General features: G+C 42.7%; 4 protein-coding genes across 5 annotated transcripts; 3 read left to right on the top strand and 1 right to left on the bottom strand.

Moving 5' to 3' along the window:
- The first annotated feature begins 95,186 nt into the window (after window positions 1–95,186).
- Window positions 95,187–365,642, top strand: COL24A1 (collagen type XXIV alpha 1 chain). Of its 2 annotated transcripts, XM_090049547.1 has the most exons (60): window positions 95,187–95,496; window positions 111,634–111,698; window positions 132,580–133,877; window positions 148,313–148,366; window positions 150,744–150,797; window positions 165,892–165,945; window positions 168,799–168,852; window positions 180,585–180,629; window positions 182,890–182,943; window positions 184,297–184,341; window positions 189,044–189,097; window positions 190,583–190,627; window positions 196,575–196,628; window positions 200,899–200,943; window positions 211,974–212,027; window positions 212,125–212,169; window positions 212,941–212,994; window positions 213,758–213,811; window positions 216,881–216,934; window positions 231,362–231,415; window positions 238,222–238,275; window positions 239,821–239,865; window positions 245,194–245,247; window positions 248,274–248,318; window positions 270,697–270,750; window positions 272,787–272,840; window positions 274,782–274,835; window positions 275,899–275,952; window positions 287,041–287,094; window positions 287,710–287,754; window positions 287,873–287,917; window positions 292,058–292,111; window positions 297,054–297,107; window positions 299,656–299,709; window positions 300,311–300,364; window positions 306,201–306,254; window positions 307,886–307,993; window positions 316,359–316,412; window positions 317,026–317,133; window positions 320,171–320,224; window positions 321,823–321,876; window positions 322,460–322,516; window positions 324,848–324,901; window positions 326,092–326,145; window positions 326,251–326,304; window positions 329,611–329,664; window positions 334,067–334,174; window positions 336,118–336,225; window positions 337,587–337,694; window positions 337,786–337,839; window positions 338,215–338,277; window positions 340,610–340,663; window positions 343,837–343,872; window positions 354,999–355,034; window positions 355,135–355,161; window positions 356,908–356,973; window positions 357,809–357,977; window positions 359,704–359,813; window positions 361,747–361,962; window positions 363,879–365,641. In XM_090049547.1, the coding sequence occupies exons 1-60, from the start codon at window positions 95,441–95,443 to the stop codon at window positions 364,023–364,025; spliced, it is 5,073 nt and encodes a 1,690-aa protein (XP_089905673.1). In that variant the 5' UTR covers window positions 95,187–95,440; the 3' UTR covers window positions 364,026–365,641. The 2 variants fall into 2 exon arrangements, with proteins under 2 accessions (XP_089905673.1, XP_089905674.1); XM_090049548.1 differs by lacking the exons at window positions 306,201–306,254; window positions 307,886–307,993 and having other exon boundaries at window positions 363,879–365,642.
- Window positions 365,643–366,745: 1,103 nt separating this feature from the next.
- On the top strand, window positions 366,746–433,276 carry ZNHIT6 (zinc finger HIT-type containing 6). Its single transcript, XM_090048572.1, has 10 exons — window positions 366,746–368,705; window positions 371,217–371,282; window positions 371,376–371,482; window positions 371,565–371,650; window positions 373,235–373,338; window positions 389,854–389,922; window positions 391,027–391,107; window positions 392,227–392,307; window positions 420,817–420,941; window positions 433,109–433,276. The coding sequence occupies exons 1-10, from the start codon at window positions 366,844–366,846 to the stop codon at window positions 433,192–433,194; spliced, it is 2,667 nt and encodes an 888-aa protein (XP_089904698.1). The 5' UTR covers window positions 366,746–366,843; the 3' UTR covers window positions 433,195–433,276.
- Window positions 433,277–449,304: 16,028 nt separating this feature from the next.
- Window positions 449,305–451,945, bottom strand: CCN1 (cellular communication network factor 1). The gene is made up of 5 exons (XM_090049441.1): window positions 451,745–451,945; window positions 451,333–451,546; window positions 450,657–451,004; window positions 450,321–450,523; window positions 449,305–450,207 (listed from the first exon to the last, which is right to left on the bottom strand). The coding sequence occupies exons 1-5, from the start codon at window positions 451,802–451,804 to the stop codon at window positions 449,908–449,910; spliced, it is 1,125 nt and encodes a 374-aa protein (XP_089905567.1). The 5' UTR covers window positions 451,805–451,945; the 3' UTR covers window positions 449,305–449,907.
- A 1,817-nt stretch (window positions 451,946–453,762) lies between these two features.
- On the top strand, window positions 453,763–491,186 carry LOC149863649 (uncharacterized). The gene is made up of 2 exons (XM_090049444.1): window positions 453,763–454,528; window positions 487,305–491,186. The coding sequence occupies exons 1-2, from the start codon at window positions 454,055–454,057 to the stop codon at window positions 487,338–487,340; spliced, it is 510 nt and encodes a 169-aa protein (XP_089905570.1). The 5' UTR covers window positions 453,763–454,054; the 3' UTR covers window positions 487,341–491,186.
- The last annotated feature ends 14,618 nt before the right edge of the window (window positions 491,187–505,804 follow it).

The following is a 505,804-nucleotide window of genomic DNA, read 5'->3' as shown; positions in this document are numbered from 1 at the left end:
AACTGCCTTTCTATGTCCTGGGACAGAAATATCCCAGGATAGGCAAGTATACTTGTCAGCCCTTTTAATCAAGGTTTAGTGAGTGGCAGCATTGCCACCTCACAACAGTTTGTTTTTTTTAATGATGATTTCAAAGTTTCTACTGATTGACTTTTTTACTGACATATTTTGTAAAACATGTCAGTAAAATCATGTAAATGTAACTATTCTGCCAGACCAAGCAAACCATTGTTAAAAAAAAGTTTGATTACTGGTAAAAAATGAATAAAAATATTGGGTTGGTAACACTACTTCATGTAGCAGTGGTTGGACACCATGCTGCCCACTGCAGGAGTCCCCTACTCACCCCCACACCCTGGTACTCCTGACCAAGAGCTGGTCTAATTAAAGCACTGCAGCATCTCATGTATCAGTGTCCCCATTCAATGAGCTTTAAATTCAAGCACCCCAACTGCCATTTTTAAGCATGGGGGTGTTGATATACAAGATGCAGGAGGCTGCTGGAACACGGTAATTACCACTCAATTGAGTCTGCTCCGGTGCATGGTAATTAGGTGTTGGAGCAGTCTCCGCACTCGTGTATGGGCACCCATAAAGCAGTGAGACCTACCTTTTGGGGTGCTGGACCCCTGCTCAGACACCAGGTGGCACTGCTGTGCCCATCCATGCTTTAACAATACAACCAGCTTGTTTTCCGAGTATAGAGCTTCAGGAACTCAGTGCTTTTACAGGACTGATCTTGCGGAGCTCTTTTTCCTTCAAATGACATAATTTTTGTTACAGAATTTATTGACAGGCATTTTCAGCCTAGTTATTTATGGAGTGTCCATGAAATTCTTGACAGTTGGCCGCCCTGGTGAGTGGCTGTGCTTCTTTTCTGCCATTGATTCAATGATGCAATCTTGGGATTATTGTACAGACATACTTTGCAATATCCCAAGGTAAACTTCGGGAAACTTTTTTAGGATTTATCCTGGGACAGCAGACATGGACATCCATGTGATTGCACTTTGTTTGGGGATATTATGGTATATCCTGGAATAAATGTGATGTCTGTTTGCAGCCTGTGTCGCAACAAATAGGCAAAGGACTATTCTTAACCCTATGGCAGGAGGTTTCAATCTGGTGATATGGTGATATTGTTACTGACAAGCGTTTCATGCTCAGCCCCTTTGCACTTTCACCTTTAGTTTTTAATATTTTTACTATAAAGGTTTAAAATCTCTCTCAATCAGGACATATATAATTATTCCATGCAATCTCTTCAGCAAGAAAGACCTATCTGTATACCTGAAAGACTATATTTTATAGATGAGTACTTACAGAATTCTCTTGAGAGGTGGAAGATGCTGGTTTAAATCCCTGAATCTGAAAGAAGCAGATTTGAAGACGTTTGGAGGACGATCCAAGTCTGGTGGTTAGGATACCTTAGATCTAGTTCCTGCTCCAGTGAATATTTAATTATGTAAAGTAAAGGTTATATTTAGACTAAAGCAGTAGGGGATATGGATTGAAGTGTTGGGTCTTCCACACTCCATGTGACTGCGCTAAAGATTGGATTCTCTGGTAGAAGGAGGCCCGCCATTCTTAACTGTTTGGTGAGACCAGTTCTGAAAACATTTTTTCAAGCTAAAACTGTTTACAATTTATTCACAACTAAATTTTGGGACAACAAAAACACATTTTTCCAATGATAATTTCATTCTCTGGAAAAAAAACTCCAAATGCCCCGTTACCTGTGTATTTAAAGGTGCTTGCAGTAGGCAACTGTTGCAGTAAAAAAGGTCCAAAAAGAATCACACAAAACTCTTCATTGTCTGGTTGAAAGCTTCTGAATTGTGGGCTAACACTGACTGTCTTTAGGTGGCATGAATTTGGGAGCTGATGTGTTGGAGGGAGGCTTGACTCCCAAGACGTCATTTAGAAAAAACTGGAGGGAGTTGATGCTAATCCAAGGAAATAACATCTTTTATAAACCTATCAAAAAAAAAAGCAGAGAGAGGGGTAGTTAGCCACATTAGTGTGAACAGGAAATTGGCAAATTATTAATAAGGGACAAGGGAATCAAGCCAATAAGGAGTCACATGACTGGGTTACTGAACTTCATTATAAATCTGTATTCAACTACAGAAATAAATACGTTCAGACAGCTAAGAAATGAGAAAAACTATAAAAATAGTCCTTCACAAAGAACAGAGCCCACCAGGGAATACTTTGAACATGTGAAGATATGAAAGTCAGCTGGAACATATACGAGTTGTATATCACAGGTCAGAGGTTCCTAAGCTGTGGTATGTGGAGTACTGCTGGTGGCCTGCAGAGAGCTGGTTGGTCACATGCTGTTGGATCCCATCCCTCCCCACCTAATTTCTAGCTGGATATGCAAATGATGGATAAAACACAATAAAAGTACCATGGACAATTAATGTAATTGCTTTAGGGATGTTCAAGGATTTTGAATCAGAAGCCAGAAAAATCTCTCTGAATTTATTTTACCGCACAAAGGGGCAAAGTCTGTTCTACCTTGGTGGCGATGAAAACTTGCCTGTCAAAAAGACCCCCAAAATTCTAGGCAAGTGAATAACATTTTGCAAGGCTGAGCTAATATATCTGGGTAAAGATACTGAATAAGAAAAATGCGTAGGTGACAGCAAAATAAACATGAATTGGTAACATTAACTGAAAGCCAAAAGGGCAAATATAATTTTAAGCTGCACATATAGAGGACAGTGGATCTGGAGAGGGAGGTAAACGCCTGAATGAGACCGGTACAGTTGTGCCTGGAATGCTGCATTTGGGTCTGAGTATTTTATTTCCTAGAAGATATAGGCAGTAGGAGAGTGATCAGAGAGGAGATGGTGAGTTAAATGGTGCATCGTCAGTCTTTACAACGGCTCCTAACATATCCGCTTTCGAAAATCAGACCACTGATTCCTTTTGCTTTTTAATTGCCTCCAAATGTTTTACACATTTGCCAGATCCAGTAGGATCTGTACTTGTAAGTCACAGAAGCATTTATATGCTCTTTGCATGCACTTGCTGCTTCCAAAGAGATGATGACACAGAATGGACTTTTTTTTATTTATGGAAATATTGATTGTGTGTTTATAGAACATTTCTGTATCTACTGATTTGGTAAGGTACTCCGGTTTTGTGTCCTCTCATTTTCAGCATAAGTTACATATTATGATTTTTTAAAATTCATATTTATAAGTCTTCTTCATTTGCTTTTATCTATAATAGTTGGTGGCAACATATTTATTTTACCATTCATAACACTGGAATGATATCATGCTTGTGTAATACACTGCACTTTACTTCATGATAGGAAAAATCAATATACTATGGAAGCCAATTTATTTTATAAGTAACTTGTAGGAGGATTTCCCTATGTGTCAGTGAAGAGTTTAATTACTGCACTACTTCTGTTACCTGGGTTTCAACCTTTTACTAGGCTTCTGCTGCTTGTTTTAAGTAGGTTAAAGAAACTCACAGTGTGCATTGTGACTGACCATCTGTTTTTTTTTTACATCCATCCTAGTATGTTTTGATATAACCCTTCCATTTTAACCTAAGAGATATGCATTGTATCTTCCGCAACATTTCCTTTATGTTGTGTTTTATTTTCAGAATGTTAATGTTTTGATCACAATATCAGGTATAGTGTGCACCTTCGGAGGCAGCATAACTTCCTTCATCTAAAGATATTCAGGACTAAAGATATTCAGAACTAGGCCCAGTAACTTCGATTTAACGAGCTCAGTGAATGTGTGGTATTTTGTTTTGCTTTGTTTGCGGTAGGAGGGGTGCTTCAATTCATTTTATAATCTTTGCAAATCTGGAGTTTTTCTCTAGTGTATGTTCAGCCCAGCTTTTGAATTTGAACTCTGATCCTTTTCAGAGTCTAATGTCCCTCTTAAAATGAAGAGTGTATTTTCCTGAACATGGTGATATGTTGTGGCTGTTCATTGTCATATTTCCTAAGTCCTGGAATAGGACTGCTTTAACCACAAGCATAACCTGTTTACTCAAATACAAGATGAGGTTTTTTCCCCCCCACATTGGCACGGGGAAAAAGACCTGTTGTCTTATAATTACATACAAGGGACTCTCACTAAATACATTGTCTGTCATTAAACTGCTGCCAGCAGCAGCATGCGTTCAGAAATGGAAGCCAATTAAAAAGTAAATTAAATTCAGCCAACATGGCTCACATGTGGAAAACATGCTGATGGGAACCTGTGTGGGGTTGTGTCTGTATGTGACCCTTAAAAAAAAAAATAAAAAAAAAATCACCAGCAGTTATTACCCCACAAGGGAATAAGCACTGGGCCTGGAGGTACTATAGGTATTGCAATACAAAGCCAGCACTCAGAGAAGCTGAAGCTAGCCCTCCCATGGTACCAAAAATGCTTTTTTTTTTTTTTCTTTTTGGCAAAAACCTCTATCAAGCTGTTGTGTGACTGCTGTGGTTCACTTGATGGTCCAAAAAGCACCTTTACAGTTGCACCATTCTTATTCCTATTATAAAAACCTTATCACGCACCCCCATGCCTGCATACTTGTCACTGTCGCTTTCAAATAACACAATTATATAAAACAATCAGGACTCGTGGTAGAGGTGATATCTTTTATTAGACCAACTAGATTTTTGCAAAAAAAATTCTTTAATTGCAAGCTTTGGGGCACAAACACCCTTCTTCAGGCATCAGAGAAAAGACTGTAAAAGTTCCCCTGGGTAGAAATGAAAGTTCACATTTCACAGGAGAGTTGAAGATGTGATAAAAACTCCTGTTTGGAGCTGCTTGTTTTATATGCAGATTAGGCTCAGAGAAAAGTTGGAGACCTGAATAGGCAGGCAGCCCACCAGGTGCTCCCCATGTGGACATGGAAAAACAGGGCAGGGCAGAGGGGTGCATCGAACTGCTCGAGACAGACCTGCTGCTGGCAGGAAGAACTGATCAACCACCTCTTCTGGGAATGCCATACACCATACCCATGAACTCCTGGTGGAGACCTGACCAGGAAGCAGTCCTCTACGGGCACCTGCCCAGACAGCAAGGGACCCCAACAGCTCGCTTTGACCAGTTCATATTCTGCTTCAGGTCTGCGCTGTGGAAAGCCAGGAGCCTGCTCATAAATGGACACTCAGACTCCACAGTCAAGCACTGTATTAAAATAGGACTAAGTGAAATGTACAGGTACTACAGGAATACAGGAGGATAATGGGAAAGAAATGGCAGAACTTCATATGGTAGAAGGGGTCTGGCACAGACTTTTTCAAGGGCAGTCCCTCTGAGGAGGGCAGTGGGTTAGGGTACAGATACGGAGATGGGTGCACGGATACACGGTGCAAACTGTGTAAACAGTTTTTAATGTTTTGACTGTCAAAGTGTGCTTTGATCTGCCAAGTGAACCACAGGGGCCAATTGGCAGAGTGTTGCCAGTGAAGATTAATTAATTAATTTGTGTGTGTGTGTGTGTGTGTGTGTATGTGTATTTGCGGGGGGGGAAAAGGTGTGTGTGTGTGTATTTGTGGGGGGGGAAAAGGTGCCAAAGTGCTGCTCAAAAGTGTGTTTCTAGAGTTTCTGTGCTAAAACTCCTGTGCAGCAGTTTCAAAAAAAGTACCATGCATCAATTCTGGATGAACAAAGTTTATGTGTACTATATGTGAAGAGCTACAACCATGTTTGATTTCAAGGTTATTGTTTTAAATTTTGCTCCTCACTTCCATATGGTCACGGAGAGCAGAGTCTGACATGGAGGGGAAGGGGCTACTGGAGGAAAAAGCTGGGGGTCAAGCTGAGAGCAAAGCAGCTACCTGACCCCCCAGATTTGTTTTCCCTGATGCAGTAGTGGGAGGGGGCAAATCTAAAGCAAAGCTTCAATAGTTAGATTCTATACCCGGAAAATTATAACAAATGTATACATTTTCCATATATAAAATCTAATTATTAGGGGGTGTTATCTTCTGTTCAAATAAATACAGTAATTTAGTTTTCAACTAGATTTAGAGAGAGTTTTTAGCTAAGCTATTTGCGCTTTAAGTATTAGGCAATGAAATATGTGTGGGGAGAGAGAAACTTTTAATAAACACAAGGCTTGTTTCTTTTATTTTCTAATTGGGTAAGTAAGCACTTGAGTAGAAATCTGAAGTAAATGTTATATTTTTAGCAACATTGTTAATTTTGCTACGTTAATTCTTGCTGTGCTTATTTTACAATGCAGTGTGCTATAGTACAGATTTCCCAAGCAGAGCAATGCTGAATTGGGGAAAAGTTTTGTGTGTGTGTTTTTTTTAAGTGTCCCAGATGCATAGGAAAATAACAGCAGACTCTGCTGCTGCTTAGAGACAAGCTCTTCATTCATTATATGTGTATCTTACATCTGTCAAGCAGGGAATTTTTTCTTGTAAAGATGAAAATGATAGTAACAGATTCACAATTCTAGAAGTAGTTTCTAACCATGATTTTAACATGATTATTTCCTTAATTTTTTCAAGTAAACTTCAGGGGGGGGTTTCAAAAAAAAAAAATCATTGTGGAAGATGATTACAGCTGTGAAGAAAAAAACCTAAAACAGCTCTTTAAGCCTGGTGCACCCTTGTGCCAAACACAGCGCATCCCCAGAAGAAGCATCATGTTAGTTTGACCTGGCTCGCACGACTGTATAGAACGGGCACATCAGCGGATCTTTTTGATGCTCTTATGTAATAGCTGATTGAATCAGCTTTAGATAAAAGTGCCATAGAGGCCTGCTGAAGTGCCCGATCTATATAAATGCTAGACAGCTGGGTCAAACTGACATGCTTCCTCTTCCAGTAAAGCACGGGGGGGGGGGGACAGATTGTCAGGTCGGGTCGGGGTCATGTCTGTCAGGAGCATCCTTCTGCAATTGTATCTTTGCAAAAGAAAGCTAAGTCAGTTAAATGAAATTCCTGCTGGCTGCCCAGCTGATTACTCAAAAGCTACCAAAATGACAATACCAATTCCATAAGTGCTCATCAGAACTGTACTTGTTTACATGGTCCCATACTTTCATCTGTTGTGGTTCTCCCTCCTAGGACCTGTGATGAACAAAAAGCATCCCTTTTCACTTCTGTGAACCCACAGTGCCACTTTGGTTATGGAATTCAGATGCTGTAAGTGGCAGTTTGAACATGCTTTCAAAGATGTTTTTTTCCAGGAGATAGTAAACAAGAGATTAAACAACATAACACAGGTAAATGCAATATATGCTGTATGGATAAACACAAGAAGAGAAAAGTCAATCTGAAATAGCAATGAGCTCAATCTATACCATTTTGTTTAACAATCTTCTCTTTTTTAAAAAAGGATAAATATTCTCTGTAGATTTACTGGCACTTTTAATCTAGAACTGCATTGTGTGTCCTGTAGACTTTATGTTGGGGGCAGGCAATTATTTTGGGTGAAGGGCCACTTAATGGGTTTTGGTGAGCTATCAAGGGCCATATGGGTAGCCCCACCCCTTGACAGTTGCCCTACCCCCTTGTCGCCATTTTAGGACCAGACATCCCACCCCTAATCCCAGATCTTTGCTACCGGAAGTACCTCCCCTTCCCCCCCTCCCCCCCAAATTCCCATTTTAGAACCAGAAAAAAAACCAAATCATACACTGAAAGTCAAACACCTACTATAACATATTTCAATTTTATTATAAAAAATATTTTTGTCATGATTTGTGTTTGCATAGTGTGTATAGAGATGATTGCATAATAACTCAAAAATGAATTCTTAGTTTTGTGTATTGAAGGCACCTGGCTTCAGCATGTGGGACTTTCCCCCCCATGCTGTGCTAGTGCAGGGGCTGCGCATGAGTGGCAGGGAGCACCAGCAATACAGACAATCCAGGGGAGGCTGCACCCCTCACCCTGATGTGCAGTGCTGGCCAGAGTCGTGCCCCAACAGGCACCTGTGCCCTGAACAAACCCTGCTGCTGCTGCTGTGCACTATGGGGGAGTGTGGGAGGGTACCCATACCACCTGCCACCCTCCCTCACACCCACATGCTGTCCACCCGGGCTCCACACTGCTGCTGCCACTGCCCCAAGCTTGGGCTCTACACTGTTGCCAACCCCAGCCCCACACTCCCTGCTCCCTCCCACCTGCATCCCTGCCCCTGCTGCTTCCCTACCTGCCACCCAGAGCCAGCAGGAGACCAGGGAAGTGAGCAGGTCTCTGGGGGCTGCAGCAGACTAGCTGGGCAGGGCCCTTTTGCTCGTGAAGGTGGGAGTGACACAATAGGGTATGTTTGGGGGGCAGGTGTACTTGTGGGCGCCTCACTTCCAGCTTCATGGGCAGGAGGACTGGACAAAGCACAATTTCTTGGCCGTATGAAAGTGCTGTGCAGGCCGGATTTGGCCCACAGGCCATATTTTGCCCACCCCTGTTTTATGTTCTTGATGAGACCTCTGGTTTATCAGTTTTATGCTAATACAATCAAGGGACAAGTCTCCTTAATAGTGGCTATGTAAAATATTTTCATGGTAACCTTGAACACACAAGTAGTCACTATCCCACTACTGATGTCAGTGGGACTGTTCTCATTTCCAAGTTTCTTGAATCAGATTAAAGAACAGCTGTTATACTTGACACTTGGTACATGCATGTCCTTAGTCCCTGCATTTAGACTTGCAACTGCATGTGAGTTTTTAAGTTAGGTTTTCCTTCCTGGTAGATTCATTGATCAGTTGTTGGAATCTGATCCACAGATCCTGTAGTCTATCCAAGTTGCTCGTTTGGATGCTGAATTAATTTTTTTTTATTTATAGTTATTTCGAACTAGTTCTGGTAAAGCTGGGAGAGAGGGTATATTTTACCTGTCCTGGGCAATCAAATTCCATATGCATTGTGAAATTCTGATCATGTGAAAGGTTGAATCTGGGAGGCCAAAAGAGCTAACAGAAGTGCATTGCTCGCACAATTATTGATCTCTTCCAAGCAAGAAAGACAGTAATATATCAGTGCCACATTTTTCATGGAATTTGAGAAAGCAAGGATTTGAGCAGAAGATGCTCATCATATCATATGCTTTAGATTTGTTAATGTCTGGGAAAACAAAATTTAAAGCAGAGGCATACATTTTAAAGCTACTTGGGGCCCTATCTTCTTTAATCCTGTCTGCCAAATAACCTATTATAGTGGTTTAGGATTGACAAAGGTACTTTTATCTCTGTTTCCTGTCCATAGCAAAAAGCTGCTATAAATTCTGTTGTAAGATCTATTGATGGAGTCATTCCAGTGGAATAATAAAAACTTAATACTTTTTCTCTGTAGACCTGCCTCCTAAAAGTATTTCTTGATAGAAGACATATGATCATCACTGAGTTCCTCACAGTTGAGTCATCAGCTTGGTGTGAAAGGTTGCTAGCTAAAGACTCCAAGTTTCTTTTGGATGGTCCATTAACATATTCAATAGTGACTGAACCGAAGATCTGATGTGCAGTAAAGTTTGAAGAGCGTTTGAAGTTTGAGTTAATATGTAACTCATCATAGCTTCCACCTGGATTGGCCTATTACACTTTACACCAGGGAGAATAAGGAGAGATTGACTCCTACATATGCCATTTTTTGTTAAAGCATCTGTCATCAAGTGCTGTCTATAAATTGCTTCATTTTCCTGATTTCTGATATGCTGGAAGTTGGCCATAGAGTTATCAGTCTATGGGGAATTCTCTTGGTCTCTAAGAATTTCCTTTTCAAAAAAGTCATTTGGTGTCACTTTACATTTCTTGGAATGTAGACAGTTGCAGTAGAAAAGGCTTGAATTTAATAGCTTTCATCTTGCTTGCAACTTGGTCTTACTGGCAAGGATCCAAACATTCTCTTGTTCAATTTGTGCATGATCTATGAGACATCTAGAAAAGGGAGAATATGTCATAGCCATAGTCTAATTTTGAGAGAGGGCCCCAACTTACTTTGCAGTCTTGATGAGCTGTACAGTTTGCTTGACTTTGGAAACAGAGCACTTAGCTCCACATTCACAGGAGAAAAGGACAGAATGTTTTGGGAAATACCTGTTACATATTTTAGAGTTCCATCACATCCAGTAATGCCTCTTGTCAGTTCCACAATGGTAATGGGGTACTGTCCTGTAGCGCTGTGCGAAGCTTCGGTTGCTGATTCAATTCGGAGAAGATTCAGCCTCATTTGGGGACTGAATCTGAAAATCCAAATGGAATCAAGAGACCCATTTAAAGGTCCAAATTGAATCCAAAGCTTCCAAATTGATTCACAAAAGATTCAAAGAGATTTGGAGATTTGGACTGGCCGGGGAAGAGGCAGGCACAGCCGAGCAGCTGCAGGTTCTCTTGCGGCTCCCCCAGCTATGCCTGCCTCTGCCAGGGCAAAGGGAACCATGGAAGAAGCCCCCATGGCTGCCCTGCCCAGCCCCAAACCAGCCCCAGCCTCCTGGCACTTAAAAAAACCCAAAAAAACCAGCACTCACTGGCTGCAGCAGCAGCGATCAGAACCTCTGAGGGTTCGTGGCAGAGCTCCTGCACAGTGCAGGGTAGTGTGGGGCAGCAAGGATCACCCTACTCACCTGGCACCCATGTGGCAGCTGCCCCATGGTGCGGGTTCACTGCAGCTCGGCAGGGTGCTGCATGCTGTCTGGGAGCTGGGGCCATTGGGACTGAGCAGGGCTGGGCTCTGGGTGACTGTTGGAGCGACCCCAGCTGGAAGTTCGCTGTAGTCACAGTCACCCAGTACCACTCAGCCCTAATGGCCCCAGCTCACAGCACGTGACACCCTGCCCAGCCATGCTGCACCCATGCCATGGGGCAGCTGCCATGCAGGTGCCAGGTGGGGGGTGATGACTGATGCCCCCCACTGCCCTATGCTGTGTGGGGGGGGCTCTGCCATGAGCCCCCAGAAACTGCTGCAGCTGGTGTGTGCGGGGGCTTTTTTTTTTTTTTTTAAGTGCTGGGCAGGGCAGCCATGGGGGCCTCTCCTGTGGCTCCCCTGCCCGGAGAGAGGCAGGCACAGCCAAAGGAGCCATGGGAGAACCTGCAGCCGCCCAGCTGTGCCTGCCTCTCCCTGGCTAGTCCGAAAGCACCAAATCTTCTATTCTGATTCATCCGAATTGAATGGGGACAGTGATTCAAATCACTGAATCGAATCACTGTCCTCCAAATCAACTAATTCCAAATCCCAGTTGAATACTTCCCTATTCGAACATGCCTACTATCCTGTATTCAACACTGTTCAGTTTCTACCTTTTTAAGTGGATGAAGAAAGATAACATAAGGCAATTAAGAGCCAAGGAAAAATGATTTCCAGAGATAGGCAAAAAATTGTCAGCAGTGGAGCTGAAACAGCATCTTAGGGTGGTTTGGATGGGGGAGGAAACCGATAGTATAGGAAGAAGATGGCCTCTACTTTCTCCCAGAAGAACTTGGCAAAAGGTTTGGCAGAGGAGGAGAAAGGGGTGGAAACCAAAAATGACCTACTTCACTGGCAGAATCCAGTGCACATATCCATAACCCTTTCTGTGCTGGGACTGCTACAGCCAGCCAGTTGTTAAATACTGGGTAATTTATTAAAAGTTTGGAAGCATAATTTAGCACAATTATTTACATCATTGGATTATAAAAGAACATAAAGTATATGTTTCCAGACTTTGAGGGCTGCAGTTTACTCTTATGGAGCAAACTCTGCATAACTTCGTATAACCTCCTTTTATAGTTACTCATTTGCAACATGCAAATTCTACAGATTTAGCTCCTTTGCATGTGCTTCTCTCAGAAAAGAAATACCCCCAAATACCACAATTCCAGGCATACAAGCCATTTTTACTGGTAATGCCTAGAATTTTAAAAGAGGAAGCAATTCAGAGGAACTAGTCCCTTACAAGACAATTTTTCAAGAAAAATAACTAAGTAAAAGATCCTACAATATTCAGCCACTACTATGCTACAGCCCTGTAACATAACTGACAAAGTATTGTGGCAGTTGGTTAATTAAAACCTACAAAAGCTTTATTAGAAATATATACAAATTAAAATAGATTTCTGAATAATATCATATAGCAACACAATGGAACCAAAAATAGGAGGACTAACTTGGAAGGGGATTATGGTATGGGATTTTGTTCAAATGTCATGCCACTTTTGTTGCTGGGGCTTCTCTGGAACCCTGGCTGCCTCATGCATGGAAGAGTATTGCTGCTGATGGAGCATCTCCCATAGGTGTAAGAAGATGGATTATATTCCCTGAGTCCACAGAAGTAAGTAAACATCACTGATTGCCTTTCCTTGACCAGGAAGTCCAGGAGATGCAGATTTACCGTACACCTCCTATCTCATCTGCACTTGTAATCAGAATATTTACTTTTATGTTTATAGTTTATTCCAGACTCATGAGGTTGTATGATTTCTCCATGGAGAAACTTCAAAATCTGTAAGTGGTGCAGTGATTACAGTACCATCCACATCTGTTCCCATCTTTCACCCTGGGTTCTTTGATACTGGTCTGAAATCTATTCTAAAAGGTCTTCAAGCTATAAATATCACCTAGTAGAACAATATTCTTTTGGCCCAAGTCAATTATTCCTGCCTACAGAAATCTGATATCATTTGCTATATTGACTGCATAGAGGGAAGTGATGTTCTTACCTCCCACTCTCTGGCTTCCCATCTCTGACTTCTAAGGTTGGCTTTCCCTAAATTATTTGTTTTGGGCAGTGACAAACTGCCTTACATCTTATACAGAGTTTTTAACATAGCATGCTGATTTGCTTATATATCTATCTCGTTTTGAAAAGTGATAGGAAAACACATGTCTCTGTGGGTGGATGTTTTCCCACAATCGATTTCTTTTGGTGCCTCTACTAAAATGTGAAACCATGGTTCATCAGTTTTACTTTGTAGGTTTTTCATCTTAATGTAGTCCTTTTAAGATCATCTATACCATCTAATTTTTAGAGTAGTTTTTATACACCCTACAACCACCTCCATAACTTCCATCAAAATTTCAGTTATGCCAAAGCCCTTTTTAATTATCACTGTGACCACATGCCTATTCTTAGCACAGTCTCTACTGTGCAGAGAGGCAGTGTACTCTTGCGGCAACAATCCACTTGCCAATTTACAACCCCACCCACTAAACTGCCGTTGTGAATTATAAACTACTAAAGTAAACCATGTATTTTTAACAGTCTCAATTTTACAGTCATGCTAGGTTATAAAAATTGAAGACATTTTTGAAGTACAAAAATGCTAGGTTGGCATTTCAGGTTATTCCCAGAACTTAAAACCTACCCTGGAATACGACTCTATTTCTTTTCTTTTGAGAAAATCAATATATTATAAAGCAAGAAGTATGTTTTGCTCATATCTAGTTCTTTTCCATAGGATGCAAACAATTGTTAAATGTCTCAAGAGAGATCCCAAACTAGTATTTATTAAACTCATATATATCCTTTGACAGAATTCCAGATGTGTACGTATCTATGTTATTCTTTTCTTGGATTTTGTTTTATTTTGTAGTCTCTCTTTCTAGATCTCTTACTCTGTAATGCAGTGACTCCCACTGTATTGCAAAAATAACTTAAAGCATGAAAAATACTTACTAAACACTTTAAATATTGCCAGTTAGCTTTTTGGAAGCCAGTTGTTTGAAGAGGCAGTATTTTATTCAAATACATATTTGGACCTTCAGTTTTGTATATGTACCTGATTTGAAGCACGCAAGTAGTCTCACTTGCTAGTCCAGTCTAGTCCAGACCAGTATTTTTCTTGCAAATTACCTTACACAAAAGCAATGTGTCCTTTAGGTACCTTACTAGCTAAACAAGATTGATGTTTCAAAACAGAAAATATTTGCTGGGTGCAGTATTTACTAAAATGCTTTGAACCCATGAAGTGTCATTGTGAATAGCTGTTTTATTCTTTCCTTTTCAATTGTTTGAAAATCACTTAACATACAAAAGAGATTATTTCAATAGGCAAGTATCTAAATATTTAATGTTTCAGGATTACCATGATACCACTAGGTGAAGCCCCCACAGACAAGTGCTACAATTCCACTGAATAAAAGGTCAGATTCTAAGGAATATGATTTAAGGCAGCCACAGTGAAAGTGTAACTAAGCTACTGGGTGCTAGCTGAATGAAACAGGTCAAAAGGTAGGTTTGTCAATATAATTATCCAAATGTAGTTACAGTAGTTAAATATTTAAAGAAAAGGTCCTAGCAAAACAACTTTTTAAAAGTACAGCTTTTATCCTTGATTATCCAGACCAGTTATATAAAACTCTTGTCATCAGAAACAAGCTACTGCCCATCAAGTGTGTGCCCATTAACCAGAGTGAACATAGATTGTTTATCCGAATTCCAAAATCTGCAGCAACAACCATATATATAATTCAGGAAACCTATCAGTAAATGAAAAAAGAAACATAGGGGAAGGAGGGCTTCTACAAAACCTTCACTAAACATTAGAGCTGTGCAAAGTTTTGGTGGCTGAATCTTCAATTCTGAATCAAATCAGAGGACCCTTTAATCTCTCCAAATCAAATCGGAACCCTCCAAATTGATTCGGAGAGATCTGGAAAGATTCAGTGATTAGGACATAGACACAGCTTTAAATGGTTTTTCTACATACCTCTAGGTACCAGGTGGCTCGTGAATGCTGTGATGGGGCACATGGAGCATCCCACAGAAGCACAGGGGGCTCCTCAGCGCACTTGGCAGCAGACCCAGAAGTGGACCAAAAGCACTTCTGGGCCACTTCGGGTCTGCTGGGGAGCATGCCAGTGCCCCCTCCCTCCTGCGTCCCTCTGGCTTGGCAACTGGTGCCTCCTGGGTTGTGGGGGGCACCCCAGGTCCCTCTGGTGCTGATTGCCAAGCCAGTAGACCTGGAAGTGGACTGAAAGTACTTCTGTTCCACTTCCAGGTTCACCGCCAAGCATGCAGGGGAGCCCCGGGCTCCTGTGAGATGCTCCTTCTGCCCCAGCATTTCAGCATTCACAAGCTGCACTGGTACCTTGAGGGATGTAGAAAAAACACTTAAAGCTGTATCTATGGCTGAATCGTTGATTCTTTGAATCAGCATTGAATCTTCAGATTTGGATGTGGCTGAATCAAATCAAGGACAGTGATCTGAATCAACTAATTGAAGCACTGTCCCCAATTTGGGCCAAATCTGAATTAAATGTGGCCCACTTTGCACACCCCTACTAAACATACCTATGTTGCCATAACAAGCTTGCAACTTGTCAAATACAACTTATCAGTAGTGCTGTATCATATAGTTATGGCCGCATTATTGCCCTTACTTTGGCTGCTGATGTCTCAACATATGGTGTTTTGGTGCCTGTGGCAGGGCACTGTTTGTGCCTGCCACTTTAAGACCTGGGGCCAAGCAGCCAGCAGGTGCTTACTTGCAGCAGTCATTTTAGAGCTCTGGCCACCCGTATAAACAGGGCATTTTGCTGCTGACTGGAGGTGCAGCAGCATCACCTGGCTGTGAGACTTCATGGAACACTCTGGAAGTAAGGGAGGAGCTATAGGGGATGGCTTGGAGGCTTCTGGTCTAGGGCATGACCTAAAACTGCACCCTGCTGGGAGTGGGTGGCCTGGTGGGGCTCTCAATGGCGCAGGAGCCCCCAGGAAATGCCAGACCAGTTACCACCCCAGTGAAAGGCGGGTTGGGGTGCCTTAACCTCAGCTCCCACAACCGGGTGGGTTACCCCCTGGTAGGGTCTGGAAGGTTGACCCCAGCGAGAGAGTGGGGCCATAGACTCAGAAACCTGTCTTGACATCCCCCGACTGGTCAGTGCTGGCGCCAGGCCTGGAAGGATTGAAGGCCCAGGGGCCCACTGTGAGAGACATCCAGAACTGAGGGCCTGGTGTTCTGACTGGCCTGGAGGTGGGCCAGGGCCAGTGTAGCCAAAGGTCCCGGGGGGACCACACCTTGAAGGGGAAAGCAGCTTAGGGAGCTATACAGCCTAGAATGAAGCCAGAATAGGCTGCATGAATGGAGGGATCCAGGTGAGGTTCAAATGGTAGGATTCTGGGGTCCAGAGTAGGGCCAGTGATGTTGACAACAGAGGATGCTATCTGCAAGGCATGGGCTGCAGTGTAGGGGAGGTACAGAGCCGCAGATAGCACTCCCTGGCATCAGAACAAGAAATGGGCAGCCTCACACTTATTAAGATCAGTAATTAATTAACATCAAGGCGGGCAGTTGGAAGAAATATGGTTATTGCAGAATGACATGCTTTTACTACAGCCGGTATCCCAAGGTCTTCAACAAAGTAAGATCACCCAAACAAAATAAATCCCCACCACAAAACCCAACTTCCAAATTGTCATTTTGTCTAAAGCCTAACCAGGGGTTATTTTCTGCTATCACTTCTGCTGCACAGCATCACATACCTAGTCATACCCTTGGCAGTACTCAGAGCTTATCTGGGTCTATGACATAAGCTTCTGTTCCCCTTTTTACAAAATTCCACTTGCTAAGATTCAGCTCTCTTCTTTTGGCTTCAATCTCCAGCCTAACATCTGGAAATGACTACTTTATGAATTCTGTACAATGAGTCTTGTTTCTTTCTCGCAGTCTGATCATATGGTCTCTGTTCTTGGCATCTGATCAGGCCTTGAATGGTAAACATTTGACAATAATTCCCTTTTCCTCTGGTCTTTTCTCCATATTTATTAAACTAATAATTTTCCATTAACAGTAGGAACTTTGTTCCATCCACATCTTACTTTTGAGTCTCAGGTAGTTTAACTGACTAAACTACAGGAAACCCTCGCTATTCGCAAATCCACTATTTGCGGATTCGAATATTCATGCGTGCCACACCAAGGGGGTGGGTCAGGGCGAGCACCCCCATGGCTCCCTCTGGTGCTGCACTGAGCTCCTGCTTCTGTGTCAGCAAGCATGAAGCACTGTGTAGGATAGGGGAGAGCGGAAACCAGACCCTGGTGAGCGGAGCGGGGGGGGCAGAGCCGGGCAGGTAGAGAGCAAATTCTGGGGACAGGGAAGGAGGCAGCGAAGGCAGCATCTTCTCCCCCAGAAGCAGCCACGGTCGGTCCCCAGGTGCTACAGAGGAGCCCCGCTTTTCCAGTTTCTCGCAGGAGGGGAGCAGGGGGCGGCTGTGGGGTCTGATGGGGAGCCCCATCAGTATTTGCAGATTCCACCATTCGCGGGCATCTCCAGAATGGATCCCCCATGAATGGCAGGGGTCTCCTGTATACAGTTCTTGCCATGGTCTCTTCCCACACTCATCTTTCTCCCTAAAATTTGAAATCTTATTTACATGGTCCTAATACCCAAAAGCTAACTGCAGGCATCCAATTTTTAAAAAACCCTGTAGTATCCTTTTTCCTCATACCTTCTGAGAAATTCATATTACTTACTCCAATATTATTCTAGTTTCTAAGTGGTACCTCAATCCCTTTGGTTAGTCTTCATGTATGTATTTTCTCATTCCAACAGTTAAATTTCCTTCAAACCTACTTTTACACAGGAGCAGTGAGTGCAGTTGTACATTTCCAACATCTCTGGTTAGGCTTCCAGTATAGTTACACCAGAGACCAGTTTGCCAGTCTTGGTGTCAGGGCTACTGGCAGCTAGTCAGGTATGAAAAGAGTTAATAACAGCCAGCCTGGCCCAGAGCCACCCCACAGCTGAAGAGAAGCTCTAAATAGCAGGCCCTGGAGCTGAGCCATTATACCCTCAGGCGTTGTGGTTTCTTGGGACTGACTGATGGAGCTGCAGTCCAAGTAACTAGTTCCTTCACTGGTCAATGTAGAAGCCTTAGGCTGCTGTTCTCTGTCCTTTCCAGACTTAGATTCATCTTGGCTCTATCTGGACTCCTATGCTTTCTGATTCTGGTCCTTGACTTCTCTTCTGGCTACTTGACTCTGGCTCCTGACCCCAACTGCCTCCTGAATTTGGTTGAAAGCTGTTGTTCTAACCAAATTTCAGTAATTGCTTTCCATGTTTCCTTTATATTTTCCTACCAGTTTCCTGAGCTATCTAGACCCTCCTGAGTTCAGCGTGATCACAGTTAGGGTTGGAAAAAGGCACTTGTCAAAGTTACTACATAGTGGGCACCAGTTTTCACAGTTTGCTGTACCTGGAGTAGGAAAAGAGTTGCAGTAGCTGGTACCTCTTGATAATGGCTGGTTGATAATAATGATCATTGTATTTTATCCCAAGGGACATTACAGATCTTTGGGATGCATCAGTAGATGCATGTCAGTGTTTGATTAGCTCTGCCAGCTACAGGATCACATTAGTGGCTCATGTTCATTTTGTTGTCTATCACAACACCCATGTCTCATTCAGTGGAAGTTTTACCATTGATTCCATGCAGGTCACAAATGCACCTGTGGTTTCTAAGCCTATAAACCCCAGCCTTCCCTGCACAGTTTAAAATAAACAAATGTAAATGACAGCAGAGCTAACAAGATGGGGGCCAGACAAATGTATTCAATCACATGGGGTGTTTTTACATGCATTCTGGGGGTGGGGGGGCTCTTTAATTAGAGTTGCTCTGAGAGCTGCTCTAATTAAAGTGCCCAGGGTCTCGTGTATCAGTCCCTCTACTTCAAAATGGTGGCAGGGGCACTTTATCTAAAGATCATTGAACGAGCTTTAGTTAAAGCATTCCTGCCACTTTTTTGAAGTGCAGGGATGCTGATAAAAGATGAGGAGGCTGGCTGAAGTGCAGTAATTACCATGCTCCAGCAAACTCAATCCTGGCATGTGTACAAGCAATCTTGGTTTTTTGCTGCACCCCTTCTACTGTCCTTTAGGTTCAGTCTATTGGAACTGTGGGCCCCTGTAGCCTGAATCTCTTTTTTGTATCTCTTTGTAAAACTGCCCCTCCTCCTGCTGGTATATCTCCTTATTCACTTTTTCAGATTACAGGGCAACAGGTGCTGCAAGCATGAGACTGGACAACAGTCAAACCACATTTTTATGATGATGTAGTTGCCAGCAGTCAGCCATTCACTTGGAAAGGCAAGTCTTGCCAGAGAATATAGGATAACTGATAAAACCAAGCCCTGAGTTTCCCTTAAAGATGCACACTGAGGTGCTTCATCCAAAGCTACAGAAGGGATAGGTCCAAGAGTACTGCACACGGGCAATGATATATATAATATTCCTATATTTGATTCCAAATTTCAGTAATTGACCACTTCTTTTGGGGAGGGCGGAGGTAGATGGAGCACTTCCAGATCGTATGAAGGTCTCTTGTGCCATTCTTAAAGGTCTTTGTGAAAGCAGCTGGATTGTAGAAATTCTTTCAGTGTAGTTATCCAAGGCAATATGGTTTGCTTTGATGGATAGAGTTTTAGGCCCAATGTCTGACTATGCTGTCAAGTTGCTCTCAAAACGAAATTATTTCTGTTGTGACAGATGAGGCTTATGATATCTTACTGTAGCAGATGAGGCTTGTGATACGTGAATGGACTTCCTCAATTATTCTAGTCTTGTATGTATTTGATTAGCCATACAAAAGCTTATGGCCTTCGATCTAAGATCCCGAAGTCTGGAATTAATCCTCCTGGTTTAACTTGTATCACATTGGAACTGATTAATCATTCTTTGAACTCGTTTGTTTCCATATCCATATGTTAGTTAAGATGGATTTACACTCAGCCAGTTAAAACATTAGAAATGTTTTGTCCTGTTTCTGCTGCTTCCCCTGCAGTTATCAGAGTATTTGCAGTGTACTGTATTTGGTTAACTGAAATTGCTTCTAGGTGCTGTGAATGGACACCACTGCTTCTAGGGGAAGGCATTCTGAATATGCATATAACTCCTCTATTTGTATAAGAAAATTCACATGAGCACATGCAGGAAATCTTTTGTGTGCATGCACATGTGCACATGGAAACACTGGAAACAAGTAAACTGAAAGTGTGAATTTGTGTGACATAATTAAAAACCAACCTCACTTGCAGCAATGCTTTAGTTCAGTCTGTCTGAGGTGGTAATGATGATTTTATGTCCAGTCTGTGGATTTCATTTTTATAATTAACTGAAGGATGCATGGCTTTCAGACACAGACGTGCTATTTCCATTGATAAAGAACAAACAAAGAAAAGATTTTAATGGACACAGTATTCATTCAATGAAATCCATCCTGCTCCCACCTCCTCTCTGTCTATTCAGTACATTTAAAGCAAACCTAGTGTAGTACTGACATTTGAAGTGAATGGGTGGAATCCTGGTTCCACTGAAATCAATGGGTATCTTGCCACTGACTTCAGCAGAGCCAAGATTTTATCCTTGACCTTCCTGTGGAGGTGTCCTTAGTAAAAGCTTGGAACTATGAATTGAACATGCCTATTCATCCAAGAATGTGGATCTCTGATAGAATTTTTTGGGTTAGTTCAACCTGGATATAAGTCAGTATGATACTACTAGTCAGTGATTCTATGCATAGCTGAGTTAGACAATTTAGGAATATATTTTTCAAAGAACAAGGATACCCATATTACCCATTCTTCTTCAAGGAACTAGGTATTTTTAAGCTGAATATGTTTTAGTACCAGTAATGCACCAAGTTCACTTGGTGAAAATATGTGGAAGGTCATCCTTGGTAGTCGTCCATCAGCTCTGGAATTCTTTCCCCCTTGTTGTCCACTAGTAACTAGAGCCTAAGCCTGGACATGTTCCAGAAACACTGTGTGGCAGAGCCAACGGGGAAGAGGGGAGAGACGGGTCACTTGCACCCCCTCCCTTACCTCTGGTGCATCTGGGATTCACCTGGACAGTGAGACCCTCAAGGATGGGTGCAAATAAGACTTTAAATATTGACATGGAATGCTTGCAGATCCTCCTAAAGGTCTGAGTCCTAAAAACTATATTGCCAGAGGTTCAAGGCAGGAGTGTAGGCTTTGGAGGAGCTCCCATTTAGGCCCCTAAGACCTGCTTACTGTGTTATAAAGGTCTGGTGGTCTCTACTGCTTTTCCCTCCATGGACCATGACCTTTTCCCAGGCTGAACACCACCTCCTCTAATTTTTCCATCAAAGTCATGGCAGGTGAGACCGAGCCAGGGCAGGAATACCCCAGCACCACCTTGTCAAGGTTTTGACTTGCCCAGTCACTGAGACATTTGTAGCCTACCCTTGAAGGTCAGCAGTGATGCGGAAGACCTTCCTATTTGAACAGGCATTTAGCAAACGAAGCTAACCTGGGATATTGCTTAGGGGCTTTTTGTTATATAGTTTATTTTAATACTTTATTGTCTTTTGTACATTATTTTGTTTGTCCTGTTTTGTTCTCTTATTTTCTTGTTTTTAAGTTATTTGCCCTCTTTTATAAGCTTTTCTGAGCCTTTGTCAGGCATATAAATACATATATAGCATAAGCTAAGCATTAATATTCTACCCACTGCTGATTATAAAGTATGGAATCAATTAGGAGAAATTAATCTATGTAGGTCCCCAGCCAAAGGTGGTGACCACTGATAGGACAGAAAGATAGAAAACTCCACAAATCAAGACAGCTCATAACAGCCAAATACCTACATAACAAAAGAAACTCGTAAGAAAGATGTTGACAGTCTTGCAACAAATCATTTCATCAGCCCTTCTAATTTCTTTACCTAACACAGGCTCAGTCCTGTAAAGTGAAGTTAATGGGATTACTCATATGCTTGGTTGGTTCAAAGTCAAAGTTCTCAGGTCCCTGTAGGATTTAGCTCTGCACTTCTAGTAAGTAATTCCATTGAAGAGCTATCCAAATTCTAGCTCGTTTGGAAGTTACAAATTTGATGCAGTGAAGTAGTATGGCCTGTGTCATGAAGAAGGTCAGACTAGATGAAGTTAAGGCTCACTTCTTGATTTTAAAATGCATTAACTTATTATTATGTAATGTCAACATAATAAGAGTTGTTTTCATTGGATAATAAGCACCCTTATTTCCCTGTAAGTTTTTATGCCCTGCTGTTTAAAGTGCTTGAGCCTTCTCTCTTTATTAACTTTTAACTGTTGCTCATAATAAAGCAGCTCTGCTGGTATGGGAAAACTGATATCATATGCTATAAATAGAGCCAGTTGATGTCAGAGGATGTTGCATGTCCTCTCCAGATCAGGCCCTACAACTGTGTACATCTTAGATGTACAAGGGCACACAGGCTCATCCTTCATGTGAGATCAGTTAATTTCTCTAAATTAATCAGACTTTTAAATTTGGCAGTGTCAGTAACATGTTGCATTACTGATCAGATTTTCTAAATGATCCCCAATGGTGTAAAGTCACAGGATAAATAGAGCACCTGGTAGTCATCTGCAATGCAGATGTGTGTATTGGCTTTAATTTTAGAGCTCTTATGGTTTCACTATATACAACTACATCACCAGTTCCCTATGCAATATGCATATGTGCTGGCATTTATGTTTGAACTACACACCTGTCTTTGAGTGGTGACCAACCATGACCATATTTTTGAAATTAGGAACAACAGACTTATAGCGTTCATGCAATTCCCATTCAGAAGAACATACTGCTGACAGCTGCATTATTCTCTAAGTATTAGAACATTCATAGCAACTATATTTAGATTACTTTAAATAAATGAGCAGGTTTTCTGTAGATTGTAATATAATTTTAATTTATCTGAGATGAAATGATATCTGTTCCAGAAAAGAAGGTAAAAAGTGTGAATTTTCAATCTGGTTAGCCTCAGTTCCTGGCAAGTCTTATGCAGTGCTCTTTAAATTACATCTTTCTTCTTTTGCAACAATATGATGTCATAAAAAAGAGGTGATTACAACCTAGATGGGTGAAATCAACCTGTATTTTTAGTTAACATGTTCAAAAAATAAAAATACCTGTTAAGCCCACAGTAAATATTGAGTTATATAAATTATTTATACGTTTTTTGTTCTGCATAGACTAGAAATAGTTCACTATTGAGTTTTGATCACTTTTTTCCTTTTGCCTGAGGTCTATATTTTAATATTAAGCACAGATAACTAATGATGAAACTTTGTTTCAGGAAAATTCCAAAGTTAACATATCTTTCAGTGTTATATATGGTCTATCCTATGAATTTTCTGCTGTGTAGGCAACTGTCAATCCTCTGGATCATGGTGTATGTGCAAGAGGTGTATGACCATCACACCCAGACCTTCAACCCGTACTCCTAGGCCAGAGTATGGAGGAGTGGAGGCTGCCCAAGATCTACCATCCTCCCTTTAGACCACTGAGGCAGAATCCAAAGGCCAGACTGAGTCCAAACACTCAGAGCTTTGATAGTTGCAGCTTTTGCCAGAGAGCAACATATAAGAACTGCTGCTGACTGCCTAGTGCCTCAGTGAGAGCATGTTTCTTTGGGGGTGATATCCCTTAGCCTTTCTATAACCCAGGAGTACCTCAAGGTAGTGGGGGCCAAGGTTTTGAAGCACACTGTACTCACCTTACTCTGGAGGTTTCAACATTGTGGTATTTTATAGGAGCTACCCCACAATGAGTAGCTCCACCATATTGCCACCAGGCCCTCCAGTTGGATGCAGTTTATGGTCATACCCAAGACCATTTCTGCCATTTGATTATTGTAAACAAAAGTACTTGAAAGAACAAGAAAAAGAAACAATATCCTAAATAAATGCAGCTTGGTCATTTTTGAGCTACTTGAGGTTAGCCAAGGGCCACCCTACAGATTCAACTGTGCACCACGTTAGATAACGGTTATTGGGTTTTTGCTGCCAATACGGAATGCCAGTTTCTTTAACAGAGCTGGTAAGCAGCTGATTCCAGAACAAATGGGTTTATGAAACTACAAAGGCATTGCAAAGCTCTTTGGGATGGCACTAAGCAGTTTCTTGTACTTACAAGCTCCACTATAACTTGTACCAAAGTGGCTAATCCTCTGAAACAATTTCCTTTCTCTTCCTTACAGCTGGGCTTGTAAATTCCTGTAGTCAAGAAGCCTGGCAGTTAGCTATCTACACAGATGTGCACAACTAACAACAGTTTATGCAGCCCAGGCTTGCTTCTGAATGATTATAATGTAATTTTAAACAGGATTTTGCTCAAAGTTAGTGTTGAACTAACATGCTACTACTTTTGAAGTTTAAAAGTGTGATTTTTTTGAGTTTTTGTATCAAATACAAAGATAGTAAATAGTTCTATAAAGTATTGGAGAGTGTATTTTACTTTTTACCATCGTTTTTTTTTTCAACAGCACCCAGATGCTCCATTATGTCGAGCATTATAAAAGCACATAGAAAGAGATGGCTCCCTACATCTAGGTCAGGGGTAGGCAAAATATGGCCCATGGGCTGGATCTGGCCCACCAAGAAATTCTATCCAACCCATGGTGGGTCTCTCAGCCCCTCTTGGCCCAGTGACAAGAGGGCAGGTGGCAGAGGAGCTGTGGCACATGCAGCCAGTCCTGCAGTCCCTGGGTGGAATCAGTAGTGACTGGACTTGGCTTCCCAGCAGCCCCTGTGGCAATGGCTCACTCTGCCTGCCTGCCACTGCCAGTCTGCCTGTGCCTAGAGTCAGGGGTGCTAGACAGAGGTGGCAGGTAGGGTCCCCATGGAGACTGGCCCAGGACCGCCACAGGCAGGGCATGCTCAGCTGGGCAGATGGTATGGGGCTGTGGGTGGGCAGGAAACAGTGTCTAGGAGTGGGATGGGTGGATATGGCCAGGGTCATGGGGTGGTGACAATGTGGGGCTGGGGCCAGAGGCAGAGCTGTGATCTGTTCCCTGCATGTCCTTGCCTGTGGAACTGGTGCCCATTACATGGATGAGGGAGGAGCAGATTGCAGCTCTGCCCTGGGCCCCAGCCCCACACTGTCACCACCTTGCAATCCTAGCTCTATCTGCCTGTCCTGCTCCCAGATGCCACTTCTCACCCAGTGGTGGGTGCAGAGCAGATAGTCCCAGGGCCAGATAGGATCATTGCCCCCTCCTCCCACCCCACCCTGCCAGGTCAGGCCAGCACCTGTCACCCCCCACCCTCAACAGCTCACCGAAACCCTTTCTGTGGCCCTTCAGTCCAAATATTTCCCCACCCCGATCTAGGTATAAGATTAGACAGCAGATACACACACCAAACAGATGGTGATTAGCATGATCCATGACAACCAAACGTTGAAGAGAATTTCTCAAATTTACATATAAATTGACATTTGACCTCAAACGTTGCAAAGAGGTATCTATTCATGAACACTATACCAGCTATGAACTTGATAACTAGTACATTGGGTTGGAGAGGAAAAATGTTGATGCGCTTCATTAATAGTGATAATTCAGACTAATCCTATGTTTAAACATGTGGCTCATACCAAGCGTCTCCAGTTAAGCCAGTGAAATAAGGGGGGCTAATTCTCCTTAGTCATTTATCAGACATTTGAAGAACAAATCTCAATGGTCATCTATATTCTTATTCTGGTTTAGATCTATAGCTGCCTTTTATATTGATTAATCGGTTTTAAATAGAAATACAGTAGACCAGGATTGAACCTCCACACTCGTAAGTCTGATGGTGTAATTTCTGAGCATATGTGCCCAATTTATTATAGATTTGCTGAACCGGGACACTGTTCTAGTTACCACCTTTAAAAAGTGGTATTTGGAGAAATGAAGTCAGGGTAGTGATAGTGAGTGATCCTGTGTCATTTTCAGAAACGTGTGCTGTCACTTAAGATGTGGTGTTATCAGATCAATAATATGGGTAATAAAAACAATCAACCTAACCACAGTTCCCCAAGTCCCACTGTATTGCATGTTACCCGAACATTTCCAAGCTATACTGGACCTTCCTCAGCAAAAAAGACCCCAAGCATCTTTCCTTTTCACTGATCTCTCATGTTCTGGGTTTCCTTTGATTTGGCTGCATAATTGCAGAAAGGTTTACTCTAAAGTATGCCAGTGATCCCTTATCTTGTCTTCGTATATGGTTTCCCTAATGCAGGAACAGGAAACTCTTGAAGTTTCATGATACACTGTGGTGAGTACAAGCAGATTTAGAAAGGCTGTAATTAAGCAAGGACGTTTAGCTGTCAGTAGCCTTTGATGTTTTCATTCAAAAGAAAAAGACTTAGAAACTATCTACTGTGCCAGTTAATTGCAAAATAGGCATGCTCAGCTGTCTGTATTTGCCATCTGTTAGTTGTAGTGGGCTGATGGAACAGTAGACATTCTTAAACAACTTCTAAAGAGAATTTATATCCTTAAGATGCACAGAATTAGAATAAAGGTCTGTAGGGTGAGGTCAGTGAGTCAAGTCAAATCTATTCCAAAAGTGTTATGTGCTTCTGTATCCTGGAAGATAATTTGAAGCCGAAGATGCATTCAATCTGACATGTAATCCCCCAGAGACAATGTAAGTGTCATCAGTGTATCTGGGGAGAGGGAAAGGTGTTTGGCTAGGTACAGACAGCCAAAAGGCCTGAAGCTGAATGACTCAGTCTTTGCAGGTTAGTCTAAGCAGCCCAGATTAAATTGAAACAAGTGAACAGACATTTACCTTTAATTCAGGAAGTGTAGCCACATGCTTGCAGTGGCTTAGGCCAGACACCGGTGGGGTGGGCACTAGTGTATGGCTCTCTGGCTGCGTGTTTGCTTACTCTTCCTGCTGCCCCAAGGTCTCTGGAATTTGCAGTCCAGAATTACAGCAGCAGGACTCTGCAGGGTTGCTCGTCACTTCCTCTTCCTGCTTCCAGGTGCCTCTAGGAATTGTAGTCCACAGTTGTAGCCAGCAGTAAGTTTGAGCAGGGGAAGGGCTCTTTAACCCCCTTCCCTGGCCCTGGCCCTAGCCCCAGCCCCAGCCCCAGCCAGGGTCTCCTGAGGGGGACAGCCCCCTCCTCCCCGCCTACAGACTGGGCTGTATCCCCATCCAGGCTTGCCCCCCCACACCGTCTTGTCAGCCAGCCCTTGCTGCTTCAGCTAGGGAGCAGAGGGGTGGGGTCACCCCTGCTCTCAAGAGCAGACAGCTCAGCCCAGGGCCAGAAAGCATGCTGGGATACTGGGGGACTGTGATTTAGCTTGAACCAGAAAAGGGTCTGGGGCAGAAGTTTCATAAACTAGTTTGACCCAAATCAGTTAAGTCTGATACTACATCCAACCAGGCTTATCTTAAACCAGTTTCAGCCCTTTTGGAACTAGTTTATGTGCACTGAGCTTCTGTTCTATTACAGGTTTAAACAAGTTTTTGATCGCTTAAACCAGTTTATGTGTAACTTCTGTCCCTAGCCTTTGTGTTTAAGTTTGAGGAAAGTGCTGATTGTGTGCTTTTCTTGCTTCCTTTTTTATACAGTGCATGTGTTTTACAACAGGGCTATCCAACTGGCAGCCCACAAACAGCTAATCTGCATGCAGCATGCCAGGCTCCCACCTACCTATTGCTCTGGCTTCACAAGCATCTTTGGTTTCCTGCGCGTGCACTGGGGAGCAGCAAAGTGTGTGGGAGCCTGTGGCATGATACAGGAGGGAAGCATGAGTCTGGTGAGTTGTGGGGGCCACCCGCACACATGCCATAAAGGAGCTGCCTCAGCTGGGTACACAAGGGGGGGAATGGTCTTCACATGTGGAGGCAGCATGGGGGGAGGGGTTGGGGGGGTTGGCTTGCATTGTTGCAGCCCAGGCAAGGTGCAGCCCCCAGGCCACTGAAAAGTTGGACAGCCCTGTTTTACAACATTCATTGGTAATACTGTTAAACTGCAGACTGTGCAAGAAGACTCTTTGAAGCACTTGCCATGCATTACAGGACTGAAATGTGTATCAGGCCACAGTGGGACAAACTCATTGCAGAAGAGAAGCTACTTGTTCTTTCTTTTACTCAGCACAGGTATTCTGCTCAGTTTGGTTTGTCTCAGATTTTTATGATTTCTAGTTCACTCTGCTCATATGCAGATGCTTAAAACAAACAATTTAGTTCTTCCCATGAGTAGCATGATACCTCTTTTTATAACTGTAAGTACAACAGGCTGCTGTATATAAATACAATGATATACAATGGAATTAATTATTTTATGACAGTACAGTAAGCAGACAATTAGGTAGGTAGATCTATCATAAGTGTAGGTGAACATAAGCTCCCCTAGTATTTGTCAGTGCAAAAAGGTGGGCAATTATAATATCAACAGAAAGTTCCCAGAGAAGGGCAAATGGGAGGAAGCTTGATATATTTTCATTCTCCAAATAAACTGACATGCAACACATTTCTATAGAATAAGTTGAATCTGATCCCAACTAGCTGCAGTTTATATGTTCTTCATGTATACCAGATGTTGGTAAAGAAATTCCTCATTTATTTAATATCAACAAGCAATTATTGTAGACTTCACACAGCCATCACATGCAATTACATAATCTGCTATGCAAGTATTCCAAATTCATTCACACATTTTCCATAAATTCCATCTGCCTATAAATGAGCACAGAGGTGGCTCCGACATGCTGGAATTCCAGCACATCAGAGCAGACTTGATTAATAGAATCTGCTGGAGTATAGCAATTACCACCTCCTGCATCTCATGTATCAGCATCCCCATGCATAAACATGGTGGCAGGGGCCCTTGAATTAAAGCTTATCAAATGAGCTTTAGTTCAAGTGCCCCTGTGCCATTTTTAAGTGTGGGGATGCTGACACATGTGATGTAGTGGCACTTTAATTAGAGCATTTTTAGAGCTGCTCTACTTAAAGCACTCCTCCCACCCCCAGAACACATATCAAAATGCCCAAAATGCCAGTATCGGTCCAAAAAAATCCTCTAAAAAATCCACAAAATGTGAAGAAATTAGAAGTCACGGCAGAGGTGATGTCTCTTATTAGACCAACTAGATATTTCAAAAAAAATGTTTTTATTTGCAAGCTTTCAGGGACATTCACCCTTCTTTAGGCACAGGAGAATGCAAAGATTATAAAATTTCTCCTAGGTGGAAATGAAAACTCATATTTTACAGGAGAATGAAGGTGTAAGATCTCCTGGTTGGAATAGTTAGTTCATTTTGTGTAAATTAGGCTCAGATAAAAGTTGGAACAGTCTTTTTACCTTGAAGTTGTCTGGTGGCAAGCAGGATGTAGAATTACATTTACTTCTGATTACAATGTTTCATATTTCACAGGAGAGTAGGGAGATGGAAGGCTGTCCTGGGCAGGAATCTCTTTTGTGTTGAGGTGCCGCTAAGCTCTGTGAAAACGCAAATTTAGCTTGAACAGTAGACAGGAGCAGGGTGTCAGCTTTCAGATTTCCAGGTGGTAAATTTTACTTCCTTCTTGTAAAATTATGAAGTTTTCGTTTTTAAAAATGGCTAAAATTCATTATCTTCCCTGTTTCAGGTATACAGGTTGTAGTCATATTGGTCTACAGGCAAAAGGAATAAGAACTTGTGGAAGAGGTGATATCTTTTATTAGACCAACACAAAAAAATTGTAAATATCTAGTTGGTCTAATAAAAGAGATCACCTCTGCCATGAGTTCTGATTCCTTTGCCTGTAGACCAATACAGCAACAACCTGTATACACAAAATCTATACAGTAAAAACTCCGGTAACTGCCACCTTACAAGCCGTCATGCTCTGTTAACCAGCATGCCGGCTTGTAAGGTAAAGTGAAACCAGAAGCGCCCACCATAGTACTTCCAGTTTCTCCGAAGCCCCACGGCCCGTGCTGCTGAGCCCCCATGGCCCAAGGGCATAACAGGCTACGTGGGACCCACCTCCCTGTCCTGCGAGGCCCGTGAGAGGGGCAGTGATGCCATGCCATTATAAAGTATGTGCCACTTATTTTTAAAAAATTAATTATCTTATATTTGTAATTGTTAACATTTTTAAAAAAATATTTTAACAATTTCATGTTTAACAACTTAAAAGGTTATATTTTTAATAGCACTTTGCATTGGCCAAACATCCTCTCGTGGAAATCGACCATAATTATTACCATGGAAAACAACAAAAATGTTAAGCCAACACTAAGCCTTTAAAAAAATCCCATATACATTACTACCAAATATATTAAACTTAAAAAAAAGTAAAACTAAAAGCCACTCCAGACATTTTGAAGCAGCTATAGAAGAGCTTAAGTGATCAGGAATAGCCAGTGTAGATTTGTCAAAAGCAGGTCATGCCTAACCAACTTGATTTCCTTCAGTGGTAAGACAACAGGCTCTGGGGAGGGGGAGGGAGAGGGAGACCCAGAGTGCTGAAACACTGCAGAAGGAGGAAAGGAGGGCTAACCACAGGTTTCTGCTGCCATCTACTCTTCTCTCACTAAGTCACTACCTTGCCGGTGTCCAAAAAATTGCCCATCTGACCAAAGTTAATGGAGATGGTTGACTGGTGTTCTGCTGCCATTGTTTTCACTACACTTCGCCACTGGGCAGGTTCCTGGGTGATTTTGTTATTAATATGCTTTAACAACCTGGCCAAAGGTACATAAATGCTCCAATTCAAAGAAAAACTAGCCCATGCCTTTGAGTTTTCCATTGCAGTTTCCCACAACATGGCTGTATGAATTCATCCAGTGGATGGATTCCAGGTAGGAGGTGATAGTTGCTAGTATGAGCAAGGGGAGAGATTTCTGGTAAACACTGAAGCATGGCATCAGAATCTCTTATTCATATGACCCTTTCTCTCTGCTTTGTAATGTAAGATGTGTGGCCCTTGCAATCTTCTTGAAAACCACAAAGGTGGCACCTTGCTGTTCTGGTCTGTTTCACCATTTATGTCTGATCATTCTTCACAGTTCCTTTCTGTTGCCCAGAGAACTCAGATTCTGGTCAATTTGAATCTTACCATGCGGAACTGTATGGAATGAATCTCCTTCACTAGTTTCAAGTAATATAACCAGGTCAGTCATACCAGCTAACTCCTTTCCTCCTGTGTCTTCCAGAGAGGTCGTTCATTCACTTCCTGTTCTCTCCCTCCTCAGTCTGGTAGGTAACAGTTATACTGAGTTTTATAATAGATGACATTTCCTATTATTGCTTTAAAATGTTCCTGGGCTGTTGCTTTTTGTTTGTTTCTTGTTTAGTTTCTGTTAGTCAGGTAATGAAATAATCACTGTTACACCCACAGGCTTGCAGCTGAGGAAAGGGTGACTAGGACAGAACAATCTTAAGCATGTTAACAAACCACTCAGTGGCATATTTTCTATACAATTACCATCCTTGCTATTTTGCATAGCTAAATATGTACTATTCCAAAAACTATCATACCAAGTAATGATATTTGATAAAATGGTACATATTCAATCCAATGGGTTATAACCAATTTCTGTCTGTTGTCAGCTTTGAAGTTCTGTCAGTCTATAAAACATAATGAAGTATTTGTGATCTCATCCTCATGGAAAGAATTCCAGATCAAAGGAAACCCTTTCATGTTCCCTTCATTTTATTATCCAAACTTTTATTTTCTAGTCTGTGGACCATAGGATAAAAAAAAAGCATAATTAACAGTTAGAGAGAGACGTTGATTTCAGTAATATCATTAAGGATCTTACTTCAAAGATCTTAGATGCCAGCTGGATTATGTTTAAAACTAGGTTAGTGTTCTTGATCTATTTTTAAATGAGACACATTTAAAAGGTATATGCACATTTGCAGTAGGCAGTTAAAATTAAACTACAGTAAAATTATACTGGATTACAGTTTTGAATTTTATGCTTCAGTACTGTACTTTGACCAGGGCATCAAATTATTCTGTTTTTGTAAATCAAAGGTAAAGTTTCCTGCCTATACATTTGCTAATTGATATTTACAAATGCAAAATTCAGTGTACTTTGAGAGAGATGTATTTTTGGTAGTGGCTACCCATAGGGGATGCACAGGGGTGAACATGCAGCCCCTGAGAGCACTGGTGCACCCCTTGGCCAGCTGTGCTCCCCTCCTCCCCTTAGGTGATGGGCAGGGGAGCAGGTGGGAACTCCGGTGCCCCCACTGCAAGCACTGGCCAGGGAGTGGGAGCACCGGATGTAGGCTGTGACCACTTCCGAAAAGCCGTGGCTGCTTCTGGGAGCAGCATGGCCACTCACTGGATGGTAAGTTTTGTCTCGGAGGGGACTCCTTCCCCAGTCAGTGAGATTAGCTGCAGGGGGGGGCATGTGCCCCCGCCTAAGGTGGCACCAGTCACCTATGACTGTTGGACTCAAGTTACTCTTCTTCAGCCGGAGTAGAAGAAACCTTTGGCTTCAGATAGAGCTCTGCTAGTGTGACTCAAGAGAACTTGGCTATATGTCTGCAAGTGTTTGAAGCATTTTAGCTTTTATATCTGCACTTGAGAATATTTCTTCATCTTAGAGGGCATGTCTACACAAGATGCTTTACTCAAGAGTAGTGCAAATTACTGTGCAGTAAGCATCACCATCTACACGTGCAGACACTTATTGCACAGTAATTTGCTCTAATTGTAAGTAAATTTGCTACCTGTAAGTACAAGTATAAATTTACTCATGAGTAGTTATTGCACAGTAATGCACATGTAGATGCTGACCAGGAGCAAATTTGCTCCCAGTCAGCCCCATTGCCAGGGGGCCCACCTGCAGGCCAGCCCCAGGGCCTGAAGTTTGCCTGCCCCAGCCCCTAGTTCTTAAAAGCTTGCAAGGATGCTTGGGCTTTGGGCTACCTCCAGCCAGCCTCTGGTCAGCCACAGCAGCCTGCCTGCACCCTGACACTGCTTCTTGACACCACATCGTCACACCACTGCCACGTCTGCACCATGCCCCTGTACTGGGTGGTGTAGACAGGAACTTGTGCTCCTGCTTGCCGATAAAGAATTTGACCTAGTTGGGCTAACAGAAACTTGGTGGGATCCTACCCATGACTGGGCAGTGGACATTGAGGGATACAGGCTGTACAGACAGAAATGTTACAAACTCTCACAAACAAGCTTTCTGCTGGCTCTGTAAGCCCTGCAGCTGCATGCTGTGGAGAAGTAGCAGCTGGCAGTCAGAATGCACCATTGGGGTCACTGCCAGCCTCGGCAAGAGCCCTACTGATGTGTCGGCTCTGGCAGTGAAGGACCCAGGGCTGGACCCAGCTGCTAGACCAGCTGATTACCATGGCTGAGGAGTGCCTGGCAGACTCATGGGCATGGCACATGGAGGACATTGCTCATGAGGAGGCAGAGGATTGGTCCCAAGGAGGCAAGGGACTGGGCAAATCAGGAGCTCCAAGCTAGACTCCTGGCCCTGGAGGAGAGACATGTGGAGGGCCTGGAGTGGCAGGCTGTCCTGGTGGCCAGGGCAGTGGAGGCAATGGAGAAGGACTGCTGGGTGCTAGATACCATCCTGGCCCTGGCGGTTGTCTTTGTGCTGCCAGCTGCCCTGTCCCTGGCCACAGCTCTGCCAGACACCCCTGGCAGCCACCTGCCACCCAGAAGCAGGCTCCCCAGTGGCCCAGGCTAAGGTGCAGTGGCATCTCCACTGTCCAGAAGCCCCCGCCCCAGTTCCCATCGATGTCCTGTGCCACCCCCTCCCCCCCCACCTGGGCCTATCCCTACCACTCACCCCAACTCCATGTTGCCCTGGAGCAGGACCCACCTGCAGTGAGGCCAGGACCATGCACAGGCCCTGCTGGTGGGGGAGATGAGTGCACTGGTAGAACAGCACCTATTGTTGCCCCTGGGCAACCCCCCCTGCCTGCTGGCCTTTCATGGGGTGCATACCCACAGGGGTGCAGCCAGAGGCCAAGATACTGGGCATCTGTCCCAGGGGTTCACCCCATAGGTACCCATGCCCCATTGCCCTCCACCCCAGGAGTGCACACACACATCACTGTACATAGTCTGCATGGTGAAAAAGGTGCTTTATCGGTGCGGGTGAGGTAGGTGGTCAACGGGCTTTGTGGGAAGTGGGGAGCAGAAGGGGTTCTGGGAAGAGGGGGGAAGGATGGAAGGGTGGGGTCTGTATTTGTGGAGGGGAATAAAGTGCCTTTCTGAGAACTGTCCACTGAGTGTGGTGCTGGGAGTGCATGATGGGGCATGAGTCTGTGGGTGGCTTCCCAGGTAAGCTACAGCAGGAAGTGCAGGAGGAGGTGGTCATCCAGTGCCTCTCACATCTGGTACCTTGGCTCCCACTGGTAGGTGAGTGGCTCTGCGGCAGCGGCCCACCACGGTTTGTGTCACCACACATGGTGCTTCTGGTACCAGGCATCCTCTACCCACTGTGCCTCCTCCAGCTCCCCCTGGGCCTTGTCGATGTTATGCAGCACACAGGCTGTGACAATGATCTGGAGGATGTTGGCCTCAGCGACCTCAAGGCAGGCAGTGAGGGTGCACCAGTGTCCTTTGAGGCTGCTGAAGGTGCACTCCATGAGTGTGTGGGTCCAGCCCAGGCACTGGTTGAAATGTGCCTAGTCAGAGTCCAGTTGGGTGGTGTAGGGCCACATGAACCAGGAAAGGAGTGAGTAGGTGGTGTCCCCAGTGAAGGGTGGGACCACCATTGCACTCAGCTGGAGGTCCAGCACCCCTCGCATAAAGCACCCACTCTCCACAAAGGCTGGTAGGGCTGAGTTGTAGAAGATGTGGGTGTTGTGGGTACTTCCTGCCCAGCCAGCACTCATGTTCATGAAGGTGTTGCAGTGGTTTATGACAGCCAGGAGCATGACAGAATGGAAGCACCCCCAGCTGTAGTAGGGGCAGTTGCTGTGGGCTGGGCTGGTGACAAGGACATGGGTCATGTCCAGGGCCCCAATTCACTGAGGGAAGCCCAGGACATGGAACCCCATCACAGTCACCAGGGGGTCATGCACAAGAAGCATGGTGTGCCCCAGCACATCCTGGAGGGCACCACACACCTCCAGAATTCATTCCCAGTCCTTGCCTTGCCCAGAGTACCATAGCAGGGCAGGGTGACTGGGGCAACCACCCCAGGTGCCAAAGCAGAGGGACGCCAGCAGGCACTGCCCAGCTGGGGTGGGGTGCAGGATGAAGCTGCAAGTAGCTTGTTTGAGGGATCATGGGAAAGGGGGAGGGCAGTTCCTGCTGCTGCGTGCACTCCTGGGCAAGCGTGGGGGGGTGCCCCCCAGATCTGTGCATAGGGCAAAGGCAGGCTGCTGCTGCAGGCTTTGCCCTGGGTGCCAAACTTCTTTGCTATGATACTGCTTGCCCATACCAAAGAGGTGGCCAACATAGTGGAGACTGGCAGGCAAGGTCAGCTTGAGCAGGGCAATGGCCAGCTGGGTGTCTGTGGAGATGGGCCCCACTGTATGGTGGTATCTTGCTGCTCCAGGTCTGGCCAGAGCTGCTCAGGTGGGTCCTGGAAGGTGGTCTGGGTCATCTGGAACAACTCAAGCCACTGCTTATCGTCCCAGGTGGTCTGGACAATGTGTAGCCACCAGTCCCGACTGGCTGAGCGGGCATAGAGATAGCAGAGCTGGACAGCCAGGAGTGTGTGGATGGTCCCAGTAGTGGCTTCCAGGAGTGTGTCAGTGTCCAAGCTGGGATAAGAACAGCAGCATGGGGCCTGGGTGGTAGCAGCACAGTGGCAGGGGGCCTGGGATAGCACAGTGAGCCAGGTGAGGTGAGCCAGACCAAGGCTGAGACTGACCTGGGCCAGGCAGCAGTCCCTGCGGTGGGCCAGCAGAGCGAGCATGGTGGCCAGCAGGAGCCTGGGGTGGTGGATGTCACTCCCAGACCCAGAGGCTGGAACAGCCATGGTGCGGTGGGCAGAGGCTGCTAGAGTGACAGAGCCACCGCATACTGAATTACACTATGCATGCTGCTCTGGGCCAGGAAAGCTGGTGGCCCAGAACAGCATAAAGAGCTGCCTTTTAAATATGGCCACCAGCCACTGGCAGCTGTGGCCAGAGCCTCCAGCTCCTCTTGGTGGTGATGGGGCCAGTGCAGGGCCACCCAGGATGGGCACAGACTGGTGCCATGAGCAACAAATCTACTCTTGCATCCCTACGTGTGTAGATGTCTTCTGGGGGTGGGTTTACTCTAGAGTTATTTACTCTAGAGTATCCACCACACAGCAAATGCATGTGTAGACATGGCCATTGTCTCCCATAATTAGCAAGATTATAAATATGCACCTAGTCTGCTCTTCTTTATCACCAGTTGACCTGTAATGCTAATACCAATAATAAGGCATTTTAATAAACTTAAAGCCAGGGCAGGGGTTGTCAACTGGGGGGTATTCCCAGGGATACTTAAGCAGGCTGTAAGGGGTACATGTGGGCAGCCACTGCATGCGAGTTTCCCCCACCCCGCAGGAGCAGTTGGCCAGAGGTGGGGGGTGGGGATGCTTGCACGCAGTGGCTGCCATTGCTCTGCGTCTGGCCACCCACCATGCCCCTCCCCAGCCAGGCCCTCCCGGCCAGCTGTGTGCCAGGAGCAGCCAGGGATACACTGCTCCGCATCCAGCCACCTAGGGATACAATGATCAAAAAAAGGTTAAAAACCCCTGACCTAGGACATACAATACCAGACAGTCCTAACAAGTCTGCAGTCAAACTAGACAAGACAGGAAAGGGTAGATGAGAAACAGAAGGATGGAGGTAAGGTGACACACCCAATGTCATGCAGGTAGGTCAACAGCAGAGATCGGATTAGAAGGCAGTTTTCTTGGCACCTTCTCCAGTGACCTATCCAATAGCTTACGTTGCTTTATTTCCTAGTAAAAACATAGCCCAGCTGTTTCAGCACCATTCAATTCTGTTTTCTTCTAGTGGTGGGAGTCTATGGGAAAATAATTCCTCAGAGTCTTCCAGTATTTCAGCTGTAACTATCCAATTTCATATTTCCATAGACTTTAAATTCAGTGCTCAGCCTTCTATAAACAAAATAAATGTAAATGAAGCCACACAAACTTCTTTTAGGTTTTTTTTTCAGGTTGGATTGTGTCGTGGATACCAAGTTCACACGAGATGAATAATGCTAGTGTTGTCGCTAAAGAAAATACGAAAGAAATAAACAACAGCTAATATCTGGAGGTAATTTTCCATAAGATCCTATTTTCAGCAGCTGTTCCCACATTTATTACTGGGCCATAAATAAAAGGCCTCAAAGTAAGATTGTGTTTCTTTTCATCCTAAAAAATATATTTGTATGTTGGCACAAATCAGTCAATACATGATCTTGTTTTAATTAACTCACCAACACTGCTAATGAAAGCATCAGCATAAAATAAATTCCTCTTTGTATAACAAAGCTATCAGTAGGCATTCTGAAGAATGTCAATCAAAACTTTCTTCAGCTGCTTTTCACAGCAAGAACGATACAAAGAACTGGTCTATTTTAGGAGGGTTAGGAATAAACAGTAGCTAGAATGGTGGAGTGAGCATTAAATGCAGTGAGAACCACTTAACATTATAAAACAGAAAACTAGAAAATCGTATGTACATTCAATATATTACAAAGGACCAGGTTCAGGTAGCACAGATGAAAGTTTTTTGTCTCTATTATTGACTGGCACAAGTGCTAGTGGCATGCCCCACAATCAGCACAGTACAACGAAGTGTGCCTACTCAGACTGCTGATGCCTTAATTACTGTAGAAGAGCAATAACTTTTTGGCTGCACTTAGAATCATAGAATCATAGGGTTGGAAGGGGCCTCAGGAAGTCATCTAGTCCACCCCCTTGCTCAAAGCAAGACCATCCCCAACTAAATCATTCCAGCCAGGGCTTTGTGATTATGGTACGTATAGAAAGATGATTTAGTTGCCAGTGCTGTTTCATGGAAGGCTAATCTAAAGGCAGACCTTTAGATAGCAATACTAACAAATGAATCTGAGCACCACAGCACTGATGCTGTTAGCCTGATTGGGATGAACTAGACATGAAATATTGCTTTCATGCAGTCAATTTAAGAAGGTTGATGATACAGAAGGCTCTTACCTCAATTTTCTATGTAAATAAAGTGTCACAAGGTATCTGCAATTTAGGTGTGAGAGAGGAAGAGAGAAATCTACAATATTCCCAGAAACACATGATAGCCCCAGATGATAGAACCTTTTCTAGCCTGAATCATCTCATTGGCATTAATGGGAATGTTTCCATGAATAGACACTTGCCCGTCTGAACAGAGCAAGGATTTCACAATTTAGTTCAACTTGGTCAGTTTTGTTCATTGGACTGGAAAGGATGACATATGGATTTTGCCTTGCAACTAACTGGGTAAAGGAAGTTCAGAAGAAAGAAAAGTTATGGAGTGACCTTTTCCCCCCTTTGGGTACATATCTGTATACAGGAGCACGTCCCCTCCTGTACTGATGAAGAATTCTGGGTGCATTTGTTTCACAGATTGTGTGTTGAGGTTGGGTAAGATGTTAGAGCAGTTGCCTTGCTAGGAGTGTGAGTCCTGCTTTGGATTCATGTTGAAAGCTGCCTAAGGTTGACCCCACTATGATGGGTACTAGGCCATCTTGTTGGGGAGTCAAATAGAACTGGGCATTGGCAACACGTAGGGGGTGCATATTCACCCCTTGAGATTGGCAGTGCACCTGTGGCAGTCACCGCTTGCCACCTCCCCCCTTGCCACCAACACCACTGGCATCTGCAGGCAGTCCCTGATTGCTGCTGGCCACCGCTGACGCTGCCGGCAGTGTCTGCAGGTGGCTGTCAACTGCCAGTTGGCACTTGCCACCCACTCCCCACTCGGCCCGCCCCTGCTGCCAACACCTCCATGGGTGCCTATGGGAGCTCTCTGCTTGCCACCGCCACATCCCCGCTACCAACACTGCCACCACCGCCTGTGGGTATTGGCTGTGTCCACCCCAGCCTCCAGGGGCATGCAGCATTCGTAGAACTTGGCATGATACTAGCCCTCTCTTTCATATGTGCTACTGGCTATAGAAACTGCTGTACTTCAACCATACTAGCTTAGTGGGCTATTAGGTTGGACATCACTTAATATTAGAGTTAGCTGCTACCTGTAATTACTACAAACAGATGAGGTTAAGGTGCAACTAGTCGCATGTAAATGCCTAAAGTTGATCTAATCTATATAGTCAGCTTTCTCTATGCTTAATACAAGTTGGCATAGTTGCAGTCTGAAAAGCAATTTTAGAAAAATTACACCAAGGGGTTCCATGTTTAAGTGATACTTATTGATAACTCTAATTTGCTCAGTATAAATTAAACAAGATGTATTGTTTCTAGCTGCTGGCCCTGTGCTTTAGTCTTGGGAGTTGGAATTCAAGCTAAATTCTTCTTTGGTCACTCTACCATTAGTAATAAAGACTTTTTTGTCATTGGAACTTTATTAACCATTTGACTGGTTTGTGGACCAGAAGAGAATCCAGCTTCCACACCATGCTGACTGTATGATCCTACAGTTTTTTTAAAGAGTTTACAAAATTTTTTATTTTCATCAGTAGTATATGAAGCCCTATTCTGAATACATGCAGGGAACCAGAACCTGGAATACAAGAATGATAATGTCAGAAGTGGAATTTGAGACCCTATTATGCTTCAGTAAAATGATCAATAGCATATTTTTAGGTCTCTTAAAATCCTGTGTTCATTAATCCATTGTAACCTTTTCTTTCTCTCTCTAACCCTTTACACTTTAGTGTTTGAAGTCAGTCCTTTAACAGGAATGGGACCAACATAAAGAAACACAAGCTGATGCATTAACAGCTTTTCAGAGACCTGAGCAGGGTACAAAGAATCATGCCGAGGCACCAAAGGTGTATATATACACCTCCTCAGTAAGACTGGGCATGACACCAGGAAATAAACCCCACACACTCATACCTGCTCTACATGTACTTGGATCCTCAGATTTGCAGAATAGGTGGCTCAGAGCAGCCCCAAGCATGCAGATCTGACTGTACTCAGATCTCCTGAGTTAGGGATCTGAGCATAGTGTCCACTTGTGCATTCTGGGTCACACAGAGCCATTTATTCACCAAATTTGTTGGCCCAGAAACACAGAGAGTGTATGCGAGTGTGTGAGGTTTATTTCCTGGTAACATGCCTAAACTTACCCTTTGATACCTAAGTGCCCTCTGCACATGTAATAAATAAAACAGGATCTGGCCCTTAATGGCTAGGATTCGTTATTGAATTGTTTGCAGCTGCAGTCTCAGTATGACTTTATAACAACAAAAATGCCTTGTTGTTTTCATAAAGATTAATTTTGGAGCCTTACAGGCTCCTACCAATTAGGAGCAGTCTCCAAAAATTTTCCTCTAGAAATCAATACCAGAATCCTTTTGTATGCTAAGTATGTGTGCATCTCGCACAGATTGAATTTCACCAAATCAGGCCCTGAATGGAACTCAGGGTATCACATCATTATTTTTTGCTGTAGACTAGATAGTTAATTCAAGGAGTCTGTTAGCCAATGACACACTGCAATAAAAAGAAAATCTCATGTTTGATAAAAGGGCATACCTATTTCAGAAAATGAAATGCTACTGCAGTAATGGAATATTGCTGTACTCAGAGCCTAACAGAAAATGATTTGCTTGGAGAACTGTAAATTGGAGAACATATGGCACAAATTATACTATAAGTGCTAAACAACTCTTAAATTGTAAACATCCTCTTGGGCTGACCTTTTTAGAGATGCTCTGAAGACTTTGGTATAGGCTGATGATGACTCCAGCATATATGTTATTTTACTGAAATGAGTTATTTCATTTAGAAGGTTAATATTAAAGAAAGGTATCCAGGTTGTAGCCGTATTGGTCTAGAGGAAAAAGCAATCGGGGCTTGTGGACAGAGGTGATATCTTTTATTAGACCAACAAGATTTTTGCAAAAATGCTTTTTGCAATAATCTTGTTGGTCTAATAAAAGATATCACCTCTGTCCACGAATTAATATTAAAGAAATGCATTTGACCGGCTTATTCTGGCAGACAGTTTTGCACAGGCCACTCGGTACCTGTGGTTTGTTGGTAACAGCATGCAATATACTTCAGGTTCTGGATTTGACGTGGGCTAAGGAAAACTATTTGATGATAGAAGACAGCACAAGCCAAATTCTGCTAGATGTTGTTCACAATTATTCTAGGTTCAAATTTGAATTATATTTATAAACAAGCAGTGGCTTATTTGTATCTGGAACATTATCTGTACATCGAAACAAATCTTCTGTGCTGTATCCATGTATCTACAAGTTGTATTTATAGGTATATTTTGAGTTCAAAACTGGTACATTGTACTAGGTCAAATGAAAGAAGACATATGTATTTTTTTTTCCTTTTTTATTTTGCACTTTCAAACCACTAAGTCTAGTCCATGTTAGTACGATAATCAACCTGAACAAAAATTATTATAACCCATCCCATTGAGAGCAGTAAGTTTATCCATTCACTTCCAGAGAATCTTTGCCCTTCAGTACTACGATCAATTGTCTGAAAACTAATACAAATGATAACTGATGAGGTTCTTGTTCTGCATGATGTAATCCTATGTTTAGAACACTTTTATCATTATGAATGACAAATGTATGGCAAGCTAAACTTATATACAATTTCTAAAGCAAGATACACATCCACTACAATGGGAAGCTAACAACCCAAAGGGATCCCTTAAGTTTTTTATAATCTAGGGAAGAAGATAAATGGTAGAAATGTTTTTTATTTAAAAGGTTAAAAAATAGAAAATCTATTAAAAGCACTAGAGAAGGAATGCCCTAGAAATAGATTTCCAAAATAAGTACTTCAATAAGCACTTCAAAATTGGAAAGGTACAAATAAATAAACTGAAATGTATACCCTGAAAGGGAAGTTAACTTCTTCAAAGTAATAGTGATCAGCTTCCATATAAATAGCTAGGGTAGATTAGCAGAGAGTGGACGACACTATTACCAAAATGTGTACAGTTGAAGTCCTTATAATTTGTATTGTTGGTGCGTAACAGGTACTTCTTCCAATATAGATCATTGACATCATTGAATGTCTTGGTAGAAAATACTACTAGTGTACTGTTAAACTTTTGAACATTTATGATGGATGGCATCCAAGCTTTCCATCAGGCAGTTTGTTTGCTATCACACAAAGTTACCCAGTAGGTGGTGGAATTCTACTTATCAAAGCGTATGTAACTACATTGTCATGATTCAACACACTGAGTCCTTAGATATTCACAGTATAATGTATATCCTCTTAATAATTGACATGTGTAAACAACTCTCATTGGAATTGTATTATGTCCGTTTTCTGCTCCATTTAATTGGTTCATATCTTGGGGATATTTGCCCGGTTTGATGGAGAAGGAAGGAGCAGTAAACTATGCATGTTAAAAGAATGCCTTAGATACAAAAGATGAAAGCAAATGAATTTTTCCGACTATATTTGGGAAATAAATAATGGTAGCTCTAGTCGGTTTCAGTAATGCATTAGACTTCCTTTCAATTACTTTGTACAGCATCTAGTGTAACAGATCTTTCCCATCCTTCTGTATAAGCTCTGATTCAGGAAAGTAACCCTATTCAGAACAGCATCTAGTCCATTCTTCAGTCTCGTTGAACTCAGTTTGCTCTACTGCTCTTAAATGATTTAGTCCCAGTCGTGTGGTATGAAAGCCATGGAAGCACAGAGCTAGGAAAGTATTCACCCTGTTTCTTGGGTGCATTTTGTAGTCTATGCTGAGCTCTATGTTCCTGTGGCTGTGCGGCTTCTGCTACCCATTGGTCAATCTATATGAACCGCAGTGGTTCCAATGTAGATATACCCCAAGTGCTGCTTTGACTGGGAATGGAGTAGAGCACACGCTGAATTGCATTAGCCCTTCCTGAGTACTATGAAAGTGTCCCCGATTATGTTGTATATTTATATGGCAGTAGTGAGGGCAATGGATTACAGCTGCTGCAGGAACATCTCCAGAAGCAGAAAGCAGAAAAGTAGATAGAAATTTAAAGGCGGATCTTGCTGTAATCCTTGTTCTGGATACAATGTCAGTCCTTCATCTTTCTTATTGCATCTGGCTTGTATTTACATGTTTCAGAATGCAAAAAAGTCAAATTTAACTGTATGGAGTTGCCCTGTCATCTAAAGAAGTGAAAAGTAGGTGCCTGGATATTATCAGCTCTGTAGCTGTGGTAACATATACAGCAAATGAATCTCCATGGAACTGATGGTACCAGCTATAAAACTGTGTAAATCAGAAGCCTGAGAACAGAGTTCAATAGAATCAAGTTTCTAGTTCAACAACAGAAACAGTCCAGGGTAAAAATAAAATCAGTTTTTTTGTTCTATTACATAAATCTTAAGAGAAGCAAGAGGACACACAGCCCCCCTCCTCCCGCCATGAAATACCATTGTTAATGGTCTTTTAATATATAGTATCTGGAAAAAAGATATGGAAAAGTACTTATCTCACAGCTGTTTTTGCAACGTACCCTTCATTTCCAATTTTATGACATATTCTATAGTAATTTCTCCCTATTATGGACTGATAACTAGCAAATTATATTTTAAACTGTAATGACATCTTTAACAGTCTAACAGCTAATATCCTTTTAAAATCTAGAAGTATATAACAACCTTTTAGTCACCCCAAAAAGGAGGTTAAGGTGACATAATTAAAGAACATTGTACCTGCAGTAGCACAATTGGCAATTTCATAGTAACCTCACAGGAAGAACCCTGCAAGCTATGTGCTGAGAAGTAGGACTGGGAGAGAGCAAGAGTAATATTGTTAACTGCATAGCGTTTTGTCTTCTAAAAGAGAAGTGAAGCCAAGTCTACACAATAACCACATTGGACCCTGCAGTAGTAGTACTCTCAAACATGCCACACTTCAGCATAGGCTGTGTCCTGAACCAGAAGCAGTGTAGCCATTATCTGCATGGCACCATGGGTGAGCTAATTAGCATGGGGCAGGCTACTTGGCACTGTCACTGAACAGTGCTAATTAGACCAACTAAAGTGCCATGTGGAAGTAGTTGCATGGTTCATAGTTTAGAAGATTACCTGCAACCGAGTAGCAATGTGTGATGAGGGCCCCTGCAGGCACAGCTTGAGGTGTTCAAGCACATCAGGTATGTTCAGATGTGCAGGAAGCATAAAAGAGGGAAAAGTTCTGTAAGGCATTATTCACTTTGTATATGATGAAATATTTTTAGGAAGATATTTTCAAGAAGTGTTAAAACATAGCAGAGCAAAATTCAAAGCTTAGAAGCAGAGTTTAGTTAAGTCAAGACTGCTAGAACCACACATGCTTCCCATAGAATTGGAATAACAGCATTAGAATATGACATAAATGGTATCTAAGGCTCATGTCATGCCTCTACATGTCAGACTTCATGTTGATTTAAGCTAGCATTCATTCAGGGGCTATATTTTAGCCAGATAGATAATGTCTTTACACTGAAGAGGAAGTGGAGATCATCAGGCAGAACTGTAGAAGCAAAACCCCTCCAGGTTGAACACTCACCAGGTGGCTATGTTTGCGTTTCTAAGCTTCCTGAGTCTCTAAGAGCACCTATACCTGTGCATCGAGGGTGCTCCGATGTGCTGTAATTAGAACGTGTCAAAGCAGACCCAATTAATCAAGTCTGCTGGAGTGTTATAATTACCGTGCTCCAGCAGACTCCAGCGTCACATGTATCAGTGTGCCCAGGTTGACAAATGGCAGCAAGGGTGCTTTAACTAAAGTTTGCTCAACAAGCTTTAGTTAAAGCATCCCCACTGCCATTTTTCAGCACAAGGATGCTGATACATGTGATGCTCCAGTCACTTTAATTAAAGCAGCTCTCAGAGCCACTCTAATTAAAGCACCCCACCCCCCTTCCGGAGCATGTGTATAAATGCCCTAAGCCTCCTGAGTCTGAGTGAGCTCTAGTACCATCTCCTTTCTTGGCCTCTCTGACACTTCCTGGGCACAGGCTGCCTGCTTTTTACCCTTTGCAGTCAGGAACCTCCCAGTCCAGCTGGACTAAGCTCCCGGACCAGCACTTGACCCTTCATGGCTACCCCACTTGCTTATGCACAATCTTTGTCAGCCATCCTCTCATGGGCATTCTAAATTACCTTGAAGCAGGCATACAAACTTTCCAGAAAACTCCCTGATTAGTCTTTATTTTAGACAGCACAAAAAATAGAGATCTAGAGAGCAATAAAACAGTTGTACTGATTTTCTTGTCTCAGGTTCCTCATTACTCTTGAGCGTTCTGCGGTCAGCTGTTCCATGGGAGCCCGGATCCCCCTCTGGAACATGGCTTCTCCTCTAAGTTATGAAGTCTGTCTCAGTCTTTGGCAGCCGACCTCTTTCTTTTTCAGGTGATCCCACCAGAGGTGTAATGAGCAAAGTCTGAGGCCTAGGCAGACTCTGCTGAAAAGTGGCAAGGGGTGAGGGGAGGGGAGGAAGCGAAAAGAGATGTGGTATTAAGGACTAGAGGTGGGCAATTTTACCTGCTCTGGAGACTCACAAAAAAAAAGTCCTTAATGGCTGCTGCTACTGCCATGGGTGTGGTCTGCTTGCCTTGGGGCATTTGCAGAATTTACATTTTTCACACAATGAGACCCCCTAAAAGCACTCTACAGTCATAATGTAACAAATGTTCACAGCTGCAGAGCACTTTTAAAATGGCCAGTCATGCAAAAATTTAACCCTCACTGATGAAGTATCAGACAGAGGTGCCGTAAGGCGGAGCACCTTAGGAAACGTGTACAGATCCCCTGCAAGGGTTAATTTGGAGCAAATCCACCCACATCCCATGCAGTTTTGTGGGGCTGAGCTGATGCTTGCACCAGTGATCACCAGTCCAGCCCCATTCCCAAAGCTGGCACAGAGGAGACGGTATCTTCTCCCTGTGCAGTGGGGGATGGAGGAAGTGTGCCCCCAGTGCCACACATGCCCTCCCAGCTACCCTTGCTGGGGTCTGGTGAGGAGCTGGGCCAGACCCATGAGGTGGTGGGGGCTCCCTTCCTCCCCACTGCCCCCTGCATGAGCTTTTTGACAGCAGCAGAGGTTGCTGCACCTGGATCTGGGGTCTGGGTGGGAACAGAGCCCTCCTGCCTCATGGACCCCCCAAGAGCAAATCCCCCCAAGATCCCAGCAAGGGTAGTGGGGTGGGACTGTATGGTGGGGGGGCCTGGTTTTGCCCCCCCCCCCCAGCTCTGGGCACTGCAGCCTCTGTCACTGTCAAGACACTCATGTGAGGGGTAGGGGATGGGGAAGGAAGCCCCCTGCCACATGTGCTCCTCCCAGCTACGCCTGCTGGGGTGTTGGGGGAGCTAGGCTGGGCCCATGCAGTGGGAGAGCTCCCTTCCCCCACCCCTCACCCTGTGCAAGCATCTTGGCAGAGAAAGAAGCCATCATGTCTGGAGCTGGAGCTGGAGCTGGGGTGGGGCAGGGTAGGTGGGAAATGGAGCCCCTCCACCTTGCAGGTCTGGCCCAGCTCCCCCCAAGACTCCGACAAGGGTAGTCTTGTTGAATTAAAAAGATCGTGGTTCGTTTCTCGGGAGGTGGAAAAAAAACTTTCAGCTTCAGACACACTTTATTAGCAATACAAAAGGTATATATTTGCAAATAGGGTCAGAGGGAGAAGACAAAAGATCAAATCCCTCTGCCCCCGAGCATAATCATTAGCAGGCTTTTATCCCCTCTCTCCTGACCACGTGTGCAGAAGGAGGAATTTTTACAACTCATTTCCGGTTCATACAAACATATATGTAAACATGTCGCTTCATACGTCCCATGTGCATTATAATTAACTACTTAAGTATGCGGGGCGGGTAGGCTTAATATGCATTAGGTTATAACGCGTGCGTGGATGGGACTCAAGGTTACTCAAGGTTCATCCTGAAGGCAAAAATGGCATTTGCTCTTATCTTAGCCTTAGGAATTTGGGGTCATAAAAGAAAGTGTGATTTAGTGTGACAAAGAGATAGTAAATTTGCAGGACAGAGAGGGGGTGATGCCTTAGTACAAAGGGCCTTTTGGTGGCTTTTCCCTTCAATTTCCCCCCCCCCCTTCCCTCTCCCATTAAGGAGACAAGGATGGGTAGCAGCTGTGTTTTTCTTTTTTTTTTTCTAAATCTGCTATTGATAATGCATTTTTAATAATATTTCTAACAATATCCCCCCTCGAGATGCTTTCTGATCTTTACTTCATTCGGGCATATCAAGATAATTACGAGGAATTTTTCTGAGGACCATGACCTTTGCAGCAGTCTGTGCTTTTAGAGGGACTGCTGCGACCTGCATTCCTTCCACTGTGGTGGTTATCAATCTAGTGAGACAAGGAATAAGGCAAGGGATAAAAATCAAACCAGTTAGAGCACACAAAAGCACAAACCCTACCTTTTTCCACCAGGGTCCTCCAAATAATTGAAACCACCAGTCCTTATTCCATGTGGTTTCCCACGTTTGTATTGGTACATGGGCTATTTTTCTAATCTCTTTGGCAATCTCTAAGACTGCTTTCCCGTTGTCATCTATTTGGAGGCAACAGTTAGAAAGGTTGAGCTTTCCGCAGACTCCGCCTTCCTCTGCAAGTAAATAGTCTAAGGCCATCCGATTTTGGTATATGGCTGCTCTCATCTGAGAACTTTGTCGGGCCAATAACTCGAGAGCAGTGGCGGTCTGGTTAGTAATTACTTCCAAGACTGCCTGCAACCGGATGATTCTATTCAGCATATATATTGGTGTCCGGTATCCCCAACTCCCATCATTAGCCCATGTAGCTGGTCCATAATACTCAATAATCCTCTGAGGGGGCCACTCATCCTTCTTCCACTTTTGGGAGCTACCCTGTGTCAAACTTACATCAATACTTCTCTTGGCCCTTTTCCAATCATCATACAAAGAGAATCCTAGCTTATTTCCAACCTCAGACGGTAACAAAAAGAAAGCTGGTACAATTACTCCCATATAGCAAGTTCCCGTCCATCCCTGTGGTAGTATTGTATAGGCCCGTCGTCCGCAAATCCAATAGTATCCTCTTAAGGCCCTATTTTCTCTATTGGTGGCATTTGGAGGGGCCCAACCATAGGGCATCTCGGGAAATCCCAAGCCTCCTTCTGGACCCAAAGGACCAGCAACTGCGTGGCCTCCTTTCATGGAACATTCCCATAGCCCATCCTGGTTCTTGTCTGTACAATCTGTCCGATCATCACTTTGATTTGTGGCACTCCAATATTTATTAAACCACACAATTGTTCCATTGGGATGCTGCCACACTAGCCGATTATACCCTGGGCTATTAGGATAATAAAGCCGTTCTAATCTTGTAAGGTTCATCCACCTTACTTTTAAAGTCCATATGCAACGGCTGTGTCCCAACCTTTTTCCTGTACCATTATTACTGATGCAATACTCTCCTAACGCCACTTGGGAAAGTTCCCAACTGTGGTTCTCATCCCATTTTTGACTAGTACTCTTAACATCTGCCTTACTACTTACTAGCCATTTCGGGGCCAAAGGAAAAGCCCTCCAAGGCCACTGGCCTCTGGCCTCCCGAAGCCCCCCACAGGCCCAGCAGTTGGTAAGATTAAAAGTACCTGCAATTCTTTCCATCATATCAACATACAAATTTGTCCCTGGGGGAGCAATTTGGGAAAGCGAGGGTGTGAGCCAGCGGTTAAGGCTGCTCAATTCTGCTTCTTTCATTATGCATATAACAACAAGGCACATTAAGATTCCCACCATATTTTCCCTTTTACTTTCTTGTCTAATTTTCTGAGCTTTGATTAAGCCGTCTCAGGCGCACTTGGAGATCACCAGTAGGTTCACAGCTCCACTTGCTGGCTTCTTGTTCCGAAGACGACTCAGCTTCCGGAGTGAGTTCGTCTTGGGAGATGTTGTCCTCTGACGCTTGTGGATGTCGTTTCACACGAGTATGGTGTATCCAACGATCATGGCCAGTAATCTTTACAGCGGTGTGGGTTGTTAGAAGTACCTGGAAAGGGCCACTCCACCTCTCAGTCAAAGGCTCCTTTTTCCACCGCTGCACCAAGACCCAGTCTCCCGGGGAGAAGTCATGTACCGGTACATCTAAAGGCAGACGCTGAAAGGAGGCTGCATACCTGTGGAGAGAAAACAAGACAGACTGCAAGGCAATAACATATGTATGAAGTTCACTATTACCTAATTCAAAAGTTACATTTTCTCGCATCCTAGGTGGTAAGACTCGAGGTGGCTTGCCAAACATAATTTCATATGGGGTCAATTTGAGGCCCCGTCGGGGAGTGTTTCGAATGCAAGTAAGAGCTAGCGGCAATGCTTGAGGCCACTTAAGGCGTGTTTCAATACAGATTGTGGTGAGCAAAGTCTTTAAAGTTCTATTCATGCGTTCCACTTGTCCTGAACTCTGTGGTCTCCATGGTGTGTGTAGTTTCCAAGTAACCTTGAGAGCTTGTGCGACTTCTTGAACCACTCTTCCCACAAAGTGTTGTCCTTGATCCGACTCGATGGACTCAGGCAGGGAATACCGGGGAATGATCTCCTGTAACAAATACTTCACTACTGCAGCTGCAGTGGCAGTCCTGGTGGGCCAAGCCTCGACCCAACCAGAGAGCTGGTCTACCATGACAAGTAAAAACCCGTGATGTCCGGATCGTGGGAGCTCGGCAAAATCAATCTGCCATGCCTGTCCAGGGTACGCCGCCCAGGGTCTACCTCCCATTGGCACAGGGGGTTTCCTTCGAGGGTTTACTTTCTGGCATGTAATGCACCTGGTAGCAATGCGCTGAGCTTCTACATATAGCCCTGGGGCTACTGCTTGGCGGATCATTAGATCACCCATGGCCAAACCTCCCATATGGGTTCTTGCATGGAGCTGTTGCAGCACCTCCCGAAGCAATGGCCTGGGTATCATGACTTTCCCTCCTGGTACTATCCACCACCCCTGGGAGTTCTTTTCTGCACAAGCTTTCTGTGCAAATTTATCTTCTTCAGGGGAATACTGTGGGACTAAATCCTGAACGTATGGCCATATGGCATGGGACATAGCCTGCTTGGATACCTCTTCCGCTTCTCCCCCAATAAATGCAGCTTCCTTTGCTGCTGCATCAGCCTTTGCATTTCCAAGCTTATGCTTTTTCTCAGCAGCCTTCCCATGGGCCCGCACATGAATGACTGCTACCTCTTTAGGCTGGTGGAGTGCCTCTAGTAGTTTGATAATCTGGGGGCCATTAGCAATCTTATTCCCAGAGGCAGTAATGAAACCCCTTTCTTTCCACAATAGTCCGTGCGCATGGACTGTAGAAAAAGCATAGCGAGAGTCAGTGTATATATTAACTCGCTGGTCTGTCCCCAGCTGTAATGCTCGGGTGAGCGCAGTGAGTTCTGCGGCCTGTGCCGACCGTGAGCTCGGCAATGACTCCCTCCATACTACCTTATCCAAGGTTACCACTGCACATCCTGTTCGTCTTTTTCCATCGATGACAGAGCTGGAGCCGTCCACAAAGTATTCAACATCTGGGTCTTCAATTGGGTCCTCAGCAAGATCAGGTCGCACCTGCGTGGTCTGATTCAGGACCTCAAGGCAGTCATGCGTCGGTTGCCCTGGCTCTGGCAGCAAGATTGCAGGGTTTAAGGCTGTAGTATGTTTGAAAGTAAGTCCTGGATTAGAGAGCAAAAATATCTCATACCGTGATTGTCTGGAGGGGTTAAGAAATTTCCCTCCCTCAGTCCCTAGGATCTGGGGAACTCCATGAGGAGTGAGTATTTCCATATCCGCACCCATGACTATCTTCTGGGCTTCTTCAACAACCACTGCTGTGGCTGCCACAGCCCGAAGACAGGCTGGCCACCCGAGTGCAACTGGATCTAGAACCTTTGAATAATATCCCACGGGTCTCCAGGTCGGGCCCGATGGCTGTGTCAGCACCCCTGATGCAACCCCTTGATTCTCATGAACATACAGTCGATATGGCTTTTTACTGTTTGGGATGGCTAAGGCTGGGGGCTGGGTTAATGCTGCCTTCAGCAGATCAAAAGCATGCTGCATTTCTTTATTCCATTTCCATTTAGTGAGACTCTCCTTAGTCAGGGATTCATACAGTGGTCTAGCCTTCCCACCGTAATCTGGTATCCATAGTCGACAGAACCCAGTTAGCCCTAGGAATGCTCGCAGCTCCTTGGGTGACTTAGGTGGGGTTAGACCTTGAATCGCCTGTATGCGATCTGCACTCAGGGCTCTGACTCCTTTTGAGAGCTTATATCCCAAAAATGTGACTTCAGGCTGACATATTTGGGCTTTCTCTCTAGAGACTTTATATCCTTTTTTCCCCAGAGTGTTTAGGAGTGACCTGGTGGCTTCCTCGCAGAGCTGCAAGTTTGGGCTTGCAACTAGCAGGTCATCCACATACTGGAGGAGAGTCACTGCAGGGTGTGATCCCTTCCATTCCCCCAAGTCCTTCTGAAGGGCAAGCCCGAAAATATGGGGGGCTGCTATAAATCCTTGTGGAAGAACTGTCCACATGAGTTGGGCTTTATGGAAAGTATCTGGATCCTCCCATTCAAAAGCAAACAATTTTTGACTCTCTCGGTGAAGAGGAATAGAGAAGAAAGCATCTTTCAAATCTAGCACTGAAAATATTTCAGCTTCCCCCGGTACTTGTGTCAAAATCGTGTGAGGGTTCGGGACTACAGGATGGTCTGAAAGGACCTTCTTATTTACTGCCCGTAAGTCTTGGACCAGTCTGTATGAGACCCCATCTGCCTTTGGCACTCCAAGAATGGGGGTGTTATAGGGTGAAGACCCTTCCACTAGCCATCCGTACCTCTTGTATTTCTCTATTAACGGCTTGAGTCCAGCTCTGGCCGCTCGGCTGAGTGGGTACTGCTTTACCCGAACGGGCCCCTCCCCATCCTTGAGTACGATCCTTACCGGGGAGACGAACTTAGCTCGCGCAGGGGTTCCATCAGCCCATACTGAGGGGTCTACTCCAGTCATGTGATCTTCTGGACTTACTGCAGGGCGTCGGTCCTCCAGGAGAGCCATCTGGTAGTTCGAGCTCTGCTTGACAGGTAGCTGGACCACCATCTGATCGTCTCTGAAAAAGATCTCAGCTTGCAATTTTGTGAGTAAGTCCCGCCCAAGGAGTGCAACCGGGCAACTTGGAGAATACACAAAGGAGTGCTCGAGCAAATGGTCTCCCACCTTGGTGAGGAGTGGTTTACAAACAGGGAGTCGAGTTTGCATTCCCTCAATCCCTTCTACAAGTACATGCTGTTCACTAGTTCCTGCACAGGGGGTTTTTTCTGGAATCATTGAAAATGTAGCCCCAGTATCCACCAAGGCTTCAAAGTTTTTGCCACCAACCCTAATGGTTACCATGGGATCTTCTCGGGCTCCAACCCGAAGGGTAGTGGTCTTAGATCCCTGTCCCCTTCATTCTGAATCCTCACCCTTATCTTCTGCCCGCATGAGGTGACCTCTCGGTTCCCCCTCTCTCTTCTCCTTCAACTTCGGGCATTCCCTCTTCCAGTGTCCTTTCTCCTTGCAATAAGCACAAACATCTGCTCCCACTCTTTCTCCCTTCCTCTTCTGTATCCCAGCCTTTCCAGGGTTCCCTCCAGTTATAGCAGCTGCTAGTGCTGCCATCTGTCGCTGAGCCTTTTTATCCTCCTTGCGCTCCTGCACTTGCTCACGATTCCCATACACCTTATATGCAATTTCCACCAGCTCTGAAATCGGTTTCCCAGCACCTCCCTCAGTTTTCTGTAACTTCTTACGGATATCAGCAGCAGATTGACCAATAAACATAAGATTTACCATGCGCTGGTTATCTGGGGCTTCTGGATCCAGATCCGAAAACCTGCGAAACGCCTCATACAGCCTCCCAAGGAAAGCTGAGGGATCCTCCTCTCTTCCCTGTCTCACCTCATACAATTTAGACAGATTGGTAATCCGAGGCACTGCCTTTCCCATTGCTTCCACTATAATTCCCAAATACCGTGCACTCAGCTCTCTGCCCTCTGCAGTATGATTGTCCCATCCCGGCTCTTCTACCGGGTAGGTATCACGCAGAGTACGACCAGCAGCACCCTCTGACTCAACTCTGGCTGCCGCAATACGCTCTGCTGTACCTAACACTAATCTCCTCTCCTCCGGGGTTAGGAGGGTCTGGAGCATCATCTGGACATCAGCCCAAGTGGGTCGATGAGTCTGCCCAATAGATCGAAACAAATCCCTCATCTTTTCAGGGTCTTCACGAAAAGAGGGGCTCTGATTTTTCCAGTTAAATAAATCTGAAGTGCTAAATGGGGTGTAGACGAAAGTTGCAGTGCCTCCTTCCCCAATAACCTCTCGCATCGGACAGTTCAACACCGGCTGTGACTCTACAGGCTTGCGCAAATAATAACCCTTATTTCCTGATTCAGATGAGGCACTTGGCTGAGGCTCACGCTCTAACTCATTAGGTATGCATTGGTACGTCGGTGGTGGTCTCTCTAAGGGAGGGGGCGGTGGTGCAGAAGGACTGGATGCCGAGGAGGCGTCTGACTCATCTTCGCTACCCGACAGGGCAACCGGAGCACGGGTCCGGTACTCAGCCAATTCAGAATCTCCCCCCTCATTAGACTCAGGAAGTACAGGCGGCCCCCCCCGAGCCTTTTTCTTAACAAGCATCACATGAGACTTTGCTAAGTAATTCTTAATCCAAGGTGGCTGATTTTGAACCACCCACAACCAACAATCAATATAAGGAAACTGATTCCAATACCCATTTTGCATAACAATTTCATGGATAGCTATCACTTCTTTTAGCACAAAGGATCCTTTCGGGGTCCAGTGGACCCCAAATGTTGGCCACTCGAGTTGACAAAACTTAATTAAATCATCTTTTCTCATTTTTATTCCATAATCGGCCGGCCTTGCAAATTTATTAAAATGACGTAATAAGACTTTTAGAGGGGTATCAATATTGTTTTCTACACGAGAGCTACTCGTACCCATTTGCCCACAAAAATGCGCCCAATGCACACCAAATACCAAAAAGATCTCAACAACAGATGATTTACAATGAGAGCTAAGCCTAGAATTTCTCAGCAAACTTACACATCCTTTGTTTTAGATCCGTACACCAGATTAGGCAAAGGGAATTCGTATACTCACTCAGATACCCCAGAGATCTCGATCCAAATTCCAAAGTGTGTCTGCCTCTCCAGAAACTCAGAATTTACATAGGATACTTCCTTTAACTTCCCGGATATTTGGACTTAAACCTCAAATACCAGGGTGAGTCCAAAGTCGGCTCGGTGTGCACAAATCCCTGGTACTGGAGGTGCTCTGTCACTGAATTCCGGGGTAGTCCTCGAGAAGCCCCACGTTGGGCGCCAATTGTTGAATTAAAAAGATCGTGGTTCGTTTCTCGGGAGGTGGAAAAAAAACTTTCAGCTTCAGACACACTTTATTAGCAATACAAAAGGTATATATTTGCAAATAGGGTCAGAGGGAGAAGACAAAAGATCAAATCCCTCTGCCCCCGAGCATAATCATTAGCAGGCTTTTATCCCCTCTCTCCTGACCACGTGTGCAGAAGGAGGAATTTTTACAACTCATTTCCGGTTCATACAAACATATATGTAAACATGTCGCTTCATACGTCCCATGTGCATTATAATTAACTACTTAAGTATGCGGGGCGGGTAGGCTTAATATGCATTAGGTTATAACGCGTGCGTGGATGGGACTCAAGGTTACTCAAGGTTCATCCTGAAGGCAAAAATGGCATTTGCTCTTATCTTAGCCTTAGGAATTTGGGGTCATAAAAGAAAGTGTGATTTAGTGTGACAAAGAGATAGTAAATTTGCAGGACAGAGAGGGGGTGATGCCTTAGTACAAAGGGCCTTTTGGTGGCTTTTCCCTTCAATTTCCACCCCCCCCCTTCCCTCTCCCATTAAGGAGACAAGGATGGGTAGCAGCTGTGTTTTTCTTTTTTTTTTTCTAAATCTGCTATTGATAATGCATTTTTAATAATATTTCTAACAGTCTGGCCAGGCCTGCTCAATGTGGGGGCTTCGTTCCCCCCCGGCTGACGTTCTTGACAACAGCAGCCTCATGGCTGCCATGCTCAGAACTGGGGCAGGGGGCAGGGAAATGTAGCCCACCCACCTCATGGGTCTGGCCCACCTACCCCTGCTGGAGTGTTGGGGGGAGCTGGTTTGGGCTTGCAGGCAGGGGGCTCTGTCCCTCCCCCCGCTTCCAGCTCCAAGCATGGCAGTCTCTGCTGCTGTCAAGAAACTCATGTAGGGGATAATGGGGGAGAAGGGAGCCCCCCTCACTCAGGGCTCCAGTCTGGCTCCCCTCAACATCCCAGCAGGGGTAGCTGGGGGGTGGGGGGGGCATGTGGTGCAGGGAGGCTCCTTCCAACCACTGCTTACTGTTGTCAGCTGGCAGGGAGATAGGCCTGGGGAGAGGGGCGGTCTGGCAGCCTCTTGGGAAGCTGCTGGAGTGCCCTGCCTGGCCCAGTGAAAATAGGTGTCAAGCCTTCCTTCCTCTCCCCCCACCCCAACAGGTGAATGGTTCATTAGCTCTCTTCCTCCAGCCATTCTGTGTAACGCACCATGGGTTGGAGCACCTCCCTGACAGGCCGCCTACACTTGTGTGCACACCGTTAGCTGTTGCTCCTACAGCAGCAGTGCAGTGTAGGAGCAACAACAGTACTACAGAAAATTGGCATGGGTCTGCTGCTGTGGTATCCCCAAGAGGGTCACCATTCTGGCTCCCTCCACTAAGTTGGTACCCCAGTCACCTTCCTAGTCACGTTACTGGGTCCCAGAGGTTGATAAGAACCCTGCTGTTAAAGCATTTGCTCTCTTCCTCTCTCTTCTGTCCAGTTTTTCTTTGTCTCTGAGTCCCTTCTCTGAGTTTTTTCATGCTCTGTATTTTTTAAGGCTCTAACTAACTTCTGATCTATTTCTTCTGAGTTTGGAAAGAACTGGCTTTATCTAGGTGCATCTACATTTTATTCACAGATAAAACCTATTTGGGGGTGATGGCCTTTACACATCAGCCTGTTCATGAATGGACAGGCCTGCTGGGATGTCTTCTCCCTGTCTCTAGCAGAATATAGTAAGACATCAGGATATGAAGATGTGGGCAGTCAGTAAAATCACAGTGAGAGGTAATTATCCATGTTAGTCTGAAGTCAAGCAAGAGGCGTAAGGCAGGGTGGCACCTTACAAACTGGTTCAGAGACATGAGCTTTCATAGGTAAAAGACATGAAATATTTTTCAGTCATAAACTTCTGGATTTCTTAATTGTTTTGGCATAAGAAAAGAATTAATTTATACAAATCTCCAATACTTGAAGTCATGTTTCACCTGGATCAAGAGCCAAGTGAATTGAAGACAAAGTATAGGCAGTCTGGTGGACATACAGTTAAAGTTGGAAAATGTGTGTGGGGGGGGAAGGGTTGCATAGTTGTGAATTTCTGGCTCTGCTAAACTGAGGACTTATGTATGAATATCTCCCTAGATGTAGAAGAAATGAGTACTATGTAGTGACCATGACCAAGAAGGTTTGCATAGTTTCTTTGGACAATTAACTTTCTAGCCAGATGCCTCTGAGGGGGGTGCAGGACTGAAGAAGAGCACCAGCATTGAGCGTAATGATCAGAACAGCGAGGATGCCACCTAACCTAGTTCGTTCACAGGAGTTTTATGTGTGGTAATTTGAATAATTTAATTAAGCACACGAGCAGAATTCACCAATTCATTCACAAGTGTGATAAGAAAAACTTTCTCCGTGTAAAAGAGAAAGTCTCTCCTTTTATCTTTTTAAAGAAAGATTGTACAATTTCTACGAGATTCCTCTTTTATCAGAAGATGAGTATTTAGTTAGTCTACATTTAGGTGCATGTCTACCTTGCCTAGAAACATGAACCCAATGTTAGCGTTTTTTAGGCTGTATTGTTTAGGGTAGTGTTCCTGAAAGATTGTGGCTGAAGAAGAATTGTGTTGCATTTCCAAATATCTTATTCTGCCTACTACAGGCTGTTCCTTTAAAAAAAAAAAAAGGATAGCATACCATATGATTCATTTTAGAGCATTTATTACTCCCCGTATTACTGTAGTTATTGAGAATAACTAAACATTTCCACACAGGAGAAGCATGTTCCCTCTCAATGAACTGTGCAAGTCCATCCCTGTTACCAGATCTGTTAAACTGAAAGATCTTGTGCCAAAAGTTCTAATACTGAACCTTTTTGGGAATGTAATACATATTGTGCATGACCAATAAACCTTAAGTAGCCCAAACTCACTACTTGTATAAACAGTTGTAACTTCTGTGAAGCAAATGGAGCTGGACTTACATAATCAGCCTACTTGTATTTTTGATGCTATATTAGTAATTATTGGTTCTATTTTATTAGACACCAAAAGACAAATATGTGAAATAGGGCAAATCAGTTTGACCATAGGAAATGTATGTGCTTTATGCAGAAGAGGAACCTGCACATTCTTACCCTGGTAACTCATGTTAGAAGGAATGTGCATGTAAATTCTGTCTACCAAAGTTAGAATAAAATGCTTCTGGGCACTTGATCTGTTTCCAGCTCACTTTTAAAGGTTCAAAGGAAGAAAATGAAAATGTACCCTCTTTTTCAAAACCACAGTACAGGGACAGATGGCTTTTTGTGTAGATGTTTTACCCCTGTCCCTGCCACATTTGGAGGTGATATAGGACAGTTTTTTGTTTATACATCATATAAAGTTTCCAGGCCTTAACAAGGGGTCACAGACACTTCTGTAAACCAAATAACAAGATAATGTTATCTACTTTATGGTATAAAGTGCAGCCTTGGTTATTGAAGATCCTGTGTTCCCCCACTCCTCCCAAAAGGAATTATTTAAGTTCTGGATAGTTATCGTACAGTTTTTTCCCCCCAAATTTCTCCCTATTTGGTATTTGCTATTCTCCCTTTGTTGTTTATTACCCAGCAGAGAGTAAGGATGCATCTGCACCTATTGCTTGTTTCCTATGTATAATCATTACATGCTGTGGGTTGCAGCCTTGTGATGGTTATAAATCTGAGTGGGGAATTCTAGGTATAAACCCTGGTTTCTTGCAAGTGTAGGTAATTAAAATATATCATCCACACCATTTTTTCTAAATTACATCATTCCAGTCCAAGCTTTCAAAGCCAGACAGTTCCCTTAGATGTAGTCTTTGGCTTACCTGCATTCCCCTTTTCTGTGTATAAAATTAATTAATTTCAGATTAGTCCACAGCATCAGACATGACTACACACAATATCCTCCTTTGCTCTCAAAAAGATTTTTGATTTCATCTGTGTTTCCTGTACAGATTCTATCTATATACTTTGAAGCATGCTCAAAATAAAAAGCAATAGTTAAGTTTGTTTAGAGTCTTTAAAATTCACATTTTTCCATGCAAATAAGTCCTTGTTTCCATGCAATGATTGGCCTCGTGTCAAACTGCTGCATAATGAAAATTACTTTATATTGTTTAAGCCTTCTCCAAACTTTTAGTTATATTAGCTGCTCCTGTGGCTCTAATCCACTGAGATTTGGATCCTGACATGGTTCCAGTTGTTTGGAATGGAGGAAATTGTAATATGAATTTTTTCTTCTTTTTAACATGATTTTTTTCTCCTGCATATTAAAAACAAACAAACAACAAATATTCTTTAATGTATAAGACCCCAAGGAACCTTTGTTATTTTTAAATGCAAATTACATGGCTCTTCATTTTAGTACCAGAATGACATTATCCATTTACCCACAGCAAAACCTGCACTCAGTGGGTACATCCACATGTGCAGACATGTGCGCTTGCAGCAACTCAAATAACAGCGATGCAAATTCGAGCCGGGGCTTTTTGCCTCAGCTCATGTGCTCAGACATGCACTGTGTTGTGGAGAAAATTGTGCCACTTGGAGAAAAATAACCCTGCCTGGCTCCTATCAGATCTGCAGCCAGGCAGAGTTAGAGCCTGGAGCCAGCACCTGTCCTGCCCCAACCGTACAAAGAGCTGCCCTATCAAGTAGCTCAGGGCTCTCAGGAGCTTCTGGGGCCCAACCAATTGGTATCTGGGGACACTACCCCTTGTGCCAGCTAGACCCCTGAAGAAATCCCCGCACCCTTTACCCACTGCCGCAGTCTGGCAGTGGGGGTTGCTGCCTGGCTGTGACCTGCTGTGCACCTGCCAGTCCTGGATGAGGCATCTGCTGGGCCAGCTGCCAGTAGGCTGTGGCTGCAGAGTTGGCACTGCTGCCATGTGTGCCCCATGCCTAGCCATTTGGGCATCTATCGCCCAGAAGATGTTCCAGGTGTGGTGGCCTGCTTTGAACTGTCAAAGCATGTCCTCCTGGCCCCAATTGGTCAGGAGGTCAGCCACAGCCATCTGGGTCCAAAGTGCTTCTGAGCAGGCAGGGTCCTGCCACTGGCCTCCCTAGCAGGAATTCTGGTGTTCCCTGTTGAGAAACTGAAAAATCCCTGATAAAAAAACTTCCAAAGTCACTCTGTAAAAAAACCCCCAAAATCCATGTTCCTCCACAATTAAAACAAAAGACCACTATAGAGACAGACAGACAGACAGAGAGACAGTGATCAGTTGGGCAATGTTTTATTGATATATCTACAGTGTTAAAGCAATTTGGAAGACTACTAGTTTTTCTATCACAATAATGAAGTGAATTTTAAATACAGGTTTCATAAATTCATGAATACATGAATAAATGTTTTTCTGCCCCCCCCCCCCGCACAGGGGCTATGGCCCCCCACAAGGACCATGGCCCCACCCCCAACTGGAGTTACAGCCCACCAAAAGGGGCTACGGCCTCCCTCATGGACCATGGCCCCCCTGCAGAGCCCACTTACCCCATCCCAGCCCCCTTATTGCTGCCCTGCCTGGACCCATCCCCCACCAGCTCCTGCAGCCCTCCTGATGGCTGGCCCTCCCCAGCTCATGGCTGCCTCCCAGCCTCTGCCCCTTAAAAAAAAAAAAAAAAAAAAAAAAAGCCTCTACTCACTGTAGCAGGGGTTGTGGGGGTTCTGGGGCCTCCTGGCAGAGTCCCCCCAAGGCAGCACAGGGCAACAGGGGAGCAGGGCCTAAGCTGGGGCTGCTACGGCTGTCACCCTGCCCCACGATGTGCAGGGGCACCCCAGTGACCCTGACAGTAGCTTGAACTTCTGGTAAGTGCAGGGTTTGGGTGTTTTTCCCCCTGGATGCTGGGGTGGAGGGGCAATGATCGGGGGGGGGGTTCAGTGGGCTGGGGGGGCAGGGCCAGTGGGGGTGCAAATTTGCAGTGTGGGGAACATTTTATCATTCCTGCATGTGCATCTTGCAGCATTTCAAAGGGTTTTGAGACACTGCAAGTGGCACATACACGCTTGTCTGGATACGCCCACTGTGTGCCAATGTGCCCTGGCCCTGTTCTAGGGCTCTAGGGAGGTAGGTTAGTTTCTAAAGCAATGATCTACAGAGTTTAGTACTGTAAGGTGCTGAAACCAGTCACCTCCTATCAAGAAGGCAAGGTACAGATAATCACAAAATCCAGTCCTTTCACTGCTGAACATCACAGTCACATGCACTTCCATTATGCATGAGGAAGAATATAACAAAACCTCTTGCTTGATCACTTCATGCCTCCTTCCCAAGGATTAATAGTGTGACCTGGCCATAAAGCTTCATGTGTGCCAAGCTAGCTCACCTCCTCCAGGGAAGGAATTGAATGGATCACAAGACAAGGGGATCATTAAAGACTAGGTCTGCTGAGAGATGTAAATGGAAGCTTCTGGGCATTTGGCAGTGTGTCTCAACCAATGTAGTATGGGCTTTTCCATATGGAGAGGCTCCAGGGATGAATAGGCCAGGATGGAAGCACTTTTTTAAAGAACAAGAGAATAGTAAGGAAAGGCTAGGGATCTGGCCTAAACTGGTGTGGAGGAAGGGGTACTGGGAAGTCAGAGTTGTCTGGCTTATGGACAGATAATATAGCCATTAGGGAGCCAGGTCCAGTGACCTCTATTGGCAAGTGACCTTGGGTTCCTCTTATACCACTACTCTTTGAAGAGCAATGAAAGGGAACACTTCTTGCCAATATGAAGGGAAGGACCTAGACAGCGTGGCAGAAGGCCACCTCTGTTTCTCCCCAAAAACTCTGCTCTGTGACAATTTGGTTAGGATGGGCCCAGCAGAGGATACACACCTTACCCTATCTCTTTAGGTAACCTGAGCTGGATACATTCCTGAGGGAGGGGAGAAACCTGCTCCCTCTGCCTACGTGACTGGCATCACATATCTGGGTGAGGGGCTTGGGCTCCCTGGGGAGCTAGGAACTGTCAGTCTGCCCAGCAACTAGTGATGCATTTCAAATTGGTTGGCTGACAGCCAACGGGTGCTGGCCCCCCATTGGACCAAGTAAATGAGGTTATAAGGGCTATGTAAGTTAAGGGCTGCCTAGAAGGGGGGAGCAGCAGCCATGAGGAAGACTCAGAGAGAGAGAAGAGCTGGGCCATCTAAAACTTGCTCTCTCTCTCAAAACTTATGATCAAGGAACTGCCTGCTTCCAGAGGGAATCTCCACCTGCCTCTGGATGATACCTGTGAGTAAGCTACCTGAGATCTAACTAGGTACATAGCTTGCACTAACTCAGATGCGTGATCAAAGGCTACCCAGCTATGCCAGTTTGCTCTATGGGATTTCTCTGATATTGCTCTACCCTGTACCCTATTCCAACCCTACCCCTTGTAACCAATAAAAGTTCTCCTTTGTACCTAGTGTGGGAGACTTACTGGGAGTGGGTCTAGATTATGCCTTGGGGTCCCCTTTGTTTAGCTGACTAAAGGAGACCACTACTTGTGCTTCCGACTGAGGGAAGCATCCCAAGTTCTTGAAGTGAATCAAGTATCCTCAAGGGCTACTAGGCCTGTGTTTCCCAGGGAGCACAGATCCAGAATCAAGCCTGTCCCTGGGTGGTGGCAGTTTTACCCCCAGGCTAGTGGGTGTGCTCCAGGAAGGGAGTTGGCCAGGTGTGAGGCGCCCCCACGGAGGCACTCGGAGCCTGGAAGGTGATCGAGCGCAGTGAGGTGGGTGGCTCAATGAAGGAGCACCCCCCACTGGCCTGCCACAGATGGAACCCAGGAAGGCTTGAGACAGAAGAAAACAGAAAGGAGAACAGGATAGGAAGGCCTGTGCCTGGCAAGAGTCTGAGACCAGCAACTGATTTGGAGCATTTTCCTTTTGACTTTGCTTACCTGTTGAAGAGGTGGACTACTGGGAAGTAGGCAGAGGGATAAGTCACTGCAATGATCTACAGGGCTGAAAGCTAATGGATGGCTTCATTAGCTTTCAGTAATGAAAAGAAAAAGAAGCAACAGTAGTAGAACTAAGGCAGGGTGCCTGGGGGAGCAGCCCCAGGCACTGACCTGGTGGAAGGGACAGAAAAATAAAAACTGCTACTGCTGCTCGCTGTGCACACCTCTGGCACTGGCACACAGGAGGTGCTGCTGCTGCTCTGGTGGCAAACTGCCTGGTTATGTCTCTGCTCAAGAAGTGAACGGCACTGTAACCAAGCCGGGTATGGTCTATCGCCAAACATATAGAGCCAAATTTTCTGCAGGTTTAAGTGACTACAGCAAAATTGAATTCAAGGGAGTTCTGCCCACTGACCTTAGCAGAGAATTTGTTTCACTCTGCTTAAAATTGATAGTACTTGAATTCTGGTGGCCTGAGATATCAGGTCTCTCAGGTTTGCTGGCTCTCATGCTTCGATTGGTTGTCTGTTAAAAGTTCAAAAAAATGATTTCAAGTAACTTTAACTTTTAGAAGCTTAAAAATATGTATTTTCCCCTTTACACAAATCAATTAATCCTGTTGTTGTCACTTTGTGGCTGCTGGCCGTGGTTTCCTAACTTTGGAAAAACAAATATTTGAAACATTTTATTTGAAAAATAAATTGTAGTGAGAAACAGTAAAGAAATATTACAAGCTATAGTATACTAAATGTTAGGACTTGGAAACTCTACTTCAACAGTTATACAAAAACAACACTTTTTTTGGTTTCTTAAAGTGTAGCTGTTCCATGCAATGCTATTTCACAGGAGACCGACTCCTTTGTCTGGACAGAAAGCACATTCCTGTAACAGTCCGGTAATGTGCAATTTTCTGTTCTGTTAAAGGGCCAGATTTGGGTGTGGCATTCATGTCCAGATTATCCCACCATAGTTGGCTTCTGAGTAGTGACATATTTATCTGTGATTGTCAGACTGGAATGTCCTGTGCTGATTGATTCCCCGGGGAAGCACATGACAGTATAATGCACTGTAGAATATTTGTGTCAAAAATGTTTGTTTTAAGTCAAGTCTCCTAAGTTGGGGTACTCAATCCAGTGCTACTGCCTCCCAAGATTTATGCCTAGGTTCTTTTGGTACAATCCCCTACTTAAATTGTGAATAGACATCATTCATTGGAAAGGACTATCAGATTTAGACTTTGAATTTGTGGCAAATGAAGCTATATGCCATTATCTAAAGTGCATTAAAATACACTTTCAGGAATGCTGGTTAACTGGTGTTTACTTTCATCATCATTCATCAGTGCCAGTTATTCAACACTATATCTGGACATGTTCGATCATTAACAAAAAGATTTCACATGTTGCTGACAGCATTTGGAAACACGGTGGGAAAAGGTATCTTACTACTAAGAAACAAAATCTACTAATTGTGGACATTTAAAAGGGTGACTTTACTCCATACCTTTTTTTAATTTATCACTTGGCGATAAATTGTAACAAAGGAAGTAATTCCCACTGTTTTGGCATAATGATCCCAACACTTGTTCATTCTGGGAGTATCATGTTGGCAATGTAGGAAGGAAGCAGTGTGGTCCTTGCAGAGAAAGCTACTGAAAAGTAAGGAAATAATCTCATGCATTGTTTTTTTTAAAGAAAAGAGGCTTTATCTTGAGTAATTCACTGAATTGCAGGAAGATTATTTACCAAAAGTTGATCTTTTCCTTCATTGTTAACTCATCATATCTTCTATTTATGTTTTGCAAGAGGAATTTTTGCAATGTATCATTAAATTATTTCCTCATTTGTGGTGCTTTCTGTAGGATCAAACTGGAATTACCTGTCTCAGATGTAGGACAAAATGTGGCAGTCTCAGACTATAATTCCTGCTTTGCAGTAGACAATTGCCATGCCCAGCACCTGTGATTGCTTGTTCCTCACTCAGTGAAACAGGCATCCCGATATGCCATCTGCCGATCACTAAATGGATAAGCTGCCTATAGACACTCCAATTCAAACTACACAGAATATAAAAGTGCAGTGGTAGTGGGTGGTGTTATTCCAGGGGATAGCAAAGAAACAGAGTTTTTGGATGGATTTCCATTGGTTTCTGAAATGTAAAAGATAGAATTATAGGAAAGGAAGAGAAGTACCTAGCAATCTATGGAATCCATCCCTTTGTGTTAAAGTAGCTGCTACACCATGCTATAATGTCTTCTGCTTATGTAGTGCCCTTCTCATTCCTTTGGAAGTAGTGTTTAAAATGCTTTGAAGCCCTTGCCTAATGGGTGAAGGGAGGGATAGTAGAAAAGAAGAAGGAAGACAAAGAAAAAGATTTTACAAAGTTCTTCCAAGTAAGCAAGCCAAAAGGAAAGTGAAAAAAGAAAAATTTCTGGCTATATATTATATGGCTTCAGTATTGGGATTAAGTAAAAGAATGAAAGATGAAGTAAGGAAAAAATGCAAAAAAGAAAGACTTTTTAAACACTTACAATAAAAATGTTAAAATGAAAGGTAAAGGTATACGGCTGCATGAGGTGCTAGACAGGAAATTATTTGTCAGTCAAACTGCTGTCATAACTAGACATTAAAACTCCCTCCCTCCACCCTATGCCTTTCACATGGTCGCACTTCTACTACTAACCAGGTATCTTCCACCATACAGAGTGCCCCCTCCAGGTCCCAGCACAACCCAAATTGGTCTCTTCCATCAAAGGGTAAAGGGTCCTAACTTAAAGGAGAGATGTGCCCAGACCAGGAGTGGAAAGAGGTAGAGGGCACTGTCTAAGTTGACCCCTGAGAGCTAGTTCCTGAACTTCTTCAGGGTCACTGTTTTGGCCTGACCCAGCAAAAAATTGTCCAGGCAGATCATGTTCCCCTCAACTGCTTGGTATAGGACAGAGAAAATTATACAGTCCCAGAGAAATCCATATCCAGAACACCAAAGAGACTGCAGAGGGTGACAGGGTATCCACAGCCAGGGGCAGTCATAGAAGAAGTGGAATAGCATCTCCCCCATTTCCTCCTTGCAGAAGAGGAAGGGTGCCATCACCACTTGATCTAAGTGGTGGACAAAAGTCCCAGGGGCCAAGACCCTGTGCAGAAACTGTCACTAGGTTGACAGTCCTCTTGGTGATGGTGTACAAGGTGCAGTAGCTGGGCGGGCTCGTTCTGGAACTGCTGCCACTAGGTACTGCCTCCTGATTGTACTGGGGGAGACAGCGAGGAAATGGCCATGACGCACCCTCACTGCACACATTTACAGCGCCGTTCTAGGCGGGAGTTGCGGCAAACAAAGACCTTCAGGATTCCTCCCTCTGCATTACTTGAACTGCACTGAAATTTATTGCAACAAGAAAAAATAAGACTTGGGTAATCATAATCTAATGTATTATCTGGTAATGACAGCAAATAAAATTCAGTCTCTAATCTGATGTGACCAGAAGTGCATATCAGGAAGTTCAGTGACGTTGGTTCACATTAGGTAGAGGAAGACTCACTTTTCTGAATGTTTAAGTTGCATAAATATTATTGGCTCCTGAATGTAACTTTCAGTGTGTGTTCCACTTAGAAAACCTTGTTTGAAAACGAATTGGAATGATTTAGAAGGGGAAAAAGAGGATTAAGAAAAGTACCAGTGATCAGGTAGAATGAAAGCCAGTGCAGAGTCTTCAATTCAAAAAGAAGAAATGGTCAGGAATTCATTTCGTTGGCATATATTGTGTTTGGGAAGTATAAATTTAGTGTTTGGACTTGAGGAGCTGAAGAAAACATTGCCCTGAATTGTGGAGAAAAGAAAGAACCAAAAAATACTTTTTAGATGCATAAGGCAAAATGAATTCAAATATCAGAAAAAGCTGAAGAACTTGAACTAGTTCTGTAAATCCAAAGTGATATCTTACTAATTCTGAAGACCTGAATTCAAATCTTATTCAAATTCTTGCCACATGGGATTTTATGGGAGAGTGGGTTGTTTATTCTATGAGCTCTGTCCCATCTTACTTTCTTCTCACTCTGATTGCTTTCATATCATATTGTCAAATTATAATATAGACATATCGTTTGGCAGTCTGTTTAATAATTGTTAGACAAATGCTACTATCAGATTCTTGCTCTTTCAAAGGGTATGAGGGCTGCAGAACTATTGAGAAACAATTGTGTTCTTGCATGAAGTAGAAGAAGATTGAGAATATTGTTTAAAGGAAATGGCACTAGTATTTCTTCTTTAGTATGAATCACACAACAAACTGGTAACTTATTTTAAGTCATGCTTACATCCAAATAATACTTCAAAAATCATAGTATTTGGGACAACTGTACAAAATGCTTTCTTTTTTTTAATTGAAAAGATCATGAATAAAATGTTCAAATGTGAGTGCCCACCCTTAAGCACTTGTTTGGCACATAATAAGATGCCAAACCTTCAGGAGAGCTACTGAGATGGTATGGGCTGAAATATCTGCAGTACAAAAGATAAAACCTGACAGCTTCTTTAAAATCAAATAAAAAGAGCACTTTCTTCCAGCCCTGTTTTTTGCACTCATGTCCGGTATTTGGTTCAAGTTAATGCCTAGTACATCCAGCTGGAAAAAAAGAAAAACGGAAAGATCCTGCCTCCTCCTTCCTTCTATAAATGCTGCTGCTTTTTTTTTATTGATGGCCTATTCTACCACTTCTATTTCAATGGCTTAACTGAGAACAGGGATATATTTTGTATTCCCATGGCAAGCTTAATGCTCTTAATTACATGTGCCTTTATATATCTAAGGAAAATTTCAGGTTTGAAAATGAATAAAAGGAGAAAAAGTTACTATATTTGAAACTGTGCATTTTTTCTCTTACAGCTTTTCCCATAAAGACATCTGGGACTGATTCTTATTTGCACTAATGCCACTTTACCCTGCTTGGGAACTCTAAATGGGCTTTGAAGAAAGAGGAACTACCTTTTCTGCCAAAGTAGTACAAAGCCATTTTTGTGTAAATGACAATTTGATCTATCTGAGTCTAACTGTGTTCTTGAGAATGATAGCCAGGAATGGGGTGCTATGGGTAGGATAACTATTATCCAGAATAACTGTTCTGGAGCTACGTACAGACATTTGGGGAGATTAGGGGGAGGTTTAATCCGGGTAAAAATAGCCACCTGATTTACCTCAGTTTGCCCAGGTACAGACCTTGTCCTAGTTAGGTAGATCTAAGTGCAAACTATACAGAAGTTTAGGACAGCTAGGTCAGTCTAAAAATGGTTGACCCGATCTAAGTTAACCATATCTCGGAGGTGTGCTCAATTTAGATCTCGTTGGCTATTTTTAGAGTGATCTGTCCTGAACTTCTGTACAGTTCCCAGCACAACCCCAGGGCCGGGAAAGCTCAGGTACCAGTCCCAACACCCGAGCTCCACTTTTCCTACCTCCCCTGCCTAGCGCTATGGTTGCCAACTCTCCCAGATTCACTAGGAGTCTACCAGAATCAGTGTCGATCTCTCAGCAACTCTTGAAAGCAAACCGGGAGCTTGTGCTGCATCAAGGGTGGGGTGGGGTCTCCTCCCAGAATACCTTCAAAATCTCCCAGAATAGCTTCACTCAGAGTTGGCAACCCTACCCAACACCAGCCACCTATCCCATCCCCAAATGGATACCCCCCATCCCACAAGCCATTCACAGTGCCAGTTTTACTGGTTTGCTGAGAGCTGAGCAAATAAGTTAGGGTGGGGAAGGGCAGACAAGGTGGAGAAGGTGTTGGTTCACTGGGGAGGGTTGTTTGTGTGGGGGTTGGGGGGCTAAATATAGCCCCTGGTCCTGGGAGGTGGGGAAGAGAGCCCCAAACTCTCCTGTGGATAGTGCTAGCTCCCCCCCTCCCCCTCCATCCCCCTGGGGACCCTTCCTACCCCCTGATTCCCCAATATCCCCTAGGACCCTGCTTGCCCCCACAATGCTCCTATGGACTCCTCCATTTCCCCAGAGCCTGTTTTCCCCCTCCAATCCACAATCCCCCCTTGCTACCCCTGTATCCCAACTTGTCTTTGATTGAGTGGCCATTTTTAACTTAATCTAACCTTCTTGAAGGTCTGTATGCAGCCTGAATCTTCCTCTGAGTTCCTTTCACATATATAGCAGTGTCTACCCTTCATGAATAAGAATATAAAGCCATAACACAAAAGGTTGATGTGAAACTCGTAAAAAAATTGGGAGAAATATTCACAGTTGTACAGAAAAACTTTCTTACTAGGAGGGTAGTAAAGCACTGGAACAAGTTACCAGAGGGGTTGTGGAATCTCCATCTTTAGAGGTTTAGACAAAGCCTTGGCTGGGATGATCTAGGTGGCGATGGTCCTACTTACAGCAGGGGGTTGGACTAGATGACCTCCTCAAGTCCCTTCCAACCATAAGTTTCTATGAAATCAAGAAGGTGTCTTGGAATGCCAAGATTTGAGCACTTTGTAATGATGACAGGAAAAAGCAGCCAAAGTACACATTTAGGGTGAAAAATTGATTGTAGTTAAGTCTATGGCAAACGTTGCACTGAATCTAGCCATTTTCTTAGACATATTTGAAGGTGAAAATCAAAAACGTATTACAAGATATTCCTTTGTTATTTGCAACAACGATACAGTCCTTGTTACTTTAGGTTAGTTCAAAATACTAATACATAACTCTCATTCTGTTTTTTTTTTTTCTGAAACCTGTTTATTTCCTAGCTTTATCTATAGAAAGTTGCCCTTTGACAGAGGTTCCTAATGTGGACACATGTATTTGGAGGATAGGGGAGAAAGGATCTACTAGATTGTTTTATAACCATTAAATCTGAAAAAGGGGAAAGACCCAGTGGAATGAAGTCCATTTGACATTGTCTCTCACCCCATTCTCATTAAGAAACTGGGGGACTGTGGTGTCGACGTCCACACAGTCAATTGGGTCGCCAACTGGCTGGAGGGCCGCACCCAGAGGGTGGTAGTGGATGAGTCCTTCTCAGCCTGGAAGAACGTGGGCAGTGGGGTTCTGCAGGGCTCGTTCCTCGGGCCCGCACTGTTCAACATCTTCATCAGTGATTTGGATGAGGGGGTAAAAAGCACCCTGCTCAAATTTGCTGATGATACTAAGATGTGGGGGGATGTGGGCACACTAGAAGGTAGCATCAGGCTTCGATCAGACCTAGACAGGTTACAAGGGTGGGTGGATGTGAATAGGATGGGGTTCAACACAGACAAGTGCAAGGTGATACACCTGGGAAGGAACAACCGGCACCATACCTACAGGTTGGGGAACTCCCCTCTTGTCAGCACGGAGGTGGAAAAGGATCTTGGAGTCATCATTGGCTCCAAGATGAACATGGGCCGGCAGTGTGGGGAGGCAGTCAGGAAGGCCAACTGTACCTTGTCATGTTCATCCATGCTTAGGGCCCAACCTTGAGAAACGCCCATACAGTGCTCTCATGCCTGCAATGGAAATTCAGTGCTGAGCTAATTGTCTGCTTATCTTGACCTGTTTTTGGAATCAGGCCTTCTGTGACTGCTTTGTAATATTTTACCAAATACAATGTTTCCTTAATTTTGAGAGCAGGTTGGAAATTTGCAATCAATTTTCTAACAGAAAAAAAAATAATTTATGTTTGATTTTTTTTTTATCCCCTTTAGGAAAATCTGAGTGAATAATTTAATTTCATGTTTACTGGAATATATATATATATATAATTTAACTGAACAAAACATTTAGCTCCAAGTCAGTTCAACTATATTAAACTGCATTTCTCCATGAGTACATCTTCAGCACATTTCCTTTGTCAACCCATATGACATTTTTAGTGTCATGATATCTTGCCTGTTCATCACCACTCATGTAGATAGTTACATACAGTATGATTCTTGGATAGTAAAAAATGGCAGTTGAGTACCCCAGAATAATATGAAAGAGATTGAGATATGTACTGGGTTTTTGCTGAAGTCTCTAAACAAGAAAGAGCATTCTCATACAATAAATCTTCTCCCAGTTGGTCCTTAACTATTTAACTAACTATCTATAACGCTCACTGTTAAGTTGCAGATCACGTAGTTCTTAAAAAATCATCTTATGTGACAGAAAGCACTAGTCTGCATTTTTGTGAGTTCACATCAAAGGAGACATCACAATGTGTTATGATATGATGCTAGTATTAAAATAGAAATACTACATTTTATCTAAAAATGGTGCTATAGAAGGAGCTAATTAAAATTTCACTCTGTTCAGTTTTGTTCTAAGGTGCAATTTTGATTACTAAAACCACAAATGTTACCTGCTTTCCTAAATAACAGTTCAGTGTCAGAATTAAAAGCTCAAGATGTATATATCGAATAAAGTGATCATTTCTTGCTCGTATTAAGCTGAAGAATATTTGTAAAATGTTTACAATTTTTTTTCAAAAGCCTTCTCCTAAAATGATCCATGGAAATGTGTATAGTTGCTAATTATGTTCATGTATTGAATATTTATAAGATGTGTCTTTCCAAGTAAGTTACCTACCAGAGCATTAGAGTTTACTTTGGTTTAGAATGAAGGAAACTGACAGAAGTTTGCATAGCTTTTTTTTTTTTTTAATGCATGAACCACAGTCTTTTCCACTTCCTCTTCTAAGAGAAGACTGGAAAACTGATCAAGAAGACATGTTCATTCATTTTAAACATGCTGGAATTGGAAATGGAAAAGCCATTTAGACTAGATACTTTGTGGTGGTTTTTACTCTTTGACATTGTAGTAGATGGTTGTTTTTGTGCTTTATCACAGAGTCAGTTTTGTTTCAAATTCAGTCCAAATAGAGATTATTTAGTATGCTGTAGGTGTCAGTGTTTTCTGAATATGGCAGCTTGACAGCTATTAATAATATCCTAAGCAAATGATAACAGCAGTTTTATAGTTGGCTGTAAGCATCAGAAATTTCTCTCCTCTTTTTGCTTAATCATGAATACATATTGCTAGACATTTATCTCTGATTTAATTTTAATGTGACTTGTTTTATCTAAACTTTCCATTAGATGAGAGCACTGAGCACCTATTTGACTACAAGTAGTAAACCAATACAAAGAATACAGTATGAAAATGACATTTTTCTTTCTAAAGAAATCTATAAACTAGAGAGGTTAGATCTGGCAATATAACAAATCTAACCTTATCATTTACAAAGGTTGTGGAGGCAGAAATCTCCATGCAGTAACAAGTTACCTTTTGAATGGTCATTCTCTTAAATTAAGAAACATACAAAATATGCAAAATCCATGATTTTTCTGTTTACTCATCTTGTCATGTTTGCACAGTTACCAATTCCCTAGCACCCAGGAGATATAAGGAAGGATAAACTGTCCTGAAGATACAGATTGGACATAATTGTATTGCCTCTTGCTATAGAGGCAATACAATAGAACTGAGTATTCACCAGAAAACTTCTGGACTTCCATAGATTTCATAGACATTAAGGCTGGAAGGGACCTCGGGAGATCATCAAGTCCAGCCCCCTGCCCAAAGGGCAGGAAGTCAGCTGGGGTCATAGGATCCCAGCAAGATAAGCATCCAATTTACTCTTGAAGGTGTTCAATGTAGGTGCTTGAACCACCTCCGCTGGCAGACTGTTCCAGACCTTGGGGGCTCGGACAGTAAAGAAATTCTTCCTTATGTCCAGCCTGAAACGGTCTTGCAGGAGTTTGTGACCGTTCGACCTTGCCATCCCTTGGGGCGCTCTGGTGAACAGACGTTCCCCCAGATCCTGGTGGTCACCCCTGATAAACTTGTAGGTGGCCATCAGATCACCCCTGAGCCTGCTCTTTTCCAGGCTAAAGAGTCCCATGGCTCTCAGCCTGTCATCGTAAGATCTGTTTTCCTGACCTCTGATCATGCTCTCCTCTGGAGTCTCTCAAGCTTCTCCACATCCTTTTTGAATTGTGCAGCCCAAAACTGGATGCAGTACTCCAGCTGCGGCCTCACCAAGGCCGAGTACAAGGGGAGAATGACGTCCCGGGATTTGCTCGAGAAGCATCTATGGATGCACGCCAGCATTTTGGTCGCTTTACTAGCCGCAGCATTGCATTGCAGGCTCATGTTCATCTTGTGGTCAATGATGACCCCCAAGTCTCTTTCTTCTGTAGTGCTAACCAACATAGCACTGCCGAGCCTATAAGGATGCTACAGGTTTTTCCTCCCAAGGTGGAGAACCTTGCATTTATCAGTGTTAAACACCATGAGGTTCTCGTCTGCCCATTTGCTGAGTTTGTCTAGGTCAGCCTGGATCACCCGCCTATCTTCAGGCGTGGATGCTTTGCCCCAAAGTTTGGTGTCATCGGCGAACTTGGCCAGTCCACTCCTGACTCCAATGTCCACATCATTAATGAAGATGTTGAACAGTATGGGTCCCAGGACAGAGCCTTGAGGGACCCCACTGGTCACAGGGCACCATGATGAGTGACTGCCATCAATCACAACCCTCTGGGTCCGACCACGAAGCCAATTTCCCAGCCAGCAGATCGTGGTGGAGCCAAGGCCACAACTGGGCAGTTTGGCCAAGAGGTGATCATGGGATACCAGATCAAAAGCTTTTTTGAAGTCAAGATATATGACATCAATGTCTTCTCCCTTGCCCAGGTGATAGGTCACCTGGTCATAGAAGGAAATGAGATTGGTCAAACAAGACCTACCCGCAACAAACCCGTGCTGGCTGTCCCTTAGAATGTTAGCCTGGGCCAGTCCATCAAGGATGGCCTCCTTAATAAACTTTTCTAGGATCTTCCCCAGGATAGAAGTCAGGTTAATGGGCCTGTAGTTAGCCAGATCCACTCTCCTCCCTTTCTTGAAGATCGGCACCACATTGGCCTTCTTCCAGTCTATGGGCACTACACCAGAGCGCCAGGAGTTTTCAAAGATCCGTGCCAGGGGCTTGTTTCAGCTCTGAATACACTAACTTGAATTTGGAACAAATCAAAGTAGTTAGTGCAATTAATGAAAACAGAGTCAGGCCTGTTGAATTCAAGTGGTTACTGGTCAAAGCAAATTACATTTACAATGGTACAATCAACTTTGGGTTTTATTTAACCCTTTGCTGTCATGTTTGGTATAAATTAATTGACCATAGAATAAATCCCTGCAAGCCTTATTCAGGTCATTGAGGTAAAAACAATTTTGCTGAAGAAGAACTATCTGGTTTGGTTCAGCCCTGATGTACTTCACATGTAACTCAAGATGCTACAGGTAGACGGTGAGATCACACACCTACAACTCACCCTTTTTCACCATATTAATAAGGCAGTGTGACACGTAGTTATTTTGTTTCTCCTGTTTTGTTTCTCCTCATTTGCTTGATGGGATGGAGTGGAAAGGTTGGGAGAAGGATTCCAGCACCACAGAGATTGCAAGTTGTACTGCTGCTCATAATGTAGCTCTAAGGAAATTGCATAACTTAAGACAACAAAGCCTATGTAAATTAGGCTCGGGGCTCTCTCCAGTCCCCAGAACATCCTAGGATTGGAATGGTACGAAGTGGAATTAAAACTACCAAAGCCCTTCTTCCCCTAGCACTGAAATTTCTCATCCCTTGTAATATTCCCCATCAAAGTATAATGAATAATTTATCCATATAATGAACAGATTTATAACAAACTTGCCACAAAATGGTATCAGTTCTAAGGCAAGTAAGTTGTATCTTTGTTCTGATTTACTACTTGTAATCATATTATGCCCTAATATTGGGTGCTCAATGCTTTTGTCTGATCTTGGTGAGAACCAAACATGCATATCAAAGGACAGAATTTGCCGCTTCAGGTAAAAGTGGTCATACATTTATCACTATTTTCTGAAGCTATAAATAGGAACAGAACTACATTCTGGGTTATCTTCAGGCCTAGCCAGTCTAGTATAGACATAATAATTTTCTCAAAGCAATGGTCAGAAGAGGAACATAAATACTAATATTAGTGGATCTAATGGCAGACCCAACCATAAGTTGTTGAACTTATGCTCCATGAGACCTGTTTATGGGACGGCAATCTGGTATATGAAATTGCATCACATTCACTGCTTTACCCTTTCATCGATTCTAGGGGCGGGGGGTTGCGGCCTATGAGGGGCACCCTTGAAGTCCCTTAATGTTTCAATTCTATCTTATCCTGCCCTTACTCTCCTGCCATGTCTTGATGTAAATATTATTGAGATGTTCTTACAAGTGGGAGACTGTCTATTATACTTCTATGTTGGGGTTCTCAGCCACCACAGGCCTAACCCCCTGTCTTTCTCTAGCTAGGACTACCAGTCTAAACCCACTGGGTAGGGTTTGACTCTAAGGCTCTAGCTCCTTATTCCTTTCTGGGCCTGTGGCCCTCCTTTTTTTTTTTTTTTACTATGGAGCCAGGCCTTCTGGCCCCTTTTCACCCTCTACCCCTGGACACCAAGGCTTTCTTTTCTTATACTAGCTAAGATCCCTCCACTGGGACCCAGCTTCAAAGTCCTGCAGCCAGCTCTAGGCTACTGGCCCTATACGGCTGCACCCACTAGGGTATTAGGCGATTTGGCCCTTTATAACTGTGCCCTGAGGTGCTAATGAGGTCTCCTCCTCCCCTACAGCCTCACCAAAAACCACCAGTCTATCAGTCAAAAAAATATATAAGCAGTAAGTCGATGGGCTATAACCACAGAAAAGTAGAGGCCTGGAAGGCCGTGGCACAGGGTAGTGGGTGATGGAATTCTGTCCCCACTTGCCTGCGTGTACCGCCTACCCCCTTTCCAAGTACCCCCAGGGGGCGACCCCTGAGCTAACGTATTGTAAATTCACTTATTGCCCACTTACTGCCCCTTACAGACAGGCCTTGAATAATTTGCTGAGGGATTGACCCAGAATCCCACTGAAATCAAAGGGGCTCTTTCCTTTTACTTCAGAGGCCTTTGGAGCAGGACCCAAATCCTTCCCATACATTGTAGTGGGCACTTCATATGATATGAAAAATTTCTCAAGAAGAATTTGGGTTAAGACCAAGTTTCACTTCTAAAATCAAAGAAACATTTCCTGTTGACTTCCATGGGAATAGGTGCAGCTTCATTATGATTTACTAATATATACTGAGTTTGTGAGCAGTCATTCTTTGGGCAAAAACTAAGGATAGTTAGCAACAGACATGCAAAATATAAGCCAGAATCTGATGTTTCACAAGGTCAACCTAGAGTCACGCCTTTGAATCAGAGGTCTTAGCATCAACTGTATAGAATACAGGGTAACCCAAAAGTGAAATGAAATTAAAATTATTTAAAAATTTGACAAAGGTAACAAAATAGTCCTTGCATGAGGACTGATAATACCTGGCGTTAGGGAAGCAATTCCAGATTTTCATGCAATTGAATATAACATTTCCTGACTCTAAACTCAGTTGTCAACAGACAGCATAAAAGCAATTTAAGAAATATCAGAATATCTGGGGGAAAGAGCAAATGTATAAGACTGCATAGGCTGGGTTATGTGCTTATAAAATTTGTCATGAGAATGGGGAAATTATTAGGAAGATTGTTTGTAAAAGCTTGAAAGCAGGAATTATGTCTTCAGGCAGCTAAAATCCAGCTGTTCAAGCTGATTTGTCTGCCTGTCAGATATGCTGTGTTTTTTCTTCTGTGATATAATAGAAAATATGATTAAAAAATCCTGACCTAGGTTCTGTCCTAACTCACTGAGAGCCAACTCTCTCCTCAAAATGAAGGCCATTAAGTTGCACCCAGAAGAATTCAGAGTACAATTTGGCCCTTAGATTTTAAGGTCAGCATATACATAGGCAAACAATTCCTTTGAGGTACAAAAAGCACATGATGAATTCTGAGAACAGAAAATTGCTAATGGAAGGAAAACAGCAATTAATTCATAAAAAAGAGTGAAGGAGATGTTTTTGTATATCCAGCAGGAAAAACAATTAAATCAGGTTTGTGCATTAAAAAGAAAATCCTGAGCCAATTTGGCAGTGCTTACCTTTTTATGGAAGGTTATTGAATGATTTTAGTGAGAGCTTTGTTTTAGTTAAGGACCACAGAAGGTTTTAAATTCAACACACACATCATATCAAATAGCGGCAGTCATCAGCTGGCTAGTTAAACTGGCTTGTGGCCTCACATAACTCTGAAGTATCACAAAGTAGCCACTGCAGATTAACGGATCTAGTTTGAGGTAGGTTTGGTACGTATCATCACTACTAAAAGCAAAATGTGGATGAATCCCTGAAACCACATCAAGTTCCTGATGACCTGGGACCAAGGTTGGGAGATTTCAAAGAAACAGAAAACACTACTATTTCTATTTAAGACCTACCTTTGTCTTTTTCATTTTTCAAATGAGCTGTTACTTCACATAGCAGTAGCATAACTCAGTAAATTATACAGTTTGCTCATAGTAAGACTTCAGAGGAGTGAATAATAATTATGAAAATGAGACAATCATAAGTGATTCTCTTTTATAAATGGGTTAACGCATCTATGATTGAGTCTGTGGTACGTGCATACACTACAAGCTAGTAGAAATATCAATACAAAAAGCAGAGAACTTGAGGCTTTTCTTTCCTTCTTTCCCCCTGCTCCCAACCCCCACCCCAGTTCCCCCCCAAAAGCCCTGGGATTACCTTTCACACTGTTAACATATCATAACATGGTTCTCATGTTTTGTTAGGATCACCTGTTCAGAGATTTATGGATGGAAGGACAAAAAAGTTAGTGCCAACATCTATTAAACCTTTTGAGTGAAAGACAATTAAACCTAAATCTGTTGGTAAAGAGGAAGTGGAAAAAAAAGAAATACAGTAATAGAGAATGCCAAATTGCTGCCTACCACTGCAAGTGGGAGAGAATATTAGATTTCAAAGTCAAAGTGACTGGCAGATTACCAAAAGAAAAACTATACTGTCACAAGGCCCTATGGGATATTCCCCTGAGAGTCAGTCCTATAGAAAGAAGAGAACTGTATCTCAAATCAAAAAGACACTGGCTCTAAGACGCTTAGGAAAATCACAATGTTACCAATAGTTTTTTGTGCTGACAGAATTAACATTAGCTGCCCATCCACTGATAACAGAGAAAGACTGGGAGCAGCACCCATGAGATTTATGCTACTGCAAAAAGTCTTGATTTGAGAAGTAAAGAACAGAAAGTCACTAAGGAGCGGTGACCATAATTATTCCTCGATGGTATTAATTAGTATGTTGTACATGCATTTCATGCTTTCTTTGACATATGTCTGTATAATCACTGGAAGCAATGGATGCTGAGCCCTTCTTTATGTTTTTGCCACCTTAACCACAGGCAGGATGACTATGCATCAGACCTTTTTGAAATCATAATCGTTAATATAGATTTTGGATGACAATCACAAGTTTTCTCCTGTACTGTGTGCTTATCTTAGGTATAGAATGAGGAGTAAATATTCCTTTTTAAAACATTGGTGACCAAAATAAAACAAAGAGTGCAGTAGAAGAATCACCAGAAAATTGCAGGTTAGATACAATATCTGAGGGTTATTGCTGTTTTAAGTCACTGCAGGATTACATCTAACACCACATAATAAACATGAAATTTCCCTTCAGAACTCAAAACTTAAAAGTTCTCTCTCTCCATGTTTGGAAACAATAGAGAGAAATATGATATTACCTAGGGAGCTGATTCATTCAGTTATACTATATAGAATAAGCCAAGAGCATTATCCACAACCCAGCTAAAACTGAACAGTCTGAATTCAACTCTCTCAACATTTCTGGGGTGAAAAACCAGAGAAATTGCCTGAGGCTCAGACCATGGTGGGGTGGGGGAAAGGAGTGCAGGGGAAGAGAGGGCCTCATTTAGCTAATTTATTGCAATGTGCAGGTGATGAGACAGGTTGTCCATGCCTTAGCCAGTACTATGGGCACCCACAAGTCTAATGTCAGTTCTGATATGAAGTAAACTTAAATCTGAGTAGTGTTCTATGCATTTTTGCCCAAGCCTTTAAAATAAAACAGCAAAAAGCAAGTAGTTTCCAGATTATTCCCTGAAAAATAGCTGATGATAGAGTAGGAACAAAAAAGAATTACCAGAGGCTCCACTGGTGAAGAGGATCCTCATTAGAAATAAAATCATGTTAAAAATATTAGGGATATTTTAGGATGGGTTCTATGGTCAAACACCAACTCAGATTAAAGGCTAGTCCAATTTTCACTAAATACAGTATTTAGTAAGTAAATTTTAGTTATGTACCATGAGTCCCCATGAAAGGCATGTACCCTGTTTTCAAAAGGCAGAGTAAAGAAAAAAAAACCCACCATTTTTTCTTGCCAATAGCATAAACATGGGCAGTTGCAGAGTGGCAACCTTCTCTGTTTAAGCACTAACTGCTGGCTTGCTGTGAACAATTCTTTCAGCAGCAGCAGCTGCAGCGGGGTTTATCTGAGCCGTAGTTTGAGGTAGCCTGCACAAAGCCAGCTGATTTTCCAGGAAAGTTATATGTGGTATTTAAGAAAATATGGTAGTTCACTAGGTAGGTAAATATTGTATTAGACCATGCTAGTAATGTAGCTTTAAGATCATGGGCAGAATGGACTTCCCTACAGTACACTGATTTCCCTACAGTACCCTGCCAGTATGCCTGAGTCCTGTCCAAGAAATATCACTGGTAACAGTCCTCCACATCCATTCAGTCCCTGGCCTGTTAGCTGAAATTCAGGTCTTGGGACAGTCAATTGCATTCTATGCATAGATTTCAGATCTGAAATTAGGCCTTCAAATTAAGACGTGGCATTTATACATCTTCATGCAACCCGTAAATAAGAATAAACCTTGAGTGTTTCGGTAATTTGAATTCCTAATTTTTAGAGCTCTCCAAGTTTCTGACTACTGTGCTTACAATTAATGTATTCTGGATTCATTGCAGTCTATTTATATGCTTTGTAAACACTTCCTCTTCCAAAAGGGTCAAAGTATCATTTTTCTGCAGTCTCTTTATGGAAGATTATCAAATGACTCAAGCAGCTGAAATGGAGAGGAACAGAGAAGGATGGAAAATAGATTATGTAACATTTACAAGTAAGTAATTGTCATATTGTTAACAACAATTTCCCTGATAGCTGAGCTATTAAAATATTTATGAAATGCGTTTAAAATGGTATCCTCCTAGAAAGCAGAAGAAAGTTAGGTTTTTTTGGTTGAAAAAGTCTTAAATTCTATATGGTTTTGTTATTTTTAAGAGGCAAAACTATTAATCTGTGAATTTACTGAAAGCTCACATGCATGTAGGGTGTTTAGGTGCTGAATTGGCTGCCTTGAAGACAAGTAAATTATACTCTCTACATACGCCAGCATAGGCAGAATGAATTTCAGAACCCTGCCAATATGCCTGAGCCCTGTCCAAAAAATATCATTGGTAATAATCCTCCATGTCTATTCAGTCCTTGGCCTTTCAACTGAAATTACCAAGCATAATGTTAGTTATGGTCTGATATGGACATCTGTCCACAGTAATTTATACTAAAGCCCCAACGCCTTTTGCATTGAACTCTAAAGAGGAATCAGACTTGAATGAGGTTGACCTGTTATCATACAGCAGAACCTAGCTCCCAAACAACTTCTGTCTTGAGTGCAGGAAAACCCAGGCGGCAACCAGCTATCTATGATGGAAGTCCTGAGTGCAACCAAGAGAGCAAAATTAGACACGAGAAGTCAAATAAGCATCACATTATTAGCATTATGATATACATGACTGCTGAAGACAGTGGAAAAATGATGTGAAGAGTGAACCAAATGAGGGGAAACTGCCAATATAGACTAGCATTGGCCATGGGAGTATTAAAATGGTTTATCACCGAGATGATCTTGTCTGAGCAATCTTGCCACGGAAAAATTGAGGATGTGCTTGTTTTCAACTGGCATTAAAGTGACAAGCTGTATGAGATAAGACAAATGACCAATGATGTGAAACAGACGTTTGATTTCTGGAACAAGGGGCTATGAAACTGAAGCACAAAAAAGTACTGGTGTGCTACTACAGGGCCTCTGTGCACTATGAAAACACTCTGTATCAATAACCTGTGGGAGCATTGCAAAATCTAATTTCTGTCTATCTCAAAAGCACAGCAAACCTAATCCATGAGGAAATCTAAAGCGTGAGATTTTAAATGAGTATATAAATAAACCAAGGACTCAGCAGGCAGTGATTTTATATGTAAAGGCCAGAGGTGTAGGGCACTTACTAAGCACTGCAGATGGAGGGGGAATCATTATTCTCACCCCACTCATCCCCTGCTCCCTCTGCCCAATATGCGATATGGTGCAGTGCTGCCCTGCTCAGCTCCTGTGGCCAGACAGAAGCAGCACAGAGTTTCCCCTGCTGCTGCAAATGCTCCTGGGGAAGGGAAGGGAAAGGAGCAGGAGGGGATCTCTATTCCACTCACTCCACTTCCCCTTCCCCATCCCAGCCCCTCAAATTGGAGTGGTCCTGCCCCTGCCCAGCTCCTGTAACCAGGCAGGGGCAGTGCAGAGCTTCCTTGCCACCACAAAAACTTTTGGTGAGAGAGGATTTTGGTACCCCCTCATAGTTGGAGCCCAGGGCAGGTGCCCACCTTGCCTGGCCCTAGTTAAACTACTGGAAAATGATGGTACCCAAATGTTGAAGGAAGTGTATAAACTATGCTTACTTTCTAGGTAGTTATTGCTTCTATTAAGGTTAGCTTCCACAGGAGTTTGTGTGTAAAATGTAATTCTGCTTAATTGCTTTTCTTGGTTTTTTTTCAGAATTGTTGATTATTCCTTAAGAGATTGATTTATAAATCATTTAAAGCAGGAGATGATAGGAATAAATTAAATGAGGTTTGGTTACTCCATGTTGTCAGACTGAGAATCTTTTTTCTATTTAATATGCTTTATTTAACTGGATTCTTCTGCCAATTTATGTAACATAACATGCCTACTTTGGTCTTTGAAATAAAATATGCTGCTCTACTGAAAAGCCTGATCCAAAATCCAGCAAAATCAATGGAAATCTTTCCATGGATTGTAGTATTCTTTGGATCTAGTCCTAAAACCAGAATCTCTAGTTTTGCAATTTTGAAGGGATACAAATCAGCTCCTGCCTCTTACCCCATTCACATAAAAAGCAGTGTTTGTACATTTATGCTTGCAGAAGTGAAATACTTAAGATTATATGGATGTCTGAGAAGCATTACATAAAAATCTCTGTTTCCTGTACTCTGCAGTTGTCTTGGCACCTCTTAAAATCTTAAAATTTTACAACTTGACAAGTAGCTATAAATAATCCATTTGAATTATCCAAAGTGAAAGAATTTTAGGCAGCAGCAGTCTCCAGACTTTGAATGTTGACATTTTAGGCACATCCAGGCATTTCACCTAGCTTCTAATTTGCAGTGTTATAGCGTATGGAACAAACATTATTGAGTTAGTCTATTAGCTTACCAAATTTAGATCAAAATCATAAATGTAGGGCCAAATCCTGGGTAATGAAGCAAAGGCAACGTAAGAGTCTTGTAAAAGATGAGCAGGTGGCAGGGATGGAGTGCTCATTCCAGTTGGCTCAGGTGTTTGCATTACTGAGGTGAACCTTTGTTCCACCCATTATCAGTAATGGGGTAGGAACGGAAGTGGTCTGTTGCAATTGTGGACCAGTGTTACCAGTTCTGTTTAGAGAAGCAATGGGCATATCTTTAACGTATTCGCGGCTCAACCTCTTTTCTGTTATTAAGCTATAAAAATGCAACTGCCTCTGGAGCAACATCTAGCAACTGTCTAGCACTGTACAGCCGTGCATTACAATGAGGGAAAATATCTTCTCAAATTGAAACTACAGATGGAATGCAGATAGCCAGAAAGTAACTGTTACTTTTGGAACATTAAGAATAACCATCCTCGTCTAGTCAAAAAGATATAATTGGATTTTTAAAGTCCATAAGTAGTTAGAAATGTAAGTTTCATCTGAGAATAAAGCACCTCCATCAGTTGTATCCAACATCACAGTAGAACAGTGGGTCAGTCCCTATTCTAAAGAAGGCAACAGGACCTGCAGAATCATCATCACTTCTGTTCCCTGTGCATAAAAGTCACTTATTTTATATTATCAGTGGTATACTGTATAATGTTTTATAACACAAGTTATATGTTAAATAAAATATATGTTATACCTACTATTTTCTGCCTTCTTTGGAAAACAGTGACTATTATTTTTTTCTAGATACAAACAGGAATGGGAATTTGAATTAATTGCTGGTCACATAACAGAATTTAAAACAACTAGTGTTATTTATTTAGATGTCTGAAAGCACAAGAATTGTATTTTTATCATTTAATAAGTTTCAAACTTACCAGTTATATTCTTAAAAGTAAAAATATTAACCTTTATTTTTATCAATGATTCAGTACATTCACAATAACATATCACTACTGTTTGACATTATTGATTTTAGGATATCTGAGCAATAACCAAAAAGCATTACAAGTCTGTTCTTGCAAGCTCTCTGTAGATCTTCCATGGAAACATAGGTAGAATACTTGAAGGATGCTTACTCAAATTACAGAGGTCATCAAGGAGCAGACTTTGAACAGGACCAGAGAAAGGCAGCTTTCCATTTCAGATCCATAAGGCAAATCTCTAGAGCAACTGTAGAGCAAATCTCTAGAGTACTGTATTCTCTATACGCATGCACACCACATTGCAACTATTCTGTTAATTTCCAAAAAGCAGGAACAGTAGAGGTGAAATTTGTATATCTGAGAGAGGAGATTTTTTGTGAAAGATTAACAATTTTAATTTGTCACTGTTTCCCCTCTGACTTCTTTTCTCTACTATTTCACGAATATGGCTTTCTGTGGATGGGGGGGAGGGGGGTACTGTTCCCAACAAGGTTTCTAATAAACTGCCCTGTTTTCAGCAGGACATCTGTCTATCCTTCATTTTGTATTGTTCAGCATGCCTGGGTTTGCCCCTTAATGGCAAAAAAAAAAAAAGAGAAAGAGAGAGAGAGATTTAGGTTGTAAACAGGGGCAGATCCAGAGGGATGCACTTGCACCTCCCTTTAATTTCTGGCCCATCCAGAGTTTAAAGCTAACTGCCTAACAGTGGCAGCTGCACTTCTATTCAGGCAGCAGTGATGGTTGACTTAATGGCACATTATAATCTACCTTATTCCTTCTAAACTCTTCATCCCAGAGGGTGCGTCCACACATGCAAGCACGTGCGCTTGCAGCAGCTCAAATAGAAACAGTGCAAATATGAGCCGGGGCTTTTTGCCTCAGTGCATGTGCTCAGACATGCACTTTGTTGTGGAGCAAATTGTGCCACTAGGGGCAAAATAATCCTGCCTGGCTCCTCCCGGATCTTTAGCCAGGGGGATCTAGACCCTGGGGCCAGTACTTGTGCTGTCCCCAACAGTACAAAAAGCCACCCTGGGAAGTAGCTCAGGACAACTAGCTCTCAGGAGCTTCTGGGGCCCAGCCAATTGGTACCTGGGGACACTAGCCCTTGTGCCAGCTGGACTGCTGAAGTAGTCCTGAGAGTTCACTGCACCCTCTACCCACTGCAGCAGTCTGTCAGTGGGGGCTGCTGCCTGGCTGTGACCTGCTGTGCATCTGCCAGACTTGGATGGGGCCTGCACAGCCAGTAGAGGCATCTGCCCCTCTGGGCCAGCTGCCAGTGGACTGCGGTTGCACAGTTGGCCTTTGTGCGGGACTACTGCCATTTGTGCCCCCTGCTTGGCCATGTGGGCAGCTATGACCCAGAAGATGTTCTGGGTGTGGTGGCCTGCTCTGAACTGTCAAAGGGTGTCCTCCTGGCCCCATTTGGTCAGGAGGTCAGCCACAGCCATCTGGGTCCAAGGTGCCAGCTCTGAGCAGGCAGGGTCCTGCCACTGGCCTCCCTAGCAGGAATTCTGGTGTTCCCTATTGGAAAATTGGAAAATCCCTGATAAAAAAAATCCCAAAATCACTCTCTAAAATACCCCCAAATCCATGTTTCTCCACAAGTAAAACAAAAGACCACTATAAAGAAAGAGAGTGAGACAGAGACAGTGATCAGTTGGATAATGTTTTATTGATATATCTACAGTGTTAAAGCAAGTTTCTTATCATAATAATAAAGTGAACTCTAAATACAGGTTTCATGAATTCATGAATTCATAGTTTACTGCCCTCCCACAGGGTGATGGCTCCCACACAAGGGGTTAGTCCCCCACATAAGGGCTACGGCCCCCCAACATGGGGTTCAGCCCCTACACAAGGGGTACGCCCCCCCAACAGGGGGTTCATCCCTCACACAAGGGGTATGGCCCCCCCATGGGGGCCAAATGGCCCCCGCAAGGGCTACCACTCCCCCTACAAGGCCCACATGCCCCACCTCAGCCCCAATTGCTGCCCCACCTGGCCCCATCCCCCACCAGCTGCTGCAGCTCCCCCAATGGCTGCTCCACCCAGCCCGACCCCCCCACTTCCCCAGACCCCCCCAATGGCTTCCCCACCCAGCCCCACCCCCAGGCCCCCAAGGCTACCCCTACAACCCCAGGCATCATCACTTAAAAAGAAATACAGAAAAAGAACAGGCAAAAAACGGGGGGTAAAAAGCCTCTGCTTACCTTAGAAGCAGAGGGGGGCGCTCCGGGCCCTCCTGGTAGAGCTCCCCAGGCAGCACAGGACAGCAGGGGGGCAGGAGGGCTCAGGCTGGGGTTGCTGGGGCCATCAGGCTGCCCCACAGTGTACGAGTGGGACCCCCAGCAGCCCGATGGCAACTTGAACTGCTGGTAAGTGCTGGGTTTTTTGTTTTTTTTTAAAGTATGGGGGAGGTCAGGGATTGAGGGGCTTGGGGAGATGGGGCCAGACAGGGCAAGGGGAGGGGGGCTTAGGGGGACTGGCAGGAGGAGGGGCATCCCTGGTAGCACTTGGGGGGCTCAGGGGGTCTGGCAGGGGGAGGGGCCTGCCAGTGGCCTCAGGAGGGCTAGTGGGGGGAGAAGGGGCTGGGGGAGTGGGTGGGGCCATTGGGGGTCCCCCCACAGTCCCTTCCCCCCTCCTCCAGCCCCCCCAACCCCTTATTCACCAGCACGTGGCCGACCGCATGTTTCAGCACCAGGGCAAGGGGCAACCATAGAGATGCTCTGACAGCCAGAGTGTCTCTATGGAGGACCCAGGCTCTGGTTGCCTCAGCCTGCCCCACTTTTTTATACTTCACTTTTTTTAGACCCCTGGATATCCAGAGGTCTAATTCCCCCCGCCCCCCCCCGCAAGTTTGCAGCACCGGGAACATTTTTTTGTTCCCACACATGCCTGTTGCCCTGCCTCAAAGGGGTTTGAGGTGGGGCAAGAGGCACATGCGCGCTCATGTGGACATGCCCAGAGATGTTAATGACCCTCTTTCCTTTTAAATAATCTTTAATGGTTCTATTATTCCAGCTATCCTTACCTCTGCAATTCTGCTGTCTGTTAGCTGCTTCTAGTAATGTAGCTCCCAGTTTGCAGCCCTGCAAACTGCTGTATAACTCTAGGTAAAAACATTAACTCAGGTGTGAAAATCATTTTAAGTGAAACACTGGGGACACTGTCCAAATGCTCAAGATGACTTGATTTTGTTTTATGAATCTGAAAGAGACATACATTTAACTATAATGACTCCAGGGTTAATGAAACAACATCTTTTGATTACTTCTTCCTAGTTTTTGTTGTGTTAATATATATATGATATACCAAATGACTGCACATGCCAATAAAGTTTTGGAGTTTTTTGCTTCAATCTTAAATTGAGTAATATAGCCACTAGGCCACTACTTATTAGGGAAGCTTCTAGTTTCTTTTTAACTGGAGAAAAGTGTGTGTTGTGTTCTATGTAATGATGCAGCACAAATCTACTCACCCCTTTTCAAAATCCTAGATCTGTCCATGGCTATAAATACCTTTAAGCCTGGAAAAAGAATCTTATAATTAATAAATCTACATTAGGAAGAGAACAGAGCTTCTGAAAACAGATGAGACAATATATCTAGCTTTTTAACTACACTTTTAAACTTAAAAATCCACCCTATAAGAACTTGGATGTTCCTTTTAATGATAAGCTGTTCTTTGCCAAGGAATAACATGCTCTGCTCATTTTGTTAGAAATTTTCTAATTTGTTTTCTTCCCATTTTGTAACAGATAAATGAACATTGGGGTGTGTGAGTGTTGATGTATGTGTGTATGTGTGTAGAGATACACACATACACACCCCATCAAAATGTTCATGTAGAGGAGAATAAGTAGATTTTGTATGCCATGTAATGCTAGCAGAGCTAAACATCTGATATGCCATTTATCATGAATATACATCATTTATTGTGAGTATTTTCCAATATCATAAATAGTTCTTAAGGCAAGAAAGGCAGTCTTATATACTAGTATTCAACCTTAAAATATATGGAACAAAATGTGAGATTTTTGTGTATTTTTTGCCTCACCACTAAAGAAGGAACTTCTGTTTCTTAGATTTTGTTATTCTCTTGTTCAGAAAGGATAAAACTCATTGCTGCTGAAGGAGCAGACTGTAGAAGAAAAGCATGACATGATAGAACAGGGCTACTAATAAGAATTTAAATTTGTTTTGTGAAGGCATTTGATTTTTGAGAGCAGTGATTGTCTAAAATCTTATTTTATGTTCTATAATTTGGGGTAATCATCTCTAGTTATTGGAAAAGTTTTTCCCACTGTATGAACTGCATATTAGTTAATGATACACTTCTTACTAGTGTTGTACAAGTTCAAGATAATTTGATCTGGTAATAGAATTATTTAAAAATATGGCACTTTCCATTATAAACCCTGTTTTCAATCATTTATAACTGTGCCAAACTTCAGCCATTTGGTCTAAGATTTTTCCATACTTGGTGTCTGTGTGAGGCTGAATGTTTTTCAAAAAAATTAAACGATCTGGCCACTTCTGAGAATATGACTAGGGAAAATAAAGTTTTTCTCATATTAAAAAGAATCAGTCAACCATTTATTTGACAAGCTTTAGTGCTGGCATCTTGGGAGCTGGGACTTCATATTTGGCAGTGGGATGGTCATTGTCAGGTACTTACTATCCCAATGAAAATCTCTCACTTCAGCTAAATTAAGGTTCTGAAAACTTGAGGGTCACACAGGCTCTGTAGAGATTTACACTGTGAATGGTCCAGTCTGGAGCTGAGCAGCACTTTTCTTGGAACTGTAGCCCTGAGCCACTGTAGGTTTTGTCAGGTCCCAGCATCTGAACTGAGAACATGAAACTTGTGACTCCTTTGCTCTCAGTGGTACCTTCACCCTTGCCTCTCCTGCCCCACCTTCCTTCCCAGCAGCCTAGGGGGAGTTAAGAAGCTGCTTGATTTGAATCCAGTGGGGAGAAGACTTGGACAAGGAAAAAAAATGAAAAATGGGCATAGGGAATAAACTAAGAGAAGGGGATAGGGGATTGGGATTGGCTAGGCAAGTAGGCTGAGCCTGAGAGCCAGGAGATGGGGGAAGTGGGTCTCTGTAGGCTGCATGGTGGTGCTGTGGTGAGATACACCCTCTAGTTCTGCATGTGATGGCTCCCAAACTGGATGTAGCATGACTCTAGTAGTGCAGTACTGTGCGTTGGCCAGTCTGTTCTGCTGAGAATACAGTGATCCTGCTTCCAGTTTGGTAGCTAATACTCTGTGGCTCAACATGTTGTACAGCACTGCCTTTTGCCATATAGACATACCCTACAACAGCCTGGGCAAGGGTGACACTATGACTGTAGTCTACAGTATAAATGCCTGAGCTAGTTTTAATCAAGATAGCTCAGGTACCAAAACAGTCTAGCTGCAGCAGCACAGAACTCTGCATGGATAATTTACCCCGCTTCTTGGCACCCCCTGCAGAGTTCCAAATGACTGGAACTAGTTTGCATCTGGGACCCAAATTAGCTCCTTTAAAGGTAGCTTGGGTATCTCTATTTCAAAATGGGGGTCAATGAGAAAAGAGATCGATATCATGAGGATATGGGAAGGGTGCAAATTGTGACCAGCTTAACAGCTACACAGGGGACAAAGAATTATGGATGAAGGGGCAGACCCGGGAAAGGCTGAGCAAGAAGCTGGACCCGAGACAACTGTTTCATGCCCAGAACAGGTCCTTTCTGGGCAATGAATGAATGATTTTTCAACTCTAATATTCTTTTAACACAGCATTTTGTATATAATAGTTCATATTATAATTATAGCTGGTATGATGGGGAGTTCATTATCTTCATCTGTTGTCTAACTTTTTGGATCAGGTTTAAACCAATACCCTCCATTCTTTGCTGGATCAGGATCTTCCATCCTAAAAAAAATATGGCTATAAAAATAGTCCACCAAAAATAAGATGCTATCTTTATAAAACAGATGTAAGGGATTAAAAAATAATTATACTTCAATTCTAAAATATCAGTGTTGAAGATACACAAATGCCAATATATTTTGGACTGTGAGCTCCATGTTTTCAGCTGTCTACTGAAATATGTACTTAAAGAATGTTCCTAACAGTTTCTGAATAGAAACTTGGTTTGCTATAGATATAAATGGCTAGTCTATAAATTTTAAATTTAGAAATTAAAGCTTATAATACAAAAATAACAAGTTAAGATGGAGGTAATTTTGCTTTTCTTCCTTTCCTAGTGGATTGAGAAAAGAAGTAAAACTTTAGACGTGCTCATGTTTTTAAGAACTAATTATTTTTGGAAGATTCTGATGACACACATTTCAGAAAGGGAAATGGGAAATAGCATATCTTTCATTGTAATTAGTATACAGTTATTACGTTTGAAAACACTACAGTTTTGCTGAGTTTAATCAAAGGTCATCCTTAGTCCACTATTACTTAAAATAGTGATCAGCAAAAATTAGTCTCTCAGTGAACCATTGTGAGATATAAACACAAAATTGTAAGACTTAAACTCACAGGTTGTCTAAAACCACCTTGAAATGCTGTACACATGGAAGGAGTTCTTTCAGAAACCAGAGAAATTGTCTTATTCAGATAGTTGAAACAACTGGATGTGTCCTTGGATAAATTGATTTTTTTTTGCTTCTGTTTACCTAATTTGTAAAGTGAGGCTACTGCTTTATTCATCCTTGTTTTGAAACCACAGGATAAAAATGCAAAATTATATATTATCTTGCTCTGCTAGTCTTTCTGGCCATGTCCAGACATGCATGGACATTTGGTTCCCTGGGGACAACTCGTAGTGGTACACCTTGTGCTGTCGCTAGTTGTCCCCAGGGAACACCAATGACATGTGTACTCTGGTGGCAAATCACCCCGGGTGGGGTAGGGAAAGCTGAGCCAGCACTGGGCTGGCCCCAGCTGCTTTCCCTGGGATCTTGGGGGCCTCCTGGGACTGTAATAGCAGTGATCTGGCATGCAGAGCCTGGCCAGCACTGGAGTGAGGCTCCGGCTGGCTTTGGGTAGCGCTCCACCTTTTTTCCCATGGATCTTTTTTGACCCCTGGATATCCATGGGTCAAGAAAACCCTCCACACTGCTCCCTTCCAGCACAGAGAACAACTGAACATGCAGTATGTGGTGCAGCAGATATGTCTGCAGCACCTGTGCTGTATGACCATGCTCATCTAGAGGCAGCCTCTGAGTTCTTTGCAACAGGAAAATTGCCCTAATATTTTTCTGCAGTCAAAAAACAAGTTAAATTAGCTTTTGAAATGGGGTGCTGCTATATTCAAAAAAGTTATAGAGGGGTGCCTTGAATCTAAAATGGTTGAAAATCCTGTTCTAGGAAGTTTGGCTTCTGTGGCAGTTTGGGTCTCCTTTTCCACAGAAGATACATTCCCAGGCTTTCTATCATGCAGTTTTGTTTTTTTTTAACCCACTTATTTATTGCCTTCCTAATACCTCCTGACAGACTTTTCCTTCCCCATGGTATATTGCTTAATGTTTGGTTAAGTTTCTCACAGCTCCTGGTATGGCACATGATATGCTGTCACTTGAATAAGGCCTCACAGTTTCTCACTCAGGCATAGAACTGCTTCCTCAGAATGGTTTGCATTAATAGTGTCTTTTCCAACAAATATTTTACACTCTGCTTTCTGGTGGTTTTCTACTGTAGAAGTGGCTTTCTGAATGGATATTACCAGCACTAAGGAGCAATTGCAAGTATGTTGGCTTCACCTTTCTCAGTCTGAATCTTGTGGTCTGGAACCCTTACTCCATCTTGCAGTCCGTTGATGTTTCTTCTCTGCTTTCTTGCTCCTGGCAGGATGTATTCCTTTGTTTGCTTTGACTGAGCATCTAAAGGAATCTCAGTGCTGTATATAGTTATTTGTGGCTTGGCTTTTTGTCTCTGTCTTGTCTCTTCCTGTTTGTTTGTTTTTTTGGATCTGTGTTACATGTCCTCTTGAGTTCAACCCTCTCAACTTCCAGCTTTACTCTTTCCTTGGGTTTCTCAATGTTGTTAATGCAGAAAAATCTGTTCAGTACAGACTCCATAAAACTTTATGCTAATTACCAGTCATATACTTCGAATGGTTTAGTTTTCAAAGGCATTTCAAAGGCATTTCCAGAGTTTAGGTGTATTACATTCTTCTTGGCATGAAAAAGAAATTATAATAACCAAGACACATTTCAGTTTTTTTATCTGTAGATATACATATTCTAGTCTCTCTCTCTCTCTCTCTATATATATATATATATATGGAATTTTTTTGTAATAGTGTTTTCTAACTTGTTAGAACTTGTTAGAAAACACTATTACAAAAAATTCCATATATATATATAGACTAGAATATGTATATCTACAGATAAAAAACTGAAATGTGTCTTGGTTATTACAATTTCTTTTACATGCCAAGAATAGAAATCTTAGTTTTAGATCTTAGGTTCATTTTTCTTTGATTTTAGCTAGTTGTTCTCAAAGGCATGCTGTAAACTCTTCCATTTCTTGGATTTTGTCTGTCCATATTTTATAGTTTGGTAACTTCCTTTGACCAGAGATGTGCATTATACTTTTGGCTGCCACGGATAGAATTTTAAATAAATATTTTGCTGTGTTACATTCCAATAATTCTGGTATGTAGCCTAACACCATATATTGTGGTGTACAGGAAAAATAAATCTCCAAAATAGACTCAGTTGCAATGCACATCTACTGCCAAAATCCCTAGTCCTGGGACTGCAACAGAAAACTTTTATTGGGTCCATTCTGCTCCTACTCAACTCAATGGCAGAACTCTTATCCACTTTACCAGGTGAAGGTTCAGAGTCAAAAACTGAACCTCTATAATCTCATTTCCTATGTTCATTCAATATATCCCTGCATTTTATATCAAAGTTGTAAAAAAAAAATCTGACCCTCACTCTCTTTGTATTTCCTTTCCTATACGAACCATTACCACAGCTCAGACCAGTTCATGCAATTTATCAGCAATTCCTGCTATATGCCTCAAAGAAGAGAGTTTAGTAGTGTGACTTGGTGTGTCAGTGAGCAAGTTGGTTCATGAAAGGAGAAAAAACTGCTAGAAAAGAAAAAAATGAAAGAGAGCCTGCAGCCATATAAAGAAAGGCAGAAGCAATATCAAGAGAGCTAATTTTAGATCTCAGTAACCTCAGGGTTTACTTGGAAGAGAAATGAGATCAGTGATAGACTGTGGTTATGAGGACAAGGGCAGCAACCCAAAAAACTGGAATTGAAGAAATTTACCTTAGGAAGTGCAACTCAAATCCTACCATCCATTGCAGAGGCAAACTAACAAATCTGGAGTTCAAGAAGTTTCTTGCTGCATGTGAGTATACAAACTGATCTATATATAGTGTTGGAGATAAACACATGTAACCAGATAGCACTAACACAGTGGATTTTGTATATTAGACTTGGAGGGACTACACTGAATATAAAAATAAGGCTGTTACTGATTTTAGTATAGTTATTAAGCATGATTTGCAATGTAAAACATAGGGAACTGAACTAGAAGTGGGGAAATCTGGCCTTTATTTCACTTGCTCTGCTACAGACTTAATGTCAATGTGGACATATTACTTCAGTGTTCTCTATACCTTGATTTCTCCACGTTACAAAAAAAAGTGTGTGCATTTCTTTATTTTGGGAGCTCTGGGTGAAAAGTGCCCTATATATTTATGTTAACATCACGACACACTAATTAACATTAGACGCTTCTCAAAAAATGCAAGGGAATTGGTTCCTAGGCACAGGAAAGGAGGGCCATCAGGAAAGAAACACAGTGAGCTTTAATGTGCAATAGCCTATTTTACTGCACATTAAGTTGTCACATAAAAAACATGCAATTATGCTAATGCACAGTGAAATAGGCTACTGCACATTGCATCACTTTAAAACTGTGTATATTCGTTACTGTGCATTAAGGCAGCCTCATGCGCATTTCTTTTGCATCTTACATTGGAAGTACTAAATTTAGTGTGCTTTAGAAAAAAGCATCTTAATGCACGTTTAGACACACCCCGTGTGAAGTAGCCCATTTCTTGTCTTTCATGGCCATCCTGCCATAGGAGACCTAACCTAAACACTTGTCTGTAGTTGTGGCTATTTCCCAAGTGGAAAGTCACTTAGTGTGCAAGTGTGGTACAATCCTACCCTTGTCTGCTTGGTGTAATAGCAGAAGTTACTAGGTTGAAATGTATGCTGCTCCTTTTTCAGTGCAACTGTAAGGTGATCTCCATTATTTCTTCCCTCCTTATCATGATGCCATTGCTGACAGAATAGCTCCCATATGTGCCATACCAGAATGGCTCCATTCTGTACCAGTGTGAAAGGCAGGGCTTATCCAAAGTTCAGTCATCTCCCAAGATCCTTTCCATTGTTTTCTATATCTGATGTTAAAGGGTTAACAAGTCACATTATTAAACTGCGGTTATGTTGTGTACTGTTTCAGCGGTCAATAGACTTCTGATAATTCTTGGAATAATTCTTGGCAATGCCAAATGCAAGCTGTAATGTACCTGTTTTAGCTCGTCTCATTATAAATAAACAAACCTAATCTGACTGGTTATATCGCAATTATTGGAGTTCATTCAAAGAGAGTTTAAAATGGAAATGCTGACAGGACCTAACTACAGCAGTGTGAATGGTACTGCTACAGTACTTTACTGAACAGGCATAATGCCCATCTTAGCAAATGAATATATTTCCATGTTCAGCTGCTGACTTTTTTTTGAAGGCAAGAAATGTGGGCAGGAATACAAAATGTTGTCAGCTTTCCCTCTCATCTTTCAAAAATGAAATAAATAGGAAATACCATGGTAGCCAGTGGGACAGTATAGATTTTGCATGTTTCCAGATGTTGAAAAAATGAATTTACAAGTGTGTGAAGTTAAATGCTTAACACTTTCAAATATGTTTTTTTGAGAGAACTGTCTTCCCTGCAATTATAGGCATTGTTGGCACATAAAACTCTTTGATCTGTATATACTCAACCAGACAAACAGAACACCAGATAAACTGGTTCAACCCCTATAATTTTAAATGGAGCTGCTCTAAATAAGGCATAGTTCAAGAGTAGTAATTTTCAGTGTACCTACATAGTTATAAAAGTTTGTCAGCAAGAGTCTATAGTTCCTGACTTAATCCTTGGACTAGATTTGTCCCACCTGGCTCACAGACCTCTCTATTTCTCTCCCTCTTCCCACTTGCCTGGGTCATCTAGAACTGGCCTTTATAGCCCTTTTTACAGAGTTAACATTCTCTCCCTTTTTTCCCCTTATCCAATGTAATTACTTTCTGTATCTCTTTTTAATTTTTACTTAATATTTTTATACCTATCTTGGTTCCAGGTCCTTCTCTTCTCCCTGTTACTGCTTTCTTATAGAAAGCTTGTTCTTAGACACCACACTACAGTAAAATCCCACAGTCCTCACTTGGATGAAAGCTATGCTGAAGTTAGTGGATGTTCCGCCTGAGTAAGGGCTGTAGGATTTGGCCATTTCTCTTTATGTTTTTCACCAATGCATATACTGTACTGTTTTGTATTATTTAATTCTATGCAGAGCATATTTTGGGAGACAGTATGTGTAAATTAAGTTATAATGTACTGTATATATTATATTGTAGTACTGAGACAAGGTAGGAACATTGGAAAAGTAATTAAAGTTAAAGAGACAAGAAGAAGATGGAGAAGGGTGTCATATTTCTTTTGGCTTTATAATACCACCAAAATTACATCTGCTCTTCATACATTTTCCAGAGGGAGGATTCCTGGACCTTGCTTCAATTATATTTGAGATGCAAATCTCCAGCAAACTCAGCTTTTTCTCTTTATATGATTGCTGCCTCTTCCCTCCCCACCATATCCTTATTTCCTTACATTTTAATTTAGCTTATAGTTTCTTGCCAGCTGATGGAAATGACAACCATTTCAGTCACCTGTTTTCAAGTCTCCCAGCCCATCCATTTTTAGCCGAGTGGATCCTACTAATCAGCAGATTGGGAGGTCTGGGTTTTAGAATATTCTGATGCCATGGGGTTCACTCAAGAAACAACCAGCCCTCTTCCCCAAGCCGCTGAAACCCAATAACTCCATCTTTAATGAGACAGGCACTTGGCTACAACTGTTAGAGCATGACAATAATATTAAATGTGAGTGAATACACACACACACACACACACACATCATGAGAAGTCTTCAAAGCAGTAAAGCTGCCCTGAGGCCCACTGGTGCTGCCACCAGAGAGTCCCACCGCTTCAGGGGATGTGCCAGCAGGGTAGCAGGGCAGCGTGCTTGGGACGCGAGTGCAGGAAGTGCACTGTGGGCATGTGCTGCTCAGAGGGGCGCTGCCACTGCTGCAGCAGCCCAAAGCCACTGCCAGAAGGTAAAATCTGGCCTGCAGCTCCAGGTGCCCATAGACATCTGGAGCCAGCAGCAGTTTGCGCAGCTCCTGGGCCTGCCTGGTGCTGAGAGGCAGAAGCGTCCGGAGGCTGCCTCCCGCATCCCGGACCAATGTTTTCCCAGTTTGGAAAATCTCAGGGGTCTTTGGGGGGCCCAACCCCGAGTCCGGGACTGTCCAGACCTGGGACCTCACTGACTTACACCGGTGCGGCGAGGAGAGGGCCGGGCGGCCCCGGGCAGGGAGCGCGGCGCTGTGCCGGGGCGGGCGCGGGGGACGTGTTTGATGATGTAATCGCAAGTCAGTGAGCGGCGAAATTTAACACCGACCCTGGCGGGGAGGATTTGCCTGGGGTTGGCCGGCTCCGCCGCCGCCGAGCCAGAGGCAGGCGGCTTTCCCCGCGGAGCGCCGGCCCCGCACCCGCCTCGGCCCCGCCCGCACGTGAGCCCCGCGTCCCGTGCCGGCGGGGGCGGCGCTCGGCCCGGCGGCGGCTGCATGGACAGCACCTGACCGCGCGGCTGCGGAGCTGGCTTCTGGTTTCGCCTCGATCTTCGCTGCCCGGACAGATGCAGACAAATGCAGTTGGGGGCACAGAGGACCCGGCGTGGGCGCCTCCCCCCCGCCGCCCGCGCGTGAGTACGAGCGCGCCCCGCGCCCGCCCGGGGCCGGAGGCGGCGCTTCCTGCGGGGCTGGCGCGGAGCCCCGGCGCGACCCGCCGCGGCCGTGCGAGCCGTGCCCGTGGCGAGCAGACCGCGCCGACTCGCGCGCTGGAAGCAGGGAGGACCGCCGGGTTTCCCGCGCCGCAGGCTCGCCGCCCCAGCGCGGAGGCACTTGTTGCGCCTGAAGCGCCCGTGCCCTCTCGCCCGCCGCGCCCGGCTGCTCTCCCCGCGGGCAGACGAGGGAGCTGCCGCCTTCCTCCGCTCCTGCTGCCCCGGGACCCGCTCAGCCGCCCCCTGCCCCTCGGCGGGCCTGGGGAGCCAGGGTGGCAGGAGGGCGGCGAGGTGGTTCCCAGTGCTGTGGGGGAGGCTGGGACTGTCGGCACCACCGAGGAAACTGTGCTGCGGGGAGGGGGCTGAGGTGGGCCTTGCAAGGCTCCTCGGGCGCAGCGCCCTTGCTCTCCAGCACATGGAGGCCGTGGCAGGTGCTTGGCTGGCTGGCAGCCTGATGCAGGCAGACACTCTGCCCTCCTGCTGAGGAGCACCTGGCAGCCCTCCTAATGTCGATGGGATTGGAGATCCCCCCAATACAGGCACTATCGCCCTCAATTGATCCCCTCTCTCGAAAACCAGATCCCTTCCCTCCTTGCACTTCTACTCCTTGCCTGGCTCCCACATGCCTGCTTAGCTTCTCTGTCTCCAGCACATCTGGTGGTAGCATCACAGGGAGCCCAAAGAATTAGTAGCCACGAATGGGCCTTGAGGGGAGCAGGGGCTTTTTGAGGGGAGAATGGGAGAGACCTGGAATTGGTGGGATAGCAGGGACTAGCTCCTCTAGCTCATTAGAGCTTGCCTCCTCTCTGATTTGTCATAACAGAATTCCTCCAGGCTGTTTTCTGTGCCCTGAGGGCATACAAAGCCCCTCTTTTCCAAAGGCATAGCCCCAGTTCCCACATTACTACAGCCCTGTCATACCCGTCTTCTGCCAAACGCCCATATGCCCCCTAGTCTCATGCCCCAAGACCAGCCTGTTCCCCCCGCACCAGGGACTACACCAGAACGTCTCGATCCGTTCTACTGCTGTGTACTCTGTAGTTCTCTTGCGCATAATTGTGAAGTAGCACTTGGTATCACTACAACTTCACTGTAACCACCCCACAAGTATAAGAGATGTTGTAGTTCTTCATTTTTTCCCCATTTATTTGTTTTGCTTCTGCTTTCCCATTCCTTCCTCTCTTATATTCTAGCTTCCTGTCCATAAGGATTTCTACCCTAGTTTGAGAGACACTGCTTGACACCCTCCCTTGACAGCTGTCCCCTCGAGCACATACTGCTATTTCTTTTGTAATCCCTACCAGCCATAATCCGGAGCCCTCATTGCCTGTTGTCCTGGGAAGGGCCGATGCATGTCAGTTTAAAGGCAGGCTTACAGTGGAAAGCAGGGTTCTCTGCAGCGTGCAATAGTCTGGTCCTTGAGGAGAGGGTGGGCTCTATTGGAGATAAAGCATGCTGATGTTGGCAGTTAGCTACATAGTAATTATCAGCGTTGATATATATATTTATTAAGAAAAAAGAATATTCTCTTAAAACAGGCAAGAAAAGCAAAACTGTTTGGAATGGAAATCGCTGCATAAGGAGACCTACATTCAGGTGCCTCCTTGCCTCTCCAGCAGACTTACAATTGTAACATGCCCTCAGCCACAATCCACACACTGCATCGCACACAAACAAGCAGCTTTGACTCCAATCTCATACTTTTTCCATGTAGAAAAAGCACACGGGACACTTTAACAGCACACACCTGGTCCTGCTGGTGGCATTTCTTGGAATTCTGAGCAGGATGTAGAGGAATGTCTTGTGTGTGCTGTGGCCGGCTGTATGCTGAAACGGAAAGCGGGGTTGTTTCAGAGTTGAGGAGTCTGCCTTTGAATGGTGTAAATAGGGTGGCCTTCATTGGAGCTCTTTTTGAGTTTTAGTGATTGCGTTGGAAGGAATTTCCCTGGAGCAACTGTTAAGTGTGAGTATAGAAGGCTTTTAGTAGGAAAAGTAAACAAAACTACAGGGGGGATATTGGTACTTAATAAAGGCAAATGAAGTTTTTAAAGTGATATATTAGCAGAAGTTACAGTTATCTATTTTTGTTCAAAATCTTTGTTGCTCAGATAGTTTGGAGAGACATATTGTTTAAATGGCTTTTTTAAAGTTCAGACATGTGGTTCTATAGGATTTTCTCTGAGTTTGTGTGAAATAAATATCTTTTTCTATCTCCTGTCACTTTAAATTGTGCCTCTTACAGCTGTTTAAGCATAAGGGTGTCCTGTGTTAGGAACTGGGCTGGAGCTCCTGCCCACCATTTCTTACTAACTGTGACCAAACTATTCCTCTGGCTCCCATTCCCAAGCCCCTCTTTCTGTGTTAAGCCTTCAGATGGATTCCTAGACAATTAGGGGCTTTGCAAATTGGGTCCAGATGGAGAAAAATCACATTGATTTGAAATAGGATAGAAGAGTTTGAAAAATCTCAGCTGTGTAACACAACAGCCTGAAAGCAGCAGCCAAAGAGGACTGGAGCTCTTGGGAAACTGTTGCAGGTCTGCCACTGGGGCTGGTTTGTGCATACTTGGCAAGGGAGATGTCTTTCGCTGCTGAATACCATCATGGCCACACTGGTAGCAGATTCCAGAACTGATAGCCTTAATGTACATAGTCAGCAAGGGAGAGAGCCCAGCCGGGCAAGGGTTAAACAAAACAACATTTTATCATGATATCCCAAAATATCATTAAGTTCTTGTGATTCTTAATGATAACACTTTATGTCATTGTTAGAGAAGAGGAGGATATGCAGGGATACTTAACAGGAACTGAAGTCAGGGTTGTACATTTTTGCCTTAGCTTAATTCAAATGGAAATATTTAAGATGCCCAAGAAAACAAAACTAGCTTAAATAAATCAAGAAAACATCCATAAAACATTTTAAAGTGGTAATTTGGCAATTTTTGCAAGTTTTTTAAATATATTTTTCTATCAGGTATGCAGATTATAATTTGCATGTGGTACGTTAGGTCAAATCCTACTCAATATGTACAGGGGATTCTGCAGGTATGGAGAATGAAGATATGGGTTTTTTTTCCCCAAATCCCTGTCATGGTACCAGAATTTCTCTGAGGCCACTACTGCCATACTTGTTGTAGTATTATAGCTTGCTTCTTCAGGGAGGAGAGCAGTGATACATGCTTGGATCCACTGGCTCCATCCCATCCTTAGCCAGTTCTTGTTGTGCAGTTGAAGTGTAATGAGCCTATGAGAAATTATTCCATGAAGTCCAGAACATGCGGGTCTTCTTGAGAGGTTCAGGGAATTCTTTCCCTTCTGCATTGCTGTTGAGTAGAACAACAATAATTTTATTGCACTCAGGGAGGCAATCTTGCTGTGAATTGGTGATATGAATCTGAGACTGGTGGCTTGGGCTCCTTTATCTAGCTGGCTGGTGTTTTTAGCACCAGTTAATTGATTTTAGGCCTCCTATAGTATAGGAGCTGGCCTGCTCGTTTTGGTTCATCTCACCGCAATGAATGAAAGTAGGGTATCAATGCTGATTCTCTTAGATCTATCAGATAGCCCAAGTGTCACTATCCCTGATGTTATTGTTGGAATGTCCAAGATTATCACCCTTCCTGAAAGGTTTAGTCTGACTCCATAAATTTGCACTTGACTGTTGATGACACTCAGCTTTGTATCTCTAGCTCATTGGAAACTGGTGTAGTGAAATGACTTATCCTGTGTAACTAGGTTTGAGACAAGGATCAAATCTAGGTGGCTGAGATACCAGTCCTGATGCAACTGAGAAGGCTTTTAGGCTGGGGAGAATAATTGAAACAAATGGAGGAAATGTTTGAGCACCTGGTGATCAGTGAGTTAGTTCTGCAGTTTGGTTAAGATTTGCAACCTGAGGGTCTTGCTGGATCCCCAGCTGCTTCTGGTTACTTACATAGCAGTAGTTGCCAAGAATGTTTTTTTCCTCATTTGGCTTGGCAAAAAGTTCGCATCCTTTTCTTTCCTATGTGGATATCACAAGGATGTCTGTGCCTTCATCAGCTCACAGTTGGATTGGATTACTGTAATGTACTTTAAAGGTAATATCTTTTTGCAGGTAGTGCAGAGTGTAGTGATCCACTTGCAAAGTAAGCAGTTTGTCATGTTGGGGCGTGTTACTTTTTCCTCCATGATCTGAATTGGCTAATAAGTGTTTTTTGGTGAAGGTTTCAGCCTATAGCATCAAAAGGGTTTGACTCTTGTCACTTCATAGCACAGCTGGTATGTTTGTCCAAAGCACTGAAACTAGTAGACTCCTGGGTTACATGAGCATAAGGCAGAGTAGGTTTGGACCCTCATAGAGCAGCTAAATCAGAAATGTATAACATAAGCTTTTGCAAGCAGAGGGCTTTCTTCAGCAAGGGGCACTGCTGAGAGAGGCAAGATGGGCAGGAGAGAGTACAACAAAACAAACCATTGAGGGACATAAGTCTTACAAAAGGAAATCCAGGTAATGGGATAAGAATCTGTAGTATCAATTTAGACCCTACTTAACACAGTCCAGTCTAGATGATTTTCCTGTTCAGGTTTGTTTTTAAAATGTTGTTTAAGAACAGCTACTCTGAGGTATGTCTACAGAGGTTAAAGTGTTCTGCCATAGACTTTTGTATCATTCTGGAATTGATGTCAGACTGGTATTTGTTCATTCTCATGTATAGGGATCTCCCTGTCTGTCCATTGTAGACAGGAGAGTGGCACTATAAGCAAGTGAGGGCATATATGCTAGTGCTAGAGGTGTAGGTAAATGAACCTTGGACATTATAATTCATGTGATTTTATTCCAGTAATGATGTGGTCTGTCTTGATGAGGGGACACAACTACTACCTGGGCCTGGAGAAAGTGTCTTGGTGCCTTGGTGAGAAGAGGAGTTAGGTAGTCTGTTGGGGAGATGCCATTTGATGTTGGGGGGCTGCCTGTAAGCCAGGACAGGTTTGTCCCCCATGACTACCTGGAGATGATCATCATTTTCCAGGAGGGATTGGACGTCATTAATTATGTGTCTCAAGTGTTCAGTCTGGGGGCTGTAGGTGACAATCAAAGGAACTTCGTCGCCCTTGTCTCAGAGTTGATATTGTAGCAAGCCAGAGCAGGGTCTGAGTCTGAATCCATTGATTTGAATGGCTACTGTTTTAAGACTATTGCAATTGTAGGAATCTCTGCTCCAGAAGCTTAAGGTGTGCACCCCAGTCGCTGAGATCATAGCAGACATGTTGTAACATCCAGCTTGGCTATAGATGATGGATATAATAGTAACCCTGGAGTGACAGCCACTGGCATGGAGGTAGCTGTAGCAGTCATTTGGTTTCCAATACTATGTAGTGATACGGCCATTGCAAAGTGCACATGGTGGTGTCTAAGAAATGAAATTTCTGGGAGACGTAGTCCAAAGTAAGTTTGATGGAAGAGTAGAAGTTGTTAAAGTCCCGGTGGAATTTCTCTAGAGATTCCTTTCTATGTGTCCATATGATGAAAATGTCATCAATGTAACTTAGAAATACTAGGGAGCTGAGAGAGCAGCTGTGGAGGAAGCAGACTCCAAAGTCTGTCATAAATATCTTGGCATATTGCACCAGGGAGCATGAGTGCCCATGGCAGTGCTGTTCATTTGTAGATATTGCATAGGGAGTCCCCAAATCTGAAATAGTTGTGTGAGAATGTAATGGAAACAGTATCCTCGTTGGGAATAAAATTCATTATGGCTCGTAATCCATCCTCACCAGGGACATCGGTGTACGAAGATATTAAATCCCTGGTAGCTAATATGGTGTTGTTAGCTGGAAACTTGTCAATAGAAGCTAGTTACTTCAGGAAATCTAAGGTATTTTTCAAATAGCTGGCAGCTTCTACAGCATATGGAAACAGGATTGAGTCCAGGTAATCAGAAATTATGTTAAGTGAGCATACCAAGGAAAAGGAGACAGTGAAAGGCCATGACTTCAGTAATTTACCTTCTATCTTTGTGGATCAAAGCCTGCACTTGGCAGCCTTTAGTAGACATTGCAATGCTCGCCTCCTAGACTTCTGTCTCAGGGGAGTGATCTGAAGTTGAAAAGGAAGTTGTTAATGGTTGGAAAAGATCTTAGGAAGTATGTTGTTAAGACTTAGTATCATGGTACAGTTTGTAGTCTTAATGTAATGTGTCATGAGATAGAAGCAAAAATATTAATTGAAATGTATGAATTTTATTAATATTTTAATGCATTTCAAGATTAGGCTAGGACACAGGGCAATAAAACAGAAAATGCCTGTGTCTTACAAAGACAAATTGATCTATTATATTGGCCTGAAGCTGAAATCTCATAATAGGTACTGTAAAATTTTGGACTTTTTTAAAATCATGGCTGATATATAGCTATGGTATATAATTATCCACAAATTACTTTGGGAAGAGTTGAAGTTTGAATTTGCAGATCCCATGCCTCAAGTGCAGGGTTTTCACTGAAGTCACAGAGAAATATACAGGCATCTAGGGGTGTGCAAAGTGGGCAGTATTCAATTCAGATTCAGCCCAATTCAGGGGACAGTGATTTGATTCGCTGATTCAGATCACTGTCCCAATTTGATTTGGCCAAATCTGAATCTGAAGATTCGATTCTGATTCAGAGAATCAGCAATTCGGCCATAGGCACAGCTTTATATGTTTTTCTGCGTACTTTGAGGTACCACGCATGGCTCATGAATGCTGAGATGATGGGGTGGATGGAGCTTCCCACAGGAGTGCTGAGCGTGTCTCCCGCACACTCAGTGGTGGACCTGGAAGTGGATCGGAAGCATTTCCAGTCCACTTCCATTCAGACGCCAAGCACGCATGGGACCTCCCCCCACACACACTCCCCTGGCTTAGTGATCAGCTGCGGGGGGACCCCCAGGGCCCCCCCCCCCCCGGACCCAGGAGGCACCAGTCACTGAGCCAGGGGATTGGGGGGGGTCCCCCCACGTAATCAGTGACAGACCTGAAAGTAGACCAGAAGTGCTTCTGATCTACTTCCAGGTCTACCGTCAAGTATGCAGGGGACTCCGCCCCCTCCCCCCGCACTCCTGTGGGATGCTCCATTTGCCCCACCATCTCAGCATTCATGAGCCACACCTGGTAGCTCCTATTAATGGGTCTCCTGATTCAATTCGGATTTGGAGATCTGGCCACTGAATCGGGCCGAATCTCCTCCAAATCAAATCAGTGACTGAAGCTTCGTACAGCCCTACAGGCAACCGTTTTACTGCATTGGGTCTTTATTTGTAGGTAATACATAGCAAATAGTCACTAAGGTGAGGTGTTAGGCATATTCTGTGAGGTGTGAAGTGTGCCCTCAATTCTAAATTAAGTCGAGAAGCATTCATAGACCTGAACGTTACCAAAGACCTCTCAGAATTGGGCCCTGGCCTAATGTATCTCTGACAGTACACCGATGAACAGGAATTTCTATACATAAATTTCATTCTGGAGTCTAAAACCTGTTGACTTGCTACTAAACATTTCTATTAATTTAATTATTACCTGGATCAAGTTAATAGAAACTCAAAATTGAGAACTGCTAATGTTCTATGGATAGAAATAACAAGTACTTACAGTCTTGTTTTTAAATCCGTTTTTTTCCAGACCTTTTAAAATGTTCTTCTAAGTTTTTACAGGATTTTGATGTTGTTTATGAGAGCATTTATTAAACTTATTTGGATGAAGTATTCATCAAACTTCACTTTAAGTTTTATAAGATACAAAATTAATAGAAGTCTATTCAGTAAGTAGTTAAATTTGAGTATCATTCCAATACGTATATTTTACAGGATGAGATAAGACTCTAGAAAACTGTGCAGTGATTATTTTAATTCAAACAAAAATTAGGTAATTATGGAAACTACAGGAAGAAGGCACATTAGAAAAGCTAACAATTATTTTATATAAAAGTTAAAAATATAGAATATACTGAACCATTTTTCTGCTAGTAGGATTAGGTGTAATAGGAATATTTGAGCATTTATTTTGGAAATTATGCTGAAGCTCTCTTGAAGGGTAGACGCATTGGAAATGTCTCCACATCTTCTTACCCATTGTGTTGTAAACGAGTACGGATATCTTCCTTTACATACATTCCATCCTTGATCTCTCTAAGGACATTACCAATAAGGCTGCTAATAGCAACTCATTCATAAACATCACTAGGGAAAGGTGTTGCTGTTATTCCTAGTTTCAGCCACAGATAGGCTGTTCCAATTACAAGTATCAAAATAAGACTGATCACACTAGATTGTCCAGAAGTTCAAAATGCAATCATTCTGGGCTCTCGGCTGTCTCCTATGGGGGTTTGAAGACGCCCAGGGACTCTGCTAGGCTTTGCGGGGTCCATTTCTTTCTTGACTTGGCCAAAAAGAAAAGGGGAGGTGGAGGAGGGAGACAGGGGAATATCTAAAATACTGTTTACTTGAGTCATCAAAATGAAATGCAAAAAACTAGAACTCTTGGTTCCAAAATGATACCTTTTATTAGACCAACTGGAATGTCACTCAAATACATTGTGCAGATCTGTGATCTTCTCCCTCCTTTCTTATAGGAAGAACGAAATTGTTCACAATTGCCATTTAAAACAGCCCCACTTGAATGAATCAAACACGTTGCATTTCTCTGCACTATTATTGGTCTATGTTCTCTATAGATTGATGGCTATGTTAATTATACTTGGTTAGCATTGTTTTTTAGCTTTTCTTTGTAATCGTAACAGCTAGATATGTACCATTTCATTAAAAAAAATGAGATTCTGTAAAACAAGATAGCAGCTTGAGAGGGATTGTGTTACACTATATCATTGCAGACTGGCTGCACCCAAGACTTGTACATCACTGAATAATCATTTGGTGTAATAATGTTCAGTCACTGCTGGCTGAGGGAGGTAATAATCCTTATCAGTCCTTTGAGCCCTCCATTCTCCCAGTGGAAAAAAACAAACAGCAGTGGTCTTTGTCCATATATCCTGGGCAACTGCTCCTATTATAGAAAGGGTTGGCAGAATTATCAATGCTTACCACCACCGTTGGTACTAAATTCAAGTGCATTTGATTGTTTTACCCTTTAAGTAATTATGCAGTCTTCCCCAGGCCATGCTTATATTCAAATTTATGAAAAAGCATACAGAAATAAAATTAGATAGGGGTGGGAGTGTGCCAGGATAGGATGTACACAGCATGCTGGTAATGGCTAACCAGTACTGAAATAGCCTAAGTAAAGGCAACTCGGAGGTTAATGAAGGAGGAGAAAGCAGAGATTAAATAAGTCTGCTTGAGAGATCACTGACTCCAGCACAGACCCCTCCTTCCCTATTTCCATGCCTTAGCAAGGAGCAGGCCACTCCAAAACCAGGCCAGGAACAGAGTCAGGCAAAATCTTTCTGATGTTCCTAACGACCTGCTCACTCAAGTCCTCAGGTGATTTGGAAGAAGAGGGAGCAACAGATCCAGAAGAATGTATTATACACAGCTTTGCCCAAGGTTTAAGGTCATACTCTAGCTGAGGTAAATTACATTTATTTCTCCTCTTTCCCATACAGCTGCTCCTCAACCCCATGCATATTTAATTTTCATTTGCTGCCATAAATCAATTAATTCTCCTTCATAATATAATATCCCCAAGAAATTATGTTTTTCCTTTTGAAGAAAGTCAGTTATTCTTGCCTCCTACCCTTTGAGCAGTCAGTTTTCACCTCCTATTCAGCTGCATTTGTGCTTTTTCTGTGCTGGGTGTTACCAGTGCCCTTGGCATCCCAGCTGCATCTCCACCAGGGATCTCTGCTCCTTCACTCCAGCAGTTCAGAAGTCACCTGTTCCTTAATGCCTCCTTTCCTCTATCCAGGACTAGAAAAAACAGAGGGTCCTAGCTAGAGGGGTTTGCTCTGTTGCTCAAGGTTGTACCAGCTTCTTTTTTTTAGGGTTAGAAGGGAATATTTTCACCAGGTGAAATTAGTATGTATGGGGGGTGGGAGGGGGAGGAATGTAGCAAGAGGTAAGTAAGGGAGCACCTGCTCCCAGCATCAAGTTAGGAGGGGCAGTCCATGCCCCAGCAGCAAGAGCAGCCCCAGGGCTTACCCATGCTGAGAGTTTCAACATAGTCCCTGGTGGTGGTGGCGGCACCAGCTGCTTTAAGAGAAATTGCTGGGGTGGGCAGAGTTTACAGCAGCGGCGGCAGCAGCTCAGCCAGGAGCTTTTTAGCGGTTGCCCACTCCTACTTCTACTCTCTTGCAGGGTTTGCCCAGGGTGCCGACTCTGTTAAGCCTTGGTGTGGTGGGGGATGGTTGCCTTCTCTTTAGCCCTTTTCCTAAGATAGTCTAAGCATAATTAACTAACTACTTGCTTGTTGCAGAGGCGGGACATTAGCAGTGCACTTGTTTCCCCTCTGCCCCCCCCCCCTTTTTTTTTTTTAACCTGCAGGGTACTCTTGCTGTTTCGGATAGAGTTCCTTATATTTGTGGATGATGGTTTGAAGCAGGAATCGTGAGATTTCCTTCAGGATAGAAATAGACATCACCAAATGAAGTAGATTACCTGTGCCAGGATGTGTTGCCCTTTAACACTTTCCAATTTGGTTCCCTTGCCATTATAGGTTTGCAGTTTGTGTGAACTGCATGGACACTCAGCAATATCTTAAATGAGAGTATGGAATTTGGTCCTTCCTGAACAGTACTGATGCTAAACTTGGATTATGATTACTAGAGGTGTGCAAAGTGGGCCCTATTTGATTTGGATTTGGCCCAAATCAGGGACAGTGATTCAATTTGTTGATTTGGATTACTGTCCCTGATTCAATTCAGCTGCTTCTGAATCTGAAGATTTGATACTGATTCAGAGAATCAGCAATTCAGACATAGACGCAGCTTTAAATGTTTTTTCTACATACTTTGAGGTAGCAGGTGCAGCTCGTGATTGCTGCGATGCTGGGGCGCGTGGAACGTCCCACAGGAGTGGGGGGCCCTCCACATGTTCAGCGATGAACCCGGAAGTGGACCAGAACTGTTTCTGGTCCACTTCTGGGTCTGCTGTTGAGTGCACTGGGGAGCCCCCCGCACTCCTATGGGACACTCCATGAGCCCCAGCATCGTAGCACTCACAAGCTGCTTGCTACCTAGAGGTATGTAGAAAAAACATTTAAAGCTGTCTCTATGTCTGGATCTCCGAGTTGATTCAGAGGGTTCTGATTTGATTTGGAGAAATGAAAGGGTCCTCTGATTTGCTTTGGATTTGGAGATTTGGCCACTGAATCAGGCCAAACCTCCACCAGATCAAATCAGGGACCGAAGCTTTGAACTGCCCTAATGATTACCCCAGTGCAACTGTGTTGTAGAAGGAGCATTTTGATTTGAAAGTCCTGTCAGACTGGTATTAAATTTACTGCAAATGGTAGAAAAGTCCTGTATTGCTTATTTCCCTCCCACCCCCCCGCCCTCAAATGTGTAAAAGCAGTGTGTGCAGTCTAAAGTTTGTGCAACATCAATTACCTAAACATTGCTTCCACCAAATTTGTGGTGATGTCACTGAGCTTTCTAAATCATATACTAAATTTGGGGGGGGATTATTCTGTTTTTTATAACATGCATTCTCTAAAGTGAAAAAATTAATCTCACCCAGATACATTTCTGTTTACTCATATTTTATTGCTGGCATACATGTAATGAGTATGAAACTACTCTTAAAAAACCCAGAATACAGTCTAAAGTGTAGCAGATGCCCGCCAGGACTGATATTTTATGTTTATGCCTAACTGTCATCAGTGATTAAATATCCAATGATTTATTAAAACATCAATCACTAGGGAAGCCATAAGATAAAGACTATTTGAGTTAAAGATGTAATATTAAGATTTCTGATTTATCATAGGGTTTTTTATATCTAAATGCTTACCATGTTTACTACTGTTATTATTACTTATTTTTCTATAAGTACTCTGTACAGGTATTAAGAACATAAACTATAAACCAGATTTGAAATGATTATAGGTATAAGACCTTTCTTGTAATTTGGGGTCTGATCATCAACATTGCTAGTGTCATGAAGATAACTGACTTATTAGCAAGAGCAAATAAACTGTTCTAGGAACCTGTATGGAAATAAAATTGATCCATTTGAGACACAAATTCTTCATGCCTTGTGGAACAAGCAGCCCCATTGACTTCAGTGGAACTGCTTATGTAAGTAACGTGAGTGACAACCAGCTCTTCACAGTACTAAGAGATAACTAGTTGTAAAGAGCTGAGAAGTGGAGTTCAAATGTTTGTGCCCAAAAGCTTGCAAAGAACAATTTTTCCAACTGTTTAGTTGGTCTAATAAAAGATACCACGTTTACCCAAAGATCCTTGTCTGTTTATGTCCTTACACCAACATGGCTACAACCAACAACTCCCAAGATCGTGAATTCTTTAACTTTGGCCATGGAGCAGGTCCTTTGGCCAAATGCACATCGTGGGAAAGGCTCAATTTACCAAATGTTTTACTGTTACAGAGTATAGAAGGAGGAGGAATGGGATTTCCCTACCTCTGACAGACTTCCGTTCCCATGCTTGTTTTTGATCTTCTTGCTTGTCTAACTGGCCATCTGTTTCTGACATTAGCTAGGCAGTAGTGTGACAACCACTTATCTTTCCCTCTCAGTTAATCTACCTGGCTCTCTGGTGACATTTCTGTAATTTATAGCACAGTTAGCATTTCAGGATACTTTGATTCATCTAGTAATGTTTATTAAGATTGAGAAGAGGCAGATGTCTTACATATGTAGCTATCCTGACTTGTATTGTGAATGGATCTATCAGTTTGTCAAGGAAGAGGATTTAGGATGTTTGGGGTTTGGATGAAAATGAGTTGTGCTGCGATTGCTTGGGAGTGTTGTTTATTATGACCCCTTGCAGAGTTTGAGCAGGTAGAGGGCCTTCCACAGCTATATTCTGACCTTCAACATTTGGATTGTTCTTAGATTTCTCACCAAACAAGTCACATGGTCCCAAGTTGTGTGACTCACATGACGAGGATTAGCTTGTGCTCACATTCACTTGTCATCTTGCATAAGAATTTAAATTCAAGTCTGAAGAAATGAAAGAATAAAATATGGACCCATTGTGTCAGCTGGCTTACAGATGTCAGACAACAGTTTATCCTGAAAAGAGCTCTAAAAATGCTGCAAAAGGCTTTTTATGGCTATTTAGTAAGTTAGCAAACCATGAGGTTGCTAAGGCCAGGAAATCTATGGAGATTCCGTCATTCAGGAGGAAAAACAGGAAGAGGGAAGACTCAAATGTGAATTACTGTATTAAAATGTGAATATTTGCGTGCCTATAAGAACTAGATAATAGATGCATACGCAACACAATGCATAGGGTTCCTCTCTTACCATTAAACTCAGGCTTAGCTCTGTGATGGGCACTCAGAAATTATATGCAATTTCAATGACAGCCTGTCACAAAATCCCATCAATTATATGCATTTAACTTTAAAAAATGTCTGCATCTATACTTATACTGTAGCAATGCAGATTGTGGAACAGTTGCCTAGATTACCTGTCCATAAAATCTTTTATGTGCCTAAAATTAAGCACTTACAATAAAACCACATACAGATGTCTAGTTAAGTTCCTGGATCTCTTATGAAAATCAGGCCATGTATTTAGGTTAAAAACCTGTGGCTTACATTCATAAGCATTTGCTGCAAGATAAATATTATTTGCTAAAAGCTTTGATTTCATTTTTTAATTGTGCATTTTGACTCTTAAGAGGATATCCTAATAATGCAGATTCAGTTGTGGTAGTCTAATTTTGTACATCAACCTATTTTTCCGCTAATCATTGACAAACTTAGTAGAATACTTGACCAAATATATCATTCCTGGTACATGTAGCAGTTCCTGGGAAATGCTAGGAACTGTTGGTCACTTGGCCAGTATTTTTTAAAGCAGATTTTAAGGCAAAGCACCTCCAAATAGTGGTATTTTGTTAGGTCTATAAACCTCTGTTCCTTCCTATCATACCTGCCATAGGTGTTGGTCTTTAATATAGCTATTGTTGGAGAACTCAAACTGGGTGGAATCAGCTGGAAGAGTGAGGTGCTATGAATCACCAGGTGTCTGAAGTTGGACAGTGTTGGTAGTGGCACAAGATACGTAGATTCTTTTTACGAGAAAGTAATGTTTTATCAACAAACTTGCTGCAAAAGTACTTTTTGTTTCAGGGGACAAAGTTTTAAAAATTATTAGAGATTTTTCTCCTATGCTGGCTTTAATTAATTTAAAGCAAGGCAGTTAAATGACAATACCGTAACTAAAAATGTGTCAAAACCCTTTTTCTTTTGGATGTTTGTGGTATTTGGGGTTTTTTTTTTTTTTTTGTTTCACTCTCAGTTTGGGCAATAAAAATAGACTTTCACATCCTGATATTCATGCACTAGTATGTTGCTGAAGTATTTGGCATACAAACTTTGTAAAGGAATATTAATATCCAAATAAAATACTATTGATACTGATGGTACCCACAACCCCTTTCCCCCAGCTCATAGCACCATTTCTTCCTATTGGTATTTTTGTAAAATCTTGTTTATTGTGTACGTTAAATTTTGGGCCTAAATTGACCCATTAGTGAACTCTTAGTAGAAGAAACCTTTTCTGTTTTTGTTTCAACTGTAGCCAGAAGAAGCTTGCTTACCATTGCTATTTGAACCTGCTATTAGAGTTAAAAGTTGTGGGTTGTTTTCTCTGCATGTGGCTCTGGATGATATAACTTGCCAAATACTTAAATTTGTTTAAGTTACATTAAAGGACAGGTGTTTGGTTACAGATCTGATCTTTTATGTTTCTCTTTTTCTCCAGCTGCTCCAGAGAGATAGGGGTTTTTTCCAGCAAAAACTTCCAGTCCTTGCTCTGATAAGTAGTAAGCATAGGATTCAACTGGGCAGTAAATGCTTATAGGACCAATCCCATAATAACTATCTAATAATGTAAAATACTGCAATTGTCCTATGGGTGTGTTTCTTCTTAAATAGTAGTGTACAAATAAGAACTGGTATTGTGTTTTTATGTATCCTATTTCCAAACCTGACTGTTTAACCATGCGGCAAGCGCAAATGATTCTGGTAGTTCCAGAATCTTATAGATGCTAATCAGATTGTGTGAAAAATAACTATCTTGTGAAGCCTACTAATGTGTGGGTCAAAGGTAAAAATTATCTGAAAAACAAAGATAATGTTAATCATAGTAACAAATTATTCTCTTCCTTCTGTTCAACAACTGATATAGCAATTGTGGGTTTTTTCTCATTTAAAACAAGTGCCGGGCAAATATTTAACTGTAACAATAACAGGTTCAAGAAGATCCAGTTTTGGCTAGTAGGTTATCTCTAGATATGGGATTGGCCCCTCTGAGCATGCAGTTCTGAGCCAGGGATGTTCTGACTTCTATACTGCTGATAGACAGGCTGCCTCATGGAAGCACTAATATTTTATAGCTGTGATATTGGCCATTCAAGTAAAAACAAAGAAGCACAGCTCCTTCAAAATTATTAGCTTCTGCATATCATTATGATTTCTGTGTCAGCTAACATAATATAGTAAAAAAATTGTTAACAGGTACTTGTAGGTCCAATACATAATGATCACCGCATGATTTCTTATGCAACTTCTGTGAGATGATTACAATTTCATTACAATAGTATTTATTTAATATATAGCAGCCTTCAAATATATATACAACAAAACAGACTGATTTCAAAATGAATATATTTGTCTTGCAAATAAGAACCAGTGTAGCATGTATGTTTTGGACATGTGTTTAGTCAAATTTTAGGGAACTTATTGCCCTTGATCCATATGTAAAGACATCCCAAAGCTTTGGTGAAAAACTCTACAATTTGAAGGCACCCTTACTCAGACCCAAAGTTCATTGAAGTCAATAGGCAGTTTTCCATTACTTTACTGGTCTTTGAATAGGGCATTCTGAGTCTCAGCGGGGGTTTAAATTGTTGATCACTTACATTTTTTTAACACATTTTGCTTTTTTTCCTTTAGGAAACTCTTCCTCCTCATACTTGCAATATGCGTGGCTCTGGGTGCTGCACAAATACCAGAACAAGGTGAGATAATTTTCTGATAACAGAATGATTACATTAGAAGAAAATAGTAAATGGCTTTTGGTAGTAATAACCAAAGTGACTAATTCAAATGTCAGATAGAGTACAATGGAAGTATAAAATTTAAAGTAACCAGTTTGGAAAAGATGACCTTTTGAAAATTACTCAGCTTTTCTGTCCATGAAATTGCTTACATATTTAAGCAAACTCTTCATAAAAGAGAAGTCTTGTACACTGAAAAGGCTTTGATTGTGTCTTCACTGTAAGTGGGTGGTTTTGGGGGTGGCAAACTATGACTGAGTTACCTTTGCACTTCTCATTATTTTGCAAGCAAACCAGTGCATATAATAAGTGCTTAGTCTAAATTGGCATTATTAAGGCAAACAGTGAAATTTATTTATTAGCATATAGGCAACCCCCGCCTAGCGCTCTTAATTGGTTCTGGAAAAACTGAGCGCTAAGCGAAAGCGTGTTAAGCAAAACCCATTTCCCCATTGGATTTCATGTAAATAAAGGTTTTGCACCATCTGTCAGCCCAGACCCCATTCTTCTGCAGCCCCACCCTGGACCCTGCCAGCCTGGCTCCTGCACTCCTGCCGGCCCTGGGGGACCTGCCTGCCCAGGGATTTATGGTGAGAAGGCAGCAGGACTCTGGCGCAGAGTAAGCAGTGGGGCCACCCACCTGCCCATGCCCCACTTTTTTCAGCGGGAACTCCTTTCAGGGCACCCGGCACAGGTAGCTGCAGGGGGTGGGGGAGCCCTGTGGTCTTGGCTGCAATGGCCCAGCCGCGTGCTCCTGCTGCCCTCCTGGCCCTTCTCACTGCTGCCGCTGCTCCTCCCCACCTGCTAGCTGCTCCAGCACCATGTGCCGGAGCAGACCCTGCAGTCCTGCCACCTCGTCCAGGGCCCTGCCGGCCTGGGCTCCAAGCTCACACTGCCCAGCCCTCCGCCCCATCCCTTCTCACTGCTACTGCTCCTCCCAGCGTGCTCCAGCACCACGTGCCAGAGTGGACCCCAGGTTCCTGCCACCCCTCCCTAGGCTCCTGCCAGCTGCTATTCACTACTTCCCTTGATGCTGATGCCGACACCACTGGTTATCCCCATGCCTTCTGCCCACACTGAGTACTATAATGAAACGCACTCAATGCTAAGTGAAACCAGGTAGGTATTTTAAATTAACGCTATAACAAAACCACGCTAAGTGAAACTGCATTAAGCGGGGGTTGCCTGTATAACTATATTCAAATGCAGATACTGGTTAGGAACTTGAGATGTGCTTTGTTTCTGTCTCACTGCTGCCATGGCACTGATATTTGTTATGGTAGAGACAACTAAGGAATATTAACACCCCAAACTGAGAGAGGTAAATATGTTAGGATGGCGATTTTCAGCTCCCGAAGCTGGGGCAGCATTGATGCCTGTCCCATGGCTTCACCATTTAGGTGAGGCAAGAAATGACATCCCTTGTCCCACAAATGTTCATTCTTAACTGGTAAGTTGGCTGACCACAAAAATGTAAACAAAATGAAACAACTGTAATCAACTTTTAAGAAAGGATCAAGTTCTGATCATATTGTTAAGATGGATTAGCAGCTGGTTACTTGTGCCGTTACCCACCAGTTACTAATATATTTATGTTGTCTCTATTGCTTATCTTGTGGGTTATTTGCTTTGTCCTGAGTATATTTCTTCTTTTCCTTTCCTGCTCTTATTCATATTTTCCCTCTGTTGCATGTTTATTACTTCCCAACGCTCTTTATCCTCCTCTGGCAAACTGTCCCTTTATTTCTGTATCCTAATGTGGGGCATGGGGAAAGTATGCTAGTAGGATGCTGGGAACTGTCCAGAGCCACTTGCAGCTGAGCCAAGATCAGAAGCAGAAAGGGAAAAATGATGTTAGGGCTGGCTGGTTGAGTAAGGAGCCATGCATCTATGTAGATGGCTCCAGTGGTCCGCCATATGAGGGGCCATCCCAAGAACAGGAAAGGAAGGTTGATGGACTTAAACATCCTTTTTACTATGAAACAGAAATAGCTAAGAGACGTAAGAGAGAACAAGATGCCATCAAAATGAGTTTGACATTATGGTATGATGATTCATAGATCCATAGATTGTAAGGGGCTGGAAGGGACCTCACAAGATCATCAAGTCCCGCCCCCCTGCACTAGGCAGGAAAGACAACTGGGGTCAGGTGACCCCAGCAAGGTGACCATCCAGTCTCCTCTTGAAGATTTCCAGGGTAGGTGATTACATGATAGTTTCTCCACAATTCAGGATGAAGCTAGTTTCCCATGACATAATTTTTAAACTTTTTAACCTTGGGTGCTAGGTCTTAAATCCATGTAGAAACTGAAGGCAGTGCAGTGTAGTGCATGCTTCTGACTGAGTCAGTGTCTTTGCAGATGGCAAAGCATGGGTATATGCTCTCTACAGCCCATGGGTTTCCATGAAGAGTTTTTGACCACAAAATCCTAACTGGCCTTGGGCCTACTTACTTCATGGAATGCCTCTCTGCCACGGTGCCACAACTAGGTTGTCCTTCTGTCAGTCACAGAGATAACCCTTGAGACCTACTCTGAGCCTCCCTTTACTGCCCTTGCTGGTGAGCAATATATTTTGCCTCCTGGGCAGTTGCCCACCGTGACTTGATTGTAGAGCTAAAGAGATATAATTTTGCCTTGGGGGAAGTCACTACTCAACCAGTTGGGATGACGCTCAGTTACTTGTGTTATCCTGACTTGCTGCATGGAAAGCTCCCTTGTTGGGGTCAAAATTGGGGGCTTCTCTATCCCTACACCCCCACCGTGGGCCTCTGCATATATATTCTGTCAATCCTAGCTCCCACTGTTAAGTCTCCACAGCAGAGCTCCTTAGCAGTACCTCCTGGATTTATTATCTGGTGTCTCCTGTGGTCCATCAGCAATTAGGATTTGAAAATTTGGGCAATTCAACTGCTACTCACCCTCCTCAAGCATGCTCCTCTGGCATCCGATCTCCCCCATCACTGCTTCCAGTGTCCCTTTTGAGCTGCTCTGGGGCTCACCCAGCCAATCAGAGTGGGGCAGAGTCTTCCAGCTGCAGCAGTTGTCCCCTGTTGTAATGGGAAGCACATGCTGTGAATTGTTGTCAGGGGTCCCATCTTCTGGGATCCTTGACTCCCTGGTGCTTGGCATTCTGGCAGGGGCAGTCTCAACCAGGACCTCACTTGCCTGTGTTCTGTGTTTCCTGGTGGGAACTCCTGGGTTGCTGTACTGGGACTGAACTGCTTGACACGCTGCCCTTAGCGTTGTCCCAAACTGCCTCGGTGTTGTTGAGGCTTTTCGCCCACCTACTGGTAAGAGGAAGGGGGTGAGCAGGGCGTTCTTCCCCACTCCTGCCACCCTGTCACAAGCATAAGGGAGAGAGCTGTTAGAAGGGCATTCTGTCTTTCTACTTTTGCAACCCTCATCATTCTCATATACAAGTGATTTTTAGCTTTGGAGCTTGCTTCCCACTTGATCTAAATTCAGATCAGGGAACCATGAAAGGTTTATCTACCTAAAGAGATATGAGGAAGGAGATTTTCTTGGGGAGCAATAGATTAAGGTGGGCATGATTTTCTTCCACACTTTTCCTTTGCTTTAATTATTGCTGCTTATAATGAAGTTTCCTGCAGTTTGTTTCCTTATATGGTGTTCTTCTAAAATGTTTGTCAGAGATGATGACAGATATTTGTTCACAGAAGTTTATGTAAATAAAATAAATATGTGGCAGTGGTAGAGTATTTGAGATCAAGTAGTTTACTGTCCCATTCTTAAAACTCCAGGCAGCAAGCAGAACAGTGAAACTATTTCAGGTATATCAGGGAGGAAATTTCCCATGTATTTCACAGCTGCATAAGCACATGAAGCTTCAAAATGTGTGTGTGTGTGTACTTCTCAAGGTACATGCATAATTTCCATCAAAATTAACTGGAGTTATAAGCATACATGCCAAAGAGAAAAGAACACTTACAATCTTATTAAAGAAGATAAAGGTTATAATTTCTCCCATCAAATATATAGGAGTCTGCAGAAAAAGATTTAAACTTTCAGATCTGGAGTAAAAAGACCACATCATTTATTGTTCTTCTACATGAGGAAGATTGTTGTCCTATTCATGAGTTTATAACCTAATCATTAATTCTGAAGCACATTCTTTCCTTGGTTTAAGCATGACTGTAAAATGTAGTTTAACATATAGAGTAATGAATTGTCAGCTAAGCTGCTTTAGAACATTTAAAATGTGAGTGGATTATTTTATATATGAAAAGTTTTCAAGGCATAGTGAGATTCATGTGTCTATTGTATTTCAGCCAAAACCTTTCTTTGCTTAAAAGTAACACTGGTTTCAAAATGATTAGACAAAAACCATGTTGTGTATGAAATAGTTCACTCAGAATCAAAAGTCAGTCAAAATAAGAAGCACTGAAAGGGTCAAGACAGTTCAAACAGCCTATCCATAAGACTAATAAGAAATCCAGGCATACTAATCTGTTAACAAAATTTCTTACTGAATTTGCTCAGGAACCAGACACTACCCATTAAGAGCAACTTGGCACCAATTTCTTTATTATAAATATCTTGGCTCCCCATTCAATCAGAAATTTGAACAGAGAGGTTAAACTGGCAGTTATTCTGTCAAACATTATGTAGTTTGCAAGAATAATGTCTTGAGTCCTTAGTACTCAACCTTTAGGCATCAAGTCCCAAGTCAGTCTGCAGAACTTGAAATATCCACAGCTCTGCTTACCTGGCCTAGTGTCAAACAAAGTTGAGCACCAGTCAGAGGAGTGTGCCCCACACTAACTGAAGCCTCTTGCATTCTGGGGAGTGCTTACCAAATAGACTGCATGCTGGTGCTGAACTGCTCAACTGAGGCATTGACCAAAGAAGCCATGGCAAGATGAAGATGCAGAACTATAAAATAATTGGCCCAATGTCCTGATATTGCTGCAAAGTGATATTGCTTTGGTACATTGGCAGCAACGTGGTAGTGCTACTTCATCCTGTGAAGAAGCTGCACTTCCTATGAGAAGTGCAAACCCCCTGCAGTTTCATGCTATTGTGCTGTTATTGTTTTGGGGCTTTTTGAGATTTCGTTCCCTGGAGCAATGACTCTTCATTCTCCAGCTACTGTGTGTATTTGAATGCAAGATGAGTTCCCCTCCTCTCCTCCCCCCATTGGCATGGGGAAAAACACCCTTACAATCACATACAACAAAATATCACTAAATACATTGTTTATGATTAAATTGCTGCCAAAAGCAGCATATGCTCAGCAATGGAAACCAACTGTGAAGTGGATTAAAATCAGCCAATGCTGAACATGACTGTAATACACATGGACCACATTGGGCAAACACGCTGATGGGAACCTTGTTTTCCCCTTCTTGTAAAAAAACAAACAAAAACCAGGCAGGAGTAGCATCCACAAGGAACTGGTGCTGACACCAGGAGGTGACAATTTTGACATTCTTCCCATGTTGCCAAAAATGCTTGATCTTAGCCAAAAGGCCAAGCTGCTGATGAGAACCTTTAGGTTTTGTGGTTTTTTTGGTGGCCTTTAAAAAATGGGTGGGTGTTCCTTCTACAGGGAACTGGCACTGGGCCTGGAGGTACTACAATACCAGGCTGGCACTGAGAGGGCCAGAGCCATCCCTGACACCCTATTCTTGGCACCAAAGTTGCTGCCTTTGATATGCTGATAGAACCTACCACAAGAATAGGCTAGTGTAACCCATCTGAATAAAACAGATGGTAGTGCCCATTAAGCACAATCTCCCTCACCACTAACTCTTTTGCAAGTCATGATGAGCCACAATATTGCATACAGGTCACCCAGAATCCCTCTGGCACCCTGTCTCTCAGCCATGAGCATCCCCCTGGTGCATATGATTAGTGTAGCCCTGTCCTCCTTGAGGTGAAGCAGGACTAGGTTGCCCTGTACCTCATTTGCATATACATTTTTGGAGCATCTCAGGATTCATGACAAGAGCACCCAGACATAAGTGGGGGCTAATTACCATACAGATCATTTGTGGGGGGGTATCTGGAGCACACACACACACGCATACTAAGCAGTGCTGAGCTTTGGGATCACTATGGCTTGAAATGCTGTTGATTCCGGTGGGGCCCAGCCCAATGAGTGATGTGGTAAATCATAAGCCTTTGGTTTTTGACTAATATAGTACATAGTTTGTCCTGTATATAAGTAGGTACCAAAGTGCTGTTCAAAAATGGGTTTATTGCATACCTATGCTAAAGCCTGCAGCCGTTTAAAAAAAAAAAAAGATAAATGCATTGATTCTGGATAAACTAACTGCATGGATACAATATTCAAAGTGCTATAGCCATGTTTAGTTTCAAGGTTGTTGTTTTCAAATTTGCTCCTTACTTCCACATCCTCAGGGAGACCAGGGTCAAACAGTAAGGAGTGGGGGAAGAGGATGCCAGGGGAAAAAGTTGGGAAGTAGAGAGCAAAGGAGATACCTGACACCCCAGATTTCTAGCAATAGGAGGGGAGCAAATTCAAGGCAGACCTCCAATAATTAGATTCTAAATTTATAAATTTTCCATATATAGAATCTAATTATTGGGTGCTGTTTTCTATTTGAATAAATATGGTATTTAAGCTAACAACACTAGCAATTGCCCGTGACTCTTTTTCTCTACAGAGCTCAAAACAGGAAGTCTCATTTTATGGGAATAAAAAAATAAACAGAGAGAGTAAGCCTATGTGACTTGCCCCAAATCAACCACAAGTTAGTTGCAGAGTAGCATATCCAGATATCCAGGTCATCTTACCCTCAGAATTGTGCCTATAGCTAGTTGTAACATTTATCAAAGTTTTCCAGTGAAAAATGGCTTCTTCTGGGTCAAAATAGACAATCTGCAGAAATCTCTATTTTGACAAATTTTGTGAGGTTTTGTTGATTTCCCCCATTCCAAAGAAAAAACAAAAACACCTATTGCAGTTGTTGGTTGTGTGGTGCACAGAAGAAAAGAGTTTATATGTTTTCACTGAAAGCTCTCACATTTTTAAGAGTTTAAACAAAAATGAAAACTCTCTTGTTTTTTGTCAGCTTTGTTTTGGGTGAGCAACAATCACTTCCTGACCGGGTCTAGCAGTTCCCCACCCACTGGACTAAGTTGCCTCTCGCATTCAGTGAACCTGGTCTTTTTGTAGGGCCAAAAGAGGCCTCTCTTTCCATGTTGTCTCAAACTTGAGAAATGTTTATAATATGACAAAGCTTGTTGTGTTCTGATCCTATGAGTAAGAAGACTATGATGTTCAGGCACCGCTCTTACTAATTGATGCATTAGATTTGCTTGAGAGGAAAAAATTCTCATGGCTGTTGTGTTATTCTCAAAAGACCAAAGAGTTAAATTTAAAAAATGATAAAGCTTGTTTATTCAAAGTGCCTTCTTAGCCTACTGATCTGCTGTCCCTCCCTGCAGTTCCTGGGTCAATGCAACAACTTGTACATAACATTCTTAATGGTGCCCTGTGCCTGAAAGCAGAAATGGCTCGGGAGAGACCCCTAGTGCTGAGAAGGGGGGGGCTCAACTGCCAGTCACCAGGGCAGCACAGGTGCTGGTTGCTAGGGAAACCAAGGGAATCAGATGACAGGAAGGGGCAAGGCTTGGCCCTTCTTAAGCCCAGGCGTAAGGCCAGGAGAGCAGTTCCTCTCTGGCAGCCAAGGGGGGGAGAGCTCAGCCAGTGCAGACAGAAAGGAGAAGATGGACTGCATGAGCATCCCCTGGTTGCGGCTATGAGTTGGAGTATTTTCCTGGTAGGGGTAGAACGTTGTTTTGACTGGATGGTTTAGTTTTATGTTATAGCCTAGGGGCTTTATGTTTTTGTGTTTACCGTTTTAACTGGAGGACCGGATGAGGCTATTGGGGTGGAGGAGGCCTCATAGAGCTCCACGGTAGCATGGGGACCCTGGCACCATAGATGGTGCAGCATTTTGGGGGTGCATTGACCCCAGTCCCAGAGTGAGAGTGAGAGGGTGCAGTGAGGAGCCCCGGAAGTAAAAGAGAGGGCCAAGGCATAGGGCAAACCATGTCAAGTACTATCTGTGAGGCTTTGGCTGCGGTGTAGGGGAAGAAAAGGAGCCACGTATAATGCCCCCTGGCACCGGGCACATAAAGTGGGCAGCCTCCTGCTAATTACATCACTCAATCAATTAAGATCAAGGCATAGCAGGCGAGTAAGCAGGTGGTTAGCCCAGGACAGGAGGGCGGAGCCACCAACAGAAAGGCTCCAGTGGAGACACTCCTGTCACATATCCATACACCTTCCCCTTTTACATGTAACATATCCCCATGTAGTACTAACATTGGAAGTCTAATTCAACCCATTGTTAAAGCACATTTTAACATGTCTCTATTAGTCTGAGCACTTACAGACATTCTCCGAGAGGGTGCGGGGATGCGGGGGGGCGTGAAATGCTTTAATTAGCCAGTCGCGCTAATAAAACCACCCGAATGTCACATGTATCAGCATCCCTGTGCTGAAAAATGGCAGCAGGGTGCTTTGCACTAAAGCTCATCAAACAAGCTTTAGTTTAAAGCACCCTGCCACCATTTTCCAGCATGAGGACACTGATGCATGTGAATGTGTGGTTAGTCTGTTTCCTTTGGTGAATCTCATGATGCTGCTTCTTTTCTCCCCTTTACGAGCTGCAAGTGTCATCTGCTTATTCTTAATATTGTCTTTCCAGTGTGACTGCTTGATAGGATCTGGGAAATACTTGATGGGAAACTAGTGTTTTTTGTTTCTACAATCATCTGTCTGAAATAAGCACCATATCTTTGCTGTGAAGTTGAGGTAACTCCCTGGAACCCCTGTCCTAGTACCATTTTTATTTGTTGTTTGATTTTTTTTTTTTTAAATGTTTTCACATACTGCTTTTTTATTCTGATGAGCATCATCCAGATTTGGCCAGCCTGGTTTTGAGTTTCCTGTTAAACAGCATTTCTGCTGGAACAATAGGTGTTTCCCTGTAATTTAAGAGTGACAGGTAAACATCGGTATGTGAATCTATAGTTTTTTTTCAACAATTTCTTCACTATTGGTATTCCATTTTCCACAAAACCCTTGGATTGTGGGTATTTAGGACTTGAAGTGTTGTGACGGAATCCCTAATTTTTTTTACAAACTCTTTAAACTCAAGACAGTTGAACTGAGGTCCATAGTCTATTCTCACAATTTGTGGAATCTCATGTCTAGCAAAAATGGATTTCATGTGAGTCATGATATGATTTGCTACCGTGCTTTCGAGCAATGCAATTTCAAGATAGTGGGAATAATAATCCAGTACCAATATACTTTTTTTTTTTTTTTCTTGCACGCATGAATAAGTCGATGCCTGCTTGATGCCACAGAGCTATGGGCTCCTCCATGACCATTGTAGGCTCTTTTCTTTGTGCTGACTTGTACTTCAGGCATGTTGTACAAGCCTTTACAGTATGTTATGTCATTATTTATGCTAGGCCAATATAGTGCAACCCTTGCTCTCCTTTTGCATTTTTTTAATACTCCTCATGTATTCTGTTTAACACATATTTCTTTAGCATTGCTGGAACAACAAGTTATGAGCCTTTGAACAAAATGCCATCCAGTACTGACAGTTCTTCCTTGAACTGAGAGTAGAGGCTAAGTATGTTTTTCAGGCCAACCAGCACAAATAGCTGTTATCACTTTTTGCAATATGGTGTCCTGAACAGTAGCTTCTGCAATTAGTGCCTACATTTTATCTGTGGCAGGTATCACTCTTTTAATAAGACTAACATGCGCAATGACTGAATCTGGAATTCTGTCATTTTCCTTTGTCATGTGCTCTGGACAAAGTATCTGCCGTAAGTGGATGTTTTCCTGGCATATACTATATGTGTAGATCATACATTTCCAGTTGAAAGAAATGTCTCTCTCTAACCTGGATGGCATGGCTAATAACCCTTTTTTTGGCTATAGTTAACAAAGGTTTATGATCAGTTTCACTGATGATCAAGTCCCCTGTGGTGAGGGATGGAGTGGGGCTGGGGCAGGTGCTGCACAGCCAGGGCAGGGCATGGGATGAAGCCATGAGTGGCTCAGCCAGGGGGTACGAGGAGGGGGGTGGCTCCCACTGCTGCATATACCATGGGAGGCCATGGGGAGGGTGTGCCCCCAGATCTGCACAAGGGACTGCAAGCTGTGGGGGGAAGATCAAGGCCCCAGCAGTGGAGGAGGGAGTGGGGCTGGGGCAGGGGCTGCCTAACCAGGGTGGAGCGAAAATTGAGTTATGCAGGGGGGTGGCTCCCACTACTTTGCGCACCCTGGGAGGGTTTGGGAGCATGTGCCCTGCATCTGTGTGCAAGGCATGAGTGAGCTGCCACTGCAGGTTGGAGCGCCAGGCTCTTCCCAGCAGGGGGGCTGGGCCAGGCTGCAATGGGGGCAGGTGATGGAGGGAGGGTTCATAGACTCATTGATTGTAAGGCCAGAAGTGACCTCAGAAGCTCATCGGTTCCAGCCCCCTGCACCAAGCAGGAAAGATAACTGGGAATCAGGTGATCCCAGCAAGCTGACTGTCTAGTCTCCTCTTGAAGATTTTCAGGGTAGGTGATTGCAGCACCTTTTGGAGGAAGCTTATTCCACAGTCTGGACACCCTGACTGTGAAGTTTTTCCTAATGCTGAGCCTGAATCAATCTTCCAGGAGTTTGTGTCCATTACTCCTGGTTTTCCCCTCAGGTGCCCTGGTGAACAATTGCTCACTGAGCCCTTGATATACTCCCCTAGTGTAGTGGTAAGCTGCTACCAGGTCTCCTCTCAGCCTTCTTTTCCTCAGGCTAAAGAGTCCCAGATCTCTTGGCCTTTCCTCATATGACTTGCCTTTTAAGACTCTGATCGTATGGGTAGCTCTTCTTTGGACTCTCTCAAACTTGTCCACGTCCTTGTTAAAGTGTGGTGCTCAGAACGGGATGCAGTACTCCAGATGTGGTCTCACCAGTGCTGAGTAGAGGGGAAGAATCACCTCCTTGATTTTGCTGGAGATGCATCGATTGATGCAAGTATTTGCCCTACTGGCTATAGCATTGCATTGCCGGCTCATATTCATACTGTGGTCTATTATTATCTCCAGGTCCCTTTCATTCATGTTACTAGTCAGTTTGGTGCCATCAAGCCTGTAAGTGTGTTGGGGGTTGCTTGTCCTGATGTGGAGCACTTTACATTTCTTGGCATTGAACTTCATCAGGTTCCAATCCACCCAACTTGCTAGCCTTTCTAGGTCTGCCTGTATCTGTAGCCTATCTTCAAGCGTGACCACACTCCCCTGTAACCTGGTGTCATCCACAAACTTGGCCAGTTAGCTTTTTACCCCCACAGCCAAATCACTAATGAAGATGTTGAAAGGTACTGGACCGAGTACTGACCCCTACAGGACATGGCTGCCCACTTCTCGCCAAGATGACACAGATCCATTCACAACGACTCTCCGGGTCCTATCTTGCAGCCAGTTTCTCACCCACCTTCTCGGAGTTAAGCCCTCAATCCTCCAATTTCCTTGCAAGGACATTTTGGGGTACTAGATCAAAGGCCTTTTGGAAGTCAACCTGCTCTCTCATGTTCAGGTGGTGAGTTACCTGGTCATAGAAGGAGATGAGGTTGGTAAGGCAAGACCTACCCATGATGAAGCCATGCTGGCTGTCATTCAGAATCTTACCTTCTGCAAGCTTATTGCACATAGACTCCATGATGAACTTTTCTAGGATTTTCTGTAGGATGGAAGTTAGGCTGATTGACCTATAGTTACCCAGGCCCTCCCACCTGCCCTTCTTATGGATGGGCACAACGCTGGCCCTCTTCCAGTCCTCAGGGACTTCTCTAGAGTGCCACAAGTTGTGGAAGAGTTTTGCCAGGGGTTCTGCAATAACTTTGTCCAGTTCCTTCAGCACTCTCTCAGATGAAGATCATCTGGTCCCACTGACTTGTATATGTCTAATTTTTTAAACTGGTTATACACTAATTCTACGGCAATGGTAGGAAGGCTGTTATTCCTACCATGCTCATCCTCTACTCTACCTGGCATGGTTTTCCCCTTAGTCCGGTGAAAGACTGAGGTGAAGTAGTCATTCAGTTGTTCAGCTTTCCCCTGGGTACCAGTAACCAGTTCTCCTGAGTTGTTGAGCAATGGCCCGACACTCCCATTTGTTTTCCTCCTGTTCCCTATGTGCCTAAAGAAGGACTTCTTGTTGTCCTTGATTCCCATTGCTAATCTAAGTTCAGTCACTGCTTTAGCCTTTCTTATCTGTTCCCTGAAAATGTGGGCCATCGTGAAATAGTCTTCTTTGAGGCCCAACCGAGCTTCTATTTTTTTTATAAGCCTCTAGATTGGGGGGGCTATGAAGTGGCTGCAGTGCCCCCCCCCCCATAGACCTGGTCCCATAGGCCCCTGCAGTGAGGGAAGGAGTGGGGCTGGGCCTAGGGCAGGGGCAGGCACTATGCAGCCAGGGAGGATCATGGGATGGAGCCACAAGCGGCTTGTCCTGGAGGCATGGGGAGGGGGTGGCTCCCACCACTACATCATCTCAGGAGGTCATGGGAGGCGCACGCCCCCAGATCTGTGCATGGGGCACAAGTGGGCTGGGGTCAGGGTTGTGCTGGGATTTTCCCAGTGGGGGTTGGGCTCGGCTGCATTTGGGGCGGGTGGCAGTGGTGCTGGGAGGGGCTACAGCCATTCTAGAATTCACCGTAGCCCCCCGAACCCCCCTCCCAAAGCAACCTGGCCCAACATACCTGCTGAGAACAGCCCGCCCTGCCCTGTTCCCGTGTGCAGATCCAGGGACATCCCCCCACACCCTATGTCCTCCTGGGGAGCGTGCAGCAATAGGACCTGCCACTCCCCATGCTCCCCAGATGAGCCACTTGCAGCTCTGTCCCATGCTTCATCCCAACTGGGCAGTGTCTGCCCCTGCTCTAGCCCTAGCCCCATTCCCTCCCTCACCGTGGGGGCCTATAGGAGCTTTTCTAAAGGAATTTGCCAAAACCCAGAAGAGGCATCCAAAGTGGAGAAATATTTAGCTCATGCCACATTGCCAAAAACCTCTTCCCTGGTGGGCATGGGAAAATATTCCCTCTTGATACATCTGTTCATTTGCTAGGATCCAGACACAATCTCAAGGATCCATCTTTTTTTTTCTGTTGTGACCAGTGAATGAACCCAAGCAGTTGGTTGCTCTATTTTTTTCTATTATGTTCATGTTAACTAATCTAATTCCTTTTTCAGTCTTTCTTAGTACACGGGGAAACATTTCTTGGAGTATGTATGGTGGGAGTATTTGGTTCTCCTTAATTCTTTTTTGTACTCAGTTGACAGTTTCCCTATGCTTTGAAATACATCATACATTCTATATTCTTGCTTTCCAGTCCCTCAATGGCATCCATTCTCTTAATCAAACCTAGAGTTTTACATATTTGCAACCCAATAATTGGCACTAGCTTTCCTGAGACTACTATAAATTGACCTTTTACTATATTTCCATTGTGTCTAACATGCAATGCAAAAACATCCTTGGTTACAATCATGTTTCCATTATATACTCTAAGTTTCACTTTCTTATTCTCATAGTACACAGGCTTAGTTTTCATGTTTTGAATAATGTGTTCTGGTATTACTTTGACCTGTGCCCCTGTATCTAACTTAAAAGTTACCTTTAGTCCATTGGCTTCCATGACTAATCCAAGAATTAATCTGTTGCATTGTGCCAGTGAGGAATTCTTCCACTGCCTCATTGCATAAAGCATGTACCTATCATTTCTTGCGTGGTGCATCCTGATCCTTTCTGTAAATTCTTGCAAAGTGATTGAATCTTTTGTATTTGTTGCAGCACTTACCAAATGCAGGGCATTACATGGTTTTGTGATAACCTCCATACCATCTGCAGCTGACTGTTGTTTCTTCAAGTAATTATCTTTGGCCTCTGTTTGCCTGCTTCTTTCTGTATTGTTTGTGCATCGCTGTAGGTTTTTGCAGTCTTGTAATCCTGTCTAATTCAGCTTGTTCTGCTTTTTCCTCCAGCTTCTGGAGCCTGGCACTTGCCATCTCAGCTGCTTGGCACATACTAACTGCCTTTTCCAAATTAAGCTCAGGATCCTCTAACAGTCTTTTCCTGAGGCTTGTATCCCTTATACCTAATACTATGTGGTCTCTCATCATGGATTCTTTTAGGTCTCCAAAGTTGCATATCTGGCTCAGCAGTCCAAGGTGTCTGACAAACTCCTCTGTGGTGTCACATGGAAGTTACACCATTCAAAGATTTCATTTTGTTTGTGTATACAGTATTCCTCAAACTTTTTTTATTACTGTGCCATAGCCTACAACTGCCAGAAGCAGAACAGAAAAGCTATGATAAAGAGACAGAGCTTCTGGGCCTACTATATTTAAAAAAAAATAGCTACCCCAAGTGGATATTCCTTTTCTGCAGCTCCACTGGCTAGTGAAGCTCTGCTTAAATTTCTTCCAGTTTTCTGCTGCATTGCTGGCCAGTTTTAACTCCTCCAGAATTCTAAGATGCTCCTTTTTTCTGTCTTTCTTCCCACCCCACTCCTGGTACCATGTGTTGTTCTCAAAAGACCAAGCAGTTAAACTTATAAAATGATTATGCTTATTTATTCAGAAAGCCTTCTTAGCCTACTGATCTGCTGTTCCCTCCTGCAATCTCTGGGCCAATATAACAATTTATACATAACATTCTTAAAGGTATCCACACAGTTGTGAACAAGGGGATCTTTTAAAATGCAAAACAAGTGAAAGATGTGATGAGTGAGTAGGGGCCAAGTGAGGATGAGCACTTCCTCACCACTTTGGAAACAACTGGTGCTGTAGAGGCCTAAGGAGAGGCAGGGCTGAACCCCATACTATTCCTCACCCCTTGCAAAAGTTGGATTAATGTAATGAATGTTTTTGGAAATTGCAAAGATTGAGGAAAACATTTGATTCCACAAGTTAAACTAAACGGCTTTTAAGGAGAAGAGCCATTACAAATGTGTACCTCTTTTTGCTCTTATTTAGCGAGTGCCGGGGCAGATACAGAGGGGTGTGCAGTGGTGCAGACACCTTCCTTTCATGCAATGACACCCTGGGGATTTCTTAAAGTGCCTGAATCCAATAAGGTGTTCAGAGGTAGTTTGCTGATGCTTAATCTTTTGCAATTGCCTACTCATTATGCATTTGCTTTTGTGTTTTGACCCCTCCAGGGCTGCCACTTGTTTAAACAGGCATTTGGGGGATACAGAGAATAATGTATATGCTTTTTCATTACATTCTCTGACTCTTTCTTTTCCTTTGCCCATGATTCTACTAAGCTGGCCATGCAAAGAGCGTGCACTATATGCCTGTTTTGGCAAACAGTTCCTCCTTCCCTCATCTTGACTGTGATGTCAGTCAGTGGCATACCCCCATTCTCTTTTTTTTGATCCCTTCCTACACATGCACCAGCCCATGGCTGCACTGGGGGAGTGGGTAGTAATCCTCTAAAGAGTGTACAGCAGAGTGTTCCCTTGTGGTAGTGCAGCTCTGTTGCCCCTTTCTTTGGGCAGTGCATAATGCAGTCAAACCCTGTGATAATATTCTGCTGGGGGTCACTATTAGCTGGCCAACTGAGGGATTTCTGCCTTTGTGGTATGTCTAAAGCAGACAGGATTGTGTGAAATCCCTCCGTGGGAGGGATTTAACTGTCTGTGTTGGCAACTTTTCTTATAAGTTCAGAGTTGGATATAGTAGTAAGTATTATATAGTAGTAAATATTATATAATAATTCTTAATTGCTAAGTTTGCTTAAGAGACATGTCTGCTTTGTAATTCTCCTGACAGAGACCATGTTTACTCGTGTCATTTTCCAAATGCAAAATTCTGAAAGCAAAGTTATACAAAGGGCTTTTTAGGTACAGTCCAGAGTTAGTGCCCTTATGTGAACATCAGGTACCTGATGCTCCCACTTAGTGCAGTGCAGTGTGCTACTCTCTATGCTCTCGGCGTTGTCAGAACCACTTCTCTTCCTTCTCCTCTCTGGTCTTGTGTGTCCTAGGGGAGCCTCTATACTCCCAATAGCACAGGGTCTGCAATGCTGCCTGGCCTTTACAAGAGCATTGCAAATACAGTACAAGCTGTGTTAACTGCTATGAGTGGGGTAAGGGGAGTGCCGGGTATATAAAAATTCCAGTTATTTGAGGCAGGGTTTTTTGGGGGGGCAGGGAGTGGGGCAGCAGCTGCATGTGGAATAGCAGCAGCACAGGGTGATGTGTGGTGGCTGCAGTCACTGCATGCAAGCTGCCCCCCTTCCCTGCCCTCCCCACCATGCATCCGGCTGTATCTTCAATACAATTCTGGTTGATAAAGTATTCTGGATAGCGGACTGCCAGTTAACGCAGCTTTTACTGTACATCCTTCCTCCTGTGCAGCCGTGTATGGACCAGACAGAATCTGACCCATAGGAGAGGATTTTTTTAATATTACTGTGTGCATTAGACTTTGCAATTGCGTTTTAACCAAGCTTTTGCTATCAGTTTATGATAGATTAAAATGCAGCCTAGATAAATTAATTGCTTTGAGACAGAACATCCTGAGAAATTGGCAGAAATACATGACTTCCTCCAAAGATATACTTTCCTTGAGCCTCTGTCTGCTGGCTGCCTGCCAATGTAATCTTGGCACCACCACAAGCTCTCTAAGATGACTAAAAGCACTGCAAGGTGTGTAACTAATTTTCAACCTGTACAATGCACTCAGGTTTGTGTTTTTGGTTCCAAAGTTTAAAACACTTTCAAGAATTTCCAGCCTTTTTGCATTTTTTTTTTTTTTTTTAATAGAATTGGAGCCAAGAAATGTCTGTTCAGAACATTTACTCTTAATATGTTCAGTAAACAGAGAGAGGGAGGGTTGGGAAAGGAAACCTGGTTCCCACTAACAATTGTGAACATCCATTTGTTTCCATTACCGTCTCTTCATTTTATTTGTAACTGTGTCTCTACTCCCTGAACTTTGTCAGGCAATCTCTGTATCTAGTGGGCACTTTCAATTTCAGTTATACCACCTGTTAATTTTATTTACCTAAATCATACACAACTTAATATAGTACACAGTTCTCTACCACCACCATCAATGTGTTAGAAAGTGGTGACACTTTCCAGCCAGGAGTAGTTATCTCAGTCCACCCATTACATACTGTTAAGCCCAGCTAGCCAAAGTTCAGTGAGAAATTGATAATGACACCTAAGTATCTTCAATACAATCCTGTATACGAAGAATATATGAAGTTCTGTTTTCGTGCACACTGAAGGAACACAAAATAAGACAGTTTCTTTGCTCTCGATTCCAAATGTCTTTTAGTCAGCTCAAACTAAAATCTCTGTTTAGTTTTTCTTAAAGCTAAACTGTAGGTGCTTCTCTCCTGCCTGTTCCTGTTCAGTTGGGTTTTTTTTAACTCTGGTTTCCTTCATAGAACCCAGAGGGATGCACATCCAGTGCAATTTACTGTATCAGTCCTGAAGGAAACTCCTTGGGCCACATGTTTTAACTCCTACTCAAGCCTGTTTTGGATACTGCCTTCGTTGCTTCAGCTACCTAGTTACATAAAGAAGCTTGATGGCTTCATTACCTTTATCCTGAATGAAAGGCAGCTGATATACCCACCAACTTCAGTAAAGTTTTACCTTATGCACATAAATACCAAATATATTTAACCAATGGCCAGCTTGCAGCCAATATCCTGCACTCTCTCTGGCAATTACCCAAGCACTGCTACAGTGCTTTGCTCCTTGGTCTGAATACCATTATTGAAAACAAAGGAAGCCGAATGTTACTTAAAGAAGGATGATAGCTAATATATAACATCGTAATAGAGTCTCTGATTTACAGTCACATGCTAAAGTAAATCTGGTAGATTATTTATAGATCCACTTTCTGGTAGGAAAGCTGCCTTTTTCTTTACCCAGGGTCAAAACTACTTTGTATGTCTTTCTGAGGTATACCATACAGGGAGCAGCTAGCTCATAAAAGATATGTACACGTGAATGACAAATCTGGATGGATTTCTTTCTCTTTTGCTGAATGCCCAGTTAAAAAATTGTTTTTGTATAGCTGTACCTCTTCATTAATAGAAAGGGGAATGGCAGGATGGGCATTTTTCAGCCTGAGAGCCAGAAGATGGAGATCACTGACATTTCCATTCTGCTAGTTTTCTCCTTTTTACCTTGCCTGTTCCTGTTTCCACTTCTGCACTGCTTACTTCATCTGTAGCTTTTATAAGTAAACTGAGTGGAGAAAAAGGAGGAGGACAGACACTCTGTTCTTGTACCACCATCCTTTATTCCTCTGGGAAATGTTTTGTTTTAACTTTTTACCTGATTATATCTTGGCACAGATATCCACAGTTGAGGGCAGTGACATTGGAAAATAATTTCCTTTGAAGCCAGCCTCATTATTGTATAGGACATTGGCAGAGAGGAGGTGTTCATGGAAAGGCAGAAACGCTTTCTCACACAGCGAAATCATAATGTTCTCAGAGGGCATGCAGTATCTAGTCTATCAGATTTACTTCAGCATGTGATTGTAAGCCAGGGACTCTGTTATGATGCTTTATATTAGCTGTTATCCCTCGGTAAATAAAATTCTGCTTGCTGTGCTTTCAGTAATATTGTTCAGACCAAAGAGCAAAGCACTGTAGTAGTGTATGGGGGAGTTGCCAGAGAGAGTGCAACATATTTTATCTAATTTAAAACTGTATTTAAAAATTAGCTGGTATGAATTTATGTCCTCATGACCATGAATACACTAGAGAAGTAACAGAGCAGTAGAGGATGTGAATTCAGAGTAAGTGGGGACTCTGCTTTCACAACATATTGAAAAAAAAACAAAAGGACAGGAACTGGGGATCTTGCCATTTGACAGAATAACTATCCCACATTTAGGAGAATGTAAAAGTGTAGCATACTGTGATGTTATCCTGAAGCATCTCTGAAAAGTGGTATACTCCATGGACAGTTCCTTGTACCCTGCCACAAGGTCTCTGCAGGAGTCATCTCTTGTGGGGAGCCACCAACATCTATCTCCAGTGGAACCATGCTATCAAGAAACCACAGAGATGCTGGGAGCTAGACGCAGGGAGGAAGCACAAGAGCTCTGTGTAGGTCCCTGGCAAACCATTGGTTTTGGGTTTTTTGGGGTTTTTTGTTTTTTTGTTTTTGTTTTTGGGGGTTTTTTTTTTGCAAGTGTGATCTACAGATTTTGTTTTTAAGGGCTGTCACCAAGATGGAATGATGGGTAGGTGTTCTTGTGAGCAGGGTTATCTTGTAAGAGACTTGTCATACACTTCCTCTGCTTATATCTTCTTTTGAGGGTGTTATCACAGAAGTGGACATTCTTAAAGAAACAAGGTGAGGGTTATTTTATTCATCAGGTTAACTGATCTTAATTGTGTTTCTGTGCTCTGTTTATACACTGATGCATTTTACCTTGGGGATTTAGTAGCCTAGTGCTATATACAGTGCTGTATACAGTGCATTCTTTCTGTGAAATACTGTTTTATTAAGGTACAGTGGTCTAGTGTGTAGGGGGTGGTGTACACACATACCACTGATTATCTATATCAGTGGTGCTCAATCTTTTGGCCCTGCAAGCCAAATAAGTCATGTGAGGCTAGTCCGCAGACTGGATTGGACCCCACAGGATTGCACACTCAGATCCAGACTGCTGGACTCGCATGTTGGGATTGGGGCCCAGGACCCTGCACTGCCTCTGTTTGGTTCTGCATGCCAGGATTTGGGCCCCAGGACCTCACACTGCCTCTGTCCAGCTCTGTCCAGTGGGGGATCAGGGTCCCCCACTGCATGCCAGATCTAGCACTTGGGGCACTGCAGGCTGGATCAAAAGGCACTAGGGGTGGGATCTGGTCCAGTGGCCAGGGTTAAGCATGTATATCAAAACTGACTATACTTACTTATATCTAAAATGAGGTTCTCCCCCGCCCAGTCAACATGGGGGGAAAATGCCCCTCATCTGCATATGTAGTAGGGGTGGGGCAGGCAGCTGCTGTGGTTCTGACTCTGGCCCTGAGCCCAGGTCAGGGCTAGAGTCAGACCCACAGTTGCTGCCTCTTCTCCCTCACTGCTTGCCCTCTGCTGCTTCTGCCCCCTTCCCCCCACTCCTTTCACCCCCTTTACTGTCAGGTACAGATTAACTCCAGTTTGGGCTGGATTCTCTCTCCAGCATGGAGCATGTGGAAACTCCATCCTCTGCCTTGCCAATCAACTGTGCCGCCATGGCTGCATGGTGCAGCAACGGCTGCGCTTCTGTGTGCTGAGCTCTGTGACCCAGGAAGAAACAGAACTCAGCAGCATCTGATAATAAATTGGGGTGGGGCAGGGTAGGGAAGAGGCAGAGATGTTGGGAGGGAGGAGAGACTGGGGAGAGTGGTGGGGAAAAGAGGCAGAGAGTGGTGAGGAAGGGGAAGAGACCATGGGGAGTGGGGGGTGAGGGGGAAGGGACAGATGCTGGGGGTGGAGGAGTGAAGATATTAGGGCAGCAGGGTGGCTGAGGACTTAAATATGGGGGGACTTGACCCCCCCAGCCATTGCTTTCCCTGCTCTAGCCAGGGGACGAGGGGGAGAATTCAAGGCACCCTTCTGATAATTAGATTTTGTACCTGGAAAATTATAGCAAATTTATAAATTTTCCATGTATGTAATCTAATTATGGGGGGGGGTCGTCTTAGAATCAGGGTCATCTTAGATTCAGGGTTTTCTTTGATTCAAGTAAATATGAGAACGTTGTATTCCACTAACAAGCTTATCATCTACCCCCCCCCTTTTCTTTTTTTGCAGGCATAGATATTCTTCACCAGTTAGGTCTTGGGACAGATGCACAACATTCGTCTACAGCGACTACAGTGCCGTTATCATCTGCTCCATTACCTCAGGGGGTTCGCCTAACAACATCAGGAGTTCTTTTAACCAGTGATACCCACATTGAATCCCCCATCACTCAAGTCATACCATCAAATCTAGGGCATCAGCTCACAATACTGATTGGGTTGCACTCTTTCAGAGTCAATAATGCTTTTCTTTTCAGTATTAGAAACAAAAATAGACTATTGTTTGGTATACAGTTGCTACCAAGAAAGGTAGTGGTGTATATAGGGGGGAAGGCCTCAGTATATTTTGATTACAGTGTTCATGATGAAAAATGGCATTCATTTGCTATTGACATTAGAGACAAGACTGTCTCAATGTTTGCTGATTGTGGAAAGAAGTATTACAGCAGGGAAACACTTTCTAAGGTGCAGGCATTTGATTTAGATGGTTTGTTTACCTTGGGAAGGATGAACTCTCATTCTGTCAGCTTTGAAGGAGTAATATGTCAGTTGGATATTATCCCCTCTGCACAAGCCTCTGCAAACTATTGTAAATATGTGAAGAAACAATGTCGTCAAGCTGAAACATACCGATCTCTGCTGGCAGTTCCCCACACATCAGCTGAGGTCTACGTAAACTTTCCAAGCAAACCATCTGATGAAAAAATGGAGTCGGAACATATATCATCTTATTTAAGGAAAAAAGCATCACATCTTCCTGTTAATAATACTGGAATAGTCCATAATCCACCAGAATCCAAGGAGTCAACAGAACTTGCTAAATCTGAACCCCCGCCCATCAAAACTAGACCTAAAATTAGTATCCAGGAAAACTTTAGTCTGGTATTTCATCAAAAAGACCTGGACAGAAAGAGGAATGACACCAAAAAAATGCCCAAATTGCATCCAAATCTTTCAGATAATGGCACAGAAGATGCAGGCACGAACAAGGAGCCCCCCCTGGTCTCTTCTGTATATCACAGTAAAATGAAAAACACAGGAAAGGATAACGAAGTGGAGCAGCATTTAGATGAACCTGTGGAAATACAGCAAATTTTAAACACAACTCTGTACAGGGATATTGTGGACTCAACCTTGGATAACCAGTTTAATCCGTGGAGGGAAGATGCAGTTGATGCTGATGAGTCTTACAATGCAGAAAATAGTTACGATATTGATATTGACAGTTATGCTTATAACTATGAAGAACTTGAGAAAATGTTTGAAATAGAAGACATGAGAGGCCCAAAAGGGGAAACTGGGCCTCCCGTAAGTTGTCTTTATTGTATATCTTACAATAATACAGCAGCATTCATTTAACAGCAGGCTTTGAAATAAACACTGCAAAGCATGCCAAAGCTGTGAGTGAAACATCTCCTGAATGCACTGTGCAAATTTATGGGTCCTATAAGATACGCATATCTCCAGAACGTAATTTTGGTCGAAGTATGTGTGTGAGAGAGAGAGAAACTATGCATATAAATGTGTATATATAATTTTACTGGCACAGTACAAAGACATTCAGTTCTTGTAAAGTAATAGGCAATTCGGATGTCTTTTTTTTTTTTTTACTGCACCCAGGCATTCATAAATATTTCATATGGAGGCAGCTCACTTAAAATATTACAGAGTAAATTCATACATATTTAAGTCTTAAGACCAATGTATGAGAAGAGTGGATAAAATAACAAACCAAAACAAATAAGTTTTGTTTGTAAGAGTTACATGCTGTATTGTTCTGATTTATAAGGTAACCTCCATATATGCAGATTCAGTTTTAGGGGGAAAAAGCTTTTTGAATTAATATAAGTTGATAACTATAAAGGTCTTGAACTGCTGTTGCCCTTACAAAATCCCACAGGAGAAACAAAAAACCAAGAAAGGACCCAAAGGATTAAATGCACCAAACATAGTGAAATTAAAACTTCATGGAAAAAAATTCTGACTTGGTATTTTTACTGCAAGCATGCACAAAAAATACTGCAGGACAGGTACAAAATTAAGATTGTCTGTGATTATAGGTCAACCCCATATTTTTTGTGGTTCCTTTTGAGAGACACAAACTTTTATAATCGGAACAAAGTAATTTCAGTTGAGCAGCAGTCTTAAAATTTATAACTGTATGACAAAAAACAAACTATGCAGGTAGAAGAGTGTGCAAATGAGTCAAAAACTTCATTCTGAGGCAAAGTTTTTAGGATCTGTACCAAAACATATTTACATTGACTGAAATGTGATTTTATTAGTTATTGTGATAGGCAGGCTCCAAAATGTTTGAAACTCATGTTAGTCTGTTATTTGATATAAACTGTGTTTCACTTCATCTGCTTTATTTCCCTAAACCTTCCCAATGCATATGGAGGGAAACTAATGTATGCAAGATTATAAACGGAAAAGAGTGTTTCTCATCATGCTTGCTTAATTGGAGAAATAGGATAGTTGATGCCTATTTTCATTTTTGGTTAAAAGCCATAAACCATAGAATAGAGTAGATAATTCCACTTGCTCTCCTCTGTGTTTTTGTGGTTATTATTGGAAAGTTATTTGGTATGCGTTTAAACAGCTCCTAATATATGTTTGAATGTGTCCATAAATTTAGTGTACATATTCTATCAGCCCAAGAGACATCTTTTATCGAAGCTAGTCATTAGCAAGTAAAAACATATTTAAGATCCCAATTTTTACTTTAAACAAGATGTTTACTTTAAACAAACATGTTTAGGGCATGTGACACAAGTGAGAAGTGTGTTAAAAACTAATTAAAGTTAATCGACACACAATCTTGCTTGATCCCCTCTGAATGCAGTTTCAGCCCTTTAATTTTTTATGCTTTTGCCCTTTGTAACAGTGCTTCTGTAGTTATATCATTAAGTCAGTAGTTCTCAACCTTTTTAGGCACAAAGCAACCTTCAGAAAATGGCAGCTCTTAGCTTTCAATTGCTTTCAATAGAGTAATTCTTCTGTTGCAAAGAACACAGAAAGACCACAACAGGTCAGAGTGTTTTTGATGCTATTTGAAATCACTGGGTTTATCTTTTGAATCACGTGTAGGTGTTTTGTACACTGTCATGGGGAAAAACAGAGGGGCAGACCCCAAGGAGCCAGGGGGGGAACCCTGGGAGCAGGAACTGGCCAGGGAAGGTAAAAGGAGAAAGAAAGAAACAGAAAATTTCTTATGTGTAGTGGGAGCTGCGGCAAAGCCGGAAATGGCAGCAGGACCTCAGTGGCTTGTTAGCTATGCCTTTATGCAGCTGCGGCCAGCTGATAAGACAGACAGCAGGAACTAGCCGGGGGATACAAAAAGAGCTGCTGCCATGAAAGTGGGGGAGAGGCCCACAGGAGCACCAGCTGGGAAGTCTCACCCAGAGCCCCCACAAGGGGGAGAAGCGTGGGAAGCTGCCTCTTGCAGCACGGGAGGATGCAGTGAAGCCCACCACGGGGAAGATGCTGCCGGCAGCAATGCAGGGAGTGAGGGATCAGAGGCACCTCATCCAGACCAGGAACCAGGATCAGGGGACCGGGAAGAGCCGGAGGAGCCTGAAGCCCAGGGTTACCGCCAAAGAGCTGGAAGAGTCAGCAGAAGCCAAAACGCCAGATCTGGTGGGACCGTAGAGGGCTTGGGAGGGCTCAAGGAGGTGTCCCAGGTGGGGGATGAAGGGTGCAAGCAGCGTGAAGGGCAGTGGAAGATGGGCCCCAACAGGATAGAGCTGCCCCAACAGGAGACGTGGGGAAGACATGCCAAGAAGGACCACCAAGGGTCCAGCGAACCCACAGGCTGGGCAAAGAGTGGAGAGGAAGATGGGGTAGCCTGCGGTCTAACCTGGGCCCAGTTTAGGGCTTGCTAGGGGCCTGTTGTTGTAGGGCAGGCTGTGGGAGCATGCAGTAAAGGGGGTAGGGGGCCTCCCTTAGTATCTTTGTATTTCTCTGTTGCTGGAATTTTTCCTTTTTTTTTTTTTCCATTTCCCACTTTTGGATGGGTTGCTGGGCAAGGTATATGGAGCCCGAGTGTTGTTTAAACCAAAAGCGGGTTTACAGTCGCAGGAATGGCTAGATGGCCGTGAGGCGCAGTGGTGGAGTTTGGGTTTGACCCGGCTGCCCTATAACGTGTTTCTGCAAGGGGCATGGAGCCTCAACTGTTGGGGACTTGGCCAAAGGACATCAGGAACTCATCAAGGTGGGGTGTAAGGGTTAGGTAGAGGGGAGGTTGGAGCCTCACAGAAGATCGTCGTCCAGAGGTCCCATACGCGAGAGAGCCCCAATAGTCGGACCCCCCACCACTGGGATAAGATCCAAAGCCTCTCCCCCAATCTCGCCTACCACGACTATCTGGGGAAGAGACACCTACTCGGCAGGACCACAGGAACGGACCGGCGGACCACCCCAAGCATCCAGGGCCGCATGATGTGTAACTGGATGTTCAAGACCAGACAGGTAGATACACCTAACAGTGCTAATATTGTGCAGTAGACTTAAAAGGATTTCATGGCACCTTAGGGTGCCACATCATCCTGATTGAGAATCACTGTGGTAAGTCCTTTGCTATCACCAAGATGTCATTAACTCTCATTTTAAAGTTGATAACGTTATAGCCAATAATATGCAAGAAATGAGAGTATTTTGATGATATCTTGTACTGGACAAACTACATAGTTGGGAGAGATGTTAGGCAAGCATTTGGGCACAATGTGTCCTTCCTCAGGTCTGTCTTTCCTCCTGGGTCCAGGTACCTAATTTTTAGCCATTGTGACACCAAAGCTGGAGGCAGCTAGGGACCAATCTGGATTTTTACCTTACCCTTCATTTTGAAGATTCAACTCAATGTCTTAATCTCAAGATTGTCCTTTCTTACTGTGGGCCACAAGTCCAAGTCCAGAGCTGTGCTGTTCCAGAAGGAAAGGAATCCACCCCTTCCTGATGTCCTCCCCACTAGGGCTTCATGGAAAATTTGAACAAGTAGAGTCTCTAGAAGGATATGCAATAGTATGCCCAGGTGATCATAGGGACTGAAATCTGATTCCTGGTGAACTGCAGCGATCATAGGGAGTGCGGTGAAAGCTCCTTCTTCCCTTCTAGTACAGCTCCAGTGTGTGCTAGACCAGTGGTTCTCAACCTTTTTTGTACCGGGACCCATTTGAAAATGTTGGCCAGTTCTGACCCAGTGACCTTCACTCCTGACCTGCTGACCCCTGCCCCCAGTGTGCAGGGTGGGGTAGGGGGAAGTATCTGTGGGGCAGGAGGGGGTGTGAGGCAGGGTGGGCCCCAAGCAGCCGCTTGCAACCCAGAACTCCAACAGTCTGCAAGGGAAAAGCCATGGTTTCCCATATTTCCCACATTTTTCTCCTTTAAAGGATAATCCATTTCTAAAGTTTGTTGATCCATTTTTAAACTTCGTTTGTGATCCTTTCATATATTTTTGCAACCCACAGGTTGAAAAACACTGTACTAGAGCAAATGATCTAGACCTTGGGTTCATCATCTCATTACTCTGCTGCCTCAGTCAGACTGCTCCATTAGAGCAGTTGTTGAACTCCATACTACCATTTGAATGGATTAATATCATTCACATTCCTGAAGTTTCATCACTGGAAAGCTTGAGAAAGAGAGACAGCCAAGAACTTTCAAAGTTCTTCTGGAAGCAAAAAAACGCTGATGAGGCAGGAACCCATTTTTTTTCTTTCAGGATGTTGTGGTCTTTTTGAATACTCTACAAGGATTTCAACAAAGTAACATTCATCCTATTGGAGCTGACATGCAATAACTAGCTTTGTGGTTCTCAAACTCTTCAGCTTCAATTTAGTTTTTAATCATCCACCATTGCTGATTCTTGCCTAACCTAATTGGGGCCCCTTGTATTCCATGATCCCACAGCTTTGGAATTCAGCCTTTGGTATTTCAGTTTATGCTTCAGAATTTCAGCTCATTTATAGACAATGTATGGATAAAACATCCTTTTTAGTATTTCTGGAAATGTAAATAAATTGCTATAAAAATTTATCACTTATGTTTACCAAAATCTCCTTTCAAACCATGAAATGAGTCAAATTGGTACAGTATGTGTCTTCCTGAGGCTGAATTAATAGTGTCAAGGCAAGAACTGACCTGTTCACCTGAAGAGGCTGTTATTACTTGTATTGTAATAATGCCTGTGAGCTCTGGTAGTATACTAAGACTATTGTACTACATGTTATATAAAAACATTACAAATATATGAATCCTGCCCCAAAGAGGCCAATCCTAAATTGTTTGCCAGGACAGGATGTATAAATGCTATGCTGACAAAGAAGATCTTACCAGGAAACAAGTTCTAATTGTCTTCATGACTGCAACTGGAAGCAGGTCATTGAGTCAGCAAGGAAACGGCTAGAGGACTTGGCTTTTCTGAACATGAAAGGCTTAAGTGTGTGACCTTTCTGGCCGAGGAAGATGCCCAGGCTTTAATTTGGGCTCTGGGTTAAGAGAACAAGATACAGTGAGTTGCTATTCTCTCAGAGCAAGGGGCCTGAAAGTACAGTCAGGAGGAGGTAAGAAGTAAGCTCTGAGAGGGACAGATGTCAAAACTGAGTTTTAATTGGAGTTTTCTTGAGGAATTGCTATTTAGGGAGAGGAATAGAAGAAAAGACCAGATAATAGTGTTGAGAAACAACAGGAGACAGGACAGTATTTCTTGGGTATCTCATTTGGGTTTGTACTGGAATTCTGTAAACAGAGGTGGGAGTAAACACGCTCTGGCTGGAGGCTGTCATGGAAAAGGAACACCGCTGCCCATGCCCATGCCTAAGGTGGCCATCAGCAGGAAGTCTGCATGATGCCAACTGTCTGAGATACCCTCCAACCTATTGAGAGAGATGTTGGGCATGAATTAGTCAGATTTCCACCCTGCCTTAATTTCAACTATTGAATTTGTTAAACATCATAAAATCTGAGAAAAGTACAGCTGGAAGGGACATCTGGAGATGATCTAGTCTGACAGCTGCTTAAAGCTATCTATAGTATCCTAGACGAGTGTCTAACTGGCCTGTTCTTGAAAACTTTGAAGGGTGGAGATTCTACAACCTATCTAGGTAGCTTTTTCTGATGCTTAATCACCCTCACAGGAAGAAAGTTCTTCCTAACATCCAACTTAAATTTCTGTTGCTACAATTTAAGACCATTGCTCCTTGTCTTATGCAGCCACGGAGAATAGTATATCACCTTCCTCCATAGAACCACTTTTCCAAGTATTTGAAGACTTTTTTTTTTTTTTCCTGTACACTTTCAGCTTCAAACCTGATTAAAAACTTGGGGCAGCATATAGAACACAGAATCTAATAGCAAAGAACAAGATGGGTGCTGTGAATATGTGTTCATTTTTATATTTAATAAAACAGAACATAAGTTGTTTTCTGCTAGAATAGTAAGGCAATGAAAGAGACTGCCTGGGGAGATTACAGAATCTCCTCCTTGGAAGTTTTCAAGAGAAGGCTGGATGGGTTTTGGACACCGATGATTTAGGAATAGTATTTGTATGCATTAGTTTGGGCTATAGGAGGGGGTTGACCAGAGGGACCCTTGCAGTCCCTTCCAACCCTGTGATTCTAAATAGGGAATAACTGATTGTGAAGCAGTACTGAAGAAAAAGATCTGGTGTTATAATGTATCGCGTACTGAATAGCTGTCAGCACCATGGGCGTATCTAGATGAGCGTGCATGCATGCTTTGAACATGGTGCACATGAAAAGGTTCTCCGCACTGCATATTTGCAGCACAAAGCCAAAATTAGATACCAGGAAATCCCGGTATGTAAAAAAGTCTCAAAAAATGGGGTGGCACATGTAGCTGCAGCGTGTGCCAGCAAAACAGGAGCCTGGCTGGCCAAAGACATGCTCCAGCTGCTGGTCAGGCTCCATGGGTCTGGATCACTGCCACCACAGCCCCAGGAGGCCCCAGGTAAGGCTGCTGGAGCCAGCTTAGGTGCTGCCCCCAGCCCCTCCTACCCCACTTGGGAAAATTTGCTGCATGCCAGAGCAGGCATGCAGGGACTTTCCCTGGGGACAAGTAGCAGCACAACTAAGTGCTGCTGCTATTTGTCCCAAGGGAAATACGTGTGAACCCATCTAGACATGCATCATGCTGCTGCGACTAAGCAGAACTATTTAGGTATGGTGTTAATAGGAGAGCTGGATATGAGACAGACTACGTAATCATTCTGCTCTATTCAGCACTCTTGAGACCCCAGCTGGACTGTCTGGTGCAGTTGTGGGTACCACATATGTAAAAGGCAGACAAAGTGGTGAAAACTTATTGGAGAGGAACAAAAATGGTATGAAGTTTAAGAAATCATGATCTCTGATGAAAGCTTGAACGAATAGGGTTTGCTTCCTAAGGCAAGAATTGTTTGGAAAAAATAGAACGGTGATCAATTGTCTCCCAGTGGACATGCAGATAAAACAAGAAGTGATCTGTAGCAAGGGAGATTATTACAGGCGGATATTAGGAAAAGCTACCTAAATATATAATAATTAAGCAACAAGTTGTTTTGGAGGATTGTGGAATGTTTTAGTTTTGATTTTTAGGAGCAGGTTAGACATGCATCTGTTAGTGATAGTTCTTGCCTAAAAGAAAATGAACTTTTGAAGTCCTATACAGACCTACGTTTCTATGATTTCATAAGATTCTCTAGCGTGCTGGGCAAGAGTCCTGTTTTTTAGGACTGCTTTGTCAGGACTTGGGACTTCTACAAAGCTGGCTCTGAGGCATAACTGCAAATAGACATTAATTAACATCCTCCTTTTTTTTTCCTTTTAAAGAAAATGGTAGTAACTAGTTTCAACAGCCTTTTGAGCGAACAAATTCTACAATTGCTGTTCATGTGAAATTTCCAACAGAAACAAGGAGATTTCTGTGTTTTGAACAATAATAACAAGATCAGCATCTGGGATCTGATAAGCTGCAAATTCTAACTACCAACTGAAGTATTTATTGCTATGGAACTATATTATACTATACTAAGCACTCCTGGCCTGACCTTATGTCAGAGCAGTGAAATAGGAATCCCCAGGATTGAATAATGTGTCTGTAGTGAAGTCCTGATCTTGGAAGTGACCTGGCCTAGGCACATACCTGTGCATATCTGGAGTCCCCTTCAGGGTAATGGGGATTCATGAGAGTGCATAAGTCTGCCTCATGCAGCCGGTTTAAGGCTTGAAACCTTTAGTGGCTCGTTCATGAGCACTCTTATTTGTGAGTTGGGTGGCCTTCCTTAACATATGACTGAATCCTTCACAGGGAAATGTCTGTGAAATATTAGAAATATCTGTGAAGAAAACATACATACATACCTTATTCTTACTAAACAGTTCCTGTTAAACCATTTTCATTTGCATGATAAAGTACATTTTTATAATGTGTCAAGTCTCAAATTATAGCTATGTAAATGTTTAAAGATTGTTTAATTAGACTTTACAATTACTGTAAGAAAAATTATTGAAACAAATGACTAATTGCTCTGGATTAGAGAAGTATAAGTTTGACTCTGGAATGACTGTAAGCAGCATCTTGCTTAGCCTCTGATAAAGTAAGCTGCTGCTTACAAAAGCTTATGCATCTGATTTGCTTAGTCCAGAAGTGCAATTAGTGAAGTATTTACTCTGAGTAAATAGGGCTCTCAGTTTCCAAACACTGCTGTGCCAGGCTGAAGGAGCCACTCAGCTAGTTGAATTAAAGGGTGTTATTGTTAATACTTTAACCAAATGTCTGGACTGTTGGTATAATTGGCTGGCAGTGTTAACCCAATAGCTTGTGATCATGCTGAGAAATGGTTAAGTTGCTTCTGCTTATTCACTTAGACAGGTAGCTCATTCTTTCACCTGAACGTATGAAAAGTAGTGGTGGTAGCTATTAAAGAGAAGAACTATAGTTTAAGTTGCCCAGAGACAGAAATATTAGGAACAGCCAAAACCTAGCGAGACAGTCTTGAAAGAGTTTGGTTGGTTGGTTTGTTTGTTTGTTTGTTCTTTTACAACTGTGTGAACTGTTTTTTAGAGCAGATAATGAAAGGCACGTCTCTTTAAATATGATGGCTATCTAGTGCAAGAGTATCTTTTATTGACTGTTACAGGAACTGTTGGCTGCTGGTTTGGTCATGATGCTGGCAGCATTTTGCTGCATGAATAAAATAATTTTTCTATAAATATGTATTTTCCAGTCCCTTTAGTTGAATTTTAAAATTTGTTCATTATTTGACCCATTCAGAAAGCACCATACAAAATGCATACAAAACAAAATTAATCTTTAAAAAGAAGCTGCATAGGCCCAAACACTCAACCTTTCCATGCTCAATAAATGTGGGAAAACATCAGAGAGGAAAATAAATATGTATTACTATTTTCATGAGGAAAATAAGGTTTCCAGCTATCAAAATTTTTTAAAGAAAATGCAGTAAGGCTCTGAAATGAGGTGGGGGTAGACTTTGCAAAAAAAAGGAATGTAGCATGGGTTTAAAATACTTAACTATTCCACTTTATTAAGACATATATGGCATGTCTACACATGCTTTTACACATGCCTAAACTTAATGCGCATTTGCCTAATGTGCATTAAGGTAATTTAGGTACATGTCTACACATGCACATGTTAAGGTGCATTAACACTGTGTGCGGACCAACTTGGGACTATGGTTAGTCCCATGTCAGTCGACATACACAGCATTAGTGCACCTTAGCATAACTAAACATACATTAGGGCATTTTAACTTTTGCACGTATCAAATTTAGGTGTGAATAACCTAAAATTGCCATTCTTAAGGTGTATTAAGGACATGCAAATGTAGACCTGTGCCATTAATGCACCTTAAATCGGCACATGTAGATGTGCCCATAGTTGACTTTTTCCCCATGTGTGTAGCCTCAGGATAATATTCCATGCAAGATGCATCTTTTTACTTCAGCAAGTTGAAGAGGAAAGATTAGAAAACAGTTCCACCAGCTGTAAAAAGATGGGAAAACTCTAGTTTCTTAGTTAAATTTTTGGAACTCTCCAACAAAATTACCAGGTCAAGATCTCCTTCTGTGTCTTTGTCTGCTATGTTTTATTCTTGGATCTGAAATGCACAGAAGGGTCTTCTCTATTGCAGAGGAAATTTGCATGCTAACTAGTACTTGGGTAATGGCTGCCAGCTTGAATGACTGACTGTAAATTGAACTGGACACCTCCAGAACTAAAACTACATGCTGCTACAACTTGAACTGAAAAGCCAAGACCCTCAAACCAACCAGTACTCGATACTGATTTGTATTATCTGTATATTATATACAGAGACAAGTGTGTAACATATTCTCACCAGTTAATTACACTTGGTCGTTCCAGCATGCCAATAGTACATTCCATATTCATACACAGAAATAGTCCTAATGTACACAGACTATTGCACCAGTCTTAGGATAAGACTTGCAATCCTGATAGCATGTATGATTTTCCTTTTACTGTCCAACAGTACATATATCATTGCTTAAATTACCTGCCTGCTCTACTTCCCATATTGCAGGGGTTACATTTGTTGGAAACCTGTTATCTGAATAAAACACACTAAATACCTGGAATTTTATCAGCTTTCCCCAAGAAATAATCAGAATTTGACTGTTTCTCCCTTGTTTTCTCAGTTTTCTTAGAAAGCTAAAAATACTGGTTTCAGGACAGTTTCAGGAAGCTGGGCCAAGAACTGGATTATAGGTTTCCAGAAGGCAGTGCAATGGCACAGGTGTTTGATAATACCAGTCTGGACCCACTATAAAACTGTAACAGAAATCACTTGTTTAGTTTGGCCATAGTGCTCTTATAGCTCGGTTATCAAATTTAGATTCAGACAAACAAGTGTTAGTGAAAAACATTGGGAAGCATAAGGAGCCATTGTAGATTAATACTGCTACACACTGGATTGCTCTTTCATTTGCTGTGGGTGCATCTACACATGCACTTTAATGAGGAGTAGACTAATTAGTTCCACAGTAGTGTCACTGTTTACATGTGCACTGGTATTAGGGCACAGTAAATTAATTAACTTCCCCATAAGATAGTATTGTCAGAGACAGTACTATCTTATGGCTGAGTTAATTTACTGCACTGAAACACGTGTAGATGCTGACTGCAAGCATAAATTGTGCCCAGACAGCCCAGGTAACTGAAGGCCTGCTCTGTCCTGGCTGAAATTGCTGCTATCTTAGGCATACATGTAAATGCTGGACCTGGGAGGAGTTTCTTCTGGTATGAACTGCTCCACAGTTTATTGCTTCACATTAATTTTACATGTAGATGCACCCAGTTGTATCTTGTTTTCAATGGTAGATTCTTAAATGCGTATTACCATGCATTCTGGGAAGCAGCACTCTCCTTGCTGCTACCAGTAAAATGACTTCCAAAGTGTGGGATAAGAAAATGCAATTCATCTCTACTTTTATCTGAGACAAATACCATAACAGAACGTTATAATAATAGCTGCCCTATCAGTGGTGTAGTGACAGCAAAGAGTGCTGAGTTCCTCCAAGAACTGGGCCCTAAACTTTTTTTTTTCCTTTGAAATTACAGGCCAGTTTGCTTTAGAATAACAGTAACCTAGTACTTAAGAATGGTATGTACATTTGGATTTTGCTGCAGGAAGACATTTTATTTAGAGCCTGATGGTAACCACCTCTCCCCACCAACCTAGAAACACCAGGATGCCACTCTTTCTCAAGCAGGGACTAACATGAGAAGCAGAGTACTTGTAGATGTGCTTCAGTTTGACTTACTGATGTTCCTGACAGAGCATTCTGAAGCACTCTAACTACAATCCCAATCCCATACCTGGATGCGTTTGGGCAGACTGTCATGCTCATGCACAGTCTTGTTGCAGTCACTGGTGTCTCCCAAGCATTATTACTAGGGGTGCACTGATAAAGAGTTTCTTGGGCAATACCAATGGCCAATTATTAATCAGCCATATTTGTTGATACTGATCCAATAGCTGATTTACAGGAACACAGCCTCCTGCTAGTATGTCTGTGGGCAGGAGGGGGTGTGGAGGCAGATAGCTGCCCCCATGGTGAGGGAGGATGTAAGGCAGGGGCAGACGCTGCCCAGCCAAGCAGTGAATGTGACCACGGGAGTGGGATGGAGCCACGGACAGCTTATCCCAGGGGTGTGTGTGGGGGGGGGAGCTTCCTGCTGCTGCACACAACCCCGGGGGAGGCATGGGGACATGTGCTCCTCTGGATTTCTGTGTGGGGTAAGGGCAGGCTGCCTGTTGCAGGCTCGGAGCCAAGGTCTGCACCAGCCTCTTCCCAGTGAGGGGGTTGGACCAGGGTCGTGCTCAAGGAAGGCAGGGTGGGTGGTAGCAGCACTGGGTGTGGTAGCCACAGGGAATCTTGGGGTGGCTATAGCCCACCTTGTAGCCACCTCTTTCAGCACTAATGCCACCTGCCCAACTTGGAGCCCCACCCAGCCCCTCCACTGGGAAGAGGTTGGTGCAACCCCTGGACCCAAGCCCGCAGCAGGCAGCTCAACACACAAATCCAGGGAGTGTTGGGGGGGAGGGTGTCCCCACCCCCACCCTGTGCACAAATCGGGGGGGCAGTACTTGCCCCCCATTCCTCCCCTAGGAGTTTACACAGCAGTAGAGAGCTGCCTCCCCTCCATGCCCCCCCAGACAAGCCCGCTGCAGCTCCATCCTGCTCGCAGGGTTGCATTCACTGCCCTGGCTGGCAGCACCTACTCCTGCCCCACTCCCTCCCTCATGATGGGGGCCTCGACTTGTACCCACATGCCCCTTCCTTCCCCACTTCCCCTTCCCCTCACAGACTTACTGGCAGGAGGCTGCTCTCAAAGCTACCTGGCTGTATTCCTGGCTGCATGCATGCTGCAGCTGTGCACATGCACGCAGCATTTATCAGTGACATTATTGGCTATACTGGCCAAAAAAGCTGATTGCTGATAATGCTAATTTTCCTTTTATTGGTGCCAATCCAATATGCCACCGATATATCGGGGCACCTCTAATTATTGCCATTCTAAATCCCAGCCTCAGTTGTTAAGAAAAGTAAGTAACTATTCCCAGAGTGGAAGATACCTATGTAACTTCCCCACCAGTTGTCATTGTTCTTGAAACACAGTTTCAAGTATAGAACAGTGACATTGAAAGCCTCTTCTGTGTTAATTGTGCCCCCAAAATAAAAAGACTTAAAGAAAAAGGAGTAGTTTTGGATCTTTTAAAGATAACTATGGTAGTTGTAGAGGAGAGCTTTCCTCCGTAAAAAATAAAGGCTCATAATATTTTTTTCCCCAGAATTGTCCAGTGTTTTGTTCTGTCCAAGGAAAGGCAATTGATTTGACATTGTATAATGTGCCTAAACAGAATTGGCTCCTGCACCAGTGAATTTATTATTCTAAGGATGGTGACAGTAATTTTGCCTAAGAATTTAATATTAATAAAATAATTCACTAAGTGCTAATAAAAACTGTGGAGTAGTACAATTTTTCATTTCCTGCACTGTTTGTTTATTGTTATTTCAGCTACAACAGTAATAATTTCCTTGGCTTTGATTGATTTTTAATAATTTTGAACAACATCAAGCAATTTCAAGGGCTATTTAAGCATTTTATCTAGTGCACAGCCTGGGTAGCTGTGTTCTGTGCAGGGGTGAGATTGAGATGTGATACAGAAGATGGTAATAAAATCCTTTCCTCAGACCATTCTGTGTCCATTAGATCCTACCATTTTGCCACTAGTTTGTTCTGCAGTGGAAGTGTATTGATTCTTTTACAATGAGGGTTTCCTGCACCTGCATGGATTGTACAGTTGAATTTGCCTTTGAAAAGTAATGGCTGAATAATACCTTAGGCAGCCTCATAGGAGATAGTACAATGGCATGGGATTTGACGTAAACCAGCATGGGATCTAGACTGCAGATTTTTTTTACATTAGTTTCAGTACAGATGTAACATCCTCAAGGGCCTCAAAAGTTAACAGAGACAATGCAATAAGAAAGGAAGAGATTTTTCTAGGGATAAAGCTATTAACTAGAGAGAGGTTGCCGTTACATCTCATATCAATGCAATCATTAACAGTCGCATGAAATTGCAAAGGTTATTTCTCATACTGCCGGAGTATGTATGAATTCACTTGTGAAAATCAAAAAGAGTTTTTTCTTTAAAGGGCGTGATATCAGTTTAAAAGCATGAATATAAAAGATCAGGATGATCAAACAATCTTTCAGCCATGCTTGTCATATTTCTTTGACTTCATATCTTCCTTTTGTATGACTTGTGGTTTAGTTTATTTCAGTACAACTCTTTGAATTGCCTAGAATGATAGATGCAATGTTTGGGAAGTAAAAATTAGTAAGCTATGTTTTTTACTTAAGTTAACTTTTATGCTCTGTTTTGAAATATGTTGCACTTCCTTGATTATGGACCTTGAAAAGTGTTCTTCCAGTAATCTTCTTAAGCAAAAGGTGCCCACTAAACTGGGAATTACAATCCCTGTGCATGAAGTAATTTTAACCGTACGTCTCCCATTTGGAGGCAGGTTTATGAACACACATAGCTTTAGTTTGGGAGCTTGCTTCCAAGATGAGCAGGTGTCTGCACTTGGTAATCAGAAGCTGAATGTCTTTGGGAGAACTAGTCAGAGTTTGATCTGCAGCACAGTGATTAGTTTGGTGTTAGCCTTAACTATTTGATGTTTGTTTCTCCAGGGTCCTCCAGGTCCTCCAGGTTTACCTGGCCCATCAGGGAAGAGAGGTCCAAGGGTGAGTAAAATAGGTATATTTTTTTCTGCAGCTACAAGCTGAACTTTGATAATTAGCCACGCTTTGAATCACTATTTTATTTTAGCCTGTATTCATTTGCTAGTCAATTAAGATACCATATTGATCTCCCCATACAAATTGTCCTGCAACAAAATCAAATAAGAAATATGTTGACAGTATGCATTACTTTAGTGAAGGTGATCCTGTGTGAATGTGTGGACAAATTACTTATATATTTGCAACAGTAATATTTAATTTTTCACTGCTCCTGTCTGGAACTCAGAAGTCTAATGTTAGGGTCATTTGCCTTCTGGAATGAAGGGGAATAGACTTCTGAGAATAATATATCCCCTAGCTACAAAGTAGACAACAACAGAAATTGAATTACCTGCTGCTGGCTAGGAAGAAACTTGATCAAAGATTCTCCTTTCCTTTCTTGTTGTACAGCAGCCCAATTAAAGTATGATTTCTATGGGCATGTGTAGATGAAACGGGAGCCCTAAATTGAAGTGGTGGGTTTTTAAAAACACCGCTTCAATTTAGGGCCCTTTAAATCCCTGTGTTGCGCACACACCCAAACTTACCTGCCTTTCCGGCGGCAGGGAGATAAGGGCTAGCTGCTGGCGGGCAGAGTGGTCCTTGAACTAAGGGGCAGGGGGCTGGTGCTTCCCTCCATGGCAGCAGCAGGCCCCCTCCCCGCCCAGGTGGCACCTGCCCACAGGCACTCGGCTCAGGCAGTCCTGGGGAGCACTTCAGCCATGGAAGGTAGCACTGGGCCCTCACTCAGCTCAGGCAGGCTCCTAGGGAAATAAAAGGATCAGGCTCACTGTTTTTCTTGAGCGGAGCCTGTCTTCCCAGGCTGCTGTCAAGCTGCCTGCACAGGCTTCCTGAAGAGTCCCTGAGCTACACAGAGCCCTGTGCTTCACACCACAGCTGTAGAGCAGCAAACTAAAACTCCTTCTCGGAGTTTTAGTTTGCTATGCCCCAGGTCCCCAAATGGACAGAAAGTAATAGAATGCAATTTAACAAGGAGAAATGCAAAGTGCTGCACCTAGGGAGGAAAAATGTCTAGCACACCTACTGCCTAGGAAATGACCTGCTCGGCAGCACAGAAGCAGAAAGGGATCTTGGAGTCCTAGTGGATTCCAAGATGAACATGAGTTGTCAGTGTGACGAGGTCATCAGCGAAGGTTAACGGCACTTTATCGTGTATCAGCAGATGTATGGCAAACACAACCAAGGAGGTGATACTTCCCCTCTGTCGGGCACTGGTCAGACCACAGTTGGAGTACTGTGTCCAGTTTTGGGCACCACACTTCAAGAGGGATGTGGATAACCTGGAGAGGGTGCAGAGAAAGGCCACTCATATGGTTAAGGGCTTGCAGACCAAGCCCTACGAGGAGAGACTAGGGCACCTGGACCTCTTCAGCCTCCGCAGGAGAAGGTTGAGAGGCGACCTTGTGGTTGCCTATAAATTTATCATGGGGGCACAGAAGAGAATTGGTGAGGCTCTACTCACCAAGGTGCCCCTGGGGGTTATAAGAAATAATGGCCATAAGCTAGCAGAGACCAGATTTAGACTGAACATTAGGAAGAACTTCTTCACAGTTTGGGAGCCCATTCCAGATTTTGGCCACTCTAAGGAGGTGGTGCTCTCTCCTACCCTGGGGGTCTTCAGGAGGAGGTTAGATAGGCATCTGACTGGGGTCATCTGAACCCAGCACTCTTTCCTGCCTATTCAGGGGGTCATGGAAGTGACTGTGGAAGAACCATCCCAAAGTCCCTTCACAGCTACATTTCCAGGTTTGGCAAGCATGAGTGGGAATGGGAGAGGATGGCATACTCAGCAGCATGCCTGCCAGCCAGTGCTGAAATACGTTGTGCTTTAGTTGAAGTAAGTGAATGGTGAGCATAAAAAGTCAACTTTGTCTGTCAAAATGGTCAAGGTTCTGGGCTGTTGGCTGGAGAAGGAATTGCTCCTATTCCTTTTAACACCAACTTTCTCTATTGTACATATATGTACATAAAAAATGTGATGTTTAAGATGTATATAATTTCCAGACATAATATATTATGTCTAATAGCATAATATATTATGCTATAGCTGAAAAACCCACCATGAGCTTATTTAAAATTATCTGGGAACACAGTGAAACTGAGATCTGTGATGGAGCCTACAGAAGTTAGGTGCTCAATTCCCATTTAATTTCAGTGAGGACTGGGCATCCTATACCTTTAAACTCCTTTGAAAATCTCAGTCAGAAATCATACAAGTGACAATGATTTTTCAGGATAATTGTCTGGACAGTGTTTCCATAAGTACCAAACACTCCTAGACCTAATTCTGAATAATTTTACACTTTCATTTTTTTTCTAGGGTGTTCCAGGACCACATGGTAATCCAGGTTTGCCAGGGTTGCCAGGTACAAAGGTAAGCTAATTTATTCATGTAGCCATGAGCAAATATGGACCTCCTAACTTTTGACTTTTTGGAAGCCTTTCCACTTGTTTCCAGGAATATCACTGATTAATTTTATTTAGTTTACAAATGGCAACCACAATTGTAAACATTTTAAAGGAAATGTTGCTAGTAAAACTGAGATAAAGACCACACCAAACAGCCAGTCTCTCAGGAGAAAATCGTGTGTGTATAATGGTGGGTTCATCTTGGAAGTCTTGACTCATGCAAATAATTCTAGCATTCCGAAGAAGTTCAATAGAGTCAACCCAACTACTTCAGTAAGCTGGAATTTCTCAGAGGATATATTTTCAGGAATGAACATCTAATCAGTATAATCCTCTGCTTTTGTTAAAACAATAGCATGGACAGAGTTACTTCCCAGAAATACTTTTCTCTTGTCAAGATTTCACCTTTAATGGTATTTAACTATTCTGATTTTTTCAGCCAACGTCTCTGATTGAAGCAATAGAGCTTTTTCCCCATCAAACTATGGATGTGCTTTTTCAAGAAATACTAGGTTAGACAGAAAAGATGTTAGGCTTATGAACTCCATTTCAAACCTTCAAACCTGGGTAACATAGGCCACTTAAATAGTTTCAGACAGATTTGTGCAGTTGAAAAATGCCTTCAACTCGTATTTAGTTTTCAAAATTTGATAGATATGTTAGGAAAAAACAAAACTGGCCATGATTTGTTTTAGTATGATCCCTTGTGGCAGGAATCTGACCTGTGGTGACAGGTGTTAAAAACTGCTTGAGGATATGAAAATATAGCACATAAACCTCACAGTGTTTGCCATTGTGAAACAAAGTCGCTTTGTGTCTTCTATATGCCTTTTTGTTAGTAACTCATTTATGACCGTAGTTAAACATAGTCATTTATAATTTGCTTAGGTACAATAGGTATTCAGGCTGTGCAATAGGAAAGTGCATATAACTTTTACTCAAAATAACTGCAACCCACTATTTCTAAGATTATTTCATAGCAAAAATTTCTTTTCCTTGGGTCATACAAAGGTTTTTGCAAGCTTTTTTACTCTACCCTGTGGCTGGGTTCATGCTTTTAAAAACTAAAGGTAATTCTTAAAAACTAGGCTATGTTTTAGGCATCTCTATGAGATCTACTTTTCTTATTCAAGCATCATTTGTTACTGTTAACGTGTGTGGCTAGTGCTGCAGTCAACTTCTGTCTCAATGGAAAATTGCTATCTCATTACAAATTCCTTTCATAATATCTTGAATTAAACAGAAACAAGACAGATGCTTGCTAAAGCTGAACTTCTAAAGATCCATTGACCATGGGTCTATAGACCTCTGATAATTTGAACAAGCTAAAATTAAACCTAAGTATGTTTATTCTTAAAGCAGAGTAGATCAAATGTAATCACTTCCTGTCAGTAACTTCATAAAGGATTTTTATTCTTCCCTTAAGATGCATAATGTATCTTCTATTTACACTAACAAGTTACCATGTACTTTGAGAGTGCTAGAATCTGTGTTAATATGTTGATAGCTTTCTACATTATTACTGATGTTTTTAAACAAACGGCAGCATAGGCAGTTCCAACTGACATGCATAGACTTGAAGGCACCCTATACAAAGGGGTTGAGGTTTGGTGTAGAATTGCTTACAAGCATTGTTGTCATTTCATAAAAAAAAGAATTAGTTCAACAAAATTGAGTGTGGATTTTGGCATTGTTCTGGCTTCCCTGTAATGTTAAATAGATTAAATATTTAAGCATTTTTTTACAGTCACATGGTGGTTTGCAATCATTTATTGCTTGTCCACATTTGAAAGCCACATATAAAAATGACTCTTGTTCTAGGGTAAAGTGACAAGGAATTTCTTATGTTGAGGAGAAACAGAAATAGGCAAACTATCAAAAGAATTTTGCTGAGAATTTATCACAGCTTTATTATAATTCACTCTTTCTTGCAACTCTCTCTTAGTTTAATTGGTTTGAATTGGAAAAGGGAAGAGCAAAAGGTTGAAATTTTAATTTTCTAGATATTATTATTCAGAATTGAAAAAAGCACGAAACAATTTTAACTGGAAATGACATGGCACATTAATTTAATGCTATAACTTCATCTCTGTATATAGCTTCCAGGCATTAATTTGCCTTTTATTTTAAATTTGATGGGCTTGATTGTCCTTTCACTCTGGTTTCACATCAGTGTAAGTCTTGATTTCACTGAAGTTACCTTTGATTTATAGTGATGTCAGCAAGAGGAGGCTCAGGCTCAGTATTTCCAAAAACACTGTCAGCTGAGACATGGTCCTGTTCACTCCATCACCCACAATGATCTGAACAGTGCCTATTAAAATCTGGGTGGGGGACAACGACTCTCCATGGACTTTAACAGATTTTTGGATTGGCCTTCAGAAATTGAGCAGGGCCTATAGGTGGATTTAGTCAAGATTTCTAATCAGAAATGTAGCAGGTGCAGAGATTTGATGAGAGAGAGAAATTGTTGATGCCAAAACAAGGGATAAAATGTCATCCTGCCATTTATTCTGTGTTGCCGAGTGGCTGGATTCCTGCAGTGCCTTTCCAATGGAAGGGAATAGTGCTGCACGAGAGAGTCAAATAGCAGAAAATTCAATTCAGAATTAAAAATTAGGAAACATAATTGACTGAAGAGACAAGTTAGTAGGGAGTAAAATTCCCAGGGACCTTAACAAAGTGAAAAACTATACAAGAATTTGGCTGAAATACTCTGATGCAAAGATGTGGTCCTGTTACTAAGGAAAAGTGAAAAATAGAAGGAGGAAAATAGAAAAGGCAATATTTCATTTAAAGAACTGTTTGCATAGAATGAAACACTTTCCATGGATAAGCTAGTGGAAATTTAAAAAAAAAAAAAATTAAAGTGGCTGCACTTTCAGGTTGGGAAGGAATTACAAGATTCTTGCCTAATACCCAGTGCTTTTTGAATGCTCTTTATCCTTCACATTTTCATTTTGAGAAGTTGGCAGGTATGTCAAACACTGGAGCTCTCCGAATAGTTGTCTCATTGCATGTAACTAGGGCTCGATGCCAGAGTAGCTATAGTTATCCTTTTCCTGAGGTGAAGAGCTTCAACTGAGACCACAGTTTCATTGTTAGAAGCAGTCTGCTGTTGCTTTTTTTCTGACAGGAACTTAAATATGCACCCTGGTGCCTGTCATTTCATTTCTGTCTTTAACCCTGACTCTTCTATAGAAGGCAGGGTAGATTTGCACCTTACAGACCAAGTACATCAGAAGTTCATAAGATTTTGTAAGCAGCAGTTTACTTCATCAAATACTGTGAGGGGACTGAAGAAAGCTGAGCTTCTAAATAGAAAGCAGTGATTAGAATACAGAGCCTAGGGAAGGGGGAGGAAAAAGGAAGGGCACTTGTGGGAGAGGCAAGGTGATCGGAGCCAGAAAACAAACTGAGTGATTCGGGGCAGGGGGGGACAGGTTATAAAAACTAATCCAGGTAATGGGACTATCTCCAGTCTTCGTTTAGACAGGCAGGGCTCAACCTTTTGGCTTCACAGTGCAGATGAATGACACAGAGCCAGTTTGAGGGCCAGATCAGACCCCGTGTGCCAGGATTGGGCCCATGTGGCCTTGGCTTGTCCCCCCCATGCCCTGAGATTGGATCCCAGTCTTCCTCTTTTTGCTAGCATCAGGGCCCCATGCTGCCTCTGCCCAGCCCCACATCCTGGGATCAAGGCCATGGGGCCTTGCCCCACCCCTTTTTGGTCTTACATGGCATCATCAAGCCCCGTGCTGCCTCTGCCATATCCCACATTGCCCCCACCTGATCCCATGTGCCCAGATCAGGGTCTGGGGTCTCTGCACACTGGGATTGCTGATGATACCAAAATTTGGGGTGAGGTGGGCACACTAGTAGGGAGGGAAAGACTGCAGCAAGACTTGGATAGGTTACAGGGGTGGGCTAGCAAAAACAGGATGCACTTCAACACTGACAAGTGTAGGGTGCTGCACTTGGGCAGTAGTAACCAGCAGCACACTTATAAGATGGGAAACTCCCTTCTTGAGAGTATGGAGGCAGAAAGGGATCTAGGAGTCATTATTGACTCCAAGATGAACATGGGCCAACAATGCGAGGTCACAGTTGGAAGGGCTAACTGGACCTTGTCGTGCATCCACAGGTGCATCTCAGGTAGAGCCAGGGAGGTGATCCTCCCCCTCTATCCAACACTGGTCAGGCCACAGCTGGAGTACTGTGTTCAGTGCTGTGTGCCCCACTTCAGGAGAGATGTGGACAACATTGAGAGGGTCCAGAGGAGGGCTACCCGCATGATCCGGGGACTACAGGGCAGACCCTACAATGAGAGACTGCGGGACCTGAACCTGTTCAGCCTTCACAAGAGAAGGGGGGGGGCCTGGTGACAGTCTATAAACTCACTAGGGGGGACCAGAAGGGTTTGGGAGAGACCTTGTTTCCCCTAGTGCCCCCTGGCATAACAAGGAATAATCGCCATAAGTTGTTGGAGAGGAGGTCTAGATTAGACATCCGCAAGAACTACTTCACAGTCAGGGCGGCTAGGATCTGGAACCAGCTTCCAAGAGAAGTGGTGCTGGCTCCTACCCTGGGAGTCTTTAAGAGGAGGCTTGATGCCTACCTGGCTGGGATCATTTGAGCCCAGTTTTTTTTCTTCTGCCCTGGCAGGGGGTCGGACTTGAAAATCTATAAGGTCCCTTCTGACCCGACTTCTGTGATTCTATGATCAGGCCCAGTGCCACCCTGAGCTCCAGATCTAGTGAGCAAAGGCACAGCCCATAGGGCTCCCTGGCTTTGTTTTATATGGATTAGTATTAAAAATAAATCTTTTAATCTTTTCTTTTGTTAACTTTCATTCACTTCATTTTTGAAGGGGAAGATAACGTGATTTATATTTTAAAAGGAATTCCTGAGAGCCATCAGCACAAGGCTAATTGTAGTAACGTTGTCTTATGAACGAGTTTAAAAAGAACAGTGTGTATTACAGGAGTATCTTTCTTGTGTTTAAAATTGACCAAGTCCTGTCCCAATTTGAAATGCAGTCTCTCTGTTGTTACCAAGCAATTTTTTGTTGTTCTTAGAGATGTAAATCTCTATTATAATCAAAGCAACATTCTGCAATAACTCTTTGAAAATAAATACAACATAAAATAGCCTGTCTCATCTTTACTTTGGAAAGCCTGCCATGAGCTTCCACCCATAGTCCAAGCAACTGGTAAGCAGTCGTAACAAGCTATACAGTTTTAAAAAAATCTACCTTAAGAGAAAATATGACAGATCTTTGGGTTCAGTGCAGCCTGTTTGTTCTCATCAGGGATAGATTTCATCTGTGAGCTCTCTCTAAATCAGGGGTGTCAAACTCATCTGGTCCCATGGGGCGATGAATGGCAGAGTGCTGGTTCATGGGTCAGATGTACAGTGCAGGACTAGCCCCATGGGCTGGATGAGGCCCATAGACACCCTTCCCACACCCATTCCTCTGCACACGCTAGATCCAGTGCCTGCAGCATCTACTATAGCTAGTCTGACTGCAGTGATCACTCTGGGACCTTTACTGCCTATGGTGTCTTCCCCAGACTGGCTGGACTGGGTGCTGTATCCCACTTGCATCCTGATCTGGCCAGGTTGTGCACCACAGTCCCAGACCAACCAGAGCGGGCTCTGAATCCACCATGCAAGGGGGAGGGCTCTGTGGGTCCCTTGAATACCAGATCTGGCATGCACTGTGGCTGGTCTGAAACTGCACTGTGCACAGTGCCCGCTCTGGGACCTACACATGCAACATCTGCCCCAGACTAGCTGGAACAAGCTCCATGTGCCGCTCATGTCCTCATCCAGCCAGAGCAGGTGCCATAGGTGGCACAATCCCGGACTGGCTAGTGCAGGTGCTAGATTTGGCATGTGGGCTAGGAGAAGGGGAGACAGGTGGATCTCAGACTGCCCACATTGGGAGCCTGATGATCTGGCTCTATGGGCAGCACCCTTGACACCCTTGCTCTAAATGATTCAAGGAGCACTACTCTGCAAGGCAGTCCTCACTCATGTGAAGCTTACAAAAGTCTCTTCTGTCATTCACCCTTCTTGCTGCTGGGGTATCAGAGCAAATCAGTGCCACATCAGTTCCAGGTTCTGTTTTTTACAACTTTGTGGCTGTTACAAGACATTTTAAATCAGAGCTCACTCCTATTTTAGCTTAATATTATGTTCAAATGGAGCTCTGTGTGCACTGAAAGCCAAACTGTTTGACCAGTACTAGAAATGTGGTTAATTAATCTATATGTTTGGCACTTTTTTTGCGATTATCTGAAGCATGTCATCTTCCTCTAGCTAAAGAGTGGTTTTGTGGGTTCCTTTCATCAGAGAGTTACAAAATGTGTGCTAGGAAATCTAAAAAAAAGTTTGGAGCCACATGGGTCTCATCAAGTGAAGGACTTAGGTGCTAGAAGTGGAAGTTCTGTACCTTTGATTCTGTAAACCTGTACTCAGCTTCCACCTATTGATGCCAGTGCCTGAATTCCATAGGTGCCTTACTTTTTTATTTTAAAAATCTGTATATGCCTAAAATTGCACCTCTGTGAGCACGTATACACATGCAATTAATGTACTTGAATTTTCTGCACAGAAAATTCAGGCTCATCAAAGCTCCCCAGTCCATATCTCCACGCCCCTGTCAGGAACAAACTTAGCCAGGCAGCTGTCCAGTCAAGGGCTGTTCCTGCCCTGCTCTGCTCCTGTGCAGCAGTCAAGGGGAGCTCCAGGCTCCCCCAGGTGCCAGCCCCAGCCTGGCAGGGGTCACAGGGGCTTAGCTGTGAGCTCTGAAGAAGAGGGGAGCTGTTCTGGCTCTGTGGGCAGCTCCATCCCAGGCAGGGGGAGATTGGGCTCACCTCAAGGGAGGAGGGGAGAACTATCCCGGCTGGGCAGGCAGCTGCTTCCAGCCATGTGGAGATTGTGACCCATCTGCCAGCTCCACATAGCTAGCAGGCAGCATCCCACCAAGCCAGGGCAGCTCTCCTCACCCACTGTGGGCCCCTGCTGCCTAGGCTCGCTAGAAGCAATTTGCTTCTAGTCAGCATCTACACATACAGTACGGCATGTTATATACAGGTATGAGTACATACAGGTACCAGAAAACAGTGCATTAGACTAATATATTGTGTAGTAATTGCTGCACATGTGTAGACGGCCACACTTCACTGCATAGGTGGTGGAAGGCCAGGGCTAATGGGGCGTAGTCCCCCCAAACATGGGGCAGTGGTGGCAGCTCAGAGGATCACAGGGCATCCTGGCCGTGGGCTCTGGGCAGCTGCAGTGGGGGGAAGGATGTGCACAGACAGATACGCAGCTGCAGCCTGCCAAGGCAGCCAAGAATGCACCACCCTGCAGGCAAGTCTATGAAGGTGAAGGGGAAAGAGCAGGGGGGCAGATTGAGACCCCCACAGTGAAGGAGGGAGTGGGGCAGGGGCTGGGGCCAGGGGGAATGACGCCCTGAGGCCAGGGCGGGTCGTGGGATGGTTGGAGCCCGGGCAGTTGTCCAAGGCTGCAGGGGAGTTCCCGCTGCTGCATGCATCCCAGAGACATGTGGGGGCATGTGCCCCCTGGACTTGTGTGCAGGGCACCATGGAGGTGGGCTGCTGCTGTGTGCTGAGGCTCTGCACCCTTGCTGCCCTTGCCTGGGAGCAATGTGTGAGGCCATGCATCTTGCATGCACTGGCTGTGCCTGCACTGCATCCCCTGCCCGCCCGGCTGTAGGAGGCACAGCATGGCATCACGCACAGCTCCTGGGCAATGGCAGTGGGGCTCAGAGCCCAGCCTACAGCAGCAACCCACTTCCACGATGCCCTGCACACAAATCTGGGTGGCACATACCTCCTGTGCCTCCCCCAGGGTGCATGCAGTGGTGGGAGCGCCGCCCCCCCCCACGCCCCTGGACATGTCCACCCAGGCTCCAGCTATCCCATGACCTGCCCTGGGGCCCTATTCACCACAGCCCCTGCCTCTGCCCCACTCCCTCCCTCGCTGTGGGTGCCTCGATCTGCCCCCCATGCCCTTTCCCTCCCCCACGTCCCTTCTCCTTGACAGAGTTACTTGCTGGGCAGTGTCTGTGTGTGTGTAGAAGTATTTTTTAAGTTTTATTCAGCCCTCCCAAATAATATTTTCTCCCTTTGCCTATGCTTTACTGCACATTAGATTAATCCAATGCACTGTAAAGTATCTTGTGTAGCTCTGATCAGGATGCAAACTAAGAGCCCTGAGGGGGTTGATGTGGTAGGCATTCTCAGAGAAGCCCTAAATGTAGCAACAGCTTCAGGTTCCTTACAGAACAGACATAGTTGCTACGTTCTTTTAAAGACTAGCTACAGTTCTCAAGTCAGAAGTAGCAAACCCAGATTTAATTACCTTTGTTACCTGGAGGGATTCAATCCTGCACCTCACACATCCCAGAAGAATGCCACAAGATCTACAGTATAGGCTTTTCTGGATGAGGGCACTTGTCCTTCCTGCTAAAATTGTCATTGTGTAGAAATAAAATTAAGATTCACTCCATTAGTGAAGCAGTGTAAGAGGAAACATGACTTTGTAGCACAGTAGTTACATCACTTGCCTGACTGTGGGAAGTCCTGGATGATGGTCCTTTTTCTTAGGAGTGTGTTTTTTGATCAGTGGATGTAGTCTGGTGGCTAGGACACTCTCCTGTAAGGTGAGAGATATGGGTTTAACTTTCTCCAAGGCAGAGCAGGAAGTTAACTGTGAGTCTCCCACTCCTTTACTGAGTGTTCATAACCACAAGCTTGCTCAATATGAGGCGTGCACCAGCACCTTCTTTGGCAATATTTTAAAAGACAAGAATGAGCCTTGGTCAGGTCTTTGAAAGAAAGGTCATAGGTGCTTACCCTCAGGAAAGCCATGGATCCTCCCTGTAGCCCTGAAGTACCTAAGAGGCAGGATTTAAGACTGACATCTGTCCTCAGTAATTCCCATTGACTAGATCTAGGCAGCTCCCAGCAAGCTGTGCTGACCTTAGGCAGCTCCCCGCTCGGTGTGCTGGCCATTTTGGATTCTGTTCTGAGGTGCATAAGGCTCACCAAGCGCTATACAGGGAGCCTAATGCAGGATTCTGGTTTCCATGCTGAGATACTGAGCCACCTGACATTTAGGTGCCTGGATCCTTTATTAGATTAGCTAGTGCTGCAATAAAAGGGCTTCTTGAAGAAGAGACATCATTTGCTCTTTTAAAGGTTGTTAATAGAAATGCTGTCTTGACTGGGACTCTTCCCTGAGACAGGTGTTTACCCAATTGCATTTGGACATGATGGCACCCTAACAGTTGGGCTTAAATATAGGCTATATGTGTTCAAAAAACTTGGTGGCTGAGGATAGGATTCTCTGCCAAGAATGCCTGAACAGCTGTCTATACTGATTTAGTTCCTTGTAAATAAAGAGCATATACCATCTTTAACCCAGCTCTGATGTGGCTAAAATTTAGCAGTAAAAAGTAACTTCCTTGGATACAAAAAACAAGTTATAGATGGAACTGACTTAAGCTGAATGCCAGTAACTTAACTGAGGAGAGTCAGCAGGCAGGGCACCAGCCCCAGGAATCATCTTTAGAGGGCGGTTTCTGAATCACCCTCCCTGCCCCTGCACCATGGGAATCTTTGCCATACCAGGAATAGTCATTCCCCACCCCGCCAGTGGTTTGCACCATTCGAACCCTCACCTCCCACCCCAGCCCAGTCCCTGACACTGAACGAGCTCGCTATGCCTCTGCTGAATGCTATGGTAAATTGTAGGCCTGTGCAAGGAGGCAGGTATTTGATCCAGCTTCAGATCCAGCCACTTCAGATGACAGCAATCCAGTCCTGAGCTCCAGATCGGTTTGCCACTTTGATCTAGCCGAAGTGGCTCCGAAGCTTTGGAGCTGTCTCGGAGATCTGGCCATAGGGTATAATGGGGGATCAGTGAAATATCTATAGCTTTGTTGTTTTGTCTCTGATTTGGGCCAAACTTGCTGGGCTGGTAGCCTTTTCTGAGAGCATGAAGCCTACCAAACATCAAGAAGCTAGGTGCATGGTTTTGTGGGGAACTGCACCCCAAATTCTTGAAAGCAAAACTCACATCATGTCTATGTGTTACACCACAGGGGGGTGAAAATTCCAGGGGTGATGGCCCCTGCTGAGACCACAAGTCATGCCAAGTTTCAAGAAGATCGGTGCAGGGGTTTGGGGAAAACTGTACCTCAAGCTGCTGACAGGCAAAACTCATGACACAGATGGCCCTGTGTGTTAAGGCACAGAGGGCTGAAAACTGCAGGGTTGGTAGCCCCTGCTGAGGCCACAAAGCACGCCAGCTCTGTATGTGTCTCACTGGGGGAGTCTGTCTTCTGGGGCCCTGCACCTCAACCTGCTGACAGGCAAAACTCATGATATGGGTGGGTGCTTGGGTGACTGCGTCTGTCTTGGGGCACGGGGTGGAATCTACTGCAGGCCTGGGTGCTGGGGCTGCCAGACCATGAAGCCTACCAGCTGTGTGTGTATCTCACTGAGGGAGTCTGTCTTCTGGGGCCCTGCACCTCTGGCTGCTGACAGGCAAAACTCGTGATATGGGTGAGTGACACTGTGGTGCGCGCTTCCTGGTGCTGGGGCCTTTGCACAACACAGCAGTGTGCCCCAGTGAGGCCTCCTCCTCCCCTACAGCCTCACTCCTGGTCCACCACTTTGTGTGACAACAGGTAAAATAACTTCGCTGGCTCAACACCAGTAGCATCAGCAGCGGCATCAAAGGTACCCAAACAGAACTGTCACAGAGCCTTTCTTTTTATAAAGGAATTGATAACAAGAAATAAAGATGTTGTGTTGGACATATGACTCATGGTGTGTGATGGCTTATCTTGTGTTTTAATGTCGATATGTGTATTATGAAAAAAAAAAAAGGAGTACTTAAAAAAATGTATCTTTGGAAGCTTTAGGGCTGAAAACCCCTTTGTGAGGCTGAGGAAGTACCTGCAGTTGATCCTGGATGGAAGGAATAGTAAAGAAGCCAGAGGCTGGCCTGGTCCACAATGCAGGCAAGAAAGCCAGTCAGTGAAAATGGAAATGGAGGCATCGGGGGGGACGGACAGGCTGGGGTCGGGGGTTGCGGGGAAAAGGGGATGTAGCGGCACAGGTGAAAGTGCAGAAGTGCCTGGCATGTCAGATGTCATGCCAGTCGCAGTGTGCCAGAACTCCACTGTGTATATTGAGTCCATGAGTTTCTGTACCTACTACATAGGAGGCTGATGAAGTGCAGTTCATAGTCCTAGTTCTGAAAAGTGGTTTGTACATGCAAACAAGCACTTAACCTCATCACCAGAACTGAAGCCAACTTCCTACAGCTCAAAACACAAAACCTGCCAACTATCTTCAGTACCCCCACAAACTGTGCACCAGAATCTACCAAAGACAACAAAACCCAACTACCTGTGGGGGCACATTCCTCACCAAAAAACCACTCTGCCTCCAGTCTCTCAGGCCTGATCCTGAGAGGGAACAATATACAATGCAAACCACTGTTCAGAGCTGGGCCTATGAACTGCACTTCATCAGCCTCCTAGGTTGTAGGCACAGAAACTCATGGACTCAATATACACAGTGGAGTTCTGTCACATTGTGACCTGCCAGACATCTGCCCCAGCCTCTGTTGGTCTAATAAAATGTATCAGATTCACCCAAAGAACCTTGTCTGCCTATGTCCTTAGATCAACACAGCTACAACCTACACCCCTGAATAGTAATAGTAATTGAATAGCTAAGCTAAGATAAACTAAATCCTACCCAATCCTTTCTAAGAAGAAAAAGGAGCAGGCAAGTTCAGCAAGCAAGCTGAGATTCCTGAGTCTGAGGGTTCCTTTCTCATGCAGTTCCTGATAGGGAACAAGCTAGCAAAAGGCACAGCATGCCTCCGAACAGTCTTTTATGCTGTTTCTAGGTCCCTCCCCCCAGACGCTGTCATTGGAAAGGCAGCCAGAGAGAAATCCTTCTCACTGGCCACCTACACATGTCAGTCTTCCCCCCCATTCCCCCTCCCACTCTCCCTCCCTCTCCTGCTCCCCTTCCCTCTTCTAACTTTCACTTTCAGTGTCTGAAGCATCCAGAGCGTTTCCAGAGCTCTTCGGAAGCTCCAAACCGCTTCAGACATCTGAACTGAGCCTGCGCTTCGCTCCGGGCATGCTGTTTCGGATGCCGAAGCATCTGAAGTGACCCCGGATCCGAAGTGCGATCCTAAGCCGTGCACAGCCCTAGTAAATTGGAGAGATCCCGTACATTAGGATTCACACTTCCAAAATCAAAGTTTACTTGTGTGGCCTGGACAATTTTTACTTGAACAGGTCAATAAACTGTAGAAATATATGCTGCAAATGTAGAAATATATACTGCAAATGTGAGTTACTGTGAATAAAACCATAGGAGACTTCAGATTGCTTCCTTAATGTTATAATCTGGGCTCCCTTTGCTAATTTTAGCCTGTGGTAATTGTGTTTAATTATTAGATAAAGTATGAATATGGTCTCAGTCTCTAAATATTTAAACTTTCCAAATGACCAGGTTTAAGAAAAGCAAAGCAATATACTAAGGGCATGTCTACACATTGCCGTATGGCAACATCACTACAGCACCGTAGCACTTTAGTATTTTCTTTTGGAAGTATTAAAGCTTGGAGCAGTACAGTTGGTTACTGCACCATGCGCATGGTTAGACTTCACTGCTAGATTGCTGTAGCAGCGTACTATACTGGGGGGAGTGCAGCACTACAGTGATGTAGCTAACAATCACATATAGACCTGCATGATCGCTGTGTCGCCATAGCACGCTGTACAGTGACATAGCGTATCGCTACATTGCTGTAGGGTGACGTGTAGACACACCCTAAGAGAACTGTGAGGAAGTGCTGTAGAATTATTGACTCATGGTGGGCCTGATTTACTTGGACTAGCTGACCTCTGGAGATCTCTTCTGGCCCTACTTCTCTATGACTCTGTGCCATAGATCTGATAAGCTACTAGTTGCAGAAGGTGCTGTGATGCAAGTCACTCACAACCCCTGATCTTTTGGGGTACTAGACCTAGCTGACATAAACTGAACAACAGATAGGGCTAGTCTAGCCAGGAGATCCACTGAGTCAGTACATCACCTGGGAGACCTCTGTAGCTGGTGCTGGTATGGAACCAGTCTTTCCAGAAGGGCAAATGTTTTCACCTTCACAGCTCCTCTTTTATGACGTGAGGTGAGAGAGAGGAACTTGCAGCCTCTCTGCCTCCAGGGATGATTCTAGTCATTATTGAAGAGGGATCAGCTTTCAGGTGTTAGATATCTGTAACTAGGCAAGACAAAAGTGGACTGTAAGTGATTTGGCCTTAATAATAGGATGGCATCCTAAGGTTGGAGTATTTGTCTTTGTCTAGCTCTTAAGATATGGAAGTTAGACTACAGTTCTACTACATCCCCTCCTTTCCCCAATGTTTTGGGGACATCTAAAGCATTCTGATCAACAGGGTTTTTGATGATTTTGGGGGAGTGAATATATAAATAGTTCATGTTGGAGAAAATAGCTGAAAATTTGATGAGAAGTGAGCTTGGGACTTGGACGTCTGGGTACTTATATATAAAGGGCAAGACTGACTCAAGCCAAGGATATCACTGAGATTCAAATAAACACACACAAGTAAACAACATCTCAGTGAACTCAGTTTGAGGTGGGATGAATCTAAAAAGTCAAAGTTAATGGATCTATGAAGTGAGGTTGTTGTCTTGCTGGTAGAGGTAGTGAAGGCTGTGGGAAAGGAGAGGTTAGTCTGGAAGAATTCCTTTCTGCTTTAGGAAACCTTTTCTGGAAACAAAACAAATGACCTCTAGCCAGGAATAACTCTCAGCCTGTCCTGTAAAAATTGAACTAAGAGCTCTGCTACATTCCTCACACTTATTCCATTAGCCAGATTTTCTATATCTTTTCCAGAAAGTACTAGATGTGTGAAAAAAGAGGACACTATTTTCCCTAATATTTGGAGAATATGTGGCACTCCAAAGGACTGATGGGTTATTTTCAATAAGTACCATTCTCATTTTGGAAAGTCCAAGAGGAAACCATTGTAATTAGGATGTCTCTCATTAGCCTGCTTAGTGGGAACACTTCAGCCTCACCTATTAAAGTATTAATACAGGTATTTTTACCATTCCTCAAGGTTAATTTATTAGCTATGCAAACAAAAGCAACGGACTTAAAAACCTGCCCTGCAAATATTTAAGGTTCTGAGCCTCTCCTTACAATAAAAAAAATGTGTGATGTTTGAAAAGTAGGGAAAGTCAAGCATGTGCACTGCAGAATTTAGTGATGTCGGAATATAGAAATATATGAAAATGTAGTGCATAAACCATATTAATATGTTTTCCTTATGAAAAATCAGTCCCTTTCTATTGCAATATATGTTAAATTTCTTCTGTAGGTTTTTGCCATCTATTTTCACAAAAAGGAGTTCTTTGCCTGCCAATTATACCTTAACTTTCCCCTTTAAAAACATTTACATTGTAACACAAATAAATCCAAAGTCCTTGGAAGTAAAAAAAAAATGAACAACTTAGCATTGGTTTTAATGGAAAATTATTTCCTGTCTTACACCTTGAGGACAACCTAATCAGTTTTGTTTTTTCAGGTAAAAACTAATGAATGAAACATTGTAAGTAAATTGCCTATATATCAAGAAAGGCTTTAAAGGACACTAAAATGGGACAGGCAAGGACCTCTTCTGCATTTGCAACTAAATTTTGGCTTTTTAGCAAATAGATTTCAGGTGCAATGTGAAGAAATACAGGAAAAAATATACTCAGATAAATTTAGATTATTGTGTTATATCATGCAGTGTCACATATTAAACTTGGAAAGCCTATCTGGAATAAGAATTTTTTTTTATATAACCTTTAGACCTCTCCCCCCTCAAACTGCTTCAGCTGTGAATATTTTGTAGCTAGCTATGAAATAAAACATTCCTCTATACTTGTATTATATTAACTGATTCAATTTCTCTGATATAGGGCCGTAAAGGAGATCCAGGGTTTTCCCCAGGGCAAGCAAAACGTGGAGAAAAGGTAATCCATTCTCATTTAAAAACCAATATTATGATTATTCCCTGGCCCTTTGTATTGATGGGTCTAATCTTTTTAAGTGTTGTGTGAATTTTAGTCTCTACTTTTCAATTAATGATCATGATAAGAAGCAGTATGACTACTGCTTTTTATATGTTGTAGTGATTAATCCTGTGTCTGGTGTTTCTCTGACATTTTTTTTTCTAAGAATTGCTAATGGATATATGGGAGTTGGATTTTAGTGCACTACAATAAAGTAAGCCTCTTCAAAAAGGCAAAAGCATTCTGTAGTTGAAACATAACTGTCATGACTATGCCCTCATTTACATACTTAAATCAGGAGTGACCCTGCTTAAATCAGTAAATGTGTAAAATCCATGTGAGTGAAGAGAGAACCACACTCAGAGAAAAATTCTGATTTGACACAGAAATGTAAAAATGACTCTCAACTCAGCAGTTCTGCTCCTTTTTCTCATTCAAAATCTTATATACACTCCTTAGGGAGGAGAAAAATAGCTATTTTCTCCAGGCCAGTTTTCATATCATCTGGAAAACTGTTAACTAAATTGCAGTGGGTTTATTCAGGTGTGGCTAGGGGCAGAATATTATTTTGATATGGTGCCCACTCCAAGAACCCAGCCTTCCTTTCTGATTTCAGGTTGAGCCTGAAGGGTGGGCTGCTAGGAGAAAAAACATTCTTATTTTCAAATAGAGCAAACTGGATTGATAAAGAATAGGGATGCAACTACAGCCAGATCTTGACCGTTACTTTTTAGGTTACAGCTAAATATTACACAATTTAGGACTTGTGTGCACAGGGAATTCAGAGAGAAGTTAGTACAAAATAGCAAGGATATGAATTTTAGGCTATTCTGAATTTAATCATTCAGTGGATCCTGTTATTCTGCACTAGATGTGTCTTTTCCAGATTAGATATTGTAGGATAAAAAAGTTGACTTAAACTTCAAAAAGTCACTCTTAGTGTGGAATAAGAAAATTCATAAAAGAAACTTCTCATCAACAACTATTCTGAGCCTGCTTCCTGAATAGATGACCCCTTAGTACAGAAACATTCCTATTACATTACCCCAGTGAAGTGAAGGCAGCAAAAGGCAGCCGTTTATGAATGAAGGATCATTCAGCTCTAAAAACAGGCAGTAAGAGTATTTTATGGTGGCAAGTTCAGATAACTTGACAGTAAGAAATCAAAGATTTTCACTTCCAATTCATATTAAGTAGGATTCTCACGATAAGCTTCCATAGTTGAACTATTTGGGTATCTGTTTGGGTGTCTTGCTAAAATATTTGTCAGTATAAACATATAGAGTGGTTCTTTGTGGAAGCTGTGGGTTGGATACTTATGATTACTTCACTTTTGGACTGCATATCTACTAATTATGGTTAACACTTTAAAACCAATGTGCTAATACTGAAAATTGAATATCATGTTTGTTATAATGCTATCTGTTTTAAGAACGCTTTGTATTTATCCTAAATTATATAGTTATGAGTTATATCTTTTGCTTTTATGTTAAGCCTTATTATGGTCAGGAGACAAACTGTTGTAACATTTTTACTAACTGCAAAATGTAGCAAAAATCCTGACTTTACATTCTTGTTACAGAAATCTGTAAGAGATATATGTATTTATAGCTGTTTAAGTTATCTAAATCACTGTAACTTAAACCTTGTTACAACAGTTTGAGTTTATTTTTGCTGTACAAACATGCAGATGTAACAGTTGCATTGTAACAGGTTCTACTGGTATCATTTGATTCTGATGTAACCATTGCATCTGTCTACTCCTAGACCAATTCCCAAGATGGAGCACTCTGACACATCACATTTGAATCTGGCCCACTGATTCTATAGGATTCCTGAGGTTAATAAAACTCACAAGTTGAAAAGCCGTAAAAGAAGAGTTAAACATAAAAAGCAATTTGTGATAGTTTAAGAAGACATAAGCTTCCACCTTGCACTTTTTCCCAATCCCTTGGCATGAAAAGGATTCTCTTACATTAACTCACTCTTATCATTATGCAGATACAAGCAGGTCTTTGAGAGTCTGAGTCTAAATTTATGCCATCCCATATTGTCTCTGGATTTGGCCCATGGTGCTAAATGAGAAAATTTGCCAATATTCTGTTTTCAAGCATATCTAAAGTATGTGGCATACTCGCCACATAAACCCCATATATATTTTTCTGTTGCTTGCAGATTTGTATGGAACTAAAAGTGACAACCATTTTCTGTAGTGCAAGAAATTTGTAATGAAAATATTGGAAAACAGACCTAATTAAATCAACTTGAAAGTTCTTTGACTCCTAAAACTCTCTTCCTTAAAATGTAGGCATCATAGCCAAGGAGAAAATACCTGACAACAGTTCAGTTGCTGATTTGCCAAGACTATTGCTAACATTGTCTTCTTGTCTCTGTTTCTCCCGCTCATCTGTTTGTATCAGTCTCTAGTCTCCTATCATATGCATAGATAGCCAGCTCACTGGGGCAGGGACTATCCATTTGTTTTCTACACTGCTTAACACAAGTGTCAGATCTGATCCACAATTGAGGTTCCCAGGAACTACAAAAATGAAAAGAATGCATAGCAAGGATGATGATACTTACTTAAAGTGCAGTTCACTCTAGGCAAAAGTATAGCCCTAGACTTATGTCACTTCTTCAAACCCACTAAAGATGACTAAAATACAACAATTTGGGGACCCTGTAACATAAAACATTTGTCATTTTCATCATAAATATCCTAGAGTAAAGAAAAATGTACTGTGTCTCAGGTGTTTGTAATCTTTTAAAATATTCTAGTGAAATAAAATGTTTCTACTTTATTGTGTTGCACAGGGTGACATGGGTCCAATCGGTTTACTAGGTCCACCTGGTAATACAGGTGAGAAGGTAAGTTTTTGTTTTAAGTTTTGTATTTTCATCTTAAAGTCACGTCCATTGGAAGGGAGTGGGATGTTTGCAGACACGTTGAGACTGACCATATTTGAACTGCGCAGTGCATCTTTGGGAATTCGTCATCATTTGAAATTTAAAATAATGTTCTATCAAAATATAATTTGCAAGAATAAATTGGACCATAGTCATATGTTTCATTGACCTCTTTTCCAGAATGTTTCCAACTTTATTAATAATTTTTAAAAATGAAATTTTCCCAGGGAATACAAAGTTATAGAACTTTATAGCTATTGTCTCCTATGTTGGAAGAAGCTGAGGACTATAGCTCTATAAGTGCTTTAAAGTCGCTGTAGATTAGTAGCATAACTGAGCAGAGCAACTGGAGTGTGCAAAAATAGCCCTCACTGCAGCCATGGCTGCCTTGTGTGGAGCCACTACCCAGGACATAGAGCTGCCCTGTTACATCTCTGCTTTAGACTGTAAATTAAGACTCTTCATTCCTTCTTCTAAAATCCAATCCTTAGTATTAGGGAGTTAGTAAGGTTTCAGCATACTGTGCTCCTTCTTATCAGGCAGAGGGAGCATAGCTGAAATACACATGCACTTCAGGCTGTCCATCCTCCTGGGCAGACTGCATTTTGGATTTGGTGCAGACTCCACCACTGGCAAATGAAGGAGTTATATGCTGGAGTCTTGCTCAATTTTGGTTGGCTTATTTAGAAAGGGTCAGTTTGAATCCTGCTTTAAACTTGGGACTCATATCTAAGTATGGCTGCAGTGCATGCACTGTCACTGTCCATTTGGCAGAAAAGTAGAATGCTTTAGGCCCATGACTTCATTCAGAACTTCACTGAGAACTGAATTCACTGAAAATGTAGTAGCAAAATATAAATGAAAGCATTTTTATGGATGTTCTCAAATGTTCTTCTCTGAAAAACTTGGTAAGGGTAAGTAAATATATACTCGCCTGAAAGACAAAGATATTTTAATAGAAGAGTCTTAAGGTGAAGTTGCACATTACATTTAGACCATGCAAAGGGCACTTAAAACACAAGGGTCTGTGCATTAAATCTCATTAACTTGTGCTAAGTGTCCTCTAACTATCTTAAAGTTGTGCCATCTCAAGCAAGGGTTAACTTTGGGCTGTGCTACCAAGCTCATATTAAGGTAACTTCGGTCTGTTCCACAGAGATAAAAGGAGCAATTGGCAGTCCTGTACTGCTCTCAGGCTCACCTTCCCCAGAGCAGGGAAATAGCCCAGGTGTCCCAGCTCCTAATCACACCCCTGCTCACCAGCCCTCCAGTGGGAAGTCAGAGCTGAAGAAATGGTATTAACCCTTAATGTGTGACTGCTCACAGCATATTTTAACTTTAATGACACTTAACTTGCCACAGAGTTCATATGTTCTAAGTCAGGGTGTCATATATGTGGCCCACAAGCCAGATCAATCCAGCCCATAAGTTTGATGGGGAGGGGGACCTTGCTGTGGCTGTAGTCAAGCACCCCAGCAAGAGCTGAAGCTGCTGCAGTTCACCGGGTCGGCCTGCCTAGTGGGTAGAGCCAAGCATGAAATGGGGGTTGCAGGGGTAAGGGTCACAAGTCAGGAGCCAAAAGGCCAAGCCAGGGTCCGAATCTCTTCAGCTTCCATAACAGAAGGATGAGGGGTGATCTTGTGGCTACAATTTCACTGGGGGGAGAGGGGGAGGTCAGCAAGGAATAGGGCAAGGGTGGGCAGCATGCAGCCCACAGGCCAGATGTGGCCCACCAGACCATTCTTTCCAGCCCATGGAGCTCCTAAATAATTTAGAAAATTAATATTTACCTGTCCCTGGCTGCCTGTCGTGCGGCCCTTGATGGCTTGCCGAAACTCAGTAAGCGGCCCTCCGCCCAAAATAATTGCCCACCCCTGGAATACAGGATACTCTGTTTACCAGGGCACCCCTTAGGGTTACTAGAAACAATGGCCATAACCTGAAGGAGAGCAGATTTAGATTGGACATCAGGAAAAAAAATTTTACGGTGAGGGTTGCCAAAATATGGAATGGGCTTCCTAGGGAAGTGGTGCTTTCCCTTACCTTGGAGGCATTTAAAAGGAGATTAGATGAGCACCTGGCTGGGGTTACTTGACCCCAGCGCTCTTTCCTGCCCAGAGCAGGGGGTCAGACTCAGTGATCTAATATGTCCCTTCTGAACCCAGAAATCTCTGAATCTACAACCTGGGAATCGGAAACCCAGTTACCAAGTCTGAAGGATAATCCACAGGGCAAAGTCCAAGAGTCCAAAGCTAAGCCAGGCTTAGGAATCAGATTCATAGAAATTTAGGTCTGGAAGGAGACCTCATGAGATCACTGGGTCCAGCCCCCCTGCTCTGGGCATCAAAGACTGCTGGGGTCAAATAACCCCAGCACGATGTCCAGCTAGTTTCCTTTTGAAGATCTCCAGGGTAGATGCCTGCACCACCCATAATGGGTGCCTTTCCAGAGTCTGCTCACATGAAGCATGCAGAAGTTTTTCCTTATATCCAGTCTGAAACCTTCTTCTAGGAGTTCGACCATTGCTCCTGGTTTTCCCTTGGGGCACTCTGGTGAATAATTGTTTTTCGTTCACCTGTTGTCACTGTAAGATTTCAAAGTAGCTGCTTGCAACTGGCTCTTCCTCCATTTGAAGCATCCCTGGCAATAGTATCCCATGAGTTGATATTGATGTTGCATTTTTTAAAGTTGGCTTTGAGGGTGCCCTTCAAGTGTTTTTTAACCCTCCTCTTGAGCATACACCTTAACTGAGCTGGGAGAGTAAAACTGGCATTGGGAGTCTGGAATTGGAAATCGTCATGGCCAGCCCAGCAAAGTTGATGTCAGAGGACACTAATATTGGTGCATCTATCCACACTGGACTCCAAGGATCTTCTGCAGGCAATGTTGGTGATATTTCTCCAGTGACTTGACACCAAGTTGCCTGTATGTTGTCCATGTCTTGGCTCTGTACAGTAAGGTGGGGATCATGACTGCTTGATAAACCATGAACTTGGTTTCATATCTGATGTCATGATCTTCAAACACCTGTTTCTCAGGTGTCTGAAAGCTGCACTTGCACATTTGAGGCAATATTGTGTCATTGATGTCAGCCTTCTGCAAGAGATGGCTTCTGAAGTATGAGAAATCCTCATCATTCTCCAGAGTCTCATTGTAAATCTGAATTACTGGAGCTGAGGACTGTTCATTAAGAGCTTGTTGACAGAGGACCTTAGTCTTCTGAAAGTTAAGTGTCAGTCCCATTTTCTTGTATGCCTCTGTAAAGATGTCGATGATTGCCTGAAGGTGTGCTTCCATGCAAGCACAGACTACAGCATCATCAGCATACTGGAGCTCAATGATTGGTGGTCTTGGTTTTGGCTTGGAGTTGACTGAAATTAAACTGCTTACCATCCATTCGGTAGGTTAGCTCTACTATATGACTGGAAGCTTGTTGGTGGTCAGATGTAGCATCGTGGTAAGGAATATCAAAAAAAGGGTTGGAATGATGACACAGCTTGCTTAACTCCCATCTTAACCTCAAAGAGATCTGCAATAGAGCCATCATTGAGAATCACTGTTTGCATACCATTATGAAGCAAGTAAAGCATGGTGATGAATTTTCGGGGGCACACATACTTCAGAAGGATCCTCCACAGCACTTCGCGGTTGACAGAGCAAAGGCTTTCTTGAGTTCAAAGATGGTAATGTAGAGAGGTTTAAGTTGTTCCTGGCATTTTTCCTGCACCTGGCAAGCAGTGGAGATCATGTAGGTTGTGTCTCTTGATGCCCTAAAACTACACTGAGATTCTGGGAGGAACTCTTCAGCAAATGTAAACAGATGGTTCAGGAGGATTCTCACAGTGATCTTTCCTGTGGTGGACAGCAAGGCAATCTCTCTGTAATTTCTACAGTTGGACTTGTCTCCTTTCTTGAAGATTGTTACAATCATGGTGTCCCTGAGGTCATCTGGGATTTCCTCATCATTTCTGTTCCTGTGATGTGAGCTCCTCTCCCCCAAGCTTGAAGATTTCAGCAGGGATTCCATCAGCTTCAGATGCCTTGTCATTGATGGCTTCCCTCATCTCATCAAGGCTTTGGAGGGATTACAAGATTGTTTCTTGTTGTGGGATAGAATTTATGCAGAAAGAAGATTTCATTTTAAGTCATTTTGTAGTGTGTTTTGCTGTAGCCAAGATTTGTCATTTCAGATGACCAAGCAAGCAAGAGGCAAAAGCTCAGTTTAGCTTCTTTAGACAGAAGCTCAGTTTGTTCAGGGAGAAGTACAACTATGTATTATCTTCACAGAAATGATGTCCATGTTTAAACTGGAGAAATACAATTTAGAGATTAGGAACTAGGACAGAGTGTAGATATTCCATCAAGGAGAAAATGGAAAAAATAAAGGAGAACTATAAAGCTTTCAGCAGAAATATAAACTAGAAACAGTCTCAGATTATCAGACCTTATTCATTCGTGTTGACAAGTCATTAAGCAGAAAATATAAATTACATCATGTTAATCATATTAATGCTTTATTGACAACAGAATTCAAGAAAGAGAGAGTACCAGAGCAAAATGCAAAATCCAATATTGCACTTTAAAGCATTCTTTTCTTTCTTTGTCACGAACATTTGTAATTGCCTTTTGTGTGTAGTACAGCCAGTGGTTTTTTGCACTGGTCAAAACCATATATTTATTTTTTCTGTAAACGGTAGAGAGAGATACTACAGAATTAGTTCTAAAACTAGTATGGAAATATATCTCATTTATCTACAGATCTTTGGCGTGTTGTTGTTCACCCTACACAAGTAAAGATTACCACATCCGGGGGGGAAGAAAAGAGAAAGGAAGTGGGAAAGAAAAAGGGAGTGAGAAAAGAGAAAGGGAGAAAAAGAGGAGGGGGGTGGAGGCTAGGTTTTGTGGGTATGCAGGTGACTTATAAGCACAATCTTTGCCCTGAATAACCTGCTGCAGCAGGGGCAGAAGAGTGATGAGGACTGGACACAAGAGGTCCTTATTTTCCTGGCCTCGTGCTTCCTCACTACCTCTACCATGGACCACTGCTCAAAGGCCACTAGAATTTATAGTCCTTAGGTGGAGAAAATTCAGCTTGGTGTGGTTAGTTCTTATCCAGATCAGATCCAAATTTTATCTGGTAGCCTGTTTCTTTCCAGCAACTGTCACCAGAAGAACTTTGGTGTCTTTTGAATCCTAAAGTATGCATTGCTTTGCTGTAGTGTCAGTTTCTACTTTCTTTTGAACAAAAGTTGCTTAGATATGAGCCTGTTGTAATTTGTTCTCCACTAGGGGACTCTCAGTTGGGGGTGCGGAACTAAAGCTGACTTTCGTCCTTCCACAAGAATTCTCAATTTGTGAGGGTTAGAGACTCCACACATGATTGAATTCACTTGAGCATTGAAGATTTTATTTTTTCTGTGATATGTAGATCAGATTCTAACTAAAACTACATTTGAAAAACCTTTAGTCTGAATCAGTCATGTAGGAATACCAGTCCCTTGAATTATGTTACACCTATAATTATTAAATCACAACTCTATTTTAATAGACCTTAGCCCCAGCCTTGCAGTGTTTGAGATGACTGAACTTTGGTATCATTAACCAAGATATCTATGGGCATGTGTAGATGAAATGGAGACCCTAAATTGAAGCGGTGGGTTTTTAAAAACATTGCTTCAATTTAGTGCTCCTTAAATGCTTTAGCATCATGCACACCCCCCCTTACCTGCCTCTCTGGTGGCAGGGAGGGGAGGGCGAGCTGCTGGTGGGTGGAGCAATCCCTGGACTGGGGGGGGGGGGGGGGGAATGACTGCTGCTCCTCTCTGCAGCAGCGGCAGGCCCCTCCAGGTGGCAGCTGCCTGCAGGCACCGAGCTCAGGCAGTCCCAGGGGGCACCACAGCCACAGAGGGAAGCACCAGGCCCCAGTGCAGCTCAGGCAGGTAGGCAGGCTCCAGGGAAAAGAGGCAGAGTTTTAGTCTGCTGCGGCCCAAGTCATTTCAGGTGGATTATGCTGCCAAATTTGCTACAGCGGCTGGAATTCCTGCACAATATGCTGCCAACACAGGCAAACACCAACACCATAAAAGCAGTACAAAAGCACTTAACCGGCTTTAAAGTGTTATGTACACATGCCCCTCATTTCATCTACACACAGCCCACGTCAATAAGCCTGTTGTCAGATTTCTGCTGAGCTGCAAACTTGTTTTCATTTTGGAAACTCCTTTTAAAGGATAATCGTGCATGCATAGCTGTGAAGGAATCCAGATGGGAAAAGAAGGTATTTTACAAAGTTCCTTTTTGCTACTGTATAGTAAAGTGCTGCTTTAAGAAAAAAGGTACATATGCCCTGCCTTCAGGGCTTTTCTCTTTGTTTTCCGGGAGGGTCAACCCTGCCTCGGATTCCACTAGTACCTTTTTTAGGAAAAATGGAGCTGGGTGAGCCATGCTGAGACAAACCACCCCCATTGTTCATCAGACATTTTTACTGCTGTCTGGAAATGGTGCTGGCTGATGACATCAAGGAAAATCACCGCCCATCTGATTTAAAAGCTGGCAGCAGGGAAATAGAGCTGGCAGCAGCACCACTGGGACCAGAGGGGGAGGCTGCTCCCTGGGCTGCACACAGGGACCTGATGGAGGGGTCCAGGATTTATTGAAGAAGGCATCACACTGGCCTGGCAGGGCAGCCAGGCTAGGAGGACAGCATCGAGGAACTGTGGAGCCACATATGCCAGACCTGTGAGTGGGGCAGGCCAAGGCCCCACACCCCAATGGTTCCTTTTTCTTTCCTCCTAAATTGTTTTGAGTTTTGCAGGGCTCCGAAGAAGGGAGAGGAGCCAAGGGCAGCCTCCACAGGCCAGGAGGAGCCAGAATAGCACAGCAGGTAGCAGCGTAGGGAAGGAAGACCTGGTGCTTTGTCTGGTCCAGTCTGACATCCCGTGGTTGTCTCGCATGGAAGGAGGCCAGGTGACAAGCAAGGAGAAGACAAAGCAGGTGAAGACAACATAAGGGCAACCCAGCGATCCAACATCTGGTTGTCCTGAGGGTTGGTGCATGGCCAGGGTGTAGGGGAGGTGAAGCCCTGAGAACACCCACTAAGGGCAGCACCTGGTCTGCAAGGAGCAATGAGAAGGAACGCCAACACTGAAGGAAAAGATAAAGCCATGGCAGGTTAGTATCGAGGCCTTCTTTGGGGTGAACATGACCCAGCGTCAAGGCCGCTGGAACACACCCTGTGGCCAGCACCAGGTGCATGCTCCAAAGTGGCAAGAGAGCACCTCCACAAGGCCAGACGGGTGCATGCACAAAGAGAAAAGTAGCCACAGGTGAGTTGAAGAAATAATAATATTTTCATAATGGGTATATATTGTAAGCAGCTGGGGCCAAATTTGGTGAGGCAAACTTACCATCTGTGCCTCCTGACACAACTGTACTTGTAGCAGTCCAAGAGTCTTCAACATAAAAAATATATAGTTAACTTGACCAGTAGAGACAAACAGGGACAAAGAGCATCTCTCGTGATCAAAGAGTAAGGAACAGATTTTCCAAAGAGAGGGTAGGTGGTTGAGGTTTTTTGATGTGAATGCTACAGACAGTTTAATCTCAGGAGGGATGACATATTATATATGCATGCTGCCATGGCACATCAGTTTAAGTTCCACAGGGTCATAAAGGAAATGGAAGCCCAAAACAATACCATGAGGCTGTAGATTAACTTGCCTTGAATCATGCATACATGCAAAAATAACCATCATACACAAGTGGCTGCAGATAGTCAAAATCAAAAATAACTTTAATTAAAGCAATTAACTAATTGCCTACAAGTAAAATGCAGAGTTTTTATTTGGAAAGGAAAAGATTTGGTTGCAAACAGAAAGAGGCATATCTATTAGTATTCCTGTCTTCATTTTTCTGTGCTGTATACAACACTGAAAGTTGCTGGTACTAAACAAATAAATGTTTAAATATCTGCAAAAACATTCAACTTTTCTGTGGTTGTAAATGACTAAGTTTATTTCACATGGGTGCCATTTAACTGAAAAGAACTATTTGAATTGAAGGGGAAAATACTCTCCCTTGAATGCTGTTTTTAGGGACATTTTGATGTATTGATTTGGCTTAAATGTAATTTTGCCTGAAGCTTACCTTATTTTTTTTACTAAGTATACACTGTCTGGTATTTTTTCATCAAGATAATGTATACCACCTTTCTCTGAAAGAAACCATTAATTCAACCTCTGTCCTTTCTCCCTCTTCAAGACCAAGTCTAGACAAAGTGGAGAGGAAGGGGTTTCTTTGTAGCAAGCATCTCTCTTCATAATAACAAATCTAAAATTTACATTGAAACTAGCAAAGACACACAACTAAGTTAGCATCCCATTAGTTCTCCTTACTAAGGTAATCAAAGATGTTTTTCTTAATAAAGCATATGAAGGGAAGCATGACAAGAGCATTATGTTAGTAACTGTATTAAAAAAAAATCTTCTGCATGTAGGGTATGCCATAAAAGAGTAATTAAAAGATAGTGAAGCAAAACTGTGCAAAGGAACTGTGATGTGGGGGGCCAAAATCAAATCTGCATAACAGCTGTATTCATTGGAGATGTGTTAAGGGTCATTGTGCATCAGTTGTATATTGTGACATCCATACAGCATTTCCTGATTTATCTTGATAAGAGATAGGGGCCTTTTGGTTTCAAAAGAAGTATATTCATATTTGCATTTGAAATACTGGGTCTTGGAAGTAGAAGGAAGCCTCCAGATGTGTCAGCATTGCAGTTGAGTCAGCATAGCAACACAGGAAGGCACCCAATAAACTTAGCAGCTTATGTGCTGGTACCAGTGTAGCTGTAGCAACATGGCATAAGCCTAACCAAGACCCTGGGTACTTACTCACCAGCTAAAACCCTTGCCACTGCAGCCTCATAGCTATGAAGATAAGAGCTAGCTTGTAGCTAGATTGTATCTGGTTTAGATTTGTCTCCGCAAGCTACAGTTGCATTCCCGCTTGTCTAGATCAATTATTCTCTGGTGCCTTGGGGTGCTTGAGATCCTTTCAAGGGTGCTGTGGGCTGTCACACAATGTTAGACACTGTTAGGTGTGCAAACATGAATCACAAGATAAAGCCAGGGATTTCAAACAGGAATTCTAACTTGATGTGTGGGCTTTCTGAGTTCCTTGCAGCAGAAAAACTCTCTGGTTTTCCTGTAGTCAAAAAACAAGTGAAATCTAAGAGCTGGAGTTTTCAGAGTGGTATCTCAGGTCTCGTGAGAGGTTCTGCAAGTCAGATGTGGGGTTTCTCACGTCTGAAAAGGTTTAGAAAACCTCTGGGCAAACCGATGTAATTGACATGTTGAGTGGCCTGAAAGAGGTCCAGTTATATTGCTGAACCTCTTATAGATGCTATCATTGACATTTATGACATTTTGTAAACAAAATAAATATTAAGTATTCTTTCAGGAGGCTGGAGGGACTAGGCAAGAACCCTGATGTAATTTTTACATGTCAAATTCAAAAAGAGTGGATCTACAAAGAAACCAAACAAGGTTCTAGTATGAGGCTACAAGCAGACAAAACAACATTTTGAAACCACGTGTCAGTGAGTGAAAATATGGAGCTGATAAGTACATTCTGTATTATGGTGCTTGTGGTATTGTCAGGCTGATGCAGCATCAGAAGAACACCACAGGATTGTAATCATGAGACAGTAGCAAGAATGACATAAATTTATATCACTTATGCTGAATTGCTTCGTTCCTGTCATTATGCTGAAAAGCAAGAAGACTAAGAAGATTATTGTCCCGTAAACATCATTTGAACTCTGCTCTACCACTGCCTTCTCAACATTTTGAAAATCATTGTTCAGCTGTTGCCATAGATATGTTTATTTGCGTGATGATTCCTGAATTGATGTAGGTCGTATTAACTTTTTGCAAAGCAGTTTTCCATTCCTATGGCAACTTTTTTTATGATAGTGTATAGAATCTTACAGCTTGTTGGCTTAACAGCATATCCACAGCAGCTCTTTTAGGTTTTTTTTCCCTCATGTTCAGAGATCATCTCCTCTTCCTGTGCACTCAAAACAGTGAGTTCCTGGTTTCTCTGTCTTCCTTGGGAGGTGGCAGAACTACTGTTCTGTCTGGGAGCTTGGGCAATGTGGTTTTTTTTAATTAAACAAAACATATTCTAGTGGCAAAAGTACAGAAACAGAAAAAGTAATAAAAAGTGACAGAGACTGAGAGCTTGTCTATGTGACATAAGACACGCATGTTATTGCTGTGTCCACTAGCTTCCAAACAAGAAGCAGTAGAGCCACATTAGTGTGGTGCCACATGGCGAGGGACTCTTTTGGAGGTCCCAGCATGGATGCATGGATGTCCCTTTAGCCTTCCCCTAGCAATGCTAGTGCTTCTTAGATTTTCAGAGTGAAATAAGCTAAACCAAACTGAAGTAATTTTAATTCTGAATAGGACTGCACACAGGGAGGGGTTACATGTAATTGAAATAATTCACTTGAACATTTAATTGTGATTGATTTACTAAGCCTCAGTTCCCTTTCTTCCAGTCCAGATGAAACCAAACAACAGAACGTTTTCTTTAAAAGCACTTATTCTAGTGAATTCTTTTCGTTCAGAAGTAGGGTAAAATTCTGAATACAAAATAAATAGGATTTAAGACTCCCGAGGGACTTATCCTTTTAAGGCACTTTTGAATATTTTACCCATCATTCCTAAGGAAATGTTAATGCATTGCCTTCCAGGTTTGTGTTGCAGAGGGTTTACTCATGCTCTTGGGGGGGTTTTTAATGGGCTACCAGCAAGTGTTCTAAGACATGCCATGGCACATTAATGGAACAGTTTCAATCACCTAATTTGTTCACATCAATTTCTCCACACCAGTGCCACAGCTATCTTCTTCACTCCCTACACCAATATTAGTAGGCTCAGATACAGCATACTGAAATGGAAAATTGGATTAAATGGACCTACTTCTCACAGTCATCATCTTCCTTTTTTATTTTTTGAGCATTTTTTAAAATAGGGAAATCAATCCAACATGGAACTCTTTAAGTTGACTCACAAACATTCTGGTATATGGTTAAAAATATGTTCTACGTCTTGTAATTTGCAGATGAATGTAATTGGTCTTTCCTTTATCATTTCTAAACATACCAGTACTCTGTGTGATTAGCAAGATGCTCTATTGGTTTGGAGAAAATGAGGCCTTTGGATTTTTTTTAATGAACATTTTCCTAGAGAGCTTCTCTGCATGCTATGATAATTCCCTGGTTATATCTTTTAATGTTATGACAAGGATTTGGAACAGGGAAACTGCCTGGACTTAATGCAACTTTGCAGTAATTATAATCAGATCAGTGCCTACGGCATTTTGTGTACATGTTAGTTAAATGAACACAAACCAGTGCTAATCCATGCAAGCTGAGCAGCCTATCTAGAAGTTGTCTATATCTATATGAAGGCTTCTCTTTTTCTCTTCCCATGTCCATTTACACATCAACTATTGAAATTAAGTCCTGCTGCCTGCTGATGTCACAGACAAATAGACATGCCAGACTTTCTCGATGAAGGAAAAATAAAGGAGGAAAGGGTGGAACAGGGGAGGGGAAGAACCAAAAGTTGTATTTTACATATCTGAATGTATTCACTATAGCATCTGCTGTTCTCTACCTGCAGGGTCCCAAAGGCTATCCAGGACTACTGGGTCCACAGGGTGAGCAGGTAAGTAACACAAAAAAACATTCCTTTAACACGTGTTTTTCCAAGCATGTTATGTACCACTGAGCATAAGGATGATGAATGAGATTGTTCTGCTCAAGAATTTAATGTAAATTACTGATTAGTTGAAGAAATGATTGATAGAGTATATTTTGTCCAGATGCTTAGCTGCCATAGAGAGAAGTGCAGTAAAGACCTAGATAAATTAAAATAATTTGTTTTCTCCAACTATTTTGATCACCTAGTAGAAGTGTGGTTTGCAGTGCTTCAGGAGGAAGCAATTCAGATTCTTTCAAATCTTTACTGACTGGGACTTAATAATACATGCTTAATCTGTTGCGGAGAAGGAGCAAAATGTCTGCACTGCTTTCTTCACACTTCTATATCAATTCAAGGGATAGCTTTAACATGAATTTTTTATGTAACTGTTTGCTATTCCTCCATGCCAAGATAAGCACCTACAGCTCCCAAATATATAGCCATGGAGTAGACTTAATTTTTTTCTACACAATACTGAATGTGCTGTCAGTGACAAATAAATAGTAGTGATGATCACCAAAGGGGAATGCAAATACTGAGAGCATTATCTAAACCTTTAACTGAATTCTACACCAAGACTCAAAATGATGGGAAGATCCTACCAATAATCTCAGTTCAGTTTCACAAGTAACTTTATAACAGATTATTACTTGTTTGAGGTCAGTGGAAGAAAAACATTAACTGTGGGGGCAACTGGTTCTGAAAACCAAAGGAGCTGCAAGTGGGGAAAAAAAAAGCAAATCCATTGGGAGGGATTCATGGGTGAGGATATGAGTCAGATTCACCCCAAGAACAATTTTGGCAAACAAGTAAACAAGTGTGTTAATTTCCCTGAGGAGAATCTGATATGTAAGACCTCAGTATGAAATTACTGTCTGCACATCTCAGTAAAGCCATACTACTGTTATACATAACGTTATTCTTTGTTATATTATTTTGTAAATATTTAAAACTATTTTTTAAGAGTTTTGGAAAAGGTTTATTCAACAGATGTTTCCTGTTACTGCTATTTTTAGGCCTTTTAGAAGGTGATGCATAATCTTAAAGAATGGCATGGAAAGACTGAGAAAAATTAAAGTCAGTTTACATATCACCAACAATAGAATTTGGGATTTTCCAAAAAACTTGCCTGTTGTTTGGAATTTCCATAAACTTGCAAAGAAAAGAAAAATGTTTCTGTACATTGATCAAGTCTTTAATTACTTGAGAAGGAATGAAAGCAAATGGAATGATTCAGCCAAAAATATCAAGAGGCCCCTTAACTGTTTCAGGTTTTAGAGATCACAGAGCCTGGTTCCATGGCAGACCACCCATTCATGGCCTAGCAGGGCAAGGAAGTGAAAGAACATCCTTGAACACACACAACATTTTTTGCCTCTGCACTCATGACTCCCAGTTCTTTGGTTGTTTTTCTTTACATCAAACCAGCTTTGTGCAGCTTATGGCCTACTGATCTAGTGACTCTCATGTGACAACAGGTGGAAAGGCTGGACAGTCACTAAGCCACCCTATGGACTTGGGTTATTTAAACAAATTATCTAAGGAGCTAGGGGTAGAGAGTCCATTTCTTCAGTGTGTCCAGTGAAATTGTATCACTTGGAACCATTGCAGAAGGAAATATTTTCCTTAAAACAGTCAAATATGGAAATATTAAACACATGCAAAAATAGCTACAAAATATTTGTGAACTTGATAAGAAAAGGAACAAAGGGAAAAAATAAGCATTTACTGCACCCATTCCTAATCCAGGTTTACATTGACCTAACCCTGGACAGATATGCGAAAATTCAGATACACAAGGATGCAAAGATCTTTCATGCATGCATTTGTTTAATAAAAGTGTCAGTCTCAACAAAATGGCTAATATTAGTGTCAGCTTGGGTTATACGCACTATAAATATTTCTCCCCTAAGGGCATCTCCAGTTGTGCACAGCTAATTTTACCAAACACTGCCCAAGTTTTTCCTTCACAAATCAGTGTTCTTCTTTTTAGCACTCACCTTCTGTTGGACTTGTCCTTCCTTGCAGTGTGTTTCAAATGTGTTTTCCATTGCTCAGTGAGTAGCTGATGTTGAGTTTAGTTGCGTGTGACAAGTGTGTTTCATAAGTTCTCTCTCTCACCTACACAAAAAGTAGTCTTGCACTGAAACGAAGCACTTTCACATTACCATTGAGTGAAAAATGCACTAAAGATGATTGCTATTTTTTTTCTTTTTAAATCTAGGGAATTCCAGGAATGGCTGGCAGTAATGGAGCAGTTGGTTACCCTGGCAGGCAGGTGCCGTAACTATGCTATAGATTTATATGTTTTCTTTACTGAGCACCTTTTCCATTCTGTGAATTGGTTGGTTAGTTATTTATTTTCTCCTGCCTCTCCTGGGTAGTTTTTAGTCTGATGTATGCTATGCATGGCTTGTTCATCAGCAGGAAATAATTTGTGAAACCAATCTCCCTCAAAAAGATTTTCTGCCACCACGTATGATTAATGTCACTTCTGAAAGCACCATATCAATATCTGGTTTTCTAATAGCTTTGCATTGGCTGACATTGTGTCATTAGCCCCTGTAACAAACCCTTTTCAAAGACGGTGTTCATTGTACCTTCCATATTGGACACAGAAGAGGTTAGACTCAGAAATTTTGTGTTCCTTTCTAGTGCATACCAATCTTGTTACTAAATTACAGAAAATATACAAATTGAGCATTTCTCTGAAAACTGTTTTTGTTCTCTGAAATTTTTAACATCTAAAGTTCAGAATAAAAAGGAAACATTCTACTACAGAATGGTTTCTGCTTATTTACAGAATAAGCAGATTATATTTTAAATTGATTTACATAATTATTTATTTATTTTAAATATGTTTATTTACTGCTGAAACTAATGAAAATACTTCTTCACCTTTCATGGGGAAACACAACATTAAAGTGTTTTTTCCAGTCAGATATCTGTGAGAGAGCCAACAAAAATATCTACTGCTATACTTGCAAGCACTTTTTAATATTGATTTTAATATACTTGTAACAAATGCTTAGCCCAGTAGGTATAAATGATGCATGAAAAGTAAATGGCAGCCATTTTACCTGACATTAAAGATGCATAACGTGTGTTCAATTTTCAGTGGAGCTGTGGCTGCATATACAGCTGAAGTTGACCACTGACCTAAAATGTTTTGACATTTTATTACACCAACATTCTGGTGGTTATATATTGTGAAGTATTATCAAATAGTTTTTATAGTAGTGGGTGGCAAATTGCCAACATTTAATCATATAAAATACTTTGCAACATTGGAATAAACTTATTATTCTGGCATTGGCCAGAAAATAACTGGAACTTCATTCAATCATAAAAGTTTATGGAAAGCTTTGTGAAATTACTTTACTGCTAACTTGAGACAAAATTACAGCTTGCTCTGGAAGAACTTACCCCACAAAATAACTCAAATGTTAAGGAAGTTGTAGTCATTGCCAGGCAATTCACACATGAATTAAAGGAAAACACCTCTCTGAACTGCCATAATGGTGAAAAGCACATTGTCAGTTTGAAAATTAACAGTTACTGCTATAGCCCTTTTAAGTCTTGTATTTGCACTTATTTTACATAAACTAAAAGACATATCCTTTTATATTAGGGTTTAGCCGGACCAGAAGGTAACCCAGGTCCTAAAGGTGTAAGAGTAAGTAAGTTTTTTTTAAGCATTATGGTGCACTCCGCTCTATTTTTGTATTGATAGTATGTAGGAAGGGGAATGAGATGTTTCACTTAGATTTGCCAGTTGTATGTCCACTGAATCACTCCATCTGTTTTGCAACCCACTAATAACAAAACTTTTATTTGAAATGTTAATTGTTTCTTTCTTTTTCATGTCTGAAGTGAGCACTATAGTATCAAAGAAATGCTTTTCTTTCTCTTGGAATTTATACAGGCAGGGAAAAGAAAAAGAAAGCTGTGAGACTGTGTGAACTGACTGTAGAGTGGAATGGATATTTCTTGCCTGGAGCATTATTTTTCATAATAGAAGCTGTCAAAAATGAAGAAGTATCTGGCTCGTGATCTATAAATGTTGCAAATGCTGAAGGAAATCTTATAATATAATTCAGTCAGATTTTTGGTTAGATTCTAAACTATTTCAATTGATATAACTTGCACAGATTTGGGTTATAAATCTTGATATTTTTCAGATTTAAGAGTTGCTTAAGCCTAGCTCAAATTCCAAGAGAAAAATAGAGGGTTTTTTTTTTTCCTGTTTTGTTTTATACATACAAATGTGTATTCTTTCAAATTCACTCTCCTCAACAGATCATTAGGTTTGGATCAGGTATGAATCTTGTGTTAGTAGTGTTTTGTAACCTGAGATTTGAAATTGCTTTACACTAGAAAGTTCTCAGGCTTTTGATCCTATGGGGACTCCCAATTGAGCAGGTTACTGATGAAGGCAGGGTAGAGATGCACCTTATAGATTAGCTGAATCAGGTTACTGATGAGTTTACCATGTACTTCATGGTGTTCCATTAGATGTTTACATCAAGTTTTTGGGTCTGTGCAATGTATCTTTTATTGCAATTGTAGTTATTTAAAACCTCCTTTCTTTTAATTTTGTGCTCAGTTTCAGTAGTTGGGAGAAGTTATTCTTCTGTTTGTCAGAATCTCATACCAAAACGTTCTGCAGTTCAGTGGCTTGCACTCGTTGAGCATCTGTTCTTTTTTTCTTCCTCCAAACTCCTCCATAAATCTTCAGCTATATCCTTTTTCATTTGCACAAGAGAACCAGGTGATCTCAGTCCCTTACAGAAAAATTTCCACTTCCTTTTTCTTTTTGTACAGAGGCATCTATAAATGGTCAGTCATTATTAATATGAGTCATTGCTAGACCAGTCTCAGAATGTAATGTTTTAAGGATACTATGTGAATCCTGCATCATCCTTTATTCAAATTTTGTATGTAATATCATTGACACGATGACGTTTTTATGTTGTTGAAACATATAATTATTTCAATATCATTAGAGCTCTTAAAGTTAGACCGTATTTCTAAAATGTCACTACATCCTGCTTATTTAAGTGTTAATAACATATAAAGAATCAAGACTGAGAGCTGCAATTTTTAAATCATATATACAATACCAAGGATCATTGTACTTCCTGAAATTCCTGATCGATAAGTTAAGGTTTCATAGTTTCATAGTTTCTAGGGTCGGAAGGGACCTGAGCAGATCATCTAGTCTGACCCCCTGCCATGGCAGGAAACAGTACTGGGGTCAAACAACCCCAGCAAGGTGTTCATCTAACCTCCTCTTAAACATCCCCAGGGTAGGAGCCTGCACCACTTCTCTTGGAAGTTGGTTCCAGACCCTAGCCGCCCTGACTGTGAAGTAGCGCCTCCTGGTATCTAACCTAAACCTACCCTCTGCCAGCTTGTGACCGTTATTCCTGGTCACTCCTGGTGGTGCTCAGGGGAACAGGGACTCCCCCAATGCCCGCTGCTCCCCTCTGACTAGTTTATAACAGGCCACAAGATCCGCCCTCAGCCTCTTTTGGAGGCTGAACAGGTTCAGGTCCCATAGCCTCTCCTCATAGGGCCTGCCCTGCTGTCCCCTGATCATGCAAGTGGCCCTCCTCTGGACCCTCTCCACGTTGTCCACATCCCTCTTGAAGTGTGGCGCCCAGAACTGGACGCAATACTCCAGCTGCGGCCTGACCAGTGCCGCACAGAGGGGGAGGATCACCTCCTTGGACCTGCTTGAGATGCATCTGTGGATGCATGCCAAGGTGCGGTTGGCTTTCCTAACTGCCTCCCCACACTGCCGGCCCATGTTCATCTTGGAGTCAATGATGACCACCAGATCCTCTTCTGCCTCTGTGCTGACAAGAGGGGAGTTCCCTAACCTGTAGGTATGGTGCCGGTTGTTCCTCCCCAGGTGCATCACCTTGCACTTGTCTGTGTTGAACCCCATCCTATTCTCATCCGCCCACCCCTGTAACCTGTCTAGGTCTGATTGTAGCCTGTTGCATTCTTCCAGTGTGCCTACATCCCCCCACATCTTAGTTTCATCAGCAAATTTGAACAGGGTGATTTTTACCCCCTCTTCCAAATCACCAATGAAGATGTTGAACAGTGCGGGCCCGAGGACTGAGCCCTGCGGAACCCCACTGCCCACGTCCCTCCAGGTTGAGAAGGACCCATCCGCTACCACCCTCTGGGTGCGGCCCTCCAGCCAGTTGGCGACCCATTTGACTGTGTGGGTGTCTACACCACAGCCCCCCAGTTTCTTAATCAGAAGACTGTAGAAGTAGATGTGAAAACAATGATTGTTTTTTGGTAGCTAATACCTGCAGAGATTCCTGCCATTTGATTGTGCCAGGTCATAGCCTTTATCCATAGAATCCCTGTGTTGCACATTTGTTTGTGTCAGTTTGTAAATGAATCTCACAGTGTATATGTACATATCTTACGTACAGGCAGAGCAACAGAAGCCTGAAAATTGAGCTTTGGAAGCAATACATAGGTGTATAATAGAAATCACTGAAGACATGAGAGCAAGATTAAATTTATCAGGGCATTTGGTTTAGTTTACAAATCTTAAGGGTCTGAAATTAAATTATTAATGCATTGACAATTAAAAAAAACACTACAATTTTAAAAACATTCCCCTAGATAGTTCAGTGCACGTGAAACTTGTATTTTTCCTGACAGTTGTCCTTTGACTGGTTTTGTAGGAGAGGAAATTAGCCTTGTAATTCATGTTGTCAGTATATCCAGACATAAAATTTGAGCTCCACTTTCTAGCTATTGGGATAATCATTAATGATCATTTCTTATGATCTTTTCTTATTATCCAGTAGAAGAAAGCTACACATGCTGTTCAATAGAGAGTCGTGACAATTAATTTCCTGCCCCTTATAACTTTTCATGATTTTTCAGTTGAACTACATGTATGTGAGGTTTCTGCTCTTGCCAGTGTAATGATGAAAAATGGAATAGTTTCCTAAACCAGCAGCAGAGAGCAACATTTACAAAAATGCCCAACTGTCTTAAATGTAATTTTCATGCAATACTTTCTTCACATTCAGACTTTACTTTCTTAACTTTTGGTTTCTGTTCCTTTAGCCAGTGATTAATTGGATGTTATGGGAACAAATCTCAGGACTATGATGTCTCTGTTTGCCAAGGGTTAGCATGTGGCCTGTCATCTCAGGCCTATATTCTTGGTCTTATAAACAAATTTTATTCTAGCAGATACCTCCCATATCACTTTCAAAATGGAAAGCAGTTGTGTTAAGTTATGGGTTTCCAGTTTTTGACACAACAACAAAAAATAATTCTCAGGCAGCCCCACTCCCCCTGGAAACAAAAAAAAAAGCATGAGAAAACAAAAATTGAACTGACTTGAACGGTGGATGTTGCTCACTAGTTTTTTACTGGTGTGCATAATTATACCCTTCTGCTTACATGGTAAAAATAACACCTTTACCGCATTTTCAGGAAAACACCAGGTATGACAAGGTAAACTTTATGGAAGAATTATGATGTACTAACAATTACATAAAGCTGTTGACAAAAACTGGACTTCCATCTTTTTCTGCTTTAAATGCTATGCATGATGTTAATCTCACAGGATTAATTTGGTCATGTATTTTTTGTAATATTTTTTTCGGGCTGTGCGAAGCTTTGGTCACTGATTCGATTTGGAGGGAATTCGGCCCAATTCAGTGGCTGAACCTCCAAATCAAATCAAAGACCCTTAAATCTCTGAATTGAATCAGAACCCTCCGAACTGATTCAGAGAGATTCAGAAAGATTCAATGATTTGGACATAGGCCCAGCTTTATGTTTTTTCTACATCCCTCAAGGGACCAGGCAGCTCATGAATGCTGAGATGCTTTGGTGGATGAAGCATCCTAAAGGAGCGTGGGGAGGCCCCAGAGGCAGAGAACCTGGAAGTGGACCAGAAGCACTTCCAGTCCACTTCCAGGTCCACTAGGGAGTCCGCCCCCCCTCCCTCCAGCTTGGGAACTGATGCCTCCGAATCAGCATTGAATCTTCAGCTTTGAATTTGGCTGAATCAAATCGGTACAGTGATCTGAATCAACAAATTGAACCACTGTCCCCAATTCAGACTGAATCCACGTTGAATATGGCCCATTTTGTACACCCCTAATTATGGATGATTTATATTCTACATATACAATGGTCGTGATCATCTTTGCCTTTGGGTTTGAGGAGGGACATCCTGTCCACATTGAAGCCAGTAGGAGTTTTCATCCTCAATCTCAAAATAATAGTGGTATCTTAAATGTGCAGTAAATCATTATCTAGCATTGTTTCTGAGATGGAGTCTTCTAATAAAGGAACATAAGACTTGCATATCTGTCTTTAAGGGTTTCATTGGCTCTCCAGGTGTAGCAGGACAGCCTGGACCTGAAGGAGAAAGGGTAAGTTTAATGAAACATTTATGAAATATTGATACATTTACAATTTTAAAACACGTTATCAGGTGGAGTCCAAGCAATGCAGAAATAAGAGCTCTTATTTGTGTAACTTTTTAAAAGGCTAATGGGGGAAAAATCATTCTATATAATAATAAAACTCTATTAGTATGAATTACATATATAAAATGAAAATAGTATTCAGGTTAATAAATATGCATTGATTATAACCAGAATCTTGGACTTCATTTAAAACTAGGATTTGGAGCCTATTTTCTTGTTATAAAATTAGTGGTGAAAATTTCCATAGGAGTAGCTTTATTATGTATATCAATAACATTTCTTAATTGCCAGCTCTGTGCTTAAGACAAAACAGCTGGTGACAATCTAAAAATAAACAATTGTGATCCTGAACATACTAATGCAATCAAGGAAAGTTATATTTTCACCTTTGTGAGAGAAAAGTCAGGGCATGCTTACATAAAAATATAATTCAACTAAAATGCCTGGAATGAAGCAAGATAAATTAGTCTGAAATCATGCCAAAGATGGAAGAGATCTGCATCTTATAGACTGACTAAATCAAAGATGTATAGCATAAGCCAGCGACTCTCAACCAGGGTGCTATAAGATCCTTCAAAGGGTGCCACAGGAAGTGTAAATAGATAGACAGATAGAAGCAAGCTCAGGCTCTGTGTCCCTAGGCTCCTCCCTGCCCCCACTGTCTGTCCCCTCTACAAAGAGGTAAGCCATATAATAAATAAATTAGGTTTTGAAATGGGGTGCTGCTGAAATTGCAAAATTTATGGAGGGGTATCTTAAGTCTAAGGAGAGGTACGTTGGATCTATAAAAGTGGAGAAATCCTGGCATAAACTTTTGTCAGCTCAAGATGCTGTGAAAGGATGTGCACAGAGCAATGTGTTAAATTGAGAGAGTGATTTGAATACAAAAATTGGAAAAGGGAGGGAAGGGAGAGTGAGGAGGGAGAACTGTGCTTGGAAAGACAAAAAGCAGTAAACCCATAAAGACCGGGGGGGGGCGGTCACAAAAGCTAATCCAGGTAATGGACTAAGAATCCATAGTCCTTGTTTAGACTGTACTTAGAGAGACATCCTCCCCCACAACTTCCCTATCTTACTTCCCTGTCTTTTACATTCAAATCACAGTCTCCATATAATATGCTGCTCTTTGCACATCCTTTCACAGCACCTGAGGAAATTATCTTGGTTGAATGAAAGCTTATGTTATAATAGTTTTGATTTAGTTAGTCTATAAGGTGCAAATCTACCCAGCCTTCTAGAACGAAGAAATGACCATGTACATTTTCTGATCCCACGCTTCTCAATGCCTATAACTGGAAATAGGTACATTGCCTGATTTTTCAAGTCATTGTTTCTTATGGTTCTTTGAAACCTATAGGACGTATTAATAATATCAACTTTTAACTTACTTAAGGAAATCTAGATTCTTGGGCTTCTTTTCTTGTTCAGGGTATTCCAGGGCTGCGTGGAAAAAGGGGTCCCAAAGGGAGACAGGTAAGGTTTCTAAAATGTTTAACTACTTTTGTCGGCAAGTTTAAATGAATTCTATAATTTGCTTTATAAATTTAACCAGCTAAGGAAGTTAACATCAGTTTTTTCAGAAATGATATTATACTGTTTCTGTTGCACATACTGCACTGGAAAAATGACATTTGGTAAATTTAACGGTAAGTCCAGATAGTTTTAAATGAAGAATTCTTAGCCTGTTGCTCTAAGGACCAGTCTGTAACGGAAACACTCAATGCTTGCTACCGAAGGGTTAACAAGGCACAAAAATGCATACACAGATTTTTAAAAATTAATGTTAGTACAACATAGATAAAATATGCAAATAGCCCTCCCTCACTTACTCCACATTGGTCACCAAAACTGTCTAGTGAGTGAGTGAGAACTGGGTCACAGAACTCTGCAATGACCATACCAAGATGGGAAGAGGTTTCTTCACTTGCTGGAGCTGGGGGTAATACTATGACCAAAGTAATGCAATTAATATGGCACTCTGTAGTGGAAGGTGCACCCTTGTTTGCTTGCAGACAGGACTTTCTACGAGCGCCCCCATAGTTAAGCTTCCCAGTTGCCAGCTTCCAGTGGGAGGATCCCGAGATCCCTACATACCAACTTTGTGAAAATGGGAGATTCTCCCTAGCTTGCTTCTGCAGCCATCTGGTTGAGGGCAGGCAAAACTCGAGCATCTGAACCCCAGGCCTCCAGGCTTGGGCCTATATGTAGGATACCTGGCAAAAGATTTGGCAGTATCTGAAGCCTCAAGCTGAAAAGTTTGGGGTGGAGGATACTTGCCGGTTGTAGGGCCACGTATGGTTCTTGAATGAGTCAAAGGATTTGGAACTGATCTGACTGATTTGGCTAATTTGACCTGGGACACACACAAAAAAAAATGTCCTTAAAAAAGCTCTTGGAAGGGGGATACTGGGGGGATGCACTTGGGCCCCCGCCTCTCTTGCCCTTGCCTAGGGCCTGCTAAATCTGGCCCTGGATATGGCCAGTATGGCTAAGTCAAACGTTAATACAGTTACTCTGGAAGGAGCTTAAGGAAATTATTTTCCTTTTGTGTTTCTGTCTCTCCTTGCTTATAAACATGCCTTGGCTCAGATATTATATCAACTTGGACTTTTTATTAAAATCCCCTGTTCAGGTTGTTATCATTCTGTTTCATGCCATTACATTAAAAGAAAACTATCACCAGAAGCTGAGATGCAGAAGGAAAAGTTGTTATAGGACAACTCCAGCAGAATACAAGGCCTCTGTGCCTTTTGAACACTTTTGGGGTACACATTTCAAACAGGTGCTGACCTTGGAGAAATCAGACCCTGCAAATTAAAAATAAAGGTTGTGAACAAAATAAAATAGCTAAGACTTCATCCCCTTCTTTTCAGCCTTCAGTTTTTAGGCCCTGCCTAGGGGTGCCTCTGGTGCATTGGGTTGCATGATGGAGGGTAGCCACAGAATTGTACTGTAGCTGAGGGGAAAGGGTTGAGTCTGTCAGTGGGGTACTTTGAACACAGTTTATGGTATAATTTGTGGACCATCTTTGTATGTGGACATGGCTCTGCAGTTGGGGATACCTCTATGCTATCAGTGCTATATGGCATCCAGTAATAATTTTCTCCTGTTAGTTATGTGCAGCATCCTAGCTGGTAGGTAAGGGGGTAGGGGGGTCTAGTCCCCTGTGTTTTCAGGCAATCATTTTTCTGGAGTCCTAAAAATATCCACTCCATAGCCACACAGATCCTGATGCCACAAATCCTAAAGCCACAGATACCTCCTGAAAATAAACCCCAAAACACCCCCAGTGCAACACAGATGAAAGGTAGAGAAGAAAAGAGCACCATTTGTGCACTGGCCCTTCAAGAGCGTGAAAGTTATTAGGTTAATAGAATTTCAGTTGGAGGAGGACTATGTACCAGGCTACAGAGAAAGCAAAACCCTTTCCCTCAGTCATGTTCTGAGAAGGAGCACTTGGATACAAAGCAGATGACTTATGTTAAGTCTGGGAGAAAAGGAGGTAATGCTGCTGGGGAACTTTGAAGATCTGGTTAAAATTAGAACCTTATCCTCAACTAAAGATGTGACATTTGGTGGGCAAGTTCATATTTAGTCTCAATCTCACTGGGCTGCTTGAGCCCACACACAGAACAGTTCTTTGTATTTTAAAACTAGCTTTCCATTTAATGCCAAATCTGTTTCTTGAGTCTGAAAAGAATTCCAAGACCTTAACTCTAATTTTAGCCAAATCAGTGCTTTAAAGTTCTAGCTATCACTATGCCCAACATAGCCAAACACTTAAGTACAAGTCTAAATACTTTGCTGAATTAGGGCCTTAGAAGACTGTTCCTTCAACCCTCACCAGGAAAGCTATGCTTGATCAAGACTGACTGTCTACAGTAAATTTCTCAATATTGGGCAAGAGCATTCTCAGTAATGGAATGTTGACTACAGGGCTAGGGACAGACATTACATGTCAACTGGTTTAAGTGATCAGAAACTAGTTTAAACGTGTAACAGAACAGATGTTCTGTGCACATAAACTAGTTTGAAAATAGCTGAAACTGATTTAAGATAAACTTGGTTGAATGTAGTATCAGACTTAACTGATTTGGTTCAAATCAGTTTATGCCATGTCTGTCCCAGACCCCTTGCTGGTTTAAAATAAACCAGACACCTCCAGCATCCTGGCATGCTCTCTGAGCTGGGTGGGGCTCTCTGCTCCACAGCAGGGCTGGCCCCTCTCCTCTGCTCCCTGGCTGGAGCTCCAACAGAGACTTTCAGGCACAGCAGGGTCTGCCTGGCTTCCCCCTACCCTACCCCAACCCCAACCCCCTCGCTGCTCAAGCAGGAAATCTCCCCCCTCCCTCCCATCTCCCACAGCAGGGACCCCAGTGTCATGGACCCTAGGTATGTGGTACGCTAGCTAATGTGTGTCTCCAATTTCACTGGGACAGGCAGATAGAACAGTGATCACTTAGGACTGTTTGGAGCTAATCAACAGGTCAGCCTAAGCTGTTTAAGAAGAATTTGAATTAATGGAGAGAGACTATTGTTTTTCTGATGAGGTGATAAACACTGTTATCAGCTTCCTGCAGGCTTGCTTGCCTGTCAGTTTGCTACAGACAGTATAAAGAAGCAGGGAGGGAGATTGAAAAGCTTTGTATCCTCAATGGATGCATGCACTGCAACCCTTTCCCCCCACTTCCCTCAGAGTGTTAGCAGGGGGCTGGGCACTCCCACCCCTTGAGCAAAGAGTGGGGGAAAAGCCTGGGATGGTGCAGGCAGACTTCCCTAATCAGAACATCCTGCCAGGCCTGGCTCCTAGCCTGAGCCACTGCAGGCATGTGCCTGAATTTCCTCAGTCCAGAGAGTGTCTGTCCGGTTGCAAAGCAGTTCAGCCTAGCTAGGTTAGACTAACCTGCAAAGACTGAATCAATTCAAGCTCAGGCTTTTTGAATGTCTGTCCATAGCTCAGGATTTCCCAGTGTCAGAAATGCAAAGCCTAGTCTTCTGGTTCAAGTGCAATGCAAGACTCATCTCTTTTCCCTGTAGTAGGATTAGAAAAGATACAGAGATCATCAGAGATGCAAAATAGTTTTCATAGCAGGAGGGACTAAAAAGGCTAGGAATTTAATGTGGAAAGGAGAAGGCTGAGTAGAAGAATATGATAGAGGTCTATAAAATAATGAAGGGTGTGAACAAAGTGATTCAGGAACTGTTATTCACCAACTCCCAGAATGCCTTTTCATAAAACCCTACCACTGCTGGGGTCTCCATGGAAACCAGATGGAGCAACATGGGCAGGGTCTGCTGGGACATGGAGTACGCCATAGATCTGATCCAGCCCATGGGCCAGACTTTGCCTGCCCCTCCTCTAGGTATACCCAGTTAAATGCTCTTCCTCTAAAGCATGTATTACTTGTCATATTGGATTCAAGATACTGGGCTAGATGGACTGACCCGTTATTGTATTTTTCATGTTTCCAAGCTTTCCTCCAATAAAATTAATGGAAAAAGAATGATCTGATAACTTTGTTTTGGAAAAAAAGGTAAATATCAGATATGAATTCAGTTTAGAAAGCAGTCAAAGGTTGAGAGAGAGACACAAATGTCTTCTTCTAGGTATATGTGGTAGAGGATTTTTTTGTTTTCTTTTTTTTATGTCATGAGACTCTATGGTAATGGACACATTAGAAGGTATCCATAGAGATAGCTATTTTTTATCACTATCATTTTGTTTACTGTCTAAATGGCATTTCATTTACTATAGCAATCATCTGACACAAACTATATCCTTAATATTCAAAATGCTACCAGTTACCAAAGTAACAGAATAATTACAAATATTTATCATATCCTTAGTAATATACCAAATGTTATTAAATTTGCCAAATTTTAATTACAAAGATTATAAAGTGTAGAATTGCGTGTCTTATAAATCAGTTGGATGCACAGTATATATTAAGAAATACATATTTTATTCATATTGTATGCACCCAATTTCTTTCCATAATATCTTGTTTTATGAAATTTGGCCAGTCCTGTAATCATTTAAATGTATTGTTAATTTTGTTACATAAGACACAGCATTTTTTACCATATCTGTCATATTTAAGTTATCTTTCCCTTGGAGATACTGGTTTGCACTTTTCCAGCCTTAATCCTCTTCCAATTTAATGTGGGCAAATATCATTGATGTGCTGTTTGCTGCCATTTCTATACCATCAAGACATTATAACAGATCAGTCTCTGCAGCTTTGCAGCAACCACCTGCCTTCTGTTTTTCATTGCTTTCCTGTCAATAATGTGGTTTTCTTTACAAAGAGTTGAGGTGACCCTGGGGGGCCAAACTTGTGTGTAGGACTGCTGGACCACACCAAAGCCTCCCAGGCATATGTGGCTCTTTCACTTGGTTAATGAGAACTGGATGAGGACAGCACAGTGATATGATTTTGAAAAAAATTAATGTGATTTTTGCTCCTTTTCCATTGGCAACATCTAGAGGAAGTAAAATAGGATCTATAAGATCTTGGGAGGGAGCAAGAGAGGTCATGGCTGCAGGAACGCAGCAAGTCTATCAGTCTACTTTCATAGGCCCCTCCAGGCAACAAATGTTAAATCTGGCTCAAAATAGAAATATGGACAATTAGACTCCATCCACATCCTCATAATAACAGAGGATTGCTACACCTTCTAACCAACCCCTGAAGTCAACACTGAGAAGGTGAATGAGGAAATTCATGCTTCATTTATGCTACTGTTTCAGTCTCTAGCTGTAGACTCAACAAGACAACTGTGCGTTAGTTTACAGTGGTAAGGAGAGCTTTGCACCAGAATGATTAGAAATTTAGAGTTTAACCTGGAGCAGTGCTTCACTCTCAGATCTCCCATTGGTTTCCAGTACACGTGCTGCAATGAATCTGCTGTCTGAAATACCTTTAAGTTTTTAGGAAAATATTATAGGCACTGGAGAAATGTGGTCTTGTGGTAAAGGCACATAACTGGGAGTCAGGATCACAACATTCCAATGGATACATGAATCATATTGCCCTCATAAAGGCTTAGGAGTGTGACTCTGCCAGTCTTACCTTCAAAGGAAGTTATATGATTGCATATTAGATGGAATTTTGGAATGAGAAAATCAATAAAGGTGTGGTTTGTAATGGGCAGCTGCAATATTTTTTTCCTCCCTGCTGGTGTCATCTAACTTTTCATTACTTTTAGATGATCTGTATAGAGATTTTTCAAAGGAGCCTAAGGGAATTAAGTGCCAAAGGAAAACTCATGTATCTGTAGGCTTCTTTGAAAACCCACGTCAGCCTTAGTTAAAAAACAAATAAAAAGCCAGTTGTTTACTCTTGCAAAATTTCTTACCATCACAACACAAACATCCTGTGATCACTGTGGTTTTATGCTATGTCCCTTTTGTTACCAGGGTTTTCCAGGTGAATTTGGAAACAGAGGACCCCCTGGTCCAGATGGGAGTCCTGTAAGTATCAAATCGCTTGTTGCCTTTGCAATGTGAAATCTGATGTCATTAAAATTGACACTGACAAAACCTGACAAAATATTAAACATAATATATAACCCTGACCAGAGCTTTTACCCTGAAATGAGAATTGAGAATGTCCACAAGAAAACTTGCTATTGCTAGGTGCTAAGATAGCATGATGGTTGGAAGTAGGGGTGGGCGAAATGGCACTGTTCCGTTTGAACATGCGCTTCGAGGTTTCGACGGAACAGCATTTCTTTTTCAATTTCATTTTGTTTCGAAAACACTATTCCATTTTGTTTCATCAAAACAGTGATACTATTTTGACACTGTTTCAATGTTTCACCCATAGGCTATAATGAGGAAGCTTAAAACAGCCTCTCTCATCCGGCAGGCAGATCGGGGGCCCACAAACTGTGGGGGCTGTGCCAGTCCTCCCAGCGTTGCAGCCCCCAATCTGAGTTCCTTTCCCCAGCCTGATCATAGCACTGGGAAGTGGAATTCAGCTCTACTGTAGTGCTGGGGAGCGATTGGGCTCGGTTCCCTTCCCCAGTCCTATTGCAGCACTGGGGAGGGGAACTGAGCCCATGCTCAGTTCCCTTCCCATGGGCTGCAATTAGCTTCCCACAGCCTGGCCATGGGAAGCAGGGAGAGCCAGGGCTGTGCTCCCCGCTGGGCTGAGCCACATGGGTCTGTGGAGCCGCTGAAAGCGCAGCCCTAGTTCTCCCCTGTCTCCCACCACCTGGCTTCTTCGAAATTTGAAACTTTCAAAATGTTTCTGTTAGCCTCGTTTTATTTCAAAGCTGTTTTGAAGCCCTTTGTTTCATTTCGATGTTGCTGTTTCAAGCTCAAAATGAGTCAAAACAGTGTTGAAGTGAAACAGCCAGCAAAATTTCGCACAGGCCTAGTTGGCAGCACTATAAGATCCGGAAAAAAAGGAGTTCCTAAAAGCTGCTGATTGCATATAGCTCCCATTGGGAGCTGCAGGCATTTGACAACTTTGAGAATTAGCCCATTCCTGTTTAAGGCTAAGTAGAAAAAATAGATTGTTACTAAAATTCTGAATGTCTAAGGTCTTAGGATATGAATTGCATTGGTATCATTAAATCAGAGTCCAAGATTATCTTTAAAGGGGGAATTCTGATTTGTGTACCAGGAAATTGGCTTTTGTATGCTTACTTCCGAACACTTGGGGAAGAGATCTCTTTTATTAGACCAACTAGATAGTTGCAAAAATATATATATTTGCAAGCTTTTGAGCACGCACACCCTACCTCAGGCATAGGAGAGTGCAAATTTGTAAAATATCTCTCTGGTGGAAATGAAAATTCATATTTCACAGGACAGCTGAAAGATAGTATAAGATCTCCTGGTTGGAAAAGCTCATTTTATGCAAAATAGGCTCAGATTAAGGTTGAAGCGGTCTGTTTACCTCAGAATTGTCTGGTGGCAAGCAGGATATTGAATTATGCTTCTTTCTTGTTATGAAGATTCATACTTCTTTGCTAGGTTTTCTCTTTGAACTACTACTGAATAAGCTTCAGACCAGACTTTAGCTAGTCTACCAGTTAGTAAATAAGCATTAGCAAAGTGACTGCTTTTTCGTTGGTTGCACATCTTCAGCCAAGCTCTAATGAGCAACACTCAAAATATATAAGTTGTGTCACTGGTAAGGTATTCATTTTCAAAGGAATTGTCTTGCTCCATTCCCAGGTGACATTGTCTACAGGTCCCTAACTTGGGTTACCTTTGACATAAAAGAGTTCCCAGAATATAAAGGGCTAGGATAGTTGGCTCATCATCAGTACCTTTCCCATAGGCAGAGAATTGGGGGGAGGAGTGGCTGGATTATAGTTTCTACATGGTCCCTTGGGAACCACTGCCGGTTGGGGTTCAGGGGCTGTTCTAAATAGGACTGAGGGCAGGAGGTAGGCAGGGAACCAGGGATCTTGTAACCAGCTCTTTGAGGAACAGTCCTCCTCTACTGCATCACTTGGAATCTCACTGAAGCAGAGACTCTGGTCTCAGTAAATACTGCTGGTCTCGTTATTTCCCTGTGGTGCCAGTATTTTCATGCATATTTTGCCTTTCTGATCCATGGAACTAAACGATTTGGGTAATATAATATCTTACATTTATGCAGCACTTTTCACCTGGAAAGCATTTTAAAGGCTTTATAAATTTAACCAACTACTATACAAATTATGCACAGGGGTCAGTTCTTCCTTACTTCCTCCCACACTGCCACCTCCCACAGCAAAACAGATGCATTCTTTCCAGAAGACCTGGAGGGCTAAAGCAACACTTGAATGGAGACAAATTTAGAAAATCTAGATCTTAAGTTATAGACTTAAAAAGCACAAAGAACTACTTTTAGTGCCAAACGTTTGAAAATGGGTTCCTTCTAATCTGCCAAGACAGCTGCTGATAGCACTGACTGCTTGACAGTCAGCCCAAACCCCAGCCTGCAGGGCTTGTTCAGGCAAAGTGCCAGACTTGCAGCTGCAAGGGGCTTAGGTCAGACTGCAGTGCTAATGTGATATTTGCTGAGCATACTCTAGGGCTGGTGATGTGGAGCAGGGAGCTCTGGGATGATAAGAGCTCCCTGAGGACTCAGGGGATCTTCTCTTTTTCTCATCTCTGGCTGGAATATGTTTGATGTACCCCCATTCCTGCCCTGGTTTATTTAACAGAGTAATGATGTCAACTGTCCATTCAACCCTCGCAACCTCTGAACCATATACATCAACTCTGGGGAAATTCCCTGTCCATGCCATGCTGCGCGATAGAGCCCTCCTTATTGGTGGTGAAAAGTGGCTTGGAGAAAGTGAATGAGTAGTAGGGAGAGGAAAAAGGCACTCTTTGAATCTTGGTTCTGACAGCTGGAGGGCTTGATAAAGCAGCTTCACATTGGGCCCAGATTCACCTTCATGCAGACCACTCCTACTTTCTGCTGGGGAGTGATACACTGAGCCCTGAATCTTATTTTCATCACCCAGCAGGCCATGTGGTAATTAAAATGAACATACTGTGACTATCGGTGGGAAGGATGCAGCCCTGGGAGGCTAATAGAGTCTCAGTTAGGTTTCAGTCTACCCCGCCTTCTCGTAGAGATTTGCCTGCTCTGTACAGAGTATGCAGTCTTTGTGGCTAAGTACTGTTGGCCACAGGGCAATAATATGACCAGAATGGATTACAGTGGACTCGGTAGCTTGTTACATTTCCTAAAAATGTTCAAAGCATTTTATTTTCTTAAGTTTAGGTTTTAAATAAAAATCCAGCTGTAATAAAATGTATTTCAGATGTGCAGTAATCTTAGTTGCTTCCTGGCTACATGTTGTAAAATTTCATGTATTTCAGCCCCTGCTGCACATTACACTTAAGACATGATTAACCAGGTAATCACGTCTTAAGTTGTAGCCCAGCCACATGTTCAAGTAATTAATATTGTCATAAAACAAGGAATAAGCCACAAAGTTTTTCCACAAAAAATATGTAATAACTTTGTGACTGGTTCCTATCACACCATTAATTGAACGTGTGGCCAGGAGTGGTCCCACAGCTGGGAGCCCCGTCAGCTGATATGGGCTCCGAGCCGCAGGGGTGCACCCGCCATCAGCTGACAAGGCTCCCAGCCGTAGGACCTTGCCACTTGCTGGTGTGGGGGCACCTGGAATATGATCCTAGGCTCCCCCTGCACTGGCAAGGAGTGATGGGATCCAATGCTCAATCCCAGTCATGCTTCCAACCATGCATGTGTGGCAAGGCATGAAGCAAGATCATGTGGATCATGTATCAGATCCCATTGTATCTTACCTGCATTTTCTGCCAGGGGCCTTGGGGTGATAGAGACAATTGTCTATTATCATCTTTAAAAGACATCTGTACAATTTTTTAAAAATAAAGCCAGTTCCCTTTTTGACTAGTGGACATGAGCAATGTAAGTGTGCTTTTTCTCCCCAAGAAAAGCTGCTTTCCTTAAATTTGTTTCACCTCTCTTAAAATCTTGGAATATCATGTCTAATTTGGTTTTGTGGGTTGGGGGTGGTTATGTCTAATGCAAATCTTATTTCCAGGTCTCATATCTTAAGAAAAAGGTTTTAGAAAATATGTCTTTTATGTGCGATGTTAGTTACAGTCGTTACTCTGCAGGCCCTTTTTCTATATCAGAAACAAGCAGGCACTCCAGTTTTTTCTTTGCAGCTCGAAGAGTATCCTAAAATATTAAATTAAAGTTCTGATTGTCCCAAATTTACTTTTTTTAAAGGGAATTGTTGGTGGTGTAGGACCTCCTGGATTTCCAGGGCTGAGGGTGAGTAAACATTCCCCCCTCCCCCACCCCACACCCCCAGCCTTTTTTTTTTTTGTACTTCATTAAAGCATTTACATTGTGTCCCTTTGCCCAAAGTCTTAATAATAAGTCTCAAAATTGTGAGTTTCTGAGATACTATTTAAAACTATCTTTATTTCAGTGACCTACCCTGAGTATTCTGGTATTATCATTTATATCAATGCTCAGAAGAGGTGGAACATTTCTCTACTTATTGCTGATCTGCTGAGTTGGATATTTTAGTTTAAAAATATTAAATTGCTAGTTTATTCCCCCTCTCATTTTTACTTTTTTGTTAGGTACAGTGTTTTGATATATGTAACATAATGAAGGTCTGTTATTTAATTCAACTGTAGTATGTCTGCTGAATGTTTAAAAGCAATATCACATTGAGCTAATTCTTGTACACTGTAAATTTTTCTATTTTCTATTACTGAATACATTCTTAGTATAAGGGTGTAGGTTGTAGCCATGTTGGTCTAAGGACATAGGCAGACAAGGTTCTTTGGGTGAATCAACCACAACCCCCCCAAAAAAACATCAGGTTGGACACCTCATAGTGGATGAAACCCTAACCTAGACCGCTACATTGACTGTTTCAGGGAAAGAATGAACAATGAAATAATCAACAACACACAACACCATAACAACCCCTCTCTACCAGAGAAAGGGCATAGAATCTCTAAGATCTAACCTCCAAATAGTAGTAAAACCGGCAGATAAAGGAGAAGCCGTAGCCATCCTAAACTGGGAAGACAACATAAAGGAAGCCAACAGACAACTCTCACACCACCTACTACAAAGAACTACAAGAAGATCCTACTCACCTTTTCACCATGAAACTCAATAATACCATCAAATCATTTCTATCAGGACTACAAGAAAAACTATAGACCTTGATCCCCCCTGCTAGCCAACCCAGGGACTTTTTACATGCTCCCTAAAATCTACAAACAAGGGAACTCTGGCAAGACCCATCATATCCAACCATGGGACCCTAACTGAGAAAATGTCAGGTTTCATTGAATCAATCCTAAAACTGCTTGTCACCCAAAGAGCAAGTTTTGTCCAAGACACTACAGACTTTCTAAGGAAACTTAAAAATATAGACCGCCTTCCCAGCAACACCCTCCTAGCCACCATGGATGTTACCAGCCTATATACCAGCATCCCACACCAGGATGGCATATCTACAAGAACAAGATTACAACTCAGAGTACAGACCCAAAGATATTACTGACCTTCCACACTTCATCCTCACTGCGCCACACTTCATCCTCACAGCAATTTCACTTTTAATAACCAACACTTCCTCCAGACCATAGGCACAGCTATGGACACCAAAATGGCCGCACAGTATGCCAACCTTTTTATGAGCCACTTGGAAGAAGAATTCCTCAAGGACTGCACCGTCAAACCCTTACTATACTTAAGATATATCAATGACATCTTCATCATTTGGATGGAAAACCTGCAATCTCTGATTGCTGAATTTCTGATAGAATTCAATCACAATCTCTCCATCCAACTTTCTCTAGAATACTCCAGCACCGGCATCTCCTTTTTAGACATGATGATCAGCATCCATAATGGCAAAATACTGACCTCATTATACAAGAAATCTACAGACCTGCACATATCTGCACAGAACCAGCAATCACCCTGAACATGCCAAAAAAGCTGTGATATACAGCCAAGCCCCCAGATATCACTGAATTTGCACTGAGGAAAACACCTCGGATTGCCACCTCACCAATCTTAAAAAGGCTTTCACCCAAGAAGGACACTCCTCCAGAGAGAGAGATTTCACATTTGAAAGAGCCACCAGGATACCACATTGGGTATTCCTGTACAGAAGAAAACCCCCCACGAATCGCACATCACTGGTTATGACATATCACCCGTCCCTCAAACCCATACAGAAAATCCACAAATAATTGCAGACCATTCTAGAAAGAGACCCCATTCTTAAAAAGATCTTCCCAGAGCCATCCATTCTAGCCTTCAAACAAGCACCAAACCTCACTAACCTCATCACCAGAAACAAACTTCCTTAGACCCAGAACACACTGAATGGATCCAGACCATGCCAGTACAAGAAATGCAAAACCTGCTAACACATCTCCACCATGCCCACAATTACTACACCTCACACCAGAGGCATCAGCATTCCCGGATCTTACAGCTGCACCTCCAGAAATGTCATATTTCCATCCAATGCACCAAATGCCCAGATGGAAAGTATGTAGGAGAGACCAAAGAACAACTGTGCACCTGAATGATCGCACACTGGAAATCTGTCAAAGACAGGAATACCCAATTATTGGTGGGGGCACATTTCTCACAAGAAAACCACTCTCTCCAATCTCTCCGTTCTAATTCTCAAAGGAAACTTACAAAACACGTCTCAGAGACAAGCCTATGAACTTCACTTCATCAACCTCCTAGACACAAAAAATCATGGACTAAATATAGACATTGGATTTGTGACACATTATAACCTGCCTAACGTCTGACTCCCCAGGTACCTCTCCACTATCCATGCCCCTTCTCCCCCACCCAGCCTGTCTCTCACCCACTGACTCCTCAATCTACATCTTCACTGACTGCCTGTCTTGTATGCATACCAGACCAGCCTCTGGCTTCTTTACATTTCATTCCATCTAGGAAGAGTACACACCAACTGCTGAAACTTCCTCAGCCTGATGAAGGGTTTTTAAACCTGAAAGCTTGCTTAATTTTTTTCCCAACAATTTAAGTTGGTCTAATAAAAGATACGAGATTCACCCAAATAACCTTGCCTTCTTAGTATAAGTATCTCTTGACTATAATGCGGATGTGACATATTTCTACAGTGTCCTACCCTCCACAGAATAGGTTTTATGAATATCATGCTACCTTCATGAGCTTCCTTAGCTCAAATGATAGCACTTCATACTCTAGTTATGAAAATCGTCAAATGACAGCATCAGAGCTAGACAATGTCAGGGTTAAATAAACAAGCACAACTAGCCATATGGAGGAGTAGAGGTGTATTTATTGTTTTAGTTAGGAAAGCCTAGAATCGTTTTTTGTCTGTTTGAGGTTTTAAGTTCTAAACCATTCTTGATATTTTTGCTTCTTCAAAGTACGGCCATCTAAATTTGTTTTAAGAAGTATGCTGCAGTTGAGTTCTTATATTCTTTAACTATTATTGTATGTTTATAATATAGAATTAAAATACTTATATAAAAGTACATTATCCCTGATTGATTGAGGTTTGTCATCATAGTAGTATACAAGGAATATTTTCTTGGCAAACGAGTCCAGGTAGATACAAAGCACACACACATTTTTACTTACATGAGTTGTCTCATCTGAATCAGTTATGCAACTCAGAGTGTAACAGTTTGCACTTTTTCACATTTGCTTTTGCATTACAGTTTGTTTTCTCTTTCTTACTGTAGCTTTCTCTGGAATTTTATCTTCAATAATCTAACAGGGAGCACATTCATTTAAAAATTGTTGACTGCCTCTTTTATGTTATTTCTGATTAAGAAATTGTAACATATGATTAGGATGTAAACCTTCCAGCATAGACCTGCTAGGAATTGCCATCTATGACTCAAGCTGTTGTCATTTAAAAAGGTGAAAGAGACCCTAATGGATGTGTACACTGTATTTGAGTGTTAAACATTCCCATTTCCTTGGGAAGATATATGTATCTGAAAGGGTAGGTTGAACATTTTTGTGTCCACTGATGATCATCTAACATTTCTAATAACAGAAACTGGGGATGATAAACAAGCCTGTGCAATTGTATTTTCTTCAGTCAACCAATAAGAAAGGAGTGTAAGGGGTTTCCTGACACCTGGAATACAGAAATGGGGGGATTACCTTACCTAACAGGTATGTGGAGGGGTTGGCTCCATATTCACCGTGCTCTGCAGAAGGACTCCAACTGCATAAGCCTTGTTTTTGCTTGATGCCTCAATGCAACTCTTCCTTTTCTGCTGTTTATACTATGGCTTGGGGTTTCAGAATCAAATGTCATTTTCTTGGGTTGACATCATGACACAAACATAGTGCAAGCCTGCTGAGCCTGCAGTGTTCAGGTTTGAGGTAATAATACAATAGGAGCTGTTCTTTACCATGTCTACACACCAGGGGTGTGCAAAACAAGTCCTATCTGTTTCAAATCGGGGACAGTGATTTGTTTCATTGATTCAGATCACTGACCCCGATTGGATTCGGCCAAATCCAAATCTGAAGGTTTGATGCTGATTCAGAGAATCAGCAATTCAGCTATAGACACAACTTTAAATGTTTTTTCTGCATACCTCAAGGTACCAGGCGCAGTTCCTGAATGCTGCGATGCTGGGGCAGATGGAGCATCCCACAGGAGCACAGGGAGGCCCCCCGCGTGCTCGGCAGTGAACCCACAAGTGGACCAGAATTGCTTTTGGTCCACTTCCAGGTCTGCTGCTTTCAAATTGGGCCAAATCTCTGCTGAATCAAATCAGGGACTGAAGCTTCACACAGCCCTAGAAGAGTCAGGGCCTTGTCTTACATGTTGCTTAGCAGCAATCATTTTCATAGAGGGGTTGAGGGTAAATATGCTTTATCAGATAGGAATCCTTCATGCCTCTCCAAGTTCCTCAGAGTTCAAAGCCATGCTGGAGAACATTCTTCTCACTTTTAAAAATTGAAAGGCTTCAGCTGGCTCTTATATTAACCCACAGCTCTGCCACTTCCACATGTTAAAATATCAACATGAAGGTGGCCTGTTTGTAGACAAGAAGGGCTTAAGCTGTTGTCAGATCATCTGTATTGTACTCTGAATTGTAGGACTAGTTTTGCCAGAAAAAAGGCTTCCTATAGGAATAGCTACTATTTTGCTGATGCTATAAACAGGGAGAGAAGAGAGAAAATATCTAAGTTAAAATTATATGGACAACTATATACAAACTAATAGAAGATGACATAATTGGATTACAGTCTATAAAACCATAAGGAGTTTTCCTCTTGGCTTTTTTAGTGTATTTTTCACTAAGGCCTTAGGCTGGGTGTACATTTACTCTATGTATATATGTAGCATACAGGTGGCTTATTCTGTTGCCGTCCACTGATGAGGTCGTCTGTGAGGATTTGGAGTGTTGTGGCATGGGAGGTTTTCTTTGGTCAGTACCTTCACATTGTGTGTATGTTATAATTTATGGTGATGTGTTTGAAAGCTACCACATTTGTGGAGAGTTAAAAGTAAATCAGTAGTTTTTCAGGTGGATCACAGGATCATATAAAAGTAGGGCTGTAAGGGACCTCACAAGGTCATCTAGTATAGCCCCAAGCTCATACATGATCATTCCTGACTAAACCATCCTAGCCAAGTGGCCATCCAACCTGCTCTTGAAGATTTCCAGGAATGGAGATTCAACAACTTCTCTTGGTAGCCTGTTCAAATGCTTGATCACTCTCATAGTCAAAAAGTTCTGCCTAATCACCAGCCTAAATGTCCTGCTGCAACTTGGGTCCATTGCTCCTAATCCTGTCTTCCTTGGCCACAAAGAAAACCCCGTCTCCATTCTCTCTGTAACCATCCTTCAGGTATTTGAAGACTGATATCAAATCCCCTGGCTATCTTGGATTCTCAAGACTAAATAACCATTATTCTTTCAGCCTGTCCTCATAAATCATGTCTTCTGGGACTCTAATCATTTTTGTCCTTCTTTGCTGGACTCTTTTCAATCTGTCCAAATCTTTCTTGAAGTTTGGGGCCCAAAACTGGACAGAGTACTCCAGGTGAGGCTTCACCAGAGCTGAATAGAGTAGAAGAATGTGCAAGTGACACTCCTGCTAATATAACCCAGTATGCTGCTGACTTTTTTGGCAACATTCACATATTGTTGGCTCATATTCAGACCATGGTCCACTGTAGTCCCCAGGTTCTTCTCTGCAGAACTGCAGCAAAGCCGGTCATTCTCCACTCTGGATTTGTGCGTGCATTTGTTCCATCTCAAGTGCAGGACATTCCACTTGTCCTTGTTGAATTTTACCTGGTTAATTACAGGATATTTTTCCAATCTAACCACATCATTATGGATCTTAGACCTAACCTCTGGAGTGTTTGCAATTCTACCCAACTTGGTGTCATTCACAGATTTGCTAAGCATGCAGTCAGTCCCATTATCCAAATCATTAATGAAGTTGCTAACTAACACTGGACCCATGACAGATCCTTGGGAACCTCACTTCATACCTCTTCCCAACTAGACATTGAGCCACTGGCAATGACTACCTGTTGAGCATGATAATCCAACCAGTTATGTATCTGTTTTACAATACTTACATCTAGTATGCACTTCCTTACCTTATTAATGGCTTTAGGGGTGGGTGACCACCCAGGGCCCCATGGTCAGGGGGGTGTCAGCCCATGCTCACAGCAGCACTCTCCCCCAACCCCAGGCAGGAGGTGCGGTGCCCAACCTGTCCCCCGCCTCCAGCCACTGCTTAGGAGGAGCTTGGCCAGGTATACGCAGGTGGGTGGTGCCATCTCCAACCCACCCACCTTGATCCCACCTGCAGCAGCACCACTAACTTGTGGGGGTGGTGGGTGTTAGCAAAATACAAGTTTTTCCAGGGTGCCATTTTCCCTAAGTCTGGTTCTGATGGGAATGTTCTGGGAGATAGTGTCAAAAGCCTTGCTAAAATCAAGGTATATCACATCCACTGCTCACACCCTCCATCTACAGAGGCTCTCACCTTATCATAGAAGGAATCCAGGTTGATGAGATATGACTTGCTGTTGGTGAATCCATACTGGCTCTTCTCAATCACATTGTTCTCTTCTGTGTGCCTCAACTAATTCCTTAGGGACCTGCTCCATGATCTTTCCAGGTTTTGAGGTCAGACTGACTAGTTTGTAAGATCCCGGATCTTTCTTCTTCCCTTTCTTAATGATACATTCTATTTGCCCTTTTCCAATCATCTGGGACCTCACCTCATCTATGGTTTCCACTGCATTTAGTGGCAAATGTGCAGACAAAAATGTGCATGAAGATATATATGCCATGCTTGTGATAGGGTACTGCTGATCGCTGCTACTCAAAATCTGAGGGGTAGCCAGAATGGTGGGGAAAGGAGTGACATTGTGCATCTCACATGCAGCTCAATCAAGTTAATCCTACTTGGTACATAAGGGGCCTTTCAGATAGAGAGATGATCAGTTTGGAGTTGAAAATGACTCATGGCATTCCCTCTAATTTCTGAACGAGGATTTAGAATTAGTTCAGAATAGATATCTCCAGGGTGTATAGCTCAGATTTTGAAATAAGATTAATGCAGAATAGTAAAGAACATGGGGATCTATCTTAATCTCTGCTGTGTACTGCTCTGTGCTGCTCAGCCTGTCATTAGATATCTCTATGACAGTCTCAGTGGTGTGATTCCACCTGCTCCCAGTGACAAAAGCTATTCCAGAGGTTGCAGTTGGTTTAAAGGTGTTTTTTTTTTTTACCTGGGCCCTTTCGAGGACTGGCAGGGCTTCGCTGACACCCAGGAAAAATTCTGGTTGACTCTACTGGAGTTCCCAGGAACTCTCCCTATACTATACCCACAACCCAAATGTGGCTCATGCATTAAAAGCTATGATTTGGACCTCACTTTTTATATCAGATCTAATTCAGGCAAATGCCCATTGACAGTGAAGACAGAGTGAAACATTAAAGCCTTATATTTGTCCACAGGTGTTTAATTTTAATGTTAACTTACATTATGTCCTAGTATGGTACAATGTAATAGAAATGCAATATTAATTCTGGCTGAAGCCAACAGTAACATGTTCACGTTCATGTCATATGGTCAGTCTACCTATGTACAAGTTAAAAACTAAGTACTTTTTTGTGTTTGTTCTCAAGAGGAATGGTAAAGCAAACAGCAAGGGAGATTGGGTCTAAATTCTTAAAGACTTCCTTCCATTAAGTCTTTGGATATATCAAAACTCTTGATAATTCAGTCTCATGAATTATAAAGCCATAATTGTAGTAAGATGTGGACTTCCAGTAAACTAGCTACTATAATTATCAGATCACAACTTTTCTATTGTTTTTATTTTGAAACAGTAAAAATGATGAACTAACGTTGATTTTTAAGAGGCTAACCCTTTTCCTCCCTCATGATAATACACATTTGTATATTTAATATGCTAGACTCTTATTTTTATGTTCAGCATTTCAGTAACCAGAAGCATGCTTTTCTCATTTTTTCTCATGATAATGTAAATGTTTCCACATTTTGCATATCATGCTTAGAGTGTTAGAATGGGTAATCTGACAGTTATGAATTATTGTGTATACTTCTGCAGATTTAAAGTATAGTTCTGCTCTGAAAAATGGCTGGTTAACCAGTGTTTGCCAAGTGGTAATTCAAGGCATACCTGCTGACTTGAACAATAAAAATAAGTTTTATTTCCTTGTTGCTTCTATTAGACTTGCAGAGCCAACACACCAACAGTGAGTTTTTATTTCTTCTTGCGCATCTGTCGATCCATCTAGGTTCCATACAGCTACACCTATGCAAATCCACTTACAGCAATAATGGTACATGGGTGTTGCCTCCAGCTGAGGCCATAGTTGAAGGCATGTAACTATGTCCGAAACTGACCAAGACTGTTGCGATATTTTCCTGAAATCAAAAACAGCCCAAACCCTATAAATGTTTTTCTGAAACAAAATGCAAATCACCAACCAATCACATAATAAGAAATCACATCTTCATAAACATAAGGGACGTGTCCAAATGAGCACTGCCGTGCGGTATGTGGTACTGCAGACACATCTGGGGTGGGTGGGAAGTTGACCCGTGGATATCAAGGGGTCAAAAAACCTGCACAAAAAAATGTGGACTGACATATACAGAGGCAGCATGCGCTTCTCAAAGTCAGAACCAAGCTGGCCAGAGCCATGCTCTGGCTGCTGGCTTGGATCCAAGTGGCAGAATGGCTGCTCCTGCAGGGTAGCTGCTGCTGCAGCCCCAGTAGGCCTCCAGGACAGCACCTCCAGGGGCCCCAGCCTCCCCTACCCCAGCCAGAGTAACTTGTTGTGTGCTAGAGGGTATGTGGCACAGGCATTCCCTGGGGACAACTAGCAGTGGCACAAGGTATGCCACCGCTGGTTGCCTCAGGGAACCAAATGTCCATGCTCATCTGGATGAGGCCAAGGTGTGTATTGTCTTAACTATGAAAAGTTTGCAATTCTGTAACTAAAATTAAAAAACACGATAACTAAGTCACCAGTTTACTAACTAGGTAAGTTTCCCTTTTCTCTTCCCCTTTGACTGGCATGTGGATTTGTTCATTCAACACCTGTTATAATGTTTCAGCCAAACCAATCAGTGTGCCCTAAAACACACAACAGTTTTAAAAATTGATCACATCAGTTCAGCTATCATCTAAGTTTTTAATTTCACGGGTTTGCTTCATCTCAGTGCAACAAACGGTGATATATCTTCCTTTGAATGTACTTGGAGCAGAAATCTGTATCTTCAGTATGAAGTGCCAGAAGACCATGGAGAAGCCCACATTTAAGTTCTATCAGAATGTTTATCCCTAGTCTAGATTCAGCTATATTAGACCATGACCTAATTTGTGAAATCCATCTGAAATGTCCTCCTATTGCTTTTGTAAATGTAATGTTTCTGTGCAGAGTCCATTGTGTGCTTCTGAAGGCAGCATCTTTCTCATTCTGAGTGCGTATTCCAGCATACTTCTGGTACCACTAACATAGCTTAAGTGAGTTTGCTTTGCTGCCATACCTGCAGAAAAAAATAGGGTGTTACAATGTAGCGTTCAGTCCTCCTGCCAGCACCTAACAAGGTAAAAGAGCTCCTTAAAGCAGCCATGGAGGATTGGAAGCAAATGTGGAGAGATCAGTTTCCCTGAGAGTTTTCTCAAGCATTGGAAAGTTGAGTCATCAATCTTACTTTTCCATTTAACTATCCATGAAGCTGATGATGGCTGCAGAAGAATGTGTATTGAGACTATATTAAGTATTCTTTATCACTAATGTTTGAAGAGTGTCAACAGACATGTGCTAAAGTTTAGAAGGGGTTGTACCTGGGAATCTCCCATTTTTTCCATGTTATTTTTATGATATCAGAAAATAACAAAACATCTCATCCTTAGACTTTTCCCTTGCATTCTTTCATGGCAGTCACAATAACTGAGCTACATTTTTTTCAGGTATTGCACCAGTTGCATAAAGTGGAAAAGCATTAGCCCGTCTCTTAATGGTTTTAGCCTTTATCAGATCATTTCAGCCAATTATGTTGCAGCAATATAGGGGCTGGTTCTTTAGTTTTTCCTTTAATTTTTCCTTTGTTTCTTTTCTTCTAGCATCTAGTAGTAGAACTGCAAGTTTAAATTGCCTGGCGGAGCAGTGTAGTACTAGATTTTGTTAACCTTTATTTACTGGTTAAAGCTGCATGCAAATGAAAGGATCTATCTTGATTGGCACAGCTTAAACTAAGTTTGCACAGCTGGTGTTTAGGAAAAAAACATTTTATATAGTTACTTGTAAACTGAGTATATTTGATGTGGAAGTTGCTGAAAGATGACAAATCCCACACAGCCATTCCTTTAGAGTCATTATTCACAGGAGAATAGTTCCTTTGGTGCTGACAGAACAGTGTTGCATCTGACTTGTATTCTCAGGTATAAAATGTACAGGTATACAAGAAATTTTCCACATGCTTCCCTATCAAGTTGCCTTCTCCTTCTGGGTACATATAGGTGATAGAGTATTTTAATTCTGGACACCTCACCGTTCCCCAAGTAGAAGCTACCAATGATTGTGAAGTTTGTTAGATGGACACCTGACCGAGATAAATGGATTGGTACTACAAAACATTTTTCTAATGAAAATAATTTTTGATTGCTATCAGCCTGGGTTAGAAAGGAATCACATCAACATATAGCTAAGAGATGCAATTGTGTGTTACCAATCCTCCCACAAGCGTTCATTTTGCTTACTGTATTTTAGGGTGGCATGGGGCCTGCGGGACCTAGTGGACCTTCTGGAATTCCTGGGCCAATGGTATGGTGTTAAGCAGAATTCCCATTAGCATTCATTACATGCCATTAATGTTTTCTATATAATAGTAAAACTTTGATATTTCTTTTTATTTTAATAGGGACTCCCAGGAAGTATGGGACAACCCGGAATGAAAGGTGATAAGGTGATCTAAATATTTCCATTATCATAGAGATACTTTGGGCTTTCTTTATCAAATAATTGAGCAAGATGTTTATTTTGCAAGCCCCCCTCCTTATTTTGAATTATTTTCTCTTCTGTTTTCTTTTCAAACAAATGTAGACTGAGACTATACCCTTCCTACTATATGTAGTAACATCAAGAGCTATGTTAGTGGTTTTGGCAGGACTGTTTTTTACAATGGTACATCCTGCACTATCATTCCAAGAATCTTGTTACTAGATTTAAGTATTCTGATTTCATATGCTCACAGAATAGGGCTGGAAGAGGCCTCAGAAGGTCTTCCTCACTCAGCACAGGATTGTTTCTGTCCAAATTATCCCAGACATCCTGTTCGTCTCTCACCTGTACATAAAAACTCCCATTGATGAAGATTCCCCAACTCCTCTATGTAATCCAATCCAGTGCGTAAACACTCTTTTATTTAGAAAGTTCTTCCTAGCATCTAACCTAAATCTTTCCCACTGAAATGTAAAGCCATTACAACCTGTCCTGTCCTGTTCCCCCATGGACATGAAGAAAAATTGATCACAATCCTCTTCATATTTGCAAACTGCTTTCAAATCCCATCTCAGTCTTCTCTTCTCTAGACTAAATCATCATAATTCTTTCAACCTTTCCCCGTAAGTCATGTTTTCTAGGCCTCTAATATACATGTTTTTACTTCTGTCATTTTGAAAAAATGTACCATTTAAAGCTGCATGTATGTGTCTCCATAAAATAATATGTTGTTCAGGGTGAACAAGGCATTGCAGGAGATCTGGGAGACCAGGGGTATCCAGGAGACAAGGTAATTTAGACCAGCACCACTTTGCCAGTTTTTTGCTTGTAAGTAGCCCTATCTTCTTTTAAATTGCAGCACATCATTTTGATTAAAGTAGACTTCAGCAGGTAACAGCTACTGAATGCCACACAGCTACTACATTTTTGTAACATTATATTAATTACTCTGTTTGAGAAATAAATGATCAAAGACATACAAAATGTATGGGCCAAATTCAATCTGCCATGTGGGCAGAGATTCATGCCACAAAACGTAAAGTAGCAAAGACAGCATGGAGCAGTCTGGTTCCTACCAAAACTCATTAAGAAACTGTTATGTAGCACATTTGCTGCTGAAGCCAGAAAGAATCCATTTGTACCAAACCTGAAGTGATTAAACCCCAGGGGCAGCAGCCAGACAAAACTATTGATTAGACAGGCCAGGATGTCCCTAGATATTAGAAAAATGGATAATAAATTTTTTTCTGTCCTCTTGAGTAATTATTTTTTTAGTTAATCCATAACTCTTAAATAACCTTGGAATCTTGTTTTTACAGAAAAAATCTGATTATATTTTGGTCTCATAAAGATGTTATTGCAACAGAAATAATTACAATAATGTAACCTAATGGAATTATTTTTCTGAAATCTGAGTGAAAGACCACATTTCAGATCCAGCTGAATAGATCTGAAATCTGGTTTGAGTGGTAAAGTGAAGCCATTGTTTTGATTACATACAATATAATGCTCAGTGCATTTTCAACAATATTTAATAGATGTATTCTTTTAAGGGTGCTGTTGGTTTGCCAGGACCACCGGGGATCCGAGGAAAGCCTGGACAACCTGTAAGTTTGCCCACCTTTTTGCATTCTGGTTACGTCAATATGCACCACTTGTTTTCATTGTTCAGAAAAGCCACACATTTTAGGGATTATTTAAAACCTCTTTTATACTGGTGTAAATTGAGAATTGACTTATTTGGAGTTATGAAAGTGACAGCCCTTATGTAATGAAATCAGATTCCTGCCCAGGATAGGTCTTTTTCTGCTCTTTCACTAATCCAGCAGACTAGACTTTTCAGTTCCACTCAGAGCATAATTAGTCCACATATATTTAACACATACTTAGTCATTGTTATACTAATAATTCACTTATCCCCAAATATATATAGCCTAAAATCAGTGTAGAAATTCTGTTAGTTGATGATTAAACTAACTAACTAGTTAGCTTTTCACAGAAGTCATGGGGCATTTTTACATGTGCATGGGGGGGGCACTTTAATTGGAGTGGCTCAAAGAGCTGCTTAGATTAAATGCCCTCAGCATCTCATGTATCAGCATCCCTGCACTTCAAAATGGCAGTGAGGGCGCTTTAATCAAGTCTGCTCTGATGCACTGTAATTACAACGCATTGGAGCAGCCTCCCCGTACGTCTACAGGCACCCATCGATTCCTCTGCATGTGTGTATGTCAGTTGTTTTTTAATCCACAACTTCAGTGACACTGTGGAGCATTCATGTGCAAATTAATTAATACAATTGTATTGCTTGAACCAATTTCACAGATAAAAATGGGGGCTGCCAGGTTGCCACTTGGACTAAGTGGGGCTAATCTTTTGTCACAGAGCTGGGGAAGGTTATGGATTCTGTGGTTTAAGTGCTTTTGATCATTTCTGTGCAGTGCTTCTGTTCCCATCAACTTTACAGATGCTGAGGCAGGGAAGCAGCCCTGAGGATGAGTTAGCTTGGCTGTATCATGTCCCTTGTTGCAATGCTAACACCGCAGAACTGAGATGGTTTGCAGCAGTAAAACAAAGGATGTTTTGATTGTGATAATCCAGACCTTAATTTTTGGAAAGTTACTTACCATATATTAGTATTTTGGCTCTAGAGCAGTAGCAAAATGATAGAAAATTAGGGTTAGAAGGGACCTCAGGAGGTTATCTAGTCCACCCCCCTGCTCCAAGCAGGACCATCCACAACTAGATCATCCCACCCAGGGTTTTGTCAGGCCAGGCCTTAAAAACCTCTAGGTAACCTGGTCCAGTGCTTCACCACCCTCCCTAGTGAGAGAGTTTTTCCTAATATCTAACCTAAACTTCCCTTGCTGCACCTTGAGACAATTGCTCCTTGTTCTGTCATCTTTCACCACTGAGAACAGTCTCTTTGGAACCCCCCTTCAGGTAGTTAAAGGCTGCTATCAAATCCGCCCTCAGTCTTCTCTTCTGGAGACTAAACAAGCCCAGTTCCCTCAGCCCTTCCATATAAGCCATGTGCCTCAGCCCCCTATTTTCATTGCTGTCCACTGTACTCTTTCCAACTTGTCCACACCTTTTTTTCTTTTTTTGGGGGGGGAGAGGGGAGGGGAGGTTTAAGACTGGACACAGTACTCCACATATGGCCTTACCAGTGCAGAGTAAATCAGAGTAATTACTTCCCTCAATCTTCTGGCAATGCTCCTACTAATGCAGCCCAGTAGAGGTGTGCAAACCAGGCCATATTCGTTTTGGGTTCGGCCTGATCTGGGGGACAATGATTCTATTCATTGATTCGGATTACTGTCCCGATTTAATTCAGCCAAATCAAAGATCTGAAGATTTGCTTCTGATTCAGAGAATCAGCAGTTTGGGTATAGACAGACCTTTAAATGTCTTTTCTACATACCTCAAGGTACCAGGCAGCTCATGAATGCTGAGATGGTGGGGTGGATGGAACTTCCCACAGGAGCTCTGGGGGCCCCTGTGTGCTCGGTCGTGGACCCCCTCCCATGCCTCCCTGGCTCGACGATCAGCCACGGGGGGACCCTGGGTGCCCCCCCCAGACCCAGGAAGTACCAGTCACCAAGCCAGGGAGCAGGGTCCCCTGCACACTCTGCAGCCGACCCAGAAGTGGACCAGAACTGCTTCTGGTCCACTTCCGGGTCCACCACCAAGCACGCTGGGGACCCCCTGCTCTCCCATGGGAGGCTCCATCTGCCCCACCATCTCAGCATTCATGAGCTGCCTGGTACCTTGAGGTATGTAGAAAGAACATATAAATCCGTGTCTATGTCCAAATCATCAAATCTCTCTAAATTGATTCAGAGGCTCCTGATTCGATTTGGAGAGATAAATGGGTCTCCTGATTCAATTTGGATTCAGAGATTTGGCTGCTGAATTGGGCCATATCTCCGCCCAGTCAAATTAGTGACCAAAGCTTCTCACAGCCCAGTAGCCTTCTTGTCAACAAGGGCACACTTCTGACTAATATCCAACTTATTGTCTACTGTAACCCCCAGTCCTTTTCTTAGCCAGTCAGTTCCCAGGCTGTACTGGTGCATGGGATTTTTCCATCCTAAGTGCAGGACTTGGCATTTGTCCTTGCTGAACCTCATAAGACTAAAATTATCTGCTTTGCCACTGTACCCCTAGATACAGTGCTTTTCAACCTTTTTTTAATTTTGGACCCCCTAATAAATTTCAAATGGACGTGCAGACCCCTGTGGAAATTTCAAATGAAGGTGAGGACCCCTTTGAATTCTCATACTTTTGATTGATCATAGTCATCCTTCATGGACCCCTTAGACACAGTCTGCAGACCCCCAGGGGTTGAACACCACTTGTTTTTAGTTGAAAACCACTGCCATAGAGGAACACACCCACAATCGAGTTTATATGACAATTCCTGTAACATGCCCTATTTTGAAACATCTAGAAATTATCATCTTCATTGTTGTAGTTGTAAAAAAAAGACAAGCGTTCGATTAAGAATACCAGTAATAAAGAAATCTCCATAATTAAATTGACAAAGAAACAAAGCGTAAAATCCAGCTAAGTATTTTGATTGTTATTTTGATAAGCACTTTCTATTACAAATCTGTTTTTTTTATAAGGCTGTGATTTCCTATCCAATTTAAAATTATTTTTGGCTTTTTAAGGGGAAAACTGGAGAACCTGGACCCAAGGGGCCATCAGGTCCTCCTGGGCCTGAGGTAAGAAATTGTGTAAAAATGAAAATAAGTGTCATTTACTTTTAACTGTGGTTGAAAACAAAAATGACAAGTATGAGGCTGCTCTGCTCAAAGATTTGGTTTTAGATTGGCTTGAAAGTGTCAGCCACCTAGGGCCTGTGGGACAAATTCAGCCCATGGACCACTGGATCCAGGGCAGAGCCAAAAGTATTTTGTACTCTGTACTGTGCTGTGGCAGCAGCAGCAGCTGAGCCCTAGTCCTGTCCTGCTTTGGAGCCAAGCTGGGTTGTTCCAGCCTGCTGGCTGAAACCCTTGCTGACTGCTAACTTAAAGTGTGGGTCTTTATTGGTCATCTTATCATGTTTTGCTGTTTTACAAATAAATTAGTTCAGCTGCTTGTTGTACAATAAAGTATTATTGCAATAACTTTACTGCCCTGAATTGATACACATTCTTTGTATATTGCTGGAAGTACACCATTCATATGTGTAAAATAGTTCCAGGTACTTTTTCATTACAACTAATACGTATGATTCTTTAAATGACATTTCCATGCATGACCTCTTCAGCATGTTTAAGTTCAGATTTTTCCAAGACTGGCTGTATATTTATGTTTGCATCTTATAACAGAGCAAATGTATTGGAGAACACTGAAAAGACCAGATACTAGGCAATCTGGATATATTGTTTAAAATTTTGACCTTGGCATAGCAGTTGACTTAGAACTCCACATCAAGTTCCAACATCTGTGGAAGTCCACATTAAACCTAGCTCAATCTTTGCAATGCAGTATTTGTGAGTTTTATGGCATTTGCATGTATAGACAGAAAGCTTCAGACTATACAGAAAAGCCACACCATTCTCTGGACAGAAAAAAAGTATCCGTTTTTTCTTCTTAGTCAGCTAAACCCTTACAACAGATTTATGTAAAAACCTTTCTGATCTTTAATATGAGTATATATATGTTAAATACAGTATAATTTCCATTGATTGTAACAAATGCTAGAATCACGTTATCTCTCTGAGAACATGCCCTTTTAGACTGACACAAGTGTAGGCCCTATGACTTCACTACCTCAAGAATGGATCATTGGCTTTTGTCCCCTGTTCTTCTCAGTGGCTGAGTCCAAAATAGCATGACTTACTTGTTGCAGTCTTACCCTTGGGAAGTCTTGAGGTCTGTAGACATTTTAAATCAGTACAGGTCAGCTTTTTCAAAGCAAGCCAGCATTTAATAGTTAACAGAAATACAGTATTTGTATTCGAGTAAAATCGGTTCATAGAGCTCACTCATTCTCTCTTTCTCTCTTTTTCCTGTGTGCTCTCTCACACTCTCTCTTTCACACACACACACACACACACACACACACACACACACACACACACACACACACACACACACGTTAGAAGAACCATGCTAAGATTCCAAAATCAGGTGAACAGAGTCTATTAACCAGGTTTTTTGAACAATCTTGTGAATGTGTATAATTGTATGTCTTTAATTTTACAGCCCATGTTTATGGGGAGAAGGCAAATCTTTTAGAACCAAATTGTCTTTCATTTAAAAAATTTTCTCAAGATGGTGTTGTTAACAGAATTTCATGGTCTACCGTGCCTCTGATGGCGGTTATGTGATTCAAATACCAGTAGTTCTTTTGATGCAAGAAAATGCATAGTTGTTTAGTACTGGATCCCTTGTGGTGTTCCAGACTCCTTGTTAAATGGGCTAGAGGCAGAACCAGAGGAAAAATTTCTGTCTGAAAAATATAGAATTTCCTGTTGCCCGGAGGGTACGGAGGAAGCTGGAGTCCTCAGAAGAACTAATCATTCCTTGCTTTGTAAATGACCAGAAATGATTAGTTCTTTTGTCTTTGAAAATATGAACAAACAAATGTCAACTTTAACATTACTAAGTTATGCACCATAGCTCTCCTTATGCTGGCCAGATTGATTTGAGATAAAATGAGTTTCATTGTATTATGAACATAAATAAACATGGTCACCATATGGTAAAATACCAGATACAAATAAGGACAAGACATTTGCATACCACAGTCTTTAAAGAAATGCAGTTTCTAGAAGGAACAATATCTGCTAAAAACTGGGGATTGTGCCTTATTCTTTCCCATCACATTCGTGTTTTTAAAAAAGAACTAAATGTCCTCTCGAGGTGGCTGTTTTAACCAAATTGAAACTTGAAGGCATACAGCAGAGACAACCACAATGGAGACTTTGTTGCATGCTATTAGTACCTTCCAAGAAGCATTTCTGCTCAGTTCCAGCAGGGTAGGCAGGTTTAGCTGTTCCCGCAGCACCATTGGAGCAGGCAGACTTGTCATAACCCGCATCTGAGAGGTCCTGTGAAGACTGAAGAGGATGCAGCTCTTAACTAGCACTCACTCTGCAGATCCTGGGAGCAATCAGTTAGGTAACATCTGCACTACCTTTGGACCCTAAGGAGGAGAACCACAATGTAGCAGAGCCACACCTGCTTCATGTACCTTAAACCCCACAACACTTCATGTAACTGCCTTAGAGGAGCATTGGGCATGTGTCATGAAGCACACCTGAGACAGAGGGCTTAATGGTGCATGCTCATTGCCACTCTAAGGTAGCTCTATTTCTGAGTTTAGCAAAGGCAGAGTGGGCATGCCAGTCTTTACTGAAGTGTTCCCTATGTAGGAGCCAGCAGTGTTTATAAGCTAAAGCCGAAACAACCTGGCCTCTGTCCAGCATGGACTGGTTGGCTTCAGCAGTGGAGGGAAGGGGGTTGCCTGTGCCCACACTGAGACCAAGTGCTGCTGTTGCTTCTCCCAGTCTCCATCACCCCCCACTCCCCAGTGCAGCATGGACGTAGCTTCCAGCTGGTGAAGAGCTGCTCCAGGGCCAAGCAGCTGGGAACTGCATTCACACTATTGCTGCTTCTGTGCCACAACTGGAAAGCAAGGGATGGAAGGAGGGAGAGAGAAGTGGCAGCAGTATGGACACAGTTTCCAGCTGCCCAGCTCCATCACAGCTCCCCACTGACTGGAAGCTGTGCCCTTGCCATAGCCAGGGGGAGAGGGGATGGAGAGGGGGGGGAAACAGTGACAGCAGCTCCTTGCTGCTTAGCCTAGCATTGGCACAGGCATAGGCATGGGCATGGACAAAGACAAAATCCTTAGGCTTTGTGGGCTGGATCCAGTGGGTCTGTGGGCCAAATCTGGCCTGCAAGCTGTATGTTGCTGACTCCTGCTTTGATGCCACCTGGAGGCCATGTAGACATGTCTTTAGTGCTTCAAAGGCTGGAGTAGGTTCTTCCAAATGCTTGCTACATGCTGAACTTTAGCATGCATCTATGTGATAGCTCATGTCTGTTCTAGAAAATATATGAACAACAGAAAAAGGTTGCAGTGGGATTTGGGGTGGGGGGCCTGTTGTATGCAAGAATAGCAAAGCTAATGTTGAAGAAAGGGTTCCCAGGTTTTGTAACTAAGCAAGTCATTTCACCTCACAGTTGTCCACAGATCATTGGCTGAGATCTTCAGACAAAGCAGTCCTCTAGCTCAGGCTTTGGTTGAGGTAGATGTGAGGTATAGCAGTTGGGGATCTTCAAGAAATCCCATTACAACCTTTTTTTTCCTCAGAGGTTTTCTGGAAGGGAAATAAGTTGTCACATTTTTTGGTTGTTTTCCCACCTAACCTCATATAAATGAGGCAGTAATTCCATTAAAATCAACAGTTGCCCTGGTGTTTGACAGAAAAGGCCCGTTAGGTCTCACATGTTCTTTTAGGGTATTTTCTTTTTATATGTAGGCCTGCAAGAAGTGGCTTACCAGATATGTCTTTCCTCTGCAGCTGTTGAACAAAGTTATTTCAGAGCAGAAGTTTAGTAATTCCTGAAAGTGTCGTGGCCATGGGTGTGTGGCTTAAAGTTCTGAGAAGAAGAAACAAATGTTTGGGGTCAGGAAAGAATAGACTTGTCTCAGACCTGCTTTGAGTAGTTGTCAAGTCTGTATATTTTTCTCATTCCCAAGTGTCTAGAAAGGATTAATGTAAAACCATGAAAGACTTATTTTATTTGCAAAACTAATTGAAAACTTTTGTATAGTAGTGTATTTTAACACACTGTGCATATATTTGCATAACTGTAAGAGTACTGAACATATCTAGGTTATTACTCTTAATGCAGATAGAATTAGAATGAGTTCTAACAGCTTTACACATGTTCATAATGCTTTAATAATAGGCAAATCTTGCTCCACAGGTTCATTTTAATTACCCTCCTCCCAGAGTAAGGACTATATATAGTTTCCTTCAGAAGCGCTTCAAGTATTATAAACAGATTTCATTTGGAGCAAAGGGAGCATTAGTCATTATCTTCAATAGAAACTTTATTTCATGTGTGCATTATTTTGATCTAAACTCATTAGCTTAGTCAGAAGGGTACACATATGGGAGTCATATGTAGCTGGTATATCTTTTATGCTTATGGCTATAAATTTACAACGATAAAGGGGCATTTGTATAATACGGAACTGTAACAAAATGAACAGGTTTTTTTGCAATGAAATCTTTGACTTCTTTGGTTAGCTTCAAAAAGGTAAGGATTGTCTGCATAACCTCAAAATGTCATATGTTGTGAACTTGGTGATACCAGAGTTAATATTCTTTTTAAAGCATTTTATGCATCAAAATAGAGACAAAGGACTAGTACGAGTGTCCTAACTCATAAGAACCCATAGCTGTGGGCACTTTAATGAATTACATGTTTTGTCATCTCCTTGAAGTGCAGAAGTCCTTACAGAGGGTTTATACACCTTTTGTTTGCCATTGTACTTAAAGATATAGAACGTTTGAGTGGCGTTGTGCTCACTTACTTGGCATCAGTATATCTATGCAGTCCCCCTTCAGAATACTGAGTTGCTATTACTTTTTCATACATAGCTTGCTTTAGTTTTTTCATAATAAAAATACCTGCTCAAATGACCCTGCACCGTCTTTTTCTACTTTCTACACAGGAGTTATCTGCATTATTTGGAATTCAGTCTTTTCTTACAACGTCTTATCATAACCCTGCAGACCTGTCCAGTTATGGTGGATTGTACTTGCTATACAGACACCCTGTATACTTCCCTTTCTCAGGCAGAGCTGTGATGAGATCTAGTCATAGCTGGAAAATATAAGTCTGAATCATCAGCTTGAACTATGCTGCTCTATACCAGCAGAAGATCTCACTTGGGTCATTCTGCATCTGCTTAGATAAGAGCTATGGATGGGCATTACATTTGTGCGGGCCTTTCTGCACAAAAAGAGATTGCATAGCCGTTAAAGGGATTTCTTGTGGGGGGTGGAAAAAAAACCTAACTGGCTCTTCCTCAAAACAGTTAGATCAATTCCTGCCAGGAAGATCTCCCTCTTTCTGCACTAACTTGACCACTTCTATGCTTCTCGTGGGTGTTGAGGACACCCAATATCCCATAGTCCCCTGCTCTCCCTCCTGCCCCCTGGCACTCTCTCGGCTCGCCTGCATCTGCCAGTCAACTGATTGGTGGGATGAAGAGGCATTCTCCCAGCAATAAACCTTTCCTGGGGCTGTCTGTGGCAGCGGCTGTTTTTCAGCAACTACCAACTGTCAACTGACAGCCTACCTGCTTCCCAGGCAAGGGAGAGGGCTTGCTGCCAATCAGTGGGCTCCTCTGAGTGTGGAGGTGAACCAAGGAGCAGCCCTATAATACCCCCTATATAGAAAGGCTGCCTGTGTCCTTCTCTAGCCAGCGGGAATGCCGCTGGGAACACACCAACTCCCAGGACAATTTTCTAGCAGTGATCATTTCACAGAATTTCTGCTGCTGGGAAGGAACACCTGTCCATGGCCTAGGACAAGATGCTTAAACTACTAGAAGTCATTTTTTAGAGAAAGCATGGGCCTTCCAGATTAATCTATCAGAGCTTTATCGCTATATTTGGTGCTGTAGTCTTAATTTACATAGGTGTACACAGTTAATAAGCATTATAGCAGGCAGTACAGAGCAATATAAGCTACACAGTAGCTGCTGCCTGAGATAATTAGTCTGGCTGATGTTTTAATACTAGAATAATTTTTCATTGTATACTTCACTGAGGAATCATTCCTTTCTCTGCATGTAGAGCAGTCTATATGACTATCTTTTGCAGCTTCTCTACTCAGACTTCATGTGTCTTGCAAGGATTAGGGATATAATGTTGTAGCTGTGATGGGTCCAAGAAATATGCAAGAAGCACGCTTTAGGGCTTGTTTTTGTGGTTCTTTGTTGATAATATTTTTAATTGGGCAAACTACCTATTTGGGAGAGATGCTGGACAAGTTTAAGGCACAAAGTTCTCTTCTTCAGGTTTGGGAATGAAGCTTCTTCATGTTCCTGATTGTTTCCCATGGATCAGGGTCCCAACCAGACTGTGTGTCACATGAAACACCTTGCAGGAGAAGCTGTACCGTGCTGCATGTAGATATAGTCAGAAAGATTCTCCCACTGCTTATTAAGCATGGGAACATAACAGTTGTCAGGATTTTAGAAATAAGTCTAGGTTGTTGCTTGTTTAAAGGATGATTTTTCTCTATAAGTAGGCGCATTGTTTTCTCTGAGGAAAAGAAGGCTTGGAATTTTCTGGTGTTTTGGCAAGACAGGTTTGAAATAAGATGACCTCTGAAGGTATTGTTTGAGATAATTGTTTGAGATATCAGTGCCTTCAAAGGCACTGATTAATAGAAAAGTGTTTGGATAGCTGAAGACAGCCCAGATGTCTGAAAGCTGTTTTCAGCCATGAATAGAATGTATGTGATAATGAGATAGGCAAGAGGGTTAACTTACAGCTTCTAGATGTCTAAGGTTGCCTGTTTTATGCCTAGTGGGAATCTTTTAAAATGTGTTTGAAACATGACTGTAGTATAGAGTAGGGGTGAGGAAAATCTGTCCAACTTGGTGCTATATATATTTTCATGCGTTGTCTCACTCAGTGTCAGGTGCCAAGTTCTTCTGTTCATGAGGAATATGAAATGGCATTCAGTCATAGAATCTAGAGTAGTTGGATTGGAAGGAAATTTATCTAGTCCAGCTAAACCTGACTAAACCATCCCAGTCAAGTGGTCTACCTAACCTGCTCTTAAAAACATCCAAAGATAGAGAATCCATATCCTCTTTGAGTATCCTGTTCCAGTGCTTAACCACCCTCTTAGTAAAAATTTTGTTGGTGATATCCAACGTATCCAATTTCCTTCACTCCAATGGAAAACCATTGCTCCTAGTCCTGTCCTATGCAGTCAGTAAGATTAACCTAACTCCATATAACTACCTTTCGGGTATTTGAAGATGGTGATCAAATCCTCAGTCTTTCTTCCTCAAACTACATAATCCTAGTTCTTTCAGCCTTTCTTTGTAAGTCACATTCCCTAGAGCTCTACTTTGTTTTTGGACACTTTCTAATTTGTCCATATCTTTCCCTAAGTAAGGAGCCCAAAACTGGACATAGTACTTCATGTCAGGACTCACCAGTGCCAAGGAGAGTGGAAGAATCAATTCCTTGGATTTGCAAGAGACACTATTTATACAGCCTAGTATGCTGTTGACTTCTTTTGCAACAAAAGCATGCTATTAGTGTATTTTCAGTTTGTGACACATAGGTCCCTTTCTGCAGTACCATAGCCCAGCCAGTCCTTCCTCAGTCTATGTCTGTGTATGCCATCAGCATGCAAAAAGGATTTATATTCCACCCACTGAAACACATTTTACAAGCAAATAGTGGAATGAGAGAACATTTTGTTTACAGATTTCTGCTTTAGGATAGAAACAGTAAAATACCCAAGATATTCATCTTACTTTTGAAATGAGAGAAGGATGAGAGAGTCCTATTCTTAGTTATATCTGATTAGCCCTTGAAGTTTTGAGGCTCAGGTATCTGACTGCTAAACATCATTTGATATTTTGCACATAGTAATTTTTCCATAAGAGGAAGTTGGATGAAAGCCCCAACTTGGAGTTTTAAGTCACAGCCCTTTTCAAGCATGCCCATCATGAGTCAAAAGTTGGGTACTTGTCAAAAAAGGCATGGGGTAGGCAGTGAGCTTTACTAAAAGACTGTCCCTCCATGGGATCTAATAGATGGCTCTTATTTAAAATGTATGATTTTTTTAATGAAATTTAAACATGTCCAGATTAGGAATACAATCCAATGGCTATACTTTTAAGCTTTGCCTACACTGAGAAATTTGCTTGTTGATGACAGCAAATGCAGCTGAATCAATGTTGAAAATGGTTTAACTACAAGGATAAACATGATCAAACTGTATTCCTCTTCATGTCAGAAACCCTGGTTAAGCCTTGGTCTAAGTCTTTGTTTATCCTGGGAAGATTACTGTGCCAAGTATTACTTGTTACTGAAAAATGATTTCAGTAAATCTAGCAACCACACGTAAGTCCAGCTGATTTCTAAGTATGTAATGTACCACTTGGAGTAAACACTGACATTTCCTACACTACAAAAATGAACCATTACTGAAAACTAATGTCATCAGTGGACATAGCTGAACTAATACTGCATGCACTAGTAGAGATGAGCACACATCATATTCAGTGATATTTCAGGTGACTATTAATTGCTGTACTAATAATAGACTATGTGCAAGTCTTTCTCATCTCAAACACTGTATTCCCTGCCTGGGTTTTGTTCCTTGCAATTGGCAGTTACGTTATGTATTGCAATTTGTAGTGTGTTAAGACTCCTTCCTACATCTTCTCCAAAGTCAGAATGGAAGGGTTTATTGGAAAAAATTAATGTACTACTACTGCCATTTAAAAGGAAAAATGTTGGCAGTGAATTTTAGCTGGCTTTTCCCTACACAGAAAATGTCATTTTACGTTTTATTTTTAATATTACTTTTCCACTTATACTCAGCACATTATTGACATGTCATGCAGCTTTACAGATGCCAAAGAACAACAGTTCTGCAACGTTGGAATACTGACCTTTCTAAAGTGAGGGAGGAAAAAATAAATTTTGAATGAAAAATATCTTCTACAGAACCTGTCATCTCAGATGAAAAATAAATAAGCTCTTCTCTGAGGATGCAAAATGACAGCTCTAACTTCTGCAGTTGGAGTAGCTGTAGTTTCAACAGACATCTTTGGCAAATGTAATCTGTCGGGAAATTCAACCAACTGTTATAAGAAATTTGCGATTAGTTTGACATGCCCATTTCAAATGCCCTCAAAGATAGAATTCCCATGTTTCTGAGTTAAAGGACATCTTCACAAGTAACTGATTGTTGCTTTGTTTAAGTGTACCTGCAAAGCACTGATTAACTTTCATTTAGGCAGCTGCTGGTTCAGAAAATGTTAATGATGAAATCTGCAAAGACACTCAGGCATATCTACACATTCATTAATGTGCTTTTGCTAATGCGCATTAAATTTAGAATTTCCTTTTGTGAGGTGCTAGAAAAAGACACATTAGCTTATTTTAGGGTGGCCATCACAGAGTGCAGCCCAGTTGTCCTCTGTCTTCTATTGATATGAAACTGGATGCCTCCATATCCTCTCTTTTTCTCTTGAAGAAGGTATCAGGTTTCGTATCAATAGAGGACAGATGGCAGAGTAGCAGAAAACTGGAATGTCCTCTATGATGGCCACCCTACCCTATTTTAATGCACATTAGCGAAAGCACACAATTTTTTTGTGATGCTGTAATGTGCATTAAAATAGGCAAATGAACATTAAAGCACATATGTAGATGCACCCAGTCTTGTCCACCTTATATCAAAGTCAGGATTTGAGTTAGATCAACACTGAATAGTTTTAAAAATCTTACTCTGTTTTTTTCATGTAAAAATGATTTTTGTCCTTGGAGTCACCACAGTACATCTCACTGCTGAATAACTCAGAGCAAACAGAAATACAGGGAGGAATATACTGAGTACTTTTACAGTGCTCTTTTAAAAAGAAATAGATCTTTTCCACTTCCTTTGTCAACAAAGTGTTTTCTGGGGTCCTTATCATCTAAAAGAAACTGTCTTCATATCAGCATGTATTGTACATTCATGCCTTTGAAAATTTATTCTAAATATATTGTTAATATGACAATACAATTTTCTAAAATTCCTGAATGCCTCTAAATTGAGCAACTTCAAAAGTGTGAAGCAGTAAAAAGCAATTGTTCTTATGTTAATCTATTTAATCTAGTTTAGTGCCTGGTAATTTATAAACTCTGGTAATCTGAATTACATATTTTAAATGTGCAATCTGGGTGCATTTGTCACATGTATAAAATATTGTGCCATCTAGAGGCACATCAGTGTTGCTGCACAGCTACATTGATAGATATTTCCCCATGGTAAAGAGGAAAATTAATTCTGTTGTGTTAACGTACTTTAGTGTGGGGAACATTTAACACTGTTACAGATATTGGGCCTTTTTTGCAAATTCGGCTTAAATTTGCAGTCACCCTACTGGGATTCCTTTCATATCCACCAGCATCCAAGTGTTAAAAATGTATAGATTTCTTTAAATGTCATAATTTCACAGATTTTGCCTGAAAAAATACTTCCATAACGAGGACAGAACCACCTCTGACAACCTTCACACCACAACTGATAAAAAAAAAAAACCTGAGTGGACACCTTTCAGTGGACAGAACCACATACTGGACTATTAAATTGGCTGTTTCAGGAAGAAAGTCAACAGTGAAATTCTCAACAAAACTCAGGACTGCCACAAGCTCCCACTCAGAGAGGAAAGCCATTTAGCCTGTAAGGTCCAACCATGAACTAGTAATCAAACCAGTGGAAAAAGGAGCTTTTATCCTCAACTGTGAAAACTACATCAATAAGGCTAACAGCTCTCAGACATCAACTACTTTAAAGAACTTGGGGAGGACCCCACACCAGCATTTGCTCTGGAACTGGAAAATATTATCAAATCTTTTATAAACTAGATTTATGAAAAACTACTTCCACTGATCACCAAGGAACATTTTATATGTTCCCAAAGATTCACTAAGGACAACCTGGCAGACACATCATATTCAATGGGTACCCTCACTGAGAGCTTATTAGGATTCATAGAAACAAGTCTAAAATGACTTGTCACTCAAAGAGCAAATTTTCTGTGAGACACAACAGACTCTCTCAAGAAGATCCAGGACATTAACCACTTCCCTGAGAAGGCCATACTTGCAACCATGGATGTCACCAGCTTATACATTAATATCCCACACAATTAAGGCAGAGCTGCCTGCTTGAAGTTACCTACAGGAAACAAATTACACTCAGATTTGTAACCACAACATATACAAATCATCCATTTCATCCTCCCCCACAACAACTTCACTCTCATTGACACTTCCTCCAAACCATGCTAACCTCCTCACAAGCCACCTGGTAGAAGTGTTTTTAGAAAAGTCTGACACTAAATCTGCATTATACCTGCACCACCCAGATGTTGTTTTCATCATTTGGACTGAACACCTGGACTGGCTTATTGACTTCCACTGTAAGTTTAACAACTAGCACCCTTCAATCAAATTCTCTCTGGAATACTGCTACAATAATATCAACTTTCTAGACACCATGATCTATATCTGGGAGGGCACCCTACAAACTGCTACATACAGAAAACCGATGGACCACCAGACTTAAAATTCACAAAATCACCCAAAAAACACAACAAAATTTACAATCAGGTACCTCAGATACCACTGTATGTGCTCGGAGGAGAACACTTGGGGGACACATCCTGCCAAACTGAAAACAGCCTTTACCAATAAGGCTCCAGCAGAGAATAGACCATGTCTTTCGAAGAGCCACCCAGATAGCCTGCAGCAACCTACTATAATACAAAGAAAAAAAAACCCACTGACCACACACCCTAGGTTTTCACCATCCCAGACTTGAACGTGTAAGAAGAATCATCAAACAACTGCAACCTATACTTGAAAAAGGACCAGACATTGAGAAAAATATTCCCAGAGCCCCTGCTCCTAGTCTTCAAACAGCTCCCTTCTAACCTTGCCCCAGCTCATCATCAGGAGTAAATTCCTGGCTGATCAACAGGTGCCTAATGGGACCCTGCCCTGCCTCAACAACAACTAACCTGTCAAACATCTCTGTCATAACAATGAATGTTCCCCAACACAAAACATCAGAAACTACAGATTATACACATGGTTATCTCAGAATGTGGTAAACCTCATTTAGTGCACCAAATGCCCTTATGGAAACAATGTGAGTGAAACCGGTCAACAACTATGCACCAGAATGAATAACCACCAAAAAAGATAACAGATGGAGGCATTAGGACACCGGTAAGAGAATATTTTTCACTGAAACACCACTCCTTGTTTGACCTCACAGTTCTAGTGCTCAAACGAAATCTCCCTAACAGGCTAAGCATGGGAACAGAAATTCATCAGCGTATTGGACACTAAGCACCAGAGACTTAACTTAGACAATAACTTCATAGTCCATTATAATATTCCTAATATTCACTAACCCCTGCACTTCACAAGTAATAATGACCTTGCTTAACAAGCTTTTGTTCTATCTGCTATTTAGCTCATCCATGTCTGCTTCTGTCTCAGAGGCCTGAGGAAGGGTACTGTGATACCCAGAGGCTTGTCTATGTTTATACCATACAGTTGGTCCAATAAGTGATACAGCCCACAAGAATTGTTGCTTTCATCAGAGACTCTCAATCAATTTACATTCTCTTAAAAGCAGCTTATGAAAAGCAAAAATAAGACAACTCCAACAAAAGACACATTTTTTCTCTCTTTTATAATAGCATTACACTAGCAGTACTACAGTTAAGGGTTCATTTTCAAACTTCTGCTTTAGAACAATCTCAGAATTTACCTTTTGTGTGGAAATGATTTCAGTTTAGTCCAAGCCAACAGCATAAGATTAATAAACATTGGATCATTGGCTGCATTTTGTGACATGCTTTTGTTGAAGAGAAAAAGTGAAAAATATTTTTAAACTAAGATTTTTTTTTCCATGTGCTTCTTTTGTATTTATAAAAAATCACCAAAAATCACAAAAAAAACCCCTTCAGTGTTGTCTCACATTTAGTCCTGAGTAATAAGGGCAGGCTGTTCATTTTCTATGTCTGAAAATTTGGCTTTGCAAGTAACGCTAAGTATCTTTTTTTAAAAGTGTTTTGGACATGTGCAGTACATTCATTTAATTAATTTCAGAATGATGCCTACAGCATTGTGATAACTCTCTAATATCATTTGCAGATATTTAATTTTATAGCAAAAATTATCCTATTTGGCTTAGAACCAAAAGACCTGTGATAGAGATTCAGGAGGTGTTTGTAAGAGCAAGCATGTGAATTTATAGATTCAATAAAAATATTGTATTTAGGGTATGAAATAGCAACCATTTTTTACAAGAATAATCTTCTACGCACTTCAATTTGGAAGGGTTTGGGAAAATGTGAGAGTGAAATAACATCAAATAATATTTTGGCTGATTAATAAATTCATTTTTTGCCAAATAATCAGAGCTATTGATATTTTAGTATTTCTACAAAAGGAAAGATTAGATGTTTCCTCAGGAAGCACTTAAAAACTTCAATTAAATAACAGCATGGTTATTTAAACATGATCAGTATCTTTATTTCCATACAAAAAATGTATGTATTGTTTGTGAAACTGGGCACTCAAGTCCTGAGAATGGAAATGCTCCTATGATGCTTCCTTTCCTCTCCAAACATCTGTTATCTTTAACCAGAGGGGACTACTTTCAGGGAGGAAAGGATAATTCATTTCCTTTTTAAATTTATTCTTTGGCTCATGCAGCCAACCAGAGTGGTGACAGTTGCCTCATGGCAGTGCTGATTTTGTTATTGGGCACTTCTGCTAGGAACGGAGTTACACCACAAATTCATTTCACAAAGCCTTCTAGGCAGTTGTCATGGATTGGTGACATCCAGTCACTGTTAGAGGGGGATTTGCATTGGTAGATCAGGGTGAAAGGCCATTTTCTCAGTTCCCTAGCTGTCCAGTCCTGAAAGTGAAGCCACAGAGAAACTGCACTGTAACATTTGAAAGAAATGATTTATTTCTCCAGTAAAGGGGCATTTATTTCTCCAGTAAAGGGGCAATATTACTTCCTTTGTGGATTTCAGTGGGGTCAGGAGCAGGCTGCTTACTTAGTTATAGACTGTATTTAATGGACAACAGTTTTCATCTTTCATCCAGTAATAAGGATTTTTGATAAATCTGTCACTCATCCAAGTCCTTTCAAGAGAGCTTTTTATGGTCTTACCTGTTTTCAGATGGTAAAACAAATCCATTTCTTGATTTCTGTGATTCAGGTTTGTTAACGTTTCTTAAATGAATGAACAGAATCAAAATAACAAGTGCTTTTCTTTTGCATTGAACCATGGAAATATTCCAATGCTATAAACCCTTTGTCTGTTTTCATTTAATTAGGGTTTTCCAGGAGACATTGGTGTACCTGGACTAAATGGTCCTGAAGGTCCCAAGGTAAGAACTTGTAGAACCTTGTAACAGCATCAGTAATGCCCTGAGAGTGAGAAGAGAAAGTTCCGGGGGACGAGGAAATTGGGAGAGACTTTCTGTTGTGTGCTGGGAAATTTGCAAAGTACTGTGACCTGAGCATGACCTTATCCTTGCTGTCAGCTATGTAAATCAAGAGAGAGGCTTTGTCTGTGCAGGCAGTCTGCATCAGCTTCTTTTAATTCAATGTAGTTAAATTAATGCAAACTGCTCTGTGGGCACTAAATTTGACTTAAGAATGCAAAATTGGCTTAAGCCTGCTACCAGTAGATTTATGCAAAACTGAAGAACCAAAGCAAGCGTGTCCAGACAGGGCTTTACACCAGTTTATTTATATTGGTTTAAATTCAAACCTGGGGTCATAATGTACAGCTTTTCTAGTTACACTGGTGTCTAGCTCTTCAGCCAGTGGCTTTTTCACAAATATGACCTTGTGTAATGTTTTAATGGAAATTATACCTGAATCTTTATTGTCATTCATTATTTCTGTGTGTGCTGTTCAGATAAGATAGAAATAAAATAAAAGTACAAGAGTAGCATTGTACATTAAGATTTCAATAGATTATATAGAAATAAGAAATGATGACCTGGATAAAACAGAACCAACATGGGTCAAAATCACATTTGAGAAGGATTGTAAAAGAGGCTCTATTAGAATAGTATCAGCAGTCAGTTTCTGCCTGCACTAAATTGGGTTTAGGTATGGAGAGGTTTCTTTAATATGCCCCCCACTTTGTATTTACTCTTGAGACTGCTGCAAGTTTTTAGCACAGTTATTCCTTAAACACACTTTTGAGCAGCACTTTGTCACCTACTTCTATGGGTAAATTACACTTATTTGGCACCTACAAACTGGGTTCATCTACATGTGCTGCTAATATGTCTAAATTTTTCTGTGCAGAAAATTCAGGCTCATTAATGTGGTCCCATGTGCATGTCTACACATGAGTCCCCATTGAAGCAAATTCCACCTAATAGGACAAGCCAATCCAGGACCCCTCCTGCCCTGTTCTGCCCCCCTACAGCAGCCTGGGAGAGCGCTAGGCTCCTCTGGGTGCCAGCCCCAGGTGCTGGCAGGAAGCATGGGGACCAGTCCCAATCTCCACCAGGTGAGGAGAGCTCTGCTTGCTGCAGGGGCAGCTGTCTTCGCAGCCATGTGGGCATCAGGATGGGTTGGGTCCCAAACCCCACATGGCTGGGATAGCTGTGCCTGCTGCAAGGGCAGCTGTCTCCCTGCTACATGGGGGGCCCTCATCTTGTATTCAGGTAAGAACAGAGGAAGGGTATATGTGTAATATATAAAACAACACAGGTCTTGACGACTGTATACATAGATATGAAGATATAGATATGTGAAGATGTATAGAGAGAGAGAAATGTTACTATTGATAGGACCCGGATATTCCTGGATGACATAACTAGGCAGTTTCTTCATAAGTGGCTAAACTAACATGGCGTGATGCTATTTTAGATTTTTTTCGAGTAAGTAGCATTGAAGTGATAAAAGAACTGGTTAAAAAATGCCTTTGAATAAGTTGAGTTGACTCAGTATAAATTATGTGGAAAGATACAAAATAGTTCTGTTACTGAGATTTTGTATTTCAAATGTGCAACTTATGAGAAAATAAGATTAATAACCACTTCAAAAGGATTTAAGTATGAGCAAGATTACAGTGAGGTTCAGATTAAAGATCTAGTTCTAGTTCAAAATCTAAATAAATACTCCGTCTCAATTTTCAAGAAAGATGATGACATTGAACATAGAAGCTAAGATGGGATAGCTAAAAGGAATTTTAAATAGAATGCTTAATGCACTTAAATCAGGAGAATGAGATAATCTTCATCTCATGCTGAAAGAGCTGGCATATGAAGTCCAGTAATAAGGATTTTTGATAAATCTATCAAATTGGAGATAGTACCGCATAACTTGAAAACCAACAACACAGTGCCAATATGCAAGAGGAAAATATGATCCTAATAAATACATGCCTGTTAATGCTATAATATACAATGTGTTAGAACAAATTTTGAGGGAAATAATGAGTTATGGAGGTAAATGGAAAGGGGGATAAAATGCAAAGTGGGTTTACCAAAGATAGACGGCACGAGATAAACCTGGTGTTTTTCTTCACTAAGAAACCTGATATTTTAGACCAGTAGATTTAATCTGTCTAGAATTCAGTAATGGTGTCAAACTGAAAAAAATAGATAAACTGGGAAAATGAGGATTAATACAATAATTATAGGATGGGTAAGGAACTGGTTAAAATGGAAAAGATAAAAAAATTGTTTCCAAAGAGGAACTGTCTAAGTGGAGAAAGGTTACCAGTGGACTACCCAAAGAGTCTGCTTTGCGACAGATCTTATTTAATATTTCATTAATGACTTGGGCACAAAAAGGAGTACTCTAATTTAATTTTCAGGTGACAAAGTTAGGAGCCATTGCCAATATAGAGGAAAACTGGATATCATACACAAAGTAATGGATGACTTTGGGGACTGGAGTGATAGGAAGTAGCATGACATTTAATAGTATAAAATGCAAAGTCATACAACTAAAGACTAAACAAAAATGTCTACTATAAACGGGAAACTCGTAATTTGGAAGTGAGAGGAGAAAGACCTGGGTAGGATGAATCTGAGCCACCACTGTTGATACAGCTGTAAAAAATGCAAATACATTCCTATGGTATGTCAGGTGAGGTACTTCCAGGAGCAGTAAGCATTAATGCCATTATACCTTGTACACAGTGGTATGACATCATCTGGAATATTGTATAAATTTCTGGTCATCCCTGTTCAATAAAGATGGACAGGCACAGAGGGCTAGGTAGCAGGGGAGGATAGGCACAGGGGGAACAAGGGGCTTGGAAGCAAGAGGCACGGGTCTGGCCCCTCACCATCCACCGTTGCTTTCTCCTCCATAGCAGTGGGGAGACATTAATTTAAGACCACCTTCCACTAATTAGATTCTATGAATGGAAAATTATAATGCATTTATAATTTTCTGTGCTTAAAATCTAATTATGGGGTGGGGGGATCTTCAAATTTGAAGTGGTCTTGGATTTGGGTAAATATAATAAATGATAAGAATTATGTAGCAGCAAAGGACTGATGACCAAGAGCTCTATTTCCATCCTGTTTCCTATATTCCTATGTTTCAGCCATTTCCAGAGTTCATCTGCTTCAGTCTCATCTGTGCCTGGGTTGTACATAACATCCTATAAAGTATATATCTTAATTCAAAATATGAATCCTGCCAGACTACACTTTTCCTTCTTAAAATATCTCACTTATATCTCCCAGTCACTCTAACAGCTAAAAACCTGGTTAACCTCCCACATATTTCTTGTCCATAAATAGCTTTGACCCCAAAATGAGCAAGACATTATGAGTTTCTAGGCATGCTGAAAATGTACATATGAGAAAATATGGTGAAAAATTGGTAGAAAGTTGGGTAGAAAGGAGCACTTTTATTGCTCTAATGTAGTTGATGGTTAAACAGTTTGTTACTAATTGTGATTATTTACTGAGGCTAGTCAGCTTTTATCTGTAATCTATACAGGGATATTAGTGGATGACTCCTCTGATGTTTATGTGAGATTAATGAATTGTCAGGGCACATAAGAAGAACTCCTAATGGAAAGCTGTGCATATGCATCACTAGAGATGACAGGATACAAATGTTAGTTCCTGAAGTGGAGATTCAGTTTAAAATACTAATACTTAATCATGTAGTTCAACACACATTCCTGTTCACATTCTTTCACTAACTGAAATAACACGTTATTCTACTGTAGATGTAAAATGCTCAAATAAATGTTACTTGAGAAGTAGACTTCTGTTTCAGAATGACCAGACCTTTCACCTAACTCCTAGCAAAAATGTCAAGAAGTAGCCCACAGTATTTGTTTAAGGCTCCAGACTTTATTTGATACAAGAATTCAATAACTTTACAAGAGTCTGTGTTATCCAAGTATACTGGCTTCCAAAGACGTAAAGCTTAGACAGCCTAGTCTAATCGAGGAGAAATGGTGGCTTACATTTGAGATGGAATATTAGAACTGGAAAAACTTTTGCTCTGCTTATAACACCAAGAGAGCAGGGATTTATGAAACTGGAAATGTTCACCGTTGAGATTCCCAGCTGTCTTGCATTGACTGCAGTTGTGAAGTATTTCCTCCACATTTTTTTTAAAACACTGTTTTCAACATGCTGACCTTTCCTAATTCTTCCATATTTTCCCAGAAGCCAAATCTATATTAGGTGCCAGAAAAGCAGGATGGGCTTTCTATTTTAGCAGTTAACAGGAGATAAACTGACCATTGTGCTAGAAAGTATGAGATCTGCAAGCATGATAAGCCTTCTCTGAATTCCAGGAGAACTTTTGGGCTGGCCTTTTAATCCAAACTACTACAGCAGACAGAAAATATGAACTCCCAGAATAATGTGCAAAGACCATATTATTTAGGTTGGTCCACAAGAGATTTGACTTGGAAATACTAAAAAATATAAAAAGTGTTTGAACTTCCATGATTCATAAAATGAAGCTTTTATGTAATGAAAGAAGAGGTGGTTTTAGCTTAGGAAATTGTGAAATACCTTTCTGTTTGTTCCTTGTGTTAGTCTTACAAATAATTCTGAGTTGCTTATTAGACTAGCCAGAGAAGAAGTAAGGCAGACATGCTGACTACAGGAATATCAGAATGGTTTCTCTAGTAATACATGTTGTACTATGGAAATATCTGAGAGCTTCCGTCATCTGCCCTTTGATGTTTTGTTTGGATAGAATACCTCATATATGTGGCTATTAAGAACTCTACTAATCCTGTAAGAGAGACTCAACTGGAAATTTATACACGTGTGAAATATAGGGTGCCCCCCAATTTGCTGACTCCCTGAATTCTTTCCAGACAATTTGGCACATCCCTAAAGACAATTTCATTTTCTGTTCATTGCCTAAAACCTCAGAGTGGGGATGGAGACTTCAGTTAATTATCTTAATGTCAATTTTAAAGTCTGGGATGCTTTTTACAATTTAACTACATGCTCTCTAAGTATACATACAGTAGTTCAGAAAGTTCTTAAAATGTCCACCACAAGTTTAAATGATAATGAAAAGCATATTACAGTAGTTTACTTATTTCTATGGCAGTGTAAAATAATAGTTCCCTTTGCTAAGGGGAAACTTTTCTTTACTAATTAAATAAGCATATTATTTATACAGTGTTACTACATGTGTTTTTGTTGCTTTTGCCACTGTATTAGAGATGCTGTCTAGCTGCAGTTCTCCATCCTAGTTTCCCAGCCACGCCTGTCAATGGGATCTTTTAGATTAAACTTGGTGGTGGCTTATTGCCTTTTCTATGTAATGCTGTTTTGTGTGCCTGTTACTGGACAAATGCCTACACTGCAGTCTAGACTTCAGCTAAATTAGTAAGCAGTTAATAAGGCTTATGCTGGAGCTTATCCCCCAGCTATTTCTTCAGTGGCTAATCATATATTTTCTAAAAGTAATTATTTTGTTCGGGTTGCTTTATCTGATAGCCTGGCATTCCCAGGATACTAATAGTAGGCTCACACAGATATTTTCTGTCATAAGGCAAGGTTAAGTGCTTTGACCAGTTATTACCATTGCAATTTAGATAATCAAGATTTTTGACACACCATTACTTCCTCAGTCTTAATAATGTGTTTTTATAAATATTTCTGCAAGAGCATGTGATAACTCAAGGTTGGCAAACCTCTCCGACACTCTTTAAAATTCTGCCCAGGTTTGTAATAGGTGAATACTGTTGCCAAGTATGTTCTGAAAAAGCTGATAGCCTTAAAGTTAATTGCTGCTACGCCCATACTATACCAGACATCTTTACTGGTATATGACCACTATAAATGCTTTCTAATTAAAATCTGGGAATATAGCTTGGTAATCACAGAAATGTTGTATGTGATACTACTGTACACATAGCAACATAAGAGTTCAGTCTCTACAGTTCACCTTACCGGTACTGAAAATACAGTTACGCACTTTTGCCCAATCACTGTTAATACAGTCAACATAGAATGAACTGAAATAGCAGTGCATAGCATCTTACACTTAGCAAGGTTTTGGAACAAATGTAATCATGGCCAATGGTCTCCATGGTCAGTGTTTAGATGCTTCTTCCTGCTGGATCAAACCATAAAAATCTAATGTTTGATGGTTATTCCCACAACACTTGTATTATGAAGCAATTATCCCATCGAATGATTAGAAAGGATTGCTTTTCTGATCAGTTTTGGTGACACCTGTAAGACTGTACTCGAATATATGAACAAGATGAACAAAAGGGGTATGAGGCTGAGATAAATAATTTAATTAATATTACTGTAAAAACAGTTCCATTAAGGGAAATTTTATCATCAAATATTCTAAAGATTGCCTAAAACAGGTGGTTGCAGGTAATGTCTCAGTTTATCTTAATGTAGCTCATCAGATACAAGATAACTGCATGTAACAAAAATGAACTGATGGTCTTGCAAGCTTCAGCCAAGTCGATCTTTTACCTTCAAAAGTTTCAAAATAGTTTGAATCTTAGAACTGTCAGCTAGAGTTCATTAAGTTACTGTAGTTTTCATGCTCCAGTTTCCTACAGGAAATGAACAATACCAGGTAGTGATGTCTGCTTCCTCAGCATTCAGCCTTGTATTCTGTCCAGAATTGTATAAGGAAAATGTGACTAATAGACTTTTTGACTGAAACAAAAACTTATTCTGGTTTTTTTGTTATTCAGGGACTTCTAGGTGACCGAGGGCCTCCAGGGCCACCTGGCCCCAAAGGAGTTGAGGTAAGATGAATATGTTATCAAGTCAACAATTTACTGTTCAAAAAAACCCCCAAAATCCTTTTTTCCTGTAAGAAAATGATGCATTGGTGTGTATACTGTTTTCATGTAGGATTACATGCCTCCATTTTATTTTGGTAGGTTTTGAATAGAGTTTTCAGTCATTTTTACAGTAATATAAATTCATCATAGGATTTATTTCAGTGGTCTGTGTGGAATGTCTGAATAATCTGTGTCCAGAATCTTGCACGTGGAATTCAGAATTATATAATGTAGTAATTTAAGTGTAATTTTTACTAAGAATATTGGATAAAATTCTGTCCTCTATAAGTCAGTGGTGACTCTCCCATTGACTTCAGGGATGTCAGGGTTGTATCATATATTTTTATAAATATTCATAATCCTTAAATATAAAATACATATGATGGGTTCAAACATATCTTGTTGGTTTATGCTGTTTGTTTTTTGTTTTAGAACTTTTTAAAGATACCATTAAAGCAGTTTTTGTCTGCTGGTAGAGCTCCAGAACCTGCATCCAGTTTTATGATGAGTTTTCAAGAGAGTTTTTGAATGATTAAAAATAGTACCCAAAAATTATCATTCTAATTAGAAGGGCAGGTAACATGAAGTCTGTTGTTCTTTTCCGTTCTTTCACTTCAGACTGTTGCTGACAGTATTATGTGACAATCAGGACTTAATGTCATTATCTAATGAAACAACCTCAAAAAGTTAGTATTTGCAATGCACTGTCATGTACTATTTAGAGGCTGTTTTTTTCCTCCTATATTCTCCTTTTCTCTGACTCCTGGAAGAATTTGCTTTCCTGTGTCTGATCCTTACCTACTTTCATCTGCTTGAAAAATCTCAGATGCCTCTTGACAGAACTAATTCTGATTGCATGGCACTCATTCTGTAGTTCTCTGGAGACTGTGCAGTACCCCAGATTACAGGTCCTAAGTCAATTCAGTAATTGACCTATGGATAGGATGATCCATGACTGCTATGTCTACCTCAGCAAAAGTGATGAAAAACTTTCCATAAGAAAGAACTTTGACCAGCTCTGATTGAGCAGATTGTGTCTGATGGTTTTGTAATGTGTAGATTTCTGACTGTTTAGTAACTTGGAAAAGGTCAGTTTAGTCTCTTTCTCATTACGCTTATACAGATCCTAGTGGTAAGATCTCTACCTACATCTGTATACTATGCAGACTTAAGATTTTGCAACTTTTACACATGCTTCAGCAGTTGGGATGAGGGGGCTTTAATTAGAGTGGCTCCAAGAACCACTTAAAATAGCAGAGGGAGTGCTTGAACTAAAGTGCATTCTATGAACTTTAGTTTAAGCGCCCCATCACCATTTTTAAGCACAGGGATGTAGATGCACAAGATGCAGGAGGCTGCTGGGGCACGGTAATAGCCATGCTCCAGCAGAGTCAATTAATTGCATTGGAATTCCAGTGCATCAGAGCAGCCTCCACACTCATGTATGGGCACCTTTTAAGCTTAACATAATAGCAAAAAAGTGATTATAAATTCTGATTTTTTTAGGGAGAAGAAGGACCAGTTGGACCTGTTGGAGGAGTTGGGCCAAGAGTAAGTATGTTTAACTTTAGTAACTGAAATTAAAGTTAATTGCCTTTAACAAAAACTCTCTTCAAAATTTACTTTAAAAAAATTACTGTAAAAATTAGCAAGGGATCAGCAAGCTCCTCTCCATGTTTATTATGAATGGAGCTGGGTAGGAAATAGTACGGTCCTTTTTTGAAATTACAGAAAGCTTCCTCTTGTGCACTGGGGTAAAACTGTTCAGGAAAGACCAGAGAAAGAGAGGGTTGAGAGAGAGCCATATCCTAGAGTAGTCAATAGCAAATCTCCCCTCTGCCTGAAACATCTCCTATGCTGTTTTGTGGTAATTTAGCCAGAGGAGAGACTGCATTGCATTATCAGGTAAGAGGTCTGGCCATCAAAGCATGTGGCAGTGCAGAATTCAGGCAGACACAGATTAATGTCAAACTAACCCAAAAAGAAATGTTTTGGCTTTGTTCAAGAAACTGACAATTTAATCTGGGTTAACCTGACCCAAAATTAAGTTGAAAAATATGTTGACCTGTCTGATGTTTCACGGGTTTCTCTATCACAACAAGCATTTGTGGGTGAAAAATTCATGGGCATGCTTCATGAACAGTGAAGTGGATTGTAGAATTGATCTCTTTAGACTTTTTTAAAGAGTTTCTTGGTTTATCTTCCTTTCCGACACCACAGGGCCATGAAACAAGGAGTGTGGGGTCAGTAGGGGAGTCAGGTTCCTCACTACATGCTTCTGCTGTTAGCTTTTCTCCTTTGCTTCAGCTCCTGTGGCCTGCACATTGTAGCTCCTCCAACTGAGGTGATTTCAGAGCCCTTTGTCAGCAATATTCTGAGCCTCTGAAATATCTAGCCTTGATACCCACACTTCCACCACTGTTTGTCCTTGTTCCTATGCTCCTACTTATAATGTGGGTTTGGAGAGATTGATTTGGGTTAGGGTCAGAGGGACAGTGGGCCCCAACCAAATGAGCCGGTACAGATACAGAACCAAATTAAAAAAATGCTGTATACATCTTGCTAAGAAATGAAAATGTATCGCATAAAGGCAATTCAAAAGTCCAGGAAGCAAAATATCAGGCAAACTTAGCTTTATATTGAATAAATTCAATCTTCATGAAAGGTGAAATATTAGTTGCTGACAAATTTGTTCCAATTCCAGTTTAACATATTCAGGTGCATTATTTGCCATGCTAGTCAGTTTGGTTACAACCTGGAAATCTAGGCTTAGTTTTTGGTATGGCTCAATACACCTGAATATGTTAAACACTAAGCCTGGATTTTCAGGTTGTAACCAAACTGGCTAGCATGGCAAATAAAAAACAATCTTACTTCTGTAGCTGTGCTACATAAATCTTAATTTTCCATGTCCCTTAATTATTTTATCATATGACACCAATAATCCTCTAATGATGGGTTCTGCAGCCTTTTCCACTGATTATTCATGTTGGTTGCCTTATTTATATTAATAAATAACACTGTAACAATAGTAGGATTAAAAAGCTACTCCACAGTTTTCATAGAAATAAGTAGTAAATATTTAGTGATATATGAGAAAGCTTAGATGGTAACTTTTTCCTTCTGGGAATCCCAAGTAAAGCGATGCTGACTAGGAGCAGTAAACCTGGAAGTGAAATTGAATTATAATTTAAGTATTTCTGTCTTTAACTGGTTCCTCAAATGACACTTTTGATGCTCACATGTGGCCTCTTCCCCACCTGCGTACTCCTGTTAGGATGTCAGAGTGCTTGCTAATCGTAAGCTGGAACTTCAGTCTCAGTGAGCAGAAGTTGCCTGTCATGGATATTTAAATATGTTGGCTGCAGTGACTACGTCTTCCATGACAGGACTATCACGCTGATGTCGTGTTGTTTATTTAATCCATGTAAATAAAGAGAGTTACTTTGCCACATGTGTTTAGAAGTGATCAGATTTGCTGAAACTTGTGGAACAAAATGGAATATTCTTACATTTGCTGCCAGTAAAAGGAGAAGATTTAGTGTGTGTGTGGTTATGGAATGTATTAAGGCTGTATAGCTTTAAAACATATTCAGAATTTTTAGGCACATGGAAAAACATGCAGACATTGGCACTGAAACAAAGAAGCAGACAGAAAAAGTCAAAGTAATAAATACCAAAGCCCAAACTTTCCCAGCTCTGAAAAGTCAGGAGACAGTTTGATGCCCAATGCTTTGACTGTGCTTTACCCTAAAAATAAAATTCTCAAGACAAACTATTAATCCCAGAGCCACAGTTACTCAGTCTCTTGGAGCAATTGTGACAGAAAATTCTGGCTTAGCAAAATGTAACTGTATAATACTGGAGTTTTCCTTTTAAGGTGTTTCCTCTTTCATGAGAGGTGTCAGTTGTTGCTACATATACACCAAATCCTGGAAATGAGGCAACGTAACTGCATTAGAGCAGTCCTGAACATATCCCAATAAACATACCATTCACAGAAAGGTTGGGACAGACTTGTTTGTGTTGATTGATAGAAACTATATGGTCACAATAGATTTTTACTCCAATTTTTGGGAGGTGGGCCATAGAGGACTCTCAGAAAAGAACAGTGATCAGGGAGCTGATGGTATACTTTGCCAGGTATGGCATACTCCATATCTTGTGTTCAGACAGTAAGCCAGATCACCTGTTAAGAGAGGCAAAAGGCTCATAGAAAGAGGAAAAAAAGAATGGATATGATTCATATCCGGCTTTGCTGGACCATTGTAATACCCCTTCTCAGAGACTTGATAGTAGCCCAGCCCAGACATTAATGGAGCAAAGAACCAGGACAGTCTATTGCAACCAGATGGAGGGGAAACAGACAACAACACATGGAGATTGCTAATAGAACAGCAAGACAGACAAGCAGCAAATTACAGGAGAGGAGCAAGCAACCTGAAGCCTCTCTACACAGAGGAGACAGTCTGGGTTCAGTCATCTAGCACCCACATAAATCAAAGGCATAAGGCTATCATCTAAGCTGTCATTGGGCCAAGGTGTTTACCACTGAAGATTGGTGGTTGAGAAGAAATTGTAGACAGTTGCAGAGAAGCAATATCAGGAAACCAGGATGCAGGGACAGAAGAGACCAGTGTCCAGGTGACTCTGATTAGGCCTCAACCATCAGTTGGCCAGAAGCCAGAGAGTCAGATGTAGTAAGAAATATGGGTGGTCACCAGGAAGACAATCAATCACCAATAGGAAGACCACAATCTGTCTAACTAATCTATCACCCAGGTGTGGACCTTACATTTGGATCCCTAAATATGTTAATATCAGTCTGAATCAACCACATAAAAGTTCAGGACAGTTAGATCAGTCTAAAATTGCTGACCGGATCGAAGGTAACTTGGAGGTAGTCTAATTTAAAATGAGTCCGATGAGACCAATTTAACTGAACTTCTGTACAGTTCCCAGCGCAGTCCCCTAGCTCCTCCCTGTTGCACCTCGTAACTGGTGTAACCTTGACCTACGAGCCTGGGTCGGCACGACCGGCTTACCGCAGAAGGGATCGATGACCGGACAGGTGGGGACTAGCGGCGAGTAGGAGTCAGGCGGCTTGAAGCGTATTGGTTATATGAAAAGTTTATTGTACTTACACTACCGATGGTCACAGCATAGGCAGGATAGCTGACTTGTTCAGTTACAGTGCATAAAACAGAACAGTCTAAAGGGGTCTGTTGGTTCACAGAGTTCCTGAGCCGAGCCCTTGCTTTCTAACCTGGAAGGCTAGGTGCGGCTGCCCGACTCAATAATCCCAGAACTGGTCAACAGCTCATACACAGTGCACTCGTATAATGCACTTTCGATCAGCAAACTTCCGAGAGCTCTTTGACGAGAAGAACAGACGAACCAGTGAGGAACGAAGTACGCGAAAATGAAGATCGGTTGGCGGGGAGATGTCTGCAGGTGGCTAATCTGCTGACTGTGTCTCCTTGGTGTGCACGGATTCTCCGCTTAATGGCGGGAATCTGCTCTTAGTTCTAGTCAGCAGTGACCAATCACTTCATGCCAATTGTGAATATTTACTGACCGCCAATTATGTTCTTACACCAGTGACCTAGATACATATTCATCTGACCTAGATGCCCCTTCATTTGACTGAGATACATTATTCATCTGGCTGCCCTCAGCAGGTTCAAAAGGTCAGTCATGTGATTGGCACCTGCAATTCTTATCATTGCAGACAACAAGCTTCTTAAGTATGGAGAACAAACTTTTAACAAACTCCAACTGCAATGCTTCTTTTAGCAAAGAAATAAAGCTACTAGTGCTGAGGGATCTTTATGGTTTGCATCCTCACTAAGTTATTATGGTCTTTTGCTTTGCTGGCATCGGCACTCTAACCAACAGGTAAAACTCAGACATGACACCCCAGCCCCCCAGACAAACAACCCTTCCAGCCAACCCTACCCTCCAAGCCCACCAAACCCTCCATCCCACAAGCCGCTCTTTGTGCCAGTTTTACAAGTAATTTGGGGTTGGGGGGTGTGGGTGGGATGGTGGGGATTGGTTCACTGAGTGGCTAAAAATAGCCCCACAACCCCGCCCCCATACCACTATAGACCCTGCTAGCCCACCCCCACCCGCAATCCCTCTAGATATAGTAGCCATTTTTAATGTGATCTAGCTGCCTCCTGTCCTCCCAGAATGTCTATGTACCCTATATGGCCCTGCAGTTTAATAAATTACAGACACAGGGCCTTTCTCACTAACAGTATGGTACTATTAAGTGGTTATCCTAACAACAAAATGTGAAAAATCTTCAGGAGAAGAAACTCAAAGAGTTGAAATTCATTCAAGAGCTGAAAGAACCTCAAGAACTAAAATTTACAGCAAACTTCATAAGCAAAAAAAGAAGGAATTTGAGGTGATTGTGTCCTTGAGGAATGAGGGTTAGAACACCATCATGAAAGGTTTCTGTCCCAATGCTCTATGGCATGTGGCTGCCCTACTTCACAGGAGTGAAGCTAATAAAGTTTGGCCTTTGTTTTTTTCTTCCCTTTGTTGATAACTGGTTTTGGTCAGCTGAAATGTACATGTATTGGATTCTTGTATTTGCTAATTTTCTCATATAGCACATTTAGCTTCTGTAAAAGCTGCTTCAGGGTTCTGTTGGTTGTATTATGTTACCTTTTATAATCAACAGTGTATTTTCTGATTATAGACATTAAACATAATATGCTGTCAACTATCATTAAATGCATTTAAGAGTTCAAAAAGAAGCTTACATTTTGTATAGGAAGACCTTTGTAAACAGAGAAATAAGGATTTTTTTTATATATTCTGTAAAAATCCAATATTTTATATTTTTAATTTTAATTATTCTTCTAGGGAAGGTCAGGTCAGAAAGGATATGCAGGGGAAGCAGGACCGGAAGGCTTGAAGGTAATGCTGCTGGGTTTGTATACATGAAACAGAACAAAATTGAAGTGAAAGTGTGTGCCTGAAGGTATAAAAGCAGATATAGCTAGCGAACATGCCTACTTGCAGGATTCTCCCTTGGGGATGGCACTCTCTGCAGGGTTAAGGAACATGGATTTAGGGAACAAAGAAAGATAGCGCCTGTTGTGCCACTTACCCTTCCCTGTGCCCCTCCATATGGCCATGAGAAGCACATAGGTGAAAATCTGAGGGAGCTAACAAGTCAGTTTGAATGTTGTTGATATAGGGATGGAGATATGGGGAGGAGAGAAAGGGAGAGAGGAATAAGTCCGTCACTGCACTTTAAGGTGCAACCTAACTCCCTAGGTGTGATGCCCAGCTTCTGGGATATGATGCTTCAGGTACAAGGGAGAAGTGCTTAGCTGCCCTCCCAGCAAAGGCTCCACAAATCATAGTTTGGCAAGTTCTCAGAACTGATATTGCAACCTTTGTAGTGTTATCCAGATAATAAGTAATAGAGCCAAAATCTGATGTAAGATGCATTGGTGAAATCCTGAATGATTCCATGAGTAACTCTAGAGTAGGGGTGGGCAAAGTACGGCCCGTGGGTCAGATCTGGCCCACGAGGCCATTCTGTCCAGCCTGCAGGGCCCCAAAAAATTAAAAAAATTAATATTTTTCTGTCTTTGATTCCTGTGAAAAATGACAGAAGCCAGGGCAGTAGGACCCAGGGGAAGCCCAGTGGGTTCCCACAACAGCAGGGCCTGTCCAGCCCCACTCCCCCAGTCAGAAGCCCCAGCAGGGGCTTCTGGCATGGGACCATGTGGCTGCCCAGGCGCAGGAAGCTCAGGTAAGGGTGGGGCAGACCCTGGGCAAGGAAGGAGCCCAGGGAAAAGTGGCCCCTCCCCCACCCCATGGCTGGTGCACCCTGCTGCAGCCGCTCACAGCCCACGTGGGGCTGTCCTGAGAATGGCACAGGCAGCCCCACATGGGTTGTAAGCAGCTGCAATACTGGGTGCCGGCCACAGGGCAGGCGAGGGGCCTCTTTTCCCCATGCTCATCACCAGCTTGTAACCCACCCCTGCTGCCAGCCTGGGTCCTGTGCCAGCTCTAGGCTCACCTGTTGGGGCTGTGCCATGACAGCAGCAGCAGCTGTGCCCCCTCCCCCCACCCCTGCTTGCTGCACCAGGCAGTGCTTGCCTGCTGCTGCTGCCCACTGGGAGCTTGCATGCTGGGTAGCACAGAGGTGGTGGTAGCAAACACTACCCAGCATGTCAAGTGGGGGAGGCACAGCTGCTGCTGCTGCAGTGCAGCCCTGATGGGTGAGCCCGGAGCTAGTGTGGGGCTGGGTTACAAGCTGGTGCTGAGCGTGTGGAAAAGCTGCCCCTCGCCTGCCCTGTGGTTGGCACCCCGTGGGGCTGCCTGTGCCTGCTCAAAACAAAATGAGGGCAGGGGGTACATGGCAGGATGCCCTGCTGCCCCGTGCTCCCCCACCCAAAGTCCCTGCCCCCAGCCCTGCTCGTGACCCTTTGCTTCCCACCCAAAGCCCTTTCCCCCCAGCCGAGCTCTGTAGCTGTGAGCAGCTACCCAGTACCTGAGCCAGCTGCAAACATCTGCTGCCTCTCTGCCCCAGCTGTGCCTGCTCAGGAAAGCCCACATGAGCTGCAAGTGGCTGCAGCAGGGAGTGCCGGCCACAGGGCTGGGAAGGGTCCACTTTTCCCCGCGTTCCACACCAGCTTGTTCCCTGCTGGGGAGCAGGGGGTCAGGGCTGCATGGTTCCCCCTGCCTATACCACGGGGCTGGAGGACATTGGGAGTGAGCGGGTGCACAGGGTCCACATCCATATCCCAGGGTCAGCGCTGGCAGGGCCCAGAGCAGGGTGGCAGAAGTACAGGGTCCCGGCTGGCAGGGGGCGAGCTCCCCCTCTCCCTGTTGATGCAGCCTGCGCCCAGCTCCACAGACTCCTGCCAGCCTGCACCCTGTTCTGGGCCCCATCAGTGCTGGCCCTGGGACATTGGTCCCAAGATGGTGACCAAGGGGTGGGTGTACCCATGCGGCCCTCAACAGCTTGCCAAAACTGGGAAAGTGGTCTGCCACCCAAAATAATTACCCACCCCTGATCTAGAGTATAGTAACTGTGAGAAGAATCTGCTTCTATACTACTTGTATCAGTTCCAGTAATACCATTTTGGAAGAGAAGTCTGTTTTTGTTAGAAGTTTATTTGTACATAAAGTAAGCTATTCCACAAAATAATAAATGTAGACCGGGCAGTTTGAAAAGGAAATTTGAGAGAAATATCAGAATAATGTTAATAAACATAATGCAAATAATTCCCCCAGCTCATTATGGTAAAATTGAAGTAAAAATGTTAACACAGTATTTGCACATAATTATATAGTCATGTATTTTTGTTTATATTTGGCAAAGGAAGATATTAATATACTGACTTCAAACATGTTTAATAAACATTATTAAATAGCTTACATTTTTTAGGGTGAGACTGTTGTACACAGAGGAATTAGGTCAGTGGTTTTCAACCTTTACAGACTCAAAATACCCTCATTAGACTTGAGGGACCCAGGGAAAATTCCAGCTCTTAGCTTTTTACTACAGAAAAATAACAGAACAATTCTTCTGTTGCAAAGAACTTGGAAAGACCATAACAGGGCAGAATGTTTTTAACACAGTGAATTCCTGCTTGAAAACTTTGGGCTTCTCTTGTGAAATACATTTCCACAGCTAACAGTGTGTGTCGCCCTCCATCATTCTTGAAAGGATTTCAGGGTATCCCAGAATGCTGCAGCTTCCTAGTTGAGAATCAGTGAATTAGGTTAATGTTGAGGAGTTTTATAGAAAAGTGAAATATAGCCAAAAAGAAACACTGTTTTTCTTTTACTGTTTGAGTCATAATTGGCAGATACTATGTAGGAAATGAAAAGGATCTTAGAAAAAATAAGAAATTTAAAGCACCCTTCTGAAAGGAATAAGCTTTATAATGGAATCTATAACCTGTTTTCTGTATTGACAGGGAGAACAAGGGGATCAAGGAAGCCTTGGAAAAACTGGTGAAGCCGTAAGCTTAAATCTTCCATTTATATTTTTAAGAAATTATTCTGTTAATTTAAGAACTATATATTACTAGCCAATTGCCCGTCAAGAATGACGGGGGGCGGGAGCGGGCAGGGACAGAGCCCTGCTCCCCCTTCCCTCCTGCTGGTTGCAGTCTGGGCCCACTTCCCCCACCCCACCACAGCAGCGGCGGGAAGGGAGGAGTGGGCCTTGGCCTGATGTGGCAGAGGACCAGGCCCAAGGGCGGGGAGAAGTCGGGCCAACCCAGCATAGGTGGGGGGACAGGAGGAGTGGGCTCACGGCTGATACAGGGAAGCCGGGTTGGGCTAGGAGTAGGCCCAAGCCCACAGTGGGGAGGAGGCCCACTTCTTCCCTCCCCCAGCTGCTGCCGCTGCTGCAGCCACATTGGGCCACGCCCGGTGTTCCCCCCACCCGCCGGTTCCCTCCAAGGTGCACACATGTGCGGCTGCACATGATTTAAAATCTTGCCATGCACTAACTTATTAATGCTGCACACCCACCTGGAGAGGACCTGGGTGTGGAGTGCGACATAGGCACTGGGGCCAGTGCAGGACACTTGCCAGCGGTAAGCTCGGGCAGCAGGTCCTCCCTGAGGCAGGGGCTGGGGCTGGGGCTGGGGCAGAGTGTCTCCTCACCACATGCCTCCTCGCTCCTCAAGGTGAGGCAGGGACAGGGGCTAGGGCTTGGGGCCGGCCCCAGGGAACTGCTCCACCGGCTCTGGGGACCTGCTCCATGCCCCAGCCCCAATGCCATGTGCCTCCTCGCTCCTCGGGGTAAGGCAAGGTGGGAGCAGAGGCTAGGGCTGGGGGCTTGTGTGGGCTGCGCCAGCTCCAGGGAAATGCTCCATTCCCCAGCTCCTTTGGGCTCCAGGCCCCTGTCCCTGTTCCACATGTGTTCCCAGCCCCCTGGAGTCCCTGACCCCAGACAAGGCTGCTCACCCCCCCAGTCCCAGGGTCCCTGACCCTTATAGGGCTATATGAAGGGTGCCCCTGTGCAGGGAGCAGGACGGGGACAGGCGGCGGGGGGACAAGGCCAGCCCTGCTAGCCTCACACCCTGCTCCATCCCCTGTGTCCCCACCATTGTGGCGGTGATCTGCCTTCTGTCAGAACGCTTCTTCGGACTCTGATGGGCTGTTGGTCAGAGTGTGAAGAAGTGCAAGTAAAGCATTGCGAACAGACAGACAGACAGATATAGGCTTTTATAATATTAGAATAATAACTCTGTTCACTAGTTTTAAAGTGTTTTAAAGCCATAATTATGCTTATAGGGTGCTTTTTAATAAGAAAATCACTGATTGCATTGCTTTTAGTTTGGATTCATCTTGGAATGCCCCATTTTACCAGTTTATGTTAATTTTAATTGCTTCCTAATGAGTCACGTGATCACTGGAGGTTATGGGGCTTGTCCAAAGCCCATTCAAATCAGTGAAGAAAGTGAGAAACTACTGTTAAGTTGTATTTCTTCACATGCAGCCTTCCTTTAGTAAAGCAGTTGTAGGATCCAGAAGGCCTTCTGAGCCCTCCACATGTTTCATTAGAGAATTGTCAGAACATCAATCGTGCCCAAGCCCTTTGGGCACTCTGGGGCTAACTGCCCCCACAAGGTGGACTGGCAGCATGGTTCTAGGGCTGGCTAATGAATCCAGGTTTCTAAATATGCCAAAGCAGAGACATATTCAGCTGCTGAGCCCACTTTGAAGATTGGCTTGCATCTCTCTGAATATATAAAAAAGACCAAAATCAGCTAGATCCAAGAACTTTGTTCAACAGTTATTACATTATCAAAACCTTCTTTCTTTTTGTTTTAATTGGGCTTTGACAATTAAAATTAATTCTAAGTAATGTGATTAAATGCAGTGGTTTCACTGAGGCATCGTTAGAAAATTCTACTACTATTTTATGTAATGTTGCTGAATTATCAGTACAAGCATTGGAAAATATTGGAACATAAAAGGTCGGCTAGAATGGGCAGCATATCATAGACCTGTCCTGTTCTCTTGAGGAGGGGGATACTGAAATGAATTTCTGCAGAAACATAACAGGAGGAGTATAAAGTAAGTCTATTTAGGTGAGCCATGTTGATACACCGGCATCATGTTCACGTGTTTTGGTTTCATCAGAGTGCAAAACAGAGCCTTTATTACCAACATATATAGTTTAAATTACATTGTTTAGATCAGGGGTTCCCAAACTGTGGTACGTGTACCCCTGGGATATATGCAAGTACATATCTGGGTGGTACGCAGGAGAAATTGTATAATGGCAGATTTAATTTTCATTATAATAACTGGCATTTAAGGGGTTAAATATAAAACATGATGGTAGGGGCATGCAGGCAGCTGGTAAATCTGGAAGGGGGCATGCAATCAGAAAAAATTTGGAAACTTGTGCTTTAGACTTTGGAAAAGGGAATGTTATTTACATTGTGTTTGCACAGTTGCAAGCACGGTGGGGTGATCTAAGCCTTCAATCACTGCCATCATCATCATAAAGCAATAAGCATATAAGCCATTACAGCTATATGGTATTCCCCTGCAGTCAGCTGTCCCTAGGAATATGTGCTGCCCGGGGCATATCAGCCTGTGCAGCATTGGTGGCAGCATTGGCGGCATGGTGGGGGGAGGTGGTGACCGCTGCAGAAGCCACCACTGGTGGTGGGGCCACAGCAGGGCCTGTACAACACTGTCAACGGGGCCCCCCAAAGCAGAGGGCCTGGAGTGGTCACCCTGATTGGCACCCCACTAGGGACAGCTCTGCCTGCAGTAGTGAATTGGACAAAGATTGATTTAATGGACATGGACAGGAGGACTAGGAGGAAGTTAGCACAGTGTAAGGTAAGGAAAATGAAATCAGATATGGACAAGCTTTATGTAAATGCGAAGTTAAGGGGGGAAAAGACTGAAAGCAGAGAAGATTGTGGAACAGGTAAATGCAATGATAACTGATTGCATGACAGAGAAAATAGATGGCATGATCTTGGCTCAAGTCTCAAACCTAAATGAGGGATATAATCCTACTGAGAGTAAGTCACCAGACAGACATCAAGATATTCATAGGCAGAAAGTGATGGAAAAAGAACTCTATGGAGAGATTCTTTGTAGAAAAATATCACAAAAATATACTGGCAAATTAGAACTGGCTTGTCAAATTGGGACTGAAAAAAAAGAAATTGAACGTTTATAATGGCTAGTTAGAAACAGTAGTATAAGCAGTAGTGTGAGCTGATTACTTTGCAATAAGTATGGACTACAAATACAGGGAAAGTATTACCACAACAGGTCAGATAGTGTTGGAGATGATAATGCTGTAAAATACTACAATATTACTTTTCTATCATTCTTGCTAATGAAGTATATGCTATAAGACCAGCCAGGCTGGTTGTTAAAAATGAGAGGAAAAATGCTTCATTGCTCAGGATTAATCCCACAACCCCTGTTCTACTGCCTATAACTGGAGCCAGTCCGAAAAGCAAAGGAAAAGCAAGTAGTCTGCAGACTGATGTCTAGAAGGAATACGAAAAGCTGTGTTTTGGATTGGAAGGTAAGATGCACAGAGAGGGTCAACTTGGTTTCCTCCAGAATTTTTTCTTTCTCACGTGATGAGAATAGGTAAGAAGAGGCTGACAAATATGATCAGTTATGGCAGGAATTGTGGTGTGTTGGGATTCTGTGATGGAAGTATCACAATGACACTGATTAAACTGGAAATTGGGCTCTATTAGTAAAGCTATGAGTACTTTAGAAAGCAACATGGATGTGCACCTCTAAAATACTGAAGATGGTGACATTCTAATTTCACTGATGCCTTGGTCTAAGTTAGAGATTTTTTTCACACTTGCTGGTGAGTGTAAAATTAAATAAATAATTATTACTATTTTAGAATGATAATATAAAAGGAAAGTCTGACCAGGTCAGTTACTTAAACTCAGTATTTTGGACTTCTCCTAGGCTGCATTTTTTTTGTCTTTGTAACTTTGAATTCAACAGCTAAAGCTCCCATAGTGACAGTCAAATAAAAAAAATGTGATCTGATTTTGTCGCTCACAAAATGAAGTTCATTCTTGTACACGGATGAGATTTATGAACAAAAAATTATATTCAGTGGTTACAGTTTTTCCAGGGAACTAAGGAAAATAATAACAAACTTAATATCCTGCTGTATGTGGTTTGGAAGAAAAAAATGTAAGGAACTAATAAATATTATTTATGCTAAAGGGAAAGAGACCCTGGAGACTGGTGGTTCATGTTGCTGTAGTTGAAATACTTTAAGATAAATAACATTCAGCTTCAATTAACATTTCTCATTATCACTATTTTCTGTGGAAACAATTGTTTTCAGTTAGTACAGGCTAACATGTGATTCCTGGGAACAGAAATGGTTGACAAACTGTTGGCAGGTAATCTTTCTTTTTAGCTGTGGCTGTAGAACATCATTTTATTATTTTACTGAACATTTAAATAATTATATGAGCTTGTATGTCTGTGATCATTAACATATGGTATTTTATTATTATATTATCATGCAGCAGTCGTATTTAATGTATACTATGAGGTACATGGTCTATGAATGAGATGTATTGTCTAGTGGTTAAAGTTAAAGACAAACAGCAAGGAACAGGGTCTTGCCTGCCAATCTAAGCTAAGCAGCACTTGCTTTGTGACTTTAAAATCATTTCCCTTCACTTCATTCAACCCAATATTAACACTGTACTAAAAAAAATAATCTCACTTCAGACCAGATGCAGCATTTGAATTGAGCTTTCCTTGGATAATAAATTAAAAGCCACTGACAGGAATTGGAAAGGATTATCTCACATAAAGAAATATGGGTGTACAGAGAAGCGCAGATCTGAGCACTCTGTATAGGCATTGATCCAAAAAAACTTCTATTCATTTCAGTGTATGCTGGATCCAATTCTCTGTATATGTGACCAGACTAGAGAATCTCTGAAAAAAGTTTTTAACTACCTGTACATGAAGTAGTAACACATTACAAGATGAGGAGTTGCATCTGTTCAAAGTAGTCTTACTAAATATTTATCACTTTTTTTTACTCTTCTTTTTTGTTGTGCTGTCTTAACTCTTCTGGTAGTAACCAGCTCCCTTCTTTAGCTAATTAAACTGCAGCTTTTGGTTCCTCCCCTTAAAGGATAATGCTATGCTGTACACAGCTTTCTCAGGTCAGGCATTACTGCGTACAAGCTTGAACTTGCTGGGGAATTCAGGGTCTGAGGCTAAGCCTACTTCCGTGCGCATTTCTTTCTGCTATGATTTTGGAACTTACTCAGGATTAATCCCACAACCCCTGTTTCTGACTTCCAGACCTTTTGCTCCCATTTTCTACTGCCTATAACTGGAGCCAGTCCCAAAAGCAAAGGAAAAGCAAGTAGTCTGCAGACTGATGTCTAGAAGGAATATGAAAAGCTGTGGTTGGGGTTGGAAGGTAAGATGCACAGAGAGGGTCAACTTGGTTGCCTCCAGTTGGGTAGAGGGCAAGCCATAGGTTCTATCCTAAATATCAGTGCAGACATGCTCTCCATCTCTCTTCTGGTTAACTTTTCCTTAAATTCAGCTAAAACAACACATCAAGATGTTAACAGGAGTATCATTGTTTATTGAGATTTTAGGTCTCTCAGCACCCCCACTTCCCCTTCCCTCTGCCTTGGCTACAGTAGAATTCTCAAAAGCACCTATCCTGTGTGTCTCAGGAGCAAAATTCCTAGTGAGAGTTAAAGATTTACTTGAATTTCTGAGCACGGTGCACTGTTTCTGAACTAGTGGAAGCTGTGTCCAAGGCTGCTGAACAAGAGCTGGGTCATTGCAGCTTTTGCTTTACTTCTGTGCACCTCCTTCAGCAGTTATCAGCTGCCTGCTGGGTTAAGCTGCCTGTGTGTTAACAGCTCTAGTATTCAAAAAATTGTATGTGAAATTAAAAAGCAAATAGAGACATTTTGAAAAAATAATCCATTTTCCTTGTTTCTTATGGATCCAGATGTCAGTTACTCATAGATGTTAGGGGCTGGAAGGGACCTCTCAAAATCATCAGGTCCAGCTGCCCTGTGCTTGGACAGGAAAGACTGCTGAGGTCAGATGACCCCAGCAAGGTGAGCATCCAGATATTTTTTGAAGATATTCAGAGTAGGTAATTGTACCATCTCTGAGAGGAGTCTATTCCAGACCCTGGACACTCAAGTTGTAAAGCAGTTATTCCTTATGTCTAATCTAAAGTGGTCTTCTAGCAATTTATGACCGTTAGTCCTAGTCTTCTCCTGGGGAGCCCTGGTGAACAGATGTTCTCCCAGTCCCTGATATGCACCTCTTACATACTTATAGGCTACCACCAAGTCCCTTATGAGTCTTCCCTTCTCCAGGCTGAACAGACCCATGTCTCTCAGCCTCTCATTGTATGGCCTGCTCTCCATATCTCTAACTATATGCATACCCCTCCTTTGGACTCTCTTGAGCCTCTCCACATCCTTCCTGAAGTGTGGTGCTCAGTACTCTAGTTCTGAGCCTCACCAAGGCTGAGTAAATTGGGCAGATGATATCCTTGGTCTTGTTTGTGATGCATCAGTAGATGCATGTCAATGTCTTGTTTGCTTTGCTGGCTGTAGCATCACATTGGTGGCTCACATTCATTCTATCAAGAATGATGCCCCCAGGTCTCTCTTGGTTGTGGTGCTAGTAAGTGTACCACTGTCAAGCCTCTAAGACTCTGTTAACAAAAATCTCAGATTTCTCTGACAATCATGCTTTACTTTTCTCTTTGCATATCTGTGGTGAACTATCTGAAATGCTTTCTAAAAATGTTGTTAAAAGGAGCATGCGTCAGTCCTTGGACAGAAGTTTAGGCAGGAAAAAAAGGCTTGAAGTCAAAGTACTGTTCTGTACACGGTCACTTATAAATGACTTTCATCAGTATCAAAAGTTTCTAATTATGGCACTTGGTATAATGTCAGATATAACCAGATTTAAAAAGCAGTTGCAGAAGTGAAGAAAGGACACGTTGTAGCATAAGCAAGGCATTGTTTTGGAGTTAATCCAGAGTTTACATAGCAACACAGAATTACCAAACACTGTATCAGCCTAACTATTCACTCTAATCTAATATTTAATGCCTTGGAGGAAGATGAAACACCTCATTCATTCAGTGTAGCTCATTGTGCAACTTCATATATAGACTGCAAAACTTCTTCCTGCCCTTAAAAGTCATGCAAACAGGAGTTTTGAATACCATTATAGCTTTACAGAGTTAGAAAGATTATTAAAGTAATAAAAGTATCCAGTTTGTGAAACAGCTTGTGTTAGACTAGGGTGCTATTAGAAAGCAAGGCATTCCAGCAAGAGCTGTTAGGTATGCTTATACTGTGTATTTTCAAAACTCCCATTAATGCGAAATTGATGTATTACCTATCCTGAAAGTACTTTGTCCCTTACATGCTGTGTTAGTAATTTTAAATATTAACTCAGGTCCTAACTGGTTTAAATCACAATAGTTTCATTAATTTATTCCAACCATTTGCATTTTTGAGAGCTGACACCCCTATTCATCTAATCCTACATTTACATTCCAAATATTTACTTTGTCCTTTGGTTTTATTCTGCTTGTTCTCAGCAATGATACCATGGATGTTCTCATCATTAGCTGCTTTACATAAAGTCAGGATCCTGAAATAATTGTAGAAAAGAGAACATAGTGGGACTAATTCAGTGAGGAATACAGTTATGATTTCTCCTTATGCTATTGCACAGGTGAAAGGGACCTCATCCTTTGTCTGGTCTGGTGTGAAAAACAGAACAGAGTAGCAGTCATTTAGGCTTCTTCAAGAAGAGTCATATGAAGCAGACATAACCCAGGATATGAGTAGGGTTTCATTTCTAGCAGTGGAAATTTCTGGGAAATCTATTCAGCCTGCAACTGCCCTCTCTCCATTTCTCCCCACACCTTTTCCAGGCCAGGATGATCCCAATGAAGTGGTTGCTCTTTGCTCCACTCTTCCTGGTCCCTGGGGACAGCAGAAGAACAGGAAAAGGTTCCCTGCATCTTCCCCAGACCAGGATCAGTCCCCTCATCTGGGTAAGTGTGGGAAACATTGACCTGCTCTGCTGCTTCTCCTCTGGGGCAATGGCCTCTCCTGTTCCCCAGACCAGGGTGTCTTTGTAAAGGTCTGTGGTGCTGTGAGCCTGACATTGGGGAGCCTTTCCCTGATGTCAGGGTCACCCAGACATTTTAAAGGCAACATGCAGCTGGGAGCCCCAGCTGAATGCCTGCCGGGTTTTTTTTAAGTTCCCTGGGTATCATAAGCTTGCCATCAAGGAGAGGCTTCCTGATGTTGGCCTCCCAGAGCCCCCCACAGTCCATCTGGGGATTTTCCTCATCCCAGCTGCATGTTCCCATTTGAAGAGAGCTCCCCACCCTTTTTAAACTCAGACAACCCAATGTATTCAATATATTCAGTCAGTGCATTCCTAAGCAAAGCAATGTTGGCTGAGCAGAGCAGAATGATAGGTGCCACTGATGTTGGGAATAATTTCAACAGCTGCATAAATTAATGGCTTTAGTTTCCCCAGTGCTAGATGGTGGTGACTTGCTTTCAGCTGGTGAGGTTTTTGTTAAGCAAAATGACCAACACAGCTGGGATTCAACAGTTCTCCTTTGGTGGCAGGATTATCATCTTGTATGGAAGCAAAAGATCCAGTTGGGTGGCAGCCAGTTAATTTAATGAGAAGTAAATGGTAGCAGCCAAAGCAAATTTACGGTGTCACTGAGACAAAATCTTTTGGAAGCTGTGCCAAAAGAAACAATGGCATCAGCTACTGAGAACATTGCCTTTGCATTAAGGGGCAAAAATATGTCACTGTTGGCACATGTAACTAGATTTTAGTTGCTTACATTGCTAGTGGATGGCAACTATTTCAAAACCATACTGCCTCATGAACATCAAAACAGATAACCCTTTTTTTTTTTTATCAAGCAGATCCCAATACACTGATGATTTTAGACATTTTAAAGAAAATGATTTGTTGGTGGTTTTGTTCCACAGCACTGAAATAATCTGAATTAATAATAGTTGCCTGTCAAGACTGTGTTACTGTTTTGTAATGCTAGGGCTCATCCAAGCAATGATACACTGTGAACAGCTGAAGAAAAATTAAAGTCAGTTTCTTCCTGTCAATACCAGAACAAATATCCAGTCTCTGAACTTTAGGCTTCTGGGTAAAAAGTCATCAACACCTACCATTATATTGGGCCAGAGCTCAAAAACTGTTGGCAGCACTGCACAGCTAATGTTAGAAAGCACAAGCTGAATAAGCAGGTTTATAAAGCACAAGCCAGGAAAAATCACTCTGTAACTGCACCAAGGACCTGTAAAACTATACTGAACAAGCAGGCCTAATTGTGGACAGTGTTCAGTACAATAAGTGGATAGGAAGAGTGTAAAAGAGTGCAAAAGGCAGCAATATGAATAATCAAATCTAGCAAAGACTAGATGTCGTCCTCTGGTTACAGAGGCTAGCTCTTCAGCATCTGCAACCTGACCTGTGAGAAAAAAGGTCAGACTGCCTTGGAAAGACAAGAAAGCCTTCGAGTCATGCAATGTACCTAGGAGCTGAGAGGGGAAAAAATCATGTAAGTGATTTCCCCGCCACCTGCAGAGGCAAAATGTTGCTGAATTGGGCCCCTGGGATGTCAAGTTATGGGCAATGGAAAACTGCAGTATCTTTTGCTTGAAGGAAATAAGAACTTTGACATAAGTTTTCAGTTCCTAAATACAGGAAGTTCTTGGAATAGGTGTGAAAAGTCTAGACTCTGGAGATGTTCAAAAAAGCCAGCTGGGTATAATGTGTTTCAAACCAAGCATGGTAAATAAAAGAGCCACATTATTAAGGGCCTCAGAAAAAGGAACAGACATACTCCCACTATCACCACTCCTTCTTCTTAAGGAAACGGCAGGAAGAACAAATAGGCATGTCGCATGTCCTGAAAGCTTGTAAATATGGCCTCTGGTGTGCTAGTTTAGAAACTCCTTACCAGTACAACCAGTAAAGACTCCTCACTGATACAAGCCCTCATCAGCTAAATTCAGCTTTCATGAGGAGGGAGTGGTCATCTTCAAAATATCTGGAACGACTCAGAATAGAACTAACAACTTAAATCAGGGTGGTCCAGCTTCAGTGTGGCCAGGATCCATGCACCACACAAGCCTCACATCGGTGGGGTAGTCACTGCAGAACCCCTACTGTGCCAGTGGCACACAGCCCCCTGCCCCTCTGTCATGTGAGCTATGCCGGTGGCACATGGCCCCCCACCCTCTGTTACACAGGCTAAGCAGATGATATATACCATGAGGTCCTTTCCCTCAAAGGAGGCTGCTAAGGCCCATGGGCCATATATTAACTGTGTGCAGGTGACATTCCAAATTCAAGCTACCTTATTTGTAAAGCAAAGCAGAATAACAACTCACAGCAAGAAATGCTTAACTATGGTACTGAAGGATGGAGCAAGAGTTGTCCAAGATGTCCACCAGACAGAAGACTTCTGATAGTAAATTGTATACTATAAAAACCTTTTTGCAGCCAGCCAGCTTGGCATATGATTTTATATGCTATTGGTGATTACAGTGTATTGTCACCACCAGAATACTAGTTGCACTAGTATCTACTGACATCAGGTTTCCTGTGTGCCAGCATAATTTCTCAAGATCAATTTTGAGAGAAGATGTTTGGAAGCTACTTCAGCACTAATCAAAGACAGGCTGTGGATAGAAAGCATATATACATTCAATAATAGTGCAGATATGACCACACTAACTTATTTTACTGCTGGTCCCATTAGTATCAGCCTGGCTATATAAGGTCTACATTTAATAAGTCTACTTTGCACACCCTAATAATCCAGGCAAAAATAGATTAATATTATCTGCATATGGCATCTGGGAAGAAGGTAGATGCCAACATGCTTCCAATGCTTTGCTCATGAGAATATCTGCCAGCACTCTGTCAACCTAATGGGAAGCCAGGAGTGGAATTCTTTAAAATCAAGCTGGCAAACCTTGGGAATAGCTCCACTGAAATCAAAGGAATTACTTTGGATTTATATTGATGTTACTTAGATGAGAATTTAGTCCATAAAGTTTATTCTATCATTTAGTGCAGAAACGACTGTGGTGTTCATACATTTTAACTTTCAGATTTTCAGTTAGTTCTTTAGTCTGGCAGCTGTGACTCTTAAAGTTCCACTGAAACTATAGCTATCTGCTACAAATATAATATTTCCCTGAGCAAGATGTGCATATTCCAGATAAGCAACTGCATAGGCTTTCATTCAAATTATCACCTTTGGTTTACTACCAAATAACTATCTCAACAGAAAGAAAATGTTAACAAAACAGATGTACAGATTCCAGAGTGTGGAATGGAGAACAAGGGCATCTATCTGCCTTTCCAATCTTGTGCTTCCCAATGTAACTGTGAGGAAGGTATCTATGGATTTTATGTTCTTTTCATCATATTTTTAGCACCATGGTTATGAAGCAGGAAATTGCTTTTGAAATTTAGAAGTGAAACACCAGCTTGACTAATAAAAAGACCACACACCAAAAAGTGTGGATTGCCAAATGACATAAATATAAGTTAGCCTGCATAACAATGATCAAGCAGTGGTTCAATAATTAAGCACTGCACAATGGGCAGTATTCTAATCTACTATTACATTTTTCCTAACTCAAGAGTGATGCATCATCAGTGATGTGCCATCAGTGAACACATGTAGCATTAGGCACTAAAGGCTCAGAAAGGATCACGTTCAGTAAGCCTGTTGCATCACTTAGTATTATGATGTGCCTTAATCCTCTTTTCAAGCAGCCCAATTCAACAGCTCCCAACTTGGGAAAAAGAATTCTTCCTCAAATTAATATTTCTCCCTATTTCCTGACAATGAAAATTTTTTCTAAGCACTTAAAATAGATTTACTTATTTACAGTTATGCAGGCTACTCATAGCAAATAGTTATTAAGGCTGCTCATAGCTGCTCATAGCAAATAGCAAATGGCATTGACAAAAGAAGTATCTTGGGCTCAGGGCACTCTTTCCTTAAAATAAATTCTCCTTCTCTTTGTATTTGCTGTTGTCTGTAAAAAAAATTTAGATTTAGAAGTTTCCTTAAAATGAACATAAACAAAAAGGCCCAGAAAATAGTATATGTTAAAAATACAAACAAACAAAATATATATACGGTTATTTGTATCATTTAATTAAAATGATTGCTAATGAATACATTGAAATTTTGAATTATAAATAAAATAATGCTATACTGGAAAGTGTTCTGTTGATAAAAAAGAAAGCGTTAGTTTCTACAGTCTGACAGGTAAGGGCTGCCACAGGAATTTTTTGCAACTGACTGATTATTCACTTCTTCCCAACCAAGCTTTTTAATGGATTACTGCATACTACATTTTGCACTGTTTACAATATGTTTTCAATTACTGCACTCTAGACTAGTTCCTAATGCACAGCATATGCCTTTGGCAGGATTCTTTGTCTTTCTGAAGCATGTGTTAGATTTGAAATGTAGACGCTGACCCATTTTCCATGAAAATTTTTCTAGCCAGCAGGCTTCTGAAAACTGGTATTTATGATACAGAAATGACACTGAGTGGTACAGAAATGCTTGTAAATGAAGGTTTATGGCCTAATTTTTTAACAAGATTATGCCATGTTCAACTCTTTCATGTCATTGTTTTTCTTTACTTTTCCTTGCATAAAGTACTTAAACTCAGCTCAGTTTTTGGCATGCATCGCTGCGCCCTAGGGATTACAGGAATCCCAAGGGTCTCAGATTTAATAAACTACCTTTGGAACATATTTGTCCTCTTATGTAATAAGTAAAGATGGGTTCAAACCACAAGGTACCTGGATCCAGAATTTGCAGTTGGCCTCCCTATAGTTAGCCAAAGCAAATCCCTGGATTTGAAGAGCCCTTTGAACTCTGAGAAAGCTCAGTGGAAGAACAACGTACTGTGACTCAAACTATTGGTATAAAAAAGTATTTTGTTTATGTAAGTCAATATCTGTAAACACAGGCAGATCCAGGATTTACTTAAGGGTGGGCACAATACCAGTCCTCAGACTGTAGGGTCTGGGGATGAAGCACAGCTGGAGCCCCCTGGCCAGCTTGGGACAACAGGGAACCAGGTAGAGAGCAGGCACAGGAAGCTGAGGCAGGGGAAGTGGGGAAGGACTTGCTCCAGAGCTCCCTCCACCCCTGAAGCAATAGCGGTAGAAGGCAAATGTGTCCCCATGGATTTTGCCCTGTCTGTAAATTCTGTGCTTAATTCCTATACTACTTTGTCTTTTTAGGACAAGAGAATTTTCAAAATGAAAATTGCTAATATCCCCTGAGCAGTTTTGGTCCTCTTTTGCCTCTACTGGTACCACTATCATCATTTACAGTCTTTTAGGAGCTTTTTTCCCACATTGGCAATCCTTTATTCTTTGTCTTTCTAGCTTCTTTTCTTCTTCTGACTGCTAGTCAGTGCTTTGCCACCTGTCCAAACCTAAACCCTCTGCCTTCAAGCCAAGTGCACTGTGTACAGACCTAATGCAGTAAGTAAGGGAGTCAGTACCTTTTCTGCTTGTGCAAGGTCAGCCTCCAGACTGCTATTCCGTGTATTCTGCTAGTCCTTTTCTGCCGGGATGTACTAATCTGGCTGCACCCCGCTAACACTGAACCTGCTGAAGCAGTCAATAGGGGAGCATCCGATTTGGAAAGACATTACTGAGACTCAAAAAAGGGGTTTTAATGCCAGAAGTCTTACTCTTTCAATTTCTTTGTAAGTAGGGATGCTATCCTGAAAACTCCCATTGCCAATACCAAGAAGGGGACTGTAGTACCTTGAGTCAGCTGCCTTCAGGCATCAAACCAAGTTTGGCTTAGGAGCCTGGTATTGCCTCCGCCACGTCAAGTAGGACTAAATTCCACACAAGAAGTGACTTCCAGCACTGATCACCTTTTCTGGAATGGGAGTGATTAAAGAAATTAATTGTTGACCACCCCCCACCCCACCCCCACCGAGTCTTCTACATCAGCCATTCTCAGCCTTTTGCACCTTACATCCCACCAACCATTTTTTCAAAATACCCTTGTCCCACCATGATAAAAACAAAACCCCGCTTTTGCACTGTTCAAGATATCTGTTGATGCATCTATTTTAAGTGTAAAAAGTTGATTTTTTTCAATCTGGTGATGTGTTGAAGTCCCACCTACATGATCTTTGTGTTGAGAAACACTGTTCTAAATCACAGCGCATGCGCCTGATCAACTCAAACAGGCTGGTTGATCTGGTGCTTTGTCTCAGACATCTCTTAGGTCTGGCAAAGATTCTTTAGGGTAGCAATACCCATGGTTGCAGACGTAGGGGTACCAAGGTCCTTCATAATGTTGTTACTAACTAGTGACACTGAATCACCAGTCCTGGCCTTTTTGCTGATACCACCAGGATCTCAGAGACTGTTCATAAAAGAAACCACAACACAGATCCTGATAAGCAGTACCTCTGCTGTGTATCATGCCCCCATGGAATCATGTCCCTTTATGCCCTTCCTGAAACAACCAAGCTGAGCAAATAGTACCAGCTTCCCAGCATAACACTGATGGCCTGTCACCTACCAGGAGCAAAGGTCTGGAGGATTACCTCAGTAAACAGTACTCAGCTGGCCATGAGTGATCACTCAGTTTTCAAGTCTTTATTGTGTTGATGGTAGTCCTGACCAATAGAGCTGTTTGACACCAATCAAAACAATAAATGCTTCCAGATCAGAGCGAGTACTCTCTGAAATGTTTTCCTCAGCCCCTGGCCTCAAGATCTTTTCTATGCTTTTCAGCATTGCCAGCAAGTATTGGATCACATACACATTGCATCTGTTCACGCAGTTGCCAGACTTACTTTCCCACAATGTAAGATTAGCTCTCCATCCAGATTTGTACCTTGATTGTTTGGAAGTTGCCTGGCTGAACGTAATAGATTTTTCTGTATGTGTCCAAGAGATCCCATTATGGAGCAGGAAGCTCTACAGGAGGGTTTTCCAACTTCTGAGTGGCTGGCAGCCACAGCCCACACAGCCACATGCCATGAGGGCCCCCCTCCCGATTGGGCCCCGCACTGCATAATGATGGTGCCTCTGGACCCACTCAAACTCTCTGGCCCCAGGCTTCCTCTGGCCTGTGCACTGCACCACACCGCCACATCCCCAGGAACAAGGACAGGCAGCAGAAAATAGGGGAGGGAAGGGGAGCCCAGAGACTCTGGCAGCAGAAGCAAAAGAATGATCAGGAAAGTTGAACATGAACCAAGAGCCTGGGGGTAGGGCAGATTAACTCCTTGGGGACCACATGTAGCTCATGGCTGCCAGTTGGACAACCCCACTCTACAGGTTGCTCTGTAGAGCAGAGCAGAAGTACTGATGCCCTTCCTGCTTTTTTGTTCTCCTCCCCTTGTAAAGCAATGTCTGTTTCTGGTAGCAGATAGCAGCAGCTGCTGCCAAAGCTTATACACATTGCTTCAGTGCCAATCCATTCAAAAGCTGAAGTCTGGGAAGTGCAGTCTGGGAAGGCATCAGCTGCTAAATAGACCATGAAAGTACAGGAATGTCACACTTGCTGTCAGACAGCTGCCAAGCAGTGGCACCCTGAAGAAGTGGCTAAACTCTGTCTGCAGAATCAGGAATTTCTGCCATGGCAGTGCAGGTTTGAGTGTTACCTTAAGCCATTTAAGTTTTATCCCCATTTTCTCTTCTCTTTTCTTTGTCCTTGTGACAAACCCATCCACAGAGGCTCTTCCAGAGCCCTGAGTTTCTCTCCACTGAGCTCCTACTTGTCCTAAAGAACAAACCCAGGTTGCTCTGGGATAACTCCTTACCCCCTCAGACCTCAACTCCACTGCCTTTACACTGGACTCTGCAGCTTCAGTAAGGGAATATCTACCAGCCCTATGTGGCCATCCCATTAGGCTGCGGAAGACATGTTCTTACCCTCTCCTCTGGCTACACCATAGCCCTCCTGAGAGACCTGCCATTGTTTTTCAAGATCAGCTTACTGCTGATACTATCAACCCTGGCAGCCGGGGTCTCAGAACCATCTCCAGCTTGGGGAAAATTCAGAAGACCAAGCATATCCCACAGCTAACTTCCTAAATCACTTCCAACCACCCCCGCCCCATCCCCCAACATTATTCTAATTACTCACAAGTCACCAGAATCCTCTAGAAAATTCTGGTCTGCCTGAGGTGCCTGAAGCCCCACTGGCTAAAGGACCATTTCTCTTTGTTGCCTCCAGGGTGGTATTGATTCCCCCATTGCAGGCAGACACTGCCCTGGGATGCTCTACCCAGTAATGTTGTCTTCTGCCTGTGTCTGGGAGTGGCACTTGTCTTTCAGTATGCATGTCTCAGTCTGTTGGCTGAACCATGCCCAAAATTATAAATATATATAGAAAGACAAATGTATACAGTGGGGAAAATGTAAATAGATACAGCATGACATGGGCTTTCCAACAAGACCACATGTGCCATATCAATACAATAAAACACAGGAAAACCTCCACAATGTGCTATGACACCCCAAAACAAAATGGGCTCATGACAGCCATCTTCTTCTTTCTGGTACCCTTCCCATCCTCCTGCTTTCTAGTATGGTTCTGGAGCTGCCCTCAGCATGTGACTTTTTCTCCTCCCTTTGCTTTGCTTTGCCTGCTCCCCTTTGTTTCTCATCACACTCTTTGCCTGGTTTTCTCCTCTTCTTGGAGTCTTCTTACTTTATGATTAATTTCATTTTTTTTCTGGTCCCTTTCCCCTTCCTTTCCTTTTCACTCTTTGCTCCCTTGCCTCCTGCCTCTCCCTTTAATTTCCTTTTCCCTTTCCTCCTACATTTTTTTTTGTACCACCTTCTCTTATAGCCAGATCTAAAATTCATTTAGTCAATGGAAACCCCTTCCCTCCACCCCCCGTTGATTTCAGTGGGATTTAGTTTAGCTTGTCTGTGCTGATTTTCCATATTCTCTCCATGTTTCTCTTTCCCCTAATCCTTTTCTTTTCCCCCATTTTTATTTTAGCCTCTTCAAATTGTACTAGCTCTGGACATGGCCTGTCGTGGCATCTCTTTCCTTCCTGAGCTGACTGGGCATGTTAATTAACTCACCGCCCAAAGGTCAGAGATTTGCAAAGCACCTTTGCAGCCTGCGACAATTGTATTGCAATCACAATATACTTAAACAGTGATTTCCCCAAGCAACTTAAATGCAAAGAAAACAGTAATGTGGAAATCACAAAATCTTGCCATTATTTCGCACCCAATATTTTCCAGTAGCATGGGCTAGACATCCTTGAACTTACACAAATGTATATATACAGCAAAACATCCTTTGCTCAAAGGCAGAAATCACTGATGTCATTGTTGTTTTGCATTGTCATTGTTCCAGCATGGCTTGTGAATGGTACAATGCTGGGGCGGATGCAGCATTCATGAGCCACCTGCTACCTAGAGGTATGTAGAAAAAATATTTAAAACTGTGTCTCTGTCCAAATCACCAAATTTCTCTAAGTCGATTCAGAGAGTTCTGATTTGATTCAGGGAGATTAAACGGTCCTCTAATTTGATTCAGATTCAGAGATTTGGCCACCAAATTGGGCCAAATCTCCACCAGATCAAATCAGGAACTGAAGCTTTGCACAGCCCTACCTGTAACTATCTTAAGTGTGGTTATAAAGAGGATGGAGCTAAACTGTTCTGAGTGTTGACAGATGACAGAACAAGGAACAATGGTCTCAAGTTGCAGCAAGAAAGATTTAGATTGGATATTAGGAAAAACTTTCTCACTAGGAGGGTGGTAAAGCACTGGAACAGGATACCTAGAGAGGTAGTGCAGTCTCCATCCTTGGAGGTTTTTAAGGCCTGGCTTGACAAAGCCCTGGATGGGATGATCTAGTTGGGGATGGTCCTGTTTTGGTCAGGGGGTTGGACTAGATGACCTCCTGTGGTCCCTTCCAACCCTAATTTTTTATAATTCTATGATTCTAAGATGCCTCTCAGCAGGAAGAAAGAACACTTCTTACCTATAATACAGTCACAGGCTGGGATAAACTGTCATAGTTCTATTGCATTTAAGTCATTAAATCTGGGACAGTTAACAGCATCTGAGGATCTGCCTGCCAGATCACTTGTGTGTTCTTTTCACAATTAAATTCCTAATTTCAGGCTATGATGTGCGTTATACTTAGGACACAAATTTCAGAGCCATTAAGCTACCTCAGAAGGAGGAGACAAGTACCTACTTGTTCATAAGAGACAAGGGCAGGTAACTGATTTAAGGTTTAATTAGTCTAGTTGTTTTGTCTTCTATTTCCCAGTTATGTGGAATAATCCAGTGCCAAATTATAAACTTTTCACTGTCATGGGTGAGCAATTATTCACATGATCAATCCAGTTGACTTCAATGGTTGTAAGGGGTGAAATCACTGAAGTGAGTGGCAAAATTCCCATTAATTTCAATGGGAGTCCTTAATTTATGCCAGGATTTTGCTTAAAGTAAATGAGCAGTTCTTACTCTGTACAAAATGACAAATACACATATCTTCACAAGATGTAGGTGCCAGCATTTGGTATTCTCCCTTATGTTTTCCCACTGGTCTGAAAGACTGATTATACATTAATATTGAACAAGATATTCCTTCTATTGTTCAATATGAAGAACAGTCCCCCCAGCCCCCAACTCCTACACACACACATGCATTGCTTTGACTTGCATTTGTTTAGAGGCTGTCTCATTTTCAAAGTCTTTTCTGGCTTAGAAACTGGAGGCAGTTCAAACTAAAGGAATGTGTCTCCAGGATGGTAGAGTCATGTGGTGAAGCTAGTAAAAGTAAAACAACGTGTGGGTATGGGGAAAGCATGTGCAGTAGGATTAATGATTATATCTCAATTAAACCACAAGCTAAATGGAATTTTCTTCCTTTGGGGGTGCTTTCATTTTTTTCCTAGGCAAATTTTACAAGCCTTTTGTGGAAAAGTTTTGCAAACACTGTTAATAGGCTTTATTTAGTTCATCCCTACGTAGATATGTCTACTTGCCCTTAGGCTCTTTCCCCTCCTTTCATTAATCAGGACTCCATTTTCTTAAAAAAGAAAAAAAAACAAGTACTAATAGAGTTCAGAAGGAAAAAATGCTTTAACAACAATTCAATAGTAGAACATCAATTACCTCTGCCTTTTAAAGCTGTTAGGATTGCCTATTTTCAATTATTTACACGTTAGAGAGATTTAGGAAAAAAGAAGTTAATTTCATTGAGCAGTGCTCATTATACATAGATTTAAAAACAAAAATAATGCAGAATTATAACATTTTATATGAATGTTCTTAGCTATTTTACTCCAAATCTTTCCATTAACTCCTTTGAGTTCTTTGTCAGCATATTTGCCTTCATAGGTATTCATATATGTATTGCTTCCTTCCACGCCTGAAACCCAGCTTCATCACTGTAATATCTAAAATGAACATCTAAATCATCAAACAACACAGGATAAGATTCTGAAATTAATTTAAGCTCTTTAAAATAAATCTTTCTTATGTTCTCATGCACATTAGTACTCATCATAGCATGTGAGAGAAACTCTATGGGCATCCAGACAAGTGTGCATGTGCAGTGCCTGGCACCACCGACCAGTAAGTCACACGTGCTGCACCATGCTGCTGTCTAGCAGCACAGCAGGGTTTTTTGACATTGGGAGATCCCAGTGTCAAAAAAACTGCACCAAAAAAAGCAAGGCAGCACATGTGGCAGCAGCGTTTGCCATAAAACTAGAACCTGACTTTGGCTGCCAGCCAGGCTCCACACACCTGAATTGCTACCACTGGCACCCCAGGATGCCCCAAAGACCCCAGGCAAGGCTGCTGGGGCCAACCAAGATGCTGGACTCAGCCTTCCCTACCCCATCCAGGGCAATTTCCCACATGCCAGAGAGTATGTGCATGGGCTTTACCCGGGGACAAGCAGTACTGGCACAACTACATGCCACTTGCTATTTGTCCCTGAGGAAACACAATATATTTTGCTTATCTGGATGCACCCTGTGATTGTGACTAATGACATTTAGCCAAATAGCCAATAGAAAAATAACCAATTTGCTAAACTAGATGACAAAAGGAAAAAATGTAAGTAGCCCTCAGTCCTTTATACCCATGAAGAGGAACATCAGGGTAGCAGTCAAGTAGTTACCCTCTCAAAACAGTCTTAGCTCTAAATTTTTTTGTTTTGGGGCTTCATTTAGCAAGGTGCTTAAGAGCCTAACTTTAAGCTCATGTGAATGAACTTTGAGTTCATGTGGGGAGAGGGACAACTGAGGCACTAGCCCTAGGCACTGACTTGGAAGGCGTGTGCTTGCCTAAGTTGTGTGTTTAAGTACCTTGCTAAGTCAGGGCCTAGTATCACAGTGATATTAAATCTTATCTTTTTAAGTTTCCTTTGAATGTTACAATGGTATTGTGTGCACTGGAAGTACCCAGCAACTACTAACATTCCTACTTTGGCTTCAACAAGAGCAGAATTAGAGAGACTGAGTTAGTTTGAAATTATCTCAACTTTTATTAGTAGAGCATGCTCTTGGAACCTCTTCATATGGATCATTTGTTGTATCTAGTACATTGCTAATGGATATTGTTGGAGGAGTCTCCAGATGGAGTTATTTAATTGAAAAAAGAGGTAGAGAATCTGATCCTGTGCTTTAGCCAAAATTCCCTATGATTTAGAGGGTCAGTTTGTCCATAGTAAGCTCAAGGAAAGTAATTGAACCCCAAATCCAATAGATTTTTGTCTTTGAAGGGATTTGGACTCCCTCAGTCTTTGATTCAGTGACATATTTTATACTCTTTTGGAAATGTGTTGCCAGGACTGAAGTATTGGCAGAGCAAGAAGCTCCTTTAGTCATATGTTTGTAGAGCTCCTGGTATGGTGAGGCCCAGCCTGGGAGGCTTGTAGGTGCTATCATTATGCAAATGCTTTATCATAATAATGCAGTATCCCACTTTACTGCAACATCTTTTTCTGATTGTGGATACGAGAGCAGGGGACCTTTCCACCTTTCCTACATCAGTCATGTACTCCCAGCAGAATTCTGTATATATAAAAGCCTTATATATAAAAGTCTGTCTGTCTGTCCATATTGCTTTATTCACACTCTGATTGGCTGACTGAAGCAACCAATCAGGGTGCTCCAAGAGCATTTGGACAGGAGGCAGCAGCACAATGGAGTGCTACCATGACAGCGGGGACAGAGGGGACAGAGTGGGGGGCGAGGCCAGTAACACAGGTCACTCCCCTCCCTCCCCCCAGCCCTGCTGCTTGCAGATAGCAGCGACAGAGCACAGGGCCAGACACAGGGGGGGAGGATACACTGATCTGGAGGCAGATCCCGCCTCACCACTGCATCACGGCGGGTAATGGGACTGTGTGAGAGGTGGGCCAGGGATGGATGCAGGCCTCCATCGCCACCTACCCACTCCTCCCCATGACAGCAGGGACTGAGGGCCCGGAGGCAGCGCTGGCCTCGCCCCTCCTGTTCTGGTGCGTGGGGGTGGGGGATAATGCACAGGGCTGGAGACAGATCCAGCCTTGCCATGGCATCCAACAGATGCAAAAGGAAAATAAAAAAAACACAAGCACAAAAAAACACAACACTGGCCCTGGCCCTGGCCCTGGTCCTTAGAGGCAGAGGAGGATGATGAGGGCAGACTGGCAAGGCAGACTACTGCCATGATGGCAGGGAACAGATAGGACGGAAGTGGGGGGGGCAATGCCAGCAGTGGACAGGGTGGGGAGCCCCAGAGGCAGAGTGGTGGCAGCATGGGGCATTGGGTGATGGCACTCCGTTTCCCACCCCTCCCACCCCCAGTCATTCTTGACACGAATTGGCTAGTCCATTAATAGTGAAGTTCCTGCTAAATACTGAAGAACAGGATAGTAGGGAAAATTCTGAAGTGCTGTGGGGAGAGGATAGAGTTGGGTGGGATTTGACATAAAACACTGTTATCTTTCCCAAAATACTGTTGGCTAGGTAATACACCCCTTCTCGCTGAGAATAGCACTCATGCACAGTCCTATTGAGTACAGTTAGTTACCTACTAAAACGAATGGATTTCTCACAGGTGAGCATTTATGCAAATAGCCCTTCTAAAACCACTACATCTACTTGAAACAAGTGGCTTACCAGGGTGAATACAGGCTCTACTGTCTAGCCTTGGGTTGTTGGTGGATACAAAAGCCTGAATCAGTATGGGCATTGCTCTAATAAAATCTGTTTTATTTTCATGTGTAGGGATCTGTAGGTTTACCTGGAGAAACTGGACCAGCTGGAAATCCTGGTGAAAAGGTAAGTTATAGCACTGTGATATATTCAGCAATATTAACCACTTTGTGGAACTATATGTTGATAATAGGTAATTTAGTGATTACTGAGATATAACTAGTATTCTAATAGAGATGTAACACCTATCCAACTTGTGGCACCTTGAACTTTATTTTATAAAGAAATTTAAGGTTGTGTCTTTGATATAGTTAGAAGAGATATTTTTCATTCCCAAGTGCTTGCTTTATTACCCACTGCATTAAGTCTACTCTGAGTTTATTACTTGTTTTAATCAAGTGGCCATTGGCCACTTAGAGTGTAGACACAGTAAAAATCTCTGAAGCAGGATAGTACTTGTATTTAGTCTAATTAGTCTATTCCACAGTAAATGTTTCATGTAGACATGCCCAGTATGGAGTGCACACACCATCAGCTAGCCTGGTGGTCCTCAAGCTTTTTAGGTTCAAGGCACCCCATGTTAGGTTTAAGGCACTTCTCCAAAAATGCCAACTGTTAGTTTTCACTCATTTTTTGATTATGGGAAAATAATACAGCAATCTTTCTACTGCAAAGAGCAAAGAAAGATTACAACCGGTCAGAATTTTTTAATCCTATGGTTTTTTTATTTGAAATCAATGGTTTTATCTTATGAATCGTGTTTGTACAACTAATAGGGCTAACAGTTTGTGGCACCCCACATCACCCTTGAAAGGATGTCAAGGCATCCCAGGGTGCCATGGATCCAGGTTGAGAATCACGGAGCTAGCTCAACCTGTATACCTACAATAGGCTCTATGACCAGGGTGGTGAGGGAGTCTCTTTACCCTGAGTAAAGCTGTTGCCCTGGGATATAATTAGCTAGGGGAATAGATATATGATTAGGATCCAGATGTAATTTACACCAGTGGAGATTTACTCCTCACTTTGAGTGACTTATACTGATTTAAAGCTGTATATCATGCATCTGCCCTACTTTTACCACTTATTTATTTCATAATGTGTCATGTATCCATACCCTTTGTTCTGAAGTTGACAGAGAAGTGGAACACTATTACTTGGCAGTAAGCATTTAATAACATTTCTGAGCTAGTTTCTAAATACAGTTAAATAAATAAGTATGGTAAAACTTAGAAGAGACTCTTTTAAGAAAAAAGATGAAAAACAAGAAACTTTTACTTGACTGGATGTCAGTTTCAGTTATAATAAAACATAATAGACTGTCAAAATGATCAACGCCATCCACATTTCCACCCTGTAGGGATAAATTATTTCCCTTTGGTTCATAGCTGGAATTTAAGAGGATGTTATTGGAAAAAATCCTGTTCTATGACTACATTATAATTTCCATTAAAATACGATATATTTATTTTCAGTTTACATTATCAGGGAATGGAAATATGTAGCATGAAAATATCAGTGGTCAAAACTTAAATTTAGAAAAGTCATAGAAGGCTTTAATTGTAACTGTTTGCCTAGATATGATATCAAAGACCTTTTTTAAATTTGTGGACACTTCCTAATTATACTCAGACAAGATTATTTTTAGATACTGTTGCTGAACGAAGAAGAAATGTAGCAAAATAAAATTAATCTATCTGCAAAGGGAAATAAACTTCTTAGTGACAGAATAATGATTTCCATGACTATGCTGTTCCTTTATGCTTTTCTGACGTCATAATTTATGGTATCAAACTGTACTATGAAGTACCGTATACATCTGTATAAAAATATATGGTTTGAGCTAGTATTATTTATTACTTTTAATATTTTTTTCCTACCCGGGTTGCTTAGCAGTCCCAAAAACACTCCCCAACTTAATCACTCATCTTCCTACTCCTTGCTAATTCCAAAATATCAATTGTAAAGGCAGCAAGGACCTTGTATCTGTGATCTGAAATTGCCCCAGAGAAGCTGGTGCTCCCTGCTCTCTGTTTTTGCCTTCCTTTGCCTGCTGTCCATGTTACAAGAACTCTAAGGACTGAAGATAACTTCCCACTCTACATCCAGAAGGAAATTGCCTAGATATCTGTCTGTTTATTTTTTTCAATTGTTTGTTAAAGGGGGAGCGGGGCAGCCCAGGACCAGTGGGCCCTCCTGGAGAGAAAGGTGTCATGGTAAGCAATAAGTGAGGTACAGTTAGATTTATCTTACTTAGGGTAGGAAAACATACTTTTCAGCCACTTTATTAGTGATGGTTGGGTGGGGACGGAGAGCAGCACTCTTACATCTGAATCACTCTGATTTTAACCCTGAATGAAACCAGGCTAAAGTTGGAGTGGTTTTGCTGGACTTGTATTGCATAGAATCACACAGATGTAACAGTTACATCTTAACAGTTCATATCAGTATCCTTTAATGTGATACAACTGGTATATCTGTCTATTTGCAGTATTTACAATGGAACTTTCCTTCCCTCAAAGTAATTAATTTTGGCCATTGTAACACTGGAAAGTAGTTTTTGTGATGTATTCAGGGGCAGATCCAAGGGGAGTGCAAGGGCACGGATGCACCTCCTTTTCAGTCAACCACACTGGGGAAGCAGCAGCCAGGGACTTTATTAAGCTCCTGAAGCAAGTAAGAATTCCCCCTTCCCTTCCTCTCCATGATCTGCAGCAAGTCCTCTCCCCTCCCATACCTTGCCATACTCGCCACCACCACCACCACTATCTCAGGCTGTGGCAGTGGGGTGGGAGGGAACTCCAAAGCCACTTCTGCCCTCTCCAGCTCTCTGGTGTGGAGCTGGGTTCAGCCAGGGACAGCAGCAGCACTAGGCAGGTTTAGCCTTCTTATCCAGTCCCCCTGGGTGTTCTTTCCCAGCTTGGGAGCATGCTCAGGGGAAAAGAACCTAGCTGCTGCCACTGCTGTCTCTTACCAAGCCTGGGTTCACATGCAGCCTAGCAGGAGCAGCTTAGGAGCCCTTGCCCTACCACCCTGGGTCAGCAGGCTTCAGCAGCATTGAAGGTGGGGAGGGCAAAGGAGGGGAGGGAACATGCTGTTGAGCATGGAGGGGAAGGGAAGGGGGAAGGAAGACTTTTAAGAGCCGTATATCCACTTATTCATTATAAGTGTTATAAGCCTTACTTGAGCCTTACCCTGTTACAAGCTTGGGTTCAAGCAGATTCTCAGGAGATGGAAGCAAAGGTATATTCATTTTCCCATTTTCCAAAGGATCTTCCCATCTCCAACCTGGCTTTGAAAAGGCACTAGTTAACATATGAACATGTGCCTGCTTCCAAGGGCTGTAATGGTCCAGTAATACATAGAAAATATTTATAGGCTTTTCATTTGTTCTTTGTAAGAAGAACAGAGAGAATTGGAGGTAACATGCATTACATTACTACATGACATCTCCCTCTCCCCTGGGTTTAATGATCTTTAACAAACAACACTAAACTGTTCTTCACAGAAACAACTGATAGTAACTGTTGTAGGAGGTCATAGTCCACCGAGAAGAGGCAGCCTTTCAATCCTTGGGATGAATTTGAAACTCAAGACCAGAGAGCTTGAAACTAGCTCTTTCATTCAGAAAGAAGATGGTGCAGAGCACTGGAGTAGCATATTAGTGGGCTAATAGATTTTGTATCAGCTGTTCTAAACTAGTTATGCTGTCTCTGAGAGGTACCACACTGAATCATCTCTAGCACAGCCTGGAAATGTACACACTCCTAGAGCTGTGCCTGATCACACCTTGGCAAGTACATTTTCTCTATTACAGTTTTAGTGGAGATGGTTTTAACAAACATCACCTCCAAAGCCACCATTTTGGACTCAACAGACTGGGCTTCTGGGTAGCATTTTTCTTAGCTAGTATACAAACTGGTGGACTATTAATGTTAGTGATGAGGAAAATTTTTTTTAAATGTTAGAGAACCCAGCGTATCACTTCATACATTTAATTATATATTGGTGTACATCTTCTTTCTATATACAAAATGTTTGGGGAAAGAACTGCCAAATACTGGGGTTTTTTAATGCTCTCAGAAAATTAAATGGTGGCACATTCCAGACAATTTAGATAGGAGTTACTCAGTCCCTTTTCAATACTTTTATTTTAGGGTTATCCAGGACCTCCTGGTGGCCCTGGGCCTGTAGGGCCACAAGGACTGCCTGTAAGTATAGAAGAATGGTTTACTTTCACATTAAAATGTTAATTTTATGGGTGATCAATTCATTATGTTTTTGTTATTAATCATTAACTTGACTAACTATCCTTATTTGCATGTGTCCAAGTGTTTATGAGGGATGGAAAATGAAGAAGCACCCAAAAACACCAGAAGGGTTTGCTCTGTTTGCTGGCCCCAAGTCTTATTTCTTACGTAGACCAGCTCACTAAAAAAAGATGCATTATGCACAATGATTACACTGAATCTCCTTTGTTAATACAATTTCTAAGTAGAATACAGTGCTTTTGTATTATGCTAGCTAAGTTATGAACTAACTGATGGCACTGTTAGGAAGAATATATCAAAATGAGAACATCACATTACTATTTCTTCCCCAGAACCATGGCACAATGTACCATTAAGCCTATCTTATTGGACAAGATATATTGAGATGATATGATTGAATGTGGACCTTGAATAAGAAATATTTTTAGGGCTGTCAGTTAATCATGATTAATGCCTGCAATTAGCACATTAATTTGATTGTGCATTAATTTTTTAATGTGCATTAATTGCTGCTGATGACGCATTAATCACTGCTCTCCCCTCACTGCTGCATGCTTGCCTGTGTGCTGTGGGGGAAGCAGCCTCTCCCCCCTTGCTGCTGCCTGGACACACACCCCACACACACACCACACACACGGCAGAGTCCTGGGAGCAGACTCAGCAGCTGGATTCAGGTAAGTGTATGGTGGGGGTGGGCAGGGGTTGGAGGGCCAGGTCTTGGGAATGAATTAGGGTTTGTATATGTGTGTACATCCAAAGGTATTTATAATAAATTGGGATTCTATTATTGTTTAACTGTGTGGTTAAAATTGTGATTAGTTACAACTATTTTTTACATTAATTACATTTTTTTTTTAAGCATTCAACAGCCCTAAATATTTTGTTTTGTATTGTCTTTATTGAATTACTATAACAGTAGACATGTATTCTATAACAGCCCTCTTACTGTTTCTGGAGGTCCTTTCATAGACGATGTTCAGTAACAAACTGATTTAATACTTAGGGTCCTTCAGGCGCAAGAGGACCTCCTGGGCTACAGGGACCTAAAGGAAGAAGAGTAAGTAATGTATTGTTGTTGTATCTAAAGTAGTGGTCAGTATATGAATCTGATTTCTGAAGTCCCTGCATTGTTTCTTATGAATTGTCTTCGGTTAGAAGGTATCAGTTACCCATATTGACTCAGGTCATTTTAATTGAAAATCTGACACATGATACATGTACCTCTGTATAAGATACAAGTTGAGTTCCAGTTCTGCTTATACTGAAGTAAGTTGGTGTTTTGCTATTCACTAATTGAAAACCCAATCCAGGCAATGAGAGCCTTCTCATTAATTTGAATGAGTTTTGCGTAAGGTCCAAGACACAAAATCAGTTCCAAATAAAGCAGTTAAACTGTAACATTACATGGCATGTTAACTCTTTTCTTTAAAAACTAGTTAATGTTTTTTCTTGGCCTTGGCCATGCATCCCCATTCAGTTAGCAGTTAGCACCCATCAGGAAACAAATGGTACCCTGAAGAACTGGGTTCTTTTTGAGATGTAAAGTCTAGTATAAATTTGCCTAGAGTGTATTTCATAGCTGGAGGTTTAATTTATGTTCCAATGCTGGCTGTAAAGTATCTAGCTTTTGGTAACAGTTGCAGTGAAAACAAGCTGGCACAGACTTCAGCTTGAACTTCAACCTGGGATAACAACCTGTGTACCCAGACCACCTAGTAGTATACACACTAAGGACTGTGCTGCTATATCTTCACTCCTGTCATTATGCAAGCTAGCTAGAGTTGAAGTAGTATTGGTAATATGCTTTTCAATGTAGTATAGGCATGCTTCTATATGTTTAAAACATTTCTAAAATTAGTTTTGCATAAGTCTTGAATCTTTTTCTGTTGAGCAGATTTTTGTAACAGAAACTAAAAAGAGGTTGTAGTTCATACAGTTAATGTCTATGCTCCATTATGTAATTTTTTCTTTAAACTGTCATTGTCAATATTTTTTTTTCCATAGATATGTTTATATAATTTATTTTACTCATGCCATAAAAATGTTTTTCACTTGTGTTGGAGGAAAATAAATGTTTAAGAAATTTAATACCTAAATGCATGCATATATATATTTGGAGATATATATATATATATATATATATATATCTCCAAATAAGAGAATTTTCCACTGGAGAAGATTAGGGTCAGTCAATTTGATGTAAATTATAAATGTTTTCTCAGTATATTGGCTATAACCTTTTTATCCTGCTAAGTGGCCAAAGAATGTACCATTCTTCAAAAGAGAAACTTGATATCTTGCCAAGAATAATCTTCCTATGTCTGAATAAATCTGTTAATTGATTCTGGATTCTGCATTCATGGTACAAACATATTTGGACCATTTGTGAAATGAAGCTTGTAAAATGTATAATCTCTTCTAAAAAGTAGCATTGTAGTACTGAACTAAACTGTATCATGAAGAACCTTTCAGTTGAAGATGCCATCCCACTGGCTTTTTCTTACTTTAGGTACAATATAACTCATTCCAGGCTTTTACATTTAAATACGTGAAGCAGAGTTGGAATACATACCCATGTCCATTTAAAACGCTTTACGCTAGCCTAAAATACCTTTGCAGTAATCAGATGTTCTTTTATAGTGTTTCCTAAGGTTACCCTATGTCCAGGTTTTCCTGGACATGTCCACTTTTTGGGTCCTCCCATCTCCATCCGGGTGCTTTTTAAAAATATCAGCAAACATCCAGGATTTTGCTCTGCCTCTGCTCAGCATCGAGTTTTTCCCAACACTTCCCAGCTTATCCTGTCAAGGAGCTGCTTGGGGCTGGGGAGAGCAGGGAAATGCAATTGGAGACAGGGGCATCATGTGTGTCTGCACATGTGCACCAGCTGCTGCAAGCAAGTAAGTCTATGGGAAGTGGAGGTTGGAGAGCCAGGGCTTGGGACTCTGAGAGGGGGAGTGGGGTGTGTGTGTGTGGATGGATGGGTGTGCAAGGGGGGCAGGTGCCTGCTGGCACTGGGGCTGCAGCAGGGGGGGAAGAGGAAATAGGTGCCTGCCTCTCTGGTAGGGGAAGGGAGCAGGGGGATTCCTTGGAGTGGTAGCAGGGAGCTGTGTGGGCAGCAGGGCTGGGGGGCAGGAGTGAGGGGCACTGGCAAGGCTGTGGGGGGCAAGGGGGTTGTTGGGGGGGGTAAGGGGCTGGGGGACTGTGGCTTGGGAATGAGGGGCACCAGGGGGTTGGGGGACTATGGGTTCGGAGTGTGAGGTACAGGTAGGGCCAGGGGGCTGAAGGTTGGGTGTGAGAGGCACCAGCATGGTCTGGGTGCGGTATACTGTAGGTCAGGAATGAGGGGCGGCAGCAGGGCCGTGGGGTGTGGCTTGTGAGTAAGGGGCAGGGCATGAGCATATCACTGCCCCACCCCACCCCCGGTCATATTACCCCCTCCCCCACAACAGGTATCCCCCTTTTTTAAACTGGAGAAATGGTAACCCTAGTGTTTCCACACCTAAAAAACAAAGAGATTCTAATAAGATTTCTAAATCTAATATATTTTAAGTCTGATCCTGTGGGCCTAGCTCAAGCAAAACTCATATTAAAATCAGTGGGGGATTTGTCAGAGTTTGGGTCCGATGATTAAAGAAACTTAAACTCTTCAACTGTTCAGAGACAAAAATAGCATACACTAGTCCTGCCAGAGAGACTGTTGTGGTTCTCTAAAAGAGTTTGCTCTTCCCTGTCATTAATTATAATGGATTTGTTTTTATAAAGTGACACTGTTAAAGATACCTTACAAAGGAAATGCACTGAAGTGTTATTTGGAAATGTCTTTACTGATTAAATATCAACATTCTACCTCTAATGAATGTTGTATAAAATCCTCCTAAAAACACAAGAACACATAGAATTAGAAAAGTTTAGAACTAGTTTCATTTTACATGTGAAAAAACATACATAATTCAGTTCTGAAAATTGCCTTGTAAACTATAGGATGTAGGAAGCTTGCATAAATATTTAGAATTAAGTGATAATGATGCATGTTAATTTTCTCTGTTGAGTAACTTTAAGGTATCTTTGTAATCTTTCTCTGTCTCGTGTTAATTTCAACTTCAGTACCCCACTATTAGGACACATATGCAAGCTATCAGTACCCATCAAATAGAATAAATCAGTGCCTATTCATCATACTTAATTGAAATGCAGATGTATTTGTTTATGAAATTCGTTTGAGAAACTTCAAAGAGAAATGTTAATTAGACACAGAGGGCCTGAATCCACTCTCATGCCCACTGGTGTAAAGTAAAGGCAACTCTACAGAAGTCAGTAGATTTACAGTGATGTGAGTAAGGGAACAAGCCCCAGAGCACAAGATAACAAAAAATAACTTTTACAGTGTTGAACAGAAGTGTCTACAGATATACTCACTGGATCTGGAAAGGGTAATTGGGGCTTACAGGACACTTTGTTACCAGAACCAGGCTTTGGTCCCAAGAAGAAGAATCTCAGTTTTCATTTTAAAAAGTTTCAAGTCCTTTGCTTCACAGAGAGCATAGTAAAGATGAGCCAATCGAGCCAGCACAATGCAAACCACTTGGGAGGGCTGAAAAGAACTAGCAGCTGGGCTCTTCTGCAATCAGTGTCCTAATGCAGAAAAGCAAAACGTGCTTAATTCTCAATTACTTTAATATAACCTGTTTAAAGTGAAATGCATGCCTAAGTGCTATGCTGAGTTGGACCACAGGAGCTAGTTGCATCCTTGTGAGGTGGACATGTAGATGAGCATGCGCTCACACATACATACTTTTATGTACAATTACTCAGTTAAGTTTGGCTCTTCTATCTCTAAAAAATTAATCTTTCCTCAGGATCCTTTGACTGTCCCTATACACAACAGTATAACCATAGTGGACACTTTGATTCTGGAGAAAATTGTTGAGAAGGCTTGTTTCAAAATAATAAGACTCGCTATAGTTTTGCATATGTTCACAGCTACAAGATCAGGCAGAATCTGAGATTAATGTATGAAAAATGTATGAGGACCACTTGAAACTGGAGGATTTAACACCACTGAATTCAAAATGAAAGCTGTATTGGAACACTAAGCTGCATGTGGCAGAAAAGGGCAGAAAGTGTAGTTGCATGTAAATGTTAAATAAGAGCATATGCTAATTCCTTCCCTTGTTTGCAAAGAAAAGAACATATCAAATCTTTGTTGCTGGATTTTTTATGCAAAGTTTAACAGCACTGACCATCTATTACTGCACTGCCACACAACAAAATGGCTTTCTATCATAAAACATTGACCGCTCAACAGCCATTTGATGTCAAAGATTCCTCAGAAGTCTAATTTTGCTATGATTGTCCAGCTGGGCAATTTTCCCTGCACTGGAAGATTCTGACTGGCTGAAGAAAAAATCAGTTATTTCTATTGGAATATATTACTGTTAGAGGATCTTTGTCTGAGACATGCCATTAGATATTCTTTTAACCATGTGACAAGCACCGTGCTGGTTTCATAATGTTTCGTCTGCTCATATTTAAGACTTCCTGCACCTCAGCTAAAGTGATTATAGAAGGGTAGGACCCCCCTGCTAGATTGGGCAAGCTGATGATGGGAGCAATAGCAACATGAAAACTGTCAGTATCAGTCTGAGTCAGGTCTCTGCAATCCACGCTTTACTCTTTAATATTAAACTTTGTGACGGAAAGTGGCAAGGAGGGCATTCCCCATTTCCTCAAAATTGCTGCTGCATGAAATCAGGTGACAAGCACTGCTTTCCCCTCTCCCTCCATTACTGCCTTGCAAGTCTGGCAGCCCCCGTTCCTCCATCTCTTTTGCTTTGTAGCTCAGATCTAGCAACCTTTCCCTTGTGACATTCCAAAAGAACACCCATATATTTCCCTCTGTACTTTTACTATCTGCCAGCATGTCAGTGGGAATGCAATTCCCATATATAGAACAATAGGTAGTGTCACAGCCTTAAGCGCTGCCACTTTTCCAGCAAAGGACAGTGTCCTTCCAGACCATAACCAAAATATTTGCCATAGCCTTGCCATCACTTTTTCCCATACCATCACCTTTTCCTTCAGCGTCCATTGGGATCCTGAACACTCTGATTTCTCTCTCTTATTTGAAGGCCCAACTTCTCCAAGTCCCTCCAGTTCTCCACTCTCATTATGGTGCTTTTCCATCTATTTAGTTTAGCCCCTGTTGCCTCTTCATACTCTGATGTATGCTTTAGTACCTCTTCCATCAAAAGTCTATCTCCAACTACTACATTTCAGAAGTGCAGCTCCCAGCTGTAACTCAGATCGTTTTCTGCAAAATATATGTTACAGTGTTACCCCAAACCAAACAGAAGTTCACTGTTGATTTCAGGGAGGAGGGGAATCTAGCTGAGAGCCTGCACCCAGGTTCCCATAGCAATGGCCAGGGCTCTCAGCCAGGGCTTGCTGTTTTCAGAATGGGAAGGGCAAACAGCGCAGGGAGCTCCCCAGCCAGTGCTGAAGAGTGGGGTGGGTGAATTGGAGTGCCCCCCACCTTTGACGGGGCTCAGATACACCTGTCCCACCCTCTGCGGGGGCTGGAAAAAACTCCAGACTGAACTCCCTCCACTCCCTTTCCCACCTCTCGTTCTGAAAACAGTTCAAGGCTGGGAGCTGCGCAGATGCAAGTTACAGAAGTAGCTATACTTTGAAACATCTTTATCTGATACTTTATGCAATGAGAGGTCAGATTTTCACCTGATAGGGCATTTTTGAGCTGTCTGCAGCTGTGTGCTTGTGTTTGGTCATAACTATAAGCTGCTTTCTGTGGCCAGATTGGGCAAATATTGGCAATTTTGTCTGAGCCCTTATAGTCCATATTAAGGAGTGTAGTTGGTCTCCAGTTTTTCAGAAGTTCCTTCTCCCCTTTCTTGAAGAGTAAGATTACAATGCCTCTTGTAAAATGCTTCACTCTGTTCTGTTTCCTCTGTTTTCTCAAAAACTTCCACTACATCTGTCCCTCCCTGCCTGTGCCCAAAACTCCTCGTAAAATTCTATAGGCAGTCCAACTGCTCCTGGTGATTTCCCTCTTTTAATGGTTTTTAAACATTCCCCCACCTCCTTTAAACTTACCGTTTCTTCCATCTCCTTTGCTTCTCCATCCTCTATTTTCTCTTCAGTCTCTTCCAAAAAATCCTCCATCTTCTTCCTGTCTGCTTTCTCTTTCTGGTAAAGCTCTACATAAAATCTTCTCATCACCTCCCACACCTCCTCTGGCTTTTCCACCTGTGCACCCCCTTCTTCCCACATTGCTTTAAGCTCTCCTTTTGCCGCCTTCACTCTGGCCAAAAAGTATCAGGACCGCTCTGTTTTCTCCCACCCAGGGGCTTGTCCTAAGAACATTTTCTCTCTCACCTTCCTTTTAAACCAAGTTTCTAACTCTTGCCTTGTTTCTTGTAGCTCTTCTCATCCCTGTCTTCCTTCTGCTGCTTCCTTTAGCAGCTCTAGCATCTTTGCAACTCTCCTAGCTGTTTCATTCTTTTCCCTGTGCCTCTTCTGCCTTGCTTCCTGAAGTATTTTCCTGTTCTCTTCTTCACCATCATCCACCATTCTCTGGTACTCCCAAAATATTTCTACAGCATTCACCACCCCACATTCTGTCTTGTGCATGCTTGACAGATCTCTTGATCTACATCTACAGCTGCATATTTAACTTCCACGGTCCCTTCCCTCTCATAGCGCTCTTACCAAAACTCATTTCTACTTTCAGCATCCAGTGATCACTAAAAGCAACATGTATGGTTTCTTTCTTCCTTATGCCTATTTCTTCTGATGCAAACACAAAGTCAGTTCTTGATTGTTTCTTTCCACTGAGGTCTGTTCTAGTGAAAACTTTCTACCCTGTCTACACATCTCTTAGCAATTCCTCTTTTATTATATTTATTTACAGTCTGGATGAGCTGTCTAAAGTTCCATTTCCTCCTTCCCTTCTTCTGTCCCCCCTTCTACAACTGAAGTCTCCCGCTATTGTGCACAGTCTCCCTCTGACCATGTAAAACACTTTCTAAGCAGCACATTCCTTCCCTCCCTCTCCTGAGGTGCATATACATTAAAAATGTCTAATTCTCTTCCCCCAACTGATAATATCATTCATTACAATCTGCCACTGATGACTTCTTCTACCTTCTTTGTTTTCAACTCTGAGTTCTTGAATAATATTACTGCTCCTGCTGCTTTGTTCTCATTTGTCCCTGACCACCAAGTTGATTCTTAACTCCACCTTTCTCAAGGGTTTGGGTAGACCTTTTCTCAAAACATTTATAATCCCTCTCCCTTGGTATACAACATTCTTGTAGGCAGATTGTCTGCCCTTACTTGCTTCAGTCTGTTCCCATCTTTCCTTGTTAAGGTGCTCTTGACATTAAATGAAACTATTGTCAATGCCATTTATGCATGTTTTAAAATAAGTGTGCCTGTCCCTTGAAGGTTCCTCCATGCTTGCTTTGAACTGAGTGCATCTGTCTCTTTAAGGTTCTTCTATGTCACTGCTCAGGTTGCTCATCTCCTACCCCTTCCTCACTTGCATTCCTATAGCCCTTGCAAGCTGCTGGATTGCTTTCACATTTAGGAAGGTTTGCATATTCCTGCCTCCCCTCTGCTGCCCACCGTCTGGGGCTCATGTACATGCCATGATTTTTGCCCTTTCACGTGCTGCAACTGCATGTCTGTTTGCGTGAGCAGGATTTCCCAACACTTTTAAAGTCTTTCTTGTGCACTCAACTAAAACTGCCATTGTTTTAAGCTTTGGGTGTCCCTCCTCCACTCCTTACATCCCAAACCTATGTTTATCTCTCTGTAGAAAGTGCCATCCTGCCCTGCTTTCTATCATATTCTTTCTGGCACCAGATTGCGAGGTAGGGAGAACATCTGATCACTGGGTGCATGTGGATAAAAAGACATGCTCTCAGATATTCTACTAGGGACTTAGTGTATGTGTGTACCTTTAATTAATCAAGGGAGGATGGATTAAAATCAATGTCACATTACAGTGTTCCTCCATACTAAACCAAGAGTGAAAGAAACCACGGTACATACTGTGTTTATTATTTCATTTTTATTACTTTTTTTGGTTATGTTAGGAAGCAACATGGGGAGAGTGAACTATTAGCACTACTTGTTTGTTTTCATAGTAGTCATTAAACTACTATGGTTAAATAATTAATTCTGAACATGCATTACATTACATTCCTTTTTTGAAACAAAACTGAAGTCATGCCAAAGAAAAAAGCAGTAGCAAACACTTGGCAGTTTTTCTCCCCAGCTCTGTGCATAGAATTATACAATATGCAGCCCAAATCAAACAACTGGAGCCAAAATGTGTCCATCTTTCATTCTGTACTAACTACAGTAGGAAATTACATTAATTCTACTTAATCCATTTCATCAGTGCCAATAATGCATCATGCTGTACTATTTATAAAAATGTTATGCTGTGCTTTTGTTAAAACATGTAACTGCCCTTTCTTTGGATTCATGCTTTTTCCTCTGTGGCTAGCTGAGGTTAATGCCATACCAAGAATCAGCAGTTAGACATTTCCTCTATTTTGTTTTCACTGTATAAATTAAATCATGGTGCTATCCAGAAGCTAATCTTTGATCACTAGTCCTTGCTGAAGTTTTATTTTGATTGGTTGGTATGGTCTTGGATAATTCATGATCAGCACAATTTTCAGGTTCTTGCTAATGATTAAACATCTGAATCTAACTCCTCTGAAAGCAGAGGTGTCTGTAGATGCAGCAGGAAGTCATTGTGCCCGTATCATACCCAGACCATACTCTCCTGCAGTCTCTACAACTATACCGTAAGATCTACGTAATGGTTATCCAATTAGCCTCCTTCTTAGTGTCTTCTCTTGCTTACCTGATTGCTCCCTTATATAATGCTGATTTGGGTCTGTCTTTTCTTTTGCTCCCTTCCTTAGCTGTCTTATTTGGCCCCTACTGTTTTTGGGGTTCTCCATCACTGATGGGTTTCCTTCCTCCCTCATACTGAGGCAAATCCAAGTACCACATGGTACTGATACCAGATAAATCAGACAAATGGGGCTTTCCATTAAATCCATCTAGCCTGCCTTGTGTTTGTATGCAGTGTAACAGTGGTGTTGTACCTGTCAAGGTCCAGACATTATATGAGGCAAGGATTTCTTAGGGACCAACTATTTGGTCCAGTAAAAGATATCACCGTAAGACGTTCTTGTGTCTCACATATTAACTAAAGAACATATGTATGTAATAATCAAAGACATCTATAGAAAAACTGCCAGCAGTACCTAGACCAATGTAACTGTCCGCATAACCACCAAAGATCAGCATAACTGACTTTAATTAGATCAAGACATTTATCCCTCTTCTATAATCATTTAATAATTAGGGTTACCTAATCTAACATGGGCTCCATCCTATAGTTCTTACATGGCCAAACTAAACTGCTCTATAAAAATAACAGGAGGCTTTGGGCCTCTCTAGAGCTAATTAAAGTCAGGGGATTTTTCCATTGGGTTCAGTAGGGTTTAGATGAGGCCTTTTTGGCAACTGGATTGAAGCTACCAGCTGTGTGTAGCTCTATAGTTTTTTGCTCCGTTTTCTGTCCAGAGTTCCTTAACATTCCTTCTTCCTTTTGCTCTTTCCAATAGTTTAAACAACATGTATCATTCTAGCTTCATTTTTATTTGTAATTAAGAATATTTTAATGTGAAAACTTGATTATTCTTTGGCATGTTCTGTGTTGAAGATACTGTCTGTCTTAAATTCTGTCTCACCAAGGGTCTCTTCCTCTTCCCTGCTTTTCCTTGGTCTTAAGACTGACATGAAGGTGTGTTGCAAAAGCTGACCCATTAATGTTTGTTTTTAGGGACCTGCACAAGGTAGAATAGGATTGTACTACATACCAATTAGGCATCTAAAAGATTAAATGGAATTTGAACAATTTTTCTCATTTTATGTGAAATGAAAGCCAGTTTTGGGAGAAGCTGATTTTTATTAAATTTGAAGGATCTGTATCTCTTATATAGTCTCTAAGTCTTTATCTTTATGTGCATCGTAGAGTACACTGGATGCCTAGATAAGCAAGATCTAGCTATATACAGCCTCATCTGTCTGTGTCAGTATTTGCATGATTACTCATCACACAAATAACTAAACACCTTTCACGTATAGCATGAACCCTAATTTAGGGTCAAACCATGAAATTTCCAATTTATGAGCCCAATTCCAAATGAGTCCTGAGGGCCAATGGATGCCTCGCATCATTGGAGTCGATCAGAAGGATGGTGCTCATCATCACCTCCTTGATTTGTATCACCAAATCCAAAACTGATAGAACAGGATTCTGGAGGATTTTTCTCACAGTCAGAAGGAACATATGTGACCCAGAAATATTTTGAGGAGAAAGTGGTCCAAGCAAAATAAGCTTGATCAAGTGTTCTTTAGAGAATATGAAAGTCCTTAGTATCCAAAACAGCTTTTCCAACTATTCCCCCATCACCACATACAAGTGAAGGTTGAGAGCCATGTTTAACATGCTTTCCGCTATAACACATTATTCTTAATCTCAGGTCTTACACAACATACCTGTAGATAACTCATTAGATAAACCTCATAATGAGCAATTAGAAAAATATTATGTTCGCTGTAGCTCTAGTGACGACATGGAAATCCTGCATGGCAGCTGACAATGAACTCCGTAGCATGCTGTATGAAGAATAGATGGCCCTTAATACAGACAATTCTGTAACAGCCAAAGTTTTAGTTGGTCGTATCTGGTGCACTTCAAGATGTGTGAGGTGTCTTCTTTTCCATATTTCAATAATGTTATTTTAATGTATTCTGCTTTGATACTTTTATTTTGCTTACCTCAAACATCTTGTTTAAATATTAAGCAGTAAAAGCTTTCTTTTAAAATCCATATTGCATTAAGATGAAAGGTGGTTTTACAGTCTCTGATGCTTTATTTCACACTTAACACACAAAGTGTTTTCCATCATGTGGACTTGCAGATAACCCTGCTAACAAAGCAAGTAGTTTGCTTTATAGTTCTAAAGCTTTAGCCTCGTAATTGTCCATAATGGCTACGAATAACACCAAAAATTGCTTACATAATTTTCAGGGACCAAGAGGTCTTGATGGTCCTGCAGGAGAGCCAGGGACACAAGGTGTCAAGGTAATTATTCACTTGCTTTACTCAGTGCTCCAGAGGCTGCTTGTATATCATAGGGCGTCAACTGACGGTAAAACAAAGCACAAGGAGACACCATGGGACACTTGAGTTTCCTATGATTCCTTTGAGGCACCCTACATTTTTTACTTCTTTCAGATGTTTTTTGTTTCCATGGTACATGGACATCATAGTCTGAATTCTCTTCTCATCCATTTTGGAGGTAACCTGTAAATGGAGCCTCCCCCAGGCCAGTGGTGTTATTGCTGCACCGGTTGCGTGGAGTCGGTGGAGCAGGCTGTCAGCCCACCTGCCAAGCCTTCGGCCTGCGCCCAGGCCTGGGGGCCTCCGGGAAGGGCCTGCCCCGCTCGGCGGAGCTGCCCCAGCCTCCCCGGGGTGGCAGGGCATCCATTTTGGAGGTAACCTGTAAATGGAGTTACTCTGCATTTCCTCATCTTAAACAGAGTTACTCTGCATTTCTGACAGCATAAGTGATGATAACAGAATTTGGGAAATAGCTTTTTTCCTGCATATATAATTTTTTCTGTGCATTTGGCTGCAAATTTATATTGAAATGAAAAATTATATTGAACTAACTTGTTCTTTTTTTTTTTTTATCAGGGAGAAAGAGGTGATCCAGGGAAAAAGGGCATTCATGGACTTATTGTAAGTATCAGAGCTGTTCTTTGTATAAGGTTTTAATCCACAGCACTGATTGTTGCTTGACATTGATTTGTAATTTATCTGTAATCTTTATTCTCTTTCAATCATTTTATTTAACCAGGGCAAAGCTGGAAACCCTGGGGAACGAGGAAATCAGGGAGTACCAGTAAGTAGTGAAATCCTATAACCTCTAAAAAAAACAAAACAAATAAAAAACTTGCAATAAGTTTTGCAATAATTGCAGAAGGCGATTATTGTCTTAATATCAGCTGTTGATTTCTGACCATTACAGTTTACATTTAGGATCCATAAAGCCTTTCATCTGTGGATCCTGAGAAGTTATTAGAAACACCAATTTCTGAAGCAATGAAATTCCTCTGGATCGTTGCACCCACTATTTAAGAATTTGTGACAATCAGAGGGACTTGCTCAAGGTCAAACAAAGAATCAGGGGCACGTATGGGGGGGAAGGTGAACTACCATGTTCACCTGAATCCAAAACAAGACCCCCCCCTCCACCATTTAATGAAGGGGAAAAGGCCCCTCATCTTGGATTGAAGTACAAGTAAGTGGAAGAGGGCAGGGGCTGGTGGCTGCTGTAGTTCCAACTCTAGCCCCAACCTGGGGTCAGAGTTTGGGTCAGAGCTGCAGCCACTGCCTACCCCCTCTCCCACTCTCTGATGGCCTCGGCCCTGCCCCCTGCCACCTCTGTTTGCCTTCCAGCTCCAATTCTGGCAGAGCTGCAGCCCTGTGCCAGCCCAGAGCATGGAGCACATGGTTGCTCTGGCCCCAGCTAGGCCTGGTAGCAGAGACAGCAGTAGCAGCAGCTCTGGTTCAGGCTCAGGCTCCAAGGCCCAGCCAGAAGAGCCACTGCTGCAAAAGCTGCTGCATGGGGGCAGGCATGGAGGGGACAATGGGAAGGGGCGGACAGGTGCCGGCATGTGTAGGCGTGGGGAGGCAGGTGGGGGCAAGTGGTGTGGAGGACAAGGTAGCAGGGGACAAGGTGTGAGGGAATAAGGGACAGGGTCCCCCCACTGCCTGTCTTCCCACTGTCTCCCCCACCACTTGTCCCCTCCTGCCTCCCCCACTGCCGTCCCCCCTGCCTGTGCTTTCTGCACTGTGGGAGGTGAGGGAACAAATTTAAGATGGCCCTCCAATAATTAGATTTTACATATGGAAAACTATAAAAATGTACAGGTTTTCCTTGCTTCATGTGTGTTCTGTATGTGTGAATTTGCTCTTATGGAATGACCCTTTCTATACCAAAAATTCATTAAATGCAAGGTAAATTCACTCTCATGAGGTTGGTGTGGTAGAAACCTGCAGTTAGCTGCTTTGTGTAGTGCATTATGGGAGTGAGGTGCACCAAAATATAGTCTCCTGTGTATATCTGTGCTCCTCACTCATCTGCAACATGTGTTCTGTAGTTGCCATCCCCATTATGGCTTCTAAGCATCCTGCTAGCTTATCTCCTACCCACCCCCCTGGTCCATCAATGAAGTCTTCACTACCTTCTCTTCACACTGACTAAACATTCACCACCACCCTGTGCTTGTGTGTTCTGTCTGCTGTTGGCGAATACCAAAATTGTCTTATAAAAGTCGTTGAAATGGGTCTCGGGGTCAGTACAGTCGAGATCAGGGAATGTATCCCTATTTGTTACATTGCAAAGTGGGTTCTCTTTATGCGAATTCGAGTTATGTGCCATTTTCCAGGAACACATGTACAGCATAAAGTGAAGGAAACCTGTATATATTTTCCATATACATAATCCATTTAGTGGGAGGTCATCTTAAATTGAGAGTTACCTTGGATTTAGGTAAATATGATAATCGACAAGAAAAACAGCAGAAGCCAAAGGACTGAAGCACTTATATTAGTAGTACAACGTTCTGAGACCAACAGTGTTGGCTGTTTTTCAAAATGAGCCACTTGACAGCTTTTCCTATTTCCTAGAATTTATGCGTTTCTTGTACCTTGTCAGTTATTCCATTTCTAGTACCTTGTCAGTTGTTCCACAGAAGGACATGGATATCACCTTTACTCCATTCAGAGGCAGATCCAGGAAATGTGGGAGCAGTGGCTGGAACTGCAGGGGTAACTGTACCCCCTGCGTCCAGCCCCCCACCCACTGGGGCAGGCAGACCATGCTGCAGAAGCAGTATCCAGGGATTTCTTTTAAGTTCCTCGGTCAAGAAACATACTCAGCAACATATCCCCTCCCCTCCATTCCTCCCACTTCCCTGCACACCACTGCCACTGTCCCCCCTGGCCCCAGCTTACCCAGGGACCAGGTGAAATAAGGTTCTAGGACCACTCATGTCCCACTCCAGCCAGGTTACACATAGAGCTAGGCTCAGCCAGAAACAGCAGTGGCAGCAGAGATGGGTTATCTTACCCTGCACCTACTCCTGGGCTGGTAGGGAACACCAGTGGGGACTGGGCAGGGAAAGTGAACCTAACCACTGCTGCTGCTGTCCCCAGCTGAGTCTGACGCCAGAGTAGGCAAGAGCAGTTCTGGACCCCTCCCCTCCCACCCTGCCCTTGCCCCCACTCCCGCCATTGGGGCAGGTATAGACAATGGCAGTGGTGGATGGAGGAGGAGAAGGGGACAGGGGAGGGAGATTAGGTCACACTAAGCAGAGAAAGGAAGTGGCTGGGGGGCAGGATTTTTACTCAATTTGGGGATTTAACAAAAATCCTTAGCTGCTGCTCCTGCAGTGTCAGCTGAAAGGCAGGGAGGGTTTCTGTGGTACCGCACCCACCCAGATCTGCCTCTCCATACACTTGGAGGAAATATGAAGCCACAGTGATGGCTGATAAGTGGACGGGAGATCCAGATCATACCCAGGAGAGCTGTTATCCTTCAAAGGAGGATGAAAGGAGAAAGAATGGTAAAGACAATGCATTGTCTTGCTTCTCTCCAGCTGTCTTCTCTTGAGGCATATTAGTTTCAATAAAATAAATATATTACTCATGATTACCCACAAATACTCTTTTTCTTTTTCTTTTTTTTAACATGAGTTGTGAAAGTGAGGGGCCTGACCACCTCTGGTCATGAGACACCTCTTATCGTGAGGTATAAATTGTCCCTTCGTTTTCAATTGTACCTGGTGTCCTTCATCACCTCCTAGTCTGTGATGTTGCAGTAGAATTGTGTGTTTTCAAGCAACTGCAGTGATTCAAGCCAGACGTCACTTCAGTGCCAAATACCTCTCTATATATAGACTGTGTTCCAGTATATGTGTGGAGGTCTTGGGATTCCATTGGAATGAAAGCTGCTATATCAGTAAGATGAAATTCTCTCGATATTCCAGTTTTACTTCTCACTGATAGTCATTAATTCCTTTGCACTGGGAAACTCCACTGCTGATGTATTCTTCTGCATCTTACTGCTGACTCTGCACAGTAGGCTGACCTAAGTGTTCCATACAGCTGCACCAAACTCACATCTCTGGATCAGACCCAATGTGCATATTGAGTATTTCACTCTGTTTACCTTGGCTTAGTTCAGTCTATTTGATACCTGCATAAATGACTTGGATAACAACACCAGAATGGTTTGTGAGTGACAAATCCCTATATAAATATGCCCACTGAATGCATTGTACTCCAGCACTTAGCAGTATAACTAAGGAAGTTCCCTAAATTAACACTATGGAGCTTTTTTTTCATTCATGCACTCCACAAGCTAGACAGCAGGGCAGGAGTGTTTCTTGCTCCTGCTACCTCCTTGAGCTGTGTATGAGCTGTGACTGATTTAACATAAAGATTCAAAGCTATTTAACCCTTTTCTTGCTAGCTGGTCACCATTACCCTTGAACTTTTTAATCTGTTGCAGTAATATACAACCTCTGGAATGTGTGATAGTAAAATAAATGCGATAGTAAAATGGATGATAATAAAATGATTAGCTGAAAAATAATTATTCACATCAACTATTAAGACACATATCTGTGATACAATTTTCAAATAGGATCATTATAATTTAAAAATACAGGGTCCTCTTGGTTGTTTTTTATATTTTATTTCTTTTGAAGATGGTTGAGTTTCATGCTCTTTATATAGCTGTTAAAGTGCAACATTTTTGTTCCATAGTGCAGTTCAGAACAGGCAGATATTAGCTAGAGCTTGAACATTAGTTGCAAGAGCTAATGTGGCAAAACTGCTCACATAGGTGAAGGGATAACACTTTTTAGAAGGGTTTACATAGGTAAGTTGTTAGATGTTCCAAAGTGGAAAGGAAACAGCCTTTTATACAATATGAAGCAGCTTCTTCATTGATCTTGGTTTGGATTGTTTTCAGGGTTTGCCTGGGCCCCCTGGAAGCCTAGGAGACAGAGGTCCTATGGGAGAGCCAGTAAGTTGATCTCCATCCTTTCCTAATAATAATTTTCACATATTGTACTTAATACTTGGTAACTTGGGTTCCACTAGACCAAGGTTTGAAATTTTCAGTGACTAAGTATACATCCTTTAAAAACTATATCTAAACTACACTGGGTCAGATTCTGCAACATAGAGAGCACATCTGTCCAAAACACTTAACTCCTCAGTAGTGTAGTTTACTACAAAGTAAGCATGTGTGTCTATGTGTGCACATGCTTACTGTGCAGTAAACCTCAATAATCAGGAGTAAATTTTCTACCTGAAAATGCAAGCAGTAAATTTTACTTTTGCTTAGTAACAGTGCAGTAGCGCTCATGTAGATAACTGATTGGGAGCAAATCTGCTCCCGGTCACCTATCCACCAGGGAGCAGGAAATTTCTCCCTGCCCCCAGGAGCTGCCTGCTGCTGGGATAGGCTTTGCCACCGGAGCCCAGGTCCCCCCGGCCCAGCCAGCAGCAAGGAGCTCCAAGCCCCCTTCTCTGGGATAGCAATTGAGGAGTGGGGGGTGGGGGGAGAATGGGAGATCCTTATCTCCCAGCACCAGCTCCACAGCCATAGAACTGGAAGATAAGGGTCTCCTAGCCCCAGCCCTGCAGTGTGGAGCTCGCACTAGGAGCTGGAGGGGGCTGGGGAGCTTGTTCCCTGCTCAGCTTCACAAGCTCAGAGCTGAGTGGGGAACAAGTTGGGAAGCTCCCCCCCTGCAAATTCCCCACCTCTTTCCCCACCCAACTTTAGGCTGTGGAGCTGATCAGGAAACAAACTCCCCTGACTGTTCCCCACCCAGCTCCACACTTGCAGAGCTAAGTAGAGAACAAGCTGGGGAGCTCCCCAGCACCATGCTGCAGAGCTGAGTGGGGAACAAGCTCCCGAGCCTGTTCACTGCTCAGCTCTGTGCTTGCAGAACAGAGCAGGGAACAAGCTCCCCAGCCTCTGCCCTGCATGGAGGGCAGGGGCTGGGAACTGTCTTAGTTAGGGGCAGGTCCCAGTCCTGTGCCCCAAATACATCATGCTGAAATCCCACTCCTGGGAGTAAGAAATCTAATAAATTGAGGCATGGGGCTTCTGCCAGTGGGCTAGCTAGCAGCAAGCTAGGTGCTAGCTGCCCCACCAATGTATTGGGGCAGGAGGCTGGGACTTGGCCCTCTCCTACAGTTCTTTCCAAGTCCCCTGCCCCTGATCAGGAAGCCAGGGCCAGGAGCTCCCTGCTTCCAGGGTGTTACATCCCAGCCTTGGGAAGGAGACAGCTGTCACCTGGCTCAGTGCTCCCTTCCCTGGTCTAGCACCCGGGGGGGCCTAGAGCTCCTTCTAGTGGCAGCAGGGGCAGTTTGCTGCCATTAGCAGAAATTCCACTCCCACTTCCGTGCATGAGTAGATGCCTGCCTGGGAGCGTTTTCTTGCAAGTAGTTTACTTGCGAGTAAACTGATCCCAGATCAAATGCATGTGTAGACATGCCCAGTAAGTACTGTACACTTACAGGAGCATTCTCCCCAGTCTCCATGGGATAGCGCTAGTAATAACCAGAAAAAGTATGAAAAAGAGTAGCCAAATCTGACTTCACACTGCATAGAGACAGGCATGGGGTATATCATGTAAATACAATCTTAAACATGGATATTAGTGGCTTCCTTGTTATTTTCAAGCAAGGTTTATGGTACTTATTCTGGAGTTTTGGAAACAGACAGACTTGGCATGTTCCTGCTCTAACAAAAAGGCAACTGTTACAATAAACCTCAGACATTCTTTCTCTGTATAGCTTGCTGTTCTGATTTTTATTATTGAAAAGCTACACACGCTTTAATGTGGCTAGTACTGGAACAAAAGCCCATATATAGTTTAAGACTATGAACCATGAGCTGAAAGGTATAAACCTGACAGAATGCCGTTACATCATCACCTCTACTGCCAAGGCCCAAGTATATAAATAGAATGGAGTAGTGTGTGCTTTCATGGTGGTACGCGTTATAAGACTGCCATTTTACTATGCATGAACCTGTCAAGTAAACTTTTGTTCCTTACTTTTTATTACATATGAAAAGCTATTTCTCATAGTAAATGATGTAAAAGAATATCAACATGCTTTTTAAAACTTTATACTGCAATGTATTCTTTCATGTACTAGGCTGATGCTTCTGAATCCATAAGTTAATATGGATTCATAAAGGTGGTCTCTGGAAAATTCTTTTGGCCAGAAAAGTAGGAAAATTCCAATTGCTTGCTTCCTGCAAGCAATGAGGATATAGTTGGCTGATAAAAGCAAACTTTTTTATCATTGTACAGAAAATTTCCACTAAAAATTATGTATTATTTTCTTGGATTTCCTTTACTGTCTGTTTTATAGATCATCTCTATTCTGTCTAACTTGTCAGCCTAGTCATTTTATATCCTGCTCCATACTGTAGCAATTAAGAGACTTAGAGGTTTTAAAGTTTATAAGTCTATACATCTTGCTACTACATTGCTTGTTTAACCTGATTTTCTTATTTATAAAGGGACTGGAATGTTGTTTTAGCTGTGATAGTCTAGGAAATGTCCTAAAGGCAAGTGTCTTTCTGTGATGACTTTTATTGGATCAATGATATAAGTGGGAGAGAAGTTAGACAAGCTTATGGGCACAAACTGTCCTTCCCCATGTGAGATCTGGTTTTTTGGGAGACCTGAAGAAGGACAGTTTGTGCCCAAAAGCTTGTCTAGCTTCTCTCCCAACTGTACAATTGGTCAAATAAAAGATATCTCAAAACCTCCTCACCTTATTACTTACTTATAAGTAGACTAGCTATCATACTTATCTACTCTAAACTGTCTACTTTAATTAATCTACATTTCTATTGTGCTCAGCATTGTAGCATCCATGAATGAAATGCAGAAATTAAGAAAAGTATCAGTTGTTCACAGGAATTGATGATTTTTCTTTCCATGTTACACAGAGTCAAATTATTTTTGTATGTATAGCTCTAAAGAGGAAATATAGTATAACACAAGAAATAAAATGGTTTAATTTCTCCAATGGATTTGTCCAACAGCCTACTTTCTTTTTCAGTCAATTGGTTATTACATGGAAGAAGGCTGTGAAGATAGTTTCTATTGCCTTGTCACTGGGTTCTACTGTAAAAATGCAAGGAAATACTATTAGGGAAAAAGACTTAAACTATTAGATTTGCTTAGCAGAATCAGGCCTAATGTAAAACAAATGATTAATTTTACCTACATGTCAGGCCTTTTCAGCAAACTCTGTTTTGATTATACTTGAAAGAGGTCCCCATATTAGTCAACATGTTCTTACATTTTTTTGGCTTCTGGTGTTCCATGTAAGTCACAAGGGAGTGGTATATTGCCAAGCCATCAGTCTGAGCTCCGTGGGAATAATGTGGAGAAATATTTGGCTGCTGCATCAGACTTGAGCTTTGGGACAGCAAAGTAGTGAAGTCCTTGTAGGTACTACAAGCCAAAACCAAGACAATTATGTTTTGGCCTGGATAGAACCCATAATAGTATATTCGTTGTGGTTTTCAGTGTTTGCGTGTTCTTAACTGAAACTGTTAATCAAGTCAGAGATGCACCTGTTGAGCTTTGTCCAACAATAGCCATATGACTGTGCTGCTGGAAGAGAATAAAAGACTGCTGTTATTAACATTAGCAAGTCACCAGGAACAACAACCCTATGCATGTAATCCGTGTACTGACAGATCAAAGGGAAAGCTAGATAATGGCCTGAAAGGCTTATAGTACAAACACAGAAACAGCACTTTTACATTGTATCAGAACAAGCACAGAACCAGAAATAATTGTTTCCTTTAACACTGAAGAATCTGTTTAAAACAGAAATGTGTCCAGTTCATTCTCCATTCATGTCCAGATTTGGGTCTGAACCTTCCCAAGGTGTGGGGATGAGTATGTCTAGGACATGGGTGGCCAACCCACAGTACAGATGCCACAAGTGGAGCTCTGGGTATAGGTCAGGGAGGGGGCATGCAGCAAAGTGGCAAATAGGACAGGAAGTAAATCAAAGCAACAGACTGGGCAGGGAGGAGACAGCAAAGCAGCAGATTTGGTGGGGAAAAGGGATTGAAATGTCACTTAGGGAGGGTGTGGGGTTTAATTTGCTGTATGCTTGCTAAAAAGCTTGGTCCCACTGGCCTAGGAGTTTGATTTGTCCAGTTGCAAAATTTAGGACCAGGTGCGAAATTATTAGAGGTAAGGTCCAAGAGATGGCCACACACATCCCACTTCCTTACAGGACATGGATAACCTCAATTTACATGAAATCCATACACACTGGTTTAGAAATGGATCCCTGAGGTGTTGCTGTGGTAAGTTTATTGCTTACTATATACTGGCCTGCAAGAACACTGCTTCATAGTATGGTTTCTTACTGATTTTGCCAGAAGGCTCCAATCTGCAATCCATTACGCCTCAGTGACTATCCTGTGTAAACACTGTTAAATCCTTAAAGTGAAATATACAGTAGTTTTCAGTTAAGTCTGTACCAGACTATAGGCTTTTCCATAAAGCAAACCTGACATACAGCCAGCTAAGTCTTAATTAAACAAAGTCTTAATTAATCAGGAGAAGAATATTGTGTAAATAAGAACTTTGACTTCTAGTCCAAATGAAGATAGGTTAGTTCTGTCCTTTTAAAATGTATTGCTAGACTATATCTAGAAAGTCAGTTATATCTTCAGTACTGTTAAGCACTTGCCCTTGTAGGTACTAACTGCTGTCAAAGAATTTAGAAAGAAAAACAGTGATAAAGCAAAATAATATCTGCTTCTTTCTACCAGCTGTCAGAGTGGTGCAGTGATACAATATATACTTTATCATATTATATTGCACACCTATCATATGTAGGTTGTATCATACATGTATTACATAAACATTACTGAATCATATACTCAGAATTTTGTTTAATGCCAGGGCTCGAGAGGACAACAAGGTGATGCTGGCCCAGCTGGGGAAATGGGATTTGAGGTGAGTTGTTAAGCATTATCATTTATCAATAATGACATTTTTATTTCTTTTTATTTATTGTTTTATTTGTTGCTTATAATTTGTATTATTTATCAATAATAATGAATTAACTAACCAAAACAATCTACAGTTTATACCAGAACTCTTTGTATTACCTCCAATGGCCTTGAATAGCACATGTAATTAAAAGAGTTTGTCATTGCTTCTGCCTGTTGTCAGAAAATTTCAAAAGAGAAAGCTTATTAGATTGCCTATGGAGCCTTCACATCATGGTATCTGCTTCTGAGAGGACAATGATGTATTAGCTGAATGCAGCACTTCCATAATATATACCCTTCCCTTTCCCATTTTGCAACCTCCCACAGCAGGCCAGAGCTGAGGGGATTGTAACTGGGCTGAGGAGTGAACTCACTCAGAACACATAAGAAATGTTTAGTCAAAGAAATGAAGTTCCATTATCCCACATAACTAACATAAGTGAGATAAATAAGTGGCATACTGGGTCAGATCAGTGATCCATCTAGCCCAGTATTCTGTCTTCAACAGTGGAAGAAATAGGTGCTATGGAGGTAGAGCATCAAACCTGATATCTATCCATAGGTAGAGGAAGGCTGGGGCTAAGGGGGTTCAGCCCCCGTCAAACATGGGTCAGCAGGTAAGGCCACAAGGCAGCCCAGCCACAGGCTCCAGATAGCTGTAGCAGGGGTGGGAAGGAGCATGCACACAGCCAGGATCACAGTCTGGTGTCTGAATTGCTAGCAACATGGCAGGCTACTCTGAAGCGGTTTGGGGGCACAGATCGAGGCCCCCACATTGAGGGAGGGAGTGGGGCAAAGGCAGGGGCAGGACCTGGGGTGAATGGGGCCCCAGCCAGGCTGGGTTGTGGGACAATTAGAGCCCGGGTGCCTTATCCAGGGACACAGGAGGGCTCCCGCCACTGTATGCACCCTGGTGGAGGCCCAGGGGGAACATGCCCCCCAGTCTGTGTACAGGGCAGAGGTGGCTGCCGCTGTGCAATGGACTTTGTTCCGTGCTGCAGCTGCCCCAGGAATGGCATGATGCCACGTGCCTGCCACCACTGGGCTGCATAGTGTCACCTGCCTGCCCAGTAGCAGGACACACATGGCATTGCGCCACTTCTGAGGCAGCTGCAGCAGGGAGCAAAGCCCAGTGTACAGCGACAGCCATCTCTGCCCCGCACACAAATGGGGGAGGCACATGCCTCCTGGGCCTCCACCGGGGTGCATGCAGTAGCGGGACCTGCCCCTGGACAAGCTGCCTGGGCTCTGATTGTCCCACAACCCAGCTCCTGTCCCTACCCCTGTCCCTGCCTGCCCCACTCCCTCCCTCACCACTGGGACCTCAATCTGCTCCCCCACTACGGCTCTTCCCCTCCCCATGCCGCTTCCCCCACAGACTTACTGTGGGGGGAGAGGGCATGTGTGCATGCACGCATGCACTCAGCTCCCCCCCAAATATTTTTTCTGCCTCTGCCTATGTATCTATCCCCTATCTAGCTAGCTATTCAATATCCTACCCGGCATTCACCATTTTTGGTTTAAAGATACCAGAGGAAACATGTCCAAACATTCTGTTCAATAGCCATTAATAGATTTATCATCCGTGAATTTAACCAGTCTTTTCTGAACCTGGCTAGGCCACCTGCCTCCACCACCTTCTGTGATAATGAATGCCATAAGTTAACTGTGCATTGCATAAAAAGTACTTTCTCTTGCTAGTTTTAAACCTGTCACCTACTAATTTCAGTGGGTGTCCCCTAGTTCTAATATTCTAAGACTTGATGAACAACAGTTCCCTGTTCGCTAGGTCCACAAGTCTTCATGATTTTGTAGATCTCCCATATCCCCCCTCAGCCTTCTCCTTTCTGAACTGAAGAGTCCTAGCCATATTAATCTCTCCTAGTATGGTTCCATGCCGCTGATCATTTTGGTTGCCCTTCTCTATGCCTTTTCTCATTCTACTGCTCCTTTTTGAGATGCGGGGACCAGAATTCCATGTAGTATTCAAGAAGTGGGTGCACCATGGATTTGTATAGTGGCCCAGTGATGTTCTCCATTTTGTTTTCAATGCCCTTCTTAATTATGCCATTGTAAATTCAGAGGTTATTAAAATTTATTCTCTGAAAGAAAATATCTATTATTTCTTGATAGAAAATATCTATAAATTCTTAGGAGGTTGTATGGATATGTCTGGAACCTCCAAAGAATGTGTATGCCCTTGGCTTGCCATCTAAAACCTACTGAAAACCTAAGTCAAGGCTTGAAAACTTGAAAATCAGGTTTTTGTTCCTACTGCTTGTATTTCATTAAGATGAAAAATAATGGTTCTGTTGAATGTGTACCACATTATACTCTCTTTCATTACAGCTGGTCAGACCACAGAACAGTGTCCTCTTGCTTCTAGCTGACAGCCCTATGGCTCTCCTAGTGCCTCATGTAGCTTTTAGGCTGAGTCTTTACTGTTTTATATGACAGCTATAAAATCACTTTTAGCCGCAACATGTAACAGTACCTCTTGTACCATACAGGGACCTCCTGGCCCTGAAGGGGAGCCTGGCCTGCCAGGAGAACCAGGTGAAAAGGTATGTGGTGAACTTATTTTCTTCTGTGCCCTTAAACTATTTCACTCATTTTAGAAAAACCAGATCAAGTCTCAAGTGTTAATTTGGCTTCTCAAGAAATTAAGCAATAATAAAAAGAAAATGAAACTTCCAAGAAAAATTATCCATCCTCTTCATCAGTAACATGACTAGGAAAGGACAAGGGAGATTCTAACCAGAGACACCAGTTTAGGGAGCCCAGGCCCTGGCAGCCACAGCCAGGCAGTGTGCAGGGAAGCTGCCCTGGCCCTGGCCCCGACCCCAGCAAGGCAGTACACAGGGGACCTGCCACACACCCAACCTCAGCAAGATAGTGTAAAGGGAGACAGCCCTGGCAGCAGCAGCTGTCAAGTAAGAGCCTCCCATGCTTTCTTCAGCCACTGCTGCCCTCCCCCCTGTAACTGTCAGGTACTTGGCACAGCATCCCCATTGCACCCCCTCTCTCCCCCATCTCTGCTCAGGGTGCAAAAATCACTAGTTTCACCTCTGCTCTTCATCCCTGTTGCCATTAGTAATGCTTGTCATCATTAGAGGTGTTACTCCCAGCAGCTGACTGCTTTAATTTCCACATGGTGTATTCCAGGGAGACATCGGACCTGCTGGTAAGGCTGGTGAACCCGGAGAACAAGGTTTAAGGGTGAGTGACAAATATGAATCTATTTCCTAAAGGGAAAGTGTGTGGAATTTCAGAAATGTCTTTGTGTACTGAAGTATAATAACCTTTGTGTACCAGAGCAATTTAATCAGGAGTCTCTGATATTTTTAAAGAGAAGTTTTGTGGTGTTGTAACAGATTAGTTGTCTGAGTGGCATGTCTACAAAGCACAGTGTTGTGCGACCCAGCACCAAACAAGCTGATTCAGGTATCAGAGTGGCATAGGTGAGTTAACCTAGCCTGTCCCCCAAGCTAGCTCTCAGCAGGGTTACCCTTTGTGAACTATTACACTAATGCATTTATATTGCTTCCAGTCCCTGAACTGCCTCATTCAGAGCTGGTTCAAGTATCTTGGTATGGCACTACACTGGGCTGCTTAAAACACACATTTATTCTCTGTATCCTCATCGCTGCCCAACAATTCACCAACTTTTCTAGGGTGGTGATTGTGTGTAAAATTCTTTGAAGGTGGATTACTAAAGTGACCATATGTCCTAGTTTAGCCAGGACAATTCTATATTTCAGAGGCCATTCCTGGCTGACTCTTGGGAATTATAATGGGCATCCAAGAAATGCAGGGGCACGGGGTGCAGTCTGGCTAAGAGTCAGAGTGGCATAGAGTGCATTGCAGGCAGGCACCACTGCCTGTCCAGTATGCCACCCCACCCCACTTCTGAGAGTGCAAGGAGGGGGGAAGGCAGTGTCCCAGATGAATATCCCAGATGTTCCAGATTTCCTAATGGTGAGCCTAATTATTAGGGCCCTAACCAAAATAGTGAGTTTGCAGATTTAATAGAAAATGCACTGAAACACATATCAACCAAAGCAATAGTTTTCCTAATCAACATAAACTGAAATATGTAATGTAAACTTAAGTTGTGGATGGTTCTGTAGGGAATGGGTCTGAGGAGGGAGCTGCTTTAATTAGCTAGGAACTGGGAAACCAACCTAGCTTCTGTTAGAAGATGAAAAATTACTAAAATGAATCAAATGGTTTATTTTCTTCCTGTTGTAACAATATTATTATATTTTCTTACCTTTCTCTTTTGAGTGTAGTCCTACTCTAGTTAGCCTTTTCTTCCCACTTTGGGTTAGTTTCTCTCAATGACTAATGATTTTTCCCTGCAAGCGTATCAAATGGTTTACTTGGATCAGGCCAGCTTTTTGCATCGGTTAGCTCTGATTTCCCAGGCCTGAGTCCCCCTTTTTCTTTCTTTCTTTATCTTTGGGGTTTTTCATAGCTGGAATCAGAGAACTGTGGAGAGTTTAGGATAACATAGTTATAACAGATTTTCTCTAGAAAGATTGTTTGCAACGATATAAACTAGACACTTCCTAATTTCACTTTTAGATTATGGTTACATGTTTCATTAATTCTTTGCTACTACTTCCATTTCCTTTACAAAATTGCATTTGAGGTAGGTTCCAAGATTCTGCTAATTCTATGAGAAGTTAGTTCCAGGCAGTAGTCAATATTGAATAGTAAACACTTGTTGGACCACAATGTCATACTTCAGTTATTCTTTACATTGTGGTGCACTTGCTGTTTGCTGTGCATTCAAAATATGATTTTTGAGTGTTCTGTTTCTTTGAGGATCAAATTCTTAGGTAATGGACACATGATTGGGTTAACGCACAGAAAGTCAAGCTGTCCTGATTAAACCAAGGTGCAAACAATGACACTAAGGCTAGAAGTTATGTAGCCTAATGTAACCCTGCCCCAATGGTGGCCAATTTACTTATGGACTAATTAGGGACCATTTTCTCATGTTGTCTAAAGCTATCTTTCAAATGCACAACCTGGTTGCTTGGGTATAACTGTCATAATTAGATTCTCTCCAGGCTTCTGCCTCAAGCTGTGCTTATGCATTACTGTATCTTTTCGCCTTAGAAGCTAACTACTAGGGCTGTGTGAAACGGCACCATGTTGTTTCAATATCCATTTCACCATTTTGAAGGGATAGCGTTTCATTTCATAGTTTTGTTTCAAAGCACTCTTCCATTTTGTTTTGTCGAAACTGTTTCACTGTTTCAACACATTACAATATTTTGCCCATAGGCTGAAATGGGAAATCATTTTTTCTATGCCTATAACTTTGTCATTTCTTACCTGATTTGGATGAAAATTGCAGGGATGGTAGCTCCTTCTGAGGGCATGAAGCCTGACGTGGTTCAAGGAGATAAGTGCGGGGGGGAGGCGGGGGTTGTGAAACTGCACCTCAAACAGTTGAAAGCAAAACTCGTATCACTTGCTGGCAGCAGCAGCCTCCTGTCATCTCGCGTTCAGATCTGGGGGCCTGCACCCCCAGGAGGGCTCTGCCAGACTCCTCCTGGGGGCGTGGTCCCCCAGTTCTGCATGTGGGATGACAGGAGGCTGCCCCTGCTGCCTGGGACTGGTGCTGGACAGGCTAGTGCTGCTGCTGGCCCCAGGCAGCAACAGCAACCTCCTGTCATACCACATGCAGATCTGGGGTCCCACGCACCACAGGAGGCCCACACTTTATGGTAACATTGGGAGGGCAGGTGGGGGAGGCTGCAGCCCCCCTTTCATCGCTGTGACCTGCCACAAGCTCTGGGAAGACCCGTGCCACCCCTGCTGCAGCCCTGGGAGCAGTGGATGCTGCCAGGTGGGTCAGGGCATGATACAGCCCAACGGTTGCAGGCAGGCAGCATCCACCGCTCCTGGGGCTGCAGCAGGGGTGGCACGGGGCTCTTCCCAGAGCTTGTGGCAGGTCACAGTGATGAAAGGGGGGCTGCTGCCACCCCAAAACTTGCTGTACCCTCCCCAGCAGCTCTGCCAGCCCCACGGAACTGAGCCTGATGGCGAGAGGTGGGGGAGAGCCAGGGCCGCACTCAGTCAGGGCTGTGCTCTGAGCAGCTCTGCCACTGGCTCTCCTGCCACTGGGCTGAGCTCTGTAGGGAAGACCCCGGCACAGCCCCCCAGCCCACAGCCCTCCCATTGCAGCTGGTGCTGGTGGACCCCCCGGAAAGAGCTGGGGGAAGTGATCAGAGACCTGGGGGAATGATCGGGGAGCTGGGGAATCCAACGGGGAGCTGGGGGAATGTTCAGGGATCTGAACATTCCCCCAGCTCCCGGTTTGATTTCCCAGCTCCTGGTTCATTTCCCCCAGCTCTCTGATTGCTTCCCCTGCTCTTCCCAGAGGGCATGGCCCCCCAGATCTGCACACTGCAGTTTCAGTGGCAGCCTGCTGAAACCCCATGGACAGATCAGGGGCTCACATCCCCCAGGAAGAGCTGGGGAAATGACCAGAGAGCTGGGAAATTGAACAGGGAGCTAGATGTCAGTATTACAGAGCAGTCCTTCCCCACTCCTCCCCTCCCTCTCCTCAGTTTCTGTTTAGCTGCAGCAAGCCCAGCTTCAAAACTCAAAAAGTTACAAAACTTTCAAAACATTTTGAGTGCTCTTGTTTCATTTTGAAGCAAGGCAGCAGCCCTAGATTTTAGGAGGGTGGACTTCAATGAGCTAAAGAGAATAGTCGGGGAAGCACTGAGGTCCCAGAGGGGAGGGGAACCAGGTGTCCAAGAAGAGTGGTCGCTCCTTAAGGAGATGATCCTCCAAGCCCAAAGGGAGGTAATCCCAACATGTATCAAAGGGGGCAGGAGGACACAAACACCCCCATGGCTCACCAAAAGCATCCAGGAGTGTCTCCTAACTAAAAGGGAGGTGTACACCTAATGGAAGGGAGGAGCCATCACCAGGGAGGATTATACTGCGGTTGCTCGGGGACGCAGGGGGACAGTCAGGAAGGCCAAGGCAGAGATGGAACTGGGACTAGCTTCCCGGATCAAGGACAACAAGAAGTCTTTTTTTAAATACACAGGGGGCAAAAAGAAAGTTCCGGGTAATATGGGGCTCCTGCAGGACATGCTAGGAAATGTGGTCGTCACACCAGATGACAAAGCTAACATATTTAACGATTTCTTTGCCTCCATTTTCCTTAGCAGGGACCGGAACAGCCACCCCCCCTCTGGGCCCCCCTCAGACCCCAGGGGAGATGCACCTAGGCCAAGGGTTAGTGAGGAACTAGTTAGAGAACTTCTGGAGGGATTGGATGTATTCAAGTCAGCTGGTCCGGACAATCTTCACCCTAGAGTACTGAGGGAATTAGCTGAGGTCATTGCAGGATGCCTGGCATGGTTTTACGAGCACTCATGGTGCTCTGGTGTGGTGAACATGGGTTCATTAGAGGCAGGTCCTGTCAGACCAACCTGGTGGCCTTCTATGACCAGGTCACCAAATCCTTAGATGCAGGGGTAGCAGTGGGCATAGTCTTCCTAGACTTTCGGAAGGCCTTTGACACTGTCTCTCACCCTGTTCTCATTAAGAAACTGGGGGACTGTGGTGTTGACACCTACACAGTCAGATGGGTCGCCAACTGGCTGGAGGACTGCACCCAGAGAGTGGTGGTGGATGGGTTATTTTCAGCCTGGAGGGATTTGGGCAGCGGGGTTCCACAGGGCTCGGGCCCATGCTGTTCAACATCTTCATCAGTGATTTGGACGAGGGGGTAAAAAGCACCCTGTTCAAAGTTGCTGATGACACTAAGATGTGGGGGGATGTGAGCACACTAGAAGGGAAGAATAGGCTGCAATCAGACCTAGACAGGTAACAGGGGTGGGCGGACGAGAAAAGGATGGGATTCAGCACTGACAAGGAGGAAGAACCAGTAGCATACCTACAGGTTGGGGAACTCCCTTCTTGTCAGTGCAGAGGCAGAAAAGGATCTTGGAGTCATCATTGATGCCAAGATGAACATGGGCCAGCAATGTGGGGATGCAGTCAGGAAGGCCAGCTGTACCTTGTCATGCATCCACAGATGCATCTCAAGCAGGTCCAGGGAAGTGATCCTCCCCCTCTATGTGGCACTGGTCAGGCTGCAGCTGGACTACTGCGTCCAGTTCTGGGCGCCACACTTCAAGAGGGATGTGGACAATGTGGAGAGGGTACAGAGGAGGGCCACTCGCATGATCAGGGGGCAGCGGGGCAGGCCCTACGAGGAGAGGCTCAGGGACCTGAACCTGTTCAGCCTCCACAAGAGAAGGTGAGGGGGGATCTAGTGGCCTGCTACAAACTAGTCAGAGGGGACCAGCAGGCATTGGGGGAGTCTCTGTTCCCCCATGCACTACCAGGAGTGACTAGGAATAACGATCACAAGCTGGCAGAGGGTAAATTCAGGCTAGACATCAGGAGGCGCTACTTCACAGTCAGGGCGGCTAGGATCTGGAACCAACTTCCAAGAGAAGTGGTGCTGGCTCCTACCCTGGGAGTCTTTAAGAGGAGGCTTGACTGTCACCTTGCTGGGGTCGTTTGACCCCAGTACTCTTTCCTGCCATGTGAGGGGGTTGGACTCAATGATCTGCTCAGGTCCCTTCCAACCCTACTAACTATGAAACTATGAAGCCTTTTATTATGTTTCAATTTCACTGTTTCAAGCTCAAAATGCATCGAAACAGCTTTGAAACAAAACACCCATTGAAATTTTGCACAGCCCTACTAACTACTGTGGTATCCAAAATATCATGATGTGGTTACTGTTGTTAAGTGGTGAGTTTTAATGGTAAGTGTTGGTTGTGATGCTGAGACGCAACTGATCAGTCTTTGAGATTTTACTTTTTCAGGTTTACAGGTTTCTGATTTATTCCCAACATAAAATCTGTCTGAAAAATGCAGACAATAACAGTAACACAGACAGAAATTTTGTGTTCTTTAAAAGCAACTCTGTTACCTTAGAAGGAACGTCTTCAGATACTTAGGAGATGGCCATAATTTTTTTTTTTTAATTTCTCCTCACATTTAGGGTAGACCAGGACCTCCAGGAGAAGATGGTATTCAAGGGATAGATGGCTCAAAGGTAGTCTTCATTATCCATAATAAATGGTATAGTGGTATAGCTAAAAACCAAAATCTAGCGCTGTTTCATAAACCTAATGTAAAATTATCAAAGTTTAGCTATTACCTAACCATTCATGTATTCCAGTGTACCTTCCAGGCATGGTACTGAACTGGAGGTAATGCAAAGTTGGATCACCCTAGTAAGAAGTCTGCTCCCTGAGCCTAAGCCTGCAGCGGGGGAAGCCCCACACTGGAGTCAGCTGCTTCCCCCACTCCCAATTGTCCAGGTGCTGCACTCTGCTGGGATTAGAGGAAGCCCTGCCCCCTGCTTCTGGACAGAGACCAGTGCAGGGCTTCCCCTCTTTGAGTACAGAGCTGCAGGCAGAGCAGTGATAGAGGCAGCCCGTGCTGTGCTGGGGGTGAGGAGTGCATCCCTACGTAGCCTGACCAGCTGCTTCTATCTCTGCAGCTCCACGCCATGCCAGCAGTGCCAGCCACAAGCACCCTGACCTCCAAGTCTGCTGCTCCTACCAAGAAGTAGGGGCTGCATGCCTTGGGGGGAGTGTGTGAGGGTCTTTACACCCCCCTCCAGCCTCCCTCACACAACCACACCATGCCAAGCTGAGCTCAGCTTGCCTCTTAGGGGGGAGGAAGAGAAGGGAGAGGAGTTTCCCCCAGCATGGAACAGAGCTCCCCCAACCCCCAGCCAGGCAGCATCACATGGAGCCCCCCCACCGCAGCCCTGCAGCAATGGGAGGAAGGGGAGGATGAGGAAGAGTTCCCATCTAGCACCTCACAGAGTCCCCCCTCCCCACCCTGGCCCCATTAAAGTGAGGGGGGGCAGGGAGAAGGGTTAATTCCTCCCTCCGTCCCTTCCCTGCAGCCGGGGTCTGCCAGCTCCAGGGGCCACCGCTGCAGCCCCCTCCCCTCTCCTCCCTAGCAGACAGGCTGACCACAGCTGCAGTGGAGGAAGAGGGGAAGGAGGGAAGAATTAACACCCCCCCGCCCATTTTGCCTTAACAGGGCCATGCCGGCCGCTGTCTCTGCTAGGGCCAGTCCCTGGGGGGGGCAGGGTCAGCCCTGGGTTTCCAACTAAAAATGAGATTATTTAAAATACAGTCTCTGCTCTGGCTAGAGAGCAGAGGAGTGGGGTCAGACCTGGGGCTGGAGCAGAGTGCCCCGCCCAGCCCAGAGAGCATGCCAGGATGCTGGGAGTGTCTGGTTTATCTTAAACCAGCAAGGGGTCTGGGACAGACATTGCATAAACCGGTTTGATCCAGATCAGTTAAGTCTGATGCTACATTCAACCAGGTTTATTTCAAACCAGTTTTGGCCATTTTGAAACTGGTTTGTGTGCACTAAATGTCTGTTCTGTCACAGGTTTAAACCAGTTTCTGATCACTTAAACTGGCTTATGTGTAATGTCTGTTCCTAGCCTAAGAGGGCAATTCGAACAGAATAAAAAAGTATTGATGCTAGCTTACAGTCTGATCCAAAACAAACTGAAGTTACTAGAAAGACTCTTCTTGGCTTTAATATTCTTTAGATCAGGCCTGGGGGTAAGCAGAGTGAAAAGGAACTTGAGCAACATATTGCAGAATAAATGAACAGTTCCTTTGGGGCTTAATTTATATTTCTGTAAATCTGTAGGGTGATTCTGGAGACCGAGGACAAGTGGGAGAGGATGGTGAAAAAGGAGAAACAGGAATACCAGGAATTACAGGTCCCCCTGGTGAACCTGGTATAATGGGCACTCCAGTGAGTATTACAGCTAAGTTGGGTGTTACTTCTTACAAACAGAAAAGAACTTTGAATGAGCTCATTTCCCAACCCTGTAGCTTTTCAATGTTTAATACATCTATAAGAAGAGAACTGTGTCATTCATTTCTTAAACATAAAACGTCTTTGAGATTTTGATTCCTCAATGTTTCTCCCTTATGTTTATGATTGTCCACCTGACTTCATGTACTGTACAGCTTGAAGTCTCCTACTTCAAATATGTCCTCAGTTAAAGTTCAGTCACTGGCCTCAGTCCCAGCCTTCATTTGTATACTGTCATCAAGTTCAATGTATTGAGTAATTTTAAGGAACTAACAAAATATATAATTTGCAATGAGTTCCACCTTATGGTCTTTCATTGTTTTCTATGGCATCTATCTCTTACCTGGGTCCCTTGTTTATTGTCCTGCTTGACAGTCTGAAAGAGCTCTGTAAAAGAGCTCAGACCTGAAGAAGAATGTCTTGCATTCAGAAGCTTGTCTAACTTTAATGAACTATACAGATGGTCCAATAAAAGATATCACCCAAATAAATTCTTGCCTCTGCAAAAGAGTGTAACGCATGCAAAATGCCTGGAGATTGAAGTGTGCAATATTTATCCACACAATTGCACCAGAGATACTGGCAGTACTAGATTTCCCAGTGTTATGTGTGGGATCTGGAGCTTTTCCCATTTAGGCTACTGAATCCAGAGCAGGTTGGAATTATCTGAAAATCATTATCGCATGATGGCTATTGAGGGGCCTATATGAAGCCAGTTGTGATTCTAATCCAGTTGCTCTTGGTGTGAAGCCTGTCTCAGGGCATGGACACATGTATATTAGGGGTGTGTGAAACGGGCTATATTTGATTCAGTTTTGTATTCGGCCCAAATCAGGGACAGTGATTCAATTCGTTGATTTGGATCACTGTCCCAATTCAATTTGATTGAATCCGAAACTAAAGATTCGATGCTGATTCGGAAAACCAGTGATTCCGACACAGATATAAATGTTTTTTTCTACATACCTCAAGATAGCAGGCATGGCTCATGAATCCTGCAATGGTGGGGCAGATGGAGAGTCCCACAGGAGTGCGGAGGGCCTCCCTCGCATGCTCAGTGGTGGACTTGGAAGTGGACTAGAAGCACTTCCAGTCCACTTCTGGGTCCACCTCTGAGTGTATGGGGAGTCCCCGCTCCCCCCTGCCCCCACATCCTCTCCAGCTTGGCAGTTGTCCATGGGGGGACCCCAGGTGCCCCCCAGACCCAGGAGGTACCAGTTGCCAAGCAGCGGGGTGGGGGGGTCCCTTGCATGCTCCACAGCAGACCCGGGTCCACTGTGAGCACACAGGGGACTCTCCCATGCTCCCATGGGACTCCCCATCCACCCCCAGCATCTCAGCATTCACAAGCCTCCTGGTACCTTGAGGTATGTAGAAAAAACATTTAAAGCTGTGTCTATGTCTGAATCATCAAATCTCTCCAAATCAATCTGGAGGGTTCCAATTCAATTTGGAAAGATTAAAGGATCTCGAGATTCGATTTGGATTCGGAGATTCAGCCACTGCTGAATCAGGCCAAATCTCTGCTGAATCGAATCAGCAACCAAAGCTTCTCACAGCCCTAATGTACATTTGGAGATATTTCAAAAGGGCAGCAGCTGTTACTTCCTAATTGTTAGGTATGGACAAGCCAGGATGGATATCAAAGTAGTAAAAACTACTCCAACTTTAACACTGCTGCATCTAACAACACTAGAAGAGCTAAGGTGTGAACAGGTGTTTAGCTATCTCCTTCTTCTTGAAGCAGTCCTTCTGAGTTGTCAGCAAGGTTACATGGAGTGATGTTGGCTGCCCTCCATTCTGAAAGTAGTTAAGACCTAGAGTAGACTGTTAGGCATCTACCAAATATATGATTACTGCATTTCTTGTTGTTAATTTCATGGAAAACAGAAACAAATATTTTTATAGGAGACTTGCTGTTAACCTAGTTATGCCCATTTGGACCTCTGTTAACCTCATCATTATGCCTCCTTCAATGAGAAATAGCACTGTATTTGCATAAGGAGAAATAAGACTTTTTTTAAATAAAAGTGAAAAGGGCCTTTGTTTTCTAGATTTTTATTCTTAACTGGAAAAAATCCAATTTGAAAACCATTAACAAAAGGTACAGAATATTTAGAGTTGTACTTGTTATTTATGCATTGAAAGCTATTTTTATTTTTGGTACAACCTTTGTTTTAAATGTTTTCATTCCTTTTAAACATTTTTTCTATGCTGTGCCTTGCTAACTCCACTTCAGAGCGGGTCCCAGTGTTAGGTGCTAATGAAAATAATTAAATATTTATTTTGAGAATGAGGTCACACGTTCCCCTACCTGACTAAAATGGAATTGCAAATGTTAAGAGATGGTCTCTTGGGTCCACAAACAGCTTGTGCCAAGAAGCCCAAAAGTAGCATTGGTGTCCGCTGCTGACATTGCCAGGTCAGCTTTATGGCTTATTTTTTCTTGCAGAAGAAAGCAGCTTCTAGCTAAAAGTCAGTCTTACAAGGGTAGAAGCAAGCAGAAAAAGCATAAAATAATAAATGGAGGCAGTAAAGTAATAGTGAATACAAATCTTAGCTTATTTGTATTGCTATCACATAGTGCCTAGTAGATACCTAAGTATATTGGGGATTGTTCATCCCCAGATGAAGCACTTTACACCACTCAATGTTGAACTTCATCTGGCTCCAATCCGCCCAACTTGTCAGCCTGTCCAGGTCTGTCTATATCTGCAGACTATCTTCAAGTGTGACCACGCTCCCCCATAACTTGGTGTCATTTGCAAACTTGGCCAGTGAGCTCTTCACTCCAACATCCAAATCATTGATAAAGATGTTGAAAAGAACTGGACCAAGCACTGACCCCTGTGGGATACCACTGGCTACTTCTCGCCAGGACAACACAGATCTATTCATTGGAACTCCTTGGGTCCTACCCTGCAGCCACCTTTGTACCCACCTAACTGTTGAGCAGTTAAGCCTGAAATCCTCCAATTTTCCTGTGAGAACTTCATGGGATATCAGTAAGAACATCATGGGATACCAAATCAAAGGCCTTTTGGAAGTCAAGGTACACAGTGTAGGCATTGTGTAGGCATCGTGGCATCTTTGTAGGCATTGTGGCAAAGGAGAATTAGAAGGAACACAATCCAAATGTTCAGTCCTGTCCTGTCCAAGTAGCTTTCCAGGTGTTTCCAACAGGCAGGAAGCACAAGAAACATCTAGGTAAAGGATAATGTTTTCTGATATTATTGTGTGGTGAAGCACCTTTGGGTGTGCTTGCCACTTGAGGGCTTTCACAGGCTCTGAGAGGAGCCTACTTTGGCAGAGCAGCAGGGGAAACCTCCCCAGGAACTATATTCAGTGGGAAGGAGTGTGACAGGGCACTGTTGGTGCCTACCACTTTAAGAGCAAAGCAAAGCAGCCAGCAGGTGCTTGATTGTGGTGGCCATTTTAGATCTCTGTCTGCCTATATAAACAGAGCAGTTCCCTGCTGGCAGGTGAGGCAGTAAAATCACCTGGCTGCAAGGCTGCATGCAACATCCTAGAGGTAAGGGCAGGAGCTGTAGGGGATGGTTTGGGGGCTCCTGGGCATGACCTAAAACTGCACCCTGCCAGGAGTGGGTGACATGGTGGGGCTCTCAGTGGCATGGGAGCCCCCAGGAAATGCCAGGCCAGTTACCACCCTGGTGAAATGTGGGTAGGGGCACCTTAACCCCAGTGCTCACCTTCGCGTGTGTCATCTAACATCGAAGATAGTTGGGGACAGGCATGGCTGTGGCCACCTGAGCCCACCAGGGAAGGAAGCCCCGCAGCCCCAGTCAGGGGGTGGTGTGGAGCCACAGTGAGGGAGCAAAGATGAGAGGACCCAGTGTGGGGAGAAAACCAGAGGGCTGGGAGCCCAGTATGTCTGAATGTATAGAGTTTCCCCAGGAGGGGCCAGGGCAAGCTTGGACCCGGTTGGGTAATTGGCTGGCCACTACTTGCTGAGGGCTGTGGGAGAGACCCAAAACACAGTACATCTGCCACCCAAGGAATAAGCTAGCTAAAGCCTATGGGCCAAAAAGGCCTGCTCGAAGAGGGAGCAAGACAGTATAAGTTATTGATGTGTGAAAGAGACCCTGTGAGAGGGAGTGGAGTGTGTGAGGCCCTAGTGAGAGGAGGGTGGTATGAATGTGCATGTGTGTGTGGCCTAACAAGGAGGGCTAAGCTTGGTCCAGCTGTAGGCCAGGAGCATTATCACCTGGATGCCATCTGCAAGGCTTGGGCTGCAGTATAGGGGAGGAATGGAGCTGCAGATAGCACCCCCTGGCATTGGGACAAGAAATGGGCAGCCTCCTGCCTTAATTAACAATATAATTAATTACAACAAGGCATGGTAGGCGAGACAGGTGGGCAGCATGCTCAGAGGCGGGTGGGGAAACCAGCAGTGTGGCTGGTCAGGGAGTTCCAACTACCGTACATGGGCCCATTTAAGGCAGGAGTTAATCACTCAGTAATGTATGAAAAATGATACGTCAAGTAAAGATAGGCCCTGAAAGTCTTGAGAGTAAAGACAAGCAGTTTGTTTGATGTGATGGAGAAGGTGAACCCAAGGAAGGGGTGTAAAAGAAGTACATCTAACTCTATCTGAAAATAGGATTACACTTTAACACTTCAGTAAAATTTAAAGTGTATCCAAATATTACACTGCTGTAAGGAGCTACAGATAGCTAAAATAGGGCATCAAAATGGCTTATTCAAGTAGAATGTCAGTCAAATTATAGCACCGTTTAAAAAAAAATCATCTCTTACCTGGCAAGTGTGTCAGAAGATGGAGATTGTGACAAACAGTGCAATTCTCCTATGCAATTTCGTGCCCAGGAACTAAAATTTACTTGTTCAATCTACTTTTTTAGAAATGAAATGCAACTAAAACTGGCTTTTTAGAGCGTAGATATCTTCCCTTACCAAAAAAATTGCTTTCTCATTCTCATGATATTTTCCTCCCTTAAATCTTCCTGTTTCAGTGAAGCATGGCTTCTAAGTAAACATAGATTTGGAGGGCAAGCTGTTAAAGAATGCAAGTACTGTCTTCAAGCACTGTGTCCTCTGAAGGGCTACTGGGCATGATCTGCATCCCTCAAGGATTCTTTTGGCACCTATAATTTGGAACCAAATGAAAGAAAATACACTGTGCCCTCCATGCTGTGCCCTCCAGCTATGATAGGTTAAAGAACCAAATAAGTTTAACTTGTGTTCCAGCAGTAGCACACTGTTGAAGAATCTTGAACACTTTAAATGTTCTGTGTTTGCACTGCTTAAAATATTGAAATAGTCCTCCATGTAGCAGAGCTTCAGCATATGTTAATATTATATAATTTAATTGTCAGCAAAGTCCTGTTGTGCCTCAGTAAACTAGACCAATTTAACAATTACTGCTAGGGGCAGAAGTTACACAAAACTGGTTTAAGTGATCAGAAACTGGTTTAAACCTGTAACAGAATAGAAGTTCAGTGTACATAAACCAGTTTCAAAAAGGCTGAAACTGGTTTAAGATAAACCTGGTTGAATGTAAATGATTAACTGATTTAGGTCAAACCAGTTTATGCAACTTCTGTCCCAGACCCCTTCCTGGTTCAAATTAAATCAGAGTCCCCCAGCATCCCAGCATGTTACAGCCCTGGGAGAGGGGTTAAACTTCTCTTCCCCTGAGTATGGAGCTGCCCTGCCTGCTTGCTTACTGCTGGCTGCAACTGTGGTCAACAAATTCCAGAGGTACCTTGAAGCAAGAAGAGGAAATGATGAGCTACCCTGCAGAGTCCTGCTTCTGTGAGTCTGGACTGCAAATCCCAGAGACCTCTGGGGCAGCAGGAAGAGGAAGAAAACCCACAGTCCATGCTGGCTTCATCCCAGAAAGCCATGCTCCAGAGCCCCCAAGGCTTCTGGCTTGAGGCACTGTAGGCATATGGCTGCATTTTCTGAATCAAAAGTGAATGTCTGTTCATTTGCTTATTGGTTCAATCTTTGCAACTTAGACTAACCTGCAAAGATGGAATCAATTCAGCCTCAGGCTTTTTGATTGGCTGTACTCAGCATACCTGTCTGGAGAACGTGGGTTAACTGAAGGTTCTTCATTTGCTCATCTCCATCTTTCAAAGACCATCACAATACACTGTTTCCTTCCCTGTATGCACTTCCTAAAATTCTCTGAATGTTTGGAGCAGTGATTCCCAAAGGGTGTGCCATGAAAAATTATAGTTTTCTTTTTTCCTTTTTGTGTGTTAAGCTGGGGGGCACAGCATGTATTCAGGGCAGAGCACAGAGTAGAGCACGGCGAGGCCACATTCGCAGAGTGCAACAGTGGCAATTTGCAAATGTCTCATCCCGGCACAGCTCCTCAGTGGCTGGAAGCTGCATGCATATCACAGCTGGGGGCTGAGAGAAGCAGCAGTGACACCAGGACTGGACACCTGCAAAATGCCCCCGCCAGCCTGCATTCTGGGTTGTGCATGCCCATGCACACACTCTCTTTCCTGAATGTAACAGTGATATGTGCTGCCAACTTTAATACAGAAAATAAGTGTGCCTCTGGTACTTTTCGGAAACACTGTTTTAGAGCGTGGATGTTAATTTGGCTTCATTATAGGAATGAGAACAAGCCATAAAGTTCAGACTAATAGATTAACACCTTCAAACCTCAAAACAACAGTTTCATTTTGGATTCATGTCTAAACAAAAAAGAGGGAAGTGAAAGATGGCTTTAATTTACATTGGTCCTGGATATTTTCATAGATTTCATAGACATTAGGGCTGGAAGGGACCTCGGGAGATCATCAAGTCCAGCCCCCTGCCCAAAGGGCAGGAAGTCAGCTGGGGTCATAGGATCCCAGCAAGATAAGCATCCAATTTACTCTTGAAGGTGTTCAATGTAGGTGCTTGAACCACCTCCGCTGGCAGACTGTTCCAGACCTTGGGGGCTTGGACAGTAAAGAAATTCTTCCTTATGTCCAGCCTGAAATGGTCTTGCAGGAGTTTGTGACCGTTCAACCTCGTCATCCCTTGGGGCGCTCTGGTGAACAGACGTTCCCCCAGATCCTGGTGGTCACCCCTGATAAACTTATAGGTGGCCATCAGATCACCCCTGAGCCTGCGCTTTTCCAGGCTAAAGAGTCCCATGGCTCTCAGCCTGTCATCGTAAGATCTGTTTTCCTGACCTCTGATCATGCGCGTGGCTCTTCTCTGGACTCTCTCAAGCTTCTCCACATCCTTTTTGAATTGTGGAGCCCAAAACTGGACACAGTACTCCAGCTGCGACCTCACCAAGGCCAAGTACAAGGGGAGAACGACGTCCCGGGGTTTGCTCGAGAAGCATCTATGGATGCACGCCAGCATTTTGGTCGCTTTACTAGCCGCAGCATCGCATTGCAGGCTCATGTTCATCTTGTGGTCAATGATGACCCCCAAGTCTTTTTCTTCTGTAGTGCTAACCAACGTAGCACTGCCGAGCCTATAAGGGTACTGCAGGTTTTTCCTCCCAAGGTGGAGAACCTTGCATTTTTCGGTGTTAAACACCATGAGGTTCTCGTCTGTCCATTTGCTGAGCTTGTCCAGGTCAGCCTGGATCACCCGCCTATCTTCTGGCGTGGATGCTTTGCACGGCCATTTTTCCATCTCCTCTAAAAGAAGAAACCTAACCTTCTCTCCCCACAGGCAGTCAGCTTTAATCATTGGGCTTTCTAGCTAAAGTGAAATGACAAACTGCTGAGTGAGATCCTGGCACCTCATGCTTTTGTGAGATAGTGTTTTGAAGTTATCTGAATAGCTGAGAGCGGAGCATAGGTCTAAGGTTCAGGTTCTCCCTTGTTGGCCCCCAGTTAGGATTGCTAGCTGATTGGCAGCAAGGTGTTGTGGATAACGTTGCCTGGCATCTAGTCCTACAGTGAGATCTGTATGATGATGACTGTTCTCACTAGGGCTTCTTTTAACTATGGACCCTTATGTTCCCAATTTTGTTTTCCCCTGCCTCAGTATTGTACTTCACTAGTGAGATGATTTGAAGGAATTTTATTCCTGCCATAACATTTTCTTTCCAGACAAGTCTTTTGCTGTTTCAGCACTTTTTCATTGGTTTGGTAAAAGCTGGTACTTATTTACTTAATTGTTCTCTGACATGATATACCCTGTTAGAATCTGCTCACAGACAAGGTTAATGATATTTTTCCACCCACATCTCTAAGAGATAAAAGCCGGACTTAGAATGTCCAATTTGAAGTAAAGTTTAGACATATTTTGGAGTCCTGTTTGAACATCTGTTTCTCCCTCCATGACAAATATGCAGGGTCCAGAAGGTACTCCAGGAAATCCAGGTCAAAGAGGTCGTCCAGGGAAAAAGGTAATGGCTTTTTCATCTTTCCTGTTTTCCTTCCTTCCTTTTTGTCTGTGATGTGAATTAGTATTAAAAAAAGAATTTTTTAAAATCACTTGGTGATGATGGATCTGAGGTCACAGAAAGTTTTTGCTGCCTTACTCTTAGCTTCATGCTGCAAACTCAAACACGTTAAGACTTAGCATAAAACAAGCAGTCTGCATCTCATCTCTCACTTTGCCCTAAAACTAGACAATTTTTTTTTTGTCACCAGCCCCAGTAATTATTATTGTAATAGATAGAAGCCTGAACCATTATACCCGGCCTCTTAAAGTACTGGGGAAATTTACATCAGGATCTGGATGTGAATTTTGCAGTTCAGGCCCATGAGTTGTAGTATAAAAATATAAAGTTTTGGTTAAAACAAAAGAAATAGCTAGAAAACTGTGGTGAATTATCAGTATAATCATCTTCATTCTAGTTGCATTGTTTTTAAAAAGTACTGTTAAAGGATAAAAATATTTGAAAAAAAATATTCCTTTTGAATAATAGTAAATCCCAGTCGTTTGTTAAATATAAACTGGTATTTGAACTATTTCTTTCTCTCTACTAATTTCTTTTAATAAAATAACTCCTACAGGGGGAGAAGGGCCAGCTAGGACCCTCAGGAGAGACTGGACCCCCAGGAGATCCTGGCCAACCTGGAGAAATTGGTCCTAAAGGTGCAAGAGGAACTAGAGGTCCATTGGTTAGTGCAGTACATGTTTATTTTAAGAAGTAATATTTCCAGTGTAGAGGCATAGCATCTCTCATATAAGGGAATAGACAGATCTCTGTTTAGTGTATGAAAGAGAATTTGTTTAGTGAGGTTGCTGGAACAGACTGGCAGTTCTCACTGATTGTCTAACTGTCTAATTCCGCTCTGCCTGTTGTCATCACACAGAGTTACCCTAAATCCTGGCCTAACCTAGGGACTGAATGTGTTAATGAAGGATATTTATTACTGACCACCTTAAACTTGTTAGACCACAAATCAAACTTTCACTATACAAAGAGGAAACTATGTCTAACAATTAGCCCACAAATCTGAACATCCCAGTGCCAAATCCTGTTCTACACCCTGATGAAAGTCTTGGAAATACATGGTAATGCCACTGAAGTAAAGTGTATCTGCACACAGGAGGAGTGAACTAAACAAATACATTGCTAGCAGCCAACATTTTTAAATATGGTCACCTAAACTAAAGAGTCTAAATTCCCATTTAGGTTCCTGGTTTTCAAACATGATGAGCACTTACAGCTTACATTAACTGCTGCATGGATTTGAGGTCTTCAGCACTTTTAAAATTAGATACAGGCATACCTCGTTTTATTGCGCTTCGCTTTATTGCACTTCGCAGATATTGCAGTTTTTACAAATTGAAGGTTTGTGGCAACCCTGCGTCAAGCAAGTCTATCGGCGCCATTTTTCCATCAGCGCCATTTTTCCAACAGCATTTGCTCACTTCATGTCTCTGTGTCACATTTTGGTAATTCTCGCAATATTTCAAACTTTTTCATTATTATTATATTTGTTATGGTGATCTGTGATCTTTGATGTTACTATTGTAATTGTTTTGGGGCGCCACAAACCGTGCCCATATAAGACGGCGAACTTAATCGATAAATGTTGTGTGTGTTCTGACTGCTCCACCAACTGGCTGTTCCCCCGTCTCTCTCCCTCTCCTCGGGCCTCCCTATTCCCTGAGACATAACAATATTGAAATTAGGCCAATTAATAACCCTACAATGGCCTCTAAGTGTTCAAGTGAAAGGAAGAGTCTCACGTCTCTCACTTTAAATCAAAAGCTAGAAATGATTAAGCTTAGTGAGAAAGGCATGTCGAAAGCCGAGATAGGCCGAAAGCTAGGCCTCTTGCGCCAAACAATTAGCCAAGTTGTGAATGCAAAGGAAAAGTTCTTGAAGGAAATTAAAAGTGCTATTCCAGTGAACACACGAATGATAAGAAAGCAAAACAGCCTTATTGCTGATATGGAGAAAGTTTTAGTGGTCTGGATAGAAGATCAAACCAGCCACAACATTCCCTTAAGTCAAAGCCTAATCCAGAGCAAGGCCCTAACTCTCTTCAATTCTGTGAAGGCTGAGAGAGGTGAGGAAGCTGCAGAAGAAAAGTTTGAAGCTAGCAGAGTTTGGTTCATGAGGTTTAAGGAAAGAAGCCGTCTCCATAACATAAAAGTGCAAGGTGCTGCAGCAAGTGCTGATCTAGAAGCTGCAGCAAGTTATCCAGAAGATCTAGCTAAGATAATTGATGAAGGTGGCTACACTAAACAACAGATTTTCAATGTAGACGAAACAGCCTTATATTGGAAGAAGATGCCATCTAGGACTTTCATAGCTAGAGAGGAGAAGTCAATGCCTGGCTTCAAAGGACAGGTTGACTCTCTTGTTAGGGGCTAATGCAGCTGGTGACTTTAAGTTGAAGCCATGCTCATTTACCATTCCAAAAATCCTAGGGCCCTTAAGAATTATGCTAAATCTACTCTGCCTGTGCTCTATAAATGGAACAACAAAGCCTGGATGACAGCACATCTATAGCTGCCATAGATAGTGATTCCTCTGATGGATCTGGGTAAAGTAAATTGAAAACCTTCTGGAAAGGATTCACCATTCTAGATGCCATTAAGAACATTCATGATTCATGGGAGGAGGTCAAAATATCAACATTAACAGGAGTTTGGAAGAAGTTGATTCCAGTGCTCATGGATGACTTTGAGGGGTTCAAGACTTCAGTGGAGGAAGTAACTGCAGATATGATGGAAACAGCAAGAGAACTAGAATTAGAAGTGGAGCCTGAAGATGTGACTGAATTGCTGCAATCTCATGATAAAACTTTAACGGATGAGGAGTTGCTTCTTATGGATGAGCAAAGAAAGTGGTTTCTTGAGATGGAATCTACTCCTGGTGAAGATGCTGTGAACATTGCTGAAATGACAACAAAGGATTTAGAATATTACATAAACTTAGTTGATGAAGCAGCGGCAGGGTTTGAGAGGATTGACTCCGATTTTGAAAGAAGTTCTACTGTGGGTAAAATGCTATCAAACAGCATCGCATGCTACAGAGAAATCTTTCGTGAAAGGAAGAGTCAATCGATGCGGCAAACTTCATTGTTGTCTTATTTTAAGATATTGCCACAGCCACCCCAACCTTCAGCAACCACCACCCTGATCAGTCAGCAGCCATCAACATCAAGGCAAGACCCTCCACCAGCAAAAAGATTACGACTCGCTGAAGGCTCAGATGATGGTTAGCATTTTTTAGCAATAAAGTGTTTTTTAATTAAGGTATGTACATTGTTTTTTAGACATAATGCTATTGCACACTTAATAGACTACAGTATAGTGTAAATATAACTTTTATATGCACTGGGAAACCAAAAAATTTGTGTGACTCGCTTTATTGCGATATTCGCTTTATTGTGGTGGTCTGGAACCGAACCCGCAATATCTCCAAGGTATGCCTGTACTCTCCTTTAAGTGCCTAAATATGGATTTGGGAACCTCATATCAGGCATCCAGGCTGGAACATGTTTGACTGTATGTTTCTGTAGTAAACAGAAGAACAGCATCATGTAACTAATAGAGGTAAAGAGAGTTCATTTTCAAAGTTTGGTGTTTTAAACAATAAAGGTTCCTTTTAAAAATATACACATTTTTTAAAAAGCATTTGTTGTCACAATATCTTAAAAAAGTGTATTTTTTTTCTCTACTGCTGTTTATGAACAGGGACATTTAGGAGTAATGGGACCTGAAGGAGAGCCAGGAATTCCAGGTTATGAGGTGAGCTTATTACTGAATTCATAAACAGACATGGATCTAGCTAGATACACATGTGTACATCTATAATATGAATACTTTCACTGTATTTCCAATAATCTCATATTTAGTTGGAAAGCTAATGTATTAAGAATAAATACATTTCTAAGTAGGTGACATAAAAACTAAATTTAAATTCAAGTGCTCCAAAAGCTTAATCTTGATGGCATGATAATGAATGAAGTGTCATATGTAATCATTTCCCTTGCTTTGAGGCCCAATCTGGAAATCTTTGCTCATGCCAAGAATTCCATTGCACTCAAGATAACTGCACCACTAAGAAAGTGCTATTTACCTGAATAATGATTGTAAAGAACAGTTTCCAAGAACTAATTTAATATCTGCTGATTAGATGGTCACTTGCCCATTCAGTAACAAAGCTTGCAACTTTCTCATTTAATGAGGTTAGTTAGTAAACAGTCACAGGTCATTTGTGGCTCATGTCAAAAAAAATAATTATTGGATTCTAAAGTAGTGCAATGTATGGAAAATACAGATGGATCCTGCTGTCCCCTATTGACACATCACATCTTTTTTTCAAATATTAACTGCAAACTAATGTACCAAATCTGCACTGGAAACCATATAAGATGCTTTTGCCTACAAAAAGCCCTGTGAAAGACCTTGGACCTCTGAAGGGGGAGGTCTCTTTGTACACAAAACCAGACCGGGGCTAAAACTTATGGCTAGGGACAGACATTAAACATAAACCGGTTTAAGTGATCAGAAACTGGTTTAAACCTGTAACAGAACAGATGTTCAGTGCACATAAAATGGCTGAAACCGGTTTGAGATAAACCTGGTTTAATGTAGTATCAGACTTAACTGATTTGGCTCAAACCAGTTTATGCAATGTCTGTCCCAGGCCCCTTGCTGGTTTAAGATAAAACAGACTCCCCTAGCATCCCATCATCCTCTATGGGTTGGGTGGGGCTCTCTGTTCCACAGTAGAGCTGGCCCCTCCCCTCTGCTCACTGGCTGCTGCTCCGGCATAGACTGCAGGCTGCTTCCCCTCACCACTCCCTGTTAAACAGGAATTTCCCCCTTCTCTCTGCCTTGCTGAGGAGGTGCCTGCATATTAGCTAGCAGACCACATGCTGGCTATGGTCCCTGCTGAATCAACAGGCAGAATCAATAGGTAACTGGTAACATCCCTCAATTTTTTTCTTAATGGGATGAGTTTGGGGGTGATAAATACTGTTATCAATTCCCTGCTGGTGTTAATCGGAGCATCCTGCAGGGGTCCGGCCATGCCCCCCTATCCCCACACACCTCAGTGCTGTGGAAGGGATGGGAGGGCTACTCTAGCTCCCCCTCCCCCCGCCCCACTTCTAGCCTGAGCCACTGCAGCCATGTGCCTGCATGTCTGGGATGTCTGTCCAGTTACAAACCAGTTCAGTGTAGTCAGGGTAGACTAACCTGCAAAGATTTAATTAATTTAGGCTCAGGCTTCTTGAATGTCTGTCCCTAACCTATATGTCAAAGTAGTGGCTATGGAGCAAAAAATAATACGTAGGTACTATATGAAATCCTATAAATAGTTGTTTCTTTTTATTTTTTAGGGTCACAAGGGTCTACCAGGACCACCTGGCCCTCCAGGCCCCAAAGGAGAAAAGGTATGGAGATGGGTTCTGGATCCTTACAATCCTAATGACTGTAAATTGTGGAAGTGTTACTGCCCATTCACATATTATCAGTGCCTTTTTCAAAGCAATATTTCACAGCCTTTCTATTTCCATCACCATCGAAAGGTGTTGTGTTGAAATGTGACACCCTTTGTTAAAATATGAGAACAAGTATACACCTGGGATGAAGCTATGAATTATTCTAATGAAATGCTTCAGGTTTTAAATCAGTAGTTCCCCATTCTGCAAACACCTTTTGTAGTACCAAGCAGCACTATTGACTTTAATGCCTTTAGGAAGCATGTAATTTTTCAGCCCAAATGAGAGTGTTTTCGAAAGCGTGGTATAAGTAAAAGTACTGGGTTGTCATAAAAACTGCAGCCTTGATCTTAGCAATTACTACCACCAATTGCAGTCAATTGCTGTATTGTCTATAAATGCATATGTATGTATGTGCAATGTTTAAAATATTTATTTTCCTTCATATTCAAGATAAAATCAGACTGTATTAAAATATTTATACTTAATGAAGAAAAAATCATTATTAAAATTTTAACAATTATTTCCCTTCTAGGGTTACCCAGGTGAAGACAACACAGTACTAGGACTACCTGGGCCCATAGGTGAACCAGTAGGTCTTTCTTTTTCAAGAAAGTTATATTAGTGTTTCAAGACAAGAGAAATAGACAAAATAAATGGTCTAAAATTACCTCAGCAGTCTGGGGTCACTTCCTTGCAGAAAAATATTGAACCTGGTGTCATTAAAAATAATCCTAAAAGTAAAATCTGCTCTTAAAAGTAACTGTGTACACAACTCTTCACTCAGCAGCTCTGCACACAATGTTAAATTAAGCTAAATTCTGTGTTTAGACTAGAACATCATTTGACCTCCTTTGTTTATTTCAAACTGTATCTGCTTGCTTTACTACCCCAAAATTGATTTTGACTAACAGCTGTGAACGGGTGAGTTCTGTAACTGTTGATTTATTAAAATAGCTTGTGCACTATCAGCAACCATTTACAACAATTAGGAACATATCCAAATAATTAAAATGCTCCCAAACCCTTGTTATGTGAGGCCCTGGAAGACATTACACTCAAGACATGATTCACCAGTTAATCCCATCTTAAGTAGTAACTCATACACACATTCTTGTAATTAATTGTATGATAAAACAGCCACAAAGTCATTACACAAAATATGTGCAGTAACTTTGGCTGGTTATCATCACACTTAAGGACTTGTTGCTGCTCCCAGCCTTGGGAGTGCCCAGAGCCTTAAGTGTTAGGTGCACTCCCAAGGTTGGGAATGCCAGTCAGCTGATCAGTGCTCCCAACCACAGAAACACACAGGAGCCAAGGGCTCCAGTGCTGTCCTGTGGCTTACCTTATGCTGGTAATAGGGCATGATTGGGATCTGATCTGCATGTGTGGCATGGCAGGAAACATGACTGTTGGGATCATGGATCAGATAGATCCCAGCATGCCTTTAACTGAATGTCTGCCAGGAGTGTGTTTCACATTCAGGAACTGATTCCACCATCAGTTATACAACTTTATGTAAACTAATTTTGCTTGTCCTCTGCCATTATTTACACCTCTGACAAGCCAAAGAGCATGACTTTGAAGGCAGCAATCTTTCAAGATGTAAAAGAGACCAAAGCCTGGATCTTCAGATGGAACTTAGTTAACAATTATTATGATGATGCATAAGCCAGGAAATAACCCAACCCATGGCTGTGCTGTCTCTGTAGAACTAACAAACTAAAAACTCTGTAAGCAGAGGCACTCCATCCCATTTGGAATTCCAGTTAGGAGCCAGGTGTGGCTTCTTCATAAGGTTCAAAATTAAGTGGAAATGCAAGGAAAAGGGAGACTTAGCTGAGGGGAATGTCATAGCCCCCGGTATGCCTTACAAGTGAGCTCCCCAGAATCTCTTTCTGCAGAAAGATCATATGCCAGGAAGCATTTGGGGCAGGGCCTCAGATAACAGTGATGAGCATGGAATAGGGTGGTTTGTATGAGCCAGCGAGGAATAGTGGTGGTTCATGAACTAATGATCCCCTAATAAATTTTTGAGGAAAGCTATCTTTGCTTTCTTTATGTGCTAGTATTTCAACTTCACGGAAAAGGCTGGTTCTTTTTACGGCTGGGTGCCTTCCGGGAGGCGCTGAACATCCTTGCCTCCAGTGGGTATGATTTTCCACCCATTGATTTAATGGAAGCAAGATTTAGTCCATTGGCTGCAATGAAAGTTAAGGGCACTTAACCCTACAGAGGAAGAACCCAGTACCTGGGAGTTTAGACTTTCCCCTGAAGTGGAATCAGCAGGTGATGATGCAGGTGATGCAGCTACTGTGACTGGTGGCTTAGGTAGAGGCTCTCCTGTTGCCTCCCCTCTGTTGAGGTCTCATACACAAGGCTTTGCTCTAAACTTAAGGATTTCCTCTCCTAGGCAATACATCCAAACATTCTGTATCGATCCAGTTCCAAATGTACTTAGATACCCTTGTCATTTCAGAAGAGAAACTCATGTTTTTTATTTATCCTTTCCACATTAATGAGGAGAACTGTACCTTTCTCTAATCTTCTGCATTTTAAATAAAACAAGTGACATTGCAGATTTCATTCTGATCTCACTTAGATGGGCATGTATCTGGATTAATTCAATAGAATTAATTGACTTCAGTAGAATTATTTCAGATTTAAATCCACATGAGCTTTATCAGTCTTCTTCAGCGATCTTTTTTGTCCTACTGTAATACAGTTTTAATTTGAAAAAGTCCATTGTTAGTCTATGGATTTAAAGTTGCTGTCTAATTTGACACTGCGTATTTGGAATCCTCAATTTTGTATGGTTAGTCTATTTGTTTTGAAGGAAAGCCCCAAATTTTATTTGTCACATCACTGCAGCAGTATTTCAAGTCAACTGTTACACCACATTCTTTGGTTGTGTCTCTAGGGTCCTAGTGGTGAACGTGGAGATAGAGGAGAACCTGGTGATGAGGGCTACAAGGTAAATATCTCTTGCTTTGATTTTATTTGAATGTGGCTTTTTATACATCTGGTTAGTATAATGCACCAAAAGAAAACTGCCATTCTCACTAATGCATACACAAACCAAAGGCACCGTATTTAAGTGGCTGATGCCTCATTTTTATCAACTAGTTCCTATTGGAAATTCATATTGTTTGAACTGGTAATTTTGTCATCATTAGCAAGCACCAGCAGTTTGTAAATCTCATCCTAACACTTATGTTTGCTGTATGCAATCTTCCAAATACACAAATAAACTATAATCTCCCAGTGATGAATCTTCCTTATAATTACTGATGTTGTCTCATTAAGCAGCAGCAATTAAAAAAGATACAGCCCCTGACCCCTGCCTAAATTACACAGGTAGTACAGATCATCCACAATAATACATAAATTAGTGAACTAGAGATGATACACTGTCCAAAACAGTGCATAAATGCTTAACAATATGTAACTCCCTCTTGTGGTGAGTTTTGAGTAGGAATTCTAATGAAGAAAAGCCCACTAAATGTGTGATTAAGTAAGGTAAGTCAGTGAGACGATGTGGCACATCCCAGGAATGATCTTTAGAAGGAAGCATTTCACTCACCAGAGCTTGATGCTGTTAGGCCCCTTGTACATGTTACAGATTTCATTTAATTTAGACAGGCTACAAATGTAAATTAACTGTTGCACCATAAAACGGTCCAGTCAGCTTATAAGTCATTGCTGGAAAATGTGTAGTAACTTTATAGCTGGTTGCTATGCAGCTTTAATTTGCATGTGTAGCAGGATCTGCGCCTTGTGGCTGGGACCTTGTCAGCTGACCAGGCTCCCAGCTGCTGGGGGGCACTGTGCATAGCTAAGGCTGGGAGTCCTGCAGCTGAGGAAACTCTCAACCTCAGCAGCACCTGGCAGGTCCCAGACTCTGGGTCCCAGTATCTGTGGTGTGCTGCTATAATCTCCCAGCCCAAGGTGTGCATGGAGCTAGAACTGGCTCCCCCTGCACCAGCAATAAGTCATGATGGGATCTAATGCTTGATCCCACAATCTCACCTCCTGCCATGCACATCTGACGTGGTAGGAGGTGCAGTTGTGTGGATAGTGCATTGGATTCCATCTGCTTTTACCTGCATGTGTAGAGAGGCCCATAGTCACCTCCTAGTAACATGTTACTTTCCCTATACATAGGGTCATGTGGGTCTTCCCGGACTAAGAGGAGCTATTGGACAACAAGGGCCTCCAGTAAGTGTTTTGAACAGTGAGATGCATTTATTTTATTTATCTGTTTGCTACTGAAAAATAATTTGTCTCCATCCTGAATTAATTGATATCTTTCTTTTTTCAAAGGGTGAACCAGGTGAACTGGGAGAACAAGGACCAAAAGGAGAGAGAGGTTCAGAAGTAGGTAGATAGGAGTTTATTGAAAACCTTTTATGCTTGCAGTTGTAACATAACCATGACTGATCTTAAAAAGCAAGAAAGTGAAGAATCATAAGGCATTCTTTAAAAACAAAGCAGGATTCCTAATTACTGCACTGAAAGATTAACTGTGCTATTTGTCTTTTGTCTTTAGTTCTTTTCTAACGTGAAATCTGAAACTCCTAGCCATTTACTGGCATTCTCTAGGTCTTGTCAAAGTCTTTATGAACAAAAACATAGTAGACCTAAATCTATACAGAGATGGATATGACAGGACTTCCATGATTTTGGCATGAGCCTAGTCAAATTTGGTACAGTTCTTCTCTCCATATTTCTTTTGAGAAGGCCCTTTTTTGCTGGACTCTATTTTCTGAAAGATATTTTAAATTTCAAAATAAGCCAAGTTCAAGCTGCCGCATGTTTTGGAAGTTGGTTGCATTTTGGCCCAATTACTTGTTGAAAATCTCCTTTGGCCATATTTTATTATATGAATATTTCCAAATATACTGGAAATTGTTAATAGACATTCACCAAAGACACTGGAATGCCTTTTAGGCACTAGTTTCAGACAGCAGCTATGCAAAGGTGCAATGTCCTTGTGAACAAAGCATTCTGAAGCTGCTTAACTGTGTTATTGCTGTCAGGGAAGCCAGAAGAGTACTTTGGGTGAGCCGCTTGCACACATTTCCTATCTCTTTCACCTCACAAGGATCAACTACAATCTGGCTCCTACATGACATACATGTATGGAATTAGCACTGATATAACAGTGTCTAATACTGTCATATTGTATTTTCCTTGTAAAAGAAATACTATTTTGTAATATTGGGACTGTTTTTCCAGTAAGTAGATTTATAGGGAAAAGATGCGATAAATTGCTTGCACGTGGTTCAAAGCACAGCACAAATTGTTAGAGCTTTATACCATTAAATGGGTATTGAGGGTAAAGATACTGGTTTCCTTTCGTACATGAAGGAAAAAATATCATGAAATATATGGAAAATTTCCAGTATTTTGAAATGACCAAAGGTAGCAAACGTGCTTTTGATGGAGAAGTGGTTTTGCCATGAAGTAGATAAAACTTTTAAGAATCTGTTCCTCTTTTTGGTAATATTTGAATAATGCTTATTTAGATTCTTTAATGGAAATCCACTTGACAAACTAGCCCTGGACAAATACCCAGATTTATACAGCACCAGTTTCTAAATAATCACATTATATGCATTCAAAATTAGGTGTACTGGGTTGAAGCCTGGAAATATGGAATTTGGTACAAAATAATCATGATAGAAAAGATCTGTCAAGGGTCAGATATAAATCTTTTCCTTCGTAAATAATTCTTTGTTCTGATTCTATGTTGAAAGTTGCCAAAGGTATTTCATGTTCTGCCATAAGCTGACTTTTTATTGACTTTTAAAATGTAAGAATAATAACAACAGTGATGATTGGTAAGAACTATTCTTGTTGCAACTTAAATAGGATAAAAGGGTTGAACATGCTTCAGTTGAAGTGCCTCTACCCCCATTTTAAGTATGGGGATGCTGATACACAAGTAGTTCTTTAATTAAAGCGGCTTTTGGAGACACTCTAATTAAAGCGCCACCCCCTCACCCTAGAGCACGTGTAAAAGTGCCATTAATGTTTTCAGCAGGACAGTCAACATAACAGTAAAAGTAGCCAGTGTGAAAAGTGAATGCTTCATTTAAAATCATTACACCAGTGCCAATGTGAAATCTTTTCTATGAGCTCAGGCATATTGATTTTGACAGCACTATAGGACAAAAGTAGTTATAGTGTGGCCCACTCTCAGTAGGAGATTTCTATTATGCGAGTCAAAAATGGTCCTGGCTTAAAATCTCTGTATGCCAAAATGGAAGTAATACCAGTCTGAAACAAAATTTTCAGGCCTAAAGTTTTATGCAAGAGCAAAACTATTGACACAATCCCAGCTTCATTGGGGTGAATTGTTGCTGCTATAATAAAATTTACTGGGCAGTCACAATTTTAAATTTTGCTATTTTAATTTTATAACCTGGTACTTTTATACTTTAATTTTAAAACTCTGAACTGTTAATGAAAGCAATATAAGGTATTCAGTGTACAGATTTCACTTTTAATTGGTGGAAGTTTTGTACTATAACTTTAGTTTAAAAAGTTGTTAAATAATGGAACAGTATATTACTATTTTAATGGCGCTTGCGTTGATTGAATAGTGTATTTTTTATTTATTTTTGTCTTCAGTTTACATACATTTTATTAGGTTAATCTAGTACAGTATGGTAATTCACTAGCATTTGCTTCCAAGAAGTGTGTTAAAAATAATTTAAACCAGAAAACTTCAAAAGGTCTTTTCTACACAATCTACCCTATAATGCTGTGCACTGTTGCTTTATACGCAGAGGTGATTGTATATTTGGATGTTTGAAGTGATCCTTGGATATATCATGATCAATAATTGCTTTTAAAGTTCATCATATACTGGGGGAACTTTTCCTTTGGATGAAAAGAACTATGGGCACAGTTTTCAAAATTGCATCATGCCTTTTCAAACTTAGCGGCATTAAGTCTTCCATGTCACTTAGGCATTTTTGAAAATGTAATTCCTAACATTAACATTCAAATAGCTAAGTCAGTGTCTTTATATACATTAAGTAATACATGCATACATATATCAATATAGATATATATCAATACATAGATATAAATCTATATCTATATATGTGTGTGTATATGTATGTACATATTACTCAATGGATATATACTGTATTAGATTTAACTTAATAAAATGTATGTAAGCGGAAGAAGTTTATTTCACTGTCTGTATTGTATTTGTAGCTCAGATAAAACAAATGTTCCCCACAGCATCAACCTTGTTTTATAACACTGTATCTTTATAATATAGATGTTTCAGCATATATGCAGTATGATCACATTTCTTATCATCCATTCATTTTATTTTTAAACGATAATGAAGGTGCTATAGAAAAAAGTATTTCATTATGATGATATTAGGTAAGGTGGGAAAATTAACCAGAGTTACTCTGAATATTCTGCTGGGCCCTTGCATTGCTGAAATGATCTAAAATCTTACACAACATTTAAGAAAAATACATAGTAGTATACAGTTACATCATGCAATTCTTATGTGGGTCCCTGAAAATGGAAGTGATTAATATGCTTCTAGGGCCTGGTCCAGATTTGGACAATGAAAACTCTCCCTAAGGAAAAACAAATTGAGGTTTCTTTTATGTGACCACATTTGTCATTCATAATTGTTGAAATCTCCAGGGTCCTACTGGAAAAAAGGGAATGTCTGGTCACGCTGGGAAAACTGGAATTCCAGTTAAGTATCAATATTTCGCCTTCTGTTTGTAAACTGGAGAAATGTATTTGATGTTGTAAACAAAAATCAAGCCTGTTCAATGTCTGTGGTACCACAGGACTGTTTCTTGCATATACCAGTGCTACTTTTCCTTGCTCTGGCAGTATAAAGGACATTCAAAGCCAATGTATAAGTAATTTATGCCCCCTTTAAGTTCCCTTACACTGACCAATGAGTGTAATGAGGCTTTCACGTAAGTGATAATCAGTTTAATAATCTGTAATAAAATAAAAAAGGGATTTAAATGATATCTAATGGCATTATTTCAACGTAGTGGAGTGAGGTACAATTACTAACTCTATAGCCTGAAGGTTCCTTCCATTTATAAAGTTATAATTATATCAGTTATCTGTGAAGTTTACATATCCCAACCCAGTTATTACCAAGTTAAATTGCACTGTGCATTCCCACTAGCCACTCTTACTGGCTCCTATATATTCTTGTTTGAATGGCTACTACCTTCAGAAATCTCCATAGCTATCAGGGACAGATACAGCTGCCCATGCTCCTGAACTGCATCCCACTGTGTCACATACCTGACCTGAGATATTAAACATTCTTTTAAAAATGTAGTATTCATTTTAGAGAAACTAATTCATCCCCTTTTTTCAAAGGACAAGCAACAGAGAGAAGCAGGAGATGTTCTGTAAACATAACTTAGGACTTACTGGGTGCATCTACACATGGATTTGATTCGAGATCAGTTTACTTGTGAGTAAATTACTCGCAAGTAAATGCTCCTGGACAGGTGTCTACACATGTAGGGACATGGGACCAAATTTGCTGCTCCTAGCAGCAAATGGCTTCCGCTTCCTGTGGCCCCGCAATGGGCCCCTACCCCCACCAGGGGGGAGCTCAAGGCTTCAGCTGCAGCTGCCAGCAGCAGCAGCCATCTTGAAAAGCCAGCCCCACTCTCTGCTTCCTGGCCAGCAACTTCCCTGGCCAGGAGCAGCATGTACAGTGCAGGGGCAGCACACGGCAGCTCTCTCATTGCCACCTCTGCACCCCTGTGCCATGGCTGCTCCAGCCCTGCCCCTGGCAGTGATGCCCAGTGCCCTAGGCTCCTGCTGGCCACCTCACCGGCCCTGCTGCCTGCTGTGCCAACCTCTGGCTGGCCCATGGCCATCTGGGCCCTACTGGCTCCCACACATGCAGTGACTGCCTGCTCATCTAATCCAGATGGCCTGGATTGGACCCACATCCCCATCACCTGCCTACTCCATGGTGACTGCCCTTACTACGGCTGGAGGGGCTTTCACGCCATCGTGCTCCAGGCCATCATTGACCACTGCAGCACCTTCACAAATGTGAGTTCCAGCTGGGCAGGCAGTGCCCACGACACCTGCATGTTTAGCAACTCCGCCCTGCCAGGCCTGGTGCAGAGCAGGCACTTTGCACCGGAGGTGCCAGATCAGCAGCTGGGTGCCATGGTGGTCCTGCCCCTCCCCATGGGGGACCCCACCTACCCACTCCTATCCTGCCCAGATGGCCCTACACCAGCCACCTGGACCTCCACCAGGACCATTTTAACTGACCCGTTCCCTGGTGGAGTGCACCTTCAGCTGCCTCAAGGGATGCTGGCATACTCTCACTGCCCATATCAAGTTTGTTGAGGACAACAACCCCCAGGTCATTGTCATGGCCTGTGTGAGGCATAACATCTGTGAGGCCTGGGGAGAGCTGATTCATGAGGCCTGGGAGAGGAAGCATGGCGAGCGAAGGACACCTGGCAGCGGGAGCACCAGCTGCGGTAGCAATGACAGTGGCACCACACCCCCTGCTGAGGCCCTGGGTGAGCCGCACACCCGCCAGCAGGGGCCAGAGCATAGGTGCAAGAGGTGCTGGCCAACTACCTCTGCCTGCACTCTCTCATAGCATGCTGTAGTCCACCTGGACAGCAACCCACAGACCCTTGCCCCACCACCTTCCCTCAGCACCACACTCACTGCAGACACATCTCAGGTTTTATTCCCCTCACATCCAACAGACCCCTTCTCCCCTCTCCCCTGCCAACACCAGAGCCCCTCCACCAATAAAATACCCTTGTCCCTGTGCAAACTATTTACAAGTGAAATTCTGTGTTTGTGTGCCTTCCTGGAGTGGATGGCCATGGGGTTGGGGCATCTAGGAGCAGAGCCCAGGGACAGGTGGCCAGCACTCCAGCCCCTGGCAATTCCCCTGTGGGTACACTCACCACAGTGAGCCCAGCAAGTAGAGGGGCAACAGTGGAACAAAAGTGGAATAGGGGCAAAAGTGAAGGGGCGTCCTCCAGCAACATGTCACCACAGATGCCAGGCTGGGGCAGGGGCTCAGGTAGACCGCCCGTGCTACTGTACACATCATGGCTGGGTCCCAAGGTGCAAGAATCTCTAGCAACTGCCTCATAAAGGACATGGTCTTGTGGGCGCTCCCCATCTGACAGTTGTGGCTGGAGATGGAAACCCACTGTGCTCGTCTTGACCTTTATGCGGCACTGCTGCACTAACCAATTTTGCCCATGCTCCCACGTCTGACCTGACAGCCCCTCATAGACATGGGTTTTGGAGCCCCCACCCTGCACGAACTGCTGCTGCACCTCCACCTTGCCCCACAGTGCCATGAGGTCACCAGTCTCCTGTGACCAGTTGGGGCCTCGGGTGGCAAGGTGTGGTGTCCGTGATGACGAGGCCACTGGGGCTCCTGCACCAGCTCTGGGCTTCTGCATGGCTTTCCCTGTGCTCTTGGCCCTGGCCAGCTGCCTGCAGCACCCAATGCAGAGGTATGGTGAGGGCCTGGCACCTGCACAGAGAATCAATGCCCCATGGCACCTGCAGGCTCCAGGCAGGATGCTAGGGATGGGCTGCAGGTAGATGGAGCTGGACACAGTGGCCAGGAGCTGCATAACAGCTGGGCCTGGATGCTGACAGGCCTGACAGCACTCTGCAGGCCTGGATGGTGCAGGCCTGGTAGCTGTGTGGCGCTACATCCTGCCTAGGGGCACACAGGGGTCTGGTGTGGCCTCAGGCTGCCTTCTTGTGCCCCAGGACTCTGAGTGCCTGCATGCTTTTAAGAGCCTGAGGCTGGGGCAGGCATAGAGCTGGCCCAGCCCTGGGGCAGAGAACTGTCCCAGCCCTGGAGCCCTGGGGCTAGCCTCAGGGTGGCCACCGTGTAGTGGGGCTGACTGGGAGCAAATTTGCTCACAGTTGGTGCCTACGTGTATACTATTGCACAGAAGCTACTTGCAAGTAAATATGCTACTTGCATTTACGAGTAGCAAATTTACTCACAAGTAGCATCATTTACTGCATGGTAAACATGCACTTAGAGACGCGTACGCTTACTGCACAATAAACTACTCTACTGTGCAGTAAAGCATCTTGTGTAAATGTGCCCACAATGTATAAACTATTTCTGGGTCCATTAATACATAAAAACACTAACACATGCTCTAAATAACTTTTACTAGCTCCACATTTCTCATTACCACAGAAGTTTGCCTTCCTTGTAGAATCAGGCAACAACTGGTGCATTCTAGGCAGGGTGGAGGACATACCCTTCAAAAGACACGCAACGTTCTGTGCCAGTCATAAGAGTTCGGTTATATCCTCTGGAAGGCTGAATAGATATACATTGCAGACCAGAGAGAATATGAGGAAAGGCAGGTGGAAGGAAGGAAAAGCAAAGAAGAGAGGATGGTGGGCGCACTTCAAAGAACATTTGGGTTCACTTAAAGTGACACATTTCTTCTATAACTAAATGTGATAAAAAAGTTATATGGAAGATAGTTTATATTTTTACAGGACCATTGCCGAATACATATTTTTAGGTGAAGCAGAGGGATTATAGTTGGAAAGAATATTTTGTATTTCTGGTGTGTGCATTCACTTGGAAAGTGAATATGAATATATGAATTCTATATGAATATAGAATTATATGAATTCTAAGCATCATTAGCCAACTTCTTACAGTTTAAAAGTAGGTCATCTTGTAAACATGAAGTCAAGACGTTTGGGTAGCTTTCTGGAAAAGCTTAGCCTCAGATTAGCTAGAAAAGTGCATTCTTACAAGAAGGCCTCGAGTGGTTTTGAGCATATTCCTGCTTGAATTAAATAATTTCCCAATTGTACAGTAGCTCCAAAACTTTTTAAGACATGGCCTCTCACTTGTGGATCCTTGATTTTTGAGACATTTTGTAAAGCCACAATTCCAGTTGAAATCAGTAGATGCTCCATATCTCAGCACAGGCATCCAACTTGAGAACCCATTTTTTAAAAGGTTGGTCGAGGTGGTATATTAGGGCGTACTGTTATTGAAATCCTGTTTCTAGGACAATGGATATGAATAGGTTCTTTAGTTTCATATTGTATTTGAATTTGTTTCAAGGGAAAACCAGGCTCACCTGGGCAGAAAGGTGCAACTGGATACCCTGGAATAGAGGGCATTCCTGGAAATCCTGGGAAGCCTGGCCTACAGGGGAAACCTGGCCTTCAGGTGAGTGCTATATACCACATCTTGCTTTGTATCTTTACAGCAGGAACAGTGTGGAGTTTCAAGATTTCTTTCAAGTAGTTGTTATTGTAGTTCTTTGGAGTTGAACATAGAGTGTGTACCATCTTAGAGAGCTTTTCTTTTTTGGTTTAGCCTTTTCAGTCAAAATTCAACATTCATCCAGTATTTATAAATGTTACTTATGAACAATAATACAACTGACATCAGTTGTAAACACTTAAGAAATAATCTTAAGAAGAGCTAGTCGCATCACATCATAAAAAAGACCAGAACTTTTACTATAAAAGCATATCAGTGCAGCAGGCTGCAAACCAGAAGGACGTATGTAAAAGCTATGGAACCATGTTTAATATGAAAGGTTACTGGGACACCTTCTTTGTTAGTATAAACAATGACTGGAGCTACCTAAGAGATGAGCTATGTATTATGCATTTGGCACTAATGGCATGGACAAACGTTTACTGGGGGTGGAGGAAGGGGTAACTGCTGCTCCTGAACAGCAGCTGTTATGCTGCAACACTTACATAGTCATGAACCTGTAGGCATACAAACATAGTGAAACTGCTTCATCTCTACCTCTGCTTCATCCAGGGTCACAGCAAGGGGGGGTTAACTCAAGAGGCTTATGCACACATAACAATTAGTGTGTAACAGCTGCTGCACACTCCCGAGCAGAAACTCCACTTTCAAGGCCATGTGTGTCCATGTCCCCAGTGACAGCACAGTATATGCTAGCTGTGGATGAGGATGTATTTCCATTCACATTTATGTATATGTTCTTTTGGCATAGCTTCATACACACAGGGACTTGTTTTTTATATTTAAAATGGTTCCCCTTGTTTCCAGTCTGAGGTAATGAGATATTTTCGTAATAAAGGTCCCAGTCTTCCTTCATGTGGTAAACTTATTCTTTATACATCCCTTGAGAACATACACAATAATGCTATTACTGTGAGCATGTCTGGTATTTATAAATAGGCATGTTGAATTTTGAATGTTTCTGAAAGACACCATGAAAAAAGTACTGTCATTTTGTTTTATTTTGTGGCGCTCTTTCTCCTTGACAAATGAGTCTTCCAGGGTTCAAAAGTCCTTTCAGCACAGCTGCAAGGAGTGAAGCTGACATCTTGTTTTCATCAGGATGAACTCATTATAAACTTAGGTTCTTCTGAGTTCTTAGACCTAATTAAAAAGAAAACAACATTATCTTTGCAAAGATTGTACATTTGTCATCCCCAAATAAGCCCAAATAGTCATTCACTATGATTAGCACTGATTAGGCCCTTATCCTGCATATTTTAGACTGTAGTCAGGAAAAAAATAAGTTTGGATCAGACTCCCCTAAGTCTGGGATGTGGGAATAGTTTCAAATAGATGGGTCAAAATCTTAAGTAAACAATTGTGTTTGAACCCTATCATCCTTGGAGAGTAAAAGCAGCCACTGATATGCTGGTAAAACAGTTTCCAAATACATTTATATAAACAGCGATATGGATAATGATTCTTTACTTAATTTATACTACACCAGCATCCAAACTGAGGTCCCCATCCTGCTGCGGACCTCACACATGGACTCCTTATACTATTAGGAAGTGTCATTGACTTGCTTGCGTTTCATGTTGCGCCTTACTGGGGCTTTGGTAGGTGATTCTCAGAGTAACTATCAGGAGATTCAATCTCATCACAAAATGCTTTAGTTGCAAGAACAAATTTATTTCTAAAATTATCTCAGTCTGTTATAAATCTAGATGTGGTTTAGCTGAGCATTTGCAAATTGGCTTATACAGATTTACACGCAGTTGTAAGTAGCAGTGGCTGAACCCATTAAAATGATTGCCTATGTTTTAATAAAGCAAAAGTCGCATACAACAAGAACTGTGTCATTAGCCTATCTGATTGTACTTGCTTACTGCTTGCTTACAAAGGGTAACGCTGGAAGCCCAGGAGTTCCAGGACTGGCGGGGTACCCTGGAACCCGGGGACCAAAGGGATTTCCAGGCTTGCCAGGTGCTACTGGAGCACCAGGACTGAAGGTACCATGAATGGTAGCTTAATATGTTTGTCAAATACATTACTGATGTTTCTTAATCTTCAGGCCACTCAGGCATAGGACACCAATGTGCATTCTAATAAGGCTGGTATTACAAAATGTAAGATGTTGCTTGTTTCAAGGTTTTCCTTGTTGCTTACATTTCACAAAAACAGTGAAAACTGGTTTGGAGGCACTGGTTCCCATACACAAGCATGCTGCTTCCCAATCCAAAATGCATCTACTTTAAGCTATTATTAATACAGGTTTTAGGGCCACATCCTTTAGACTGATCTCAGGCAAACTACACATAGCAGACTTGTGGGTTATACTGAAGTACAGTCTTAACGATTTAGACCTTTAAGCTATCTATTAATGCCTCATGGCAATACTTTCAAATGCAGTGTCCAGTCTTGAAAGGTAGCATGCATCTCTATTCAGTGGGCAACTGGGTACCAACTTTGAGGGGACACAAAAATAGTGGTCACTAGCATTGCTGGTGCCCAAGGTACTAAAAGCTGCTTGTTAACACCTCTACCCAGACCCCTTAGTAAAACTTAGGTCTTGTTTATCTAAGCAGTGAACATAAGCACTCTAAAAAGACAAGAAAAAGACAAAGAAGGGAGGGGAAGGGTGCACAACATATTCTCAAAAGTGTGCTTTTGCTGTCGTATAAGATTTGCATTTAAGTCAAAAGGAGAGCATCTACACAGGAACTTAACTGCACAGTAAACTAACTTGCTGTGACATAAAGCATCATAGTCTACATGTGCAATGCTATTAGATGACAGCAAATTAATTTTTACCATAGTAAGGTAGTGCCTAAGCACACATGTAAATGCTGACCTGGGTGTGCACCTCATCAGCCCAGGCAGCAGGGAACCAGACCCCTGCTTGCTGCCTAGCCACAGGGCTGTGCACACTGGGGCACTCTCATGCCTTAGCCAGCCCCTCCGCTGCCCAACACTGCCTCTTGGAGCCCAGGCTTACCCCTTGAGCCTGCTGCCAGCCCAGGGCTGTTCCACCCCAGCTAAAACTGCTGTGGTCGCAGCACAGCATCTGCACGTGCAGCCTGAACTGCAGCAGTTTGGGCATCTACACATGCCATTAAGGTACTGTGATAAACTCTGGAGTTTATTATGGCATATGCAGGTACACCCAGGAATAATTACCTGGAAATATTCCTAAAGAAAATGCAGTGGTGAAATACAGTGTAATTGTTTGTTTGAAAGAAGTAATGAAAAGTGTATTGCAGCTGTTGCTGTTGATATATAAATACTAATCTACTTTCAATAGGGAAACTATTGTAAAATAGTATATTCTAGTGCAGTGATAATAAAAGGTGTGTTATCTCCCTTTCTATAGGGTGAGAAAGGGCTTCAAGGTCATCCAGGGAAACAAGGTAAAAGAGGCCTTCCAGGGGCGCCAGGTGACCAAGGCCCACCTGGAGATTCTGGGCTGAAAGGGCAGGCTGTAAGTATCCACTCTACATGGTGCAAAGCAAGTTTTCTAATAGTTTGGTTGGCAACATGGAATAATAACCAGCGTGTCTGCGAATTTACAGGGGGAACATGGAAAACAAGGTTTGATGGGGCTTCAAGGATTCCCAGGTCCAAAAGTATGTCTTCAACTTTTTCTTTTTGATTTTAAGGAATATGCAAAACAAGTTCACTAAGCAAAGGACAGCTGTAGCAGTAATTTGTTTAAAATGTCCCAAGACCAACTGGAATGTTGAAAGCTTGAATTTGAATGTTTTGTGGCAGTTCCAAGAGAGTTCAAAGTAGAATTCTGAACCGGCTTGTTTAATATTTTCGCTTTGATTACTCTCTGCAAATGTCTGGCTTCCCCTTTCCAGACTGTTCTTTCAAAAAATAATCACTTACAGTAGATTTAGTTGAGATAAATTAAAAGGTAGCAACCTATCAAATATTCATACTTAATTTCATCGTTTTTAATAACATTTTATTTTTATAACATTTCATTTTATGTTTAGGGTCCTTCAGGAGACATTGGTTTGACTGGGATTCTGGGTCCTAAAGGTCCTATTGGCCAAATTGTAAGTGTTATATTTCAGTCCATGAAATTGTTTTCCACAGTGCCATGTAAGTGGCTTGCCCTCAGTCAGTAGTCTCTTCGTTGAGATTGAATGAGACAGATAAATTCCTTTTTAATCCTTAGGAAACTGGAAATGTAGTTTAATAACCCACTCTGAGCGTGAGTCTTCACTAAGAGCACTTCACCTCTATAGGAATACTGATAATATACACCGGGTAGGGGTATAGCTATACCAGCAAAACTGTGCTCTTGATCAGCAGAGTAAAATCACCCTCAAAAAGCAAAGCTATAATAAAGAAAGCATAGTTCTAATGAATTAACTGCACTCAGTCAATTGGGCTTCTTCTGGTAGTCTTTGAGTGCTTTTTGTAGCCATGATGGTCCCTGAAATATGTGAAAGGCAAGGATTTCTACAGGTGATATATTTTATTGGGTCAACTGCATGTTTGGAATACATTACAGGCCTTGGCATAAATGCCTCTGTCTCATATACATCTTCCATTATATAATGATTGGAGCAAACTCTGGGTAACCTTGTATAGAGAGACAGGCTCGCAAGGTCAGATTCCATGTTTTTACTGATTTAAACAGGGAAATACTTGATCAAATGTTTGACTGTAGGAAGACAAAGTAACTGAAACTGTTACCATAAGGAATAATACTCATTGTTGAGAGTCAAAACCTAACTGAAAACCTCTGAAAGCCCTCCTACTTAGAGTTGTTAAATGTTTATCATAAATTCTTCATGTAGCTGTGGGGGATGGTCTTCATGATATACCCCTTTCATTAACATATACCAAATAAAGGTGTAGATAAATGCATTTCATTAATGATTGTATAGCTATGATTATAAACCTTGGGAGGATGGCAGAGGGGAATAGTGGACCTGAATTGTTGGGGGAGCTGAGCAACTAACTGAGTTCAGTGCCTGGGGTTCAGCCTACACCCATCCTCCCCAACATGAGTATGTTTTTGCATTTCCATTGCCTGATCTAAATGCTAATTAAACTTGTGCTTAGTTTTCCAATGAAGTGATTCTCTTGAGTAGACACAGATATGCTCTCTCCTCTGTTCTGGGGCCCCATCTGACAAAGTAAGCTCCCTTTGTCCCAGTTAAGATAGCTTCCCTTCACGATAGACTTTGAACAGGTCTCAAATGCAGTTTTTTCTTCTTTCTGAAGGAGAATGCACTGTATTTGAAAGCTAAACTAAATGAGCTAAACTAAATTAGCTAATTTTATATGACCTGTGAACACTTTTCATATGTTTCTCGTGTTTCTTCTGCCATGTTAAAGGGAGGTGCTGTTAGGATTTATCAAAAGCTGCATTCTTGGGAGAGAGCTCACACTGTAGGAACTGAAAGATGTCCAGTTCACAGTTAAATCTCAGTGTAAAAAGCTATACTCTTCTCTGCCAATAGTGTTGTCATACACACCATGACTTCTAGGGCAGTCTGGCTGGCTGGCTTCAGAAAGAATCAGCCCAAGCAATTTATTTTTTATAGCTTTCTCTTTCTGGCTGTCTTTGTACAACACAACAATGGTTCTGAGCTGTTTGCACAAAAAGAGACATAAATAGCAGAGTAGAATATTTCTCTGAGCAGCATTTATTGGTGATCTGGAATGACTACTTGTGGGTAATAATGTAGCTGGTGGTAGTTCAAAACAAAGAATATGTGGTGGTTGGGTAAACAAAAGTCTTCAAAACCCATTGTTTTTAGTACTCCAGGCTTCCCAAACAGAGCTCTCTAGGCTCTCCAGATGCAAATAAGTACTAATTATTGAAATACTTATTGTATTAATTACCTAATATCCAGAAAACCAACACTGGCAGACATGCATAATATCCAGGGTATGTCTACACTACATCACCAGTGCTCCAAGTAAGCCTTGTTTTCCACTGTGCCCTGGCCATCCACATACCAAACCCAGAAGTGATGCATTTGCTATCCTGAGGGTCAACTCCACTGCTGCTCTTCAGCCGTCTGTCTCTGCTATATTTGAAACCAGTTGAGGGGGCATCCCCATAGTGGTCTCACTGTCCCATGTCCATGGTTAGCACATGAAAGTGGAAGCATCTGGGCAAGGTATGCTTGAGAACAATGCTCTCCATTAATAGGATGTGATGTAGATATACTTTTTGTTACCACTGTGTGTGTTGTTGAAAAGCTAAAACCCTATAATTATTCACCAAGACGGTGTGACATTGAAACTGATATAATTAATGTAAAGACTGAACAATCTTACCTTACCCTATCAAGACGTTGTGTTTCATGGCCATGTCTTCATTTGGAAATATAATAAGGTGGTAAATGTCTGTTTGTTTGCTTACAGGGATCCATGGGGCCCACTGGTCAAGAAGGTATAATTGGCCCAGCAGGCAGGCCGGTATGTTTAAGTCCTAAGGTTCCCTTTTCTTTTCCATTATTTGTTATGTTTTTTTGTTTGATCCATGTATTTAAATATGGCTTACAACATTTTTTTCAATGTAAACAGAAACTAGCAAGACCTTTTTCATACTGCACCAGATCTGCAAACTATCTTAGGTGATCCAAACATAAGCAAAACAAACTAAGAGATAGAGCAGAGTCACTTGAATGAATGGCCGCTCTTTTTGTTCATACAATACACACAGGAATATACTCAACAAGTTAAGGTGTGAAGATGAGATACATACTTTAAAGTGTATTAAACCCCTGTGAGGATTTTTTTGTTCGGAGTGAAGTGGCTTTACTTTGGTACAGTGAAGATTAAGCTATGGCAGTTGAAGGCTGTTTTGCTGCTGAATAAAAGAATCCATGTGTGGATGTTTTTAAAATTATGCACACTGACTTTACACCTTTGATTTGCCTCACCTCTCCTGTGTGCATCCTTGCAGACAAACCTAGAGGGTGAAATTCTGGGCAGCTGCTCTAAGGATAAAAACAGACATCACCAAACAAAGCATATCACCTGTGGCAGGACACATCCTACCACAGTTAAACTGGGCGAAACACACGTTGCCTGTTGTCTCACCTTAAGCCCTTGTTTCAGTGAGACAGAGACAACATATTCCCTTTATCCGGGGACTCCCCACACCAGAAATTCCCTGGGTGCTGCACCATACCACACCTCCTGCTGGGACCTGCGTAGACCCATGCCTCTGCATGAAGCATGGGTCAGTATAAGAACATGCATGGGTCCTGGCACAGGGCACCAGGATGGATTTCTATAAGGAGGGAACCCTGACTTTCTCAACTTAAAGAGAGATGCTCTGAGAGTCCCAGGATTCATCTCTCTAGCGAAAAAAGCCAGACACATGCTCCTGGGGCTTGAGGGCCTGATTCTGCATGAGAATTCCCAGGAGTGTGCAGCATTGGGTCCCTCAAGGCCCTGGTGCATCTTCCCATGACAGCTGGAGAGTACTCACACTCTTCTGCCATGGAGTAAATAGTAGGGCTGTGCAAAGCTTCAGTTCCTGATTTGATTCAGCAGACTCGGCCCAATTTGGTGGCAGAATCTCCAAATCCAAATAGAATCAGAGAACACTTTAATCTCTCTGAATCGATTCAGAGAAATTTGGAAAGATTTGGCAATTTGGACATAGAGACAGCTTTAGATGTTTTTTCTATATACCTCTAGGTAGCAGGGGCTTGTGAATGCTGTGATGCTGGGGCACATGGAGCATCTCACAGAAGCACTGGGGCACCCTAGCGCACTCAGCAGCAGGCCCAGGAGTGGACCAGAAACACTTTCGGTTCACTTCTGGGTCCACCGAGGAATGCACCAGGGCCCCACCCCACCCCCGCCCCGCAACCCCCAGCTCAGTGACTGGTGCCTCCTGGATCTGGATGGGGCACCCAGGGTCCCCCTGTGGCCAAACACTGAGCTGGAGGGGCGTGGGGGGGCCCCAGCTTGCTCCTTGGCAGACCCAGAAGTGGACCAGGAGTACTTCTATTCCATTTCCAAGTTTACCATCCAGCACATGGAGACCGCCCCCCCGCCGCACTCCTGTGGGATGCTCCGTGTGCCCCAGCATTGCAGTGTTCACAAGCTGTACCTGCTACTTCAAGGTATATAGAAAAAACCTGTAAAGCTGCGTCTATGTCCAAACCGCTGATTCTCTGAATCAGCATCAAATCTTTAGATTTGGATTTGGTATCAGGGACAGTGACCCAAATCAACTAATTGAATCACTGTCCCTGATCTGGGCCAAATTCAAATTGAATAGGGACTTCTTCGCACACCTCTGGTAAATAGAGGTCAGCTGCAATAAAGCAGCACTGTTTTATACTACATTTGTCACAGCCACTAATGTGGCATGACAAAGAGTAGAGGCATCTATTTGTTCACCACTTGTGCTGTCCTGAAAATGTTTATGCATCAGGCTACGTCTGTTTTTATCTGACAGATATGGTAGAGAATGTACAGTCCACAGGAAAGAAGCACTATACTTTTTAGCCATCTTTTTTTTCTTATGATCCTGGGCTGCCTGAGCACTGGACAGGCCTGTTAAGCTCAGGTAACCCTAGAGACTTGTCTCACTGGAGAGCCTCCTGCTCCTCAGCATTGTACCTGTCACTCTGATCCTATCTCCATCTCTCGCACATTCTCTGTTCCAGGGCTTGCAGTGTGGTCTTTCAAGGTAGACTTGTCTGGGAGAACCCTCCCTACCTGGATAAGGGGCTTTAGGATCTCTTTATGCTATTTCAGCCCATTTATATGCTGTAAAGGAGCTGGAGAAAGAAGAAGAATGTCTGAGAAGCTGGATTAAGGAGAAGCAAAGTAGTGTTACTATACAGCAATAAATAGTTAATATGTATTTTACATGCATGTGACTAGAACAAAGAGTAAGAGGAGAAAAGAAAAACTGCTGTACAGTTAGAATATTCTTTTTCATATTGTGGAAAACATCACTCCATAAGTGTAGTTTCATTTCTTTCCATCTTTCTTCAAAGGAAGGATGATGACTCTTGCTCTAGAATTTCTTTTCACACTTGTGTACCACTATGAAGATTATTAATGAATTTCAGACTGAACCAGATAGCATATTATAGTAAATTATAGCTGAGAGCTCGTTTTCAGCCCTGGTGGCAAGTCAGAAGCAAGATGCAAAATTCTTTGCTCACAACGTTAATTGCTAGAAGATTATCATCTCTAGAGACACAATACAGATGCAGAATTAGCCAAGAGCATAAAATAGGCAGAAAGAGATGGATAATCTGCATACTAATGTACTAATTATTTCCCATATCTTGAGCTAGAACAATAAAAGCGGATATGGAAAAACCTACAATATGTGATAGGTGGATTTTCTTATCAGCAGATAATACAAAATGCAGTCCATAACATGGATTAAGCATGATATAGAAGTTAGGTAAACAAGTAGCTAAAGATAAGAGAGAGACCCAAATATAATTTCCTAACTAATTATGAAACAAAATTATTGCCCTAGTGCTGCATTTGAATCAGTTGATATGAATGGGACTACTCAAGTGAATAAAGTAATATAGATATGTATTTACAGATTGAGGAGCAAAAATGCTATCACTGTACTGTATTAATAGTTCCTCTTTTTTCAGGGATTTAGGGGTGAAAAGGGCACAAGGGGTGAAATTGTAAGTAGAAACATTTTTTGTACTTTAATTTATGAGTTGTATCTTACCACAAGAGTACTAGAAGGAGCGGTCTGATCTACCATAGTTTCTCAACTAGATTGGAGCAAGAAAATCAGAACAATAAGTCAAAATCTTGAAATTTGAGAAAAAAGGTTTGGATCAATAAAAACATTATGTTTGGGTAATTTCAGAATGTATTGTTTTGCTTTTTATTTAATTTTATTTATGGAATGCAAATGAAAATTTTAAAAAACTGTTTTAAGCTGAAAAATCAAGAACTTTTCATTTTGAAAATGTCCAGGTGGGAATGTTTTGGCAGTTTTGAAACTTTTTTTCCCCCAAATTTTTTTCAAAACTGAAATTGGTTGAAAACAACCCTTTCCAATGGAAATGGAATTATGATGAATTGTCACATTTTTTGGTTTGAAAATTGTTTCAGTAAAAATTTCTGACTGGCTTAACTGATAGAGTCCATGATTGCTGCCTATCATCTCTTACAGCAGCTGTTCCATGTTCTCACTCTGTGCTTGAGCATACTGCCCATTAATACATCCCCTTTTTCCTCTGACCACATAGTAATATATTTTAAAATATAAATGAATATATTTGAAATCTGTGCCAGTTTGGAATTGAGCTCGCATGTTATATTGTGTGATACTCAAATCCCTCATACCAAAATGTCATCGTCTAGATGAACTGGCTGTAGAAGCAAGTAAGTAGTTTGTTTCAGTAGTTTGTTCAGTTTGTTTGTTTATTTATGGGTTTCACTGAAACAAATTACTTAATTGCCTCTAGAGAATCAGGAGCAAACATTAACAAGAGCTGAGTTTCAGAGCATACAGGCCAGCAGCTGAAGGATTTCTGTGATGTAAGCATGATAGCATTGATAATGGTACACACAATTCAAATCATTATCCTTTCTTATTAGCCTGCTGAGAATATTGTACTTGTTTCTTAATGTAATTAATGTTCAAAATTATATCTAAGTTATATAATAGGGGATCTACAAAAATTCTGCCAGTAATGGCTCTAGAAAAGTGACAGACTGGTGTTCAATGATTATGCTTGTTTCTGTTAAATATGTACAGCAAATATGTGTGTGTACCGATCTATATATTTATGTACCCCCGTCGGGCTTTGTATAGACAATTGCAGGTGGCCTTCAAGTGTTCACCTGACCCCGCCTGAGGGGTGTGTCCCCAGAACTTACGTGTTGGGTTGCACTCCACCCTGAGGGGAGCCCTGACAGTCACCTGCCATGGTTTGGTCTTCTATGTTCCAGTAGTGAGGCTCCCTCCCAGGTTTTCCCGCTACTCTTGGTACTACCCGTCAGAGATGTTCTTGGGGCTCCACCTCCCCTACACCCCAGCCAAGCACCAACCCCAGGGCCACTGGATGGTGGATCTTTGGCTTGCTACTCGGCTCACCTATTCCCAGTGATCACGGGGCGTACAATTGTCTCCACCTTTGCACCCATCCTTCCTCCAAGACTCCTGCCCAATCTTGCCTCAATCTTCCTCCATGGCCCTGGACCTGCTGAGAGTCTTTCCTTGGTCACCATTCCATGCAGCCTCCAAAATAGAGTAGGTTGAAAAAAAGAAAAAAAAAAGAGAAAAAAACAACGAATGGGTCTGGGTGTGGGATTCTGCCCACCCCACTCACGGATCCGCCGTCTTTGACCTTCACCAATCCCCCAACGTTGTCCCTCTTTTGCTTGGCAGTTCTGCTGATCAGGGTGCTGGGCCTCTCTAGCATGGGGAGGGCCCCTGCCTCGCCCCTACCGGGGCTGCCAGCCTCCCTGGGACACTGGCTGGGGAGCAACCTTGCCCTCCAGTGTTCCTGCCACTTCTCTTGCCATTTCCCTGCTGCCAGCTTTTAAATTCACCGATGGCAGTTTTTTATGATGGTATTTGCCAGTGCTGCCACCAGCTGGCAATAAAAGCAGCTGACAAACTGCTCCAGTGACCCGTCTCAGCATGGCTCGCTCTTCCCTGTGGGAGGTAAGTATTTCTTCTTTTCAGGGCTCTTTTTCCCTTTCCTCGGGCATGTCGCCCCTGCCTTGGGTCCCGCCACAGGAAGCCATTCTGGCGCCTCCATTTTTATTCCCCTAGGACAGTATGATAACATTTTGGAATTACCATGTTTTTCAATAGTTAGCCAATATAACCTTCCTCCTGTTATCTTTGTATTTCCTCTCCCCTTTCCTGCTATTGTTTTACATTCACTTCTGCCTCTGTTTCTTAAATCAGGTGGATACTCTTTGTGTGCCCAGTGAGTGTTCATATAGGGAGACCTCAGTCCTAACCTAGGAACTCCTATAATAGATTTTATTTTAAGGCAACTTGAACATTACTACAAGAATTTAAGCTTTAAACTAATTTAGCTCAAAATTTTTACATATTTTTGTGGCAGAGCACCTTTGGGTTGCTTGCCACTTTAGGGCTCTCACAGGCTCTCAGGGGAGCCTGTTTGGCAGAACAGCTGGGGAAACATCCCCCATGTACCATTTAAAGGGGGGAAGGTGTGTGCCAGGGCACTGTTGGTGCCTGCCAGTTTAAGACTGGGGCCAAGTGGCCAGAAGGTACTTAATTATGGCAGCCATTTTAGAGCTCTGGCCACCCATATAAACAGGGCAGTTCACTGCTAGATGGGAGGCAGCAACATTGCCTGGCTGCAAGGCTGCTTGTATCATCTAGGAGGTATGGGAAGAGCTGTTAGGAGGCTTCTGGTCCTGGGCATGACCTAAAACGGCATCCTGCTGGGAATGGGTGGCCTGCCGGGGCTCTCAGTGGTGCGGGAGCCCCCAGGAAATGTCAGGCCAGTGATCACCCTGGTAAAAGGCGAGAAGGGTGCCTTAACCCTAGTCCTCACATTCAGATGGGTTTACGTAACATTGGGGAGAGTTGGGGCCAGACATGGCTGCAGTCACTTGAGCCCTCTGCGGGGTGCGAGACCCCCGAGAAACCCCAAGGAGGGAGAGTGGGGGCCAGGCACTGCTGCAGCCACCTGAGTCCTGTGGGGTGCAAGACCTCGAGGAAAGAGAGTGGGGGCCAGGCATGGCTACGGCCACCTGAGTCCACTGGGGAGGGAAGCCCCATGGCCCCAAGTGAGGGGGCAGTGATGAGTAGCCCTGAGGAAGGGGGCAGTGTGGAGCCCCAAGTGAAGGAGCGCAGAAATATAGAGAGCAAAATGACATGCTGCTCTGGGGGGGAATGAGAGGCCCTGTGAGACCCTGGAAAACCAGTCATGGTGTAAGTTACCCCAGCTCCCACCACCAGGTGGGTTAACCCCTAGTAGGGGCCAGAAGGTGGACCCAAGAGAGTGAGGGGGCTAGTGGCAGAGGCCTGAGGTAGAATACCCTCAACTGTTCAGTGCTGGGCCAGGACCAGAACGGTCAAAAAATCCAGGGGCCCACCGCAAGGGATGCCCAGAGCTGAGGGCCTGGGGTCCCAACTGGTCTTGGAGGTGAGGCTAGGGCCTGTGTGGCCAAAGATCCCGGGGCGACCATGCCCGAGAGGGGAAAAGGTTTCCCAAAGGCAGCCCAAATGAAGGCAGGGTATGCCGCCGGATTGGAGGGATCTTAGAGGGGTCTGAACTGGAGGATTCTGGGGCCCAGTGTGGGGCTGGTGAGATCAACATCTGCATGCCATCTGCAAGGCATGGGCTGCTGTGTAGGGGAGGTTCAGAGCCGCAGATAGCGCCCCCTGGCATTGGGGCATAAAAAGGGCAGCCTCCCACCTTAATTAACATCTTAATTAATTAAGAACAAGGGATGGCAAGTGAGTCAGGTGGGGGGGCATGCCCAAAGGCAAGTGGGGAACCTAGCACTGTGGCTAGGTGGGGAGTCCCACTTTGCCACAGTTTTATTTGCTGGAACTCGATTCTTTGATCCTAAAGCTCTTGAAACAATTGTTACCTGAAAGACCAAACAAATACCAGGTTTCTCATTTCAGACTATTGTAAACTGCCGTACATATTTAATTCTCATTTCCTTCTTTCCAGTTCAGAAGAGTTGCCCACACAGAAGCCCTCTGTTAGGGCAGCATGGAGCTGAAAATGCTCTTATATTTTGAAACCCGTGCCAGTATTAATCATCAAGAAACAGTGGTATCCATTATTGTCACAGATATTATTTACCTAATTTCCTCTAATTAATGGGCTCATCATACAAGACTTTTCAAGAGAATGATGTGCAATTCTAAGCACTGGCTATATAGGTTAAACTAATGCTACTGTGTATACCTAAGTAATCTTGAAAATTGCTCTGTAAAAGTGAAAATCAGCCACACATTTTTTAATAGCATAAGGCATTGAATTATGTCAGTGTCTCTTTTTGCTAAAAATACTTGTATGTTTTATCTTCTGTGGTCAATCTGTAGTCAAACAACAGGATTTTGCCATTATCACCATCACACTGCAACGTACCATAGTAATTGTTTAAAGTATAGTGTCTCCCCTAATTTACTTTTCTCTAAATTAAACATGGACAAATAGGATTCCAAACAGATTTGATTTTAGGACAGCAACTGGATGGTTCATCCTCTAATAATGAGAGTTCTATGCTTTCTACACAAGGTTTTCTGCACAACTTCGGCCTAACAGCAAGACTAGGGACAGACATTCAAAAAGCCTGACCCTGAATTGATTCAATCTTTGCAGATTAGTCTAACCTGGCTAGGCTGAACTGGTTTGTAACTGCACAGACATCCCAGAAATGCTGGCACATGCCTGCGGTAGCTCAGGCTAGAAGCTGGGGCGTGCTAGAGCAGCCCTCCTTTCCCTTTCACAGTGCTGAGGTGAAGGGGAGTACAGCCGGGCCTTGGCAAGGTGCTCTGATTAGGGAGGGGTTCCCCACCTCCTGGGAAGCCCAGCAAGCAGTTGATAACACAGCGTTTATCACCCCTAACTCAGTGTTTATCAGCCCATGAAGAAAACAAAGAAAACAAAAGCTTCCTTCATTAGTTCAAGCTCTTCTTAAACAACTTTTTCCAAGGAAGGAGCAGAGGGACATTACCAGCTACCTGTTGATTAGCTCCAAAAAGCCCTAAGCAGCTCTGTCTGCCTTTGTCTGGTCTCCTACAATACGGTGTCCGGTCTCCCACAGCACGGACCATAGCCGGAATGTGGTATGCTAGCTAATGCTGAGAGGTGTCTGTGTAAGGCAGAAGGGAGGGGGGAATCCTTGTTTAAGCAGGGAGAGGTCGGGGGAGAGCAGGGAGAAGCCAGGCAGATGCCTGCAGTCTCTGCTGGAGCTCCAGTTAGGGAGCAGAGGGGAGGAGCCAGCTCTGCTGTGGAGCAGAGAGCCCCACCTAGCCCAGAGAGCATGCCAGGATGCTGGGGGTGTCTGGCTTATCTTAAACCAGCAAGAGGTGTGGGACAGACATTGCAAGAACTGGTTTGACCCAAATCAGTTAAGTTTGATACTACTTTCAACCAGATTTATCTCAGACTGGGTTCAGCCATTCTCAGACTGGTTTATATGCACTGAACATCTGTTCTGTTACAGGTTTAAACCAGTTTCTGATCACTTAAACAGGTCTATGTGTAACATCTGTCCCTAGCCTGAGAGCCTACAGGAATCCTCTGCACTGAAATGAATTGCATCTTAGGGCATTTTTCCATGCACTCTAGGGGTGGGCAGGGAAGGAGGCGTCACTTTAATTAAAGCATTCTGAGAGTTGCTCTAATTAAAGTGCCACTGTGTCTAAGGTATCAGCATCCCTGTGCTTCAAAATGGTGGCAGGGGCACTTGAACTAGAGCTTGTTCGATGAACTAGTTCAAGCACCCTACCACCATTTTGAAACATGGGGGTGCTGATACATGAAACACGGGGGCTGGCTGGAGTGTGGTAATTACCACGCTCCAGCAGAGTCAATTAATCTAGTCTTAATACATTTTTTGAGTCTTAATTCATTTTTTAATACATCTGATAAATTGAGTCTTCCCTGACACTGTAATTACAGTGCATTGGAGCAGCCTCTGCACTCATTAATAGGCACCCTTAAGGTTTAAACATTAGTTCATAAGTTTTGACCATTTCACTGGAGCAAGAAGGCTGGAAATAGATGTCACCATATGAAGTAGATCAGCTGTGCCGGGATGCTGTACATTATGCATTGATTTATTCCACCGACCTTTTAGGTGTTCCCATATAATCTTTGAGAAAATGCAAAATACAAACATTTAGAAGCTATGTCTCCTCCTAATTACCACAAGCATAAACAAGACTATTTCTATCAAAATCAGTGGTGTTAGAACAATATAAAGCTGGTGTATATGAGAAGATAAGCAATACCATGTGTCCTGATTTTCAGAGGCAGAATACCACAAGTCACCTTAAAACCGGCATATGTTATGGGTGTTCAGAACCCCTGCAAAGCAGACCCACAGACATAAGACCTTGACTGTGTCAACACTAACACACATGCTTAACTTTCAACATATGAGTGGAGCTGTTTAAGTTATTAGGTCTGCTCATGTGCTTTAAGTTAAGCATGTGCAAAATTTTTGTAGTATCTAGACCTTAAAGTATCAAAGAAAATAAAAATAAAGGAGTTTTAGCCTTTAAACTTTTGTGCTAGTGATCAAATGAAGTGCTTAAAAAGATTACAGAGCATGTTACAAATCATTCATTCTGTTGTTATTATAATTCAATTCTGTTTTTGTTATTAGGGGTCTATAATTATACTATTCTCACTTCTTTAGTTACTGTTTGATCACATTAAAGTTCAAATAGATTCATAAAGTTGATCCTGGACATTCCAGAGGGACGTTCTACAATTAACTTAATCTGTAAAATGTGCAATTTAACTTTATTCTGCTGCTCTATGTCATGAAGAAAGAGCATTTATAACATCAGTACAAGATTTCCAAAAGACTATTTGCATTTTTTTTTATATTTAAAGGGAACATGAAGTTGGCCTTTGAAGTTTTAATGGATTTAAGAAATATAGTATACCCAAAGAGGGTTTATCCCAGTAACAACTGGCACTGAAGATTTACTTTTTCCACATGGGTTTCATTTGCAAAGAGCTAGTGAATCAAGGCAGGTGGAGTCGCATCACTTCTCAGATGGAATCACATCACCTGTGAAATGCTTAAAAGTAATCAGAACAATACAATTGTCAGTGAAAAGAAGGAGGAAAAATCCTCTGTAAATCTCATTTTAAGACTATGTTAAAGGCTTAAAATTGTAGAGCATATTCCAAAAACACAGAATTCCTACAGAATTGTTCAGTTATTTGAGAATCTGATGAAAGTTGTAAATCTCCGTATCCAAGACAACAACATCTATTCATCAGAAATCAGTGCTTACTTAGACCATTGAAGCTTCCGCATCTTGATATAACTTGGCTTTTGCATAATCTACTCCTGAACCAAAAAAATGAAATATCTCCTTACCTTGTAGAAAACATTCCATGAGCTTCTATGATTCCTATTCTTTCCCTTTTATACCAATAATAATTTCAAATGCATTTAACTAAAACTTATCAGAGTCCTGGAATATATATCTACTGGTTTGATAGGTCCTTGAAGCAAATAGCAAATCTGCTGCTGATATAATTCATTTCATCCAAAAAGTCATTCAAAAGGTCAAATTCTCACCTGAAGTAAATCACCATAGCTCTCTTGAAACTAGTTAACTAACAGCAGCTGAGGCCATGTTCCAGAAGTAATTATATGGAAGTCTTCTCCAACATCAGTGCTGATAATACCTCTGTCATCAGTCTTGTAATAATAAATAATAGCAAGACTATGTTGTGTTGACTTAAATTTAGATTCTCAGGGTACTTTAGAAGTTTTGTGGTACTAGCCTCAGAGGAGGAAAAGTAAGGTACAGAAGACTTAGGTGACTTGCCAAAATTACACAGAGTTAATCATATAACCTACATCTAAATCCTATTCCCCTACACTGGCCATTAATCAATGGTGCCTTGGTAAAGTTACAGTGAATGTTGGTTTGTAGGATGAAGGCAGTGGCTTATAGTGTTGAAAATGTATACAGCAAATGAAATAAAAAAGCTGGAGCCTACTCACAAAATGCAGGAGTTGAAAAGCTGAGTGTCCTTGATGATTATGCCCCCACCTGTTTTATCATTAAAGGTACACAGAGACTAAGCCTAAACATAGACAGATACCTTCAGTTCTGCATCTCCTCCAATATTACTGTACAGACATTTATAGAGCTATGCAGGTCTGGGCTGTAAAGTCTTTATAGCAGCTCTGAGTGAAAATCAGAATGCTGTCTCAGCTGGCTGCTGTGTGCTGTCTCTCATGAATTTTACATCCCATCTTTACAGCTCAGGACTGATAACATGAAAAGTTTTACTTACCCAAATGAGTAACTCCTACCTGCTCAGCCATCCTCTTATTTAAATAGCTATCAGTCTAGTGTAGGATCAAATCCTACATATTTTGCATTATCCCAAATTCCTATTGAGATACAGAATCAGGCTCATAGTTTTATTCAACACAAGGATGCTTCTTGTATAAATATTTGTTTGGAAATGTCAGATGAGATGCTCCTTGCGCATGTGTTAAGAAAAGAACTAATGGAATAGTTTATTACCATAATGAGATTCTGGGCAGGTCTGCTCTAGAATCCTTCCCTGGTATAGTAATTCTCCTTAGCTATGTGATTGATTTATTTATATATTTCTATACTGGCAAAAAGCTTTACTGCTGGTGAAGTTACACTGACATAAAATGCTTTTCCTAGGAAAATTTATTTTGCCTGAAGAACTTGTATAAGTTCAGCTAGGAAGAGCACTTACAAACTTCAGTGTACACCAGTATATTGTCTTTGCCAGGTATGCCCTTTGTCTTCCATGTTGCATTCTCTCTTTTGCTAGTATTAAGCTGCTAGTACCTGCTTCTTTCTTCTGTTCAAAGTTATTGTTATGATTATTTGTATTACAGCAGCACCTAGAGGTCTCAAGTATGTGCAGACTAACAGAGCTAAAAAGGGAAATAAAATTTTGAACACTTATTATTAAAGATTTAATCACACTTTTCTTGAAAAAACAAATGGGTATTAATCAATGGAATAATTAACTATTTAGGAGAGGCAGGGGGAATAATGCCTTTGGGAAGATAAGTCTGGGCTGAAATGCAAGGTGTAGAATTTTTCTCTTGACTTTTCTGCTTTATGTTGTAGTCCTGTGGTGTTGTCAACATTACCCCCTAAGGAAAAGCCCTTGCTGGCTGCAACTGGCTTTTCCTCCTGCTGTTTAATATACACCCTTCAATGAGATGTCTCAAGGTTAGGGACAATGACACACTTTTTTTCCAATAGTTGGAAAAAGTACAAGAAAAGCCTGTGTTACCATTGCTGAAAATGTACTTTTTTTCTGTGGATAAGACAGAATTTATCTGAAGTGCTCTGAGAATCTATATTTAAGTCAACACAACATAGTCTTGCTATTATTTATTATTACAAAACTGATGACAGAGGTTTTATCAGCAATGATGTTGGAGAAGACTTCCATATGACTACTTTTGGAACGTGTCTTCAGCTGCTGTTAGTTAACTAGTTTCAAAAGAGCTGTGGTGATTTACTTCAGGTGCAAATTTGACCTTTTGAATGACTTTTTGGAGAATTTGACCATTTGAATGACTGTGGATAAGAAATTTTATTTTATAGTAAGGAAGCCTCCATAAGCAGTTTATTAAAAGTTAATAAATGACTGTGGGGTATTTTAGTAATTGGCTGAATAATTATTGCTGAGTCTAACAGGTCAGCAAATTCCTTTGAAACATCTCTAACACTTTGTGTTGATATGCTTACAAACACCCCGAACACATACTGTTTGGCTAGGGACAGATATTCAAAAAACCTGAGCCTGAATTGATTCAATCTTTGCAGGTTAGTCTAACCTGGCTAGGCTAAATCAGTTTCGTAACCAGACAGACAACCCAGAAATACAGGCTTATGCACACAGTGGCTCAGGCTAGAAGCTGGTGTGGGGGGAGTACTAAAGCAGCCCTCCCGTCCCTTCGACACTACTGAGCTAAGGGGGGTTGGCATGGCCAGACCCCTGCAGGATGCTCTGATTAGCCCAGCAGGGAACTGATAACAGTGTTTATCACTCCATAAAGAAAACAATTGAGGGATGTTACCAGGTGAGGGGGATGTAGCCAGCCCCCCCCCCCCACAGGATGCTCTGATTATTCCCCGCCACCCTCCTAAGCAGCCCAGCAGAGAATGTTTATTCCCCCTAACTCAGTGTTTATCAACCCATTTAGAAAACAGATCCTCTCTTCATTAACTAATGGAGCTCTTCTTAAACAGCTCTTCTAAGAAAGTTAATTAATCTACCTGTTGATTAGCTCCAAAAGCCTGTTTGCCTTTTATCTCCCACAGCACAGACCATAGCCAGCATGTAGTCTGCTAGCTAATGCTGAGGTGTCTGTGTAAGGCAGAGGGAAGGAGGGAATAATTCCTGCCTAGCAGGGGGAAGCCAGGCAGATTCTCCATGCCTGCAAGTCTCTACTGGAGCTCTGGCCAGGGAGCAGAGGGAAGGGGCCACCCCTCCTATGGGGTAGAGAGCACCACCCAGCCCACAGAGCATGCCGAGATGCTGGGGTTGTCTGGTTTATTTTAAACCAGCAAGGGCTCTGGGACAGACATTACGTAAATTGGTTTGACCCAAATCAGTTAAGTCTGATACTACATTCACATAGGTTTGTCTCAAACCAGTTTCAGCCATTTTCAAACTGGTTTATATGTACTGAACATCTGTTCTGTTACAGGTTTAAACCAGCTTCTGGTTACTTAAACCGATTTATGTGTAATGTCTGTCCCTAGCCTTTGTGTCTGTAATATGCTTATCACATCTGTTAATCTTTTATTAGTTGTGCTATTCATAAATGTATCCTTAACATCAACTGTAAATGGACAAACAAAGGGCTCTGGGTGTCAGGCAAGCATATTTTACAAGAACTAAATTCACCTTCAAAAGACGCACAGCATAGTACATTCAGGAATGGATCTACAGCTTTGTCAAGGATTCTTTGTGCAGATCACAAGTGCCTACACTTCACTATATAGTGGTATTTGCTGATTTGTTGTTGTTGTTTATTAATGCAGTGCCTCTTTTAACGATTGCATTTTATTTTCTCATAGGGTCCTCAAGGACTGAAGGGTCATCCAGGTCTACCTGTAAGTGTGATTAGCACTATTTTTATATAACCTTCCCTTGCATGCATAATTGAAAGACACTTGCAGTAGATTCTAATACCTGATTCCTCTCCTTTTGTAGGGTCTACCTGGACCACCTGGGCCCAGAGTAAGTTTCAACACTGTTTTTTACAGTATGCTACAGTACAATGCAAGCCCTCATTGTTGCAAATAAAAATGTTGAGGCCCTCTTCTTAGGTATTGCTTCAGCATCTTAAGTAAAACTGAAATGTTCTTTCATATAAATCTAATAAATAAATAAACTAATAAATAGTACCTGTTGCTTTAATGTGGAAGCTGACAATGGTTTGTAATCCTTTTACCTCTCACATTTCAGCTCTAGTTGTCAGCTATGTTGTTTAGTCCTAAGCAAAATCTAGGCTTATGCTCTCAAACCTGGGTATGATGGTGCCCAGGCTCTGAGAACAACTTCTGGTTATGTTTGTATGGTAAAGTTAAGTCCCTAGTGCCAGGACCCTCAAGCACACTGCCTTGGTTTGGTGGACAGCTTCCTAAATCCAGAAGCAGATTAGATCAAGCTGTTTCTTATGGATTGTTTTTTATCCACCTTTTTCTATTTACATAAATAGGCTTGTTTAAGAGCTATACATGTGTTAGGTTACACTGATGGGAGGACTAATTTGAATCATCGCATCATAGGGCTGGAAGGGACCCTGAAGAATCATCAGGTCCAGCCCCCTGCATGAGCAGGAAAGACACCTGGGGTCAGACAACCCCAGGCAGGTGACGGTCCGGTCTTCTCTTGAAGATCTCTAGGGTAGATGATTGCACCACCTCTGGCGGGGAGCTTGTTCCATAGTCTGGGCACCCTAGTTGTCAAGAAGTTTTTCCTAATGTTCAGCCTGAAACTATCTTTCAGGAATTTGTGGCCATTGTTTCTAGTTTTTCCCCCAGGATGCCCTGGTGAACAGTTGTTCACCGAGGGAGGCCCTGATGTACGCTTCTGATATAGTGGTGAGCTGCAATCAGGTCCCTTCAGCCTTCTTTTCTTTAGGCTGAGGAGTCTGAGATCTCTCAGCCTCTCCTTGTATGCCTTGCCATGAAAGTCCCTAATCTTGCGGGTGGCCCTTCTCTGGACCCTCTCGAGCTTTAGCACACCCTTCTTGAAATACGGCACCCAGAACTGGACACAATACTCCAGCTGCAGCCGCACCAATGTTGAGTGAAGTGGGAGAATCACTTCTTTGGATTTACTGGAGATGCGCTGCTGGCTCACATTCATCCTGGGGTCTGTTGTCACCACCAGATCCCTTTCATTTGTAGTGCTAGTCAGGTTAGCAATGCCCAGCCTGTAGGTGTGCTGGGGGTTCTTCCTTCCCAGATGCAGCACTTCGCATTTCGCTGTGTTGAACCTCATCTGGTTCCGTTCTGCCCAACGTGCCATCCTGTCTAGGTCTACTTGTATCTGGAGCCTATGGGCCAATACATTATTGCTATTGATACTATCATTCTCTTTCAGGAATATACTTGTGAAAAGAAATTAAAGTGATACATGTTTACCTCTGTAATCATTTTAGACATTTAATTCTTCCATTTTTTCTGAGGGTTTTGTCTTTTTAAAAATAAGAATTCAAACAGTATGCGAATCAGTGGTTGCAAAGTATTTTACTAACATAATAAAAATGCCTTAAATATTTTGGTGAAATAGGTTTTTTTGTCTTTTGAGATAAGTATACCTTATTTGACCTATGTTTTTTCCCCAGAGACTTGTATAGGATCCATCAATTAAACCAATATGTTCCTTCAGCAACACCAGGAAAATTTACAACCTTAGTTGTAGAATATTCTCTATTGATATTACTGCTTCTCTGAAAAGATTTTTGTTGTAATGCAGAAACAAATGGACATCAATGCTGCTATTCAAGCCTTGATCGAATCAAATGCTGCACTACAGATGGAGGTAATATATTTTACATTATTTACCTTGGCACATAGAGACTATCCAAATTAAAAAGAGTTCATTTAAGGCCAAAACAGGGATCCTTTACAAAGATTTTATTTTAAACATATTGAAAATTCAGAGAGTATTTTGGGAAGAAAAAAATTATGTATAGTATGAAGAAATGCAGCTGGATATATAGAACACAGTATACCTTATGTCAAAGTAAAAATTAAACCCCATAGTAATCCTGTTGTTTAATCATGATTAACAATGAAGGAAAGGCATTATACAATATTATACAACATTATATAATATGAGGTTTATATCTTCAACTTCATACCTGAAGATGAGAATCATTTAGGCTCTGATCCAGCAAATACTTATATGTAATCTTAATTTCTTGTAGTTATATAGTCCCATTGACTGTTTACCCATTGAGATTACATGTATAAATTTAAGTGTAATTGTACATATTTGAAGGATTGGGCCCTAAGGCTTGACTTTACTATTCAAAATTTGAGAATGCAAGCATCACTTATTAAATATCTTAATTTCTTTTCTTCTTTTCTTTTTTTCTGTTTTCAAATTCCATGTCAATGTTTTATAACAACGTATTTGCATGATTTTTAACTCAACTCCATTTTCTTTGCTCCTATATGTATTTTTTAATGTACTAATTTGTTTTAATGTGAATCAATCATTCTTAATTACTTCATATCTGGATGGCTGCATGTATCACAAACACCTTTTATTTCTCTCTGGATCTTCAATGGGCACTTAATTTAACTGCATATGCTATTGCTATGGTATTTCTTTGTGGTAACACAATTGCTAATGAATGACCCCTTGACAGAGGTACCAGAATACTGAAGTAACATTTCTAGATCACAGTGCAGAAATATTCAAAACATTACACTACCTTAGCAACTTACTGCAAAGTATCAAGAACCCCCTTGGCACCCGAGATAATCCAGCACGCATCTGCAGGGATCTGCTTAACTGTGAACGGAAAGTGTCAGATGGTGAGTATTTGTGTTGCTCAAATCGTCACTGTCACTACAGTTAGATTATGTTCTTTCCACGTGTTAATTTTTTTCAGAATAAAATTTAATGAGTGGCATTATAAAGATAAAACATCTTTAAAATAAAGATATATTTTTGTATTTCTGAATATTATTTGGAATCATATCACTATCTGAAACTGATTTGGTGTCTGTGGGTGGTAAAAAAAAAATGCTGCCTCCAGGTTATTCCAGCTTGCTAGCACTCAGAGATGAACTCATAATGAGTGGCAACATCTTTAAAACAATCTCAAATTTGCACTTGATTATTGAAAGGATGGTTCATGTTGGTGTAAAGCAGGAGTAACTCATCTAAAGTCATCCGATGTGTAGCTGGTGAAAACAAGGCTTAGAGATTTAGCCTGGAAATATCAAAGTATCTTAAGAAAGTGATACAAAAAACGAGAACCTTTGGTTCTAAAATGATACCTTTTATTAGACCAACTGGAAAATGGCAAGAAAATTGTCCTTTTCTGCAAGCTTTCAGGATCAATATGCCTTTGTCAGACTCTGGGAAAAGTGTAGATGGTACAAGATGGTAAAAAGTCCCCTTGGGTAGGAAATAAACTTCATTTTTGCACAGAGGGAGCTGAAGATGGAAGGCTGTCCCTCCCAGTCAATGAGAGTGTGTGAACTGTGTTAAGTAGCTCTTTGATATGTTGATCAGGTAGAATTCCTTCCCTGGAGGTGTCAGATGGCAGGCAGGGAGGTAAAAAAACTTCCTTGTTGTCCTGCAATGAAGTTTAAAATCCAAGATCGGCTAAAATTTGGCATCTTCCATGTTTCAGGGGTGTACTTGGCAGTTGTGTTGGTCTGAGACAAAAAGACAGAAAAAACTAGAACTCTTGGTTCCAATCCTTAAGAAAGTGAGGCACTCAACACCCACTGAATTTCATTTCCATTCATTCAGCTTCATTCATATTTAATTCCTTCACGTCCTTCTGAAAATCCAAGCTTTAATCTGTCCATCTGTTTACCTCCTCTGCCTTTTACCATGTTACATTTACTTGTACCTGTTAACAATAGTCACAGATTTATTATTCTAAATTTGGAGGTAAATGATATTTTCAGAATTACAAATATATTTTCTAACACTAGGACACTAACTCCTAACACCACATTCATGGGGCTTTGTACTTCAACAGAACTGTCTTATATTGCTTAAACTGGTACAAATCCTTATGTTTTTCATTAATTTGAAGTATACAGGCTGAATGCAAGATGTGTTTTATGCTGATAAATTAGGGTTTTCTGCTTACACCAAGACCCTCAGGATTTGCAGCTTGATAGAGTTGGTCATATTGGCCCAAGTAGTAACAGCATTATTGTTTCACTTTATGCATTCAAATGGAAGACTTCTGGCCACACAGCTGCTATTTTTGGCATTTAGACGCAGTTTACAATCCTGCTACATGTGCAAAGTGGACACACAAATACCCACATGACTACTGAGCGTAGCTCCATATATGTGTATGTTGAAAAGGACACAAAAAAGAAGATGAAACCACTGAATCCACTTTGTACCTTGGTGTAAACATTTTGCTTCTGGTTATAAACACAGGGTAACTCTAGTCAAAGCCAATCTAAATTTAGTAATCTAACATTTACCCCAAATTGTGGAAAGTTGGCATTCTTTAACAGCAGTTGTATTTGTCTCTCCTTTCTCTCTGGGATTATAAATTGTTAGGCAAATACTGGATTGACCCAAATATTGGCTGTCCTTCTGATGCCATTGAGGTTTTCTGTAACTTCACTGCTGGTGGCCAGACATGTTTATCACCTGTCTCTGTGACAAAGGTAGGCATTGCTTCTCAGTGGAATATGCTTTTGTGTTTAACTCTGAATAATAATTTACTTAACGATTACCTTGGCCAGTTTTATAAGTGTTGGCCTGTTAATTTTGCCATAAATTAGATTGGTCTCTGTTTAATCCAATTGTTTAATGTTTCTACTTTTGTATATCTCCCTGTTTATCTTTCTATACATCTATAGAAAGAGTATATATTCTATATATTCTTTAGCTATATTATTTAAAATGGTCCCCCTTCACTGTGTTATCCACTTCAGCAGTCACAAAGATGGTAGGAGACAGAGTATACCCATGTATTTTCTACAGTGTCCATTTATTTATTTTAGCACTTTTTGAAAAATTTAATAATGCAAAATGTAAAAACATTTCAGAATTGCATATAGACAGCCTAAATAGCCATCATTTAAGACAGATAAAATCCACTTTTAGTAATACTGACAACATTGCAATGATATTGACAAAAGAGTTGCTGCTCTTGACCATGTAACTAAATTGTTAGGTACAAAGCAGTTTCTCCTCCTGTCATGAAATGCATGTTCATATATTTTAATTTACATTTAAATCTTAAAGAAACCAATTTAATGTTCTCTCTGTGTGTGTGTGTGTGTGTGTGTGTGTGTGTGTGTGTGTACACACACACACACACACGCGCGCGCATCTTCGGTGCTGTGAGAGAGATGGTCCGTTGGAAGAAAAACCCAAGAGGTTCCCTTCACTGAGTTTCTCCTTTATTGTTAGGTGTGTGAGCATACTAGGGGCTGGAGAGTTGCGGGGAGGGTGTTCCCTTCTAATTGAATGAGCCACAGTCTTCCCCTAACAGTGTGGATCCACTGGGATTCTGTCTTCAGGGAGGACCTGGGCCTTCATGCCAGCTGAGTCCCCAGCATGCTCTATTGCTGTCCAGCAACCAAGTCTGTTGGATCTGCATTACTAATGATCTACAATCCCTCCAGCCACAGTTGAGTGATATAGTGCGAGCAGAACAATGAATGGTAGTTAGGAAGTTCTGCGCTCTGAACTCTGCTCCAAAACTTCCAACTGACTTTGTGCATGTGTTTGTTTGAATCACTTATACAAGAAGTTTCCTCATCTGGAAAAAAAAGCCAGCTACCTAGTTTTTCCTGCACTATAGTGATGTTGTAACCATTAAGTAATTATTGTTTAAAATTCATTTTAAAAGTGTTAGCATTGAGAGGGTCCAGAGGAGGGCCACTTGCATGATCAAGGGGCAGCGGGGCAGGCCATATGAGGAGAGACTAGAGGGCCTGAACCTATTCAGCCTCCACGAGAAAAGGCTGAGGGAGGATCTGGTGACCATCTCCAAATTCACCAGGGGAGATCAGCAGGGAATAGGAGATGCCCTGTTCCCCTGGGCACCACATGGGGTAACTAGGAATAACAGCCACAACTTGATAGAAAGCAGGTTCAGGCTAGACATCAGGAGGCATTACTTTACAGTTAGGGTGGCTAGGACCTGGAACCAATTTCCAAGGGAAGTGGTACTTGCTTCTACCTTGGGGGTCTTTAAGAGGAGGCTGGATAGATACCTGGCTGGGGTCATATGACCCCAGCATCTGTTCCTGCCCAGGGCAGGGGGTCAGACTTGATGATCTGCTCAGGTCCCTTCCGACCCTAGCTACTATGATACTACTATGAGAAGGTATGCATTATATAGACTTGTATACAATAATGTGCAATCATTATTATGTTAATAATGGATTCCAAATTTCTCTCTAACCAACAAACTTCTTGAAGAAAGCCAGAGATGTGCACTTTGCTTTGTGTTCCCCATTAATGAATAGAGATAATATTCAGTATCAATGTCACATGTATATGCCAAGTCTTTCTAATTGCATTCTCGCCGTTGTACACGATACAGCTTCATGTCTATCAATGCACATTTCTTTTTTTTTTATTTAGTTGGAGTTTGGAGTTGGAAAAGTGCAGATGAATTTTCTTCATTTACTGAGCTCAGAAGCAACCCATACCATCACAGTTCACTGTCTGAACACACCAGTATGGGGAATAAATGAGGCAGGTGCCCAGAAAACATCTGTTAGTTTCAAGGGATGGAATGGTCACGTGTTTAAAGCAAATACACTACTTGAACCAAAGGTGCTTCTGGATGAGTGCATGGTAAATACAATCTGGTATCATTAACCTCACGGCGGAATTTACCAACCTTTCCTCAGTGAAACTTGTTTGTATGCTTGTACATATGTGTCATCTAGATATTATTCAACACATGAAGCTCACTTCCTTTCACGTCATTTACAAGTATGTCAATGTGTCAGCTATTTGATATGATCCAGAGTATATACCAGAAATTGCATTTGAGCAGGGCTCTTGCTCTAAGCATTAGATCCCATGTTCCCTCTTGTTACCATGCCCCAGCTAGGCACTGCCTGTTGGTGCCCCTTTGCTTCGGCACCCGGGGCAGTCCCCTTCACCCCCCCCCCCCACACACACACACACACACACACACACTCTCTCTCTCTCACTCTCTCTCTCTCTCACTTGCTAACAGCACGGCAGGAGGTCATTTAGTCTAACGCCCTGCTCAAAGCAGGACCATCGCCAACTACATCATCCCACCCAAAGCTTTGTCAAGCTGGGTCTTCCACCACTAAGAACAGTCTAGCTCTATCCTCTTTTGAACCCCCACTTCAGGTATTTGAAAGCTGCTATTAAATCCCCCCTCGGTCTTCTCTTCTATAGACTAAACATGGCCAGTTCCCTTAGCCTCTCTTCATAAGTCATGTCCCCCAGCCCCCTCACCATTTTTGTTGCCTTTAGCTGGAGTCTCCAATTTGTCCACATCCTTTCTGTAGTGGGAGGCCCAAAACTGAACACAGTACTCCAGATGTGGCCTCACCAGTGCTAAATAGAGGGGAATAACAAGTTCCCTTGACCTGCTGGCAACACTCCTACCAATGCAGCCCAGTATGCCATTAGCCTTCTTGGCAACAAGGGCACACTGCTGGCTTATATTCAGCTGCAGCTGTCCACTGTAATCCCCAGGTCCTTTCCTGCAGAGCTGCTGCCCAATCAATCAGTCCCCAGCCTGTATTGGTGCATAGGACACCTACTGAAAAGTGCCATTTTCTTGTGAGATTCTGTGAAATTGTCCTCTCTTCCTACATTAAAACTATGCAATTTCCTGCAGGATTTTTTTACACATTACTCTTTACAGGAATTTCACTTGTAAGTGATCTTCACTGCTACTTTGCCCAGTTAGGCAAGAAAGAAGTGGCTACACCCGCAACTTTTTCAGCTGAAGACAAAGTGATATTGTTATTTTATACATTTTATAACAATATTATTGAGATTTAAAAAAATAATCAAAACAAAGTTCATGATAAAGGTTGTTCCCCATAATTCTTAAAAATACCCCTTAAAGCCATGGAGCCTATAGAATAGACAAGTATGTTTGTCTCAGTTCAAGTCTTCATCAGTACTTATAGTAAGTTAGACTTTTAAGAAATGCTTCTCTATCAGTGCATGGGAAATAGCCTTTGTAAAATTACAGAAGTCCTGCAAGCACTGATGGGAGAAGGGTTGCCTACATGTCACATACCTCTCTCCCCCACCCCAATAATACATGCGCCTTGTTTTGGGAAGGCAGAATGAAGAAAAAAATACTTTTTCCAGGCATATCCTGGCTGAATCCTGACCACAGGGGATCCTGACTGCATGGCTGAATCCTGACTAGCACCGCTCAGGTAAAAGCTAGCTTTAACCCTTTCACAGCTGCTGCCATATTAACAGTAACTTTTGGCTGAGGAGCCAGAAGCTGCTGTCAATTCAGCAGTGTCTGTGAAAGGGTTAAAACTAATGCCAAGCAGTGCATTTCATCCCTGTGCAGGGTCCCTATTCTTCAATTCTGGCACAGAATAAGAGATGCATCCCAATTTTTGATGGGAAAATGCATGTGGTATACATGTAAATATGGTATGTTCACTTGTATCTCTGATTTTTTTGCATTCCAGATTCTCTCTGTTATGAAATAACCTGCTGATATATATTTAATCCTCTACTTCTATGCATTCCAGATCCAAGATGGCAACTGGCATAAGACACAGTTCTACTTTCACACTCAGGACACTGACCAGCTTCCAGTTGTTCAAGTGCATGCATTTCCTCATCTTAAACCAGGACAACAGCACTTCTTAGAAAGTGGTTCAGTGTGCTTTCTTTGAACTTCCTGACTCTGCTCTGGTGTATCATATCATGGTGGAATTGCTGCAGACAACAAGTAGGGTTTTGTGGGGGGGCAGTTTTAAGAAAAATGAATTTAAGCTGAAATCATCTTGAAACTGTGGAAGCATTTTAAAGCAAATTGTTAGTTGTATCTTAAAGAATCTCAGGAAGAAAAAGGCTTCCTCCTAAGAAGGAGAAATGGCATTTAAAATAGACTACAACAACATTGATAAAAGTATTTAATTTTTTAAAAGATTGGCTGGTGCTTTCGTGTATGATTCCCTGGAACTCAGCACTATATACCTGAACAAGAAATTCTTTGGGACTTCTAGTGTTCTCAACAACCTATTTAATAGCACTGTACGAGACACCCTAAGCAAGCTGGAGACATGCAGTACAAAGGAGCAATACTGGCTAATGCTCCCAAATGTGCAATAGCTTACATACGAGAGTAAATTATGCCACAGTACAATAAAGGTTTTTTTTAAAACACAAAGTTGTATTATAGTCCTCTGTGGACACATCATCTGAACAGATGGTACACTACCTCTTACGTGTTTCCTGTTTGTGTTGCCTGGTGCTCTTCTTAACACAAGGTGCTTGTGGCTTAAGTAGATATTATTTGATTTCCTTTTTCTCTTTCAGACTGTATGTACTGGTTACATCAAGATATGTTTCTGTTGTAAGAGTACCTATTTTAAATTGTTGGTCACATACTTTGTTACAAGCAAAACCATTATTTATGTGAATTTTTTAAAATGTTTATTATTGTGAAAGTGGCATGAAACAGCACATTGTATATGGTGCTTATGGGCTGGACAGCTTTTTTAGCCATTGTAAAATTGTAGGAAAGCTGCATACAGTAGTTTTGGTCTGTGATTTCTGTCCTGCGGTTAACTATTTTAAACATCCAACGGCGTCTAGGGGATATATTGTGTATATATTTTGTAACTTGTTGAAATTTTTAATGCAGCATGTCTTATGAAGAGCTGTTGTTAAATTATGATAATCATAATCATTTCAGCAACTCAGAAATTCCATTTTTCATTATATTATTGGACAGTTTCAGTTTTGTGTTATTAAATTGAGCCTAAACTGTTCAACCCTCAATTTTGAACAAAATTACTTCTGCCATTTAAACTGTAATTCTAAAAGGCTTTGCAAACACTATTGCAGCATCTGTTATCAAAGCAATGTTCATTCAGTAACACACAGCAAAATTATACCTCACTGTACTTGAAGGGTAGAGTTTTCAAACAGCAATTCATGTATGCCATGTTTATCCACAGTAGACCACACTTACCCAACTATAATAAAATGTGCTTCAAAATAACTGTTTCTCGTTTATTATTTTGGTTCCTCTTGTTTTCAGCAACCATGAGAAGTGTACATGGACTCTCTTATTGTAGCAAATTATTTTTATTACCAAGGGAAGCATATACATATATAGAGATCTATAGCTATTGATATATATATTGATATCTATAGATATATAATATCAATCATGGGCATACAGGATAGTGCAAGGTCATTTTAGAACACAAAAATACACGTTCCTCCAATTTTAATCCTTCTGCTGAAGTATCAGTTGTATTCCCTAAAAACCATGAAATATGTCTAATGTAAAGAAACAAAATAAAGAATGATATATTAAGGGAAGTGGAGAAGTTGATTCAGTCTTTCAACTGCCATTTCAATGTTTTAAAAGCAGTATCATTGCACATGTGCAACTGGGATCGTATTGTATATATTTGCTTTTTGGAAGAATGATAAGCTTTGTACAAGCTGTTGTTTCTCTCTACTTTTACTGATATCATTCTCCTGAGGGCCCTGCTACACGTTCAGATGAACACTGGATAGAAACCAGTACACATTTTTGAGCACTAACTCTGTAGCTGGTTGGCTTACTTTATACCTGGATAGTCATTTTATGGTGCAATAATTACAGTGCACCTCACCCATCTGCAATTATTACACAATGGACCAGTGACGGGTGCAGGGGATGTGCCGTGTAGCAGGGGCCTCATTGTCATTGAAACCTTTACAGCTTATTCTCAGTGGTTGGTTTATTGCTGGTGTTTCTGCTTCCCAAAGGCAGCGCTGTGTTAAAAGAGTAAATGCCTTTTTACATGTTAACAAGTTAGTTAACAGTAACCACACCACAACCCAATGCTTATCCCGCTTCCAAGTGTTATTGTAGCTGATGAACCAGGTTCTTCAACACCCCTCAACCCGAGGAGGTGCAAATATTTTTGCGAGGTAGTTACTGGTTGTATTTTTGCAAAGGGCTTTTAACCCTGAGGAGCCACCTCAGTGCCTCACTTCCGTGTCCACGTTAACCAATTTTTTTTAATTTTTTTTTTTTTTTGCAAAAATATTTATTTTGACAGACCGAAACACACTTGAGCAGTTAAACTATATCAGTCCCAACAGCAAAGGCCCTTATGGCTCAGGGGAAAGACCCCGTACAGAGCGCCCGCCGCCGCCTCATTGCGGGAAGTCCCCGGAGCACCACGCCCGGCGCAGCTTTGGGCCCCCCCCCCGGGGCAGGCCTGCGCCTCCCTCCGCGCGCGACAGCCCACGCCGAGCCCACCACCCCCGCCGGGCGGACCGCTCCCGCAGGCGCCTGCGGCGCCTCCCGGCAGCGGGCGGGGGCGGTGACGGCAGACGTAGCCCCGCCCAGCCGGCAGCAGCCGGCTGGACCCGCCAGAGGGCGCCACGCTGCCGCCAAGCGCCGCTGCGTGTCGCAAACGCCGCAGCTGGGTGTAGAATCCGGCACCGGCGGTTACACCACGCGGGGCGGCGGCGGCGGCTGCCATGGCGGAGGCTCCTTGCGTTAAGGCAGAGGTGGTGGCAGCGGCGGTGGCTCCTGTGGACGTGGAGGCGGGGGCTGGCGCTGCTTTTCCGGAGGCTCCACCCGAGGAGGCAGAGGCGCCGATGCCCGTGCAGGTGGCAGCGGCGGGGCTGGCTTTTCCCGTGGAGGTGGAGGTGGAGGCAGCGCTCCTGGCGGTGGCAACGGTTCCCGTGGAGACAGGGGTGCAAGCGGCTGCCCTGGTGCCGAGGCTGGAGGCAGCAGCAGCAGCTCCCCCGGCGCTGGGGGCAGTGGCGGCATCAGCGGGTCCTGTAGAGGCAGAGGCGTCTCCCTTGGCGGCATCAGCGGGTCCGGTGGAGGCAGAGGCATTTCCAGAGACGTGTCCTCTTTTGGCAGCAGTGGAGGCAGCGGCAGGATCCCTGGAGCAAGCAGGAGTGGCAGCAGCAGCTCCCCTGGCGCTGGGGGCACTGGCGGCATCAGCGGGTCCTGTAGGGGCGGAGAGGGGAGCAGAGGCATCTTCCTCCGTGTTGGCAGCAGTGGAGGCAGCAGCAGCTCCCCTGGCGGCAGAGGCAGGAGCAACAGCAGTGGTCCCCATGGAGGTGGAGGCAGAGGCAGCATCAGCAGTTCGCTTGGAAGTGGAGATAGAGGCAGAGGCAGGCACATCTCCAGAGGCATCTCCCTCTGTGTTCATAGCAGCAGAGACAGCAGCAGGACCCCTGGCGGCAGCAGAGGAGGCAGGAGTGGCAGCAGCAGCTCTCCTGGCGGTAGAGGCAGGAGCAACAGCAGTGGTCCCCATGGAGGTGGAGGCAGAGGCAGCATCAGCGGTTCCCGTGGAGCTGGAGGTATCTCCCTTGGAAGTATCAGCAGTTCCCTTGGAAGTGGAGATAGAGGCAGGCACATCTCCAGAGGCATCTCCCTCTGTGTTCATAGCAGCAGAGACAGCAGCGGGACCCCTGGCGGCAGCAGAGGAGGCAGGAGTGGCAGCAGCAGCTCCCCTGGCAGTAGAGGCAGGAGCAACATCAGTGGTCCTCATGGAGTTAGAGGCGGAGGCGGCATCGGCGGTTCCCGTGGAGGTGGCGGTATCTCCCTTGGCAGTATCAGCAGTTCCCTTGGAAGTGGAGATAAAGGCAGAGGCAGGCACATCTCCAGAGGCATCTCCCTCTGTGTTCGTAGCAGCAGAGGCAGGAGTGGCAGCAGCAGCTCTCCTGGCGGCAGAGGCAGGAGCAACAGCAGTGGTCCTCATGGAGGTGGAGGCAGAGGCAGCATCAGTGGTTCCTGTGGAGGTGGAGGCATCTCCCTTGGCAGTATCAACAGTTCCCTTGGAAGTGGAGATAAAGGCAGAGGCAGGCACATCTCTAGAGGCATCTCCCTCTGTGTTCATAGCAGCAGAGACAGCAGCGGGACCCCTGGTGGCAGCAGAGGAGGCAGGAGTGGCAGCAGCAGCAACTCCCCTGGCGGCAGAGGCAGGAACAACAGCAGTGGTCCTCATGGAGTTGGAGGCAGAGGTGGCATCAGCGGTTCCCGTGGAGCTGGAGGCATCTCCCTTGGCAGTATCAGCAGTTCCCTTGGAAGTGGAGATAGAGGCAGAGGCAGGCACATCTCCAGAGGCATCTCCCTCTGTGTTCATAGCAGCAGAGACAGTAGCAGGACCCCTGGTGGCAGCAGAGGAAGCAGGAGTGGCAGCAGCAGCTCTCCTGGTGGCACAGACAGGAGCAGTAGCAGTGGTTCCCAAGGAGGTGGAGGCAAAGGTGGCTTCTCTGCCAGCGGCAGTGGAGGCAGCAGCAAGCCACAGTGGTCTGGGTACAGAGCGTGGTCCAGGCAGCGCTGTACAGCCAGCACACAGCCATGGGAAGCTGTCCCTGCAGAGGTGAGCATCCAGAGCTGTGACAGCAGCTGCTCCCTTCCCCCCTGCACTCCCCCCATGCACCATGGGTGCTGCTGAGCTGTCCAAGTCCCGCTGGGCTGGTCGGGGGTGAAGACGTGAGATCTGCACCCACAAGTGTGGTGGTTACCCAGTCCAGCCTGGTCCCAGTGGGTACCTCCTACATCTCCTGCAGTTTGGTTTTTTCAGCCTTTTGCCTGCAAGGGCATAAGGCTGATTCATGCCTGATCCAGCCTCTGACCTACGCCATGCCTTCTGTTGTGGGCACAGGGCTGCGTGTCCACAGGGGCAGATGAATGTGTTCTCATTCTGTGACCATGCCCCAGGCACAGGCAGGTCCTGTGCACTCAAACTGCCCTTTGCCTCTAGTACTGTCAAAAGGTGTGAGGTGCTGCACAGAAACAGGACGGGGTGGGCCTCTTTACCAGGGTGCTTACAAGCTGTGGGTCATTCTGTAGCTTGCAAACAGGGCCATCTTCCTAGTAGTTTTAAACCTCTAGCGGTGATTCTCAACCAGGGGCCCGTAGCAACCACAGTGCCTTGAGATCTTTTGAAGAATTCTGTGAGAGGCCACATAGTGCTAAGTGTGCAAACATGGTTCATAAGATAAACTTAGAGATTTCACATTGGAACCTGTGGTATCCAAAACATCAATCTGTTGCAGTCTTTCAGAGTTCTTTGCAACAGAAGAGTTGCTTATTTTCTCTAGTCTGAAACATGGGTGAATACTGCAAGCTTGCATTTTCTGTGGAGTGTCTTGAGTCTCAAAAAGGTTGAGAAACCCCTACTTTATAGCAGGAGTGTCAAACTCATATGGCCCCATGTGCAGCGCAACCCAGCCAGGTGTGTATAGTGTGCATCCCAGACTGACCGAGTAAGTGCAGCACTGTGTGTTGCGCCTGCCCCAACCAGGCTGAGCCATTTGTGGCAGAGGCTTTGGGACCTGCTGTACGTGGCACGTGCTCCAGCTAGTCTGAGACCTATGTTGCATGTGGCAGAGGTAAGTGCTGCATGTAAGCAGATCCCAGATTAGCTGGAGCAGGTGTTGCCATGTGCAGTGCAGCCCCAGAGCTATCAGAGTAGGTGCAATGTGTGGCATGTTAAGAGTGGACACCATATGTGGCACCTGGCAGGCACTGTGTATAGTGCTTCTAGAATACACACTACACGCTCCCAGCCAGACTGTGCTGCACATGACGCCCGTTCCAGCTGCTCCAGGACGGCCCTTTGTGGGTATACTCAGACCCGGGGACAGAATGGCAGGGCTTCATGGGCCACAGGGTTAACACCCCTGCTTTATAGTATAATGTGTATAACCCGTATATATAGTAATTTTCTTGCCCGGAAAAATGTTGTCAGACATGGTCTGCATAACAGGATCTGGTTGAAAACGGATTTGGAGGGAAATAGCAGGATATTTCAATTGTTTCTGCTGTGCTGTGTTAAAAAATGACCCATTTTTGTTGCACGATATTATTGTTTTTATTGAGGTGGTTATTGATTTTTTTTTTTTAATTATTATTGAAATGTTTCAATAAGCATTTCAGTTAAAATATCAAAAATGTTTTGCAAGAACTGAAAGGAACTGGAACATTCATTTTGCATTAAATAGTTCAGCTTAAAAACAGCATGCCACTTTTCAATCGAAACCTTTCCAGTGAAAAAAAGAAATTGAATGCGGCACCTTCCATAATTTTAGTAACATATTTTTTTACAATTGATATTTTTTTCATAATGTGTTTCAGATTTTTTTACTTGCATACTGCTTCTGACTTACGCATTCTGTTGACGATATGGTACTCAGATAAGCCTGGCTTTTCATCATTTCTAGCTGTTAGGTCCAAGTGGAAAAAGGCAAATATGTGTTTACTATATCAGCATTTGTTTTAGGGCCATAACATTTTTATGATTGCCAGTGGGAGGAAGGATGGTCTATATCAGTGGGGGCCAATCATTTTGGTAGGCATGCCACAAACCAGCCCTGTACGGTTCCTGGGTGCCACTCCAGTCCCCTTCCACTTCCTGATCTGCTGCTCTGTTTTCTGTTCCTTGCCATATCTGTCACTGTGCTGCCTGCTTGCTCCCTGATCTGCCACATGCTACCCTTCTGTGCCACTTGTGGCATTCCTGCTATAGTTTGTCCAGCCCTGGTCTGTGTGATCAATAATGAAAGAGATGCCACTCCTTAGTTACTCTCTTTGTGGAAGATTTTCAGATGGTCTCCTTGACTTCCACTGGAGCTGGAGGCTCAGCTGCCTTCTGTTTTATAAAATCTTTTTCAAGTCACAGCTTACACCAGGAAAATGTTTTGAAACCTCAGCCTTAGCTGCAGCATGTTTCTTTTCCTGCTTTCAAGCCTCAAATGACCTCTTCTTAAAATTTTGAACTGCAGACTTTTGAACATAAAGAACCTGTTTTTTGAGCAAAAGCATTTCTGTCCTATATCAGTTGCAACGACCTAAAACCATAAAAAGAGAATTCCCTTTCTTGTTTCAGATGCGAAAGCTGTGGGGGAGAGGAAGCAAAGTACAGGTGTCCTCGTTGCTTGAAGTACTCTTGCAGGTATGTGGTCAATGTTACCTTGTTTCTGGTCGTCTTTTGTCCTGAAGATGGGAAGTTTTCACTTTTTTTTGTTTGTTTTTTAAATCCCTTCAGTTTGCCTTGTGTAAAGAAACACAAAGTTGCATTGAATTGTAATGGAGTAAGGGAGAAGACGGCATTTGTCTCCGTAAATGAATTTAATGATTTGAACCTTCTAAGTGGTAAGAATCTTTCTCAAACTATAAACATCACCACCTTTTTAGGTTAGCATTACATGTTTTTTCCTATTCCTTGTATATTCAGATTATCGTTTCCTGGAAGACGCAGGAAGGCTGGCTGACTGTGCTGCTCGAGATGTGTCTTTGCATAGACGCACAGCTAACAAAAGTGTAAGTCTCAAGTTTGCAGCTTGGTCAGCCTAAAGTAGAGGTGGATCTGGCTTAGAAACTTGGATTCTACCACTAATACATCCCTTGACATCCAAACAGTGTCATTCCAAATCCAGACTTCATAGCCGGTCCTTTTCTGTGATGGACTGAAGATACAAATGCACTTGAATTTTAGGCTTGGAATTCTGTGTCTGCTGCCCAGACCTAAGTTAAGGGAAAACTCCACCATTGTATAAGAGAAATGATGGTTCTCCAAAATCTAATCACTAAAAAGTAATTACTAAAACTATATGTTGTAAAAATAATTGATACGTTTATTTTTGCTTTTCTATGATATATAAAAAAAATTCTTGAAAGTTTTTCTTGAGCTTTTTAATACAAAATTTTCTCATGTAAATAATGATTTTAGTTGCCAAACAGTTGTCATATGACTACCTATGAAAGGAAGGGTGATGTTTAGGGAGCACAACAAATTAGATATAAAACTCCAAGGGAGCAAAATGGAGCTGTAGAAAGAGGAATGCAAAGACAGCCCCTGCTTTATATTACTGTTGTTTTCAAGGATATGGCTACATGAACCTACCTAGGGTAAACGTCCAGTGCATCAGTTTATCTGGGATAACTGCCTGGGCTTTTTGATTTTATCCGGAAGAATTTACAAATTGGTTTGCTCTGCTTTCACTGAGAAGTATATATGCAGACAGTTACCATGGAAGTAGCTGCTGTGCTCAAAGTTTGTCACAGCTTACATAAGGCAACTTGTTTGGCCACACCTGGAATTATAATAACAGAAAAGAAAAAAAATATAAAGCCAAAATGACACTAAAAGAGACCAACTCAGTATTGTGTTCTAGCCCTTTGCAAGTCACCTTTTAAATGTAATTTTGAAACATCTTAGTTGAGAAGAGGCCATGTTGATAGCTAGGTGCAAAATTAAATTGAAAAAAAAATTGGCTTTCTGCTCGGGCAGACAATTTAAACAGACACAGGTGAGCACTTTCCAATATATCGCAATAGTGGCAGGAGGTTAAATGCATCCAAGGTGTTGAGATGGTGGGATACTAGGGGTTATAAGTAGGGAACTACTGAAATCACGATTGTGTTATTGTTGTTTTTTGTGGAAACCGTAATTTTGGGCAGGCTCCACATTTTTGGCAAGCTCAGTGCAAAAAAAAAAAAAATAGCGCCCCCTCCCTCCTCAAGGATTTTGTGCTTGCTGGTAAGTTTCAGGTGGGGGAATGGAATATAAAAGCTTATACCCAAGGAAGTGATGCTTCCTCAGCTTGATGATGGGTATTTGTACCCAAAAGCTTGTTAAGAAGAATTTTTCCAACTATTTGAGTTGGTCTAATAAAAGATATCAGATTTACCCAAAGAAACTTGTCTGCCTGATTTTTGAGATTTTGTTTTGCCTACAAATACAAATTTGCATATATGGTTGATCCTATTTTGATCCTATATTCCAAAGTGTCTGTGAAAGATTTTCATTCCAGGGCAATTCTTTTTGTTCAGTGTTAGATTTACAAGACAGAAATAATAAATATTTTCATCATTCACCTTTTTTTAATTTTATTTTTCTGGTAGATAAATGTATTGAAACGCCGAGCTCGGAAGTACAACATCCACTTGAAAACATTACCAATTGGATTTTCAAAAAGGAGAGAAAATACAACCTTCTTCAATATTAGGTGAGTTTCTAATTAGTTTGAAGCATGGGAACAATGATACAAAAATCTTCCGATAACTGTTAAACTAGAGAAGGGAGTGCTTGTATATTTGGCAGATCAAAGATTTTTCAAGGTCACATGCCACTTCTTGTGATAGACTTGTGTAAGATAGTAAATACTGCATAGAAATATAAGTGTAGAGAGATCCTGGGGGGAGCATGCTGACATGGTAGCAGCTGGTATCTCTTACAGCCCAGTGGTACTCAGTGCACTTGCTTGTTCAGGTTCTTCAGCGATGATTTGTTCCTCAGACTTCAGCTGATCCAAAAGTGTTCATTGACTGGCTTAATAAGAAAAAGAAGCACTAAAGTTATTAGCATGGCATCACACTATGATTGGTAGTGCTAGTCAGTGAAGCATTTTCTTTGTATATGGGGGTTTTTTCATAAGTAAGTATAGGCATTTACATGTGGACATAGATGTGGTAAAGGAATACCACTTTTAATAGAAGTGGCTTTGCTTTGGTGTTTCCTTGTGGAGAATTCTTGGGTTTAAATTAATCTGACAGCTTTGACAGCCATTGCTTTATATTAAAAGTTATCTGCATTTAACAGTAAGGAAATAATATACTGGTAAGCTCCATATCTCTGTAATAAGGACTACTAGTTTGCTTTCTGTTCAAAGGTACTCCAGGGTGAAAGAACTGCTTAAAGACAAAAGGTGCCAATTGCTAAAAATCCCTCCCATTCAGGAAGGGCAAGACAGTGAATATAGATCTGGATTATTACCAGACAAACACTTTCAAACATATGTAATACTGTAAACACAAAACTACATGGGCTTGATAATGGGTGCTTTGGTGTGCACTGTACATGCATATCCAGAGTTAAATCAGGGGGAAAATACCAGTAATGCTTTATTTAGCTTCTGTTAATAGCCATGTGTGGGAGTTATTTCCTTAATGGTCCCTTCTTTCTCACCTGTTCCCTTCTCTCCTTAGCTTCATCAGTTAAGAGTTGGGGAGGGGTGTTTATCATTGGTTTTGACCACAGTCTTGGTTTCAGAATGGTTTTCCTGTGCAGCTAATCTCTTATTTATGGATAATGAATAATTATCACATTGTCAAATTTTAGTGGCTAACCACTAGGTGTCTCTCTTGTAATAAATTAATGAGCAGGTTTGTAAAACAAATTAACAATCTAACTTCTGTGTTAAAGCAGTTTGTTTCCCATTGGTGCAGAAACTTTCTTAGCAAAACCTAATGCTGTATCATAAATTTTAGTTTTCTGCATTGTCTAACTTAAGTGACTGCCATGAAAACGCACAGGAGGAGTTAAGGGGGAAAAAAGATCTCAAGTCATCGTTAAGATTTCTTTTTGCTTTTTTATATCTGAGGAAATATCTCTGATTTCCTTGGGACAGACCACAGAGTAACCACCAAATTCTGCTGACCTTTAGCCATCTGACTAGCACTACGGATGAAAGGGACCTGGAGGTAATAATAGACCACAGTATGAATGTGAGCCGGCAGTGTGATGGTAGCCAGTAGGGCAAATAATATTCTGGCATGCATCAGTCTTACCACTATACTAGGGAAGTACATCAAGGGCTCGGTAAGCAACCTTTCACCAGGGTACCCGAGGGGAAAACTAGGAGTAATGGCCACAAACTCCTGGAAGATAAATTCAGGCCCAGCATTAGGAAAAACTTCTTCACAGTCAGGGTGTCCAGACTGGAATAAGCTCCCTCCAGAGGTGGTGCAATCACCTACCCTGGAAATCTTCAAGTGGAGACTGGACGGTCACTTTGCTAGGGTCACCTGACCCCCAGTTATTTTTCCTGCTTGGTGTAGGGGCTGGACCCAATGATCTTCCAAGGTCTCTTCTGGCCTAACAATCTATGAATCTGTGCAGAGGCTTTTTGCCTCCACCTTGACTGTTGGCACATGATTTTCCTCCACCAACAGTAGAGGAACTTCATGGAGAGATGTGGAAGAAGTTCTGTTTCACTGAATTTCTGCTTCTGGGAATCCCCAAACTATTGATGAAATGACGTCCTTGAGGAATCTCCTGTGTGTTTTGTGAGCCCAGCGTGTCTTCCCTGGAAGACTCACTGGAGATGTGGGTGCAGGGGACTGATCCAGAGGGAGGGCAGGGGTGTGGCTGCACCCCACTTTCAAACTGGACTATGCTGTAGGAGCCCTTAGGTGAGCATACATCTGAAATGTGGGGGAGTGACAGAGTGGCTAGGACCCAATACATGTGTGGAATAGGAAGGGTTCTTGTATCTGTGGCTAAGAATTGAGGGAAACACAACTGCACAAATGGGGTCTCCCTTTTTGCTCAGCAGTGCAGAATACAACCAGGCACAGACTAATGAGCTACTCTTAAGTAGTGTGACTTTCTACCTTTTTACCTTACAAAGGCACTCTAACTTGCCTCTGCTAATACATGGCTTAAAGCAGAGTGAATGTATTGCCAAATTGAATTGCATGTTCACTTTGGGTAACGTTTGTGCACTGAAAGGAATTTTAAATTATAGCGGGATTAGTGTATGACTCGTAGGTAAATAGTTAAGCGTTGAACTATTTTAGGAGTTGTCAAGATAGAATGGAGCAAGGCAGTGGCCTGCTTTGTTCTGCACCATGACAGTCTTTGCTTGGAAATGTTAGTCTTTCGCAACAGGTTTCTAATTCCCTCTAGAGGGAAAGCATTGCCATCTGTTCTTTAATACCTAATAGAAAGTAGTCCCCTTTTTCCTGCAAATCATTTTGTAGGCAATGGGAATAACGTGGATATGAACGGTGGTTGTTTAAAAACAAAAAAAACTGTTTTAAGGTTCCATTTAGCTTTCACTGGGGGAAAGAAATGCATCCCAGGTGCCTGTTCCATCCATACTGGAGCAAGTGTTGCTACTTATCAAGGCTGAGCAGGTTGCCTTTTCTTGCAGATTATTATTCTTCTTTTATTATATTAAGAGTAATAGCTCCGTTCTGGGTGAGGGTGAGAACTACTTTTTGTTTAAAGGTTACCTTTCATTGCTCTATAATCCACATGCTTTTTGAAAATTCTTTGCCTTGAAACTTAGTGAACCTTAGGGAAGGAGAGAACAGAGTAGGTGGACTGATCTAAAAATTGGGGTAATTTGCACAAAATATCAAATGACCCTAAGATGATTGTCCTACCAGAAAAATTCCAATAGTGTATTATGTTTGACAGATTCTACCACCTGGCAGAAGGGATGAGTGTGTCTGCACAAACCTACAGTGCTAGCAAAAGCCTTCTCTCGCTCCAAGAAGGGGTTTTGCCACTGCAAGGGTGCTCTGCTTTGCTGGCAGTGGTAAATTCTTCTGATGAAATTATGCAGTGTTGGCCAGGCATGAAATCGCTTTATGTTCAGTGTTTGACTGGAGAATCCATGTACATAATACGTTGTATCCCTCCCTAGGATGCCATGCAGGGTTTGCAATCCAAGTCTGGAGTCCTATGAACAAGAGATTCTGAAGGTTACATCCCCCTGGAGAAGGGGATTTTTTAATGGTTGGCAGATCTGTTTTTGTGCACACCTGAGGAACCAAACCGCTGTGGGCTTCATATAGTTGAGTAACTAAACTTTTATGCCAACTGTTGCAGGGCAGCCACTGCCCTTTTGGGGAAGTGGCACTAAATATGGTTTCCAACAAGAAATTAAGGTGTAAGCCTCCTAACACATGGAATTGTGGGAAGACTCCTGCCCATCTGTGTCTGAACCTTTCTCTGTGTTTCCCCTTGTCATCTAGGGAGAGTGTTCCACTAGGAGGTTTGGAGTCCTTCTTTTGGTCTCGTTGTGGAAGCCAGGGTCCCCCAGGAACTTGCCATTCTGGAAGGGAAGGGGAAGAGGTCTGAATCAAGGTCCTGAGAACTGGGGAGATCTTACTACCTAGTGTAGACTGAGCCCTTTTCCCTGCCCTCCATGTGTGTCAGGATCTGCAGCTTGGGGCCTGAAAGTAAGGCAAACCAGGAAGTACAAAATTAAAGGGCTTATCATGCTAACATGTGTTTGGAGGAATTGGCTTGGGGTGAAATCAGGGGGACTGACATGCAGGAATTCTGCCAGGTGAACAAATTGCCTAACCAAGAAGGCCTGACTGAAGCAATGGCTACCCAGATCACTTCATATTGTAGCTGCATCTTCACTGAGCTGCTCTAATGAATTCTTTCATTGCTCAGTACAGCCACATCCAATGCACAGAGTGCAGTTTGAATACAGCAGATGATTCCTGTTGGCTTCTGCCAGCTCTAGGAGGGCAGAGCTAAGGTTGAAAGGCATATACCCTACCTCTGCAATCCTGATTTTGTTGAATTCAGTGTTCTGGAAGGAAAAGATACCACCAGGAAACCTTAAGGCTAGTTTAACTAATTTTATCATTGCATTCATGTTTAAGTCTGACAAGTATACTGTACCAAGAAAAAGGAGTCCAATATACTCTTCTGATAAATGTTATTTATGCCCTGTTTCCTGATTCAGAAGTTGATAGCCCAGATTATATTCTGTGAGTATGCAGTACCTATGCAGCAAGAGAGAACAGGTTACACTACTACAAGACGCCTGCATCTTCCCATGTATCCCACTGTACTCTCTTGGTAAATGGGTGGTTAACATCAAAGCCATCAGTGTTTGTCACAATAAGACATTAAGACAATAAGTTGCATCAAGTAAAGTCTCACAGAGTATCCTCTTCATTTGAAGGTCTGCAGGAAGTATTCTTGTGAGCATTTGTCAGGGAGAATAAGATGGAATATTCATGGAACATCTCTTTTTTTGGTATTGTACAGAAAGAAATTGGAGACATAACTTTTGGTAGCTAGTGGTAAGCTAAAGTAGGTGATCTTTAGGGCTTTAGAAATGACATCATCGGAATCTTCTCTGCTTCCTAGGTGCCATGATGCTGTCTTCTTTCCCCATTCTTCCCAAAAAAGAAGGCCTAAGTCAGTTGATATTTGGCTTTGATAATTAACTATTTGAGAATAAATGTTCTGTGGACTCTGAAATGGCAGTGATGCATGGCTAGATTCAGTGGAAATCACACACAATCCTGGAAATTATGGCTGGAGATCCTGTTGTTAGCCATGTTTAAGAAGTCCAGTCATGCTTTGCTTTATTTTCACTCTTACTGTCCAATGCCCCTTACATTATGCTGGTAGCAGCATGCTTTTAATTTCCCAGGAGTACATACTCGACCACTTTAAAACAATAAAAAAGCACTATATTTAAATAATGCTAAGATGTACACTGTGCTCAAAAATGCAAAGCTATTTTGAGCTAAATATATGCTCTCAGGGCTGATTAACCTCGATCTGTGTGTGCAGCTTTGGTTTTTTTGCTTACAATCTGGTATGCATCACAACGTGATATTTTTTTTCCCCTCTGCTCACAAGAATGAAAGAAAGGTAGTTGAATTACTGGAATGTTGGTCTCCCATGATCTGAGAGCAGGACTAGTGCATTGTAACTTGGTAGCTCATAAAAATGAAGGGGTATCTTATCAATGCGAGGTAAAGTTACACCCAACTGAAGCACTTGTTATACTGGTTCACTAAAGATCTTTTAGGAACCTGGATGTTTTAGCTCTCATAGCAGCTGATGAACGACTTTCCTCTTTTCTGATTCTGTAAAATAATTTTTGTTTCCTTTTCTGTTTTGTTCTTTTTTGAGGAGGGAGGGAGTAGGGTTAAAATTTGGGCTACTTAACCTTGGTTTCTGCAGAACGCATTAATCCTAACCTGCATTGCAGTATATATGGTTAATAAGGTGTCCTGCTGTCCTGAAGCCGTGGAAAACCATTTGCCTTGCAAAGGAAATGCACTTAGTGCAGTTGGAGACTATTTCAACTTTCAATCGATATAACACAACTCTATTGTTTAGACATTGAATCTCAGCTGGAAATTAATTTAGTTAAGCTTCAACAAAGTAGGGGTACCTTCTACTGTCTAATATCATTAGAACTGTAACTGCAATATTGGCATAAAACAGGGTTTCTTCATGTTAACTTTTAAACTATTGATCATCTGTTTTAATGAGAGTTCTGGGTTTTGCAAGAGAATCCAGTCATTTACTTGGGCTGGATATTTGCCTAAATCAGGTTAGGGCACTCTGATCAAAAGGAGTAGACACTTAACCCCCTACTCAAATTAAGCTGCACAGTTGTGAGTAAGGTAGGTCATGACAGTGATGTATCAGTTTTCAAAGATAACTAGTATTTTGTCAAACTTCTCTGTTCCCTCTTCTCCTGCTTTATAAGTGCAGAAAAATTTTTGCACAGCAGATGCTATTGTATTTGTGAGCATGCAAATACCACATACCGTAAAAAAACCCAAAGACTTCTTCTAGTGTCTGTTACCAAATAGGATACATTCCTTAGTGAGTCATTATCTGTCACAGTGATGCTGTAAGTGGAATTTATTAAAACCAGAATTGCCCTTCATGTGTTACAATACCTTGAAAAATTTGGGACTTTCAGTCTGTTTCCTTTTATATAGAGATAGACTTTGTTCTCTGTATTTGAGGTCACTAGAAATATATTCTACTATGCATTGTTTTTTCATGATTAAAGTTAGGAGTTTCCTGTTGGCAAGCAGAGATTTGAATGGCATTTGCTGGCAAGTTTTTTCATAAGATTATGAATGAAACAATTTTATTGTTGCGGTAAGTTTTATTTTGCATTAATCAAGGCTAACTGCTGCAACTGAGTTAGTATAACAGTTGAGAGAACAGTCAAATGCTTTGAAAATTACTTAATAGAAACATTAATTTTGTCATTTCAAATGGAAGAACATCAAGTAAACTATCAAAATTCCCTCTTGGTCAAGCACTTATAATAATGTTGATTTTTTTTTTTCTCTCTCTTCTTGCTTCTCTCCATAATTTTATGTAAACTAGATGACAAATATAAACAAGATTTAGTGTAGAGTAGTGATTTTCAACTTGTGTGTGGTCCATGGACCCCTGGAGGCATGTGCCTCCCTGGATTTGTGTGTGGGGTGAGGGTGGCTGCCTGCTGTGGGCTTGGGGCAGGGGCTGCGCTGGCATGGGGGGGTTGGGTCGGGGTGAGTGGGGGCATGGCCAGCTCATCTGCGTGGAACAGGCGGTGGTGGCTCTAGTAGGGGTGGCTATGGGGGTGAAGCTACGGTGAAGAAAGGTAGCCGAGTGAAGTGCCCCAAGCAGGGGAGGTGCTGCGGGGCGCTTGGTGGGCTGTAGCCACCCCTCCCAGCGCCACCCCACCCCATGGAACTGAGCCCAGCCCCCCCACTGGGGAGAGACTGGCGCAGCCCCTGACCCTGAGCCCTCAACAGGCAGTCTGCCCTTGTCCTGTGCACAACTCCTATTTTGTGGTCAACCTAATTTTAATTTTTTTTTCATACGCTATTAAAGTAGGAATTTAAAAAATCAGTCTTTTGTGTACATTGGTAGTGTTAGGTTATAAATATGTGCGCATACATATGTGCCCCTGGTTGGGGAATTTAATTTAAATAAAATGAAATTACTTCCAAAAAGATGTGCCTGGTCTAATCATACAACTGCCTTCAGTGAATGTATCCAGGAGGGGATCCAGAGAGAAGAACATAGAACGAGTAGATGTAAACATTAAAACAAGGGCTAAGTTGATGGGGAAAAAAATCTAGTTTTCTTGAGCTGCTTTGCTGGTGCCTTACTAGGGGGGTCAGTGGTCACTCTGGCGCTTGTGCAGTATTTGGTTGATCTCAAATCTTCTAAAATTGTAGACCCATGATTTCTAGATTAACTAGCAAAAGATGTGTGCTGAATTTTGGAGACGGATAGATATAATTTTAGTATACTTACTTGTGAATTTATAAGGACAAGGCTAGATTCTCCCCTTGTCTCTGTAAATCAGTTATACCAGCAGAAGGGAAAAGAAAAGAAAACCTCAAAGCTTTGTCTTCAACCCTCCAAATATACATATTTTAAATCTCTGAGTTTTCTTGTATAGTGCTTTATCTCTATGGGTGCCATGGATCAGCAGTGATTGGTCAGCCAAGGGCAGGGAGATGAGACTGCTGTTGTGTTCTTGCTTCAATTCTGGAAGATTGTGTTCCTAAGTGACAAAATATGTAAATCACAGATGCAAAGTATCTGAAGGAAAGGTTAGCAGAGCGCTACTTTGTAGCCAGGAGGTGCTGCTAGAAACTTAGGGTAGGGTTTTAAAAGGTATTTAAATACCTAATGGGATTTATGAAAGCATGCAAGCCAGTGATTCTCAACTAGTACTGTGAATCATGTGTCTGCCCATCTAACAAGATAAACCTAGAGATTTCAAATAGAAAGACCACAATAGGGCAGAATGTTTTTGACCCTCTGGATTCCTGAGTTCTTTGCAACGGAAGAATTGCTCTATTACTCTTCCATAGTGGAGAAATATGCGATAGTGAAGACCTGGCATATTCCAAGTGGTGTCTGGAGTCTAGCAAAGGTTGTCTTGAGTCTAATGATGTTGAGAAGCACTAACATAAGCATTGAAATCAATGAGAAGTAAGCACTTCTGAAAATCCCACTAGGCATCTTGCATTCCTAAATATTTTTAAATATCTTTCTCTTGGTGTCTACAGCAATTGTCTGAATCGTGGCGTGTGCTAATAGAAACTGTTTCATTGTAAGACTGGTGACTGTGGCCCTAAATTGATTTCATAGACATCAGGGCTGGAAGGGACCTCGGGCGATAATCGAGTCCAGCCCCCTGCCCAAAGGGCAGGAAGTCAGCTGGGGTCATAGGATCCCAGCAAGATAAGCATCCAATTTACTCTTGAAGGTGTTCAATGTAGGTGCTTGAACCACCTCTGCTGGCAGACTGTTCCAGACCTTGGGGGCTCGGACAGTAAAGAAATTCTTCCTTATGTCCAGCCTGAAACGGTCTTGTAGGAGTTTGTGACCGTTCGACCTCGTCATCCCTTGGGGCGCTCTGGTGAACAAACATTCCCCCAGATCCTGGTGGTCACCCCTGATAAACTTATAGGTGGCCATCAGATCACCCCTGAGCCTGCGCTTTTCCAGGCTAAAGAGTCCTATGGCTCTCAGCCTGTCATCAGAAGATCTGTTTTCCTGACCTCTGATCATGCGCGTGGCTCTCCTCTGGACTCTCTCAAGCTTCTCCACATCCTTTTTGAATTGTGGAGCCCAAAACTGGACGCAGTACTCCAGCTGCGGCCTCACCAAGGTCGAGTACAAGGGGAGAATGACATCCCGAGATTTGCTCGAGAAGCACCTATGGATGCAAGCCAGCGTTTTGGTCACTTTACTAGCCGCAGAATCACATTGCAGGCTCATGTTCATCTTGTGGTCAATGATGACCCCCAAGTCTCTTTCTTCTGTAGTGCTATCCAACGTAGCACTGCCAAGCCTATAAGGGTGCTGCAGGTTTTTCCTCCCAAGGTGGAGAACCTTGCATTTTTCAGTGTTAAACACCATCAGGTTCTCGTCTGCCCATTTGCTGAGCTTGTCCAAGTCAGCCTGGATGACCCGCCTATCTTCTGGCGTGGATGCTTTGCCCCAAAGTTTGGTGTCATCGGCGAATTTGGCCAGTCCACTCCTGACTCCAGTGTCCATCATTAATGAAGATGTTGAACAGTATGGGTCTAAGGACAGATCCTTGAGGGACCCCACTGGTCACAGGGCACCACGATGAGTGACTGCCATCAATTACAACCCTCTGGGTCCAACCACGGAGCCAATTTCCCAGCCAGCGGATCATGGTGGAGCCAAGGCCACAACTGGCCAGTTTGGCCAAGAGGCGATCATGGGATACCAGATCAAAAGCTTTTTTGAAGTCAGGATATATGACATCAATCTCTTCTCCCTCGTCCAGGTGATAGGTCACCTGGTCATAGAAGGAAATGAGATTGGTCAAACAAGACCTACCCGCAACAAACCCGTGCTGGCTATCCTTTGGGATGTTAGCCTGGGCCAGTCCCTCAAGGATGGCCTCCTTAATAAACTTTTTCTAAGATCTTCCCCAGGATAGAAGTCAGGCTAATGGGCCTGTAGTTAGCCGGATCCACTCTCCTCCCTTTCTTGAAGATCGGCACCACGTTGGCCTTCTTCCAGTCTTCGGGCACTACACCAGAGCACCAGGAGTTTTCAAAGATCCATGCCAGGGGCTGGGCTATGACGCTCTCCAGCTCCTTGAGTACCCTGGGGTGCAGATTGTCAGGGCCGGCTGACTTGAAGGTATCCAGCTTCTCAAGATGTTCCTTCACGAGGTCAGCATTTATGGAGGGTAGGGGATCCTCATCGCCCGGATCTCCCTGTGCCATAGCAGGCATGGGCGTCCCATGGGACTGATGAAAGACTATTTAATAGGTTGGCTTTTTCCTGGGCGTCAGTTGTCAGTTGCTCCATCTGGTTTAGCAGGGGTCCAACATTGCCCTTGCTTTTCCTCCGGCTCCCCACATATCTGAAAACTTTTTATCATCCTTGATGCTTGAAGCTAGTTGGAGTTCAGTTGCAGCCTTGGCTTTCCTGGTTTGCTCCCTGCAGAACTGGACTAGTGCAGAATAATCCTCTTTGGAGGTGAATCCCGTCTTCCATCCTTTGTAGGCTTTCCTTTTTAGCCGCAGGAGGTTCGCTAGGTCCCTGGAGAGCCAGGAGGGCTGCTGTGCCTTCTTGCTGCCTTTCCTCCATGTTGGGATAGATTTAGCTTGTGCATTGAGGATCGCTTCCTTGAGAAGCAACCACTCTTCTTGAACTCCCATCTCCCTGGGTCATGGTCCCTAAGGGCCTGACCGACTAGCCTCTTGAGCTTGTCAAAGTCGGCTTTTCTGAAGTCAAGGACTTCTGTGTTGCTGACTGACTTGCCAGCTTTGTGGCAGATGGTGAAGGTGATCAGCTCGTGGTCGCTGTCACCCAGCTTCCCATCGATCACTAGGTCGCCGATTAGGTCGTCCCCCGTAGCCAGTACCAGGTTGAGCAGCGCTTTGCTTCTCGTTGCCCCATAGACTTCTTGAGTCAGTGGGTTTTTAAAAACACCGCTTCAGTTTAGGGCCCTTTAAACCCCTGTATCATGCACACACCCTGCTGACTTACCTGCCTCTTTAGCAGCAGGAAGGGGAGGGTGAGTTGCCGGCTGGTGGAGTGGTCCCTGGGCTGGGGGGGACGGGCAGGCGGGCTGGTGCTTCCCTCTGCAGCAGTGGCAGCCACCAGCCCGCAGGCACCCAGCTCAGTCGGTCCTGGGGGGCACTGCAGTTGAGGAGGGAAGCACCGGGCCCCTGCGCAGCTGAGGCAGGCAGGCTCCAGTGGGGGGCGGGAATAGATCAGGCTCATTGCATTATGCTGCTGAATTTCCTACAGCGGCTGTAATTAATTCACAATACTCTGCCAATGTATGCAAACACCGCCACCATTAAATCGGTGCAAAATCATTAAGGCCGCTTTAAAATGTTGTGCACGCATGCCCCTCATCTCACCTACACACTGCCTATAACATCCAAAAGATCCTACCAGGAAGGGACTATTATCCTGTTTTTTATTTATCTAGCTGCTGCCACCATATTGTTGGAGTACCTGAAGTATTTAAAGTTTCAAAATGACAACAGTCTTGGTGTTTGTGGCCTGCAGAAAAAATAGCTTATATACATGTATAAAGAAATTAGTGAAGAAAAATGCAAATATTAAATAATTTGGGTCAGGTGAGGGGAATATTTGTTTAGGGAAAACAGTATCTACTAACAAGCTTGAATAACTGAAAATCAGATTGCCTACTTTGGAGCGAGACAGTTCAATATATTTTATTTGGGCTTAGAATACTGTGTGTTCCTGCTTTAAATACCCACAATAGGAAGTTAAATCTGAATATTGCTGGAATAGACTATGGCATTGCTTTTGCTGACATCAAGAGTGTGCTTTATCTCATCCAAAACTATGCTATTTGGTAGCTTTAGAATCATTACTTTGGTATTTAAAACAACCACAAAGTGGCATGCCATGGTAGCTTAATGGCATGGGGCACTTCCAGTAGTGATTTGTTGCTCAACTTCAGTTGACTTTTGTGATTTTAATTGTATCATATACAAAATGAGCACAGTACATGTCAATTATATTTGAAGACTGTATTACCCAACTGAGTCATAACAGAAAATGAAGTCAGTCGAATATGGACCCAAGTTCCTTGGTTTTAATATTAACTAGTTATGAATCTGCTTTAGGCTTTCTTGCGGCAATATCTGCTATGAACAGTCCTATCACCTTAACTTACAGAATTTGCTGATGTTAAGGGGTGCTTTGCAATGGAGATAGTAACAGTGTAGTAGAATTTTTTTCTAGTTATTCAAACTTGCTATGAAAGCCTTATAGTGCATGATGACTTAATATCTTGGTTAAGTCTGAAAGATGCCCTCCAATTCTAAGCTCTGTTTTTTACTTTACCTTGCTAATTCCTTTCTGCATAACAGTTCTTGTTTATTTTCAGATCAGAGTGATTTTTAAAAGAAGTGAAGTGAATCACCCAAGCTCATTTGAATAGTAGTACTGTGAAAAAATTAGTATTTCCTTTTTCCCAAACAGTATGACTTTTTTGGCAGGGAATCAAATATCTAACTTTGGTGTTCAGACTTCCCCTATTGATAGCCCTTCAACTAATCCATAGGTTAGCTGAGAGCATGAATGTCTAAAAAGAGTCTCTCTGATCATACAGTTGCAGTTTTAAATGGATTGCTTCCCTTCAGGTTTCCAGGGACCTGGACTGGTCCTGCTTGCAAGGACCCATTAGGAAGAAGTACGACTTAGTTATCTCAGTGTGTTTGTATAAAAAGTGATCTTCAGCCCCAGATAACAGATTATTATATATTCTCTGTATATCTGGAGAAGAAGCAGCCTTTTGCTTTGCCAAAGAAATGGTTCTCTGTTCCAATTTCCATCTCTTTCCTTCTGGGAAAAGAAGATACCCAGTCCTACCCTATTTCTTGCTGCTTATGTTAAAACGTACCAAAGGCAAACCTGCTCATTCCCAGTGTGGACAGGCACTTGTGCTCCTTTTCACTCAGTGAAGGCATCTTCTGAAATAAGAATAAAAGGAAAACCAGATCTCATTCTGAGGCCCCATTATCAGAGCACAGAATAAAATGTCTTGTCTGAATGGTAGAGTGGTGGTTAGCAGATGGTAGGACAGGGTGACACCTGAGAGACTAACTGGCTCAGAGGCATGAGCTTTTGTAGGCAAAGTCTACTTTATCAGATGCCTTTAGCATGCTAGCACCTGACAAAGTAGGCCATTGCATATGAAAGCTCGTGCCTCTAAACCAGGCAGTTTCAGGTGCCATCCTGCTTTATCCCCTACCTGAACAGTAGCATAATGCGCACATTTTATCAAATATTACCTCCCAGTGCCTACTTATATTGCTACTAGGGCTGTGTAGAACAGCACTGTTCTGTTTCAACTTCCATTTCGACAGAACAGTGCTTTGTTGGGAACCACTTTTCACAGCCGGGCCTATGAACTTCACTTCATCAGCCTCCTAGGTACAGAAACTCATGGACTCAATATTGACAGTGGAATTCTGACTCACTGCCGGACATCTGGCTCCCCAAGTACCTCTGCACTTTTACCTGCATTGCTATATTATGCCCCCACCTCCCACCCCACCCCCGCCCAACACCTCCATTTCCATTTTTACTGACTGGCTTTCTTGCCTGCATTGTATGCCAGCCTCTGGCTTCTTTACTATTCCTTCCATCCAGGAACAGCGCACACACACCAATTGCAGATGTTTACTCAGCCTAACAAAGGGTTTTTCAGCCCGAAAGCTAGCATCCCAGGCTGGAGCCTCACAACTCCACTGCAACAAGCAAGTCTCAGGCCTGTCAAAAACGTGATGGGTCTGGACTTTCCCCAGCCAGGACTCTGTGCGTGTGTGTAGTAGCTGGAGGTTATGGCATCTCCTACCTGCCTTTCACCAGGGAATCCTTGGTCCTGGCATTTATGAAGTTGCCGTATCGCCAGCAGTCCCACCAGGCCTCCCTGACCCTGGCAGAGTGCTATTTTAGTGGTCATGCCCAGGGCCTGGGGCCTTCTTCCCCATAGCCCCAGCCCATACCTCCAAGTTCATTCTGGCATGGGAACTCAGCAAGGACATGCTCGTCCCCTGCTGGCTGGTGATGCAGTGAGTACCCCCTCTAGCTCTGAGAGAGGGGCATTAAATGGCTTTTTAAAAATGAAAATAGGAAAAAGGTGTGGATGGAGTGAGGACGGTGGCATTCACTCTGTTGGCACCTAGAGCTTGGGGAACCCCAGTGATGGGAGGTTCACCTTTAGGAACACCAGCTGCTCCACCAAACCAGGATCCAGGGAGGTGTGGTGAGGTGTCACTACATCCCCAGCAATGCTGAACACCCTCTCTCTTGGAACACTAGTTGGTGGACAGGACAGGTGTTCCCAGACAACCGTGGCCAGATCTGGCCACATCTGGCTGCAGTTTGCCCAGTAGGCCAAGGGGTTGCACAGCAGCAGCTCCACGTCCTTGCTGAGATAGGTAGCACTCAGGCCTTTGTGGCTGCCTGCCTGATGGTGGGGTCTGGTGGCTCTGGACCCCACCATGGAAGCCATGCCCTTGGCCGACGTTGGTAGCGCCTGTGGTGGAGGAGGAGACTGGCTGTTGGGTGGCATGCTAGCATAGGACAGTGGATCCCCCTCTTCCACATCCCCTCGTTTCTGCTGTTCTGCCTCCCTGACTCTCTTCACCAGCACCTCCGTCCACTGATTCAGGGTTTGGCTTCTGCATAAGCTCCCCTTCACCCTCGGGTCACACATGGCAGCCAGCACATGGACTGTACTGGACCTCATGGGATAAGCCATTTCCTGATGCCTTTCTTCAACCATCTCACCAGTGCCTACATATCTGGTGACAGCAGCTTGCCCCAGCCAGGAACATTCAAACCCCTGGAAGCTCTCCACTTGGCTTTGAAGTTCCCTCTGTATGGGGATCACCTGGCTAAGGAGGGCATCGACAGCGCTGAGGATCTCAGTGGCCTTGAGGAAGGGCTTGAGGACCACCAAGATCTGGGAAGTGGTATCCCACTCAGCCCTGTTGAGGGGAACCATTGATCCCAATCTCCCCGAGCAAGGCTATCTCATGGATGGCCTGTTGCTCCACCAGCCTCGAGCATCAGGTATGTGGATTATCACCGAGTGGCTACATCTTGCATGATTTTGTACTGCGGGATATCCGGTCAGCTCTGCTTGTTTGTCCTGCAGCATCTCTGTTCTGGTGGAAGTAACCTGTCACCTCCCTGCCTTTGGAAATGAGCCTGGTGCTGGCGCCTTCACCGGCAGCCCTGTCCCCCTCCAATGCATCCCTGACAGTGAGGTGGAACTTGTGTGCCACACAATGGATGCCAACAAAGTTGGCATCATGGACTGCCTTGCCCGTATTGGCCCGATTGTTGGTGACCATGAACCTGCGGGTCAGCTTGCCCTGCCCAGCAAGACGCACCCCTGCATCAAGCGGTTCATGACCCCCATGATCTCGGTCGCTGTGTGGGACTCATCCATCACCTCTGCTTGAAGGAGAGCCCACTGACAGGCTGACCAGTGCCCTTTGAGGGAGAGGTAGGCGTGATCACCACTGTGGCTGCTTCAGATGTACGAGGTGAAGTGTAAGGCCACCTACGGCCCTGCCTTGCACAGCTCCCCCCTCAAATACTCCCTGCATGCCTCATACAGGGATGGCACCACTCTCCTACTGAAGGTAGTGGGTGTGGACACATGGTAGGATGGGGCCACGAGTGCCATGAGCCACCTAAACCCTGGCTGCTCAACTAAGAAGAATGGCTGGCTGTCAAAAGGAAGCATCTCCCCAATGCTCTAGGTGATCTCGCTCGCCATTGCAAAGTGCCCTGCTTTCTGTCTGCCTTTCCCCCACTGTTCCAGCTGATCTGGCAGATGCTGTTGGCTGTCTGCAAAGCTCAGCTTGAGAAGTGAAGGGGGCTCAGGCAATTTCTCTTAGTCAGCAACACTTGTAATGTCCTGTGGCTAGGGTGTTAACAGAGCAGCTGCAGTGTTCTGCTTCTGCAGGTGCCTGTGCTTTCCCTGAGAAAACACCATACAGTACTTAACAGTATTTTCAACACCAGGTCTTTTTTTCTTCATTCTGCTGTTCAAAACCAAGCTTCGTATCTTATTTGCAGGTATGTTATATGCAAGAAAATATGGTAATTGTACTGGCTAGAGAACAAAGCTTGTCTTATGATTAATGAACTGGACTAGAAGGGATTCAGGAGATCTGGGTTTAATTTCTGTCTCTACTTCCTAATAATTCCCTAGTACTTCCTGGGCTATCTTCCAGTAAATTGCTTCATTTTTTTTTTTTCTGTGCGTCAATTCATATCTTGTAACATGGGGATAATGGCTTTATGTTGTAACCTTTTGTTTTTAGCTGTACAAAAGCCATCATCTTGGCTGAAGTCTCTAGACACTAGCATAATATAAATAATAAGCAACAGTTGTCAACTAATACTTGTAATGCATCTGAAATGTGCTCAACTTTTCTCTCTTTAGGGAACAGAAATTTTACTGGCACCTGAAACTTGTGTTTCCCCACTGTCATGCTGAATACACAATACAAAGGTACCTGGATGTGATGAACAGAGTCATGTCATTTGAAAGAACTTCTCTCAAACTATTTTGATATGTTTTCAGCCATGTCTTTTTACATAGTAATGTGAATAAATAAAGCTTTCTTTTTCACTCTTAGTGAAGAGACCTTTAGGATTGATTGATTTTTTTTTTTTTTTTAAAGTTGGTTTTGTTTCACCTAAAAGTGTGAACTGAATATTTTGTTTGCACTGAAAAGTGCAGCTTGTATATGAAACGTGATACTTTTTGTTCACAAGCATGATGATACAGTGGTGTCTAGCCACACTCCCAACATCTTTTTATGAGCCATATAGTAAACGTGTCTCTCTCTGGCAAGATACCCATACTCTTAAATGTGGTTGATGGAATGCTTGCCGTTTTGTCTTCTAACGGAAACTACAAACTGCATGAAAGTAGAAGTACAGCTGTCATTATTGATCAATTCTTTTGTCATGTGACTTTGGGGATAGAAAAATCTGAGAAGTAGTTCCTCTCCTGCTTAATGCTGCAGGAACTGGATATATCCTTTCCAGCTTCAGGGGTGAGTGGAGAATAAGGAGCAAGTTCTCTGTTTTCCTTCCAGGTGCCAATTAAGTTCTAGTGTTTCAATGTGTGCTAGAACTGCTTGTGCCATGTTGATGCACATGTACCACTTGCATGTATTACTGGACTGGGCAGGATTATGTAAATACAGTCTCCTGAAATTGGCTTTCATAAATCATGAAATAAAATAGTAGAACTGGAAGGGATGTCAGGAGGTCATTTAGTCCAGTCCCCTGCACAAGGCAGGATCATCCTGACTAAACCATCCTGTCAACTGTTTGCCTAACCTACTCTTAAAAGCTTCCAAGGATGGAGATTCTGCAACTTCTTTGGGTAGCCTATGCTAATGTGTAACCTCTTCCCTAATGAGAGAGTTCTTCCTGATATCCAACCTAAATTTCCCTTGCTTCAGTTTTGAGATCATTGCTCTTAGTCCTGTCACATATAGCCACAGAGACTAGTCCATCTCGTATTGCTCTCTGCATGCATAATGAGTCATAAATTATAATGCTGCTATTTTTCTTTTTCCTTTTTTTTTTTCTTTGGAGAAAGGGTGCCAGATGATAAAATGCTAGGTGAAATCCTTAAGCATTATGTTGATCCAGTAGAGTCTGATCCTGTAATTCGTCAAAGGTAGGTGTGATTAATTGTTAAAATACCCAAACCATTAAAAAAAAAAAAATCTCGTTAATGGTTAACTTCCCACTTTTATTCCACACTCCACAAAAGTGAGTTACAATCTAATAATGCACTCTTCATCCTTGTGAAGAAAATCAGCTGTAATACTCTTTGAGTGAAATCAAATAGCCGTTGAATCTAAATCAGTAAAACTTTAAAAAAATCAATTATTTAAAAGTAGAGATGAAATTAATAGCCCGATAGTCTTTGGACTACTAGTATTACTTTAAGTCACAGGTGGGAGAAATGGCAGATCTGGCCGGTGGCTAGACTCCATTTCTCAGCAGCCCCTGCTCATGCAGCTCCTGGCTGTCTCCATGAAGAACCCAGGAGTGGCGGGCCTGTGACAGCACAGGGCCACAGAACCAGGGCTTGCACTGTCGTGGCCATCCCCCAGGGGCTCCAGGGTGACTAGCAGGCAGTGGTGTAAGTAGGGCACACAGTTGTGTGGGGAGCTGCTCTGAGGCTGGGAAGACCCGGGATCTTGTGGCTGTGACAACAAGGGGCCGGAGCTGGGGTAGAGCTGTGATCTGCTCCCTGCACGCCCCTGCCTGCAGAATCCACACGTGCTGCATGCAGGCAGTGGATCGCAGCTGTGCCCTAGGTCCGGTCCCTTGCTGTCACCACAGCCTGGTGGCCTGACCCACCTGTCTTGCTCCCAGCTGTCTGCCCTGCCCTCACGGGTCCTGCCTCCGGTGGTGGGTGAGGGGTGCACAGTGCCGAGGCAGCGGGGGTGGTCCAGTGGCAGCAGCCAGAAGGAGCTGCTGCCACAGGGGTGCTGGGAAATGGAGTCTGCCACAAGCCTGATCCAGTCCACGGAACAGACTTTTCCTACCCCTACTTTAAATTATGGCATTGTTACTTAAAAAAGAAAAACAATTTTGTTTCAGAGCCGTTTTTATAGAATATCAAAAAAAAATAGCTATCAGGAAGCTCAAATTTTCATGGGCAAGAATACTGTTTTGGTTATTGACTTGTAAAAAGTACAGTCTCTTAAAAGTAACAGATGCTTTAAACTGCCTTTTGATATGACTGGTAAGGTACCATCAATTATTACACATTTCCCTTTTTCAGATTAAAAATTTACACAATGTCTCCTGAGTCGGATGTACAAATTTTAATGAAAGTAGAAAACAGGCAACATAACTCTGTCAGGTAAGAAATCTATTTTTGGTATGTAGTCTCAGTTTGTGTATTTTTAGGAAAAAATTATTTGTTAAATGCGTTTCATACTCATTAGTATTGTCATAAAGGCTAGCATATGTGTGTGTAATCTTTCAGAATAAATCACTTCAATCGAGACACAGGAAATTAAAAATAGTACTTCATTTTCTTTTCAGTAACTCATTGTCTAGACCTGTGTAAAATTTATCCAAGTTAACCCAGGACACTGGTTTTTTTTCCCTCAAGACTATTATCTGGTCAGACTTCAAACTCCAGTTTTTCTGAATGCAACACTTTTTAAATGTTTTTAGAATTGTATGATTTATTGCACTAGCTCTAGACTACAAAAAATTTGAACCATCAACATTTAAAAATGTAAAAGCTGAAGAAAGAATTGTAGCGATCATATTGGGAATAACTATTTAGAATACTCAGCCCTCTTGTCACTGTTTATTGTAAAGGTTATGTACTAGCTTTAATACCATATTGTATTGTGGTTGACCAGTAATTCTTAGTTGAAATTCCTAAACTGCATTCCTTTCTTCATCTGTAACAAGCATAGTGTCGTCTAACTGGTCCCTGAAATTTTGCAACACATTCTTTATTCTTCTTCTTTTTTTTTAAGGTGATTAAAAAACCCAAAAAACAAAAACCACCAACCCTACGTTTGTTGTAAGTGGACAACCTATTTCCTCCATGATACATTTCATCATAAACTCCAGGCACGAGTGAGTGAATTATATAGTCTGGAATTGAATGACAAAATTCAACTACAAATTCTTGATGTTTTCTCTCAGACTGCATGTTAATATCTGTAACTTTGGTCACTAAAGTGACAGCTAGCAGGTCTGTCTTTTCATATGATGTGCCAATTTTTCATTTTGCTTTTTTTAAAGTAGTAAGATTTCATAGATTTCATAGACATCAGGGCTGGAAGGGACCTTGGAAGATCATCGAGTCCAGCCCCACACCCAAAGGGCAGGAAGTCAGCTGGGGTCATAGGATCCCAGCAAGATAAGCATCCAATTTGCTCTTGAAGGTGTTCAGTGTAGGTGCTTGAACCCCCTCCGATGGGAGACTATTCCAGACCTTGGGGGTTTGGACAGCAAAGAAATTCTTCCTTATGTCCAGGCTGAAACGGTCTTGCAGGAGTTTATAACCATTCGACCTCATCATCCCTTGAGGTGCTCTGGTGAACAAACATTCCCCCAGATACTGATGGTCACCCCTGATAAACTTATAGGTGGCCATCACATCACCCCGAGCATGCGCTTTTCCAGGCTAAAGAGCCCCATGGCTCTCAGCCTGTCGACATAAGGTCTGTTTTCTGACCTCTGATCATGCGCGTGGCTCTCCTCTGGACTCTCTCAAGCTTCTCCACATCCTTTTTGAATTGTGGAGCCCAAAACTGGACGCAGTACTCCAGCTGCGGCCTCACCAAGGCCAGGTACAAGGGGAGAATGGCATCCTGGGATTTGCTTGAGAAGCATCTATGGATGCAAGCCAGTGTTTTGGTTGCTTTATTAGCCGCAGCATTGCATTGCAGGCTCATGTTCATCTTGTGGTCAATGATGACCCCCAAGTCTCTTTCTTCCTTAGTGCTAGCCAGCATAGCACTGCCGAGCCTATAAAGATGCAACAGGTTTTTCCTCCCAGGTGGAGAACCTTGCATTTTTTGGTGTTAAGCACCATCAGGTTCTCATCTGCCCATTTGCTGAGCCTGTCCAGGTCAGACTGGACCGCCCTCCTGTCTTCTGGTGTGGATGCTTTGCCCCAAAGTTTGATGTCAACAGCAAACTTAGCTAGTCCGCTTCTGCGTCCAATGTCCACATCATTAATGAAGGTGTTGAACAATATGGGTCCAAGGACAGAGCCCTGGGGGACCCCACTGGTCACAGGGCACCATGACAATCGACTTCTGTCAATTATCACCCTCTGGGTCCAACCATGGAGCCAGTTCTCCAGCCAGTGGATCATGGTGGACCCAAGGCCACAATTGGCCAGTTTCGCCAAGAGGTGATCATGGCATACCATATTGAAGGCTTTTCTTGAAGTCAAGATATATGACAACAATCTCTTCTCCCTTGTCCAGGCGATAAGTCACCTGGAGGTAGAATGAAATGAGATTGGTCAGGCAAGACCTACCCACAACAAACCCATGCTGGCTGTCCCTCAGGATGTTGGCATCTGCCAGTCCATTAAGGATGGCCTCTTTAATAAACTTTTCTAAGACCTTCCCCAGGATAGAAGTCAGGCTGACGGGCCTATAGTTAGCCGGATCCACTTTCATCCCTTTCTTGAAGATCAGCACCACATTGGCCTTCTTCCAGTGTTCGGGCACTACACCAGAGCGCCAGGAGTTTTCAAAGATCTGTGCCAGGGGCTGGGCTCTGATGCTCGCCAGCTCCTTGAGTACTCTGGGGTATAGGTCGTCAGGGCCGGCTGACTTGAAGGTATCCAGTTTCTCAAGGTGTTCTTTTCACAAGGTCAGCACTGATGGAGGGGAGGGGATCTCCCTCACCTGGACCTCCCTGTCCTGTAGTGGGCATGGGCATCCCGTGGGACTGACGAAAGACCCACGGAAAGTACCCATTTAATAGGCTGGCTTTTTCCTGGGCGTCAGTTGTCAGCTGTCCCATCTGGTTCAGCAGGGATCCAACATTGCCCTTGCTTTTCCTCTGGTTTCCCCCATATTTGAAAAAGGACTTTTTATTGTCCTTGATGCTTTAAGCTAGTTGGAGTTCAGTTGCAGCCTTGGCTTTCCTGGTTTGCTCCCTGCAGGACTGGAGCAGTGCATAATATTCCTCCTTGGAAGTGAATCCCATCCTCCTTCCTTTGTTGGCCTTTCTTTTTAGCCTCAGGAGGTCTGCTACATCCCTGGAGAGTCAGGGGGGCTGCTGTGCCCTCTTGCTGCCTCTCCTCCGAGCTGAAACAGAATTAACTTGTGCATTGAGTATCGCTCCCTTGAGGAGCAACCACTCTTCCTAAGTTCCCTCCCCCTGGGGTCCTTAGAGCCTCACTGACAAGCCTCCTGAGCTTGTCAAAGTCGGCTTTCCTGAAGTCAAGGACTTCAGCGTTGCTGACTGACTTGCCAGCTTTACAGCGGATGGTTGCTGTCACCCAGCTTCCCATCAATCACTAGGTCACCGATTTAGGTCATCCCCAGTAGCCATACCAGGTCAAGCAGCACTTTACCTCTTGTTGGCCCGTAGACTTCTTGAATCGGGAAGTATTTTTTATTCAAACTTTTTAAAATATTTTTGCGGACTTCTCAGCTAATAGGGGTCTTTTGCTCAGGTTGGAGAACAGCAAAAGCATGTTCCAGTTGGTATTGTTCTATTCTTTGACTAGGAGCATGTGTGCTGCTGAACTTGCCATTTATTTTTTGCTTTTACTGATAAGACTTCTTTGCAAGTCCTGGAAGAGTAGTGTGTACTTTGAGGTTCAATTGCTGCAAGAAGCTGATATTATAACTGGCCATCAAAATAATGAAACTGCTTATGTGCTAGCATTTTGTGTTTACAGTTTAAAAATAAACGCAAAAAGGTAGTGTTTTCACTTTAATATGTTTTAGTTACTGTAATCATAGGTATAACTGGTGTAGGTACAAAGTGTTTGGACAAAAAGGGTGACTTTTATTCACAGAGATGAATGTTATGGATTCATACTTTTTAAAAGAAAGAGGCTTCTACATTACAAAAGGATCAGCTCTGTAATACCAGCTGAAAAATTAACCCTCTTGCTAAAAGTGAAGAGACATTAAAGCCTACCAATTGATTGAAAAATTTAGCATGGTTCTAGGAAAGTAACCAGGCTGATATCAAAAGTGGCTTCCTGCTGTGCAGACAGGTTTAAGAGAAAGCCAGCCTCTTTAAGGAAGGAGCGAAGCTAAGTCTCTCAGATGACTATTTAAGAAGTCATCACTTAGTGGACATCATCAATTTTAAACTGTCCTGTTTTATACAAAATCTTCAGTAATGCCAGAAGTGCTCTACCAAATCCTGCTGGCATAGCTGTGCTGATAACTGGAAAAAGTTGCACCTTTGAACTGACGTAGCTATGCCATTAAAACTGCTGTGTGGATGCAGTTAGGTTAACAGCAGAGGGTTTTTGGTGGTTTAACTTGTGTTTGGAGAGGTGAGGAAATTGTTAGCTACATACACTGCATCCACACACAGAAGCTGCATTGATACCAGTAGTGTAGCTAAGGGGAGGGAGCGACTGGGACAGCAGCGCTGGATAGACACTTTGTGGGTAAGAAGGGGAATGTAAAAATGCTGCTGCCCATGTGCCCTATTATGCCTCTGGCTGATTAGGCTCTGTTGACATAATGTATAGATGCATCTACATTAGGAGCCTATGGTGCATTCAGAGTGGGTGACATATCATGCAGTGACATGACTGTGCCCCACTTTCTAACTATGTGGCAGGAACAGCACCTGGGAATTTTTTATGTCCTGAAGAAGGTAAGTATTCCACCCCCACTTCCCCCCTATGCTCAGAGGCATGTCCCCTCCTCTCCCATTCTTTCCTCCCTCATCTACCGCTGCTGGTTTCCTGCAGCCTTGTAGGCAAGGGTAGCTCCTGTCCCACTCCAGCCAAGTTGCTCAGGGCCATGGCCCAGCCCAGGTCACTTGCAGCAAGTGGGCAAGTTCCCATTCCTGCCTACTCCCCACCAGAGTTCCCCATCAGCCCAAGAGCAGGCATGGGGAAAGGAAACCCACACATCTACTGTTGTTGCCATTCTGGGCTAAGCGTAGCCCCTGCACAGCCCAGCCAGTGTGGGGCAGAATCTTCTGTTGCCCCCAAGATGATATGGACAGCAGGGGATACCAGCAGTGGGAGGCAGATGGGGAATGAGAGGGGAGGAAATGTGCCTCTGAGAACATAGGGGAAGGGAAGTGGGGGGATGCTCACCTTCTTGGGAACCTAAGTCTCCAAGTGCTGCACCTGGGGCATGATGTGCGTATCCCAATGGGGAGGAGGGAGGGAGCGAACACTGGGACTGGAGGATGTAACAATTGGGAAGTAACAGCTGCTGCCCTTTAGAATGACTCCAAATGTACATGTGTCCAAAGGTGGATCCAGGTGGGGTGCAGTGATGTCACTGCATTCCACTTTAGGATTGTAATGCACCACTGGAGCTTCTGGGGACCTTTAAGGCCCCTAAAGCAGATGAAAGTCTTCCCTCCCTTCCCCTTCCTGCTCAAAGCCGAGCCTTCCCACCCCACCCCTTGCCTGCCTTTCCCCTGTCCTGCCTGCTGTAGGGAGGCACCAGAGCTGTTCCTGCCTGCTGCACAGGTGCTAGGCTCAGCTGGGGACAGGGACAAACAGCAGCAAGGATGGACAGGGGCTGCCTGATCTCAGCAAGGTGGGGAGGAAATACTTTTGCCTGCTGTTACTACTTTCCCCTCCTCAGCTGAGCCCAGCTGTCTCTGGAGCTTCTGCCCCCCATCAGTGGAGAAGGCAGAAGAGGCAGGCATGTGAGTAGGAGAGGAGGAAGAAGATGAGAGGAGGTAGCATGTCTCTAAGCAGTAAAGAGAAGGGAGGAGGGACTTCCACTTGCTTTAGGGACTTAAAAAAGTCTGCCTGTGCTAGCAGGGGGTGCAGCCATCCTTGCAGTATGGGTTAATGCTTCTGTACCCCACTTTGGGAAATTCTGGACCCACCCCTCCCCATGTCCATACCCCATAGCTGTAGTAACCAAGGTTCTAGCTAGTGATTCGCAATCAGGGTGCCACGGCAGCCAGGGTTACCACAAGATCCTTTTAAAGAGACCTCAAGATGCCACACAATGTTAGTACTGTTAGGCATGCAAACATATTTCAGACCCAAACAGAAATCCAGAAGGTTAAATACTTTCTGGCATGTTGTGATCTTTCAGAATTGTTTGCCACAGAAAAGGTTGCTCTGTTGTTTTACTGTAGTCAAACAATGGGTGAAAACTTAAAGCTGGCATATTTTGAAGGGAGCCTTGAGTCTCACAAGGAGTGCCTTGAGTCTGAAAAGGTTGAGAACCACTATTCTAGGCTATAGCAGCAGAACACAGGATCTTATTAGGATTACAAGGATGATTATAACAGAGATGAGAAGAATATTTTTCCCAGGTTAACTTTGGGTGTTTATCAGAACCTTGTAGTCAATTACTTTCTTTTCTTGTTTGCATTTTGTACACAACAAAAATAATATTTTCAAGGGAGCGACATCACCGTAAAACCAACATTTAGGGAGTTCAGGCAGGTGTAATATTTAAAACTTTTTTCTGTTTATTTAAGTGTGTTGGTTTGTTAAAATATCAAGTCCTAGAATAGCCTTGTTTCTTTCACAATGCTCTTGCTGGGTGCAGCAAGGGAGAAAAATACTGACTGTTACCATGTTTTCTCCCTCATCCCCCAGGATATCTATGCCTGTGTAAGATTAGTATTAAACAGCCTCTTGTGTCCTGGGCAGCGTACCAGTAATCCACTGCTGCTCTGCCCACCATGGCTGTGATTAAACTGGGCATTGTTTCAGCAGTGTGGAAGGAGCCCTTTTGCCACCTAGCTGGGAGGGGATGTTGGTGGCGGGGGAAGGACCAGGAGACCACACCAGAGTACATCAAGTTCCTTGTGAATAGTTTATTGTTCAAAAGTCACAAAAAAAGCCTTGTTGAGAAATATTGGAAAGAGGACTTTTAAAGATACCGAATCGGATGTAGGCTCTTAGGCTAAGCAGGGTCTTTTAAGATGATGCTCTTCATAATTACAATTATGTATCATTAAAGGAATGCAATTGTGTTTCAGAGAACATCTAAGTAGGATTATTATAGGTTATAAAATGTTAGGCTTCTACTTTCAAGCTGAGCATGGTACAGAAGGATTTCAGTATTTCCTGAAAATGTTTATAAAATAGAAGCTTGTGGTTTAGTTATGGCTGTTTCATTCTCTGGCTCCTGGCAAACGACTATTTTAGATTGTATGTTGTTAGCAAATGTTAGGCTATAAAGTGTTGGGTTTTTTTTTCAGAAGTATATGTTTGCCAGTTACTATGTATTTTTACTTAAACTCTCGGAACCCTAGTTAGGTCTGTGAAATAATAGCTAACTGAAATCACTGCTGCATAGTTAGCATGAGTAATTGGTTAACAACATTAGACTTGTTTTCTTCTTTCTGTTTTTACTCCTTTTAATGATAGATGGTAACACTACTGGGGCCTCTCTTATCTGAGAGGAGCCTTTATTTTTGTTTCGTGTTATCTGCTGTCCTGGTAGCGAATGGCTTGCTGGATTTCTTTCAGAATGAATGTGTATTATTCCTTAGTTGTTTAGAATAGTCATTGAGTGATCTAAAGCACACCCTTCCATCATCATAACTTAGTGCTGTAGAGCTGCAAGATTGTTTGACTGGTTTCTCAGTTGGCAGGTAGCTTACGAGGGGTCTGATGGAGGGAGAATAAGAAATGTCCATGTCATTCTTCCTGAACGATTGGACTTCTTGATTTGAGAAAAAACTTGCTTTTTTAGGCTGCTGAAATAGTTTTCCATCTGAGGATGATTTGCTCTGTCACCTGTTGTTATGGAGTGCTCAGTTTACATCCATGGGTGAAGTCATTCCAGGGGAGTTTAACTTCTGCCTCTTGGATGAGTTTTACAGTCTGCATTCTTTTATAAGAAATAGTATTTTCTTTCTTCATAATAAATTAATGTCCTGTCTTTAATCCTTTATTTGAGATGCCTTCAAAGTGACTTCATATGGTAAGATTATTGCTTTTTCCACTAAGGGAAGGAAAAATACAGCAGCCAAATTATACATTCTGGTTTGGGAAATGCACCTTCTCATTTTCCTGAGATGGATGCCAGAATAGAATTTTTCAGGCAAAAATATTGATATTAATTTAATTATTTTGATGGTCAATATAGTTCAATCAGAAGAGTTACCTGAGTCCTTACAGGTTTTTATTTGCATATACCTACAATGGTTAATGCTTGAGGAAGCTGATAATAAATTGTTCATATGGTATTTTCTGATACCATTTTGTTAATTTTAACATTGAGTATAGCAAATTTGTTTGCAGGATTTTTTTCCTACAAAAATTCAGTAAAAGCAGTAGGTTGTAGAGTAATAAAACCATAGTACTGGGAAGTTTGCTTTTCCAGGCTAAATAATTTTGTGTGAAACCAGTTTAAATATTTATCTCTAGTTTTAACAGGAGTTCTTGATCATTCAATTACATTAAATAACTTTTGAAAAAAGTAAACGTGGATCCTTTTATCCATAACATTTCTTTCTAGCTTGCTAAATGTTCATGACACTTGTCAATAATATACCTTTTTCAGAATAAACTGTCACGGAGCTGTCTTAACTCCTCAGGGTCTTTGGTCCTTTTGAAAATACTGCTAGGTACCTATGAGCATTTCTAGATGTTTTCTTCCCTTTGAAGATCTGGCCAGGCAGGCCTAAAAGCCATCTGTTGACTTCAGTTGGCTTTGGGTTGTGTCCCAGAAGGAACTGGAATATTGAGTAAAACTGGATGGTACCCTACTAGTATTCTTAATGCAAAACTTCCATTGACTTTAGTGGAATTCACAGATTCGCAAAGCTGCTGTATTGAAATCTACATTTTTTTTTTTTTTTTAGCACAAGTCACATTTCCTTGCTCTCTTAAGAGTTACAATCATGCAAGTATTCTTTGTACCGGTTCCAACATCAGAGTGCACCTTTTAGTCTTTAGTGACAGTGACTGATGCATAGGGAAAACACTTGTTCTGGTGGGCTGAGGAAGAGAAGTCTATTCAACAGGCATCAGAAGTGCTTCTCAGCTAACTTGCTTTATGCTAGTGGCCCTTTATTCTGCTTTTACTGACTGACCCAATGCAATCACTTCCCAGAATTTTGGATGTTGTTAGTAATTTTGGAGCACTTTCCTGTCTCAGAATCAACTGGCAGAAGTTGGAGTTATTTCCCTTGAATAGCTTTTATTTCCGTGCCCAGAAAACTTGCCTCAGGATTAAAGACAATTTAGAATCTGTAAATATTATGCCATTAAGATCTCTTAAATTAAACTCTGATAAATTCAGACAGTGCAACTTCATCTCTTGCAAGTAATGAACATCCAAGAAAAAGGATGTGTTGGGATGCCCTGTGGCTTCATAAGAATTTATTAGTTTTTATTTTTTGTTTGCTTTTGAGCATGCACATTATAGTTGACTCTGAACAAATATAAAGTTTGCACAAGTAGGCTATTTATCTTTAAAAAATTGAGAAGCTTTCTTTATAGGCTTTCAGTTGAAATAATGGCCACAATCGATGGTAGTAGGCAAAAATGGAGGGAAACATCAATTTAATTGTGTCCTTCAATTTTTTTTTTCTTTTGTTTGTACTTAGATATGTCCCTTGAGCTTCATAAAATTGTCTTGGAATTCAAAGCATAGGGTAAACAATAAGGGTATTTATCAAGAGGGATTTTTTTATATACAACTTTAATGTTTTCTTTATTTTCCCATCATCAAAACAAATCCTTTAAGTATCTGGCATTCTGTGAACACTTAAAGGGAGTAAGTAGTATCCTTAAAGATTATTGAGAAAAACCTTGAACGTTACAACAAACAGTGTAAGCATTTTCTTAATTACTTATCAGCCTTCTTAAATAACTTGCTTTGTGCTGCATTATTGCTTGTAATTTCATACATGTAAGACTGACTACTTGTGCAGATAATTGGTACTTTTTGGTCATATACATATTTACCATTAAAAATGGCAATTGCTCATATACACATTTGCTATTTTAAAAAAATAATAATTTGCATGCCTATTAGTGTTACATTCCTGAACCAATTCTTACCTGTCAACTGTTGTGAATTGACACTCAGTATACTGTTGGTTTCTTAGTTCAGCAATTCAGGTTAGCTGTAATATAGATTTTTTTTCAAGCATTTTTTCTGGGGGCCTTACTTTTCTGCCAGTGTTTCAAATGTCTTGTTTCATGGCTCCAGTTTCATATAGGGCCCAATTCTCCCATATATCTGAGCTCCACTTGGTATAGGAGAGATGCAGGTTATGGATACAGCTCTTTGGCTGAGGGGCTTAGATTTGTCAGGAAACCCAGCCTAGGATCTGTTCCATCTTGTGCCAGTGAAAGGCGGAGCAGAATAATGCCACACCCCATCTGGTACCCACAGAGTGAGCTCTGCCAGCTTTATAGAAACAGGAAGCTTATTTATGACGGCTATTTTCCAGTAGTTCGCTACGGATAGTCTGACTGCTTTGCATTGCTCAGTGGAAAATGAGCACTGTCTTCCTTTAAGCATAGTCCTTCTGTCTCTGATGGTTTGTATTGGATTCTTCCCCAATTTTGTTTTTTATTAAAATTTTCTTCCTTTTACCATTTCCTATCACTTGACATGCCTGTTAAATTCATCTGTGGTTACTATCTTCATCCCTAATGGCTGTTTGTTGCCCCAACCATTTTGTGTTCAGGTAAGGTTCCTTTAGCCTTTTCTTCCTCTGGACATTAGTGTCTGTTCCTTTAATATCTGACTTGAATTCTTTAGCTAAAGAAAACAATAGAAATGTCTGATTCCAACGCTTGCAGTTTTTACTGTAAGGATTATCCCTTTTCATTCCCATCCATTTAAATTTTTACTGAAAATCGTACGTTACGCAACACAGACTGGAAACAGAAATCTAGTCATGCTTGACTATAAAAGTACTCATAATCTGAAGCTTTAGTGCACATAGTTGAATGTTCATGGTATCTTACTACAATTATTTGACCTTTTGAAGTAATCTACTTTAAACAGAATTTGTCCATCTTGCAATCTTCAGTAATAAGTCATATTCCCCAAAAGAATCACTTTAAGAACTATTTTGTTTCCATTTTTTAAACAACATCTAGTGCCTGGTAGTGAATTCTACCGGATTTAATGAACTCTAAGACAGGAGTTCCCAAACTGTGGCGCACATACCCCTGGGGGTGTGCAAGACATCTCTTGGGGAGTACACAGGAGAAATTATGTAATGGCAGATTTAATTTTCATGATAATAATACTTGGCGTTTAAGGGGTTCAAATATAAAATGTCTGCAGGTAGGGGTACACAGGCAGCTGGTAAATCTGGAAGGGGGCATGCAAGAAGAAAAAGTTCAGAAACTTCTGCTTTAAGTTGTTTGTATTGCAGTAGTACCTAAAGGTCTCAGCCAGGGAGTTGGAACCTTAAAGTGCTACTCTGTACAAAGACTTATTAAAATACTGGCCCTTCATCAGGTTTGTTTGGTTTTTTTTCTTACAGTCTGTATGTACACTAGGTGGGCAGAACACATAAATGTAGTGAACCTATGTAAGGAGGGAAGTGAGTGGTGTAGTACCATAAGCTTTAATTATGGCTCACTGTCTAGTCATCTTGCAGTGTTATAAAGTAGTGGTGCTCAAGCTTTGGGCCCTGTGGGCTAGATGAGTGGTACAGGGCCAGTCTGCGGGCTGGATCAGTACTTATGTAACCAGACAGTTCTGGGGCCAGGCGCTGCTCCTGCCCAGCATCACATGTCTGGTTAGGGCTCTGGGGCCTAGTACCTGCCTGGCCCCATGTACCAGGATTGGATCCTGAAACCTAGCACTGTCGCCTCCCAGACCCCCATGCTGAGATTGGGCCCTGGCACCACTGACTGCCCCTGCTTGGCTCCATGCACCCAGGATCAGCTGCCCAACATAGCATGCAGGACCTGGGGCTTCCTACAGGTCCTCCAAATTTCTGGACCCAATGGGAGCCTCACAGCCTGACCCATTGCGAGGGGCCAGATTTGGCCCACAGGCCAAGGTTTAAACACTCCTTTGCTAGAGGTATCTGAGAAGGCTTTTCATAAGCTGTACTCATCTTTCATCTATGTGAGCAGCTCTGAAATCTTTTTACATGGGGAAAGGGAAGAGATCCTTCCTTGGCTTGTAAGAATATATTAGCTGTTCATGTTGGTAGAGGGATCTTAATTTGGGACACATGAAGAAGTTACCATTTCATAGATTTCATAGACATCAGGGCTGGAAGGGACCTCGGGAGATCATCGAGTCCAGCCCCCTGCCCAAAGGGCAGGAAGTCAGCTGGGGTCATAGGATTCCAGCAAGATAAGCATCCAATTTACTCTTGAAGGTGTTCAATGTAGGTGCTTGAACCACCTCCGCTGGCAGACTGTTCCAGACCTTGGGGGCTCGGACAGTAAAGAAATTCTTCCTTATGTCCAGCCTGAAACGGTCTTGTAGGAGTTTGTGACCGTTCGACCTCGTCATCCCTTGGGGCACTCTGGTGAACAGACGTTCCCCCAGATCCTGGTGGTCACCCCTGATAAACTTATAGGTGGCCATCAGATCACCCCTGAGCCTGCGCTTTTCCAGGCTAAAGAGTCCCATGGCTCTCAGCCTGTCATCGTAAGATCTGTTTTCCTGACCTCTGATCATGCGTGTGGCTCTCCTCTGGACTCTCTCAATAGAAGTGAGTATTTTGATTAGGGTTATGATACGTCTGGGTTTTCCTGGACATGTCCTCTTTTTTGGGGCCCCCTGTCCTCATGTCCGGGCAGGTTTTTGAAATGCAAGCAAATGTCTGGCTTTTTGCTTTGCCTCTGCTTTCCCAGGCTGGGTGCTTGGGGCTGGGAGCAGCAGGCAAGGTGACTGGCTGACAGGGGTCACATGGTCTGCATGCTGGTCCTGGCAAACTGCTTCCAGATATAGAGTGTGTGTGCGTGCATGTGTGTGTGGCATGGACAGCAGGGCTGGGGGGGGGGAGTAGGGATGAGGGCAGAGGCCGCAGAAACCTTGTCTGCCTATGTCTTTAGGCCAATATGGCTACAACCAACACCCTTGTTGCATGATTGAGTTCTAAGACCAGACCTGTGAAAAATGGTCTCTTAGCTGTTTCTCGTCATAGAGGCAAAATCTGACTCTATGACTGAGTTTCCCTTCTCAAAAGGAGAACCAAAGCTATTTCCTTTCATCTCTGCCAAAGTGGACTTCCTCTGTTTTTCTGCTTTTGATGGAAAGGAATGAGGACTGATTTATTTGGACATCACCTTACTTTGTTTATTTTTATAACTTATATTTTTTCCCTTTCATTGCAAAGGGTGAATGCCCTTTATTGGCAAATATATGACTAGGATCCTCCTATGCATGTAAAATATAAAAATCTGGAAAGAGTAAGAATGTGAGGAGTCTGTGTTTAACTGTTAGGTAAGATAAACTACGAAAGGGTTATTCCAGTCTAAAATAACTGGGGGAATGATTGATTTTTTTTTTTTTTCCCCACTACATCTCCCTATTCATGGAAATAGGAAGAACATGACAAAAGCAGTGAATGTAAGATAGCACTGAGTTCTTTTAACTGCAGCTTCCTTCTGTCCACAGTTAATTGACATTCTAGTTTGGTATTTCCAGATAGCCTTGTTCTGAGCTACACTTGATTACATTGCACTACTGCAGAAGCTTTTGTAGTTGCTTGTTACCTTCATTACCTTCTGTCACAAAGTACAGTTTGACACAAAGGAAACTGTCTTTCTACATCTGCTTTAAAGAGACTTTCAGTCTATGTTCTGTATCTTAATTTTGGATTAGTGTTGGACTCTGACAGTTAGGAGTACTTTCAGCCAGCCTGAAATAAGGACTCACTAGGGCTTCTTAAAATTATGCAGCTATAGCAGCCCTGTGCGACTTGCTGTAGTCAGACATCAAACATGTTGCTTGGACACTGTCTCCCCACCCTTGAGATGCCAGCTATGTCACACAGTGAAGGCCCAAAGTACCAGCACAAGAAGGTAATCTGTCAGTATATAACTCTTTAATCTAGCGGACTAGAACATAACAAGATCTAGTGGCTGGAAGTTAAGTTAGGAAAACACAAGAAAAGATGCAGCTTTGGAACAGCACGGGTAATTAATAGGCCTGTGCAAAGCAGCAAGTATTCACTTCGGATTCTGCCAATTCAGAGGACAGTGATTCGATCTGGAGATTTGAATCACTGTCACGATTCAATTCAGCTGAATCTGGTCCAAAAGATTCAGCGCCACTTTGGCGCCGCTTCGGAGATTCAGCCATAGACTAAACAGGCAGCTGACTAGTCTGTTGGGGTTGGGGGAGGGAAGGGGCATGGGGGTGGGAGGGATTGGGGTTGGGCCTGGGACAAGCTGCCCATCTGGGGTGGTGGGGAAGGGCGCATTACTTGGGAAGGGGGTTGTGGGGGCAGGATGCGGGTGTGGCAGTGCTCGAAGCAGGCGCTGTGCCTTGCTGCCACCAGCTGGGACAAAGGGGAGGCAGGATGCGGGTGTGGCTTGCTCCAGGCAGAATGGGGAAGTGGCAGCAGGGCATAGGTCCCACTCCCAGCACTGCCATGCCCTCTGGCAAGCAGCAGCAGCAGCTGCTCCGGGTGGAAGCAGCAGCAGGGCAGAGCTTTTAATTGGTCTCCCGATACGATTCTGAGATTCGATCTCCAAATCAAATTGGCTACCAAAGCTCTGCACAGCCCTAGTGCAATTAAGTATCGGCATGTATTAAAAAGAGTTAGTAACTGATCATCTGTCAGGTTCTTTACAGTGAGAATGAGGGTCTTCTAAGATATACACTAATTCAAACCACAAGTTACTGGATTTGATTCTGTTCACATAAACAAGAATAATTCACTCCACTGCAGAGCTTACGGGGGTGAAGTTCTAAGGCTTGTGTTACGTAGGAGATGAGACTACACTGGTGCCCTTCTGGTTTTGTAATCTTTAAATCCATTTATGCCCCCACCTTTGGCTAGTAATTTTTTTTAAATACTGCTAGGCAGGCAAGAGTGCTAAATACGTAAAACAAGAATGTGTTACCGAAGTTTCTTTAAATAGCAAGATCCGTGTGTCTGGCTTCAGCTCCAAAGCATGCTCTGCTTCTGAAAGCAGTTTCCCAAGCTGTGCCCACAGCATGACTTACCAAATTCTTTGCAGTTTACAAGTAATACATTTTGTCTCCATTGTGTCTCATTCGGAAGTGTTATAAATGTGCCCTTTGCTTCCATTAATTAGGATGTCAAAGCTGATCTAACAGTTTTCCCTTAGCTGATGCACTAACATTTTTATTATGTGCTGGTTCCAATATTTTTGGCAGGCTTTAGTCCACATGCTTGTTTACACTAATGATTCAAGTAATAGTGATTAAGACACAGTGTAATCAGGATGTACTATAATCAAAATACATTGCATCGCTTGCATTCCCTTTATTCTCTATAATTATTCCAGTATCTTACTGTTGATGGAAGTTGCATGTTTTGATTTTTCATTTTCTTTTAGGAAACAGATGTCCTTGGTTTTTTAAAGGTAATTTTTGAAACCTCAGTCATTCACACTCCTTTCCTATTAGGTGACCTGCTTTTATTTTCTTTCTTCCTTAGTATTTCCCCCCTCAGGAGACTTCCTGTATCCTTTAGCGCCTCTGACTGACCAGATAGCTCAGTATGCTCTTCTGTTGCACTTTTGTGTCTTAGCCATGCATGGCTCAAAGTATTCTTGTTTAATTACCTTCCCATTTTACCAAGTTGCAGATTCTTTTGAGGTCTCAGTAGCCCTTCCAAAACCACAAGGCTAATTCTTGTTTTTATAAAAGCATTATAGCCTGTTGCACCTTAATTGTGGTGTTTTGTGGGAATCTCCAACTGATTCTCATACCGGTTCAATACTGCATCTTACTAGATCACTTACTTCCTCAACATTTTGCTTTCCTGAAATTTTAGAACTTATTTAGAACCTGGTAGAACTGAACCAAGAGACCATTAATTCCACACTCATTTCCTGTTATCGTCTGTCACTTCCTCCCATAAGGACCTAAGAAGTTAATACAGAATGGTTTATCTTCTAGAGTTTTTGGATCATGATTGTACATCCTGAACCCTTTTAACACAAGTTACTCCTTGCACTCTATCAAATGAATCATTGGAATAGATACCTTATCTGCTTCTGTTGCTTTGCCATCAACTGATTTATTTTTCTATGCTTGCCTTTAAACAAGTTTTACTCTTTGAGCCATTGCCTCATTCTCAAGAGTTTAAACAAGGACAGTCTTTGTGCCTTGGAGGTGACTTAGCTGCATTCAATTTCTTAGTGCCTTTTTTCTGGCATTAATTGTTTTCTAATATCTCTAAACTAACAGTGAATAGCTTGTCTTGACTGGGTATTCAGAACGTGCCATGTTCCATAATATATAATTTATCTGGGAAGTAGATATAGTGTTCCTATGGTCTTTAACTGGGTCTTGCTTCATTCTTCTCATTGTATGTTAGCACCCTGGAATATATTAGTGCAAGAATTTTTATTATTTTTTCTATTGCTTCTGCTTTCATTCGTGTTTTGATTTCTATACTTGGCAGTATTTCTGTAGCCTGCAGAAGGGTTGGTTATAGCCCTTCTTCAATTGGATCTTTGTTTGAAGGCAATTAATGGCTGAAATTTATCATCATATAACAGGAGGAAAGAGCTGAAAAGGAATATGAAGGAAAGGCATAAAGTTATTCCTTCTCTGTTTTCTTGACTCTTTCAACATTTATTCTTTGAAAAGAAATATGCTTATTTTCAGTTTATGTGAGTATAGACAAGCGATAAAGTGTATCTAACGTGTTTGTAAAGAGTATATTACATTCCCATTTTGTTGGGTCCTCCATATTAGGGATTGGCAGCATTTTCTGGTAGGAAGCCAGAATGATCCAGCTCAGGTAAGTGGTGGGTGGATATTTGGGACCTGGTGGCTTCCTCTGCTTTTCACTGCTGCTTAGCTGTGGAAAGATGTTGGAAGATCCAGTCACCTGACTGCAGCAAAGTGCAGGGAAGGTACCCCACCCCACAGCAGAGCCTCTGTTCCACAGGCCAGCTATACAGGCTCCATGAGTCCCCTACTCTAGACAGTCTTACTACTGTTTCTATCCTGGCAAGACTATAGGACCAACTAATAGCCTGAAGAAGACAGGCTGTTTTAAAAAGTATATGCTGTCCTTTTCATAATTTTTTTTTTTACCATTGTTATCATGAGTGCAAGGTTAGACAGGAACTTATTTTAAGAAAGAGTAGGCAATAGCATAATGATGTTAAAGACACCAGCTGCTCTATATTAGCACAGGTAGAGCTCCACAAGAGTTTACAGTAACTGGGGAAGTTAAGAAAGGAAAGGCTCATACAAGCATAACCTAACAGTGCTCACAAAGAAGAGGTTTACAAAGTAGCATAACAACATCTACTACAGACCTCCCAACCAGGGAGAAGAGCTTGACCAGGAATTCTTGGGTCGGCTCACAGAGGTAGCGAAGGCTAAGGATGTGGTAGTCGTGGGGGACCTGAATTTCCCGGACATCTTCTGGGAGGAGCAGTCAGCCAGGTCTGAACGCTCATGTAGATTCTTGGTCAGAGTGCAGGACCTCCATCTAACCCAGGAGGTGCACAGCCCCACCAGGGGGGATGCCTTGTTGGACCTAGTGCTGGCCACGGGTGATGACCTGGTGAGGGGGCTGTGGGTGCTCGACCACCTGGGCGACAGCGATCATCGCCTGCTGGAATTCACCATCCAGCGCAAGGTGGCAAAGGCATGCAGTAAGGCAGCAGCCCTAGATTTTAGGAGGGCAGAGTTCAACGAGCTAAGGAGGATAGTTGGAGAAGTGCTGAGGTCCCGGAGGGGAGGGGAGCCAGGTGTCCAAGGAGAGTGGTCTCTCCTTAAGGAGACAATCCTCCAAGCCCAAAGGAAGGTAATCCCAACGAGGATCAAAGGGAGCAGGAGAGCACACAAGCCTCCGTGGCTCACCAAAAGCATCCAGGAATGTCTCCTTGCTAAAAAGGAGGCTTATACCCAATGGAAAGAAGGGGTCATCACCAGGGAGGACTATTCTGTAGTTGCTCGGGGATGTAGGGGGGTAGTTAGGAAGGCCAAGGCAGAGATGGAACTGGGGCTAGCTTCCCAGATTAAGGACAACAAGAAGTCCTTTTTTAAATACATAGGGGGTAAAAAGAAGGTCCCAGGTAATATGGGGCCCTTGCAGGACGCGATGGGAAACTTGGTCGTCACACCAGACAGCAAAGCTAACATGTTTAACGATTTCTTTGCCTCCGTCTTCCTAAGTAGGGACCAGAACAGCCACCTCCCTGCTGGGCCCCCCTCGGGCCCCGGGGGAGGCACACCTGGGCCACAGGTTAGCGAGGATTTAGTTAGGGAGCTTCTGGAGGGGTTGGACGTATTCAAGTCAGCCGGCCCAGATGATCTCCACCCTAGAGTTCTAAAGGAACTGGCCGAGGTCATTGCAAGTCCCCTGGCACGGCTTTACGAGCACTCGTGGTGCTCTGGTGAGGTACCGGAGGACTGGAAGAGGGCCAACGTGGTCCCCATCTTCAAAAAAGGCAGGAAGGAGGACCCGGGAAACTATAGGCCGGTTAGTCTCACCTCGATCCTAGGCAAGCTGTTCGAGAAAATTACGCTGGCACACATCCATGAGGGGCCAGCAGGGGACTGCATGCTTAGGGGCAACCAACATGGGTTCATCAGTGGCAGGTCCTGTCAGACCAACCTGGTGGCCTTTTACGATCAGATCACCAGATCATTAGACGCAGGGGTAGCAGTGGATATAGTCTTCCTGGACTTCCGGAAGGCTTTTGACACTGTCTCTCACCCTGTTCTCATTAAGAAACTGGGGGGCTGTGGTGTAGACACCCACACAGCCAAATGGGTCGCCAACTGGCTGGAGGGCCGCACCCAGAGGGTGGTAGTGGATGGGTCCTTCTCAACCTGGAAGGACGTGGGCAGTGGGGTTCTGCAGGGCTCATTCCTCGGGCCCGCACTGTTCAACATCATCAGCGATTTGGATGAGGGGGTAAAAAGCACCCTGTTCAAATTTGCTGATGACACTAAGATGTGGGGGGACGTGGGCACACTGGAAGGATGCAACAGGCTACAATCAGACCTAGGCAGGTTTCAGGGCTGGGCGGACGAGAATAGGATGGGTTTCAACACAGACAAGTGCAAGGTGATGCACCTGGGGAGGAACAACCGGCACCATATGTACAGGTTGGGGAACTCCCCTCTTGTCAGCACGGAGGTGGAAAAGGATCTGGGGGTCATCACTGACTCCAAGATGAACATGGGCCGGCAGTGTGGGGAGGCAGTCAGGAAGGCCAACCGCACCATGTCATGCATCCACAGATGCATCTCGAGCAGGTCCAAGGAGGTGATCCTCCCCCTCTATGCGGCACTGGTCAGGCCACAGCTGGAGTACTGCGTCCAGTTCTGGGCACCGCACTTCAAGAGGGATGTCGACAGCATGGAGAGGGTCCAGAGGAGGGCCACTCATATGATCAGGGGACAGCAGGGCAGGCCCTATGAGGAGAGGCTATGGGACCTGAACCTGTTCAGCCTCCAAAAGAGAAGGCTGAGGGGGGATCTAGTGGCCTGTTATAAACTAGTCAGGGGGGATCAGCGGGCATTGGGGGAGTCACTGTTTCCCCAAGCACCGCCAGGAGTAACCAGGAATAACGGTCACAAGCTGGCAGAGGGTAGGTTTAGGTTAGATATCAGGAGGCGCTACTTCACAGTCAGGGTGGCTAGGGTCTGGAACCAGCTTCCAAGAGAAGTGGTGCAGGCTCCTACCCTGGGGGTCTTTAAGAGGAGGTTAGATGCACATCTTGGTGGGGTCATTTGACCCCACTACTCTTTCCTGCCATGGCAGGGGGTTGGACTAGATGATCTGCTCAGGTCCCTTCCGACCCTAGAAACTATGAAACTATGAAACATAAACTACTGTATTTACCCAAATACAAGACTAGGTTTTTTTCCCCCTATTGGCATGGGGGAAAAAAACCTTTTCATCTTACGTTCTATATATAGAATCTAATTAATGGCGGAGGGTCATCTTATAATCATGATCATCTCAGATTTGAGTAAATATGTAGTTAATGCTAGTGTATTTTTAACTATGAATGTATTATTTTAATATGTAAAATTTTGAATTCACTTAAGATCAGGCTCTCTTTCACAGCGCAGTTAAAAATAATTTGTGTATATTTTATTATGGTGGTAAAACTTAAGTTTTGGGGAGGTATTAGTTTTTCACTAATTTCAAGCTGAAGAGTGTTCTTTTAAAAAAGTTTCACTTTTTCTTTTGTGAATTCAGATTACCAGTTGTTAAAATTTAAAGCAGGTCTTTGAATGTTGTTAGAATTTTAAGAATAGTTAAATATAAAAAAAATTATGTTGTTTCAGGACCAAATTTATTCACATTTTGAAATACAGATGTTCTTTTTCCTTCTAAGTCAGAAGTGTATCTCACTACTTCAGTGTTCACCAAATCATAACCACACGGTGGGGTTATTCACCACTTAGGAATGAAAGTTCATCTGTTAGTTATTATCTTCTATGCTACAGAATGAGTGCTTGAGAGTGCTTGGGAGAGACCTTCTAAGTGTTACACGCAATTTTTTTTGTACCCTTCTTTAAGGCAAAAATAGATATCCACTGAATGGTGCAATCCTGTGCTTTAGTCAAGAGAATTCAATTTACTTCCCTGGAGTTACTGAGATTGTCGGGCTGGGCCCAAAATTGATACTATGAAACTTCCTGTTTTATTTTGTCTTAATTCTAATATAATAAAAGCCGTAGTCTGTCTGTCCATAACCTTTATGAGCACTCTGATTGGTTGTTTCAGTAGCCAATTGCAATGCTTACTGCAACAACCAATTGGAGTGTTCTCCACAGACAGACACAGCAGGGTGCCACCATCACAGCAAAGGCTGAGGGGCCAGGGCCTCGGGCCTCCCCCAGCCCTGCTCCTCGGAGGTGGTGCTGGACAGATTCGTCCCTGCTGTCATGGTGGCACTCCGCCCCCAGCAGAGGGGGACACAGGGGACTGTGGGGGCAGACTAGCACAGCAGAGTGCTGCCATGATGGAAGGGACAGAAGGGGGGGGGCCAGGCCAGCGCTGTACCGCCAGTGCTGCCATCGCCTTCAAAGAGCAGGGCTGGTGGGGGGTGGGCAGGCCACCCCTTGGATGTAGCATGGGGAGTTGGCAGCGGGGACAACAGGGTAAGCCCCCCCCTGCACTGCGCTTGGCAGGCGGCAGCGGCATGGGGTGGTGGGTAGTGACACTCCGTCCCTACCCACCATTCTTGACAGACAATTCAGTAGTTATATTAATAAAATACATTAATGTTTCCACTTAATTTGCATTGCAACAAAATGTTTTAGGGGGAAGAGTTTTTGTTTCAAGATTACCCACATTTCAAAGGTGATTATGGTTATGCAGTTTATGACCACAACAAAATTTTGAAAATTACTGCATTTTGAAACATGAATGCAGTTATATATCTGAACAGAGATTCCTTTTCCTGTGGCTAAAGACCTATGAGTTCCAGAAATCACATGTTTAAGTTTTAACTTTAATCCCACTTTGCAAGATTTTTATTATTAAATCATGAGTTCCTGTTGATGACATACAGGAAAACCCGATCTTAGCAGGAGATAGTAAAGAGAAGTTTCACTACTGACACGATAGCTGTAGGCTTAAGTGAAGGGGGTTTGTTGTGATAGTGGTCTGATATAGAATTACTAACTACAGGAGCATTAGGAGGCTGTATTTTTTTTTTTTTCTTTTTACCTTCCTGGAGAGTGGTAGAGAGTGGCTGTAGAGTAGTGGTTCTCAACTGGGGCAACCACTGCAGCTGTGACGAGGTAGAAGTGTCCCATGCACCATGTGCATAGCCCAACCAGGAAGAGCTGCAGCACAAGTGAATGCTTCTTCTGCATTAGGGCTTAAAGCAAGCAAGAGCTGGCTCATGTTGCATGCAAGCCAACTCCACCTGCCCCGCATGCCTCGGTTTCCAGGAGATGCTGTGCAGGGTTGGATTGGGAAGGCCCGTGGCAAAAGGAGGCTCTGGACTTACCAGATATAACTCGAATGCAGGAGGAGTACACGTACATGCTGAAACTATGATCTGCTTACGTGCAGGCATTTTACCTGACTTCAGTGGCAGTCATGTCCTGGTTGAGAACTGCTGAGGTGAGCTATGACGGTGTGCAATAGTGGTTTTCAGCCAAGTGTGATGCCACATTCAATAACATTTTGAATCTGAAAAGGATAACTGCTGCTCTAGAGTATGAAATTGCAGGCAGCCAGACTTTTTGGAAACCTTAACAGATAATGTTAATGAGAAAAAAAAATTAGAACCTCAAAGCTACACAGTATTTGAGAAAGTAACATATGGTTCCTGTCCGTAAAAAGGTGACAGATAAAACTGAGGTATCAATGACAGATTTCCTGAGGAGTGATATGAGGGTGCTGTGTTTTCCCCAAATGCTCCAATTTTAGGTGGATCTTTAAAACTGAATATTGAGGGGAAACAGGATTTTATTACAGTGTAGTCCCATTGTATGCATATTATGTAAGCGCGTAATTTGTTTCACTGCATAACACAGTGTCAGTCTCAATTTTCTGCTTGTTGGTTACAATGTAACCAACATTGGTTATCTGCATGTTGGTCAAATACATTAGCTGCTTTAACTGCAGTGGCAGACAAGGTTCTTTGGGTAGATGCAATATCTTTTATTAGACCAACTAAAAATTCTTCTTTGCTTTCCATGCCACTGTCTGTTTCAGCCCATTTAACTGCATTATTAGTAGAGGTGCACCAATACATTGATCCAATATTGAATCGGTACCAATATGAAGAAAATTGTCTATATAGGATATCGGGCCAATAATTTTGCTGATAAATGCCCATGTTGCGCACAGCCACAGTGCAGCATGGAGCAGAGCCAGCAGCATGGAGAGCTGCCTCCATCTGGTAAGTCAGAACCTACACTGAGGAAAGGTCTTCAAAGAGATTGGAGCCTGGGGTCATTCCTTTCTGAAGCAGGTGAGCAGCCCTAAAGAAGGATCGACTAAAAATGGAGATATGACTGTGACAGAGGACGACATGGGGAGGGACTGGAGAGGGGTAGTGAGGCAACGTCTACGTTTCAGAGTTCGGGAGAGGAGAGGTGAAGCCATTTCTCTGCAGCCAGATGGAAGGCCTCCAGTTTTGTGAGCATTTATATGGCGGTAATCAGTGTAATACATTCTAACTATCTAATGGATTTAAGTCATGAGATTCTTTTAGTACATTTAGGCTGCTTGCAGCTGTTAAAAACAAACAAAACAGATGCCCTTTACCAGAAGCAGCAGCGCATTAGTTGGACCCGGCTCTGCAGCACTGTATAAATCAGGCACTTTAGCAGGGGTTTTTGGCACTTTTAGCTAAAGCCGATTCAATCAGCTATTAGATAAAAGTGCCAAAAAACCCCCACTAAAGCGTCTTATCTATACATATGTTGGGCAAGCCAGGGCCAACTAACACACTACCTTTTCTGGGCATGTGCTGGGCTCAGCGTGGGAACACCCTGAGTTTAAAGTAAAGCGCTGTTTTTGTTTTTTAATGTCTGCAAGCAGCCTTTATTGTTTGCTTTTGGGCTTTAAGCATGTAGGATTCACGTTCTTCAAACCTTCCACTTGGCCATAACTAAAACATTTGGCCACAATGATTAAAACATACATCTTTTTATAAAAGAAATCTAAGATTCTGAGGCTACAAACAGATGTTAAGTTTGTCCTGAGATTAACCATTTTATCAGACATCCAGCTCCGTTGTTCCGGGATAAATCCTTAAAAGGTTCATGGGATTAAGTGCTAACAGTTTATCCGGGGACATCACAAAATGTGTCTGGAAGGTCTTCCTGGACTTGCATCATTAAATCAATGGTAGAAAAGTAGCAGTGCATTCAGCCACTCGCTGAACCCTGATTAGAAGGGCATTATAGGTACATACCAAGCCCAGGATATTTCCATTCCGGGACAAACACAGGTGGGGCTCTAGGAAAAATGTCAAGGATGACGAGGTTCATGGTAACTTTTTCCAATGGAGGTGTTTAAAAAAAACAACCTTGCATGTCATAAAGTAGTGAATATTTTTTAGGATCTCATTTTTAATAAAAGTCTAGTGTTTTTTTGAGGTTTGGCTTGGTAATTCTTATGGGTGACAGGCCAGCTGATGAAATGATGTAGGGTTGCTAGAACATGTTCCTTTTAAGAAAGGACTTGGGGGAGAGAGACCATTCCAAGTCAAAGGGGAGGCATGAGTGAATGCTCAAAGCACAGACAGTGGACAGAGGAAGAAGCCGGGGGTTATAAAGAAGATTGGAGAGAATTCAGGGAACAAGAACTGGAATTACCCTCAGATTGATGCTTTTAACAGAGGGCTATTTTAGAATTGTCTTATTGCTGCTGAGTTGTTTTCACTAATCTCCTACTCTGAAGCTATAGGCCAGTGAACTTTTAACCACTTTAAAAGGGAAGGGTCGCTGCTACTCAGGTTTGGGCATCAGCTGTTACAGTGCAACTGTTAGGTCTGCATGTTCCTGTAGATAAAAGAAGCATGCCCTTGCCAAGTTAAGCTTTAACCCTCACCATGCATAAATTGACATTGATGTACCTAACTTGCATTCCCACAGGAGTATGCTGATTTCACTTACCCATTCAAACCTTTACAATGTATCGTTTGCTATATCCATACTACCATTACAATGGTCTAAATTCCGTTGAGTTCTGATTTAATCTGTCTGGTCTTCTTAAGTGCAAGTGTCTGGCATTAGACTTCTGCACAGCTAGAAAATATCTGATTTGTGTATTCAGGGCAGTCTGCCTGCCTGCCTTTTTCTCCAGAAACTTACATGATCAGGTCCCCTGCATATTACTAGACCACTGTTTCCTAAAGGGTGTGTAATGACCGTGATAGATGTGTCCCATGAGAACCTGTTAAAGATAAGTGTTCTTCTCCCTCATTGAGCATCCTGTACCTGCTCCCAGCTACTCCAGCAGTGCCTGCATGTGCACCTCTGGAGATTGCTACTGCCATTGCCACCACATCACATCCCTTCCTTTCCTCCTACACTCCCGGTGCTGCCAGGAGGGGGTATGGAGATGGTCTGTGGCATGAGACCCTGTAGAAGCAACCTCAGTCATGGGAACTACTCTTGCTCCCTGAGATACAGACCAGGGATCAGGATAGGGATGACTGGAAAGAGCAGGACAGGAAGGTGAAGACCAGTCCCTGTTGCCCTTAAGTGGCACCAGCTTTACAAAGTAAGGGGGCCATACCTCTTTCTGACAGAACAAAAATTGCTGATTCTGATTGAGGTGAAATCCTATTTGACTTTAAAATTCTATATCTATAAAAGCCTTTGTCTGTCTGTCCGTAATGCGGAGGCTGCAGGGTTGGCGCATCACTATGACGGGGGTGATGGAGCAGACAGAGCAGAGTGGGAGGCCAGCAGTACTGGCCTCGCCCACCCTGGCCCTGCTCCTAGGGCACAGAGGGGGACAGTGGGGACCGGAGTGCTGCCATGATGGAGGGGACAGACTGGGGGGGGGCGAGGCCAGTGGTGCTGGCTCTGCCTCCCCAGCTCTGCTCCTTGGTGACTGCAGAATGGGGTGCTGATGGCACAGCGCTGGCCTCACCCTTCCCTCACATGGTGGAGCACTGCCATGACAGCAGGGACTGGGGCTGGAGCGCCGCCCCTCTGCCGCCACCCTGCTTCTTGGAGCCAGGGGTCAGAGTGTGACCCCCGACACCAGCCAGCAGGGGGGTGGGGGTTATAGTAGCAGTGCCACCGCCACAACAATGGCTGCTCACTGCAGCTGCCGCAGGCAAGCTTTCCCCACCTCCCCCTGTTCCTGGGAGGTGGTGGTGGCAGTGGGCCTTGAAGGGCAGGGGCACACGGGCCCACACCCAGAGGGGAGAATGGGGGGAAATGGACCTGAAGCAATGGGGAGGAAGGGGAACCCAAAGCAATGGGGGGAGCTGGACCCTAACCTAGGGAGGGGGGGCAATGGTCCTAGCCTTGGATGGGGAGAGGGGCAACGTGGGCTTTTGTCCCCACCCCCCATCATGCTTGACGGGCAGTTTGCTAGTACTCACTTAAATGCTGTACTAGTGGTGGGTTAATCTTGAAGTCTTTCAGACCTATATGGTGGAGCAGACTTGAGGATAGTACTGTAAAGAGGCACATAGGTACTGATGGGCAAAATATATAGCTATATTTGGTGCAGGATTGAAAAAGCTAAGGCTCTTTGGAGAAGGGAAGGAAAAATAGCAAGGGAGGAGTTAAAATATGTCTGATGTTTAGCCTGATCATGTATTCTCTTAAAAACAAACTTACAGTTCACGCTTAAGTGCCCTAAAGTTCTAGATATTCTCTGTAACTGTCACTGTCTGTCGACCAATATATATATATATTTTTTTTAAGTAAAAAATAAAACCTGACTCGGTGATCTAACACTTTAATAATTTGCTATCATAAAATAGTTTAAAGTATAAATGCTTTATGCTAGGCCAAGCTGGACGCTAAAAATGTTTTGTCTAGAACATGAGATAATGGAAAGTGTATTGTGGCATGTGAATTACTTTAGCCTCTTGGTGGTAAATGTTTGCTTAACCAGAAAAGAATGTGTTGTACTCCTTGCCAAAGGAAAGGTATTGCTATACTCTGTATTTTAAGTACTGTAAATAAAGCAGTAAATATGTTTCTGTTCATGTGTGTTAATCCACAAGTTATGAATGCATTCATTCAATAAGAAATGTAATATACTGTTACCCGTTTAAAGGGTTTCAGTAAGAACAGGTTATAATTACTTTGGGTTGAGAGAAACATGAAACCAAATATTTTCATGATGATTGAAGTTGAATGCAAGAGAGAAACAGTTATTGCTTAAATTAAGGTTCCTCCAATCCCAGAAAACTCAGATATTTGTTTACCTGCAGAATTTTCTTTTATCTGTGATTTCTGTGATGTGCTGTTCTCAATAACAAATTACTGTAAATAGCCAAGGTTATCAGTAACTTTTCATCCATGCAGTCAGGCAGTGGTGATCAAATTTTTTGGCCAGTGGGGCAGGTAGGCAGTGCCCATGCTGTCTGTGGGCCAGATCTGTCTGGTGTTCCCAAACCGGCATGGGGCAGTCATGGCAGGACCCATCTGGCTATGTAGAGGGGATCAGGGGGCAGCCTAGCTCCCACCTGCCCTTGCAAGGTGGGGTGGGAGGGCATGGCTTAGCCCTGTAAGGGGAAAAAGCATGGCCCAGGCTCAACCTGGCTTCACAAGAGGAAGAGGGCTTGACCTTATTGATTGCCATCGCTCCCGGGCTGCCAAATTTCCCAATCTCTGGGGATCCCTGCTGGTTGGATAGATACCTATGGCTCTACAGGCTGCGTTAAATTGAGCACTCCTACAGTAGGGTCATTTGCAAAGAATAACTCTACATCATGTAAGGGATCATAAAGGAAATAGCAGTAAGGGAAATGCACACACTTATTCTCTATCTGAACTTTATTTGCCTTTCAACTGATACAGTAGTTTACTAGTAATTTAATAATCCTGATTGCAAGAAGGGAGTCACATTACTCAGATTGTGGCATAATAATATCTGAGCATCTATTAGATGCTGCTATTATATAAGGTAATAACAACAAGGCTTGCCTTACAAAAACCTTCAGGAAATTATTCTGTCCTTTTGGTTTCGTTGTTTACAGAGTCTGCTGAGTACATTGCAATGATAGGATGTAATTGGAGGGAATATGCTCAGTTTACTTGTTTATTATTACGGCATAATTTGTGCTACATAAGGCAGATGCCTGCAATGGCTTTGCATGTGTCCTTCCTGAAGGGGGAGGAGAGGATTCCATATATGGAAAAGGTCTGCTGATGCTAACCATGTGACCCAGCTAAACACACAAATAAGGGGAGTTTTTTTTTACTGGGAGTTGTGTTGGCAGATGATACTATGGAGAGAGGCTTTGGGAGAGGGATGAACAGCAAGATTTGTACCCCTTCTTAATCTGATTCCAATAATAGGGTTTGTACATTGTCTATATCATATATCCAACTAGTTTGATCTGTAAGATAGCTGCTTTAGATGCCTCTGGCATAATTTTGCTTTTTAGCAGTGTCAGCCAACATGGTCTCCTTATTCTATCTGTCTAATAAACTATTGGCAATTCAAAAGCAATTCTGATAATATTAAACATGGATATTAAACCATTAAATATTAGAGCCTTAAACATAAAAACTTACAGATACCTCTAGTTTTAAACATGTCCTAACAGTGATGGATTCAGAAAAACAAGTTGAGTATTGAATTTTGTATGTTTCATTCAGAATGTGGTTTTGAGGACTAAGGTTTTTATTAAGAATTCTTACAATGTTCCAGTCTTCAAAGGAACTTTAACTTCACTCATTGCTACACTCTTAGACTATAAAATGATAGGAACTCTTAAAATGTAAATTTTGATATAGATGAATAGTAATACTGATTTATTATTTACATTTTGCTTCCAGTTGAAAATCAGATCTTTCCCTGAAAAATTACAACCTACCATTCTATTCATATCTGGAAAATAAAAGGAAAAACCTTATTGATCACTAAGTGCTATAAGAGTTAAAGTAAACTTTTCGATTTCTTAAAGGTACAATCAGCTGGATACCAGTAAAAGCCTTCTAGACAATTTGAAAGACAAAGTAATAATTGAGTACCCAACGTTACTCGTGGTTTTGAAAAAAATCAGGAATGGCATGGTGGTTCTTGGCCAAGGTAAGCATAAATTTATTTCCTGTTATGCTGTACTTGGATATTTTAGTTGAATAAACAATGATTAAGAGTTCACCCTTTATTAATGCAAGTCATGTACAATATGTGACCTATCACCTGGACGAGGGAGAAGAGATTGATGTCATATATCTTGACTTCAAAAAAGCCTTTGATCTGGTATCCCATGATCACCTCTTGGCCAAACTGGGCAGTTGTGGCCTTGGCTCCACCACGATCCGCTGGCTGGGAAATTGGCTCTGTGGTCGTATCCAGAGGGTTGTAATTGATGGCAGTCACTCATCGTGGTGCCCTGTGACCAGTGGGGTCCCTCAAGGCTTTGTCCTGGGACCCATACTGTTCAACATCTTCATTAATGATGTGGACATTGGAGTCAAGAGTGGACTGGCCAAGTTCGCCAATGACACCAAACTTTGGGGCAAAGCATCCATGCCAGAAGATAGGCGGGTGATCCAGGCTGACCTGGACAAGCTCAGCAAATGGGCAGACGAGAACCTGATGGTGTTGAACACCGAAAAATGCAAGGTTCTCCACCTGGGAGGAAAAACCTGCAGCATCCTTATAGGCTCGGCAGTGCTACGTTGGATAGCACTACAGAAGAAAGAGACTTGGGGGTCATCATTGATCACAAGATGAACATGAGCCTGCAATGCGATGCTGCGGCTAGTAAAGCGACCAAAACGCTGGCTTGCATCCATAGGTGCTTCTCGAGCAAATCTCGGGATGTCATTCTCCCCTTGTACTCAGCCTTGGTGAGGCCCCAGCTGGAGTACTGCGTCCAGTTTTGGGCTCCACAATTCAAAAAGGATGTGGAGAAGCTTGAGAGAGTCCAGAGGAGAGCCACGCGCATGATCAGAGGTCAGGAAAACAGATCTTACGATGACAGGCTGAGAGCCATGGGACTCTTTAGCCTGGAAAAGCGTAGGCTCAGGGGTGATCTGATGGCCACCTATAAGTTTATCAGGGGTGACCACCAGGAACTGGGGGAACGTTTGTTCACCAGAGCGCCCCAAGGGATGACTAGGTCGAATGGTCATAAACTCCTACAAGACCATTTCAGGCTGGACATAAGGAAGAATTTCTTTACTGTCCGAGCCCCCAAGGTCTGGAACGGTCTGCCAGCGGAGGTGGTTCAAGCACCTACATTGAACACCTTCAAGAGTAAATTGGATGCTTATCTTGCTGGAATCCTATGACCCCAGCTGACTTCCTGCCCTTTGGGCAGGGGGCTGGACTCGATGATCTCCCGAGGTCCCTTCCAGCCCTGATGTCTATGAAATCTCCAAATGTAAGGGATTGCCTGTGGGGAAAAATGCTATGGGCTTTTAAAAATGCTCTACTTTAATACCATTGGTAGGTGGTTTAAAATATAGAATACATACCTACATTTGTGCTTACCAGGATTACTGATATTTGGCACATTTTCTGTAGTGTAACCACAGCAGTAAAATAAATAATATTGTTAGACTTACTGTATTTAGTTGAATCCAAGATGATGTTTATTCACCATTCAATATGGGGAGGGGAAAAAAAGCCTAGTCTTAATTTGAGTACCAGCCTAGGGCTGTTGCCCGAATCTGGGCCAGGGTGGTTAGAGGTGCCTCGAAGTGGGGAGAACATGAGGAAGGCCATTTGGGAAGAGACATGCATTTTGAATTTGCAGTAGCAATCAATTGTTAAATATCAAGATGACTAATATTAAAAAGTTATGGAAAACTAATAGGTATGTTTGACAGCTGATCTGTTAAACCATTTTTAGAATATTAGCAATGAATCAAGATGTGTTACACTCTATGGCTAGTAAGTAAGTACAGTAAAAAATACTATCTTTACCCAAATCAAAGATTACTTTAAATTTATGATGACCACCCCCCATTCGATTCTATATATGTAAAATGACTAACTTGTTTTTAATTTCAGTGTATAGACTACAGCTATTGGAGAGACATCTTGAATTCATTCCCCGCCCAGCTGTACCAGATGAACCCCTACTACATCCCCTTCCACCCTCACCACCACAGTCAGTGCACACTGGCACTTAGAATTGTAAAAATTTAGGGTTGGAAGGGACCTCCAGAGGTCATCAAGTCCAGGACAATTCCCAATTATATCATCCATGGTTGTCATGGGTGACTTCAGCTACCCAGACAGCTCTTGGGAGTATCACTCAGCAAAGTCTGAGCAATCACAAAGCTTTCTATCATACATGGATGACATCTACCTGACTCAAGAAGTCTTCAGGCTAACGTAGGTAAAGCACTGCTCGACCTGGTACTGGCTACTGGGGATGACCTAATCGGCGACCTAATGATCGATGGGAAGCTGGGTGACAGTGACCATGAGCTGATCACCTTCACCATCTGCCGTAAAGCCAGCAAGTCAGTCAGCAACCCTGAAGTCCTTGACTTCAGGAAAGCCGACTTTGACAAGCTCAGGAGGCTTGTCAGTGAGGCCCTAAGGGACCACAATGCCGGGGGAGGGGAGTTCAGGAAGAGTGGTTGCTCCTCAAGGGAGCAATCCTCAGTGCACAAGCTAATTCTGTTCCATCTCGGAGGAAAGGCAGCAAGAGGGCACAGCAGCCCCCCCACCCCGACTCTCCAGGGATGTAGCAGACCTCCTGAGGCTAAAACGAAAGGCCTACAAAGAATGGAAGATTGGATTCACCTCCAAGGAGGATTATTCTGCACTGGTCCGGTCCTGCAGGGAGCAAACCAGGAAAGCCAAGGCTGCAACTGAACTCCAACTAGCTTCAAGCATCAAGGACAATAAAAAGTCCGTTTTCAGACATGTGGGGAGCCGGAGGAAAAGCAAGGGCAACACTGGACCCCTGCTAAACCAGATGAGACAAGTGACGCTCAGGAAAAAGCCAGCCTATTAAATGGGTACTTTCCGTGGGTTTTTCATCAGTCCCATGGGACACCTATGCCCACTGCAGGACAGGGAGGTCCAGGTGAGGAAGATCCCCTCCCCTCCATCAATGCTGACCTCAAGAAAGAACACCTTGAGAAACTGGATACCTTCAAGTCAGCTGGCCCTGACAACCTACACCCCAGAGTACTCAAGGAGCTGGCGAGCTTCAGAGCCCAGCCCCTGGCACAGATCTTTGAAAACTCCTGGTGCTGTGGTTTAGTGCCCAAAGTCTGGAAGAAGGCCAATGTGGTGCTGATCTTCAAGAAAGGGATGAAAGTGGATCCGGCTAACTATAGGCCCGTCAGCCTGACTTCTATCCCAGGGAAGGTCTTAGAAAAGTTTATTAAAGAGGCCATCCTTAATGGACTGGCAGATGCCAACATCCTGAGGGACAGCCAGCATGGGTTTGTTGTGGGTAGGTCTTGCTTGACCAATCTCATTTCTTTCTACAATCAGGTGACCTAACATCTGGACAAGGGAGAAGAGATTAATGTCATTTATCTTGACTTCAAAAAAAGCCTTCGATCTGGTATGCCATGATCACCTCTTGGCCAAACTGGCCAATTGTGGCCTTGGGTCCACCACGTTCCACTGGCTGAAAAACTGGCAATGTGGTTGGACCCAGAGGGTGATAATTGATGGAAGTCAATCGTTATGGTGCCCTGTGACCAGTGGGGTCCCCCAGGGCTCTGTCCTTGGACCCATATTGTTCAACACCTTCATTAATGATGTGCACACTGGAGTCAGGAGCAGACTGGCCAAGTTCGCCGATGACACCAAACTTTGGGGCAAAGCATCCACACCAGAAGACAGGAACGCAATCCAGGCTGACCTGGACAAGCTCAGCAAATGGGCAGACAAGAACCTGATGGTGTTGAACACTGATAAATGCAAGGTTCTCCACCTTGGGAGGAAAAACCTGTTGCATCTTTATAGGCTCGGCAGTGCTACGCTGGCTAGCCCTAAGGAAGAAAGGGACTTGGGGGTCATCATTGACCACAAGATGAACATGCGCCTTCAATGTGATGCTGCGGCTAGTAAAGCGACCAAAACGCTGGCTTGCATCCATAGATGCTTCTCGAGCAACTCCTGGGACGTCATTCTCCCCTTGTACCTGGCCTTGGTGAGGCCACAGCTGGTGTACTGCGTCCTTTCAAAAAGGATGTGGAGAAGCTTGAGAGAGTGCAGAGAAGAGCCACACACATGATTGGGGGTCAGGAAAACAGACCTTATGACAACAAGCTGCGAGCCATGGTGCTGTTTATCCTGGAAGAGCACAGGCTCAGGGGTGATCTGGTGGCCACCTATAACTTTATCAGGGGTGACCATCAGTATCTGGGGGACCCTTTGTTCACCAGAGCGCCCCAAGGGATGATGTGGTCTAACAATTATAAACTCCTGCAAGACCATTTCAGGCTGGACATAAGGAAGAATTTCTTTACTATCCGAGCCCCCAAGGTTTGGAACAACCTGCCATCGGAGGTGGTTCAAGCACCTACACTGAACACCTTCAAGAGAAATTTGGATGGTTATCCTGCTGGGATCTTATGACCCCAGCTGACTTCCTGCCCTTTGGGCAGGGGGCTGGACTCAATGATCTGCCGAGGTCCCTTCCAGCCCTGATGTCTATGAAATCTCACCCAAAGCTTTGTCTTGCTGGGTCTTAAAAACCTCCCAAGGATGGAGATTCCACAGCCTCTCTAGGTAACTTGTTCCAGTGCTTTACTACCCTCCTGGTAAGAAAGTTCTTATTAATATCTAACCTAAACTTCCCTTACTACAACTTGACACCACTGCTCCTTGTTCTGTCATTTGCCACCACTGAGAACAGTTTAGCTCAGGGGTGGGCAAAATAAAGCCTGCAGGCTGAATCCAGCCCACTTGGATTTTGTCTGGCCCGTTGCCAAGTCCCTCAAGCCCACCCAGTCCAGGCACAGAAAACAACCTGGGCTATGGTGCCAGTCCCACCACTTTCAGTCACTTAGCAGGGCTGGGGTAGCACAGTGGCCAGACTCACTTCCCAGGAGCCCTGGTGGCAGCAACTCCTTGCTGCTGCTAGCCCTGGCCCTACTGCCTGAGCACCCTGACCTGTCTGCCCTGCACCCAGTCGGGGTGGGACCCATGCAAGCTTGGCACACAGCCAGGCAGATGGGATAGTGCTGTGGCCAGGCAGGGTGTTCTGTAAAGGAGCGGGAAAGGCAGGTGAGGCTGGGATCTTAGGCTGGTGACACCGCAGGGCTGGGGCCAGGGCACAGTCATGATCCAGTGCCCTTATGCTCCTGCAGCAGATGCCAGTTCTGCTAGCAAGGGCATGCAGGGAGTGGATCATGGCTCTGCCCCAGGACCTAATCCTGTGCTTTTCCAGGGTCTCCATGGACAGGATGGGACCGCTTACAGAGTTTTGATGAGATGCTACGCAGTGGGGAGTCTGCTGACCTAGACCACAACAGTTCATCAAAACTCCCTATGTGGCCCACAGGCCCTAATAATTGCCCACCCCGATTTAGCTCTGTCGTCTTTGGAACTACCCTTCAAGTAGTTAAAGGTTGCTATTAAATCCCCTCTGTCTTCTCTGCTCCAGACTAAATAAACCCAGTTCCCTCATCTCCTCGTAAATCATGTGCCCCAGCCCCATAACGTTTCTAGTGGTGAAAAATGTGGCCCTAGTTTGAATTTATCATATTGGTCATTAAACATACTATTGCCTGATGAGCTGTTTATATGAGGTTTTAAATGAACTTCAAAAATTTGAAGCGCTGCTGTCATGTTGTAAGAGCACAGTATAGAATGGGTCAAGGGACAGTTTCATAGTTTCTAGGGTCGAAAGGCACCTGAGTAGATCATCTAGTCCGACCCCCTGCCATGGCAGGAAAGAGTACTGGGGTCAAATGACCCCAGCAAGATGTACATCTAGCCTCCTCTTAAAGACCCCCAGGGTAGGAGCCAGCACCACTTCTCTTGGAAGTTGGTTCCAGATCCTAGCTGCCCTGACAGTGAAGTAGCGCCTCCTGATATCTAGCCCAAATCTACCCTCTGCCCCCTTGTGACCGTTATTACTAGTCACTCCTGGCGGTGCTCGGGGGAACAGGGACTTCCCCAACGCCTGCTGATCCCCCCTGACTAATTGTAACTGGACACTAGATCCCCCCTCAGCCTTCTCTTGTGAAGGCTGAACGGGTTCAGGTCCCGTAGCCTCTCCTCATAGGGCCTGCCCTGCTGCCTCCTGATCATGCGACTGTTGGCTGCCTCCCAGCAGGAATTGGAGGAAATGCTGATAACTCTCTGAGACACAAGAAAATTTATTCAAGAGAATGACCTTCCTCTATTTCAGAGATTTGTTTAAAAAAAAAAGTGGCCCTCTTAAAGGGCTGTATTAGGTGAACATAATCAGCCACTACACATTAAGAAAGCCATGAATATGTTTACTGTTTGTAGCTGTTTTTATGCATGCTAGTGGCGACATATAGATTCAAGAGTTCAGCTTCCTACCTTAAGAGGCTTTAAAATGTAATTAGATACAACACAGCAAAGGATAATAACTAAAGGGGGATGGAAATGAGTGTTATAATTTGAAAGATCATGCTATTTTTACCTTTGCACATCTCATTAGGTGACTTATTTTTAATAATGCATTCCAGCCATGAGCTCTGCTTGAACTGAATGGCCCGTGAAACCATAATAAAGGAGTTGCTACCTAAACCCTGAGTCACCTGGTAGATAGGAGGAAGAAGGGGCTATAGGAAAAAAAGCCACTTGGACTTTCTTTTTAAACTAAAAAAAAACAAAAACATTTACTAATAATACTCCTGCAATACAACCTTAGTTATCTAAATGAAAATTGTTTTACTAAGTTGTTACTATTGATATTGTGTAAGAGTCCTCCTCTTTTTAAGCTTTAATTGCCTGTCAAGAATGAAGAGGGTGGTTAGATGGAGTGCCACCACCTAACACCCCATACTGCTGCTGTTCTGCCTGTTGCAGGGAGCGGGCTGCTGGGCTCGGCTCCCCCACGCCCTGTCCGGTCCCACGCTCTGTGTCCGGTCCTCAGCACAGCTTCAGAATCATGCCAGTACTCCCCCATTCTTGGAGCGCTACGATTGGCTGTTTCTGTCATCCAATCAGTGCGAATAAAGCATTACAGACAGACTTAGGCTTTTAAAATATTAGAATACTACTGCATCTCTACTCTTAAATTTGATACAGTATTGTAGCTTAATTATTGGTGTTTTGTACCTTTCATTTTCAAGCTTTATTTAATGCAAAACTGTTATCTCTGTTCTTCAGTGTGATACAGTAACTTGCAACCGTTTCACTTTTCTGAACAAATGTAGCTTTGAATTACTTTTTAGCCAATTCTTTCTGAAAGAGTTAAAATTAGGGTGTACTATTTTTAAAATATGACTGTGCAGTTGGAGGGAATGCAAAATTAGAAAAGCTACAGAACTTACGACTGCTTTCTTTTGAGTCTAACTTTCAAAACCAAGTATTAGAATTCATTTTTAAATGGTTTAAAACAATTAACTTTGTGGGACATCCAGGTGCTACTGTTTTCATATTTACATAGAAATCTACTGAACATACAAAGTAAGCTAGGAAAAGAGATGCATAATAACCTTTCTTGAGATGACATGTCCATTTAGGAATAGAAAAAAACTTTAGATTCTGTGTGTTAAAAGTTATACATGTAAATATATAATTATGTTAAATTATCCATATTAATCTTTTGTAATTATTTGCGCCTTCCCAGATGTACACAGAAAACAGTAATACACTCCCAGTTTCCATTCACCAAAAGACATTTGTCTTTTCATATTACCAATACCACAGGAATTGTATCTTTTATTTTTGAGTGTACTTCGTTCAGCACAGTTTGAAAAAAACAAACATTTTCAGTTGTGCTTTTAACCTTTCACTGAAAAGTTTTTGAACTCTTAAGAGAGAGTATCCTTGGGAAGTTAGTAGACTGCCAAATACCACTGTGGGATTATATATTAGAAATGGACCTCCCAATATCCTGTAACTGTTACTTATGGTCTCCATCTGTAATGCGCATGTTAGTTTTTCTCATTCTGTTTCCCAGAGTTTCAGAGTTTGGATGATAAAATTTTGTCTTTGTCTTCCAGAATGTAATCTTAATGCAAAACATTTACTGATTGTATCAGAGTGGGATATTTATATCTATAATACCATTTTTGTATAATACCCAAGTTGAACTGGTATGTTCAGAATGTGAGAGTCTTTGGCGCATAATTTATTGTTTATACTATATACCTGCCATTTCTAGTAACATAATGGTGTGTATTTTTAAGGGACCTGCAAAAAAAAAGGGGGGGAAAAGTCCATTAGCTACTTTTTAGCCTCCTAATAACATACAAGGAAGATCTGAAATATGGAATTTTAAACATTTTTTTGTGTTTTTCACCTTTATTAAGGATGTCAAGTGTAGTTTGTCGTGCTTTTACTGAAGGATTTCTTAGAGGTCGCACATGTACATTGTGATCCATGACCCTTAACTGAAAGGGTTGGGAGAGTTAGAGCTTTGCCATTTTAATCTTTTATTCTTTTTTTATCTCAACTGTCTATTCTGTTTAAGTTAAATAGATGTTAACAAAAACATACTTGCACTTGGTCTGATGTTGGATCTTTTAGTTCCCAAATGAACTAGTCCATGGAATCTTTCAGGGGAAAGTAGTAAGATGGACCTGAATATAAAAGCAGAAGGGCTGGGTTTTTGTTTGTTTGCTTGTTTTTTCTGTTAAGAATAATGAAGAAGTGGGGTACAAAATCCTACTCTGCTTTTTCTTTGTATCTCCCCTTGAGGAAGTGAGAGAAAACAGCATCCAGTTGCAGTGACCAGAATTCAGATCTCTTTAAGCTAGTCCACTATTAACTCAGTATGCAGGGGCTGGGATGGTGGTAGCACTAAGGCATGGCTGACAGTAGGGGTGTATGAAGTGGACTGTATTAGATTCAGATTCGGCCCAATTCAGGGGACAGTGATTCAATTCATTGATTCAGATCACTGTCCCTATGCAATTCAGTCGAATCCAAATCTGAAGTTTTGATTTTGATTCAGAGAATCAGCAATTTGTCCATAGACACAGCTTTAAATGTTTTTTCTATGTACCTCAATGTACCAAGTGTGGCCTGTGAACGCTGAGATGGTGGGGTGGGTGGAACGTCCCACAAGAGGGCGGGGGGGCCCTGCATGCTCAGCAGCAGACCCCCCACCCACCCACCCCTGGCTCGGCGATCGGCCACGGGGGGACCCGGAGTTCCTCCTCAAACCCAGGAGGCACCAGTCACTGCTCCACAGAGGACCCAGAAGTGGACTGGAAGTACTTCTGGTCCACTTCTGGGTCTGCCTCCGCTCGCGCTGGGGGGATCCCCCCTCCACGTTCCTGTGGGATACTTCATGTGCCCCACCATCTCAGCATTCACAAGCCTGGTACCTTGCGGTATATAGAAAAAACATGTGAAGTTGGGTCTATGTCGGAATCATCAAGTCTCCCCAAATCAATTCGGAAGCTTCCAATTTTTAATTGGGAGAGATTAATGGGTCTCCTGATCAATTTGGATTCAAAGATTTGGCTGCCAAATTGGGCCGAATCTCCACTGAATCAAATCGGCAACTGAAGCTTCACACAGTCCTAGTTGACAGCTCAGAAGTTGCAAATTCAAGGCCGTAGCAGAAGTGCTCATAGCACGGCCCTTGTCAAATTCCAGTGAATCTGTGAATTCTGGTAAATACCTTGTCACAGACGGAAAAAAGGAAAGGAAAGCTCAGTACACAATTTTGCCTCATAATAAATATAAGATTTTGCATTTTTCCAAAGAATAGATAAAGTAAATGACTTCATTTCCTCTACTTTTTTTGTAGCTGAAGGCAATTGTAACTTTGAAATAAACTATTTTTTTTTTTTTTTTTTAACCAGATCTGCTGGTCCTGCTCCTGCCATGGAGCCATGCAGATCCAGTAGAGGCTGCCTTCATTGTACACATACTCCGGTGGCTGTCTGCTTGTCTTCTTCCAGTAAACACCCCCAGTACAGACAAGGCCTCATCTTGTTTCTTTCCCATCTTCACAAACTCAGTTACCGCTTTTCAGGCTCCTTCTAGTCCCACTCTCCATGCCCATCAAGTCCCAGTCTCATTTCTTCAGACTTCCAGTCACATCCTCCTCCTCCCACTGGGGTCCTCGTCCCAATCTACTCTCCTGTACCTTGATGCAGCCCTTGTTCCCTGTATTCAAATCTGTTGCATCTTTCTTCTCAAAAATGCCTGGGCCCAGCAAGTGGATTATTGAGATACAGGCATCAATATCCTTGCTTTTGTTTCAGGAGCCCAGAACTGGCACTTTAGTTATTGCAGGGAAAGTCCTACGTAGCCCAGGGCTGGAACATGTGCACTACAGGTGGAATGTTCTAGAGATTTAGTTTGCAAAATGTAAGTTTCTACTGAAAATAAGCAAATTGGGATTTTGTTTCCCCAGAGTTTTTAATGGAGCTAAATTTAGACTTATTTTTATGAGCCAGCAAAAGGCACAGCTTTGACAGAGGTCACCCTTCCCTGCTTCAAAAACAGAAAGGTGCCAGAGCTTTTCAAGGGAAAGTTTTCCCAGAATTTCTGGAAATTCTGATTCATAATTTTTTTTTTCATATTCTTGTTCTGAGAAATGATTCAGGTATTTTGGCTGCAATTTTCCAAATTTATTCAGCCTAAGACAAACACCCAGCATTGAAAATTTCAGACCCAAACACTTAAATATTAGCAAAATTATGTGCATCTGATTGAGTTTTTACAAGTGTTGTGCAACTTTAATATAACTCTGCTAGCAGGCCATCTACCGTATACTATTTGTAATGGAGTTAAATCAGCATATAGTACTCATATTAAAAAGGACTTCCCATAACAAAGCAAAAATAATTTACTACCTAAACATTGTCTGTCCAGTATCTTTGTGAGTCAGATTATCAAACTATTTTCTGTGAAGTTGTGATGCTTGACTTGCTTAAAGAAGAAATTCAGGTGTTCTGCTTTCAGTATACAGGGTCAGTCATGGCTGAAGTTAGTAAGGGATTATAGAAGTTTTAACAAGACTTAGGGGCAAAAACAACCCTCACTTTGAGCATTACTCAGTATGTGTTTTGCATATAAATGTTAATTGATTATACACTAGATTTAATGTGGACAAAATGTGACCTCTGATGTTTCTGGGTGAAATGCTTTTATTTTCTTGACCAAATTCCATTGAAACTGTACAGGTGCACTTTGTTCCATGTATTATCTATGCCTGCCAACTATAGGACGTAAGATGGCAATGATACTCCATTAGCTCTGTCTTTGTAGTATTTCTTTTATTAAAGATCAGCTAACATCAAATGCCCAGAAAACCTATTTGAATTCATCGCAGGTCAAACACTGAAAATACCAATCAGAGGGGGATTTGCATCATGGCTTTATTTTGCAGTAGTTTATTTTTATATTGCTTATGTGCTGGTGCCACAGACTGCTGGCATCTGGTAACCTCATCTGAGAGTGGGAGCCGTCAGTGTTTGCTGAGGCAGAAGAACTGGGAAAGGGGGAATACCAGTGTGGGAAATGAATGCTGAATAATGTGATGTCATTAGAACATTGTGGGTTTCTCCTACAGCACTGGGTATTCTCAGCTCATAGCCTCATCTTGTTCGGCTCTTGGGATTATTCAGCCTAAACCCAGTTTGGGTTTTTAAATGCGACTCTCATGAATGTCACCTTTAATTTTACAACCTAAAACTGTCCAACAAAATTTCTCAACAGTTCCTTGGCTAAAGACACTGACAAAACTGCAAATGATGCTAATGCGTTGCATTTGGAATACAAATTTGTGGTAGCCAAGAAAATAATATTCCAAAACAAATTAGAGGAGGGAACAATTGAAACTTCTCAGTGGTTGGAGAATAGTTATAACGGGGACACATTCTGCATAACTGCTTGACAAAGAGCTGCAAAGGCTAAGGAAATCCATAAGCTATTTTGTTTCATCTCGCAACAGTGAGATCCATGTCAGGGCCAGCAGTTTGTCAGCATAATCTCACTTATTAGGAGAACTGTTATTTTACGTCTAGTAGAGGACAACAAAACTTAGTCTTTCAAGACTTTTATCTTTCTTAAGCACTCTTGTGCCATGAGTACATGAGTAAACAAGTAAGAAATGAACAAATCTGCTGTAACTAATTGCCTGTCTGTTTTTGTACCCTCAGATGCCAGTGACTCCAGTGAAGACTCGGATAGTGAAAGTTCATCCCTCTCCTCTCTGGAAGAGGGGGAAATACGGGATTGTTCCTGAAAGATGTGTTTTGACAAAAGGGGTGGAGTCAGTCGACCTATGATTTGTATTCTTATATCATTAAATCCATTTTTTTACAGAGTTTACTTTTCTGTTAGTGATTTCAAAATCATGAGCTAACTTTTGGGCCCTACACACTTGGTGTTTAAATGGGTGAACAGTTTGGGAATTTTCTGAGTTTTTTTTTTGAAAATCCAACCATTTCTTTCACAGTGGGCCTTTTTTCCTTTTAAATGTCTGTCTCAAATATATGCGCACACACATAAGAATGACACGTTAGCTTGTGTATTAATCTTGGCCAAATAATTTTCTTTTATTTTAACATCCCAGTTTCATACTTCAAAGAATTTTAAAAGTGTCCACTTATTTAGATGAACTTAGGAGCCTTAACTCTAGGCTAGCGGTTCCCAGTCTGTGATACGGGTACCACCAGTGGCATGTAGACAACTTGTTAGTGGTATGCGTTAACAGATTTATTACAATTACAGGTTTCTCCTGCTTTATTTGGGTTCTGTATGTGCATATTTGCTTTTATGCGAGTACCCTTTTTAAACCAAAAATTCATTATATGCAAGGTAAATTCACTCTTATGCGGTTGGTGTGGTGGAAGCTTGCAGTCAGCTACTTTGTGTGGTGCGTTGTGGGAGTGACATACATCAAAATATAGTCTCCTTTGTGAATTTGTGCTCCTCACTCATTTGTGACGTGTTTCTGTAGTTGCCATCCCCATTATGACAGTGCCCTGTGCCTTGTGAGTACTGTCTGCTGTTGGTGAGTACCAAAATTGTCTTGTAAAAGTGGTAGAAATGGATCTGGAGGTCAGTACGGTCAAGGTGTTGGAATGTATCCCTATTTGTTATATTGTAAAGTGGGCTGCCTTTATGCGAATTCGAGTTGTGCACCATTTTCCAGGAATGCATGTACGGCATAAAGCGAGGGAAACCTGTACTTCATTTGCCAAAAAATTGCTGGTGGTACTTAAGGTGGTATCATTTGAAATTAGTGGTGCGCAATCTGTCAGAGTTTGGGAACCTCTGCTCTAGGCTACTATTTTTTTAAACTTTAAAAAACTTTTCTTATCTAAATTACTTCCTAGTTGAACTCATTTGTTGTGGCATTTCTCTGCAATGCTGAGTTTCCATATGCAATCATATTTTAATGGTGAGTTAATTCTTATCTGGTAACAGTGTGTATGGTTAGTACAATAAATTCAGTTTTTCATATTTGTGATATCCCTGCTTAATATCAAATTTTCTCACACACTACGTGCACTTTTTATTCCCCAATCAACTACACAAAGTAGGGATGCACGTTTTAAGTGGTGAAGCTGTTTTCTTCACTGGAAAAGGAGCATTCCTGGAGATGCCACATGTGCCATGCAGTTTCCAAGATGACTGCTACTTGTGTCTGCTCAGCAAATGGAAAGGGGCAGAGTGTTGTTAACCCTCACAACTGTAGCTATTAGCTGAGCACAAGCTTGTGCTCACAGCTGCAAGTAAGCTGTTGGTAGCATCATGATGAGGCTTGTGATGTGGAAACAGCACTATTTACAGGAACTTAGATAAAGAAGTAGTTACACTGAAGAAGTAACAATATTGTTGCTGCCCTTTTGCAAGGGTTGCGGGGCGTAACCTTGTGTGATGTAGAGCAGTAGTACTCAGCCTTTTTGCCCCGCAGGCCAAATGAGTTACATGGACCTGTCTGCAGGCCAGATTGGGCCCTGGGCCCCAGCGTTCCCCTTCCTTGCCCCAGGTTCTGGGATTAGGTTTTAGGGACCTGTTGCTGCCTTCTCCCACCTTTTGCACACCAGGATTAGGTCCCAGGGACCCAGCACCACTCCCTTCTGACACGCTTGCCAGGATTGCACTGCACAGTGGGATCAGGACTGGATCCAACACGGAGGGCTCGGAGCTCTTCATGGATCTGTATATTTGGCAGCAGGAGAGAGATGGCACTGCTTCTCACTGCCAAATTTCTACGCATGTGGAACCCCTGCAGGCCAAGTGACATGATGCCATATGCCAGATCTGACCTATGAGCCAGGGATTGAGGACCCTTGATGTAGTGTGTCCAGGAAGTATGACATCTCGGGAGATGTTCTGCCACCCTTCCTAGACCAGCAGTTCCCGAACTGGGTTGCAAATGGGGTCACAACACCAGCGGATGGGATTGCGGGGATAGAGGGCCATGGGTAGGGAGTATGGGGCCATGCTAAGGAAATGGGATCATACTCAGGAAATGGGGCCATAAATATGACATCATGCTGAGAAGAAGTTTGGGAAGCACTGTCCTAGATGCTGTTTCCAGAAGGACTGACTGTCTTAGTCAGCCATAACCAGAAAAATCTTTTTTTCATAGAACTATAGGAAAATGGGGCTAGAAGAGACCTCCAGAGGTCATCTAATCCAACCCCCTATGTTCTGCTGTTCAAAAACAAGGTGTGTGTGGGGGGGGGGTAATGTATGCCAAAAAAATACAGTACATTGTGCAAGATGGGTGAAAACTGTTCTCTTGCTTGCACACTACTGCCTTTTTGAGTTTTTATCAAAATGTTTCAAATCAGGATAAGTTTCTGAAAATCATGGAACTCAATGTTTGCTGTCAGTAACACTAATACATTTGTGACTGATAAACACTTTATTTTGTGCACCTTGAATTATGATATCATTCTTTGAAATCAAGTCTTGTAAATATGTTCAAGATTTGCTGAAATTTCAGCTGTGATTTCTGTCATTTAAAATAGTCCATAAAAAGTGCTGTATAGAGATATCTCTAACAAGACACCTGCTGACAGTGTCTGTTGTAATACCCTGCAACAAGTCTTAATCATTATCCTGGGTTTGATCATTCAACTGAATATTTGACTAAGACCCCATGTCTGTGGGATCTGGTTTAGCAGGGGCCAACAACCTGTGATTCACAGGCCAAATTTGGCCTGCAGTCTAGAGGCTTTGGCAGCATTCAGTGCCAGGTAGCTTCAGTTGCAGATGCTCTCCCTGTGCCACTACAGGTCACGTGGAGGTGGCAGCCAGGCTAGCATCCACCTTTCTACCCACCTGCCTCAGGGTGGGTCATTCCAGTCTGCAGCCAGGGGTGCAGGGGTACTCTTGTGACAGTACATGTGGAGATATAGTAAGCCTTGAACCTTCAAGCAGTGTGGAGCTGCTGCAGCAAAGACTTCTGGGGAGGAAGGGCCACCATTCTAGCACCCTCTCTCCAAGATCCAGCACCCAAGGCTGGTGCCCCATTTGCACACCCTGGCATAACGTACATCTTCCTCACTCCCTTGAAGTCACATTGGTAATCAAATTGACCATTTATTGTGCCATCAGTTGATCAGGTAGGGAAAAGGTATTTTATTAATACTGAACATCTGTAGATCATGTGCTGTTGCTTCTGACAATAATGACACCACCACATCCTCTTTCCTTTCTGGCCCCTAGATACTTCTTTCCTTTGGCTGGTATTATCCTGTGCCCTATTTCTGTTCTCAAGTAATAGTTACAGAGGGAAAATAAGAAGACAAGTCTGGGTTTTTAACCTTTTTTTTTTCTTCCCTATCCCTTCCTAAGGTTTTTTTTAGTTTTTTACTGGGAGAAGTATTACTTTTATGTTAATTTAGCTTCGGAAGTAGTAATGAGTCTTTTTGAATCAGTAGTGATTGTATGTAGGCTTGATAGCCACAAATTCTGTTAAGCCAGTCTTACACCTGTTCACATAAATATGAATAAGAGAGAAACTAGACATTTTAATAAAGCAACTTAACTGCCAAAGCTCATTTGTAAGAAATTTATTTCATCTATAACAGATAAGAATTCCTCTTCTTAAGATTCATTGCACATGGTAGAAATTAGAATGCTACAGATACTAATGTAGCAAACAGGCCACTTCATCTGTATATGATTAAAGTTTGGCTGAGGCACACAGTTTTATACTAGGTATGATTTGTGTTACTCTTCTACAAACTTGCAAGCTGTCATTAATTGTGTGGAAATGGTTTGTGCATAATTTTAAACCAGTCCAGTTTAGACTCTTATTATAGATATCCTTAATTTGTTTTTTTAAATGGTGACAGTGTTAGAACTGTCATTCTTTCACATGGAAATGATTCATTATTTTAAAATGGTAAAATAAGAATGACTGCATATAATTCTTGGAGTGTTAATTAGGAACGGAATTAATCAAAAAATAAATAAAAAGCAGCAAAGCACAATCTAGACTTTAGCTATGTGGAGAATAACTTGCTAGTTTTTAATAAATGTATTAGGCATTGTTTTCTAGATAGCTCTAATCCTTTTAACGTATAGCACTGTTTTACCAACACTAATTAGAGTAACAGTAATGGCACTGAATTCCCCCCATCAGATGTTCAAATAGATTTTGATCTAGTTTCACTGAAGTTTGGCAAATATTTATTTTGAAACATAATGCCTGGGTTTAGCTAAACTGAAGTAAAGGCCAGTTCATACAAAGATTGGCTTTCGCAGGTACTGCACTGGTTGTGCTGCATGATGATCTGATTTGTTCACGGAACTTCCTAATATCCCTACCTTGCAGAGTAGTTGTTAATTCATTTAGGACAGAATTTTTGTCATTCCTTCCAGGGTGACAAGCATCAATTTGTTTCCTGTATTTGCTAATTTCAGTTACTAAATACTATATTAAACATACTGTATATATTTTAAAAGACAGCAATTTAGTTTTTAAGGTGCAGACCCTGCACCTTAAGGAAAGTATTAAATTACTGATGCCCACTCAATCTTAAGTTTATGTTTTAATCACAGTACAACTTGGACAGTACTTAGTGCATATACAGAGTTTGATTTTTTTTTTTTTTTATCCTCAGTTTACACTGAGTTCTTTACTTGTACCCCAAATACCTTTCTGTTAATGTACTGTTTTGTATGTGTTAGTTTACATATTTTAAAGGGAAATGGTAACCTCTATTATATACAACGGTAACTACCTGCTTTCCTTCACTATGCATTATCATCACTGTTTAAACCCTAAACGTTCAACACTGCAACACAGACATCTTATCACTTGACCTACAAGATTAACTGCATTAGCAGGTAACAGGTAAAGGCTTTTAACCTTGCTGGGGTCGTTTGACCCCAGTACTTTTTCCTGCCATGGCAGGGGGTCAGGCTTGATCTGCTCAGGCCCCTTCCAACCCTACCAACTATGAAACTCAAACCAGCCGATAGAGGCAAATGCATTTTATACTGAAACAGTAGGTAACTGATATATGAGTAGCTTCATTTTGCAAAAGATAGTCAAGGACAAAGCTAGGACAGGTTCTTTGTGAGAGCTGATGTAACTAAATGTTGAGATCAGAATCACCCCTGTTGGACACGTGTATTCTGTTCTTAGTTTATATGACTTCTGAATATAAATCTTGGAATTAATCAATGTCTCCATATATAAAAAGTGCGTAGTTATAAATAACTTCTCAGCATAAGATATGAGTTTAATATTATCGTTGTTCATCACCAGCTGTTTGAATTTGTATTTATCTTCATCAGGAGTTCTTGTTCTGATCCCAGAAGCTGTTGAAATGAGATGCTTCTGCCCAGGTGGTGTTACCAAAGTGGGAAATTAATTTCTTTGAGTTGGGTGTCAGGTCTGGGAAGATTGTTTCAGCAGGGAACAGACCCAGCTTTCATAATGTAATAATGTAGCCTGTAGTAGAGAGTTCTTGCTATTTCAAGAGATGTCATTTTTATCAAGTTTAGTCTGGGATTTTAAAAGACAACTTAAAATAAATCTATATTTAAATGCCCTCTGTACAGTGTAGGTTATAAAAAGCACAAAGCTTATGAAGCATGCAAGCTAACCTTAGGTGGACCTTATACTGTGTGTTCTGTGGAATTATTTATAATCAAGAACTCAATCGAGGAACCTGTTGGCTGTCCTCGATTTACACTTGTAGGAGGTAAGGATGGACAGCACCTTGCAAGATCAGGCTCCAAAGGAGTAAATGAAGCTGTGAAAGTGTCACTTAACTCGAGCGTTGTCAAGCGTTGTTTGCTTATAAACATGGCATTCTGATTTTTAAGTTCCAAACTATTTTCCTAAAAATATTTATATAAAAAATCATGAATTTGTTTGTGTTGTTGCTATGGCATTCAGTTAAACTGTATGCAGATGCAGATTCTATTAATAAGGAAAAAAATGAACTGTGTACTTCAGTGAACAAAGATTACCCTATGTTTGTATTAGAAGGTTGCTATGGCAGTGCATATGGTTTTATTTGGTGGAAATGTGTGGTGCTGTTGAAGGAAGTCATATGTATGCAGGACAAACAAATTGCAGCAAACAACTCAGAATAAATACTGAAAATGAAAGGGTAGTTGTAGATGACATTAAACCAGGAAAATATCACATGCGTAATGCAGCTTTTTTCCTGCCAGTCTCTCTCTAATTTGGTAAAAAAAAAAAAAAGGTTGCACTCCTACTGTGTCCCAGCTCTGTCAGACTGATCTGTTGGACCATGGCAGTGTTTCTAATTATGTTTTTCTTGTTAAAGCTCATTTCCTGGGCTAGCTCTATGGATCATAACACTTGTTTTGGAGGCAAAGTTTCATTGGCTGGATCTGTCTGTCTTTTTTTTTTTTTTTTTTAACCACTCATAATTGAACTTGCTGAAAAGCCCATTACATTAGAAAAGACCAAATAGTTTTTTCAGTAGACTTAACTAGCAATAATATAAACCCTGGAAGCTGCTGGAGACTTGACTATACCAGTTCCTGTTGGTGCTAGATGGGGGGTGGGTAGATTTTTGGAATTTTTTTGTTTCTTTTGTTTGTTTGTTTTTAATTTCCTTAATATGGGCACAGCACAAACAATGCTGCTCTTCTTCTTACTCTTAGGTATACCCTTTCAGGCTAGGCTGCACATTGGCTGGTGCTGTGGGAAATTTTTCAGTGAGATTGACACCTGCTATGTTTTTTTCAATAGATAAATAGGATGTCAGGACCCAGGTTTCTCAATCTGTCTTCTTTTAAAGCTGCTTCATTTTCTTTCTTTCAATACCACCAAGGGAAGAAAAAGAAACGTTCTTCCACAGCATTAGCTTGTTTTCTCTTTGCCCAAAAGAAAAAAATCCAGCCCACCACTTCCCCAACAGATCTTGGCTATTGCTTGATGGAGGTGCATTTTTTAGGGGGGAAGGGGGCAGGAAATGTTCATGGTATTTAAAATGTTTAATTTTGCTTAGTGCAGTATTCTCAGTAGTACTCAGTAATGTGATAAGCTGATATTGCCAGAGTTCTCCATATACTATTAATGGAGCTTTTCAGAGAAATTGGGGTTGTTGAGCCACCCACACAGGCAGCCAGTATTGTCCCATAGCATGCTAGTATCAGACTGCAAAGCTGATTCCAGCTTGGTTTTTGTCCTCCTTGATCTTAGTTAAACAAGGATCTGTGATCTTTACCACAGAACTTTCTTCCAGTATAGCAAGACAGAAGTTGGCTTCTTATTAACATAAATAGCTTTGTAAAAGCTAAAAGATGGTCATGTCTGAAGACGGTGGTAGTACAATACTTCACCTGTCTTCTAAACAGTTCAGAGGAAGGGTATTTGCTGCCAGCTACTGTTGACTCCAGGAATTTTTTTCTAGAATCTAGATGCGTATTCTGAGATCCTTCCATCATTTCCCTTTTGAAATGCTCTTTCTTCTCCCATGGGCCTTCAAGACAAGGCGCGGGCAGAGTTCTCCCACTCCCCCCACTGCAGCAGGACATAGTAGCTAAAACTGCGACCTTCTGACTGCAGATGTAACTGCTACTTAATAATGCCCCTCTAAAAGGTGGGGGGTAACTTGCATTTGGCAGACTCCCTGCACTGCTGCATAAATATTGTAGTGCTCTGTGGCAGCAACGCCCAGCGTTGCAGCCCCATGGACTGAATGGGTAGTGTGGGGTCAGTCCAGGGGGTGCAGTTCAGCACACTGGCCCAAATCTGGCTGTGCACTAGCCCTATTCCTCTTGCCCAGATCTGACCTGCCGGGCTACCTTAACTGGCCTTTGGGGCTCCCCACAGGACCAGAAATTGACAGCAGGGTGATTTAGCTTTTAATGTTGCCTCCATTCCCTCTCTGCCAAATTTCTAGATCCTTGGGAAGCCTTATGGGGCAGATGAGACAACTCTGAGGGCTAGATCTGGCCTTTGGGCCACAGGCTAAGCACTCCTGCTCTGTGACGCATAGAGTTCCAATACCTGAGCTCTGGCCACGTGTATTCCCTAGAAAAACATGATATTACACAGCCCCAAAGCAATGGAACTTCAGTGAGGGTAAGAGGAAGAGCAACAGGACTTATTTCTCTCCGGGTGTTTAATTTTGTTTGTTTGTTTTCTTTTTTTCTTTGTACCACTCTGTTTGAAAGAGATGTCTTGTTAGTGTGTCTACTCTAAATTCAGTCTAATGAGCTTTCTGGGCATTTATGATCTTATTTTTGCACATGCTTTTTAGCCACTAAAATTCATGTGGTGGTGCAGTGATAGCATGGTGATGTCAGCACAAATCTCTTAGCTTTACCACTGCAAACCTTTGAGAGTTTGTACTGCAGTTTGTTTGTCAAGGCTTTGTAATACAGTAGAACTAGGTCACCTGCCTTCTGAGCAGATTGGATGAAGATATTTGCTCCCAGCTACTGCTGATAACAAGCTGGCATAAGAATGCATGTCGTGTTTGTATCTTACATCAACACAGCTTTTATCCTGAAGGAAAAGGAAACAAATGTGGTGGAAAGAGGAATAAGCAGAGGCATAGCATGGTCATTCAGTGCCCGGGGTTGGGGAGATATGCCAACCACTGTAAAGTAGGGGAGGGGAAGGGAAGTCTTACTTGCCCAGGCTCTCTGCACATGGAACACAGCTGGTACTGCTGCAACTGGTGCCTTCCCGGTGCAGAGATCCTGGGGAGCAGAAGGTGTTGGGGGGAGGGGGGGAATGGTATTCTGCGTACACTCCAGATATACTGCTCGGTGCAGAGCTGCTCCTATGGCCAAGTAGGGGTACTGCAGGGCTGTCCCTGCTGTAATAAACACTTCCGGGGGAGAGGATTCTGGTGTCCCCTTGTAGTTAGTGTCCTAGATCTGATGCCCTACTCATCCTATCAGAATGACATTACTGTGAATGTGTTTCTTTTTAGTCTGTTTGTTGAATCATCAAAGTGGACTCTATTCCTCAAGGGCCTTATTTTGATCTCATAGATTCACAGAAGTTTAGGGCTGGAAGGGATCTTGATAAATCATTGGGTCCAGCCCCCCTGCTCTGGGTAGGAACGACTGCTGGGGTCAAATAACCCCAGCAAGGTGTGCGTCCAGTCTCCTTTTGAAGATCTCTAGGTGCCTGCACCACCCCTGCTGGGAATCTAGTCCAGAGTCTGGTCTCACAAGCCATGAAGAAGTTTTTCCTAATATCCAGTCTGAAACCTCCTTCTAGGAGTTTGACCATTGCTCCTTGTTTTCCCTGGGGCACTTTGGTGAATAATTGTTCACCTAGCCCTTGATGCTCTCCCCAATATATTTCTACACTGCCCCCAAATCCCTGCAAAGTCTTCTCTTCTAGGCTGAATAGTCCCGTATCTGGCAGCCTTTCCTTGTATGGCTTGCTCTTCAGGGCTCTAATCATATGAGTGGCTCTTCTCTGGACTCTCTCAAGCTTCTCCACATCCTTCTTGAAGTGGGGTACCCAAAACTGGATGCAGCAATCCAGCTGCAGCCTTACCAATGCCAAGCAAAGCGGGAGAATAACTTTCTTTATTTTGCTTAAGATGCACTGGTAGATGCACGCCAGCGTGGTGTTTGGTCTGCTAACAGTAGCATCACACTGATGGCTCATATTCATTTTATGGGCCATTATGACCCCCAGGTCCCTTTTGGATGTTTTGTTTTATCCAATACTTTTCTTTCTCCTCGTCCCTCTTAATTATATATTTCTATTTAATTTTGCTTGTAAGTAGATTTTACAAAATATTCTTGAACATGTCTTTATTTTTCTTTCTAAGCTTCTGTTGGCACACTGAAGGCTTTTTCTGCATCATAGTTAATATTCATGTGTACTTTTGGAGGACTGTCTGAGCAGAAGTGTTTAACAATGCAGTATGTAGAGAAAACACTCCTTGTAGAGAGTGAAGAGGTGGCTTTAAACCAACTGACTAGGTTCACTTCCACTTACCACCTCTGCCTCAAATACAGAAACAGAATAACTGAGGAGCAGGCCTTATGTCTTTCCATCAATTAAAAATAGACTCTGTACTCTCTATACATGGCCAGCCTTCTATTATGAGCCAGGGAACTTGTCCATCTCTGTTTGGCGCATGTTGTAGTGTATACAATGTGACTGAGTAAAAGCCAATGATTGAGGAGGAGGAAGCATTGCTGGAAGACAGCTGTGCAGGGCGATGTTTGAAGCTTAACTGAGCTTTTTCCTTTCTGAATTCTCATCTGTATTGTTAATTACAGATGAGAGTTCCTCTGCTATAGAAAGGATGTGGACAAGTAGGAGAGAGGCCAGCAGAGGGCAACAAAAATGGTTCAGGGGCTGGGGGACATGACTTGAGAGGAGAGACTGAGGGAATTGGGCTTATTTAGTCAGCAGAAGAGATGACTGAGAGGGGATTTAATAACAATCTTTGGAAAGGTGGTTTCAAAGAGGATACAGCTAGACTTCCCAGTGGTGGCAGATATCACAAGGAACAATGGTCTCAAGTTGCAAGGGAAGTTTTAGGTTAGATATTAGGAAAAACTTTCTCACTAGGAGAGTAGTAAAGCTCTGGAACAGCTTACCTAGAGACGTAGTGGAATCTCCATCCTTGGAAGTTTTTAAGACCCAGTTAGACAAAGCCTTGGCTGGGATGATCTAGTTGGGGCTGGTCCTGCTTTAAACAGTAGGTTGGACTAGATTACCACCTGAGGTCCCTTCCAGACCCTATGATTCTATGAATTATTCTAGTGACTTCTGTTCCCGGCAGTGCTACAGCCCAATTGATATTAATAGGATTGTTCCATTATAACTGAGCAGAAGGAGAAGGTTTAGCTTATTTAGGTTTCTGTTGATAAAATATGTTTTTTTCCCTTTTAAAATCTCAGCAAGTTTCTAATCATACCATTGTAGTCTATGATTTAGTTAGATTTCAGCAGTGCTATGGCAACAAAGTTTGGAACCTGGGGCAAAGCCCACAGCAGCATCTCAGCCTCACCCCGTGCAAAGATTTGGGGGCACACGGCCCCCCCTCCATGCTTGCCTGGGAGTACACACAGCGGCAGGAGCCGCCCTTCCCCCATCTCCATGCCCTCTAAAACAGGCTGCTCATGGCTCCATCCCGCACCCTGCTCCATTCGGGCAGCATCTGTTGGCATCGCTTTGACACCTGGGGGCGTTGCCCTGCTTCCCCCCCCCCCACCCCCCTTGCTACAGCATTGGATTTCAGAAGCTAGATAGAGTCAGACTTCGTCTTGTTACTTCCAAGGAAATAAAACTCCTTTGGATGGCTCAGTGTTTTATGGTTTCCTTCTGATCTGGTACTGAACCAGTGTCGCCAACATATTGCTGGAGAGTACGGCTGGATTTGGAGATGAGAATAAAAGTATTCAGGATCTCCATTTTTAATAAAAATGTCATCATAAGAGAACATATTGTTAATGCTTTTATCCTAGCCAGACTCTGATATGGATTTTTGTGTGGTCCATCTTGAAAAATTCCCCTTCTGGCCTCAGTTAGAAAAAAAAACTCATAAAAAAACATATAAAATTACTTTTCTATGATGGCTGATGCATTTGAATCCCATAGATGGCTGGATTTCAGAGGTGAATGGAGTTGTTAATATATTTCATGCATATAAAGTGCTTTGGGCTACTGCAGGGTGTTCTATAATACAAACTGTATTTAGCAGTCGCAGATCAGTAAACAAAATTCTTGTAGCGCTTGCTTCATCTGTTCACGAGTTGTAATTATTTGGCTGGTGTCTTCAAAGTTTAGGTACCTTAGTGATGGTTCCTTCATAATCTCTACACAATTCATGTGTTTCTGGGGATTTTGCACATGTATTAAATGGGCAGAAAAATAATTTACATGCATAAAGGTGAAAAATTGTAATGTGCCTAAGTTAAAATGGCTATGAAGCAGAGCAGGCAGTAGCTTAGCACAAAAGGGTCAATCCTGCAAGGTGCTGAGCTCTTTGGCTCTTACCCAATACTCAGGCATGCACTTAATTTAGGTATATGCCTACTCTTAAGTCAACTAAACTATTCACATTCTTAAACTTAATCTGGGCAGTATTGCAGCATCTTTCAAGGGATCTCAGACTCTCAGAAAACAGGCTATGACTCCTCCCTTCATGTATTTAGTGGCTCCTATGACACTTAAATCCTGCAAAATGAAAACTCACTTACAGATGCAAGTTTCTAGTCTTCGTTTGCAACAAACATCTTCCAAACATGAGCTGAAATAGGTTTATGTTCTCATTGGGAATGTGTCTACAACCTGTACTGACATACAAATAAAAACATCTTCAATTAATATACACTTTTCCTTCCCTTTAGGAACTGGCAAGTTCTAAAATGTGAAACATAACAGCATTTCCTTTGGATAGAAAAAGGGCATTTTTGAGAGACATTTAAAAATGCAGGAGGGGTAGAAACACTAAACAAATATTTATTCAACCCTTCTTCTCTAATGACTGGGCTTGGAGAAATGCAACTTACTATATTAAGACTGGGTCTCACTTCCCCCTTATCCCCAACGGGTTGCAGCCCATGTTTCCACCTCCCCCCCAGGCGGCTCATCCCTGCAGATCTGACTCTTGTCCCTTCTGATGCAATCATCAGGAAATTTAACTGCAAAAGTCTACCTGTCTGCTGAGCAAGCAGGTTTATAACTTGTCTTAGTGGGTTGGATTCTCCTAGTAGGGACACCCCTGACACAAACGTCACCTGTCTTGAAATGTAAAGTCTGCTAGGGGCACTATGGTCTGAGGCTTTTATAATATGCACAAAATGTATTTTTCCCTATCCTCGTTTTTAGAAATGGCTCAGTTGTTTCTCTCATATTAGTTGAAAAAGAGATGCAACCTGGGGCAGTTACCAGGAATTGAAAATTTCAGCCTACAGATCTAAGTTTGGCAAAGTCATAAGCAGCTGTCATTGTGGTCTTATAATGGCAAATGTTAGGAAACCTTTAGTGCTAGATAACAGCCCTGCATCTTATATGGGATTGCCTGGCTCTAAGCCTGTATCTGAAGCTGCTTTGGGGGAATAAAGATGGTCAAGGATTAGTTCACTTTTAGCAAGAAGATAGCTTTTGTGGTGAACATCTTCACACATCTGCTCCCCATCAGTTTGCCTGTTTGTAGTACAACTTCAGAGGAATTCCAGCAGAGGTGGCTGAATATATTTCTTGAATCTTACTTCCTGGTGAGTGCTCTAGACTTGCCTGTAATTTTTTCCCCTTTTTCAGGGGAAGATGATATAAAAAGATGTTTTTCTTTGTTGCCTTATGTGAATAAGGTAAATAAACATGCAACTCAGTACGTGTTTCATGGTACTGATTGTTTTAGTATCTAAGAGGAACACTGGGCACAAGAATAGATAGAACTTTGGATTACATTGGCGTTTGGGTTCTGTTCTGGTTCTCATCATTGCAGTGTTTGAGCATTTCCTATGTGAATAATTGGCATGTCGAGTTCTCGACTGGATTTCATGGAGTCTGGCCCTGGTTATAGGAAGTTCCACTCAGAGTAGAATGGTTGGTCTGGTATTGTTAGTGGGTGTGTGAAGCATGTAATGACCTACTTTTCAACATGCTGAGCACCCCTAGCTCCTCTTTACACAAGTGGTTTAGGTGCCTCTTAGAAGTAGCCCACTGTTTTTTTGTTTTTTTGTAGCACGTATCAAACAGGAAAGAAATCATGGGCCTTAAAAGGGGATTTCCATGTTTTGTTTTGCTATTTGCTTGGTAAATAAAATTACAGTAATGATCATAAAACATAGTTGTGCATCCTGTTTTATAGCTTGAAGGAAGCCTGTGTGCATACTCTTATCTGTTCATGTACAAAGAACCTGGTTTTCTGTTAGGGCACCGGAGAGGAGGCAGATGCTTCAGAAAGAATGACGATTTTTATGCAGGTGTGTAGGAGGAAGTGGTGGAAGGTAAGGGTGATGGTTTCTCTGACAGTGAGATACTTCGCTGCAGCATTCTCTTTCTCTGATGCTTCAAAAAGAATGTGCTTTTCAATATATTCTATAAGATGCATTCTCTGAGTAAAATCCTGAACCATGGACGTTTTGTTGCTGACTTTAGCGTAGCCAGAATTTTCTTACCCTCTTTTAATAGGATAATTCCATTTTGTATACCCTAGTTCCTATTAATAGAGCCTACTCCTCCAATTCTTGCTCCCTGATTCCAGTTAGATTACTCCTGTTAGTGAAAATTATAAGATCAGGACTGTAATTTACCAAGCACTAAAAGCCAAAAGTATGTCATTCATGCTGGGACATGACTACTATTCTGTTTTACAGTAGACTTGGAAGTGCCATGTGCATATTTAAAGGGCACTCACCCAATTTAAATATGGGTATATTAAAATATAATAACCCATTGGTACAAACATACTAAAATTTGGGTTAGCTAAGAATGTAGCTATTATGTGCTTGTTTTTGAGGGACATGTCCCTTTAATACCTTCCCTGCAATAAGCCAGCACATGCAACCGATGAAACCAAAAGGTAACATGTTGGCAATATAGTCTATGCATCTGATGTATAAACCATTCACTGCTGAATTTAAATAGAAGCCCACAAAAGTGTTCCATTGAGTTTCACACCTTTACTACCAACAAATATTGTACTGATAAGTTTTTGGTATGGCTAATATTGGCGGCCAGGTGGTAAACAACTAAAGTTTTGAATGCCTCGAGGGAGAAAACCTGACTGAGCAGAAACTATGGTTATAATTTTTCCGGCAAAGCATCACCTGCCAAATGAACTGAGCTTTGGCTACTTGTTTGATTTATTGAATATTTATGTCAGACTTTCATGGGAAATTAACCTTAACCCAGCACTGGACTGTTGATTTGTCTTTTGCCGTGATATTTAGTAACTATTTTACTTCTGTGAAAATGCAAGATCCCTCATCTGTTTCTGTACAAGGATTTGCTTTCCTGCTTAAGAGTACTGTGAAATGTTTTGCTAGAGGACTAAGTTGATGACCAAAGAGGAGGTATGAGAAAGAGAAACCTACTCTGTCATAGGTTTATTGTAAGCCCTCTGTAGTCTGCAGCTTTATGACATACAACATTAATGTAAACAGTGATGCAACTTTCTCTGTGTCCTAGACTTACAGGAAGAAAAATATTTTATGTCAATCTACCCTTTGAATAGTTGAACTTAATTCATTTCACTAAAACATTATTATTATTAACATGTTATTTTATATGTATACATTCTCTTCTCTTCCTTTTTATGTGTGTGTATATAGATATAGGAAGAGAAGAGAATGTCTGTCTGGCCTTTACTCTCTCTATTGGAAAAGTACTTGAAATTCCTAGCATTCTTCTCCTGTTAAAGGCATGTTTACTTTTAATCACTGGGTTATTAGGATTAACACAAGTCATTGCTTCAAGCTCATTTAGTTTGAATTTAGTGAAAACTAACTACCTCCTACAGACTCTATGAAACATTCTTTTTCCACATAACTATTAATTTGTAAGAAGCAACTATTGTAAGTAATGTGATCCCTGGCTAGTCATTCAGTCTCACCATTTCACAAAAGTGTGCATGTATTATATATTCTTGTGAAGCACCCTATTTTACAAATTCTAGCAGAACTTGAATATTATGACAATAAGATTAAATCAAATCTTTGATATGGCGACTGCTTTTTTAAACACAACTAAGCTGTTTTCTTTTCTATTCTATAGCGCACAGGGCTGCAGACTGTAGAACAAATTAGAATGTTCCCTTATCCACAAAGAAAGTCAAAATAATCATTATTTCCACGGTAGTGCTGGTCTTAGTTTTCAGAGGGACTAAGAGTTTATAGAAGTTTAATCTTTTAAGACAGTAAGTCCATATCTATTTCCATTCAAAATATTCTGCTAAGACTATTAGGTAAATATTTCTTTATTAAATGATTAATTCCATAAATAAATTCTTTTAATTCATTGAATATAAAATTAAAATCATTTACAACTTATTCCAGTATTATGGGGGGGTCCAAAAAAAGCTACATTTTGATAAATAAAATACTCAGCTTTAAAACAACTGATTTCTGTTTGCTATTAAACTAAAGTTGGTACATAATAGCTGCCACACGTGAACACTTCAAAGTGCCCACCTAAGGAAGGAATGTAACTTCCAACTTGTGTTTGGGGGGTGGGGGAGGGAGGGAAGCATAATGTTAAAACTGAACAGTATAGACAAATTTAAGTTTTCATAACCAGAACAAAGATTTATCTGATCAGTTACAAACAGAAAACAGTATATCAATAAGATAAGGTGCTCCAAAAAGAAGCAATGAAGTTGCTCCACTATTATGAAGCTTTAAATATGCTTAAATCTCTGCTGCATTAGTGTCCAGTTGCACAGTGCACTCGTATGATCTCAAATGTTGCCCTCACATGGACAAGGCACCATTTTCCACCATTAAAAAGTTCCTTTCTCCATTGCTTGTTACTTAAACTCTGTTAACATCCCACCCCAGTCACAACTTAGTCCCTAAATTTGTGGATGTCATTGAAGAGTCTGTAGTAGGGGTAAGCTTCACTTGCATGTGGACAGTTGTAGTTGCATCTGCAAGACTGGATCATCATGACGTTCTTAGTGAAAGTTTCTCCATCATCACAACGGAACCTGATCTTGATAGTCCTGGTCTGCTGAGGAGTACAGCATCTTCCATCCACACAGGAGCCACAGTATTTGGGACGATACTTCTTCACACTGGAACATCCAGCATAAGTGAACTTCACTGGGGCTTGGGACTTCTTAGTCTTGGTGCATTTCTTTCCTTTCTGCAAGAAAGAGATAGCAAATAATATGGTTAGTAGAAAGTCTATATCCAATCTCCCATCTCTGCCCAGGTCAGTTATTTAGCAAGAGTGCCATCACAGGGATCTGGATTTACCTTTAAGGAGCCATAGCTTGACTGTCCACATGGCCGCACTTCACATATTCTGCTCTCCTTGATAAGTTTGCAGTCAGGATTATCATTCGTGACCCGGGTAGAGAGGCCAGTTCCACAGGTCTTTGAACACTGGGACCAGGAAGTTGTTTGAACAATGCACTTGGGACTCTCAAAGGTTTGACTGTGTGGCTCGGATCCAAAGACTAAAAAGGAAGAAGAGAGAGGAATTTGGCATGAGTTTCTCAAGTATTTTGGCTCCATCCCCCCTTCTACTAAACTCTTCCCTTCTAGCCTAGCCCAACCCACGACCATCAGGCACCAAGTTGGCATACTCACCAGGCAGCATTTTCAGCCCTCCTTTCACAATGGCAATTAGCTCGTTGTTCCTGGTTAATTCACCTTCCGAAGCATCCAGACCTAGCTCTTTGCTGAAGAAGCCTTCCAGGTCCTCCAGGCCATCTTTGCTCTCATCACACATCCACTCCTCACAGCACTGGCCTGGGACTTTGACCAGCCGGGGGCTGGAGCAGCCCAGGTTGGGGAGGGAGAGCTCCTGGGGGCAGAGTGGGATGCAGCCCACAGCTCCATCGATGCATGTACACTGGTGCTTGCAGTTGGGCTGGAAGCTTTCTCCATTCTGGTAGATTTTGGAGTTATATTCGCATGGCCTCCCCTCGGACTGGGCTGCAGAGGAACAAAGAGTGAGGAGGGGAGTTAGAGGTGAGATGCTCTTTTCAAGGCAGGCAGATTTGCTGCTCTGTTAAATTCGCTTTATGGTAACATCCCCCAGAGACTGGAGGCTAGAACAATAAGTTAGTCAGGAATCACTTTTCCTTCTGCGCTTTTAGTGGAGCCCAGACATACTGAATCACATTCCAGACTGCTGAAGTCATGTGCCTTTCTGCCAAGCTACCAACAACAAAGCATAACCATACATGGACTCCAAATTACTAAACTTCGCCACTCTGGGGACTGTTATTTTTTCAAGACAGCCAAGCCACAAGTCTCTTACCTCTGCAGATCCCCTTCAGAGCCGTGGGGCTGGCGCCGAAATTGCATTCCAGCCCCTTGGTGTGATCGCAGGGCTGGCTTTTGCTGCAGTCCTCGTTGAGTTGTTTGGCGCAGACCTTGCAGCATCCGCAGCCGTCCAGGACCAGACCCACTCCTGGGGCACACTTGGGCACTTGCAGAGGGCACTGGCAGGCGGCCGGGCACGTGGAAAGCACCTGGGGGGCCAAGCAGGGCGCGCCGGTGAGTCTCGGTCCCAACCCGCACATGCGCAGCCCCGGCATGAGGGATCCGTCCCCCCCCCCGCACCACGGCCGGGTCGCCCCGGCACGGGCCCGCTTGGCGCAGGGGAAAAGACCCGCCGCGTTGCGAGGGGGAAAGCCCAGGCCGAGCCTGGAGGGGGCGGGTGAACTCACCAGCCTGCACAGGCAGAGGAGCGCGGCGAGGCGGACGAGGCTGCGGCCCTGGCAACTCATTGCTAGCGGACGAGGGGTCCCGGGGGCGGCTCGGACACGAGGAAGGAGCCGCGGGCTGCTCCGAAGTCCTGGCGGGCCGGGAGGGCGCGGGTGGGCTGTGTGGCGGCGGGAGGGCAGGGGCTGGTGGGTCCGGTCCGCTCCTCTCGGGGGTCCCGGCGCCGTCTGAGCAGGGAGAGCGCGAGCGGCTCCTTATATAGCGCGGCCGCCGCGTGCTGCAGCTGCACTGACGTCGCGCGTTCCAGAACGCCAAAGCATCCAGCGTTCCAGGCATCTCCGGAATGTCTCTTGGCGCGGGCCGCGGCCAAGCCCCGCCCCGTCTCGCTCGCACCTTCCCCCGGATCCGCCGCGACCCTCCCGGGGGTGCTGCGCGCTGTGCTTTAGGGACTTCGGGGCCGGGCGCTCGGGCAGGGGTTCCGGAAGGAGGCAGCACATCTGCCGCGGCGGGGGGACGGATCGGTGCCTGCTTCGGGTGCGCTCCTGCCGGGGCCGGGCGCCTGCCTGGCGGCCTGCAGCGTTTGTGAATGGGGCACGCGCACGAGCCCGGCTCCCCCGCACCTGGCGCGGCTCCACGGAAACCTCTTTTTTTGTTGTTGTTTCTTTGGTTTTGGTTGCGGGGGTTCCCCCGCGTGTCTCGGGCCGCCCCGCCTCGGGCCGCGGGACTGCATCGCCCTCCTGGACCCGCGCCCCAGCTCCCGCCCTCGGGAGGCCAAGTTTGAGCACGTGTGTCTGTGTAATGCGCCGCCCGGGCGGAGAGGAAGGGATGGCAGACGGGGCGGCCCTCGGCCGCTGCCCTCCGCCGGGATCCCGGGCCGCACCACTGAGCGCTGCGCGCAGCCCGGAGCGGGGCTCCGCGGAGCAGTGAACTCCGGGTGACCCGCTGGGCGGTCGCAGTCAACATGTGCCCGAGCCCGCGGTAACTGGGCAGGGGAGCCAGCCCGCTTCGTAGGACTGCTCCCACCCGGGGGCGCGGGCGGGGAGGCTCCGCGGGCTCTGCTGCCGTTTGCCCCCGTAGTCAGTCTCCGGGCCCGGTGACCGGCTGCAGTCGCAGCCCTGGAGCTCCCCGCTCCTCTAATTTCTCTGCATAACCAGGTGCAGCGCCGGGCTGGGAGCCCCGTGCCCGGGTGCAGGCCCCGGCGCCCCCCGCTCCGAGCCGGGGGTTTCCTTCCCGAGGTCGGGGCCGGGCGGAGAGCTGCGAGCTCCCGTTGTGGCGTCCTGTCTTTCGGGCTCGGGGCGGTGTAAATGTTTCCAGATGGTGATTTCGAGCCCAGACGTAACAATATTGCCATATTTGGTAGAGCAGTAGCCCGCATTTTCCACATTTTTCTGCTGTTATCCAACCACAAAGCATTCTTGACAGCTTGGGATGGTGTTAAATATAGACCTCGCTTGTGTTCCCAGGGCAGGAAATTCTTTGGAATTCCTGTTTTTCACGCAATCCGTCTATCATGATTTAGGAGGAATTGCAGTCCGGGGCCAACTGGCTTGTGCTGTAGTTTGCTGGTTTATTACGGCGGGTGGGGGTGGGGAGCGAAGCCGTCGGGGCTGCTGCCCGGCACCGTTACAATAGTCCCCCATTCCGGGGATGTTTCTTTGCAAATGAGATTATTGTTCCTAACACAGGTTTGGGTTTTCTTCTCTTTTCTGCCTCCAAGGCCTGGAGGGGTGGGAAGAGCGGGCTCGGGAGACCGCTCAGCCTCCCAGTGCCGTGAGACGCAGCGGGGGCAGAGAGCCGGCGGAGAGGGAGGGCATGCCAAGAGGAGGGGGATCTGATGAACCTGTCTGCGCGGCATTTCCATACAATGCGTGCTTGTGTGCGGCTCGGGGAGGATGGCGAAGCAGCGCCCACCCGTCCTGCTGCTCGGAGCAGGCAAGCCCAGACGTCTCGTCGCCTGCTCCTTTCCCCCGCCGAAAGGGTGACGGAGAAGAGCGCGGCGCCGCGCACGTGTGCCAGGGTAAGGGGCTCCCGGGGCCAGCCTGGGCAGGGGTCGCTGCGGGGCCGCTTCCTTCCTGCGGCGGTTGTTCCTCATTGAGCACGTCGGGCAGCCGCGGCCGGGGGGTCCTCGCTGCCTGCGCAGCGCTGCTCTCGGCGCAGGGGCGCGCTCCTGGCCGCACCCCACCCCAGGGGACTGAGATTTATTTGTGTTATATTACATTACATTATATACGTAGATTTTGTTTTGGTATTACATTACATTATATATTTATGTTTTATCTTTATATTATAACACATTACATTACATTATATAGTACATGATATTAGGGGCACTGTCTTCAGCTGAGGCTCGGAGCAGCGGCCTGAAACTTGCCAGCGGCGTTTCCGAGACGCGCGGTTACGTTGCGCGCGGCTCGGCCCCCGCGATAAACCCGGAGCCACGAGCAAGCCCCGCTCAAAATGGTGGCACGCGGGGCCGCTGGAAGCCCGCCCCGGGGCCGTGCAGGGTGGCGCACGCCCGGCGCCGGCCGAGGGCATCCCTGGCCCGGGGGCGGGTGCTGGCCGCGGCCCTGCTGGGCCCGTGCCCGGGAGCGGGTCGCTGCTGCCAGCGCCGCACGGCCGCTTCCAGCTCCCGCCCATATTTGGTGAAAGCCTCGGAGCGTCGTCACCGCCGCCCGCGGCTGGGCGTGAGGCAGCGGCCGCCGCCAGGCCCCTCGGAGCGGGCGGAAGTCGGAGGCCCCGGCCCAGCGCGTCGCCTCAGCCCGCCCCCGCCCCCCCCCGGCCCGGGCGCTGTGAGTCACCGCATGACGCACTCTGAGCGCTGCTCCTCTCGTGCCCCCCTGCTTGGCGGGGTCGCAGCCTACGGCCTTCCTGCGGGCCCCAGCCTGGGCCCGACCCGCACAGCGAGCGGAGGGCCGGTCCCCAGCACCTTGCATGTATTGTGCGATCCGCGCGGGGTAAATGAGGCCGGCTACAGGTACCGAGTAATCCCCCCCCCAGATGAGCGGCTGCCTCGCTGTGGAAAGAACCAACCTGCTAGAAAGTTAGTGCTTGGAAAGGGAACAGTTGTATAGGTGGTTTCTAGCCAGCTTTAATTCAATGCAATTGAGCCCTTCCTTGAGGACTATTTTGTGCCTCTGGTGGGGAGCCCCTGCACCATGGGTGCAGGTGGAAGCAGGAGGCAGCCGTGGCCCCGGGCGCAGGAGATTGGGTTGGCAGCACCCAGCAGGCTGCAGAGGTGCTGTCTTTCCAAGGAACCTCCTGTTGATCCAGCTGTACCTCGGCTGTCACCGCCAGCTTGTCCCAGCACCGTGTCAAGTTCTGTTGCAACCCAGACGCAGACGCAGAGGGGCTGATTGGGGGCTCCCTGTCTCCTCTTAAATCTTTTCAGTAGGTCCTTTCATTCAAGTAAAGCTAAAGTGGTGCATGGGTCCTTGTTTTCCCAACACAAATCTCATATGAGCAGCAGCCCTGCTCCCTGTTTTTTACCCAACCAAGTGCCTCAAACAAAAAGAAAGGTGATTGCACTCAAAAGCTTGCTAAGAACTTTTTCCCAACTACTCAGTTGAGCTAAGAAAAGATATCACGTCTACTCAAAGAACCTTGTCAAACAAAAAGTCACATATTTGTTGGGCTGTCTCTTGAGAGTGCCACTGTGGTGACAGGTTGTTTGTGTTCATACCTATCATAAAGAATTGGTGTGACACCATTGCGTAGCCACCGGTAACCTTTAGATTGAACAACTTTCAGTCTATTGTCTTGGCTGAGTTACAGCTGGTAACTAGGGGGAGAAAGACTTCATATCCTGTTTCCAACCTCAGAGCTATCCAGTCCTCCAGGTTTCCCTGTTGTGAGGTGTATGCTTTTTTAGGATGCTTTAATTTGAAGATCTACCAATTGCTTTTGAGGTGGAACCCATTGCTGATACAGTTTTATCCAGAATGACTAATACTCTGTGAGAAGTGCTACTGTGATGTAAACTGTTTCTATTACTTACTGTTAGGAACAATTTTTTAATATGACAATTTTCTTGTAATAAATATGCGGAGACCTCTAAAGCGGAAGAAGCTACACAACAGAATTAAATTGGGTTTAACAGACTGGTCCTATATTTCAGGGATTCGTGCAAATATTTGTTTTTTGTTAATTTTTTTTACAATCAACAGATGCCCAAGTTTTAATTGAATTTTGGCTTTAATGAGGCTCAATAAGTCCCACACAAACGTCAGTGAATACAGTGTTGAAAAATTATTTCACTTTACCAGACATGTCACGGTATTTCAATGGAAACCTGTAAATTGGACTTAGTTTGCTGAAAACAGAACCAGTAGTCACTGGAAAAGCTCTGAATGTTGAAACAAGTCTGGGCTGAATTTTAAGTAGTTAACAAAATCTGAAATTAAGTGAGCTTCTTGTGGGTTCAAGGTACCTTGTGAGCCTTTCATTCACCACTGCTGCACATTTCCCTGTTGTAATCCACACATACAAGACCATTCCTACTTCTTCAGAAATATGCCTTGGGGAAAGAGATTGAGGGAAATAGTGTTCTGCCCTTAAGATGGTGTCCACTAGAATCTAACTAGAGTCAAGTGTCAGAATTTTTGAGCCACTGGGTAAATTGGAAAATGTACACTACTCATAAAAATTTGCGTACTGAAGAGTATTTTAGTGGCTTCTCTAATTTTGTGCATTTGCTGTTTGTTTGATAGAATCTATTAGGAGCATATAAAAGCAGGGATTTGGAATGGTTGGTTATACTCAGATTATGCTAGACTGGGGGGGATGTATATCATAATATTCATTTCACGGGCCTGGATTTTTAACTTTTATTTCTCCAGGGAAACAGGTTCACTGTGGCCAAACCAGGAAAATGTCATTGAGGGGAGGTACTGGTCACCCACCTCCTAACAGTTTCAGTCTTTCAGAAATATTTTCAAGGACATTGAAGTTTTGAGAGGAACTGTATGGAATAGATTTTCCTGTAGGTGCTACTGGTTTAAGTGAAAGGGTGTGCCCAGAACTGAAATGGAAACATCAAAGGGTCTTAATTAGGTGAATTTGAGGGAAGGTTCTGATTAAAACCAGAACTCAAACCTTTCTGTACTGTCTTTAATTTCCTCTTTCCCATTCTCTTTTTCTGTTGCCCATCCCCTACCATGTGTTTCCTCCATCTCCCCTCCTCTCTGTTCTTCTTTCCCTGTTTCAGTTTCTTCTCTCACCAGCCTTTCCTCTTCATGTTTACTTACCTTAGATTGGGCCTCTTCTGCTGCTCCTGCCAGGCCACTGGTTCCTGCTACACTAAATCTGCTCTTCCAGAGTCAATAGCTCCTCTCAGTGACTCACAGGAGGTGCAAATCCAGTGGGGCAAATTAAGCATAGCAACATACAGGCAAAGCAGCAGAGTAGCAGGGAGGCCTCAACCTCTAGCATTCAAGTTGGTTCCAGTTTTTACTGCTCTGATTTGCTCAGAGTTACTGCAGAATTCCTTGGGTGCAGAGTTTCCTATTTGCCTTCTTCCCTTCCCTAACACCAACTCTTCCCATCATTTTAGCAGAGCTCCAGCCTGCTAGCTTTCTCAGTCTGGCCATTGCCTATATTTTCTGGTATACTTCATATCTATATGCTACATAGTGCTGTCCACATGTGTAGAGGAAGTCTGACTTTTAAGTACACTTCACCTTTCCCTTGACTCCAGTTCTGTGGAACTGGGGAAGAAAATACTAGCCTCTTTCTAGTCCCACAGGAAAAGGAGGTAAATTAATAAATCTCAGGATTCATTAAGTTGTGTTGATTCTGTATGAGTAACAGAGTTCTGTAATGAATAACTCAGGCAGTAGGCATAAACCGCTGTCTTGTCTGGCATGACAGCAGAGTGGAATCAAGAACCATCCTTTTGTTTCCTGTTGTTCCTGGAAGATATCAGTTAAGAGTGGGGGAACAACCAGTCTCTCCCCAGTGGAAAATTCATTCAAAATTTCATGAGCTAAAACTTGCTGTTCTTCAAGTATGTTGCTATGTGAATGCCAGTCTGTATGTACGTGCTGTTTTTTGTATAGCGGTGTTCCTTTGGGCAACATCTATATGTGCATGTCCTCTCACCTCAGGACACAGAAGGCCGAGTAACCACAACTGCATTTTTTGTGGAAGCAAGAAGGAAATAATTGGGCCACCTCTGGCATAATAATTCAGCTTCAGGTTCAGCTTTCCTAGAAATTCTGGTTTTCATTTAGTTGTATAAAAATGTTTATGTCTGTCATATTTAGAACTACCATTTCTGCCAACATGGTGGCCTCAAACTGTACTCATCCTGTAACTGTTGAATTCCTCTCAATATGGGCCAGCATTTACACACCCTAAATCCATGATCAGTAGAGAAAAGGATCATGAATATGTCTGGATGACCTAAAAGGTATTCAGATAACCCACTGATGGGCACAGTCTAAGAAACTGGATAAAACAGAGCAGAAAGAATCAGCAATGTGGTGAATACCATCAGTGTTTCCATAAGTTCATACAGAACAGAGAATGATGCACGTATGGAGAGGTCAGAGGCCCTGGGGAGCTTCAGGGGATTGTATAAATTCAGAAATGAATGATGTGAAGTTCTCAGCACCTTGCGTGTGGTTCTCAGTGCATTGACTACACTCTCCAGTCATGGTGGGGGAAAGGTTGAGTTTTCAGCTTTGACAATATATGTATTCAGCAACTGGGAAAATCTGGCCTTATTATCTAGGCCTGATTACAACCAATGCACAGTTTTTTAATTGTCTGCACAAATTTGTGGCTTTGAAGCACAGAAGGTGGCTTCGGGATGTACATGTGCCATGAGCTGGCTGGCATTAGTAGAAGTGGGCAAGGGAATCTGAAACAAGGGCTTCCACCTATAAGCAACCTTTTAACTTTGATTTTCAACAGCAGCAAACAAAAATGTTTGTCATAAGAAGATGCAACAGATTTTAAATTTAGGAAGAGCAGACAAAACCCTGCATATATGGGGAAAGTGCACTGATAATGTAGGGTAGATAAGGTAATGGCAGAGAAGCCATGCCGTCTGTCTCCTAGTTCCACTTAAGATGTAGACATGCATAGACCAACACAGCAGGTTACAACTATTACAGACTACAGCCTAGAAATGTTCTTTACTCTGAGGTTTCTCCAACCTCAAAAAAAAATTTTCAAGGCTGCATGGTGGCAAATGTCATGTCAAGCTGTGTGAAATCCCGTGTTGATGTCCCATTTCTTTCGGAGTTTGTTCAGTTCACCTTTTATTGAAATGTAAGTTGGCAGACAAATATTGCTCCATCTGGAAATGTTGCATACAGAAGGTCCAATCTTGAAATCTGGCAAAACTGCAGAAGTCAGTTGGCGTGGGCAGCAATTTGCCCATTCCTGGGTAGGAACCTTGTTTCAGCAAACACTTGTAAAACCATATGAGCTCTCCAGATTGCCAGAGAGTCCTTGCTTTTTCAGATGACCTTGTGAATACACAGAGCCTGATCTAAAGTGCACTAAAATCTGTAGGGGTCTTTCTATTGCAAATTCTAAATACAGGGTTGTTCCTAGAGTATGCAGGGGATGCAAGTTGTAGTCTAGCGATACCATCTTTAACAACTTGAAGGAGAGGGGTATCAGTCACTTTATCGCAGATCTAAAACCTTTCTTTATGTTGTCTAGGATGGGGTGGGCAAAATATGGCCCATGGGCTCATTACAGCCTCCCAAAGGATCGTATCTGTCCTGCAGCGGGTCCCTCAGCCCTGTCCTGTGTGGTGGAGCTCAGGCAGTATGGTGGCTGGACTTAGGTTCCCAGCAGCCTTGGTGGTGGCAGCTCCTTCTTGCAGCCACTGCCAGTGTCGCTGCCGCAGCTGGACCTGGTGTCACTGCCCAGGCACCCCATCCTGTCCTCCTCACACCCACTACTGGGGCCACTGGATGGAGTGGGATCTCCATGGAGACCAGCCAGGACCCCCAGGGGCAGGGCATGCTTGGCTGGGCAGATGGGATGGGGCTGCAGGCAGGTGGGGAGTGATATTCAGGAGCAGGATGGGGCAGGGCTGGGGCTGGGATTGTGGGGCAGTGATAATGCCAGGCTCTGTGGGGAGCAGATTGCAGCTCTATCCCCAGGCCCTGACCCTGCACTTTAACTGTGCCACAATCCAGGCCCCTGTCCTGGCCCCTGCCCATCCCATTCCTGGATGAAACTCCCCATCTACCCACTCCCCATCCCATCCACTGGGGCTGAATTTACCCTGCCTGTGGTAGTCCTGGCTGGTCTCCTTGGAGACCATGCCTACTTGGCTGCTCCATCCAGTGCCCCCAGCAGTGTGTGCGTGGCAGACTGGCCAGGGCTGGATAGGATGAATTGCTCCCAATCCCTGCCTGCCAGGCCTGGTTGACCCCCTCCCCCAGCACACAACAGGTCACCAAAACTTTAGTGGCCCTCCAGACAAATAATTCCCCACCCCTGGCTAGGAGGAGGTGGCAGTAGAAAGCATGCTTTGTCTTGTCAGAGTAGTATAACAAGATCCTCAAAGTGTCCCATGTGAGGAGTCTCTTCTGCCCTGGAGAGGAATGGAGTTTTGGAGAGAACACAGGTGCATTAATAGACAGGTTCAAATGAAAGCCTAACAGTCTGGGGATTAAGCATAGAACAAGGTTTTAAACCAACTTTATTTCTACAGGTTGTTGTATAAGAAGGGTCAGTAATAGGAGTTTACCAACCCTTTTATCTTGCGAGTGGGAGATAGAATCATAGAAAATTAGGGTTGGAAGGGACCTCGGAAGGTCATCTATTCCAACCCGCTGCTTATATTAGGACCATCCCCAACTATAGCATCCCAGCCAAGGCTTTGTTAAAAACTTCCACAGATGGAAGTTCCACCACCTCTCTGGGTAGCCTGTTCCAGTGCTTTATTACCCTCCTAATGAGAAAGTTCATCCTAATATATAACCTAAACCTCCCTTGCCGCAACTTGAGACCATTGTTCCTTGTTCTCGTATGTGCCACCATTGAGAACAGTCTAGCTCCATCCTCTTTTGAACCATCCTTCAGGTCTAGTTGAAGGTTGCTATTAAATCCTCCCCTCAGTCTTCTCTCCTCCAGACTAAATAAGCACAGTTCCCTCATCCTCTCCTTATAAGTCATGTGCCTCAACCCCCTAACTATTTTCATTGCCCTCCACTGGACTGTCCAATCTGTCTACATCCTTTCTGTAGTGGGGGCCAAAACTGGACACGGTACTCCAGATGTGGCCTCACCAGTGCTGAATAGAGGGAAATAATCTTTTCCCCCCTATCTGCTAGCAGTGCTTCTACTAATACAGACTAGTGTGCTGTTAGCCTTCTTGGCAACAAGGGTCCACCGTTGGCTCATATTCAGCTTATTGTACACTGTAACCCCGGCTCCTTTTCTGCCAGTCAGTCCTCAGCCTGCACCAGTGCATGAGATTGTTCCATCCTAAGTGCAGGATTTTGCACTTGTCCTTACTGAACTTCATGACATGTCTTTTGGTTCAATCCTCCAATTGGTTGAGGTCTCTGAATCCTAGGGCTGTCCTTCAGCATATCCACTGTTCCCCCCAGCTTGATGTTATCTGCAAAGTAACTGAGAGGGCACGCCACCCCATCTTCCAGGTGTAAAGATGATGTAAAGATTCAGAAATGGGGTCAGAGTGGGGCTCCATGAGGTTTGTAAGGACAATATTAAGATCCTGTGTTAGAGTGGGTTCTCTCCTGTGTAGTTAAGCATAGAGTGACCCCTTTTGGACTCTGGATAAGAAAACTGGGTATTACTGTATGGGTAAGGCAGCCTGCAAGGTAGACTTTGATAGGATTGTCTACAAAAATCCAGGGTGCATTAAATGCAAAGTATAGTCAAGAATTTTGAGGTTGTGCTGGGATACCCAAATGGAAAATCTTTGTCATTTAGAAAAGTAAATTATATGGAGAGTTTTCTCCTTTGCAGTAGGATCATTTGTACGTGAAGGAAACAGTTGCATCTGTAGCACTCAATCAGCCAACTGTTAGATGTGTTGACTGCAGGTCAAGTGAGGCTTATCAGGAAGGTGCTAAGTTTTTCTTCAATGAAAGATGTTTTAGTGTTGGGCAAGTAGCTCCTGAAATGTTTTAAAGTCATGAGGGGCTGGTGCTGGAGCTGAACAAATGGCTGCTTTGGTGGAGGGTGATAATGAGACACTGAGAAATTAAACTTTTTTTTTTTCCAGAGGCTCTAATGTCCCCTCCTCTTCAGGCACTTATTTTTGTTCTTCCCTTCTGTAGATGAAGGTCAGACAAGACACACAGAGGGTAACTGAGATTTCTACATTTACTCAAATTACGGGAGGGAGACTGGTTCCTGGACACCCCAGAAGAATGTCCCCAGTATGCCCACTGGGACCAACATAGTGCTTTTTACTGGTAAGAGTGATGCAGCAGGGGTTGACCTGACCATTGCTGTTTTGGAGGGGGATGCTTCAGAGCTCTAAACTCTGTCTGCTTTGTAGAGGGGAACCTTCTTTCTGACTGGTGTGATTTGAGAAGAGAAGACACCCTATTGGAGGGAGGGAAGAGGGTTTACTCCAGTAATGACAAAGACCAGACACCTCTCAGTTCCACAAAGAATCAACATAATTCAGAAGCAGTATGAACCTTTGAAGTAAACTTGGAATATATGCCAGTGCCAAGTGCAGAAATTTCAGTATTGACAGTATTGGAGACCTGGTTGGTTCCCTCAATATAGAAGCCACAGATATGTCATTGATGGCAACTGTAAATACCAGTAGCAGTGTTGATGCTTCTTCTGGTGTTCATGTGGGTAGAGATGCCACTCTTGACTAGTTACTGGTATTTTCACACAAGGTGACTTGTGTGAGTGTGACTTTTGCTTTTTCCATGCTGAGCCAGAGATTGAGCTGTTTTCACTCCCATTAGGACACTTTCCACTCCCTGGAAAGCAAAGGAGTCAGCCCATATCCTGATATTTAGACCTCCCTTGCCTTGGTGAGGAAACAGTTCTGATCCTTAGCGCTAAAGGTTATAGTTGGAACTAAGGTGATTTTTGATGCCAGATCCCTAATTGGTGATGCTGAGGATTTTTGCCAGTAGAAGGAATTTAGGCTGGCTAATGAGAACTCTCTCTCCATGAAGGTTGTTAAGCTCTGGAACAGATTATCCAGAGAGGTTGTGGAATCTCCATCCTTGGAAGTTTTTAAAAGCAGGTTAGATGAGTTTGGGATGGTTTAAGTACAGGGTTGGACTAGGTGATCTCTTCAGACTCCTTCCAGTCTACTTTTCTGTTTCTAGGGTCACTGTTGCATGGGAGCACATCATAGCTCTCTGGTGGTCCTGAAAGAAATAAAGTTGTTGGGGTTTTTTGCAGTGTTTTCTGGGCTGTGCCCTTCACTTGTAAATAGTAATACTTCAACAAAAAAGTCTGATCAGATTCTCTGTGGCAGAAAATATGCAGACATGATGTCATCCTTGCAGATAGAAAGGGTTTACAGATCCACAGATCACTTATGTTCTTGAGGGTGTCGTCAGCACAAGGTTGCTGTCTGGGAAGAGAGCACTCATCCCAGGTTTACATGCTTGTGAACAGTAATGGCCTTAGGGGAGGACAAACTGGGTGACTGCTCAGGGCCCCACACTTTAAGGGGCCCAAATTTTGGGGGGGGGGTGAAGCGTTTGCAAGGAAGTGGCTCTATTTGCATTTTAACACTCAAATATGTATCTAATTCCCCCAAAGAATATTAAAAAGATCCACAGTACAACTGTGGTGGGTTAATATTTACCTGAGTACATACCTCTAAGGGACCCAAATGACTCTCTTGCCTAGGGCCCCAACAACCCTAAGGCCATCACTGCTGTGGATTAAGAAGATGTGCTAATCCTGGCTAATCTTGGCTTGCTTAGATTCTAAATCTGAAAAATGTTTCCAAATCTATTTTGGGGGAGTGAAATCAAATTCAGTTTCAAATGGAGTATCCCCCTCATCTTAGCCATTTGTGGGTAAAAGAAGCCTCAGGGGAGCAGTCCATAAAGCACAGGACCAGGCTGTCAAAGCTGATGTGCCTGTTGGGCCAAACCCTTGCTCCAGCTGCATTCTGCTGAACCTAAAGCCTGTGTTAATTAATGGCTGAGTCAGGGGGAGAAAGTTATGGCTTGGAGCCAGCCAAGGAGCAAGAATATGGCTGCCTGTCCTCGAGAACTGGAGCCACAAGAAGTAGTGTTTGGAGGTGATATCAGGTAAGTGCTTCTGCAGACCTTATCACCTTTCCTATGATTTAGGTACCTTTTTAGTTGTACCATAGTAGAGAAATAATGAGTACAGGTGCTAAGTGTTGAAATCATAGAAGGGTTACAAACAGTTGTGTTAACCAACACTAAAGTCTAGTTCCTGTCTTAATTATAGAAGAAAATTAGCATGATTGAAAGCTTCTTGCTTTTGGAGCAGCTTGATTGTATGTGCTGCTATACCTTTGACTCCTCCCCTTTATATCACTAAAGCACAGTGAATGCTAGCGTATCATGATAGCTAGCCCTGTCTAATTGCCCAGAACCAGTGTAGGGTATGATCCTCTACTCTGGCAGAATGCACAATGACTTCAAACAGGAATTTTGCCAAAATGGAACTTCTGGATTGGATGAAGAGTGAAGCCAATGTCATTGTCCCTCAAGGTAGGTAGTAGGCAGATACCATCCCCCCCCACACACACTGTCTGAACCCCCTGGTGACAGGATAGGCTGATATCCTGTGCATTTTCAAGATATATCTCTGTTTTTACATAGTACTCTGAAAATCAGAATCTCTGATTAAAAATGCCTCTTGCTGGTGGTACAACTAACACTGAGATTATTTTCACTAAAAGCAGTAAATGTTTCATGCACAAATTTACTTTTCCTCGTCTATGCTGACTTCACTCATCTGACAGGGAAGCAGCCTGATCTGTTTATAGTCAGTTCCATGTGCTAGCACAATGCTGCAGTGTTTGGCTCTCAAGCACCGCGGGCAAATGTTTAAAAAAATAAAAGTGTTCCATTGACATTTAAAAAAAATCATGAAAATGTTTCTATTAATATTAGCTGGTGTAAAAGCTTCCTTTAAAAAACCCCAATCCTACATTTGAGGCCTGAACGATTGACAAAATAAAGAGCTAGATTGTGGTTAGTGGGGATGTGGACTAAGTCTTCCCTGGCTGGCATAATGGACCAAAAGAATGACAGGCCCTGTGCTCAGGGAGAGCACAGAGCTGCTGCTGAGATGCTCCCTCTTCAGCAGGAAAGGAGGAATCAGGAACAGACAAAGATACTGCTCTTCTAATTCCCAGTAGCAAACTGTGCACAAGAGGAAGTTCCTGTGCATGCCAGAATGCTTCTGATCTTTCACACCGCCCCTCATGAAAGGCTAAGTGCCTTGAGCCCATTCTAAGCCACAGTTTGCATAGTCAAAGCATTATTAGCAATATTATAAAAATTGAGAGCCACTGCTCTTGCCAGTGTAGAACAAGAGTTACTGTCTGTGGAAATGTGCAGGTCTCTTCTCATTTGACAGGACCTTCTCAAGCCAAAAACATTCAGGGCAAACACTTATCATTCATGTAGCCACAGGGTTTCTCAGAAAGCCAGTTACAGATTTGAGGGGATTTTTAAGGGTTAGCAGTGTATCTTCATCAAGATTCAGTGGGGGCAAAATTCTGATCTCAGTTGTATTGCCTCTAAAACTGAATTACCCAGTTGAAATCAGTGGAATTCAGTTTTACGTCCTTGTAAATGAATCTAGAGTCTGCACTGGGATTTTGTGAAAAACTCCCAAAGACTGAGGGAATAGGAGGACACCCTGTCGCACTCTTGTTCTGTCTGTGCAGTTTCCCTGGGCTGAGAGAGATCCCTTGAGCTGCTTTGCTAATCTAGTTAATCAGAGCAAGGAGGATTATAGTAATGCCTACAAGGAGTCACTTGGGCTAAGCTGCCTGCCTGACCTAGCTGGAAAGGTTCCTGATGGATGGAAAGTATATGCTGGGAAGTAAGAGTCTGTGTTAAGACATGTCTATTGGTAAGTTGTTTATGATTAAACACAGTCACTTACTGTGGACTGAGATTAATTATTATTTAATAGTGAATAGAGCATGTGAATAAAGCCAGGAGCCACAAGGAGTCTGTTTTTTTTCTCCCACCAGCCAACACTTCTAGTGAATGAATCTGTCCAGCTGTGCTAAACCTGGCACTCCAGTGACCTAAGGAGTAACTGTAACAACTTTGGGAAATACTCTTAGTATAGGGGCAACATAAGCCTGATGTAGGTCGCTCTATGGCACCCTTCTGTCTCACTCCCAGCATAGGGCCATGTCAGCAGTAGGAAGAGGAGCTGTAGTAGTGCTGAGCACTCTGGCTCCTCAGAGCTGTAGAGACAGCCATGTAAGCCTGTTGTAAATTAATTATGCCCTGTGGCATAAAGCCATTTTGCCCTTTAAGTCCTGCACTGCACCTTCTGAGAATCATAGCACAGAGCCTGGCTTGTAGTGTTTATTATGCCTGTTTCTGGATACTCTGGTGAGCTTTGTCCTCCCCTTGATTATGTTGTAGGCCCAGTAAAAGAGCTGTGGTCCTGCACGCTTGAGGGCTTGGTCCTTAATGGCAGTGGTATATTGAAGTCTGAGTAGGTCTTGGGAGTTGTAGTCCAAGGGTCAAGGAGCCTTATCACAGGTAGGTGCAGGGTTCTATACAAAGCAAGCTTGTGGCTTAGCGAGCCCAGGTCAGTGTTAGGTGTGTGGGCAGAAGAACCAAGCTAGTAAGTGATGGAACGTGAAGAGGCCTCAGGGAGATCTAGGAAGGAGAAGTGAAGGGTTGTTTAGGAAGAGGCCTGGGTGAAGTCCTAATAGCCAAACAAGTCACCATGAAAATTAGACCCAGGGACAAGTGATGAAAATCCAGAGGCTGAAGCTGACAGTGCCTCACTCATTAGGGTTTTGGAGACTGGGATAGTGAGACCAGCTGAATTCCCTTGCACCCATGAGGTGTCACCAAGAGGGTGCAGGTATCTGCTGCCTGAGAGGGAAGAGGGCTTATGAGTCTGAAGAAGGATTGAAGAAAGTCATGTCCAGGAGAAAACTTGCTGAAACTCTATTGGGCTTATGGAAGCTCTAATTAAGGAAAAAGGTGAAGGATTGTTTTAGCTGGACTCTGTTTCCCCCTGGGAAGGGAAGGCTGTACATAGGGGTTTATACAGCGACCTTCATTTAGAATTGCCTAACGACAAGTTGCTTTAGTGTAGAAATTTTGTAGACTGCGGTGTTGTAAAACCAAGATACCATGTGAGGGAAACTTTGTGCTAAAGAGAAGAAAAATCTCCATCTGGAGAGCCCTGTTAGAGTAAGTTTCTTAGGAGAAGAATAATAGAAACACATTTGATTAGACTCCAAGTTTAACTTTTGCTTTTCCACCCTCCCCCCACAAATTATAAGCTATTTGTGAATATTGATTCAAACAACAATTCTGCCCCAAGAACATTTGTAAACAGTGATCTTCAGACCCATGCTGAGATCTGCTTGGGTATTCAGCAGTGCTGCCTTCCACTGTATTTCTCATCTCCTGTGGCTGAAGTGGCATGTAGGTCTGCAGCAAAACAAAAAATCTAATGCCAGGTTTCCAGAGGTTGAAAAACTAGCACATTGACCCACTGTGTGCCTGGCAAGAGATTTTCCTTTGCCTAAATATCATGCTGTCTGAAGGCAGTACAGTTGGTGCATAGTCCATTCCTCAGGGACAGCTGGCAAAATGACAGGAGATTTAAAAATGAATGTATTGTCAGCTTCAGCCTGGATGTAACCATCATTTTAATGCTAATGCACTTTCTTGTCAGCCAGCCTTCTGTCTGAATATAGAGCACCAAAGCATCTTAATATTTATGGGATTTTACTAGATTAGTTAAAAACTGAAGAAAGGGACAGTTCATCCAGTAGTGGGGGGTGTTAAAAATGCCACCTCAGATAAAATATTATGGGAGCGAGTAACTGTAAATAAGAACTTTGCCTATGAAATGGTTTCTTATGTGAATTTGGGATCAGGGCCAAGAGAACGTCTAGGTTCTGAGGAAATTTATTAGGCCAGGTCAACAGTATTTCTGGGACTCAGGAGATGGGGTGGCAAAGAATTTGCCTACTTGCATCGGCACTTCCGCAATTCCCTGCCCTCTTGGCAGGAATTTTACTTGTAAAAATTTCAAGATAGTGCTGCTTGCATTTCATATTTTCTGGTTCCTGGATTAATAGTCGGGGTGGGGGAGAGGCTGGGAACTTGTCTTTGTGCTGTCACAGCCTTCTGCTGCGACTCTGAGCAGATACTTTGGCCTCTCTGTGCCTCATTTCCTATCTGTAAAAGGTAATAATAGCAGTTCCCTGCATCACAAGAGTGTTGCATGGAAAATGCACTGAAGATGGATACTAGAGTGATAAGTACCACATGAATACAATAATAGAGCCACTGATGAACTGTATTAGTATGTAAAAGACCGTATGCTCCTAAGCAGCTACCAATGATGGATGATCCTAGTGAGGCAGTTCTCCCCTTTGAACACCATCACCTCATCTGGGTGGACACCTAAGTCCAGGTCCTTTCACCTGGCGAGTCAATTGCCCCATAATATCTTCCATTATGAATTGTCTACTGTAGTAGGTATATTGTGATCCTGGTTATGTAGTAAATATATTCTGACCCTGGTTTCTTCCATTTCAAAATTGGATTAGGGTTAAGATTACCTGGCTCTTCTTAGACAACTTCTTAGGGAGAAGAAAATAAATGGGGTTTTAGTTCCCCAAGTCGCACTGATGCTCATGTTTCCTGACCTAATTATCTTAGTGTCGTAAAACTTGTACTTTAGTTTAACAGAAGTTTAAGTATGCCTGTGGCAGATATTTTATGATATATGCATTAGGGATACATTGTATTGTGCTATATACAGTCAGACTTTCATGTGATCACATAGAGTACATCCATAGCCTGTTGGTAATGCACTTAACCAAAGTGTGGGAAAACTCTCCAACTTGAACTTGGTTTTGTATCTTTTTGCCATATGAGCTTCTTTGAATGTTTGTCCTTTCCTTCACGTGGCTATTGCCTGCTCCTGTACAGCAATTATTGCACTTACATATGTAAAATCTATTTTGTCTCTTTTATAACAGACTATTTACAGCATAAATACAAAAGCAGACAGTGCTACCACAGAGAAATAGCAGTGCAGTTGTGGAATTTTCTTTTTGCAACTAGTGTCTTAGATTAATAAACTATTGAATCTATCATGCAGGAATCTCAGGCATCCTGTGTAATATAATAGTAAAGCCTGTATATTTAGCTATCAAAATCTCTGTGCTGTGACTTCCCAAGCATCCTCATTACTTGTTGGCTTCCATGAACAATGAAGACATTGACCTCTTCACAGGACTAAGTTCTAAGGAAATGACCTTCCAAAATTATGTATGTAAACTGGGCTTCTGTACTATTATTGTACATATATGTGCACCTAGCCATTTTGCAAGCTGAACTATGGTGTTTCAACACGTGAATTTTTTAAACCAGTCCTAGAAGTTAAGGTTGTGTTATTTTTTCACTGGCATAAATGTGAACATTTATTTATTGACAGAGCTAGAGCTGATCATTTTCCCTAACCAAGGCTGAGGCATTAATCCCTTTCAAATGAAAACAGGATATATTCTGATTCTGTACATAAATTGGGTTAAAAACAATCAGTGTCTGCTCTTTGGCAGTTGTGGTGAAGTGCTCGCTCTCGCTTGCTCCCTCTCTCTCTCTCTTTCTCTCTGTATGTATACACCCCCCCCATATGCGCGCGCGCACACACACACACGCACACACACATACACACACACACACGAAAAGGGGCTGAACGCCCAGAAATTCTCTTGGCAGCCCTGCTGTCTGGTTAGAAAAGGAAGTGAGCTACAAAATTTGAACATTCAGTTCTAAGACTTGAAAGATTTCTGGATTTTATTACTGACTCAACAGGGTTTTCATTATGAATGTGGCCAAGAAGAGAGGTTTACGCAATAGGAACATATTGTAGTCAAACACATTTGTAATTTTACACATTGTTAAATAACTGAAATATTTAGGTAAACTTCTAAATGAATAAAAAGTTAAGTGTATGCAACTGTGGAGCAGGCAAACAAATACAGACGGATGTCCCACCCCTTATCCTTAGTCCACCCCCTGCACAAATGGAAATGTTAAATGCCAATAGGAGTTGTAATTGACTTGGATAGGAGCAGACTCGATATGTATGCATTTGACAGAGCATATATTAAACTTAGGTTGTTGATCAGTCCTTGAGGTGTCTGGGATGTTGTCAGCCTTTACTGTGACTTTCTTGCTCATAGTTTTTCCATGCCAGTGCAGTTTAAATTACATTTTGTGCTGAGTTTATTTTGTTTTCATTTTCATGTTGGTTGTAGAAAGGAAAATATTTTCAGAAGCAAATTGCCACCTAGATCATGAAGAAAACAAATGTTTTACAAATAGGCTATGTTTTCAGGGCTGACTACAGGGTATAAGCTGCTGTCCTCTTGCTGATATTTCACCCTGATTCAGTATAGGATCTGCTGTGTCACGTCAGACTGTAGGTCTGTTTAACTTGGTATCCCACCAATACTGATGCTTAGGAGGAATTGAAATCCCCTTCCCAGAAACAGGCTTCTGACTAATTTTGCACTTTTAGATGTGGTGGAAATTTCTTCCTAACTTAAATCCTGAAGAGTCACTCTTTCGTAGTTCTTTGTTCCCTCTCACATGCTGTCTTGCCAACTTTGTGTGCTAGGAAAATACTGTTGTTTCCATTTTGCAGATAGGAAACTTGAGGCACAGAGAAATGTCATGACTTGCCAAAGGTCACACAGGAAGACTGTGGTGGATCTGGATTTTCTTATTCCCAGGAAATTGTTCTAACAAACAGCCTGTCACCTGTCTGTATTCAGGAGGACAGACTGTTCATATTGCCTTAACTTGCAAAGCTACAAGTGGTGATAATGCTAATCAAATTCTACAGTCACGTATTTTGCCTTTCAGGCTTTCAGTGTCAGTGAATTCCACGGAATAACTAAAAATTATTTCTTTCTTTCATCATTCTGAATAATTAACTGCCTTCTAATGCTTTTGAAATCCCCCGTCATTATAAGTCCAGCCACATATCTAATCTTTTTTGTTGCTGTCCTCCAAACCTTTTCAGCTTGTACTGTATTTCATTGAGGTGACCAGAATTGCATCTGGGGAGGGTCTTTATGTCAAATAACCTCTGCATCATATCTTTTTCTATACTTGCTTTAACTGGCCTGTAAACTAGGCTGATGTCTTTGCTTACCGATCTACAGTGTCTCCCTAATGTCTGTTCCTCTGAGAATCTGAAATGCTCAAAGCACACAGGCATTACTGCGGGGAAGAAATGAATTTATGGCTTTATCTGCTCCCTACCCTACCTTTTGGGTGAGCTTATCTGGTTAGGGTAAGCCACTTGGTAGCAGCCCTTGCATTTTGGGAGTATGAGGGCTGTGACTGAGCTGTCTTTTATGCAGGAAAATAATTGGAGGCTGTGAGAGGCTCCTTACTCTATTCATCTCCACTTGTTGACTATCCAAAGCTAGCCATAGCTTAGGTCAGAGATGCTAAATAATAGCATTAGCATTTTGAAGCCAGTAGCTACACAGAAAAATAATATACCACCCACACCATAGCAAAACCTTGACTCACAAATGTAGTAAAGTTATATAAAATAAAGTCAATGAACATTGCTGTATGGGTTTGCACCATGGAGGTTTTTTGGGGCCCTTCTAGATGTGTAAGTAGAAGTGTGATGAGATCTGATACATGATCCACACACTTGTACTTCCTGCCATGCTGCATATGCATGACAGGAGGTGTGATTGTGGGATTGTGAATAAGAGCCCATCATGCTTTATTTTCAGGGCAGGGGTTGCCCAGGATCATGAGCTCCAGGGGGCCCTATGGCAGGGAGACTGCATCTGTTGAGATCTCCTAGCCGCAGGGATACTTGGAGCACCTCTATGGCTAGGATCCCTGTCAGCTGATGGGACTCCCAGCTGCAGGGACAGCTGTGGCAGCTCTCTGAGCTCCCAGGCTCTGGGGTACACATGAGCCCCTGGTTGGGAACCCCAATCAGCTGATGAGCTTCCAGCCACAGAGGCCCCTTGCCACATGGTGTGATAGTAAGGAGTCACAGAGTTTTACAGATTCATAGATCGGAAGGCACCTTGCAGTTCTTCTAGTCCGACCCTACTTCCCTTGGAAGTTGGTTCTGGATCCTAGCCACCCTGACTGTGAAACAGTGCCTTCTAATGTCTAGTCTGAACCTACTGTCTAACAATTTAGGGCTGTTATTCCTTGTTACTCCAGGAGGCGCTTGGGGGGAACAAGGTCTCTCCCAAACCCTGCTGGTCCCCCCTAGTAAGTTTATAGATGGCCACCAGGTCCCCTCTCAGCCTTCTCTTGTGAAGGCTGAACAGGTTAAGGTCCCATAGCCTCTCCTCATAGGGTCTGCCCTGCTGTCCCTAGATCATGTGAGTGGCCCTCCTTTGGACCCTCTCAATGCTGTCCACATCCCTCCTGAAGTGCGGCACCCAGAACTGGACTCAGTTGCGGCCTGACCAGTGTCACATAAGGGCGGAGGATCACCTCCCTGGACCTGCTTGAGATGCATCTGTGGATGCACGACAAGGTGCAGTTAGCCTTACTGACCGAGTCCTTGCATTGGCAGCCCATGTTCATCTTGGAGTCTATAATGACTCCAAGATCTCTTTCTGCCACTCTGCTTTTGAGAATAGAGTTCCCCAGCCTATAGGTATGCTGCTGGTTCTTACTACCCAAGTGCAGCACCCTGCATTTGTCAGTATTGAATTCCATCCTGTTCTCATTTGCCCACCCCTGTAACCTGTCCAGGTCCAGCTGTATGCTGTCCCTTCCTTCTAGCATGCCCACCTCACCCCAAATCTAGGTGTCATCCGCAAATTTAAACAGGGTGGTTTTCACCCCTTCATCCAAGTCACTAATAAAGAAATTGAACAGTGCAGGCCTGAGGACTGACCCATGGGGGACTCCACTGCTCACATCCCTCCAGGTTGAATGTGACCCATCCACCACCAACATCCCTGTAGTTATTCTACATATATTTTGTGGAATAACTTTGTAGCTTATTCTTTCATCAGTCATGCCATTGATTGAACGTATAGCTAGGTGACAACTTAAAACGTGATTAACTGGTTAACTGTGTCTTAAGTGTGAAGTGTAGATGGGGCCTTGGTTTTTTTTAAATCAAAGTCAGTTCCTTTAATGAAGGGATGCAGCTGGTTTTGTGATAAAGCCCTTACAGGTGACATAAGCTAATACTCTTTTCTTGCATAAGGAAATATATGTAACTAGTTACAAGTATAGCTAGCTGCAGTCAATCAAATGGAAGAGGCTGTCATACATGACAATAATCTGTAAGAAAACCGTTCAGGAACTTTACTGGGAAAGGGTTTGCAATTATTTGAACTGCACTTGTTAGAAGAAGGGTAAAGCTCTGATTCTGCTTATTATTAACATGGATGCTAATTAAAGTTCAGGACTCTGTGGAGCCCAAACTACTGCCAACCCTCATTTTTTTGGCCCATATAGAGTTGCACCTCTAGCTTTCAATTCCCTTCTTATTCCATCACAACTAAGATAACTGCAGTGCAACCGAGTGAAACTTTGGCCCATGTAAAATTACAGAAAACGTTTTTAGGGCACACCTTAGCATCTCACTTTATCCGGTACTTTTAGTGAATGGCAGTATTATTGCTGACCACAGCAACACCATTGCCCACCACTTTCCATTGGCTTCACTGCCTTCCTTAGTAACTAGAAGGAAGTTTCTAGTAACTAGAAACTTTCCAGCACAATAAATACAACTTCCTTCAAAAGATGTATTACTGGACCTACTGGCTCTTCACAGAACTGCCTGAGCAATACTGTTCCTTGATCAAAAAACCTTAGCAAGGGGCAGCACATTTTAAATGGTTTGCCCAACTAAAACTTGTAGCCTACAACTTAGTTGGTGCTGACAACCAGGAACATGTTACACACTGCATGGGCATTTGGGATGCTGCAGTTGGTTAATCTAGTTATCACTAAGGGTTGAACTGCATCACCTAAATTCCCCTCAGGGAGTACCATGTGCCACAAGGTTAGGACTATAGAAGAGTTAAATTACCCTTGGTTGTGAGGAGAGGCAGGAGGACCAGGCCCTATAAGAGCTAAAATGACTTGAAGCCACAGATTGGTGATGAGTTTGAATGAAATACTGTCTACATTCTTAAACACCCCTAGGCCTTTCCTGCTCCCTCGACTGGATTTAAAAGGGCACTTCCATTTGAAATCAAGTCGATTTAATAACAAAATATTGCTACTTACACCTGAATTTACCTATCAGTCTTTGTCATGTTACTCTCACATTTTCCAGTGTGCTTTCAGTGTTGTTTTTATTGTGTTGCTTTTCTAAAGACAAGCGGGGGAAACTTGACTGTACAGAGGAAAAAGTGACACTGATTCCACCAAAAGCTCCAAATAAATGGTCGGAGAAAACCCCAGAAATATCTTTTCCTCTAATCTCCATCAGTTTTTGTCATTTTAGGTGTTCATAACAGTAGTCTTTTTTTAAAAAAAAACAGCTTGGATGAATGTGATTTCTGAACTGATGATGTTTTTTAAGATAGCAAATACATATCAATAGTATAAGGAAAAAGACTCAAATATTTTAAAATAAATAAACATTCCTTGGAAAATATGAAAATAGAGTATTTAAAAACACCAGACAAACTTTGGTCTCTAACACCCTCTCTGTCTCATCTGTCTGACAAGTATCTGAGCTGCCTGGCATATTAAATCTTACATTCCTTAGCAGCCTGGCCACTAACCCAGAAGGGTTGGGGACATCCGAAACCCTCCATAGCGTGACAGTTCATATAAGGACTTCTCTTGCTTGCACATGTGCAAATCAGGTTACAAAACAGATGTACTGAAGCCCATGGAATTACAATCAGAATCAGGTTTACATACTAGATATTACATACATAACTGACCAGCTTGGGCATTAGAGTGACGGTATCCTCTGGTCTTCCACTGCAGGAACCTGATGGCTTTGAATAATAAGAGTTAAAATAATAGTGTGTAGCTTTCTCATCGTGCTTTTGATATCAAAGTAAGTAATGCTCGTCCACATTTTATAGCAGACAGACAGAAGAAGCAGTTTGATTAAGGTCACCCAGTAAACTTGTGATGAAGCCAGGAGTAGAACCCAACTTTCCCCAGTGGCTGTATTGTGCTGTTTCCAGAATGACTAAAACTTCCAATGCCTAGAGTCAGTATGCTGTACTAGGAAGGTAAAATGGGGTTTGGATAGGTAAGTCATGTTTATGTAGCGTATAGGTTGGGGAAGATTGTCTGAATGGAGTTATGGATTCTCTAGTAAAAGGTTGCACTTGAGAAGTGTTGTTCTGTTATTTAAGTAGCCTAAGCAAGAAAATATATGTACTCTATAGAGTCATTGTTGTGTAGCTCCTTGTTTAAAAGGAGGTTTTTTGAAACTTACCTCCTCACAAAAATAGCATAAGTGGAATAACAATTTAAATTAATTATAATGAGATTTTTTGTAGGTAAGTACGGGGCTCCAAACAAGATCAAATAACATAAACCCAACACCTTCTAAAAAAGACTAGTGCACCAGCTCTCTGTAAGCACAGAAGAACAAACAAAATGTAGAGTTTTTGTGTCAACTCTAGTTTGACATACAGAATTTGAAAAAAAATTAAAACTATTCTATTTAAATGTAAAAAACATCTGAGACTTCAGTCAGAGCTCATGCTCAATCTGCAGGTTTCATAGATTCGTAGATGCTAGGGTTGGAAGGGACCTCAACAGATTATCGAGTCCAACCCCTTGCCTAGGGGAAAGAGCACTGGGGTCAGATGACCACAGCCAGATGCCTATCCAGCCTTCTCTTAAAGACCCCCAAGGTAGGGGAGAACACCACCTCCCTTGGAAGCCCATTCCAAATTTTGGCCATCCTTATTGTGAAGAAAAGGTTGTACCAGAACTCCAAGGAGGGATAAAAGTGACTTGAAAATCCACATAATACAGAGGATAAGTTGCTTCTGGACCAACTGAGATCAGCTGCTGTAAGTTGTACAGACTTTTGATAGGCCTTTGGGGTTGTCACCAAGATTACTGGAGTGCAGTGTGTTGTAGCCACAATCTTTTCTAGTTCACTAGGTTGCCTTTGCATCCTCTGTGGTAGGTGTAGTGTGGAGCCTGCTACAGTTGAACAACATAGCGAAAGCCCACATTCTCTCTGGTTCTTTGCCTTCCCCCCTCTCCCAGCCCACCTGCATCATGTTACTTCTAGATATTCTAAAAGAAAGCACCTGCCCTACCAGAGAAATGGCACATGTATGTACCTTTTGGGGTAGGCTTGTTCTGTTTTGGGAAAACAGATCCAAAGTGAATTTGTGATGGAAAACCAGTAACTACTTTAACAAATGGGAGACCACTGTCTCTCCCTAATGAAAGAAAACATTTCAACTACAACAATAAATCCACTGGAAAATCCAAGTTCGTGCAAAGAGTGGGGTAAATGCAAGCTTTTTATTTCCCCTGTGAAAACCAGCACCTGATGTGAGGTAGAAATTTTAAATTTAGTTTCCATAAGATTCTTCTGAGACTTCTCATTTTTTGTTATCACACACATTGTGATATATAGAGGGCTTTGTAAGTCAGAGGGAAGATGATGCAAAAGATTGAGGGCTATTTTATAAACAGTGGGCCACAAGTAAAATAAAAAAAAAAGCAGGTTTGGCATGTGCTGAATCCATTCCTTTCTGTGGAGGAAGAAATAATTTCTTTCACATATAACTGAGTTTTTTCACAATGTGCATTGCTCAAAGCAAGAATAATTGCCTGGAATCCCCAACTCCCAGTACTCTCTGCACACTCCCACTTCACCTCACATTCCTTGAAATGCACAACCACGAACAGCATCTTCTTTAGAAATATGAGACCTTGCAGGTCTGCAGTGGAATTTGCACTCTCTCAGATGCACCTCCTGGCAAGGTCCCTGGGTCAAGTACTGCAAGCTGCAATAATAAAGCCTGGCTACGACTGACCAGGGCCTGTTGCTGTCACACACTTCTCTAAATTACCTATAAAATCCTGAATGAATTAAGGGTGATTTTATACTCTAGGAATAGAGTATAACTCATTGCCATGGCATCTGCAACCCTGAACACTATAGACAGCAATGTCCTCTAGAAAACCTCTCAGGATCTGAATGCTTGTAATGTACAGTATAAAGAAAACAGGTGATGAACTCTGGATATGACAGTAACTTAGATCAGTGAAAGTGTCATACAGTTCTGTAAGAACTAATAATAACTGATACTGAAGTCAAATAGCGTGCTTCTAGATTTTGAGTGGCTCTGGAGATGCGAGAACAGATAAGAGAGTACTAGTAAAATCAAGATACAAGGCTAACTCACTTTGGCCACCTGTGCTGTGCAGTATCTTCAAGACATTGAATATGTGTTGGAGTTCATGTCAGGTAGCCTACTCAGCCTACTCATCCTGCTATTTCGGAGGAAGGCTGACAGTGGCATGCTTGTGAGGATTCCTCAGGCTTCTTCTACAGCAGTCCTGCTTGCGAAGTGAACATAGCGATGCACACAGTGCTGCGAAGTTTGAATCTCATCTTTCGGCTCATCCTGGCTGGCGAGCCTTACAGTCTTAAAATAGCAATTATCTAAGAGGGAAAGTCCCACAAGTTCTTGATAACTGGGTTATAAAAATAGTCATTAGTGCTTGTATGACTTCCAAACAACTCTTGATCCACATTCTGGCTAAGCCTTTTGGAAATGTATCCATCATCAAGTAAGTGATGCAAGCGTATGGACCAACTGGTGGCTGAAGTTTCACTTAAATCTGCCTGGCATCAAGCCAGTTATTTTCCTGTTTGCAGGTTAGGGAAGGTGTAACTATAAACATTATATGACCACCACATCAAGCAAAAAGCCCAACCCTTGTATTTGTACTTGTGACATGAGAGTGTCACAAAGAGTCTCATGGACCCAGCGGGACAGCCTTCCATCTTCAGCTCCCTCTGTGCAAGAATGAAGTTTATTTCCTACCTATGGGGCTTTTTACCATCTTGTACAATCTAAAATTTTACCAGAGCCTGACGAAGAGACTTTGATCCTGAAAGCTTGCAGAAAAGGACAATTTTGTTGCCATTTTCCAGTTGGTCTAATAAAAGGTATCATTTTGGAACCAAGAGTTCTAGTTCTTTGTATGTCTTCTTGTCTCAGACCAACACGGGGCTACCAATTACACCCCCCAACCCTTGTACTTGCATTTTTCCAATTTGGAGGTAAAGTATGGGGCAGTACTCTGAGGTACATTATCTGCCCCCTCAATCATCTTATATTTTCTGGACTCTCCCACTTACTTTTTTGAATGCTCCCACCAAAATGTGGTCCAATCTTTTTTGCTTTCTTTCCTTTTATTTTATATGTTCATTTTATAATGCCTGTTACAGTAGTATCTAATCATGTTTCTTTACAGTAGTGATTAATTTGATCAGCTTGAATCCCAGAGATGCAATGACATCAGTGATGCTAGTGCAAAAGAATGGAAGTCTTAATAAGCTTGAATGACAGGGTATCCTGTCATCTACTCATTGGGGCTTTGTCTGAAGAGGGAGTGCTAGTGCTATTTTAACCTATTTATACATGCTTAAAGTCTAGGTAATGAATATATTTAGGCCTTGCTGTAATCCCCATTGAAATCAATGACGAACTTGATGAGAGGTGGATCAGGTACTTATCTGTTTGACAAATAGAGCCGAAGGACCCAATTCCTAAACTTATGGTACATCTGTTGAGACATTTGAAGTTTGTCTGGCAATGATTGCAGGATGTGGGCCTGAATAAAACTGGTGTAATAAAATAAAAAATCGTTGAGCATCTTAGTTTTGAGGCTCATTAAAATATAAACATGGAACTACCAGTATTTCAAACAGGCAAGGATAAAACTGTTTTTGAAGGAAGGCATGTAGACATTTTTTCCCAGCAAAAACAAAAATTAGATTTACAAACTTTTGTTAGTATAGTAATGTTGATTAAAGTTTTTTTAAAAAAGCACTTTATGCTGTTTTAAACTGTGGCTGTGCTAGGAAGCTTTGCCAGTAGGGCTATATCAGCCAGTGTTATCTAATGTGGACCTGCAGTAAAGAAAATAAACATTCAACATTCCTTAATGTTATTCAATAGTATTATTTTATAATAGTGAACACTTTCTGTGTGTTTTAGCTGATTATAGACAAGGACCAAACCTCAGACCTTTAAAGTTAGTCTTGTATAGGCAGACAAAAGCCATGTGTAGTTTAGACAAATAGAAATAACTTGGTTTTCAAAGGTGCTGAACATCTCAGTTACTATTAAAATCAATAGGAACTTCAGGAGCTCAGCATCTTTGGAACTGTATCTTCTACTGAGGACCCGGCGGGCCTGATCCTGAAATGAAAGGTGAGGAAGCCTTCACCTGACTCCTTATTTGCAGGTGTGAGTTCTAGGATTGACAATCCTGATTTTAGGTTTCAAGGTTTGAAAAAAATGTTTAAGCTGATTTTACAGCTGAGTTGTGCTATGGCTGGATTGAGAAAACTGAGGCTCAGAGCAGGTTCCTTCAAGCAGTTTTACTTTCTGCTTTTACTTTGATTCAGTTTCACAATATTTCAGCTGCTTTTGGAATGAGATAATCTGTTCTTTTCAGAACTACAACTGGGTATTCTTTTGACAGTTGATTTCATGCCATCTTTGGTACCCATTATATCTTACCTATAACTCATTTTGAGACATGAACAGATATTCTTTAACACATGGCAAAGTAATTTTGTCCCTGAAGAATTCAATATATATATCATTACTGACTGCATCCCAGAGCAGGTGTCCATGGAGAGGGATGACCATTTTCCATCTGTTTGTTTTATACTTTGGCTTATTTGTCACCATTAAATGATTACTTCAGTGACAGAACTCTCAAACTATGCATTACTGAATTTCTATTTCAGCTGGAGAGCAAGATGATAGCCCTTTGGAATGTACACTGTTAAGGGAAGAAAAATGAGGACAAAGTAGGGGCTTTTGGTTTCTGATGCTTTTGCATGATCATTTTTTAAAAATATTCTTTTAAAGTTTGGTAATGATTCCACACTCACATAGGCCCAGCTGCCCCATGAGTTCAGCCTGTGATTAAACTGATTTAAACAGAAACCAGAGCAGGGATGGTTGAATGAAAGATTTTTACTATAGGCCTCTGTCCTGCAATTGCGAATACATGTGTAAGGACCAATGTGCCCAGAGTGGGTCCAAATTAATTAAATGAAGCTGTATAGAGGAACAGCAGTCTACCCCCGTACTTCCAGGAGTGGCATGTCAAGTCTGACTCCAGCAGAGTTCAGTGCTCTGCATTTCTGTTTACTTAAATAGGAGGTAAGAATGGCTAGCCCTTGACAAAACCAGGGATTAGTAGTGTGCAGTGGTCACATGCAGATTTGAAAAGGCAGCTTCTGTGGGAAGATAAGGTTGTTAAAATGACTATCAAGATAGGGGAATCAGATAGTTTAGGGATTTAAGTAATGGGGCAGCCTGTCGCTTTTGGGGCACTGATTTCCATTGAGTTCAGGATGGCAATGACTGGAAGCATTTCACATTTGACAGCCTCTTGGCCTTTGTGAAATGTGTCATGGTCTCAGGCCATTTCCTTGTGAGCAGGAGCTCATATCTCAGAGACTGCCATTGCAATGGGCTATAATTGTGAATGACAATTTCACTGGGAATCTGAACCACAGGAGCCAAGAACTAGTGATGGAAAACAAAAAGAGTTTATTCTGATAGATAATTGCCTGGATTGGGGTTGAAAGATACTGCTGAAACAAAGCCTTATTCTGTCCTAGTTTGGTGCCTAAATAAAGATCTGTCACCAGACCATTTTCACAAGTATGAAGTACCTTTTCCTAGGTACCTTTCCCCTTATTCTGTCCTAGTTTGGTGCCTAAATAAAGATCTGTCACCAGACCATTTTCACAAGTATGAAGTACCTTTTCCTAGGTACCTTTCCCACAAAGTTACAACTCCTACTGTAAGGGGTGTCTGTTGTGTGCCTACCTGCTAGTTTCCTTCATTAGAGACTTCTTCTGATGCAGGACAGAAGTAGCATAAAACCAGGACGTATTCCAATGCATCCAGTACTTAGAGCAGAAAGGTGAACCACCAGTGTTTGTGGGATAGATTTGTGAATAGTAGTGGAGCACCCACTATTAAAATTCATCGTCTGTGATGTGTGTGTTGCACAGCACATTGGAAAACTTGTCCTGAAGTGCTGTAGATTATGAAGAAATGAGCAGGAAAAAAGATTAATTGTGAGATGCGTTTCACACTGTTTACACAAAACAGGGACCCCACCCTACCCACCTAGAAATATGTGAAGCATTTTTTGAGTCAAGAACTGGAAAGTATCAGAAAAAGAACTGATGGTTAGAGAATATATTTCAAATATTTTAAAGTAAACAGAGTCTGTTTGATGTTGCGGGATTATTGAATAAATTGCATGTATGACACAGCGAGTGGTAGGATAGTATGGTCATTACTAATGTTCTTTGAATATTTGGTTAACCACTGTATAATCCTACTACATACAGTAGCCTTTCCAGAGAGAATTTAGATCTACCCTTTGGGCAGGATAAACTGTTAGTTTCTTGTTTCAGCAGCTTTTCAATTTTTTGATTCCAATGCTAAAAGCTTTCCATTTTGGAAAAATCATGTCCTTTTGACTTGACTCTAAAGAATTGTTCCATGCAGTAGCTTCCTAGTAATAAACTGGGAGGTTACCTCCTGTACATGGGAGAAGAACAGGTAGGGAACGTCTGTCAGAATTCGGAAGCCATAATCTCTACTGCAAAAGTGGAATTCCCTTTTTTCTACTGAGTTCAGCAAAATGCACACAGAATGCATTAACAACAGTGAACTTTGCATTTCCAGTCAAATTCTTGTAGGGATATTAATATAAAAAGTTACTCATCTCTAATTCTTCTGTTCTTACTTTTTTCTTTTGACATTTCCTTGTGTTTTATCCTTCTCTTTGAAATACTTCATGGCAAAGTCTTCCTTGAGACTATCGGGGAGGATGCACAATAGAGCTGTGCAAAGCTTCAGTAGCTGATTCGATTTGGACGAGATTCAGCCCGATTCAGCAGCTGAATCTCTGAATCTGAATCGAATTGGGAGACCCATTAAAAGCTCCAAATCAAATTGGAAGGCTCCGAATTGATTCAGAGAGGTTCGGCACCAATTCGGATATTCAGCCATAGACTATACAGGCAGCAGTCCTCAACGATGCTGGACACAGCTGCCTCCAGCTGGTAAATCTGTTGTGGTGGACGGAGTGGGGAGGGAAGGTGGGGAGGGGCAGATCAGTGCCCCCACAGCGAGGGAGGGATTGCGGCTGGGGCAAGCTGCCCAGCTGGGGCGGGGAGGTGCAGGACTCAGGGAGGGGGGCTCCTGTGCCTGCACACCTCCAAGAGGGCATGGGAGGAGGAGTGTGCCCCCAGATCTGCATGGGGCAGGCTGGGCCAGGCTGCACTCCATGGGAGCTTAGCCTTAGCCTTAGCCACTGGGCTATGCTCCACAGAGCAGGTGGAGCCAGGACTGTGCCCCAGGTGGCTAGCCCCAGCCACAGACCGGAGCGCATCCCTGGCTCCGTCTGCCCCGCAGAGCTCAGTGGAGAAGAGGCTATGAGGGGGCTGCAGCCACCCTGAAACTCCCTATAGCCCCTGCTGCCAGCCCTGCCTCAATCCAGGTGCACACGCCCGCCCCCATGTCCTGCTGCTGGAGCGGCTTCTGCCACTGCACGCTGCTTGTCCGAGGCAGCATAGCCCCTGTTCCTTTCATCGCCTGTCGAGAGCACAGTCCGGCCCAGCCCGCCTTTGCAGATCCGGGGGCACACACGCACTCCCATGTCCTCCTGGACCAGTGGCGAGAGCCACTGGAGGAGCCACCAGAAGAGCAGCTCCCAGACTGGTGGCGCATGTTGGCGGGAGCACCCATCCCCCAGTACCGTACCACCCCACCCCGGCTGGGAAGTTTGTTCCAGCCCCAATCCCTCCCTCACTGTGGGGATGTTGATCTGCCCCCCTACAACCCTTCCTTCCCCCCGCCACCCACCACAACAGACTTACCAGCTAGGGGCAGCTGTGTCTAGCGTCAAGGACTGCTGCCTGTATAGTTTATGGCTGAATCTCCGAATTGGCATCAGATTTGAATCCAAAGCAAATACTTGCTGCTTTGCACAGGCCTAATGCTCGACTGCATGTTATGTAGAATCAGGGAAGAAGTTGATCAACTTTGCCTTTAGGGTCTGACACTTCCTTGCAATAGCGTTCTTGCTTTCAACATTTCAATATAAACAGTATGAGATTTCTTTTCCACCTAGTTAAAAGCACTGACCACTGGGGAATGAGGGCTAGATGCTTCTGCAAAAGGTGAATGCTTCCAACCCAAAGACTGTCTAGGCAAATAGACATTTCTGGGGCAATACTCATGCACAGCAGTATTGACATTTCTAATAAGAAAAATTAGACTTATCAAATGTTATAAACAACTATTATTAATATGTTTCTTTCCTTTCCTAGAATGACTGTAGTTAGAAGTAGAGATGGCCTGTTACCCTTTCCAATAACTGTTTTTATATAGACAGTTCCCTTAAATTTGTTAGGTGCTTTACAGGAATACAGTTTTCCTTTTGAGCAAGGTCAATAGCCAGAGATCCTACAGTGAAGCGTTGGGAAAGCTTCAGTGAAGAGGTTTCAAACAAAAGTAAGAGAAGGGAGTGGGGGAGATAGGAGTGGGGGATGAGAGCAATAGTTATATTAGCATGTGACTCAGGTTGACAGGAGCACATCTTGCAAATCTGCTGCAACTAATAGCATTTGGTAAGTATTCATTTGTTTTCAGTTATCTCACTTGTGCAGGCAGTATGGTACAGGTGAGGTTTAAAGAGCGATGTAAAAGCAGATAAGCAGCAAGGGCTTAGCAAGGTGTTCCATAGTTTGGGATTGTGTGTATGAAGAGATAGAAGTGGAAATAAGAAAATGAACAGGGTCTCAAAACAGGAGTCTGGAAGTGGATCAGCAAGCAGGAGAGATATAGACTGGGAAAGGCTGAGCAAGGTGTTTGAAAGAAGAACAAGCGTACAGAGCTGCACATGAGGTAAGTTGTCATAGCCCCACTGAAGGCAGTGGGAGCTTTGCCTCTGGTCATCAGTTGAGGGTCTGCCCCAAGACCCTTGAATATGAAGAAAGACAGCAAAGAGACTCAGAAAGAAAGTGGACTGATGAGCAGAGTGGTTAGCAAGGAAGGTGATTTTTCTTTGTAGGGGTAGCAGATGTGGATATGGAGTTTATCACAGAAGGCAGTATTGTAGTGAAGGCAGGAAGTTATTAAGCTGTAGACCAGCCAACTTGGGACAGAAAGGCCAGGTTGGATTTTCAGGTATATTGTGGAAGAAGAAATGTGTTGGATGGAAGAAGATAAGGAAATGGAGGTTGATGGAGCAGCAGGAGAAGATTTAGAAGGAAATGAGGATTCAGGCTGTCACCTGTTGAATGATCTGTATGGTCTAGCTTTCAATAACACTTTTGATTTATTGCTCGCTGTTCATTATTGTGAACTCAGTAGGAAAAAGTCCAGAATACAAAAACCTCTGTCACCATTAGTACTAATGTGGTCCATTCTTGGTAGTTGCAGCAGAAAGACAAGGACATGACTAAGGGACATAGAAGCTAAGATGTCCTAGGGGGTTTGAAGAACATTACTAGGATAATTTGGGGAAACTTCCTTTGTAATGGCTTGTACTGTATTTGTGTGGATTAGTAGAGGACTTCAATCAGTGGCCATTAATTCAGACCCTTTCATCAGCCTTAAATCCATTAATAAATGTTAAAAATATGTAGTATTCTCACAACAGCAGTTGTCCCGTGCAGCTGTTTCTAAATATGTGTAATACATTTTCTATGACGATAACTCATTCATAGAAAATCCAAAGTTTCAATCATATATGCAGATAAATTAGCTACTTATAAAACCAACTTACACAGCCATCATTACCTAGGTGGCTGCACCCTGAAGACACCACTTCAGTCATTAAATCATCATAGCAGAACGAATATATCCAAAAGGCCATCCAAGTATCCTTTTGTTGGATATACAGTGCACCCAAAGGGCATCCTGCTCACTCAAAATTTACAATGACTTAGGACAATTAATGCCACTATTCCTAAGTATTTTCTATGCTACAATGGGTTAAAGAAACCCATTCACATTTAAATAACCTTATATACCCCTGAAAGGCTTTTGAATTTACCCTTTTTTTACTTTCTTCAGTGGCTCCCACTTTATCCTTTTATTTAGAGGACTATACAGTGAGCCCTTGTCCTTTCATCACAGACTTCTCATTCAGCAACTGATGATTTCCTTTAGCCTGTGCTAGATGTTACTCTTTCCGTCTGAGACTGTCCTGCTATTTCAGAGGTCTTCACTTTCTCATATTCAGCTTTGTCAGACTTTTCCTATAAATTGCCTCACAAGACTGGTTGTGAAAAATGTCATAGGTTTTATTCAAGAGCTTTTCACCTCCATCACCTTGTTCCAATTACATAATGTAAGCTTTGGTGCACTATTTTGTTGGTCTGTGTGCTGTATCATTGTAAACTGCATTAAATTGTTAATAAAAATAAATGTTAAGATTTGTCAAGAAATTTCTGTCCAACGTACCTTTTCACATTTGTTATTAAGAGTAGCTGGCCTTTAAAATCCAAAGGCCCTGTTTATGAAAGACTTATCCTGCTTACTTTGGTGCTAAAGATTGCAGGATGCAAACAAAAGTTAAGCATACAACTCTCAGGTTGCTTCTGAGATCATATTAATTTATGGCATTCACAAAGGCCTTGTGCGCAACATAAAAAGGGAGCTGACTATAATAAAGCGCATTGTTGGTCCCAGCATGCAAAGAATTATGATCCAAGAGTCACAATCATAGAAGAGTACTGGGGAATTTACCAATAGTCCCCACAAATGTCAGGATATCACTGGGCTTTTCCAACTTGTGGTCCAGGCCCCTCCATTTAACCTAAATGGTTTCCAGGCCAAAATGAATTAAACAGCACTCTGCACTTCTATAGTTGATGTTTATGCATTCCTAAACAAAAAAAAAACTTTTATAACTTTTATATAGATCTGCTAATATCCCCTTGCTCCATGTGCATGTTTTGTGATGTGATTTGGATTTGTACATGCAACTTGACGTTTCTATGTGCACAAAGAATTATGCAGGCAAAAGTGTGGTTGGAATTGTATGCTTTAGTTAAGTACTGACTCACTTGGGGTGCAGACAGAAGTGCAGCACCAAGCTGCAACTCAGAGCGTTTTGCAGGAAGTGATCTGAGTTACAATGATGCCCAGAGCCAAACAGAAGTTCACTGTTGGGTCCAGGGGTGAGGAAAATCTAGCTGGTTGTTGTGAGCCTGCACCTGGTTTCCCCTAGCAATGGTCCCTCTTCCCTCCCAGCCTGTGCTGTTTTCAGAATGGGAGAGGGAAAAGTGAGCGGAGGGAACTCATTCTAGGGTTTCCCCAGCCAGCGCTGGATGGGGTGTGTGTGGTGGGGGGAGGGATTGGAGCCCCCCCACTTCAGGGGAGTCTCCACTTCACCCACTCCACCCTCCAGTGCAGGCTGAAAAAACCACAGACCTAACTCCCTCCATTCCCTTTCCCCCTCACCTCCAGAAAACAGCAACAGCAAACAGACACCATGTTTTGAAATGTCTTCATCTGAACCCTCATTCTGTCTGTGCCCTTAAGCTCATGTTTAACCTTAAATAGGTGCTTTAAAGCTCTGCTGGATCAGGCTCTTAAGAGTCTTGGTTGCAGGTCCTTTAAAAATGATGCCCATAATGTCATTGTAGCTGTGACTATTGGTAAACACAACTTGTGACTGCCTTCTAAAACGTGGTATACAACTGAAAACATCCATGTCCCGATATGCTAGAGATATTACTTAAATATATGTTCCAAATACTAATTGTAAAGTAGAAGAACAAACATACTTGAATGTGCAAAAATGGAAGAAAATTTGCACTCTCTCTCATAGCTATGTTGGCTCTGCAGGCCTAACAGGAATAAAACATTATTTCTGACTCTGAAAGTAGGAAACATGACTGCACTTGCACAGGGCATGGATATAACAAGTAAAGAGGTGTCATTTTCAGAATTGTTTTCCAGAGCACAACTGCACATTAAAGCTGTGTTTGTACAACTTTGAAAATAGGAACAGAGAAATGATGCACCTGACAACAAAACAGTGCTCATAGCCTATCTATAGGTATTGCCAATCCAACAGGTACAAAAAATGTTTATACCATATTTTTCTTCTTTGACAGGTCCCCTTGCATCTTGTTTGGATTTTTTCCTTTTGAACCAGACCAGTGTTTTTACAACACCCTTCCAGTCAGATAAGTATTAGCACTTTTTCTTCAAACATTCTTTTTTAAATTACATTTGCAAAAGTTTCAGAAAATGGCTTTTCCCTTGTTTTTTGTTTCTTTTTTTTCCCCTTAGTGAATGTTCTTCATATCTACTGGCTCTTGCTGATTTCATTAACATAAATCCATCCATTTTGCAAGTGACTATTCCCAGTCAGGTCCTCAGTAAACTAATAGAAATGATAAAATAATAATTAGCTTGCAGTGGCCTTTTTTCCCAAAGTGCTTTGTATACATTCACTCATTAACAGTAGGTTTAGGCCTGAATAATTTAAGGCCTATGCAAAGCTACATCTTTTTGTTCAAAGTCGTAATAGAGGTGTTACTGGAAACATTCATCTTATCTGAGTCTGTCCATTAGTCACTGTTATTTATAGAGTGCCCAAAAATGTGCCAGGCACTCTACAAAACAAAAAAATCAATACAGAACTTTTCCTAACCCACTCTTTCTGCCTTTTCATCTCTGAAGCGAAGTAGAGCAATGTTAGAAATGTAAAAAAAACAGTGAAAAATGTAAATAAAAACATAGTGCTACATTTTTAAGAGTATCACAAACAAACCTTTACATGTAGAAATGAAACAGTTGTACTCTTCTTTGTCTGTGCTGATGATGGAATTAATTCATATGATACCCAGCATCAGGAGATGCACATGCAGGTGTTACATGTACTAACTTGCAGGTCCAAAGATGCAAACCCACTTTTAAAGTAAAGTATATGATATCTCTGTCATGGTTTTGCTATTTTTGCATTCTGCTATTATTGTGTCTTCAAATGGTGACACAGGATTTCAAGCATAGCCTACTGCAGCCATTACTACAAATGATTATCAGGTGTTTATTGAAATGTAAAGCACCAAGTTGAAAATGATGAATAGGCAAAAGACAGTTTCTGTTGGAAACTGCAATGGATAAGGATCGAGGCAGGTGGCAAAATTCAGTGTAAGGCAAGAATGAATTTAAAAAGCATTAGAAAAAAGAAATGTGGTAGGGAGAGAAGGCAGTGAAACAAAAGTTTTTTGTGCAAGTCTTGCAAGGTGGCTGGCTTGCTATTTGCTATTGTCCTTTCGAAAGGGAAGTGTTGCACACTTTGCTGCATGTCCTCAGGACTGAAAGGAAATCGTTCATCCATGGAGCCACGCACTATCAGAAACAGGCTTCTGTGTCTGTTAAAGAAATATGTCAGTAGTGTTATCAACAAATATTTGGACTTTGAAGAGTTTAATGAATTTAGAAGGAGGGATGTTTCAGGTATAAAGAGAGTTGTAGGATTACTTCTATGAAATAATTCACAGAGGACACTGGCAGCTGGGTGAACTTTTAATTGCCATCTAAAGCTCAGGATGTTTTCAGAAAATAAACAAAGCTATTGATTTCCATCTCGGCATGAAATTGCTTCTCAGTATAGCATCTTGACATGTAGCGTCATTCTGTGTCTGCTTTGCACAAGCTGAATTTTCCTTAGCCTTCACATTTCAATAATGGGTCAAATAAAATATGTGAATAGAATCTTAAAAAAATAGTTTTGAATACTGCCCCCCTCAGTTCACACTGTGCTGTGTGTTTTGGAGGATCTCTGTAGCTCTAGGTTTTTGTATAAACCAAATCACTCTATTTTGGGAGGCACTTGGATACTAGAGTGTACACACAAAGATCTCTTTCTAGTCAGCTGGAACTAGACTATGTTTATTTTGTATGACACGCTTGTTTTTAAATGTGGTGTTATTGAAGGGAAAGCAAGATCAAAGAGCTGGATTTTGCATTTTACTTTGAAGGCACTGGCATTTATGGTCAACATGATCTCTTCTGGGGGTGTCTTCCAGATTCATGAGCTAGTTGCCAGGAAAGCTATTTCTCTTGCGCACATGTATTTCTGCCCTGCAGTTGACAGTTTCATTGTTCCATTGGAACATAGCTGCTGTGGAAGTTCATGATCTTAAAACAGACGTAATGGGAGAAATACCTATGAAGACATAAATTTGTCAAACTGTAACAATTTAATAAGAAAACATTGAAGGGACATTTTTTGCAATGGGAAAGGTAGAGATGTTTTTGCAAAACCAGAAAGACCAAAAAACCTTTCAGGTATCTACATTTTTCAATGCAGAGAGAACAGTTATGTGCTCAAAGAGGTTATTAGACAATTAATGTAAGACTTATTTGACTTGTATGTGAGCCTATGCATGTTGGCATGTAAAAATAAGTTTCAGAAACAGGAAAAAGTCTGCTTTAAAAATAGGAGAGAGGGAGATAAAGTGTTTCACTCTATTCAACAGTCATTACCTATAAATACAAGCATTTCCATCAGTTGCAGACCCAAAGGACACTGAGAACTTTTACAGTATTCACAGGACTTGCAAATCATGATCACTTAAAAAAAATGTTAGGCCCCTGGCAGACATGTAAGTAAAGCCACAATGAGATCTGATGCAGGATACCTACAATCATGCTCTTTGCCATGCCACATGTGAGTTACAGGAGGCGGGATTGTGAATCACATCCCATCACCTTATTGCTGGTGCGGGGGAGCCTGGGATCACAATCCTGGGCTCCCCCTGCACTGGCAAATAGCAAGCTTCTGCGACTGGGAGCCCCCAGCTAATCTGGGCTCCTGGTGACGGAGGAGCACCATACACCCCTGCACCTGGGAGCCCTGTATGCTGATTCAGGCTCCCAGCTGTGGGGGCATAACGTGTGCTCCTATGGCTAGGATCTGCATCAGCTCATCCAGGCTCCTAACCACAGGATGTGCCCCCGAGCTGGGAGCCCAGATCAGTTAAAGGGGCTTCCAACCACAAGGGTACATGTTCAATTAACGGCATGATAGGAACCAGCCACAAAGTTATTACACATTTTTGTGTAATAATGCCATTAATTGCATTAATATGTGGCTGGGTAACAACTTAAGATGTGATTAACTGGTTAATCATATCTTAAGTGCAATAATTAGCCAGGGCTTTAGATACGAATAATCCAGATTAGTATGAAAGTTTGTATGGTGTATTTGTGAAGGGAAGTCAGTCCTTGCAAAAAAAAACCCCTTCAGAGACATCAATTAATATAATCAAATGGAGAGAAATAAAGAAAACTTATGGGTCTGATTTTCTTCTCTTGTGCTTTATACTGGTGTAATGGAATTACTCCTGATTAATACCAGTGTGAATGTGAAACTAAGCCGAAATGCCAAAGAAGTCATTCTTAATTTAAAAAATGAACAGATTGTTAATTTCCTAATGACATCTTAAATCACTAAATGTATAGGTGTATATTTAAAAATGATTTTTCCTGATCTATCAGGGAAAGAACAGCTTCCAGTGAATAACATACTCATTGCTTAATGCCATCTTAAATTGTTTTATTTGTTTTCAGGCCCACACTTTAAAGAAATTCTACCTGACGTACTAGGAAAACTTAGTGTTTCCAGATTTGTACATGTCCTCCTGGAAACATTGATTTATTTCCTGATGAGTTCACTGACTAATCCCATTTACCAAACCTACACAGTAAAGCAAACCATATATGCAGACAAGATAATGGAAAAACCTACTTTCAGCTCTGTACTGGCCAAATGTGAAACATTGGTTTATTTGTATTCATTTGCTGTGAAAAATATGGATTTCCTAGTGGTTAATTTGATCCTGAATTTGATGTCGTACTATGTCATTTCTTTACATCTCAGAATATTGTTCACATTATAAATATGTGCATGTGTTCTCTTTTCTAATGGGGAGATGACAATATTTGTAATATATATATCTTAAAATAAAATACCTCTCAGTGTATCTACTTTGTTATTTAGTATCCTCATTTGTACCCAATGCATGCCTTCAATTGTAAAAAACCCCTCAAAAACCCCCAAAACATATCCACATTATACTCTCTATTCCCCTTTGCAGTTTCTAGCCAAAGTTGACCAAAACAATGGATTTTGTGTTCCTGCCTGAGATTCTTCAAAAGAATTAGTTTAGCAGAAAGTTCTTCAGCAATCCTCAGACAGGCAGACAGACCCTTGCAGGGATTGTAAAAAGGACACACACAAATGAGAGTGTCTAAATTTGAGTCACCTTTGAAAATATTGCTCTTTTAAGTAATGAAGTATAAATGAATGCTTTTCTCTCAGTTCAAAAAAACAAATTTTATTTCAAATGATTTCCTAATTGAAAGCCTTACAGAAGTATGTAATCTTCACCATCTCCATTACTGCTGTTAATGGGCCTTTGTACACACCACAAAATTGGCCTTTAAAGTGGCTTAAATGCCCTTTTGCACAGCTTTAATGGCATTGCTGTTTGCACGCTTGGTGGTGTATTCCGCTTTAAATGACTTTGGTATGTAGCAAACTAAAACACCTCCAAGGTATTTTAGTTTGTTACCTAACAGTTCAACAGTGCACAGGGCACTGGAAGCCAGAGTGCTTGGGGCTTGGTGGGCCCTGAGCTGCTCATGGGCTGTGGGTCCCAGTGGCAGCCCATGTAGGCAGGCTCCACTGAAGAAAGAAAAAAAAATGCGGCGAGCCTGCCTGCCTGCCTGAGGTGTGCAGGGGCCTGGTGCTTTCCTCCATGGCTGCAGAGGGGCCAGTGCTTCCCTCAACAGCTCTGGCACCCCCCAGGACCACACAGGTCGGGTGCCAGCAGGTAGATGCTGCCTGGGGGGCCTCCGCACAGCTCAGGGACCACTCAGCCTGCCAGCAGCTCACCCCCCACACCCACCGCCGAAGAGGCAGGTAAGGATCAGACCCCCACCCTTTGGAATATGCCATGGGGGTTTAGTTCGGTTTAATTCTCCCTAAATTGAAGTGGTGTTTAAAAACTCACTATTTCAAGTTTAGGGAGAAGTAAACAAAATTAAACTACCATGGTGTTTACAAGCAGCCTTAGTCTCCGTTAACATGAGCAACAATTACACTTTAGTTCTATAAATCTTGTATAACCAATAATATAATACTTATACTTTTTCTAAATACAATATAAAAATCAGACTTCTTCCATTTTCACTTTTACTGAATTGCTGACTGCAATATTTTTTCTATAATCCTGAGGGAAATGGGAATTTGACAGTCCTTAAGGATGAGTATATATAGCAGTAAGGAGCAATGCTGGAAGACCGTAAGAGTACATTTCTGCTGAATTGTTGGTACCTGTAGAAGAACTGCAGGGACAGCTACCCAGAAGTGCAGCAAGCTCCTGCAGTGCTTTCGGTAGAGTCCAAATCACTGGAGAGTGGGAGAGAGGTGTCTTACCTGCCCCAGCTCCACTCTCTGACAGCAGATGCTGCTGCTGAGGATCAAGCCCACCACGCACCAGCTGCAGTGCAGGGCACCAGAATGCTCCCCTCTCCAGAAGTCTTTGTTATGGCAGGTGTAGCCCGGGCATAGAGGCTGCACAGCCCTGTGCACAGTAATGTATGGGGGGAGGGGTCAAGAGGAATGCTTCCCCTCCCCCATGAGTTTTGCTACGGGAGACACAGCTTTGCACCCAGTAGCATATGTGAGGTGGGGGAAGTGAACAAGGCACCAGGAACACCCCCCTACGAAACTGAACACTGCACACTGGCCCCACTGCATACTGGCCCCCAATACTGCAGTGGTCCCACAACAGAGGTTTCCTGCAGGCTGGTTATACATGGTGGGTACTATTCTGCTTGACCTCTTCCCCCTATTCATCACTGGATACAGGACTGCCCTGATTCTATGGCTGCGCTGCACCTGCTATAGCAGCAAGTTCTAGGAGTAAGCGCCAAGAAGGGGCATTCTGGTGTACCCTCTCTTAAGTTTGTGCCTGGGGCAGGTGCCCTGCTCACTTCCCCCTGTAGTTACACTACTAGGGCTACCTACTGTTGGTGCTACTTCTTCCTTTTTCAGTTACCTAGTAAGAAGCATCACAAGTTCTCTGTATTGATCTCAGACAATCCGAAACACAGATAAACTAATAAGGTCACCAAATGTAACAGCAATACAGCCATATGTAAGAACTGATTCATAGCTAGAGGCTCTCTATAAAGACATGGTAAATGGAACATTCATTTCATTCATACAAGACTACCAACAGTGCTGATCTTTGTTGTCTCTGGCAACAGGTAAGGTGGTTCAGGTTGTCACATAATGCTAAAACTGGCATCAAACATTGTAAAACAGAGATTTAAAAATGCCAACAGGCCCAAGAGACATGAAAGCTGAAAGGTAGCTATGCAGTGAAAACTCAGAATGGTCCCAATGCTCTGCTCAAGGATCTTACACGCTCTTTATTAAACTGACAGAGAGTAACTAACAGCTAACTTTTTATATCACAGTGGTTTAAACTCTTTGAATAGTCAGTAATTTGCAAAATGCTGGAAATCTTCACCATCCCCAAAACCTAATTTTCCTTTGACATGTCAAATTCACAGTGAACTAGGGGGTACAAATTAGCATAGCTTCCTGAAGATGAGTGAAGAGGTACCACTACATAGTCCTAAACCAATGATATGGTAGAGTTTCCTGCTACTCAAATATAAAATACAAAACTATTTAAAGTGAAAGGACAGCATTGTTTGTATTTAAATATATTTGAATGGCATTTTTCCCCCGAAGTCCTGGATGCTTCTTTCCTAAATGCTTTTAAACATTTTAGCATCCAAATATTTAAAACTTTTAATGCCAAGAATGTATCTGATATTCAGCTAGTTTTCTATAACCTACAATATCTTCACTTCAGTCTAAAACCTGTAAACTTTCTTATAGACAAGCCGTGTGGCATGTGTACACTAAAGAGGAAATCTGTCCTGTTTCACTTGCTAAAGAAATCCCCTCCCAGCTAGCAATAGTGAAGCAGGGCCCCAAAGTTTTGAAGCTGTTGTTGCAGTAACCACTGAGCAGCCTGCATCTCAGCAGCACGGGGGCACAATGGTGGATCTTATAGCCCTCCTTCCTTATCTTTTCAATTTCCCTACTATTACAACATACATCAAGTCTGTCTGGGAACCACACAGAGATTCACATCCTTGTGCAGACTTGCCTAAGCCTTCTTTTTCCACCTCTAGAGAAGGCAAACCTTTGCCTCTCATTGCATATGGTGCTTTCTGCAGCCACTGAAGTGATAGCAAGATTTACCCCTTATGGCTTGAATTTCCTCTTAATGGCACATTAATCTTGGCACATGCCAAGATTGCTTTTTTTGCCTCTTTGTTTTGAGTATAGAAGCATTAGCTGTTGCTGCTAAAATGTTAAATGGTATTTTACTTAGTAAAACATTTTCTAAGTTATCCTCCTATTTTGTCAGTCTTTTAGTGCAGTTGGAGAATTCCAAAGCCTTTGTTCCATCTCACTTCCCAGTTGTTGACAACATGTGCAATTTCCTTGATTACAAGGGAAACCAGCTAGAATGGCAAGTTCTAGTCCTTAATGAACCGTGCCTTAACTACCCCTTGTCTTTATTCCTTTTCAGCTGCAGAATTAGTTGTAGCAATGCTTGATGGTGACTTGCAAGCAGCAGCTTCAATATGCTATCAAGAATATCAAGAATGAAATCAACAGCTGGTATCCTCTAAAGATTTCCTACTGGTATCACTTACCACGTTAATTACATTCTGAGCATGCATCCAATGGACTGATCTGCGTGGATTTTTTTTCCTCAAATCTGAATAATCTATTGAATGTCTCCCTTTGAAAAAAGATTTTTTTTTCTGCCATCCATTCTGTGATGGATTGCACCAAAGATCTCTGCATCAACCCAGGATGAGTTGATATGGAAGCACATCCTTTCTGGTTATACAGCCTCCTGACTATATATACATTCCAGACAGTATATCAGTACATCTAGGAATAGGATCTATTGGAAATATTTTGCTTTCTTCGTTTAATTTGTGGTGTATTAAACTGTCTGTTTGGCTCCAATCCTAATCCTAATACCAGTCAAACTGGCAGAAAAACCTACTCTTGGCCTTGCAAGTACAAAAAGGAATCAACAAAATTGGTGACATACACATAACCCCACCTCGTGCCCTCCCAGACGAGCAGCAGGAGCAGCAGCAGGAGCTGCCAGATTAGCACTGAACAAGTGGTGCACAGGGGTGGAAACCATTCCCCCCCGCCCCTTCCCACACCCTCTGAACCAGCTGTGGCTCTGTGCCATGCCTGCCCCACCCCAGTTGGGCAGCCCCTGCCCCAGCTCCACACCCTCCCTTATCATGGGGGCCTTGATCTGCCCCCCTCCCACGCCCCTTCCCCTCCCCTGTCCCCTCCCACCACTCCAGACTTACTAGCTGTACACAGCTGTCCACACTGCTGCCTCTGCTCCTCACTGCCTACGTGCTATGCTGCAGCTATGCACACGCACGGGCATTTATTGGACAAATTATCAGCCACATCAGGCCGATTTCCTGAAAATTTTCTTCACAGAAATTTCCCCACTATTTACAGGGGAAATTTACAGAAATTTACAGTGGGGAAATTTACAGAAATTTACAGAAAATTTTCTTCATATCGGTGCTGAGATGATATCAGACTGATGTGTCAGTGCACCTCTACCTGAAAGATGAAGATATTGACATATTTCAAAGATTTTTGTCAGTTTCATCAGCATCAAGAATGCACCAAATATTTAAAGAACAGGATGAAACAATTAGGGGATGAGAAAGTCCAGGAACTGGTTCTCAAGCAGAAAGCTCTCCTAGGTAATCTGAGATCCAAGCTAAGTATCAAATTCTGTAGCAGTAATGCAGATGTTATTGTATCATAATTCTGGCTGTTCAAGGTTGTTTTGGAGGATGATATTGTGGAGAACAGCTGTCTCCCACCTGGCTGGCTCCCTACTGATCACACCATGAGAAGCTATACACTGGTGTGATGACTCAGCAGAAGAAAAATCATAGCTTTGACTGAAAATTCTTAAAAGTGCATCTAGTCCCATTGACTTCTTTAAAAGAATGTATCTTTGTTTCTAGAGAAAGGTTTAATGTAATTTCTTATCATCAGAACAAACACAACAAATTAAATGGAGAAGGTTCTCAGCTTCAGTAAACCCCAACTCTCCAGAGGATTTCTACCTCTTGGTCTCCCCAGTGGACATCTTGCAGCCCTTCTCCTGAGCCTCAAGGCTAAGAAGCAGCTATAGTAGAATCCTCCCTTCATCCCCGGCCATGAGGGTGTGCCCCTGATTCAGCCTCACTATCTTAATCAGATGGATGTGGTTCATTAAATATGGGCTATGTGCTGTCAGTGCTATTTCCTGTAATCCTTTTTGCTTTAATTACTGGTTTAAGATCAGTCTCTCAGAGGGCAGATGTTACTGCCATCAGACTTCTGACTCCCTCAGAGAGTGTTCTTATGCCTTGGTAATATTCACCTGTGTTTATAGATACCCATTTTAGATGCTCTTTAAATTGGAAATCACATTAATTAGATAAACTGTCTTTGTACGCTAATGGGTTTTTCAAGCAATCCTCATCCTGCTAAGATTTGAAGACTTCTTGGCTTATCTACACGAGATGCTTAAGGTGCAGAAGCCTAATTCTACTACACAAAACCCATGTTAATGCACAGTTGATTTAGTCTAATGTGTATTAACATCACTAAAAAAGCGTTCATCTGCACTCATGTATAGTAGCACCGATTACATTGTCATTACAGATACTAAACCTAATGTACCATAATTACGATGCAGTAATGAATGTCTAGATGCACCCACTAAGGGAGCAACTGCCTTTTCCTGCCTGGTGCAAGGGGCTGGACCCGATGATCTTCTGAGGTCCCTTCCAGCCTTACAAACTATCAATCTATGAACAGCCTGACACGTTCTTTCTAGTTGTCTGATATTGCCAGTTTGGCAGGGTTGCCTTGCACCTCATTTTCACTGACACAGTGTCATTTTAAACGTCTCTCCTGGGCATCCCATCTTTTTTTCAGAATGGATGCTTTTGTCCCATTTTCAGAGGGAATGCAGTGGTAGTGATGCTCTCCAGCTAGGGGCTTCCTAGTCCTCTGGTATCCTGTAGTACTCCCCCTCCCCACTCCTGTGGCTTCTTGAAGCACTGTCCTTTCCAACAGATGCATCCATGTTCTCCCATGCACTCAGCTGAGACTGGAGCTCAGAGACAGCAGAGCATGCTGAAGAGCAAAGGCTGGGGGGAGGGAGGTTGAGCAGAAGACCTGCATAACTGGGATGCCAGAAGACCTGCATAACTCCCCCACCAACATTTTTCAGGATTTCCCCTTTTTAAGACTCGGAATATGCTCACCCTATGTATGGGGTAGTCACCAAGCAACAGATTTCCATCTCCCATTTAGAGCAGGACTGTCTAACTGGCAACTTGCAGGCCGCATACAGCCCATGAAGGGACAGTTGCAGCCCCCGGGCTCCTTCCCAGGGACCACTCCCCCAGTTGCTCTGGCTGCAACAACAGGCAGAGTCTCCAGGGTCCCCCTCCTTCCTCTGCCACTTCTTGCCCTCGTTCCAGGAGACGGGGGCAGAGCCACACAGTGCAGAGAGATGATGGGGCAACAGTAAATCTGGCCCATGCATGTGGAGGGAGACCAGGGCTGCACAGGAGGGGAGATCACTTCCGTGTGGGGCAATGGTGGGTGGAGAGGGCACTGATAAAGTGGTGATTAGTCGGGCGGGATGCCTGCAAGGGGGCACGTTGCAGTGGGAATGAGGAATCCTACCCAGATGGTGCAGCAATGGGGGGTGGAAGGGGAATGCTGAGGGTAGCAATGGAAGGGATGCCTATGCAGAACAGTGCAGGAAGTGTCCATGCAGCATGTGGCCCATGGCTTGCCTGGTGTAACCTATGAGGTGTGTGGCCCACAGGGACTTAAAAGTTGGACAGACCAACATATTTTTTTAAGTCTGAAATTACCTTTCCCTTCCCTATCTCCTCCAAAGCTTCTCTCTCGTATCAGATTAGTCTGCACACGATTGGACCACCCTTCCTAAATCCCTCAATGTATTTTTTAAGCTCTTAAAACAGGTACTGCATTTTTAATATTAATTTAGTTGCTTTCACAGACTCTCCTATTCACACTGTAGGCTTACCATTGAAAGGGCACCACACTCCAAACGGAGGTTTAAATCCAACACTTCAAACTTGTGTCCTCAATCCTATAATGAAATCTATGCAGGTCCAAGCTATCACAGCAACACTGGAGTCGCAGTCTGTAATTTTAAACCATTTGTGTTGTGCTCCATAGTGTCGGGTAGTAGTGATCAGGAAGTGCAAATGCTACATGTCAAACTTCTTACAGGTTTGTGCCACTGCCAATAGGTGAGCATTTCCTATCTCAAAATATATTGCAATTGTGTAAAATGAGAATACATTCTGATAATCCCTGTTCCAGCAAGTAACATTCCTGTCAAGTCCAAATTAATTATCAGCTGCAAAATGTTCAATGGCATTTTATGGCCTGCCTAAAAAATAACATATATTATTACAATGCTCTCATTCACTTTCATGGAGAACTACTTTCTTTCATCATGTACTTAGCATGTAAAAGGTGCCAAGACATAATTGCCTCATTTTTTCTAGGGCAACCACAATGATAAAGCAGAGCACACTTATCTTAGTTCCCCTGTCTCTAGTATTCTGTTCTAGTATTCACAGATTCAAAGAAGTTTGGGGCTGGAAGTCTTGTATTTGTTTCCTTTGTCTAGAAAATGCATCTATTAGTGAGCTAAATGTCACCTTCTCCACTCTTTTATGTAAGGAATGTTGAATATTGTAATGCAGTAAAAATTCCAATGCAATAATGGTCTTACTTTCATCTATATACCCTTTCAGCCATGGTAATATGAATTTGTGGTACACCACACTCCTAAATTTGTGGTTTTCCAAGCTACTAAGAGTGACAGGTTTCACTTACAAAGAAGGAATTACAGAATGTGGTGAGAGTGATAAGATGCTATTGCTGTCACTGAATTTATTTTACAGAATTTAACAAGAATAAACTCCCCAAAAGTTTGTTTACCCAACTGTTAAAATCCGAAAGTTCATCCAAGCTGTACTAGTATAGTTTATTGTAACAAAACAAGTGGGAAGAATATAAATGCTAAGAATGTATAGTGCCTTTCAGTTGTTTCTGTGCTCCTTGGTGCCATATGTATTGGCAAAAATGCTGTCAAAGCTGATTGCTAAAGAAGCATCTTTGACAGCATTTTTCCCAACAACTGCTTAGCTGTCAGTTCATGGAAATTACTGCTTGTCTTGAGTATGTAAAATGCCAGCTGAGAAAGTGCCTGGTTCTTTATACCACAGGAGATGAAACAAATATTGTGCTTATCCTGAACCAATGTGTTTAGAGTGAATTCTGCAACTAGGCTATGGATCTATAACTACTTGGTTAGGTACCTCAGCTCTGTGGTCATGGAGGAGAAAAATCAGAATAACTTTGTACCCACAAAGGTTTCTTCGAGAGCAGAGGTTCCCAAACTTTTTCTTATTGCATACCTGCTTCCAGATTTACCAGCTGCCTGTTTACCCTTACCAGCATATGTTTTTTATTTAACCCCTTAAATGCCTATTATTGTTATAATGAAAATTTAATCTGCCATTACACAATCTCTCCCAAGTACCCCCTAGAGATGTCTTGTGTACCCCCAGGGGTATGTGTACCACAGTTTGGGAACCCCTGTTTTAAGGGATGAAACATCTAGAAGAGATTAGTCATTGCTACCTAAAGAATAAATAATTGATTAATGTTCACTGTGCAGTGAAAATGCAGAGCACTGTGGAAGTTATTATTTCATCCAGGTGATGGTCAGTGAGGTGACTCAGATTGCCTGCCTGTAGTCAGCTAAAGTATTTTAATTCCCGTGATTTTACCTAGATTATAGAGTTGATACCCTAATATCAAGATCTTTAGCAAGAAAACTATTTGTCTAAATGACTGAGTTATTTTATGTGATATGGGATTTTTTGCATGTGAAGTAACAAATCATTAGTCATTTGGGCAAGCCACTTAACCTCTTTGCATCAATTCCCCTACCTTTATAATCAGATAAATAATGCTTGCTTCCCCCACAGAAGTGTTCATTAGGATCTAATGTATCATTACTTAGGAAAAATCCCATTAACACTAATAGAAATTTTGCCCAAATAAAGCATGTAGAAGTAGAATCTAACTTCTTATGTTTGTGCAGCATTCTGATTAAGTGATTTTCAGAAGGCATTAGGTTCTGTTACATTTGGCACTGAGCTATAAGTAGTGGTGGTATTTTCCTATTGAAGTGAAATAAATTGTTTTAAATAAATATACATAAAAGAAATTCTAAAATTCTACCTATTGTCTTCTCCCTGTGATTCTAGTCCAGATTAAGTTCTCAGTAACAGAAGTTGTTGCTGGTTGAATGCCTGAATTGCCTTTTTGTTCTGATCTTTCCTGACACTTAATTTTATACAACATTTTGTTAACATGAAGATAGAGGTACATATATAAACTTTTAGAGAGAGAGAGGTTTTGAGAACTGCATATGTAAATGGTGGAAAGTATGTTCAAACTTTACAGCATTCTACCATGTCAGAGTGCCCAGGCTGTTTGATATGCTTTTGCACTAGGCACTGATCCAAATTTTACAGTTTGTTACTATCACATAAATTGTTCAACAGCAGTGAACAACTGTGGTCTTCAGTTCCATGTCCATTGCCTGATTTTTGGCACAAATTCTGAGTCCTCATTGACTCACTAAATTAATGGAAAGTGGCACAGAAACATCAAAAATAAAATGTGCTTTGTTCATTCTACATCACACAGTCCTGCAATAAGTTTCAGGATCTCTGATTTGTAATCATCTTCCACCAACTTTATTAATCATTTTCTGAATGTCATGTCAGAACTATCTGAATGTTACCAGTATGCTGGATTATATAAAACAGGTGAGTTACTTCAGTGTTTATTGTTGACTCTTCTGTTTTCCCAAAACTTTAAATCATTTCTTTTTTCTTTCATATCTCATGCTTTCTTCTGAAAGTGAGTGCTAGTCAGATATGCTTTCAGAAGTCCACTCCTGTAAAGTAATTTTCTTCTGTCCCTCTTAGAACTAACATCAGCTCTCAATGTCTATCCTGTCATGTCAGTAAAAAAAAATCCACTTTTTTGTGAAAAGACAGCAAGGATGCCATCTGCTAGTCAGAAAACAAATGGTATAATAAGGAAAATGTCCTAAATGAATTCAACAACAAATAAAAAGAAGCAAAAGAACAACAAGGACCAAAAGATGCTAATTAAACTATATGAATTTTGTGGAAAGTAAACAGGGAAAACATATTGCATGCTTACCTTAAAAAATCAATTTTTTTGTGACATCACACAGGCTTCTTTTTTGTTGAATTAATTTAGGGGACATTTCTTATTACACCATTTCTTTTTTGGCTAGCAGATGGCATCCTTGCTGTCTTCCACTAGCTCCTATCCAACAAAATGTATTAGGAAAATACTCATTACATATAATGAAGTAGTCAATACATTATATGGAGATAAATATAGCTGATCCATTTTGTATTACTACTTATGATTTTAACACTATTCCCATAAAATTATGGAGATGCATTCTATTGTGTAGTGTTAACTCATGGACTAGCTGAATTTCATCAAACTTATCATAAATATGTGCAATTTTGCTTCACCTGCATGTGTTCAAAGACGAGTAATAATGCTTATCTACTGAAAATATGTCTCAGAATCATAGAAAAGGTAGGGCTAGAAGGGCTTTCGAGAGGTCGTCTAGTCCAGCCTCCGTTTGAGGCAGGATCATCCCTATCCAAGTCATCCCATATATATCCTTGTCTAACTGATTCCTGAAATTTGTCACAAAACTACAAGGTATAGCATCCTAACCTGCCACACATAAGGCAAGGGGACAAGTGTCAGTGCCCTACTGCTCCAACAGTTGTTAAAATATGCTCAAGAGATCTAAGGAACAGGGCCATGCCTCCCACTATAAAGGAAGGCAACCTCCTTCCCCCCCCCCATACACACAGAATCCACACCATGGGGTAAAATTCCTTCCTGACTCCAGATGTTGTGATAGGTTTGACCCTGAGTGGAGGGGTAAGAAGACCCTCTAGTTCATCCAGGTTTTAGTCCCAGCAGAACCAGTGACACACCCCAGTCAAAATCCTCAGTCTTCATTGTAGTCAGTGCCCAATGTTTCTAAGGAATGTGAGGGAAAAAAACCCTACAACATGTATAGCAAGTGGATGGAGAACTAAATTTCCTTCTAGGACTGATGTGGCAACCAGTAAAGCCTAGAAACATGGGAAATAACAGTCGCGTAGCTAGTCCTAGATCAACCTGAATCACTGCTGGTCCCTTCTTTTTAAACACCTTCATAGATTTCATAGATTTCATAGACATTAGGGCTGGAAGGGACCTTGTAAGATCATCAGGTCCAGCCCCCTGCCCAAGGGGCAGGAAGTCAGCTAGGTTCAAAGCAAGCATCAAATGTTTCCTAAACGTATCCAGAGTAGGTGCGTTTGCACCACAATAATGGATATTTCACAACTTTTCTATGCAATCTATTCCAATGCCTAACTGTTCTAATAGTGAAGTTTTTCCTGAAAGCCAATCTAAATCTGCCTTGTTGCAACTTCAAGCTATTGGTCCACATCCCACTTTCTGCAGCAAGGGAGAATAGGTGATCTCCATCTTCTCTGACAGCCCTTCAGATATCTGAAGACTGCAATTTGTCCCCTCTTAATTGCCTTTTCCAAAAGCTGAGCATGCCTTATTTTCTTCAACCTCTCAAGTCCTTTATTATTTTTGTTGCCTGTCTCTAGTCCCTATCTAACTTCTCTGCATCCCTTTTTAAAATGTGGAGCCCAGAAGTACAAGCAGCACTCTAGATGAGGCCTAACCAGTGTCAAATAAAGAGGCGTAATCACCTCCTGTGGCTTGCACCTAATGCTTCTATTGATGCAGCCCAAAACTGCGTTTGCCTTCTGTGCAGCTGCATCACACTGCAGACTCATATTGCATCTGTGATCCACTGAGATTCCTAGATCTTTTTCCGTAGGGCAGATATCCTGCTCGTTGTCACCCATTTGGTATTTGGGTTTTTTTAATTATTCTTCCCAGAGTGTAGTACTGTGCATTTGTCAACGCCGAATGTCATCCCATCAACTGCATACTACTTTTCCAGTCTCAAGAACCTTCTGAATTGTGCTCCTGTCTTCTAGTGTGTTCACAGTCCTTTCCTCTCTTGTGTCTCCTTCAAATGTGCTGATATTAACGTGATCAAGTAAGTCTTGATTTATATTTAAATTGCACCTGCATCTTTTTCTGTACACTTAAAGGGCTTCAGGTAACACTTTGTTTAACAGTATGTACATTATTTCTACAACTTTGTCTCAATACACTTATAACCCTTATGTTTAACATGCACTTTTTTCTTTTCGCAAAGACCTCTGTCCATACACAGCTCATTTGGTGTCTCTTCCTGCTCCCGTCATAAAGCAGAATGGCATATAAAAAATATAAAGACCAATGTCTAGTTTTAGTCTTCCCATACAGGGAAGTTCTCACTGTCTGAGAACATCCCATATAAGTGACAGTTCTTGTAAAACAACCACACTATGATTCCAAATTATATGTGTGCATGATGACAGTGATATCAGTGACTATCCCATATTCCTTATGTATTTTTGTGAGATGTAATAGTTTATAACATAATTATATATACACTCACAAATGTCTCACAAGCTGAGCTGTTTGTCATTTCAAGGACGCTGTTGAAATTAACATTTATTCTTCCAACTAAAAGTCATGCTAACAAAAAAGCCCCCCAAAAACTCAAGCCAGTGGCCAAGATTCATTATGATAAAAATTAAAAATAAATTTTCTTTAATTAAGGTGGAATCATCACACAAAATTGCCACACTCTGCCACCGTCTCTAATGTTGTCATCAGGATTTTCATGAACCTACCAGTCTCCTAAATGACAGCATTCATTTTTTTTATTTAAAGATATTTAATATCCTTATTTGAATGATATTCAGTTAATTGCACTCATTCAAATAACTATGCATAATTTAATCTAAAAGCAACCATACAGACTATTTGGAGAGTATGTAATATATATATTAATTCATTTATATAGATAGATAGAATTAGAACATATATATTCTATATAATATAGAATATATATATATAGAATATATATATATATATATATATTCTATTTTGAAAACTGATTTGTTTTGATTTGCTTAGTTTCACTTTTTATTTTAAATTACCATGCTAGTTACTATATTTCAAAATACTGAATACTGAGTTATTTCAAAGATAGTATGTCCAAAGAAGCTATTGTAGGTTTGTCTGAATCATAAAACCTATTTTTGAGAGTTCAGGTCTCAATTCTTAATCTGTGCTAGTTTTCTCCTTCATTACAGGAAAGCAGATTGAAAAGTAGGCTTGGTGGTAAAAGGGAAACAAAAAAATAAAAGGCATCTTGTGCTCCCCAGTGTTGAAAGAACTGAGAGAAATAGGGGGAGAATGGCAGGAGCAACAGAAGTGGGATGATGTTGGTGCTGATGTTGATGCTGAAGAAGCTCTCATTTTTTCCTCAGAGGGAACCTGAAAGATGCTTGGCTGAAGATCCCAAATAAAGCATAAGAGGAGACATTCCAAAAGAAAATGCGACTCTGGGAAAAGTGAAGAATTTTTATTTTTGAGTGGACAGCTGTGTCTTTGGGGTCACTGAACTACACAGGCTGGAGCAGACAGGATCTAGGCTCCGTACTGATGCTACTTCATGGAGATACCTAGTTTCATATTTCATATTTTGTGTTGTGAAGATTAAGGGAAGAAGATGAGTAACTCCATCCACCCAAACCACCCTACCACCAGAAAAAGTGATGATAAAACTGTGAGGAGACTGAAGCAGAGCTGTGCAACCTGACCAGGGACAGGTAAGCAACCTTTCTACAATGTCCAATTTAGAGATCAATTAACATATATCTAAATATGTGCAGGTGCAAGTGATTTGAATGTCTAAATTGCCTGATAATTATTTGAATCACTGCAAGGCAAAACACAGAGATACAGTTATGGAATCTGGTGTCCAAGTAAATACTCCTGAAGTTAACTAAAATAAATGTGAAGTAAATGTGGATTTTGCCACTAACTTAAATGGAGTTAGAATCCCCCTTGGGAGTTCATATTGTTATTTAAGAATGACTTTGGACCTAGTCCTGGAAATAGGTCTGTGACAGAAGCAAGTCTTCTATTAAAATCAATGGCAATGCTCTAGTTCTCTTCAGCAGTGCTGACTCTGGCCATTTCCTGGTGAAAAAAATGGTCGACAATGACACTGTGCAGAAACAATGTGATGTTAAAGTTCATTGTTCTAACGATGACATTCTCTCTAGCAGTACTATTACAGGGGAAAGTTTAAGCTAGGTGTCAAAATTTCAACTCACTGTTTCATCTTGATAC

Source organism: Crocodylus siamensis, chromosome 5 (assembly GCF_052110815.1).
Source record: "Crocodylus siamensis isolate JL-2025a chromosome 5, ASM5211081v1, whole genome shotgun sequence".
NCBI classification, from domain to species: domain Eukaryota; kingdom Metazoa; phylum Chordata; order Crocodylia; family Crocodylidae; genus Crocodylus; species Crocodylus siamensis.
The sequence above is the reverse complement of the archived record's forward strand: the minus strand, read 5'-3'. Positions and strand labels throughout refer to the sequence as shown.

What these genes read in the sequence shown, in the direction of transcription:
- COL24A1 (XM_090049547.1), top strand. Translation starts at nt 95,441, where the DNA reads ATGCAGTTGGGGGCACAGAGGACCCGGCGTGGGCGCCTCCCCCCCGCC. An exon ending in CCGGAGAACAAGGTTTAAGG is followed by an intron (nt 300,365 to 306,200) that starts GTGAGTGACAAA and finishes CCTCACATTTAG; the next exon opens with GGTAGACCAGGACCTCCAGG. An exon ending in CTGGAGCACCAGGACTGAAG is followed by an intron (nt 336,226 to 337,586) that starts GTACCATGAATG and finishes CCCTTTCTATAG; the next exon opens with GGTGAGAAAGGGCTTCAAGG.
- LOC149863649 (XM_090049444.1), top strand. Translation starts at nt 454,055, where the DNA reads ATGATATTAGGGGCACTGTCTTCAGCTGAGGCTCGGAGCAGCGGCCTG. An exon ending in CCCCCCCCGGCCCGGGCGCT is followed by an intron (nt 454,529 to 487,304) that starts GTGAGTCACCGC and finishes CTTCTTTGACAG; the next exon opens with GTCCCCTTGCATCTTGTTTG.
- ZNHIT6 (XM_090048572.1), top strand. Translation starts at nt 366,844, where the DNA reads ATGGCGGAGGCTCCTTGCGTTAAGGCAGAGGTGGTGGCAGCGGCGGTG. An exon ending in GGGAAGCTGTCCCTGCAGAG is followed by an intron (nt 368,706 to 371,216) that starts GTGAGCATCCAG and finishes TTCTTGTTTCAG; the next exon opens with ATGCGAAAGCTGTGGGGGAG. An exon ending in CATGGTGGTTCTTGGCCAAG is followed by an intron (nt 420,942 to 433,108) that starts GTAAGCATAAAT and finishes TTGTACCCTCAG; the next exon opens with ATGCCAGTGACTCCAGTGAA.
- CCN1 (XM_090049441.1), bottom strand. Translation starts at nt 451,804, where the DNA reads ATGAGTTGCCAGGGCCGCAGCCTCGTCCGCCTCGCCGCGCTCCTCTGC. An exon ending in TCCTCTGCCTGTGCAGGCTG is followed by an intron (nt 451,547 to 451,744) that starts GTGAGTTCACCC and finishes TTGGCCCCCCAG; the next exon opens with GTGCTTTCCACGTGCCCGGC. An exon ending in CAAGCTATGGCTCCTTAAAG is followed by an intron (nt 450,208 to 450,320) that starts GTAAATCCAGAT and finishes TCTTTCTTGCAG; the next exon opens with AAAGGAAAGAAATGCACCAA.